Source organism: Sorex araneus, chromosome 4 (assembly GCF_027595985.1).
Source record: "Sorex araneus isolate mSorAra2 chromosome 4, mSorAra2.pri, whole genome shotgun sequence".
Taxonomy (NCBI): Eukaryota; Metazoa; Chordata; class Mammalia; order Eulipotyphla; family Soricidae; genus Sorex; species Sorex araneus.
The window spans coordinates 110,323,766-110,900,481 of NC_073305.1; the positions used below are offsets into that span (position 1 = coordinate 110,323,766).

A 576,716-nucleotide genomic window follows, 5' to 3' on the forward strand; every position below is an offset into this window, starting at 1 on the left:
TTACTGTATTTTAGTATTTTAGTAATTAAGTCCAGGGAGATTTATGTTAGAAATTGCATCGTTTTCCTTCCTTGGGCAGTATGGGGCAATGGCTTAGTTCACAGTCTAGAGACATGGCTGCAAGCAGTTTCTGGGACAAAGTAGTCTAGCTAGCCTCTGGATCATGGTCAATCAGCAGCAAAGCAGCCGCACCAAAGTGTGGCCGCCCGGGTCGAGTCTCAGAGGAACGTGCGCTGGTATAGGCCCTGGCTCGAGACTGCCCAAGCGTCCTGCTGTTCCAAGTACAAAACTCTCTTTTTTTTTTCTCGTTCTCGTACCACCAAGTTCGTACCTGCTTATAGTCCTCATAATATGGTGGACGCCACGCCGCTTCTCTCTGACAAAAGAAAAAAACTGAGAGAGAAGGGTATTTCCCCTCCTTGGCTGGCGTGGGGCAATGGCTTAGCTCACAGTCTAGAGACGCGGCTGCAAGCAGTTTCTGGGACCAAAAGTAGTCTAGCTGGCCTCCGGATTGTGGTCAATCAGCAGCAAAGCAGCCACACCAAAGTGTGGCCGCCCAGGTCGAGTCTCAGCGGAACACGCGCTGGTATCGGCCCTGGCCTGAGACTGCCCAAGCGTCCTGCTTTTCCAAGTACATAGCTCTCTTTTTATTTTCTCCTTCCCGCACCACCAAGTTCGTACCTGCTTATAGTCCTCATAATATGGAGGATGCTCAATAATACCACTTTTATACATGAGTCTCAGTTCCATTTCTTGAGTCTTACAGGTCCTCTGCCTTGCTATCTGTCCGTCTGTAGTGTTATAATCTAAATGCCTGTTATTATGATTACTGAGTATTGTTTCCAGAGAGAGATAGACATATATATATGTAGAGAGAAAGACACACACAGAGACAGACAGACAGACAGAGACAGAGAGACAGAGACAAAGAAGGAGCTGCTTATATCAGGTACAGTTTTTTTGTTTCCTCCTTAGAAAATTATGTTTCATGTACTCACCTATGTATTTGAAATGGAAGTTTTTAAAAATTGTTCACTCACAAAGTCTAGTTGTTTTGTCATGAAAGAATTTAAAGATTTTTTTTTAATTTTTTAAAATTTTATTGAATCACCATGAGATAGTTACAAGCTTTCATGTTTGGGTTACAATCTCACAATGATCAAACACCCATCCCTCCACCAGTGCACATTCCCCAACACCAATATCCCGGGTATACCCCCACTTTCCCACCCTCCCTCTGCCTCCATGGCAGACAATATTCCCCATACTCTCTCTCTCCTTTGGGGCATTATAGCTTGCAACATAGACACTTAGAGGTCATCATGTTTGGTCCATTATCTACTTTCGGCATACATCTCCCATCCCAACTGGTTCCTCCAGCCATCACTTTCTTAGTGATCCCTTCTCTATTCCATCTACCTTCTCCCCTCTGCTCATGAAGCAGTCTTCCAGCTATGGGTCAATCCCCCTGGCCCTTGTATCTACCTTGAATGTCAGCCTCATGTGATGCTACCCTACACTCCACAAATGAGTGCAGTGCCTCTATGTCTGTCCCTCTCTTTCTGACTCATTACACTTAGCATGATACTCTCCATGTTTATACATTTATAAGCAAATTTCATGACTTCATCTCTCCTAAGAGCTGCATAGTATTCCATTGTGTACATGTACCAAAGTTTCTTTAACCAGTCATCTGTTTTAGGGCACTCGGGTTGTTTCCATATTTTGGCTATTGTTAACAGTGCTGCAATGAATATATAGGTACAGAGGTCATTTCTACTGTGCTCTTTTGCATCCTCGGGATATATTCCCAGAAGTGGTATTGCGGGGTCATATGGAAGCTCAATTTCTAGTTTTTGAAGGACTGTCCATATTGTTTTCCAGAAATGCTGAACCAGTTGGCATTCCCACCAACAGTGAAGGAGCATCCCTTTTTCCCCACATCCACGCCAGCAATGGTTGCTTTTGTTCTTTTGAATGTGTGCCATCTCTGTGGTGTGAGATGATATCTCATTGTTGTTTTGATTTGCATCTCCCAATCCTTGGAAAAAAGAAGCTGGTTGGCGTCACCTTAACCAACTACAAACTCTACTACAAAGCAGTAGTAATTAAAACAGCATCGTATTGGGATAAAAACAGACCTGCAGACCAATGGAACAGAGTTGAATATCCTGTCATAGACCCCCAAATGTATAGCCACTTAATCTTTGACAAAGGAGCAAGAAATGCAAAGTGGAACAAGGAAAGCCTCTTCAATAAATGGTGCTGGGAAAACTGGATAGCTGCCTGCAAATAAATGAACTCTGACCTCTGTCTAATGCCAGGCACAAAAGTCAGATCAAAGTGGATTAAAGACCTCAATATCAGACATGAATCCATAAGGTTCATAGAAGAAAGTGTAGGCAGAATTCTCCATGACATTGAAGCTAAAAGCATCTTTAAGGACGAAACAGCACTGACCGTGCAAGTGGAAACAAACATAAACAAATAGGACTACATCAAACTAAGAAGCTTCTGCACTTCAAAAGAAACAGTGACCAAAATACAGAAAGAGCCCACAGAATGGGAAAGAATATTTACCTAATACCCATCTGATAAGGGATTAATATCCAGGATATACAAGATACTTGTAGAATTGTATAAGAAAAAAACCTCCAATCCCATCAAAAAATGGGGAGAAGAAATAAACAGAAGTTTCCTCAAAAAAGAAATACAAATGGCCAAAAGGCACATGAAAAAATGCTCCACATCATTGGTCATCAGGGAGATGCAAATCAAAACAATGAGATATCATCTCACACCATAAAGATTGTTTTATATAAAATTCCTTCTTGCTATCTGAGAAATGTGTCTCAGTAAGAAATAGGTAATATCTGTGAAATAATAAATTTTCAAGAGGGAATTTACTTACTGAAAAAAATTTGCATGAAAGAAATGTAGAAAACTAGACTTAGCAGGAGAGTGACACCAGTTTAAAAAAAAACAACAATAAAGGTAACTCATTTGACACAGGGTGGGTGGTTCTGGGTGGGTTGGGTGGAGTTCAGTGGGGTAGGGTATTTACTAGGCTGTTTTCTGGGAAACAATTACAATTTTGTATGAAAGATCTACCAGATCACTGTTAAAAAACACAAACAATACCTATGGCTTTAAGAATCAACCCATATTCCCAGTTCCATGGGGAAAAATACAAGGAAAAAAAAACACTAATCATTTTAAAACTGAAAGTTCATTTAAAGAGATTTAAAATAGAGTTTGGAAGCAACTATTGAAGTTTTAAAGGAAATCTAACCCTTTAATACAATTTGACACTGACACTGAACATGGGTTGAGGTTAGTATCCACAAGCATTTCTGATAAGAGTTTCTTCAGCCTGTAGACAAACCTGGAAGTGGGCCACTCACAAGTGGAAACACACACACACACACACACACACACACACACACACATACTTCATACCAGCTTGTGTGCATTTTACAATTATGAATCATTATTCTTTGACAAGTTCCATTTTTCACTACAGAATCCCTGTCTCAGAGCTGTTTCAGCCATAACTTCATCAGAGCACTTGAGTGTACCATTTAAAAAATTGTTTTGTTGTTGCTGAAAGTGAAAGTACAATGCAGAGAGTATTGTGCAAAACAGAAAAGATTAGAAGTACTACTTGGAGACTCTAATACAAACAGCCTTCATTTTTTCTAGCTAAACAGTCTGCGGAAGTATTTAGTCAATAAATATCTTCATGTTATATAACTTTAAATTAGTAGTTGATAATACATTTCTTCTCCTCCGTCCCTCTCAGAGAGCCCGGCAAGCTACTGAGAGTATCCTGCTCACACGGCAGAGCCTGGCATGCTACCAGTGGTGTATTTAGTATGCCCAAAACAGTAACAACAAGTTTCACAATGGAGACATTACTGGTGCCCACTCAAGCAAATCGATGAACAATGGGATGACAGTGCTACAGTGCTAATACATTTCTTCATAGATGAACTAGAAAAAAAAAATTAAAAGTTTTTCATGGGTTCATACATGGGTTGGAAAAGTTTGAGTAAGCAGATCCTCCACATACAAGCTTCTCAAGTACTTTATGTTATAATAGTCAGTTATTCCTGTTACAAATGAAAAATCAGGTCTCTATATAAGCAGCTCTATTTTTTGCCATGTGTATCTGTGTTCAGTCTTCGCTACTATATTTCAAAGCCTGAGTAAAGGACTGGCAAATACTCAGATTTATAGAATGAAACTGCACTGTCAGCTCAGTTCAGCATCTTCTTCTGCTAACAAAATTTGTTTTTGTTTATTTTATCAACTATGTATTCATATCATGTTAATCAGTGTAGCCAGATCAGCTATCATTGCTGCATTTACAGTTGTGATCTTTGAATAATCAATAAGACATTAGTAAATAACCTGGTAAATTTAATTTTTGAAAGTAATATTATATTCTTAAAGTAACAAAATTTTCTGCACATCAATTATGGTACACAGGATTTTGCATTACCAAAGTAGTTTCTGTTATGTATCAGAAGCCAGTTCCCTGGAACCAATTAGTTCTTCTATATTCTAATCCTAATCCTGTGTCACTAAACCACTATACCAAGCAGGTTATTTCCCATCTTTCTACCTTAATCTTTAAAATCAAGCTGCTAGTGGAAACCAAGTGATCTGCAATCAAGTCAAAAGAGTTCAGTAAATGTCATATTGACCTCATAACTAAATTTTCATGAAACATATGCTCAAAATTACCAGGTACTAACTGGGAATTATTTTAAATTGTATGTTTGGTTTAGCAGTTGAATGCAGTCCAATTTTACTCCAAGTCCACTTGGAGTGGACTTGGAAAGAAAATTTATACTAATAACAAAATTAATACCTGTTACACTTGTGGATCCACCAAATCCCGTACCTCCCTATAAACATGTTATATAATTTATTTAGCAAACAAAAGGAGGAAGAGATAGAGGAAATGGAATGGAGGGAAGAGAGAGAAAGAAAAAAAGTAAAGCAAAAGTAAAAGAGATTAAAGAAAAGAAAAGAGAAACAAAAAAGAAAATAAAAAAAGAAAAAATGGAAAAGAAAAGAGAAAAGAAAAGCAAAAGAAAGCAAAAGAAAATAAAAGAAAAAGCAAGAAAAGAAAATGAAAGGAAAGAAAAGAAAAAGAAAGGAAAAGAAAGAAAAGAAAAAAAGGAAAGAAGAAAAAAAGAAGAGAGGGTGGTGGCACAGTGGGAGGAAATGAAGCCCTGGAACTATAGCACAGGGTCTTCCAAATGTCTAACACTGATTTGGTCTCCAGCAGCCACCTGGGCACAGAATATGGACTAGTCCCCAAATCTTGTCGATGTAGCCCAAGCACCAACACCACCATTCCAAAAAAAGAGAAATATTTCAGCTTTTCTCATGGAAAACTACTGTTCCAGTGAACATTAACTTTCCAAAAGCTAATTGGAAGATTTGATCCTTAGATTAGTTATTCCTTTCCTGAATCTGTTTTGTATCCATTCCAATGAACAGAAAGTGGGTAGTTGTTACTGAATGCTGAGAGCGGCCAACAGGAGGGTTCCATCTCTGCCTAGGGATGGGGAGTGGGTGGAGGTGGCCAAGTGATTCATCAGTGTAGCTCCTATTTTTTTCCTACTTTTTCCCTCAAAGTTCTAGCAGATGGATCAATGAAAGGCACAAGACCCTGTCATACTCAATGTATGAATTAATGTCTTCTTCACAGATGTTCATTTTTTCAGCAGCAAATAAAACTGTTGAGAGGGATGATTAGTAAATTAGTTAATCTCTAATGTTTACCATAGAAGGTATCAGAAAAGCTATCACCACTTATTTTATCTTCAAATGTATTTCCCTGCTTTCTTTCTATCTTGCCTCTTTCAGATTCAATGTTAACATTTTCACAGGGAAGTCCAGAAAGTGGAGTGCAAGAGAGGGGTTGATGACTGATGATGGCCGCATGCCTGCATGCAGAGGTGACCTGGCATATAGTATCCTTGTCTAGTTCTAAGAAGAAATTTAGAGCAGCCCTGTGCTTGACACTTATTATTCTCCATGACATTTCTTAATCTGCATGTTATAGATAGAATATCTTTCTTCATGTTGTACCATATGTTTCCTATGTGTTAATTCCTTTAATTCCTTTCTCCATGACTTCATGAATTGGATTCCACACATCGTTGCATGTATATTTTTATTTTTATCTTTATTTTTTTTGCTTGTTGCATCACACCTGGCGATGCACAGGGGTTACTCCTGGCTCTTCACACAGGAATTATTCCTGGCAGTGCTCGGGGAACCATATGGGATACTGGGAATCGAACCCGGGTCGGCCGCGTGCAAGGCAAATGCCCTGCCCACTGTGCTATTGCTCCAGCCCCTGCATATATATTTTTAGATATTTATCTTTAAAGCAAAATTTCTGAAAAATATATGTCGGTTTTAGCAAATCTAGTAGACTTCAATTCAAATATTATCTTATCCTAAAATGAATATCACTGCAATAAATTTTGTTGTACTTTTTAAATGGTTCTTTCTTTCTCTGTACTTTTTTTTATAGTTCCTTCTCTTTGTACTTTTTTATAGTTCTTTCTTTTTTTTTTGGTTTGTTGTCCTTGCACTTTGTTTAACATTGCATCAAAGATTAGATGATCATATATTTGAGGGTGTGTGTAAGGATATTCCACACTGTTCCATTGGTCTGCGGCTCTGCCTTTGTTCCAGTACCATGCTCTTTTAATTATAACTGCTTTATAGTAGACCTTGAGGTTGGAAAAGGTGATGCCTCCCATCTTTTTCCCAAGAATTGCTTTAACTATTCATGGGGGATTGTTGTTCCATATGAATTTCAGAAGTGTTTGATCCATTTCTTTGAAGAATTTCATGGGTATCCTTATAGGGATTGTATTGAATCTGTACAATGCTTTGGGGAGTATTGCCATTTTGACAATGAGTTTTAACAACCTTTTTGGCCATAAAAAATTATAGCTCCTTATAGGGCACCCATGAAATTCTTCAAAGAAATGGATCAAACACTCCTGAAATTCATATGGAACAACAACCCCCCACGAATAGCTGGAGCGATAGTACAGCAGTAGGGTGTTTACCTTGCATGTGTCTGACCCAGGTTCAATTCCTCCGCCCCTCTCAGAGAACCCAACAAGCTACTGAGAGTATCTCACCCACATGGCAGAACCTGGCAAGCTCCCAGTGGCATACTCAACATGCCAAAAACAGTAACAAACAAGTCTCATAATTGAGATGTCACTGGTACCCACTAGAGCAAATCGATGAGCAATGGAATGACAGTGACAGTGACTGTTAAAAAAAAAATGCTTGGGAGCATTGCCATTTTGACAATGTTAATTCTCCCAATCCATGAGCAGAGGATATTTCTATTTTCTTGTGTCCTCTTTTATTTTGTGAAGTAGCATTTTGTAGTTTTCTTTGTACAGGTCCTTTACCTCCTTAGTTAAGCTGATTCCCAGGTACTTGATTTTCTGAGGCATGATTGTGAATGGGATTGATTTTTTTCATGTCGCTTTCCTCTCTCTCATCATTTGTGTATAGGAATGCCATGGACTTTTGGGTATTGATTTTATAGCCTGCAATTTTACTATACAAGTCTATAGTTTCTAGGAGTTCCTTGGTAGAGACTTTAGGGTTCTCTAAATATAGTATCATATCAATTGTGACTAGTGAGAACTTGATTTCTTCCTTTCCTATCTGGATGTCCTTAATATCTTTTTTCTTGCCTAACAGCTATTACAAGCACTTCCAGTACTATATTGAACGGAAGTAGTGAGAGCGGGCATCCTTGTCTTATCCCTGATCTTAGAGGGAAGGCTCTTAGTTTTTCCCCATTGAGGATAATGCTTGCCATAGGCTTGTGGTAGATGTCTTTGACTATATTGAGGAAAGTTCCTTCAAAACCCATTTTGGTGAGAGTTTTCATCATAAACAGGTGCTGGATCTTGTCAAATGCTTTCTCTGCATCTATTGATGTGATCATATGGTTTTTAATCTTTTCTTTTGTTGATATGATGGATTATGTTGATTGATTTCCAAATGTTAAACCATCCTTGCGTCCCTGGGATGAATCCCACTTGGTCACAGTGTATGATCTTTTTGATGAGTTTTTGGATTCTATTTGCTGAAATTTTGTTGAAGATCTTTGCATCTGTGTTCATTAGGGATATTAACCTGTAGTTTTCTTTTATAGTGGTGTCTTTGTTTGCTTTTGTTATTAAGGAGATATATACCTCATAGAAACTGGGAGAGTGTCTGTTTCTCCAATTTCCTGGAAAAGCTTGAGAAGAACTGGCAGTTGGTCCTCTTTAAATGTTTGGTAGAATTCACTAGTGAATCCATCTAGATATGGAATTTTTCTTTTGGGAAGACTTTTGATTACAGTTTCAATTTCCTTGATAGTGATAGGTCTATTCAGGTATTCCAAATCTTCTTGGTTCAGTCTTGGAAGATTATAGGAATCCAGGATTTATCCTTTCTTCTAGGTTCTCTTGTTTTGTGGCATACAGACTTTCAAAGTAGTCTTTGATGATGTTTTGTATTTCTTTGGTTTCTGTTGAGATGTCCCCCTTTTCATTTCTGATTTGATTTATTAGAATTGGACTGGAGAGATAGCACAGACGGTAGGGCGTTTGCCTTTCACATGGCCGACCTGGGTTCCATTCCTCTGTCCCTCTCAGAGAGCCCGGCAAGATACTGAGAGTATCCCGCCCACATGGCAGAGCCTGACAAGCTCCCCATGACATATTCAATATGCCAAAAACAGTAACAACAAGTCTCACAATGGAGACATCACTGGTGCCCGCTTAAGCAAATCGATGAACAATGGGACAACAGGGCTACAGTGCTCTCTCTCTTTCTTTGTGAGTCCTGCGACTAGTTTGTCAATCTTGTTTATTTTCTCAAAGAACCAGATGTTGGTTTCATTGATCTTTCAGATTGGTTTTTTTGGTTTTCATATCATTAATTTCTGCTCTAAGTTTTGTTATTTATTTCCTTCTGCCTGGTTTGGGGTCCTTTTGTTGGTCCTTTTCTAAGATCTTGAGTTTTGAAGTAAAGATATTTATGTAGGCCCGTTCTTCCTTCCTGAGAAGTGCTTGCCTCGCTATAAGTTTTCCCCTTTATACGACTTTAGCTGTGTCCCATAGTTTCTGGTACCTCATGTCTTCATTCTCATTTGTTTCCAGGTATCTTTTGATTTCTTCCTTGATTTCCTTCCTGACTCACTCGTTGTTCAACGTTAAGTTGTTTAATTTTCAAGCGTTTGATTTGATTCTCGATGTCTGTGTGTGATTAACTTCTATCTTCAGTGCATCATGGTCTGAAAAGATAGTTGATACAATTTCTATCTTCTTGATTCTATTGAGGTTCGTGAGGTTTGTGACCCAGCACATGGTCTATTTTGGAAAATGTTCCCTGTGCACTGGGAAAAAATGTGTATTCTTTCTTTTGGAAATGTAAAGCCCTGTATAGATCTATTAGCCCTCTCTCTTCTATTTCTTCCTTCAAAGCTAGTGTTTTCTTGTTGAGTTTTACTCTTGTTGATCTATCTAGAGGCGATAAAGCGGTGTTAAATTCTCCAACTACTATTGTGTTGCTAGCAATTTCCTCCTTAAAAACTGTTAGCAGTTGTTTTAAGTATTTCGTTGGTCCGTCACTAGGTGCATATATGTTTAGAACTATGATTTATTCCTGCTGTACATATCCCTTGATTATTAAAAAATGGCCTTTGCTGTCCCTCTTAATCTTTTTCAACCTAAAATCTATGTTGTTGGATACTAGTATGGCTACCCCAGCTTTTTGGAGGGAATTGCTTGCTTGGAGGATTGTTTTCCATCCTTTGACTTTGAGTCTGTGTTTACTCTGATTGTTCAGATGTGTCTCTAACCTCACCTCAAACCTGGTTCTATCCCAGCACTCACCACAGGTGGGCCACCAAGTACCACCAGGGATCCTGAACATAGAGTCAAAGTCAGCCCTGAGCACTACTGACTGTAAGCCCAAAACTCAATAAAATAAAACAAAACAAATATGCCAATATTTCAACCAACATTTTGTTAGCGAGAGCAGAAAAAACAACCCTCTGTTACTGAATTATATATTTTTTTCTTAATTTGAGGAACCAGCATAAACCACATTGGTTTCATGAATACAAAATTCCAGCATCACAGCCACCACCAGAATATCTGCTTTACTCTACAAATGTCACAAGGCCCCCTCTCATGTATCCCCTGCCTCCGTTCTTGGTAAGCTCAATTCTGTGGGTCAGTTCTCCGGGTCTGTTTTCTTCTAGATGATTTCATTTAGCATGATGCCCTCCAGTTCCACTGATCTAGCAGCAAATTCCATGATTTCATCTTTTCTTACAGTGGAGTACTGTTCAATTGTGTATATATATCACAGTCTCTTTATCCAGTCATCTGTTCTTTAATACATGGGCTGTTTTCAAATCTTGGTTATTGTAAATAGTACTGCATTGAACATAGAAGCTCAAATGTCTTTTCAAAATAGCTTTTGCTCTGTGGGGTAGATACAAAAAAGTGGAATTGTTGGGTCACATGGAAGCTCGATTATTAGTTTTTTGAGGTTTTCATATTGTTTTCCAAAGAGGTTAAAGCAATCAACTCAGAATTATATCTTATAGTGTTTTAATTTGTTATGCAATCAATAACCTCTTTACTTTATATTACATAACACCATATAAATTATCTTGAAACAATAAAAAAGACCCTCATCATGAATCAATTTAAATTATATGCTAACATTTTATTTTATTTAAGTAAGATTTGTCTTATTAATGTGTGTATATACTTATTCTTTGTATTGTATTCTGGTACTTGGAAATTATTTTAGTTATCAACATAAGCATGCTCAGAAAGAGTAATAATCCAATAACCTTAGATTTTTCGTTCATAATTCTATTATTCTCTTGATCAGTTTCCTTACCTTTTATATATATCAGAGTATTAGCATACATATTTAAATAGTATCTTTCAATATTTTCTTCTTGAATTCTTATTAGAAAATGTGATAACAACCTCACAGTAAACCCCTTGTGTTCACACAGCTCATTTATGATGGCTTGCAGTGTACTTCTGGGTGCTATAACAAATGTACTCAGAAAATAACTTTTTATGAAATTTTGGCTACCTCCAGACTTAATAATACCAATAGTAATAATAGATAACATTTTCTGAGGAAAGATAATTTATGTTAGGCATTGTTGAAGACTTTCATCAACTTATCTCTTAATAATACATTATTTTTATTTTAAAAATGAGATATTAATATTTGGAAAATTTGTATGTTCTTTCCAAGATCAGACATCAATAGATAACAAGCCAAATTCTATCTCATGAGTATCTGATTCCAAAGCACACCACTCAAATATCCTTTGTCTGTATTAAAAAAGACTCCTATTTATAAAATTTAGTAGGCTATTTTGGGATGTAGAAATGCTCATGTTTCCCATAAAAATTAAGGGCAATGGCATTTCCAGACTCAAAAATCAACTTACAAAATTAAACTAAAAAGGAACATTCTATTTTCTTGATAAAATCTGCTCTAAATAACCTTTGAAAAAAAATATCACCATACTCTCACATTTTCTAGGAAGAAAGGTATTTAGTAATTTAATTTCCGAAGTTCCCTCTAATTTATATCTATGCTCCGGCAAGGTAATGGCAGATCTTACATCTACACTCATTATTTTTGTTTGCTGTAAACTTTTAAGAACCCACTCTGGGATGGGTTTGCAAGACAGGCCTTGATCATAACATTTGTCTGATTTCCCTAAACTCTGCTGCCAATGGATTATTACAAATTAGTAAACAGATGCTGAATTACCCTTCTCACTGTCACTGTCATCCCATTGCTCATCGATTTGTTCGAGCGGGCACCAGTAACGTCTCTCATTGAGAGACTTATTGTTACTGTTTTTGGCATATCCAATACGCACGGGTAGCTTGCCAGGCTCTGCTGCAAGGGCTCAATACTCTCAGTAGCTTACCGGACTCTCCGAGAGGGGCTGAGTAATTGAACTCGGGTCAGCCACGTGAAAGGCAAACGCCCAACCGCTGTGCTATTGCTCCAGCCCTTCTCAAAAGAAAATTTTAAAGAATACAGTTACATGTGAATTTGACTCAAAACTTATGTATTTCCAGGGTTCACCTGAAGGAAATCAGTGTGATCCATGCCACTCTCACTGTTTAAGGGTCTTTCTTTTGTTTGTTTTGGCTTTAGGGCCGCACCAGGTAATGCCCAGGTATTACTCCCAGCAGTATTCAGGAGACTATGCTGTGCCAGAATTGAACCTGTGCCTCCCACATGCAAAGCAAGCAAATTGGTTTTCTGAAACATCTGCTGTCCTGGTCTGGGTTGGAGATGGGGGTGAAGTAGGGAGGAGGGGGTCATCTCGCTTTTAAGAGCAACAGGTAGTATGGTACCTCTTCCCATAAGCTTGTCATTCAAGTAGAGTTGAGCCCCTGTACACACACACTCCCCATGCATAGCCTATGTGGAATCATGTCCTGACATGGGTCAAATGTTTTATAGCATATTAAATCCCTACCCTTGGGTGTGACTTTAATATTAAAATGACAGAAAAGACCACTAGAAGGTTAGATTTACGGACTTTTTTTGGACAGTCTGGTTTGCTCTGGTTTCTCAGTCAAATTCCCCTTCTCTAAGGATGAAAGAGATAGTACAGAGAGTAGGGTGCTTGCCTTCTGCACAGCCAACTGGGGTTCAATCCTTGACATATCATATGGTTCCTGAGCACCACCACAAGTGATCCCTGAGTGTAGAGCCAGATATAAACACTGAGTATCACCTGTTGTGGCCAAAAAACAAAACAAAACAAAACAAAAATCCTCCTTCTTTCTGCTTCTACATAAATCTTTTATGGTGGATGAGCCACACTGAATAAAGATTAAGAGGACAGGAATGGAATCTGCTTTGGGTTACTACCTTTGCTTCTGAATTCTCTTTTAAACACAGGTCCTCCAACATGCTCCCCACTTCCTGCAGCTATACAGAAATCATAGGATGATATCACTGAGCTTAGACTTGGAAAGAGATGTTTCTTGCTGGTTTTCTGTTTCTGGGCACTGTCCCCACAGCACTGCACATCAATAAGAATCAAATAGAGAGCTTTACAATGCAGGGAAAAAGGAACTCTCATTCATTGTTGGTGGGAATGCTGACTGGTCCAGCCTTTTGGAAAACAATACTGACATTCTTTAAAAAACTGTAGCACTATAGCACTGTCATTGCGTTGTTCGATTTGCTTGAGCAGGCACCAGTAAAGTCTCCATTGTGAGACTTGTTGTTACTGCTTTTGGCATATTGAATACGCCACAGGTAGCTTGCCAGGCTCTGCCGTGCGGACGAGATACACTTGGTAGCTCGCAGGGTTCTCCAAGTGGGAAGGAGGAATTGAACCCAAGTCGGCCGCATGTGAGGCAAACACCCTACCTGCTGTGCTCTCACTCCAGTCCTAGACATGGAATTTTCACAAGACCCAGCAATACCACTCTTGGGAATATACCCTAGGAGTCCAAAAACACAATGCAGAAAAGTCATCTGCACTTCTATGTTTATTGCAGCACTATTAACAATAGCCATATTCTGGAAACAACCCAAGTACACAAGAACGAATGATTGGATAAAGAAACTATCGTACATTTACACAATGAAATATTACGCAATCACCAGGAAAAATAAAGTCATGAAATTTGCTTATAAGTGGATGGACATGGAGAGTATCTTGCTGAGTGAAATGAGTCAGAGGGAGAGGCACAGACATAGACTGACCGTGCTCATTTGTGGGATATAAAAAAAAAACACACTCATATGAGACTAATACCCAAGGACAGTAGAAATGAGGGCCAGGAGGCCTTTCCCTGGTTGGAAACTTGCCACAGCAGTTAAGACAAAGAGACTCCACTATAACAATGACGGATGGAAATGATCGCTCACTCTGGACAAGAACTGAGTGCTGAAAGAAAATAGAGGGATGTACATGATAACTTTTATTTATCTAGGTCTCAAACCATAAAGCCAAAAGTGAAAGAGAGAGATAAGATATAGTGGAGAAAGAGAGAGAAATAAATGTCTGCATAGAGGTAGATTGGGGGGGGGGGCATGACGGACCTTGGTGGTGGGCAATGTACACTAGTGAAGGGATGTTTGTTGGAACACTGTATGACTGAAACCCAATCATGAAAACTTTGTCACAGTGTATCTCTCTGTCATTCAATTAAATAAATAATAATAAACGGAGTACTTTAAAACAGTCCCCTCCAGATAAACACTAGTGAGCACACATCTATTTTAAATACTCACCTAATGCTTGATGAATTATACTTACTTTTTGCTCTATTTTGTCCCAAGAATGTGGTTCCCACACCAGATCCATCAACATTACATGGGGACTTGTTACAAAAGTTAATTCCCGACACATTCTAGAGGTGCTATGCCAGGTGTTGGGAAGTACTAAGGAAGGGATGGTGGGGAGGTTAACAATTGCTGACTCATGGAATGTCCAGGTGATGGATGAAACTGAATACATGCTAAGATTTGAGCACCAGTATTCTGCATTGTAAGATTTCTCATGCCAGTCCACAGGATTAAGAAGTCAAGGCAGAGAATAGTAGATGAGGAACCCTCAGGTCAATTTTAATAAATTATGAGGACAACTTGAAGTCTGGCAAATGTATAAAGCAGACATCAAAAAATAAAGTTATTTGCTATCCATTTATCAAATTGCCACCACATCAAAATCAGGAGAGGTGAGTGTCTACCTGTCTACAGAAGAAATCTGTAAAACAAACAAATGAAATTTTGACTCTTGGAGACTCTTTCAAGAAGCATTGCCTTAGCAAGTATCAGGAGAAAACAGATCCAACTGGAAAGCCTTACTCTGTAGTGTACAGCAGAGCATGTGTAAAGTTAGAACAAATCTACCTAAGCCTCACATAGACTTACCCTGGATTTACTTGAGTAACTTTTTCTGCTACCACAGTAGGTTACCTACATCATATAATTCTGTAGATTTTGCTGAAACACAGATGGCTGAAATTTTTCTCCCTCACCCCACTTACTTATTCATTCAGTAGGTCTGGGTTAGGCACTTAAATTTGAGTTTATACCAAGTTCCAAGAGTAGTTTTTGGAAACACAGAGAGATATCGGCCTATCTCTGAATTCTCTTCCCTTCTGTATGGTGTTCTTTTAATTAATTAATTAATTAATTTTTTCTTTTTGGGTCACGCCCGGAGATGCACAGGGGTCACTTCTGGGTCTGCACTCAGAAATTATCCCTGGCGGTGCCCAGGGGACCATATGGGATGCTGGGAATCAAACCTGGGTCGGCCGCGTGCAAGGCAAATGCCCTACCCACTGTGCCATCACTCCAGCCCCTGTATGGTATTTTTGGGTTGTCAAAGAGCTGCTAGAGTAAGTCCAGGTAACATTAGTGCATAGATGAATTTATTCCTAAACTTAGGGGTTCTTGAAAACTGTATGGAAGATTTTCATACTAAAACCAAATGCTTAATAAGTTAAAGATCAGGCTTTCATCCACTCTGGAGAAGCCTGTGCTCTCTCAAACACATATTTCTCTCTTTTTCTCTCCGCACATCTATCTCCAAATTACTTTCAATAAAAACTATTTTGCTTCACACACACAAACACAAACACACATGTGATTTTTTTTGTACATTTAAGCAGCCTCCCTGGCTCTCTCTCCAATGTCCAGGTCTCTCCTTTTAATTTTTGTACATCACTAGTCTTGTTCTTCCAAACCTGTCCAGAAGTGGGAAGTTCTGTCTTTCATTGTCAGTTTGCCTTTAGTGTACAGTGACTAGTCTTGCCCATATGACATTTTCTACCCAGTGTATACTTTCCTGATCTGCAGCTGAAACTCTGTCACCCATGTCCCCATGCTAAGGCTTACTTGTCTGTAAAATGTCTCTAAACTTCCTGTTTCCTCGGTTTCCTTAGTTTCTGGTCATGGTCATGTACCTGCAGGTGAGATTCTGGTATCACGCTGTCTTCCTGGACATCAATGCAGGGACAAAGAGAGCACTGCCTGGATGGAGGTTTCCTTTTAGCTCCTGCTACCTCCTATCCCCAGTTAGCCCCTTACCTATTTCAACTGGATACCTTTTCTGTGGGTGAGATTTGAAATGATCAGTTAAGTTAACTAGTTCACCTGGTGCTCTATCCTGCCTCTCCAGTGTATGAGGTGTGATGTGTAGAGAGGAATTGAGAACTGCAAGCTTTCATCAGCAGAGCCATCACTTCAAAATAGAAGCACAGTTCTATTAGAGCCAAAGCTGGCACATTGCATAAGGATTTTCATTTACACTGCTGCATCTCATTTTATTCCGAGGAGACATCACTGCAGATAATTTTGAAGAAAAATAATTTCTAATTAGAGAATACTTTATAAGTGTAATCAATTTTGGCTTATGGGTATGTTTTAGTAGAAATCAAAATGCACACTGGCATCAACATACAAATATTCCAGAAACAAACATTATGCAATTTATAAGGTACTCATTAATATTCTAATATACTATTTTCAGCATCTCATTCAGGAGTGAGATGATACTTTCTCTGTAAAGACTCAATGTTCCTATTACTGAAATTACCAAAAGGCAGTAGTATAGTGAGTACAACCTGTTTTCTTCACTTTGCTCCTAACCATATAAATAACCAAATAGCATTCATTAAGTTTGTATTGCTAGGAGAGAAAATTACCCCAGAGAAGAGAAAGAAAGTTAAAATGCATCATGACCTTGATAATATAGTGCAGAGGAAAATATAACAATATATGGCATTTAAAGATTAAACAAAATTGACAAATAAAAGGAAGATCAATATACAAACTTGTGATTTATTGATAGATTTGTTCAATGATTATTAAGAACCTATTATGTGCTGGGCCATGAGACAGAGTGCTGAGTATAGGGCTGGAAAGGAGATTTTGCCCTATCTTCTGCATTCTTCTTGAGTTGGTTGAACAATCAAACTAACATGAAAAATAAGTTGGAGAAAATGTGCCTTCTTGAACAGAGTAGATAGAAAGTACCCTCTCCCTCCAGGTGACCCAAGGGTGTTCCTACCTGACCCCCACAGCATTCCAGCAACCTGGGGATGCAGGGAGGGGCGGTATCTGCTTTAGGAAACACCGATACAAACCATAATACTTTTTGATCATTTAAAATTTGTCAAAGAGTCTGAAGGGATAAAAAAATGTAAGGAGATTAAAAGATTAATGTTGAGAAACTACTTTCCAAAAATCAAGACTACTTTGGGACCAGAGTATGCAGAGGTGCTTACTGACCCTCTTCAATACTCAGCACCTCCCACTCCCCGAGACCCTCGCCAGGAGCGATCCCCAAGTCCAGAGCCAGGAGTAAGCCCTGAGCACCTCTGATGTAGCCCAAAACCCAAGAGAAAAAAAGTGAAGACCATCTTAAAGGTTTTCTGAAAGCGCACTGCATGCTCAGTCCAGGGCTATCCTCAAAGCACTCCTGTTTCACTAGCCAAAAAGAATCTCTCCTTCCTTTCGGTGTCCGATTTTTACATTTTGTCTTTGTTTAATATACTATCTTTACACCTGTATATGTTTACTATTTGTTGGTGTCGTATCTTCTCTAAACATCTCAGGCCAGGGTCTCTGAGGAACTTGTCTTTATGTCTACAGCATCTAAGACAGTTCCTTGCACACTTGCTGAAAAGAAAAAGAGAACTAGCTAGGCAGAGTAGATCTACTCTGAAATTACAGACCAAGACCAAAAATGAGCGGGGAGGAACAAGAGAACTAGCTAGGCAGAGTAGATCTACTCTGAAATTAGAGACCAAGACCAAAAATGAGTGGGGAGGAACAGGTTCCTTCTGAATCCTGCCCAAGAGAAGTGGGAAGGAAAGGGATGCATATCTGAGGCTAGCAAGAAGAAACAATGACTGTGAATGTATTTTAGCCATTTCCCTTTATTAAATAAACCGCTAAACTGATTCTTAGTTCCTGGTATAGATTTCATATTTGTTTAGAATTAAAATTAGGGTCTGTATTTTAATTTTTTGAAATTCTGTTGTTTTGCTCTAGTTTCTTAATAAAAAGTTAAAATATAAAAAATAATTTGAAAAAAATAATTTGAAGAAAATAATACATTTTATTACATTTTCAAGAAGAATCTGCATGGATGTAGGTTCTAAAAAATTGGAGCAAAATGAGAGTATGTATCCTAAGCTTAGAAATAAGAGATGGAGGCTTCAAGGAGAGAGAAGGCAGGACTCTCATGAGGAGACAGTAACTCATATAAAAACATTCTGTAATTCCATGTTTGCCCTGCCACATAGTGTTCTCCCTACTTCCTTCTCTCTGTCTGTCTTTCTCTCTCCCTCTCTCTCCCTCTCCCTCTCTCTCCCTCTCTCCCTCTCTTTCTTTCTCTTTCTCCCCCTCCCCCTCTCTCTTTGGTTTTGAGCCACATCTGGTGGTGTTCAGGGTTTATTCCTGATTCTATGCTCAGGGATCACTCCTCATGGTGCTCAGGGGACCATATGTGGTGCTAGGGATTTCACCTGGGTTGGCCCTGTGTAAGGCAAAAGTTCTACCCATTATACATCTCTCTGATCCCTAGTTTTCTCTTAGAGAAAGATTACTTTTGAGGAATTCCTAATTCCTGGCAATAGCCCCATTCCCATGCTCTTTTTCATTATTATAGGTTGTTAAGGGAGTGGCAAAACACTCTCCTAGGCCAGTACTGCCTAAATGTCCTAAAATAGCCCACTTGCTAAAATGACATGTCTTAGAAAGACCTATTCTAAACATCTTGGAAATGTCTGTCCTTTGTAAGCAAAATAAACACTGGATTTCCCTCACACAGCTCACAGACAAGAGGGGAAAGAGAAAGACCTTTAACAAATAATAATAATAAAAAAAAATCCCCCACAAACCTTAGATTCTAGTTGTCAAAAGAACGTTAAAGGGAAAAAAAAAGAATAATGAAAAGAAAAGAAAAAGTGGTGTGCAAGGAATAAAGCAAGAACGAAGGTAACAGGAACTAGAACAGAAATGATGGAGTGGAGAAGCAATAGGCTTTGCCAAGGACACTCACTGTTCCAGAAAGACTTCTTCAAAAACATGATGTAATTTACAGGGACATTCTTGGTGTGTTCTAGGACCTAAAAGACCAGGCTGGTTTGAGTCCAGTGACAAAAGAAATGAGGAGGTAGAGAGATGAGGTGAGAGAAATGGCTTCCAGGTATTAACTATCCAGGTAGTCAACAACATTTCAAGCAGGGATTCAGCAAATGTTTTCTGTAAAAGGCCCACTAGGAGAGCTGGGCAAAGCATTCCACTTCCCTCTGGTTCTTTTAGGCTCACAAATAATCAAACAAGCATGTCACTGTCACTGTCATCCCATTGCTCATCGATCTGTTCGAGCAGGCACCAGTAAGGTCTCTCATTGAGAGACTTATTGTTACTGTTTTTGGCATATCCAATACACATGGGTAGCTTGCCAGGCTCTGCCGCACGGGCTCAATACTCTTGGTAGCTTGCCGGGCTCTCCAAGAGGGGCGGAGGAATCGAACTCGGGTAGGCCGCGTGAAAGGTGAATGCCCAACCGCTGTGCTATTGCTCCAGCCCCAATCAAACAAGCATAAGACAAATTAATAGGTGAAAAGGAGAGTTTAAATAACAACCTGTATAACTCCTGGATACATGTAAAAGCCCCAGAATCACTCATTTACATGGCAATGACTCATTTACAGGGCTTCCATAACCATCCTAACATTGATGTTAACAGTGCAATTTGTGTTTCCCACCACCTGTTGGCTTCATTAATAGTGCTCTGCTTTGTCGGAAGACACCAAACTAAAACTAAAAGTAATATTGTTTCATATTGCTTTTACTTATCCTCAGGATAATCCTATTAAGACAAAATTATTCTCATCCTCATTTTACTAAAAACTGAGTTATTGCTGCTATTATCCTCATTTCACAGCAAATTTAAACTTAAAGATGATAATCTTTCCAAGGCCAAAAGGCTAATACATGGTAGACCTAATTTATTATTTTCTAAAAAATGATACATTAAGTAAAAAATAACAGGATTTACATTTTTTTAAAAATGGCAGCGAGAATTATTCATAGAATATCCACCTTTTGTATAAAAAGTTCAAAGTTAAGGAGAACAGGGCCAGAGATGTAGCTTAACAGACTGGAGCTCCTGCTTTGCATGGAGAAGGTTCAGATTTCATCCTGGTCACCTGAACACTGTCAGGAATGATCCCCGAGCAATGAGCCAGGAGTTGTTCCTGGGTCCCTAGGTACCACAAGTATGACTACTGCTCTCACAAAAATAAATTAAGAAGAATAGATTTTTTAAGTGTATTTTTGTTACTACCGTAAAGTTATCAAGATTACTACCTAGAGAGAGAGAGAGAGAGAGAGAGCGAGCATTCTTTCTTATTAAGCAAGTTGAGCATATAGTTCTTTGACTTACAATTGGAAGAATCTCTCCTTTGGGTAGACTATGGACTGTGAATATGTAAATTCAGGTATATCTTATTTGTAATTGCTATACTTTCCATTATTTCACCTTACTCATTAAAAAAGACAAAGGAACAATACTGCGACATATAATAACAGTGAGCCATTTACTTAGAAAATTCAATCAAAACAGATTTCCTATGAATTCCTATGAAATTTTCCTAGAAATGCCAAAAGCATTTCTAAATTTTCCTACAAGAAAAGCATTTTCTCTCCTGGAATTGCTTTTATGGGAAGAAATTTGGTTTTCTACTTCTGATGAAACATTGTGAAAAAATATATATCTGTGACCTGTGAAGGTTAAAAGAGGGGGCTTGAATTGAATAAAGGGAAGGAAGAAAATATGTATGAAATTTTTTCTTTCCATAGCGAGTAGGGCATTTGCATTGGACGCAGTCAACCCAGGTTCAATTCCTCCATCCCTCTCGGAGAGCCTGGCAAGCTACTGAGAGGATCCCGCCCACACGGCAGAGCCTGGCAAGCTACCCGTGATGTACTCAATATGCCAAGAACAGTAACAGTGAGTCTCACAATGGAGATGTTACTGGTGCCTGTGCAAGCAAATCAATGAGCAAAAATTGATGAGTGTGTTTATAAAAAAACGATTATAGTTTAGGTAACATTGGTTATAATAGTATTAGTATTTGTTTAATTACTGCACCTCCCCATTACCGAAGGGCTAAGACTCTCCACCACTGTCCTCATGTTATTTCTACTGCCTCTCCTCCTACCCCTCCCACCCCACTGCTTTGTAATCTCAGATTTTTGTTTTGTTTTGGGGGGTTCGCGGTCACACTCAGCTGGCTCAAGGCTTATTTCTGATTCTGTGTTCAGGGATTATGCCTGGTGGTCTTCGAGGACAATATGTGATACCAGGTATTAAACCCGGGCCATCCATGTACAAAGCAAGCATGCTAACCTCTGTACTATATCTCTGGCTCCAATAATCTCAGTTTTGTAATATAAGGTCAATAGTTTGTCTTTGTTGAATACTTATTCCTTTGTTTTATTGCTCTATATACCACAGGTAAGATCAAACTGTATTTGTTCTTCTCTCACTTGACATTACACATTCAAGTTCCATCCAATTGCAGAAAAAAAAGTTTAAGGTTTTGTTTTAATTCTATTATAATATATAAAATATAATGTCATAAATTCACGTCATCATGGGACAGTTGGTTTATTCTCAGACATTGGATATTATACTAAATGCTGCAGTGAACATAGGTGTATTAATCTTTTTTGAATTAATGTGTTTGTTTTGGGCATAGATAACAAAAAGTGGAATTGTTGGGTCATATGGAAGCTATATATCGATATTTTCTATTTATTTTCCATGCATGCATGAGCTTATGCATAAAGTCCAAATTTCAAAATATTCTAAGATTCGTTTTCTAAACTGTGGTAACATCTTTTGTAGTAGCTAGAGTTTTATTGATTCACTGATACTTTCAGTACCTAAAGTATTTGCGGGTCTTTTTCCATTTTCTCTTATTTAGTTGGTTCTTAGTCTTGTGCCTTATTTCCTTATGTACTTGACTATATTTTCACCATAAAATGTTTACTTATTTCAGAAAATTATTTGTGAAAAACTGAGATCTAGACTAAAATGATTTCCTTCAAAGAGAGTTGTAATTTACTTCTGCCAGGTACTTGAAGGCACTACCATTTAATAGACACTTTGAATAATGTTCACAACCTATATTTTATTGGACAACAAATCTGGAATTCTGGGCCGTAACTATGCTAGGACTAATGCCTTATATCTCAGAGATATTTTCCCCCTTTCTACCACTTCTTTGGGTCAAAGAAAATATCTTTGCATTCTCTTGGAGGTGAGTGAATATCGCTGGCTGTCCTATCAGCTTTGGGATCTTTGCTTTGGGGTCTCAGCAATATAACCAGAAGAATCTAATATTAGATTTTTCGACTAAGAATTGTCTTGAAGAAGTTAAACAAGTTAACCAGAACTTACAAATGCCCTCAGAGCATGAGAGATTGAAGAGATTTGTTTACTGCTGATTCCCACCTCAATTTTAAACCTAATAACTCTGTTATTTTTGTCTGCTGTTCAATATCCATTGGAAAAAAGGGGAAGGAACTTGAAACAAGGTGTTGCATTTTAGGTTGCTGTATTATAGCAGATATTCCCAAACTTATTTGACCTATAGTTCCCTTTTTGGAAAAGAAAAAGAAAACCTCACTAACTTATTTAACTTATTTGGCCTCAACAAATATATCTTCTTTAAGTGAACTAGCAGAAAGTACTTGCCCCCTGAAACTGAATTTGAAACTATTATTCTCCTACATAACTCTGTGCCCCTTAGAGGACCATTATTATCCACTTTGGAAACACTGTTGTAGTAAAGGGTTAACTTCAGAGAGAGGGTTTGGTCTTTATTCTGGGACCTGGGGAGGTGATCTCTAAGCCCTTGGGGCATACTTCCTGGTAAGAGTATTCAGGTCTACTTACAGACCATCAGAGCTGTGAATCATTCCATATCTCTCTGGAGGAATGAGCTCTGCAGGCAGTCAGCCAGCTCCTGACTAAGAATCAAGAAAAGCCTGAATACCAAGAGTAGGATGAAACTCCCTCCTTGAGAGGATGGAAATGTCACATTAAAAATAATATGATCAGAAATTCCACAAACTTTTATTTTCTTACTTCCCATTAATTAGCCTGGGCTCTGTACAGAGAAAATACTTTGGTATGTTTGTGAGGCCACTCTGCTTATGTGGCTTCATAAGCTCAGCTCTCACAAGGTGTGATCTACTATCCAGGATAATCAATCCTTTGGTTCAGAGGAGAAGGAAACATTAATTCCATTATCAAAGGAGCTGATGCTAAGGATTAGTTCTTTTCCCTTCTTTTAAGCAAAATATACTTCAAAGTGGAGAGTCTCCTGCCCTCTCACCTAACTGTCTTCACTGGGGCCCCTCGGAGGGGGTGGGTTGAGTTTTCCTCCCTGCCTGGAGCAGAGCCTTTGGCAGCCAAAGACCTCAAGAACCCAGCCACAGCCATGCTCAAGCCAGTCTCCACACGCTCAGATAAGCCTCAGGCATGAAGGAACCGGCAGAGGAACCCAAGTTTGTGGGACCCAGGGCTGAGATCTCCAAGCCTGCTCAGATCGGGACTGGGCCTTCTCCGCGCAGATCCCCAGCTTTCCAGTAGCTTGGCAGTCACACCCACAAACTGCTGCTGGGCCATGTAATCCCATCAGCTGCCAAGATCCAAAGACAATAAAACAAAGCTCCCAGAAGGGCGGCGGCGTGACCTCTTACTGTCTAGTTCTCCTTCTCGGAAAACCTGGCAAGCTACCAAGAGTATCCTGCCCACATGGCAGAGCCTGGCAAGCTCACTGTGGCATATTTGTTATGCCAAAAACAGTAACAATGATGGGTCTCATTCCCCTGACCCTGAATGAGTCTCCCAATGAGGCACCATTGGGAAGGACAAGTAAAGAGAAGCTGCTAAAATCTCAGGGCTAGGAAGAGTGGAGATGTTACTGGCGCCCGCTCGTGCAAATCAATGAATAATGGGATGACAGTGATACAGTGTTACTTCAAAGTGAATTAAACTCATAGTAAAATTACACAGAAGAATAATTTAACAGTGACCTTCATCACAGAGGGCTTGTCATGTAACTAGAGAGAGTTTCAGAATAAGAAATTAGTACATGATGCAGGAAATAGGAGACTAATGAGGGTTGGTTAGAAGTGGAGCAGAAGAAACTGGACTAGAACAAGATAACAGAGAGAGAAAATTCTTGAGGAGAAGACTGTGGGTGATGAGGGAAAACTGGACTCCCGGGGCTCCAGCCTAGGTGTCTGAGTGCAGGTGACGATGCTGTAACTTGAATACACACTGCCGCAACAATATTGCCTAGGAAGATGGAGGTGATAATGACTGTGGATTTTAGTTCATTTGGATTTGAGGGGCAGATAATTATATCCAGTTAGATGTCTAGCAAGCTGTTAGAAAATAAGATTGAGGGATGATCTGGCACTTCTCTACAACTCTCTCCTCCTGAAAGGCATGCTTCTTTGTCACACTCAAAGGTTACAGATGGCACCGTGTTTAAGAGCTTACGCTTTGGATCCAACTGGCTTAGATTCAAATACTAGCTCTGCCACTCTCTTTAACTCTGTAACCTTGGCTTTCTCTAAGCCTTGGTTTCCTCACAATAATATGGTATAATATTCTATAGTATCTTATGTATTATGGATGAAATTTTAATTATCTTTTGTATATGTCAAGTGCCTAAAAATGTTACCTTTAAATAAAATAAAATCTAGAGGATTTTCCACGTCACAAACATCACTCGAACTTGCCTACCACAAATAATTTGTGCCTGCTGTTCCCCACCAATGAAATTCATTCTTATTTTTCACTTTATATTCCATTAAAGATCTTGAAATTCTATTTTTGACTCCAGGAGCCGGGCATAAAATTTGGAATTATCTTTGAGATTGGAAGAGTTTAAAGTTTAAATATTTACTGAAATGATCACACGCGCTTTAGCTGGCTCAGAAGAAGAAATTCAGACTTTATTATTGAAAGTGTTCTGATTCCGGTTTTCCTAATGTGTTTAATGTGTTTCAATGAGGGAATATGTAACAAAGCACCTTGCCAAAATATAAGCCTCAGTTAGTGTAAACAGAAGAAAAACTAAAGCTTGGGAAGTCCAGACAAATTTGGTGCCATCTAATATTTGCTATATTTTTTGGTGGACAGTTGAATACTTTTTTTTCTTGGCTCTTCTGTTTTAGATTTTTTGACAATATTTTCATAGGTGAAAAAGTGCTATCAGCCAGTTCTTTCCTGCTACTCTACCCATGCTTGGTGTTGGAAAATGAAACTTGCCTAAGAGCTGCAGAAATGCTACTCTGAACAGCCCTGATGCCAAAGTAGAGACACTGTCTCCATAAAATTAAGGTAAAAGAGTGCAGAAGGTCAATATACACTAAAATATAATTTTAACGCTTAAAAAAAAGTTAATTGAAGCAGTAGCATAATGCTGATCTTTTTATTTGTTACAGTATTTTGTTTTAGGAAAGATCTCTGGCAATATAATGAAAATAAGCTTTATTTTTAGTGTAGAGAGCCATACATTATTTCTTACCATAGTTTCTTTTTTTTTTTTCTTTTTGGATCACAGGGGTTACTCCTGGCTCTGCACTCAGGAATTACCCCGGTGGTGCTCATTACCATAGTTTCTTAACAGCATTATAAAATCTAGAGCTTGCTCTTCTCTAATAAATCAGAGTTTCAAAAAGGGCAAGGCTTCAAAAAGAGCAATCAGTGAACACAGCTTCCACTAACTCGACAATGAAATCCTGTGTCTGTCATACTTGCAATTAATGAGCGATAAAGTGCTATTTTATCCAAGGCTCCCAAATCAGTTCGGCAAAGAGTCAGTCAGGACAGAGAATGGATCTGTAAACCTAGCCATTATATTCAACTGAGAAAGTATAACCCAATAAAACTGAATTTCCATCTTCATTTTACAGCTCTGAATAAATACTTCCAATGTAATTCTAATAGGGAAACATAACCATAGTCATCCTACCTCAAAGGATTTTAAATTTTTTTCAGAAAAATATTTTTGAACTGCAATTAGCTGTAATGTAACTAATGAATAAAATCTTTTTGTAATGTAACTAAAGAATAAAATACTTCTGAGAGGAAGTAATATTGGAATGAACTTTAAAGGATAAGAACTTTCAGCTGCTAGGGAGATACATTTTAAGAGAATGTATTGACACATCAATTATGCTCTACTGATCCTCCTTTTCTAGTTTCTGAATATTAAAGCCACTGAAAGAGTAATTAATGAAGCTAACATTTACGGAATGCATTCTCTGTATCAGACATAGACCTTCCCTTAACAGGCTCTCATCTCGGTTAATTTTATTATGCAAAATAAAATAAGAATTATTATACGCTGATTCTGAAATTCAGTTGGAAGCTCTACATAAGAGTTTTGCTTCAGAGTTGTGGACATGGAGATCACCAGCTCCAAAGGATGCTAGATTAAAAACTGTAAGAAAATGTCAAGTGATACACAAAAGCAGCCCCTAGAACCAAGCTTCTTAAAAAGTGGGCAAGACCCCACATGGTCGCATAACTGAATGTAAGGTGTGCATAAAATAAATTTCTTTATGATTTATTATCAGTAAGTATTTGATTTGTATACATATTTATATACCTATACCTATAAACTCAGGATCATGTAAAAATTTCTGGGACAAAAGTTGTCATAAGTGGAAGAGTACGAAGCTCTACACTAGGATGTTCAATATAGAATATTTTGCCAGAAGTTATAGGACCCTCTCTTCCCTTTCCCTTCCCCACCCAGGCTGGATAATAGTAGTATTCAGAAGGTCTCCAGAGGTTCCTCCCTGAGATTCTTGATTAACTGGGTGAGGGGCTCAATGCAAGGGTCCGAGGATGTGATGCGCTCAGCCCTCAGGTGTTGGGGTTTGCCTGGGTCACTCTGGAGGTACTCAGGAACCTTCAAATCTACATCCTGTGATGCTCAGGGATCACATAGTGCTGGATGGTGAACTCTGCTCCCTCTAGCACTATACTAATTCTCTGATCCCTACAAGAATCTGGAGAGGGGATTTTGTGGGGCCAGTCTAACCATGCTCAGGGCTGGATCCTGGCTCTGAGCTCAGGGATTACTCCTGGAGGTTCTCAGGGGAACATATATGGTACCAGGGATCGAATCCAGGCTGGCCACATGCAAAGTCAACACCCTAATCTTTGTATACTTTCTGCCCCCATCCCCTTACAGGACTTTCAATGGTAGGTGGGATTAAGAACCAGAATTTGGGGGCTGGAGTGATAGTACAGCAGGTAGGGTGTTTGCCTTGTAAGTGGCCAACCTGGGTTTGCTCCCCAGCATCCCACATAGTCCCCCAAGCACCACCAGGAGTAATTCCTAAGTACAAAGCCAGGAGTAACCCCTGTACATCACCTGGTGTTACCAAAAAAGAAAAAAAAAAGCACCAGAATTTGGTTCAGTTCAAAGGGTTGGTACATGATTCTTAGCATTCTGGAAATCCCTGGCACTATATGGTTCCCTAATCATTGAATGACTCACACTATCCACCTCCCCCCAAAAATATCAGAATGAGATTATTTATTTCTAGTCATTTTACTTACTTGATGACTCCACTTTGCTGGAGTGGACTACATAGACTATATAAGATTAGGACACGTCATATCCTAATTTCAAGAATATTCTTACAGAATAACTCTAAGAATAAAAGTAATCTCATCTTAAATTTAGTAAGGTGCTCAACTTCTTTCAGACCTGTGGTATTTCTGCTCGAGTACTCCTATTTAAAACTTCTGTGATTTTAAAGCATAGGGCTGAACATAAGTGAAGAGGGGAAATACACAAATATGAATATAAGGGAATAAAACTTGAACAGCAGAAAGACTCTCCTGAGAACCAGAGGTACTGAATAATGTAAACAGATTCCTGGTATGTTTGGAAATGATATAAAGGGTAAGCTGAACTTGAGTTCAGTGGCTATCACTCTAGGAAGCTTGGTTAAAAACTTCTAGATGGACTTCCATTGATCATTTAAAGATTTTTATAAAAGCTTTCTGCTTGCAAAAGAATAGTGAAAAAAGCATTAATTTTATAGGGTCTGTGAAAACCTTAGAGTGGCTTATCCTGTACTATGTGAGATAAAGCTGATAAAATGCAAGAACTTGCATCCTTTTAACTGCCCTCCTTCAAAAATATTTAAAAACAGAATAGGAAAAAGAACAACGAACTTATTTGGTTAAGACATTGTGACAGGTTTTTTTTTTTTTTTGAGATTGCAAGGCCATCTCTTATTTTGAAACAAAGTATTTTTTTTCAGTTCACCTTGTGCTCTACTACCAGAGAAGTTACCTAATGCATCTAGCTTCATCATATTACTCTGCCTCTTAGAACCAAAGAAAATTAATTCTGTAGGTAATGGGAAGCAGGAGTGAAAAAGAACAGCAGATTTGTAGACTAGCCATGATAAATAAATAATTGTAGATAAAATATATTACACACCATGTTCCAGGTATCTTTTATTCTAAAAATACTATGCATGCAATAACAGCCAAAAATATCCAAAAAATATACGGTGATGCATTTTTCTAATCTATTAAAAAGATGAGGTAAAGGAACTACACAGGTGATAAAAGTTGGCTCTAGAGTCCTCTCAATGTAAGGATGGTTAAGAGTCCACTACATTTAAATCTTTCAGATCAGGGTCAGGGACTCTGAAACAGGTGATTGCTGTCATGATGTGTTCCATCCTAAAGAGTCAGAAAAAGGTCTCTGATTAATTAATAATCATTTAGTGCTTCCACAGCCCCAAAAGAACTATGCTGTCTAACTCACTGTCCTGTCTCAATACTGCTAATACAGTGTGACCTTCTTAATGTTTCAAAGTTCTTATCTCCCCACGTGTCTCTTTCTGTCATCAACATCACTTAACATCCGCAATGAATCCCAAAGCATCTGAACAAGGGTATCCCCAACCACACTCACTGGAAGGGATCATGCTAGACTCCGATGACCACTGCAGCCCATACCGGTGGTTGGGCATCACCACTCACACCACATGTCCTCACCCCAGCACTGATACCTTTTGCCCTGGCGGTGTGTAGCTCTGCTGGTCAGAGAACCAAACCATCAAGCCCAGGCTTGACCCAGCATCACCGAGAGCGGCCCCCCAATCACCTGGGTGCCTCTTATATTCACACACACAAAAAATTTCTACCAAAGATTCTCATCAAAAATGAATTTATTGGTGCAAATAACAGTGTACTAAGGCTAGTCTACATGCCAGAAAACGGTTCCAGTTTTATAATTACAGTAAAACACCAGATCTCATTTCTCAGACTACATCTTCTTTATCAGATTCCCAAATGGGTTCATTTCAGCCACCAGGGAAATGTCTGGAGACAGTTATAGTTTTCTCCACTGCCATGGTGCCTCTGCCCATCGGGGGGCAGAGGGTTGAAATGCTACTCAATAGCCTGTAAGTGTGTTGAACAGCATAGAATGTATCACCTCAAACACGCTAGCTGACATAAGTATTATGAGCTAAAGATAACTGAGAACCAGCAGAAGCAGGAAAGATTCTTTATCTCCCCTCAAGTGCCTAGGGATAAAGCAGTTTTCCTGTAGGTAAAGCACACTAATTTTTAAGGGACATCTACGAAAGAAGGTTCTCCAGGACATGAGAGTTGCTTACATAGAGACAAGCCTTTCTCACCAAACACCCCCCACCCCTTCCTAATCAGTTTCTTTCCCCACCCAGAGGCCCCAAGCTCCCCTTTCTTTGTTTAGCCTAAGATGATGTGTAAACCACAATCATCTGCTCCTAATCTAGACTCATTTTTTGATAAAATTTGTGTCTATGTATGCAACTAGACATCGTTTTTCACCCCAATTGATAATGTCTTTATTCGTTTATTTTGAAAACCCCAAGCATTGAAGAACTGGAGAAATAGTACAGCATGTAAGGCACTTGCCTTGCATGTGGCCAACTAGGGTTTGATCCCCAGCACCCTGTAGGATCCCCCAAGCCCTGCTAGAAGTGGTCCCTGAGTAAAGAGCCAAAAGTAAGCTCTGAGCGCTGCCAGGCAAACAAAAATAGAAAATTTCCGGTACTGAACCTGTAGCACTGCAGCACTATCGTTCCGTCGTTCATCAATTTGCTCGAGCAGGCACCAGTAACATCTCCATTGTGAGACTTGTTGTAACTGTTTTTGGCATATCAAATATGCCACAGGTAGCTTGCCAGGCTCTGCCGTGCAGGTGGGATACTCCCAGTAGCTTGTCGGGCTCTCTGAGAGGGAGGGAGGAATTGAACCTGGGTCCGCTGTGTACAAGGCAAACGCCCTACCTGCTGTGCTATCACTCGAGCCCTGAACCTAGGAGAGTATAAAAAGAAAGACTCCACGATCTCTGGGCCCTAGATTGATTACCAGCCTGGACAGAGGCCCAGTACTCCACCCACCCACATTCAGCTTCTACAAATGCCATAGAAAAGGCCCAGTTTCTGGACTGATTTTGGAGATGCTGCCAGCTGAATTATCCCAGGAAGGCCCAGCCTCCACCGCGCCAACATCTCTGAATCCTAGCAGGATTATGGCAGGCCAAGTCCCCACCCTGCCAAAGTCCCAGTGCTCCACCCACATCCAGCTCCTGCCAATGCCAGAGAAACATTCCAGATTCGTAACTTGTCTCAGAGAGGCCAGAGAGGCACCTGCAGCTGAGAGTCCTACCTTCAAAGGCCCTGAAGTGAACAGCTGCAGGTGAGGTTGCACAACACCTTCAAACCAGAGCTGACAGCTCAGGAGACAACAAGAAAATTAGATGGGAAAGTTGAGTAGAAGCCCACTAAGCTCAATGAGTGGAAGCAATAATATAGAAAGCCAAATTCATACCTAACAGCTCAGGAATCCTCAGGCCATGACTTTACCAATGCCAGTATGAGATATAAGTTGTAATAAGTAACAGAAAGCAAATGACTTAGTGGTGATAAGGTCACATTGCTGGTGGGACAGGTGTTGGAAGCCCAACAGCTGAAACAACTGTATTGTGAACAGCTTTGTAAATCACAGTGTTTAAATAAAGTACAAAAAAAAAAAATTAAGGCTGTTCTTTCCACAAGCACAGGATAGTTCCAGGTAAATGTATTTCCTTATCCAGGTAAGTATAAAAGAAGATAGTGCCACGTTGAATCCCTGTCAGTCCACTATTTACAGAGTTATGAGTGCTACACTGGTGCTCTGTTATGAGATATCTATTTTGGTTAAACGCCAAGGAAGAACAAATCATGAAAGCTCCCCGGATCACAATGCTAAGTAACAAGGGTGGTAAGAGAATTAGGAAATTAGGAAACAGAAAACTCAGGGTGTTTGGGAAGTGGGAGTGGTGGTGGTGGGGTGAAGGTATTAGATGATATGGAGGTGAGGATTAAAGTTTATCATCTTATGGGGCTGGAGCAACTGTCAGTGTTTGTTTTGCGTGTCAGTATTTGTTTTGCGTGTGACTAACCTGGGTTCACTCCCCGGCATCCAGTCCCCAAGCTCACAAGGAGTGATCCCTGAGTGAAGAGTAAGGAATAAGCCCTGACAGCTTGGTGTGGGTGTGGACGAAAATTTAAAAAAAAAAACAAAAAAGTTCATTATCTTGATGTGCAGCAGGTCTAGTGTAAATACAGAGCTGTCTGTCCTGATTGTGGGGTGGGGACGGAAAGAAGGATCTGCCTGGCTCCTGTCCCAGCTTTGACCCTACTGTGTGATCCAAGCACGGCTCATTCTCTGGACCATGGAAAATTACCCTGGCTCATTACCTAAGGGAACTGCCCTTAGCTCCATCATTCTCATTCAAGACTTTCTTCTCCACTCTCTCTGTCACACAGGGATGAAAGCAACTTTGGAACAGAATGTCAGGGACATATAATTTTTGGTTTGCAATAACAGTATTCAGCAGGGGGATTAGAATAGCATTCAAACAAAAGGAACACAGGCAGGTTTGTATAAATGGGAGAACCTTTATTTACTGACGCTCTTGGTATACGTACATCAACTCCTCTATTTTTTGTCTTTTTTAAAATGCATTTTAAACGAACCTAAGAAGTTCTTAACTTCCAGTTCCCCCACGAACATTCAGCTCCACCAACAAAATCCCTCGCTGTGATCCACGCAGGACAGATGGGTCTCCACTGCCCTACCAGGTGGTGCTGACACAGCACAGATTGGAATAATCCTCTCTGTGGGAAAGAGACTTAACTTCTATACTTATCCCAACAGTCGACAACCTGCTATTATAGCTCTCTTCATGGCCTTGGTTCTCCAACGATTCAAAGTTTAACTTTCTTTCTTTCTTTCTTTTTTTTTTTTAGAGACTCTACAAAAACAAGCACACACAAAGCTTCAAGTTGATGCTCTCATTCCATGGCTCGGTTTCCTGTCTTCATAATCGCTGCCAGTGTGCCGACTGTGTGCTGCCTGATCTCCGGTGCACTCGGTGGTATGAAGAGTGGTCTGCCAAGGAGAGCAGTGCCGGCTCCACATTACATTTTCAAAAAGGCCACCTGGAAGCAGAAGAGAAGCCAAGGGTGCTTTAGACAGCAGGACAAAAACCAAAGCAGACTCAGTCTAGTAAATAAAGACACATACAAAAATATTAATTGAAACTTCATTAATGTTATGTAAAAAAAACACTGAATTATGAAAATACTTCAAAATCTTCCCATGCCTGCTTGATGCTCTGAGTTCACTTTAGGCAGTTCTTGGGGGACCTTATATCGTGTTGAGGACTGAATCTGGGTTGGCAGCATGAAAGGCACCTGGCTTCTCTAGTAAAAATCTTAATTCATACTATCCAATGATAACATCCTCTTAATTGTGGATTATGAAATTGGGAATACCAAGGAAGAGGGGGGATGGACAGGGAGGTGGAGTGAGTGTGACAAAGGGACACTGGTGGAGGTCTTGGGCGGCAGTGAGGTGTGGTAACTGGGGACAACAAAACCATAAATATTAAAACCATTATAGACATGTAACTAAATTGTAATAATTGTATTCAAAATATCTTTTAAAATATTAATTCTGATAATATTACCACTTTTCATTCCTGTTGGTAGTTAAGAGAGTGGTAAAACTTACTCCTGGCCTGCAAAGCCTAGAGAGACCTTCAGATAATCCACAACATCAAAGTGGCCTGTTTGGCAAAGGCCTGTTCAGACCTCATGGACAGGCTTACCCTTTAGACTGTTAGCAGAGACAGAGGACCTGCTAGGGAAGGATCTTAGAATCAGAGTGGTGGGATGGCTTAGCCTAGAGAAGGCTTTCAGCCTTTCACACATGACAGCTGGTAATGCCTAAGCATTAGTCCAGACTGGACGTTAATATGCACTGCAGTAAAGTAGTGTGTTTCCATCTGTTTATGTTTGCACAGAGAGCAGCATTAGTCCAGGAAATGGTGGTTGAAAACCACGGCTGAGTTTCACTTGGTAGTGTCTCCACTGTGTGACTTCTGCCTCTCCAACAGCAGTTATAGGGATCTTTCAGAGAGATCAATGCCCTGCTCATCTTCAGAAATAAGATGACAGATGAAAACCAGCTCTCTTTTTCAAGATCTGCAAAATGCGATGTTGCGGAGAATTCCAACCAGACACTATTCAGAATAATGCTAACACTAATAAATATTCTCATAAAAGTTTAGCTCTGGAATTACACATACCAGTAGCTCTCAGCTTAGGACAAGTCTGCCTGCCAAAGGACATTTGGCAGTATCTGGAGATAATTTTGCTGCAACAATTTGGGAGATGCTAGTGGTATCTAGGGAGCTGGAGGCCAGGGATGCGGTTAAATATCCTGTGGCTCCCCAATGGGAAGTCACAAACATCAGCCTGACAATGTCAAGAGCGCAGTGGTGAAAAGCAATATAATTAGAGACCGGGATTTGAGAGTCACAGCTCTCATCTTTTAGCTGTGTTCCTGGAATAAGCTTGTCAGCCTCTGGTAGCCTTTTTCATCTGCAAAATGGGAATTCGAAGAGGATCTACCTAAAATTCAGAAAACATTTTATGGTACATTTGGCCTATAGGAATTCTTCATACCCCCTGTACCAACCTGGGATTTAGATAAGGCAACCATTTGAAACTCTTACTTACAAAGAAATAGAAGCTAAAAAAAAAAATGAGTGAGCTACTCAAACACTGAGTGAGTTGTAGAGTCCAATACCGATTTTTCTCACAATAACTTCACAGATGAATGAGAAAAACACTGTAGAAATTTATTTCTTCTTGCATAACTAAAAAACTGAATTCAAGAAGGAGAGCAACTACATAAAACCCTGAGTTGGCAAAGTTAATACGACATGGAACTCACCTCCTTTCCAACAAAAAAAGAAAAATTTCAAAATTGAAACTTAAGTTCTTTTTCCCCATCTCAACTTTTTATAATTTGACTGTCAGTACATTCTGCATTTTGAGGGACTTAACAAGAAAATGCAATAATCCTTGGGAAAGGTACTCTACATGCATTTTTGCTTCTTTCTATTTAAAACACTGTGAGTTAACAATTTTCAAATGCTGATTTTGTATTCCCTAGCTTTTATCCATGACAGGAAAAATTGCTTTCCTACTGCCACTTATTTTAAGAGAGGATAATTTTATTTTGTTCCACTATACTGAAACAAAAAAAATCTATGTATTTTTTTTAGTGTTATTCCCCAAAGTTAAAGTTTTTTTTCCCCTGAGTATATAAGTGTGGTTAGAACTTTAGGCTCCATCATGACACTTTTGGAATATATAGGCACAAAAGTAGGAAAAAATATTAAAAACAAGAAGAATGGAACTCGTATAAGTTTGCCTCTTCATGTTCTATACATCTGAATTTGGACACTCAGAAACAGAAAGGGGATGGGGGAGTTAACATGTAAAATGATAATACAAATAATAATGGCTTTGCTTTGAGTCATCATCTAGTAAAAATACTTCTAAAACCAAAATAAACAGGACAGGCTGATGCAATAATTGCGCAAATGTTAAGTTTATAATGTCCTGATATACTTGCATAGTATATTAGACACTTTAAACGTTCTTTCTTCTTTACCAACAAATTATATTATTAAATTCTATTCCTTGGGGGTGGAGTGTGGGCTTGATCCTCGTCACCCACAGTCCTCGGAAAAGACCTGTGAGTACCCCCCAACTACCACTTGGGTCTTGTGGCTCCCTCTTTCTCCAAATTCTATTCCTTAACATAGATTAAAGTTTTAATCAATGAAAAGATATGCTGCCAAGGCAGGTTGTCACTGTCACTGTCATCCCGTTGTTCATGGATTTGCTTGAGCGGACACTGGTAATGTCTCCATTGTGAGACTTGTTAGTGTTTTTGGCGTATCGAATATGCCCCGGGTAGCTTGCCAGGCTCTCTGAGAGGGACGGAGGAATCGAACCCCGGTTGGCTGCGTGCACGGCAAACACCCTACCTCTGTGCTATAGCTCCAGCCCAAGGCAGGTTGTATAAGACAAAATTTTCTTGGAAGGAAGTCACTTCCAAGCTCAGTTCAGGAGAACTAGGAGTCCCAGAAGGGACTCTCATCCAACCTGGTCAATGGTTCAAATCAGGGACTCGAGAGGTGGTGATGCTCATGCCCGGCCATCCAGGGGATTTACGACACCAGTGGTGCCGGGGCCCTCCCTGTGGTGCTTGGGGTCTCCAAGCTGTACTTCATCTAGGACCCCAAATCTACCTCTTTTAATTTTTTCAAGTACTGTGGTGTATGCTAAACAAGACATTTGAAACTACAAAATACTATAAAATGTGAGTTTCAAAATTGTCAGCTTTAGGAAAGAATTTAGAATAATTAGTTTAGCCACATACAGATGCTCTTTTTGGAAGGTACTATTGATTTTATAAAAACTGTGCCTTAAATATGCATTTATCTCTAGGTATGGCTCGCTTTAGAATTATATTATGAAACAGGATGCTTTCATGTTATAAAAGACAGTATATAATAAAATCCAGTTTCTAGGATCAAACATCATGTAAAAAATAAAATGTAAATATAAAATTTTTTAAAAAACATTTTTTTCAAGCATTTATCAAGTGTATGACAAAGAATAGTCATGCATTTGGACTACTGGGCATGAAGGTCAAAAGCCAGCAGTATGTGCAATAGTAGAAAGAAGACATAGATGTACGGGGAGAGAGGACAGTAATGCCTCAATTTCTAGTGGGCCTGAAATATGAGAAAATGCAACAGTTACTTGGCTGTTCACTGATTCTCAGAATAACCAATTTTGGAAAATGATATTGGCACTGGACAGTACCTCTACACTGCCATGAACAAGCAGTTCTGGTCAAGTCATAAAGCACATGAGGGAATGTTGCTGATGATAGCAAATCCAGGGGAGGGAAAAACTTACATGATAATACATTGGTTTTAATGTTATCCTATGGTTTTTAAAATGTCACCATTAAAAATAAATGTCAACACATTATTGAGATCCTGTTATCCTCCCTGGAGTGAGCAAAATAAGGCAGTAAATTAAGTGTAATAGCTGGAATGATATAGTACAGCAGGTGAGGCACTTGCATTGCATGTGGCTAACCCAGGTTGATCCCTGGCACCCCATTTGGCTCCTTGAGCACTGTCAAGAATCATACCTTAGTGTAAAGTCAGGAGTAAGCTCTGAGCACCATCGAATGTGGCCCCCAAACAAAATAAAACAAATCAATTTCAAAATGCATCCTGAAGCAGATGACTCTAGTGAGGCAGGAAACCCTTAATGGTATATATTAAATCTGGATTGGGCTAATAGTCCAGCTATATACAACAGCTATATTATCTGGCAAATAATAACATCTTAAAGTTTTATATAAAATACTCTAACTCATTCACTAAACATACCTTTGCCCTTTCCTATTGTCTTGGAGTAAATTACAAGGAAAACTAGGGCTTATTTTAAAACTCAAAATACCGTAGCAAAATTTCCAGACTCATAATAGATACATTTGACTAAAATTCAAATTTTAATCTTAGAAGGATTATTAATTTATAAAATATTTGGTAAAACAAGCAAAAGTCATATGCTGTAATATCCTAACATAGTTATCATTATCATTATCATCTTGGTCTGTTAATAGTTTTATACGACACACTTTTCCACATTATTATTTTTTATATCAAGCACTTTTATGTGCCACTATGTAGGTCTTTATATTCTGATAGTTACAGTTCTGTTATTATATTTTGTGTCCTCCTCGTGTTCACCTCACTATTCCATTTCAGAATATTTCCTTAAGATGAAATTCCAGAAAAGGGATAATAGATTGAAAAGTTTTTATATTATTATAATTTGATACAAATTTTTGTTCCCAATGAGTTGTTCCAACTGCAATGTCAACTAGCATTAGATTTTTTAATTAGTGCTAATGACATACAAGAAAGTGATATCTCAATGCCTTTTGAACTTAATTGCTATGAGCTTAAATATTCTCCCAAATGACTGCCTAATAATTGTTGTTCTTGTGAATTGGTGAATTGTGAATTCATGTCCTTTTTATTTATCTGCCAATAGGAAGGTTATTTTAAAAAAAAATGCCTCATATAAGCCACTTAGAAAATGTATACATATATATTTATATATATAGAAAGAAATTAAGTTCCAGGCATGATCTTACAAATAACACTAGAACTAAATATCTAATTTAGATGTCTCCAAAATCTAGATCAAGAAACATGGTTCAGAGAAGTTAACTTTTGCTTACTGCTACAAGCTATTAAATAGAAAGGCTAAAGTTGCAATCAGGTCTTTGCTTCTAGTATTCAATCCATCATAAAAGCTCTTGTCCACCTAATTTTGATAGGAGATAATTGATACTGTAACTTCAGCTCAAACAATCCATGGTATACCAATTTTAAGCCAGCTCTTAGTGGTAGTACAACGGATGCAGGCATTTTACTTTTCAGGAAGAATTTTACTTTTTTTAGATTAGATATTACAAGGAGGAGAAAAAAGTGGAAAAAAGACAGTGACAAAGTAACGTCCTTGTTGGAAAACAGAAAAATAATTCTCTTTTTAGAAAAGAAAGCTCCTGGCAAATGAGGACAGCCAATAAAAAAGATGAGAAATTGATCTGAAATCTCAGAGAGAAACTTTTGCATTTAAGTTTAGAAAGGAGGGTAAGATATACTTGCATAGTTTAATAAAACAAAAGAGAATAAAACATGAAAAAATTAAATAACAGTTAAAAACAGGTGAAAAAGGCTCAGATTATAATCAGCTGCTTTTTTTCTTAGCTATTTACCACTTAGATATAACTTTTAAAAAATAAAAGACAATACAGGTTCTTAAAATATATGGTATTATATTTTCAAAGAGCTACACCTGGAGGTGGTCAAGGGACCAAATATTGTGCTGTGGATGGAACTTGATCAGGGAAAGCACAATTATATACATGCTGATGCATGCATGTGGATAAAAGAAATGAATGATAACACTAATAGAAGGGACAGGAGGGAAGAGTTAGGGTTATTTTATATACACATTTAATTACAGTTTAACAATAAGTTTTTAATACTACCTGTAAAATAATATTGTGAGGAACTGGCCCAGAACAGACCACAGGAATCAATTTAGCTTTCTCAAGACTCTTTTTAAAGGAGTCCGCATGGCAGAGTAACTTGATTTTCTGCCCCTGAGCAAGGAATTCGGATACAAGGTACCCCGGGTCACAAGAAACGTGGTGGTCAGACCAGATAACCAGACCCATATCACAAGACCCATATCACAAGACCCAGGACTGCCCGCAGAACTGGGACATTCCTGAATATTGGCTCGAATACTGATCTCTAAAACCATAGGCTAAGGAGTGATGTCCTTTTAAATGGATTGGTTAAGAAAGTTTGTAATATTACGAATCTATTTGCTATGAAATGAGCAGGCTCTTCTGTAATGGCCGGGGAAGGCCTATATAAGATCTCCTTTGGAGAAGCTTGGGGTCTTTTGCCCAACCTGCTGGACCTGCGTGTCCTCGTAGGCGGCTGGACCCTGGCTAGCCAGTCTTACAATAAAACCTGCTTGCTGTTTGCAGTCTCTGGAGTCTCTTTGTCGTTATAGGGAGATCTTGATCCGCGCCCTAACAATATAGTACCACTTGAGAGTAGATATGCTAGTTGTAAATTTAATGCAAAACTAAGGAGTAATCCCTTAAAAAGGTTAAAGAAATATAACTGACATGCTTAGAAAAGGAGAGAAAAGCAGAATCATAAAAATACTCAGTTAAACAGAAGATCAAGAGTAAAGACAAAAATAGCAATAAAAATGAGGGCACAACATAACTAGATAGGATTCACTAGTGACTACTACCATACTTCTAAAGAGGATCAACTGCCAATCCTTTTCAAGTTTTCTAGGAAATTGAAGAAACACTCACAAACAGTGTTTATGAGGCAAATACTCTGATACCAAAAGCAGACAGAGACATCACTCACAAAAATGAATTTACAGGTCGATATCCCTGATGAATACAGATGCAAAGATCCTGAACAAAATACGAGCAAGTAGAATCCAATAACTCAAAACCATCATATACCAAGGACCAGGTAAGAGTTATCCAGGGGATGCAAGAACGGTTTGCCATTTGCAAGTCAATCAACATAATGCACTGTATCAGTAAGAATTTTTTTAAATGATCATATCAATAGATGCAGAGAAAGCATTTGACAAGATCCAGCACCCAATCATGATAAAAACTCTCAACAAAATAGGAGTTGAAGGAACTTCCTAGTCAAAGCCATCTAGCACAAGCCCACAACAAGCATTGTTCTCAATGGGGAAAAACTAAAAGCCTTCCCTGTAAGATCAGGCAAAGACAAGGCTGTCCACTCTCGCCACTCCATTCAATACAGTACTGGAAGTACTGGTTATAGCAGTTAGGCAAAAAAATAAAAAAGATATAAAGGGCAATGAGAAAGGAAAGAAAGAAGTCAAGCTTGGACTATTGGCAAATGACATGATAATATACTTAGAAATAATATACTTAGATTCTACAAAATAATATACTTAGACTCTACAAAAAGCTCCTAGAAATAATATATTTGTATAACAAGTGGCTGATTTCAAAATCAATACCCCTGGGGGTATTGAATCCATGGCATTCCTATATACAAATAAGGAAAGAGAAGAAAGATATATTAATAAACAATCCTGTTCACAATTGTGCGTCAGAAAATCAAGGACCTCGGAATCATTTTTTTTTTTTTTTGGTTTTTGGGTCACACCCGGCGATGCATAGGGGTTACTCCTGGCTCTTCACTCAGGAATCACCCCTGGCGGTGCTCAGGGGACCATATGGGATGCTGGGATTAGAACCGGGGTCGGCCGCGTGCAAGGCAAACGCCCTACCCGCTGTGCTATCGCTCCAGCCCCAACCTCGGAATCATTTTAACTAAAGAGATGAAGGACCTCTACAAAAAAAACTATAAAACACTACTTCAAGAAATAAAAGAGGACACTAGGAAATGAGACACATCTGCTGCTCATAGATAGGGAGAATTAATATTGTCAAAATGGCAATACTCCACAAAGCATCACAGAGATTCAATGCAGTCCTTATAAGGATACCCATGACATTTCTCAAAGAAATATATCAAACACTCCTGAAATTCATGTGGAACATTAACCCCCCCGAGAATATCTAAAGTAATCCTTGGGAAAAAGAAGATGGGAGGCATTACCTTCCCTAACTTCAAAAAGTACTACAAAGCGGTAGTAATTAAAACAGCATGGTATTGGAATAAAGACAGACCTACAAATCTGTGGAATAGAGTTGAATACCCTGTCACAAACCCTCAGATATATGACCATTTAATCTTTGATAAGGGAGTAAGAAATATGAAGTGGAGCAAGGAAGCCTTTTCAACAAGTGGTGCTGGGAAAACTGGGAAGCTACAAGCAAACTTCTCTTAAAGTCCTCACTATCAGAGGACTTTGATCCATAAGGTACACGGAGGAAAATGTAGGCAGAACCGTTCATAAAACTGAAGTTAAAGGCATCTTCAGAGATGTAACACTGATGACCAAGCAAGCGGAAGCAAAAATAAACAAATGGGACTACATTGAAAATGAACAAAGATAAACAAATGGAACTAAATTAAACTAAAAAGCTTCTGCACCTCAAAAGAAATGGTGACCAAGATACAGTCCATAGAATGAGAAAAATTATTTATCCAATATCTATCAGATAAGGGGTTAATATCCAAGATATAGAAGACACTGGTAGAACTTTACAAGAAAAAAAAAATCAATGCAATCAAAAACCGGGGAGAAGAAATGAATAGAAACTTCCTCAAAAAACAAATACAAATGTTCAAAAAACATATAAAAAATGCTCTATATCACTAGTCATCAGGGAGATGCAAATCAAAACAATGATCTCACACCACAGAGACTGGCATACATCCAAGGGAACAAGAACAACTAGTGCTGGTGTGGGTGGGTAAAGAAAAGGACTCTCCATTGTTGGAATGCCGACTTGTCCAGCCTTTTTGAAAAACAATATGGAGATTCCTCAAAAAACCAGAAATGGTATTTCCATATAACCCAGCAATATCACTTCTGAGAATATACCCTGGCAACCAAAAATCACACAGCAGAAATGCCATTTGTACTTCTAAATTCACTGTCACACTATTCACAATAGCCAGAATCTGGAAACAGCCCGAGTGCCCAAGAACAGATGACTAGATAAAAAACTATGGTACATGTACACAGTGGAATGTTATGGAGTCACCAGAAATCCGAAGCCATGAAATTTGCTTATAAATCGATGTGATGTCGGTGGGTCCCACGGGTGACTCATGTGAAGCAGGGAGGAGACAGTTCGGTCACTTTCTCCCCAACCACCTCTACCACTTGGGACCAGGGTTACTGGGTTCTTGTCTTACTTGTGGAAAAGAATTTCAGGAGTAGACAAGCAGTGAAGTAAACAGATTTTATTTAGAGGTTTTTTGAGGGAAGGAGAAAGGCATAAGAGGCAAAGAGAAGAATAAGAGTAGCACGCTCAAGAGAGAACGTGGGCTTTTCCATGGGTGGAGAGAGTCCCTGCACATATCTGAGCTTTAGACACAAAAGTATGAAAGTACACATCTCAAGAGGGGAGATGATGCAGGTGACACATGTGCTCGGGCACCACATGTGCTCGGCCATGTGGACATAAGCAGCACATGGGCTCAGGCAGCATATTCATGGGCTCCCTTTGTTCAAGGTGTCTTTTATAGGGTATTTTCAACCTGCCCCCACGTGAGGGAGGCTTCTTTCCAGGTAAAAGTTTGTTGCTAAGGAGGTTACCAGGGAGGTTGGGAGTGGTGATGGCCTTCTTTAGGCTGAATTATGGCAGAGTTTGAGGAACTTCCTGGGGGAGGGGTCCATTATCCTCAGAGTCTGACAATGGTCTTATCCAGTCGGGTCTTTTGTTTTCTGAATCCACAAGGTAGATCAGTCTTCAGATTCTCCTTCCTGGAGACTTTGATAATCTAAATTTCATTGCCCAGGGCCTTTCCCTACCTACCTGCCTACATCTGATGGACATGGAGAGTATCATGCTGAGTGAAGTGAGACAGAAGGAGAGGAAGAGATATAGAATGATTTCACTCATTTGTGAAATATAAAATGCATAGTATGAGACTAACATCCAAGGACAGTAGAAATGAACGAGGGAAAGGAGAACTAGTCCACAGCTGGAACTTTGCCACAATTGGGTGGAGAGAGGGCAGTTAGGATAGAGAAGGGACCACTGTGACAATGATACAATGATAGTTGGAAACCAGACCATAATATCCGAAAGGAGGGAGGAAAAGTGCTTGCCATAAAGGTAGACTAGGGGGGAGAGGGAAACTGGGGAGACTGGTGGTGGGAAATGTACACAGGTGAAGGGACTGGTGTTGGAACATCATAGGACAGAAATTCAACCATGAACAACTTCGTAACTATGTATCTTACAGTGGTTTAATAAAAAAAAAAAAGGAGGACACAGGGTAACAAATATCAGAGATAATCCAACTATTGTTGAGAAGTCACTTTGAGTATCAATGGTTTAAGAACCTAATGTCCCTTCTCCCACTTTGTGAAAGTCATATCTGGATAATTCCTCTTAAGAGATCCTGATGGAGTTATATTTTGGCCTCAGAAATATTTAAAGGAGCGGTGCAGAGATAGGCTGGGGTGTGAGGACAGTGTGAACTCAACATAGGTTGAAGGTAAGTCCTTCCAGGTTTCCCAGTAAGGACATCCTTGCCCCGGCAACCCCCCCACTCTTCCTGCTTGCATCCAACTCTGAGCCACTGTGGCATCAGGTCTGGTGCTGAGTGGGGACTTACAAAAGGACTTTCCTCTAACCTAGTAACAGATTGCAGTAACAAACTGACAGGTGATTTTTACAGTCCTTTATCAGTTTCCTTGGAAATGTCTGCTATAAAGTAAAAAGCTGTCCTTAGCAGGGGGGAAAAAAGAGATCCGAAAATGTAATGCTGTGAACTCGTACGGATGCTATTAACACCGATGTTTTCAGAAAACAAGTAGCTACTGAATCAGGTTACCAAAGTTGAATTTCATAAACATTTCTACCTTTGGGGAAATCTAAGCTGTATAATATTTGCCTTCCTGTCAGGGATTTTCAGCCCTTCCCTCCCGCTTGCAGAGGTTCCCAGAATACATTCTCGGCTAAGCCTGGAGGCAGCCCTGAGTCAGCTTCTCCCATTAACTGTACACCTAAGCCACTCAGAAGAGAGATTATTCAGAAACACCTCTGGAGGAGAATCTGCAGAACACCGTCAACATTCTGACTGTCTCCCAGACAAGACCTTTCTCTTTCCGTTTAAATCAGCTAATTCACATCTGCTTGTTTTTCCTTTGTGTGGCAGTACCTGCCTTGACTTTTGGCTGGGTAAGGTAAGGCAGAACTCTTCAGTTTGAAAAATTACCTACTAAAACTTCAGCACTCACTAACTTTCAGAAGTCTGAACTTCTGTACTTGAGCCATGTTGATCTGCCCGGATCTGAAGTTTATGAGCAATGACGCCCATTAGGTAAATTCCTTTGGAAACCTGACAGCTTCACACTGTGCAGTGGTTCCCGGGGGCACATCTGCAGCACAGTAGGGGAATGAAATTGGATGCAAGCTTTCCCCGACTTTACTGATTAAATGGCACGGAGTTAGAAGTGGCAGGAGGTGGAAAAGAACAGTGCAGTCATACACGAATCCCTGATTCCAGAGAGGTACTTCTCAGAGTGGGATTCAAGAAAAAGCACCCCAGTGATTTTTTTTTTTTCATTTCCAAACTGTGTTCTGCCCACTCAAGCAAATCGATGGACAACGGAATGACAGTGCTATGGTGCTATAGTTACATAGTCTACTAAAATCTCTCCAAACTGTGTTTATGTCACAGATTCATGGGATGCCCAGAAGCTGGGATCAGGCACACAGACACAGAGAACGGTCCATAACCCTATTCTTGCTGATGCTGCCACCTAGTTTTCAAAATTAAGACCATTCTTACCCACTGCATCTCACAGTCCAGAGATGTCAAATGACTATGTCAGGTCTAGGTCTTTATGTCTCTCCAGGAGGCTCTGGAGTGGCTTTAACATTTCTTTCGCAGAATGACCCAATTAATGAATTGCATAGCTAGTATTGAGGCTTAGTACTTTTCTTAAAGGGGTGTCAAAAAATAACATTTGGTACTAGAGATGGTACAGTTGTTAAAACAATTGCCTTGTACATGTCTGACCCCAGTTCAATCCCTGCATGTGGTCTCCCAAACACCACCCAGGAATGATTGCCGAGCACAGGTCAGGAGAAAGCCCCAAGCTCTGCTGGCTGTGGCACCAAAACCAAACTGCAACAGAAATAAGGTTTAATAAACTGCTGCTAAAAAGAGATTTGGCATCTTGATATTTTCAACACCAGCACTCATACTTTCATGCTACCTGGTGCACCATCTCAAGAGAAAATGACTGACTGTGCTTCAAAAATGTTGCTAAGAGCCTCAGTACTGCTCTGCAGACTTCCAAGTTAAGACCAAAGGGCAGAGAACCCGCACTGCTCCTCTTGAAAAGCTGTCAGGGTATGGTCCTTTAAAATGGGTACTGCTTGTGTTTCTTACAAAGCGACTGTTTGATATAACATGAAGATGCTAAGAATTAGAATCAGGTGATGTCACTTTTCGTATTGAAGACACACACTGAAGCAATGACCTCAGTCACTGAGTGTTTTAAAAGGCAGAAAAGGAGCAGATGGTGACACTGACAATGTGAAGACCCCAGGGTTACTTTGAAGTGGTTCTTAAAATAAATGCAGTTTGCCGTTTTTTCAAATGTTTGTTTCCCATACAACTTTGCATCATCTTAGTCTGTTTAACTCAAAAAGATCAAGTTCCACAAGATCACCTATAATTAGAGACTGATGCTGCATTTTTAGATGACAAATATAGATGACACGGAAGTGATGCACCAGCAGTCTGAAATAATTAATGTCTAGCCTCACAAGGCCACCTACACCAGGACACTTGGGAACCATTCACTATAGCCGTCATGTCAAAGCAGGACAGCAAAGTCATTTTTCTTATCAGTCGAAATAGGTCACAACAAGAACATTTGGCAAACAAACAAACAAAACAACAGCGTGAACATGAATGGGTTTCGTGACACAATCTTTCCATTTTTTTCCCCATCAGTGTAAAACTGATCATTGATTTGTCCTTTATGCTATAGTTATCTTCCAACATGTTAATATGAACAGAATGAGGCTTGAAAACAACACATAGAACACATGAAGATACCATTACCAGAATATCTCTAAATTGTATAGCAAGTGTTCAAACATTTGACGCAGTCATTAGTTTCTTTTTGTTAACTGTTGTAGCTATTCTGTTTCAGTGGCATGAAAATAAAGCATATCACCATACATTATCATGTGTATCAGGAGTCTGAGTGGGGCAATGACAGGCACAGAGTGTGCTAAAGTTCCTATTATTTTTCACAGAGACCGTTTAAAACTGGCGTATAGCCCACATGCTGGACAGCATTTTGTGTGCCTTCTATTTAAACTCGGCAGTCAGCCCCTGCAAAACCCATATGAGAAACGCACCTTTTACTAGCGCCCCTGCTTTCCAATCAAATGAATGCTTTCCCCAGCGAGAATAAAAAGGGTCTAAAAAGACGCTGTACAGAAACAGGAATGATGGCCCTGACATTCACACAGATAATTTTGAAATCTCGGGAAATCTCATCAGAGCAACGAAAAGCCACTTGCTAACAGTTCTGTTCTCTCATCAGTCAGGAAGGTGAACACATTTTCCAACACTAGCACTTTTCTCCAGTTAAGGCTGCATCGCCTTCTCATCAGGTTCTGGAATTCACACTTTCTTCCTGAGGAATAGATAAAACTGGTCCAGGAAACCAGTTTTTTCTCCTAAGTATGAGCAATATCACTGACCTACATTTGAAAAGAAGTTTGCTCTAAAGTTCTGTTAAGGACTAGAATCTGTTCTTCAGTCTCCAGCTCCATTACCTATTCGAGTACAGTCTTCCCCCACCCTCTCCCACAATGTACTATAAAACTTTTCCCCTTACTTTTCTTCTCGCTTAGAGCAATTCTATTTCATTTTTCACAGCATATGAATTTCTGTGTCCACTTTATCTTTTTTCCTCCTCTTAGTGTCATTAATGACCTTCGAGCTTAGCCCGTTGCTTTACCCTTCCACATTCATCGTTATTTTTTTTCTTTTTTCTTTCTCCCATTTTAGCTGTGAAGGACAATTGCACAATGAGTAAATTGTAAAGTTTTGTCACAGTTCCCCTAGGGACAATCTTCTCCCTTCAGCTATTAAATTAGAAAATGGCTTTAAAAAAAAAACAAAACCAAGGCTTTGTCACAGAACAGGTGCAATCATTACAATGTAAAATTAGTCTTTTTCCCAGTGAAAGTGGTGTAATGCTTTACTTGTAACTGCACAAAGGAATTCAGGAAATGGAATTTGAAAATCCTATCAAGGGCTTTTAAGGGTTATGTACAAAGTCTAACATTTTGACAATAAAGCCATAAGGGTGTGGAAAGCTATAGCTTTGCTTTCCAGATCAAAAATTGCACAATCAGTTCATTTACGCACTGGAGAATAACCTGCTTTTCCATTTACGCACTCATCCTTACAGTCATCCATTCTATACACTCATTGACTTCCTTCTATGTGCCAGGCAGAGTGATGAATTGAAAGGAAATTAAAATTAAGGAAAAATTTTATTCTGAGAAACGTCAGTAATTATCTTCTAGGCATGCCAGTTACTTCAAACATGATTTCAAATTTTATTTGCTTACAGAAAGTAAGAAAGAATAGCAATAATAACCTACCTATAGGCATATTCACCAAGACAGACATAATTTACAGCACTCTGTAAAACTTATGACTGCTTCCAGCCCACTGGGCAAGTACCACAAGTGTGAGGGAAAGGCTTTAGAATAAAGGGCTGGAGAGACAGCTCATTGAGCTGAGTGCATTATCTGCATGCAGTGTACTCTGGTTTACCTAACCCAGTGCATGGCACGGGTCCACAAGAACATCTGGGAGCAATTCCCGGTAGAGTTGGTAGTAGTCGCTGCCCATCACTGGGGGTGGCCTAAAATTGAAAGTAGTGACAACAAAGATAACAACAATAATAGCCTGGGCCTGAATTCCTGCTCTGTGATTTTCAGCCTGTGTAGCTTGGATTCATTCTCTGTCTTTGTCTTGATTCTTTCTCTGTCTGGATTCTGTCTTATGATGAACATACAGTTCTAGTTGTACCAGTCCCAAAAGGTAATTATAAAAATTTAAGATGATAAAGCTCACAAAGATACTATTATTAACTCTTATTAAGTTCATAATTAATTATTATTATTTTAGTCACATTACTATCATATATGAAGTATACAGTCTGGCAAAATACACTTGACTATTTCCCCTTAAAAGGGAAAATATAGGGTGAATTTCAAGAATGCTGAGACTTCAGTTCAAATTGGTGTATCCCAAACTCCTTTTCTTTTGAGCTGTGCCCACACATCCTCTTATAGCTACTCCATATACTCATGACTTCCACAAATGTCATCTAGTGAGTACCTTACCATTCAGTTCTATTGTTATCTTGTTATCCTAGTGTTACTACTGTTACTACCTCATCCACTGCCTATTGTTACTATCTTTTCCTCTATCTGGTTTAATTTATTTATAGATGCTGTAACTCAGAAAAGTAACCATTTTCACCAAGTTAAAGGGAAAATGTAGGATTCCCTTTAATACACAATATATAATGTATAATATAATATTAATAAATCAACCATTAAATTCATTAAGTTAGATTAACAAACACCGTGAAGAAAATTAATATGTCAGCTTTATTTCTGGTGGAAATGAGGAAAAGAATTAGAAGGACAAAGGGATCAAGTAATTAAAAAATTAAATATTCAAATTTAATAACAGAAATGGATGCTCAATTAAGACTAGTGGCAACATATGTTCATTTCAGTATGATTTAAGACTTGCAGAACACTTGAAGTGGAACAGATCTCAAAAATAGTTCAGTAAAACCTCCTAATTTTAGAGATAACCTGAGCTAGGACTTACTCCTATGTAAAGCAAAACCCTAACCCCTATACTATGTCTCCAGTAGTTTGATTTTTTCTTTATTGTTATCATTATTTTTTTAGTAAGACACTGTGATTTACAATGCTGCTCAGGAAATAGAATTGTTTCAGGCATAAAATGTTGCAACACCAATCCCACCTCCAGTAGTTTGAATTTCAAAGGGGTTTCAATTTGGGGGGTTTATTTGATATACTTAAGTATTGTAGTGGGACCTGGACAAAACTTTTAAGAGGATGACTCATTTCTACTATTAAGGTCTCAAAGGTGTCAGTGAACAGAACAGAGTACTCTGGACTGGCAGAGAAGGAGGGATGAGAGAAGGAGGCTGTTGCAGATGGGGAGGCTTCCAAGCGTATGTGTGGTGGATGTGGGCTAGAGAGAAGCTGGTCAGCAGAGCCACCTGCTTTCAAAAAATTAAGAGTTCTGCTCAACTTGCTGAAGGAAAGGCTCTGTTGCAGAGGAACTGAAAATCAATGTTAGCTCATATCCTATGACTTCCTGCCTACTGAAGAAAAATAATTTACAGCACTCTGACAAGAGCATCTCCTTCTAAGTTTAGCTGAGGTTCTATTATTTTCCTCTTGACAGTGTTAGATAAGATGTTAACTGTTCCCTTACCAACGTCTTCATGCATGCTTGCTGGTGACAAGATAAGGAATTCAAAGTGGCTAGAAAAGAGAATATTTCTCATTCTGAAAGAATGGATATTGCTCTTTTAGTTTCCCTGGTTTCTCACAGAATGAGCGCTGTCCCTAGGCCTAAGTAGTGCTAGAGTTGTACCAGAAACCCCAAGTGGAATGTTTTGAATTTTTCTTTTTTATCTGAGAAATGCTTTCCCCTTCTTCCTCACCCCGCCCTCCCCCCAGCTCCCAGGCAATAAAGACTTGAGGATGTATATTTAGAAACAAAGAGTTCTGAGTTTTATAGGATGTTCTATAACTTGGTATGGGGAAAAATGAGAACTAGCAAAAAGTAATAAAACTCAGAAAGCAATATACTGGATCATTTTTACCCCAAATTAGAACTTCATGCCCCTAAGACATACACCTAAATAATGTTTGTGTTGCATTAACCTTAAGCTATAATGTTGCAAAAGTAGATTATAGGAGATCACACACACACACACACAAGAGTTATAACATTAGCAGCAGCAAGCAGAAATATTTTGGAAAGCAATCACTCTTGGAAATTCAGTAATAAACATCAGGATCACAGTCTGGGCCTGAGTGAGTCTGTACATAATTCATGTATTTCAAAATAAGTATTTCATGATTTCAAAATAAATATTTGACATGATTTTTTAAATGTACTGATAAATGGGTATGGAGCGATAGCACAGCAGTAGGACGTTTGCCTTGAACGTGGCCGACCCGGGTTCGATTCCTCTGCCCCTCTAGGAGAGCCCAGCAAACTACCGAGAGTATCCTGCCCGCACAGCAGAGCCTGGCAAGCTACCCATAGCATATTCAACATACCAAAAACAGTAACAAACAAGTCTCACAATGGAGACATTACTGGTGCCCGCTAGAGCAAATCTATGAGCAACGGGATGACAGTGACAGTGACAATGACTGATAAATGACTAGACCCATGACATTTATATTTGAGGTTTTGGATATATTTTTTATATGGGGAGATATATATATATATATATGTATATATATACATATATATATGTCTTCAAAACCTCAAATATAACCCTCTCAATGGAGGGTTGAAAGAGTCCTAGGGCTAATGGGATGGCGAGACAGCAGCTGTTTTAACTCTGTCTCTCAATGTCCACAAGTGCAATCATTTCTACTCATCAATATAGTTCTCTAGTGTTAATATTTTTAAAGACAATCTCTCTATACTCATAAGTTGTGTCATGTTATATCAAAGTGATATTGCTGCTTTCAAGGAACTCAGGAGGTACATTAAGCAACTGTCAGTCATACTACACGATGAATTGGCAGATGAACAATGGGGAATGAGAGAGATAATACAGAGACTAAGACACTTGCCTTGCACATGACCTGTTCCAGTTAGATCCCCAGCACCACATAAGGAATCCCAAGTGTATCACACCTCCAGGAGTGATCCCTGAGCACAGTCAGGGATCTGAGTTAAGCCCTAAGCATCACCATGTGCTTCAAAAACCAGAACTTGAGGGATGGAGAGATAATTCAACAGGTAGGGCACTTGACTTGCATGAATAAAGTCAGCTTCTCCCATTCACTTCCAATTGTGGCAACAAATTAGGGGGAACTTACATGCAAAACTTCAGCACATTCATCTGAACACCCCCCATTCCATAGTGACTTTCCTGAGGTTAAGATTATTTGTCATAAAAATAACGCTTTTTTGATTTGCTGCCAGATACTGAAGGCTGGCTTTTTTGTGTGTGTGTGTGAAGCAAGAAAGCTTTTATTAAAGCTTATTTTAAAAGATGGGGGGGGGGGTAGAAAGGGAGAAGTATATGTTTATGAGACAACACAGGGTTCTCCAGAGTAAAAATAAGAAGCAGGGGGCCGGAGTGATAGCACAGCGGGTAGGGCGTTTGCCTTGCACACGGCAGACCCGGGTTCAATCCCCGGCATCCCATATGGTCCCCCAAGCACTGCCAGGAGTAATTCCTGAGTGCAAAGCCAGGAGTAACCCCCTGAGCATCGCTGGGTGTGACCCTAAAAGCAAAAAAAAAAAAAAAAAAGAAAAAAAAGAAATAAGAAGCAGAGAAATAGCTGAGCAAGGGAATTATGTGTTCAAGGGAGAACAGGGGCTTGAAGAGCAAGCAGATGCTGAGAGTATTAAAAGCCAGTTTCAAACTACTGAATTCAAAGAAAAACAGTTCACTTTCGTCAGAGGCAGGAAGCCTAGTAGGCAAGCTGAACGCATTTGTTTGGAAATGACATAATTGTAACTAAAGGATAGGGAAACAGGTAGCACCAAGGACCTGTCCGGAGGAGGGGCCCAGGTTGAAGGATTCATACAGAGGGAATAAGAAAGAGAACTTAAGGTTACCTCACCAAGTAAAAATGGGGAGGATGAGGGGTTATAAAAGAAGGTAAAAGCTCTCTCTATCAGTCTTTCAAAACAAGGTATTCTAGCTACTGGATTCTTGGGTTGTTTATGCATTGGTCCAGTCCAGGGGGCAGATCCAATTTAAATAGGTCAACAAAACGTCTTTTTTCTAGAGTCTTTCTCCAGCCCTATTAATTAACTTAATTAATTATTTATTTCTGGAGGGGGGGTGCGTCTCCCAAGCAGTGCTCAGGGACCCATGGGCCACTTCTCGTGACACTTGGACAAATGGGCCAGTGGTTCAACAGAAGGGCCCGAGGATTCAGGACTGCTTAAGCCTTTCACTGCTGGGAATCGCCAGGGTTACAACCAGCGGCGCTTGAAGACCTCCAGAGCTAAACTGGTGGCTACTGGGGACAGTGTGGTACTGGGGATCAAGCACAGATTGGGTACCGAATGTGCCCTAATCTCTGTACGTATCTCCGCAGTTGTCTGATATTATTTTAGTAAGGCTCTAGTGATCTCAACTTTCCGCAAAATTAACACTTTGATGGGAGGGAAGGAATACAAGGGGCATTTAAGAACAAGAGAATGCTGAGGTTCTGCCTTAAAAATCCTGTTTCATCTCCCTTTTTATAAGGGATATTGGAACAAAGCATCACAAAGTGATAACTTTCTTTCAATTCTTACTCCTACCACTGAAATGAAGTAATACATTTTTAAAAGAAAATGAATTTCCATTTTTTCCTGAGAGATTATAGGAAGGGGAGAGAAGAAAGAAAAAACAAAGGACGGTAAAACAGAATTGTAAGCAAAATGTGAAAGTAACTTAGCTTGGGGAATAATTTTTGTTTTGTTTTGTGGCCACACCGGGAGGTGCTTAGTGTTTATTCCTGGCTCTGGGCCCAGGGATCACTCCTGGCAGGGGACCATATGGCATGGCACGGACCAAACCAGGGTTAGTGCCATACAAGGCAACTGTGTATTATCAGCCTGGCCCCTGGCAATAATTTCAATTTTTATGCAAGTCATCTTTTCAGTTTCAGAGAAACAATGCTCCCTTACTTCTTCCACGGAAGCAAAAGTAAAGAATTAGCAAATCCCTTTTATTTCTTGAGTATATCATACAAACTGTCCATAAATGCAAGAATTTTATGCACCTTGTATGCATGAATTACTTTTAAGATTCAAGTTTTCCAAAACTTTTTTACAAAAGAGAAAATGGTGGCTATGAGGTGGCTGAGAAAAATACCTGAATTTACTTAATGAAAAGTTGAAAAAGGATAAAAAATTCTTCTTCCCCCTGCCTTTCTCCCACCGACCCCACCATTCTACTCCCTCCACCAACACACACACTTCTACCCTCACTCCCAAGGACTCCCTAGACTACCAGTTTAGTTTCCATAATTAAAATAGCAAAGAAAATGGGGTTTGGTGCAACAGGAAAACAGTGAGTTATGCAGTACTGCAATATTTTCTTTCCCATTATAAATTCATTCAAAAAGTAACATAAGACAGTTTCCCCTGACTTATCTAGGATGACTCCCCCTATGCCTAGAAAGACCCTATGCAAGTATAAATCCAGAAATTCTTCTCCTTTCTCCTTCTTGAAAAGTCATAGTTTCCAGAGGCAAAGGAAGTTGCTACTCAAGGAGAAAGTAGGTCTCCTGAGATGCAAGTCAGAGTTGTGTAAGTTAATGAATTCCTGTGTGGTGGCAACTCAGTGCCTGACTTTAGAACTATAGGATTGAAAAGCAATTTTCTCCTACCCTTTGGGTTCTTCTTCTTTTTTTTTTTCTCTAAAGGAATTAATTTTTGGTTTTTTTTTTTTGAGTCATACCCGGTGATGCTCAGGGTTTCTCCTGGCTCTGCACTCAGGAATTACTCCTGGCTGTGCTCTCAGGGGACCATATGGAATGGTGAGAATCAAACCCAGGTTGGCCGCATGCGAGGCAAACGCCCTACCCGCTGTACTATCGCTCCAGCCCCATGAATTAAGTTCTTTTTTAAAACAAAATTTATTTTAATTTTTTTCTCTTTTGAGATTATTTAGGGATCTCTGAAGCAAGGCCAGTAGAAGAGTTTACCCGGTGATAAGTGGGTGAAGAAGTAGCCCACCTCCATCATGAGAAAGCCTCAAGACTCAGTCACAAAGCCCACCTACCCGAATTTTCATTGGCTTATCTCCCGCCAAGCTACCAAGAGTATTGAGCCCTCGCAGCAGAGCCTGGCAAGCTACCCGTGTATATTGGATATGCCCAAAACAGTAACAATAAGTCTCTCAATGAGAGATGTTACTGGTGCCCGCTCGAACAAATCGATGAGCAACGGGATGACAGTGATATCTCCCGGTAGTCTTGGTAAGGTCCATTCAGAGACAGTGGAGTCTGGCCGGGGGCATGCCAGCAATTTTGGATTGTGGAATCAGGCAGCTGCAAGGGCTCTGCTTGAGTGAGCACCAGGCTGACCCCCTCCCTCCAATTCATCCTGGTAAAAGGCTTCCACATAGCTAACTTTTACCTGTTTAGTTTCTCTGGAAACTTGGTCCTGACCTGAGTTGTTAGGGTCTGGCCAGGGGCACAGTGGCAATTTGGGGGGATCAGGAAGCCTGCATCAGGCCGCTGATGCATTCACCCTGCGGGTACAGGCTGACCTGATGGTTGCACCACATCCCTGCCCTCTAGCTTCTCCTTATAGTCCCCATGCAATCAAAAGGAAATCAGACAATTACGGGGGCAAAGAACAAATTGAACTACATATGCATAATCTACAAAAATACATTTTTACAGCCAAAGGGCAAAATTATGTTATATTTTCTGAGCTACCTTGGGAGAGGGCACTAGGGATTCAAAGAGAGGGGCAGGGTCTCATGTGACCAAAGATTATGCTCCACAGTTAACATCTTTGACCCAATGTACAGATTAATAACTCCACGGAAAAGCCAAAACTTCAATCTTCATTCTTCTGGGCAGCTAAAGGGATCATAATCCTCTCAGGAGCTAATAGGGTCTCAACTGACCTTTAAGGTCCAGGAATCCACTGGTTAATGAAGCACAGTTTGGAAAGGCACAATCTGGACATCTTGGAGAGGGACTGCCTTCAAAGTGTCAGCGTGCGTGAGCAGATGATTGTAAGTTTACCTGCAATCAAGACGATGAAGGCCAGCTACTCATCTGGTAGAGAGGAAATCACGACACCAGGGAAACTACCTACTTTGGGCTAATTTCAAGAGAGAAGCCTTTTCCCAATTTTCATAGATGAACAAAGACTGATTACTTTAGCTGAACGGACTGACCATTTACCTGAGACACAAGCATAGTGTTGGAATTTCAGTGTTTAACCAAAATTTGACAACAGAAAATGTCACATTAAAAAGGGAAGGTTTACTACATTTATTCACCATCAAATCAGTACTTCAAACACCACTATGTGAAACTATTGTACCATGAAATTCATGTTCACTGTGTAACATCAAGTTCAACTGGAAAAATATTAATTAAAGAATATTTTTCAGAGCTGGGGCGACTGAACAGTGGGGAGGGCACATGCCTTGCATGTGGCAGACTGGTTCGATCCCTGTCATCCCAAATGGTCCCCCAGCATTACCAGGAGTTATTCCTAAATGCAGAGCCAGGAGTAACTCCTGAGCACTGTCAGGTGTGCCCTCAGCCCCATTACCAAAAAAAAAAAAAAGGCATTTTCATAGGGAAAATATATAATAACATTGTAACCTAATATACAGTTAGCTGAAGTTGTGGTCTGGGGGTAAACTTTGGAACAAAGGAGATCCGTGCCTGGCAACTGATCTTTAAAATCCTTGGCAAAACTTTCCCTTCTTATCTAGGACAACAAATGTGTTTTGGAATTTGATATATGAAAAAATCCTTGGGAAGTATTCTAAGAGAATACTTTTCCTTAGAGGAGGCAAATTAGCGCATAAGACAAGGTAAACTGCCTTGAGTATCCCTTTAATATGCTGAGTATCCCTTTAATAAGATGATCTTTTTATTACAGTAATACCTTTTTGCTTTGGACTATAAAGCTAAATAGAAATTTAAGAGATATTATACATTTTGCTGCCTGTTAAAACAGCAATGCATCAAGCCTAAATAGATTTCATGATGCATGCTTTGACCTTTTCTTGATGACCCAAGGTCAATATTATGTATTACCTATTAGTTTTGTAATGTTCGGCAAGTCATCTGAACCTCTTCAAGCTTTGGTGTCCTCATCTTTACTATGTGATTTATAGCATCTATTTCACAGAGTACCAAGGGCAGATTAAAATGAGACCATTCCCGAAAAACACTTAGCATAGAGCCCTTAACATTACTGAGACCCCAAAACTGTAGCTACTGATACTTTAAAAACATGTTTTACCGAGGCTGATCCACGAAGGAAACGTCTTAAAAATTTAGCGTGATAGTTCAGAGGTTGAAGCACCAGGTACAGACCTGAGCAGCACTCAGGTTCTCTTATTCCCTGCTGGAGGGGCAGGTGGCCCCCCTGAACAATACTTGGGAGTTCCTGCCACATTCTCCAAATGAAAACAAACCAAACAAGAGACTTAGCCCCAAATTAAATTCACATTTTTCTTTTAGGAAGAAAAAACCCAACAAACCCGTAACTAATCTCTATGGAGAAGCCTTCCCACTACAAAAGACTGAGAATCAGCAATGGAAAACAAATTATCTAATGCTTCCTTTTCAGCAGGTCTGACTTTAGGGGAGAGACTCTCCAAACAATAATAGTGAGTTTTGTTGAAATATTGTATGCAGTCAAAGTGAAAGTAAAGTGAAATTTATTAGTTACACAGGCGGGGGGGGGGGCTTAGGGTGGGGGAGCTAGGGGCGTGGGGGGGTTAGGGGTGTGAGGGGGTGGGGTGGAGCTATACTGGGATTCTTGGTGGTGGAATATGAGCACTGGTGAAGGGATGGGTATTCGAGCATTGTATAACTGAGATTTTTTTTTAATTTTATATTTTATTTTATTTTATTAAATCACCGTGTGGAAGATTACAATGCTTTCGGGCTTAGGTCTCAGTTATACAATGCTGAAACAACCATCCCTTCACCAGTGCCCATATACCACCACCAAAAAAAAAAAAAAACCCACTGTATAACTGAGATTTAAACCTGAAAACTTTGTAACTTTCCACATGGTGACTCAATAAAAAATTAAAAAAAAAAGACTGAGAATGCAGAATGTAAAAATAAATAAATAAATAAATAATACAACCTTTAAACACATAACTAAGCTGTCAAGAAAACTGTCAGATGACAGAAGATCATGAATTCTACAGCAATTGGGGAAGGATCTTTTTGGTAAGCAAAAATATGAATCTGGACCCTATTCACACCACACACAAAAGTTGATTCAAAAATGGATTAAAGATATAGCGATTAGACCCAAATCAATAAAATACAGCAAGGAAAATAGGCAGAATTGTCCATGGTATCAACTGTAAAAGCATCTTCAGTGACTCAATGTCACTGGACAAGCAAACAGTAAAAATAAACAAATAGGACTACATCAAATTAAGAAGCAAAAGAAACAATAATTAGTATAAAAAGACATCCCACACAGTCAGTAAATACATGCCACCGCTCATCTGACAAGGAGCTCATATTCAAGATTTATAAAGTGCTCAGAAAACTTAAAAAACAAACTACCCCCACAAAAAGTGAGTAGAGGAGCTAAAAAGTCATTTCTTCAAAAAATGAGCATACTGAAGGGCCAATAGGAATTAGTAAGATATATGAAAAATTACTCTTAGTTACTTATCATCAAGGAAACACAAATCAAAATGACAATTAGATACCGCTTCACACACCAGTGAAACTGGTTCACAGCAAAAAATATAAACAACTAGTGTTGTGGGAAATTGCCATGTAAATGCAAACCCTAAAATATAAGGGGAGAGAGAGAGAGAGAGAGAGAGAGAGAGAGAGAGAGTCTGCCAGAGAGGGGAGGTGGGAGGGAAACTGGGGACACTGGTGGTGAGAAATGTACACTGGTGAAGGGACGGGTGTTGGAAATTATATGACTGAAACCCAATCATGAACAACTTTTTAACTGTGTATCTCTTTGTGATTCAATTAAAAAATTAATAAAAACAATAAAATTTTTATTAATAATAGAAATTTACTTTTTAATTTATAAGATATGGACCATATTGTGGGTTAAGCAAGCTTAAGGGGGCTATACAGGAAACAGTCTGCTGGGGAAAGAACAAGCCTAAGCAGGAAATGTTATGCTCTGGAAAGTGTGGGCGTAACCAGGAAAAACCCTGCTAGGGAGAGTCTAGGCTGGAACAGATTTACAGGATCTGCAATACAGACAACCTGGCAGGGCGTCTCCTGCCAGGAAGAGTAGATAGAGCACCCTAGAGTCTCCAGGCTACAGCTTATCCACCCCACAGCCCCTACGCCCACAGTCCTGCAAAATATTCCTTCGTCCTCGTACTAACTCATTAGATAGCGTGTATGTGATGAGAGGGAGGAGGAAAATGGAAGTTGTACCTAACAGAAAGGCCAAGCAGCCCTTTATATGGGGCAGTTGAGGCTAACTTGTTACTAGACCAAACCACTGAGTCTGTCTAATCCTTTATGACAGATCCTTCAGAGGCTGAAGCAGCCAATAGGTTTACGGTGCACTCTACCATACTCTGAGTAAGGCTTGTCTGCTGTGGAGGAATGTTATCTGGTTCAGCCTCTATGGAAAACGGAACAAAGATTTCTCAGAAAATGAAGACCTGAACTTCCATATGATCCAAAATTTTCACTTCTTGACCTTTACTCTAAGAGCCTAAAAATATTAATTCAGAAAGGTATGTGCGTTCCTATGCTGAGCTATTTGCAATAGCCAACATCTAGAAACAATCCAACAGAATTGGATAAAGCAGCTATGGTGTTATACACAACAGAATACCATTTCCGTTGCAATAAAAGATGAATAAAACCCTGCAGTTCACTGCTACATGGATTGAACTAGAGGGTATCAGGATGAGTTAATTCAGCCTGAGGGAGAGGGAAAAATATAGAATTATCTCTTTCACCTCTGGAGTATAAAGAACTATAACAAGGGGAATAAAAAACAGCTAACGCCTGCCACAGAGGTGGGATGGGGTGGGCAGAGTGAGATGGGGGTGTGAGGGATACTGGGATCATCGGTGGTGAAGAATGGGCACTGGTGGAGGGAAGGGTACTCGAGCATTGTATGACTGAAACACAAGCAGGAAAAGTTGTAAGTCTGTAACCTCACCTCACAGTGATTCACTAATAAAAAATTAAAAAAAAAATGATGGCAGTCTGAAAACTAGCCTACAGAACAGTAGGGCACAGGAGGTAGGGTGTGAAAAGACCTACAGATGGTGATGGAGGGATACTAAGACTCTGGGGTAGGTTAGATGTAGTAGCAACATTGTGTGCCTAAAACACTACTATTAACAGTATTATGAATTATATAATACACCAGACTCCAAGTTCAATCCCTGAACTGTATAGCTTCCAGAACATGGCAAAGAGTGGTATTAGTGGCCCCTAACACCTGAGAGGCCACTAGCACCTCCAGCCATCACAGGTGGGATCAATATTGCCAGGGGTGGTCCCCAGAACTCCTAAAAAATGGGGGACCTCCCCCCACGCAAAATTCTTGCAACTTGGAAAATACCATGCCCAGAGAGCTTTACAAGAGTTTTATAATAAAGGAAATAACTTCATATAGTCATCCAGAAACAGATGTATCCTCTTCAAGTAATTTTACAAAGTTTTAAAAACTTGGACAGTAAAAAACAAGAAGGTAGTGGAAAATTACAAACTTATCTCACCTCTAAACATAAACGCAGGGGCCAAAGTGATAGCACAGAGAGCTTGCATGCACTCAACTTGTGTCTGATCTCTGGGCATCACGTATGGTTGGTTCCCGGAGCCCCACCAGTGCTCACTAAGTGCAGAGCCGGGAGAAAGCACTGTGCACTGATGGGTGACCCCAAAACTTAAAGAAGTAAAATAAACACAAATGCAGATCCTACACAAAAATAGCATGATCAAGTTGAGTTTGAATTTTAACACTTGAAATTTTTTTCAGGTGATTCATCATATTAAAAGATTAAATGAATTAAAAATGGTGTGCTGCAAAATCCTAGAATCAAAGGTAAAATTTGCTTAATTAAGTTTTACTTAATTAATTAAGTTTTACAATATTCTCTGCAGGATAATCATATCCTCATTGCATACCTAGTACTTCAAAATATTCCAAGCAAGGAAAGTATTTTTTTCTCAAGTAAAAAATGCATATGCAAAGTAGCATATAAAGAGCAGAAGCCAGGAAAAAAAAACAACACTTAAATGCTTGCTATTTAAAAATAACTGTCACTTAACACATTTATTTCATTTATTAAAAAAATATTTAGCATCTTAGCATCTATTACACATGGAAGCACTGAAGTTGATACACAGCAGTAGAAACAAAGACTAGATAGAGCCTTTCTCCGGCAGTGTTTATAATTAATAGCAGTACTTATTTATTATTACTATAATTTCATCCTATCTATAGTTACTATATCATACAACACATAATTGATTGCAAATTTATTGGCAAATTACCCGTGGCATATTGGATATGCCAAAAACAGTAACAGTAAGTCTCACAATGAGAGACGTTACTGGTGCCCGCTCAAACAAATCGATGAGCAACGGCTGATAGTGACAGTGACCCTAGTAGTAGAAGTGATATGAATTTTCTAGAGGGAAACTTAGTAATTGGTAAATGTTCTAGAGTAAAATTGATAAAACTGGTAAAATGTGTTCACATTTGCAAGGCAACTTAAGGCAGAAGCATTTCTGATGAATTTCTGATGAATCCTGGATTGAAAATGCACACAAAATAATGTCAGCTAATAGGACCCTTCCCTCAGTACTGATATCATTGATTTGTATGGTCTCCACATTCATGACTCTGATGACATCTCCTGGTTTGTTCACCTTATGTTTATGCTTATTTTCCTAACATTGCCACACCTGTAACATTAAGTTGTTAGCTGAGTTTTGTGGCAATCAGTAATTCCTTATATGTCAGCACTTTCAAGGTCAATATTTGCATAAGACTTGATAAGATAGCCCAGAGCTAAACATATCGCCTCAGGGTCCATAGAAATATTATATTATTAGATTTGTACACTGAATTAATGGCCAGGGAAATTGATCAAAAAAATAAAATGTTAAGGGAACAAAAAAAATCAGTATTATTCATGAGTGATTATCATATATTACAAACCATGATATTTAAAAGTCAACAGTTTAATGGTTAAAAGTCACAGACCATAGTGAGATCATTGTGAATCCCACCTTATTGTTCATTAGTTCTGTGAATTTTAAAAATACTTAGTTTCCCCATAAAGAAAAAAATGACTAACAGTAGTCATTTTAGAGATTCTTGAAGAAATTATATATTTATACAAAGTACTTAAAAGAGTGACTATCACATAATGAACATATAATAAATAATTCCAATTTTTAAATGATAGGGGAAATTTTATGACACAAATAAAGAAAGAGGAATTTAATATTATATATAATGCCAGGGTTTTTTTTTTTTTTAAATAAATAGTCCTCCTTTTTCTCTCAAGATGCTCCAGCACCTGAATCAAGCATGCACACAGAGAAAATACTCCAAAAAGTCATCCGCATTTAGCTATGAAGGTGAAACTTGGCAAAAATGCATTACGTTTGTAAGTTTTAAAATTTTCAACAATCACACATTTTGCTTAAACCTGGAAAGAAATACTTATAATAGTTATATAGAGGCCCTATTTCTTCTGGATGCCAGCTTCATGTTCATTTTCTTCACAGAGATCCAAGTCAGTGACAGGATTTTCAGGTTAGTGGGTATGATAAGAAAATAATGGTTAAAGGAAAACAGATGAGAATGATGTGTAAAGGGGAAAAAAATACCAGGTAAGAGCCTTTCTTATAGAAGTAAGAAAGAATCATTTGCATATATAGAATAAGGACAGCTAGTAATGATACCTATAATAACCAGTATGGGGTTTGAGGTATGAAGAATTAATTTTTATCTCTTTAGGCTTATTCAGCTAATTCTGTATTTATGGTCTACCGAAGTCAATTATTCAATTATGTTTTATATATCGGGACCAAAATTAGAATGATAAAGGCAAGTGACATCAATATGTCTGAAAACAAAGTCTATTTTAAAAATAAAACATATGAAGAAAGAAAAACAAACCAGCACCTTTAAATTTGCCTATAGCTTCGATTTTAGAAATGAGCTCACTGTAACAAAAATTTCTTTTCACTATAATATCTGTGCAACACACTTGAGTTTACCAGAAAAAAATGTTTATTGATTGTATTTTCCTAAGTCAGAAGTCAGAAAGTCAGAAGAATTGTTTCCCTGGCACTGTGATGTCAGGGCAGTTTCATAGGACCCGATTTCACCAACTCAGGACTTATCTCTGTCTGAGCCAGGATACCCTGCTCAGACCGCTGCTTCGGAAGTCTGCTATCTGGGAAGAAACACAAAGCATCCGTGCTGTGGGGGTTGTGGGGGGAAGCAGCATTGTCTCTGAGGACAGGGCTATAGCCACATGTAAAACAGTAACTATATTTTCCCTCAAATCTCCATGGCATACTGGGTTCAGTTTCTAGACTACTCAACATCCTTTAATAAATTATACTTTTGTTTCAAGTAACCAATGTGGGGCTAGAGGGAATGTAGGAATGAAGGCATTTGCCTTGCATATGGTTAACTCTGGTTCAATCCCCAGCACCTCCCCACCCGTCCCCTTCAGAGTCTCTGTGAGCAACTCCCAAGCACAGAACTGGAAGTAGCTCCTGAGCACTGCTGGATGTGGCCCCAAAGCCCCAAAGCCCACTCCAAATAAAGTATCCAGTATAGATTCTACTGTTTTAAAGAATCCTGCCAATGAAGAATGATGATAATTTGAATGATGGCAATATATACAGGGCCTACAATCACTTGTATCACTTGTAGCCCCTTTGATCTTCGATTTGCTCGAGCGGGCGCCAATAACATCTCCATTTGTCCCTGTCTCGAGCTTGTGTAGCCCAAGGATAACTGCTTGCTCCAGGAACAGAAAGAGCCTCAAATCGTTCACTCAGGGATTTGACGAAGAAATCTGACCATCTAGTTGGTGGGCGGCCACGAGGTCTTCTGACGTCCCGTGGAATCCAGTCTGTAACAGCTCTAGTCCAACGGTCGTCTCTGAATCGCATTACATGACCGGCCCATCTGATTTTTGATGACTTAGCATCCCTGATTTTTGACCATGGACGGAGGTCAGAACTCGGATTCCTTCTCTCACTTGAGTGAGACATGATATTCCCAGCATAATTGAAAGAGCTATGCTGGGAATACAGGCCCTACAATATGAGAAATAATGATGAAATGTGCCATAGAATTCTACTCATACTAACTAATATTTCATTGGTTGGTCTTTTACTTTGCTCCTTAATTAAATAGGTATTAAATTCTCATTTATAGGTAGGAAAACTCTTGTAAGATCACACAATTAGTACACAGGAGAACTTCAATTCACGTCCACATATTTCTGAAGACAGAATCTAAACTTTTATCCTTGACATAATCCTTCCCCAGAAACCCCAACAGAGCATATAATGGCATTTCAAAATCAGTTCCTATGAAGGAATTCCTAGCATGCTTTACCCAAGCCATTTTTCAGACCCCTCAGTTCACTTCATGGACTTCTAAACTTGTGGGGAGAAATGGCATGGAATCAATGCCAAATGTGGGTGAGAAAAAAAAATTAGTTAGATACTAAAATGGATCCTGGGGAGTCATACATATGAAATTCAAATTTTTTTTTTTTTTGGCTTTTTGGGTCACACCCGGTGATGCACAGGGGTTACTCCTGGTTCTACACTCAGGAATTACTCCTGGTGGTGCTCAGGGGACCATATGGGATGCTGGGATTTGAACCCGGGTCGGCCGCATGCAAGGCAAATGCCCTACCCGCTGTGCTACCGCTCCAGCCCCCTGAAATTTAAATTTTTAAACTAATTCCTGTCAACTACTAAAAGCAAAACAAGCTTATAAATCACACAGGGACATGAGAACATTAATGATATTACACATATCATAAAAAGCAAAGGAAATAACATGAATTTTTAAAAGCACAGTTCAACTATATTCTGATTTTTGTAATCAGCTCTATATTGCAAATTGCCACTTCATCATGGTAAATTTAACACCTGTTTTAGGGATACCAAGCACCTTATATTATTAGCCCCTCAGCACATTTAGAAAGCAAGATTCATTTACCAAGTCTGGTTCAATTTGAAAACATGAATGCATTCAGTGATAATTTTATTCTGCAGTGTAGAAAGAAGCACAAGGGAGCTTCTAAATGTTGGCTCTCATTATGCTTCCAATTATTTCAATTATTTCAGATTATGCATAAAGCAATTTCCTCTCTGACAAATGCTGGATAAAGATATCCCTGGGACTCCAAATAGCAGCAGTCTTTGTACATAGGGTAAATTATGTTTATGGGGGAACAAAAAGCTGTAAGTTAGATGATGTAATCCAAATCTGCTTTTCTTATGAAAACCCTATTACAACAAAGACTCGCATAAATAACTATATCTCAACTGCATATACTAATGATTAGAAATAACTTAACCAGCTTTTCTGCATTACTTAGAACATAATTGCAATTCAGTGATACCACATCCACATTAATAAGACAAGTGTGACAACTAAGATTCCTGTTTGATTTTATGATAATTTATTAAAGGAAATGTGGTTTTTGCTAAGTTTTCTTAAAATTAAATGCATAAGGGCTTGCTATAATCAGAAGACATGCCATTTTCTTAGGATTCTAGCTTCTCAACTCTACTACTTATGCTTTGAATGTCAATTAAGGCACGGACATCTTCAAGATGATTCTTTACACCAGCACTCTTCAGCCTTCTTACCAGCGCCTGGCCTGTATACTGGTCTAAAGTTTGGTAGTTGTAACCATGGTGGTGGACCAGTGGTTTTTGGCCTCTCTGCTCCTGCACACAGGCACACAAGCCTTTCCACACAGCACACAGTCTGCGGGCTTGTGGTTCAAGAATGTTAATGGACATCAACAGCAAGTTCAACTTTAAAAGTTTTGAATTAGATCTCAATTGGAATGCCCCGCCACAGAGGTGGGGTGGGGCGAGGGGGATGGGATCTGAGGATGGGAGGGTTACTGGGTTCATTGGTGGTGGAGAATGGACACTAGTGGAGGGACGGGCTCTCGAACATTGCATGAGGGAAAAACAAGCACGAAAAGGTGTGAATCTGTAACTGTACCCTCACTGTGACTCACTACAAAAAAATTAAAAAATAAAAAAAAATATACATTAAAAAAAAAGTTTTGAATTAGATCTCTTGATACAGAACACAAATTTGGGCTTTACATTGGAAACCAAATTGTAAATATTTTTCTTTTAATAGGTAAATCGCTCTCATTCACATGTAATGCTGACTGGTATGTGTAGGCACAAATCTCCAATAATAATAACTAATATTATGAATAATATTTTTATGTCTTTCCCCCGTGATTATGCACTGATATTCAGAAGGGTTTCTCATTTTTTTTTGGTCTATAAACTTATACTTTTGAACTTATACTTTCCTCTTCACCCTCTGCCTTATAACTTTTTTTTTTTTTTTTTTTTTTGCTTTTTGGGTCACACCTGTCAATGAACAGGGGTTATTCCTGGCTCTGCACTCAGGAATTACTTGTGGCATTGCTCAGGGGACCATATGGGATGCTGGGAATTGAACCTGGGTTGCCGAGTGCAGGGCAAACGCCCTACCTGCTGTTCTATCGCTCCAGCCTCTACAACTTTTTTTCTTTTGGTAGGTTCTTCCTATTACCACCCAAAAGATAATGAGCTTTCCCCCCCGCCATCTTTGCTCTCAATGACTCCTTCTGTTTTATAAATCTCAAATTCTCTCATTCAACTTTGCGACAGTACCTATATCTATGCATTAGCTTTCTACTGTCATTCATCCATTACTGAATGACCGTGTGAATGTATGTAAAATCTTAGATTCATACTGTCTCTGAGAAATATTGACGTATTTTGTTGTTGCTTTTAATGCTGCCCCATTATTACCTTGATTCATAGGATTGTAAGTCTACGGTTTTATCTGCCTCTTGTAATCTAGTCATTTTAGCCTTGTATACCTCAGAGTTGATAGCTCCTCAGTACCAGGGACTCTTCATAATTCTGAACAGATTCAGAATATTTTTCTACTTTTGGAAAACTTTTACAAGCGTGTGGGGATTCAGCTGTTCTTTTTCCTATTTCAGAAATGCTTCTTTAACAAAACATACACACACACACACACACACACACACACACACACACACCCCTACATATCTATCTACCTACCTATCTTTATATCTGTCTATCTACCTATACAATATTTGTTTTCGAGGCCACACCTGGCAATGCTCAGGTCTTATCCCTGACTCTGCACTCAGGAATTACTCCTGATGGGTTTGAAGGACGATACTGGATGCTGGGGATCAATCCTGGATTGGCTGCATGCAAGGCAAGCACCCTACCCACTGTACTGTTGCTCTGACCTCTTTAATTATATATTTTAAGTGTCAGCCCTATACTATTCATCGGAGACACTGACAACTTTTTAAATGAAACTGTTCTTTCCCACTCATTTTCAATATTATCTCCTGAGCTCAAAGGGTGGCAGTGCAGGCCTCCCCTAAATATGTCATTTTTGGTACAAGTATAAGTGAGAGCAAAAGGCAATTAAAAAGCAGAAAATTATAAGGGAGAAATATACAACCGACCTTACTTCTTTTTCTTAAAAGCAAGAAGTAGAATTCCCACATCAAAGATGTCCTCTCTGAACCAGAAAGAATATAACCTTCTTAGCAAGAATAATAAGCCGATACTGGGAGAATTCTATATAAATGGATCTTGTTAAAACAATCATCTTCCTGAAGTTATGAAATTTGCTTATAAGTGGATGGTCATGGAGAGTTATCATGCTAAGTGAAATGAGTCAGAAGAGAGAGAGAGAGAGAGAGAGAGAGAGAGAGAGAGAGAGAGAGAGAGAGAGAGAGACATAGAAGGACTGGACTCATTTGTGGAATATAAAATAACATGAGACTGACACTCAAAGATAGTAGACACAAGGGCCAGGAATATTGCCCCATAGTTGGAAGCCTGTATCATTAGCTGGGGGAGAAGGCAACTGGAATAGAGAAGGGGTCACTAAGTCAATGATGGTTGGAGGAATTGTTTGGAATGGGAGAAATGTTCTCAAAGTAGATAAAGACCAAATGTGATGGCCTCTCAACATCTATATTGCAAACCATAATGCCCAAAAGTAAAGAGAGAGAGTAATGGAGAAATTGTCTGACATAGAGGCAGAGGGAGGGTTGGAAAGGGGCATAGTATACCGGGGACACTGGTGGTGGAGAATGTGCACTGGTGGAGGGATGGGTGTTCGATCATTGTATGACTGATCAAACACGAAAGCTTTGTAACTGAATCTCATGGTGATTCAATTAAAAAAAAAATCACCTTCCTGAACAAAATAAAGTCAAAAATAAACTTTTAAACTCTAAGACAAATTAGTGGTTATGAGAAAGAAAGGGGGAAAAGAGGGTTGATAAACAGTTGATAAAAATAGTAAACTACACAGGTGAGGAAAATAATTGAATTTTTATTCAAATGTTCAGTGTATACACATGTTGATTTTCATTGATGCACACCAAAACTTGTACAATGCAATATACTTCAATAAAAATTACAATTATCTTCCCTTAGCCATTCCACACAGTACAACATACCTATCACCAGTGCCTGTCCTTGCTGAAATTAATTTAAAAGCATCTAGCTTGCTTGCTTGCTCGCTTGTTCACGCCCTCCCTCCTCTCTGCCACCCACCATCCCTCCCCGTGCTCAGATCTCACTCTAGGCTATGTGCTCAGGGGTCACTCAGGCAGTGCTTGGGGGCCTTTGTTGATACACTGTGCTAGAGATTAAATTGGGGTTTGCCATGTCCTAGGAAGGCACCTCAATCCCTGGACTGTCTCTCCAGCCCCCTTCATTTTTTTTGTCTTTCTCTTTTTTTTTTCCTTTTAAAAAAATTTTTATTAGTAAATCACTGTGGGGTACAGTTACAAACTTATGAACTTTCATGTTTGTATTTGGTTTACATGCCTCCACCAGAGCCCATTCTCCTCCACCAATGTTCCCAGTATCCCTCCCACCACTCCCACCCTGACCCCCACCACCCACCCTGCCTCTGTGGCAGGGCATTCCCTTTTGTTCTCTCTCCTGTTGGATGCTGTAGTTTGCAATAGAGGTATTGAGTGGCCATCATGTTCGGTCTATAGTCCACTTTTGATACTCGGCTTTCAGCCCGAGTGGGCCCTCCCAATATTCTCTACTAGGTGTTCTCTTCTCTGTCTCTGCTGCCTTTTCCCCCAGCATGTGAGGCCAGTTTCCAATCTGTGGGGCAGACCTCCTGGTTGTAATCTCTACTACTCTTGGGTGTTAATGTCTCATTCTGCTACTTTATATTCCACGTGAGTGTGATCTTTCTATGTCTGTCTCTTTCTTTCTGAGTCTTTATTTCTTATAAGAACTCCCGTGTCACACAAAAGTGCATAAATAATAAACTTTTCTCCTACTAATCTCTCTTGCATCAATTTAATCCTAGGATCATGGAGAAAACTCAAGGTGGAGGTAAAACTGCATGTCTGTCTTTATACAATTTTCATTTCATATTCCTATCTCCTTTCAAATCCCTTATTAAATTTTAATTAAAGGCTGTTTTCACTTGGGCACTTTTTATTCTTTATTTTTGAAGATAATTTTGTCTTTTCTACTTCTTTCCTGAGTTCAATCAACTGCTTTTAAAATCTTCCTGGTTTTTGTACATTTGGTATTTCTGATTCAGGGTAGCCTTTTGTAGTCTCAGATGCCTATTTATGTGTCCTTAATTCTATCTGGAGTGGGAACTTACACTTTTATTTTGCTTAATGGTTTGTTTTGTCGGGAAGAATTTTCATTAGTTGATGTTTGTGATACTTTTTGTGTTACAAAAATTTCTCAGTTGGCTTTACTTTCTCTTTGATCATTTTTATGATACTGTAGTGCTTTATATTTAGTACACCCTCAAGTATATGGGCAATTATTCAAGCAGAAAACTGTAATTCAATCAATAATATGTGGGGAAATTCAAACAGCAATAGATTTCCCTGAAAACAAAAGCTGAGGTCCAGATAGGTTCACTAGCTAGTTTTAGCCAATCTTATTAACTCTACTCCTTATGTTCTTCTGGACGATCAGATAGAACTCCTTTCTAAAAGCTTCTATGAAGCAACATTCCTCTAATACTCAAAACAGAAATAAAAAAGAAAATGAAAGGTCACCATCCCTGATGAACATAAAGGTGTTGTTGAACAATAAAACCTGAGCAGACCGAATTCAGCAACAAATTAAAAGGATCAAATGGAATTTGTTCAAGAGACTCTCTACTTTTGGTTCAATATACAGAAATCAAATTATGTAATTCACCATATCAACAAAAGATCAAAATCATATAAACATATATTTAATTGACACAGTAAACTTTTGACAAGACTCAACACCCATTAATGATAAAAAAAAAAAAAGCTTTCAACAAAATAGCAATAGAAGGAATCTACCTCAAGAAAGTAAGCTTCTTTTTGTTTTGATTCTTTTTTTTTTTTTTTTTTAACAAAACACTACCCTTGAAGTACAGGTAAATAGCAAGGATATCTGCTTTCTTCACTGTTGTCCAACATGATATTGTAAGTTCTAGCCACAGCATTAGGAAATAAAAATAAATAAAAAGAATTCAAAATGGAAATAAAGTTAGACTATAATTATTTGCAAATGACATGATAGTGTATATAGAATACCTTAAAGATTTCACTAAAATACATACACAATGAAATATTATGCAGCTGTGTGAAAAGATGAAATAATGCAATTTGTTGCAATTTGGAAGGAACAGCCGGGCATCACGTAATATAAAATAAGTTAGAGTGAGAAGGACAAATACTGGATAATCTTACTTATCTGTGGTATACAGAGAAAGAAAATAAGGAAACAGGCATTAATGAACAATGACAAACTCTTGGCCTTACATTACAAAAATGATTACCAAGTAGTGGGTATGCCTGGGTGACAGGGACAGCTTGTATTGATTTTAAAAAAAAAAAACAAACACTCATGTGATGTATAAATAAGAGAGAATATGATATTTAACAACAACGAACCCTTGGACTTTGAATATAAAACAGGGTGGGGGAGGAAAGCAGGAAGAAATAAACTAGAAGTGGCATTAGTAAGCTGTAGGGGAGAGGTATAAATGCAAACACTATTGCAACAACCTGACCTCAAATATAATTAAAAAAAAAAAGTATGGCAGGGGGGATCAGGGGCATAGGGTGGAGGGTGAGGGTCACATATTTTTTCAAAATCCCTTCCCTTTACTTAGTGCTTTGATCTGATTGGACATGTTTCCAGTATTTTGAAATTTAGGCAGGAAACAATCTTTCTACTTGCTATTCCATATCACCCTTAAGCAACCTTGTTAGTCTTTCTCACCTGCTGTTTCTGCTGTATTCCTGGTCTGCTTTTATACCCAAATCTTGGTGGAAACACGGAAGAAAGCAGAAATAGAGAATTTGGGCTCCAGAGAAATAGTACACTGGGTAAGGCTCTTCCCTTGTTGGTGTCCAACCTGGTATCCTGCTCACAGTCGAGAGTGATCTCTGAGCACAGATCTAGGAGTAAGACCAGAGCACTAATGGTTGTGCCTCCCAACCCTCACCACCAGACATCAAAATAAAATAAAAAGAACTGAGCCAGAATTAGTTGTTGTTCTTGTTTGTTTTCTATTAAGTAACTATTTATAGTTTCAGCACTGCCAAAGGGCAAAGACATGGTTCTGGGAAAATCCTCCATAGCTAAAAAGTTGTTTCACTTTTTTTTTTCACTTTGGGAGACTTTGAGATGGATTATTAAATTGCTGTTACTGTTTTTTGCTCCTTGGAAGTGTATATGGGCCATATTTAGACTCCAGGACACTTACCAGCGGATGGGGAAGACAGGGGTACTAATTGCTCATTTTAAATAGCCAGCTAAAGCTGAAAAAACAGGGCTCCAGATGACTGTGGCCAAGAATGCAGCAATAGGAAAGGAGAAACCATTCATTTTGTACGTCCAGGGTCAAACTCAGGCTGTGCCTTCTTGACACCTGATAATGAGCAGGTTTTGTTTTTTTAAGGGCAGGGAAGAAGAAACAGCATGGTTCACAAAGCTGATCAAAAAACAACAGCAATGTATTATAATCAGACTAGAACTCTCCTTGCCTTCAATATTATGAAATAAAACTAACAATCAATTGTAGGACAAAGTATAATAAACTCTTGAATACCATGGAAAAGTTAACCTTTAATAACAATTTTTAAAATCCCCTTAAACATCAAATAGTAAGTTATAATCTTAATTACCTTTACACGGTTAAAATTAAGAACAGCCGAGTTAAGAAAAAGAAAAATACAGTGAATGGTTGAGCTAGCTTTACTGTCATTAAACATAATTTCCTTTCCATTTCACAAAATTCTAAAAATAAAAACAAAGCCACAGCCCATTTGCTTTTGGAAACCACCATGCAATTTGTGACCTGAACCACTGACAAAATTTAGCAGACAACTAAAAAGTGGGGGACATTTAATTCTATTATGACCTAAGGTATTTCATTCCCTCACCATGCCACCTACCCATTTTAAACAAATTTGACTCTAAGATAAGATAGTAGTAGTAAAATGTGATACAATCACATTAATTTAGTAGAAACACATTAGTAGAAACTTCTACACTGCGTGTTTAGTATTTACAAAGTACTTTTCAATGGCAGGTAGTTGTTATTCTCCTAAGCCATGAAAACAGGTAAGTTTAAAGCAGATAGAGCCATGATACAATGTAAAGTCCTAGCTTTGAAGACTTCAAATATGTGGTAAAGACAGATAAGGAAACATAAAATGGAAAAAGTCCAAATCATCGCTACACTAAAAAATTCAACTAAACAGAAGGACAGGAACTTGCCTTACATGCGGCTGTACTGGCTGTAACCTTGGTTCAAATCCCAGGTACTTCATATGATCCCCCAAGCACCAGCAAGGGTCACTCCTAAGCACAGATCGAAGAATAACTGAGCACAATCAGGTACATTCCTCTACCCTAATAAGCATGTCTTGGACACAATGTCATGAGATCATGTTGGAGGCATAATGAAACTGAAGCAAGAAGAAGAAAGGATAAAAGGGGACAAAAGAACATTGCTGTTGATAATGACTTACCATGGAAGAGCAATGAAAAAGGCAAGCTACTACTGGATCAGCAAATAAACTTTAAGAAGTAACTGAGAGTCACCACTGATGGACTCAGTGCAGAAGAGGTCACTCAAGGAGACCTGCTGAAGTAGCCAAAAAGCAATCAGGGGAGTAGGTGGGGCAAGTGGTACAAAGTATGCCTAAAACTCAATTATGAATAGTTTTGGAAATCATAGCATCATAATAAAAAATAATTCAAAAAATTGAAAATAAAACTGAATGGTGGGGATAAGCACCAGAATGAGTAAACTGGAAAAAATCTACTCCTGGGACTGGAGCAATAGCACAGCAGGTAGGGCGTTTGCCTTGCACATGGCCGACCCAGGTTCAATTCCCAGCATCCCATATGGTCCCCTGAGCAACGCCAGGGGTAGTTCCTGAGTGCAGAGCCAGGAGTAACCCCTGTGCATCGCTGGGTGTGAACCAAAAAGCAAACAAAAGGAAAGAAAGAAAAAGAAAAAAAATCTACTCCTGAGGATTTTAATTAAAAATACACAACACTTGATATATAGACTAGATTAAAAGGTTTAAAACTTCTAATAATAGCTCAAAAGAAGGATATGGGGGAAAGGTAACAGATTTAATCTATAATGGCTAACAATTTTTCAGACCTAAGTAATGCTAAGAATTCTTAGATGGAGTGACTGAATGAATACTAAGTAGAATATATATTTTTAAAACCCGCACCTAAAAGTCACCACAAAACTTAGTACACTAAGCATAAAGATTATAAAAGAGCGGCAAAGACAAAAAGAGGGTAGATTGTCTTCAGATGAAGAGCAAATCATTTTTAAAACAGATGTCTCATAAACAGAAAGAGACAGCAGAAGGCAATGATGAAATGATTTTCAAAGTGAAAAGGATTCTGGAATTAAATTCCTAGTTTAGCCAGGATTTAAGACTGAACAAAAAAGAAATAAAGACATATTAGAACTAGAAAGACCCAAGAAATGTATCATATCATTCATAGACTCTCAGTGAGAGGATTTGAGATGCAAAAGAAATAAATTAAATAAATAAATAAAAGCAATAGAAGTTATACATAGTAATTTATTTATTTATTTATTGCTTTTTGGGTCACACCTGGCGATACACAGGGGTTACTCCTGGCTGTGCGCTCAGAAATTACTCCTGAAGGTGCTCAGGGGACCATATGGAATGCAGGGAACTGAACCCGAGTCGGCCGCATACAAGGCAAACGCCCTACCCTCTGTGCTATCACTCCAGCCCCTATACATAGTAAATTTTAATTAAACCAGTAGCTAATGCATTCATTCTTTTAAATAAAAAATTTAAAAGTAAAACAATTTCATTTGAGAGTTAAAGGAAGAGGAAGAGAGAGTTAGATAAAGATATGTGCTCAAGAGAGAATACAGGCTTCTCCAGAGTGGAAAAAAGTAAAGTATACGTTCCAAGCAGAGACAGGCTGGCTATTTCCCCAGAATAGGGAAAGGCACTATAAAATTAGAAATGTCAGGCAAATGTAAGCTAAATGGTCTAATATATTTGTTCTTAAGTGAGAAAAAAAAAAGAGTATATAATAATCATGGGGAAGATGTAGGGTGAAGGGAAGAATTCTTATTTGCAGGTAGCTAAAATATGGCACAGTTCATATCTGCTTAAAGATAAAGATACATAAAATTTGATTTTATTGGAAAATTTCACATTTTATACTTTAAAAAAAAATTGAGTGGCCACTAAAAGAAACCCTTAACGCTACTGCTTCCAAATCAGTGCAACTTTTTAAAAGGTAAAATTATCAAAAACAGCAGCAGATAAATATGTGTGTGTGTGTGTGTGTGTGTGTGTGTGTGTGTGTGTGTGTGTGTGTGTGTAATGAGACAGGCCCTTATACTCAAAGATGGTAGACTTAGAATCCAAGTCATGATAGTCACAATAATCTAGGTCTATTTAGTGTATATCTTCTGCTTGTAGAGCTCTGATTTCTGCTAAAAATATTAGTATCTTTGAGGGATTTGATGAAGAAGAGCATATGGTGGTTCAAATGGTTAATGTCTCAAATGTTTATTGCTTTTACAAATGATTTTCAAGCTGAAGTTAAATGAGAAGAAAATAATTTATGGTGGGCAGGAAGACAGAAACATTGGGACTATGGACTAATGCGGTTGTTTATAAAGAACTACTTTCAGCTCTACAGAGACAAGAATGGCACCAGTACCTACACATTATTCATCTCATTCTTTACTCCAATTTAGTCTGTGTTCTGTTATTACAGCTTTAAACTATACACCAGACATCCTCTTGTATGCTCCACAGTAATCAAACTGCCTTAAATTATTGAAAGCTAACTGCTGAATCTTAACGACATGGAGTCATGTTGAAGCTATAGAAATACTTTCCCTGCTGTCCTCACATAAACACATCTCTGCAACCATCATTCTCAACTTCCATCCTACAGAGCAGCAACAAGCTGGAGTATTAACATTATATTGGATGCTAGCTTTTGTTCTTTAGGCAATCTTAATCCCTTGGCCTTCAGAAGTTTGAGAATTCCTTAGCTAAACACACTCAATTTTTTTAAGCTGAAGGAATGAAAAAATTGGGGTCTAGGTAGGTAAGTGACAAGAATCACCAGGTATAGGTATTATACAGCCAAGACCAGAACCCTGATGTCTCTCCATCTCTACAATAGGGCGTTCCCCCACTCTGCCACATATCTACAAAATGTCACTGTCACTATCAGAGTCATCCCGTTGTTCATAGATTTGCTCAAGTGGGCACCAGTAACGTCTCCATTGTGAGACTTGTTACTGTTTTTGGCATATCAAATACACCACAGGTAGCTTGCCAGGCTCTGCCTTGCGGGTGAGATATCTATACAAGGGAGGACAAAATGGAAAACAAAAAAAAACTTCATTCTTGTTCCTCGCAGTTTCTTTGACTTGGTCCCCCAGTGCATTCTAAATCTTCTCTGTTGCTGAAGCAAATTAGTAGCTCCAATTAGGGCCCAAGAGTGGCTCACAGTCAAGGCTTGGAATTTTCATCCTCTAATCTCTCATTCCCTTGAAGGCTGGCCTCCTTCCCAGTCTGTTGTCTCTCTCTCTAGCCAATAAAACTCCTGTGAATAACACAGTAGCCATGGCAGAAGTGAGTTCAGTCATTTCAGTTTCCATACCACTTTGTTTCTAAACGCAGAGATAAATTTTTAGCCTCCCTTTCAAAAAGAAGCAAGACCACCATCAGGAAGCCATTTATCTGACTGAACACAGCCATGTTTGGTATGTGCGATGGAACCAAGTTCTTTTGATAATATCTCCAGGTGAGAGAAGAGAAATATTTTCAAGAATCTTTGGGGAGTAACCATAGAAAAAAAATAAATGCAAATGCAAAAACCACTGGAAAATTTCTAAGCCAGAAACATTTCTATGTAATCAAGACCCCAGAGTCAAAAACAAAGGGTGAAATCAGAGTAGAGGGTAAAAGAAGAGCAAGGCAAAGTCTGTCCAGAGAAAATTCCAGATTTCTTCCTCTTCCTCTTCTTGGACACAGGGCTCACCTGATACAGTTTTCCTCTGCCTCATCCCACATGAAGGAATGACTGGGTCTCTCCAGCAGAAAGAGTCAAAGGTGGGACAACACTAACCCTCTCATTCCTGACCCTCCTTTCCTGCAGTTATGAAAAATGTTATGATGAAGACTCTGACCTTTTAGAGAGTAAAATATAATCTACACCCTAACTTCTAAAACTATAGGTTGTGACCCCATTTAAAAAGTCATCTTAAAATAAACTTTGTTATCACTTGTTATCAGTAAATATATGATATGTATACCTATTTTATATTTCTGTATTCCTGGGATCACATAAGATTCTTTGAAAAGGTCACAAATGGAAATAGCTTAAGAAATCCTGACCTATACAAATAGCCTCTGCTGTGAGTGGCACTTGTGGGGCAGCTCATTTGCTCTATGTGTGGAATTGACATCAAGAGATTTGGGGAAGTATAATGTTTTGGCAGTTAGGGAGCTGTGATCATCAGTCCTGGTGCCCCGAAAGGAAAAATAAAAAAAAAAGAAAGAAAGAAAAAGAAACCCTGATCTGCACAATATGCTTTTATCAAAACTTTTTTCCAGTTAAAGATTCAAAATAATGAAAAGAAATAAGGACCCAGGGCTGAGGGAGTCAGCTTATCATGCCTTACAAACATGTGGCCCCAGGTTCAATCCCAGGAATTGCATGATGCCCCCTGAGCAATGTCAAGGTTACCCTGCTGGCCTTGGAGCTGCTAGACCAAGCTCTGCACTGTCAGGCCCACCCAAAGTGCTGGGCCTGGTATCCCCAGGAGTGGCTCTCAGCCCCCAGCAATGCTTGAGAGCCTTCCCCACCAACCCCGAAGAAACAGGTCCTAATGCCTTTAGGACTAATGCTATTCAGCATTATGAATAATAATTATTCAGCATGGATGAAAGCGTTAAGAACATCTGCAAACAGACAAAATGAAATGTGTGCCTTTGCTTTAAAGGGACTTTGCCATTTAACCCCACTCAGCCTCGCTACAGAGAAAGAAGACTGAGACCTATGGAGGTTATCTGGCTATCCCAGAGTTCCGAGTCCATTTGAGCAAAGGTAGAAGACAAGATCTTGGGTGTGCTATGTCAGGGTGAGACACTGTCCTGCTCTCCACGCCAGGCTGCTGAGAGGGGAAGAGAGAAAATTATCAAGGCTGCACAGCCCTGGGGGAAGGGCATTACCCATCACTGAGAGGCTGTGGCATGTTAAACATGACTACTCAATGCAGGAAAGTGAATTATAAACATATACATATAACATACATTATATATAATTTATATATACCTGGATTCCACAAGTCACCAGTGTATAAATGGTAAAGATACCAGTTTAATAAAACACAACAAAACCAGATGCATGGGCCAAGGATATAGCTCAAAGGGCAAGAGTGCCAGACTGGCACGTATTGATGCCCAAGTCTGAGGCCAGGCCCTGCATGCCCCAGCACTCTGGGTGTGGCCCTAGGACCCCTGAGCACTGTGAGTTCCAGGCAGCACATTGGTGAGCTCTAATGCTGAACTGTGAGGGCCAGAGAGCTGAGTATGCCTGGGAGTGACCCTGGGTCCCTGAGCACTATCTGGGAGCAAAGAGTCCCCCACAAAAAAGGTACAAATTCCATGACAATAATTCTGTTTGCTTGAATAGTCAAGGATAGTGTTAAATACAGGTTAATATAAAAACAAAGAGGAAATCAGAAGACAATAATTGAGCCAGAAGACTGGGTGTTTGTTCTAATTTGTTCTAGAAAAGCTTTTTGCTCTTTTTATTTTTTTACTTGAGCAGAAATATATTCACTGTATCACTGTCATCCCATTGCTCATTGATTTGCTTGAGTGGGCACCAGTAATGTCTCCATTGTGAGACTTGTTACTGTTTTTGGCATGCCATGGGGAGCTTGCCAGCTCTGCCATGTGGGTAGGATACTCTTGGTAGCTTGCCGGCCTCTCCGAAAGGGGCGGAGGTGCAACCCAGGTCGACCACGTGCAAAGCAGTACCTGCTGTGCTACTGCTTCAGCCCTTGCAGAAATATACTGTATTGCCATATATCTTACTTTCATTCTTGAAAATATTGAACAGAAATCCTAGTCATGACTGATTCCTGGGCTTGCCTCCGAAGATTCTAAACCAAAATTTCTCAAGGTCTCATTCAGAAGCCTGGATTTCCAACAAACTTCCCCGATATGCTGACATTGAAGAACCAGTATGGTCCTTGGGCTGGAGAGATAGTCCAATGATCCCTGGCAGTCCACAGGATTCCCTGAGCCCTACCAGAAGTGACAGGAGGAAGACCTGTGCACAGTCAGGTGTGGCCCTAAAACAAACTAAGACAAAACAAAACAAGAACCAGTAAGGTCCACAGCTATGGCGCCACAGAATGAGGCCAACCTGTGTGACCCTGAGTGTTAACCCACACACATTCAAAAGTCACGAGGGCGAGTGCTGGGCAAGGCCTCACAGCTCAGGCCCTGATAGCAGGCCTGCTCTTCGACCACTGTCATGGAAGCCAGAGAGAACAAAAAATAAGCAGTTGGACTAATTTTAAAATTCTCGACTTTTTGTCATGGGGATGCATTTCCTTTAGAATCAGGTGGGAAGCTAACTTACTTTTTGAAAAAGAAAGCAAAGACAAGACACAAGTTTTACTTTCTGCATCTGTACCTTGTTCATTCTCGCAGGAAGGCCACACAAGAGCATCCCCGTGGCCCGCAGGCCTCCCTATTAATGGCAGCTCCTCAGCGTTAGGACCAGTGCCAAAGGCCTAGGAGCTGCCCTGCTCTGCCTACACTCCACACTGTTTGCTAGGGACAGGTATTTCGCACGTGCAGGGCAATCAGCAGGAAACTAAGTAAGGTGAGCACCCTCTTGAGAGATGTGACATGGCAGTGTCGTGGCAGCTAAGTGTCGGGTGGCTGGCCTCAGGCTCTCTGAATGTTCTCTGTGGAATGACAACACAGTACAGAGCAATATGAAAGGAGGTAGAGGAAGGGCGAATTCCGAGCAGAAAACTGAATTAAACTGAAGATTATTTTTCCCAAACCACAGAATGGCCTGTGGGGCAAAAAAGAACGAGGAGGGAGACATCCTTTTCACACTTAAATTGGCTGAGGCAATTCTCAGAAATACGTTTGGAGGAGGAGAGAATATCGTCAGAGCAGTAATCACTGCTTTGGAGACTGCATTCTCTCGGTGTAATGAATAGCACTCAACTCCTGATTATCTCTGCCCACAAGGGCAACGGCATTAGCAGGAACGGAGCTGATGATGCCTCAGGAACCCAAGGGGGTCACCACCCCTCCCTTCTCCCTTCTCCTGAATGCACGCCTGGATCAAGCAGGAAGCTGAGTGGAAACCAGGCGAGTACTTGCCCACTTCGATGCAGGCCTACCTGCCCGTGGATGACATCTGCAGCAGCCTGGACAGCTTTACAGAACAGCGCACGGCCCCCTCTCACCTAATAATGAAACACTTAGATAGAAAGATCCCACAGGCCTTTGCCAGTGTCCGGGAAGGCTGTCGCTCTTCATGCCAGGAGATGAAACAGAACAGAATACTGCCAGTAACTGAGCCCCACATCTTCAGTGAGGTCAATTTTATACTAAAATATACTTGTTGTGGATATAAGCACATTAAAAAGGGAAAAAAACCTCAGGAGAATTAACTGAAAATGTTAATGTTGGTGATTCCCATGATTTTAATTTCCTTTATACTTTTTTGGTTTTCTTTTTATCATAAATGTGATTATCGTTTTTATACTCCATAAAATTTTACTTTATTAGATATTAATGGCTATAATTTACCAAGAGATGAACATGGCATATAATATATAATAAGTCTATTATCTAGTGCACGATCTAAAAGTAGGTTAAAAAATAATGATGTGCGGGGCTGGAACAATTAGGATACAACAATAATAGAACATGTAGGATGTATGTCTTACAAATGATCAACCCCTGTTCAATCTCAGGACCACACAGCACATAGCCAGGAGTAAGCCCTGAATATTGCTGGGATGCCTCTTGCTCCCGTTCCCCTCTCCCTCAAACCCCAAAAGACATGGAGACAGAAACTTTACTTTCTCTTCAGCTTCTTAGTTACCATTCACCAATAAAATTTCCAGAGCTCTGTTTCCTGATTCTGGAATAATATAGATCATATATAATTATATTATAATATGCACTGTAGCACTGTCGTCCCATTGTCCCATTGTTTATTGATTTGTTCGAGTGGGTACCAGTAACATCTCCATTGTGAGACTTGTTACTGTTTTTGGCACATCAAATATGCCATGGGTAGCTTGCCAGGCTCTGCCATGCGGACGGGATACTCTCAGTAGGTTGCCGGGCTCTCCTAGAGGGACAGAGGAAACAAACCCAGGTCGACCGCATGCAAGGCAAATGCCCTACCCACTGTGCCCAATATTAATAACATAATTATACATAATATAATTATATATTTTATAGAGTATATTTAAATTTTAAGTTTAAGTCACAATTTAAACTTTTTTTTTTATTTTTTTTTTATTTTTTTTAAATTTATTTATTTTTAATTAGAGAATCACCGTGAGGGTACAGTTACAGATTTATACACTTTTGTGCTTATATTTCCCTCATACAAAGTTCGGGAACCCATCCCTTCACCAGTGCCCATTCTCCACCACCCGTAAACCCAGTGTCCCTCCCACCCTCCCCAATCCCATCTCCCCCCCACCCCACCCTGCCACTGTGGCAAGGCATTCCCTTCTGTTTTCTCTCTCTAATTATCTGTTGTGGTTTGCAATAAAGGTGTTGAGTGGCCGCTGTGCTCAGTCTCTAGCCCTCATTCAGCCCGCAACTCTCTTCCCCCACATGGCCTTCGACTACAATGTAGTTGGTGATCGCTTCTCTGAGTTGACCTTTCCCCGGAACGTGAGGCCAGCTTCGAAGCCATGGAGTCAACCTCCTGGTACTTATTTCTACAGTTCTTGGGTGTTAGTCTCCCACTCTGTTATTCTATATACCATAGATGAGTGCAATCTTTCTATGTCTGTCTCTCTCTTTCTGACTCATTTCACTCAGCATGAAACTTTTCATGCCCATCCACTTAACTACAAAATTCTTGACCTCCTTTTTTCTAACAGCTGCATAGTATTCCATTGTATAGATGTACCAAAGTTTCCTCAACCAGTCATCCATTCTGGGGCATTCGGGTTTTTTCCAGATTCTGGCTATTGTAAACAGTGCTGCGATGAACATACATGTGCAGATGTTGTTTCGATTGTACTTTTTTGCCTCTCTGGGATATATTCCCAGCAGTGGTATTGCTGGGTCAAATGGGAATTCAATATCTAATTTTTTGAGAGTCGTCCAAATTGTTTTCCAGAAGGGCTGAACCAGTCGGCATTCCCACCAGCAGTGAAGAAGGGTCCCTTTCTCCCCACATCCTCTCCAACAGCGGTTGCTTTTGTTCTTTTGGATGTGTGCTAGTCTCTGTGGTGTGAGGTGGTATCTCATGGTTGTTTTGATCTGCATCTCTCTGATGATTAGTGATGCAGAGCACTTTTTCATGTGCCTTTTGGCCATTCGTATTTCTTCCTTGGTAAAGTTTCTGTTCATTTCTTCGCCCCATTTTTTGATGGGGTTGGATGTTTTCTTCTTGTAGAGTTCAACCAGTGCTTTATATACCATTGATATCAACCCCTTATCTGATGGGTATTGTGTAAATATCCTTTCCCATTCTGTGGATAGTCTTTGTATTCTGGTCACTGTATCTCTTGCGGTGCAGAAGCTTTTTAGTTTAATGTAGTCCCATTTGTTGATCTCTGTTTTTACTAGATTGCTTAGTTCCGTGTCACCTTTGAAGATACCTTTATCTTCAATATCGTGGAGGGTTTCGCCGACCTTGTCTTCAATGTACCTTATGGTTTGTGGTCTAATGTTGAGGTCTTTAATCCATTTTGATCTGACTTTTGTGCATGGTGTCAGGTCAAGGTCTAAACCCATTTTTTTGCATGTGGTTGTCCAGTTGTGCCAGCACCATTTGTTAAAGAGGCTTTCCTTGCTCCACTTCACATCTCTTGCTCCCTTATCAAAGATTAGATGGTCATACATTTGGGGTTGTGTGTAGGGATATTCCACCCTGTTCCATTGGTCTACGGCTCTGCCTTTGTTCCAGTACCATGCTGTTTTAATTGTTACTGCTTTGTAGTAAAGTTTGAGGTTGGGGATGGTGATGCCTCCCATCATCTTTTTCCCAAGAATTGTTTTAGCTATCCTTGGACGTTTGTTATTCCATATGAATTTTAGGATTGCTTGATCCATTTCTTTGAAGAATGTCATGGGTATACTTATAGGGATCGCATTGAATCTGTATAATGCTTTAGGGAGTATTGCCATTTTGACAACATTGATTCTCCCTATCCACGAGCAGGGTATATGTTTCCATTTCCTCATGTCCTCTTTGATTTCATGGAGTAGCGTTATGTAGTTTTCTTTGTAAAGGTCTTTTACTTCCTTGGTTAAGCTGATTCCGAGGTACCTGATTTTCTGGGGCACGATTGTGAATGGGATTGCTTTTTTCATGTCCCTTTCCTCTGCCTCATTGTTTGCATATATGAAGGCCATGGATTTTTGGGTATTGATTTTGTAGCCTGCAACTTTACTGTATAAGTCTATTGTTTCTAAGAGTTTCTTAGTAGAGGTTTTAGGCTTCTCTAGATATAGTATCATGTCGTCTGCAAATAGTGAGAGTTTGATTTCTTCCCTTCCTATCTGGATGCCCTTAATCTCTTTTTCTTGTCTAATAGCTATCGCAAGTACTTCCAGTACTATATTGAAGAGGAGTGGTGAGAGTGGGCATCCTTGTCTTGTGCCTGATCTCAGAGGAAAGGCCCTTAGTTTTTCCCCGTTGAGGATAATGCTTGCCGTAGGCTTGTGATAGATGGCTTCGACTATCTTGAGGAAAGTTCCTCCAAACCCCATTTTGGCGAGGGTTTTCATCATGAAAGGATGTTGGATCTTGTCAAATGCTTTCTCTGCATCTATTGATATGATCATATGGTTTTAATCTTTACTTTTGTTGATATGCTGGATTATGTTGATTGATTTCCGAATGTTAAACCATCCTTGCATCCCTGGGATGAATCCCACTTGGTCATGATGTATGATCTTTTTGATGAGTTGTTGGATCCTATTTGCTAGTATTTTGTTGAGGATCTTCGCATCGGTGTTCATCAGGGAAATTGGTCTGTAATTTTCTTTCTTAGTGGTGTCTTTGTTTGCTTTTGGTATTAGGGAGATATGTGCTTCATAGAAACTGTTTGGGAGAGTTCCTGTTTTTTCAATTTCCTGGAAAAGTTTGAGGAAAACAGGCAATAGGTCTTCTTTAAATGTTTGGAAGAATTCGCCAGTGAAACCATCTGGGCCTGGGCTTTTGCTTTTGGGGAGGTTTTTGATTACCGTTTCAATTTCCTTAACATTGATGGGTCTATTCAGGTATTCCAGGTCTTCTTTCTTCAGTCTTGGGAGATTGTAGGAATCAAGGAATCCATCCATTTCTTTTAGGTTCTCCTTTTTTGTGGCGTAAAGACTTTCAAAGTAGTCTCTAATGATCTTTTGAATCTCACTGGTTTCTGTTATGATGTCCCCCTTTTCATTTCTGATTCGATTTATTAGAGTTTTCTCTCTTTCTTTCTTTGTGAGACTTGCTAGCGGTTTATCAATCTTATTTATTTTCTCAAAGAACCAACTCTTTGTTTCATTGATCTTTCGGATTGTTTTTTTGGTTTCGATGTCATTAATTTCTGCTCTAATTTTTATTATTTCTTTCCTTCGGTCTGGTTTGGGGTCCTTTTTCTGGTCCTTTTCTAGGGTCTTGAGTCGTGAAGTCAAGCTATCTATGTGGGTCCTTTCTTCCTTCCTGAGGAATGCTTGGAGAGCTATAAATTTTCCCCTTAACACGGCTTTAGCTGCGTCCCATAGGTTTTGGTAGCTCGTGTCTTCATTCTCATTTGTTTCTAAGTATCTTTTGATTTCTTCCTTGATTTCCTTCTTGACCCACTCATTGTTCAACATGGAATTGTTTAATTTCCAGGTGTTTGATTTGATTTTCCGTATTTGTGGGTGGTTAGCTTCTATCTTCAGCGCATCGTGGTCTGAAAAGATGGTTGATACAATTTCTATTTTTCCGATTCGATTGAGGTATGTTCTGGGGCCCAGTACATGGTCTATTTTTGAAAATGTTCCATGTGCACTGGAAAAGAATGTGTATTCTTTCTTTTTGGGGTGTAAGGCCCTGTATAGGTCTATTAGGCCTCTCTCTTCAATTTCTTCATTCAGGGTCAGTGTTTCCTTGTTGAGTTTTGTTCTTGTGGATCTATCTAGAGGTGATAAGGCCGTATTGAAGTCTCCAACTACAATTGTGCTGTTAGTGATGTCCTCTTTGAAGTCTGTTAGGAGTCGTTTTAAATATTTTTTTTTTTTTTGCTTTTTGGGTCACACCCAGCGATGCACAGGGGTCACTCCTGGCTCTGCACTCAGGAATCACCCCTGGTGGTGCTCAGGGGACCATATGGGATGCTGGGAATCGAACCCGGGTCGGCTGCATGCAAGGCAAACGCCCTACCCGCTGTGCTATCACTCCAGCCCCCGGAGTCGTTTTAAATATTTAGCCGGTCGTTTGTTAGGAGCATATACGTTTAAGAGTGTGATTTCTTCCTGTTGTACATATCCCTTGATAAACAGAAAATGACCTTCGCTGTCCCTTTTGATCTTTTTCATCCTGAAATCTATGTTGTCGGATACCAGGATGGCCACTCCAGCTTTTTTAAGGGGGTTGTTTGCTTGGAGGATTGTTTTCCATCCTTTGACTTTGAGTCTATGTTTACTCTGTTTGTTCAGGTGTGTTTCTTGCAGGCAACAGAATGTTGGGTTTAATTTCCGGATCCATTTAGCCACTCTGTGTCTCTTGATAGGTGCATTTAGGCCATTGACATTGAGAGAGATTATTGTGATGTGGTTTTGTGTCATCTTTCTGTGGGATTTGTTGTTCTTATGGGGCTCCTCCTTGTCTTACAGTAGCCCCTTTAGACCTTCTTTCAAGATTGGTTTTGATCTATGAAGTTCCTGAGCTGTTGTTTATCCGAGAAATAGTGTATGGTTCCTTCGAGTTTGAGTGAGAGTTTAGCTGGATAAAGTATTCTTGGTGAGGCATTCATTTCGTTGAGTTTTTTCACTATGTCCCACCATTGTCTTCGGGCTCGGAGGGTTTCTTCTGACAGATCGGCCGTAAATCTGAGGGGTGCTCCTTTGTATGTGATTTCCCTCTTTGACCTTGCTACTTGTAGAATTGTGTCTCTATCTACAGCATCCGCCATTCTGACTATGATATGCCTTGGAGTCTTTTTATTTGGGTCTCTTTTTGCTGGCACTCTTCGGACTTCTTGTATCTGGACGCCTGCCTTCTCCAGCTCTGGGAATTTCTTAGCGATGATGTCTTTGACTATGTTTTTTTCATTGGGGTTACTTCCCTGTGGTTCTGGTACTCCAATGATTCTTATGTTGTTCCTCTTGAAGTCATCCCCCAGGGCTCTGATTCGCTCTATAGCCATTTTGAGGTCTTTGGCCATTATTTGTTGCTGTCTGTAAGCTTTCTGCAGCTCATCCTCAAGCTCGCTGATTCTGTCTTCGGCTGTAGTCATTCTGCTGTTGAGGGCATCTAGTGATATTTTTATTTCATCTACCGATTGCTTTATTTGTGAGACTTCGGTTCGAAGGTTTGAAATTTCTGCTCTCATTTCTGCTCTCATTTCTTCCTGTATTTTCTTGGTAGACCGTTCCAGCGCTTCATTCATCTCCTTCCTTAATTTATTGGATGTTTGTTCCATAGTTGCTTGGAGTAGGTCGACTCTCCTCCATATTTCCTCTCTGAATTGTTTATCTGAGAGGTCGTAGATGTTGGGAGACTCTTTTGAGGTTTCTAGTATCTTTTCTTCTCCCTCTCTTCGTGGAGGGGATTTTCGCTATTTCTTCATATTGTCACGGAGGTGCAGAGTTGGAACCTTGTAGTTATTTATTCCTCTTCCTTTTTGTGGGAAGAAGGGGCTCCGATTGTGCTAAACTTCCCTTATTCACTGATAGGTTTTATACTGTCAGCCTAAGCTAATGGCTATTTTGCGTAAATGTTTGAGATCGCAAAAGTGAGTTTTCAAAGGAATACACAGTACGGATTGAGCTGAGGTAGCAAAGAATAACTGCGGCCGCGTTAGCGTTGGCCGCTCTGAGAGGAGGCCACGCCCACTTTAGACCACGCCCACTAAGACACAGGCCACGCCCCCAGTGTCTTCCTGTTGATGGGGGGGATGTGTGCAGTTACAAGCCGGTTCGGGAGACGGGGAGCGCCGGGAGAGTAGGGAGTGACTTCAGAAACTCGGGAGACGCAGACGGAAGCGGGAAGTGGGAGAAAGGGAGGGCCTCAGGGAGTTCTTTGAAGGAATGAATTCTATCAATTGTGGCCAAAGGAGAAGGCATGGAATGGTTAAAAAAAAAAAACTAACTGCGGCTGCGTTAGCGGCCGCCGCTCCGGAAAGAAGCCACGCCCACTTTTATGCCACGCCCCCTGAGATGAGGACACGCCCCTAAGCAGCAGAGTGGGGATTGGTCAGGATCTGACGGCGGCGGCGGAAAGGTGCCAGGCAGGAGCTTCAGGAGAAGCCCCGAGCCGCGGCGGGCAGGGGGCGGGGAGGGGGGCTTCTCCGCACTGAGGCAGGCTCTCCAAAGGATTGCCTGTTTACCTGCAGGATGGAGATTGGTCAGGATCCGACGGCGGCGGCGGAAAGGTGCCAGGCAGGGGCTTCAGGAGAAGCCCCGAGCCGCGGCGGGCAGGGGGCGGGGAGGGGGGCTTCTCCGCACTGAGGCAGGCTCTCCAAAGGATTGCCTGTTTACCTGCAGGATGGAGAATGGTCAGGATCCGACGGCGGCGGCGGAAAGGTGCCAGGCAGGAGCTTCAGGAGAAGCCCCGAGCCGCGCCACAATTTAAACTTTTAATCCCATCGAAGCTCTCCACCTGAGATGCCAATAAATGCTAAATGACAAAACCAAAGTTTATGTATTATTTTGTATTTGCCTTCTCTCTAACTGCATATATTAACAGACAATGAATGACAAAGTAGCTATATGGGAGAATTATTTGTAAAATTAGTTTCTGAACAATTGGGAAGTGGAATGTACAGAAAAGACAAAAATAATATCAATAGATTTTCTTTTTCAGGTCCTCCTAAGCAGGAGTAAGTCTCAAAGGGGCACTCACAGGGAGATGCAGCCAACCAGACCCGATGAGTCAATGTCAACGGTGCTCAGAGGCCTCCAGGGCTACGCCCACAGTGCTGGGGGGCCATGTAGTTATACAGATCAAATTCACAGCCTTGCATAGGGAAGGCATACACTTCTTATCACTTTCTCCTCAGCCTGTCCAGTTTTTCAATGGATTTTTCTTTTTAAATGGTGCGACTGTCACTCCTCATGTGATTTTAGTGACATGATGAGGATGTTCAATGAACTCAAAGAAATCATCACACAGATAGCAAAGCACAAGAAAGTATGAATTGAGATGAGAAAATGACTACAATCGGAAATTCAGAAATGGCAAAAGTGAAGAGCATGGTAGATGATATTAAAAAAAAAAATCACTCTGAACAGCAGAATAGCAACAGCAGCTGAGCCAAATATTAAGGGGCACCAAGATGAGGAAAAGAAAACAAGAGGAAGCTGAAAACAGTCTCAAAAGAAATGAACAGCACACCAGAGAATGATGGGATGTAAGAGGCACTTCAGGGTCCCTGAAGAACGAGAAGGCAAATATGAAAAGAAACAACAGTTAAAGAAATCATCAATAACCATTTCCCAGAGTTAAGGAATACAAACACTGAGATGAAAGAGGCCCAAAGAAACCCAACAAAAATAGATTCAACTAGGTAAATGCCAAGATACATTGTACTCAAAATGACAAAAGCCATAGATAGAGACAGAATAATGAAAGTAGCAAGCTCAAAAAAGGAACTTAGATACAAAGGAAAGTCTATACGATTTACTGCAGATCTCTCAAATGAGACACTATGAGCCACAAGAGAATGGAGGGTAACAAATGTAATTTTATATTTGTAGGTTCTGTCTATTTCATGTCACTGTCACTGTCATCCCCGTTGCTCATTGATTTGTTCGAGCGGGCACCAGTAACGTCTCTCATTGAGAGACTTATTGTTACTGTTTTTGGCATATCCAATACGCACGGGTAGCTTGCCAGGCTCTGTCGTGCGGGCTCCATACTCTCAGTAGCTTGCTGGCTCTCCGAGAGGGGCAGAGGAATCGAACACGGGTTGGCCGCGTGAAAGGCGAAAGTCCAACCGCTGTGCTATCACTCCAGCCCTATTTCATAGAAACTTTAAAATACATTAACACAGAATTTTTTTTTTAAAAAAAAGCTTTATAAAGTGTATGAAAAACTCAATAAAATAAACACCACACAAGAATACTCTTTCCTGCTAGTCATTCAGATTTGAGGAAACAATACAAATCTTCATGGACAAGCAACAGCTAAGGGGATTAATAGCTTTGAAACCAGTTTTGCAAGATGCCTTAAAAGAGTTTTTTTAAAGTATGGCACAAACTTTCCAACATACAGCACAAACTTCCCAACATACAGCACTGAGTATGGCACTCAATCATGACATTATGATTGTTATCATGGCTGCCTTCTACTAGATTAGAAAAGGTATGTTTATTTCTACTTTGGAAAAGAATTTGATACATTTTTAACAATAAATTAATGTCTCAATCATATGGATTGGTCTATGATTGCTTTTTTTGATCCAGTATTTTAATTGCAATTTTTTAACTTATTTATGAAAACACTTAAATAGTACCTGAGAAAAAGTCAATTTTTTGAGATAAAGCCAATATTCCCTTTTTCAGAATAAAACACTTAGTAATTTTACAGGACTATTCAGTTTTTCCATTTAAATTTTCTTAATTCTCTTCACCCTTAATTAACTTTACATTTGTAGGTTTTGTCTATTTCATGGGAACTTTAAAATATATTAACATAGAAAATTTTTTAAGAAGCTTTGTGAAGGTATGATAATAAAAATAATATCCAAGTATAATAATATCCATTTTATCACTCTCACTTTATCACTGTCATCCCGTTGCTCATTGATTTGCTCAAGCAGGCACCAGTAATGTCTCCATCGTTAGACTTGTTATTACTGTTTTTTAGCATATCGAATATGCCATGGGGAGTCTTCCAGGCTCTGTCATGTGGGCAAGATACTCACTCCCAGTAGCTTGCTGGGCTCTCCGAGAGGGGCGGTGGAATCGAACCCGGGTCAGCTGCGTGCAAGGCAAGCGCCCTACCCACTATCCAAGTACAAATAAAATTTAATGCAATATATTTTATATGTCAAGAGTTGAAAACTTAGTTATGTAAATGAGAATAGCCAATATACTATACTGTATTACATAATTTGAATTTCTTTATTTACATAGGTTAAAATCATATAGCAATCAATCATCGCAAAGGTTTACTTTTACTAATTTATTTTCTGATAATTCCATTTGACATTCCCATAGATTTTGTTGGAGCAAGTAATATGAAACACATTTCTTATATGTCTGCCCAGGGGGCAGTTTGGATGGTGGGGGAATGAGAGGGAATCTGGGGTTATTAGAGGAGGGATGTGTTGTAACATTGTAAACTGAAAAAACTGTTAAGATAGCTTTGCAAGTCAGTGTCTTAAAAATTAAAACAATGAAAAAAATAAACCTTAAAAAGATTGTGACTCTTTGAACCAATGGGCTCAACATGCCCCAGCATGGCAACAAGATGTGTGAACCTCGGCACATAAGAGTGACCCGCTACAACTTCCAAAACCACCTCATACCATACAGAATTTTTTCTCTATACTTATATGTGTCTCATCTCAATATGCTCCACTGCTTGACCCTTCTGTCTCTAAACAGTGCATTATTTCCATTTAGAATTGAGGAAACATCCCTGGCTAATACCAGGTAGCAATAAATAAGATCTATGAAGGTTTTTCATTTTCTCTTTTTAACATATTTTTATTATATAATAAAATCACAAACATACACATAAAAGGTTTTTTGCCAGGATAAACAATATTTGATGATGTTACATTCCCCATGCTTGAAGGTTGTGGTTCTCTATAGGCTGATATTGATAAAAGAGTTACTGTTGTTGCCAGATTGAAAAGAATATATATAAGACCCAAAACTGTCAAAGAGAACTACTTGTTATTTTCTTTGATGCAACTATCATGAGATGGAATAAATGATGCATCCAGAAACAGAATGACAAAATTTAAAACATAGCCTTCCCTTTGATATTACATGAACTTGCTTATATTATTTATTGCTGCACCTTTAAAATGGGAATGTTGTGAGAATTTTAGAACAGATGTGTGAAAACATTTGAAATGATCGTAGAAAGCAGTGATCTACCTAGGAAAAGAAAAAACAAGCCTCGATTATGGGGCTCTGTGTTCTTAAAAATTCCAGTTACACAGTTCAGGTGGTCTGTAGTCAGAGTTAATGAGGTAGGGTGAGAGAAAACATTAAGGGATTCCTTGGTTCAGGATAAGGCTATGGAACACCCCTGATCTCTCTAGAGAGACACCTCTCTGACATTCTCAGTGGGAGCCAAGTTGTAAGTCGGGCAAGAGACAGAGTTTAGGCAGATGGTACAATCTATAAATGGAAGCCCCTGCCAAGTTACTACCTAGTTCCACTGTAGTTAGAAAATATGAGACTTCATTGAAATTCGAGCTGGAGCAGGGAAAGCATGACATGGACCTTTGGGGCCCCCAGGCTGATTCACTGTGCACCAAGAAATGCCACGGGCAGCTCTCATACTTACTGACCCGAGTCCTGACTGGAAGGATAACTAGTTACTCAAGGAATAAATTAGCAATCTCCAAACAACCAGCCCCAGGTAAACCTGAAGCAGTACTGGTTTTGGAGCTAAGACCTGCCGCTGTCTATGTGCGTGCCCTGCCTTGGCTATTTAAACCTTCTGAGGCAGGACAGTGCAGCGTCTTCTCTTCTATGCACTCACTGAATAAATACTCCTAGACAATGTTTCCTGGGATCAAGTACAGTTGGAAAACCTATTTTATATTCTGCAACTAGGAGGGTTACCTGTCCTTACACATATAGAGGGGTCCGAAAACTCTCTCAGGTAAGAAGGAAGCAAGCAAACAAACAACAACCAAACAACAAAAAACAAATAGAGCCTGAGAGATGACAGCCTTGCACCCGGCCCACCCCGTTTAGATCCCAGACATCCCTGTAGTCCTCTGAACACAGCCAGAAGGAATTCCTGAGTGCAGAGCCAGGAGTAACCCCTGAGCATTGAGGAGTGTGGCCCAAAGGTAAAAACAAACAAAACCCAATACTCAAACAAACAGAAAACCCAATTTTATTTAACCAAACCTATTTTAAGAGGCTTAGTTACCAGACCAAAGAGATAGCTCAAGGGGACACATGCATGTTTTCCATTCAAGAGGCCTAGATTTAATCCCCAGCAGCATAGGGTCCCCTAAGCTGCTCCCAGCACAGCCCTAAAAGTAGCTAATGAGTCAGAGTTAAGAGACGAGTAAAGCTTTGCAGGTCAGGCTCATCCTCATGAAGTGTGAGTATAGGAAAACTAATCTCTTGCTCAGATTGCACATTTACAAAATGGGAAAAAATACACACACACACACACACACACACACACACACGTTTTCATAAAACTGAGATAAACCAGTAAGGTAAACATTTGGAAAAAGACCTGGAATAGAGAAAACACAACAAATATTAGCTATTAAACCTTCATTATTATGATGATTAATGTTTGATTTATTTATAAAGCACACATCTGCATTCTTAGGAACCTGGCCACAGGACTAGAGAGGTGCTAGCATGGAAAAATCTCCTTTCTATCTAAAGAAAAGTCAGCATCCTGTGCAATGCAGAAAACAGGACATAGAGATCAGTTTCAGCTTTCAACATCAATGTTACTTTCCTGGATCTGGTTGCTGATCCATAAAAATAGACTAATGAGTCCTTCTAGCCACACATGCTAGGATTCCAAGAAATAATGCACAGTGCCATGAACACCAGTAGTCCTAGTCCACTGGTGGTTCAAACGTAGTTGCTCTAAAGGTTCCACCTTCTAGACTAATTCAGATTTAAAATTGCTACTGTTGATTCAACTTCTGGTTTATAAAACTGGTAACCCAGCAAGAGGGACATGAAAATGGCTTTATGAAATCTGACTCTAGACCTCTGAAGCATCTCAAGTGCAATCCAACAGGCAGAAGTGATGGCAGCAAGAGGTTGCAACCTACTCACTTCCAGCAGACCAAGAGGCACCGCCTTAGGCATTAGTCCAGTACATGGCGCCACTTTGCTTATCTTGAATCTTACCAGCTGTCTCCAAGGCTAAAGTCTTCTTTGAACATTTTTCATTATTCAAAAATCCCAGGCTATCTTTTGGATGTGTGCTAGTCTCTGTGGTGTGAGGTGGTATCTCAAAGTTGTTTTGATCTGCATCTCTCTGATGATTAGTGATGCAGAGCACTTTTTCGTGTGCCTTTTGGCCATTCGTATTTCTTCCTTGGTAAAGTTTCTGTTCATTTCTTCGCCCCATTTTTTGATGGGGTTGGATGTTTTCTTCTTGTAGAGTTCAACCAGTACTTTATATACCATTGATATCAACCCCTTATCTGATGGGTATTGTGTAAATATCCTTTCCCATTCTGTGGATAGTCTTTGTATTCTGGTCACTGTATCTCTTGCGGTACAGAAGCTTTTTAGTTTAATGTAGTCCCATTTGTTGATCTCTGTTTTTACTAGATTGCTTAGTTCCGTGTCACCTTTGAAGATACCTTTATCTTCAATATCGTGGAGGGTTTCGCCGACCTTGTCTTCAATGTACCTTATGGTTTGTGGTCTAATGTTGAGGTCTTTAATCCATTTTGATCTGACTTTTGTGCATGGTGTCAGGTCAAGGTCTAAACCCATTTTTTTGCATGTGGTTGTCCAGTTGTGCCAGCACCATTTGTTAAAGAGGCTTTCCTTGCTCCACTTCACATCTCTTGCTCCCTTATCAAAGATTAGATGGTCATACATTTGGGGTTGTGTGTAGGGATATTCCACCCTGTTCCATTGGTCTACGGCTCTGCCTTTGTTCCAGTACCATGCTGTTTTAATTGTTACTGCTTTGTAGTAAAGTTTGAGGTTGGGGATGGTGATGCCTCCCATCATCTTTTTCCCAAGAATTGTTTTAGCTATCCTTGGACGTTTGTTATTCCATATGAATTTTAGGATTGCTTGATCCATTTCTTTGAAGAATGTCATGGGTATACTTATAGGGATCGCATTGAATCTGTATAATGCTTTAGGGAGTATTGCCATTTTGACAACATTGATTCTCCCTATCCACGAGCAGGGTGAAAGCTTCTGCACCGCAAGAGATACAGTGACCAGAATCCAAAGACTATCCACAGAATGGGAAAGGATATTTACACAATACCCATCAGATAAGGGGTTGATATCAATGGTATATAAAGCACTGGTTGAACTCTACAAGAAGAAAACATCCAACCCCATCAAAAAATGGGGCGAAGAAATGAACAGAAACTTTACCAAGGAAGAAATACGAATGGCCAAAAGGCACATGAAAAAGTGCTCTGCATCACTAATCATCAGAGAGATGCAGATCAAAACAACTTTGAGATACCACCTCACACCACAGAGACTAGCACACATCCAAAAGAACAAAAGCAACCGCTGTTGGAGAGGATGTGGGGAGAAAGGGACCCTTCTTCACTGCTGGTGGGAATGCCGACTGGTTCAGCCCTTCTGGAAAACAATTTGGATGACTCTCAAAAAATTAGATATTGAATTCCCATTTGACCCAGCAATACCACTGCTGGGAATATATCCCAAAGAGGCAAAAAAGTACAATCAAAACAACATCTGCACATGTATGTTCATCGCAGCACTGTTTACAATAGCCAGAATCTGGAAAAAACCCGAATGCCCCAGAACGGATGACTGGTTGAGGAAACTTTGGTACATCTATACAATGGAATACTATGCAGCTGTTAGAAAAAAGGAGGTCAAGAATTTTGTAGTCAAGTGGATGGGCATGAAAAGTTTCATGCTGAGTGAAATGAGTCAGAAAGAGAGAGACAGACATAGAAAGATTGCACTCATCTATGGTATATAGAATAACAGAGTGGGAGACTAACACCCAAGAACTGTAGAAATAAGTACCAGGAGGTTGACTCCATGGCTTCGAGGCTGGCCTCACGTTCCGGGGAAAGGTCAACTCAGAGAAGCGATCACCAACTACATTGTAGTCGAAGGCCATGTGGGGGAAGGGAGTTGCGGGCTGAATGAGGGCTAGAGACTGAGCACAGCGGCCACTCAACACCTTTATTGCAAACCACAACAGATAATTAGAGAGAGAAAACAGAAGGGAATGCCTTGCCACAGTGGCAGGGTGGGGTGGGGGGGAGATGGGATTGGGGAGGGTGGGAGGGACACTGGGTTTACAGGTGGTGGAGAATGGGCACTGGTGAAGGGATGGGTTCCCAAACTTTGTATGAGGGAAGTATAAGCACAAAAGTGTATAAATCTGTAACTGTACCCTCACGGTGATTCTCTAATTAAAAATAAATAAATTAAAAAAAAAAAAGAATAGAATTTAAAAAAAGTAATGTGGAGTTCAAGCCCAATTTAATCAGCTTAATCAATGGCTGAATAAATGGCAGTACTCCTACATTATATAAAATATAAAAAAATAAAAAAAAATAAAAAAAAATAAAAAATAAAAAAAAAAATCCCAGGCTATCATTTCAATGAAGATACCCACCCTGTGCTCTATTTTGCTGTCACATCTCAAATTTAGACCTTACCTATTATCAGGAAAGAGTTGCTACTTCTACTCCTAAATTTATTACTCATGCCTCTGCTTCCCCTAGCTCAGTCTTTTGTGCTGTGACCACGCCAATGGCAAGTGGTCATGCTAATCAGTATTTTACTTGTACATACAGCCAGCCAGTAAGCCAACTATTGTCATTCAGCCAATATTTATAAAATGCTACCTATTTCCAAATATGTTTGAGGTATGCTAAGGCAATGTTGAATAAAAATAGTCTTTCTGTTTTTAGTCAGCAGTAGAGGGAAAAAAAAAAACATAAAGTGAGCCAGATCACTTCAAATTGTGAAAAGTATTATTTAAAAAAAAGTTAACAAGGTACAGTTATAAAATAATGGTGATGGAAAGAGAGAGAAACCTGTAGAGCGTCAGTTTATTTTCCTGGGTAGTGGACACTTCAGCTGAGACCTGAAGATCAGAAGGATTGACTCCTGTCAAGGTCTGGTCCAGGGTATTCTCCTGATGCCAGCGAGAAGAGCCAGAGCAGAAACTCCAGAAGCAGAGCAGCTTGTGGTAAGAAAAAGGAAGTAAGGCTAGTGGGGCTCAAGCCAAGAACAAATAGAAGAAAGACAGCAGGAGATGAAGCCAGAAAGAACACAGGATTGATGCTACCCAGCTTTATAGGGCTAAAGAAGATCACTGAATATTATTCTACTCGCAGCAGAAGTCATGAAAGGATTTTAAGCAGAGAGTGATAAGTCCACTTTTCTCAGAGCTGCAATAATAGCTATAACAATACATCAATGATTCTCAACCAAACTCTGCGCTGTTTGCTCGTAACCACATGAGGGATATTAAGGCTATATAACAATAACAAGAGAAGTTAAAATCATAACAAAACGACCAGAAGATCTCCCTATTGGTTCTGAGAAAAAAGATACAATGTAATTTAAGAAGGCAGAATTTCACATATGTTAGTGGCTATAATTAATAAAATAAACCCTTTCCGGATTTGGCAGTGACAACAGTTCAAATACGAGTGTCATTTGAATACTCAACAATCTAAAATAACATTTTTACAGAAAAAGATGTGTTGCTCACAGTAACTGTCTCAACCTGGAAAGTAAGAGAATTGGAAATGCAAAGATGGTACCTTAAACCAGTATCATTCTATTTTACAGCTTTGCCAATGGAGCTTTGAATAAAAAAAAGTACATTAAAGTGAGCTTCCAATTAAAAAAAAATCGCAAATATGGGCAAAATTTCAGTCCCATTACTTGCCACTGTAACAAATGATCAAGTAGGTGTTAGAAAATGAAAAAGCAGAGTATCACTTTCTAATCCCCATAGGCATCCACCCTGTTTTCAGTGATTCTTTATCTTACAGTGAAGACTTGCAGAGAAAAGCTTATTTCTGGCATGTTTCTGATAAGGGTGGATGCATCTTTCTAGGGGGAGAACCAGAGACAAAATCTTTCTAAACACACATTGCACTTAAACATGTGCCAAGTTTCGCTGTGCCTTGGAAATTGGGAAAGCACATGTGCTACTGATGATAGTACTCAGCAAATGGACTTAAACTAGATGAAGTACAGTGACCAAGAGGGAGAGACACTCAATAATTTAGATCCTGATGGTTCTCAGAGCTCTGTTTAGGGCTGCTGAGGGACAACAGCAATGCCAGCAAAAGCTGCTGGTATTTCCTGTCTGTGTGTTTATGTGAACTGAGCTAGAATTCTGAAATAAAGGAGGACCTCCTCTGTCTTGTGAAGAAGAAACACAAATCAGCCCTTTCAAATTTCCCACCCTGAATTTAGATTTCCCTTTTCATCTCTTTAAGACTTGAGGCTACTTTGTAATAAAATCCTCAATTTATACCACACATGGATGATTATTCTACTTCCTCCATATGCCATAAAGCCCTACAAGTCAAAGGCATCTCTAATGCTGCCCACTCATCTGCCACATAAAAACTTAAAAGAGAATAGGAGGAAGTATAATTTAAAAAATACCACATCTTCTGGTCTTGCTCCCCACTGATAACTGCTGTTATTTCTTATACTCACCCCCTCTCATATAAACTTACAGGTATTCACAAATTGTTATGCTATTCTATGGTCAGTCTAATAAATAAAATTTAGAAGGAATATAGTTTGTTAAACAGAATTATGAATCATTTCTGATTTAGGATACTGTAGTCCTGTCATCCCATTGTTCATCGATTTGCTCGAGCGGGCACCAGTAACATCTCCATTCTGAGACCTGTTGTTACTGTTTTTGACACATCGAATATGCCACAGGTAGCTTGCCAGGTTCTAAAGTGCAGGTGGGATACTCTCAGTAGCTTGCCAGGCTCTTGGAGAGGGACGCAGGAATCGAACCCGGGCCGGCTGCGTACAAGGCAAACGCCCTACCTGCTGTGCTATTGCTCCAGCCCCTTAGGATACTATATAAATAAAATTACAAATAATTTTAAAAAAGTGTGTGTGTGTGTATATACACTGCAAGGTAGTTCACAGTCAGCATCCACCTACCACTCACATGCCCTCTACTTCATCTGGCGAGTGATGCATGCAGGTAGCCGATGAGAGTTACCTGAGCACCGCTAGTGAGTCCAGGTCTGTTTATAACAAGCTGATGTTTCCTGGCCAACTCACTCTATTTCACTTCCAAAAAAATAAGAAGCTGTACTCAAATTGCCTCTGAGATTGCAGGGTTGATTGACAATAATAAAAAATATGCAATTAGCTACTGTGAAGGCCAATGTCTAAAGAAGACAACCATAAAGACAATCAACATGACAGATGTCCAGGAGACTATGCAGGCAAATTAGAAAGAAATAGTTAATTTTTCACTGATTTTCAGAACTATAATTCATAAGGAAAAAGACACATGCTTTTTTTTTTTTACCAGATTAAACAAGATGTGCACCAAGTAATACACAACCAATCCAAAATTATCTCATTAAGCTATATCGCAAACCTTCAGAAGCAGAAACAAATGTCAGTGAAGCATTTTTTCAGTACCTATGTGGTCTTCACACTCGCTTTAGAAGGCTCAAAAATGCTTTGCCACTGTTAAAGAGTAATAGATATGTTTAACTATATGGCACAGTAGCTATATCGCCACATACAGTGGCAAGTGAATGCCTTAATTTTCATTTGCCACCCTTGGGATAATTGGCTGCTTCCTACCAGTTTTACTGTTCTGTTCTGACTATGTCCTTTCTTAGGAGCATAGGAAGTATGGTTGTAGCAGGATGTGGTAAGAGAAGAACTAAAGAGAAGAGGAAAATGTGCAAGGGGGGGGCAGCTAGGAAATGATCTCTACTAAATATCCATTTGGCAATCTGACTAAAAACTAACAGTGACAAAGACACTAATTACTGAGAACCCATGTCCTAGGGCAAAGCAAGGCAAGGGAGCATGGCATTCACAAGTGTCTTTTCTAGGCATTTTTTGAAAACAACCCTGGAGGTAGTCAAAGATGCTGCCATGACTAGATATCTATCTAATCGATGTGGAACTCTATTTGTCCATTTATTTAAAGAGAGAAAGATGGGGCAATTCACGCACTGTACTTATTACTGTTATGACTGAAACTGGGTTTCCATGGACCATACCTGTGAAAGACAGGATCCTTAGAGGAACAAATGGAACTGAGAAATCAATCTCTGGTAAAGCAGTTGCTCCTTACCTGGAAGGAATTCATAAAACGAAGGGATGAAGGCAGAGCAGAGTTATTTCTTGATAAGATCAACAGTAGTTCTAGGCAGGTGGCAGAGGGCAGGGTTAGAGAGTGAACACTGATGTCATTTTCCCACGAGCTGGCAAGTCTGAAACACATGGGTATATGGGATTTCATAAGTGCTTTGATTAAAATTCTTTTTAAAAATCTGATGAAGAAGAAAACTTGCAGTGTGGGAGGAAGAGCAGTGCACCAGTAATAGAAACGAACAATTATACTAAAAATCCGCTGAGGAAATGTTCAAGACTTCTTTAAATGTTTTTGGTTTAAAACAGATGGATTAGGCAAAATGTTCAGGCCAATATTTCACAGAGTTTAAGATTTCTATGAAAGGCAGAGCAGAGCCTGGCAAGCTACCCGTGGCGTATTCAATATGCCAAAAACAGTAACAATAATGGACCTCATTCCGCTGACCCTGAACATGACAGGGGCAGATGGAGACATTACTGGCACCCACTCATGCAAATTGATTAGCAATGGGATCACAGTAATACAGTGATAAGTGATGAAAGGCAGTGTCACTAATGAGAAATATGTGGAAAGGGGAGATCAACGTTAACATAAGGAATGCTTTGTTTGTTCTATTTACTGTTACACATCCAACATCATGTTCAACAATAGAACTATTGTTATTTCCTTCTTTGTTATTCCCCAAAGGTATAAAAATTGTTTCTGAGCTAAATGTACCCTGTGGAACATCTAGTTCAGTAATATGAAAACTTATAAAGTGATACAATCCTTTGTAATCTTGCAAATTCCAAATATGGAATATATTCATAACAGAATATTTTGTAAATGCCTCCACATTTAATATAAATAAAAGGAAAGCTGGACCGGAGCGATAGCACAGTGGGTAGGGTGTTTGCCTTGCATGCAGCCAACCCAGGTTTGCTATCCGTGGTGTATTTGATATGCCCAAAACAGTAACAACAAGTTTCACAATGGAGACGTTACTGGTGCCCGCTTGAGTAAATTGATGAATAATGGGACAACAGCGCTGCGGTGCTAAAAGGAAAGCTGCTTTGTCTGAAGGGTAAGGACTGGCAGGAGCTCTTTTTCCTCCAAAACCTGATCCAAGAAGCATTTCTACTACAACCTGTAGTATTTATGTTAAAAAAAAAATTAATTCAAGAGATGAGGAAATTGAGGGCTCAGAAGAAAGAGACTTCTTTGAGATGAGGCAGATGTTTAGAAAATGATACAACTGGTTGGAATTCTAGTTTCCCAACTTCCTGTATAATGCTTAAAGAGGAAAATCAGGAACTCATTAAGAGAGAAACATAAGAAAAATCTGGGTCTTATGTTATCAAGTTTTCTATTTAAAGGGCATTTCCTTCCTGTGCCCCGACTAAAGAGCTTCTTATATGTACATAGATGTATATACATATATATATGTGCATGTATGTGTATACATACATATATATATAATACATGTCTCCAGCCCTGTAAATTTTTTTTTATAAATCTGCTCTTTATTGCATTAAAGGCAAATAATGCAAGCTTCGTGAACAATCAGTGGTAGACAGCATAATGAATTTTAACACTTTATATAAGAACTTGTATAATAAGGGATGGGTGGTAGGGTTTTTCACTCTGGAGAAGTCCATGTTCTCTCTTGAACATGTCTCTCTCTCTCTCTCTCTCTCTCTCTCTCTCTCTCTCCTCTCACACTTCTTGAAGTAAATTTCTTCAAATAAAACTATTTTAACACACACACACACACACGCACGCACACACGCTCACGTGGGGCTTGTATATTAGTATATTCTGGTAAATAAAAATGGCTGAATGTTTAGAAAAAAAGATTAGGAGGTAATACAATAAATATAAACTTGTTTCCAATATCAGAAAGTAACAATCTATTTTTTTTACATTTTTGACTTTTTGCTTTCTAATTTTTCAAGTAGTGTTACTTTAAAAATTAGAAACAGATTAATGTTATAATGATGCTGCAATGCAAAGGAGTATTTAAGTGCTGTTCAAAGGAGTCGGCATGTTAAGTTGCTGTGCTGTGATATAGTAAATAGAAACTAAAGTGCAGTAGCACTGCCGTTGGCCTCTCTTTTCCTTTGGGGCGTGGGTGTGAGGGGGAGTGTAGTGGGCACACCTGGAGATGCTCAGGGCATACTCCTGGCTCAGTATTTAGGGATCACTCCTAGTGGGCCCCTAGAATAGCATGGAACATCAGGAACAGAATCTGGTGTAGCCATGTGCAACGCAAGGGCTTCAGCCACTATACCAGCACTCTGGCCCCTAGGTCACTTTGTTTTTTTTTAATTCAATTACTGTGAGATACAGTAACCAAGCTTTCATGTTTGAGTTTCAATAATACAGTGATCAAACACCCACCAGTGCACATTCTCCACCACCAATGTCCCCAGTATCCCCCCCTTTTCAATCCCCCATCTGCCTCCAAGTGAATGCAGTCCCTAGGCCATTCTTATTTTGGAAAGGGGCGGGCACACCCGGCTCTACGTGCTGTACTACAGCTCCAGCTCTGCCTCAGCCACTCTTTAAGTACCCTTGGAGAAGCACTCTCAGGAAAGCGTTATTATCTTATAAGATTTTTAAATTCAAACAAAACAATCCAAGACACCAAAATTTACACAAAAGAACACTTCTCATATTAATGATAACTACCAACAAAGAAAGAATTAGTTACACGCATTATTCATATCTCTGTAATTACAAATATTTGCATGGTATGTGAATTCAACATTAGCATTTTTTTTTTAGTCCTTAAGCTGTAATAGTTTTTATCTCTACTGAGTGAAAATATAATACTGACCATACAGTCAGTAAGTGATGAAAAGAAACTCAAGTATGATCTTTTCCACTCGTGAGTGAGAGAGACAGTATAGGATGATGGATGGGTTTTTTTTTTCTTTTTGAGTCACACCCAGCAATGCACAGGGGTTACTCCTGGCTCATGCACTCAGGAATTACTCCTGGCAGTGCTCAGGGGACCATATGGGATGCTGGGAATCGAACCCGGGTCGGCCTCGTGCAAGGCAAACGCCCTACCCGCTGTGCTATCACTCCAGCCCCAGAGAGAGACAGTATAGGGAGTAAGGTGCTTGAGCCCTGGTTTGTTCCTCAGCACTGCAGAAGTCCTCCAATTACCACCAGGAGTGACCATTAAGTACAGAGTCCAGGTATACTCCCAACCCAAATAAATACATTTCTTTCTTATTTTAATACATGGCAAACCAAGCCAAAGCACATGACTTTCTGAACAAGTTCTAGCTAAAAAAACTGAAAATCTCCAAGGCAAATAATGGCTTAAGTTTTATGTGTCAAGCATCTCATGTTTTAACAATCTGAACCGTAATGTTTGAAATTAGACTAATTGGAAAGACTTAACAAGATTCCAGTAATTATATTCATTCTTTTTTCAACAGTATATATTTTTGATGTTTATATTTTGCATTTCTCTATAATTTTAATCACACACATTGTTTAATTCTCACAGAAATATCTTTGTCTATGTAAAACAAGCAATACATAAAAAATAAAAATAGCTTTGGACACAGAGCATTGAAAGCAGAACTAATGACAAATCATGACCTAAAACTTTTAGATAATGGTTTACAGTTTTATAAAAGATAATTAGAAACAAAGAGTCAAGAGCAATCAAGATAGATGTCCTAGTATACTGAAAATATAATTTATCTGATATCAATGGTCAAACTCATTATAAGGAATTTAGGGTACACAGTGGTTGAATCATAGGTGGTACTTTCAAAGACTATCCACCAATGGCTCATCTATCAATATAAATTTCTGTGATCAATAAAACCATTTTAAGAAATATCACGATCACGAACACGAAATCCCGTTAATCATCGATTTCTCAAGCGGGCTCAGTAACCTCTTCATTCATCCTTTCCCTGAGATCTTAGAAGTCTCTCGGCTCAGCCCTCCCAATGATGTCACACTGGAGGCTCTTTCAGGGTCAGGGGAGTGAGATCCAGCTTGTTACTGGCTTTAGCATATGAATACACCAGGGGAAGCTTGCAAGGCTGTCCCATGTGGGCAGGAAACTCTCAGAAGCTTGCCAGTTTCTCCCAGAGAGAGAAATATAGGAATGCAATAATCTAGACTTTGGATTATTTCTAATATTTCCTATAAAAACAGCTTAGCTAATCTTTCCTCCATCACTAATCTTTCCCAATAAAACCAAGAAATATACTTCAAAAGAAACAACACATTAAACATAAATTGAAATGTATTTCTGTAATTTTTTTAAGGTATAGGAAAAGGAAAAGCTTTCCTAGGAGACCTGAGTTGTCAGCCAGATGACCTTAGTCAAGATACCAAAATGCAAGCAGAGGACGCACCATCTTTATTTCTAAACATATGCCTTGACAAAATTCCCTAGAGAAGAAAGTATGTCCTATTTATTTTTAAAGACACAAGGAAAAGGTGGAAAGGGCGGAGATTTAAACTTATAACAAAAATGGTATAACTGAGAATGAATAAAAGACTATTCAATATATGGTAAAAAAAGATCTAAGAAAAATGGAAAGGTAACACAATCTTCCTGGAAACATAGAATCCATTTAATGCAATTAGAAAGGGAAAAATGATACAGAGTAGAAATAGTTACCCAAATTACAGTATTTCACAGAAGTCCAAAATAGTGTTTACAAAGGCAGAAAGAGGTAGATACTTAACTCTTATGCTTCTCATAGTTTAGTATTTAATGTATATTCTTCAGTCCTAGGAAGACCTGCAAAAGTAGCTAATAATATTTAAATAAAAGATATCTTATATATCTAGATATCTTAAATATAATTTCAAAGCTGCATCAATAATAAGTCCATCAATTTAAGTTCTCAAAACACCAAAATAGGCAAATGACCACAACTCAGTGCTATGATAATGATAAAATATTTTTTATTTAAACAAAGAATCAATGCTTTTAAAATTATGATGAACTACCAAGAATACAAAATTCTGAAACAACTTAGTATACTGGCATACTTATAATAAGTCATATTAACTCCATTATATTTAACATTACATTTTAAACTATAATATATAAAGCTATTTTTTAAAGAACTTGAAAAATGCACGTATCAATTGTGCTTATATATTTTAACATAAGATCCATTAGTAAAATATTTTGAAATTGCAGTATTTTCGTTGAAAATGACAGGAAAAAACTAAGTTTCTTAAATCAAAATGTCAGATACTGCATTTTCTTTTAGCTACTGTGATTTACAGTACTGTCAATGGCAGGGTTTCATGCACACAATAGTCTAACACCATAGCATTCACCAGAATATCAGCTACCCTACTACTGTCTCAAAGCTCTCCTCTCAGCACTGTGCCCCCTGCACTATCTTCCCTCCATAGAATTCCTAGGTTATGTGAAAGCTTCCCCAAAAGGGTAAAGCTGTCTACATTTCCACCAGAGGCAGATGAGGGTTCCTTCCCACCCATCCATGCCAACACTAGTTGTTTTTGTTCTTTTGAAGTGTGCCAATCACACTGGTGTGAGATCATATCTTACTGTTGTTTTGATTTGCAATCCTGATGATAAGTGATGCAGAGCATTTTTCCATAGATCTCAATGTCATTTATATCTTCTTTGAAGACATGCAGATGTTTGTGGAAGTTTCTGTACATCTTCTCTCCTCATTTCTAATGGAAATACTTGGTGTGTGTGTGTGTGTGTGTGTGTGTGTGTGTGTGTGTGTGTGTGTGTTTGCTAAGGTTTAGAAGTGCTTTATATGTTTTGGATAGTAACCTCTTTGTCAGATGAATGGTCGGAAAAAATATTTCCTTCTAGTCTGTGAATGTTTCATTTACTTTGAATTTTTAAGAGAAAAAATTCAGTTCTACAAAACCTGAAAATTACAGCCCTCAAACTTTCTGTCATAAAACCTATAAGTTCATCAAAGTGATCTCTCTCTTCCTCCCACCTGCCCACCATGTATCACTAAGTATCAGTAAAATGATTCTGCTTTAAAAAAGATACCAGAACAAAAATTTCAAAAGTAAGTGAATTAATTCATGTCAAAGACATTAAAAACCTTGGTTTTTACTAAATGCCTGTATTAGTGCATGGCACCAGCTGCTAAGAACAGAGGCAGTTGACTGTCAGCCTTTCATCAAAGAAGAGAACACGCCCCAGGAACAAGTATGCCAGACACTTCATAATTAGAAGTGATAGCATTAGAACTGTAATAACTAGAAGTCTGTCTACAAAGAACAGCTTATCCCCTCCAATTAAAAAATTAACAGTTGCTATAGAAAAACATATGTATATAAACATATGTGGAATAAATGAAAACAATTGTACACCATTTTAAAATAAAGTTTATTACAAAATAATTCAATAAAAATCACAACACATGTTGTTGCAAAGTTTTTTGGGGAGGTTTGTTGTTTCTTTTTTTGTTTGTTTGTTTGTTTTGGTGCCACATCCGACTCAGGGCTTACTTCTGACTCTGTGCTCAGGGATCACTCCTGGTGGCATTTGGGGGGGAGTTTATAGGGTGCCAGGTGCTAGGGATTGTGTTGATCGGCAAACATCCATCCTCCCTGCTGAACTATCGCTCTGGCCCCATGTTGTTGTAAGGTTTCATCATTTCCCCCATTTTTATTTAGGCACCATGATTCTGCTATTCTGTTTGTTTGCTTTTTGGGTCACACCCAGCAATGCTCAGGGATTACACCTGGCTCTGCACTCAGGAATTACTCCCGATGGTGCTCGGGGAACCATATGGGGCGCAGAAGATAAAACCCAGGTTAGCCATGTAGAAGGCAAACGCCCTACCCACTGTACTATAACTCCGCCCCTACAATTACTATCTGTATCATTGTCATCCTGTTGCTCATCGATTTGCTCGAGCGGGCACCAGTAACATCATCATTCTGAGACTTGTTGTTACTGTTTTCGCATATCAAATATGCCACCGGTAGTTTGCCAGGCTCTGCCATGCGGGCGGGGATACTCTTCCTAGCTTGCCAGGCTCTCTGAGAGGGATGGAGGAATCAAACCCGGGTCAGCCGCGTGCAAGCCTTACCCGCTGTACTATCGCTCCATTACCACCCCTACAATACTGTTTTTAATAGTTCTGGGCACATACATAATGCTCCAAAACCACAACCATCACCAGAGTGTCAGTATACCTCCACCAATGTACCAAGGTTCCTTCCTTTTCTCCCACCCCACCTTCATGGAAGACTCAGTTCTATAGGCTCTCTCAGGGTCTGCTGCTATTGAACATTATTTCCTTACTATGTTTCGTTATATTATTTCACATGAGGGAGATTATTCTATCTTTGCTCCTCTTCCTCTGACCAAGTTCACTCAACATAGTCTTAGTTCCATAGAGCAGTGAATTGCCTGATTTCATCTTTTCTTCCAACTGACCAACCCTCACCGCCCCCCCACCACAAATAAAAAGAATTCACTTCTAAGAATTGATTTTTCAAGGTGACAGAGCTCTATGATAATGAAGATTAAAACTATAATTAAAACAATAATAGTTATATTAACAGTGTTCAGAAGAGTGCTCATTTAGATAAAGTTTTGTAGGTCATTTTGAGTGTTTCTCAGTTTCCCCAAATCAAGTCATGCTCCTCTATCATATAAATGAATCATATAAATGAAATCAGACAAATATGAGGGGTCTTTTTGGTCTAGCTTCCTCCACTTACCGTAATTTTTTTTCAAAATTTATGGTCCTCATTCAGAGTAAGAATTAATGCTTTTAGGTTAAAATCTGATTTCTAATTTACCATCTTTGATGAAATATTAAAAACAGTTCCATTTTAAGCTATATATCATAATATTTGTGTTAGCATATTAAAAGAGTAACCATTTAGGACAAGTTTTCAAAGAGTTTTTAAAGAGAAGATCTCCTGGCTCACATTTTTTACCATATTCCATTACCAGAGGAAATCAGCTAATCACTTTCAATCTTCTAATAACTGTAAGTCAACGGATGAGGGTTGTGATGCAATAAATTAGGTACAGCCAAATATTCTCATAAGTCAAACTCTCAATGGGCACCGTGAGGCAGCCTGTCTCATCAGGGGGGGCAACTTAGTAAATTTGTACATTAATCACCATTACCTACACTCATACAATTTCAGTTCTTTGCTCACATGGATTTAAGAGTTTATAATACACAAAGTACAAAGCAGAGGCCAAAGGCTTATTTTTATTTTTTACTTCTCTCATGTGGTATTACAAATAAGTTATCTTCTTTCTCAGTTCAAACTTTGTTAAGATGTCCAGCGAAACCATATTTGGTGTCATGGGGGGTGGGGGAAGATAAGATTTATTGGAGTTCTGTGGACCCATAGCTTCAAAGGGGGATATATCTAGTGTTCTGTACCATATCCAACCCTCACCTCCCCTACCTTTATGGAATACCATGATCTTCTCTATGTTCCTCACTTGTCTTTTTAATCTGTTTCTTAAGTCCAATCTCAGATGGTCTCTTCTTGGAAACCCTAAGGTCCTTCTTTTGCACAAGGGCACCTAACAATGGTGTCAATCAGCTAAGATGAGATCTGACCAGTATTTTGGTCTCTTGGGTATTAGTAACTTAATTATTTACACTTAGTTACAAATGGCTTTGTTTTGCAGATGAAAATATAAATCCACTCACCAAATATTCTGCTCCTCTACGAAAAGAGTTAAGAATTCAAGTGCTAGGGCTATAGAAATAGTACAGTGTATAAGATACTTTGCAGAAAACACATAGGGTTTGATCCCCAGCACCCCAAATGGTCCCTCAAACACCACCAGGAGCAATTCCTGAGTGAAGAGCCAGGAGTAATGCTTGAGCATTGCCTAGTGTGGCCCCCAAACAAACAAACAAAAAACAACCAAAAAAAAATCAAGTGCCAAGATCACTAATATCTTCATGTTCCCATCAAAAGGAGTCTTTCTTTGATTTTAGAAACTATCCTCATGTTTAACTTCAGATTTCTTGTTTTTTGTTTTGGTTTTGGACCATACTTAGCAGGATTTACTCCTGGCTCTCTGTTCAGGAATCATTCCTGGCAGAACTTAAAAGATCATTTATGGTACCAAGGATCAAACTAGGCTGGCCACTTGGAAGGCAAGTGCCTCATTCCTGTACTATCTCTATAGGCCCCCAAACTTGTGACCTCTGTCAAGTCAAATAACTATAAAATTTCACTCTGGTAGAATGAAAGCCTAGCTTATCTGTTCCAGAAAAGATAGAGTCTCAAATTAATCTGAATAGAAAATACTTATTTTCATAACTTAAATTGACTAATCGTTTAATAACTTAATTTGTATATACTGAAATAAGATATAAAGAGCGTGTAGGAGATGGCTAAGTAACTAAAGAGCAGGCCTTGTTGGGATGGAGAAGGAACCACTAAGTAAATGATGATTGGAGGGATAACCCGGGATGGAAGATATGTGCTGAAAGTAAACCAAGGACCAAACATAATGGCCTCTTAGTATCTGTATTGCAAATCATAAAGCCCCAAACTAGAGAAAGAGTAAAAGGGCTTGTACCTGCCATAGAGGCAGGGATTGGGATAGGGTGGGGGTGGTGGGTGGGGCACTGGGAACAATAGTGGTGGAAAATGTGCACTGGTGGAGGGATGGGTGCTCGAGCATTGTATGACTGAAACATAATCATGCAAGTTTGTAATTGTATCTCACGGTGATCCAATAAAAATTACTTAAAAAAATAGAGCATGCCTTATTAGTGTGATTCAATTCTCACTGCCATGAATTCAATTCTCAATGCCACCTACATGCACTAAGCATGGTTTTGGGAGCTCTGTTGAATAGAGTTCCCAAAGCGGCAACAGAGTTTGTGATCTCTCCTGCCCCACAACTCAAGCTGAACTCTTGGAAACATCACAACCAAGTGTGCAACTCCCAGACATCACAACAGCAACAACATAAGATGGCAATCATGCCCCAAAGTTTTAATAAAGCACCCTAAAGATCAAAAAGTATTCCCTGGGAAAGCAAGGCTAGACAGGAAATACTTGGCTAAATCTTTTCATGGTAGAACCAACTACTTTGGGTCTCTTTTTGTCTGTTTTGGAGGTTACACCCAGCAGTACTTAGGGGTTATTTCTAGCTAGCTCTGCGCTCCAAGGTCACTTCTGGTAGTGACTGGTTCTGGGAACAGAACTGGGGTTAGTCAAGAGCAAATACCTTAATCTTGATACTATATTCCAGGCCCCAAATATTACTAAATGGAAACTTCTGGAACCTAAGAATATTTTCATTGAAACTTCCAATGGAACTTGGTTCTATACTAAATTCTTCCCACACAGGAAGTTCCTTTTCTTTTCTTTGTTACTTTTCAATAAACTACTTTCAAAAAACCCCCACAACTCCAATGACCAGGATTTTAAAAATATTAGGTAGACAGCTTCTCTTTCCTTGATACTTAACCACTGACATTAGCTATCAAACACACACACACACACACACACACAACATATTATGCAATATGACACCTGGCTTATGATTAATGACACCTGGCGTGGTGAAAATTGGTGAAAGCCAGTTAAATACCGAATTTACTAGTATGAAGAGAAAAGTAAACTTGTCCTTTTTTTTTTTTAACAGAAATACTTCTTATTCCAGATACAAAAATATTACATACCCTGAAACCATTTACTCTGTACTAAGAATTTATCTGAGTATTTTTTTAACCTAGGAAATAAGTTGAAAAAAAGTTCCTGGTAATCTGGAAAGAACTTATTTTTCATCTTAAAATCACCTTTAATTTATTAATGTTTTAATGTTTTATTTTAATTTTGTTTTATTTTAATAAAACAATGTTTTTGTTTTATTTTAATAAAACAATGTTTTTGTTTTATTTTACAATTGTTTTGTAAAATATTTTTTACAAAATACTTTATTTTATGTCTTATTTTAAAACATGTTTTATTTTAAATGTTTTATTTTAAATTTCTGATACATTCAAAATATAAACTTGCTTTAGAAGTAAAATAAACATATACTTTTAAGTGTAGCAAAAAATTAGGCTTTTAATACCTGAGTCATCTCTGATTAACATTCCAAGTATCATCTTTGATTCTGCTTTCTAATTACTTATAAAACTGAGTTTTAGAAGCTAGCAAGCTCCAAAAATATCAAGATTTAAATGATGATTGAGATCTATATTCACATGAAAAGATAGTCACAATAATTTGACAAGTTAAAATAAGGCAAAATAAAGTATAACATTTAGCTAAAATTGACTAATGCATAATTATATTTTCTAACCATATCTTTCTGTGTATGTATACAAAAGAGATGTATGCAGGGAAAAGGGCCAAAGCTTTAATAGCAGTTTTCTATATAGACTGAGATTTAAGGATCTGCTTTATTTTGTCTTCTTTCAAATACTTACAGTGAATATGACTATGTCACTGATATAAAAGTGAAGCTCTTTTTATTTTGAAAATAAGTGAAACTTATCTCTGAATATTTAAAATATAAATTCACATTATCAGAGCAAAATTAGTTTTTATGCAAGAAATCAACCAAATCATCTTACAAGAACTTCAATATCTTTAATTTACATGAAACTAACCCAATCAGTATTCATTTCCATGAAAAAGAAAAAGGTACTTAAGGTGATAAATTTAGAATTCAAGATTTTATTACTGTCAGCATCACTACAGTTCTAGGTTTTAAAACTGTTCCCTACAGTTTGACGAATTTAGCGGTTACTGTTAAAGGGATTCTTAGACTACAAAGAACAAAACTAGAGAGCTTTTCTTTTTCTAATGAGCTAGGAAAAATAGCTGGAATGGAAGGAAAAATTATTTCGAGCAATTTCTATAATCTTGGAGCAGGTAAAAATCGATGTCATCTGCTTTTAGCACATTGCTGAGATAAACCAGACAGTGTGACATTTTATGAAAACTACTGCTGTTTACCCTAACATTTGATTTACCACCCCCATATTTTTTATGTTCAAAAAGGTCATAATCATAGCCTTTCTGCCTTGTGCTATGATTCCATTGGGCCTTACAACCTAAGAAAATACTGTTTAAGTCTAATCAGATCAAACAGCTGTTTTAACAGTTGGTTTCTCCAAAATTAAGATTCTATTCTTGACAGTGCCTAACAGCTCAACTATTCAAACAGCTGTTCAGATTGAAGAATTAAAACCAAATGTACATAGTTTTCCTCCCATCTGCGAATTCCGTGAGATTCTTTGAGAATGGAAACTTCTTGTTGATATTCTTTGACCTGTTTAGATTTTCATACCTGTACTGCTTCTACTTCTGACCTTCAGCCTATATTTCTGCCACCTTCATGTCTCCTGGTGTTTGCCCTTTGTCTCCTTCATATTCTAAATCATTGTTTCCATTTGCAGTTCTGCATTTCCTTCCTTATATATAGTATCTGTGTTTTACATTCTAATTCTCTCTATTGTCTTGGAAGTATTTCTTTTCCACTGAAATGGAGGTAGTATAATTCATAAGTCCCAAGTCTCCACTGATATATTATTTCCAATGACTTACACTTGTACTATTAAGGTGAACAGCTAAAGTGAGCCTATAAAAATGAACCCAGAAATTCTATCTGGCTAATAATTTTCAGTTTTGTTACACTGTAAATGCTTCAAAATGCTGCCTTGTCACTATGATCTCATTTCAATATGTCTGTTTTTTTTTTTCAGTTCCTAAACTCATTCTGCAGCACAGAAATCTATTCACAAGCAATCATATTATTAATCACAAAAGAGTAGTTGTATTTGTCTATGCATTTTTCTGTCCCCTTTCTACCCATGCACACATCCCTTTACTGACCCATCTTCTCAACTTAAAATTTCTGCCAAGTGTACGCAAGTGCCACTTGGACACAAGTTAAATTGACTCAGGTAAGCTTCTCCAATCTGCAAATGATACTGACTTCCGTTTCGCAACATTGGCTTTCTCCCTTCATCATACCCTCACTCCCTAAAAGTATATGTACTACATTACAAATCTTTAAAACCCTCTCTCCCAGGCTCTAAGAATAGATTTACGGCAGGACCCAAACTCATCAAACCAGAACGAACCTATAAAAAAAGCTGAACACATTTCAAGATGACAGTATTTCCCCTGCAGCAGCTCCAACTCTTTCGGCTGGGTTATGTAGTTGATCCTGGCACATTTATCTCAGAAGCAACCCCTCTCCCAGGCCCTAATTCTCAGTGGAGCTGAACAGATGCCAAGGACAGACTTCAACAGGTGTCAACTAAAAAGGAAAAGACCTTTGCCAACGAACGTGGTTCCAATGAAGATACAATGTAAAATAGGGTTCTGAAGCTTGAAGTCATTTTAGTATGTTACCTGAATCACCAATATGGATTTTTTTTTTTACATTTTAATTAAAAGAGACTTCGAAATATCAATTCTGCTGCCCCTATCCCAGTACTATGATGTCAATGCGGAAGACACTAGCAGTCCTAAATTCTTCTAATTTTATTTCTAAATCAGTCTGTGTAAAACAGTATTCCTTCTTCCAGCTTATGGAATTAATAGGATCAGTTGTGCTTTTGGGCTAAACATAGAAAAGTTTTCATTTTGAATATGAGTTTAGATAAATAATCTTAATTCCCAAAGGACCTTGTTAAAGCAGTCTTATAAAAGTTTAAACTTGCATAAGAGTTTGTATAAAGAAAAAAAAATCTACCCAGAAGTTTGAGCTCCTGCTGACTTCCCTGGCCTTGAGGAAGTTATTGCTGAAATTTATACGTCTTGCTATTTCATATGATTTAAAGCAGTTTATTATGATAAAATCACCATGAAGTACACTAAATAAAACACACTGTTCAAACAAAAATCTCAATTTTAGCTACACAAAATAAACATAATGTACTCATCCATATGTTTAAAGGGCATTAAGGTTCTGATACATTAGTCATCTAACTACTTTTTTTTTTTATCCTCAGAGCCTAGGATGCAAAAAATGTATATTATACTAGGTGATCTATATATTCTCCATTTTTTAGAAGGTCATTTCAACACATTTTGAGTCTGCAGGAAGAATTAAAGTCTATACAGAAGAGTTGCAGCAAAATTGAAAACTATCAATTTAAATAACAAGAATATGAATAGTGGGCAAGGTTAACATTTTATCACCTCCCTTACAAAGCACCTGGGAAGCAGAACTGGCACAGTATATTTAAAAGGTGAGAAAATGATTGTTAACAGAATCAAGTATTATTATGTTCAAATAATGTGATGCTAAAAATGGCTTCTCTCTTTTTTCTTTTATTTTTGTTACCAACTACAGAAATTTATTTCTCATAGTCCTGATAGCTAGGGGTGTGAAATCAGGGAAGACTGACTTTTAATATTCCTCATCATCTAGCACATCATCTTGCAGAATAACAGTCCTTAGTACCTATTTGCTAAATATTTAAAAAATCATTTTATAGAGAGACCATTACTACAATTCCTATCTTGTTACACTGTAGCACTGTAGCACTGTAGTCCCGTTGTTCATCTATTTGCTGGAGCGGGCACCAGTAAAGTCTCCATTGTGAGACTTGTTACTGATTTTGGCATATTGAATACCCCATGGGTAGCTTGCCATGCTCTGCCCTTCGGGCGGAATACTCTCGGTAGCTTGCTGGGGCTCTCGGAGGGGATGGAGGAATGGAACCGGGCTGGCGCATGCAAGGTAAACGCCCTACCACTGTGCTATCGCTCAGTCCTATCTTGTTACAAGACTTAATTATTATTGTTGCATCTCAGGCCAAGAATCTTTACTAACACTGAAAATTTGTTAATTTCAATGGCAAAATCTCAAAGTAGAAACTGAATGGAGAAGAATAAAACCCTCTCTAATGGGAGACTCACTATATGGTCTTTGTTTGAAAAACCCAATAATAAGGATAATCACCACAAAAAAAGTCTTTACAGAGTGGAATCTACACTTCAGAACTGAGCCCTTGAGAAAATATCCTATACCATCTCACACCTTTCCCATTTCCTCCAACAGAAAACTCTTTCCATCTCCTAAACATCCTATTTCCTCTTATCATAGGTTTGGGTTTTTGTATTTCAGTTTTTTTAAAAACTAGGTGACCTTTTACTAAAATAGCTCTACTTGATCTTAGCTACCAGTGTACAGAAAAAATTTCCTTAGCCCCTTACTTGTATGATCAGACTTTTTCACATTATCAGTTCAATTTAATCTTCATAATAACATTGTTTAAAAAAAAGAGCTTTTTAATGCTCATTTTACAGGCAAGCAAACTGAAGCCCAAAAGATTGAATGACACGCATATGGTTTTACAGAACTAGACCTCAAATCCAGTTTCTCTGACTCTCAGATATTTTCCTTACACTTAAGATGCTGATTTTCTCTTTTTTTAAGGAGGTGGGATGGGCAACACTGAGCAAGCTCAAGGAACCATATGTGATGCTGGTGACTGAAATGAGCATTGACCACATGCAAGCCTAGTAAGTACCTTTGTTCCTGGGACTCTCTGGCCCCTTTCTCATTACACTTTTGAAACTCAATCTTTTTACCTGTAAATAGAAGGCAATGAGCATTTGCCCTCTAAGTTTCAAAAGTATCTGGAGTGAATATCAAATGATACAATGTGTGAGGAAAAGCACAGAACAGGTTTTTATTACTAAAAATCACTCATATGCAGATAATCTCTGTTCTTTCAAGTACTTAATTTATGAATGGGTGGAATCCAAATCACAAGTAATATGTTACTGTTCTCTGCTTGCAGAATTCAAAAAGCATATGGCAGCAGTATAATGAGGCTAACTTCTAAAAAGATGTAAGAAAATCACTCATCTTTTAAGAGTTCTGAATTAAATTAAGAAAACTTTTGCTGGAAAGATTATTTTCCCTAAACTAAACCCTCAGTAATCTGTCAGCTTTGTAGATTTTAATGTTTTAGATTAATGTACTTTTGTATATTAAAACTTAATTTTGTGGTCTAGCCTGAAACCCTATCATATTTAGAACAAAACTTCAGTGAAAAACATTCTTTTGGTTCTAAGGAATTGCTTTAGAAAGAAGCTTTTGGAAATCACCCATTGAAAGCTAAGAACTTCTAAATTTTCTTTTGTTATGGCCTATAAATTAAATTCTAAAACATAATAGAAGATTTAAAATTATTCTCTTCTCTCTCATGTTTAAGGGAAACAAATTAGTGATATATGTACTATATCTAGTTGAAAATGCAGAGTTAATTTAATTGTATTTACTTATTGTTTTGAGACCACACCCGGTGATGCTCAGGCCATATTATTGGCTCTGCACTCAGGAATCACTTCTGGCAGTACTTGGGGAACCATATGGAGTGCCTGAGATCAAACCAAGGTCAGCTGCATACAAAGCAAGCACCCTGCCCTGCCAGCTGTGCTATCCCCCCAGCCTGGAGAGTTGATTTTAAATACAAGCACATGTTACTGCTACTGCAAGAATACCACATTAGAACCTTTCTTCATCTGACAATTGTTTTTTTGGAGAATGAATTGATAAGCAATCAGCAATCTATAGCAAAACAACCCATTTTCAACAGAATATCTTATCTAAATTTAAAGTTGAAATATTCAAAACGGCAGAATAGTATAATGAACACCTGTATTCCCATCCCCTAGATTTGACATTATCAATTCATTACTAATAGTTTTCAGCTATATTCCCCATCCAAACATTCTTCATATCTAGGTTTCTAAAAACAAAACCCACATAAAATACAGTCATGTCATATAGAAATACTTCAATATGTATCCTAAAAAATTCTTCTTCATCATCATCATCATCATCATTATCATCATCATCATCATCATCCTGTTGATCGACAAAATTTCTCAAGCGGTCTCAGTAATGTCTCCATTCATCCTAGCCCTAAGATTTTATTTTATTTTATTTTTTTTAAATGTATTTATTTTTAATTAGAGAATCACCGTGAGGGTACAGTTACAGATTTATACACTTTTGTGCTTATATTTCCCTCATACAAAGTTCGGGAACCCATCCCTTCACCAGTGCCCATTCTCCACCACCCGTAAACCCAGTGTCCCTCCCACCCTCCCCAATCCCATCTCCCCCCCACCCCACCCTGCCACTGTGGCAAGGCATTCCCTTCTGTTTTCTCTCTCTAATTAGCTGTTGTGGTTTGCAATAAAGGTGTTGAGTGGCCGCTGTGCTCAGTCTCTAGCCCTCATTCAGCCCGCAACTCCCTTCCCCCACATGGCCTTCGACTACAATGTAGTTGGTGATCGCTTCTCTGAGTTGACCTTTCCCCGGAACGTGAGGCCAGCCTCGAAGCCATGGAGTCAACCTCCTGGTACTTATTTCTACAGTTCTTGGGTGTTAGTCTCCCACTCTGTTACTCTATATACCATAGATGAGTGCAATCTTTCTATGTCTGTCTCTCTCTTTCTGACTCATTTCACTCAGCATGAAACTTTTCATGCCCATCCACTTGACTACAAAATTCTTGACCTCCTTTTTTCTAACAGCTGCATAGTATTCCATTGTATAGATGTACCAAAGTTTCCTCAACCAGTCATCCGTTCTGGGGCATTCGGGTTTTTTCCAGATTCTGGCTATTGTAAACAGTGCTGCGATGAACATACATGTGCAGATGTTGTTTCGATTGTACTTTTTTGCCTCTCTGGGATATATTCCCAGCAGTGGTATTGCTGGGTCAAATGGGAATTCAATATCTAATTTTTTGAGAGTCGTCCAAATTGTTTTCCAGAAGGCTAGCCCTAAGATTTTAGAAGCCTCTCTTTACTCCTACCCAGCAGTGCCGCATTGGAGGCTCTTTCAGGGTCAGGAGAATGAAACCCAGCATTATTATTGGTTTTGGCATATGAATACGCCACGGGGAACTTGCCAGGCTCTCCCATGTGGGCAGGAAACTCTCTTGGTAGCTTGCCAGGTTCTCCCAGAGGGAGAAGTAGGGTATAAGAAGCTGGAGTCCATCCCCTCCAAGGGGCCCCTGGGAAGACAGCCAGGCGCTCAGGCCAGACACTGCTTCTCTGAGAGCTGGCTTTTAAGTCTCTGGATGCAGGCCATTGATGGGATTCCATGGCGCTGGGGGCAGTCCCTGAGTGTGACCGCCTAGCTACTAGGAAATGGGAAATCTGGGTGGAGGAGGCCCAGTCCCCATCTGATAATTTTATAATCCTAAAAAATTATAAATTATAAAACATATACCCATTATACTGTCAAACTAAAAAAATAATAATTCATCAATTTCACTAAATTTATTCACATTTTCTCAACAATTCTAAGATCTTTTTTGGATCTGTTTGAGACACACATAAGATCCATGTATACTGGTTGTTAATCTGAAAATTTCTTATAATTTATAGGTTTCCTTTCAACATTTCTCTTATTTGCTATTTTGTTGAAGAAACCTGGTTATTTATCCCATAGAACTTTTTTTTTAAATTGAATTACCGGGAGATACAGAGTTCCAAAGCTGTTCATGATCGTGTTTCAGTCATAAAATATTCCACCACTCATCCCTCACCAGCTTACATTTCTCACCACCAATGTTCCCAATTTCCCTCCAGCTGCCCCTCTACCTCCAGCCTGTCTCACTTTCCTCTCCTCTCTTCTCTCCTCTCCTCTCCTCTCCACTCCTCTCCTCTCCTCTCCTTTCCCCCTCCCTCCCCCTCCCCTCTTCTCCCCACTGCACCCCCCCCATACAGATACTGAGAGGTTATTATGTTTGTTCCTGTATCTACTTTAAGCACTCAGTTCTTATGCAGAGTGATCATTTCTTTTTCATAGTGGTCCCTTCCCTATCCCAAGTGTCTTCTCCCTAGCACAGGAAGCAGGCTTCCAACTGTGGACCAATCCTCCTGGCCCTTGTCTCTATTGTCCTTGGAAAACAGTCTCATATTATGTATTTTTTTATATCCCATGAATCATTCTATGTCTGTTTCTCTCCATCTCACTCAGCATGATAGTCTCCATGTACATGGATTTTCAAGCGAATTTCATGACTTCAATTTTCCTAACAGATGCATAGTAGTTCATTGTGTAAATGTATTATACATAGTTTCTTTATCTAGTCAACTGTTCTAGGGTTGTTTCCAGATTCTGGCTATTGTGGGTAGCGCTGCAATAAACACAGAAGTGCACATAGCATTTCTTTACCACTTGCAATCTATTGGCATAATTTCAGAAGTTCTTATATTCTGAATTTCCTATAAACTTACAGTTGAATTTAGAGACTTGGGCTTGACACTGTGGAAATTACTTCATTAGTATGGTTACATATATCTGTCAAGAGGCAGAGAGTCAACCTGTCTCCCTCTGTCCCTTATTTTGTGGTATTAGTTTCCATACATGATCATTTCCAAATTCTATTATTTCATATTGGATCAGGAAATGTTGATATCCCAATTTTTATGGATTTTTTTTCATTCATCAGCAGGATTCTTCTAGAAGAAACATCTTCATAGGGTTATTTAAAGGACAGTTTGAGGGGAAAGGCAGGATAAAAGTCTCTGCACTGTCCCCTGCCTTTTAGGTTTCAAAGGTGGCTCACCAACATGAATCATAGCAAAGGAATATCTAATAAAATTTCCTTTTAGAAGTTCTTGGGGGATGTGTGTGTGGGGGGTGGACAAGCAGTGCAATAGTACAGTGGGTAGGCTGACTGTCTTGTATGTTGCAAATCTGGGTTTGATCCTCTGCATCTCATATGGTCCCCAGAGCATCTCCCGGAGTAATCCTGAGTGCAGAGACAGAAGTAACTCCCGAGCATTGCAAGATATGGCCCCCAAACAAAACAAAAAACCAAAGTCCTTGGGGCTGAAAAGTTAATAGAGGTTAAAGCACTTGCCTTGCATGAGACTCATCCTAGTTTGATCAATGCCACTGCATATGGTCCCCTGAGCACCTCTAGGAATAAACCCTAAGCACAGAATCAAGAGTACACCCTGAGCACTGCAGGATGTGGTTCAAACAACCCACCACCACTACCAAGTTCCTTATATCTTCATAAACTAATGGATTTAACATTATTTGTTACTTTATCTTGATTAAGTTATTAACTTTTCGGTACTTATGGGAGATGCATGCCAAAAGTAGATAATAGACCAAACATGATGACCTCTCAGTGTCTGTGTTGCAAGCCATAATGCCCAAAAGTAGAGAGAGAGTATGGGGAATATAGGCAGGGGAGGGTGGGAAAGGGGGGTATATTGGGGATATTGGTGGTGGGGAATGTGCATTGGTGGAGGGATGGGTGTTTGGTCATTGTGTAACTGTAATCCAAACATGAAAGCTTGTAACTATCTCACACTGATTCAATTAAATTAAAAGAAAAAAAATTACCAATCTTTGGCCCAAAAATCTAGTCAAAGTTTCTTGAGTCTCTTGGACATGATCCTATTAATGTTTTATAATTTCTATTGTTACAAATATTGTCCTAAGTGGGAAGTATAGTGCAATTCACTGTTTTAAAGTACCTTGGGGTTTATCTTAACATTGTATAATACATATAATACACTAAACTTCATTTTTGTAAAGAAAAATTTCCTTTGATTTTTTTATTTTTTCTTTTTGGGTCACACCCGGCGATGCACAGGGGTTACTCCTGGCTCTGCACTCAGGAATCACCCCTGGTGGTACTCAGGGGACCATATGGGGTGCTGGGAATTGAACCCGGGTCAGCCGCGTGCAAGGCAAACGCCCTACCCGCTGTACTATCGCTCCAGCCCCTCCTGTGAAATTTTAAGTATGACTTTAAAGTCTGTCTTATCACTATGGAAAAAAAGTACTGGTTCCAAAGATAAGTTTATAAAACTAGGTAAATTTCTAAAATTTTAACTTCTGTTCCTGTCTGTTCATCTTCTTTTCTTCTTCTTTTTATAGACTGTATGGTCAGTAGCACTGTAGCACTGTAGCACTGTCGTCCCATTGTTCACTGATTTGCTCGAGCTGGCACCAGTAACATCTCCATTGTATTGTTACTGTTTTTGGCATATTGAATATACCACAGGTAGCTTTAGCACAAGGGTAACACATTTGCCTTGCATGCAGCCAACCCAGGTTTACAGACTATTATTATTAAAAATTAAATAGCACATCTTTGACTTTATAAATAAAAGCAAATATATTTATACTCCAGACATTCTTCAGTATATAATAACATACTCTATACACTTTCTTCATCTTCATATTATCATCACTTTTTAGTAGTATGGTATTTAATTCTAAGACCATATCATAATTTATTTATCCAGCTGCCTATTGATGACTATTTGGAGTGGGGGGGCATTGGGACGTACTTGTTATGTATAGAGCTTATTACTGGCTCTGTGCTCAGAGATCACACCTAGGGGTTCTCAAGGGACCATATGTAGTACCAGGGATCAAGGCTGGGTTGGCTGCATGCAAGGCAAGTGCTTTAACCCCTGTACTATCTCTCTGGTGCTGACACATTCTTTTTTACAATATAAATATTACTGAAATAAATAGCTTGTGCATGAGTCCTTTCATTTTTGGTCAATGCATCTTTGGAATAAATTCCCAAAAGTATGAAGTTATCAAAACTTATAGCAGCTGAAATGTTGCCCAAATCCCCTCAGTAAGTATGAGAATTCCCCAGTCTAACCAGAAGAATTGGTAGTCAAAATTTTGGATTTCTGCCCATCTAATAAAACTCAAGAATTTTATATTTCGGGAGTGTGGGCAACACCTGGAAGTGCTCAAGAATCACTTCTGTTGGTACTCATGGGGTGTTGGGAATCAAATCCAGGTCAGCCACATACAAGGCAAACACCCTACTCACTGTACTACTGCTCTGATCCCTCAAAAAAGTTTACTGTAAATTTATTAAAAGACTGGACATGTTTTCAATGCTTAAGCATTCTTTAAGTTTCTTTTCTATGACAGTCTGAATAATTCTCCATTGTATAAGATTGCTAGCCTTTTTCTTCTCTACTTGTAGCCTTTCAACCATTAGGATTTTAGCCTTTATGGGTGAATTTACAAAGAATTTTTATTTTTTTAATCTTTTAATTTTGTTTATGATGTATTCTGTTGTATAAACATTTTCTTTCTAATTAAAAATTGTTTTTATAAACAGAAACAGAAAAATTCACTGAAAAGCAGAAGAGTAAGTCTCAATGGGAAGGAACTTAGCATAGAGATGAGTTCTTTTTAATTTTTATGTTATCAGATTCATTACTTGTCCTCTTTTTCACTTTTAGATTGAGTCAGAAAAACTTTCCTCTCACCAAGGTGATAGAAGAATTCACCAACATTAATATTTACTTAAGTGGCTTCCTTCTTTAAAACCTCAGATGCATTTGGAATGTATCTGTGCATATGGTATAAAAATTAACACTTCATCTTTTTCTATTGATCAATCCATCTATCAACACTTCTTATTCTTATTTCCTTTCTGACTTTAAAGGCTACCTTTATTAGATATACTATTTCCATGTGAAATTGAATCGATTTATTGAGTCCCACTGCTACTGTTGGTTCATGTTCAAAAATAAACTCAAAATGAATTCAAGACTTCAGTGTTTTACCCCCAAACAAAATATATATAACAGAACAGGAAAAACACTTCACACTCCATGACTTTGACTTAAGTGCCTCACCATTTGACTCCTTTGGCATGGAAAAGAAAATAAAAAATACGCAAATGAAATTATTGCAAACTAAACAGAAGAAAAAAATTATTAAAACAAAATAACAGGGCTGGGGAGAAAACTCAGAGGGACAGACCTCATGCTTTATATGCTATGGTGCTGGATTTGTGCCTGGCACATTCCATCCAAGCACTGAGATGGGAGAAACTCCTAAGAACTAACAGGCATAGAACTAAAACAAAACAAAAGAGAAAGTCTAATAGACATACTATTGAATGGGAGAAAGTCTTTAGACACTATGTACACTATCTGACAAAAGTCTACTTATCCAAGATTAAATTTAAAAATTTACATAATTTAACACACACACACACACACTCACATTAATAAAAGGGAAGATTAATGTAAGCTCATTAATGGCCATGATCCAGAAACTCACAAATAAATCTCTTGGAAGAGAGCAACATGAGAGCAACACGCCAGAGATGCCTCCAGACCCCTAAGTCACCATCCAGTTAAAAAAAAAATTAAATTAACCTCAGCTGTATCACCTTATTTAAAATTTTAGAATTCCTGCAGCGCATGGTCATGTGACATCTCAAACTCTACACCACTGAAGTACCAAGAGCAGCATATCACATTTGACAGGGGTATAAAGTAGAAGACAACCAATCTCAAATACATATATATATGTGTATAAGTATACATATATATGTACATATATATATATTAGCACACAAGGCTCAACTTTAAACAACATGTTAGTATTCTCATATAAGAGCTTAATGGCTCCAGAGTGAAATACAACAATCTTCACACACTTTCCTCTAAGAAAACTTTTTTTGATCACTTTTAGCGGATTATTCCTAACAAGTAATACAAAATAAATTATTTAGGTCCTGAAAAATAAATAAATAAAAGCGAAGAATAGCTGAACAGACAACTTCCCCAAAGGAGACATACAATGGCCATTGGCACAGGAAAAAACACAGCATCAATGGTTAGCTTGCAAATGCAAAAAGAAATAACAATATTATACTTAAACACTATGCTACAGTCTAATTAATATAATAATAGTACTATGACGCCTGCACGGCAAAGCCTGGCAAGCTACCTGTGGCGTATTCGATATGCCAAAAACAGTAACAATTCTCACAATGGAGACATTACTGGTGCCCGCTCGAGCAAATCTATGAGCACTGGGATGACAGTGACAGTGATACAGTGATGACTAAAAAAATCCCGAAGTACATACCTTAGCTAAAATAAGCTTTATTGCTAAAAAATTCTACCCATCACCTGCCACCTGAATTTCCAGTGCTTTTTGCTGAAAACCCTGGATCAAGTCCATGATTAGTGAAACAAGTCAGAAGAAGAAAGGCAAATAAAGAATGACCCAACACATATGCTGTGTCAGGAAACAAAACAAAGGGACAATGCATAACAAAAACAAATCCTTAGACTCAGCACAGAATTCAGGCTGAAGAACGAATGGGACTTAGAGATTCCAATGATTTTGGTACTTTGTGGCAGGATAACACTGCAACAACCCTAAGATACGTATTATATTATAAACCAATGTTACTATAATACAAAACAAAGCGCTGTCAGTTCAGTGAAGCACAGTGAAGAATGATCTGCCTGTATATGTGTCATGTCAGCTGCGAGGCAGAGCACCCCAGCTGGGGCAGTTAGCAGAAATGTGATGAAAAGATGATACAGAACACTCACATGGCCAACTGCAGGCCATTTCCTTTCCAGAGTGCTTCAAAGAAGATCTTAATAAGATATGAGAAATGACTTTAGATATTAAGGATAAGCATTTGGCGCATCGGAACCAAAAGTACAAAGTAAAACCAGCTGTTGCCTGGCGATAAATCCAAAATAGAATCAGACCTGAAGTCCCAGAATTAAGCCTGATACTAGTGAGAATCACTTTCATCTGCAAGAATCAATCAGTAACTCTTAGTAGCAAAAGGGTTGGTTCACAGCTATATACAAAATGGAATTAGAAAGGAAATAAGGCTAGAATCCAGTCTACAAGCACCTTATTTCAAAGCAATGTATGTGTCATTTTTAGATGAGGTTTACCAAGATTATCCTGATGAAAAAAGGAAAAATGTCAAGTTGATAAGACATAGATAGAGAAAGCTAAGAGCTCCTTTATAGTCTCAAATTATAGCAGTCTCTTCTATTTTGCCCTGAATGGCCAATGAGCCACTGTCAGCAATTTAAGGCCCTTGGGGTGTTCACCTTTGATCCAGCATCATTAACCTCTGCCCTCTACAAATCTCATTTTCTCTAGGAGGCTGTCCAGGTAGCCACTTCTCTCTTAGACCAGAGCAGCAATTATTCCTATGGGATTTGGAGAATAACTGTTAATATACTGGTTAGCTCTAAGAGAGCCTGCTACTTGACATGTTGTAAACTTACCCAAAAGCAATTAAGAATGCCAACTCCAGGACTAGAGAGATAGTAGAGATAGTATGAGAGGGTAACATAAGGCTCCTGCCTTGCATCGGGCCAATCATGGATCAAATTCCCTGCACTGCATATGGTCCCTGGAGCACCATCAGGAGTATTCCCTGAACACTGCCAGGCAAGGCAAGGCAAAAAAAAAAACTCAACTTTGGGGACCAGATACTACAGGACATAAGGCTCCTGCCTTTGGTGGCTCTAATCCCCAGCACTGGCACCACATGTGATCCTCTAAGCATTACCCAGAGTGATTCCCGAGGAGGACCGCACCAGGAATAAACCCTAATCACTGCCAGATATGCCCAACCGCCACTCCCCTCCCCTAACTCCACCTCCTTCAAATAAGAGTCCAGTAAAGGGAAAGAAATAATTTAGCTCCATTTCTTAATATAAGGGAAAGTTGCAAACATATTTTTTAAAATCATCACACATCTCCAAATAATGCAGTGATACTAAGAAAGTGGGGCTATTATTTAATCTGTGTTATACACCTATTTCTGGTACTAGGCTTATTAACTAAGGAGTTGGCACTGATCATTAAGAGACTGAGTTATTCAGGGATCAGGTAGTTTTCCATAAGCCTCGGATTTGGGTAGCAAATGATTTTTTTGAAATGTGTAAACTGAATTGTTCTTTAACTTTTACAAATAAATTAAACTACAGAATAAATAATGGTGATCCTCCCTGAGCTACACTTCCATAGCTTACAAATAAATGCTGATCACCAAAATATTCTGGCTAAGAAAGAAAAAAGTAAGAAAAGAAAAATTTTCATTGATAACAATCGTCCTTTTGAAAATTAAAAAAGAATAAAAGCATAAGAACCTCTAACCAATTAATATTTAACTTTCAAAATTTGGCTTAAATGATAAATAAAACAAAACCAACTATCTTCTTCTGAGCATTACCTGAGGATTTTTCCCTCCGGTATTTTACCAAGGCTCTGATTATCCACAAATCTGACAAGCACATAACCTTGAGAGGCAGAGCTGCCTGGCATGATCAATATAACTGGAAAATGAGAGACACAAGTCATCTGAGAAGTAATTAGTGTCACTTGCAGAAGTCCCACATGCATCAATAAAAAATTAAGACCTGCATGTAAAAAAAGTTGCAAGTAAAAAATGTTTTATTGAACTTTCTTGTTTCAATAAATTTCTATGCAAACAAACAGAGTTTATATAAATATTCTGATGTCAAATAAGCCCTCTAACATTTATAGGTCATGTCTCTAAGGTGAAGAGATGGGATTTGTAATCTATCTCTATAAAAACACCCACATTCTTTAGGGAAGGGAAAACACAGGAGAAACTAAAATTTCCAATAAAAGGGTGAGTAAGAGACTTGGAATAGTTAAGGACCTTTCCACTTCCTATACGAAACATGGACACTGTGGTAACATTTGCCTTGTATGTTCTTTGCACAGAGATCCAGTATTTGTAATTCCCCACAGGCTATCATTTACTTCCTAGTTACAATTCTGGGAATGAACACACTGGACAGAGTCTGACATGACAGGCTCGTGTATACTGCAATACTATGGGACATATTTTGGTTTCAAACTGTCCCGAAGATTACTTGAATTTGATTCCTTTATTAAGAACTACCTTTGTCTTTGAAATGTTTTTTATGCAATCACCAGATGAATGTGATGCTCTTCAACAAAATATATACCATGAGCTAGAGAGATAGTATAGTCGATAGGGTTTTTGTCCAGCACACAGTGAATCTAGGTTCTATCCCTGGTACCACATACGATCTCCTGAGCATCATCAATATTCATCCCTGACCACTGAGCCAGGAGTAATCCCTGAGCACTGCCAGTATGGTCTCCAAACAACTTCATCAACAACAACAACAACAACAAACCCGAAACTTCATGCTAAACTAAGATTACTTCCATCCCTATATCCCTTCCCTGCATGTTCTACAAGAGCAAGAGTTTTATAGTTTTTATTCACTTAATGCACATCCTATTAACTATCTATTAGCATCTATTAATTGAATGTATATTAAAAAAATAAATAGACTAACTTCCTACCTTGTCTGTATATGCACTATGGAAACATTCTTAGGAGTATGTGTGAGTAAAATACAGTTGATCGGTTAAGGGGTTTAAAATACAGTAAATTTTGGCTGGGGGTGTGGTTTAGTGGCAGAGTTCTTGCCTTGCATGCCCAAAGCCACAGGTTCAATTCCTAGTACACTGCTAAGTGTGATACCCAGTACTACTGTTGTGATCCCAGGTTTAACAGTGTTTGACCCTGCAGATCAGTCAGGTGTATCAAAGTGCTACAACCAAATGTACAAGCATTGAACATAGAAACAGAAAGGAATGGAAGAATAAAAAGAAGAAAATAAGCTCAAAATCACAAATATTTGTGAATAGTTGTCTTACAAACTCCTTTCCTGTGGTGTACGATAACTTACAAATTATCAATATTTGATGGTCCTTTAGCAATCCAATTCCCTTGCTGATTTTAATCAAGCTTAGCAGAAATGACAGCTGCTGGTAGATAACAAAAATGGAATAAGTATATAGGTAGACATTCTGTAATATTCTTCTTTCCTTTAAAATCTTATATATTCCAATATTGGCTCAGTTACTATTAGGATATTGCTTTCTCAATATGCACCCTGCTCCAGTGACTTTAGGCCCCTCTCATGCAATGTCTTAAAAATACGTTCTGTGGATGTAGTATTCCATGTAAAAGGATTTCAGGGTCATGAAAGATTCACAAATACAAGCACTTTATATTTGTTTTAGCAATTCACAGTGAAGTTTAGAATATTAACGTGCCAAGAAATAAAAATACCTACATACAATTTCACTGCACCCATTAATTCATTAACTTGTTCGATCACATACGTGATAAAAAAGGGGAAATGCTTATTGCACAGCAACAATTCCATGTACTATTACTTGACTGGGATCTTCTCCCATAAAAAAAATTAATAATATTAAGAAAATACATTGTCCAAAATGCATCATGCAATTTTCTGTCTTTGCATCTTTGTTAGGTTGTTTCCCTTCCTGTCATCATATCTTCTGCCCCGTAAGTCTCAGATCAAAAAGTTTCCTTAATTAGAATTAATTAACCCCCTGTTTATATCTATCATAGGGTTTAGCATATACACTTTCTAGAGTATTTCTTTCCCCATTCAACTTTTTTGTTTAGTTTTGGCTTTTGGCCGCACCTAGAGGTGCCCAGGGCTTACTCCTGGCAGTACTTAGGGGACCGAGCATGTGTGGTGCCGTGTGCAAAGAGGTGACATACCCACTGCACTATCTCACTACTCCCCCCGCACCCTACACTTTTTACTGCAGTGCTATGATTTACAATACTGTTAATGAGAGTTGCATGCATTCATCTTTTCAAGGATTAAACTTTCAGACACTAAAAATAACAATACATATTTATATTTTAATCTTCTAAAGTTCTAGTCACATAAGTTTATACACAGGAAGTCCAATGAATGTCTACTGCACTAAATCTGAATTGAAGCATTGCATTCATTAAATACCAACAGAAAGAGAAAACTAAACCCTCAGTTTAGGTTTAGTTTTACATAATAAAAAAAATTTGAGGTTACACCCTAAAATCCTTAAGAGCAAATTGTAAATTTTCAGTATACCCTTTCTAAAACTTGAGAAAATTAAGGCCTGAAAGAAGACATATGGGCCAGAGAGATAATGTGTGGTCAGCAGCTTTGATCCTGAGCATCCCATATGGTCTCCAGAGAACCACCAGGAACCATCCCTGAGCACAGAGCCAGGAGTAAACCCTGAACATGACAGGTGAGTGCCCCCAAACCCCAACCAAATACAAGAGGCTTGGTCTGGGAATAGACCAATCCAATGGAAAATATGGGACTAATTTTACATCTAGTCCTACACTCTTCACATTATAAAACATCTAATGTCTTTTAAGAACTTGTAAGTTCTCCAAATATTTTATCTCAGTATCGAAATCCCTTTCACCCCCAACTCCAAATGAGGTCATCTATCCTGTCACTCCCTTATTTTAGAACTCTATGTTAATGACAGATAAGCTTCAATTTAAGAAATACACTTGCTCTAGATTTCATCTTCTATAATACAATTGATATGCAATACGATGTAATCATCTGAATTCTCTATAGGCATACTTAAAACTTTATGCCAATTTTACTAAGATAAAGACTTTTTTGTGGGGGTGGGTTGGGGAGGGGGGAGGTCACACTTGGTGTTGCTCAGGGGTTACTCCTGGCTCTGCACTCAGGAATTACTCCTGATGGTGCTCAGGGGACCATATGGGATGTCCTACCCACTGTACTATCATTCCAGCCCTAAAATCAAGAAATTTCTAAGCAATCTTCTATCCCAACTTTTTGTGGTAGTTATTTTTATTTTTCTTAATACATTTTGGTTGAGGGCTGGAGCAATAGCACAGCGGGTAGGGCATTTGCCTTGCACGTGGCTGACCTGGGTTCGATTCCCAGCATCCTATATGGTCCCCCGAGCACTGCCAGGAGTAATTCCTGAGTGCAGAGCCAGGAGTAAGCCCTGTGCATCACATATATATATGTATATGTGTATATATATATATTTGTTTTTATATACATATACATGTATATGTATATATATATATATATATTTGTTTTTTTGTTTGGGGGAGGTTACACCTGCATGTGCTCAGGGTTTACTCCTGGTTTAGTGTTCATGGGACCATTCTTGGCAGTATTCAGGGGACCATATGGGTATTGAACCCGCGTTAGCCACATGCAAGGCAAGTGTTGATAGAGTGATTTTTGGAGTAACTAGTCAGGTAACTCACTAAAGGCAGTTAGGTTAGTTGAGTAATTATTACAATTAACAACTATTGCAATTCTTTTCCAAAGAAGTCTAGGAAAAGCAAATAAAATCGGAGATGTTAATATGAGCATTATGTTCTTATTAAATGGAAAAGAGAAAAATGAACAGCGTGAAAAGAAACATTTGCTAAGGTGCCCAGTGTGTGAGACAAATATAGAGAGAAGTGGGAAGAGACTCAGCCCCGAGAAGGCCAGGATGGTTGAAGCCAGTTGTGGGTACGCATGGAATATGAAAATAAACTAAGATGGGTGGGGGGCAGCCAATTCAGTCTAGTGTTTGCAACCAACAGGGGAAGAGGGCAAATATACTGAAACTAGGCTTGGAAGGAGTAGTCAGGTTTATGCTTTATTAGATGGGTAAATGGAGTAGTTCAGACTTTCACACAACTTTTACTTGAAGTTTTATATAAAGTTTAATGTTAGGAACCTGCAGAGTCCAATAGTAGCTCTTAATAAATCCATCACATTACTGTTTTGGCTTCATGTGATATTTTCAGATGCCCATTAACATAGAACACAAGAAGCCATGTGGCAGCCCTAACACGGTTTTTTAGAACAATTATTTTGTACCTTAACTCTACTACATTTTAAATTTACCTCACCAGACAAGTAACCTTATTTTTTTATAAATGACGGTCCCAAAGCACTTTCCCACAGAGATTTTATAAGGATTCAATGATAAAGTGCATGAAAAAGTTTAGTAGAAGTATGGTGCGAATAAAAGTATGATAAATGGGCTCTTCCAGCCCGTGCTCTCCCTTGAACCGTATCTTGCTTGCTTATCTCAATGTTTCTTTGCTTGCCTACTTCCACTCTGAAGAAGCCTGTGTTTTCTCTCAAAAACAACACTTCTCACTTTCTCTTCCATATCATCTTAAAATTTTTCTTTTGTAAATGATAGTAATTATTATTCAATGATAAAACCCCGCAAATTTATTCTTAAAGTCTTTACAGAGAATGGGGGATATGTGAAATATACAAAAATATATATACAAATATATTATATGTAATATATATATGATGCACACAGTGCAAATGCACTGAAATTGCAAAAATATTACCTACAGGAAAGTCGACAGCATTTGTATAAATTTATTTAAACCCAGAAACAATTCTATTCAGAAAACTTAACCAAGCCTGAATAACTTTCAAAGTTATTTGAAGAATCTAAGCATATAAAATGTCAGTTTTGCATCCTAATATCCCCATTTGGACCTTATTCGTTTGGAAAGAAACTATGATAAAAAGCAAGTTTAAGTCACTTCACCTAGTGAAAGTACTATTGCCTTATGTTGTTAAGAGGAGAACAATGATGGAAGTAACATGTAGAAAGGAAATAATACTTACTGAATAATCAAAATGTCCATAGACTTAGAATAGGTTTCTCTGCATGAGTGCATTTATTTTTATAGGCACCTCTCCAATGGTGCCTGGGTGCCAAGTAGTTACTCCTGACAGTATCGTCCTAAATGTCAGGGCCAAGACCTGGTACAGCAGTGCCTGTGTGCTAGCACGGTGAATCCAGCGTCACTCAGGGTCACAGGCTTGTAGACTGGGGTCATGCAGTATGAGGATCACATTCAGAGCCCACAGACCCTTTGAGCTACTTATCATCCCTGTCTATTGTTTTTCATACAACTATCGAAGATATGAGACATAATTTATTAGCCATGAACAGAACATTTTAAAAATAAGGTTTAATGGACCTTATCCATGTAAGAATATGTACAAAGACATCAATTTCTGTGCCAATCCCTCTCTTTCGGAAATATTGCTGAAACAGAGATACTGGTTGAAAAAGAAAGCAGAGTTAGTACAATGAATCATGTATGGAACAAATGAATATTTGAGAAGCTGCAGAATTAAATTCTGACTGAACATGACAGAGCGGGATGACAGGTAGAGAAGGAAATATGAGGCAGACAAGTAGGAGCCCGGCTGTATAAGACTTCATGTACAGACCCAAGAGATGAATAAGCCAGACAGGCAAAAGGAAACAGAGACTCCCTTTGCTTAGGATAAACAGGTTGGCTGAAGAATACAATCTGATTAGAGGGCCTATAAAGATTCCAAAACATAACATGTGGCAAGTAACAAGAGACAGAAACTGAGAGAACTCTGTGCACAGGGTAAAACTGAATCTCAGAAATCAGAGACCAACAAAAGATTGTACCAAAGAGGGGATTATGGAGATGTACATTTCATTGAAGAGAAGGTAGGTGGAGGAAAAATTAAGGCTATAAGCCTTGGCGGAAGGAGATAGTATACAACTATGTAGGTATACATAGCTATGTAGGTATACATAGCTATGTGACATATCTATGCCACAAATAAGTGGCAAAGATGGTATGAAAGTACAAATTCTTGGCCTAGATGACACCCATTAAGATGAATGAAAGTACTCCATAGGCCAGAGAACCCAGACAATGGGGACAGCAGAAAAACACCATGGGATATACTTCCTCTTTCACTCCTCTGAGGAATTTTTCTTAGAAGGTGGTTGTTAGTGACAGAAGACAGACTATCAAGTCTCGGATCTGGATCAGGGAGAGGACATACCAAAGATGCCATGAATAAGTTTGCTCTCTCAGGCCAATGTTCTCTTTGAACATGTACCTTGGCTTGCTTGTTCTTTTAAGCCTATGTTCGCTGCTAACACATAGCACTCTTTGCTTTTTCCACTCAGGAGAAGTCCAATTTCTCTTCTAAACACAATCTTCTCTTTCCATCAGGTAAATTTCTAGGTAAATTTCCTTCAATAAAAACTATCTTGTTAAACACACCACACACACACACACACACACACACACACACACACACACACACACACCCATGAACATAAATCAGGCCCAACTGATTTATGGGAAGGAGAGGGGAAGGGAGGGGAAGGGAGGGGAGGGAATGGGGAGGGGAGGGAATGGGGAGGGGAGGGGAGGGGAGGGGAGGGGAGGGGAGGGGAGGGGAGGGGAGGGGAGGGGAGGGGAGGGAAGGGAAGGGGAGGGGAGGGAAGGGAAGGGGAGGGAAGGGAAGGGAAGGGAAGGGAAGGGGAGGGGAGGGAAGGGAAGGGAAGGGAAGGGAAGGGAAGGGAAGGGAAGGGAAGGGAAGGGAAGGGAAGGGAAGGGAAGGGAAGGGAAGGGAAGGGAAGGGAAGGGAAGGGAAGGGAAGGGAAGGGAAGGGAAGGGAAGGGAAGAAGGGAAGAAATCCCACTAAGTTTTTTCCTAGCTGAATCTGGTATCCAAGGTCTTTCTTGTCTACAGTAAAAGTGGAAACTACTAGGACCATTTTAGTTGCTTCACCTGACTTTAGTTGAGCTAAAATTATCATAGACAAAATTATCATAGACAAAACATCTTATGCTCCTTTTCCTTCTTATTCATTATTATCCAATATCAGACTATTAATTTCCCTGCAAAATGAGAGCACAAAGATCACATGGAAAATCTTGAAGAAAATTAACTCAGTGCACACACAATAAATGCTTAAAAAATACAATATCTTAAAAAATGAAAAATGTGCACTGGTGAAGGGACGGGTGTTGGAACATTGTATAACTGAAACTCAATCATTAAAACTTTGTAACGGTGCATCCCATGGTGATTCAATAAAAACTTTTTAATGTGTTTTAAGGAAACATTTTTCCATCAATAACCTTGGCTTTTTAATATAACATTTTGAGAAGCTTAGTATATATAATTGAAAGTAAATTTCTCCTGAGGGGAAGAAATTCAATAAATGGACTCCTAGGGCAAAGGGAAATATCTCAAATGGTTAGAGCACTAGACCTCCAGAGACTGACCTCCAGAATGGCATGGTACCACCGCCCAGCAATACCTGATGCTGCCCTGATGACCACTGACCACCAGGCCTGAGCAGCACCCAAACACTGAGTGGTCAGGCCTGTATTGCGTATTTCTAGCTCAAGTATAGACAGGAGTGCCTGAGCACTGCATGGGAGTCATCTCACCATTCTAATACCCCAGTATATTTATCCTTTTTCACAGCTAAATTTTAGTAAATGACTGGCAGTTAATCCCCTTTCCAATTCTCAGTTAATGAAAGTAGGCCACACAGGTTTGGTAGCCCATGACTGCAGCAACACAAAAAATAACAAGAAACGCTGTTCTTTGAGACAAGAAAATTTGAACGTAGATGAGAACCTGATACACACTCAAGTAGATAATAAGCTGAAAATTCTTACTATGACAAAAGATTAGCAGTAAATTAGTCATCACAGCCCTCGAATGGGCAATGAGCAATGCTTCCAATCCCACACATCTCTAATCATCTCATTTACTTGTCCAAATTATCATTTTACATTGTCTCAATTTTTCTCAAACCTCCATTTGTCCACTACACCCACTTCTTTCCCTCTTATGCTTCTTTTCCTAATCACTCCTATTTTACAGACAAAATAAAAGTCATCAGAGTTCCTCATTTTATCAAATCCTAATATATAACCCTGTATCAGTCACCATTTTTTTTTTTTAATCAGTCACTCAATTCTCTTCTCCTTCCTCCCTCTCAGTATAGAAAGGGAGTTATCCCAGCTCTTAAGGCTAGTGAATTCATTTGGGTTTCAGCCCATTCAATCTGTCAAGTATTATCAATAAGTCTCAACAAAATCTTCCCTGTTAGCTTTTAAGTTCATGAGGGGAAGAAATTCAATAAATGGACTGAGGGGAAGAAATTCAATAAATGGACTCCTAGGGCGAAGGGAAATATCTCAAATGGTTAGAGCACTAGATCTCCAGAGACTGACCTCCAGAATGGCATGGTACCACCGCCCAGCAATACCTGATGCTTTATAAACCATTATAGGCCTAATTAATGCCATATTTTTCCAATCTCTCCCTTCATTGTCAAACTCTGATTGCCTTGGTCTTGGGGGATCACACCTGCTAGTGCTTAGGGACTACTCCTGACTTGGTGCTCAGAGGTCCCCCCTGGTGGTGCTCGGGCATCATGAGGTGCCTGGGTTTAAATCCAGGCATACAGTAAGCGAAGTCGGCTGACCTAATGCCAACTTTCTTGAAACAGCTGTCCATATTTATTTGTTCCATGGCCTCTCATTCATTGCTTATTCATTCCAATCTTGTTCGCAGCCCAGTTATTCAACATAAATAACTACTGCTGAAGTCATTAATGGCCAATGTAATCTAAATCTAAAGCATGATGTACGTCCAAAATCTTATCCGACCCCTCATGAGTATCAGGGTTTTCCCTCCTTCTGAAATTACTTGCACCCATCAGCTACTATAAAACAATACTCAGTGGCTTTCCCCCCAGGCCTCTAACCTCTTCTTTATCTCCGTGTCAGACCCATCCTCCTTTATGTGGTCCATAAATATGGTAGTACGTCACTGCCTAGTCTTTGCATCCTCTCTTCTCAAGCAATGTTTTTCCATGCCCTTGGTGTCAAGCACGATCAATATAATATCGTCATATCTTTTATTTCAACCCCAAATCTCTACTAGAATATAATATCACACAAATCTTTGAACCCCCAAATACATTAACTCTTCTGAAATGACTCACTATAATTCAAAGTCAACATATATATATATAACTGAATATCATGATATTCTCTTCTAACCTGATATTTGTCTATTATAATTCAATCTTGAAAAAGTGGTTTACTCTCAAAATTCAATCACCAAACACTGCAATATTACTTCGTATCAAAACTATCTCAGCTATCATCAAGCACTATAATCATTTATCTTGTGCTTTTGCAATAGCTCCCTATCTGATCTACTACAGTCAATTGTTCCCAAATTTTTACAAGGATATTAGAATAATCTTTTTAAAAATGTGTATTTTAATTTATTAAACCACCACATTTTTCTCTCTGCATAAAATATTCAGCCAATTGTTGTTCTTATTGTTCTTGGGCAAAACACAAAGACAAAACTCTTTAAAATGGCTTCTGGCTCCTGAGATAGTCTGGTTTTACCTTACCTCTGTCCATGTTCCTCAGTCTCTCCAGTACTGTCACATTGGTCCTTTCGTTTTCTCTCTCTCTCTCTCTCTCTCTCTCTCTCTCTCTCTCTCTCTCTCTCTCTCTCTCTCTCTCTCTCTCTCTCCCCTCCTCACACCCCACGCCCCATCCTCCTTGCTGCTTTATCCCTGCCCAGAAATGTCACACAGTTAACTTGTTCTCATTATTCAGTCAGCTTCAACCTCCAATTTCTGATGGAATTCTAGCCTGACCTGGCTGGCTGTCCTGTGATTTGCAGGATAAATCTCATCTGACACTTCATCATCATAGCTCTGATCTTTACATTTATCTGTCTTACCCACTGCCTTTAGTAAAGTCTATGATGTAAGGCATCAGATCTATTTAGACTCAAGGTTGTATTCTGAGTAACTTGCAAGATAGTATTTGTTGGATGAATGACCACCTTTAGAACTTGAGGCTGAAAACTCCTGTTTAATGTCCAATTCAAGAGAATTTTAAAGTGTATTTCCTCTTGCCTAGCTTCACCGAAAATACCTTCTTTTATTTACATCTAAATTACTTAACCACTCTTGGAGGACGGTTGCTTTAAGTAATCTCTATCTCCTCTCCAATTCAACCTATCTAAAGCTGAAATGTAGGAGCAGTAGCTTTTGATGGTCCAATCTTAAAACAAGAAGGCATAAGGAAAGAGGAAACTCAGTCATTTTCACTTAAGGATGTACAGTTTGAAGAAAAGAAAATGAACAAACGAATGCCAAACAACCTAAACGTTTCAAGAGTCATGTTGTTCAATAATCAGAAGATTAATTTTTGGTGGCTCTGTGTGAGAACTTTTGGGAAGGAGATTTCAGCTCAATAAAAAGACCACTTTGACAAACAGAACGATCTAACGTGGTCAATTTTATAAGCATTAACTTTACCATATCCCACTGGAGCGATAGCACAGCGGGTAGGGCGTTTGCCTTGCATGTGGCCGACCCGGGTTTGATTCCTCCATTCCTCTTGGAGAGCCCTGCAAGCTACTGAGAGTATCCTGCCCCCATGGCAGAGCCTGGCAAGCTACTCGTGGTGTTATTCGGTATGCCAAAAACAGTAACAACAAGTTTCACCATGGAGACATTACCGGTGCCTGCTCGAGCAAATAGATGAACAACAGGATGACAGTGCTACAGTGCTATTCTGGAAAAATGCATGACACAAAAATCAGAGGTCCTCAAATGTTTTTGTGTCAAGTATGGATACCTTTCTTTGAACAAAAGTTTTGGAACAAGCTTGATAACTGTGGCAATCTCTTCCAGTTGGTGACTGTCACCTTTCTCACCCTTTAGTAGTATTCACCATATGAAAACAAGCACATTTTTCTTCCTAGCCTTTTTTTTTTTCCTGGGGTGAGGGCACAGTGGAAGAAGACACTGCCTACACTTTTCTATGTTCTCCAATTCTGCTTAAAAATACTGTTTTCCATGAAAAGTTATTTTTTCATAATTCTGAATTTAAAAAAACTATGGTGTATTATATACACAATGGAATATTACTTGTCAATAAGAAAAGATGAAATCATAGAATTTGCTGCTATGTGGATGGAACCTGAATATATCATGTTGAGTGAAGTCAGCCAGGAGAGGACAGAGAAGAATGATCTCTCTTATGTAGAAGAAAACATAGTGGTACAACAAAAACCCAAAAGCAACAGAATATAAGAACTAGTCACAGAATGATGCTTATCGTGACAGTGAGATGGAGGGAGGGTCCAGGGGTTTGGGGATGGGTTGGGGGAGTGAGACCCTGAGACAACAGTGGCGGGAAATGGACACTCTGGTGGAGGTGAGGTGTTGGTGTTGGGATGTTGTATTCATGAAACCCTATCATTAACAGTATTGGGAAACTGCAAATCACAATGACCAAGGTTTCTTTTCTCTTTTTTTTTAAATTAAAATTTTAAAAAGAAAGAAAATATGTCCCTCCTCATGTAAGCAGGTCTTCATCTTAAATTTTTTTTTGTCTTTTTTTCTTTTATCTTAAATTTTTTTTTAGAGGAGTACATTTACCATTGTCGATTTAACACCAAGTTCCTTTATAGCAGAAATGTTTGCTTTCTTGCTTTAAAATTACATACAATGGGACTTGAGAGATAGTAAAGGGATAAAGCACTTGCCAGTGGCAACCTGGATTCAATCCCTTGCACCATATTTGGTTGTCCAAACAGTCCAAGTGATGCTTGAGTCAAGAAGAATCCCAGAACATAGCCAGGTGTGGTTCAAAAGCAAACTAAAACATACCACTTACATTACCAAATACAGTAGTAGATGATTAAAAAATAGAAAGAAAGAAAGAAAGAAAGAAAGAAAGAAAGAAAGAAAGAAAGAAAGAAAGAAAGAAAGAAAGAAAGAAAGAAAAAGAAAGAGAGAGAGAGAGAGAAAGAAAGAAAGAAAGAAAGAAAGAAAGAAAGAAAGAAAGAAAGAAAGAAAGAAAGAAAGGAAGGAAGGAAGGAAGGAAGGAAGGAAGGAAAGAAAGAAAGAAAGAAAGAAAGAAAGAAAGAAAGAAAGAAAGAAAGAAAGAAAGAAAGAAAGAAAGAAAGAAAGAAAGAAAGAAAGAAAGAAAGAAAGAAAAGAAAAGAAAAGAAAAACCTGGGGCCAGAGTGATAGTAAAGTGAGTTTAGTGTTTGCCTTGCATGCAGCCAACCCAGGTTGGATCCCCTGTACACCATAAGGAATTAGAAATGCTTCTGGCATAGGAAATTGGTTTTGACTGAATTCTCTAAATAAATGGCTCACTTTTATTATATGTCACAGTATTGTTCCTTTATCTTTTTAAATGAGTAAGATGAAATAATGGAAAGTATGGCAATTACAAATAAGATATACCTGAATTTACATATTCACAGTCCATAGTCTACCCAAAGGAGAGATTCTTCCAATCATAAATCAAAGGACTATATGCTCAACTTGCTTCATAAGGAAGAATGCTCTCTAGATGGTAATCTTGATTACTCTACGGTAGTAACAGATAAATAAGAAAAATGTGCTTTCCAAAGAAGCATTTGGTATTTTTCCAGAAGCATCTGGTTACTTTCCTGCATTTTTACATTAATTTCCTTGGAATGGATAATTATACTAAGAATCTAAGGCAATAGACTTCTTGGGGAAAGATTCATATTTATAGCCTTAAATTCTGATTTTTAAGATAAGACGGAAAAATACTTTAGATCATAAGTTTATGCTATTGTATTACACATTAGGACATCTAAGTATTTACTGAGTATCGTAAGTAATATATTTTGAGAATAAAAATACTTGACACATTCTAAACAACTATGGGAACTGATCCCAAAGATAAAATAGACTTACAGTGAAAATTACAGGTTGAAAATTTTATGGTGAGAGATTATATGCCAAAAAAAGATTATGTGAAAAACACTGAATTGGGAATCCCAATAATGTGGCTTTAATTCAGACTTGTCACCAACTAACAAACTCACTACTATATTTACTTTTCCTTAGCTTGCACATAAGACTTTGATGTTCATATCTGAGATTTGCTTATTGTACTTGAAAAATCAATGTTCCTAATTAGTATGCATAAACCATGCTATTCTGTGACTTGTGAGGGAAACAGACTTAAAATAATTTAATAAAACACTTTATGGGGTTGGTAACACAAATTCATTCATTATAGCAACAGATTCACACACATTCAATAAGTTAACATGAAGAGATTTTAATAGACTGTATTAACTATAGTACTGTAGCACTATCATCCTGCCTTTCATCGATTTGCTTGAGCGGGCACTAGTAATGTCTCCATTGTGAGACTTGTTGTTACTGTTTTTGGCAACTGAATACGCATGGGTAGTTTGCCAGGCTCTGCCTTGGGGGTGGGATACTCTCAGTAGCTTGCTGGGCTCTCCAAGGAAGACAGAGGAATTAAACCTGGGTCGGCTACATGTAAGGCAATGCCCTACCCACTGTGCTCCAGGTGTAACTATATATTCCTCTAAATCATCTCAAGACCATTACTTTTATTCTTTAAAAAAACCCTTAAGGAATGATAGTTTCTGCAACATCAGATGTAGTGCAAAAAAAAAAAATTAACCATAGTTTTATAATAATTTCTGAAATACAACACTAAAAAGGTAAAATCAGATAACATGTAAATATACTTTCTGGCCATACCTCAGCAAAACTTCAATGAAACATAAGGATAAGGCAATAGTACCTGTTTCATTTAGACTGGTATCATATGGGCAAAAATTTGAATGACAGTTTGGGTGAGGGTATAGGAAAACAAGCATTTAAGGAAACCAGATGGGAATACAAATATAAAGTTTATGTAGAAAACAATTTTATGTTGTCTATCAAAATTTTAAATATCATACTCTTTGACTCAATAATTCTAACTTTAAAAATCCCTCATTTAAAAAGTAAGATATAATCACAAAACAAATAATATGCAATGCAATACTATTTACAAAAACAAAAATAATCTATGTATCAATACAAATGATTAAATTATTTATAATAAATAAATTCCTTTCATAAAATGTTAAGCATGGCCTTGGAAAATACTCTCTCTCTCTCTCTCTCTCTCTCTCTCTCTCTCTCTCTCTCTCTCTCTTCCCTCAAGTAAGCCTTGATGTTTTCATTTCCTTTACTTTTCCACAGAAATATCATCTTAGATATCTGAGGACTAAGTTTTCAATACAAAAGCACAGCATGAAACACATATCCTGGCACATTTTAATTACCTAGCTTTATATTTTACCGGGGAGTAATTTAACAAGTGTATCTTAGGGTCCTTATCTTTAAAATGCAGGTCATTGTTGCCAGAAGTCACGCCCTCAACCCGCCCTCGGTGCCATTTTGCCACAACAGTCAGCAGCAAGAACCCGGGCCGGCGGTACCAGACAATGCTCCAGACCTCACACTGGGCCAACCAACACCAGGGCATCAGACGGAGAAGATGCAGAGTCCTCGCCTTCTCCAGATGGCGACACTGAGCTTCTACTAACACGGCTCTGGTTTGTGGGACTAGGATATCTCTCCAAACCTTTCCTGATATCCAAAGAAAACACTCAGGAACGGCTCCGCCACCCCTGAGCGGCCATTATACAGAGACACAGAAATCCAGAGGTTGCTGGCAGCTCCACTCGTGGACTTTGAACTAAACTACGGTCCTGTGCAGCCCCAGGAGTAAAAGGGTTTTTGTCCTCATCCTTTTCCCTTCTCGGCAACATGGTGACCACCACCGTTTAGTGCCAAGTAGACAGAGAGGTAGGAGCTTGCAATGATGGGACGCATGGGAAATCTTGATGAGATCCCAGCGGCCTCCCACAAACAGCTCCCCAGCTCCTGTGTAGCCATGATCCCAGAGGCACACAAACCAATCTTGAAATGCAGCGGCTGCTGGCAGAAATACCTCTGGACTTAATACCAGAATCCCTAAACTGGGCGTCCAGTTTCATGACCATGCAACATCATATGCTCATTGTTATCAACAATAGAAAACATACGATCTAATGATGCCATTCCGACACATGTTGGGGGGAAAACTCCAAATAATGATAGTGAGTTTTCAGTCAAAAACTGAATGTTATCATAGCAATGAGAGAGTTAATTGAAAATCATCTGCCACACAGGCAGAGGGGAAAGGGGAGGGGGTTCTCTGGGGTTCTTGGTGGTGGATCATGTGCACTGGTGAAGGGATGGGTGTCTGATCATTGTATGACTAAGACGTGATCCTGAAAAGCCCTGTAACTGTTCTCAAGGTGTCTCAATTAAAAAGCATAAAATTAAAAAATTAAAAAAAAATAAATAAAATAACATGCAGGTCATAATAGTACCTATCCCACGAGGTTGTTGGTAGACTTAAATAGAGTTAAATTAGAAAGTGAAAGAGTCACAGTAAGAACCATATCCATCTTTGATTTCTTTGTATTTCAGGGATTATGTATTTTGTTTGGTATTGTATCCCAAATGATTAGAAAGTGCTTATCAGTAAATATTCATAGTTGCTGAAGCCTGATTTAACTCTCCAACCATATGTACAGACAGCTGAGATTACAACAAAAGGACAATTACTTTCCATAAAAGCAAGCTTTCCGCACATTAGCATGAGTCATCTATAATAATTCAATCTACTTTGAAAACATATTTAGCAGTACAAGTTCTAGAAATTTCAAGTAAGTAAGTTGCGTAATACTTGCCCCCAGAGTCTCTTGCCCCTGCGCCTGGTTGTCTTCACCAGGGCCCCTCAGAGGAGGTAGGTTGAGTCTCTCCCCCCCCCCCCCCGCCCTGAGCAGAGCCCCGACAGCCGAAGACCTCCAGAGCCTGGCCACAGACATGCTCAAGGCCACTCTCCACATGCTTGGACAAGCCTCATGCATGAAAGAAATGGCAGAGAAACCCAGGTGTGCAGGACCCAGGGCTGAGGTCTCCAAGCCTGCTCAGTTCGGGACTGGGCCCCTTCTGCCCAGATGTCCCATTTTCCAGTAGCTAGGTGGTCACACCCACAAACTGCCTCTGGTGACATGTAATCCCATCAATGGCCAACATCCAGAGACTATAAGACCGAACTCCCAGAATCATCTTATAGCCTAGTTCTCCCTCTCAAAGAACCTGGCAAGTTAACAGCTTGCCAGGTTACCGTGGCGTATTCATATGCCAAATATAGTACAATGATGGGTCTTATTCTCCCGATCCTGAAAGAGCCTCTAATGCGGCACTGTTGGGAAGGACGAGTAAAGAGAGGCTGGTAAAATCTCAGGGCTAGGGCAAATGTAGATGTTACTGGGCCTGATCGAGCAAACTGACAACGGGATAATAGTGATAGTGATAAGCTGCATAATACCATTTAATTCACCTCTCTCTGTGTGTCTTTATCTCTCACTCTGTCTCTGTCTCTCTGTATTTTTTGGTCACACCCAAGTGTGCTCAGGACTTACTACAACTAATGCTTAAGGAATCATATATTGTACCATGGAAGAAACCCAAGGTAAGCCATGTGCAAGGTGTGCTAAACTTACCTGCTATACTATCTGTCTAGCCTCAATTCTAAACTATAACATGGAACAGGAAAACAAAATCATGACTCACCTCAACCCCTTTTTAACACCAATGGGGCAACAGAAATTAAATCATAACATGGAATGAAAAAACAAAATCATAATTTACTAACTTACTTTTCATTCTTGCTTTTGATACATGGAACATACAGGACCTTGACAGCATTCCAAGGGGAACTGGGATCAGCTTTCAATGAGTCTTCCAACAGGGAAAATTTTTTGATGCTTCTTTGTATTCTTCTGGAACTTTTCAAAGAGTCAATCACCAAGCTGTCTGAGTTTAAGAGCCACAGCTGAAGAAAGGGACAGAAAAGCTCAAGTTTGAGGAGGCCACAAACTATCAATATCTCATACCATACTCAAAAACTCAATATAAAACTATCAAAATACGAAAGAAGCAGGAAAATTATACATCTAATTTTTCCCCACCAGAACATCACTGTGTTATCAACAATGTAAATTAATAGTGCTCTATGCTGGATGTTCAGAATATCCAATATTATGCTGGATTAGCCTACTTTCAAAGAAATCACTGCAATTACAAAAGAAGGTAAATTCAAATGACCTCCAGAGAACACAAACTATCAACAAAGAGAGTGTCCAATAAAACAAATGTTTATTAGATTCATTACTTTTGAATGCAGAGACAATTCAAGAAACTTCAGAAATCAAAGAAATGGGGCCCGAGCGATAGCACAGCGGGTAGGGCATTTGCCTTGCACGCAGCCGACCCGGGTTCAATCCCCGGCATCCCATATGGTCCTCCAACCACCGCCAGGAGTAATTCCTGATGCAAAGCCAGGAGTAACCCCTGAGCATCGCTGGGTGTGACCCAAAAAGCAAAAAAAAAAAAAAAAAAAAAAAACCAGAAATCAAAGAAATGACTTAAATAAGAAGAACTGTATTTTGTATGTGACCTTCAGACCTTTAAACAATCCTTAGTGCATGTAATTTTTATAGGTAGGGTAAGCCTTCCAAAATATAATCACTGGTAGAATAACCAACATCACAGAAGTAAAAAAGATAACCACTTAGGAAAATTACTTAGTATAAATATTAAAAAAGCTATTACCTATAATAGAGCTCCTAGAAATCAACAGTGTGGGAGCGGGGGACCTACCCCAATAGAGACATAAACAAAGAATAGGAATGGAATTAACAGAAGACATAGTAACAAACTTCAAAATATTTAAATTTTAATTATCCTCAATAACAAGAAAATACAAGATTTGTGTTCTATCCCTTCCCCCTTTTATCAGATTGACAGGTACGAAAAGATGGGTAACATGCAGTTCAGAGAAATGTTTTGGAGGGTGTTTCTGTACACCACTGTTGGTGGAAGAGTGGCGTGGTGTTAGGAGACACGTGTTTCTTTAAGGAGATGGTCTCGGGAGAAAGACTGAGGGAACAGGATAAAGCAAGGAAAGGAGATGAGCAAGGATGTGGATGGACGTAGCTGGAGTCTGGGTTTAGAGAATCTACGGAGCCCTGGAGCATGCAGTGCCTACAGATTGGGCTCTCCCATCTTTAGAGGGTGCCCCATCAGTTTTGTGATTAGAGTCAAATTATTGGCAATAGTCTGACTATGGCAACAAGGAGAGGGGAGCAGGGGATAGCGGCAAACAGGCGTCTTCCTTGGCAATGCACATCTGCCGGTGTAGGACAAGTCTCTGGAGGAAAAAGCCAACATACACTGCAGTTTTCTAGGGCAAAGAGTATCCCACCATAATGGATACATTAGCACAATTATTTTTTGGTGCAAAACAAAAAGTCTGATCTATTTTCCACAGATTCCCAAACTTATTTCCCTACTTTTTCCTATTGAGAAAAAAATTTAATTACAGTGATCCCTGTAAATGTACCTTTTTTGAAGTGAATAAACTGAAAAAAGCCCCCAGTTATTCCCTAGGTTATTACCATACGTCACAGACAGGTCCAATGCCCTCCAAGGGGTGGAGAGAAAACTTTACATTAATAAGTCCTGGTGGTATATTGTTAGGTGAAATATACTAAAGAAAAATTCAAACCACATGATTTTGTTTTGTTTCGAACAAATATCTACGGTCTTTATGTACATATTAAACTGCACATGCTAATTACCATTAGATAATAGTGTTTACCGAGGCAGAGAAAAATAAAATTACTTCTTTTTTTGTACCTGTTATTATCTGAATGTGTGGTGCAAAAATGTATTAGTTTTATAAAAAAAAGAAAAAAATGCACATAAGTGTTCCTTTAAAAAAATTATATTCCTGATAATTAACTTGAAAAACTTAAGAAGAGAACTAATTTAAAAAGAAAATTCAATTCAGATGACTATGATGTGTATTTTGCATCAACTTCCATCAAAATTTATTTCAGCAGGGCTGGAGCAATAATACAATGGGTAGGGTGCTTGCCTTGCACGTGGCCTACCAGGATGTCATCCTCAGTCATCCCATATGGTGCCCCAAGTCTGCAATGAGTAATCCCTGAGCACAGAGCCAAGACTAAGTCCTGAGTAATGCTGGGTATCACCCCAAACCAAAATTATTTCAGCTTTTGATAGGAGTACCTGGGATTAGAGAAGTACAAGCTTCCCTATAACGAAAGGCTAGCTACAAACCCACAAATAACGATATTCTCAATGCCCTTCCCTCCTTTTAGCTACTATGTTTTCCTCTAGCTTGTGAGTTCCCTAAAGACGTTTTTGTTCTACCCTGAGCACCTAAATCATGTCTTTCAATTAAGCAGCACTTAGTATATGTTTTTTTGGGGGGGTTGTCATAGTCAGAGGTGCTCTGGGCTTATTCCTGGCTCTGAGCTCAGTGATCACTTCTGGCAGAGCTCAGAGGTCCTTCTGGGATGCTGGAAATCAACCCGGTTGGCCACATGCAAGGAAAGCACCCTGACCACTATATTATCTCTCCAGCCCAGCATCAGAGTGTATTTTATATTATAGGTTAAATAGGACAGCTTATGGGAAAAGTCATATTTGGTCTCTTATTTGTGGGTTTCCAGTCACAAATCTGAAATATTTTTTCTGCAGGATTTACAGTGTACCTGGCAATCAATGTTCAAGAGCTATTCTTGGTTCTGTGCTGGATGTTGCTCCCAGAGGTGCTCGGGAGACTATATACTAGCTAGGGATATATACTAAGTGGGACTGGCCACACGCAAGGCAAGCTTTTAAAACTGTACATTCTCTCTGTCTCCAACATAACTATTTTACAGGAGCCACTACCAGCAATGCTCTCTGTGTGGTCTGAGTCTAATGGTTCAGTGCTTGAAGGCCCCCAGGCTACACCAGGCAGTGTTGAGGGGCTATCAGGAGCTTATGATAAAACTCAGAACCTCACACATGGAGTTATCTTACTGGCCCCCAGTTATTCTTGATAAAGGTAGTATAAAATTAGATATACATAGTATATGTAGGGGATGATCCTACTAATTGTAATTTGTTCTTCAAAACCTATCACGACTTCTTGACTATGTCTTGATATTAGGATCTTAGTCTAATACTGGGCTGGAGCGATAGCACAGCGGGTAGGGCATTTGCCTTGCATGCACCGACCAGGGTTCGATTCCTCCGCCCCTCTCCGAGAGCCTGGCAAGCTACCAAGAGTATCTCACCCACACAGCAGAGCCTGGCAAGCTATCCGTGGTGTATTCGATATGCCAAAAACAGTAACAACAAGTCTCATGATGGAGACGTTACTGGTGCCTGCTCGAGCAAATCGATGAGCAACGCAATGACAGTGACAGTCTAATATTCACTATATCCCTGTTTACAATAGCAAACATGTCGAAGGAATATCCATATCCAAGAATGATGAAGAAATGATAAATGGATGAAGAAAGTACAATATACATATACTCATGAATGAATGAATGAATGAATGAATGAATGAATAGATAAATATTGTGTACAACTTGATGTGGATAAACTTCATCACCACGCTCAGTGAGACAGGCCAGGACAAAAGTGTTTATGTTCCACTTACATGAGGCATTGGAAACAGTCTAATTTACAGAGAAACAGAAGTGTAGGAAAGTGGCTGTCAGGAGCAGAGGGAGGAAGAAACAAGTAGTTACTAATCAAAGGCTATAAAGTTTGTTAGGCAAAATACATAAATTCTAAACACTACTGTGTAATACAGTGTATGAATGGTTTGAATACTGACAAGTGCTTGACCCTGGATTACAAACTGCAAAGGCTAAGTGGATGGTAAGAGATGATGAAGTTGTCTTGATGTAATATATGGTCACACTGGTCCCAGGCAATTGCTGGGGGTGAAATGCGGCCACTTTGTACATGTCAATCACAAGCATTAACACTGTTGTAAACATGTGACCCAAATTACAATAATTCTTTTTAAAGTTTATGAAGAAGGGGTATGATGTAAGCGGGGAGTCTTGGTGACATTGGCGGTGGATGTGTGGAAATTGAACATTGCTCACCTGTAACTATTATTAATAGTTTTGTAAATCTCTGTGCTGAAAAAAGAATACATGTAAAAATATTGCTTTGTGCACCTTAAAATCTATGTAGAGGGTAAATTTCATTTGTTTTCTTGAGAGATACATGCACATGCACAACACACACAAAACAGGAATAGCACTGCACTGTAGCACTGTCGTCCTATTGTCCATCGATTTGCTCAAGTGGGCACCAGTAATGTCTCCATTGTGAGACTTGTTACTGTTTCTGGCATATCGAATACGCCACAGGTAGCTTGCCAGGCTCTGCCATGCGGGAAAACAGGAGTAAAAGAACTTATTTAAACAAGAATTTATCAAATGTGAAAAATAACAGTGAATATGACAACTGTGTAATACTAGTGAACAAGAAAGTTTTAATGAGCTCATTAAAAAGGGTAAAAGACCTCATTTTGTGGTGTAAGAACTGGGTTTCCATTTCTCTCGATAGTCCCTGCACCTTGAACAAAGAGGCACTTGACAATTTATTGTTAAATTAATAGATTTGATTTATGAATTAAGTTGCTATTAAAATACAATTTTTGATCTTTTGTTTCCTAGACCTGGGAACGAAGGAAAAAAAGATGACAACAATTAAAAATATTTCTGTGATTCTGAATTACTGAACTATAAACATTTTGATTAAGTCATTTCTCACCAAGATGTAGACTTTGTCATCAGGACCTTGAATAGTGAATCTGAAAGTGCTTCTTGCAGAAGAGAGTTCCATCAGACACCGGGTAATCACGCTCTGTACAAACTGAGACCTGTGTCAACAGAAAGCAGTTCTCACCGTGTGCCTTTCATCAACTCTAACTGGCTATAAATACCCAGGGTATCTAAAAGACAGAGGTATGCGCATGCCAGACTTTTCTATATGCTGACCATTCATTTCCTCCCAACCTGAGTCATGTGAATATTAATATATTTTCATGGATCTGTATGTTCCACTCTTCTTTTACTCTATTCTACAATCCTTAAAGATTTTCCAAGCCAGAATCCAGAGAGTAGTGGGTAGGGTGCTTGACTTCCCTGCAGTCACCCCGGGTTCGATTATATTTAAATATAATACCCAGAGCCCCACCAGAAATAATGCCTGAGCACAGAGCCAGGAGTAAGTTCTGAGCATCACCAGGAGTGGCCCTAAAACCAATAAACAAGTAAATAAAACCTAAACTTTAAATTTTTTTCTAATCCAAATCTAATTACTCCCCATACAGAATTTAAAAAATTATGCTAGATATTATTCCATTTGTGCTCTTATACATTTAAATAAAATTACATTTAAAAAGTGGGGTGGTGATGGAGAGGTGAAAAGATAGTACAGCAGGTATGCTGGCTTTCCCACAGCTGGTCACCTAGCATCACATATGGTCCTTTAAGTCTGCCAGGAGTGATTTCTGAGAGCAGAGCCAGGAGGAAGCCCTGAGTACCACCAGGTTGCCAAGTGTGGCCCAATTATTGTCCCTCCCCACTCCAAAAAAGGAAAAAAATAGATTAGTGAAAAAATTCCCTCCCAAATATTAAATAAATATTATTGCCTACAATGGCTTAATTGTATTTACTACTATACTCCAACTTTGAGGGGTTAAAAAAAAAAAAGCAGAGTATTGCAGAGTATTCACAAACTCTTGAGAGCTAATACAGCCACACAGGGTTTCCCAAGCTCCCAAGCCCCACCAGGAGAGAGCACTGAGCCAGGAGCAAGTCCTGAGCACTCCTGGGTGAGGCCCCAAACCAAACCAAAATAAACAAACAAAAAGCAGAATTTAACAGTTACATTTAGATTGCCATGATTATTAGATGTGAAAAAACTAAAACAATGACATAGAGTTCTTGTTTACAAAAAGATACAAAGAAAAGAAACACTAATTGATTTGATGATTAAGTAACTTTACAATCAAAAACAGGAGTCATCTGAAAACTGATCCATATTTTAAAATTTAAGTAAGTCAAATTATCATGAGAAACTGTGATTAAAAAACATCTATTAAGTTATAAGTCTTTGGCTTTCTAAGACAGAAAGAGGAGACAAAAGCCTTTCAGAATTAAAAGATTTAGAAGAACACTTCTAATTGTAATATCATGTAAGGAAACTATGATTAAGTCTGCAAGTCTTTATATGTGTGGTTTAAGTCAATGAACTTTCCTAGAGGTCTTTTCCCTTTTCAAATAGAGGTATAAATACAAATGTCACTGTCACTGTCATCCCGTTGCTCATTGATTTGTTCGAGTGGGCACCAGTAACGTCTCTCATTGAGAGACTTATTGTTACTGTTTTTGGCATATCCAATACACAGGGGTAGCTTGCCAGGCTCTGCCGCGCAGGCTCGATACTCTGGGTAGCTTGCTGGGCTCTCCGAGAGGAGCGGAGGAATCGAACTCAGGTCAGCCTCATGAAAGGCGAACGCCCAATCGCTGTGCTATTGCTCCAGCCCCCCCAAATAAAAATGAATTCCTAAATAATGAATTTTACAGTTCTTTAAATAAGAAGTTGCAAAGCAGACTTATTTGCTATTTGTACCTTGGTATGATGGAAAAAATTCTCTCTGATGGCTGAATAATGATCTCTGTCATATAAAACTTCGTGGTTTCTAGAAATAAAAATGAGAAAATTAAGTATCTCTCCAATACACTGATATGCTCATTGTGTAATGCTGGTCTCAAATTATAGTATTTCAAACTAAATGTTCACTATCATGGTAAAATTAACATTTAGTAAAAATTCTGTGAAAGTGACACTTTAAGACAACAAACATTAATGCCGTTAAGGAGACAGTTCTAAAGTTTCAGCTAGCACAGCTATTTCAGAAGAAGACTAAAGCAAATATTGAGCGGCCCAACTCTGGGGATATGTAAGAAAGAATATTTAAAATGAAAAACGAACAAAATATACCTCAATCATAGAAGGGCCAGAAAGAGAGCTCAATGGGTTGAGCACATAGTTGGAATGCAGGAGGCACACATTTGATGCCCTGCACCAGATGGTCGTCTGAGCGAGTATTCTTACAAGTAAACCCCAAAGCAGAACTGGGAGTAAGCACCTCCGCTGTACCCCTGTCTCGCCCAAAGTAGGCACATCACAACCACAGCTCACTTACCTAGAAATCAGTAATTTGGCTTTCTCTTTTCTACAGAGTAGCTACAAAACTAGGGGTCACCAAAAAAAAAAAAAAAAAAAAAACCATCCATAAAGTTGCTCTTAATAACAATAATGGAAAAGCTAAAAAAAAATGTCCGAAAGTTGAGGACAGTTTGAGTTCCATTGATAATTATATATTTAGGTAACAATTCTATGCAGTCATTACAAACGATGTGTTACTCAGCTTATTATTGTTCTGATGAGATGGAAAGCTGTTTCTGACAGAATTCTGAAAAAGTAATTACTCAATACAGAAATAAAGAATGAAATCAATACTTCTATCTAGAGCCATTATAAAACTTAATTTTTTTTGAAGTTCAGTTTTTCACTAGACTATTTTCAAGCACTGTTATTATCAATTATTTGGCTGGAGGCTCTGGGAAATGAACCAAGGGTTTAACACATCAAGGTAAGGGCTTTACTGAACAAACATATCCTAGGCCACCTTAAATCATGTTATTAGATGCAGAATTCAACCTTTAAACATTATGAAATGATTCCTTTCATACCTGCTGTTAAGTAGTTATATAGTAAATTAACTACAATTTTAATATAATAAACTTGTTTTATAGTCAATAGTTATAATTATCTACATACTTATTTCTTTATCAAACCTATTTAAACCTATTTGAGATCATTTTCTCTACCTCACCTACAGATCAAGTTTTTTTTAAATAGAAACCAAACTACTTGAGTTGAATTATTTCAGCTTTTGTCAGAAAACATACTTAATTTCCTCTTGATTTTTTTGTATCAGATCATTTTACTTTTTTTTGGGGGGGGGTCACACCCAGCATTGCTCAAGGGTTACTCCTGGCTCTGCACTCAGGAATTACTCCTGGCAGTGCTTGGGGGACCATATGGGATGCTGGGAATCGAACCCGGGTCGGCCGCGTGCAAGGCAAATGCCTTACCCGCTGTGCTATTGCTCTAGCCCCTGTATCAGATCATTTTAGCATGCTACAAAATTCTAGTTTAACAGTTATTTCCTTCTGTATACTGGACTATTATGACTGCAAATCTTTTTAAGGTTATCTATTTTTTGCTGGTTGAAGATTTTGTTTTTTATTTTTCTGAAGTATCATTTTGATGTGTACTATTAAGGATCTATTTTTAATTATCTCACTTGGACCTTAATTAGAATTTAAAGTCTCTCTTAAATCTGTAAACTTAAGCAATCATCATTTCAAATATTGCCTATGATTTATTCCACTTTCCTTTTTCCCCAAGATATCTGATTAAACATGTATCGTATCTCATCACTATTCTCTTCTAATTTTTTTGCCTTCTTTAAAAACTATGAAGAACTGCACGATTTTAGTCTTAAAATATTTCTTATTTCTATTATAATAAAAATAGCTTAATTTCTATTATAATTTTTAAAAATTCCTATCATAGATTTTTTTTTTTTTTTTTGCTTTTTGGGTCACACCCGGCGATGCACAGGGGTTATTCTTGGCTCTGCATTCAGGAATTACTCCTGGAGGTGCTCAGGGGACCATATGGGATGCCGGGAATCAAACCTGGGTTGGCCGCGTGCAAGGCAAATGCCCTACCCGCTGTGCTATCGCTCCAGCCCCAATGTATATTTTATAAATATGCTTAACTTTGGTTTCCCATTTATTTCAGCTCTTCAAGCCTGTCTTTTATACTGTTGTATTTATAAGCATATTTGCTTTATAATTTACACCAATAATTCCAATAAAAGAAGTCCATTATTAGTTGTCTTTGTTAGTTCTTGTTAATAGAAGTCAAATTTACTTGTGTGGTCATTTATTTTGAATAAATGCTAAATACTATATTTGGAAAAACTGTGAGAATAAGGTAAACAATACAATTTTCATTATAAATGAAGCTTAATTTCCTTCACTTGTAATTTGCACTTATTTTGTCAGGTATTTGATATTCTATATAATCCAGGTTGACTGGGTTCAAGATTTGAAATTTTCTGAAGTCCAAAAGGAATGGTTCCTGATTACAATTCCATAGGGCTGTTTTATGTTGGATTCACCTTCTCTGGAAGGGTCTGATTGTTCAGGTTTTGTTAAGTCACACATTAACTTTCTATTCTGCATAATCTTTGGCTTCTGTCTTTCTCAAAGCAATCATAACAAAAGTTCTACTTTTAGAGAACTGGAAAATTGTAAGAAATGGGTGGTTTCAAATTTGTGCTAACCTCTTCTGCGTTTGTTTCTATGCCAATTTATCACATAATTTCCATTTACTATGCTTTTCTTTCCTTCAGTTACCATTTGGTACTTTGCACTTCAGTCTAAAAAAGTTTCTTTAGGGAGCTGGAGAGATAGTAGAGTGGGAAGGGTACTTGCCCTACATGCAGCTGACCAGGATTTAATCCCCAGCATCCCATATGGTTCCCAAACACTGCTAGGAGTAAATCAAGTGCGGAGCCAAGAGTGACCCTTGAACATTGCAGGGTATGGCTCATAAACGAATGGAAGGAAGGAAGGAAGGAAGGAAGGAAGGAAGGAAGGAAGGAAGGAAGGAAGGAAGGAAGGAAGGAAGGAAGGAAGGAGGGAGGGAGGGAGGGAGGGAGGGAGGGAGGAAGGAAGGAAGGAAGGAAGGAAGGAAGGAAGGAAGGAAGGAAGGAAGGAAGGAAGGAAGGAAGGAAGGAAGGAAGGAAGGAAGGAAGGAAGGAAGGAAAAAAAATTTTGTAAATAAGATCACCACTGCATTATCTTCACCTTCACATTTACATAAAAATGTCCTATTTACCTTTATTTTTGAAGGACAGCTTTGCTGTTGAAAGGGGCTAGGGGTCACCTGTTGAGCAGTTGAGTGCCTTATTTTTGTGTCAACATCTATAATTATAAATCTGCCTCAGCTATACCATGAAAATGCTTCTATGTGATGTTTTGTTTTACTCTTGCGACTTTCAAGATTTTCAGCCTCTGACTTTCATCAACTGAATAGAACGTGCTAGTTGAAGAAGTCTTTTGTCTTTTCCTACTTGACGTTCACTGAAGTTTGTCAACAGTAATATTTTTCACCAATTTTGCCAAGATTCCGCATCATGTATTTCCTACAATTCTTCTGGGGGGAGAAATATCTGGCATTTGATATGGAGCCCTATTGTGCTGGGGTGTCATGAATTAAACTGGGGTTGACTCCATGCAAAGCAAGTACCTTAACCTGTGTATTCTCTTGCCCTCATTTTTTAAAAATCTTTTCTTTACCTCCTCATCTCCTGAAATTCCACGCATATATTTTACTGAAACACTATGTCATTCCAATCTGAGATCTGTTCCTGCAGCTTCAGACTTTTTCCTCAGTTATTTGAATCAGCTAATTTCTATTGTTCTGTTTTTAAGTTAAATTGTATTTTTCCCCTTGTCATTTCAAATATGTAGTTTAACTTTTCTGATAACTTTTTCGTCTCAGTCTATAACTGCCAAAATGAGCCTTTTCTTGGAGGGTACTAATCAGTTGAGATTTACTCTTAGTTTACTCAAGATGTTTTCAATTCTTTGACATAATTACAATGTTTCTTCAACACCTTTGTCTGTTAAATCTAATATTTTTGCTTACCCAGCACTGCTTATTGAGCACCGCCTTTTCTTTCCTAAGTAGGAATAAATCTATTCTGTGTTCTATCTTTTTTGAAGTAATTTCTGGACAGAAAGACTTGGACTGTAATATATCCATACTGATTTTCACTCTGTTCTTTAAAGAATTGTTATTATCTCAGTCCTTTCCAAGGCCTTCTCGATTCCAAAATCTCTCAGATTTTCATTTTCTCCATTATCAACCCTGAACCAATACAGCACCCACAGACAATAAAACTGTGGGTTTTCCTGCACAAGTGGATGAAGAAAGTGGGGTGAGGGGGAAAGAAAGGCTCTGCCATATATAAAATAGTCACAAAATTTCAATTCTAACCCAACGTAGCAGTTCTTTATCATTAACACTTGGAAAATCATTGTTTTATTTGATCACTTTCCAATGGCTGCTTTTTCTAATTTAACTTATATGCTTTTTACCAAATGGAACTGTTTGTTCTCTTTATGCCATAAATTCTGCATGGAACTCAACAGTTTTACATTTTAGAGTAGATAACTCATCTCCTATCTTCTTCCCTGTAGGATAACATAGCCTCAGGTAGTTTAGTTCTTCCTTCGCCTGTCCTTGACCACGGGCCCTCCCGATCCAGTCCACACGCTGCGGTTCCAGAGTACCGAACGCGGGTGGTGAGACAGAGCCGCCCGGAGAGCCGAGAGTGCACTCGCCCCTCGACGTGCCTTAGTTTTTTACAGCTGGCGTCCCTAGAGCGGGCACGAACTACCAACTAAAGGTAAGAATAGCGTTCGGTGCACCCTCACTCTAGAAACTGAGTGGGAGGACAGGATTTTTTTAGTGTGCTGCGGATTAGAATCCTAACAGCAATCACCCACTAAGATGGGGCAGATTCTGGGCCTTCCCAAGATCTTTCATATTTTCTCAAGCCAGACTGAACAGGGCAAGCCATTTATGGATTTGATTCAGTGTCTCTCCCGCAGAACAGGAGACCCGGAACTCTGCACTTCCAGAGACCAACTCTGGTCCTGCTTTAAGGTAGTTTATGCAATTAACCCATGGTTCCGGGATGAAGGAACTCTAGAAATTAAGATTTGGAAACAAGTTAGGAAAAATGTCTATAAGACATCTAAGAAAGGGACTAAGATCCCCGTGGAATTCTGGATTACATGGGAGATTGTTAATTCTATTCTTCTGTTTTTGAAAAGTGCAATTGATGCGGAGGAGAATATTAGGAATAATACGGCCTCAGCTCCTCCTGCACCTAAGTCTCGAAAGGGTTTTCATAGTAAAAATATTTCTGAGGCTGGTGAATATAGCTCTACTTCCAGTGCATTAGATGGAAGTGATGCGGGTTATGAGTCTGCTGCCACTTACTCAGATTCTGAGTCCGAGAGTGACTCAGCCAAGCGGCCTCCAGACCGCTCGGGACATGCTCCCAATCACCCAGTCCAGGCAGAGAAGAAGCAGCCTCCATCTTATCGCAGGTTAAGGATGGATTCTCTCAGTCGTTTCAAACAGGCCTGTGTCTCGTATGGGCCTACATCTCCGTACTGTAGGGAGTATCTTACAGACTGGAGTAAAAAGGCCTACTGGGCACCTCAAGATTTTCACAGGGTTGCTAAGACATGCTTAAGCCGTTCTCAGTACTTGCAGTGGAGAATGTGGCTCAGCAAGGAAGCCAAGGCAAAGCTTCAAGGCCTACACCATGCTGGACAAAACTTTTCAGGGATTGAGTTGACTTGTGAGATGTTAATTGGTGAAGGAAAATGGCGTGACCCAGAAAGGCAAGTCACCTTGCCTCGTGATGTTCTTGCTTATGTCCGTGACGGAGCCCTGCATGCATGGGAGAAGGTTGATGCAGAAGCAGAATTTAAGGGAAGCTTTACAAAGATTGTCCAGAGAGCCTCAGAACCTTATGCAGACTTCCTAGGAAGATTGATGGAAGCCATAGAAATCCAGGTTGAGGGTAAGGAGACTCATGAGCTGTTGACTAAACAATTGGCCTTTGAAAATGCTAATGAGGATTGCCAGGCCATTCTGCGCCCTATTAAGGAGAAGGAAGACATATTTGGGTACTTGGAAGCATGATGGAATGTTGGCTCTGTTAAACATAAGGTGCAGGTCTATGCTTTAAAGAGACAAGCTCAGAAAAGATGTTTTAATTGTGGAAAACCAGGCCACTTTCATAGAGATTGCAATGCGCCCCCAAGCCGTGCTACAAGAGCACGTCCTGGGCCCTGTCCCAGGTGTAAGAAGGGAAACCACTGGGCCAGAGACTGCAGAGCCAAACATGCACCTCCCGGGCCCTGTCCCCGGTATAAGAGGGGAAATCATTGGGCCAGAGATTGTCGCTTTAATTTTGATGTAGTGGGTGACCCCAACTCGGGACACCTGCAAGGGGGCCAGCCCCAGGCCCCGAAAAATCAGCAGATGTTCTCAGTTGCAGCCCCTTTCCCCAGTGTGGAGTTTCAGAGCTCCTATCAGTATAATCGCTGCAGCCGGGGATGGCAGGAAGCGCAGCCTATTTCCTGCCCCGATACAGTTACTACAACCCCTTTTCAGTATAGAACACTGCGGCCTTAAGCCCACCACCTCTGTCTGCATTTTCAGTGGACATAAGGAATATTAAATCAAATACAAAAAGGAGGTGTTTTCTCAATTGAATGTAGCAGGAAAACTCCTCATTCGAGGAAAAGGCTATGCTTTTGTTTCAACAGATGATAACCCCACTAAGAAACTTTGGATCCTGTTACGTCTTATCAGGAGCAGAATTCAACCACCTGATTAGGATCTCAGACCTCCAGAGATTCACAACCCTTCAAATTCCAGCTCAGATTCATCACCAAACTGATTTCAGCTCGGAGTCACAAGAAAAGAAGAGGAGCCAGCGTTAGAGGACCTGCAGCAAAGGCCTCTAGCCCATTTTGCATATCATGGGATCACATTAAGACCTTTCCTTATACCCCTCTTTTACAGGTTGTGATTGGACAATGCCAGGCCTACATATTTTTAATTAACAATACTTTATTTTTACCCTTTCCTTGGAATTCACAGGTTCCTGAAGGAGAAAAAAAAATGGCTTTTAACAGGAACACCTTTTCATTTCTCTCTAGGATATCCATTTGTATTGGAGCTTTCCTCTGTCCACAGGCATGGAGACCAAACCCCAACTGTGAAAGCCTCTAATAACTTTAAAGTGTTTTTTCTCAAACATAAGCTAGGTTGCACATCTATGACTGCCGAGGAACCAGACCAGAGAAGGGCTGCATTCCTCTGCTGAAGTTCTCCTGCCAGAAGTTGTGATGCTCCTGTTCCAGTGCTCCCTGACTGATCCAGTGCTTCCTGAAATTTATCGGACTTCTAATTGCTGCTCCCCTGAGACTCATTGCTGCTACCACTACTGATGCTGTTACAGAACAACTCTTCAGTTTTGATCCAGACACTTCATTTCTTCAAACTGTGACTAAATGACTCTTATCACCCCTGGACAGTGCAGGACAATTGGACTCTCTACTACAAGCACTGCTCTGGACCCAGGGTCGGACTGAAATCTTAGCACAACTAATAAGACTGTATTGTTATTTGAAACTGTGTTGTAATTTGGAATTGTTCCTCATTTTCAAATTTTGTGTTTTTGTAAAAAGAAAAAGGGGGATATGTAGGATAACATAGCCTCAGGTAGTTTAGGTTTATTGGAATACTCCCGTTACAGTGCTCCTATTCCTCTTTGTTTATTTGTAGCTTCTTTCTTCGTGTTCTGTTGACTTGTAAATAATGTTTTTCTCTTCTCCTTGAGTCCTTTGCATAGTTTATTCAGAGCAAGTCCTTTTTGTATGGACACAGAAGACTTAACAAATGTTATGCTTTTGTAACCTGGGAGTCATTTGACTCTACATGATATTTTCCTCCAGGGCATCTATTCTCTTGACCTAAGCCACAGCTGCCCTTACTTCCTAGCATCCCCAAAGCAGGGTCCCCGACGTGGGACAAGAAGGACCCAGGGCAAGTGGTGAGTTGTGTGCTACCCTGGCATCGAGATGGGCCTGGCCAAAGTGCCTAATGCTTAACTATAAGTTAAGAGCTTGATCATGGACAAGTGCTGTCATGATCCAAACAGTGATAACTAGATTCGGACCCTGCTAGGGTGAGGAATGATTAGTCTGGCCTGAGTGCTGTGGTCTGAGTCTGTGGCAAGATGTTGCCAGGAGAGCTGCCTTGCAAGCCTCAATGTATCCCTTGCTATGTCCATACAAAAATAACTAGTATTAAGATGTTAATAAGTTCCTGGACTAAGGAAAAGAAAAAAAACCTTAAGAGTGAGGAAGGGCTTTGGAATGCCCTGACCTCAGGAAGGGCTTTCTTATGTTGATTTTCCTACCTGGCTGGGGGTAGCCTAGAAGGCAAGGTGGGAGAGAGAAGTAGGAGTAGAGAGAGAAGCCAGAAAGAAGCGGCAGTTGATGCAGAGAGAGGCCGGAGCTGGGTGGGAGTGCGGGAGATGAGAAAGATGGAAGATTGAATAAACGGTAACTAATCAGCAACCAGCTTGGTCCTCGTTCTTCCTTCGCCTGTCCTTGAACACCGGCCGTCCCGATCCAGTCCACATGCTGCGGTTCCAGAGTACCGAATGTGGGTGGTGAGAGAGAGCCGCCCGGAGAGCCCGCGAGTGCACTCGCCCCTTGGCGAGCTTTAGTTTTTTACACTTCCCTAAACTCAAACACACATATTGATCTCCTAACATAGCTAATTAGCACACCATAATTTTTGGTTAGCTCAACAGTCAGTATTCACATTATTTTGATCATAATAACATGATGAAAATTTTTCTTTCTTGTTCAACCGTTTGCTGTCCTATAGTGAATAACTGCTTACTTTTTTGCTTTTTTATTGGTGGGGGGGAAGCTTGAGGGGGGCTAGGACACACTTGGCTGGTGCTCAGGCTTTTTCTCAGCCTCTGTACTCTCTCTGCAGCCCAATAATTCCTTTCTTTATTGTCTTTTCATTTGTTAAAGCCTTCAGATTCATGAGCACAGCTTACTGACTCCCCCAGGTCAACCTCTAGTCCTACAAGCTCTAATCATAGTATCTGTTCTATACAGGTAAACCATACTTATCTCGGTACATTATTACTTTTACTGTCCACTTTTTATGTCTTCATGTTTAGATACACAAATAGAATTATGTCACAATTCCTGTAGTATTCGGAACAGTAACAAGCTATACTGGCTTACAACCAAAGGGCAACAGGATATACCATATAGCCTTGATGAGATAGCCTTAGTCACAGTGTCTAGGTTAAGATAATAGGTTTGTAAAAAAAAAAAAGAGAGAGATAATAGGTTTGTGTAGTATACTCTATGGCACTCACATAACCAATGCATCTCAAGAATGTATGTCTCGGGTCTGAAGTGATAGAACAGCGGGTAGGGCATTTGCCTTGCAAGTGGCTGACCTGGGTTCGATTCCCAGCACCCCATATAGTCCCCCAAGCACCGCCAGGAGTAATTCCTGAGTGCATGAGCCAGGAGAGACCTCCGTACATTGCCGAGTATGACCCAAAAAGCAAAGAAAAAAAAAAAGAATGTATGTCTCATCATTAAATGATATATCAGTTAGTGACATTTCATCATTAAAACTCACCATTAAATTTCCCTAAAGGAAAATAGCCCTTTAAAGTTTATGTTTGAAGATGATGGATTTTAAAAATATATATTTATTATCTTTCTGCTTGGTTTATGGATGATAAGACTATTTACCATTTGACTTGAAAATCTTTTCTTCCCAAATTCTGAAGACACCCTTTCCCTACCTTCTAGGTTTCAACACTAGTGGTAAACTGCTCTAGACCAGGGGGACCTGAGGAGAGCTCTGTGGCAAAATGAACTGTTCTGAAAGTGGAAAGAGGCGTGTTTGATCCCAGGGCCATCCATATATGCAGACTGGGGCTGTTTAGGACCCCTAGTGTGCAAACCCTAGTGTACCACAGTCAGCTCTGTGCAAGCACAACTAGAGAAGTGCTAAAGTAATCCCCAGCATGTCTGATCACTAAAACTATGCAAACATTAGTGCCAGGCCTGTGACTGCTGCCTAGCACAGAACTAAGGAATGCAACCCCTAGTGGGTGCATTTGCAAGCAGAACTAAAGGTGTAAAAGCACCTACCCCAGCCCCAGCCCCAACCCCCAACCCCACACAGTGATAATCACAACGGGTGTGTGTGTGTGTGTGTGTGTGTGTGTGTGTGTGTAATCACAACGGGTGTGTGTGTGTGTGTGTGTGTGTGTGTGTGTGTGTGTGTGTGTGTGTGTGTGTGTGTGAAAGAAGTTCAGTACCTTTCTAATTCCCAATATGTTACACTATCTGGAAATGTCATCCTTGGCTTTCAGAAATTCCTTTTCATGGGGGGATCATTCTCTGACTTGACCACTGGTAGGTTAGAACCATCATGGGCCCTTTTAGAAAATGGTCTTGTATTATGCTTTTGTTAATTTTTCTTCAATCTCCTATATCCTGTTGTCTTGATTCTCTTTGTAGAATTTCTAGTTGCAAGATGTTGTACGTCCTGTAGGACTCAATTCATCCATTCAACTCATAGTCACTGGGCACCCACTGCAGACCAGGTATTATTCCAATGCCAAGATTAGTCACTGTCACTGTGATCCTGCTGCTCATCGATTTGTTCGAGCGGGCACCAGTAACGTCTCTCATTGAGAGACTTATTGTTACTGTTTTCGGCATATCCAATAAGCACGGGTAGCTTGCCAGGCTCTGCCGTGCTTGCCGGGCTCTCCGAGAGGGGCGGAGGAATCGAACACGGGTAGGCCGAGCGAAAGGCGAAAGCCCAACCGCTGTGCTATCGCTCCAGCCCAATGCCAAGATTACAGTGATAAATGTGATCAACACTAGCCCTATTCTTCAGGGAATTTACATGATGATTCTTTTAAAAGTACATTGCCTTACCAATTTTCAGACGGATTTTCTGAGATAGTTCATTATTTTTATGGCCGAGGCCTTTGATTAGTTTTTTTCAATTGTTACATTTTTAATTCTACATTCTCTGAATTATAGAGGTAATATAGAGGCAAAATGTCTCTAAGGACATTTTAAAAAAGATTTTCCTCCATTCTATACAAAAGAACAGTTTCTTCTCTGTGCCTTGACTGAGCATTGGGTTGGTTGTTTGCTTTGATTTCTCTTCTACTGGAGACTGTTTCAGATATTTGGCGGTGCTCTGTAACCCAATCAAACGTAATGAAAGTAGTAAAGTGCTGAGAGGAAGCTTGCTGACTGTAACACGGCTGCACATAAGCTCAGTTACCACTCAGTGATCCCCAAGAATCAGTTTGCAAGTCTTTCTCTAGTATACCTCCTACTCTTGCACTATTCTAAGTGTGAAGAGGCGACATGGGAGACTCATAGGTCCATACTTAAACACTGAATGAACCAGCCCATCTCCAGCCCCTTGTCTCACAGTCTTCCCTGTTACCTGCTGCCTCCAAAATCAGACCAGCCCTGGAGTTTGAGAGTGAGCGCTGCTCCCTGCTAAGCCTAGCATCATCTGCAGACATGAGGCTGCAGCTTCCTCCAGGCTGCCAAGTGCATCCTTCAGCCTTCTCAGCTTCACAGCTGCAAACTAGCTCTGTTGATTATCTCTTGTTTATATCACCACCCCCTCTGGACCTGGCTCAGGAACTATGTATCTTTTTTATCCCTTAACTTTGAAAAGCAACTTTTCAAAACTTCATATAACTTTTAAATAAAAAGAGTATCTTTAATTTTAACTGAGCTTCAGGGAGGAAAGAAAAATTTTTTTAAATCATTTTCCTTTATTTAACCAATGTTTCATGTTTTCTGTGTTGTGTTTGAAAAGGTTTTGCTTTTACTCAGAGCCTCCTTCATTTTTATCCCCCTTATCTCTGAATAACCAACAATTTATAAGATTCTGATGATTTAAAACAAAAAAAAAATAGCACCCTCTGCCTACCCTCATATATAACAGCTTCAATTAAGACATAGCTTCTAATTATACTAAAAGCAATTATTCATGACCCACAAAACTAACACACCACCTGTACTCTTTTTCGACACAAAGCTCAAAATACCTACAAATAATGAGGCATCAGGATTTTCATTAGTATAGAGTAATATAACATATTCTCTACATAAAAGAAAAACCACAGAACTAATGGCAAAAGACCAAGGATGGAGTACAAAATTCTGAATGTCTTTTTTAATAATTCAACAGATTCTCTTCGACCCCAGTCTCAAAATATAGCCCTGAGGCAGATAACAGCCAAGAAAATCAAATTTATTCGTCACCTCTGGCAAACAATTCTTCTAACGTGTTGCATTAAGAAAAAGGCCTCAATGACAATGAATCGATACCATCTCACACCAATGAGTGTGGCACGTATCAAAAATAATAGAAACAGTCTGTATTTGTGAGGGTTTGGTAAAAAAGGAACTCTCTTCACTGCTGGTGGGGATGTTGTCTGGTTCAACCCCTTTGACAAAACGTATGGAGAGTTCTCTTAAAATGGGGCTACCCTAAGACCCAGAAATTCTACTCTGGGTATCTACCCCCAGGACAGAAAAGTATTCATTCCAAGGGACATACGCTCATCACTATTCACTGCAGCACTCACTACGATAGCCAAGATTTGAAATCAACCTAGATGACCAACAGATCAGTGGATCATAAAGATATATATGTGTATATATGTGATAAATATATTTCCATTGTATATATACAATGGAATGTATATATATACATAGATATATACACAATGGAATATTACACAGCTGTAAGGAATGATGAAATCATGCAATCTGGAATTGGAAGATATTATGTTAAATGAAGCCAGAAGAAGGAGAAACACAGGATGATATCCCTTATATGTGGTATTTTGAGTAACTGGATAAGAAAACATAATGATTTATGGTGGGATGCAAAGATCAACCTTAGCCCCAGAGTGGAGGGAGGAGAAGGAAAGGGAGTGACAGAAAAGGGGAGAAGAGATAGATGAGAAGCAATGGGGGCAGGGATCGGGAGATTCAGGTACACTGGTGGCATTAAGGAGTGACAGCGGTAAATGTCCAAACCACAGAATCAACAAACACTGAAACTGTGAGACCCAAACTTTAATAACCAAATTTCAAAGATATGTCAAGAAAAAAAAAAGAAAGAAAGCCTCAATTCTTTTTAAAGACAGACCCAAGTACAAATGTTTTACTATAGCCACAAAGAAGAAATAAAATATTTAAAATGACACAACCATCTAATGCTTAAAACTTAATACTATAAAGGCCAAAATATACAAACTTCTTAACTAATTAAATGCCATGTTATTTGGTTTCTATTTTTAAAGTTACCAATCTTGGTTTCTATTTTAAAAGGTATTAATCTTACAACATATTTCAATCATCTATCCTTTATACATATTTCCTACAAAACTTCCTGCTATTGGTTTTTAACAAGAATCTAGTTGACTTTTCTATTGTGAAATTCTTACCTGATGACACCATCTCTCCCAGCATTACCTTGCAACGCTTACAAATTACTTTGGTATTTGCCTTTGGTTTCTGTAGAACAGAAAAATGTCATTTAAATGTCATCCAGCTTTCCTTAAAAGGAATATATAATTTTAACATAGTCTCTAGAGTATACATTGAACTTTACATTTTATTTTGCCCTCTACTAAATACTGGGAATACACTTAGCACATACACAAAGTTTTTAAAGAACTTTTTCAAAAAGCTGAAGACAGAATAAACAGGGGCTCAATCTTTTCCCAAACCTATTCCGTTTTTGATAATCAAAATGTGGCCAAACAATTTCTAGGAACTATTTCAAGATGTCCTTATCATTTAGAATTGGCAGGTGCTGGGCACAAAAAGCAGAGAGAGAGTACGTGACTTGTCCCAATAAAGGTTTCTGATAAAAGGAATCGGAATTTGAACTCATGTTAGTTTGATTTCTAATCCAGTATAATTTAAGTAAAAGTAACCCGTGATATATAATCACACATCAGAACCAAAAATGATCTAACTCATTCATAAGTCTATTTTTCCATTTAAAATATGCACTGTAATTGGAAAGATAGCTACTCTTCTGGGAAAAGATCTGAAAATGTTATTAAACTTCAAAAATCCAAATTTATCACTAGGGAAAGAAACTGAAATAGCTAGCATTCTTCTAAGTATTAAGCAAATAAAATAATATTCTTCACAGCCAAAGAAATGACTTTGCTAAAGCTTTATATTACTTGCACCCAAGTAAGTGTCCTATCACAAGGCAGAAACCACTTAACAAGGGGCAGGGAGAAGGAAATTCTTCAATTGAAAGTCACTCCTTCTGAGAAGTCATAAAATAGAGTGCAGGTCTAAGTGAGAAAAGAACAGTCACTTTCTGATGTGGGATAGTATATGTGTTAATCAAAGAATGCATCTTATCTGATTAGTACGAACCACATGTTCTCTTTCGCAGAAATATTTTCTGAAAGAATGCATTAAAATCATTCTCAAATGCAAATAGATATTGAATGAATTTAATGCCTTCTCAAATTTAAACTGAGTTCCATGGGTATGCTGCTAATAAGTGATAAGAGTTTATTGCTGAATCCAGGTTCTTTCTAAATTACAGCTTGTACTTCTAAGCAGTAGGCCACGTATTTTCCAAAGCAGTTCATGGAATTAATCAAATGGGTTATAGGGCCCACATTTAAAATATATACATATACAAGAAAGTACTTCTTTAAGAAACTTATTTGAAATTGCTGTGTCTGCACTTAGATTTTAACTGTAGCACTGTAGCACTGTCCTCCCATTCATCGATTTGCTTGAGCAGGCACCAGTAAAGTCTCCATTGTGAGACTTGTTGCTACTGTTTTTGGCATATCGAATACGCCACAGGTAACTTGCCAGGCTCTGCTGTGCGGGCAATATATTCTTGTTAGCTTGCCGGGCTCTCTGAGAGGGACAGAAGAATCGAACCCGGGTCGACCTCGTGCAATGCAAATGCCCTACCCACTGTGCTATCACTCCAGCTTACTTTAGAGATCAAGAAAAGTCAAAAGTCACAGATGCAGACAGCAAGACAAGTGCCAGTTTGTTCAGGTCCAGGCAGGGTTACAGGAAAATGGAGTTCCATAGTTAGGTATGCTCAATTATAGTCTTATATTTTGGCAGTACTTTCCTATAGAAAAATTTACCCACTGGCTTCCAAATTAGGTATTACAGATAACATTTTAAAGGATTCTATTTTGAAGAAATTAAATTAAATATTCTCATTAACTCTTAACAAAAAACTAAATACTTAATTAAAAAATGAATATAGGAGGGCTGGAGAGTCCTTACGACAGATAGGGGCTTGCCTTGCGTGCATCTGACAAAGGGGCTTTGTCAGGAATGATCTCTGAGCACAGAGCCAGGAGTCAGCTGTGAGAACTGCTGAGTGTGGCCTAGTTAAAAATTACATATATATCTATATATAAATATATATGGTGTTGATATAGCAATGCTGAGAAGAAAGGACTTTCCCATTCAAAAACAGAGGACTTTCATCAGGTGCTCTATTATGGAATCATTTAGAATTGTTCTTATATCACATTTGGTTTTGGCTTTGATTTAAAGCAGGAAAAATGGGGTTTTACTGGCTAATTTTTAAAGATTTTATGTTTTCAAGACATTTATTTACAACCAAATATGTAAAAGATACATTTAAAACAACTAGTAAAAATTCTGTGGCCTGATGTATCAAATAACAGTTGTCAAATTTTCAGTTGTGAAGGTAACACTGATTATGTACAAAAACAAAACAAAAAAACTATTTTTGGATCTACATGTTGTAATGTATAAGGATAACGTGACATAATCCGTAGGATGTGCTTTAAAATACTTGAGCAAAATATTAAAATAGCGACAAAGTTTATTTCATTAATTAGATGATTGGTATACTCATGATCACACTTTTTATATTTGTGCAAATTTACAAACTTCAACATTTTTCTGAGAAAATTTTTTAAAACCCTTATGGATTTGGCAGAAAAAATAAATATTTGTTACCAAATCAATAAATACTGCCAAATACCCAAGGGAAAAAAATGTGATAAAGCTTTTAGTCATATGTTGTAATCACTACAATTTATTGATTATAGAGCTACAATATAATCAAAATTCAATTTCATTTGCTTTTTCAAAAATAGGATAGTATATAAACTTATACTCTTAAATCTAGATTATAAATCTTATAAAAGATCAAGATGCCACATATATCATTCCATTATTATAAGGTATGGATTTTTCATTATGCAGGCACACAAAAAACTCACAAGATAAATCAGTGCAATAATGGGAAATTTTCAGTAGATATCTTTAGAATTAAAAGGTATATATGGTGCCTTATTAACAGAGGCACACATACTATACACTCAGAGTAGGTATTAAAAGAAGGAAAAAGTGTTGGGCAACATGCTATTTTAAAAATCTGATCTTTTACTGGTGCTGGAGTAATAGTACAGCAAGTACACGCTGATTCCTGAGTGCAGAGCCAGGAGTCAGCCCTGAGCATCTCCGGGTGTAGTCCCTCCAAACAAATAAAAACCCTGATCTTTCATATCAAAATATTAAAAGTTTTCATCATGTTTAAAGAGAAACACACTTTTCTTGATGTAAAAAATAAAGTTGTGCAGTGAAGTTAAGCCTAATAGTGCGAGAACTCTACAGAAAAATCATCAAAGAAACACTGTTGTATACTGATTAAATCAATATTCTGAGAGATGGCATTGCTGCTGAGAAAAGTTAGCCTTCTGTCCTTAGTTTTTTGTGTGCTGCTCAGTTTCTAAGGACACCTGATAAAATCCTACCCCCCCAAATGTTTTTTTTTAAGTGTCCCAAGAGATACTATTAGGATACTGTGTCACCATGTGACATTTCAAAACCGTGCTATGTGGCTAGCTTGGTGATATGAGAAATAGGTTTTCAATAGCATAGCAGACTTGTTCCCACAGGAACCTTGAGAGCACTGTTTAAGCAGTCTCTCCAAATTTAGGTTACTATTTTGGTCATAGGCAAACTCTTTGAACAGCTGGAAAATGCAATTAAATCGAAACTTCCATCCAGGCTAACTTGGAAACAATCTTATAAACAACAGCTTATCAGGATAATAATTTTCCATAGTCTCCTTGATACCAAAAACTAAAATATCTAAATAGAAAGTCTAAATATGAAGGTTTCTCTTTTAATTCATAAGATGGTTGCTTACAATTAAGAGAAATTCTGGAAAATGGCATCATAGAGGCATAGTTTTCAGACAATTAAGAGGGAAAATCATGATTTCTCTCATGTAATTTCTCAAATCATCTCCCACTCACACTTTCCAAACATTGAAAAAATGAATGGCATAATTATACAAAAAGTGCAAGTTAAAACACATATAAGATGGTAAAGAGCTGGTATATACATTTAGGTTACAGTAATTTAAATTTGACCACTTTAAATACAATTATAACAGATTCTTTTATATTAACTACTTAGCATTGTCTCTTAAAAAGCAAAGCAGAAAACTGGGTGCCAGAGCAATAGTACAGTGGGGAGTTTGCCTTGTATACGGTCAACATGGGTTAATACCATATGGTCCCCTGAGTACCACCAGGGGTGATTTCTGAGAGCAGATCCAAAGTAATCCCTGAGCATTGCTAGATGTGGCCACCCCAAACTAAAAAACAAAACAAACAAATAAGAACTGACAGAAAGAAAGTGCTATAATTTAAAATGAACTATACTTAGGAAGAGATTTGCATTTATGGTCAAAGATAAGACTTCAATAATTTAAATTATAAGTGATATTGGAAAAACTTTAATCTTATTTAAGACAGAAAATTGTTCTATGAATACCTTACAACCTAAGGAGCTGCCCAACTGCTGTGAATTTCCAGAAGTGGTTCAGTTCTCATTACAAAAATTAAATGAATTCGAAGTGTAATTTAACATGCAACGCTTTTGTTCTTACCAATAATCAGATGTTAATATGATTCTCTGGTAATGATTTACTTTACTTTTAAATCACATCTGTATTGAGTTGCCATCAGGGTAATGATTTCTCACAAGAACCAAGTCAATGTCATCGATTTTCTTTTTTTTAAAAAAAAGGTAAAGCACTTGTTCTCTGTGGAGAGAGGAAATTGGCTTCTCCCTAGAGCAATTTTTATAGCAGGAGGCGCCTGACCTCACATTGTCAAAGCATCAACGTAAAGCCTACAGCACAAGCTTTATTTCTATGCTTGGACTCCTCCATTTCCTCTTTTTCCTTGATGGCGTCTGCTTTTATAACATCAGCACAAGTCTAGTCCATGGGCAGACACAGTAAAATACCTAGGTCTAATGTCTAGTAGATTACCCTGGAGCAAAAGAACAGTGTGAATTTAAATCAGATTTGAAGAATAAATGTACATGGATTATAGGATACTGTCCGAAAACCAAGAAAACGGGACATTCTGGTTTGTAAAATAATGACACCCAACTCTATGCATGAAGTCCTTTTGTCTTTCTTCCTCCAGCCCTTGGAGCTGTTTGGTTTGACCCTATGTTATTCCAGTATCAACAGAGCTGAACGAGAGAATAGGAGCAGTTAAAATTAATGGATTTGGGCCTTTAGAACACACTGCATACTTAGCATTGAAAAAAAAAAAGATTATTAGAGAAACCAATTCCTCCAACCTCTAAATCAGATTTTATCTTGGAAAAATAAATTTTTTTACCAACTTAAAACGATCCTCAGCAGCAAGAGAGTGTGTCTCCACTGTGGCTAATTCAGGCCTTGGCTGCCACAAATCACTTCTCAAATTCACCAAGAAGAAGGAGTCCCCAATGAAACAGTCGTTAGCTTGTGGCTGAAGTGGCTTATTAGCAAAGGGGTCAGGATGACAACACCATTCTCCAACCAGAGCTCCCCAGTTCTCACTAGGAAGTGGGAGCACCCTGAGGAGCTTCCTAGGAGAAAGAAAAAAAAGTGATTTCTGACAGAACAAAATGGAACGGTAACATCTTTTTAATTAAGTAAGAGTATAACATAGAGGAAATTCATAAATGACCTAACTTGCAGTGTTAATTTTCTTTCCATTACGAAAGTAATACATACTCACTGCAGTTCTGAAAGTGCATCGAGGTATAAAGAAAACAAAAGTTACCCATTTTCCATTAGCCAAGGACAGTAATGGACTATAAATACTCTTCACATGGTTTATTCCTTGCCATCTTTTCAAGAGACACAGCTGTACACATACACAAATCAAGTATGGGAAGAGAAAATATGCACTCACAACTATACCCAACTATTTTATTTAGTTGCATCCTGATTTTTGCTTGTTTGTTTTGGAGGCACACCCAACAGTGCTCAGGGTTTACTCCTGATTTTGCATTTAGGGATCACTCCTGGCTGGGCTCCAGGGACCAGCTGTAGTACTGGAGACCAAACCAAGGTCAGCTACATGCAAAGCAAAGACTATACTATCGCTCCAGCCTAGGCAATGCTCTTATTGAAAAGGCGTCATTCATATCGCTTGACCTTTCAGAACCCAGTCCCGATTCTTAATGATTCCATTCAATGCCGCATTATGCAAAACTTTTTAGATTATTCTTCCACGTGACTGATATTAATGTTTTAAGCATTTCGTTTTCAATAACCTTGTGAAAAACATCCCTATTAGAAACTTTGGACACACAAATGATTCCTTGGAGGAAAATGTATAAACATATACATATTAGCACAAATGGCATATGCATTTAAAGAGATCTGAAAGTACTCAATGGTGCTCTCTGTCCCACAGGCTGTGGGGAATGTTATCCATGGCTCCTACAAGCAAATCGTGAGCTCCAGTCCCGTGAGTCATCTTCTGGAACACAGGCACACGTCAAAGATCAACAACTGCTTTCTGGAAAAACTGCTTTCCATAAAGACTGTACCCATCCATCATCTTTTAACTTACCTTCTGCAAAGATGAACACGTTTTCCATGTAATGGCTGAAAAATGTTTGCAATACTGCTTTGCTCTGAAATTCTTTAGTTACTAGTGAGATTGAACTTACCTCCCTATTTGTTGCTATTTGGGCTTCCCCTGTGATTATGAATAATTACTATTTTCCAGCTGTGACAGTACGTTTGTGAAAGTACACTTCTAAATTTAAAATCTTAGCCCTGTCTATTATTCATGATCAGTGGGTTTTTTTTTCAGCCATTGACTTTTAATTTGGTTGCTGTAACTTCAATTTTCTAACCAACTAACCGTTTCTTCTATACTTTCTTCCATTACTTTAAAATAGACAATTCTAAATAAATATAGATTCACAGAAGTTAGACAAATAGTACTTGTTTAGTTCATTGTATTTTCAAGTGTGTGTATGAACTTGCTAGGACAGTACAATAGGGTAAGGTGGTTGACTTGTCCACGGTTAACCCAAGTTCAATACCCACAACCTCATATGGCCCCCTGAGCCCTGTCAGGAGTGATCCCTGAGCTCAGCATCTAAAGTAGCCCAGAGCACCACCGGGTACAGCCCCCAAACTAAGAACAAACAGACAAGCAAACAATTACATGTATTGCCTATGTAAACCAACGCAATATAAGCTGCCATTCGTCTAAAGATGAAGAATTTTAAATCTGGTAAAAGCTAGTAGTTTGAGAAAAAAACCACAATTCTAGCAATTTTAGTGTGGTATACATAATTAACTGTACCCTACTAGGAAGGAGAAAAAAAAAATCTAGAAGAACTTTTGATCCTATTTCTTCAGAAGTGTCTAACTTCTCACTACATTTCCGAGAAACTGAAACTACAGAAACTGTAGCAGATGGATTTAAAATGGTTTAAATGAGGGGCCGGAGCAATAGCACAGCGGCTAGGGCGTTTGCCTTGCACGTGGGCGACCTGGGTTCGATCCCCGGCATCCCATATGGTCCCTCAAGCACCGCCAGGAGTAACTCCTGAGTGCAAAGCCAGGAGTAATCCCTGAGCATCGCTGGGTGTGACCCAAAAAGCAAAATAAATAAATAAATAAATAAGACAGCATCCCTGATTTTTAAAAAATAAATAAATAAATAAATAAAATGGTTTAAATGAAAAAAACTACACAGCCGTGGTCTGTCCCATAATAAAACACTAGTAATTTTATTTATATGTTTTAAATTAAAATATTTCAAATGTGAATGCATCGTTTTTGTTTTTTAGGTCACACCCGACTGGGCTCCTGGGTGAGTCCAGGCTCAGTGCTCGGGAGCCATTTCTGTATGCTCCATCTAGAGTTCACTGACAGAATCCATGAATTGTACATTTTGAACTATGTGAGGTCCCTAAGTGGGCCTGTCGCATACTAGAATGAAAGAGTTAACAAACATTTTTCCATATTGCTTTGATAATCTGACCTTTGCTTTAACCACCTTGCTCTGTTGCCCTGGAAACTAGGTAGATAGTAGCATTAATTATATTGCTAGGCAACACTGCTCCTGGTAAAGATGATCCTGATTGGTAAATTGTCTCTAGACAAGAAAGTATAAATGAACTGTAAATATCTGATGAGGATGCTATGCTAAGGACTTTCTGAAACAGCCCCTTGTGAGACATTCTTGCAAAACACTGAAAAATTGTTTTAAAACTACTGAACACAGAGGATGTCCAGCTTCTCAGGGTCATATTCTCAGAGTCTGCACGTTCAGTTAAACTTAGGAAGTACTTTAGAGGGCACGACATGGATCTTATCGATTTTATGTTCCTTGAAATAATATTTACTGTTCCCCTATTAGAGTCAAGAAAAGGAAGCTTAGAGAAGCCAGGGTGTAGCTCATTTATAAGGCACGTCTTTTACAAACATGAGGCCTTGGGTTCCAGCCCTGGCACCAAAGAAACAAAAATAAACCAAAATTCGGGGCTGAGGAGATGGCACAAAGGAAAGCAGTTCATGTCTACTCTGCATGCAGAAGGCCCACGGAACAACCTCCAGCAGCACTGGAGAGAGCCCATCCCCTCCCTCTGCAAAACAACAACAAAAAATCTGAAATTACCTGACTTCACTAGCTGCTGGCTGTCTTCTCCAGAATCTCTTTTCTGAGAAAAAGAGGAAACGTGAAAAAAGAAAAGAAAAGAAAAAGAAAAAGAAAACAGGAGGCTCCAAAATGTTCATTTGTATAAGTTCACCAAGCCAGAGTTGACAGATGGAGCCAGAATCTTCTTGACCTCAGAACAACACTTTCCCTAGGCCTAACACAAGAAAAAGAAGACTGAGAAAGTGAGACAGTGGGACACTATGGGGCACCTATCAACCAAAAGGACTAGGATGTGAGGAAACCATTCTAGAATATTTAAGCAGAGAAATGATGGGTCAGATTTAATACTTTACTAAGAAGGGGAAGAAGGCAAATAAGAAAACTGAGTATTTGGAGTGCAAGTCAGACAGTCACAGGTTCCTAGATTTACATTTGGAGTGGGGGGATGTGGGGGTGGTAAGGCCACATTTGGCAGTGCTTGGGAGACAATGCAGTGTCCGGAATCAAACCTGGGTCTCCTACATGTGAAGCATACTCCTTGAGCTCTCTCCAGTCCCTATTATATTTTTGCATATGTTATTAATTATTTTTTCAGGGCTGGAGCAATAGCACAGCCGGTAGGGCGTTTGCCTTGCACATGGCGGACCCAGGTTCGATTCCTCTGTCCCTCTCGGAGAGCCCGGCAAGCTACTGAGAGTATCTCACCTGCATGGCAGAGCCTGGGAAGCTACCCGTGGTGTATTGGATATTCCAAAAACAGTAACAATAAGTCTCACAATGGAGACGGTACTGGTGCCCGCTCCAGCAAATCGATAAACAGGATAACAGGACAACAGTGCTACAGTGCAATTAATTTTTTATACCTAAGATATGGTTTGGCTGGAGTGATAGCACAGCAGTAGGGCTGTGTATGCCAATATCCAGTATTGGATATGCCAAAAACAGTAACAATAAGTCTCACAATGAGAGACGTTACTGGTGCCCGCTCAAACAAACTGATGAGCAACAGGATGACAGTGACAATGAAGATATGGTTACAAAATGTTCATGATTGAGTTTTAGTCCTATGATGTCCAACACCCATCCATTCACCAGTGCATATTTCCTGCCACCAACAACCCCAGTTTCCATCCCCACCCATGCCCTGCCCCCACAGCCTGCCTCTATGGCAGGTACTTTTCTTCTCTCTCACTCTCCCTCCCTCCATCCCTCCTTCCTTCCGCCCCTCCCTTTCCCTCCCCCTCCCCTCTCATTTTCCTTTCAGGCACAGTGGTTTGCAATACTGAAAGTGTATCATGTGTATCCCTTTATCTCCTTTTAGCACCAGTTTGTCTCCAGAGTGATTGTTTCCAACTATCATTGTCATAGTGGTCCCTTTTCTGTCCTAACTGCACTCTCTCCCTCCTTGGTGGCAAGCTTCTTACCATAGACCAAGTCTCATGGCCTTTATTTCTATTGTCCTTGGGTATTATTCACATACTCTATATATGTGTAGGATGTGAATAATACTATATATATAAATATATATATAAATATATATGTATATCCCGCAAATGGATGCAATCATTCTATGCTTGTCCCTCTCCTTCTGATTACTGCACTCAGCACGATACTCTCACGTCCATCTGTGTATAAGCAATGCACTCCCATCTTCACTGCATTATTCACAACAGCCAGAATCTGGAGATAACCCAAGTGGTCAAGAACAAATGAGTGGCTGAAGAAACTAAGGTATATATACACAGGGAACACTACAAAGCTGTTAGGAAAAATGAAGTCAGCCCAGCATTTCTGTTTTGGGGACACACCAGGTAGTGCTCAGAAGGCCATGCTATGCTGGGGATACTACGGCTCTCTCGTGAACAACCCTCATCTTTAATGTCCTCTGTCTCCTGACATTTCACAGATAGTGCCAAGAGGGAAGGGGTCTTCAACATACTGCAAAAGACAGCAATGCCAAACGTTCACATATGGGTACAGAAATGAAACTGTGTAAAGATTTATAAAGATATGGAAGATTTGGCCCACAAGAGCTCAATATATATTTCAAACTAAATTTCTTTACATGAGGTGCCAGAAGAAAGCAAGCAAGCATCTAATCCACAAGTCACTCAAAGATGGAAGTGTTTTTACAAGAAAAATTATTCCTTTAAATATGAAACTTGTAAGAACAAAAGATGTATTTTAATCATAGCTTCACTGAAGGTCTATCTATAGGAAACTCTGAAACTTGGATACGATCTACTTCGCCAGAGAGCATTCAAAATAAATTAGATACCATTTTTTCTTCCCCTACCCCCAAGGTAGTCTTAGCTAAAAAACAGTTGAAGCTCAGAATAAAAAACATTTTGAATTCTTTCTGTAGAAAGTTCTATGATAAGCAATATTTATTTATAATAAATTAAAATTTTATGTCCACTTTAAAATAAGCTTTTGAAGAAAATATAAAATTTTCTTTTTTTAAAATTTTTTTATTAGAGAATCGCTGTGATACACAGTTACAAATAAATGAACTTTTGTGTTTGCATTTCACTCATACAGTGATCGTTTACCCATCCCTCCACCAGTGCCCATTCACCTCCACTAATGATCCCAGTATCCCTCTTGCCACCCCCACCCCACCCCCCACCACCCCACCCTGCCTCTGTGGCAGGGTATTTCCTTTTGTTCTCTCTCCTTTTGGGTGTTGTAGTTTGCAATAGAGGTATTGAGTGGCCTTCATATTCGGTCTATAGTCTACTTTCAGCTCGCATCTTCCAACCCGAATGGGTCCTCCCAACATCCTCTACTTGGTGTTCCCTTCTCTATCTGAGCTGCCTTTTCTCCCAGCATGTGAGGCCTGTTTCCAAGCTGTGGGGCAGACCTCCTGGTCCTTATCTCAATTACTCTTGGGTGTTAGTCTCCCACTCTGTTAGAAAATATAAAATTTTAATAATTGCTACTAATTCTTATTTAAAATGTAAACATAAAATAAAATAAAATGCCTCTATCTTTAAAAATCAACCAGTAGAGAGACTGAGATAGAACAGTGGGTTAGGCACTTGCTCTGCATGTGGCCGACCTGGCTTTGATTCCCAGCACCCCATGTGGTCCCTGGGCCCCATCAGAAAGAATATTTGTGTATATAGCTAAGAGTAAGTCCTGAGCATGGCCCTGTGTGGCCCATACCCCCTCCCCAATATAAAAATAAACCAATACTTAACGGCAGTAATAACTTTTTTCTACATTTGGATTATAAATACATGAGCATTAAGAATGTTAAGATATGAGGGGCTGGAGTGATAGTAAAACAGTACTAACCCATTAACCTATATTCACAATCACAGCGTAAGTATTGTTGTTTGAAACCAGGGCCTGTTAGCAAATGTTCAGATAATTAAAGAATTCTGCTGAACTGATAAAAATGTAAATTGGAGAGTTTTACTGTAAATAAACAAACATTAATTTTTTAAAAAAAGTAAATGGCTAAGAAGATAAGATTCTAAATTAAGGAAAAAAAGACTGCTCTAATTGTAGATTTTGTGCTTTCTGGCACTAGTAGGTATTAAAAATCACTAATGAGTTTTAATAGGTTAAATAGCCCTTGTACCTTATTTTTATAATTTACTTGACAAGAGGGGCTGGAGCGATAGCACAGCGGGTAGGACATTTGCCTTGCACGTGGCCGACCCGGGATAGATTTCTCCGTCCCTCTCGGAGAACCTGGCAAGCTACCGAGAGTATCCCGCCTGCACAGCAGAGCCTGGCAAGCTACCTGTAGTGTATTCGATATGCCAAAAATAGTAACAACAAGTCTCACAATGGAGACGTTACTGGTGCCCACTGGAGCAAATCGATGAGCAATGGGATAACAGTGATAGTGACAGTGACTTGACAAGAGGAGCTGGAGCGATAGCACAGCAAGTAGGCAATTTGCCTTCCACATGGCCAACCCAGGTTTGATTCCTCCGTCCCTCTCAGAGAGCCCGGCAAGCTACTGAGAGTATCCTGCCTGCATGGCAGAGCCTGGCAAGCTACTTTTGGCATATTCAATAAGCCAAAAACAGTAACAACAAGTCTCACAATGGAGGTGTTACTGGTGCCTGCTCGAGCAAATCAATGAACAATGGGGCAACAGTGGTACAAAAACCCTATTCATTATGAAAAAAAGAGATAGGAACAAGCACAAAGGGAGCACTACTGGGAGTAACTACCAAGCTGGGAGGACCTTGAAGCACCACCTGGTGTGAGCTCAATAACAAATCAAAAGGGATAAGCAAACAAGCAGTACTTCTCTATCTGTCAAATATTCATGAATCACAGAGTCAAAGGTTACAACTTGCTGAGATGATGAGTCACAGATTTTTCGTGCTGGTAGGTTTCTTACAGGTTTACCTAATCCAACTCTCAATTCACAATGAAGAAACCGAGAACCACAGCATTACAGTGATTTATCCCCAATACTCCGACTACCTGATAAAGCCGACTTTAGCTCAGTCCCACTGCTCCCGCTTCTATAAAAGAAATGTAACAAAGAAAAATCAATATACATACTCCAAGGTATCTTCCAAACAAAAAAAGTTTTCCATTAATTAATTTTTATTGTAGCATACATTAACCTTTTGGGGTTGGGAGGTGGGGGGAGGAGTTTGGGTTTTGTGCCACACCCAGTGGTGCTCAGGGATCACTCCTGATGGTTTTCATGGAACACATGTTTTGTCAGGGAGAAATCTTGAGTGGGCCATGTGCAGAGCAAGTGCCTTACCCACTGCACCAACATGCAGGCCAACACAGACCTCTTTTTAGATATTTGCTTTATTTCCTAAAACAAGCACACACACACACACACACACACACACACACACACACACACACACACACAAAATGCCTTCTAGGGGCTGGAAAGATAGTATAGGTTGCAGATGCCTGCCTTACACACAGCAACCTGAGTTCAATCTTCAGCATCCCAGATGGTTCTCTGTGCTTACTAAGAGTGACTCCTGATTACCACTGGGTGTGGCCCCGGAACCAAATATGTACATATACAAAATTAAAAATGCCCTCCAATTCACAGAAAACAGACAACTGGGGAAAAAAATAATCAGACAGCTGAGAGAGAAATGAGCAGACCACTGGGCTTAATATGAATACTCAGCGTGCAATCCATATGCAGATATCCGAAGCAGCAAGTTTTTCTTTAATAAAGCAGTCCCAGGAATGCCGCCTGGAGAGTGAAAAGCAAGCATAGCCCTGAAATGTCTGCAAAGGATGATTCTTTGTTGCTCAAGAGGCAAGAACCGGCCCGATATCATGGAATGAAGCAAAAGGTTTTCAGGAAGCCTTCCTTATTCACGTGGAAAGAAAGCACTGTAGCATTGTCATCCCATTGCTCATCGATTTGCTCGAGCGGGCACCAATAACGTCTCCATTGTGAGACTTGTTGTTACTGTTTTTGGCATATCGAACGTGCCACATGGTAGCTTGCCAGGCTCTGCTGTGCGGGTGGGATACTCTCGGAAGCTTGAAGAGATCTCCAAGAGGGACAGAGGAATCGAACTTGTGTCGGCCTCGTGCTAGGCAAACACCCTACCCACTGTGCTATCTATCGATCCAGTTCGTGAAAAGAAAAACAGCCTAAAAAAAAAAGAGTCCTGAATCAAAAGGTAAACTAGATCATCTACTGTTTTGCTAATAAAACCTGCCTGAAAAAGAGGCGTCAGGTATCTATAAAACCATTAGAGTTTGCTGTTTCCTTTTAAGTATATTATATCTTCCAACTTTCTTGATGGGTTTGGAAAAAAAAAAGTCTTATCTAGTCGACTTCAAAAGTTGACATCCTACTGATGAGGCTCCCTCGGCTAGGAAATGGTGAAGAAAATTCGGTCCCATCTGTCCGCTCTTGCCTCTATACCACCAGCCAATCTCCTACTGGCTGGAAAGTCAAAATGCTCATCATCGTAAGCCGCTAAGACCTTCTCACTGTTGACCCCAATCAGAAAAGACAGACACCAACTTTACACAGCCATCACTTTTTCTAGCGAAACGAACACCTGCCTGCTATTGTACGAAGCACCAGGCAACATTGAGCCACACAAAAAAACACACTCCCAGCCGTGTGTGGATCTCAGGCCACCTCGCTGCTGTAGAGAAACTTCCTGGGAGAAGTAGCCAAACTAAACCGGTCCAGAGAGGGAAATCTATCTAGCTCACACTACAGTGCAAACTGGGATTCTCAGGACCTTTGGGGCTAAAACTGGTCCCCTGAGGTAACCAAGAAAGGACGCTGTCCTCTGTCAGGTCAGTGCTACCTCCTTCCTGGAGTCAGAGAGCCAGTAAAGTAAGGAAGGTGCTTGCCTTCGTGCGGTCAAGCAGGGTTCGATTCCCAGCACCGCACATGGCATATGGTGTCCTGAGCACCTCCAGGAGTGATCCCTGAGCAGAGTTTGGTGTGAACCCAAAACCAAAAAGTTTTAAAAAGGAAGAAATAAAGAGAGTTTTCCGTTCTTACCCAAGACAACCACTGGGAAAATAGTCCATTTAAAATTCCATCTGCCCTTCCTCAACAGCCTATGATCTTTAATTGTGGTTCAGGACCCCAAATGGGGGTTACATAACTTTTTAAAAACCGGTTTCAAAATAAGTTTCGTTGTGACTTATTATTAGTAGTAAATTTTTGTTGTACATACTTCTATAAAGTATGCATTCCAGGACTGACAGAAAAAAATTTCCTGGGTAAAAACAGGTCATGACTGAAACCCAATTATAAATACTTTATAACGTATATCTCACAGTGATTCAATTTACAAAGGGGGGGAGGGGGCCATGAGTGGTAATGTTAAAAGCCTTGCTCTTGGCGACTTGCCACAATCTCATCTACCGGGGACACTGTCAGGATCAGAGAGCATGGAAGAAAGGCTCACGGGGGGTCAAAGTAAGTAGTCTGACATTTAGTCAACTCAGCTCCAGGAATTTACATGGAAGGCACTAATCCTCAGGCACTGGGACTGCTGCTGTGACAATGATGACATTGTGACGATCATTGCCAGTAATAATGACACCTGTAGCTACCACATCCCGAATGCTTATCGAGTGAGGCTCTGCTGTACAACTGAAACTCCTGGGATCTTCCCAGCAACCCTTTGAGATAGCTCCTGCGATTCTCCACATTTTTCATAAGGAAACGAAGGCGGGGGAGTCGAGTCCCCTGCTCGGGGTGAGAGCTTACCAATGGAGAGGACGAGTTCAGTCAGCTAGAGTCTGGACTGTGGTGGTGACTCTTGAAAGCTAAGGATAAGGAATACGGTGCCAAGGACACTGTCTACTGTGCAGCGAGGAAGACACACAAACAAGCCTCCAAGGAGCATGTGAACCACTCAGGCTTCAGACAAGGCTGCCAGCAAGAGCTGCCCTGTCAACTGTCATTTAGGTGGGAACTAACTAAAGCAAGATAGGTTGTGAGGCGCATCCCAGGGGAGAAAAAGAGCTTTCAGTAGGCCGCAGGGAGAAGTCTGAAGAGACTGGGGGACTGAGTTTGACTGTTGGAGCTATGGACAGAATGTGGATAAACAACAGAGGGATGTCTGGTCGGGGAGGCAGAAGTCTAGAGAGAAGAGGTAAAACCTGAGGTGAAACTTGGCAATGGGAGTTGGAAGTGATCACCCTGGATGAGAAGTGCTGAAAGGTGGTTAAGGGATACAAGGATACACTTTCAGTACCTGTGTGGCAAACCACAATGCCCCAAAGGAGGGAGGGAAGGGGGGGGGGGGAGAGAGAGAGAGAGAGAGAGAGAGAGAGAGAGAGAGAGAGAGAGCACGAGAGAGAGCGCAAGTGCATGGTTGGGGATGGTGGGAGGGAAACTGGGATATTGGTGGTTGGAAATGTATACTGGTTAAGGGATGAGTGTTGGAACACTGTATGACTGAAACCCAATCATGAACTTTATAACTATGTATCACTGTGATCCAATAATTTTCTTTTTTTAAGCAACAACGACCACCTTAGGGGAGAAAGGTAGAGAGGTAGGCTTGGTATCGACCTACTGTAAAGTACTAAAAGTGCGTGAAGGGCATCCCCAGAGACATAGGGGTTTGAAGAGCGGCCCGAGCTGCACTTGAGAACCATACTCAGTAGGACAGGTGGATCTGATCGGGGGAGCCCGGAAGAAGGCAGAGAGGATGAAATGCTGGCAGCAGGCAACAGTAGATGAGAAGACAGTGGCCTTGACTGTGATAGTGACACTAGGAATGGAGGAAAGTGAACGCAGGTGAAAAATGCTGAAAATGAAATATCTAAAATTATCTAGTGAGTGACCATGAGGAGGGAACCAGAAGGAGCCCAAAGTGACAAGTGCAGCTTCCTACCTTGAGGATGCAGATGGCAATCACAAAAAGGAGCAAGGACAGCTGAAGGAGGAGCAGGTGTCAGACACGAGATTCAATCACAGACAAGTCTCCCGCGCTTGTCCCATATCTGATACAGAAACTCACAATTCTTTCCCTATTCTCTTTAACAAAAATAAGTTTTGCTCTTTGATTCCAGCCTCTGAGTGATGAGAAGTTGAAAATTCAAAGTGGGTGTGGGGGGGAAAGGAGGGTTTGTGCCCAGAAAGTAAGGATGCTCTGAGGGGGAAGAAATACGAGACAGAGCCAGAGGAATAGTACATCGGAGAGGGTGCCTGCCTTTTGGCTGACCTGGGTTGATCCCTGATACCCCATATGGTCTCCCGAGCCCACCAGAAGTGATCCCTAAGCTTAGAGCCAAGAGTAAGCCCTTAGCACCACCGAAACAAACAAAAAAAAGAAAAATGTGAGTTGAACTGCAAAGAAGACAGCAAGGCAAAATTCTCAACTCAACAGCCTATCACAAGAACTGGTTACAAGGTTGGCCTAATCAACAGAGGTGAATTTGTGATATGCCCTGCTTTAATAGGCAGGATCGGAAGAAACAGACTTTAGGAAGACATTCATAGAAATACGCTCTTAAGTGGCTCCTGTTTAGCAAAGTCACTTACTGATGGCTGAAAGGTGCCTCGGCTGCCTGCCTCACTTCAGAAGAGTATCAGTGCTCAGCATAAGCGCATCTCAGAGATAACCCTTCCTCCCTCAAAGTCAGCACCTGACAGCACCCCACCCCCCCTTTTCACCTTGAGAAGACCGAACTACTCTGTGATTGCCGGGGGTTTTATTGTAGATTTAGTGCAAAGTGACAGTAAGACAGCTCTCAATTTTATGGACAATATACTGCTTCCTTAGCAATTATTTCCAAAAATTCTGATAGGAAAAGAAAAAAAGCATTGTTAGGCATCGAATGAATCAGTATTAAATAGGCTCCTTACCTGTCCCTTATTATGACTTCACCACAGGATTGGCAATAAAATGTGCAACATTCTTGGGCTTGTACGTTTTGATTAAACACTGAAATCGGTTCTAAAAGAAACCAATGAACAGTCAATCTTAGATATTTGGAAAAAAATATAGAAGTCTGCTTAAAGAGCTTATTAACTATAACATATTACCAATAATAAATATTGTTTATGCTCTAGTTAGAAGTACACACTTAATTAGCTTCATCTGATGACTCACCGAAAGCAAATGCTGTGAAATATGTTTAAATAACAGATTTCGCCAAGGTCTCGGAGACAGTAATCACTCTGGATTATCCATGCACTGCAATGCTATTTCTTTCCCTTTATAAACACCAACATTAAGAATGAAGGGAAAAGAGCTATTTCCTATCAAGCTAACTACACAGCACTTTGTTATATTACATTCACCAGGAACTATGACAAATAGAGCTTTTTTAATTTAATGTGTATGCATGTGTGGTACTGGGGATTGAACTCCAGGCCCCACACATGCCAGACAAGTTGCCATAACTGAGATAGATCTGGCCCTAGACAGCATTCTTCAAAGTTGGTTAATATGATTTTAACATGGGTTATATCCACTCTGCCATATTATCCATGTATACAAATAAGAATGAATCACAATGGTTTTTACTGGGCAAGTCCTCAAAAAGACACAGTTTTTAAGACTTAATCTTCCAGAAACAAAACTCAGGTTTTTTTTTGTTTGTTTTTTAATTAAAGCTGTGGGAACATGTTTATTTCCTACATTAAGAAATGGGAAATGAAGCACACGGCCAAATGATCCCTTAGATTCCGTTAGTTAATTAATGAAGAAAAGAAACTCTCAAGAAAAAAAGAATATGTGCCTATGAAATATAAAGTAATGAGGTCACAGTAAAAAAAAAAGCAATTAGAATTTATAGAGTTTAGGTTAAGCTAACTTATGTGCATTTTTAAGGATAAAAAGACTGAAACTGAAGCTAGAAAGTTTAAGCTTTGACAATTAAAAATTCTTCCATTAAATTTATAGGGATGCCTGCCAATCATAAAGCACTAAGATGAAATTAGTAGTGTACTTTAATTTTGAAAAGACTGGGTAAGACATTCAAATACCCCTTTCGGAGCCAACAAGCCAATTTTCAGTAAAACACTGCCCTCTTCTGGCCAATCAGTAACTGGTTCAAATCGCATCTGGGAGAGAGCACTGCCAGAGGAAGAAATCTAATTCTTGTGCCCCATGAGATTTTACTGTAGCTAGTGCCATGTCCAGAGTGATGATATGATTCATGTCACATTCAGATCAGAAAAACGATGCCTACAACAGACCTTAAAAAAACCTTTCTTAATAAATAAAAAGTCAACTTTTAAAAAGCCGGAAATGCAAATAGGTACTAAAAATTCATTTCATCTCCTATAGTACATTTTGATTCAAGTTTATATTCTTATGCATCTGACAATTCTTCTTCAGCACATATCTATTCACCACCTTTAACATGGGGATGCTCTAAAGCAATTAAGTAGCAAATCTATTTTGCATACTCTTTCATGCACTACCAAACATGCCTTTTAAGGTATTTTCCTATCTGGAAAATTTACTTATATGAATAAAACATTTTAAAAATGTAAAGAAACAGAAAATCTACACAGATGAAACATAAAACAGCACCCACAATTCTGTCCTACAGCTAAAAATAGTTTTTTAAAAAAAAAAATAAATAAATCCAGCTTGCTGATTTAAACGATTCAAGTAATTTGTTTTCCTATTTGTATTCATATGAAATACAGAACTGCAGCAAACACATTCTATTCCTAGAGGGTCTTCATACTTGCTCACTGTGAAAAGTCACCATGGCAGAAAGTGAGCAGCAACCCTGAGGACCCTAGGGTAGTGTAGCTTTCCTGCCCGCCTTTCTCCAGTTTCCAGAGAAGACACAAAATCCCTGCAGTGGTCACTGTTCTTCATGACTGCTAAAAAGACACCGATGCCTTTACAAGACTCAGATTTCTCGGGACTTCTTCCCTGGAACTCTCTGCCTATGACCAGGCATACATGGGCCTCTGCTAGTCTTAGCCCCCATGCCACATCGTCAGAGTGGCTTTCTCTGACCATCCTTCAGGGGCCCTAGTGAGGGCCCCTGCCCTATGCCCTGATTCCACTGCTTTTCTTTGCCCGTGGCACCGTTCTCTGCACAAAGTAATGAGTGTGTGTGTGTGTGTGTGTGTGTGTGTGTGTGTGTGTGTGTCTCACTCCCACCTCTTCGACTCAAGCTTCCTGGTTCACCTCTGCACCTCACTTCGTGCATGGTCCACAGAGTATAGCTAATATTTGTGGATCGAATGGATTTCTGTGAAATGCTTTAAAAGGAGCCAGCTCATACATAACTGTCAACTGAGTTAACCCCCACTGCAACTCTATGAGCCAACACACTGGATAATTACATTTTTCTTTTTAAAAAGGCTGGGGCTACAAGGCAAATTGCAACTACTTTGCTCACTTTTGTTACACACTTAAAATCAAGTCTATTAAGGAAAGGGGGGGGGGGAGAAGGGGCTTTGTTTTTTTTAAAGAGCAATAGGAAAGAAACCAAGCCTCAAAATAAATGGTTTGCCGCACCCTGTTAACAATTGGCAGAGCTGGTGAAGAACCTCGATCGTCTGACCCTCCAGTCTTTTTCTGGGCTGCTGACGTCCAGTTACTTTCACCTGGGAAAAGTCCCTCTCTGATTTGTCAGGGAAAGTAAGTGCAGAGACAACGCTAAGGCCACTCACTTGCGCTGATCTCAGCCTGAGCCTGCAGCCTCAGGTGCAATCCCTCTCCGGGCACAAACTGCAGCCCTCGGCAGGATGACGGGCCAAGCCTGACCTCTGCTGGCAGCCGGAGCTCTGTGCAGCCGTCAGGCGTTTTCACCTGGACTGAAGACGGGGTGACAGAGATGTCCATGCATGTGCCCCCTGTTTCTGGCTCTCTGGCAATGAAAAGTAGAACATGAAAGCAATTATTTCTCACTCACGAAAACGCTACGATGAAAGAAAGAAGATTAACCCGGCATTTCTCTTTTCTTCCTCCGGAGGGGTGCCCTACGGCCCCTGCAGGAAAGAGTGGTGAATCATAAAGTCACACTTCTTTTTCCTTATGGTAAATTTTTGTTTGTTTTGGGGGCCAAACCTGGTGATGTTCAGGACTTATTCCTGGCTCTACACTCAGGAATTACTCCTGGCAGTGCCGCGCAACCATATGGGATGCCGGATCAAACCTGGGTTGGCCACATGCAAGGCAAACATCCTACCCATTGTACTAATGCCCCAGCACCAATTATACTTTTTTTTTTTTTTTAAATAAAACAGATTTTATTTGGAAGTTTTTGAAGGTGAGAAGGGAGAGAGAGAGAGAGAGAGAGAGAGAGAGAGAGAGAGAGAGAGAGAGAGAGAAAGGTGCACAAGAGAGAACATGGGCTTCTCGGAGGGCGGAAAGAGCCCCTACACACATCCCAGCATTAGATAGGAAAGAACACACCTCAAGAGGGGAGATGCAGGTGACATATGTACTCGGGCACAAGTGCTCGGCCATGTGGGCACAAGCAGCACATGGGCTCCAGCAGCATATGGCCCAATGATGCATTTTTAAATGTGCGTTTTCTCCCATTGCTTATAGTCCTGAGGGCCAGGAATGTAGGGCAGCAGCAGAGAACTTGCATGTCTGGGTCTCTGAGCATGATCCCCAACACTGAAGGAAAAAAAAAGTGTCCAGCCCCAAATCTCATGTCTGCCAACACAGGCCCCTGAACACCGACCCAGGAGTAACCCCATCAAGTCCTGCTGGATGCCCTCAAACAGAAACAAAACATTGCTTAAGAAATAACATTTCTAGGGGCTGGAGCGATAGCACAGCGGGTAGGGCGTTTGCCTTGCACGTGGCCGACCCAGGTTCGATTCCCAGCATCCCATGTGGTCCCCCAGCACTGCCAGGAGTAATTTCTGAGTGCAGAGCCAGGAGTAACCCCTGTGCACTGCTGGGTGTGACCCAAAAAGAAAAAAAATAAAAGAAATAACATTTCTAGGCTGGAGAGATAGTCCAGTCGGTAGGGTGCTTGCACAGCTGACCTGCATTCAATCCCCAGCTGCCCATATGGGCTTTTGAATTCCACCAGGAGTTCTCCCTAAACCCAAAGCCAGGAGTAAGCCCTAAGCACCACTGCCTGTGACAAGAAAAAAAAAATGTTTAAAGGTTCACTGTCAGAGACAGTACTAAATTAAGGTACTTGCCTTGCTTGTGGCCAAGGCTGATTTGATTCCAGATACTAGGTATGGTCCCCTGAGAACTGTCAGGAGTAGTCCCTGAACACTTGGTGTGACCCAAAAAAGTGAAAGAAAGAAAGAAAGAAAGAAAGAAAGAAAGAAAGAAAGAAAGAAAGAAAGAAAGAAAGAAAGAAAGAAAGAAAGAAAGAAAGAGAGAAAGAAAGAGAGAGAGAAAGAAAGAGAGAGAAAGAAAGAAAGAAAGAAAGAAAGAAAGAAAGAAAGAAAGAAAGAAAGAAAGAAAGAAAGAAAGAAAGAAAGAAAGAAAGAAAGAAAGAAAGAAAGAAAGAAAGAAGAAAAGAAAGGAAGGGAGGAAGGGAGGGAAGGGAGGAAGGGAGGGAAGAGAGGAAAGAAAGGAAGAGAGGAAGAGAGGAAAGGAAGAGAGGAAAGAAAGAAAAGAAAGAAAGAAAGAAAGAAAGAAAGAAAGAAAGAAAGAAAGAAAGAAAGAAAGAAAGAAAGAAAGAAAGAAAGAAAGAAAGAGAAAGGAAGGAAGGAAGGAAGGAAGGAAGGAAGGAAGGAAGGAAGGAAGGAAGGAAGGAAGGAAGGAAGGAAGGAAGGAAGGAAGGAAGGTTGGTTTTTTAAAGCAGGTGTCAGAAAACGTCTATAAAATTAATCCATTGTTCTCAGGTGGTACCAAAAGAAGCCTCAAGTTCAATCTGACCCTGTGAGCCAGAGTGTGTTGACCCCTACTCTAAGGACACACCCCGTGTGGCCACAGGAATGGCACAAAGCACTGCAGCTCAGCCTAGCAGGAGTAAGGTCCTGAGTTCGGTTCCCAGCATCACACATGGCACCCTACATGGTCTCCAAGGCACCACATGTCTAGCCCGTTGGTCCCTGAGCACCAGTAGGTAAAGCCACAGTGGTCCCTGAGCTGGGAGTGGGTTTCTGAAGCACCATGAGGGGAGGACCCTGGAAAAGAAGGAGCTGGAAAGATAGTAGAGCAGGTAGGATGTTTGTCTTGCACACAGCCAACCTGAGCTTGATCCCTGACATTCCATATGGTCCCACGAGTACCTCCAGCAGTAATTCCTGAGTGCAGGGCCAGGAGTAACCCCAGAGCACCTCCAGGTGTGGTCCAAAAAGAAAAAAAGCAGTCAGTGGAACATCATGCTGCCGGGAAAATCAGGAAGAAATTCCAGGATGACAGGTCACTGTCCAAGACACAGAAAACATCTCAAAGGGACTCCTCCCGCTGGCCACTTTGATACCATATATGGGGGGGCAAGTGCTGAGAAAGAGGGCCAGACTCATGTCAATAAATGCGCACCCCAGGGCCGAGCAGATGCCTCTCTGACGGAGACCCCCTGCCCTGTGAGTGTCAAGCCCTTGGGTTCCAGCCCTAGGCCCACTGCACACTGGCTCGGAGCACGGACCCTCGCAGCAGCTCTGTTGCCAGAGACCCAAGACGCTGCACGTGTGTTCTGGCTGGCTGATCTATGCCCAGGAATGTAGGCGTTCCACAGCCAAAAGCGCAACCCCTGGGGAGCTTTGCGCAAGCACTGTGGCCACCCTTACCAGAATGAGCAAAATGAACAACCCCCAGCAAGTACAACTAGATACATGAGCACTGCAGGCAAGTATGTAATTCAGAACCTGGTCGATGCAATGACAAAATGTAATGCAATGACAGCAGCAGCAGTAGCAGCAGCAATGAGAAGCAAAGAGCAAGGGAGGCATAAATTCCTAAAAGTCCTAAGAGGTGGGGCTGGATACATAGTACAGGGCCTAGGACAGTTGCCTTTCATGCAGCTGATCCCAGGTCTGATCCCCTTGAGCCTTGAGAATAGAGCCTAGAGTAAGCCCTGAGCACCATGTCCCCCACTCCAAAAGTATTTAAAGTTGGATAAGGAACTGGATATTTGCATAGCTAAAAAGAACTCTGCAATTAATATTCACTCATTACAAGGAAAAAGTAAGTAGTGTAGAAGCCTGGAAAACACAGTATCTGAGATATTACGGCCGCATGCTCTCTTATTGTCTAGTTCTCCCTCTAGGAGAACTCGGCAAGGTACTGAGAGTATCCTGCCCGCATGGCAGAGCCTGGCAAGCTCCCTGTGGGATGACATTGCTTTGTTCTTTCCCCCCTTGCCACAAAGAGCTTAGGTTCATCCCGGTCACACCCATCAAGGTGCTCCCGAGTCATTCCCATTTCTTTGTTTATCTGTAACTACTTCTCTATGCTGTCTTCCCCAAACAGTTAATCAGCTTTTTCCCCTAATCTGACTCTGTTAACTTGTAAGGTCAGACCTTTCTAGGACACTGAACTTATAATATTGCCTTTCTCCTCTCCTTATGTCTTTTGCATAATTTACTTTAAAGCAATGTCCTTTTTTTGTATAGACATAAGAAGATAATATTATGCTTTTGTAACTTGGGATTTAATTGGCTTTGAATATTATTCATTCCCGGGCATCTGCTTTCTCCACTTAAGCCTCAGTTGCCCTCAGTTCCTAGCACCCCCAAAGCAGGGTCTCGACGAGGGATGGGACGGACCCAGGGCAAGCGGTGAGTTATGTACTACCCTGGCATAGAGACGGGCCTGGCCAAAGTGCCTAATGCTTAACTATAAATTAAGAGCTTGATCATGGCCAAATGCTGTCATGATCCAAAAGTAACAACGAGAGTAGGACCCAGCTAGGGATAGGAAAGACTAATCTGGCCTGAGCACTGTAGTCTGAGATCAAGATGGCCCCAGGAGAGCAATTCTATAAGCTTAATGCATTTCTTATTGTGTCCATACAAAATGATTAATATTATGAATGCTTATATGTTTGCTAGACGAGGAGAGGAGAAACACACTCATGGGACTCCGCCCTTGGGTGGAGGGTCCTGCTGAAGGAGAATCTGTCCTAAAAGCAGCATCCCCTGAAGGCAAAGAACTTTACCCTTATTGATTGTGACCACACCTATGTGTACTACCCAACCCCCTCATGCTGCGGGGATTTAACTAGGCTGTAAGAGTGGGGGGGGGGGGGGGTGAGATCCAGAGAGAGATCCAGAGCCGGGAGAGAAGCAGAGAGAGAGAATGAAATATACTGATTGAGCAACCAGTTTGGCCTTCTTACTTCCATCGCCTGCCCTTGACTAACAGCCACACACAACGGTTCCAGAGCACCGAGCATGGGCGGTGGGTGAGACAGAGCCGCCTGGAGAGCCTGCGAGTGCACATGCCCGTTGGCGTGCTTTAGTTTTTTTACAGCTCCCCATGGCATATCTGATATGCCAAAATCATGGGTCTCATTCCCCTGACACTGAAAGAGCCTCCAATGCGGCACCTTTGGGAAGGACGAGTAAAGAGAGGCTGCTAAAATCTCAGGGCTAGGACGAATGGAGATGTTACCTGGCGCCTGCTCAAGCAAATCGCTGAACAATAGGATGAGAGTGATACAGTGATACGGCCCAAGATGCGCAACCTGAATCTAATCTTCATTCACAGGACAATCCCAAAGATGGGGCTACCTATGAAACAATCCGGCCATTGTTTTTAAAAGTATTAGGGACATCAGAGTTAAGGTAGCAAAGGAACTCTTTCGAAATGAAAGATGCAATGAAAATAAGGCAACAAAATATAATACATGGTTATAAACAGTATTCTTTCACTATTCTAGATATTATATGAAAAACTGGCTAAGCTTGAATGAGGTCAAAGATAGCAGCAGTGTGCTTTTAATTTTTGTTGTTGTGTTTTGGTTGGGGGGGGTAGGCTCAGGGGGGGACATACATGACTAGCAGTGCTCAGGTTACCCCGGCTCTGTACTCAGGGGCTTGAGAACCATATGCAGTGGGAGGGATGGAACTGGGCAGGGTGGGCTGCACACAAGGCAAGCACCTTAACCCCTTACTCTCTCCAGCTCAACAAAATGTTTTCTAATCTGATTAAGAGAATATATCATCCTCTCAACACATGTAAGAAAGTACCGAAAAGAGTTTAAGAGTTTTAAAAAATTTTTTAAACCATCTTAAGTAGGTTTTTGGTGGGGTTAGTGGTGAGGGGGACCCCTTCTAGCTATGCTCTGCCTGGCAGTGCATGCCTGGTGGGCAAGACGCCACACTCAACAGGCTTGGGGCACACCAGTGAAATGGGCATGCCATCCCAGAGACTCAACTCAGAGCCCTGTACATGCCAGCATATGTCCTACCACTTAAGCCATACATAACCCATGGAAAATACAAACTCTACTGGTGACTAACATCTTTAATAAACTGGGAGTGGGCTGAAGCGATAGCACAGCGTGTAGGGCATTTGCCTTGCAGGTGGCCAACCCGGGTTCGATTCCTCCGTCCCTCTCGGAGAGCCTGGCAAGCTACCGAGAGTATCTCGCCCTCAAGGCAGAGCCTGGCAAGCTACCCATGGCATACTTGGTATGCCAAAAACAGTAGCAAATAGTCCCACAGTGGAGACGTTACTGGTGCCCGCTCGAGCAAATAAATGAGCAACTGGATGACAGTGATACAGCGAATAACCTGGGAACAGGAAAGAACAGGAAAGAACTACGCATTCTACTAGATGAAAAGTCCAAATGAGAACTGTACCAGATTACCAGACCAAATGAGGAAACGCTAGGAACACTTAAGATTAGAAATAAGAATAAAACTCAGCCCTATCAACATTTACATTTAATTTAAATTGACAAAAACTCAAATTGAAAGATCAGAGAAATGGTACCAGGGTTAAGGTGCTTGTCTTACACACAATTGACCCTGGTTCAATCCCCAGCACCACATCTGGGCCCTCTAGCTCCACCAGGAATGATCCCTGAGTTAGGGGTAAGTCCTGAGCACTGCTAAGATTGGCCTCCAAACTGGAAAGTCCAGAGGGAAAAAAAATTAATAAATAATAAAAAATTTCAGCATTAGAACAACTTGCATTTTTTTATGAGAGAAAAAAACACTTTACAGGGGCTGGAGAGATAGCACAGCGGGTAGGGCGTTTGCCTTGCACGCGGCCGACCCAGGTTCAAATCCCAGCATCCCATATGGTCCCCTGAGCACGGCCAGGGGTAATTCCTGAGTGCAGAGCCAGGAGTAACCCCTGTGCATCGCCAGGTGTGACTCAAAAAGCAAAAAAAAAAAAAAAAAAAAAAAACACTTTACAAAAAGCATATATAAATAACAAAATAAAACAAGTTTTTAACAATTTTTTATCTCCCAAGAAATGCAAATTAAAGCAATGATACTACTTTTCACCGTGGAAATAAAAACGACTTGTACCACTACATGCTCATGAGTAGGTAAAGCACTTAGAACTTTCATTAACTTTCATTTTTGAAGGAAGAAAATGTAAACTGTACAATCACTTTGTAGAAACTTATGGCAGTTTCTTAAAAACTAGAGATCCCAGCTCCCTATGACCCAACAGCTGCACTCTTAAGGAATCACTCAAGATAAATTACGCAAGATAAAAGCCCCCCAGAAAACCTTGAAGAATGTTAGGTCAACTTTTTCATATTAAACCAGCTCTAGAAGCAAAGAAAACATTCAGTGTTACAAGAATAGATAAATGTTTCTTATGGTTATACATAAAGAACATCAAGTTCCTCCGAGAGCTGTATTTCGGATTCACCACCAGGATCTCACCATCCTACAAGGAAGTGATCATTGACGTAAAGAGAGGGGTTCGGCAGGATACCATTTCACCGAAACTCTTCAGTGCCGCTCTTGAGAACATCATTCGACGACTGGAATGGGAAGGAATGGGAGTGAAGATAGACAGTCGGCAATTACACCACCTCCGCTTCGCTGATGATATCTCATAACGCCAAACATTACCCAAGCGGCACAAATGCTGGCCGACTTCAACTGCGAGTGTGGAAAGGTTGGACTGCAGCTGAACCTCAACGAGACGGTGCTCATGAAAAAGGAACTAGTCCCTGACACTCCATTTGTTCTCAATGGAACAAACATCTCCGAATGCAGCAGCTATGTGTGCCTGGGTCGAGAACTCAACATGACTACCTGGTACCTGAACTGCACAGGAGGAAGAGAGCAGCATGGAATGCCTTCAAGAGTGTTGAAGAAGTGGTTAAGAGGAAAAAGGACCTCCGGCTCCGGGCACATCTTTTCGATTCCACCGTTCTTCCTGCATTAACGAATGCCTCAGAGACCTGGGCCCTACGCAAACAGGATGAGAATGCTATTCGGGTATCCCAAAGAGGAATCAAAAGAGCTATGCTTGGAGTATCACGCCTCGCTCAAGTGAGAGAAGGAATCCGGAGTTCCAACCTCCATCGACGTTGGAATCAGGGACACTGTGTTGTTTGCCAAGACATCAAAAATCAGATGGGCCAGACATATAATGCGATTCAGAGATGACAGCCTGACTAGAGCTGTTACTGACTGGATTCCACGTCAATAGACGGCATGGCCGCCCACCAACGAGATGATCAGACTTCTTCGTCAAAACCCTGAATGAAAAGTTTGAGGCTCATCTTGTTCCTGGAGCGAGCAAATATCACTGGACTACACTAGCACGCAGCAGGGACGAATGGAGACGTTAATGGCACCCGCTCGAGCAAATCGAATATCAACCGGAAGACAAGTGATACAAGTGATATGGTTATACAGTGGAAAGCTACTTTGCAAGAAAAAAAGAAAAAACAGGGCCAGAGTACAGTGGGTTAGGCATTTCCCTGGCTCAGGGCTGGCCCAGGTCCAGCACCCTGCTAGGAGTGATCCAGGAGTGCAAAGCCAGGAGTAAGCCCTGAGCACTGCAGGGTGTGACTCAAAAGCAAACACAAAAACTAACAGAAAAATACTAGTGATGTATGCAATGCTACAGATTAAATATGAATCCCATAAATACTGCTGGAGAAAAAGACAAGAAACTACAAAGTACATGGTGTATGAATCCATGTGGAATGAAATCAGAATATTGGTTTCTTTCAAAACTGGAGAAAATGGTGCTAAGGCTCAAAAGACAAAGAGACCCCCCCCCAGAGACAAATCAATAAATTGTCTTGCATTAAAAAGGGGAGAGAATATTCCTATGGGGTAGCTCCTTTGTAAGGTTGGCGTTCCAAATAAACCCACAAACTGAAATGTAATCTGAGACACCTGAATTTTAGGCTTGAGAGAAAAGGGAGGGGAGGGAGTAGGAGGGGGATAGGAGGAGCACAAAGATAATTTCTCTTTTACAATGATAAAAATCGGATTAAATGATTATTGTGAAGAAGAGGGGATTTAAATTCCATTCTCCTGCAAAATTCAAAACCTCGACACTAAACAGCGAGAAAGTTACCGTCAATCTACTTCAGAAAGGAAATCTGCAATAAGACTTCCAGGATTTAGTGTCTAACTCTATTTCAAACAGCGGTCACAAGGGAACAGACGCAGAGTTCTAGACCAAAGCCAAACAAACAAAATACAGAGAACACTTTGTCAAGTAGTTTCTAGCCGGCGTAGCAGTAAGAGCTAAACGATTGCAGAATTCTCTGTGGAACTTCAGCCATGCATAACAGACACCGCCCCCTCTCCAACCCTACAGCCTTTCTTAATGCCCCGCACATGCGTATTACCACTGTGTCCACTTTCTGTGCATCAGTTTCTTGTTGTTGTTGTTGTTTTTAAGCTACTGATCAAACAGGTCGCTTTAGGAAATGTTGCTTAGGACGCGGCTGGCAAGGTTGTTTTCGGTTTTGCTGGAATCGCTCAGCTGGGCCGGCATTTACCTGCAGCCCAGCCACTCAAACCTGCACTCGCAGCCTAGGGAGCGTGTTCAAAGGTTTAGTTTGGCTTCTACGGGTCAGACGTGGGGGTCGGGCTGCGCTTTCCAACAAGGCTCCCAAGTGACGCCGCGGTGGCCAGGGCAGGAGGGGCCTAGGGACTCTGGAGGACTTCGTAGGGGGGAATCGGTGTTAGAGCTCTAAGAACAGGAGAACGGGAGACTCCGATCGTCCCAGCAAGGAAGGCGGGGACCCGGGGCAGCCCCAATCCAGCTCCGCGCAGATGCCCCAACTGTAGCCCCGCCTTTGCCCTTACCCGACGATCAGCAGAGCGCTCTGCAGGCTTCCCCGCACTTCTAGGAGCAGGCGCGCCTTGGTGCCAGCAGCTGCCATGGCTAGCGATGGGTCCGGGGCTGCGACCACCACGCGAGGCCAGCCGGGCTCGGAGCGCTGCACGCACGTGGGGCTGGACGCCCGGGATGCCCGGAACTACGGCGCCACGGACACCATCGCCAGCCCACAGCGCCACCTGGCGGCCGGAGAGTGCGCCGCCGCCCGATCCTTCACGCGTCGCCTCGAGCTTTTTTTTTTTATTTATTTTTTAATAATTAAAACATTTTATTTTCAAAAAGTCAACGAACGGTGATTAATTAAAATAATAATAAAAAATCAAATGAAGGGCATGTATTTAACTGTTTTATTTTATGTATATATTTTTACTGTTGGACTGGAGCGATAGCACAGTGGGTAGGGTGTTTGCCTTGCACAGGGCCGACCTAGGTTCGATTCCTCCATTCCTCTTGGAGAGCCTGGCAAGCTACCGAGAGTATACCAGCCCACACCACAGAGCCTGGCAAGCTACCCATGGCATATTTGATAAACCAAAAACAGTAATAACAAGTCTCACACTGGAGATGCTACTGGTGCCCACTCGAGCAAATCGATGAGCAATGGGATTACAGTGCTTTTTATTGAATTGCCATGAGATAAAGCATCACAAAATGGTTCATAATTGTGTTTCAGTCATACAGTGACTGAAATACCCATTCCTCCACCAGTATAATTTCCCAGCACCATTATCCCCTGTTTTCCTCTCCCACCTTCAAGCCACACCCCCCCAGCCTGACTAGGCAGGCACTTCTCTTCTCTCTCTTTCTCTTTCTTTCTTTCATTTTAGACATTATGGTTTGCCATACAGATGCTGAAAGGTTATCATGTGTATCTTTTTATCTCCTTCCAAGACTTAGTTCTCGTTCAGAGTTTTTTTCCAGCACCAGCTCTGCACTTGAGAACAGTCTTCACCTCCCTTCCTGGGGGCAGAACTTGGCAAGTGACCTTAAAAACAAAATCCGGGAGGTGGACTGATCCAGGCACAGTGCGCAGAGCCCTTGCTTTGCATACCTCTCACCTGAGTATGGTCTCCGACATCCCCAATGCTCCCACAAACCCAGTCAGGAGTGATCCCTGAGAACTCTCAGGAGTAAGCCATGAGCACCACTTGGTGTGACCAAAAGCAACAAAACAATCAATAAATAGAGATAACTCTGGTGCTGGAGGAATAGTACAGACATAAGACCTTTTCCTTGCACACAGCCAACAGCAGTTCCATTCCTGAGCCCCTTCAGGAATGATCCCTGAACACAGAATCTGGTGTAAGCCCTAAGCACCACTGGGTGTGTCCCATCGCTGGTCCTGTGTATACTTCTTTGGCTAGTACAGGAGGACCAGGCTGAGAGGGACATGAAGAGGGGCTGCACTGTCCAGTGTCCTACCCCAAACCCACTTTTCTTTTCTTTTCTTTTCTTTTCTTTTCTTTTCTTTTCTTTTCTTTTCTTTTCTTTTCTTTTCTTTTCTTTTCCTTTTTTATTAGTAACCTGGGAGCGGGGCTGCTGATAGAACAAAGGTACTCACAGGCAGGGGCTCGCCCATGCTGCTATGTATGACAGCAAAAAAAGTGCCCTGGATGGGGCAGCCACCTGTAGTCCCCCATACCTGATTACTGCAACTGCTGGTCCAAACTCAAGATCTGTAGAGTTGGTTTTTCCTAGAGTATGAGGCAGCACATTATTCTTTTTTTTTCTTTAATAATGTAGGAGTACTGCTATTTATTCAGTCATTGATTAAGCTGATTTAATTGGGCATAAACTTTTTTTTATTCTATTATTTTTTTTTATTCTATTCTGAATGTTAACTTTATTTTATTATTTTATTATTATTTTCCCCTTTTTTTTGATTCACCATGAAATATAGCTACACAGCTTTCCTGTTTGACCTTTGGTCATATAATCATCAAACACTCATCCCTTCACCAGTGCACATGTTCCACCACCAAAATCCCCAGTATTTCCCCCACCCCCATTCCAACCCTTCCCCTGCCTGTGTGGCAGACAATTTCCTCCATACTCTCTCTCTACTTTGGTTACATTGAATATTTCGACACCCGTCTCACCACCACTCAGACCTGCTGAAAACGCAATGCTAAACGATTTGTTTTGTATTGCTTGTTATGGGTAGAATATAATGTCCAGGAAATTCCATGTCATTATCTTCCGGGAGCTTTAGTTCATAGTCTCTAGGTCTTGGCCATTGATGAGATTACATGGGGTGTGTGGGGGGGAGGGGATTTGTGGGTGTGACTGCCAAGCTACTGGAAAACTGGGGACCTGGGAGGAGGCCCAGTCCTGATCCAAGTGGGCTTGGAGATCTCAGTCACAGGTTCCCACATATCTGATTTTCCAAGGCAGCACATTCTTGAATGGCAAGAAACCAAAAGGCCTTGACTTGTCTACAACATGCTCCAGGTGGCTGGTGACAGCTTGAGGAATATTCTCGACTCATCTCTGGGTTCACACAGTAACTCTGGTATTCCCCACCCTGCCCCGCCAGGGTCTTCTCCCGAGGAACTAGGGCAGAAAGGAGGCTGCTGGAGAGCTTGAGAGGCCAACTTTCATTCCCTCTCTGATGCTTTCCCGTCTTCAGAAGGAAGGAGACTTTTCCCATAGAGCAAAAGGTGTCAGAGACCCTGGAACTCATAGATATGCCTTGAAATACAAGGTGTTTGCTTTCCTAGGGAACAGAGAGGCTCATGTTGATGTCAGATGAAGAGGTACCGTGGGGTGAGTAGACCTCAGCCTGATGGTGGCTACTCTGGACATATCCCCAGAAGGCCTGGGCACAAGAACATCTTGATCTGATGTACAAGCAAAGGGACAGGTTATTCTTGCTTTTCTTTATGATTCAGGTTTGTCTTGGGTCAGGTCACCTCCCAGGTAGCAAATACCTGGGACTGACTTGGCATTATTTTTCAATTTAGTCTTATGACTCCAAGATAGAAATGATTGCAAAAAGGTAGTAAGTTTTTTAATTAGGGAAGTAGAAAATTTGGTTAAGTTTGGTATTATGAATCACGGGACTAGTCAATTTCATAATCTTCGAGAAATTTCATGCATATATTTCCCACTATTTCTTTTGCAGAGGGCTGGACCAATAGCACAGTGGATAGGACATTTGCCTTGCATACAGCCAACCCAGGTTCTATTCCTCAATCCCTCTTGGAGAGCCTGGCAAGCTACCAAGAGTATCCCACTCACACGGCAGAGCCTGCCAATCTACCTGTGGTGTATTCAATATGCCAACAACAGTAACAACAAGTCTCACAATGGAGACGTTACTGGTGCCGCTCAAGCAAATCAATGACAACAGTGCTACTTTTGCACACACAAAAAAAACTGACACAAGTGTCTGAATTTATCACCACCAGTATAACATAGCCACTTTATAATAGAACTATAACAGAAAAACGATAACTATTAAACCTTGGTTGAATTGTAATAAAATTATTTTTAAAAACAGGAACTTGATAGTTTTATTTTTTTAAAAAAACAAGAGAAACGATGCCTTTTATACAGAACATCATTTATTTATTGCCATTCATTGTTGCATAATAAATATGCAATTGCCATACACCAATGACAGCATTTTCCAAAACAAGTAAAATATTAAAATCAGTAGAATTTTTAAGCCTTTTGTTGCTTTTTGTTTTGTTGGGGTGGGATCACACCTTGTTGGGCTTACGGGGTGCTTCCAGATGCATTGGGGGAACCAGGTGTTATTGGGTCTCTGACAAAGGCCTCCTGCCTCCAAGCCTGCGCTCAGCCCTAGGAGCAGCCGCTAGTCCCAAAAGGGATTTCTAAATTCATGGTTTGCTTCAAATCCAAAACCATGATAGAGGTAAGAACTTGGTTTAAAGCATTACGCTTACTGTGATTTCAACTCAAATGATTTACTTAGAATGATGAGTTCAACTGCTTTTAACTTCCCAAAGTCATCAAGTTCTTCAGTGGTGACATATTATATTTTGAGACGTATATTAATACAGTATGCTTGTCACAATTATTTGAATTTTTATTTGAATTTAATTTTTATTTCAGTTTTAATTTTGTTTTGTCTTGGGCTACACCTGGTTGTGGTCAGGACTTACTTCTAGCTCAGAGGTCACCCCTGGTGGTTCTGGGGACTGAAACATGATCAGTCTAGTGCAAGACTAGTAGTGCCTTACCTGTTGTACTATCTCTCTGACTCAATTATTTGAATTGTCAACAGTTCTTTTATTTCATTTATATAGTGGCATGCTTGTCAAATTTTTGGAATCATTCCTTTTGACCCCAAGATCCAGTCAAAGTGGTCCAATTCTACAATGCACAATTCAGACTCCGAAATTCAAAATAGTCCTAAATCTGATACCCACTCTTTTTTTCCTTACTTTGTGTTCCCTAATGTTACAGAATCGCAAGTTTCTCCTATGAAATAGTGAGGGATAATACAGACATAAAGGCTGGAGAGATAGAAAGGGGTTAAGGTGCTTGCTTTGCATCCAACAGACTCCTGTTTTATCCACATATGATTCCTCAGCACAGAGACAGGAATAAGATCCGAGTACCGCTGGGTGTGGCCCCCAGACCTAGAAAGAAAAACAACAGGCCGAAATGATGCATCTTTACGCATCTTTAAAAGCTGTTCACGGGGCTGGAGCAATAGCACAGCAAGTAGGACGTTTGCCTTGGACTCGGACAACCTCGGTTCGATTCCCAGCATCCCACATGGTCCCCCGAGCACCGCCGGGGGTAATTCCTGAGTGCAGAGCCAGGAGTAACCCCTGTGCATCGCCGGTGTGATCCAAAAAACAAACAAAAAGCCGTTCCCAATTTTTAGCATCCTTTAGAAGCCTCTTTCAAGAAGGAAGAGGCTGCTGCTGCGTTAGAAACACTAGCGATGAGGGATATGGATCAGCTGGACCACACACACACACACACACACACACACACACACACACACACACACACACACACGCTTCCTCTGCCCGAGACCCCGCGTTCACCTGCTGCACCAAAGCCAACCACAACATCACTCTTTGTAGCGTCCGCCTTTGCGGGCCCTGGGTCAGTTCCCCGTGCGTCCGCTCGGGGGCGCTGTGGCGACACCAGCCCGGCGGGCCGGGGCCGGGGCCGGGGCCGGGGGCGGGGCCCGGGGCGCGGACGTCGACGCCGGCGTGGGCGCGGCGCGGTGCACGCTGGGAGCTGTCACTAGGCCCCTCCGGCTCGGGAGCTCCGTGTCGCTGCCGCGGTTGCCAGGAGAAGCGACGGCGGCGGCGGGGAGCGGCCAGGCCCACCGCAGGTAACCGCGTCTCCAGCCCCGTTCGCCGCCCGCGCGGTCGCGAGGCTCCCGCCGGCCTGCAGCGCCCGGGAACGCCCCTGCGTGCGGGTCGGGCTGCGCCGGCTTCGCGGGGGGTAGCCGCCCGGGCCCCGGGGGCGGGGGCGCGGGCTGGGCCGGGACCGGGGTGCGGGTCGCGCCCCTGTGCTCTCCGGCGGCGGCCCCCGGGAGTGGAGGGGGTGCGGGGGGTGGGGGGTGGGCGGGAGGTCTGCTTTGTTGGCGGCGTCCAGCCCCGTGGCTGAGTCTCGGTTCCCGAGCTGGCCACCTCGGGGAGGGAGGGTGGAGACTGCGAGGCCAGGGGTGGCAGGAGGAAGAAGTTGCTTAGAGGAAGCCCGATCCCCAGTCGGAAGTTGTTAACAGATCCCCTTTGATTCCCGAGGCTTTGAAGTTGCAACCGAGCCAGGGGCTCGTCGCTGGACGGGTCTCCTGCTGACCGCCTCCGCTGGGCGCAGGGAACGACACCCCCTATCCCCCCCCCCCCCACACACACACACCTCCACTCTCGGCGCTTTCCGTCCAGCCTGGCAAAAACTGTGTTTTTATGGTTCTTAGGAACCTCTCTGAGGACCGCCCCCTCCCCCCAGGTCCCCTCTCTTGGAGTCAGGGAAATGGCAAAGAGAGCAGAGATCAGGTTTGGAGTACCTTGCAGAAAGCAATGCGGGCTATTGATAATAAGAGAAAGGAGAGGCGTGCACCTGGCCCAGCAGCCCAGAAATAGCAGCCGAGACGTCTCTTGGCCCTGCTGTTGCTGCTCTATGCAGACAGAAAGTCTTCCATTCGGCTCTGGGGAACTTAGGCCAGCATTTGTGCTCAGCACCCAGGAGGCCACTGGGTAAGCGGCACAGTGATTCGGTGGCGCTGACAAGTTATCACAGGCGGAAATTAAGACCAGCTGTACAGGTGCTTTCATTTCGTGATTACCTTTCTACTCAGATCATTCTCTACTTTGCCAAGGAACAGCGAGTCAATCTGCAGTTCCGATTAGGAGGAGCTCGGGAATATTTAAAACACCGAAGTTCACACACAGGCCGGAACATATGACATCATAGACCAAAAAAAAAAAAATCAAATGTCAATGAACTATTAGTAGATGTTTGAGAACCAGATGAGTTGTCTTTTGTAGATGAAGGAGTGCAAAGGACCCTGGCCTGGATTGAGGCAATCTCTTTGTGCTTCTGTTAAGCAGGTGTTTTTCTCTCTGGTCTCTGTTCTGTGCTGTGTTTCTGGGACTTTCCAAAGACCTGAATTCAAAATCATGTTTCCTTTGAACTGAGAAATAGGATTACTTACTACTCCAAGTTATGTCCCATGGAGTTGGGAGGTTGGAGTAAGTCAGGTTTTTATCTGCCTTTTGCTGCTGGACTAAATAAAATCTTTACTGCTGTGCTTAAAAATGTATGTATCTATAGCTGTATTTCTGAACTTACCTCACCTGGTTAGCTTACTAGTATTTCCCACGATATTTACATAAGGAGAATTTGGAAATTACACCTTTTTGAAAAAGATGAAATACTTTATTTAAATACCATGGTTGACAAAGTTGTTCCTAATACAGTTGTTACAGACTTCTCAGTGTTCCACCACCAATCCTGCCACTAAGGTGACCTTCCCTCCACCACTGTTTACCATTTTCCAAACCCGTTCCCAAGCCTGCCCCCTTAGCAAGCACATGATCATTTATTTCATATTGCTTATTACAACTCAATGCTCGGAGTGATTATCAAAAGTGCTTCAGTAAAAAAGTGTATGTAAAAAATATACTATCTCACCACCGGATTTTTTTTTTTTTTTTGGTCTTTGGGTCACACCTGGCGATGCACAGGGGTTACTCCTGGCTCTTCACTCAGGAATCACTCCTGGCGGTGCTCAGGGGACCATATGGGATGCTGGGATTAGAACCCGGGTCGGCCGCGTGCAAGGCAAACGCCCTCCCCGCTGTGCTATCGCTCCAGCCCCTCACCACCGGATTTTTAAGACCTTGCCTACAGATGAGCTAAGCTGTTTGTTGCTAGTTGAGCCTTCTTGGGTTATTTCGGTTTGTTGAGTTTAGCTGGCTTCTCTGTTACTTTTCCATCTAATTTGGTGTGCTCCTACTGAAATTTCAATAATGAAGAATTTGCAGGTTCATTGACTTCAGGATCCAAGTTTTAGGCCAGTGAGTTGCAAGCAGTTGTGGGCTGTGGGCTTGGCTATTGGGGCTTTCCGCCTGAGGCTACCCGCCTCCACTCCTAGAAGACCTCAGAGTTCTCAGCTTGGACACCAGAGTACTTGAAAATTTTCAGGTACCTGGTATCTGCTTGGTATCTTTGCAGCGAGTATGAGTGAAACGGTGGGGTCGAAGTTGGCGTGGCAGCCACTGTGAGGTGTGGGTGCAGCTGCCGGGGATTTGGCAGGATGGGAACTCAGCCTGCCCCTCTCCCGAGGGCACCCTCGAATTGTTAGCCCGCGGGTACCAGTGTGTCCATGATTTGTAGCTGCTTGGTGTGCATCTCCTTGGTCCTTGGAGATTCAGTCGTGAACCTGTGGATCAGGGCCAGTGGGTGAGTTGACATGGTGGTGAATTTGGGAGATGAGCCTGGAAATTGTACTTTTTAGGGCTGAGTCCTCTTTCATCTCTGAAATTGTTTACTTTCCGCCCGAGTGAGAGCACAGGGACAAGGGTGCTTGCCTTGCACAAGGCCGGCCCGGCTTCAAGCCCGGGCATCCCATATAGCTCCTCAGGCACCTCTAGGAGTGGTTCACAGAGCCAGGAGTAAACCCCTGAGTGTTGCTGGGTTTTGCCCCAAGCCCCCCAAAATAATAAAGTAACAAAATAACAAGTGTTACTTTCACAAGTAAGTGAAAGTGAAATTGTCTACATTCAGCTTTTTCAGTTTTAAGCCTGAAAATCTAATGGTAACTCACTGGCATAACAAAAGGGTGACCTTCATTCTTAGTGAAATATTAACATTAATGAAACACATATTTTTGTGAGCCTTAGTGCCTTAGTTTATTACAGGAGAGGGCCTTTTGTTGTTGTTCTCTTAATTCTTTAACAGTGATTAACTCATGTTTTGAATTTGCTTTTATGGTGAAATTACTGATTTTATTCAGAATGGCATGGCAAAGTTCTAACAAGACATGTTGATACTCATGTCACTGTGATTTCCCTCTCTTAATTCTTGAAGCTTGAGATGTGTTAAGGAACCACGTGAAAGGGCTCGAGCAATAGCACAGTGGGTAGGGCATTTGCCTTACACACGGCTGACCCGGGTTCGATTCCTTCGATTCCCAGCATCCCATACGGTCCCGCAAGCACCACCAGGAGTAATTCCTGAGTGCAGAGCCAGGAGTAACCCCTGTGCATTGCCGAGTGTGACCCAAAAAGCAAAACCAAAATAAAAAGAATCACTTGAGATGTACTTAATAATCAGTACCTAAGTTTAAAAGCTTAGATTTTTGGAGAGAACTTTTGGAAAGATTTTTGGAGATAAATTCTACACTCTTCCTACATTGCTTATGTACAGGAGCTAGGTGTTAAATACAGTAATAATATTATACTGAATTTTGTCATTTGTCACTACCGCAGAACAGTGTGGGTGTTTCTGTCTGTGGCACTTTGTTAGGGGTGAGTGCTGTTAATGCATCCTTTTACTGGGGGGATGGGGGGAGGACGGATGTGGGGGTGGAGGTACTGGAACAGTCCATTTAATTTTAATGGGTAAGCTTTAAGTCAAGTATGGTCTCTCTGAAATGAAATTCAGTAGAGAGACTGCTGTGTTGTAGAATAAATTATGGTTTTATTAAAAATTTATTATATTAAAGTAGGAGTTGGAGAGATAGTAGAGCGGTTGAGATGCTTACCTTGCCTCACCCCCATCCATGATACGGTGGTGAATGTCCACGGAGCATTGCCAGGAAGAGGCCTGAGGGGGCCCCCACAAAACCAAAACAAAAGGGAAATTTATATGAAAATACCTTTGACCACTTCTCTTTAAATTCTGATTTCCCTTTTCTCTTCCTTGTATTCCCTTCCCCTACCCCATGCCCCCTGGGCCTGAAACCTCAATGACTTTGGTTGCATAGATCAGTGATAAGAGTTTTATTGGGGGTGGGTTTACCTATAGAATGTCCACTCCTTTTATCATCACTGCCATCAGTGTCATCCCTTTGCTCTTGGATTTGCTGGTGTAGGCACCAGTAACGTCTCCATTGTGAGACTTGTTACTGCTTTTGGCATATCGAATATGCCACAGTAGCTTGCCAGGCTCTGCCGTGCAGGTGGGATACTGTCGGTAGCCTGCTGGGCTTTCCTAGAGGGGTGGAGGAACCGAAGCCAGGTTGGCTGCGTGCAAGGCAAACGCCCTACCCGCTGTGCTATTGCTCCAGCCCTTTATGCATATAGTACACACATATCTACTGTAACCAGCATCACAGATTTGAAACATGTCCCCTCTCAGGTGTGGTTTGCTGCTCTGGGCCCTCTGGCCTCTCAGCTTTGTTGTCAAGCTTCTGTTTTTGAAAATGCTCCCTGACTCTTCAAGTTGAAATCCTCCCCATCTAGGCCTTGCTCAGATGCCTCCTTGTTCTCGAATTCTTTTATGACCATTTCATTTTGAGGCCATTTCCTTCTGACTTTCATAGTTACATTTCTTCAAGCTTTGTTTTCTGTTTTTCTCGGTGGCTAAGCCAGTGGCTTGTTCATAGTATGCACGGGTTTGTTTATCAGGTAGATACGTTTTTTTAGCTTTGGTCATTCTTATATCATCTTCAAATATTGGCTATATACAATGTGAGGTTCGCATTCCACCAAGGCTAACTTCCTTATGTGCAAGGCTTTAAGGTTCAAGTCAATTCCATGATGATTATAGATGACTGTATGAGTGGTGAACATAGCAAAGCAAGCACGAGTCCAATCGTGGTACGGGTGAAGGGAGAAGTATGGAGTGCTTGAGATGGAAACTTAGATTGCTTCCTCTGGAAAGAACAGGCTAATTGATGGAGTTTCTTTACAGTCGTCATTTCCCAGGGAGGGCGGGATCTCCCTGAGTGTAGCTTCACAGATGCCCACCCTGGAGCCAGCCAGGACCATAGGTGTGGAGTTCAAAAAGCATCTTAAATCTGGGCTAGTTTATAGCCAAATTCATACTGTATTTCAGACATGTTTTGTCACGTCCACCTTTTAGTTTCAATTCAGGCAAGACATCTCAGTTTTCTTGTAGGCAAGCTTTTCTTTTTTGTTCTGTTTTTTTTTTTTTTTTGAGGGGGGTGAAGGGGTGTATACTTAGCGGGGGGAGTGCTGTGAATTCACTCCAGCAGGCTAGGCCATGGTGCTCCATCTCTCTCGAGCACCGCTTGTGTTTGGTAGCCTCACGCCTTCTCCCACCCCGTGGAGACTGATGGTGAAGGGCGGACGAAGGAAGGAATGAGGACCAAGCTGGTTGCTGATTAATGGCTGTTTATCCACTCTCTCCTCTCTCCTATCTTACACACTCTTCATTCCTAGATCCTAGATCCCCTGACTCTGATCCCCTCTGCTCTTACAGTCTCAGTTTATATAGCGATCACATAGGGTGGTGATACAAAGGTGGGGTTGAACATTAATAAATCAACAAAGAGATGTAAGGCCACTCCTCCAGGAAATTAACTCAAGGACAAAATCTCATCTAAGGAGATTACTCCAGATTACTAGGAAATCTGCTCAAGGGTGGGATCCCATCCAGGATGTGTTGTTTTCTCCTTTCCTCAGCTAGTAATCCACTTAAATAGTTGCAGTAAATCTATTTCTAATATTTCTAGCGATGTCATTCTGTATGAGCACAGTAAGAGATATAGCACTGTAGCACTATCATCCCATTGTTCATCGATTTGCTTGAGTGGGCACCAGTAACGTCTCCATTGTGAGACTTGTTACTGTTTTTGGCATATCGAATACGCCATGGGGAGCTTGCCAGGCTCTGCCATTCGGGCAGGATACTCTCAGTAGCTTGCTGGGCTCTCTAGGGGGGACAGAAGAATTGAACCCGGGTCGGCCACGTGCAAGGCAAATGCCCTACCTGCTGTGCTATTGCTCCAGTTCAGTAAGAGATATATCAAACTTAAGGTTTGGTTCTTCCTGAGGACATCTCACTATATATTCCAGGCCACAGTCCTCAGGCCAGGTTAGTCTTCCTAACCCCAGCAGGGTCCTTATCCAGTTATCTCTTTTGGGTTATGACAGAGTTTGTCCATGACCATGCTCTTGGTCATGGACTTATATTTAAGTATTATGGTGCTTGGACTGGCCCATTTCAATGCCAGGGTAGCTCACAGCTTGCCCTGTGTCCATTCAGTCCCTCATCGGGACCCTGCTTTTGAGGTGTTAGGAACTAAGGGCTACTGAGTTGAGAAAGCAGATGCCCAGGAGTAAATATTATTCGGAGTCAATTAGATCCCAAGTTACAAAAGCACATTATTAGCTATCTTCCTATGTCCATACAGAAAAGACATTGTTTTAAGGTATCACTATATCACTATCATCCCGTTGTTCATCAATTTGCTCGGATGGGCACCAGTGATGTCTCCATTCGTCCCAGCCCTGAGAGTTTAGCAGCCTCTCCTTACTCATCCTTCCAAACGGTACTGTATTGGAGGCTCTTTCAGGGTCAAGGGAATGAGACCCGTTATTGTTACTGTATTTGGCATATCAAATGCGATGCGGGGAGCTTGTCAGGCTCTGCCGTGTGGGCGGGATACTCGGTAACTTGCCGGTTCTCCGAGAGGGATAGAGAACGTATATAAGAGAATACAAGCAAGTATGTTAAAACCAAATATATGTGTGCTGTTTTAGGTATATCAGTGATATGCCTAATACCTAAAGCTTTAAGGTAAAAGACATAATACAAGTTCAGTGTCCTTAGAAGGATCTGATTTTACAATCTAACAGAATCTGATTAGGGAATAGGGGATTAACTGTTTGGGGAGGAGGGCACAGATAAGAGTTTACAGATAAACAAAGGAATGAGAGTGACTTGGGAAGCACTGTGATGGGTGTGACCAGATAAACCTAAAGTTTCCTGTGGCAAGGTTGAAAGAATAAACCCAATGTTATCTTACAGAGAGGTTCCTATCCCACAGTGCTCAGGGCCTACTCCTGACTCAGTGCTCAGGGATCACTCCTGGTGTTTTGGTATTTATATCAGAGAAAAACCCAGGGTTCCTGCATGCAGAATATGTGCTCCAGCCTACTGAACTATCTCCCAGACCCCTCGGGTAGCCATATTTTTGATGTATTCTAGCTTTTACTTGTGTATTTATATTGATAATGTGAGTCAGTCTCTCTGTTGCTCACACATTAGCTTTGTACCAGTAAGGCTCTGCTCCAGTTAAATACACTTTCCCCTTTTCATTAGCTGGCATCATTACAATCTGCAAAACATTTCAGTCTTGCAAGAATCATTTTTTTCCTTAAGTAATGTTCTTTTCATATTTTTCTGCGTATTTATATTGAGAGCCCGGCAAGCTATCGAGAGTATCTCACCCGCACGGCAGAGCCTGGCAAGCTACCAGTGGCATATTCTATATGCCAAAAACAGTAACAATAACAACAAGTCTCGCAATGGAGACATTACTGGTGCCCACTCAAGCAAATCGATGAGCAATGGGATGACAGTGACTGATTTATATTGATATGACTGATATAGTTTTTTTTAACAGGAACCTGAAATATTGCCATCAATAAAAAAGAATCATCACTTGCCATAAACAGAAGCAACACATAATGCTAAAAGTGACAAAATATAAAAGAATTGTTTAGTCACCTCATCTACTCTCAGAGGAACCTTACCAGATGAACATATTAACATTATATCAATATTTTATCACTCCTAAATCAAGTCAGCACTTCAATTCCAGCTTGCTGAAATCTCTCCTCCCAAGGTCTGTTTTGTTGGAAGGGAGAGGAGATTAGCAAGAGTTACAGAGATGCTACTGCATCCTGGCACCAGCCTTAGACTGCTGGTGTAATCAGAAGAACTGAAAGGATAGAACAGGAGTAACTTCTTCACAAGGCTTATTGTCACTTAGCCCTGCTCCTGAAGAGTTTTGTAAGGATCTGAAAACATAGGATTTTACGAGGTGTTTTATTTACATCTTAGAATGTAATAAATGTATTACATCTTATAATGTAATAAAAGGGACCAGTGATATGGTCCCTTAATCATAGTCTTTTATGTATGAGACACTGGATTTGATCCTGGCATTCCCCCCCAATAATATTATTATATACCATATATAATATGATAATATATAATATATAGAACATAATATTATATATAATATAATTATGTTGTTTTAATAATTATATACATACGTGTTATTACCATATATTACATATTAATATTTATATATTAGTTATATATAATAGAGATCATAGATTTGTGGGAGACCATAGGCTGGGTCCCTGGCATCACATGGCCCCCAGAGCCCTGTCAACAGTAACCTCAGACTCCTAGACGCTATCCTACACCATGCACGATAGCAACAACTACCAAAAAATAAATAAATAGTAAATGCAATAGGAAGAACAGATACTAACCATTGACTCAGCAGAAAGTGTTTTCAGTAATTTTTTTAATATTACTGTTACATTTACAAGTAAAATTATCAGATAAAACACCTTCATCTCTTTGCTGTTAGTATCCATTAGCTTTTAAGATAAATCTTTTTTTCACGGGGTCCTCCCCATTGGCGCTGTGTGGCCAGGAACAGGAACTCCGGGCAATACTGACTCTTCCTGCTTGGACTCTGCCAAAAGGCAGTAGGAGTGGGGGTGCAGGTGGGGTCTGCCTGGGCCACCCAACAGTTTCTTGGGGCTTTTGATGCAGGGGAGCCAGCTCAGGTCCTCTTGAAGGTACTCAAAGGGTTATCTCTCCAATATCTAAGATAGATCTTTGAATCTAAAGAGATAAATGTAGTATGAATCTTTTATATGACAAAGTGATGACTTGATTTAGGAGTGATTAAATATTAATATCATGTTAATATGTTTATCTGGTAAAGTTCCTCTGAAAGTAGATGAGGTTTTACACTTAAAGAATCTAATATCTTGCTCTCTTCATTTCTTAGGTTTGAAATATTTCATTATTGCCATCATGCAGAGGGAATTTCCAGGCTTTTTTTCATTCAAGGTGGTGAAAAATTCTCTTTAGCAGAATTTTATATGAGTACATACTAAAAATTAATTCTCTTTCTATGTAAAATATAGCATGTATGCAACTTGGTATGGTTATTTATAGGTATATATCTGTTATTAGGAACTTATTTTGTGTTCATGAATAAATAATTCAGGTAACTAGACCATTTAATTTGATAGTGTCTGAAAATTGTTTTCCTTATTAGTAATTTTAGGTTTTATCAGTGTACACAATATTTTACTACTAAGCCAGAGGTTAGATTGCTTCTGAATATTTGAAGCACCTTAAGGTGTGGTTCGGGGGCCACACCTCGAGGTGCTTAGGTGAACATACATGGAGTCAAGGGTCAAACCCAGGCCTTCTGCATACAAAATATGTGTTCCAACTGGTTGAACTCTCTAAGACCCTGAGATTGTTTTTGTTTGGGGGCCACACCCAGTGGTGCTCAGGGCTTACTCCTGACTCTGCACTCAGGGATCACTCGTGGTGGGCTCAGGGAAAGATAAATTGGGTGCTGGGCATCAAATCTGGGTAGACTGTATGCAAGGCAAGTGCCCTACCCTCTGCACTAGCTTTGGCCCCCTTCACCCCCTGCCTCATCCACCCCCAGGCCAATTGCTTAAAATGTAAACTTCTAATGTGCTCACTAGGTCTGGAAGAGAATATTTCTTTGTTTCAGTTGTCTATTTCATAAAACTACCTTCACCCAAACAATTTTTTACTTTGTCTCTAGTATAAAATCAAGCAGCAGTGTAGAAGTAGTATGGATAGGGCAGGAGAGAGAGTACACTGGGCTAAGGCACTTGTCTTACACATGAATGACCCAGGTTTGATCCCTGGACCCACACAAGCTCCTTGGAGTCTTGCCATCAGAGTTCCCTGAGCCCCAAACAAAAAGAAGCTCAGATAAACTGATATCAGTGAAAAGTGATAATTCACTGTAATCAGATAAAATTATAAAAACGTCACAATCTTAATCATTGATTTCAAGGAATTCTTAGTCTTTGAAAATGGCCCTGTTTCTAGTTGCTTTTGATTGTCTTATGCCATGAAAATTTTCTTAAAATGTCAGTTACCGAAATCCTTAGGCTATATAAATGATTGATCAAATTTTCCAGCCCCTTGGAACTTTGATATACCACAGATGCCAACCCAGCTTACTGATTGCACTTGGTACAGTAGCTTTTCCATCTACAGTTACTCATGTGTTGCCATGTGTCTCAGTTTTAGAAGCTTCTGGACAGTAGTTTTATTTGTAAGGAAAATTGTAGAACACAGTTTCTTTAAAGTTAGCGTTTCTCATGGTGGAAGATTTTTAAATGACTTATATATGCTCCAGTTTCATATATAGTTTATTCATATTCAGTTTAGTTGTGCACTTGTAAGCCAAAGTGAAGGGCTCTAAGAAACAGTTTTCTCTCTCTCTCTTTTTTTTATGGCATCTGACATTTATTGGAGGGCTATTCTCAAAGCACTGTGCCTCAGATGTATCTGGTTCTGTAATTATGGGTTTTGTTATGATAAGTGCTATTTTTATTATGTATTTTAAGGATAGAGGTTGTGGCTTTTTTATTATCTAATACTGCATAACAAATGATCTCAAAATGTGGCTTAGAATAGCAATGATTCTCTGTCACAGTTTCTGTCAGAAGGCATTGGGCAGTGGTTTGGCAGTGAAGTTCTGAGGAGGATTTTGTGAAGTTGTTGGGCTGTAAAGGTTTGGTTTAGATTGGAGACCCCATATCAGGGCCCCCTGCCCCGTGACTGGCAGGTTATTTCTGGCTCCTGGGTGTAGTCTGGAGCCCTCTCCAGATGGGACTTCCCTTAGAGCTGCTGTGTGTCTTTATGACATGCCAGTCAGCTTGCTTCAGAGTGAGACCTGAGATGGAGATTGCGGTGTCTTCTATGACCCAGCTTCCATTTCTGTTAACACTTTGTTCATTGCTTGCACACGTCAGTAGTAATTTTGTGTGAGAGGAGACTAGCTGTGTGGAACTTCAGTATCAGGAGTTGGCGCTTTGGAAGCCGTCTCTTGGAAAACTAGCTTCTGTATCTTGCACAGCAAAGACAGGAGCATGGCTCTGAATAGAAGTATGCATTCTATGTGTAGTGCATACTCAACTGATAATTTTTGAAATTTTGAATCTGCAAAGATTAATTTAAAGTATCACTGAATCTTACTAGACTAAATAAAGCATGTACTTTATCAACAAAAATAGCTATTTTTTGAGGATAGTAGTACGATTTAAGTGTAACACTTAAGGAACAAATTTTATTTATTTAGATTTTCTTTTCCTTAACCAGATGATGAGGGAAGAAATGCCACATATTACACAGCTGTTACACATATAACACATATTTAATGTCCTTTTAGGAACATTAATTATATATTCTTTCTCCTCCCCCTCCTCCTCCTCCTCCTCCTCCTCCTCCTCCTCTTCCTCCTCCTCCTTTTTCTCCTCCTTCCCCTCCTTCCAATCCTACCCCTCTTTCCCACTTTCCCCTCCTTCCTTCCTTTCTTCTTTTCTCTTTTTTTTGGCTTTTTTGTGTCACACCCAGTGGTGCACAGGGGTTACTCCTGGCTCTGCACTCAGGAATTACTCCTGGCAGTGCTTGGGGGACCATATGGGATGCTGGGAATCAAACCACACGGGTTGGCCGTGTGCAAGGCAAATGCTCTACCCGCTGTGCTGTCGCTCCAGCCCCCTTTTCTTCTTTTTCCTTCTTCTTCACCAGATCTAGAGGTCCTCAGGGCTTACTCCTGGTTCTGTGCTAAGGGATCACTTCTCTGAGATCTGGACTATTAGGGGATGTTGGGGATAGAATCTGGATTGGCTGCTTGGAGGGAAAGCACCCTACATGCTGTACTATCTCTTCCACCCCTCATTTATTTTAAAGTTAAATATTTTAATTTTATACCATGAATAGGGAATAATTTGTAGGATTCAAAGTGTTAAAAAAAAAAAGGTATACAGTGAAAAGGCTTTTCTCCCAGGCATCTAGCTACCTGATTCCCACCTGGTCCTTAGAAAGTAAATTAGCTTTCATGTATATTCTTTCAGAGACATACATATGCAAATAATGTGCATATATGGTTTATGCCTTTTTATATAAAAGGTAGCATACTGCCAATACTGTTCAATTCCTTGATTTTCCTTGTTTGGTTTTTCTCTTTAGTGTTCTGCTATTGCTATGACTCCACACCTGACTTTGCTTGGGGAGAGGTATAACCTGAAATTCTCACATGCAAGGCAATATTCTCCACCACTCGAATCATATCTCCAGCCCCTTGATTTTTAAAATTTTTTAATTCACATTTCTTGGAATGTTTTTTTAAATCAGTAATTTATTCATTGTTTTTTACCAGCTAAGTATGTTCTGTTATTAATTTTTTTTAAATGTTTATTGGTCCTTCGCTGTGGCTGGGCACTTTGCTTGTAGCTGGGTATGTAAGAACTCAAGTGATAGATGAGGGCTCTTAACACGTGGATTATCACCCTGGGAGTCACAGTTCAATTACAATAAAGCAAAGTAAGTTCTATGATAGAGCAATGTATTATGAGAGTTCACAGAAAGGAATATGAGTTTAAGTGTTGAGGAAGCAACTCCCAAAGGGGGTAAAATCCGAGGCTTGAAGGATGAGTAGGTACTAACCAGATTAAGCTGAGATTCCGTGTTTCAGGCAGAACATTTTGTTACAATGCTGCAGTAATCAAAATGGTGTGGTCCTGTCTTCAGACTAATAGAATAGAAATCTCTGAAATAAAAGTCTGCTGTGCATAGAGTCAACATCAGGTGTCGTGACTTGGAAAAGTTAGCTTATTCAATAAATTATATTAGGAAAACTGGATATTCACTTATTAAAGAAATGAAATTGGACCTTTTTTGTACCCCACATAAAAACTAACTCAAAGTGAATTCAAGTCCTGAAAGTAGTACCTAAAAGCATAACCTCCTAGAAGAAAATATGGGGGAAAACTTACTGGCATTGCATTTAGCAGCGATTACTTAAATATGAGAGAAAACTCAAAAGTGATAAAGGCATAAATAGATAAATATGACTACATCAAACTTTGAAACTTTGTGCATCAAAACACTGAAAAATAAAAAGGAAACCTATAGAATGGGACATATATTTGCAAATCACATATGTGATAAAGGAATAATATCCTGTATATATATACATATATATACAGGATATTATTATATACATATAATATATATTATATACATATACATATATACATATATATGTGTGTGTATATATGTGTATAATGCAGAAAAGAAACAACAGCTCAATTAAAAATTGGGCAAAGGAGTGAACATTTTATAAATATACAAACAGTTAACAAACACATAAAAATAGGTTCAGCATCATTTATCGTTAGAGAAATGAAAATCCAGACTAGGAGATGTCACTTTACATTTACTTAGATGATTACTTTTTTTTTTTAAGTGTTGCTGAGAATGTAAAGAATGTCTGTGCTGCCAAGAGAATGTCACAGCTACTATGGAAAACAGTACTATAGTTTCTAAAAAATTTTTTAATTAAAAATATAACTACCATATGGGGGCTGGAATGATAGTATAGCAGGTAGAGCATTTGCCTTGCACGTGGCTGGCCCGGGTTCGATTCCCAGCATCCCATATGGTCCTCGAGCACCACCAGGAGTGCAGAGCCAGGAGTAACCCCTGAGCATTGCTGGGTGTGACCCAAATAAAAAAGCAAATATATATATATATGTGTGTGTGTGTGTATATATATATATATATATTAAAAACTACCGTATGAGCCAGTAATCCCAGTGCTGGCTCCATATTGGAACAAAATTGAAACTGGATATCTAAAACATATTTACATACCCAGATGCATGGTAGTAGTGTTCACAATAGCCAGAGCAGAAACAGTCTACAATTTAAGTACCTATAAACAGATAAGCAGATAAGAAAATACAGTATTCACATGAGAGAGGAGGAGGAGAGGGAGAGAGAGGGGGGGGGGGAGAGAGAGAGAGAGAGAGAGAGAGAGAGAGAGAGAGAGAGAGAGAGAGAGAGAGAGAATAAAACCCTATCTTCCATCCCCACTGTCCCATTGTCTAGTTTGACCTTTCCTATGGGAGAGATTTAAATTGGCAATTAAACTAAGTAGTTCACCTGGAGCTCCGCCCTACCACTCTCACTTTATCAGCTCAACTTCTTGGAAAGTGGAAACAATTAAGAATGACATCTGCACTTATGTATTCATTGCAGCACAGTTTACCATAGCCAGAATCTGGAAAAAAACGGAGTTCCGGAAAACAAATGACTAGCTAAAGAAACTTTGGTACATTTACACAATAAAATACTATGCAGCTGTTAGAAAAAAAAAAGTCATGAAATTTTTTATATGGGTGGATCAACATGTAAAGTATCATGTTAAGTGAAATGAGTCAGGAAGAGAGGGACAGACATAGAAAGATTGCACTCATTTGTGGAATGAGTAACACAATGGGAGACTAACACCCAAGAATAGTAGAGATAAGTACCAAGAGGATTACTCCTCACTCCAAAGCTTAGAAGCCAGCCTTGCATGCTTGGGGAAAAGGCAGCTCAGATAGAGAAGGGACCACCAAGTAAACGGTTCTAGGAGGCCCTGCTCAGGATGGGAGATGCAGGCTGAATGTAGACCATAGACCGAACATGATGACCACTCAGTACCTCTGTTGCAAATCACAACACTTAAAAGGAGAGAGAGAGAGAGAGCAAAAGGGAATGCCTTGCTTGCCACAGAGGCGGGTGGTGTGGAGGGGACACGGTGGGGTTGGTGGGAGGATGCTGGGACCATTGGTGGTGGAGGATGGGCACTAGTGGAGGGATGGGTACTCAACCATTGTATGACTGAAATGCAAGCACGAAAGTTTGTAAGTCTGTAATTGTACCTCATGGTGATTCACTAATAAAAAATTAAAAAAAAAAAAGAGCTTCCCCCTCTTCCACCCACCCCAGCAGCCGAAAACCTTCAGAATCCAATCACCACCATGCTCACAGTAGACTCCACAGACTCAGATGAGTCTCATCCATGAATGAATCTGCTGAAACACTCAGGTATACAGGTTTTGTGACCAAAATCTCCAGGCTCTCATGGCGTCAGGATTGGGTGGCCTCCCTGCATCCCCCTGTTCTTCAGGAAGCCTGGCAGTCATGCCCAGGAACTGCCTCTGGCTCCATGTAAGCTCATTGACCATCCAGGATCCAGAGACTCAGAAATAAATCTTGGGAGAGATCAACAGGCAGCAGAGATGCCTCCAGACCCCAAAGTGACCATCCAGTTAAAAATTCAGCTGTATCACCTAATATTTAAATTCTAATATTTAAGATATTAGAATTCTTGGAGTATGTGGCCACGACTCTATACCACTGATGTCCCAGGAGTAATAGCATACCACATTGAATGGGATGTAGAGGGCAACCAATCTCGATTAAAAAATTAGCACACAAGGCTTAACTTGTACCAACGGGTTAGTAATCTCCTATATAAGGGCTTAATGACTTCAGGGTGAGTACAATAATCTTCACACTTTCTTTTAAAGAAATCGTTTTTGATCCTTTTTAGCAAATTATACATAACAAGCAATACAAAATAAATTATTTAGGATCTGCTATTGGGGCAGGCTTGGGTGGTGGTTGGGAAAATTCAAAATAATGGTGGTGGGAAGGAGGTAATGGTGGTGGATCTGGTGTTTATTACATCACTGTCACTATCACTGTCATCCCGTTACTCATCGATTTGTTCGAGCGGGCACCAGTAATGTCTCTCATTGTGAGACTTATTGTTACTGTTTTTGGCATATCCAATATGCCACGGGGAGCTTGCCAGGTTCTGCCGTGTGGACTTGATACTCTCGGTAGCTTGTCAGGCTCTCCGAGAGGGGTGTAGGAATTGAACATGGGTTGGCCTCATGAAAGGTGAACGCCCTAGCGCTGTGCTATCACTCTAGCCCATTTATTACATATTGAATGTAAGTATTGAATGTAATTAATGAATTATTGTGAACATTATTTTTTAAAAAATAATAGAGCTTCCTCTTAACCCTGCAATTCCACTACTTTGCATCTATTCCAAGAACATGAAAATATTTATCCAAAAGGATATATGTACAACTATGTTAATCGCAGCATTATTTATAGTAGCCAAGATCTTGAAAACAAACCAAAAACCCCAAAACAGATGAACAGATAAAGAAATTGTATGATATTTATACCATACTACAAGGTGATGAAAGAAAAGATGAAATCTTTCAGTTTGTTTCAAATTGGATAGAGTGGGTAGTAACATGCGAAGTGAAGTGCATCAGAAGGAAAAGAACAAATGTAGATGATTTCATTTGCAGGATAGAAAGAAATAAAGCAAGATTTTAGACAGTTCCCAGTGGAAACAACCCTTAGATATGGTTTATAGAACTGTGAGCTACGTGTGCTGGCACAGAGGGAGGGCACCTTGGGATAACAGTGGAGGAGTCTGTCTTCCGTGGGCACAATGTAGCAGTACTTGCTAGTATAAGACAGTAATATAGGTACTGTTGTCAAAACCAGAGTTCAACATAAAAGGAAACTTGGAAAAATTTATAAAAAGTTTACATAAGGTAACATGTCTAATGCTCCAGTGCAGAATGTAAAGCATCTTATTATGTTTATTTAACCTGTGATCATCTTTGTGGTTTAATAATTCTATATCCGTATTTCCCATTACCAAATTCTGAAACACAGCTTTATTTTTTTTAATGTGGTCATTTTTTGGTGTGGGGGGGTGCAGGGGGGCGAGGAGCACAACTTGCAATGCTCAGGGTTGAACCTACATCAGTTGCATGCAAGGCAAGCACCCTACCCGCTCTGCTGTCTTTCCTGCCCTGAAGCAGAGTTCTTAGATCAAAGTCAAGAACAAGGAATGCAGACAACAAAACAGTTGATGTCGTTTGGTAAGCAGTGAAGACATAATAAGTAGTGGCTTACTACTATATATGCTTGTTATTTTAAATTTTTTTTTCACTTTTTTTTGAGTCACACCCAGCGATGCACAGGGGTCACTCCTGGCTCTGCACTCAGGAATCACCTCTGGCGGTGCTCAGGGGACCAGATGGGATGCTGGGAATCAAACCGGGTTGGCCGCGTGCAAGGCAAATGCCCTAGGCAAATGCCCTATCCATTGTGCTATTGCTCCAGCCCCAATGTTATTTAAAATATTTTTTTAAAAAGCAAAAAGCATTGAGTTTAGTAGCATAATGTAATTATAACCTAATATTTTGAGAGGAATTAGCCAGTGAATTTTGCCTCATCATCAACATGTTGATTGCTTCACTCAGTTTAGTGGGAACTTCTTTATTTTGGCAGTAATTTCTTGATGTTGTTTTGAAAAATGAATGATAATCAGTTTTGTAATTTTATTTAAGTGACAGAACTCCAATCAATTGTCAGACTATTTACAGTGGAAATAGGTTTGTTTTTTAATCTAATGCTTATTTTTCTATCATTTTTAGACAACGTGTGTTTGAGTATCAAAACTTCGAATGTTTCTAATTATCTTTTATGAGTGGGGAGTTGGATTCACTGCTGAATTCACTGGGAAAAAATGGTAGTTATGTATAATGTTAAATTTGTTTGCTTGAGACTAATTATATTACATAAGCTTCTAAAAGCAACAAAATAACTGCACATCTTTTTATGTACCATAAGAACACAGGAAATGATTGCAGAACTTCTCACATGGCACAGAATAAAAGAACATTATTAAAAAAGGTGGGGGAGAGGAGGTGAACAGACACTTTCTCAAAGAAGACACTATGTCTTGGCCAGTTGGTATATTGAAAAATTGTTCTTTGTCACTTATCAGGAGAAATGCAAATAAACAATGAGATATCACCTCACTCCAAAGAGTTTAGCACACATTAAAAAGAAAATCAACCAGTTAGTCGGGATGCCATCTAGTATAGACTCTATGGAAAACAGTATGAAGGCTTCTTAAACAATTATGAATTGAGCTTCCATTTGGCACAGTGATTCCACTTCTCAGCATTCATGAACCCCAACATTTAATTTGAAAAGATGTTTGCATATGTATGTTTATTGCAGCACTATTCACAATAATTAAGATCTGGAAACAACTCAAGTGAGCAGTAACAGATTAATTGATAAACTGGAATATATATATATATACACACACCCATATGTATTCATTCTAGTTTATTAAATATATATAGCACACACATTATATTACAATTACGTACATTACACATTACATACTTATGTAATATAACAGAATACTGCTCTCCTGTAAGAAAAGATGAAATTTTACTGTTTGCTGCTCTGTGGATGGAACTAGAGTGAGCAAAATAAGTCACAGAGAGAGGGACGGATGCATGATGATTTCTCGTAGGTGTAATATAAAGAAATATAGTAAGGTAATAAAAGATGGCCAAGGAGAACAACGGTTATATGGCAGGGGGGGTGGGAAGCAGTGCCAACGGGATGCTGACAGTCCGGTGGTGATTGTGGTTTTGAGATCTCATATTCGAGAAACAGTACCATTAACAGTGTTCTAAGTCATGGAGCCTAAATAAAAATTGAATCAGGGTGTTTGTTTTTTTTCAAAAAGATGTGGATTGAGAAATATTTTTAAGGCTTACTCAAGTTTAATGAAGTGGATTTTGCTTCATGAGAATATACATAAATGTGGCTTCCAAGGTAATCGGTCCAGTTTATGAAGAAATTTTAATTACTTGATTCAGAGTTCGCCTTTCATTTACAAGTAATGGACTATCACTTGCATGCTAATATAAATTTTAGGTGAAAATATTTTTCATGAATTACAAATTTTTCTCAGCTTCTATCAGGGAGTAATAAGTATGCTCAAAACTATTTTTGGTGTGTGAAATGGATTCTTCAAGAAGCTGAAGGTAGTGAAAATAAGCTGTTTAATAGTCCAGGTGGAAGCAATTCAGGAGGTATGGTTAATATACCATATGGTTAAATACCTTTCTAAAAGAATTGTCTGCCACAGTCAACTTCAGCTGGAAAAAAAAATCTATAAAATGGGGAGCTAAAATGTCAAGAAAACCTGAATAGGTTTTTGAAAAATGAGTAAGAAAGCTAGGTGGGATCATCCACACAAAGGAATTAGGAACTATGGTAAAAAGCTGTTTAGCAGGCCTGGTGGTCAGTTTCTCATAGTTCTTCTTGCCTCTCTCTCCAGCTCTCAAACATTCATATGCACATTGCTTCATGAACGTGCCTGCCTTTTAAAATGTGGTTATTTAACTCTTGTTTAAAGGCTGGCTCGGGATAGTGCTTGCTACAGGGAAATTACTACCTCAATGTCCCTGCCATTATTAATCATTGCTTTGAACAAGCTGTGGGTAGTTTGCGTTGGCTAGTGTGCTGTGGGTCAGGATGATGGTTGTTTAATTCAAGAGCAAATGTATAGTGCTCATTATAGCTAATGATGTGTACAGTTCAGTCCCACCTACCCATTAAAGTATCATATAGGTGGCAATATTGTTTTATTTTCTAGATTGCATTGTTCATGTAGCTTATGTACCAAAACAATAGAATTCAAAGCTAGGAGGAGTTTTGTTAGCATTTTTTAAGAATTCACAGATTGTTTCCCCCCACCCCCCACATGAGGTGGTGTGTGTGTGTGTGTGTGTGTGTGTGTGTGTGTGTGTGTGTGTGTGTGTGTGTATTTGGGGGCTATAACCCTGGTGCTCAGGGTTTACTCTGTTCTCAGGAATCGTACTAAGTGATGTTGTGGGACCATTCATGGTGCCTGGAATCAGACTGGATCAGCCATGTGCAAGGTGACCCTGATAGCCCCTATGCTCTCTCTTCTGTCTCCCCCCATTTTTATTATTGATGTTTCATTGTTTGAGGATCTCATACTTGGAAGTCAAACTTGTGCCAGGGATCCCAGTCATAGTGCTAGGGATTGATGGAGTGATGTGGGGTGGTGCAGGGAATGAATTTGAGACCTCACTCATGCAGGAAGGTGTTCTATCACTGAGTCACATTCCTGGGCCACAGAAATTATTTCTAACAGGTATAATATTTATATGTTGCATTAAGGTTTTGGGGGTCCTGGGGGGGAACCGGCTTTGGCCACACCTGTCAGTTATAAGGGCTTATTCCTCACTCTGCACATAGGGATCACTCCTGATGGACTTGGGAGACCATATGTGGTGTCAGGGACCAAACCCGGGTCAGCCAGCTACAAGGAAAGCACCCTACCTGCTGTACTATCTCTCCAGCCTCATAGGGTTTAGTCTTATTGTATATTTCTTGGTGCCCCATTACATATTTCTTGTTGTGATAGTTTAGGTAACAGTCATGCAATAGTGTTAAAATTTTATAGTGTTGACGTACATCACCAAAGTGCCCACGGCCCTCCACCATTGACACTATGTCACCTCTAATCTGATCTTCATTCTTGGCCCTCACACCCCCTCCTTCATGTGTTAATCAGTTTCATAATCATTATTCGATACCATTTCCTTTTGTCTCTCTAGATTCCTTAGATGAGGAGGATCAGCTGGTACTTGTCCTTCTCTCTCACTTGCTTTAATTAACATGACATCCTCCAGTTCCATTCATGTTGCAGCAAACTGCATTATTTTGTCTTTTCTTGAACTACATAGTATTCCATTTTATATTTGAAGGTAACTTTTTTAATCCATTCATCTGTTGTTGTTCATATGGTTTTCCATATCCTGGCCATGTGCTGCAGTGAACACAGATGCATATATAAGATGTATATATGTAATATTAAATAATATTCAATACATTATATTATATTACTATATTCATTATACATTATACATTAATGTATATTGTATACATTATATTTTATTATTGCGTGTATATTATATTCAATACATTACATTATATTCAATACAATAATATTAAATTACATTCAATATTTTATTTCAACACCATGGTTTATAAAGTTGTTCACAAAACAGTTGTTATCAGGCTTTTGATGCTCCAGTACCAAGTCCATCATCAGAGTGACCTTCCCTCCACCATTGTCCCAATTTCCCTACCACCCCCGAGCCTGCTGCCTTAGCAGGCATGCAATAATTTGTTTTCTGTTGCTTGTTTCAACTAAATGGCTTATGGAATTATAAAAAATAATTCAGTAGAAGAAAATTTGTGAAAATTGTTATATCTCAAAATAATAAGTACTTGTCCAAGGATTTACTAAGCTGTTTGTTGCTAGCTGAGCCTTCTGTGTTATCTTTTTGTTTACTGAATTTAGTTGGCTTCTACGTTACTTTCCCTTCTAATTTTCTGTGCTCTTAGTGGAATTTCAGTATTGTAGAATTTGGAGGTGCTGCATGGCTGCATGTTGAGCTGCATGGCCTAGAAACTTTAGAATTTGTAGAGCTGGGCAATGAGTTGATACGGTAGTGGCAATGGGAGGTGGGAATGACTGTCAGGGTTTTTGAAAGTATGGGAAGCCTCCCCCAATTATGAGAAGACTCCAGGATTATCAGCCAAATGTATAAATTTGTGTGGATATACTTACTGAAAAATAGGCATCATTAAATCAAGATCAAGTTTACCTTTTGTAATATGACAGACCTTGGACTTTTTTTTATTTCTCCTGTTTTAAATTTTTCTTTTTCTTTTACTAAATATAAAAGTGAAAATGTAAAAATAAATAAAGCACAATAAACTCTTGTCACAATTTTCTCCAATTTAGGGTTGCATCTAATTTTGTTCACTTCTGGAGGTTGCATATTTATTAAATTTTCTTCACAAGGATTAGTATGACATTCTACCCATTTAAGTATATTTGACAAGGATGCTTAATCTGAGCCGATCTTTTAAAAAAAGTATAGATAGAACACAATTTATAGCTGTTCTTAAGAAAATCTTTGATTTTTTTTAAACATTCACCATATGAATGTAGTATATGAAAGGAGTAGGATCAGTTTTACCTATGCTGGTTAATTAGCAAGCAGAACAGTTCTCCTTTCTACAAAGATTTTCTCAGGGAAAGCAAATCAAAATGGTTTTGAACCTTATTCATATTGCCTGACCTCTTAGCATTTGCTTTCTAATGAGGGAAAATGGAGAGGAAACATACGACATTTCAGTCTGTACTAAGTGCAAGGAAGGACATAATTTGATGATCTAGAGTAGACGTTAAGATTGTGGGTCTGGCTCATGGCATTTGATATAGTTTAATCAGAAAAAGCTTGTCTGAAAGTTTTATATTGATTTAGAGGAATGGTAAGGAATTTGCTCCACAGAACTGACCTGAGAGCATTTGTAGGAGGGAAGAACAAATACCAAGTGCCCTGAAGGGTCTGGAGACACTTGGTCCCTTAACCCGTCAGGAGTAATCCCTGAGCACAGAGCAAGCCCTGAACACTGGTGTGTGTGTAGCCCGAACCCCCTCTCTTCCCTCCCCCCCAAAAAAAACCCTTAATGCAGAATATAAATTTTATATATTAGAAATAACTTCTGGGGCCCAGGCCAGAAATGTGACTGGGTGGTAGGATACCTGCCCTGCCGACGTGAGTACAGTGGGCAGTCCACTAGCCTTGAAGCTCATCTGGGCTCAACTAAAGTTGATTTCTGAGCAAGAGTAAGCCCTGAGAACCACTGGCTATGGCCTGAAAAACAAAAATAATTAAAAAAAAATTAAAATAAAAGCGTTCTCTAGTTTCTCTGGAGCATGGATTTGGGGGCTCAAATTTGGGAGATTGAAACAGGATTCAAAAATGTGTTGCAAGCAACTCTACCCCAGCAGTTTAGAATAATAGAAGAAAAAGAAGAGAATAATAGAAGAAGAAAATTTCCAAGGAACTAATTTCTGCGGGAGAAAAGAGGCTTCTGTCCTAATTGAGCATTTTAATACTCAGCATACATGAAATAACAATAGTAATAATAATAAGTTACATTGAGAAGAGATGCCAACATAGGCTGAAAAAAAATTGCAGAGAGTAGAGTAGAACAAGAATATATTGTCCCAGTAGCCATATACAGAATATTGAATACTGCTGAAAAGTTAAGAGGAAGATGAGGGTCTAGCTGAATGACCATTGATTTGGCTAATTCAATTTACTGGTGGCCTTTATATGGATGATTTATTTGAAGGGGTAGTGTCATAAGGCATTTTTGAGTGGGCTGAAGTGTGAAGGCTGAATTTCCGTAATGTAAATGACATGGAAAAGAGAAAGCTTTCCAGAATATTATAGTGAGTAAAAGAAGAAAGATGTTGGTAGACTTACAGTTTTAGATGTTCAAGTGCCATCCTTTGCCATTCCTAAATATTTGATGTTTTGCGATGTTATTTTAAATGAGGTTGGCTTTTTAATTTCTTTCTTCTAGTTCATTAATTGCATGTAGAATTGTAACTGATTTTTGTGAATTTATTTTATAGCCTGCTGCCTTGCTGTATTGATTCATTGTTGCTGAGTTTTTAAATGATGTCTTCTATGTATCATACAGTCTGAAGACTGTGAAAGTCTAACTTGTTCTTTTTATTTTGATCCCTTTGATTTCTGTTTTTCTTAACTTCATTGCTGTGACAGGAATTTCCAAAACTATTGAATAGTAGTGGAGGAAGTGATCATTCTTGTTTTGTGCTTAATCTCAGAGGGAAGGCTTTCAGTTTTTCACCATTGAGTATGATGTTGGCTGTGGATTTGTTTTAATGGTTGTGACTAGCTGAGCTTCATGCCTTCTTTCCCTATTGTGTTGAAAACTCAATTCTATTTTTTTTTATCATGTTTGGATGTTGAAATTTGTTAGTTTTCTCTACATAGGTTGATATCATATGATGATTATCTTTCCTTAATTTGGATATATTGACTCACTCATGCATCCCTGGAATGAATCGTATAGTTTATGATCCTTTCGATATATTGTTGTATTCTATTCAGTAAGATTTTGTTGAGGATCTTTGTGTCAACGTTCATCAGGGGTATCCATCTTCAGTTTTATTTTTTATTAATATATCTTTTAGTATTGGGGTTAATGTTGGCTTCAACAATGTTATTGGGGTAGAATTCTGTTTCCTTTATATTTGAGAAAAATGGAGGGATAGATATAATAAGCCATCTTTGAAAGTTTGGTAGAACTCATTAGTGAACCTATTTTGAAATGGGCTTTTGATCTTGGGGATGTTTTAAATTACAATGCTAATTTCTGTATTCATCATTGTTCTATTCAGTTTTTCTTTTTTCTTTTTTGCTGGGGGCGGGGGTGGGGGTGTGGGAGGAGGTGTGGAAAGGTTGTCTCCCAAGCAGTGCTTAGAGGAGCTTCCTGGGGCTCTTTCCAAGACTTCTCAGCCAACTGTGCTGGCAGTTAAATAAGAGGATGTAGCTGTTTTGCCGATACCCTGTGGTGGCTGGGGATTACCTGGGGCGTTGGCATTGCTCACTTCACTGGCCTCCAAGTCTACACTTGATAATGCTCAGGTGACAGTGTGATACCAGGAATCATACTGGGATCAGCTGCATGCCAGGCAAGTCATTAATTCTTATACAGTATCCTGATTTAGTCTTGGTTGTTTGGTTCTAAGAATCCTTCTAGGCACTCTAGCTTAGCAGAGTAGAATTGCTCGAATACACTCATATTTTTTATTCTTAAAGTGTCTATTATAATTTCTCCCCTTTGATATCTGATCCAGGATGTTTGAGCTTTTGCTCTAATTTTCTTTACTCATGAGAGTCCAGAGTTGCTGTTGTCTGATAGTTGGCACATCATGGTCCCCCTGATTTGGGCAGTAACTGGAGTTTGTGGCAGTGTGTACTTGATAACAGCTGTTGAGCAAGGCAATTTGTAGCTACAGGGGGATTTTTACATTTGATAGCCCCGTTTGGAGGTAGCTGCTCCATACCTTGGCCCTATGGTTAGGGCTCGCCTCTGGGGTGTATGCTACCTGCTGCCACTTCTGATAGTGTCCAGGTTGTTTTCTCAGGAATAGATGCTCCCATCTGTAGCCTGGGGAAGACTGTGCTCTGTGTGTTCTGGATACTTACCATTAGGTTCTTAGTCTCTTTTGGGCATGGTAGGTCCAGGCACAAATGGAACCTTTTGGAGTCCTTTGCAGGGTGTCTTCTGACTTCATCTGGGGAGTGAGTCCAGTGTGCCTGCTTTCGGGTAGCTTCTGAGCTATGGCCACAAACCTGTCAGTTTCCCTGAAGGCCGGAGCCCAAACTGTGATCCTGTCTGGACAGGGCCAGTGGCCGAGAACTGTGTTGGTGGACTTGAGACTATAACCCTGAGGTGAATCTCGAATTCTGTTCAGTCAGGGCTAAGGTGCAGCCTCACTATTAACAAATGCAGATGCTGAGATTTCTGAATTTCTGTGCAAAATTGACTTGGGTGGTCAGCCAGAGTGTCCAGCCAGAACCTGCTGTGTGGGCAGGGCTGGGTCTACTCAGCTGAGAGGGTGGGAGCCCAGACAAGCCTCCCCTTGGCAGGGGCTGCTCCCTGCCCGTCCTGGGAGCTACAGCCCACTGAGTTGGCTTCTTCAAAGCCTGAATCTGTTTCCGTCCTAGAAGTGGCGGTCTGGAACTGATGTTCTGTGAGTCCTGTTGCAAGCCTAGCCTTTTCTTTTGGGCACCAGCTTGAGGGATTTGCCATTCCCTTTTCTCTTTCAGTGACTGCTCCTTACCTTCCTGCCACCCTGGAAGTGCTCCTTCACCCTGGGCTTGCCCTGCCTCTTGCCTTCACACATTTGAGTCTTTGTGGGCTGGTGGATGTTTCTTCCAGTGCATGTCCTTTTGCAGATGCTGTGCTCCCCTGGGTCTTATGCATTCTTTATGTGTGCCACAGACACATTTGTAGAGCATCTTGAATGCTCTCTAGATCATTCTTAACCTTTCTAAGGTCTATGAAGAAATATTTTTGAGAATAGCATGAAAGTAGTAAACTGTTTCCCCCATAAAAATGTAAGATGTCTGGAGCTGGAGTGATAGTACAGTGGGTAGGGTGTTTACCTTGTACGAGGCTGACCCGGGTCCGATTCCAGCATCCCATATGGTCCCCTGAGCACTGCCAGGAGTAATTCCTGAGTGCAAAGCCAGGAGTAACTCCTGTGCTTCACCAGGTGTGACCCAAAAAGCAAAAAAAAAAAAAAAAATGTAAGATGTAAGTTGTGGAGATGATAGTGTGTGTGCGCCTGTGTATCGTCAATCTATAGCTATATTTATATTTTTGTGTATATATTTCTATACTGAGATCAAAATGATATTCATATACTGTATAATACACCTATTTTAAGTGAATAATTCAGAGGTTTGCATTGCCTTCACAGAGTTAGATAAACATCCATACAATGAATTTTTAAAAAATGTTTGTCATGTCATCCTTAAAGGAAACTGAATAATCTGCCACTCTTTGTCCTTGCCTTCTCCACTTTATCCTTCCATCTAACTAAGAATTCATTTCTATCACCATAAGTATGTCTTTTGGGGGCATTTTATAGAAATAAAATAATAATGAATTTGTGAATGAATTATTTCATTAGTATAAGGTTTTAAAGGTTTATTCATGCTGTAGCAGGATATCAGTACTGCTATAGTACTGATATCAGGTCCTTGAATAGAAGTGGTGATTCCTTTCCATTTATTTCAATATATTGTGGATTTAAAGAAAAATAAAAGAAACAAAAAGAACCAATCTTGCCTGACAAGGAATAGAATTCTGAGAATGCTGCATCTGTATTGCAAACCATAGTGCCCCAAAGTTGAGAGAGAGTGACAAGGAATGTGCCTGCTATAAAGGCAGTGGGGGTGGGAGGGATGGTAGGAGGGATACTGGGGATATTGGTGGTGGAAAATGTACACTGGTGGAGGGCTGGGTGTTCGATCATTGTATGACTGAAACTCAATCATGAAAGCTCTGTAACAGTATCTCAATAAAACTATTTAATTAAGAGAGAGAAAAAGAATTCTGAGAACATGCTTTTCTTATATATCCCTCTGATTAAAGTTCCTAAGAACCTATTTATGAGTTTAAATTACGACTTACTATACTTCATTAATTTATACAGGTGAATAATATGTCATGGTATTTCATTTATCCTCATATCAGTTGATGGACATTGGTTTGTTTTCCCCTTATGGATGGTATGAGTAACTTTCTTGGAATGTTCATGTAAAAGTTTTTATGTAAATATGTTTTGTTTCCTCCTGGGTGATATACTTAGTGATAGATTAATGAGTCATATGGTAATTCTATCTTTAACCTCCTTAGGACTACTAGACTGCTAAGATAGGAACACCAGTTTTCATTTCCCGAAGCGTTGTGTAAAGGCTTTCCCATCATTCTGCTAATACTCTGTTACTAACTACCTTTTGTCTTTTTAAATTACAGCAGTCTTAGCAGGTTTTACATTATGGTTTTGAGTCTTCCCTGATGACATTGAGTGTCACGTTATGTACTTTGTCTATTTTAAAATTATTTGTAATTTTCTTATGGACTCAGAAGAATTCTGCTGTTGTTCTTGTTGTTATTTAAAATTATAGCTTAGAAGGGATGGGTTAAAAAATTATAGTCTAGGTGACACAGTATTAAGGTTAATTGTATTGATGTACAATATTACGGCACCCCACCACCATCAAAGTGCCATGACATCCTACCACTGACCCTATGTCACCTCTCAGTCACCTCTTCAGTTCCCTAAGAACATTTTATGTAGCTATTTCAAGTTCTTTATGAGAAAGAAACTTGGAAGATATATTTTCTTCTATTCTGTCTTTTTTTTCTCACTTTTTTTTTGGTGTTATCTTGTTGAAGCACAAAATTGTTTAATTTTAATGAAATCTAATTAAGCTTTTTCTTTTATTTCTTATGGTACTCTTAGTCTATTTCTAAGAAGATGATATAGCCAAAGAGCAGAATGATTATCTCCAGTATTTCCTTCTGAGAATTTCATAGTGTCAGCTGTTATATTTTGATCTGTAAGTCCAGATTGATTTCATTTTCTGTTTAGATGTGTGGAAAAAGTCAATTTCATGTTGGTATGTGCCCTTCCCTATATCCCAAACCATTTGTTGGAAATATTTATTACACTTGCCCTACCCCATAAGATTGTATTAACGTCTCATAAGGTTTAGGCTTAGACCCTCCTTAGTTTTCTCCAGGCCCTCATGTAGTTCTAGAGGAAGGCATGTGGAAGGTTATTAGAGAATGGGCAGAGTGCCTCAGAAGGGAAACAAGGCCTCTTTGATTTTTATGTTGAACTTTAATGAAATCTTTTGTCAATATTTTGTATCAGTTATTCATTGCTATGTAACAAATTACTCAAATTTTTGTCACTCAAAGTGACAAAAGGCAGCTAACTCTCTGTGGACGATGAGTTCAAGGGACTTAAAGTTTTTGCTTAGGATCTGATGAAATTACAGACAAAATGTTGGTTGGTGCTGCAGTCAAAGCTTGGCTGAAAATGAAGGCTCTGTTTATTAACATGACTCACATAACTTTTGGCAGAAAGCCTCAGTTCTTTACCACTGGGTTCTCTCTATAGAACTCCTTAAAAATGTTTTTAATGAGAAAGTCATTGGCATTCCTCAGGAGAGAAAGCAGGACACTTGGAACACTGAGTGCTTTTATGACAGTCTTGGCCATTGCATGCTGTCACCTCTGCCTTATTATTCTCCTTTTAATTGTGTCACAAGGTCCACCTTAGAGGACTGCATGATTAGGTATTATTCTTTGAAATTAATGTCAAATAATTTGTGAATATATTATAAGTAGTCACATATATTGCCAATTTTATTAAAAGTAATATCTAATTCCAAGCAGTTGCCATTCTGTTATACTTTGTGCCCATTTATTGCTTAATACATTAGGATGATTTATAAGTCCCTTGCTTCCTTATTTATTCTTAATATACCCTTGATGTTTCCAATCTAAACAGTCTTAGTGTGTTTTCAGGTCCGAACACAGTGGAGGGGTATATATTGTCAGAAATGTTGTATGAGGATACATGACAGAAATACCAAGGTTTCTAACCCATGTTTAGAAAATGATTTTAATACGTACATACTTATTTCCTAAGTATTACCTAATCTTACATCCCTGAATTTTTCAGACATTTTTTCATTGTCTATGAAAGTACACAAAAATAGTTCTCTTTGAATATATCAATTCCACCTTTCTGGATTCTTCTTGGGCTGAAAAAATAGTCAAAACTATCAGATTGATCAGCAAAGGAAAAGTTAATTTAATAAGGCTCATGGGACAGCCACATAGTTATGTAGATCCTAGTTCTGCAAAGTAGGGATTCATTATAATTCCTAGTTGTAAAGCCTAAGACAATGAAAAAGAAGAGGCAGCTTTCTTTCTTTCTTTCTTTTTTAAAATTTTATTAAATCACTGTGAGGTAGTTACAAGCTTTCATGTTTGGGTTACAGTCACACAATTATCAGACACCCATCTCTCCACCATGCACATTCCCCAACACCAATATCCCGGGTATACCCCCCCCCTTTTTCACCCTCCCCCTGCCTCTATGGCAGACAATATTCCCCATACTCTCTCTCCTTTTGGGCATTATGGCTTGCAACACAGATACTGAGAGGTCATCATGTTTGGTCCATTATCTACTTCCAGTACATATCTCCCATCCTGACTGATTCCTCCAGCCATCATTTTCTTAGTGATCCCTTCTCTATTCCATCTGCCTTCTACCCTCTGCTCATGAAGCAGGCTTCCAACTATGGGGCAATCCCCCTGGCCCTTGTATCTACTGTCCTTGGGTGTCAGTCTCATGTGATGTTATTCTATACTCCACAGATGAGTTCTATGTCTGTCCCTGTCTTTCGGACTCATTTCAATTAGCATGATACTCTCCATGTCTTTTCATTTATAAGCAAATTTCATGACTTCATCTCTCCTAATAGCTGCATAGTATTCCATTGTGTAGATGTACCAAAGTTTCTTTAACTAGTCGTCTGTTATAGGGCACTTGGGTTGTTTCCAGATTTGGGCTATTGTGAACAGTGCTACAAGGAATATATAGGCACAGATGTCATTTTTACTGTGCTTTTTTGCTTCCGTGGGATATATTCCCAGAAGTGGTATTGCGGGGTCATATGGAAGCTCAATTTCTAGTTTTTAAAGGACTGTCCTTATTGTTTTCCAGAAAGGCTGGACCAGTTGGCATTCCCACCAACAGTGAAAGAGCGTCCCTTTTTCCCCACATCCATGCAAGCACTGGTTGCTTTTGTTCTTTTGAATGTGTGCCAGTCTTCTGTGGTGTGAGATGATATCTCATGTTGTTTTGATTTGCATCTCCCTGATGACTAGCAATGTCGAGAATTTTTTCATGAGGGGCAGCTTTCTATGACAAAAGGGGTGACCTCTATTCTGAGAATAAAGATGACATTCTCAGAGAGGTCATGTTCACAGATAAAATCAAACTTGGACGGTGTCTACTTAAACTACATTCTTGTAGGTCATAGAAGCCTTTTTTACTTAGGAAACGGCTTGGGGAATGGCCATATCTTCTTGACTAGAGGAAACACCAGGATAGGAACTTTTCATACTTTTTGGAGTTTATTGCTTTTAGCTCAAAATCTACATGTCAGCAGGATTTTCCAGGTCACCAGTTCTAATCATCTTGAGGTGGTCTGCTTCAGACATCTACAGTTATTTCTGTGACCCTGCTGACCAGTAGGTGACTGGCCACTTGTAACTCAAAAATAAGATTTTAATGTTAGTCATATTTTCTTTAGTAATAGAAAATGTCTTAATGCTTGTCTTAATGCTTCACTTTGTAACTCTGGTTCCTTTTGCAAACTCTTTCGTTAGGTAATGATTTTTCATGACTTTGGAACTGGTCTCTAGTGGGACGCTGTGGGAGGATGAACACAGAAGAGCTGGAGTTACTGAGTGACTCCAAATACAGAAATTATGTAGCTGCAGTTGACAAGGCACTGAAGAATTTTGAATACTCGAGTGAATGGGCCGATTTGATATCAGCACTTGGAAAACTTAATAAGGTATGTCTATCTTTATCCATTTATGTATATAAAAAAAGGGTGAAAAATCAGAAATCTGTCTGTGTGCATACTGATTTCTCATGAATCTTGGCGTTAGTAACTTAAATTCTAAATAACTAATTCTCAGAACTTTTGGTACTGCTATTTACTTTAGTAAATATATTTGTCTGTATTTCTAAGGCAAACAACCATGGTGTTAGAAAAATAATTATCAATATCTGGAAGAAAATTAAGTAAATGTGGTAAGGACTTATTCATGTCTGTAATTGAGCTTTTAATACGACTTTGGGTGGCTAGAGAGATAGTGCAGGAGTTAAGGTATTTTTCCTGGATTTACCAACTTAGAATCAGTCCCCAGTACCACATATGGCCCACTGAACCCTGCCATGAGTGATCCCTGAGCACAAGAGCCAGGAGTAAGCCTTGAGCACCTTCAAGTATGGCCCAGAAACAAACAAACAAAAAATAGGTATGACTTCAGAATTCCTAGCAGCAAAATGAAAATTTTCATATTTTGAAAATATGAAATAGTAATCTTTGTATACTTTCCAGTGTTATGTAGCAGTATGGAATCACTGCATTCTAAACAAACCTTTAGTATATATTTAATGCTTTTTTAGAAGTGTTGAGCAGTTGTTTAGGTCTTGGAGTTTGGTCTTTTTTTTTTTTTTTTTTTAATTTTTTATTGAGTCACCATGTGGAAAGTTACAAAGTTTTCAGGTTTAAATCTCAGTTATACAATGCTCGAATACCCATCCCTTCACCAGTGCTCATATTCCACCACCAAGAATCCCAGTATAGCTCCACCCCGCCCGCTCACACCCCAAACCCCCCCACGCCCCTAGCCCCCCCACACTAAGCCCCCCCCCCGCCTGTGTAACTAATAAATTTCACTTTACTTTCATTTTGATTGCATACAATATTTCAACAAAACTCACTATTATTGGAGTTTGGTCTTAAACCCTTAAGTTGACTGATTTTGAACCTATGGTGACATCAACTCAAGCTTTAGTTTTAATTTTTTTTTTTTTTTGCTTTTGGGGTCACACCTGGCGATGCACAGGGATTACTCCTGGCTCTGCACTCAGGAATCACCCCTGGCGGTGCTCAGGGGACCCTATGGGATGCTGGGAATCGAACCCGGATCGCCCGTGTGCAAGGCAAATGCTCTATCCCCTGTGCTATTGCTCCAGCCCTCAAGCTTTGGTTTTGACCTTGTTTTTAAAATTCTTACCCGAAGTTTAGGATTTAATTTATGTGTTTTTTTTTATTTTTAATAGATTGGAACAATAGCACAGTGGGTAGGGTGTTTGCCTTGCATGCGGCAGACCCGGGTTTGATTCCTCCATTTCTCTAGGAGAGCCTGCCAATCTACCGAGAGTATCCTGCCTGCATGGCAGAGCCTGGCAAGCTACCTGTGGCATATTCGATATGCCAAAAAGCAGTAACAGTAAGTCTCACAATGGAGACGTTACTAGTGACCACTCAAGCAAATAGATGAACAACGGGACGACAGTGCTACAGTGCTATTTTTAATAGTTATTAAATAAAAGTGCTTCTAAATACTACCTGTGTGGCATAATAGATAAGAAATGAAGAGCATTTTCTGATAATTAGTATCCTATTAGACAGCTTAACATAGAATTATTAGGAAAAGGTTTGTCCTAAAATAACCTTCTAAGAACAATAGTTTTCAACCTGACACTGGATAAGTACCTTAGTATATTAAAAAGCAAAGCTTTCCTTTTCAGAATGCCAAGGAAGTATCTTAAACTGTATGCGCAGACTTCTATTTTCAGTGTTAAGTTCTAACATTAATCATGTTTGAAGTTTGATAAATTTTCACTATTTTCTAACATTCCCAAGAAATTACATGTCAAAGTATGACCTTAAAGATTGTTAGGTTATTTTTCTGAAGTCTTACTAGAAACCATGTTTAAAAGCAAGTCATCAATTTGTGAAAACTATTTTGTCTAGTAAAGTAAGTAATTAATTTTTGTTTATTTGATATTTGGGCCACATCTGACAGTTCTCAGTGCTGACTCCTGACTCTGTGCTCAGGGATCACTTCTGTAATACTGGGGATTGAAACTGTGTCAGCTGCATGCAGGTAGACACCCTACTCACTGTACTATCACTCTGGCCCCTTAATTAATGTTCATAGTTAGTCAGTCGGTAGCCATGAAAACATTTTATTGTATCCAGACAACACAAAGTTAAGATACGTAGGTCATTAACAAAGTTTACCTAAAACAAGGAAAGTATCTTTGAAGATAGTTTAAAATGTTTTAGCATAATATTTTTTCCTTTGCTAGAGTCTAAAATTTTAATTTATTTGCAAATTTACTTTTGGGTGTTGGGTTCCAGACACCTGACGATACTCAGGTGTCTACTCCTGGAGGCATTCCGGACCTGGAGGCATTCGGGACCATGCAGTGTTGGGGATCAAACCTGGGCTTCTGTCAGGGAGAGCATGCATTCTGGTCCTGTGCAGATCTTCCTGGTCCTAATAATACAGAATTTGTAACTAACTTATATTTTTCAACTTAGAAATGTTTTTAGAAAATGGTGTTGTGTTTTACCCTTTTTTGATTTTGGGGTCACATCAGCAATGCTCAAGGGCTACTCCAGGCTTTGCACTCAGGAATCACACCTGTTGGTCTCGAGAGGACCATATGGGTTGGCGAGGGCTGAATGGGTCAGCTGCAGCACCCACCCACTGTATTAGTTTGCCTGCCCGTTGGGCTTTTTAATTTCAGTTGATTTGGTATTAATAGAATTTTCTACTGAAGTTTTTGTGTGATTTGTCTTTAAATTTTTTCCAGTGGTATTTCTGGTAATATTAACATTTTTTAATAGTAATTTAAATTATGTAATATTAATTTAATAAATTTTAACAATTTAAAATAAAATTTAAAATTAATTTACATAAAAGTCTATTAATTTTAATTAAAATTAATTGATTTTTGAAATCTTAAATGTTAAAGTTTAATATTCATTGCATTTTAATATTCTTTAGGGTATGAATTATTATTATATATCAATATATGGATCAATTTTTGTTCCTCTGACCTAAAATTTAAATGAAGTCTATAAATGAGAGACCACTATTTTAACTTTTTTTCAAAGCCGTATTCTTTATATTCTGTGTATTCATAGCTATATATTCATTTCTTTAGTTTTACTGGTGTTTGACCTTTAATTTTTAATATCAATTTCATTGTCAATTCAAACTATTTAAAACTGAACTAAAGAGTCAAAATAGGAAGAATATTAAAAGTGTTATATTGAAGTCAACACCAGAGACTGTTATACTGAGTTTTGAATGTACTGAGAGATACTGTGTTGACTTTTGTATATTGTTGACTTTTATATCATGCTTTTGATACAGCATTTTATATATTTTAAGCTCAACTTTTTTATTTGGCAATATAAAGAATTCTTATATATTCCATTTAAATTCTAGTTCTAGTTAATTATTTCGAGTGTTCATTGTATAACATTCTGTCAGCACTTCACTATAATACTCTGAAGAACTATATTGCTATTTTTGTTACATAATTAGCTAATATCCTTGGATACTTTGTAAAATTGTACCTGATCATAACTCTAATGAATATTATTGAAGGAATAAAGCAAACGTGTTTGTTTCTGTTGGGAAATAATATTGTAATATGTAGATTTTATAAGCATTAGAATTACTTAGGATAATGACATACTAACCAGTGATTATTCCTCTTCCAACTATATGTCTCTGAAGTCTGAATTTCTTCATATATTTCAGTTTATTATCTGATAAACATTAAACATTTGCAAAACTCTAAAACAGTACGTTTATTTTTAGTCAAATTTTTTTTGGAGAATAATTTTAAAAATATTATTTCTGATTATATACAGTGAATTTTCTTTCAAAAATCTTGTTCTAGTTTTAAATATATAAACTGATGTTTGTAACTGACAAAAACAGCAGTCTTTGGCATCCTCCCATTTTTTAAACGCAAAGGAAAACAGATAAGGACTTTTGTGCCAGAAAATGGAAATAAAACATAATGTTTTGTTTTTCTCAATTGAATTAAAATATTTCCTTCAAGGTATTACAAAATAATGCAAAGTACCAGGTAGTACCCAAAAAGCTGACCATAGGCAAACGCCTCGCTCAATGTCTACATCCAGCATTGCCAGGTGGAGTTCATCGGAAAGCACTTGAAACATATGAAATTATCTTCAAAATCATTGGACCTAAGCGACTTGCCAAAGACCTTTTTTTATATAGGTAAGAATAATGGTATACGTACTTATTTATTAATGAGATTATAAATACAGTTTATACATCTAGAAGTGAAACAAAAGTTTGAAAACTACTTATTGTAAGAAAATCTTGTTATACGATTTTCAATAGTTTGTCAGTTAACTTTAGAATATACCTTAATTTAATATTTTTTTAGCTGTCATTCCTTTCAAAATTTGTATTTAAGATTATTGAGACTGAAGTATAGTCTATTCTTTTAGCTTGAGAATTACTGTGAGAAAAAACTGGAAAGAAAAAAAAAGCACAATGAGTTACCACGGTTTTACTTTATTAAATATGGTTGGATTTTTTTTTTTCGGTGGGGACAATGTTCCACAGCCTACAGTGTTCCTTATCCCCTATCTTTCTGGCCCTGATATTTCTTCATTACATCCTCTAAAAATTTGCCATTTTATCTAAATGTTAAGTTAAATGAGACTAAAGTTGGTCGTAATATACTCTTCTTGGGGTCAGAGTGATAGTACAGTAGGTCGGGTGTTTGCCTTACATGCAGGCTGCCCAGGTTCTATCCCCAGCATCCCACATGGTACCCCCAGGAGTAATTCCTGAGTACAGAACCAGAAGTAACCCCTGAGCCTCACTGGGTGTGACCCAACAGCAACGATAATGATTATAATATGCTCTTCTTATATTTAAAATATTTTGGGTCAATTAGTGATGTTCTTTCATTTTTGAGTTTTTTTTTGTCTTTATATTTTCTCTTTTTAAAATTTCTACTCAGGGTAGTCTGGAGAAATAATATAGTGGGTAGGACGTTTACCTTGCAAACATCCTACTGGTTTGGTCCCCAGCATTCCATGTGGTCCCTTGAGCCCACCAGGAGTGATTCCTGAGTGCAGAGCCAAGATTAACCCATGAGCACTGTCAGGGGTGGGCCCTCCCAACCTTCCCACACATAAATATAATTTCTATTTAGGTAGGCCTTCTTTTAATACTATATTTGAAATTGCAGCACTATGCCTCTTCTAATCTATTTTATTATTTGATTATTTATGTCTTCTACTTTACATCCTGAAAACAAATTTTATAAGGCTATAGGGATGGGTGATCTTCATATGATTTATTAATGAATCTGTTCTCAGCACCTTGAAGACTACCTGACACACAATAGCCATGTAAATATTTCTTGAATGAATAATCTAAAGAAATGGCATTTATTTCAGTATTTGACATTGAAAAATTATATAAGAGAAACGAGAATGAATATCTTTATAATTTCTCTCTAAAGCAATTTATATATGTGGTAATAAAAAATACCATGTCCAAATAAAATGTTAAAAAGCTGAGATTTTATTGATCAATGTTTTACACATGTAATTGTCTAATAATGATAATATATTTCTCTCTTAGAGATTTTTATATAACTCATCCCTGCTACTTTTTGAAAAAAATATTTATTGCCTCTTCAAGCTTATTTTAACAATGCAACATACAACAATCTCATATTACTAAGAAGGTTAAACATGCAGTTTGACTTTCTTAAAATGTTTCAACAGTTATGAAAATAAATTTTGGTAATACCAATTTGTGTCTCAGACTTTAGATTTTAGAATACTTGGCACTTGGATGGCAGTTAAGGCAAGAGAATAATTTATACCTTTCAAGGACATTGTGAATAGCAAGTCAGCAAAATGAATGAGATCATTTTGAGAACATAGAAGTCTCATAATTTAAAGGTCATGTGGGGGAGCTTAACCTTTGAAAAGAAATAAGAAGAGTTATACATAGAAACTATACAAGGAGACTGTTCTAACCTGGAAGCCACAAATTTTAAAAGAAGTAGTTAGTAGTATCATGTATTATAGACAAGTTGAAATATGGGCTGAAAATAGGCAAGTAAAATAGACTAAGAACTAAAAGTAGACCACTGGCCCTGGCACTTTGCTAACTATAATGACAACAGTTTCAGCAGAGGATGAAGAAATATCACTATAGAAGGTAAGTAATTGGAGGAAATGCAGGTTCCCCCTCAAAAAAAAAAATTGAAATTAGTTTGCAGTTTGGAGTCAAGAGGGTATTAAGATAAAAGTCTGAGTAATTGTTTTGTTGTTCTCATTTGTTCTTTTCATAGAATTGCAGGGAAAGATTTAAGCACATTTGTGTTAAAAGTATAAATGTAAGAAAAACAAATTTACAGGAAAGAAAAATAGAATGGTTGTTGCAGATTCCTGGGAGAGGGAAACATTGGGTTCAGGGAGGAAGAGAGCTGTGAAGAGACCGTCTCTGTGCCTTCAGGTCAAGAGTAAACCAGAGGCTAAAGTGTAGATTCTTGAAGGAGTTCTTATTTGATAACCTCTCTCTTCTATTAAACTAGGAGTTATCTGCTAAGCATTTCCTAAAATACAGAACTTGGTGACAGAAACATAGGATACAGAAATAATATCATTAGTATCCCTTGCTTTCTGATATTTACAGACTTTTGTATTACTCATTAGATTTATTATTAAGGAGTACAGAATTACTTTTTAAGAGTAAGTATTGGGAGCTATGGTGATTTCAAATAGAAGTCAGACCTTAGTATAATTAGGAGAAAGGCTTCTTACTGATACAGTTTGAACTGTTTCTGACAATTGAGGAGTTACAGCTCAAAGAGAAGACTGTTGTTGCAGATTAGTAGGAGAGCAAGAATCATTTGCCAGAACATTATATGCAAGTAGTATGACTCAAGAGAGCCTGAATGGCTCCATTAGAAACCTGAAAGGGATACTTTGGTGTAGCTGGAGCACAGGGTCTGGTGCCGGGATCAGATTGGTAACCCATTATCAGCTATGTAGAAGTATGTAGTAGTAGTGGAATATTCAAGATCACATCAAGCACTTAAACTTTTTAATTAATTAATTAACTAACTTATTTTTGCCTTCTGGGTCACACCCAGCGATGCACCCAGTTACTCCTGGCTCATGCACTCAGGAATAACTCCTGCCGGTGTTCCGAAGACCATTTGGGATGCTGGGAATCGAACCTGGGTCAGCCATGTGCAAGGCAAACACCCTGCCTGCTGTGCTATTGTTCCAGTCCCCAGAGCACTTAAGCTTTCTTAAAGGGAAATCAGTGACAGTTTAAACTGAGGACAGTTACTTCAAGACAATCCTACTAAGACATGATGATCAAGATATGATGGCTTTTTTCCTTCAACCATCTGGTGGAGGTGAAAAGATTTTATTAATTAGTAAGATATCTAGAAGAGTGTTTTGGAGAGAAAATTTGGTTACCAAATGCCAATTAGACTAAGTTGTTTTTTATGTTTTGAGACCACACCTGGCAGTGCTCAAGGTTACTCCTGGCTCTGTACTCAGGGATCACTCATGACAAGGTCCAGGGAACCTGTAAGGTGACAGGGATCAAACTAGGGTAGGCTGGGTGCAAGACAAATGCATTATCCATTGCACTGTTGCTCCTGCCCCAAGGCTAGAATGTTTTTAAATATTAAGGATTTTCCCAATATTTATAGCTTTCATTCAGTAAGATTAATGATGATAACATATTTGGGGGGGGGCGGTTTGGGAGATTCTTAGGGTTATATCTTATTTGAAGTGGAAATTTGGGGTAAGGGACTGGGAAGAAAGAAGTGGATTCAAAGTCTATTTAAGAATTAAGAAATATGAAAATGTATAAACAGTGCTATATAGTTAATGAGTTTATAAACTCAGGTGAAAGATGTGCATTGCTTTATTGTGATATACAGAATTTGTCTATGTCCATGATACAATTTTAATCCAATCAGTATAACATTAAAAATACATATTTAGGTAAACATATATGCAAACAAGTACATATCATTATACATATGACCAAATCCTTACGAGCTATTTTAGCAGAAATAATTTTGTTCTCAAAGCTTCTCATTTGCTTTATTTTTTTTCTCATTTGCTTTCATTAACTGTTTCTACTTAAAATTGTAAAAGCACAATATAAGATTATTTAATTTACTTTCTAAGTCTGTTTTGTTTTAAATTCTTAAAATAGTTTTAAGGGAAGCTTAGAATGAGTACCACTTTATAACTTCATTGATTATAACATTTTATTATTATTTCCCCCCACCCCTACCCTTCAACTGATTTTTAACAGTTCTGGATTATTTCCTCTTCTTGCAAATGCTGCCATGTCTGTGAAACCAACATTGCTGAGTTTGTATGAGATATATTATCTGCCTTTGGGTAAAACACTAAAGCCTGGTTTACAAGGATTGCTGACTGGTATTCTTCCTGGCTTAGAAGAAGGGTCAGAATACTATGAGAGGTAAGAGAGTACTATTTATTTCTGCAGCTACGTAATCGAAGTTGTGAGTTTTTCAGGAAGCATCCTTAAGTCAAAATGTTTTAACATACTAGATGCTTCAGTATAGAACCTGAAGATTTCTTTGGAGGAAGGCTGGGGCAACATTTCCAATATGGACAATTCCTGGCCCAGTGTTCAGGAGTGCTCAGGGGACCATATGTGGTGCCAGGAATTCGAACCTGGGTTGGTGGGATACCAGGCAAGTGTGTTAACTTCTGTAATTTCTCCAGCCCCAACCTGAAGACTTACATAGGGAAAAAAGTGCTAGCATCTATCTAGTTTAGGTTTCCAACCGAAATCATGGATAGTAAAGTTACAGATTTGGAAGTGGGTTGGGCTTAACAACCTGGCTTGGCAGATAACGGGTACTTAGGAGGCATTATTTTCACTATTTCTGAACTTTGTTCAGTTTCCTCACCTATAAAATAGCTGTAATGCTCAAGAAAATAGCTCATATAGAAGAGCACGTGCTTATCATGGTTGAGTGCCCCTTACCTCATGGTTCCCTAAGAAGGGCTGGGTTGGGTTCGGCCTCTACTGTAATGAACAGACAAATAAGACTTTGTGGCCAGTTAAGAATATAATAAGGACAGGGACATTACTCAAAGGGTAGAGCCCTCCTTCTACCCCTGGAACCGTGGAGCCTCTCAGGCTCTGCTGGAAGAAGCCCTGCACTGCACTGCTGGGGAGACCCATATTAGAAAGCAAAACAAAACCAAAAAAATGCCCCCCAAATAAAGCAAATAAAACATGCCATTATTGTCATAATGAAATCACTGAGTCCAGGACCTAGCATATATGTAAGTCACCCAGATTTAAAATAATAATGCAATATGTTCACGAATCATGAATCACGAAATCCCGTTAATCATCGATTTCTCGAGCGGGCTCAGTGACATCTCCATTCGTCCTTTTCCTGAGATCTCAGCATATGTTATTTCAGTAAAACCACTGCTGTCAACTCTGTGCTTCTTCAGTCTCTCCCTGGAATTGCATCTGGAGTAGAACGTATACTCATAGCTTGGATGCTTTCATATGTCCTTGAGAAGAATAATTTGTTTTGAGCACTGTGAAACTCAGTTTTTCCCTTCCTAAACCACTCTATTTTGTGCCTCAGAACGAACACGCTGTTGGAGAAGGTGGCTGCTGCCGTGGACCAGTCAGCGTTCTACAGTGCCCTCTGGGGCAGTCTCCTCACCAGCCCTGCCGTGCGTTTACCTGGAATCACATACGTTCTTGCCCATTTGAACAGAAAGCTCTCCATGGAAGACCAGCTTTATATCATAGGCAGTGATATTGAATTAATGGTAGGTCTGTGTGGCTTATTACTTAACAAGTCCTTTTATAGGGCCAGGCACACTTTTCTTTTCAAGATTAAAACTGAGAATTGTGCCATTACCAAAATGCTTACTCTCATGGAGCATGAATTTTCTTCAAGGAAACTTAAAGGCCCAAATAATCTGCAATGATCTCTAAAACCTTCAGAAGTTTTTCAGGATTAAAAATAATAAGAAATGTTCTGCTGTATTCTTAAATGACTAGGGAGTCAAAATTGAGAAACCTTCAGGGGTCATTTTGAAGTTTTAAAAAATTGTTTGATTAATCATCCTTTAGTTTTTGCACCATTTGATTGTAAAACAATTGTCATATTGTAATATAATTAACATACACTGGAGTACTTACACAGTTGTATATAAATTTTGAGAGATACTTGCAGTCATCAGATCAAAACTGGACACCACATAGAACATTGACATCAACATTTACACTCTTCAGAGATTTTCTGTACCTCTTTGTAGTCTCTTGTTTCCCCTGCACTTCTTGATCTTTGAAAACACAGGTCTCTTCTGGTCATAGACTTCTGCTTTTTCTCTGGGCAGTTTTACAGAGTCATGAAGTATTAAACATTATGTCTGACTTCTCTCATTTTATATAACACATTTGAGAGTCATTCCAAAAACAAGCCTCACAATGGAGACATTACTCGTGCCCACTTGAGCAAATTCATGAGCAGTGGTATGACAGGGACAGTGACAATGATATGTTTTAGTATATATCACTAATTTATATCGTTATGGGTCATACGAAAACATGTTTTATTTTCTGGTTGAAAGAAAGATATTTCAGTGATTTGGGGGGGAGCAATAAATGCTGTACATTTTTGGCAAGTATTTATTCTGTATATCTACTTTCATATTATGGGAGAATATGTTAGAATGGAATACCTGGTTTATATGGTAAATGCACTTTAAGCTATTTTGTTGGGACAGGGAGGGGAGCCTACCTCAAAGGATACTCCTTGCTCTGTGCCTGGGGGTCACTCCTGATATACTTAGGGGACCTTGTGATTTGGTCAAATCTGGGCCTCCCACATGTGAAGTATACACTCAGCATATATCTCTCTGGCCCAAAACTTTTCCTTATTTGGAGGTGCAGGGTTTGGGCCATACACCAGGGTCACTTCCTGTGATCCTCAGGATTTACTCCTGGCTCTGGGCTCAGAGATCACTCCTGGGGCTGCTTGAAGATCTTATGAAGTGCTGGGTATTAAACCTGGTTCAGCCATATACCAGGCATGTGTCTTAACCACTATAATAGCCCTCTGTCCCCCTCTGAAAGAAATCAAGTTTTTCTGTTTATTTTCTTATGTTGGGGTAGGTGTGGTTTGAGCTGCATGTGCCAGTGCTTGGGGCTGCTGAAGGTTTTATGCATAGGATTACTTACAGTAGGGGGACCATGCAGTGCCCGAGATCAGGACTAGGTCTCCTGTGTGCCAATCAGGCACTCAGCCCTTGAGTGATTTCTCTGGTTACTTTCCCTTTTTCATTTTACATTTTTTTTTTTAGGTGCTGGGATTTTACTTTATTTTATTTTACTTTTTGAGCTTTTTTGGGTCATACCTGGATATGCAAAGGGGTTACTCCTGGCTTTGCACACAGGAATTTCTCCTGGAGGTGCTCAGGGGACCATGTGAGATGCTGGGAATCGAACCTAGGTCGGCTGCGTGCAAAGCAAACACCCTACCCACTTGCTATTGCTCCAGCCCCAGGTACTAGGATTTTAAATACAGCTAGTTACACTTTTTTTTACTTTCCTTTTTTTAAATGACAGTCTTATTAAGATAGAATATACATGCCATATATTTCCCCTTTTAAAATTCTATTTTATTTTTAAATTTGGGAGATTTGAGTGCTACACCCGGCAGTGCTCAGGGCCTACTCTCAGCTCTGTCCTCAAAGGTTACTTCTAGTGGTGCTGGAGACCAGGCGGTTCCAGAGATCAAACACGGGCAAGCCACATACAAGACAAGCACCTTATAAACCCTTTTAACTATTCTCTTGCCCCTTCTATAGTTATCTTTTAACACATACACTTTAATGGTTTTTAGTATATACAAAGTTCCACTATGACCACTAATTTCAGAACATTTTAATTACCCCAAAGAGAAAGAAACCCTATACCCATTAATTATACAAGGTTTCTGGCAAGACCACTAATATACTTCTGTTTGTATAGGGTTGCTTATTCTGAAAAAATTGTAGAAATAGAATTATGTGGCATGTATTCGTTTTCAAATGGCTTCTTTCATTTTCAATCCTATTTTCAAAATTCATCTGTACTAAAGCACTTATCAATATTTCACTCATTTTAATTAGTGATTAGTCCATTGCATGAAGATGCCATATTTTATCTATCACCAGTTGATGAGTGTTTGAGTTATTTATTAGTTTGTGGCAGCTATGACTAATGCACTATGGTGCTCAGAGGGACTTTGACAGGCTGGAGATTGAAATCATGTCCCTCCGCCTGCTAGGCATGTGCCCCTGACCGCTGAGGGATCTTTCCAGCCCCTTACACTTCTTTAAAAAATCAAATTTCATGAAAGACTAATTTCTATTATTCTGTTACCTTAAATAAAAATTTACAGCCAACTAGAAAAATGGATTTACACAGTAATTAACATCAAAGAAATAAAGACAATTGAAACAGGAAAGATGCTCAATATTATAAGTGAAATGAAAATTTAATTTCTAGTACTGGGCAAGAGTACAGCAGGTAGGGCACTTGCCTTGTACCTAGTCTACCTGGATTCAATCCTAGCCATATCACTCACTTATGATACTCTGTAAAAAATACAAACGCACATGAGGAAGGGTGATGTGTGTCCATGGAATCTTGAGGCAGCGCTCTCTCTCTCTCTCTCTCTCTCTCTCTCTCTCTCTCTCTCTTTCTCTTTCTCTTCCTCTCTCTCTTTCTCTTTTCTCTTTCTCTCTCTCGCCACTCTCATTTGGTGCTCTCGAGCTGCTGTATATGGACCAGATTGGGATGGCTCCTCCTTTGTGCTCTGCTTCTGTGTGTGCTGCTGTGCTCTCTTCTGTTTGTCTCTATCTCTGATTCTGTCTCTGTCATCTCTCCTCTGGTCTCTTCTGACCTCTCTCTGTCTCTGTCATCTCTCCTCTGGTCTCTTCCGATCTCTCTTCTGATCTCTCTTTCTCTGAAGCCCTTCTGCTTCAGTCTCTGAGCCCCACTCGCTTTTACTTCTTACTCTGACTCTGATTTCTCCCTCCTTTGCTTTTACAGTCTTAGTTTATATAGCAATCACATAGGGTGATTAACTCAAGGACCAAATCTCATCTAAGGAGATTACTCCAGAATACTAGGAGATTCGTTTAAGGGCAGGAGCCCATTCAGGGTGTTTAGCTTTCTTCTTTCCTCAGCTAGTAATCCACTTAAATAGTTATAGTAAATTTACTTCTAATATTTCTAGCAATGTCATTCTGTTTGGGCACAGTAGGAAATATATCAAACTTAAAGTTTGGTTCTTTCTGAGGACATCTCACTATATTTTCCAGACCACAGTCCTCGGGCCAGGTTAGTTTTCCTAACCCCAGCAGGGTCCTAGTCTCGTTGTTACTTATGGATCATGACAGCATTTGTCTATCACCATGTTCTCAACTTATAGTTGAGTATTGTGGTGCTTTGGCCTGACCCACTTTGATGCCAGGCTAGCTCACATCTTGCCCTGGGTCCATTCCATCCCTCGTCAGGACCCTGCTTTTGGGGTGCTAGGAAATAAGGGCACTCAGTTAAGACAGCAGATGCCAAGTTCCCTGCGGCAAGGCTAAAAGGACAAACCCAATGTTATTCTACAATACTACAAGCTTCATTAGGAGTGATCCCTGAGCACAGAGCCCTGATTAAGTCCTGAGCACCATCGCACCATCGGGCATGTCCCAAAAAACAGAAATAAAAAAGAAAATTTGAACTATTAATATAGCAGCTATATATTGGATTGGCAAAAATTAAAGGTACACGAATAACTATAGGTGAAACAAATTGTCATATATTGTTTGGAATATATAATATCTATAGAATGCTTTACATTATTTAAATTGCCACTGCATATTTACTAAGACTTGGACATCTTGCTTTGAGGGATGATTTATCCAGAGGTGTACTTCAACGTTACAGAAGTACATTTCAGCATTACTTAAAACCAAAAATGTTCATAAGTACAATATGTACTTATCATCAGGAACCTAATTGAATAAGTTTATGATTGCAAATATTTACAAGTACAGTCAGTATCCATCATAAGGAGGCTAGGTATGGAAATGTATAACAGCAAATATTTACAAGTACAAAGAAGCATCCATCATTAGGAACCCAATTAAAATAGAATTTATAAAAGGTTATACTTTTTTTGGCCCAAAATTTTTGAAGGTCTTAATGTAGTGAACAGAAAAAAATTCAAAATATTGTTAAATAAAAATGTCAGTATATCGAGTGCAGAGCCAGGAGTAACCTCTGTGCATTGCCAGGGTGACCCAAGAAGCAAAAATAAATAAATAAAATAAAATAAAGAATTAAAAAAAAAATGTCAGTATATCAGTGATATATGCATGTGGTTGTGTTTTTGTTGTTTACATTGCAGAAAATAATGGTAATATTTGTTGCTTTGCAAAAAGGAAATTGGATGGCCACAAAATAGATGGGGGGAGTGTGCTTTTTTGTAGAATATACTTTAATGCACCTGATTTTCTTTGTACGATCCTCCACCAATGTTTGAGCAGGGGTACCCAAGGACCATTCCCAGGATGCAGGAAGAGACAGTGTAGGCCTGATTGTTTGGTTGTTAGGCTCAACAGTGCTCAGGGCCCCCAAGGTCACATCTAGTATTGCTTTGGGGGATCATTTGGTACCAGTGATAAAACTTAGCCCCTCATGCCAGGCCACTCAGGTTATCCTTTCACTTTATGTTTCTTAAATCTTAAGTTAATGTACTTGATGTACCTATTCAAAGTAATGTAACTAGTTATTGGTAATGTACTCAGAAGCATTCTTTTAGTTATTAGATTAAATGAAAAATTGCTTCGTTTTCATGGTAAGTGTTTCTTCCTATAAAAAACAATAGGCATTAAAAGTTTTTTTTTTATTCTAGGTAGAAGCTGTAAGTACTTCGGTGCAGGACTCAAGTGTACTTGTACAGAGAAGCACACTGGACCTCATACTCTTCTGTTTTCCATTCCATATGAGTCAGGTAAAACATTAATGCCAATAGAAGGCTATTCTTTGATATCATAGATTTATAATTTGTCTTTTTTAAAGTTAAATTATTTTGCTTTATAATCCAGTAAGTTTGTAGAAAACACTTTCCATTTTATGAGATAGAATTGTAAAAATTTTGAAGGTACATCATGTAGTACTCATCTCTAACTCTGAGTAGTCCAAGACTTGAAAGCCAGACAGACTTTCTACCTGACTATTAATTCTATTCACTTACTGTTTTCTAGTTTGGTAAATTGAGGATGCCTGTCCTATCCTTAGTAGTTAACCCTAATTTGAAGGAAAAGTACTTAGTTACTGTGACATTTCATACTTCTTGATTTATTACAAATGAGAGCAACTAACAAAAATTACAAGTGCTTTATTCTGGTACTTAATCATGGTCTTCAATTATTTTTTTCAAGCACCGTGATTTACAAAATTATTTATATTTGGGTTTTAGACACACAGTGTTACAGCACTAATCCCACCACCAGTATCAACTTCTCTCCACCTGTGTTCCCAAGGTCCCTCCTATACCCCACCAATTCTCCCCACTCTGCCTTCTTGATAGGCACCTTTTTAAGTTCTGTTGTTCAAGTGTAGGTCTCATGATTTCATTGATGTTTGGATAGTTAGGTCGATCATTCTTTAATACCACTGAATCTCCTTGACCCCCAACCCTTTCATTACTTCTCCCTGTACCTCCACTCTATTTCTTTTCTTCTTCTTTCACCCTGAGGCTAAGGGTGATATAGGTACCTCCCTCCTTTAGCAATTGCATTCGCTCATCTAATTATTCTGACTACCACATACAGTATACCATATTTCTCCTGTTTCTTCTGACTTACTTCATGTAACATATGTGATAGCTTTCAGGTCTATCCATGTTGCTGCAAATTGCATGATTCTGTTATTCTTTATAGCTGTGCAGTATTTTGTTATGTACATATACCGTGGGCTGGAGCGATAGCACAGCGGTAGGGCATTCGCCTTTCACGTGGCCGACCCATGTTCGATTCCTCCACCCCCCTCGGAGAGCCTAGCAAGCTACTGAGAGTATCGCGCCTGCATGGCAGAGCCTGGCAAACTACCCGTGGCGTATTGGATGTGCCAAAAACAGTAACAAAAAGTCTCACAATGAGAGACGTTACTGGTGCCCTCTCGAACAAATCGATGAGCAATGGGATGACAGTGACAGTGACATATACCGTATCTTTATAATCCTGTTATCTGTTATCTGTTGTTGGGCATTTAGGTTGATTCTAAGTCTTAGCTATTATACTGAGTGCTGAAATGAATTGTGGTGTGCATACATTTTGAATGAACTTTTTTTTTTTTTTGGAGGGTCCTGGGGATAGATACCCCAAAGTGGAGTTGCTGGATCAATTCTGAGTTTACTGAGATCTCTCCATACTGTTTTCCATAGGGATTGGACCAGACAACATTCCTACCAGGAGTGGATGAGAGTTGTTTTTTTTTCATCACAACTCTGCCAACAGATTGTTCCCAGTATTTTTTATATGTGCCATTCTCACTGATATAAGATGATATCTCATTGTCATCTTGATTTGAATTTTCCTAATAATAAGTGATGATGAGCATTTTTGGCCATCTGTTGGCCTGTCAGAGAATTGTCTGTTCATTTCCTCCACCCATTTTTTGATGGGGTTTTTAGACTTATTTTTTGGGGGGGTTCATCTTTGTGAATTCTTTACATATCGTGGATATCAACCCTTTTTTGTGATATGCTGACTGCAAATATGTTTTCTCACTCAGCTATCTTTCAGTTTTAGCCCATGTTCCTTTGTTACACAGAACCTTTTTAGTTTGGTATCTCATTTGTTTGGTTTTAGTTGTGTCATTTTTGCCAATGGCCTCATAATGTTGAAGACTTTTTTGAACTCTAGATCTTGGAGCATTCTGCCTATATGTTCTTCAATGTACCATATAGATTCAGGTATGATCTGAAGGTTTTTAATCTACTTTGGGTTGACTTTTGTGTAAGATATGAGGTTATGGATCCAGCTTTAATTTCTTACATATGGTTATCCAATTCTCCCAACATTTGTTGGAAAACTGTCTTTATTCCATTTCATGCTCTCAGTTCCTTTGTCAAATCTTAACTGATTTGACATATAGATGGGGTTTATCCTTGGATATTCTAATCTGACTACTTGGTCAGAGAGTCTTTTGTTGTTCAGTATCATGCTGTTTTGATCACTATAGCTTTATAGAATAGTTTCAAATTAGGTAATGAGATGCCTCCCAGTTTCTTATTTTTCAGTATGGTTTTGGCTATCTGGGGCATTCATTTTTAAACAGAAGTTACTTCAATTCCATTGGAGTTCTAAACTTGAATGAGAAGAACTGTATAGCACCAGTATATAAGCATTCAGAATGGCAGAACTATATACCTGGTAAAATTGATAAAGTATGATTCAATTTTTCTATGTTGGAAAAGTAGGTTTGATTCTAAAAATCACTAGAAAAAATATCTGGGGGGTTTGTCAGAAATATGTTTAATTAAATAGCTAGTTAATTTACTATTATTATCCATATTCACATTTTATATTAACTTATTCAGTTTGAAATTAGGCTATTAGTGATTGAATTTGTAGTTCATTGTCTGTGTTGTCCCTAGTTTGGACATAAACCATCCAGAGTTTCTATTTTGAAACTTCTATCCTTAAAACCGGGGTCTTTTACTTTTCTTTGGGTTTTCACAGAAATATCCACTATCGTATCCTGATATAAGCACAATGTACTCGTCAAGGGATGGACAAAATAGTTTACTTTTTAAAAGATTATAAATGATAACAAAGAGCATGCCAAAGGAGTATTTTGTAGGTTAAAGGCCTAAAATATTTGTTTGCTAGCTCTTCTATTAAAAATTATTGATTTTTCTCAAGCTTTCTTCCTTGCCAAATATTAAACATTGCTAGTGTTTCAGTATAATGTGTAACTCCACAAGGTTTAAAGAATTACGTCATGATGGACTTAAGTTGAGAAGAACTTCACTGTAACATCAGCAGGCCAGGGATTTTGAATTGGTTTTCAGCCTAATCTTCGTTCAGTACTTTCTTATCCAACTACCTCTCTATACTTTTACCAGACAAGATTTTTCCAAACTTTGCCTTCTACAGTTTGTTTTTATTTTAAGATAGTATCTATGTAAAATACAAGCTTTAATACTATCTAAACCATAATAAAAAGAATTTTAATATATATGTATATGTGTGTATGTGTTTGTGCTTGTGTGTAAAAATGAAAACTGTATCCTTAAAATATCTAGATTAAAGTGAAAAATATTAAGATTTATTAAAGCTGAGCCATAAAGACAATACAGGGGTTAAAGTGCTTGCTTTGCACACATCCAAACCACATTTGAACACCACATATGGTCTTCTGGCCACTGCCAAGGAGTAACTCCTGAGCACATAGCCAGAGATAAGCCCTGTGTATAGCCAGAATTTTTTTTTCCCCATCCTCACCAAAAGAATTTTATTAAAGTTGATTGTGAATACAATAGGGTTGGTTATATAGTTTTCTGTATTTTTATGAATGCTTCAGTTACTGTAAAATCATTACTTCTTCGTGTGTGTGTGTGTGTGTGTGTGTGTGTGTGTGTGTTTGGTGTTGGGGATTGAATCTAGGGCCTCCCACATGCAAGTCATGTGCTAAAGAACAAAAAATGAAATATATGGGAATTTATGAAGATACTAGACATCTGAAGAATTTGTAGTCTGTTCATAAGACTAAAATTATGAAGGACTAAATACACATGATGATTTTCTTATGACTTTCCTATCTTTCTGTTTTGTTTTGTATCAGCTCTGCTATTAGATAAAGGACTTTAACTGGAGACAAGATCGTCCATTTATAGTTTCTTTTATACAACGAAATAGTTCTGGTACCTACATTTTCTTGTGTGTAGGTACCTATATTTTCTAACATGTAAATAATCCCCTATGTTTGAAAGATTATTTTTTTATATATCTTGTAGCACTGTTATCCCATTGGTATATCTTGTTTTATATATCTTGTATATACTTTATATACCTTGAAGTTAGGTAGTTTTTTGCGGCCCAAACATGCTTGCTGCATAATTCTTTTTGTCCAGAGTGTTGGGTGGCCTGAGAGGATGTCTGCATTTCAGGTGCCACCTGAACTTTGGCATTCAGAGAGGCAGCATGGGCTTCCCTGAAGCCTGTGGACCTTACCTCAGTGGACTGGCCAAAAGGAGCAGGTGCTTTGTTTTTTTCCACTGCTGTCTCTGAACACCTCCATCAGTCCCTGGCCAACTGTGGGACCTTACTAAATATCTTTTGCATCAATAAATAAAGGACAGTAAATAAACAATTTAATTCACATGGCAGAGCCTGGCAAGCTCCCCGTGGTGTAGTTGATCTGCCAAAAACAGTAACAATGATAGGTCTCATTTCCCTAATCCTGAAAGATCCTCCAGTGTGGTACTGTTGGGAATAACAAGTAAAGAGAGGCTGCTAAAATCTCAGGGATAGGACGAATGGAGATGTTATTGGTGCCCGCTCGAGCAAATCAGTGAACAACAGGATGACAGTGATACAGTGACAGTGATAATCTAAAAGAAAAAAATAGCTAATTTGTTTTCCTGTGTTAACATGACCATATTTCCAACTTTCTTAGGCAACTCGACCAGACATGATCAGGATCTTGTCTGCAGCTCTCCATGTAGTTCTCAGGAGAGATATGTCCCTGAACCGAAGGCTTTATGCATGGCTTCTTGGTAGGTGTCTGATGTGTGTGGGCTTAGGTGGGAAAAGATGAAGGGAAATTTGCCTACAAAGTATTATCTAATTGTATGTATACCCTACCAGCAGATTCTGAAAGTTTTAACTGTGCAATAAGAATATGAAGTCAAAACCATGTAGTGTATGAAGAAATTTCAAAAGCATCTTAGTTGAAGACAACACTATTTTAATCCATAGGACATGCTCCTTCTTACAAAACATTTTCCCCTTATAAATTAAGATGGTTATAGTATTTTAAAAAAGGAATAAATTAATTAATAAGCAAAATATTGACAATTTTCAGCTTTGAAGTAAATACTAATAATCTAAGTATTTGGGCCAATACTGCTATTCCTCACATGGTACCAGTCTCCCACTGTGCCAATTTCAGGGTTGTGTACACTTCTTACTGCCACTCTTTTTGTGGGAGATTAGACTGTCTTCACAACTCCTTACCACCCAGAATGAGAGGATACCATAACAATTTAGCCAAGGTTTTCTGAATAGTTATTTCCCTATTCATGAGATTTTTTTAAAAGGATATTTCTGGAAGAATACTATGATACTTACATATTGAATTGGTTTCCCTTATTAAACTATCTAAAATGATCTCTCTTGCTGACATTGATTGGGCTACTAATTGGTAAGTGTTTAGTGCTGTTTTTGAGATATTTGCTGTTTTAGTGTTTAGTGAAAAAATAGTTATAGGAATTCCATTTTAATGTAATTTGCTATTTATTTCCATGGAGGTTTTGATAACAATGGTGCCATCATAGGACCCAGAAGCACAAGACACAGTAATCCTGAAGAACATGCCACTTACTATTTCACAACCTTTTCAAAAGAATTGTTGGTTCAGGTAAAAGTGCTTTCATTTCCATTTTGATCATTTCTTGACAACTAGATTTATGTAGAATTTAAGCCAAGGTTTTGCCTTAATTGAATTAATTCATAATTTAAAGAATGGATGTAAGGCTCATAAACTTCCTAAGAATGACTATACCATAACTACAATCATTTAGTATTCATGCACCTGACTGACTTGACTACTAGCGTGGATTTAGTAAATTCATAGTTCTTAATACTTTGCTTTTGTAACTTTTTAAAATATGGTTCAGGTTGTCTCATGCATTGATGCTACAGAGTTAAACATTTTGGGAGCTGGAGCTATTGTACAGGGGGTAGGATGCTTGTCTTTCGTGTGGCTGTGTGGGCTTCGATCCCTGATACTCCATAAGGGTCCTCCTCATCCCTCCAGAAGTGATCCCTGAGAGCAAGGAGTAAGCCCTGAAAAATGCTGGTTGTGGCTGAATACAATAAAAAGTTAAACATTTCTAAAAATGGATCTAAAATCTCAGTTATTTTAGTACCTGTGTTACCCCAGGAAATGTGGTACAGAGGATTCAAAAAGTGAGCAAGTGTTATAACTGTAAATACTAAACTGATCCAGAGGTTTGCTTTTTTTACACTTCTGTTTTATATCTTTAAGATACCTCAGAATAAATCCAGCCTCCAAACTTGTGACATTGGAAGCATTTTCAATAGAGAGGTCATGAAAATATAGTTGGTTATGGCTCAGAAATGGGCAAATTATGTAATGGCATGTTGATGCTTGGGGCATAATGTTTTGATCTTAGATTAAAAATTTTATAATTTTATTTTGGTTTTGAGATTATACCAAGCAGTGCTCCTGGCTTACTCCTGGCTCTGGGCCTCAAAGTATAACTCTTGGTAGTGTTCAGGGGATGTGTTCCCAGAAATCAAACTCATCTACGTGTAAGGCAAGTACCTTACCTGCTATACTTTTTTTCTGATCCTTTATGTGGTGCTGAGGATCAGATACAGTTTGGCCACATAGAAAGCAAGAGCTTTACTCACTATAGTATCTCTTTAATCCTTTAACACATTTTTTATATATGAGATACTCCAATCAAATAATTCATGAGTTTTTCTTTATTTTTTGTGACTTTTTTTTTAGAGAGAAAATGTAAACGCTGTCTTCATCTCTCAAATAAAATATAACCTATATTTTTCCCCTGCTGAAGGAAAAAAACAGTTAATTGAAAGAATTTCAGAAAAGCAATACAGGATATAAATGCTCCATCAAATATGTTATAGTTAGCAAATACTTTAGAGAAAAGTATCTGATTGTGTTTTCTTTTTTAAAGGCAATGGTGGGGATCTTACAAATGAATGGATTTGGAGAAGAAAGCACTTTAATGCAGGATCTAAAACCTTTTCGTATTTTAATCAGCTTACTAGACAAACCTGAGCTAGGTAATATATATTAATATGTGTGTAATCTGTTTTAAAATATAACTGTGTTTATTATATATTATTTTATAGTACAAATATAAAAAAATACTTCAGTTTCTGTATTTGAGGTGACTTTTAAATTGATGTTCTCAACAATTTATTTAAAATTCACTAGAAGCTATTAAGAAAATTATTTTCAATTGGTATGTCAGTTTCCTATTACCTTGAACTATAACAGGAGACATTTTAAGAATACTGTTTGAATGATCTTTTTTTGCTATTTTTTTTTAATTGAATCACTGTGATATACAGTTGCAAAGCTTTCATGTTTGAGTTTCAGTCATACAATGATCGAACACCCATACCTCCACCAGTGCACATTTTCCACCACCAATGTCTCCAATATCCCCCCACCCCTTCCCTTCCTAACCCTCCCCCTGCCTATTTGGCAGACAATTGCCCCCATATTCTCTCTCTCTCTCTCTCTCATTTGGGCATTATGGCTTGCAATATAGAAACTGAGCGGCTATCACATTTGGTCCTTTGTCTACTTGTTTGAATGAATCTTAATCTGAATTTAGTTACTGAAATTCAAATGCTCATGATCTGTCATAACTATCCTATAGTTTATAGAATTCATGGACTTGAACAGAAATATTTGGTTTTTATCTCTCAACTTTCTATCCCAGTTTTGTGTTTTCCTTTCTTTGTCATATGTTTCTTAACTTTTAGATCTGTTGGAAAGTTTGTCAAGACACCTGGAGCAGAAATTAAGAAAGTCCATAAATATTTATAACAATGGAATGAAATAATAAATTATGTAATTGTATTATATTATTATGCATATTTTAGCAAATATTCTTAAGTCATCCCACCAGCCCCTAATATAGCTGTTATTTTGTTAATCTTTCTTTTTAGCTATTTTGTTACAAAAGAAGCTCAAGAATTTTTTAAAGGAGATTGATATCCATATCTGTTATACACTTAAGTTTAGTCTTATTCATTTTTGTATGATTCAAGTTAACAATAGCTACAAGTATAATTTAGTGAATGCTCATTATCTGAGACCTGTGCTACCTGCCTTACAAATACTTTTGCTAGTTCTCCTTATTCACCTGTATATTTGAGCATATTCTCATTCTAGATGAGATCACTGCAGCTCAAAAAAGCAAAATAACCTGTCCAAAGAAATAGAACTAATAACTGGCAATAATAACTCTGATTGTATAATTTTATGACAAATTATATTTAAATAAACATTCATTTATTCAGTTATTTACTCATTTGCTAGCTGTGGGGGGAACTATATGGTTTTTTATTAAATGATGCTCCATGAAATTATAGTGCAATAAAAACTACTTAAATACAGAAGTTTGTATTAACTATGATAATCAAAAAGCTTTAAGTAAATTGAAAATGCTTTTGTTACACAAGATATATAAGGAGATAAAGAAGGTGCTTCACAGAAATATAGATTTACCACTTATGAATTGTGCTCAGTACCATAGAAATCTGAGAGGTTTACATTTCTCTCTTTAAAAATAATTCTGGGGTTGGCTAGGCAGTTTCACATCCTTTAGACACCAAGTATCTTTCTAATTTTTTTTATTATTATTTTTTTTATTTGGGGCACCATGGTTTAGTAATTATTTGTTTTAAGTCATCCTTTAATCAGACCATTTTTACATAATCATACCAATGTTAATTATTGGCTTCAATGTGTCTATTAATTTTAGGACCTGTAATTCTAGAAGATGTTCTAATTGAAGTGTTTAGAACATTATATTCTCAGTGCAAAGCAGAATTGGATATTCAGATGGAACCTCCCTTCAGCAAGGACCATGCTCAGTTAAGCAGGTATCTATCAAAGAAATAGTCATTATATAAATATGTACCTATTTATTGAGAATAAAATAGAAAATACTCTTATAAATTTTGTGTTCTGAATTGTAAAATTGATTTAAAGTATCATTTAATTTCAGTATGAACTCTCCTAGTTAATGACACTACTTTTTCTAACATTCACTCATATAACTGCTGTATAAACAAACTCCTACATGCTAGGGTTGATTTTTAATCCTGTCAGTTTAGAAAATCAAACTTTAGCAGGTATTGTGAAGGTATAGATACTGGAGACTTTGTTCACACTTAAACTCACAAGAGATTCACTGGCACTTGTCAGTTAGTAAGGATTATTTGCACAATTTGACATGCTCAAGACCAAATCATAGAAAGGCATTAACACAGAGTAAGTGAACTTAAGTATACCATATGTTCTTTAAACGATTTTTCATTTAAGTTATGGACATTCATAGATATGTATGTGTGTGTGTGTGTGTGTGTGTGTGTGTGTATTTTTTGATGCCTGGGAAAGGTCGTATAATAGCATGTTCCTCAAGTCAGTGATAAATATTGATAGTCTTATATTTTATTCTGTACACAACTTTTTTTTTTTTTTGGTTTTTGGGTCACACCCGACGATGCACAGGGGTTACTCCTGGCTCTGCACTCAGGAATTATTCCTGGTGGTGCTTGGGGGACCATATGGGATGCTAGGATTTAAACCCGGGTCAGCTGCGTGCAAGACAAACGCCCTACCCGCTATGCTATCACTTCAGCCCCCACAACTTATTTTTTGTTTGCATTTTTATTTGGGACCATACCTGGCAATGCTCAGGGGTTACTCCTGGTTCTGTGCTCAGAAATTACTCCTGATCGTGCTCAGGGTACCATATGGGATAACGGAGATCAGACCTATGGCCTTGTGCAAGACCAGTGCCCTACTCACTATACTATCTCTCTGGCGTCTATAGAGTTTATCTTTTATCCAGTCTCATCTATTGTAATATTACAAAGATTCTGAGAGTGTGTATGTAAATCTTATTTACATAATTTTAATTAGTATCTTGTTAGGCTTTATAAATGCTCTTTCCTTTTAATATAGGACATACTTCATATGTTATATGAAGTATAATAGCAACATCTAGTAGGCTAGTTCTCTCTCTTGGAGAACCTGACGAGCTATCCTGAGTCTATTGCCCACTTGGGAGAGCCTGGCAAGCTCGCCGTGGCATATTCATATCCAAAATACAGTAACAGATATACACAAACCTCTCGGAGAGCCCGGCAAGTGACCTAGAGTATCCCGCCTGCACAGCAGAGCCTGTCAAGTTACCCATGGCGTATTTGATATGCCAAAAACAGTAACAATAGGTCTCATTCCCCTGAGCCTGAAAGAGCCTCCAATCATTGGGAAAGACGAGTAAGGAGAAGCTACTAAAATCTCAGGGCTGAGTGTAATAGAGACGTTACTGGTGCCTGCTCAGGTAAATCAACGAACAATGGGATGACAGTGATACTTCATATATTACAACATTTTAAGACAGTTTTTTTTCTAAGCATAATACCCTGTAATTTTAGTAGTAACATTAATATTGACTAACCTGTCAATTGTTTAGGACTAGAATAGTAGGATATGTGGGTAGAAAAGAAATTAATAGGATAAATGGTGTCCACCTGAGTTAGCAAAGTTATTGACTGGAATACCAATAATATGACTTATAGTTCTTATTTTTGTTTTTCAAACCAAGAATAATATTTGATATAAGCTTTCTTAAGCAAATCCTTAATAGCACAGGAAGTCAGAGAATCCTTCATAATCAAGCTATGAAGATCAAATCACTGTTCATATGTTTATATGATACTAAAGGAAGCAAAAAAATTAATACCAAGTTAACATACACTAAAAATAGTTTTAAAATAACTTCCTGTCGGGGCTGGAGTGATAGCACAGCAGGTAGGGCATTTGCCTTGCACGCGGCCGACCCAGGTTCGATTCCCAGCATCCCATATGGTCCCCTGAGCACCACCAGGAGTAATTCCTGAGTGCAAAGCCAGGAGTAATCCCTGTGCATCACCAGGTGTGACCCAAAAAAAAAAAAAGTAAAATAACTTCCTGTTGTTTTCTTCAAAGTATGGCTATTTTTTTTTCTAATGTATGTCTGATTTGTGATTACATGTTTAAACTCTGAAAACTCAAATTTGCAAAATGAGTTACAAATAAAATAATTGAAAGGTAATAGATAAAATATTTTATAGCAATTTTCTCACTATCAAATTTTTAGCAACTTCCTAAGAAAATACTGCTGTAACAACATATTATTAAATTTAAATTTGAAAATTTTTTTAAAGTTCTGAAATTAGAAATGTTAATGTTTACAAGTTTTTTGGTCTTTTTTTTAGTAAATTAAGAGAAAATAAGAAAACAGCAGAGCTGATTAAAACTGCCAACCTTCTCTTTAATTCTTTTGAGCCTTATTATATGTGGGATTACGTTGCACGTTGGTTTGAAGAATGTTGCAGGTTTGTAAACCATTCATTTTAATCAGATACAAAGTCAATTTTTAAAAATTATTGTATGTTGATGTAGAGAAATCAGCAAATTTGTGCTTCTTACCTTAGCACATTTCCACAGAATTATCACCATTTTGAAATTCCTTCATTATTCACGTTTTTAAAATATTGGATCCAAGTCATACTTCGATGACAAAAGTCCTCCATCCCTCAGAAAATGAAACTTTTAAAGTGTTCTGAAATTCCAAGAATAGTCTACCTGAGTAGAGTATCTATCTTGACTCCAGACCATTTGCTGTCAGAAATAAATTAACCTCTCAATTCTGGGGAGCATAGTAAAAAGCAAGCATGTACAATCTCAAGATTAGAAATTAAAAATAAAAATGTTGACTCTGTGTTAAAGATGACTCAGTCTTCTTTGATGATTTAAGAAGTTGTTTGCTTAATCATTCAGCAGATAGCTGAATAGAAACACTCCTTCGAAAAGCACTATGCGAGGCATGTTCCTTGTCTTCAAAGATCTTATAGTAAGACATTCACATACATTGTATATTACATGAAGCATTACAAATGCTTCAGTAGAGATTAATTGTGGTAGAAATTTTCACTATCTTTTCAGCATCTGAACCAAGCCTGGAGTTTTACAACTTCATTTTCACACTCACAAATATATCTGTGTATCCTTCTTTAGCAGGGACTTTTACTTTTACTTTTACTTCCATGCTTTAGAGCCTTTACTTGTGATGTTTCTTTTAAACTAGCAATTCCCCTTGCCTATCTGGCAAGATTTTTCACAGTGATCCTCATTTTTCAGTAAACTTCCACTACTCCTTTGACTCTCCCAGCATCTTTTTCTACACTGCCATATTATGAAATTTACTTACCTCTATGTTTATATTTCTTACTATTAGGGACTTAGCATATTCTTCCCTAGCTCTGTCTTCAGAGTGCAGTACAATGTATGATCATATAGAATTAATAAGTTTAATGTGAATGTTTGTTGGAGCAGTGGTCTCAACACTTGGAGTGGAAAAGCCTTCTGGAAAGAGGTAATATTTGAGTTCAGCCCTTGAAAGTCAGATGCATTCTGAATGTGAGAGATGAGGTTGTAAGAGGATGGCAATCCAGGAGGTCAGGTTTGGTAGAAACAAATAGAAATCTAGCAATACATAAAACTTTTTTTTAAGTAGGAAGTGATATGTGTACTAAGACAGATGGGAAATAAATCTTCCTCCAAAGAAAGACCCTTCCAGAACATTTGAATTTGCAGGACAGGAGTTAGGTGAGTCTAAACCTATCAGTCTTAGGGGCTGTCCTTTGAGAATTTTATGTCTGGAGAATGGGGATGTTCTTCATCACAAATACACAGTCATGCTCCATTGGTGACTTGACCCTCCTTAAAAGACAATGTTGTTGTCTCATTTATTCATATGACTTGATAGTGTACTTGATGAGGTGAATTTTGTCCTTTTAGGAGGACACTGCACGCCAGACTTCAGATTGGGCCTGGAGATAGTAGTGAGTCATCTGAGTTACAGCTGACCAATTTCTGCTTACTAGTGGATTTTTTATTGGATATAGTTTCTTTGGTAAGACCACCTTGGTTGAAAAAAAGATACTGAGTAATTTTAATTACAAGTCTATGTTGTCGCAAATAAGCCTCACCTACAAATTACTTTAAAATTCAATTGATTTTCCCCTTTTTTTGCATAGTCTTATTTTGAGCAAAATATTACAAATTTTTTATATATATGACACATGTTCAAGTATTACATTATATGGAATATACTTCAAAGCTGCATGTTATTGAAATTTTAAGTGTTTGGTGTGTAGTTGTCTAATGATGCATGTATTTATTGATGATTATTTTAATGAAGACTATTGGCTATATTTTCCCCTTTCTCAACTCTTTGCTTTTTCATTTTGAAGCCTACTAGAAGTATGAGGGTGCTATGTCAGGTATGACATCCAGCCTGTTTTATTTTTAATTGATTCATTACTTTGTTATAATTTTAATAATGTAACGTGAAACTGGGATTATTTTACAATGTATCTTCTATAGTATTTAAATAGAAAATTTGGGGACTTTTAAAAATTATTAATGATAAAATGACTGTACAAATTAAGAACATGATAAAAATGAAATATTACGGATAAATAAAGTTAATTCCCTTTATAGATTAAAGTGAATGAAATAATGCAGACAGGGGGGGCTCCACACTGTTTAAAGTTTTGTCATTCCACCTTTCTTTTCAGGAGACCTATATTGAAATTCAGACAGAACACTTGCCCCAGTTGCTGCTAAGGATGGTTTCTGCCCTGACAAGCCATCTTCACACGTTGCACTTGTCCGAACTCACAGATTCACTCAGGCTTTGCTCCAAGATCCTTAGCAAGGTGCAGCCTCCACTGTTATCTGCCAGCACTGGTGGTGTCCTCCAGTTTCCAGGCGGGCAGAACAGCTCAGTCAAAGAATGGGAAGACAAAAAGGTAGTGTTAGTTACTGTTTTGCTGTTAAATAAGTTTAATAGGAATTTATTTATTTATTTTTTGCTTTTTGGGTCACACCCAGATTTGCACTCAGGAATCACTCCTGGCGGTGCTCAGGGGACCATAGGGATGCTGGGAATCGAACCCAGGTCCACCACATGCAAGGTGAACACCCTACCTGCTGTGCTATCACTCCAACCCCTAATAGGAATTTTTAAGAGAAATTTTCTGAATTTTAGAAAGAATATCCCAAGAAGCTGGTGCTTCATCATCCTGTAGACTCTTGAGTCTAGTGCAATTTCATTGTTTTCTGTCAGCACTTTCCAATAAATATAAAATTCAAACAACATGTAATTTTTAATTTTCTGGTAGCCAACCACAATAAAAAAGTTCTTTAAAGATAATAATTTAAGCAAAAATAATTAAACGTTAGCTGTAAGTTTAAATGTAGTCATTCTGACATTTAATTATATAAAAATGGTATCTGGGTGTGGAGACATAGTACAGCCTTTAGGGTGCCTGCCTTGCACATGGCTGACCCAGGTTCAATTCCCGGCACCACTTATGGCACTCAGAGTTCCACCATGAGTAGTAAGCTGTGACCCCTGCCATGTATAACCCCAAAACCAAAAGAAAAAAAGATACCGTATTTAAAAAATTACTCGACTGAGTTATCTTTTTTTTTTCTTATCTGTCACTGTCACTGAGATCCCATTGCTCTTCAATTTGCTCGAGTGGGCACCAGTAATGTCTCCGTTGTGAGACTCATTGTTACTGGTTTTGGCATATTGAATATGCCACGGGTAGCTTGCCAGGCTCTGCCATACGGGCTAGATACTCTCGGTAGCTTGCCGGGCTCTCAAATTTTTTAAATTTCAGTTAATTTTTCTGTCAGAAATTAACTACATTTGAAATGCTTTACAGCTGCATCTTGCCTGGTAACCACTGTACATAAGTTTATAACCTAAATTTCACAAGTCGTTTTTATGTACTGAACTTTTGATATGCTATAAATCCAGAATTGTATAATCCCAGGATTGGGTTAGGAAGATGATTCATAGGACTGAAAGACATGCTTTGCATTTGGAAGTTTTGGGTATAGCCTCAAAACATACAAAAAGCCAGAATTATTTTTTTGAAGTTGTACTAATTATTTTTATATATGTTAGTAGTGCAGGGGGTCAAATAGTGACCTCACTTATAAAAGATAAGATAGGGATTATACAATGGATCCACGTCCCTAACCTCCAGATTCTTTTAGAAGTTGTTTTATTTTGAAGTAACAGGATAATAGAAGACTATGCATGTTTTAGAGATACTATTTCAAACCTCTTGAAAATGTGTCTTGCCACCCCAAACCCACCAACTACGTTCAGTATACCTCCACAATTTTCTATTTGATCCCCTCCACCTTTTCAATCCTCTTCTTTGTTCAGTCTGGTTTTTCAGTCCGTCCAAGGGTTTGTTTACATTTGGCTTTATTTGTTCGTTTATCTCATAAATGAATGAGATTGATTGTTGTTTGTTTCTCTCCTAATTTATAACACTCCTATTCCTTCCTTCCTTCCTTCCTTCCTTCCTTCCTTCCTTCCTTCCTTCCTTCCTTCCTTCCTTCCTTCCTTCCTTCCTTCCTTCCTTCCTCCCTCCCTCCCTCCCTCCCTTTCTTCCTTCCTTCCTTGCTTGCTTGCTTTCTTATTCTTTCTTTCTCTTTCTCTCTTTCTTTTTCTTTTCTTTTTCTTCCTCTTTCTTTCTTACAGATGGCTCTATGTTTTCTTACAGATGAGTAGTATTCCATTATGTATTTTCATCACATCTTCTTTATCCATTCATCTCTTACCAGACAGTTCAGTTGTTTCTTTATCTTGGCTCTTATAAAGAGCACTGCAGTAAATATAGGTGTGCATATATTCTTTTGAATTAGTTTTATGTTCTTCAGCCAGATACCTTGGATATGTCTATATATTGTAGGTAATTTTCAATATTTTGACAAATCTCCACATGTTTTCCATAGAGGCTATACCAATTTCCATTGCCACCAAAAGTTTATGAGGGTATGCTTTTCTCCATTCCTCTGCCAGCACGTGTTGTTTCTGGACTTTGTGATATAGGACATTCTCATAGATACAAGAAATACTCCATTGTAGGTTTGATTTGTATTTCCTTTATACTATTGACTATTTTTTAATGTCAGCCATTTATATATTTTCCTTGGTCAAGTATCTGTTCAGCCCTTTTCTTCATGGTTTTTTGTTTGTTTTGGGGTCATACCCCAAACCCATGCAGTGCTATATTAGGTATATTAGCTTTTAGTTTTTGCTGTTTCTCTCACTACTTTTGGTATCAAAGTAATCTTGACTTCATAAAAAGTATTTGATAGAATTTTTTTTCTTTCTCTTTTCCTTTGGTTGTTTTGGGTCATACCTGATGGTGCTCAGGGCCTCCAACCGCCTTGATGCTCAGAGATCTTTTGTGGTGATGCTTGAGGGATCATGTGGTGTTTGGGATTGAACCTGAGCTTCCTGTATGCAAAGCATGAACTAAGCTGGAGAACCTAGAAGAAATTCTTAGAATCTTGCAACTCTCAATACTAAATCAGATGGAAACAAAAAACCTGAACAGATGAATTACAAGCAAGAAAACTGAAATAATACTAAAACATAAGCCCAGGTCCAACTGGTTCCAATAGTGAGTGCTATTAAACCTTCAAACCTGATCTATTATCTACTCTTCTGAAGTTTGGCTCAAAATGGAAGAAACAGAGTTGGTCAGATAGTTTAAAGATGATAGTACAGCAGGCAGTGTTCTAGCCTTGCATGCGGCCAACCCAGGTTTGATCCCCTGCTCACCATATAGTGCTCTGAGCTCACCAACAGTGACCTCTGAGCACAGACCCCAAAACACAAAAAAAAATTTGTTTTCTTCTAATGACATTTCACTTACATTTTTCTAGTTTGTTTGGATATGAGATTAAATTGTTCACTTAAGATTTTTTGTTTTCTGATATAAGTCTATTTTGAAACTTTCACCTTTAGTTCTGTTTTTGCTTTACCCCATATGTGTGGTAATATATGTCTTATTTTCATTTTTATTCCACAAGATTTTTAATTTCCTTTGGATTTTCCTGCTGAGCCATAGTTAATAGCTTTTTGTTTACTCTTCATATTTTTGAGAGATTTTTGCAGTTTCTATGTAATTCCTAATTATATAGCTTTGTAGTCTGAAAGAATGCTTTATTTATTTGCTTGGGGGTTTTTTGTTTGTTTTTGATCCACAAAAATACTCAGGGCTTACTCCTGGTTCTGCACTCAGAGGTCACTCCTGGTGGGGCTCATGGGATCATATGGTGTACCAGGGATAGAACCTAGGTTGGCTGCATGCAAAGCAAGCTACCCTACTTACTCTCTTATTGCCCCAGCCCTATAGATTGATTCTTTAAAAAATCGTTAATATAAATTTTGCCTCTGTGTACTTAGTACATTTTTGTAGTCGCTGCGTTAATTCTTTATGTGCAAATTTCCACATATAATACCTTTCTAACTTTAGAGAGACACCTTATTATACAAAAGCCTGAAACATAGTTAAAGACCTATATATCAAAATTGTATGCAAGTTTAATTGAATTTATTTGTTTTGTTTTGGGGGCCACACTCAGTGGTGCTCAGGACGTACTACTGTCTCTGTACTCAGGAGTACGCCTGGCAATGCTCAGGAAAACATATGCAATGCCAGAGATTAAAGGTGAATGCAAGGCAAGCACCTTAACCCCTGTACTGTCTTTCTGGCTCCAAATTTAATTTAATTTATAGCTTAAATTCTATTCCTATAATAGCCATTGTGACTCTTATGCTAAAAAATGTTTTTTAAATATTATAATAATACACTCTTGGCTATGTCTCAATTTAAATAAGAACATAAGTTGTGGTTAGCCTTTCAACAGAAAAAATAAATGAGATTGTGAAGTTCAGTTTTAGCCACCTGTAAACTTTTGCCATCATAATACAAAGAGCTCTATACTGTTATAAACATAGTGATGTGCTGTGATAAAAAGGGCATGAAGTTTGGAATCCCTGATCTGAGCTCTTCTAAGTTTATTTGCTATACCCATGGGCTATGTTATTTAACTTCTCTGCGCCTCAGTTTGCTTACCTTGGAAGTCAGGTAACAGCCTCTCCATTCACCGCCTCTTCTGTGTGTGTAGGGCGCTGGGTATCCAGTGGGCCGCTCAGTGCAGTCGCTGCCCTTCTGTCTCTCTGTCTCTTTTGGAAGACACACACTAAATAACTATCCTCTTAGCTAGAGTTGTGAAATGCATTATGGAAAATATAAAGTGGTAGTATGGAAGATGAGGTGAGTGATGGAAGACCTCCTGTGGAAGAACTGAGGGGGAGGCCCTGAGGCAGATGGGGTTGAAAGCTAGGTAGAAAGAAGAGAGCACTTGAGAGGAAGGAACTTCTGCAAAGGCTCTGGCAGGAAGGAGGCTGTGCACGTGGGGGGAGATGCAGCCATTGAGGTAGGCCGGAGCGAGGTGGTACAGAACTTTTCACTGTGCTAAGGCTTTTATTCTTTATCTTAGGAGCAATGGGAAGCCACTGAAGGGAAAAAGGCAAGTGAAGTAATCAGATTTGTTTACATTAGAAAAATTACTCTGGCTGCAGTGTGGAGTATGGATCTGAGAGACAAAAAATGGCTGTGGGGAGACCAGTAGTAGTGCAGGTGAGAGGTGGTGAAACTTATGCGAATAGAATTGGAGAGCAGAGTGAAATAATTGGATGGGTTAGACATATAATTAGGAGGAAACATTAATCCATTGATAATCAGTGATCATTAATACTCGTTTAGTATTTATTGAGTATGGGTAATATGTCAAATAAGTTACATATACCTTGTTAGTCACTGTAGCAGTTGGAAAATGTGGTAATTATTGTCATCTCAGTTGCACAAATTAGGAAACTGAGGTTGAGAGATGTTAAATAACTGGCCAGTCTAATAAGTGGCAGAGCCTTTGTTGACTCATGGATATCATCCTTTATCCACTATACAGAAGTGTAGAAATGTGGGAGAGTGGTGGAGAAGGTACCAAGAATTACCCCTAGGTTTCTGTCTTCCTGGTCTGTGAATAGTGGTGTCAGTCAGTGATGGGACTTTGGATATGGCGTCAGAACACGGTGTATATTCCATGATCGTCAGCAAGATCATACTTTAGTGACTCTCTTCAATTGAAAATTATATCCTGGAACAGTCTTATCCAAGGAATTAATGCTATTTCTATTTTTAATTACATTTTTTAAAAATTAGAACATGAAATATACATACTAACTGTGCTCATCATAAGGAGAGAACAGTTAATCCATTCCAGCTGTATTGTAGTTACTAGCTGGTTTATACTATAAATCATTGTCTCATATCTTCTCTAGAATACAAACTGCTGTTTCATTCCCTACACCTATACTCGTTGTGCACATAACGTGGATTGAATACCTCTTCACTGAAAGAATATAAGACTTACAGCAAGCATTTGAATAATCCTTTATATATTTAGGCAGAATTTTACATCATGTGATTCTAAACAGATCACCAACTAGAATTTATTTGTAGTTTTTAAAATGTAATATTACCATCTCAGTCTTTGCATTATTTAGACCTGTGGTTAAAATAGTGGAAAAGTGGTCACCTTCTCTACATTTGCTGACCAGTAGTTGAAAACCACTTAGACATCAAGAAAATATTTCCATGATATGGATTGAAAAATTCAGTCATTTGAAAACAAGACTCTAAATCTTAAAGATTTGTACATTTGTCTCTTTTACCCCCAAGAAGGAAGCCTTATGCAGAGAATGTGGTGAATATAACCTAGTAAATAACTTTATCTGGATAAATGGAATTATTATAATGAATGTAATGGAATTCTTACATTCATTAGAAACATATCAGTATTTCCTATTACAGGACCATCTTAAGGTTCAATTAAATATATAGAATAAGTTGTTAGTGGTTTAATATAAAGCTGACATCTTTTAAAATGTTGGCCATTTCTAATTTTTCATTACTAATAGGTACATTGAGCCACTCAACCTTTTGATCTTTTTAATGAATCAGGTATCTTCAGTCTCCCTTGAACATCCAACTGAAGTTTTTGAAGATGGAGAAAATCCACCAAGTAGCCGGTCATCAGAGAGTGGATTCACTGAGTTCATACAGTATCAGGCAGACCGAGCTGATGAAATGGACAGAGAACTGAGCGGGGGGCAGAGGGCAGCTGCCATCCCCATAGGGAGCACATCCTCTGAGACAGAGACCGCCTCAACTGTCGGATCTGAAGAAACTGTCATCCAGCCCCCTTCCTCGGCCACTCAGGGACCAGCATCCCGAAGTGGGAAGACGGTACAAAAGACGGCAATGCAGTGTTGCTTGGAGTATGTCCAACAGTTTCTTACCAGACTTATCAACCTCTACGTCATTGAGAGTAAATCTTTTTCCCACAGTTTGGCTGCAGAGCAACCAGGGGATCTCAGTCAAGGAGAAACTTCAAAATGGGACAGGGATTCACATGGAGATGTAAAGGAGAGAAACCTAAGTAAACAAAAGGCTTCAAAAGAATACCTCTCCTCCTTCCTTGCAGCCTGCCAGCTCCTCCTGGAATGCTCAAGTTTCCCAGTGTACATTGCTGAGGGGAGCCATACCTCAGAGCTACATTCTGAAAAATCAGAGCCTGGTAAGAACGGCTCAGCTTTATTTATGTCTAAATATTTTTGGCATTCTTTTTTAAAGAGCAATCAGATATTAAAAGCAGGTTTGGTTTGGTTTAGTTTTGTTTTTTAAAGTCAGTTAAAAATGTTCATTTTAATTTCTTGTAGATGTCTTTTAATGAAAAAAATAAACTGCTTCCTCTGGGGGGAAAATAACATAAGAAAATCGCTCTACTTTTAGTATAACTAGTACAGTTTCTTTATTTAAAATTTTATAGATATGCACAATAGTGCATGTGCAGTGAGTACTGCATAATGGTGAATTGGTTCATATACCATCAAAACAGGAAATTTTATAATGTGTATGGAAAGCACATATTTAAACCATTTAAGAAATGTCTGTTGCTCCTGTATTTTCTTAAAACTATGATCCAGGTAAGAAACCGAGCCCTTGTTAACAGGTGAAGCCTGAAGATATTAAGCAGAAGTGCTTTGTTTTTCAAGACTGACTTGGAAGAGTGCTTGGGAATATCCTAATGTGAACTCTTGCCTTCCATCTTTCCCCCTGCTAGACTGGGAGCATGTGCAACCTCCACTGTGGCTCCAAACTCTGATGAATGCTTGCAGCCAGGCCAGTGATTTCACTGTGCAGAGTGTTGCTATTTCACTAGTCATGGATCTAGTGGGTTTGACTCAGTCTGTGGCCGTGGTCACTGGGGAAAACGTCAACAGTGTGGAGTCTGCGCAACCCTTAAGTCCAAACCAGGGAAGAGTAGCCGTGGTTATTAGACCTCCCCTCACTCCGGGTAACCTGCGCTACATTGCTGAGAAGACTGACTTTTTCAAGGTAAATTCTAAGTACATATGTGTCAAAGATGATACTTCGTTAAGCCTCTCTCTTAACAGATTTCATAGATAACAACTAAGTATGAGTGACTCTCTCTTAATTTCATACACTATAGATAAAGAGTTGATTTGCACTGCTCTGTCCGTCTTTTCTCCAGTTTTGTTAGGAGGTAACATGATCAAGAGGAGTATTTGGATAGGGACAGGCAAGTAGGAATGCACGTGGATATGGAGAACATAATTTCAGCTCAAGAGGGCTAGAGAGTGAGTGAGAAAGGTACTTCATTCTTATAGTCAAATGTATTTCCAGGTGAAGTTGAAGCTGTTATGACACTTTTGCTTTCATAGCCTCGAGTCTACAGATATCCCAGGAAAAACTTTTCTGACTCTATATTATCTGTGGTCTGTCATGTAATTCAGGGAGGAAAAGCCCACAGTATTTGATTTCTAACCAACAGTACAGATATCCTCTACGTAGAAAGAACAGCAAGTATATTTGAATTGTATCATAAGCAAGTAAATTTTTTTTATTTTTGGTGAGGGGGTGCATACAAGGAGGAGCTCAGGGATCACTCCTGATGGGCCTTGGGGGATAATTTGAAATACTTGAGATCAAACCTATGTTGGTGACATGCAAGGCATTTACCATTACCCACTGTACTCTGATTCTGGCCCCGAATGCAAGTAGATCCTTTAAACACACAATTTTTTGAAATGTGACCTTCCAGGTAGTTTCAGAGTTGATTTCTGAAATGCTGTAGTAGTACAAACATTGGTCTCCAATACTATATTAAATGTGTAGCCCTGACATGCAGAGAGCCTGTTTTGCATACTGAGTAGTTTTGAGCATTTAGATGGTTGTATTCCAGTTTCCAACATATAAATACTAAATTCCATCACTTTACTAAATTTCAATCAAATGGAAAGACGAGGTCTTACCTAGGCCCTTCAGAAAGTGCTTACAAGTCAGTTGTTTAGAATAAATGTCCCCGGGCTGGAGAGCTCGGCAGGTTGGAGCTTCCACTTTGTGTGCTGAAGGTATGTGATCAATATCTGATGCTGCTTGGTCCCACAGATACTGCCAGGGGTGGCCAAACCTCACTCCTCCTGACTAAAAATATATTTTTAAATAAGTGTTATTAGAAGAATATGATATCATAAAGCTCTAAGGTCCTGAATAACCAGAAAATATAGACAGAAGGCTACTCTTTTAAATATCATGCCAGTAAATAATGGAAAGTCTTCCACATCTGACAGAGACTTATTTGCACCTAATCAGTTATGTTTGCTTAAAAATGATTTTGTCTTGAGATTAGAATGGTAGTACAGTGGGTAGGGCATCTACCTTGCATAAGGCCAACCCAGCATCTCATATTACCCATCAGTGTCCAGCACTGCCAGGAGTAATCCCTGAGCACAGAGCCAAGAGAATAACTCCTGAGCACCACCAGGTGTGGCTCCCCAAACAAACAAAACACCCCCAAAATGTCTTTTCACTCCTGGTTTTCTAATGCTGCCACTTTTCCATCTTTTCCCTTAGCATGTAGCTTTGACATTGTGGGATCAGCTAGGAGATGGGACACCTCAGCACCACCAGAAGAGCGTTGAACTGTTTTATCAATTACATAACTTGGTTCCTTCCTCTAGCACTTGTGAGGATGTTATAAGTCAGCAGTTAACCCATAAAGATAAGGTAAGTTCTTTTCTTATCCCCTTTCCCACTCCCATTTATTACAGAGTAAATTCAGAAAAGTCTTAGACAATTACTGCAGCTACTGTCTGAATGGGCTGGAGTGATAGCACAGCGGTAGGGCGTTTGCCTTTCATGCAGCCGGCCCGTGCTCAATTCCTCCACCCCTCTCGGAGAGCCCGGCAAGCTACCAAGAGTATCGAGCCCGTGTGGCAGAGCCTGGCAAGCTACCCGTGGTGTATTTGATATGCCAAAAACAGTAACAATAAGTCTCACAATGAGAGACGTTACTGGTGCCCGCTCGAACAAATCGATGAGCAACGGGATGACAGTGACAGTGACTGTCTGAATAAGAGTTACCTTGTTACTTTACTCAGAGTGATCATATTTTTAAATGTATTCTCTTTAAAATGCATAGAGGAAAATTCTCTATGAAAGCATTAGTATATAAACAATCAGGAAACTTTAATCATATGGTGGGTTTATCTCTTCAGTAAGGACACCAGTGAAGCGATGATTAGAGTTCTTGCTGGTCCATATTTTTTTTTTAAATTTTTTATTGAGTCACCATGTGGAAAGTTACAAAGTTTTCAGGTTTAAATCTCAGTTATACAATGCTCGAATACCCATCCCTTTACCAGTGCTCATATTCCACCACCAAGAATCCCAGTATAGTTCCACCCTGCCCCCTCACACCCCTAACCCCCCCCACGCCCCTAGCCCCCCCACCCTAAGCCCCCCGCCCCCCGCCTGTGTAACTAATAAATTTCACTTTATTTTCACTTTGATTGCATACAATATTTCAACAAAACTCACTATTATTGTTTGGAGAGTCTCTCCCCTAAAGTCAGACCTGCTGAAAAGGAAGCATTAGATAATTTGTTTTCCATTGCTGAGGATGAAGAGGTATGAGGTCGAGTGACCACACTTAGCGGCCTCTCAGTTTTGGGTTTCTGTAATTTAGTATTTTAGTAACTAAGTCCAGAGAGATATCTGCCAGAAGTTGCATTGTTGCCAAATTGTACTTCTCAGTTACATTATATTCCACATATGAGTGCAATCTTTCTATGTCTGTCTCTTTCTTTCTGACTCATTTCACTCAACATGATACTTTCCATGTTGATCCATTTATATGCTAATTTCATGACTTCATGTTTTCTGACAGCTACATAGTATTCCATTGTGTAGATGTACCAGAGTTTCTTTAACCAGTCATCTGTTTTGGGGCACTCTGTTTTTTTTTCAGATTCTGGCTATTGTAAACAGTGCTGCAATGAAAATAGAAATACATATGCCATCTCTACTATACCGTTTTGCCTCTCCGGGATATATTCCCAGGAGTGGTATTGCTGGGTCAAATGGAAGCTCAATTTCTAATTTTTTTTTTTTTTTTGCTTTTTGGGTCACACCTGGCTCTGCACAGGGGTTACTCCTGGCTCTGCACTCAGGAATTACCCCTGGCCGTGCTCAGGGATGCTGGGATTTGAACCCGGGTCGGCCGCGTGCAAGGCAAACGCCCTACCCGCTGTGCTATCTCTCCAGCCCCCTCAATTTCTAATTTTTTGAGAATCGTCCATATTGTTTTCCAAAAGGGCTGAATCAGTCGGCATTTATTCTTAGGTCTTCTCTACAGCTGAATCAGTGGCCTTAATTATGGAAATTTTTTATGCAATTGTTTATTGGAAATGAAATAATTTGTTAGGTTTACAAGCTAAAGAATACAGATGTGTGAGACTTTATTGTGTTATATTAAATATCTTAGGATTTGGTATTCTAGTGTATATGAGCTAATACATAAATTAGATAGAGTAAAAAATGACTGAGTAAATGGGCCTGAGAAGAAACTGAATCATTCTGATTAGTCCCTGCAGTGTAACTTATGGGGTATATTGTCTTTCTGTGCCTGCTCGATAATATACATTGACTGTTTTATTGATGAGTATTTAGAAATTGCTCTGATTTTATTTGGGGTAAGGAGTGATAGTACTAGTGACCAAACCCAGGACCTCACATGCAGATCATGTGTTCTTCATGGAATTACACCACCAACCCCCAGATTGTCCTAAATTAAAAGTACTAAATCCTGGTGAGTTTGAGTTTGTCTTATTTCAGAAGATATTTAAAGTATATATATATATTGAATTACTGTGAGATACAGTCACAAAGCTTTCATGTTTGAGTTTCAGTCATACAGTGATCGAACACACATCCCTCTACCAATACACATTTTTCACTACCAATATCCCCAGTATCTTCCCTCGCCTTCCCTTCCTAACTTTCCCCTTGCCTCTGTGGCAGATAATTTCCCTCATACTTTCTCTTCTACTTTGGGGAATTATGGTTTGCAATATAGATACCGAGAAGCTATCACAATTGATCCTTTATCTACTTTCAGCACATATCTCCTATCCCGAATGATTCCTCCAACCATCATTGACTTAGTGATGCATTCTCTATTCTAGCTGCCTTCTTCCCCAGTTTATAGGGGAGGCTTCCAACTATGGAGCAATATTCCTGGCCCATGTGTCTGCTAAAAAGACATTTTATTAACATAATGAAGCATTTGACAGTAGGGAGAGGGTGTGAAGTGAAGGAATAAATGAGAGGAATAGAAAGTTGTTCCAACAAGTCTCACAATGGAGACGTTGCTGGTACCCACTCAAGCAAATCAATGAGCAGTGGGATGGCAGTGACAGTAATTTTATTTCTAAAGGTTTGATTTGGTTGGGGTACAAATATAGGTTTCATAGACAAAGTTTTTATTAAGCTCATAGAAAAAGCAAACTTTCTTTGCTCTGATCTATCACAAGTAATTAATTTGGTTACTGTCAGTGGTATGGAGCGACTTTCAATGAAGGATATCTAGACTGCTAGAGAAAGGTTCTAAATATTTTGAGACTACCACAATTTCTACTTGATAAAGTAGAAATTTCCAGTAATACCTGTTTATTAACTAATACTAAGTGTTGGTCTTCCTAGATAATTTATTTTCACACTACTTTGTCCATTGCTAACCATCTTTTTCAGATAACTCCCAAATTGGTATTTTTCATCTAGAAATGATGTTGTACTTAAGTTTTTCATTAAATCAGATTTAAATGATGATGAATTTGTTTGGGATTAATGCATAATTTATTGAAGCAAAAGTGAATTATAAGTAGAATGAAAAATTAATTTTTACTACTAAGAATTTGCATTTAAATGAAGGCAAGGCAGGTCAGGAAAGAGAGTACAGCAGACAGAGTGCTTGCCTTGCATGAAACTGATGTGGGTGTAATCCCTGGGGCCCTATATGGTTCCTTAAGTTTACCAGGAGTGATCCCTGAGCACAGAGTCAGGAATAAGTCAAGAGCATCTCTAGGTATAACCCTGAAACCAAAATAGTTTAAATAAAGGTAAAACTTCTTAGTACACTCAAGATTTCATATGCACATTATTAGCTCTTTCCATTCCAATATATGATAGAACCAGTAAATTGATTATCTAGTCTAAACTTGGAAATGACTACGAACGCTGAAGGAAGGGTATGTGTTTGAGGGCTCTCCGGGCAGCTCTGTCTCACCACCTATGTTCAGTGCTCTAGAGCCACAGTGTGGGAACTGGATCGGGATGGCTGTTGGCCAAGGGCAGGCGAAGGAAGAAATGAAGACCAAACTGGTTGCTTGATCAGTTGCCGTTAATTTCATTCACTCCTGTCTCTCTCTCTCTGCTTCTCTCCCGGCTCTGGATCTCCCCCCAGCCCACTCTTTCAGCCTAGTTAAATCCCCCAGCATGAGGGGGTTGGGTAGTACACATAGGTGTGGTCACAATCAATAGGGGTAAAGTTCTTTCCCTCAGGGGATGCTGCTTCTAGGACAGATTCTCTTTCAGCAGGACGACCCACCCAAGGGCAGAGTCCCATGAGTGTGTTTCTCCTCTCCTCGTCCAGCAAACATATAAGCATTCATAATATTAATCATTTTGTATGGACACAGTAAGAGATGCATTAAGGTGATAGAATTGCTCTCCTGGGGCCATCTCTATCTCAGACTACAGTGCTCAGGCCAGATTAGTCTTTCTTATCCCTAGCAGGGTCCCAGTCTCGTCGTTTCTTTTGGATCATGACAGCATTTGTCCACGATCAAGCTCTTAAAGTTAAGAATTAGGCACTTTGGCCAGGCCCATCTCGATGCCAGGGTAGCACATAACTCACTGCTTGCCCTGGGTCTATTCTATCCCTCGTCAGGACCCTGCTTTTGGGGTGCTAGGAACTGAGGGCAACTGAGGCTTAAGTTGAAAAAGCAGATGCCCGGGAGTGAATAATATTCAAAGCCAATTAAATCCCAAGTTACAAAAACATAATATTGTCTTCTTGTGTCTATACAAAAGGGACATTGCTTTAAAGTAAACTATTCAAAAGACACAAGGAGAGGACTAAGGCAATATTAACTTAAAATATAAGTTCAGTGTCCTAGGAATATCTGACCTTACAAATTAACAGAGTCTGATTAGGGGGAAAAGCTGATTAACTGTTTGGGGAAAAGAACATAGAGAAGTGGTTACAGATAGACAAAGGAATGGGAGTGACTTGGGAGCACCTTGATGGGTGTGACTGGGATAAACCTAAGCTCTTTGTCGCAAGGGAAAAGGACAAAACAATGTCATCCTACAAAACTAAGTAATTACTTATGAGACAGCATGAGATATTCCTTTGGGTTTCTTTCATATGTATCTATTTTTTACTTTTCTGTCTGTAGCACTGTCCTCCCATTGTTCATCGATTTGCTCAAGCAGGCACCAGTAACATCTCCATTGTGAGACTTGTTGTTACTGTTTTTGGCATATTGAATACGGCACAGGGAGCTTGCCAGGCTCTGCCATCTTACTTTCCTACTACATGAAAATAGTATGCTTATTGCACTGTATATTGTTGTACTATGAATACTAAGCATAATGCTCTCTTAATTGTAATTTTACTAAAAACAATTCACTGAAGAATATAATAATATAATGTCCCATATTTTTCCTCAGAAAATAAGGATGGAAGCACATGCAAAGTTTGCCGTTCTTTGGCATCTAACACGGGATCTCCATATAAACAAATCATCATCTTTTGCACGCTCTTTTGACAGGTTGGTTTTGTCTTATATTCATACTTTGCAGGCTCATGTCTCTTATTGAATCCTCTGGCTAACGTGGCCAGGAGAGAAGATAGCATTGCAGAGATTTAAGAAGAAAATGCATCAATTACCTTCAGAATTTTAAGCTATGTTGACATACATGGTATTTTTGCTTTCCAGCTCGGCAGCATCCAGAACCTCATTTTATGTCTATTCAGCAAGTCTGTGCTGTGTGCTTTTCTAGGTTTTAAAGAAAACGGCCTTTTTGAATATCTATCTATGCACTGGAAATGGATATAAATTATAGGTTGTAAAAGTATTTCTGCAGTAATCATCCTCAGCATTTTGCCTGAACTGAACTTAGTAATTCTACAGCTAAAATACTAACAAATCCTACCTGTAGACTTACTGAGCCTATAGCCGTCTGAAAGTGGTATTTGCCTTTCTCTTGACTACTTTGATGATTCATATTCCAAATATAAGATTTGCATCAGCTTTCAAGGAGCTCCCTTTTAGAGGAAAATTTGTATTTTGGCTTAAAATATGGTCTCGCCAGGTCTCAGCACCACAGATCTAACTGATCTTAAAGCCCAGCTCAGGGTTGGATGCTTGCTCTAGTAGGTATTATTTCAATTAGTGATTTTTAAGTGGCAACATCATTTTTAAGTTATCTGATGTTAAATCCCTACAATAAATTAAACCTTAGACATGGGCACTTTACAAATTCCAACTCTAATTTGACAACCACCTCTTCCAATTAGATAAGTAAGAGATTGAAGACCCAGAGAAGTTATTTCACCAGGCCATACTTAAGATGTGCCCAATTTTGAATTTTTGATTTCCTGGTTTCAAATCATACCTCCATACCTTTCACATAAAGTCTTGAAGACAGAGCTGTGACTCAAAGAAAATACAAGTTGGGGAGGGGGTCGTGTTGACTTGGAGGGAGTTGGTAACTTTTTTTATGTGTAAAGGGATAAATTATTTTTTTATTATTTTATTTTATTTATTTTATTTTTTAATAAGAATTTTATTTTATTGAATCACCATGTGAAAAATTACAATGCTTTCAGGCTTAAGTCTTAGTCATACAATGCTGAAACAACCATCCCTTCACCAGTGCCCATATCCCACCACCAAAAAAATAACAAAAAACACAGTACACCTCCCATCCCGCCCACCCCCGCACCCCTACCACCGCCTTGTAACTGATAAATTTCACTTTACTTTCTATTTGCTTTGGTTACATTCAATATTTCAACACAAACCTCACCATTATTGTTAGGAGTACCCCACTAGAGTCAGACCTGTTTTGAAGAGAAATGAGGTCGCGCGGCCGTGGTGGCGGCCGTGCGGTTTTGGATTTCTGTACTTTAACAACTAAGTCCAGGGAGATTTATTCCAGATATTGGATCATTGCAAGCTTGTAAACCCCATCTGTGGACGTCTTAATATGGCGTGCCCCACGCCCTTCATCCCCGGGACGAGAGAGGCAAGAGAGAGAAATACCTTTTCCTTCCTGGGCGGGCACGGGGTCTCGGCTTAGTTCTCAGGCTGGAGACATTCTGCAAGGAGCTTCCCATGTCGAAAGTGGTTCAGTTGGGTCTGGATTCACGCTCATGCAACTGTGGAAGGGGCCCCACGAGTGTGTGGCCCCCGGGGTCACATTTTGGCGGCGGCAGGAGGGGCCGGTGCTTCCCACCTTTAAAGGGATAAAATATTAAAGCAAGACCAAATTATTTTCCTATTCTTTAGAGTTTATCTTAAAACAAAAGCAATGTATGGTTGTGAATTCAAAACTACAAGTATCTGAGAAAATGGAAATAATTTTTCCTTTTTTCTGTATTTACTGAGACAAGATTAAGAGTATTAAAATGCTCTTTTTTTTTCTTTAAGTAATTTTTTAAATTAATTTATTCTTTTATTGAATCACCATGTGGAAAGTTACAAAGCTTTCAGGTTTAAGTCTCAGTCATACAATGCTCGAACACCCATCCCTTCACCAGTGCACATATTCTACCACCAAGAATCACAGTATACCTTCCCCCTTCCACCACTCTCCCCAGCCCCCCACCCCACCTGTGTAACTGATAAATTTCACTTTACTTTCACTTTACTTTGATTACATTCAATATTTCAACAAAAAACTCACTATTATTGTTTGGAGTTTCTCTCCCCTAAAGTTGGACCTGCTGAAAAGAAAGCATTTGATAATTTGTTTTCCATTGCTGAGAATGAAGAGATACGAGGTCGAGTGGCCGTACTAGCGGCTGCACGGTTTTGGATTTCTGTATTTTAGTAAAGAGTATTAAAATACTCTAACCTGGTGTGATCAAAAGTTATTCCGAAGTGTGATTGGTGTAAAGTCTTCCAAAATAACAAGCATAACTTACTACAGTGTTTATTTTAGAAATGTAGTGAAATAAGTGGTTTGTTATTTGTTTTAATTTTTGGTGTTTTTGTAGGTCACTTTTCATCATGTTAGATAGCCTTAATAGTCTTGATGGTTCTACCAGTTCTGTGGGACAAGCCTGGCTCAACCAGGTCCTTCAAAGACACGACATCGCAAGAGTTTTGGAACCCTTGTTGTTGCTTCTGCTTCATCCCAAAACTCAGAGGGTTTCAGTGCAGCGTGTTCAAGCAGAACGTTACTGGAATAAAGGTCCCTGTTACCCTGGAGATGAGAGTGATAAGCATTTCATGCAAAATTTTGCCTGCAGCAATGGTGAGTATTATGTGAGAGTAGAGAACTTTTTTATAGAATCAAATAATTAAAATAGAGAGGTGAACACAGTAGTGATTGGCAAGGGAAATAAGTGTAAGATCTTCATGAATTTCTTCCCCTCCCTATTGCATACACTAGCAGTGCTCATGCATGTCATATCTGAATACACGTTATCATTGACCTTAGAGGACATGGGGACAGTTTCCCTTGAAATCCAGTCAGGATGAGTCAACAAAGCTCACTGATCAGAGACATTTAAAAAAATTTTATGGGAATTTCTCTAGAGTTTGTTTAGCAATATTGATCCTCTAAAACTCTGTAATTACTTCCCTGAGAATTTATAGTAGGCATGTGATATATATTTCAATTTTATACCCCTTTTCTTCACCTGTAAAAGAATTCCTGCTTCCTAAGGCTTGCTTGTAAATATTGGACTTAGTCATGTTTGTGACATGTTTAGTGCAATGACTAGGATGTCCTAAATGTTTTTTAAATATTAACTACTATTGTTATGATACACCCACTATGTAAACTGCCAAGTGATACCTTTTATAATGAAGGGATAATTGATTTATAGATAAACTTGTTATGTTTTAGGGGGCAAAATACTCTCACATTTCTTTTGTATTTTTTAAAAAACACCTGTGACTCACTAGTTAAAGTAGTGACTCACTACTTTAGTAGTAGTATTTTTACTACATAGAAATTGGATACTTAGAAGGCTGTGATTTTTCTCAAAGTTCTACCACTGCCAAAGGATAAAGAACTAAACCATCATGTTCCTACTTCATCTTCAGTGTGCTTTCACAGAGTCTAACTGCCTTTCCCCTGCTTACTCTAATCACCTAAAAATATGCTCCACCCTGCTCATTGCCAGTGCTACGTTATGTCAGTGCTCGATGAGTCCTCAGTCTTGCCTGTCTGCTGAACCTCTCCTCTGAGAGCCATTCCATACGTCACTGTGGAACCATACTTTTCTGAATTTAGTAGAATTTGGCTCATGCTTCTCACATAAAACTCACTGAATTTTCCTCTTTCTTAAAGAATAACACAAGCAGCATAGTATGTTCACCAAAAAGGACAGAAATATACTTTGTGATTACCTACTAATGTTAAGCGTTAGAGAGAACAATGATGGCTTTACCTTCTCTCATCTTTATTTTCTCCTGGTTTAGAGCCTCGTGCTAGTTCATAAATGTTTGTTGAATTTTGTTAAAATCAAGGTGTTTATATGTTATATAGACTATATTATATAATACATATTATATTTTATGTATAATAGACAGTGTTGTAAATTATATCATATATTATATTAATATAACATTAATATATAATCTATTGTATGTAGTATATTATATAATGTACTCAGCTGCTTTAATTCTTGAAAACAGCATATCTAAAATAAAATATCACATAGGGAGGGAGAGCACTAAAAATTTTATTTTATTTATTTTTTTATTGAATCACATTGAGATATACAGTTACAAAGCTGTTCATGATTATGTTTCAGTCATATAATGTTCCAGCACCTATCCCTTAATCAATGTACATTTCCCATCACAAATGTCCCCAATTTCCCTACTGGCCCCCCAATGCCTGCCTCAATAGCAGTCTCTCTCTCTCTCTGTTTCTCTCTCTGTCTCTCTCTCTCTCTATCTCTCTCTCTCTCTTTCTTCCCCCCTCCCTATCTCCCCCTTCTCCAGCCTCTCTTTCTCTCTCTGATTTTGGGCATTATGGTTTGAAATATAGATCCTGAAAGGTTATCTCTTTACCTACTTTAAACACTCAGTTCTTGTCCAGAGTGATCATTTCTAACTATTATTTTCATACTGGTTCCTTCTCTATCCTAACTGCTCTTTGAAAAAAATTTAACTGTAATGAAATGAATGTCTTATTTGGGGATAAGGATATATGTTTGTATTTTATCCGTGTTAAATATTTTTCTGTTTAATTAACTTAAACAGCAGACCTTTGTTAAAATGTCTTATAGGTCTATAATAGTTACATAATTTTCTCATTTAAAAGCTCTGAAATAGTATTATTTTTTAAGTTAATAGGAAATATGAGTATATATATGGTGAATCTAATTATTAAAATTTTTAAGTTCATTCTACATTTCAATTATTTTAATGTTCTTTTTGTATTTTTCTTTTCTGTTTTTTCTCATATGCCAGTAAACCAAGTACAACTCATTGCATCTAAAGAAAATGGTGAAAAACCACTTACCATGGATGAAATAGAGAATTTTAGTCTCACCGTTAATCCATTAAGTGACAGACTTTCGCTCTTAAGTACTAGCAGTGAGACAATTCCAATGGTTGTGTCTGATTTTGATCTTCCAGACCCACAGATAGAAATTCTTCAGAGCTCTGACTCTGGCTGCTCGCAGTCCTCTGGCGGGGACAACTTGAGTTACGAAGTTGATCCTGACAGTGTGAATGTCCAGGAGGATTCCCAGATGCCACCCTCAAGCTTCCCCGATGATGATGTTCAGCAGGTCGTGTTTGACCTGATCTGTAAGGTTGTAAGTGGCCTCGAAGCAGAATCTGCATCCCTTGCCTCTCAGTTAGACGTTGAAGCTCTGCCCCCAAAACCCAGTGACATTGATCCAGACGAGGAAACAATTAAAAGTGAAGATCGGTCTACTCAGAGTCAGAGTGCTTTGCTGAGTCACAAGAGTTCTCCGTTCCTGTCGGTGACTGCAGAGGAAAACCATGAGTGCATTGCAAATGGCATCTCCAGGAACAGTTCTTCACCTTGTATTTCAGCAGCCACACAGACTTTCCGGGACTCTTCTGTGGCTTCCACAGAGACCAAGTCCAGACAGAGGAGCCACAGTAGCATCCAGTTCAGCTTCAAAGAAAAATCAGAAAAAGTCTCCGAGAAAGAAACAATTGTTAAGGAGTCTGGTAAACAGCCTGGGGCAAAACCCAAAGTGAAACTTGCCAGAAAAAAGGATGATGACAAGAAGAAAACTTCAAATGAAAAACTCAAACAAACCAGTGTCTTCTTTAGTGATGGTCTGGATTTAGAGAACTGGTACAGCTGTGGAGAAGGAGAAATTTCTGAAATCGAAAGTGACATGGGTTCTCCCGGGTCACGGAAATCTCCCAGTTTCAACATCCACCCCCTCTATCAACATGTGCTTCTGTATCTTCAGTTGTATGATTCATCGAGGACTCTCTATGCCTTTTCTGCCATCAAAGCCATTTTGAAAACAAATCCGATTGCTTTTGTAAATGCCATTTCAACCACGAGTGTAAATAATGCATACACCCCTCAGTTGTCTCTGCTTCAGAACCTATTGGCCAGACATCGGATTTCTGTCATGGGCAAAGACTTCTACAGTCACATTCCAGTAGACTCAAACCATAACTTTCGGAGTTCTATGTACATAGAAATTCTTATTTCCCTCTGTTTATATTACATGCGCAGTCATTATCCAACTCATGTCAAGGTCACTGCACAGGATTTAATAGGCAATCGAAACATGCAGATGATGAGCATAGAAATTTTAACACTCCTCTTTACTGAACTGGCTAAAGTAATAGAAAGCTCAGCAAAGGGGTTCCCCAGTTTTATCTCTGATATGCTGTCTAAGTGCAAAGTTCAGAAAGTGATTCTTCACTGTTTGCTGTCATCTATCTTTAGTGCACAGAAGTGGCATAGTGAGAAAATAGCGGGGAAGAACATAGTTGCTGTGGAAGAAGGTTTCTCAGAGGACAGCCTTATCAACTTTTCAGAGGATGAATTTGACAACGGCAGCACGCTTCAGTCACAGCTCCTTAAAGTGCTTCAAAGACTCATTGTTCTAGAACACCGGGTAATGACGATCCCCGAAGAGAACGAAGCCGGTTTTGATTTTGTCGTCTCCGATCTAGAGCACATCAGTCCCCATCAGCCCATGACTTCTCTTCAGTATTTGCATGCTCAGCCAATCACATGTCAAGGCATGTTCCTCTGTGCAGTGATACGAGCTCTGCATCAACACTGTGCCTGTAAGATGCACCCACAATGGATTGGCTTGATCACATCTGCCCTGCCCTACATGGGGAAAGTGCTACAGAGAGTGGTTGTTTCTGTCACACTGCAGCTTTGCAGGAATTTAGATAATCTAATCCAGCAGTACAAATATGAAACAGGATTATCTGATAGTAGGTAAGGCTTTTGTCTTTAGCCTTTCTGCCTTTGAAGCGAGATCCATATTTACTTTCACAAGGATGAAAATCCAGCTTGAGAATTGTATCAGGAAAGGAATTAGAATGGAAAAGAGAATGAATAAGTATGATTTTTTTCTTCAAAGCGCTGAATTTTATTTTGATGATGGCCTTTAATTGAGCTGGCAAAAGAAAAGATTGCCCCTAGTTTTTGAATTATGAATATTATTGTTAAGTGTTATTGAGTATTAATTTTCAGCTAAAAAGTGGTTTAGTATTACACAAAATTCTTTTTCTGGTTAGTCTTATTTCTTGCTTTGGATTTTCATGGTTTGGTAGATACCATTTCTGTCTTCTGGCCGTGCTCAAAATTATATTTTGTAGTATATTTTTTAGAATATTTTCTGTTTTCTCTCCTGTGTAACCTGTTACTCCATGTAAAATTAAGACAACTGCTTATATCATTTAATATTGGTATGTCTACCAGTATGCAGTTGCTGGAGATTTGAGCTTTTTATTTTAGCCAAAAATAAACGAAACATACTTTAAAATTCATTTAGTTCAATTTTTGTACAAGTTAGAATATAAAATCTATTTTTTTTAATTTTTCATCTAATGCTTTTGTACTTAGCTCGGACTGGACATTACTATTTTGATAAAGCATCAGCTTTTCTTTCATAGAAATTGTGCTCAAATAAATTTAAACTTTATTTTTCAGGCCACTGTGGATGGCATCAATTATTCCACCAGATATGATTCTGACTCTTTTGGAAGGTATCACAGCCATTATTCATTACTGTTTGTTGGATCCTGCTACACAATATCACCAAGTAAGACTCCATAAATACTTAACTCTTTTTTTAAGACTGTGAGGTCTAATAAATCCCCATTGTGTACCACAGTCAGTAATACTTTCTCTCTTTCGACTTTTAATAGCTCTTGGTCAATGTAGATCAAAAACACTTGGTCGAAGCGCGCAGTGGAATTCTCTCCATCCTCCATATGATCATGTCCTCAGTGACATTGCTTTGGAGCATACTTCACCAAGCTGATTCCTCAGAAAAGATGGCTGTTGCTGCTTCTGCGTCTGTCACCACTATTAATCTTGGAGCCACAAAGGTTAGACCATTTGTACTTCATCTGTGGAGCTTAAGAGTTACATCAGGCCTCTTCCCAAAAGTCCAGAGTCTGCTGCAGCATTCCAGGTGCAGGACACCTGGGAAGCACTATCTCGTTCCTCTAAGCAGAGCTCGGGGCCTCTGCCTTGCCTCCGAGTGTGAATAACCTTCCTCTCTGGAACAGGTGTCTGGGGCAAAGGTGACACACGTGCTTTGTGTAGCTTCTTGTGTGCAAAGTGGCCACAGCTTCCCCAGCTTGTCCACCCAGGAGAGGGTCCAGCTCCTCGATCTCCATTTGCAGCTGGGGGTGTCTCTGGATTGGTCTGTGCCCCTGTAGCAGGGATGTAGAGGCATCTATGGGGTGTTCACTCTTCCTGCACGGATCCTTGGCTCTGAGAATTCTGTCCATGTTCTCAGCAGACTGCTTGACTGGAATTCTGAGAGCTACCCCCAGTTTTTGACACTCACCCTTGATCACAGAGGTACCTACTGCTGGCCACTGCCCCCCTGCCCACCCCCTCAACCCTAAGAGCAGCGTAGTTGTTTTCCTTGTGGTGGCACAGCTATCCTGGGCTGCAGGCTTTGCTGAAGAGCTCTGCCTGGTGCTCAGAGGGAAGACTTGCTCTCCTTCCTCAAGCATTCCCATCTCCGCCAATATCTGATCCGTGTTGAGTTAATCCTGTGTCTCTAGATTCCTAGCTGGCCCGGAGACCTGTGAGCACATAGGCTGTGTTCCAGATAGGGACTGTCAGTGGGTTTGTGGCCCCCAGGCCCTTCTGTACTCATAAATCACTCCTGCCAGGCTCAGGGGACAATATGGAGCAGTGGGGTCGAAACCAGGTCAGCCACATGCGATGCAAATGCCATACCTGCAATACTTTCGTTCCGGTCCCCATACCCTCCTAGATAGGTCAGACATTTGGCTTGGACACCATCTCTGAGTATCCTTGCTTGAAAACTCCAGTTTCTTCTCTAGCTTCTGACACTGTCCACATGAGTATCCCAGAAGAGTCCTGATCAGCCCCATCCCCAGCATCTGATGGTGGGAGGGACAGGGAAGCCATCCTCAGGGGCAGGGAGACCCACTGTGGGACTGACCACTGTGGAGCATGTGGTTCACGTCACCAACCCCTTGTGGTCCCCGTGAGACTCTCAGGGGAAGTCACAGCAAGAGAAGGGGTCAAGTCAGTGGCAGGATTTCGCAGGCCCATCCAAGATAAGGAGAGGCTGGGACAAATCTGTCTGATGGCCTAGGAGCCCAGGGAGGCCTGAGGTCCTGTGGCAGGCTCACAGCCCCTGGCAGGGCTCCCACACTTTACCCCTGCAGTTGGGGGCACGAGCGAACACTTTGAGCTAATATCCTCACTCTTACTGGGAATAAGGACTCCTGTCTTGGCTGGTTAACCATGAGGATGGAAAGAAAGAAGGTGCGAAACCACACTGAGTGTTCAACATGGAGCAGCCCCCAGTGCCAGTGGCAGAGACAGTGAAGTTGTCTTCACGGAGAGTGAGCCCTCTCCTGGCACTTTCCCACACTCTCACTGCGTGCATTCGACCAAGAGAAGGAAATGAAAGCAACCAAAATTTATGCTCAGTTTTCAGCAAGCAATGTTCAAATGAGGGGGATGTGTGGGCAGCGGGGAACAGTTGGCTGCAGAAGCCGCTCCCCAGCTAGGGCATCCCCAGTGCCAGCAGGTGGTCCTTGACTGCAGTCTGGGAGAGCTTGCAGCTGCCCTCTCTCCTCCTCAGAACCCCATCCTAGTGGTTGTGCAGTAAGAACCACCTTGACCCACAGTGAGCAATGCACAAGGGGGTCCCCAGACCATGTCCTCATCAGATAAAAAGGTCCAGCATGCCTGGAGCACTGCTCAAAACACTGGTGGAGGAGCTGGCAGCACCGTTCTGCAGAAGGGGCCCCGACCTCAGGGAGCATGCTGCTTGGCTGTGCAAGGCCATGTGCAGATGCACTTCCGTGCCCGCCCCACCCAGTGTCCCTTCTACATCTCAGAAAAATGTTCCTTCCCACCACAGTTGCCTCAGCTGACAACCCGCATTTGTGGGGTTGGTGGTTAATTAAAAGAGGCTATCTTTATTCTGTGGGGTATTTCCAATTTTCTGCTTTTTAATGAAGAGAAAAGTTGTGAATTTTTAAAAGCATATTATGCTGCGTCAGTTATCAAAATTGACACTGTGCACTTTACCTTAGTTTAATCCTTGGCTTACTTCCAGACTGTGGGAGTGATGGGAACATACGTGACGAGGGGGAAGGGAAAGGTGGAAGCTGTAAAAAAAGCCTTGTGTGAATACTGATGTTTAGGTGAAGCTGTGATTTTGTACACTTCATTTCACTGTTCACTGTCATCCCGTTGCTCATCTATTTGTTCGAGTGGGCACCAGTAACCTCTCTCATTGAGAGACTTATTGTTACTGTTTACACTTCATTTACTTATGCTATATACTCTCTCACTGCCTCTTTTTTTTTTAAAGAGATTCTACATCTAGAAAACTGAATTTCAGATATTGAAATTCAAGTCTGTTACCTCATCACAAAGAATATACTCTTGTGGTAGCTGATTGGTAACTGTCATTTCATAGATTCTTTTTTTTTCCTTTTAGAATTAAAATGACCATGAGGGGCTGGAGCAATAGCCTAGCGGGTAGGGCGTTTGCCTTGCATGCGGCAGACCCGGGTTCGAATCCCAGCATCCCATATGTTCCCCCGAGCACTGCCCGCAGTAATTCCTGAGTGCATGAGCCAGGAATAACCCCTGTGCATCACCGGGTGTGACCCAAAAACCAAAAAATAAAAAAAAATTTTTTTTTAAAAAAGGAAAATGACCATGAAAAATTTATGCAGTAAAAATATTTTCAGAAAAACTAAAAGGGACAGTATAATTATTAATTTTTTCATAATTCTTAATTCTGTCATTTGCTCAAATTATTTTAGAATTTGAGACAGCAGATCCTGGAATTATTGGGACCCATTTCAATGAATCATGGTGTACACTTTATGGCTGCCATTGCATTTGTTTGGAATGAAAGAAGACAAAGCAAAACCAGCCCCAGGACCAAGGTATGTATATGACCTTGTTGTAGTTGCCCCACACTGCTTGAACTCCGGAACATGAGGACTGTCTGTTGAGGCAGGGGCTGTAGATGCTCAAGACTCGCACTTACAGCATTGCTGAGGCAAAGCCACCCACACGGGCCATAGCCTCATAGTCCTGTGACAAAGTGTACTAGGAGAGGCACTGGTTAAGTAGAGGATGGAGCCAACATGCACTAAGGAACCAGTAGCGGAGGGAGGCGGCGGGGGTCAGGGATTGTTATGAGTAGGAAGAAGCTGCTCAAAGTCCTAGAGCAGAGGCAAGGTTGAAGTATTGCTAACACCCAAAGATGACTGGCTGCTTCCCACATCTCAAGCCATCGACTACTGGCAGTAACAAGGCCAATTAATCTGTGTTATTCTCTGGAAATGTCAGGTACCCCCACCAACAGCCCAGTACCAACAGCCCAATTCCCAGAGAAGGCTGGACCTGTGGCTTTCTGTGGTGCCTACCGACCTCTAGTGGTCAAGGGGCTGTGTGAGGGAGAACATCGTAACACCAAGACTTTTCATCTTAGCATTTTGTGAGTAGATGCTATCCATGATTTGCAGTGGGTTTGAATGGAGTAGGCAGTAGAAAACAAGTTTCACCACAAATTTTGATGATACTAATTTGTCACCTACATTTTTAAAGTAGGTACAAAAGTTTTTTCATGTGAAAAATTATGCAATATGAAAACAAAACTATTTCAAACAGAAGGGAAGTAGTTTTTTAAAGTATAGTTTTAAAAGTATATTGGGGCCAGAGTGATAATACAGTGGTAGGGTGTTTGCCTTACACGAGGCTGACCTGTTTTTGATCTGAGCACTGCCAGGAGTAGTTCCTGTGTGTAGAGCCAGGAGTAACCCAAGAACATCACAGGTGTGACCCAAAAAAGAAAAAAAATAGTCATTCAAAGTTCATTGCAAAAATATGGAGAGAAGTTTTCAGTTTGATAAATGATAGTTTCCTTTCCAAATGTAATTTTATTCTGAATATCATTTTAGCTGGATTATATGTACATAATTTTTTTGGCATTGTAGGAAAGTAAAATATGTTCAGTATTGAAAATGATGACTAATTAAAATATTAAGACTTAAATTTGTATTCACATAAGTTATGATTTGTCTAGCAAAGTTTCTGAACTTTTTTTTGCATTGACTTCATATATAAATATACTGACATTTCTAAATTAATAAAACCAAAATTATGAAATCACTGTGTATGTGAGAATTTAGTGGTTGATAGTCTATTGAACAGAATTAAAATCTTGGACTACTTTAGAGGGATCAAGGATATATAATTTAATATGGTATATTGAACACATACTTTTTCTCTACTCTTTCCCCAAAAATTGTATTACAAGAATGTTAAAAGATGTAAAACCACAATGACAAGGAAATCAGTGGTAACCACAGAAAAATTAAATATGAACATACTTTTATCTAGATGAAAAATACATACTGATTTATTACTGGTTATTAGAGTAGAGAAATCTGATAACCACATACTCACTAAAGAAGAACCAGTCACTCACATGTGGAGTTTTCACCGTAAAGCTAGAGATAATCTCTGGAAGTAGATGACAAACAATTCTAAATGCAAAGCATCAGGGTAGGACTGAAATATGGGGACTCATGAACGTTTACATAAGGAACTCTTGGAACTCTTTATTAGATCCTTTATTTTTTCTCTTCTTACTATAAGCAACCATTTAATTTTTCTGTCCTGCCCTAGCCGTCAGGTTTATTCTGAAAAGCTTTTATTTATTTATTTTAAATTACTGAATTGAAAAATAAATAAATAAATAAATAAATAGATTACTGAATCGCAGTGGATTACCAAATTATAAAGTTATTCATGATTGAGTTTCAGGTGTACTGTGACCAATTCCTTAATCAGTGCCCCCTTTCCTCTACCAATGTCCCTAGTTTCCCTTCCTGAAAAGGTTTCTGGACCAACCCGAGGGTACAAGGTTAGACATCTAGAAGTTAGACATTTTGCTAAAAATAAAAGCATTCAGGAAATGTCTGAAAATGGGTTATTAAGGGAATCAATCATGCCTCAGTGAGAAGGCAGGAAGCTTTATTTCTCTCAAGTATCAGTTCTGAAGAATATGACATGACCAAGCAAAAAGATTTAAGAGCTACTGAAGTTTTTTAGTTCCTTAACAAAAAACCAAACTGCTGTTATCACGTCAAGAACAGCCACCATGGGGCCAGATAGATAAAGCTGCAGGCAAGGCACTTGCCTTCCACAAGGCTGACCCAGGTCTGATCTCCGGCACCACAGAGTCTCCTGAATCCTGCTAAGAGTAATGAGTGAAAGCGAGGAAGAGGAAGAATCCCTGAGTACCACTCATAAGTTCTGAGGATTTGAATATACACACATATATACGTACATTTGAATATACGCACACACACATTTATTCTTATATATATGGCTCTTGCATACACATGCACACATATATAGCCAAACAAATCTAGGAATTTGAGGGGACAGTGGATAAATACCAGAAATAGAGTATGTTTTTAGAAGTAAGGAAGGTGGAGAAAAGGAGAAAAGAATATTAGGGTTGTGGTAGTATAGGAAACTATATTTTTGCAGATAAAGATAATGAGGGAAGAAAATACCTAAGAAATTATATGAGAGAGTTTCCCAGAAATGAGGTTTTCACAGGCACCGTGAAAAGGACTCAACACAAAAAAGCAGCATGTGATTTTAGCACCCTGGTGATAACATGGAGATCTGAAAATCAAAACTGGCCTTACTGTGTATAATAATGTTACAGATTGTCAGTAGCAATTGTGACAAAAGCTCTGATGGGAAAATTAGTTTCAGCATAAATTCTATACTAGTCAGACAGTCACTTGAGGTATTTTAAACCTTGAAATAATCTTTTACAAATTACCATCAATTCACCCTTTTTTACCAGCTATTACAAGATGCATGTCCAGCAAAAATAACCAAGAAGATAAAAGACATGCAATCTAAGAAATAAGTGTTCCAACATAAAAGAGGAAGAAGAATCTGTATTCTAATAGTCATGGGAGAGAGAAAAATCGTTTTCTAGGAGACCAAGAAAATTTCAACCCAAGATTGAATAGAAAGACATGTAACAGTTGTCTTAAGGAAATAAACAAAGAACAGAAAGGGGAAAATAGTAGATTACTTACTTGACTTATTTGAACACATAATTAGAGATTTATATTTATTGGAACATTTGAGATGACTTTGGACAGATAGAAAACCAACCTAATAGCAGTTTATTAACTACAGAATATTTTTAAAATTGCATAAGGATACAATGATAGTATAATCATAGCAATACCAGAAGTAGTCTTGTGAATATTGATGTTGATTAATAATAATTAATAATAAAGGATGTTGATTTAAGTAAATATATGCTGTGTTGTAATAATTAGGAGGAAAATGAGAGAAATAAATTTTCTGTCATCTGAAGTAGGAAATGGTAGATAATCCCTAAAATTTTAGATTTTTTAAAAAATGTTGTATATATAATACATTCTTTTAAAAATTAATTTTACTGGGGCTGGAGTGATAGCACAGCGGGTAGGGCGTTTGCCTTGCACTCGGCCGATCTGGGTTCAAATCCCAGCATCCCATATGGTCCCCTGAGCACGGCCAGGGGTAATTCCTGAGTGCATGAGCCAGGAATAACCCCTGTGCATTGCCGGGTGTGACCCAAAAAGAAAAAAAAATTAATTTTACTTTAAATTAATCAAGGTTAACTTTAAAAGTCCATTATATTTAAAAGAGGACATAAAATATTTTTTATCTCTATGATTTTTTTAAAGAGATTTATGAACATATAGACTTACATAAATAAAATGATGATTACCAGGTTATTCCTGCAGCCAGTGATGAGCAGCTTTTACTGGTTGAACTTGTTCGCTCAATCAGTGTCATGAGAGCAGAAACTGTTATACAGACTGTGAAAGAAGTTTTAAAGCAGCCCCCAGCCATAGCCAAGGACAAGGTGAGAACTTTATTTTTTTTTAAGTTTTTTTTTATTCTGTTTACAATTCTATTTTATTAAATCTGGTGGGTAAGTTGGTATGTCTTTTTAATTGTTACAAGTTGCAGAGATGAGCTTCTGTAGCTATCATGTTGCCTTAAAAAAACTTTCAAGGTAAAGAGCATTGTACAGTGGATCAGGTGCTTGCCTTACACCCCATTTTGATCCATATGCTCCCCGAACACAGCTGAGAGTGATTACTAATTGCAGAGATCAGGAAGAAGCCCTGAGCACTATTGGGTGTGGACTCAAACCAAAATAATAACAAAAACTGAAATAACTTACAGCTGTAATTATTCCTGTAACCAAAGAGTGGTGAACTTTTCTTTCTCTTTCTGTGTGTATAAGGCAGTTATAAGCTGTGCCATTGGGCTGGAGAGATAATATAGATGGTTCAATCCCCATCGCTGTATATGGTCCCCTGAGCACCGTGAGGTGTGAGTTCGAAGCACAGAGCCAGGAGTAAGTCTTGAGCACTGTCAAACATGGTTTGAGCCTCATCCTTTCACCCTCAAAGAAGATCTGTGTGATCACATTCTTGGAAAATTTTCTCTTTAGTGGTTCTTTTGAATGGATGTCTCAATTCAGTAAACTCCCACTGTTTGCCTTTATCTTAATTCTAGTCTAATTTCTTGACCATGTCCAGGACAGCGCTATGGAAAATATATAATTTAGTCTCTGCCCTCCTAGTGCCTTGTCTTGATTAGGCAGACATAAATATTGACAAATCAGTAAAATTATGATGCTTTTCTCTGTGGTATTTCAGCAATACTAAGAAATAATATCTTCCATATTTACTACTTACAAAAGCTAAACTTAAAGTCAAGACAAAACAGAATTAATCACACCTTTTTTTTTTTTTACCTTTTTGGGTCACAGCCAGCAATGCACAGGTGTTAACCTCCTGGCTTTGCACTCAGAAATTACTCCTGGCGGTGCTCAGGGGACCATATTGGATTCTGGGAATAAAACCTGGGTTGGCCGCGTGAAAGGCAAATGCCCTACCCTCTGTACTATCACTCCAGCCCCAATCACACCCTTTAAAGATTTATTGTACATATTAAAAACAAAAGACAATTAATTTTATTCTTTTTTCTTTTTCTTGCATTGCCAGTGGAGTGTGTGTGTGTGAGTGAATGAATAGCCAGTATCTTTATTAATCTTTAGAAAAATTGCTAACTAGACTGAAATCGCCTCTGTGACGTATGTTTTTAACTTTGCATATGAAAGCTCAATTAGCCTACTATTTTGAGCATCTCCTTGAGCAAGACATTGGATTAAGCATGAAGGATAAGGGAAAAGAACCAATTACACCACTGTTCCACTTCCCAAGTTCACCTATCCTTATTTCAGCCTACTAAGTTCAGAATTTATTATTTTATTTTTTTCTTATGTGGTAAAGAGGGAAACTTAAAGAAATGTTACTATTAAAAAGGAATAAATATGTAGATGTCAAAAGGCATCTCTGTCATTTCCATGACTGTTAGTAATGAGTAATGTCTAATGACAAGTTTTATTATTACAAGTACTATAGCTAAAGGTTTTGTTTTAGGTTATTTGAGTTAGTCCCAGATTTGAAATAGCTATATACTTTTCAAGAAACATGGTTAAATGGGGTTTCCAATCTAATTCTAATAGCACCAACCAGTCATAAGCTGCTTGAAATGATCACTTTGATGCTTAGAGAATAAATAAACCATTAACAGGTGGAGTACCAACTTCTGAATTTTGGAGCTGAAAATTTTTAAGAGTAAGAGACTTTGAGTTCCTTCCATCCACCTTCAGTTCTTTTTAAATAGCTCTTAATTCTTTCTATTTTGTTTTGTTTTGATTTGTGATGGTAAAATAGAGTAGTTGCAACAATAAATGAACAAAAGTAGTATTCTTTACTATAAAATTGATTTCTTTTATTTATAGAAACATCTTTCTTTGGAAGTCTGCATGCTTCAGTTTTTCTATGCTTTTATTCAAAGGTAAGATAACATGTGGATCTCTCCTTACTATATTATTAATGTATAAAAGTTAGGGGACATAGGAGAAAGCACATTAATTCTTTCAACAAACAAACAAAAAACCTACTAGGAACAAAAGCATTGTTTAAAGATATATATCAACAAGTCCTAGAGTATCTTAATCACCCAGTCATGCAAATCCTACAAGACCTTCGGGTAAAATTGTAACCTAAAGATCTAAGTGTATAGCAAATAGACTGGATGTTAAAACATTAAATAATAAGGCTGGAGCGATAGCACATCAGGTAGGGCATTTGCCTTGCATGTGGTCAACCTGCCTTCAATTCTCAGCATTCCATATAGTACCCCGAGCACCGCCAGGAGTGATTTCTGGGTGCATGAGTCAGGAGTAACCCTGTGCTTCGTCAGGTGTGACCCAAAAAAGAAAAAAAATATATAGGAAAATAGTTTTAATGCAAAAAGTTGAATCTCACCCTTAAAACTATACCTTTTTTCACTTAATCCATTTTAGTTTTGATAAAGTAATCTGATTTTTTTTAAATATTAGGAATGATGATCTTAAAGCATTTTTTTGTATTTTTGTATTATGTTGAATTGACTTGATAGAAGTTAGTCGATTTGAATTTTGATAAATGTCTTAAGAAATTGAATTTTAATTCTCCCATAGAGGGTAATTAAATGTTAATAATCAGATTAGTGATTAAATTGGCATCAATTTGTGTTTTATGATTGATAAAAATAAAACTGGCTTAAATAGTATTTAAATTGGTTATGATTAGAGCAGAGACTACCTAAAATATGAATTTAGATACATCGAAATATTAAGGTCAGGATTATACTGACAAAGATAATCTTACTTTCTTTAGACATGAGGATTTATGTTTAGGATAACTGATGACTGTCTTAACTGAGTAAAGACTCAGAGGAGAAGGGTAAAAAGACTAATGAAGAAGTGGAAAGAGTAGAATATAGGAGTAGAATATAGGACTGTAATGTTAGTTATTAGATTGAGATGTATTGCAGTTGTATTTTATTTTTAAGAGTTCATGTGATGAAAAGCTGAGATTTCTCTAGCAGCTTCTCCATTAATAAGCTTCACTGGATATTCTAAATTGTTTAGTTTTCTTATAATAAATGATTCATAAAGTTTTATTATACTTTATAAGAACTTAAGGAATGTTTTCCTATGGCTTCATATGTATGTGTATATATATGTTTCTTATCTTGTTTATGTTGTTTATGAGATATATGTATATACATATGTGTATATATGTATATCTATAATAATTATCTTATCTTGCAGGATTCCAGTGCCCAATTTAGTAGATAGCTGGGCATCACTGTTGATACTTCTCAAAGAGTCAATACAACTAAGTCTTCCAGCCCCAGGGCAATTTCTAATACTTGGGTGAGCAAATGCTTTCAGAATTTTATTTGGAATAAGATAATATGTTCATAATAATTTCTGAATAACATATTTTGAATAATTACATCATCTCTCTCAAAGCTCACAGAATTAGACATGAGACCTATTGGAAAAGGTGAAAGGGCTGTCTAGGAAAGAGTATTTTCTACGTCTATAAAATGTGAATGCACTTAACAAAATAGTGACAACAGAAATTAGTGGACAGATTGGGCATCAAAAAGGGGAGGAATGGAGGCTGCATGTTTTCAGAGACAGAGGGTCATTTACTTTAGAGTTCTAGACATAAACTTGGAAAAGTTGGTATTTTCTCCATCACTCAAAGTCTCCTTATCTGTGTTAACAATTTGTATCACCATTTGTTAAATTCAGTCACCGACTTCCTTATTGCAAGCACTAAGTTTTCCAAGTATCTGTTTTTGTTCACCATTATTTTTTGTTGTGCTGTCTAAGGATCCCACATATTTGTCTTGCTTTTGGGATGCTTGCACACTTGTAACGACAGGACTCACCAGAGGCATACTCTTTAGTTGTGGTGTTTATACGCACTTGGCCAGGATGCACTGGCGATTGTGCCGTGTTACAGTGGGAGGATTCCTGTAGGAATATGCCACTGGGATGACGCACATCAGAAATCTTAACACGAGTTCTCATTTTTGCAAGACAGGGACATTGCCACTGAGCTATCCTTGGCTTCCTCACTGTTATTCTTGGTTCATAATATGTCCCCATTAAATATTTGCTAAGAGAATGATGGTAGTAAGTAGCAGCAGAAAGCTTTTTGAGGCAACGGTAAGATGAAGGCATAGGCAGAGAAATAGCAAGTGATTGGAAAGGGAAATGGGAGTTTGATGGGGATCAAAATGGGGAAGGCTTTGCATTTTAGTTTTAGAAATTTCATCTTGGGCAGGAATGATGTTGGAATAATTACATGTTTTGAGAAGGGATGCAACTGATAAGTTGTAAGATGGATTTCAGGGTGAAAAGGATAGTCTAGAGTATCCATTTCAAGTGGCTGGTAGGAAGTATGTGGATTATAGTATAATGAAATTGAAAGACTATGACACGAAGAAAGGGGTCACCAATGAAGGCAGAAAAAGAAGTACCAAAAGGGGGAAAACAGTATACTCAGTGTTCTAGAAGCAAAGGGAAGTTAAGAGTGCATATGCACACCTTCAAAGAGATTAAAGAACACGAGGAATAATAAGAAACTGTATTTATTGATGATTTGGAGAGGTTTGTGATTTAAGTAAGTATTTTAATGGAGTAAGGATAGGGTTATAATGAGAAAGTAAATGTGCTTTATTCCTGGAATATAGTTGTTTCATAAAAATGTAAAGAATAAGGTAGCAGGAGAAAACTTAATTTAAAAGTGATCATTTAATACTTACCAATACTTCTGCCCTTTGATATGGAATACTTAAGATTCTGAAGTAGTGCTTGTGTGGGTTCAAATCTCAGCTCTGTAGTGGTGTGTCATTGGACATGCTATTTAACGTCTATGTTTGTAAAAAGGGACCACAGTAGTGCCTCATACATAAAGTTGTAAGGATTAGGGGCCAGAGCGATAACACAGTGGGTAGAGCATTTGCCTTTCAAATGGCAGATCTGGGTTCAATCTCCACACCCCCAAAACACAAAATTAAAACCAGAAGTTACGAGGATTGAATGAATGAGTATGTGAACAAGTTTTACAATTGTGCTTGATTAATGAGTGCTTCTGTAAGTGAAGTGTAATAGAAGATTCTTGAGATATGGTGGTCTTTTGATAGCATCAGGTTTCAAAAATAGCCCAACAACTGAGAGTCCAGCCTAAGTGAGCCTAGTATTCCTGTTTGACACATCCAGGTATTCTTGGGCCCTATTTTGAAAATTATTCAGATCAAAAACCTGAAGGAACTTTAGTCATTGAAGATGTCAAGAAATGAATAGTGACCACAGTGTCTGAAATTTCTGAATCGTATATTAAGATAAGTAATGTGGGACCTGGGAGATAGTTCAGTGGACTAGAGCACATGCCTTATATTCACAAGGTCCCAGGTTAGATCCCCAGTACAACCACATGCCCCACTGTGCACCGTCAAGTATAACCCTGGTGACTCCTAGGACCAGCGGGCCAGAGCAGCTCCAAAGTACTGGCTCTGACCTCTAGATCATACGGCACCACTTCTCTAAGCCATGTATCTTGGGAGTATCCCAGATCCTTAGCACTAATAGGGAGACACATCACCACTGCACCAAGCCCCCCCAAAAACTGTGAAAGAGTGAGGAAAGGAGAGTATCTGTGACTTTTACTGATAAGAGATCAATGTAGATGCTGGAAATCACAGAACAGTCTCACTGTTGTTTTCAGTTCTTCTATTCTCTCATCCCAACCCTCATCTCTGTGATCCTGGGTATCCTCAGTAAACCTCTTCAATCAAAAATAATGGTACCTGCCCTACTTACCTCTGAGGTGTTTTAAGGCTCAAAAAGAGGGTGTGTGTGTGTGTGTGTGTGTGTGTGTGTGTGTATGTGTATGTGTATGTATATTATGTATATATTGTATGTATACATATATACATATATGTATATATAGACATATATAAATATATATACCTCCTCTGAGCTCTGTTATCAAGTTACCCTGCTGACTAATTTTATGAAAGAATTTGACTATCTTGTGTTTATGGTTTCTCCTGTACAAGATTTTTTTTCTGTTTCCACACTGCCTTTTTCTCTTTTTGTTTTTCAAATAATGAAGAATCCTCCTTTCATTTCACTGTGCATGTACTTTAGTGTTTAAACAAAATGTTAGACATTTTAAGTTATACTACAGACTCAATTTTCTTTTTTAAATTTCTGGAGTTTTGTTTTGCCCAACCATCCTCTAAAAATGTCCAAAACATAATAGCAGTTATTCTTCAATATTACTTTACATATTAGTTTGGAAGCAGTTATGCAAATAATTTATCTTCATAAGATCAAATCAAAATAAATTTTGGTGAAAATTTAACAATGAAATTATTTTTCATTCATTAAATATATTTTATATTCACACACAGGCTAAGAAACTATTTGTGTTCCAGTTTAAAATTTGTGCTTATTTTTAAATTCTTTGTTATTATCTAAAAAATAGAAAAGCATACAAATACAGAAAAATAAACAGATAATATATACACATCTTTGTACTGGTACAAAGCGAACATACAATATAATCACAAAATTGAATTGAGAAAAATATTCCTATATCCACCAACACAGATAAACTTTGCCTTGTTTCTGAACTACTTTATATATATATATATATATGTGTATATATATATATATATATATGCTTTTACTTTGTGCTTGCTTCTTTCACATGACAGATTCTAAACTCACATAATTTCATATGTTTAATTTATTTTTACTATTTATTGCTTACTTGTATGAGTATGACACAATTTATTCTGTTGTTGAATATTTATTTTTTATACTTTTAGACTTTTATAAGTAATGCTTCTATGGACATCCTTGTATATGTAGTAATGCTTATTTTTAAGAATATGATATCATTTATATATTTTTAACATCCAAAAATTGAGTCTACAAAACTGACTTATCACTAGGAAAAGTTAGATTATATCTATTTTTTTTTAAGAGTAATATTTTCTTTTTGACCATGTTTAGGGTTCTGAATGAGTTTATTATGAAAAATCCTAGTTTGGAAAATAAAAAAGACCAACGAGATCTTCAGGTAAGGCATTCCAAATTGAAATCTGTTTCCCAAATTGTTTCTCAGTATCATCAACTCTAAAATACAAAGGTCAGATAAGATCATATGTGAAGTTTATGTATGTGCACATATCTGTATAGTCTTTTTAACTTTCTGTAGGATGTGACTCATAAAATAGTAGATGCTATTGGTGCAATTGCTGGTTCTTCTCTGGAACAAACAACCTGGTTGCGAAGAAATCTTGAAGTTAAGCCTTCTCCCAAAATAGTGGTGGATGGAACCAATTTGGAATCTGATGTTGAAGGTATTGATCTCAAACATTTAGGAATATTTGTAGGCAAATATTCACTATGAAATCTGTCACTATAAGTACGAAATCATTCCTTTTATTTAGCAGGTGAAGTTTTCTCAGTCTAAACTTCACCTGTTTTTTATCTTATTTAGATATGTTATCACCAGCCATGGAAACCTCAAACATAACTCCTTCGATATATAGTGTCCATGCACTGACATTACTGTCTGAGGTAAATACTGCTTTTTAACAGGAACTTCCAAGTAAATGGTTTTATAACTGAATGTTAGTAAGTAATTCTTATAGAGGATATTAAAATTTTAAGAATCATTTTGAAATCACTGTAACATTAACAAATGTTTGACTTATCTATATTCAGATTAATTGGTTAAATATTAGTGATAATAACTATAAATATCACACCTTCTTCATCCCTAGTTGGTGGTGGAACACTTCCACCATTACGCTGGTATTATTCCTGATTCTGCTCAGAGATCACTCCTGGAGGAGCTCAGGAGATCATATGTGGTGCCAGGGATCAAACTGGGGTCAGTGGCCTGCAAGGAAAGCATTTTTATCCCTGTACTATCTCTCCAGCTCTCTGTAACCAGTTTTATAAGAATAACTTCTGCCACTGTATGTCTTATCTTTTAAAACTCAGACTGGGGAGATATTACCAAGGTTAAGGCACTTGCCTCACACAAGGCCAACCTAAGTTCAATTCCCAGCACCACATAAAGTTCCCTGAACACTGCCAGGGGTGATCCCTGAGCAGTCAGGAGTAAGAACTGAGCACTGCTAGGTGTGCCCCCAAAACAATAACAAAAAGCTAGAGGACATGGGCAGATGTTACTATTTACAACTAATAGGAGTGTATAAAAAAAGAGAAAAGAAGTCATATTAACCTTCTAATATGACCAGAAATGTAACCCTCCAATGTAAACAGAAAATTTAGGAGTAGAAACTGAGTACTTTTTCTGACATAAGGCAACTTGGGACAAAACCTGTCAAATGAATCGAGCTGTTCAAGTTCCAAGATTGTCAGTGAACAATTATTTTGCCTTAGTCATATTGATTTATGTTTATGAATATCCACATTTGTAAAGAGGAAATAAAATAGACCTGTAAGACTGAATTATAGAGTGTAAAGAAGAATCAGTCAAGTGTGACCTCCCCCACTCCCCAAATACATGATCCAAACAAAAATAGCTTTGGGGACCTGGCTTTAGATTTTTTTGTCTTTAACTATTTCTAATTAGAAGTATTCTGAATTTTCTGGGAGACTGAAAACTATCCCTAAATGCTATCAATTTAGCTCTTATTTTACTATATATTACTCCATTTATATTTTAGGTTTTGGCTCATCTTTTGGATATGGTTTTCTATAGTGATGAAAAGGAACGAGTTATTCCTTTACTTGTTAATATTATGCATTATGTTGTACCCTACCTCCGAAATCACAGGTACTATGATCATTTAAGTAACTTTATTAATTCATAGCCTAGTAGAAACAAATTGTGTTATTTTATTATTTTAGTAATGACATTATTTTTACTTTGAATTATAATTGACATCTCTTATAATGCTGTGTGTTTTTTTTAATCATTGTTTTAGGTAAAATGTGAATGCTTGTGACTAAGTTAATATGACTAAAAGTTATTATAGGTTAAGGTAGCTTTTTTTTTTCTAGCGCACATAATGCCCCAAGTTATCGTGCCTGTGTCCAGCTGCTGAGTAGTCTTAGTGGATATCAGTATACACGGAGAGCTTGGAAAAAAGAAGCCTTTGACCTCTTTATGGATCCTAGTTTCTTTCAGATGGATGCCTCTTGTGTTAATCAGTAAGTCTTTGTCTTGCTTTCATTCATCATGATACTGCATCACAAAGAATCTGTTGAGATCAACTCTTCCATTGCAAATGAGAACGCTATTTTTCACAATAACCAAATCTCATTACATAGAATTCTTATCTCTTTCAGTTGGAGAGCAATTATGGACAATCTGATGACACATGACAAAACAACATTTAGAGATTTAATGAGTGAGTATTGTATAATTAAAATTAGTCTCTATGTGATCCATTTTTATTATTTAACTCTTTAGGAACTATAAGAGGACACAGAGTCATACATTTGAAGTGAACTTATTTGTTCTTTTGAAGCATCTAGTGTAAGGATAGGGTCATATCTCACTTATCTCTGACCTGTTTCCCTAGTGCTGGCATATAGCCAGTATTCTATAAGTTGTTCAGTAAATGAAAGACTGATCCATGGAAAAGACAGGCAGTTAAATTCAGCCTCTAGGACAAGTCACTCTGAATCCTGGGATTCTATTATTTCTTACGAAAGAAGAAAGAGAAGGGGTATAAGAGTCATAATTATTCTCTATCCCCCTTTTACTCAGTCTTGATTTCTCATAGTATTTCATCTAAAAACATATATATATATATATATATATTTTTTTTTTTTTTAATGGGTTGAAAGTTAACTAGCAGTGAAGTCAGTTAAGTCTGTAGATGAGATGAGCTTCATATAATTTCTTTTTAACTCAAGCTGCAGTTTCCCCATATGGAAAAAGAACAGTGTATTCACTTTTCTTTCTCATCTTCAGGTCCATGGATGTAGAATGCTTACCTTGTATATCCCTGGAACCACCACTAATTAATTAATAAAAATGTGATTTTCTTATCTTCATGGGGACGTTTTAAAGGTTCAGATCCATCAATTCAGCAAATATTTATGAAAGATTAATATGGACCAGGAATTATGGTACTCTTCATAAAATAAGATTATTATTTGGGGGGTATGAAGTTGTGAAGAATACAATGATAGATTTAAATAACAGCAAAAAGAGCTTATATTTGAGGTGAAACTGAAGAGGCTAACCATGAGCAGGCTTAAGGACAGAGTATTTCAGGCACAGAGAATAGGGATTACAATAATTTGGGGGTAACTTGCTTGTCAACCACATACGTAGATGTGACTGCAAGAGAATGAGCCAGAGGTGAGTGGGAAAACATCAGGAAGGCTCAGTGAGATCTGGACAGAAATTATTTTTAAATTTAGGTAGATATCATAAAATAATTAAGTGTTTTGTTAAATAACACTGTTGGTGACTTTGTTATTGTCTGAAACTTTCTCTGTTTTGAATTTTCCCTCTCCACATCTTGACCCTTGCCCCAGTTGGTCTGGTGTGGATATGCTGGATCTGTCTGCAATTTCTTCTACCCCCCCCCAAGAGAAACCCAGAATCTTCTTCTTCCTGAGGCTCCCCTCACTCTTGGGTATTAGAAGGCAGTTAGCCATGTTTCATATCAGAAACCAAATAAACTTTTTTTCAAATGACTTATTTTTTCAGCTCGTGTAGCTGTGGCTCAAAGCAGTTCTCTTAATCTCTTTGCAAACCGGGATGTGGAGCTAGAGCAGAGAGCCATGCTTCTCAAAAGATTAGCATTTGCTATTTTTAGCAGTGAAGTTGACCAGTACCAGAAATATCTTCCAGATATACAAGGTAAATAGTGAAAAAAAATATTTTCTCTATCTCTGAAACAGTATTTTCTCTATCTTTGAAAGAGTATTTTTTTCCTTCCTTAGAAATGCCATTCTCTAAGTTGTAAGTTGGAATGAATTATACCAAGCAGAAGAATATACATGGTGTAGATTTTTTTTTTGAAAGAGCGAAGTTATCACCATATTTAAACTTAATTTCTAGGTCTTGCCTAAGTGTTGTATCTTGGTTTGGTTCAGATATCCTAATAAATCATGATTTGCTGTAGCGAAACATATTACCTTTATTTTATTTTGTAGTGATTGGTAAATGCCTTCAAGGGCAGAGCCAAAGTATACAAAGAGCCAAAAGCAGCATTTGAAGGTCTAAAGTTTGGGCTGGACGCAGGACTGTAGAGTACACTCCAGTCCTTATCTAACTGATATCAAAAGGTCCTTGGGAATTTTGAGTAATGTAGTGTATTTTTGAAACCAGGTCCTATATAGTTTCTTCCTTCAAACTTAGCCAACATTGTATTTTTCCTCATTTAGTGATATGATATTATTTGAGGACCTGCTTTATAAGGTTCTCGGTAACCTTTATCAAGTGGGTTTGGTGACACTCTCTGGCCTGAAGTGTTGTATCTCATCCTCACCCTGGGCCACCAGTTACCTCCACAGCGGGCATGAGCTTGCCTCACGAGCTTGTGGCGGCATCAGCTGCTCTCTGTGCCCGAACACAGCCAGCTTTAGCATCCGATGGGAATGATGGCTCATCCCTCTAGTGCAGTGCACTCTCTCTCTGAAGTGACTCCTTTCTGGACCCTTTATGCCTGCTGTCACATATATAACACACACACTCTGTCCTGTGATTTTTAACTAGATCACTGCTACTCAAAATGTGGCCTGTGGGTCAGCCGCAGCCTCTTACCACATCCATGATAAGCACAGAGATTTAAAGTAGGTATTTCCAACTTTTACAGCGGTTGAACAGACTCTCGCATAAAAATAAGAAAATGGCATTTGTATTTTATGTATCTTTGATTTTTTGTAGTCTTTGGCTTTTATTATTTTTCAAAATCATTGATCCACGAGTTGATATTTTTTTTCAAAGTTGGTCCTTCAGCACAGGTCGTTTGGGAAGGATTAGACTGCATGGATAACTGCATTGTTTAGATACTGAAAACGCACTGCATTTCTTTCAGAGAGATTGGTTGAGAGTCTCCGTTTGCCCCAGGTGCCAACTCTTCATTCTCAAGTGTTCCTGTTTTTCAGAGTATTACTTTTAAGAATGTCTCCACAACATCTTACCTCACTCTGGCCTACCATGATTACAGAACTTGTGAGTTAATTTTTTTTTTTTTTGGTCTTTTTGGAGAGGGTTGGCAGGGAGGATCATCCATATGTGGCAGTGTGCAGGGCTTACTCCTGGCTCTGTGCTCAGGGTCACTCGTGGTGGTGCTTGGCGGGCCTTCTGCAGTGCTGGAATTCTAAGCAGGTTTGCTTTGTGCAAATCAAGTGCCTTAACTCCTGTTTTATCTCTGGCTCCAAAATTAAATCAGTCTAAATTACAACGTTGAAAACTTAAAAGTAAGCTTATTCCCATCATTTTTTGCAAATAACAAAAAATAAATAAGTTTTTTATTTATTTGATCTCATCTTCAAATAGCCTAAACTTTAAAATATAAAACATTTTTCATATTTTATGAAAATATTAACTTCTTGTGAGTCACTGATCTGGGAGTATAAATCAGACTCTTTCACACTTAATTTTTTTTTGGTTGAGAGGCCTTCCCGGGGGTCCTGGGAGAATCCCGAGGGACTATAGGGGCAATTCCTCGCTATCCTCAGCTACAACCCCTGGCTAAGAGGTGCTGCTCTGGCCTGGCTGTGCTGGGCAATACTGGGCAGTGCGGACGAAGAGGGTCAGTGGAGACCAGCGATCACATTAATGCCTTGAGCAGACAGGGCATGCACTGCATTTATTACATGCACTACCTCCTGGACCCTTGTAAGTGTTTAAATTTTGTACTGCTAGCAGACCTAATTCCCAGAAACTCCAGAATGATTTGAGCTGGTTTAGCTAGCTAGATTTAAATGAACAAACATAAGGTATATATTCACACATAAAATGAAGCTCTTAATGCCAATTAAAATGGTTTGAAAAACCTTCCCCAGTCCCACTAAGTGAATCCATTCTAAACCTCAAACCATACCTATAGCCCTCATCTGAGCTATGTGGGCAAGTAGGGAAATTATAGGCAGTGAAAAGAGATACATAACTCTGAAAATCCAGTATTTATAATTTCCCTACAGGAAATTGACTTAATTTTATTTCCTTTTTTTAATAAATGTGACTTTTCATAAATTCCAAGAATAAAAGCTTGCCTTCATCTCAGTTTTGCCAAATGATTAGTATTGCTGCATGCTGTTTTTTTAATTTAACTTTCAGAAACTAAGCAAGACTTAACAATTCTGAATTTGCTGCCTAAAATTTGTTTTTACATTAATGAAAATAAAGCCAGGAAGAACTTGAAAGGAGGATTGAATATATAATTTAAATAAATATTTAACACTTATTTCGTGGTTTCAGGTACAGGTGTTTTTACTGATGGAACAGGAACTCACTGCTGATGAAGATATTTCAAGGTAATATAAAATTCATTTTTAGGGGTATTTGGAGTGGGTCCTCCTAAGTGGTGTTCAGGAGACACAGGGCCCCTCCAATGAGTCTCAGGCAACCAACTGGCATTTCAGTAAAAGGTTTCAAGGATGAGGTGCCAGGAATTACCAGGCCTCAGGACCTCCAGGGCCGTACCCGGTAATGCTCAGGGGATCATGTGATACTGGGAGTTGAACTGGGGTCAGCTGCATGCAAGACAAATGCCTTAACACCTGTACCATCTCTCTAACCTTATAGAATTCATTTTAATTTGTTCTTCTGTCATTTGCCTGATACCCTAATGTCATCTATATCTATCTATCTATCTATCTATCTATCTATCTATATAATGTATATACCATAAACACTATATAATGTCCATTATAATGTGTAATGTGCCTTTATAAAAGCAGGAAAGCTTGGATCCTATTTTATCTAAAAACTTTCTAATTTTAGTCTGCTATTATCTACTTGATTATATTTGGATATATTTTCATTTATTCACTAAGTATTTCAGTCTTCATTAAATTGTCAGTATTAATGGTTTTTGCTTTAAACTTTGACATGACTTTAGTTTAAAGCAATATATCTTAATTTCATCTATGTTGGGTTTTAATTAAGGAGGGACCCCCTGTAATGTTGGGGGCCACTAGAGCTATTCCCGCTGACCGCTGACCGTGGGGCGGGGTGGCATGATCCCTGTGCTGTGGTGGGGATCAAACTTTAGTCCCCGAAAGGTAGGAAAAATCCAACTGTTTAAGTTGGATAACCTATAAATTTTAATAGGCCCAGATTTTCTGGAATGATCTGTTTAAGGCATCTTAATTTTATTCTTTTTAGTACGGACAGTTAGTATATGAATAAACAGAATTTATTTTTTGCAGGCATTTTTTTGTTTATTTGTTTTGGGGTCACAACTGGCGATGCATAGGGTTAATCCTGGCTCATGCCCTCAGGAATTACTCCTGGTGGTGTTTGGGGGACTATATGGGATGCTGGGAATCGAACCTGGGTCGGCTGCATGCAAGGCAAACGCCCTACCTGCTGTGCTGTCACTCCAGCCCTGTGCAGGCATTTTTATACAAATTTATAAATTGAAAAGTTTCTTTAAGGCTAAATGTCTTGAATATATTTTATGCTTCAGTGCTGTGTTTATTTTTTAAAAACCCCATGTACATACAAATAAAAGTACTGTTATCCATGGAAAGTTTCATTACAGAAAGACACTATAGTGTGGTACTATGGGGGTTCTTGGTTTTACAGCTTGTATTTTTATATCTATTGATTATAGCATAAGTTACCCATGCTGTTTTTATGTGCTAAGATTTAAGGAACACGTTCATTTAGTCATAACTTGCATGAGTAATAAGCACACACCCGGTGAGTATGAAGAATAGTAGCTGTGGAGATTTTCTGGGGATTACCTTTGGGTACCCAATTTAGCTGCTGATAGCACTTGTCTCCTGCCTTCAGGACTTCAGGCCCCTCTGTGGCTGGTCTAGAGACAACCTACACAGGAGGTAATGGTTTTTCTACTTCATATAACAGCCAGCGGTGGTTAAACCTCTATCTCTCTGCTTGCAAATTTCTGGATTTGGCTCTGGCATTGCCCTCTGAAAATCTTCCTCAGTTTCAAATGTAAGTAAAAGCAAAGATATTAAATGAATATTTTAGAAATAGTTTTAATATTTTTAAAATGCATTTGCTTTGTCACTGAATTCTAAAAATTAATGTTCAAGTGTTTTTGTATACATGGAAGTAGTCCTGATTTTATTTAAAATGTAATTTTCCTACATTGGTCACCACAGCTATTGAAAGAAAATGGTGCGATGGCTGTATCTGAATTAACTGATTATTCAGTCAACAAATTGTCTACCAGCTTTGAGGAAATAGAGTACACAACTCACAATTTCAAGTCCGGTTTGGTAGGCAAACAGTTAAACACTGGATGGGTATCACAGTAACCAGTGTGCAAGTCACGTGAGGTCACACTGCAGAGACTGCCCTCCTAATTTTGAGGATCACAGCTTTCCTAGAGGGTAGACTGGAGGGTAGAGGTGAAGACTGGGGAGAAGTGCATGGGGTGAAGACTGGGAGATTGGCATAGAACTACTGTGTCTAAGGTGTTGAAGGATAAATACTGCTGGAACAGAAGAGGCTGTAAAGCAACCGAATTATGTTTTGCCCTGAAAGCTGCTTTAGCATCCTCGGGCTTTAACCCAGGGATGGGGGATGCCATGGAAGCATTTTAAGGAATGTAATGATAAGTTATCAGACTTGTAGAAATCATACTTTGCATAGGATGAGGAAAATAGACTGGAAGTGACAAAGGCTGGAACCAAGAATGCTGATAGTGCATTCAGATGATAAGCAGTGGGAAACGAGGCAGTGGGAAATAGAGACTAAATGAATGTAAGTTAATTTTCTCGAGTCCTCAAAATTATTTGTCTTTTTTTACAATTAATTTTTTATTTGTGGGGGAAGCCTCCCAGGTAGTGCACAGGTGGCCCAGGGTCCACTCCTGATGATACTAAGCCAGACACTTTTGTTTTTGCTTTTTGGGTCACACTGGTGATGCTCAGGGGTTACTCCTGACTCTGCACTCAAGAATTACCCCTGGCCATGCTCAGGAGACCATATGGGATGCTGGGAATCGAACCCGAGTCGGCTGTGTGCAAGGCAAACTACCTACCCACTGTGCTATTGCTCCAGCCCCCACTAAGCCAGACTTTGCAGGTGGATTTAGTATTTAGTGCTCACACCCATGCTGAGGGCCCTCTCGTGGTCAGCGACCATGCAGCTCTGGCTATTGAACCTGGGGCCTCTTGCATGCCACCCATTAAATTATTTTAACCCTTTAAACTATTTTCCTATGCCTGTATTTAACTTTAGATAGGAAAACTATATGATTGTTTTGTCAAAATGAAGCTAAAATCATTTGATAATTTATTCACATTTTAAAAGAAATTTTAATTACCATGATTATAATATTGATAAGGGCAGACTGGTAGTCTTCCTGTTAAAGACCAGTTCTCAGTTTCTGTTGCTTTTGAGTATTTGTTGTTTCTTTACTATAGTTATTTATATATTTATTCACATTTTAAAATATTTTATTCTAAAATGTAGGTTGAAGAGTTATCTCTCTTCTATATTGGACTTTCTTCTCAAAAACCTGATTTTTCATAAGCATTTTATTAAACCTAATAATAAAAACTAGATGTTAATTTTAATTCCATTCTCTTTTATTTCCACTTAAATAACACATAAACAACTTGATTGGTGTCAGCAGTGGAGTATCTATTAAATTGATTTTTCTTGTGATTAAGAAAGTGTCCAAAATGAACTAGGCTGACTATTTTCACAGTCATCGAAATCGTTCTACATAGTGCTCTAAGTAAAAACCATTGAGTACTATACCACTGGTGCTGATTTTTAAGCTGCAATGCTAAGGACTAAAATGAGTTTATCCTCTTTATTGAGATGTATTTACTAGCAAAGGGATAAAACCTTCCATAATATTAGAATACATTTTTAATAATATCTTTTTAAAAGACTAATAGAAGCAGAACATGGAGCATTAATAATCTTGAAATAGTAATATTTAAGCATCTTACATATTCCAAAACTGTGAAATATCTGGTAGTTTAAAAACAAATTAAAACTCTGTATAACTTAAATAATATCATAGTTTGAAAGGCAACAATGGGCTAGTGAAAGATAGCTGCAATAAATATGACAAAAATCTGACTGAACATGAAAAGGAAAAGAACCCAGTAGAAAAATTGTGCTAATATGGACAGTAAATAGTTCCTAGAAAAGGAATGAATTTCAGCAGAGGAAAAGGTAATTTTTTTTACCATATTCATATGGTAAACACCATCTGAAATCAGGAGCAATATCATAATAGTAGAAACTTAAAAATGGGTTTCCTTTTAGCTATGATAACAGAAGAATTCTTGCTGGAAATAGAGTGATTTTCCAAGCAATCTTATTTATGAAAATTGAGTGTGCCCATTTTATTTAAGCCAAAAATTCTACTACATTCAAGAATGTGTAATACCACTATAGTTTCATATGTGCATAAAATCAACATTACATAGGTTATTTATTTTTATTACTTATAATAGCAAGAAATTGGGCAACCCAAGAAACTGGTTAAATTTGTACATTCCCATGCTGAAATAAAAGTAGTCCTAAAAAAATGATAGTACCTATGTAATATCTAAGAGATATTAAATCAAGGCAACGAGTTTTTAAGAGATTTGTTGTGCAAATATGTGCTCATCTGTGTGTGTGTGTGTGTGTGCACTTACTGGATGGATATTCGAGATGCTAGCAATTTATGGATTCTATAGAGGAAGATTACCTTTCTTTGGTGTTCCATTTTATACTGCTTGAATATTATCCATATCAAATTAGTTTTAAATTAAAACCAAAGTTAGAAATAAAAACAAAAACAGAAAGGTTGGTAAGAAAAAAGTCTTCCTTAATTTTTTAAGTTCCTTGCTCCTTAGTTTAGTTCAAGTTTGTGTTGAGATTTTGTCCACTAATGAGGATGAAAACAATTTGTTAAGCTCATGAAAAAAAAAAAAACGAGCACTGTATAAATTTACACATGCATTTAGTCTTTACAACTCTGCGGTACTTAATATTATTTTTCATTATTAATGAAGTAAAGGTTTAGGTTGAGAAATAATCCCTAGGTGACAATGTTAGAAGCATACCACATATTTGAATCTGTGTAGTGCTTGGGTAATTTGTTTATTTACATGATCTTAGATGGCAAAGGGTTTATCTTCCTGATGTTAACATTCTGTGCATAGGTACCGATGGGCCTTTATTCCAGAAGTCTCGGATGATTCAGGGTTGGAAGTCAGAAGGCAGGGCATACATCAACGAGAATTCAAACCTTATGTAGTACGACTCGCAAAGCTTCTTCGGAAAAGGGCAAAGGTATTGCTTTTGTTTTTATCTTAAGTATGTTTCTGATAAATATAAAGATAAAATTTGTAAAATATAATTTTACCATTTTAGACATTTTATATACTATATAAAATGTATATACTATATAGTATATATCCATATATACCTATTTTTCAGTATGTATCAAGTTAACTCTAAATATTTTGCTGAGGAAGATAATAATGAATTTGCTATGCTAAGTGGGTCATTGTTACATAAATTTCAAAAACTATTAGGTTGTTTTGAGAGTCTAAGTTTGCAGTATGTGCTTTGATCACTCAAAATTTCCAGTGTTCTAGGTTCTCATTGAGGCAGCAACTCCTAAATTATATCCCCCCCAAACTATAGAAACAAAAGAAAATTAAAATTTCACTTGACTTTTAAGAGCTTGATATAAAATGATATACTTTAGATTCACTAAAGAGCACTTAAACTTGGTCCAGAGGTAATCACAGGCAGGTAAGGGTAGGACTTGAACTTTGATATCAGAGCATTTGAAGAAAATAATCATAAATTCAGAAGCAATATTCTGGATCACACGTGTACTTTGTCAGTCCTGTGTCAGATTAGTGATGAGAGTTTTTATAAGATACCTTTCCCCTACCAAAGGGAAAAACGTGATAAACTTTTGTTCAAAACTTGTATGCAGAATTGAAAAAGAGTTGACTTGGAAGTATTTTCCTGTCCAGAACATTTCAATCAAGGTCTTCATGACCAAGCATACATTTCACTGGCACAAAGGCTCTGAGTTCTCCTCTTTCCTTCCACAGGACAAGGAGGAGGACTTTAAGACAGTGATTTTGGAGGGATTGGAGATGGCCAAGCATCAGGTATGGGAGGTTTTTGATGCTTGTGATATGGCAGCAAAAAATGCCACATCTGGACCAAATATGGAGACATACAAGGAGCTTGGAATTTCAACAAGTACAAGAGAAGTAAAGAGGGAGGAAGTCTTCCTGCAAGCATAGATTAGTGAAGTGAAAGGAGAAATTTTATGGAAATGTTTTAATTCTTTATTACTGAGGATGTGTAATTATGATTAAGAACAGAAGTATAAAACAATTGTACTGTTCTTGGTCAAGAACTAAAAATCCTCTCAAGTACTTCTTGACAGGAATGTAAACAAGAGGTTTTATCTTATTTTCTTGCATTTGGAAACTAGCTATGTAGGCTCAAGCATATTATTTGTTCTTCTTCAAGACAAACTTAGCTATGTATATACTTTCAAGTTTAGCCTAGGAAAATGAAGGTGGCTGGAGAGCCAGGGAATGGTAGCAATAGCAGTTAATGGCATAGAAAAAAAAATGGGACTCAGCACTAACATTAAAACCACTTTTAGTTATGAGAAAGGAAGATGGTTTTGTCTATCCAGTAATTTGGGCTGGAGGTTAAATGATTACTAAGAAGTCAACTAAGTGGTATTGGCTATTGTTTTCCTTTCCTCCTTTCTTTTGTCATAAAGATCTAGATCTTTCTATTTTAAGTTAAATCTATTTTCCTTTCCCTGGATTTTATTTTAAAATAAGCCCAACTCATGAGCACACATAAGAAAAATGAGCTAAATTTTTGCAGCTGCTTTCTCCATTAAAAAATTAATATTAAAATACTAAATAATGGAAGTTTCCTGGCACTCCTTGATCTTAGAGGGCAGACTCATTTATGATTGTGATAGATTCTATTTTTGCTTCCTTGACTCCCCCTTAAGTATTTTTATCTCCAGCTCATTGTTTTCATTATCCTATTTGTATCTATCCAGGGTCAAACACCATTAGTTCCATTATAACCTTCACTAATTAATGTCTGTTACTCTAAAACTAGCCTCTTTTAACACATACACTTTTACTTGAGTTTGTATTTCGTTAGCAGTTTTCACCTCTCACTTTTTTATTGCAAGGTATAGTATTTTATTTGTCTTACCCCAGGATGTTGCAGTTCATTGTCAGAACCAAGATACACTTTTGACTCCAGGTCCAGGTCCACCTTTCCTCCCTATGTCGATTAGCACAGAAGCTTAGCAGTGTTGCTCTCCCAAGGATTCCCTTACTTTCTCCTTGCTTTGCATGAGAGTACCTATTTACTTTCAACCCTGATTATGGGGAGGACTTTGGGGCCACACCCAACGGCTACTCCTGGCTCTACATGCAGGAATATACTCCTGGTGGTGCTCATCGACCGGGTGGAATACTGGGGATGCATGTAAGGCAAACACCCTATCCACTGTACTGTCATTCCAGTCCAACTACTACCATCTTGTGACTCTGAAGTGTGATCTACTAATGGTACAGTGAACAAGACCTGTCCCTTCCTTAGCCTCATCCTAGTTAATCTGTCTCCTGGTCCTTGATAACATTAGCGGGAGTCTGGAAATCTGGGAGCTTTTTGAGTATATGGACTGGAGCGATAGCACAGCAGGTAGGGTGTTTGCCTTGCACGTGGCTGACCCGGGTTCAATTCCTTTGCCCCTCTCGGAAAGCCTGGCAAGCTTCCGAGAGTGTCCCGCCCACACGGCAGAGCATGGCAAGTTACCCGTGGCATATTCGATATGCCAAAAACAGTAACAACAAGTCTCACAATGGAGATGTTACTGGTGCCTGCTCGAGCAAATCAATGAACAACAGGACGACAGTGCTACAGTGAGTATATGCAAAGCACAACAAATTTTCGTATTATTTGACTCTCCCTATTTAAAACCAATCCTGGTCTGTTTGCTTGATTCTAGTTGGGAAAATACTGCTCCTGTGTTAGACCTGTCTGCGTACAATAATGGGCACTCAAGTGCCTCCTGAATTGGAGTTTTCATCCTGTCTAGGGTGAAAATGGGAAGATCATCATGTGAATTCATTTCTTAGCTCTGCTGATCTTTTACATTTTCTCCCATCCCACTCTGAACACAACTACTCCCTTTCTTGTCTTCCGCAGAAAAACCCGGAGGAAGACAACTCAGGGAGAACGCTGGGGTGGGAGCCGGGGCACCTGCTGCTCACCCTGGGCACCGTGCGCAGTCTCGAGCAGCTGCTGCCCTTCTTCAGCGTGCTCAGCCAGGTCTTCAACAGCAAGGTCACCAGCCGCTGCGCAGGACACTCAGGGAGCCCCATCCTCCACTCAAACACCTTCCCCAGTAAGGACATGACACTGGAAAACCACAAGCCATTTTCCAGCAAAGCCCGGCAAAAAATAGAAGAGATGGTTGAGAAAGATTTTCTGGAAGGGGTGATGAAAACTTGAGCCAGCACGGGAGCGCCACTGAGCGCAAACGTCAATGTAATTATTTAAAACCAACAATGCTCCAAGTTGTACAGTTTCTTCTGTTTTTGTATGTAACGAAAACACATTTCAGGTTGTATTTAATTTAAATATTTGTAAATAAGAGCAAATGTCTGAATGTGGCCTGAATCAAGTTAAATATTGTCGGCTCGTATTGACTATGGTGCCTAAGAAAGACCTATATATACTTATAAAGTTCACTGTCTTATTGTCCTTACTTGTCCTAAACCTGCAAAATACACAATGCACACTTTTTTTTTTCTGTTGGTTTCGGGCTTTGTTTGAATTAGATTGGTTGGGGGTTACTCTTTCCATTTCACTACATTTTACTATTAGAATGGTGCCACAAGTCCTTTTCTTCCACATACCTTCACTAAGAGTAACTGAAGCCTGGCACATGCATCCTTGTAAGTAGAGCAAGACCATCCTGACCTCAGTACAGAGCCGACGTAGCACTTCCGTCCACCCCCTCTCAATTCCTAGTGATGTTCCCAGAAGAGGTGAGTTACCTAAGGATTGTTCTGGGCAGGTGGGGAGGGGCTGGGAAGCAGCAGGTGAGTATGTGTGTCTGGCAGGAGACGGTGAGATGTAGGGGCCGCTATGCCTACTGCTGAGCTCTGTGGCCAGCAGGGCCCATTTTGACTAAAACTCAAACACAAATGGGATAAAGCGCAGTCATGTGTGTGCTTACTGTGGACTGGGCTCAACCCAGAGACAGGTGAATGGGTAGCTTTACTGATCAGAGTGAGTACCTCTTACAAGCCCTGAGTCAAGACAATATGTATACCTTTCTAGGTTCAGAAATGAGTCTGTACAACCAGAAGCAAGCAAGAAAAAGTGTGAAACACTTGATGGGGAAAAAAAATGCAGAAATAAAATATTTGATATCTCTCCATCCCTCATATTGAGGAGTATGCTTTGTGAAGCTTCCAGAGCTGAGAGCTGCACTCATTTATACCTTGAACTGTACGATAGCATTGAGTGAATTTTGTGTTTTAACTGCAGAGCACCAGCAGATTAGTTCACCTAAGTCAACAACTTGAACACTGTACTCATAAGCAGGTGACCTGTGAAACAGTTTCCCCCATTTAGGACCAAGTGCAATCCATTGACACTCCGGGGGCGGCGCCTACCAGTCTACAGATGCAGTTCATGGCTAGGAAAACAAGATAGCTGTTCTTTTTGTTTTTTTGTCTCCTGGTCTTTTCAGCTACCAGAAAAAAAAAACCTTGATGGTGTCTTGACTAACCTGTTTTGATCACTCTCACTGCAGTTCTGCTCTAAGAAGCTACTGTCTAGGAATTCTGCACTTCCTTAAGTTGGCATACATACCTTTGAAGACATGGATAGAGGTGTTTAGATTGCGGCTTCACTTTTAGTAACTTATCTCTGAACTTGGCACAATGGATTTTGTAAGAACTTGTACCTTGTATTTTTTTCCCTTCCATTTTAAGCATTTCTTTTTCCACCCCTAGGTTCTGCCTTATGGTTTTATTGGTAAGGAAGGAACTGATATTATTAGTTAAGATTTATGTATTTCTTGGAATATATGAAATCCACAAGCCCAGTCATCTTTTTCTTTAATTTGAAATTCCAAAAGAGTAGTTATCTGCATGCTTTATGAAGCTGTGTCATATGCGAGCCAGTGGGATTCAGAGAAAGAATTTATCTTTGTTGGCAAAGGTTGTTATTAGAATTTCATAAGGCACTCAAAAAAAAATTTGTTCTGAAGGCTAAGTCTTCACCACCATCCCCATATGTAGTGATAATGGCAAGGGAGTAGTTCTGCAAAATAACATAATAGGTAATAGTGATGGAAAATACCTCAAAACGAGTTGGTAATAAATAAGATTTAATTTCCCAGAAACCCCAGGATTTTTCCCTAAATACATTAGAAGGTTAATGGCTGAATCATATGCCTGCATCATATGCTTAAGTCCCAATATCTTATATTAGTGAAATCAGGATTAGCGGTAAGTTTCCTCTTTTTAAAAATCTTAATTTAACCAGTATAAGATGTACCTACTTGTAGAGAATGACTCTGGTAGTGTTTAAGAAAAACAACCAGAACAACCCAGTTAGGTGCTCTGACTGTAAACAACATGTCTGAGTGTCCCAATAATGACAGTATTATGATTTTACAAAAACTAAAAATCCAGTTTCTTGAGAATATAAAAATTGTCTTCAGAAACTTTGTTGAGGTATTTCTCCAATTCCTCCAGCCAGCTGGAAGACTGCCAAGCTCACCTCATGTGCAAGGCTGTCCACACTTTCCTGCAAAAATCACATTAAAGGAGAATAGATGAGAAAGACAATGTGAGAGGGAGCCAGTTTTGTCACACTAACAATGCAATTAAAACTTTTCTTTCCATAACATATTCCAAGACCTTGAAATGGAAGATGTTCAATTCTTCTAAGAGGTAAGTTCTTATCACCCCAAAACTCTGAATACCTTTCATAAAACCGAATCCATTTTAAAGGCAAAAGGCTGCTGGGCCTCTACAACAGAGTAAGGATCTTTAGTCACGATTTTGGGGCATGGCCTAGGCCAGTGATCATCCATTTTTCACACCTGCAGGCTCGCAGTGGTCCAAAAGCACCAGAGTTGAAAATCACTGGCTTAAGCTATTGTGTAAGTTTGATTGGAAATATTTTAGAGTACAAATTCAAGTCAACTCACTCTGATAAATATTCTGCAAAGCAGAGGTGACAAAGAGTTTGTAAGGTACAAATTATAGAAGGTCAGAATACAAAGTTTGGACCCTTACAGAAAAACACGAGGCACAGATCAAGGTTGTTTTCTCAAGAAGAATTTGAAAGGGGTGAAGAGGGCTGGGCCCTACCCAGTGGTGTTTAGGGGTTTAGGGGACCTTCTCAAGTGCCAGGGGTAAAACTAGAGTTAGCCATATTCGAGGCAAGCACTCGTACTGTCTCTCTAGACCACTCAAGGAGTTTTTGGTAGGTTTATTTTTTAAATATAGAGACAGCTAAATTTTAAGAATTTTTGATTCTTAAAGATAACTGACACAGGAATAGGATGCCTTCAGGAAGTCTGGATTAAAAAAATACTGAGGGAAATAATGTGAATCTCATTTTGTTTGGTTATACTAACAAATCTCAGACAATTCATAAAAAGTTTTTTTTTTCCCCTTCTACTACCCTCTACTATTTGCACATGTTTTCAACAGATCTATCCCAGCTTACCTGTGAGTCTGCCTCTGCATATATTCGAACAACATCTTCTGTGCCAGAGGGCCGGACAAAAGCTCGAGAGAACTTATACTTCTTCACCAGCTCATCAATTGCCTCCTGTAGTCCTGGGGGAGTTACGGCTTGTCTCTCAGCATTGGTAGTGCTGATAACCTGCCTGTCTGCGACCTATGTAAAAGCAGTTTGTTACTGAATTACCTTCCCTCTAAGAAGTTTACCTGTTCAACATAATTCCTAAAGAACTGCCTATACAAAGAGAGAACATTGTCTATTCTGCTTCACAGTTACCATTAAAATAATGGCCAGTAAACATTATTTTATGATGAAATAACCTTAGGTATCCTCCATGCATTTAAACAAAGAGGAAAATAGCAAACCTAGTAGAGAGGGTTACAATTAGGATCTCCTAAGTATTTCAAAAACTGAGCTGAGCAATCAAAAGCATCTTTGTGAACTCTGGTTTTAATATCCCTGAATTGTCTCTCATAAATTCTGTTGATGAATTTATAAACTGAAATAAACACATACAGAACTCAGTAATGTATCTGCAAAGACTTATGTTTTGGATTGGTTTGTGGGTTGGGCCACAGCCAGCTGTTCTCAAGCTGGTGGTGCCAGGAACCTAACCAGGTCAGATGCCAGCAAGGCAAGTGTCCCACCTGCTGCACCCTCTCTCTGATTCCCCATAAAGCCTTTTAAAAGTTCTACCTTTCAGCCCACAGATTCTGCTTCTCATTGTCTAGCCACAGGGCAAACTGCAAACCAAGAATAATGCAGAAGAAATAGTTCCATTTGAAGCTATATGGGGGAGATACAAATAATGTATAGGGCAGCAGCTGAAATCTGCTAAAGCCATAGATTCATTATTTTGTTCTCGTCATTTATGCTTTAAATTGTAAAATCACACCGTTTCTCAAACAGATAATAGTTAATATAAAGGCAAAACAGCTTATTTGGGAAATATAGTGAGATCTGAGATTAAATAGGTTTTAAATGAGTGAATTTTGCTCACACCTTCACTTTGACCTGTCTGTTTGGAAGGTCTGTATAGAGAGCATCCCACTGCTGCACAGTCAAGCCTTTCAGAGCCAGGATTGCCTCGATCACCAGCATGTCAGAAATAGCATCACCAGCTGCCTGTAAGAGGAAATACATGGGCACCAGCATACTAACATAAGCGAAGTTTGGATAGGAAAGCTGTATTAGAGAAGCAATCACATTCCACTTTGTCCTTTAGAGTGTTCAAAGGATCTCTCCCTAATTATTGTTCATAATTCGATCATAACTACTTGATAGACCTACCTTTAATATTCCTCCCTACGTATAAAAATGAGATTAAAGGAGTTAACACTATTGGCTCACAGATGAACGTAATTTAACTTAGTTTTCAGCATGAGCATAGCACTACAGTTTCCTTAACATAAAATAATAACTAACTAAGCTTTCCAAGGATAAGTCAGTGGCAATGTCCCTGTCTTGCAAAAATGAGAGCTTGTGTAAGGCTTCCGATGTGCGTCATCCCAGTAGCATATTCCTGTAGGAATACGGCACAATCTCCAGTGCATTCTGGCCATGATGGTGGAAGGTACTGTGTATGACAAAGCAGCTCTAAGCCTTTTGTCTTAAACAGGATAATAGCTTGTACCCCTGTGTCACTGAAAGAGCAGCACAATGAAATACTTTTCAGGTGCAGTAAGTGTCTAAGAGGCCCATAGGTTTATTGCTTTTCCTGCTCTTCTGCTATGGTCTACACTCCAGTATCAACAATTCTGCCCATACATACGTCTTTGTCAGACAACTTTTCTAAATATTTGCCTTGCACGTGGCCGACCCGGGTTTGATTTCTCCGTCCCTCTTGGAGAGCCCAGCAAGCTACCGAGAGTATCCCGCCCGCACAGCAGAGCCTGGCAAGCTACCCATGGCGTATATGATATGCCCAAAACAGTAACAAGTCTCACAATGGAGACGTTATGTCTGTACCACTACTGCAAGACAGTCACTCGGCCTTCTCCAGCACACTCTTCTGTCCACCTTCTGAGCCACTCTCAAGTAGCCAAGAGCCTGCCACTCTGTCAGGTCTCACCTGATTGACCAAGTCAATGATGTTCTCCAGGATCTTAGCAGTGTTCCTTTTCTTTTCTCCGAGTTCTTTTGCAAGTTGTCTTATCTTCGTTTCCGCAGCTTTACTAAACAGTACCTACGAGGAAAGTATAGTCACAACTTTCCTAGAAGGCCAGGTTTCCCATCCTGCCTGAAGCCACTTTTGAAACTAAATGAACCTGGGGAAAAGGAGAAGAAAAGCAACCACCACCGTAGAATGTATGATGTGAGTATAAAAAGCAAATCAGAATCCAGAAGACATTGCTAGGGAAAATAAGTTCCTGGTGAATTTATAAAACTGGCTTTCAAAATTTTAAAAGCCGATTACAGAGAAAACAGTACCTTGGCACAAGGTCATAATCAATTTATTCTTTTAGCCACTCGGCCATTTTGTACAAACAAGTTCCTTATGCCTATCTTTTCTAACATTTTACTTTAAATAATATGTATAATAAAAAATCATTGCACTTAGTAGTTTTCTTGACAGCCCCACACACACTTCCAGGAGTGATCCCTGAGGATCACCAAGTACATACCTGTTTACTGGCAAGGGAAGATGCAGAAACTATCTTACTACAACATAGCCACCTCCCCCTTTTTTTTTTTCTTTTTGGGTCAAGCCTGGTGATGCACAGGGAATTACCCTTGGCAGTGCTCAGGGGATTATATGGGATGCTGGGATTTGAACCCGGGTTGGCCGCGTGCAAGGCAAATGTCCTACCCGCTGTGCTGTCACTCCAGCCCCCAACTCCCTTACTTTTATCTGCACTGCAAATTTAAAGGAATAACAGAAACCTAAATAGCTACTACCCTTAAAAAATAAAAACCATTATATCACTGATATTGTAACTTAATTGTATTTTCTACGGACTTATTTATGAGATCTATATGCCAATCCTGAGGGAATAAATATTATTTGATCTAGATAACATTTTCTATTGACCAATTCCAATCCACATCTGGAATGAGGTATGAGAAATAAAGACAAAACTTATGAACTTTGTCAATATAAAGTGCATTTGTGCACTTTAAAATGGTAAAGTACGGGGGCAGGAGTGATAGCAGAGTGGGTAGGGCTTGCCTTGCACACGGCCAACCCGGGTTCCATTCCCAGCATCTCATTTGGTCCCCTGAGCACCGTCAGTAGTAGTTCCTGAGCGCAGAGCCAGGAGTAGCCCCTGTGCATCAATGGGTGTGACCCAAAAAGGAAAAAAAAAAAGGTAAAGTATGCTATGTGAATCATATCTTTTGAAAAAGCCTTTAAAGGGCCAGTGAGAGGTTACAGAAAGTGAGACAGCCGCCTTGCACATGGCCGACCCCTGCCCAGTTTGGATCTCCAGTACTGCGTAAGGTCCCCCAAGCATCTTCAGGAGTCACTTCTAAACACAAAGCTAAGAACAGCCCCTTAGTACCGCCAGGTGTCTAATATATTTCTTAAAACATTCTTAGCTATGAATATGACTCAGTTCATTTGGGGCAACATGGAGGGGGGTGGGTGAGGCCCCTCCCCACTCCAACAGAGCCAACCCCGACAGCCCAAAACCTTCAAAACTCAACCGCTGCCATGCTCACGGCCATGCTCTCCACACGCGCAGATGAGCCTCACCAGGACATCACATTTTACACCACTGATATACCAAGAGTAGCACACCACATTTGATGCGGTTTAAAGTAGAAGGCAATCAATCTTAGGGGGAAATATATAGTCAGATAGATAGATAGATAGGCAGGCAGGCAGACAAGGGTCAACCTTTAATAACATATTATTCGTCTCTTATAGAAGGGCTTAATGGCTCCTGGGTAAAATACAACAATCTTCACACATTTCCCTCTAAGAAACTTTTTTGGATCATTTTCAGCAGATTATTCATAACAAGCAATATAAAATAAATTATTTCAGTTCTGCTTTAGGGGCAGGGTTTGGATGCCAGGATGGAAACATCGGAAATGTGGTGGGAAGTGGTGGTGGGTGGGACTGGTGTTTGAATATTAAATGTAATCAAATATTGTGAACTACTTTATAAAATATTAAAAAATAAAAATTATGGAAAAAAAAGAATATGGGTAGAATATGGATCAAGTGGTAGAATAGAATGGTAGAATGGTAGAATGGTAGCCATGGATTCCATCTCCTGTAGCCCGCTGCTAGCGCTGTAGGGTGTGAGTCAAAACAAAAACTTTGAAAGAGCTTGTACATTTATTGCCAATTGCCTGAAACTCATACTTAATTCTCAAAATTTTCAGTATCATTCAGTTTAGCACGGCCAATGACCTCTCTTTATACCACTTATTGCCAACTGTAGGAAATATTGACACTCTACTTGTAAGAAAATCGAGAACTATATTTCCTTAAGAAATTCTAAGAAGAACTAAAGATCACAATCCAAAATAAGGCCAGTTTTAACCAAATAATCTTACTATCCCAGTCATTTCTGTTAAGTGGAATGTTTACCTATTAGTACTCAGATACAGACGTGTCACCATAACAGTGCTAGATAATGTCAGTTGCAATCAATCACTTCAGAGAACTTACTGTGCCATGACCGTTTGCTTCAAAATAAACTCCGATGTCAAACTCTTGAGCCTTGTGGTGCAAATGTTTTACACCGGTTTTAGTACAATAGACAGGTACCTATGGCACACATATTTTAAAAAATGTAATGCAGTTATTCAATTAACAAACACTGTTTATCTACTATCTCAAGGATATAACAGAGCCAAACCACACAAACTTAGTGATGTGGACAAGCAATTAAATCCACTGTGGTAAATGCTGATCTGGGGAAGAAAAGGTTTTACAGAAGCACAATGGTAAAGGAAAACAAAGATGAGGGTGCCCGGGACTGGAGCAGTATTACAGCAGGTAGGGCACTATCCTTGCAATGCGGCTGCCCTGGTTTCAATCTCTGGTACCACATGTGGTCCCCAAGCACTCCAGGAGTGATCCCTGAGCACAGAGCCAGAACCCTGACTGGGTAGGCCCCCCAAAACATAAAAAAGATAATGTCCCCTTATAAAAACATGGAGGAATGACAACTAACTTTTTTAGCAACCCAGTTTATGATATGGAGAATAAGCTTTTAACGATAGGAAGGCAGATAAATATTTCCATTTCTGCAGGATCACAGTCTGTACCGTGGCTCAACTGTCCACCGTCATGTGAAAAGTCAATACAGTGTGTATGTAAATAGGGATGTAGTCCACGAAGACCAAACAGTGGTACGTCCAATTTGGCTTCAAGGATACTGTCTGCCAGATCTAGGCTCGTAAGTTTCAAAAACAGATGGAATAGTTCATACAAAAAACCAAAACGGAATCCCTATATTACTCATAAAAATGGACTCAAAGCAGATTAAATTTTACTGTAAAACCTGAAACCACAAGACTCCTAGGAAAAAAGCCCAGGCAGTCAGCAGATAAGACATGGTCCTGCCCAAAAGTAGAGAGAGAGTATGGGGAATATTGTCTGCCATGGAGGCAGGGGGAGGGTGGGAAAGGGGGGGTATACTGGGGATATTGGTGGTGGGGAATGTGCACTGGTGGAGGGATGGGTGTTTGATCATTGTGTGATTCTAACCCAAACATGAAAGCTTGTAACTATCTCACAGTGATTCAATAAAAATAAAAAATTTTAAAAAAAGATACGGTTCTGGCTGTTATTTTCATCAAAAGCCCCCATAAAACAAAAGCAGCAATAAAGAAGTAGCGGCCCTAGAGATAGTGCAGGGATTGAGGCATATATCTTGAATGCAGCCAACCCTAGTTTGTTCCCAGGTATCACGTGGTCTTCCCTAGGCATCACCCTGTACAGTCAAGAGGCCCCGGAGCACTGCCAGGATGGCCTGGATAATGCCCACAGCACAGGGTCAGAGCAGCACCATACCCTGCAGCCCTAGGCCTCCTGAGCACCACACAAGGCTTAAAAAAAACAAAGTAGGATAGCTTAATACTAAAGCCCATCTGCGCAGAAAAGGGAATTGTCAACAAAATGAAATCTTTCCCTTTTTTGCATCGGAGACAATTTAGTTTCTATCTTATTTTAAAATTTCCCATTATCCCTCAGATGGACACGTGTTAAGCATAATCTACTACAACCTACTTACTATTATGAAGGCATTTAATTCTACATAGAATTATCTCAGAAGATAGTTAAGAAAGTATCATAAGATAAAATGGTTCAATACCTTCACAACTTCCTCAAGATACCTTGTTGAGCTTCCATTTGCATATGCAGTTTGCACAACACCAATATTTAAACTTTCTCCAATCTAGGGAAAAACCCAAAAGTGTTAGTAATTACCTCACCATCTAAAGCAGACATAAGAACAGCAAACAGAGTTCTGAAGAACACAAAATTATCAGTCCATTCATCTGTGTTTTGATGCAGTGACACACTAAAAATTTATGGGCCAGTACAGTGGGATTTGCCTTGCATATGGCCAACCTGAATTTGATCCCTGGCATCACATATGGTCCCTCTGAGCCTGCCACCATGAGTGATCCTTGAGTGCAGATCCAGGAGTAATTCCTGAGCACTCTTGGATGTGACCAAAAAAAAAAAAAGCAAAACAAATTTACATATACTCTAGGGGATTACAAAAGTAAAACACTTTTGACTTACTTAAATAATATCTACTGAAGGTTCCTTGATCTTTATTTTCTGTAGGTTTTTTAGTAGGCCAGTGCTCTACTGCTAAGCTGTATCCGTAGCCCCCAACACTTTAGTTTTATTAAAAAGTACTGAATGGCTTTTTACTGTGCACTTTTTCCAGATCACAGTTAAAGCTAGCCTAAGGGCCACAGAGAGTTCAGGAGGTGATGCACACTGTGTTGCCAAGTATGGCCCCAGACCAAGCGTTAGCCTGAAATTTCCAAAAGAATGAGATAGTTGTAGTCTTGTGTTACTGTCAAAATCATAAAAAACAAGTCTCTCAGATGAAATTTTTTTCTTTATTTTTCCTTTTTCTCTTTTGGGCTATATCTGGAGGTACTCAGGGCTTACTCCTGACTCTATGCTGAGATCACTCCTGGTGGTCTCAGGGGGACCATATGGGATGCTGGGGAATGAACCTGGGTCAAGTGCATGCAAGGCAAATGCCCTACTCTCTGTACTATCACTCTGGCCCCTTTCAGATAAAAATTTCCATTTAAACTTGAGGCTTTGGGGGAGTGAAAGTGGAAGGTTCTTTCTATTATCACTGTGAAGAAAGCACAATTTCAGAAAATTGCAAATCAAAGTTATGGCAGTATAAAGCAGAAAAGAGTGCTTAAAATTCTGAAACCAGTGCCCTAAATGCTAAAATGACTGGAATCACCAATTTTTCTAACCACAAACATAAGGAATGTCCCATAACTTGTGTGTCACTGACATATTCAAATACTGTCTCAGAAAGAATCATGTGACTACGTGTCATTTTATCTGTCATCAGTCACCCACGTACCTCCAGCAGAAGTTCTTTTAGGAAACTGCTGATGAGTGTTGCCATCTTGTCTCCATCTATGAGATGAAAGTGGCCATTTGTGTCATGGTAGTAATAGAGAATTCTGTCGGCATCTCCATCAAAGGAACAGCATCTCTCGTTGGATTTTATTTCCATTCCTAGAACAGAGAATAATTTCTTAGACAAATCAGTCTTAGTCTAAGAAATGGAAGTAAAACTCAATTATTTAAAACCTCAAGTTTATGGGGTCAGAAAGTACATCAGGTAGGAGCACTTGCCTTGCGTGTGGCGAACCCAGGTTCTACCCCCATCATTCCATCCCCAGAGCCCACCAGGACTGATCCCTGAGTACAGGGCCAGGAGTAAACCCTGAGCACCATCAGGTGTGACTGCCAAGAAAGTTTTAGGTTTTTCTTATATTTCAATGACAAGTGAAAATATTTTTTACAAAAGAATAATCCTAACTAGCTTTATGTTTTACAAATAAATATGTCCATTTTAATTTTTTGAGGTACTTAAAAATTCTCCTACCAAACCAACCAAAATTATTTATTAGTAATTCTTACAGGTCAAAATGAGCAATCTCAGCAAAGGAGCTAAACTGGCTAATTAGACTGAAATTTTTCATTCTTTCTTCAGTAAGATGGTAAAATAACTGAGAGAAGCAACTGAAAATTAGTCTGGCATTTTGCAGAATGAAATCCTGTCTGAAGGTGAGAGAAACTACCATTGCAGCCAAGTAATGTCATATGAAAATGGACACTTTCTGGTCTTGCAAAGGAGAAATCCAGAGATTCCTATGTGTAACTAAAATCGTCAGTTTTAAGTGGTGGTAATTAATCAATTAGATAGTCACAAATATATACAGAAGACCAAATCTGCAAGCTCTTTTGACTCATAAGTTAACCATTTAGGGTCTATAATATAGACCCTAGATCTATAATGTAGAACTAACTACACCTAGAATCTAAAGGCCAGACTTTCTCCTACTATGCCTTTCTAGGCCCACTATGGAAAGCAATAATGTTGCAAATATTATGCAAGGTTAAATTCCTTCTCCGGAGTGTGCTGTAGTCAGATAAGGGGATAATAGTCTGTGCCATTGTTCTTCAGAACAGTGATTCCCAAAGTGCCAGACCAGCACCTTCAACACCACTTGGGCATTTGATAGTAATTTAAATGAGTCACTGTCACTGTAATCCCATTGCTCATTGATTTGCTCGAGCAGGCACCAGTAACGTCTCCATTGTGAGACTTGTTGTTACTGTTTTTGGCATATCGAATACGCCATGGGTAGCTTGCCAGGCTCCGCCATGCGGGCAAGATACTCACAGTAGCTTGCCAGGCTCTCCGAAAGGGGTGGAGAAATCAAACTCAGGTCGATCACGTGCAAGGTGAACGCCCTACCGACTGCGCTATCACCCCAGCCCATCTAAATGAGTATCTTACACAAATCCTACTTCACAGAACAGAAACTCTAATAAGCTCCTTACACACATGCTCCCACCTGATTCTGATACAGGCTGAAGTCTGAGATGTACCAATCCAGAAGACCTTTTTTTTTTTTTTTTCAGATTTCACTTCCCACACCAGGATTTCTACACTGTGAAATTCAAGAATTACAAGCAAGCGGTGTAGGGAAAGGAGTGTTTGGAATGACGTTAACAATGAGAAGATGCCCACGTACCTGGAAATGGAAGAGTGTGGCAGATTCTTCCCTCATCCAGCTGCCTGTTTGCAAAGGAAGCCAATCGTCAAGAATCTCTACAATCTACTTACCCTGTGGAGGTTTCTGATGACTTTTCACGAAGTCAGCACCACAGAGATGATTGAGTTTCCCTTTGGTCCCATCATTAAACAGCTGAACTGACAGCTGCTGTGAGAAGTAGTGTTCCATTTCTTTTAACTTTAGGGCCCCTATGCCATTTGCACAGTCTACCTTAAGTGATCTACACTCATCTCCATTATCAAAAACCTGAAAACAGAAAAAAGGAAGACAAATTTCAAGTTACAAAAGTGAAACATAAAATACATATATATGTATTTTCCCCTATTTCAGTTAACTTATCTAAACCAAAAAAAGCATAAAGATACATATACTCAAAATTTGTGAAACACCAAAATAGAACTTTAAAGAATTAATTTAAAAAAAAATAGAGGGGCTGGAGAGATAGCACAGCGGGTAGAGCGTTTGCCTTGCACTAGGCCAACCCGGATTCGGATCCCAGCATCCCATATGGTCCCCTGAGCATGGCCAGGGGTAATTCCTGAGTGCAGAGCCAGGAGTAACCCCTGTGCATCGCCAGGTGTGACCCAAAAAGCAAAAAAATAAAAAATAAAAAATAAAAAAAAATAGAAGAATCTGTTTCCAATTGAGCATGATCACTTAAGCGAAAATCTATTTTAAATGTGATATAAACATAGATGTGAATATGTAAATGAATGAATAGTAATATTACCTGCCCATAATCTTCATAGCATTTACCACCACACTGTATATATGGTTATTAGTGTTTGAGGGATTCTGTTTCTTGTTTTGTTTTTTTTTTTGGTTTGGGCCATACCCAATGGTGCTGAGACCTTACTCCAGGCTCTGAACTCAGGATTTTTGTGATTACATTGAAACATAATCACAAAAGCTTGTAAGTCTGTAACTATATCATGGTGATTCATTAAAATTTAAAAAAAATATAAATGATCTGATCGCTAGTAACATAAGCCTCCAAAAGATACCAATAGCACCTAGAGTAACTCTGGGAATAGGTTCATCTGAATGAGTACTTATCAGAGTCATCAATAAAAACACCGTGTTTTGAGACTTTCTGCCCCAATGATCTCGGAAGGTACTATGTGCCTTGCCAACTAAATGCTAACAGCATATAACAAAGGCCAGAACTTGTGGAGCCTCTCAAGGAAAAGGAGATATGCTATCATCTTGGAAAAAGAAAAGGAGAGACTTATTAAAATAAAATTTAATGCATCTTGCAGTTGGATCAACTGCTTTAACTTTTGTAACCAGGGAATTTTCAGAGAGGTGCCACAGCCAGCTAGGTCGTGATCTCTAGAGCCTTCTGGGAAGGGGACAGGTCAAAGTCCCTGCCCTGCAGATGGGTCCAGTGTCCCACCCTCCCACCCAAACTCAACTTCCACCAGTCTATACCGGGCCCAGCTGAGACAACACGCTGCTGAACCATCCCGGTCCCACAGCTCCTGGAGAGCACAGCCACATACACAGCTGAAACATCTCTGAATGTCACCGTACTGACGTACTGACAGTCCAGTATGGGGGCTGGAGCAATAGCACAGCGGGTAGGGCATTTGCCTTGCACACGGCAGGCCCAGGTTCGATTTACAGCATCACATATGGTCCCCCAAGCACCGCCAAGAGTAATTCCTGAGTGCAGAACCAGGAGTAAGCCCTGAGCATTGCCGAGTGTGACTCGAACCAAAACCAAAATAAATAAATGACAGCCCAGTATGAGCACAGAAAATTAGATGGGAAAGTTGCTCAAAAACCCGCTAAGCTCAATGAGTGAAAACAGCAACACAGAAGACTCAACTAGCACCTAACAAATCAATAAATCCTCGGGCAATGACTTTAAAAACATCATTATGAGAAATATGTTGCAATAAGAAATATCAGGTAAATTATTTTGTGCCTGCTAAGGGGGCAGGCTTGGAAGGTGAGTGGGTAATTGGGGACAGTGGTGGAGGGACGGTCACACTGGTGGAGATTAGGATGGTGCTGGAATACTGAATAGCTGAAACAACTGTATTCTGAAAACAACTTTGTAAATCACAGTGTTCAGAGTTTCAATCTTTTTTTATTTAAGAAAAAAAAAAAAAGAAAGGAAAGAAATTTTCACCTGTTTGGTCAGTTCCAAAAAGGCCTTAGAGAGCTTCTCGTAATAACCTTCCAAGGTTGCCTTTCCATACTGGCCATTAGTATTTCGACAGCATACCATGTAGTGCAGCTGGGGTGTTGTCAACAATCCATAATCTGTTACAGAAATCCAAAAAGCAGTTTATCATATTGCCTAATTTTAAAATGACTCATACTATATGAATTTTTTCCTCAGTCAGGATAGTAAATCCTCAGGCACACTGAACCACTGGGCTGACTGCCGGAGAAGTCTGAATTTTGAATGGGCCAAAGTGGTTCAGGAGGGGTCCCCTGCCTCCTAATTACTGCTTGGAAGACCCTCCAGTCACCCCCTCCTGTCACCCTCACAGCCAAAGAAAAAGGAATGCAAAAAAAAATGAATCGTTAATTGTCTAAATGTAATAATAAACCTACTATAATCCAAATGCTAAACATGGTGTGATGTTGTAATTTTTTCTCTTATTTGAGCCATACCTGGCAACACTCAGGCGCTGTGCTCAGGAATCACTCCTGGCAGGGCTCAGGGGACCATACGGGGTCCTGGGGATCAAACCTGGGTTTGCTGCATGCAAGGCAAGCACCCCACATACTGTACTATATCTTTGGTCCCTGTAATGCTGTGATTTATAAAATTTGCTAAAAAAAATAAAAAGTTATTTGGTGTTTACCCAAAACCTGGCAGTTTCTTAAAGTCTTAGAATTACCTAATGATGAGAGTAACAAAGGTATCTTTTATTGAGATATTAAGAGAAGTCTGGGGAGATACCTCAGCAACCAAAGAACAGATAGCATAAGTGGAGAACTTCAGGAGAACAGTGGAAGCATACCAGGACTGGGACTTTCAGGACTCCCCAACCCACCCCCATTCTACCACACCCCCCCCCCACTACCACCAGCTAGTCCCAAGGTGGGGTTAGAAACCTAATCCAATTACCACTGGTGATCAAACATGATTACGACAGGCGGCTTCATAAAAAACAACAAAAATCTGCGTTCTAGGTCAGTGATCATCTGGCAACAGAGGCTGTCCAGAGAGCATGGACGCTTGCAGCCCTTCTCACTTATCCAGCTTGATTGAGAGCTCCTCTCCCTTACTGATATTCCAGAGTCACGTTCTTTATAATGAACCCATCATCCAGTAGTAAAATGTTTCTCTGAATTCTGCAAACCATGCTAGTACATTGCCTGAACCCAAGACGGAGCACTGGTAGTCTCTACACTGGTGAGCAGCCCAGAGGACTGTGAGCTGAAGTGGGTGTAGGGAGGGCTGTCTGTGGGACTGTGCCCTTCACTTGTAAGAGTCAATTACCTCCACAGAAACAGGTCAGGGCTTCATTCAGGGGTATTGGGAAAAACAGATATTGAACAGGTGCTCAATTCTAAAAAAACATGAACTAAATGGGGAACCAAAACAGGAAGTAGAGGAAAAGCAACTTTATAATCCAGCAATACAGAGAAAAACAGAGTTCTATTTCCAGTAACATTACAAAGGGTCAAGTTCAATGAATCCTCCTTCTAAAAACATTACAAAAAGAGAACTGCCAAGATCTAAGCTAAGAAAAACCAATTTTGCTCTGAGGATTTGCTCTGAACTAGAAAACAGAACTGCAGTTCTCAATACAAAAAAGTCATCTGGCCTTAAGATGAAAAAAACTCAGTGAAGATCAAACTTGAATGAAGCTGAGGCTGCAAAGGACAAAAGGGAGCCATAAGCAAAATCAGTCGCAAATCCCCACTCCCAGGAGAGTTGCTTTAACACCAAACAGACTGGGCCAAGGTCCACATTAATGAGTTGTCAGAATTTCTAGCCCAAATTCACAAAACCACAGGGTCTGAAAAAGCCTTCAAATCAAAGGCTCTCATCAAACAGTCAACAGTGGTAGCAGAAACAAGTACTAAACTCTGCCAAAGAAATACACCTTCATGACATAACCCTTCAAACAAAGGTTAGAGAGATAGCACAGAATAGTATTAGTCCTGCCAACCTACATTAGATCCCAGCACTAAGCACGGTCTCCTAGTAATGCCAGGAGTGATCCCTAAGCACAGAGCCAGGAGTAAGCCCCGAGTACAGCTGGGTGTGACCCAACAGAAACAAAAAAGAAAAAAAAAAAGGAAAAGAAAAGAGGAAAAATCTTAAAGTTTTCTAAACACTAGAAAAGTGATGGCTCTAGAGACAGAATAAGAGCTGGAAATCAAGTATCTGGGTGTTCAAGAGAATAGTTTTTTAGAGAGGGAGGGGGAATGGGTCAGGCCAACTAAATGGAGTGTGTACCTTGTAAACACTCAGTGCTTTACAAATTGCAAACCCAAGCTTGCCAGTGGATCCTATTTAGTGGCAATCAGCATTTTTTCATTTCTTTAATGAAGCAGGCACATGCCATGTATCTTGTGTATTCTTGTGAAACTTTTCAGTTATATACATAAGCAGGCATATACACAGTATGACATAAATGCACTTTGTACTAGGAATTGTGATCTGGAGTAGAACAGTATCAGAGAGTTGTACATATAGGTAGTAAAAAACATTTGATGGACAAATGAGTGAATGAAAGATCACACGTAGTTGGAACTATGCTAGTGAAGGGCAATCGCTCAGAAATCATGCAGAACGGAAAAGGTGAGAGAGGCCATATTAAGAGACAGCAAAGAAGCCTCAGAGAAGACCAATAAGGATGCAGAAGCTTAAAAGAAAGGGAAAGATCACAGTGTAGAAAGCTATGATGACATCAACTAAAATGGTAAGTTTAAAATAAGAATGCTGAAAGTTTTCTATTAGATTATTTCTATTAGATTTTTTCTATTAGTTTTCTATAAGATTCCTTTGACTAAGTTTTGTCCTTAAAAATGCATGTATGCAGGGGGCCAGAATGATCATCTAGTGGGTAGGGCACTTGCCTTGTATGTGATTAACAACCCAGATTCGATCCCCCAGCACTCCATATGGTACATGGAGCTCGAAAGGAGTGATCCCTGAGAATAGTAGGGTGTGGTTAAAAAAAAAATCAAATAAAAGAAATGCATGTATGCAGAACACTGTAGTGTCTCATGAGGCCCAAAGTGAAACAAGGGGCTTCTGAAGTAAGGTTAAGAATCTGCACTGTAATTTATAACAGCCACCAAGTTTGGCTGTAAGAGCCAGATGAGGGAGATATGTCACTGGAGGAACAAGGAAGCGGAGGTCCCATGGGAGGCTAAGAAGTTAGCAGGAGGGTACAGAGAAGCCAGCTGAGCAAATTCTCGGAAGAAACAGATTAACTGTAAAGGAAGGGAAAGTACAGAAGCTGGAATGAAGGATAAGACTGTCAAGAGATATATATATATATATTTTTTGCTTTTTGGGTCACACCTGGTGATGCACAGGGGTTACTCCTGGTTACTCCTGGCTTTGCACTCAGGAATTACTCCTGGCGGTGCTCAGGGACCATATGGGATGCTGAGAATTGAACCCGGGTCAGCCGTGTGCAAGGCAAACACCCTACCCGCTGTGTTATCACTCCAGCCCCCAAGAGATAAATTTTTTATGAGAAAAATCTGATACTAGAAAAATATTGACCTCCCAAGCATACAGCTTTCACAACAGGATCCTCAATTATAAGAGGACTATAGCCTTCCTCCATTTTGTTGCATTAACTCTCATTTGGTAAAACACGAAAAATCACTTGAGAAGACAGGAAAAAACTAAAGTCATGATTACATGTAGGCTCAAAGATACTTTCCGTCATGATTAGAGAAGTAAATATTGATAGATGTTTGTGATCAACATTTCCCATATATACCTAACTACAGAGCGATAGTTCAGTGGGTAGGGCATTTGCCTTGCATGTGGCCGACCCACGTTCTATTCCTCCGTCCCTCTCGGAGAGCCCAGCAAGCTACCAAGAGTATCCCGCCTGCACAGCAGAGCCTGGAAAGCTCCCTATGGCGTATTCAATATGCCGAAAACAGTAACAAGTCTCACAATGGAGACGTTACTGGTGCCTGCTCGAGAAAATCGATGAACAATGGGACGACAGTGCTACAGGTAAAAGCAAATATGCACGTGTAGAAAATAATTTTAATTTTTTTATTCCAAATTAAATATTTTTAAATGTCTTATCTATACTTTCAAGCGTTGCTAAAATAAATATGTACAACTTCTATAACTTTTATCTTTTTTTAAAATAATTTAATTTACAACTCAGGATAATTACATACCATAGAATTGACCTCCTAAAACAGTAACACCATCTATAACAGCCTGTGAAAGTTTCTTACTGCTGGGCCTAGATAAAAAAAAGGAAAAATATAAAACATCTCATCTTGAAACTGATAGTTGTCATTTCGAAAAACAAGTACATGAATTCTATTTAATAAAATTCAAAGTTCATCTTCACTAAAATAGAAACTGTCAACTCTGAAAACGCTAAAAAGAGAATATAGACAAATTACTAGCATTTTCCAGTAGCCTTTCATAATATAATTCTTGGAATTATTCTGGCTTCTGAGTAGATGCAAAGGATCTACTTTATCTATACCACACCAACAAAGACACGGCCTAAAAAAAATCGGTAACAGTGAATACTAAATGCACATACTGTACACAAAAAGCAAATTCTATGTACAGTAATTAAACTGTACACAATTAAACCACCAACAATAGACAAACTTTAATTTTCATAAAGTAAAAAAAATTATCTAAGTGAAAATAAAGCAGATCATGGCACAGCTATCTTGGAGACAGATGTTCTATGTCAGCTTTCAAACTTTTTTCAGTGTAACCAGTCAGATCTTGTTACCTATGTCCTAATGCAAATAAATATTTGAATATTAGGAAAAAATATTTCAGATTGTTAAAACAGAAAAACTCTTATTTACAGTACTGTTTTTGCACAGCAGTTTTAAAATCTAATATTATACAATTAAATTTTATCCAGATGTACAATTTGATGGACGGGAGCGACAGCACAGCGGGTAGGGCGTCTGCCTTGCACGTGGCCAATCCGGGTTCAATTCATCTGACCCTCTCGGAGAGCCCGGCAAGCTACTGAGAGTATCCCGCTCGCATGGCAGAGCCTGACAAGCTACCCATGGCATATTCATATGCCAAAAACAGTAACAACAAGTCTCACAATGGAGACATTACTGGTGCCCACTCAAGCAAATCGGTGTACAATGGGACGACAGTGCTACAGTGCTACTGTGTGATAAGTAGCAATAACTATTTTGAGAAGCAGCAGGGAAATCTTAAAGAGGGACACAGGTCTGAGGACAAAGGTTGAAAATCCTTGTTCTGTATCATAGAGATTACTTAATAGGTAGGAAACCAAAAAGAGGTGGGGTGGTTTCATTGTCGGACAATGATTTACTTCCGAGTAGAGGTCAACTTGGCTATCTCCGTTACCTAGACAGACCAAACAGCAGCAGTAGTATCCCAGCGTCCCTCTGCTAATACGTTAGGTTAAATACCGGCCAAGAAACAGGGAAAAGGTCTCTGGCCAAAACCAGACTTACCCAGGACAGAATACTTCTTTTTCTTAGAAGACTTTTAATCTAAAATTTTTCTAAAAGTAGAAATGCATAATTTCTGAAATAGATATGATCATTATTGTGCTCTGTGAGCTCCAGTAGGAGAAAATGATGAGCTATTATGATATGAACATATGAACCAATACTAACCCATAAATTCCTAGAGTAAAATCAAGTATCCTGACTCAATGGGGGGGTGGGGGTGGGGGAAATCAACCCATAGAAGAAATAAAGGGGCGGGAGACATTTAAGTGCATCTCTCAGGCCAGGAACTATTTCATAGTCAAGTAACCCTCAAAAAAAAAAAAAAAAAACCCAGCTAAGCCACATCACTCCATAGGTGAAGACATGGCAACCCTAAAAGATTAAGAGATTAAATAGCCTGTTCGAATCATAGAGGGTCAGAGTTGCAGTTTGGACTCCAAAGGGCCTGAGTGACTGGCCTCCTAAACCCAACAGAAAGGGCCAGGAGGTGAAAAAGCCTTTGGGACAGTTCCACTCAATTCTGTTCACTGATTATGAGCACAGAAAGTGACGAGACCAGTGAGATCTTGTCCCCCAAGCTGCTGTCCCTGACTTCTCTGACAGTTACCTGGTATCTCTACCAATCACGATGAAGGCATCTTGTTGCAGATTTATAGCCGCTTTCTCACTGATATCCAGCAACACTCTCTGCACATCTTGTTCTTCAGCGTTTGCCAAACGGGTAGCGTATTCCTCCCAGGACAGGGCCAGCATCTCCCCCAAAGGATCCACCAGTTTCACACCATTGTCCTCCTTCAAAGAGAAACAGTCAGTCATCGGTGCAGATTCCTGAGGCTGAGTTGACAGTTTTCTCAAACTGTTTCTCCCTCAACTGAAGCGAGCAGTGGGTAGGCTAGCGAAAACCCCGTCCTGAATTAGGAGGTTTATATAAATTAAATAATCCTGACTCTTCTATCAATTTAAATAATAATCCTAGGGGCCAGAGAGATAGTAGAGCAGGTAAAGGCATTTTACCTGGCATGCAGCCAATCTAGGTTCAATCCATGGCAGCCGATATGGTGCCCCAAGCACTGCCAGGAGTGATTCCTAAGTGCAGAGCCAGGAGTAACCCCCGAGCATTGCCAGATGTGGCCCCCCAAAATAAAACAAATAATAATCCTATGATTATTCCAATCTTCCTTTTGAGAAAACTGAGATTCAAAGTAATTCACTCACATAACTAGTGTCAGTGATGATATCAAATGAGCAGGTCTCACTCTCAAACCTGAAGGTCACTATACTACACTACTTTTTGTTATAGGCACAAATGAAAATAATCTACATAAAAAAGACATTTAGAATCAGCTAGTGCTGGCAGGGATATGGAGAAAAAGGAAACCTCATTCGTTGGTGAGAGTTGGTGGGAATGTTGTCTGGTGCAATCTTTATGAAAAGTGGTAGGAAAAAGTCTCAGAAATTAAAAATAGATGGGCTGGAGCAATAGAACAACTAGTAGGGCATTTTTCTTGCACGAAGTCAGCCCAGGTTCAATCCCTGATATCCCATTTGGTCCCTTGAGCACCACCAGGAATGATCCCTAAGCACAGAGTCAGGGGTAAGCCCTGAGCACCACCAGATGAGGCGACACACAAACAAAAACTAAAAATTGAATTCCCATATAACTGCTCCTTGATATCTACCTCACAAACAGAAAACCACTTATTGAAAAAAATATATACACACACACACCTATTTTTATTGCAGCATCATTTACACCAGTGAGTCAAGATACAAAACCAAACCCTTTAAAAACAGATGAGCAGATAAAGCAGCTGTGGTAAGGGCTGGAGTGACAGCACAGAGGGCAAGGCATTTGCCTTGCACGTGGCCAATCTAGGTCTGATCCCTGCCATCCCACTTGGTCCCCTGGGCACCTCCAGGAGTAATTCCTGAGTGCAGAGCTGGGAGTAATCTCTGAGCGACTATAAACACAATGGAATTAGACTGGGCCATAAGAAAAGACGAAGTCGGGCTGGAGCACAGCGGGTAGGGCGTTTGCCTTGCACGCGGCCAACTCGAGTTCTAATCCCAGCATCCCATATGGTCCCCTGAGCACGCCAGGAGTAATTCCTGAGTGAAGAGCCAGGAGTAACCCCTGTACATCACCGGGTGTGACCCCCCCCCCAAAAAAAAAGAAGAAAAGATGAAGTCATGCCTTTTGCTACAATTTGAATGAGCTAAAACACACATTAAACAAAATCAGTCAAGGAAGAAGGAGAAACACCAGATGATCTCATATGTGATGCACAAGAAAAAGGAAAGGAAAGAACAGAATGTTGACAACCACGTGAACTTTGAATACAGGACGGAGGTCGCCACTCTGGGGAGGAAGAGGTGAACTCTAGGTGACACCCAAGTGGTGGGAGAGCCTCGGGACTCCGGGCAGTAGCGGAGGGGCATTAATTCTGTGCACAAGCATGATCGCAAGCACTATTGTAGCCCTATTCCCTCAAGCACAATATTTTTAAAGGTGGGAGGAAAAAAGGCCCAAGAGAGGATTCACGGATGTGGCTTGGAGGCTGAGCACCTGCCTCACATCAAGAAGGGGGAGTTCGATTCCTGACACCCCCCCCACACACTGCTGAGCTCCATTCTCCACCACTGCTGCTGGGGTCCTGAGGCTCCGAGTCCAAGCACTGAGACCAAGTGTGTGGGCCTGGGGTCCCCACATCAAATGCTCCCCTAATACCACAAAAACAACACACAGGGGAGAAGCAGGAAAAAAATTAAGTGCTAAATAATAATAATAATAATAACAATAATAATAAAAGATTTTTTTCAAGGCACAAATGGAGAAGAGTGAGGACACCCAGCAATCCTCAGCTATGACTCTTCTAAGAATATTCTAGTCTAACACTAGGTGGTCTACTGACAACTGCTGATTCCATCCTGCTCAGGTCCCTCAAAACAAACACAGTGTAGTTCAGCCTGAATGTCAGCAGAAGGAAAAATTTAATGTTCTAACTTTAAATTTGGATGTAAAGCTCACATCCAAAATAAAATAGATGCTAAGGGCATGGAGGAAAAGGATGCCTCAGACACTGCTGGTAGCAATGTAAACTGGTACAACTGCTATGGAAAAGAGTATGGACCTTCATCAAAAAATACAGAATATTTGGCTAGAGAGGTAGTACAGTGGGTAAGGTGTTCTGACCTACGTAATTTTATCCTGGGGCTGCAGAGGCAAAAAATCAAAGACCCAAGCAACAGGAACACATTTAAACCATTACCTTAATGGTTTAAATGAATAACTTAAACAATCACTATCCATAGTTTAGTGAGCTATTGGTAGTATAGAGTAAAAGAGTTAAGTTGTGTTAAAAGAAATACGCTGGGGTCAGAGAGACAGTAGAGTAGGTAAGATGCTTCCCATGCGTGCTGTTGAACCTGGTTCCATCCACGCATGGCCCCCCAAGTACCACTAGGAGTGATCCCTGAGTACAGAGCCAGGCATGGCCCTGAGCACCGCTGGGTGTGGCCCCCAAACAAAAAGAAACAAAATAAATACTTTGATAACAACAACAATATCATGAACACTGAAACCATCTGGATTCATCAGTATTTTGTCTGAAGCTCATGTTCAGATTCCCAGATTGCCTGTGTGTATATTCACATCGTAAAATTGTTCCGTATCTGAAAACCATCTGAAAATGGTAAATGCTAAGTCTTTTCAAACGTTCACCCTTCCCCCACCTTACTTCTAGTCTCAGACTAACTTAAGAGGCCCCGGTTAATCACCAATATTGTCTCAATACAATTAACTTGGAAGGACACTCTGTTCTTTCGCTAAAATGATGGACTCTCTCCAAAACATGAGTCTCCCTTCATTCGCTCCACACCCAGAGAAGAGTCATGGGCTAAATGACCACTGGTGGAAAAAACTGTTTCAAACCCAAAGGCACATGCAAACAAAAGGCACATTCCTAAAATTAGAAGGTCACACTGCTAGGGGACCGAAGCAAAGGTCTTGAAGCAAAGGTTTGCTTTATCAAAGCTCTAAAGGTATTCATTACCTCCGGGTTATGAGATGCTGTTACCATGACTCCTATTGTAGATTTTGTTTGCTTGGATCTCAGGACAGCTAGTAATCCCATGCGAAACATGACGTGATCAAGATGTTCTGCTTTTGCTCGAAACCCAGCAGTCCCATATTGAAGAATGAGTCCATTGGGCTTGGCATGCAACACTGAGTATTTTGTAATAGCATCTAAATCCATGTCTACAAAATGAAGGAACAGTTTTCCAGCATAAGAAATCTTCCAAGGGCCAGTTGCTTCAAACACTGATATTTCAAATTAATAAATCTTCATTCTGAACTCCCCCCAAAGAAACAGACACTTGATCGGGAAAAGAATGGCAGAATAAATCCTGGGGATTAGCCTTCCCAGTACTGTCAACCGGAGGCAGAAATCAGACACCCACCAATTCCCACTTCAGTGCCGGACGATTCCACACCTCAGCTCCACCTCCTACAAGTTCCCGGTGAGATCAAAGATTCTTCACTGCACAAATGGGAAAACTTAAGCCAGGACCTCATTTAAATAACCTAAATTAGCGGGTCCCTTATTTGAGGTCAACTATGAACTAGAACCTTAAAACCAAAATAGGGACTAGGGGCCACAGATACAGCACAGCAGGTATGACACTTGCCTTCCATGAGGCATCCCCCAGGGGTGCCACACCCAACACCTCATTTGGTCTCCTGAGTCCACCAGGTGGGATCCCTGAGGACAGAAACCTGTGATTCTGCTGCTACTCACACCCTTGGTACAGACAAGGAAAAAGCAAAGGAAATGCCATCTTTCTCCAAAACTGCCCAGACCTCCTAACGCACAATGCAGGGACTTCCTCATTTTCCTAAGGAAGAAGTGGAACACTTTTCCAAAGTTATCTCTTACACTCTTCCTTTGACCACTCATTTTAAATACCAAACATTGGCTCTCCGTCTGTTTTTTACTTCCTTCTTTGGCCTACTCCAATTCTATGCATAATTCGGGGTTTCCAAACTCAGTCCCTGGTGCTCAGCGCCATGGCCAATTAACCATGCCATGAGCAGCCACTGTAGCAACCCACCAACCTGTATGTACGCAAGGGTCTCCATTGTCCTTCAGTGCTTCAGTGCACACAAGTTAAAGGCAATTCTCCAGGCCAAAAAACCTGAAATTCTGCAGGTTCATCTCAGGAGCATGAGGACAGTTTTCTAATAATTAACCAGTGGACAATGTAACATGATTACTCCGAAGAGCATGTGCCCCTGTCCTTTTAAATCTGGATAGCACTAAAAAGGAAATAAGATCAAATGCTCTCAACTCTTCCATGCTGCGGGGATCCTAAACCTCAGCAGTCTAATGTTCTTTAATTCAAAGTACATTTCCCCCACCCAAGTTCAGGATTTAGCTCTCTTAAAGCGTGTCCCCTCCCCCTCCTTTCCATTCAATCTTCAAAACCTCGTCCATCCCGCTCTCCTCCCAGTACCCCGGAATCCTGGCACACTTACGAGCATGGCCACCCCCTCCCCCATCCCTGGCAGTGGACGCGCGCCCCATCATACAGGACCCTCGGGCCGGCCCAACAGCCAGTTCCCGCCCAGTCGAGGCGGGTGGGTGTGTCCGGCGCGTGGCCTGGGGGTCAGCCGGGGCCAGCGCACTAGCCCGGGGGTCGGGTGAATCCCTGTGGACCAGGCCCCTCCACTGGCCGCAAACCAGTCGCAGAGCCCCGCTCACCTCCTCCTCGCCCTCGCCCCGGAGACTCCGCGCAGGGACCAAGAGACTCAACCCGCAGACGTGGCCTTGCGTGACTTCCGGATTGTCGCCACGCCCCTCGGCCAATCACGGCGGGGGAGGATCCTCTGGTCCCGCCCCGCCCCGCCACCTGGCCCCGCCCCGCCGCCGGCCGGGGACGCGCCGCTCGTGCCCGCGGAACTGCGGATCTGGGTTCGGAGCGGGCTCGGGGCTGTTTCCTTTCAGAGAGCTGGAAGGGTGAGGCTTCCGCGGGGGCCGGGTGTCGGGGCCGAGGGGAGCTGTCCCACCGAGCGCGGCGATCGCTGACACGCCGCCTTCGTGTCCATGGTCGGTGTGCAGGGACGGTTTCCTTGTCTCCGAAAGGGGGCTCCCAGCCCCGACCTGGGGGCGTGGAGGGTGGCGGGGAGAGGGTCTTGTGCTCGGAGGCGGCCTGGACCACCGCGAGAGCCACTCAGCTCCCCGCTTCCCCTTCCCGGTGCTCGAGATCCCTCTCCCAAACCTTTCATCCCGGGAAACCGTTTTCCGCCCGCCGCCCCCACCCCCCAGCTCGCGGGAAACGTCTTTTTTTTTTTTTAACCGTACCTGAAAATCACTCCCCTCCCCCAAGCCAGGGTCCCTGGATTCGAACCATCCGAACCCACCGACGCCTCCCGGGAACCTCTGGGGCTGAGGGGTGCGTGGGGCGGGGGGTGTCCCTGCAGAGGAGGAAAGGCCCAGGGGCAGTGGTCTTTGCCGACTGCACCAGGGAGGCTGGCTGCAAGAGGCATTGCGGGCGGGTCTTCCAGGCCCCGAGCCGTCCGGAGCTCCCCGCCCTCCCCCCACCCCCTCACCCCGCACCGCTCTCTGCAGGCAGCTGGCCTGGGCGCCGCAACCTGGTCCGTAGGGGAACTGTGGGTGGGATGCCTCCCTGGGACCCCCCCCCTCCTCCATATGCTGTTCCCAGAATTCAGGCCGGCAGGTGTGTCTGCCCACCACCTGCTCACACTTGTTGATTGTTGGCTTATGCAGATTCTTGATCTAAATGGAAAGCGGTGGTTTGGAGGGAAAGGGACAGGGAATCTGAATTTTAATTCAGTACCTGGGTGGGAAATGTTACTTGTATTGGGGAGATAACGAGCGTTCAGTGTCCCGCTTTGCCCCTCTAGCTCTCGGTGCCTAGCGTTCCTGCAAAAATTACCTCCACGGAAAGGAACATTTTGGAGATTTCCTTGGACACCTGTGACACTGACAGAGCCAGCGTCCTGGACCTTTTCAGGTTTGCTGGCAAGTTGATTTCGAGGCGTCATGTCCGCGTCAATGAAAGAATGCCTTCAGCTTCAGCTGCTGGAAATGGAAATGCTGTTTTCTATGTTTCCTAATCACGGGGAAGTGAAACTTGAAGATGTAAATGCCCTGACGATCATAAAGCGATATTTGGAAGGCACAAGGGAGGCACTACCACCAAAAATCGAATTTGTGATAACACTGCAGATTGAGGAGCCCAAGGTGAGTGCCCTGAGTTTTTTTCATTGTTGCTAGGCACCAGGTTTTTATTGGAAACATTAGAACATGAGCTCATATTTCCAAGAAACTGAATATTCCAAATGCACGTTTACTTGTTTGGAACGCAAAAATGTAAAATGCAGCATGTGCTATCAATTCTTTAATAAGTATCTTGATTTTTTTGTAAATTTTCCATCTTTTAACAAATAAACCATGTTTTTATTTAAATGTTATATGTTATAATGTTGCCCTATTTTCTTCATCTAATTTTTTACCAATTGAACCATATCTTACATGTGCATTATCGTTTTTAGAAACCTAAATAGTGCCTTTAGCAGAACAGACCTTTAGGGAATAAACTTTTTCTTGGTGGTGCCATATTATAGGGAAAAAAATCACTGTCACTATCACTCATCCCATTGCTCATCGATTTGCTCGAGCGGGCACCAGTAATGTCTCCATTGTGAGACTTGTTGTTACTGTTTTTGGCATATCCAATATACCACGGGTAGCTTGTATATATACATAAAAGAATAAAAATGCATAAAGGAATCGTGTAAGTAAAATATTTAGAATGCTCTGTGCCTGGCACATACCTGACTTCATAGCAGTGACTATTACATTTATCAAAGCCATGTAGTTACCATTGATAAGCTAGCCTCTGTATGATTTTATGGTACTTCTGTTTTTCATTTTAAGGTGAAAATTGATTTGCAAGTGACCATGCCTCACAGCTACCCCTATGTAGCACTGCAGCTGTTTGGACGATCACCCGAGCTTGACAGACAACAGCAGCTACTTCTCAACAAAAGTCTCACATCTTACATAGGAACTTTTGATCCAGGTGAGCTGTGTGTGTGTGCAGCAATCCAGTGGTTGCAAGATAATAGCGCCTCCTATTTCCTGAACAAAAAGCTAGTTTATGAACCATCCACACAAGCGAAACCAGTCAAGAATACGTTTCTCCGAATGTGGATCTACAGTCACCATATATATCAGCAGGACTTAAGGAAAAAGATCTTGGATATTGGGAAAAGGTTAGATGTGACTGGATTTTGCATGACAGGAAAGCCTGGTATAATCTGTGTGGAGGGCTTCAAAGATCACTGTGAGGAATTCTGGCATGCAATTAGATATCCCAATTGGAAACACATATCTTGTAAACATGCTGAAAGTATAGAAACGGAAGGAAATGGGGAAGATCTGCGCCTGTTCCATTCTTTTGAAGAATTACTCCTTGAAGCCCATGGGGACTATGGATTGAGAAATGACTATCACATGAATCTGGGCCAGTTCTTGGAATTTCTGAGAAAACACAAAAGTGAGCATGTTTTCCAGATATTATTTGGTATTGAAAGCAAAAGCTCAGATTCTTAGGAAGCTATGAAGATCCCTATGTTTGTAACATCATTAAACTAGTATTTCTGTTAATAAGAGAAAATTTAATGGGCCAGTGTCTATTTGATGTACTGTAACATAGGTCCAGAATTTTTAACCTGGTAATAAAATACACAGGTCTTTTAACTTTGTTAACAGTGAAATCGTGATGTTATCTCTATGTTCTTATGTTAATTGGAAATAATTTTATTCCATTAAACCAGCAAAACTGATTTGATTAAAGGGGAGTACAAAGCCCACAGTTGCTGTCAATAGCTGTGAACTCAAATGCAAACAGCATTTCTCCCATTTTGTGAGCCTACAGAGAATACTGTGTTTTCTTTGTTTCATTATTGGAGCTGTTCTAAGTCAAGTTTAAAATGAGAACAAAGAGAACACATGTTTGTTACACTTCTTATTATAAACCCCCTAATTTTTTTTTTCTTTTACTAGAACCAAATGCTGTCTGGTAGAGAACTCCAAATAATGAAGTGTAATGATAGAGATGTATACTGTTATGTGTTCCTTGCTATTTCCATTAGATGAGTCATGATACTGAGGCTGATGTTACCTAAATTCTTAGTACAATTATTATCCACACACACACAAAAGGATTCTTGCTCCAGGTAATGCCCCTGGCAGCCTCTGCCTCTGTGCTATACGCATTCCTGTGTTGGACAGAAGTGTTGACAAAGGACTAATGTGGCTAGCTCCTGACCATCAGCTTACTTGGGAGAAAAATATCAAGCTGTACATTTCATCTCCTGTGAAAATTCCAAGTTCCACAGGTTTCACCAGCCATTTTCAAGATGACACTTTATTTTAATGGTTATAAGTCCTGGTAGGGGAGCTCTACGAAAGTGTTCAGGACAATGTATCCTCTCCCTAAGGATTTCTGAGGTCCCCCGTGTGTTATGAGGGCTGCCACTGCCTAGGACTCCTTGATTTTCTCTCCTCTCTCTTACTGCCCTTTCATTTCTCCGCTGGTACCCAGGCACCCTACTGACACTATGGTCCCCCAAGGATGCCAAAGGTGGATCTGAGATTTAGAAACGGGAATGTCTCACTCCCTACTTTGTGGATCTGCTAAGTGCCAAATACTGCTGCATGTGCCAGGTGATCTACAGAATCTTTAATGTAATAGTCCATTCTGGTCTTACTCTCTTTTCCGGTCTTACTTTCTAGAACACAGCCATGTATATGTCTGGGTGAGGGGAAGCCCTAGACCCCTAAGGAGACACTCCTGATCGTGAGGACTTGCAGCTGTATCCACTCAGTGACACCTGTGCCTTGAGCTCAAAAGGCAGCTCCTTTTAGCACACAATTCAGACCGTCACTGTGGCTGCCATTTCTGAGTTAGTCCTGTCCCTCAGAATAGCTTGGACTCAAGCTGGGGCCTCACACTCTACGTGTACACAAGTGGAGGAGTTAGTATTTGCATTACCAGAGACTCATATCCCAGTCTATAAGAGGATCAAAACATAACATAGGATTCAGTTTCCCATATAACCTCCTCAGTAAGTATCAGTAAGTAAAATTAGCATTTATTGGTTTTTAGGTCCCAAACAGATGACACTCCATGAGCTTTTTCTCTTTGAACTAAGACAACATATGCCATCTACCTAATAAGTACAAAAGCCATTGAGATCTTGCTGTGATTAAATCGACAAATATATCTTCAGAAAGTCACTTAAGAGAACTAAAATATAGACTTAAAATAAATGTTTTTCATAAATCAATAGCTGAAATCATTTATTTTGAACTCTTTACTGTAATGGAGTTCGGTAAAAACTAGTTTTACACATTCTATAGGCGCATGAAAGAATACATTTCTTCCTCTCAGGAGCAGTAATAGTATTCATTAGTTAGGGCAGAACTATAGGTTTCAGAAGAAAAACTTAGGAACTCTGGCCAGGGATATAACTGTATGTGGTAGAGTAAATGCCTTGCATATATGAAGCCCTTGCAATTCTTCACACCACCACTATATGTAAAGTATAGCACTGTAGCACTGTTCTCCCATCGTTGATGGATTTGCCTGAGCGGACACCAGTAACGTCTCCATTGTGAGACTTGTTACTGTTTTTTGGCATATCGAATATGCCACGGGTAGCTTGCCAGGCTCTGCCGTGTGGCTGGGATAGTCTAGGTAGCTTGCTGGGCTCTCCGAGAGGGACAGAGGAATTGAACCTGGGTCAGCCGCGTGCAAGGCAAACACCCTACCCACTGTGCTATCACATATATTTATGTATATATATTTATGTATATATACTTATGTGATCATTCAAAACTCAGTCTTTTTTGTATCATAGACTGCTGGCCTTGTTTGCCCAGCCTGATGGGAGTGCATACTACCCTTCTATCTACTTTCTCCCACTTACCTCTCCCTATCATAATGCCCTTCAATTCTGAGTGAGTTTCTTTGTGAGTTTGGGATTTCGGAGTAAAAGTGATTGGGATCAAATCATCCTCTAGCATCCTTCTGGAAAAGTGGTTTTTGACCTCTTTCTGCTTAAATCCATAGTGCCCCCTTCGTTTTTGGCACACTGAATGCTCAATTGCTTGATACCTCCTTTGAATTATCCAAAAGCTGACCTTTTTCTTGAATTGTTTATTGCTTGTAACTTGAGAACAATGACACTGTACATACCATATATTTTTAATAGTCATTTGGAAAATAACTGTTTCTGTGGACAAAACTATTCTAATTGATCTTGCTTCTTATTATCATAACCATTTTCATCTTTTCTGCAATTAATTGCTGCAAAGTGCTGTTACTATTCAGCTTTCATGAAGCCAAGAATTCTGATGACTCTTGAAATGAGAACACCATTTTAGCCAAAGCATCTCCCACAGATCTTCCCAGCTTACAGTGAAGAGTCCTGAAAACACTTTCGGGAATGCTACTGCATTGGCCTCACCAATATATTTCTCAAAGCTTTAGTGAAAGGAATGTCACAGTTAGGTCCTCTTGAGAAGTTTGAGGGATTGTAAGGATTTGGAGGGTCTGTCAGATCAGACTGTTATAACAATGCCACTCTGATACTCTTATTTCTGTAAATTTTTTATTCCTTTATATTATTTCAAGGGATGTTCACCTTTTCAATTTCATGTAATGTGGGCCCATAAGTCTTCATTTCAGTCAAATAACTGAACCAACAAGAGAACCAGCCACTTTCAGTTGCTCAAGACGCATACTGAATCCAAAAACCTCTGCCTGGTGTACCCCTATCAAGTCAGTTCTGCCCAAACCTCAATATTTCTCCTACCTCAGTTTATTTAGAGAATTGCATAGGTTTTCCCACACATTTTCCAATAAAAACAACCTGGAATTCTTTTGTTGGGAATCTTCTGGGACTGACTTTTTAAATGTGTTCACTAGCATTCTCTCACCATGCTAAAATCTGCTCTATGTGTACTGATAATAAGTTATGTGGATGAAAAAGGAGATAAAGTGAGGTTTTTACAGGATCTTTAAGCAAGGCATTAGTAACCCTCTTTAAATGGGAAATGTTCCTGCTTGATTAGGAAAGCAGAATGTGTACAGTATAACCATTTAGCTAGGGTTGAGGGATTTCCTGGGGTATGATTCCTTATGTACTCAAAACTATGCTAGAGTTAGGGTTGCTTAAGTCATACAAATCTGCACACCAACATCTCATCCCAAATCAAGATCCCATAACTGTCTCCTAGTTGATACTTTCTCTTAGCCTTTACATAAAGGCCTTACTTATGAGGATTTTGATGCAACTCCTTAATATAATTCGACAACCAGCAAATTTAGTATGACCTTAGTTTTTAACTATTTCAAACTTTTAGCGTGCAAGAAAAAAATTTTAAGCAAAAACATAAGCATTTCCCAGTTTTAAAACCATACTTTGTGCTGAAAATTCAAGCATTTAACCTAAATTCTCTATTAGTATAGCAAGTGACAACCCTATCAAGCAGTCCTGAAATCCTTTACCTATCATAGTTTTATAGCAGCAGACTTAAATTTTTTCTTAAGGCTTTATAAGCTAAAAGGTTACCATCAGTAGGTAATGCATTCCATCTGTTTTCTTATTTTGTAATCATGTTTCAGAGGTCCCAAAGATATTTTGCTACATTAATTTTTATGAACTTTATATTTTTACTATTCAAATCTGGTTCACCTTTTTACATAGTGGAAGGTAAATTTATTACATTTTTCTCTATGTGGTAATTAATCCAGTTTTCCCAATACTTTTACTAAACACTATTCTTTATCTAGTGATTTTTGAAACCCATGTATTTGGATGGCTGAGGATCTGTGAATTTCTATGTTATTGCATTGTTCAATGTTATGAGAATATGTGGATTTGGGAAAGCTATATATAAAGTAACAGGCAGTACCTTGTTAATAATTTCATATGGGTTACATGTTGAGATTAACATTTCAGGTATTGTTTTAAATAAAATATACTATTAACATGACTTCCTCTTATTCTTTTTATGAGACTATTAGAAGTTACATATGAGGCTCAGATCTTTTGTTACTGGACACTGGCGTTCTAGACCAGCAGGGGGATTTATGAATATTCCCTCAAGATTTTCCAAGGGGCCACAGGCATATCACATAAATGCAGGGGGAGTGGGCAGGGGGGACACACAGAATGAGACTAGGGGACCAAACAGTAGACAGGGGGCCATAGGAAGGAAACAAGTCAGAAGGAAGTCACAGCCGGAAAAGGGTTATGAAACATTTTTCTGGGGGCTGGCATAATAGTACAGAGAATAGAGCACTTGTCTTGCATGTGGCTAACTCAAGCTCAATACCTAGCATCCCATATGGTCCTCTGAGTCTGCCAGGAGTTATTCCTGAGCACAGAGCCAGGAGTAAGCCCTGAAGACACTGGTGAACTGTAATCCATGAAAGATTATGAACAAATACAAACAGTCCATTTCCTTCGCTTATTAACTCTTATATAACACTTGTTCAAATTTGACAAATTATTTGTAATATCTGCTTCTTAGGGGATTGGGAGATTAAATATAATAATTTATGTAGGCTACATGATGCTAGTAATCATCTGATGCCTGTTTCACTACTTTCCTCTGAAGACAAGAAAGTAGTTCACTCAGTGGAGATGAAACATGAAATAGAGAAATGAAATTCACACTGAAATGAGCAATTATGAGAATATTTTAACAAGCCATTATACCATTCTATATAACAAGATCCAGCATTATTATCTTAAAAATGAAAAAAAAACAGTATTTTTAAAGGAAAAAATATTTTGTAAGCTTACTTGTTTTTATTTCTGTGCTTTAATAAATCTTTTGCATAGGTAAATACAATTAAGTAAAAGGCTTGAAACAACACAAAAACAGACAAATGTAGGCATTCTGGATCTTTTCAAAATAGCTGTCACTGTCACTGTCACTGTCACTGTTATCCCATTGTTCATAGATTTGTTCAAGCAGGCACCAGTAACGTTTCTCATAGACTTATTGTTACTGTTTTTGGCATATCAAATACGCCACGGGTAGCTTGCCAGGCTCTGCCGTGCGGGTGTGATACTCTCGGTAGCTTGCTGGGCTCTCCGAGAGGGGTGAAGGAATCGAACATATTGAGAAAATTATTTTACTCCATGTTCCCTTCAGAAATACTTACCATTGTTATTCCCACTTAAAACAATTTAAATGATCTTCAACTTTCTTATAAAACCACTTTGTACTGGTGCTGGAGAGATTATACAGGAATCGTGGTGCTTGGCTCACATGCGGTCAACCTCAGTTCAATCCCTACTACCATCCCTAGTATCACATTTTGTCTACAAGTGCCAGGAATAGTGTGGTCCAAACCCCCCACCTCTCAAAGAGATCATTTAATCATATATTTTATCTCGAACATCTTATACTCTAAAAGCATAACTTCAAAAGCAAAAGACTTTTCCACATAATTCTCCAAAGAGCAAGTGTTATTGAACCTGAGCTGAAAAACTTAAGATTGCCTCTACTGACTAGTACATTATTAATATCTTAACTTGAAACTCACATTAGTTTTGGGGCTATAACCACTGTTGGTGACTAGAATTTCTTATTTCCAATATCAAGAAGATTTCTGATAAAAAAAACAGAAGTAGCTCTAAAACTTTCTCTAAACTCAATTTATTATAAAATATTTTGCTCTAAATTACCTGAGCTAATCAAGCAAACACTCTGGTAGGTTACTTTAGAGCTATGCTGGGAATCAGGTTCCTATTCCTGACTCCTGCTATTTTTAGAGGTCGGCACCATAAGATCATTTTCCCAGGAGATTGTCTATTGTCCTCAGAGCTCTTCCCTCTGCCCAGGTGCTCTGAACTGGGGTACAACTTCAGGGACAGAGACTCAGTGTACAAAGGCCCAGTAGCAATCGCGTAGTGATAAAGGAAAGGGCACTTCGTCAGGAAGATAGGCTGGTGCTGTGAGGAAGATAGATCTCTGACAGGGGGCCAAGGTGACAGGATGAAAGAGTGGTGAAAAAAGTGTTAATCTCTAGGCCTGCACAAAGCACTGCAGATGAAAAATGATCTCTCTTAGAAAATGTTATAATTCAGTTGCACAAAAGAACAAATATAATCGAGGACTGGAATGAAAATACCCAAAATTATTTTCCCTATGCAAAAATAAGTTGCTATTTAACAATCGCTCATCTATGCCTAAATTCATTTCATCTCATTTTTTTAAAGTAGTTTAAAAAATTGTCAACAAAAGAGTTATGGGCTTTAATGTTGATCATATCAATTTATTAAAATTTTAGTCTTCCCATTAGTTCCCTACATAAAAACAATGAGTTTTTTCAGTTTTAAGTACAATAGCATTTATAGACCACTAAGGCAAAATAATTAAGATAGAAACCATAAATAACTAGAAAGTAAATAAAGCAAAATTGTTTAGTGTAATGTTCACCTGAAAGTATATTAGTATCTTTTCATAAATAGAATGTTAAAGTAAAATCTTCTTAACATATTATGAATCATTATAAAAGATTTCAATTTTTTTAAATTATCAAAGACTTCAGGAACTAATTAATGAAGTGAGAACTTTAGCTATTACACTACTGGTGAAGTTTGGTCTGTATTTTCTGAGATGCAGCAGGCCAAGAATAGCAGTCAGGTAGAATCTGGTCATAATCAGTGTTATACATCTGAGAGCGGACATACTCCTCTTTGTTTTGTGGCTCAGGATAGACCGTGGCTGTCCTTTCTTTGTATGCATCCTGCACAATCTAGAAATAAAAGAATTTCAGTTATTTTAATGAGTAAATGAACTGGTGAGCATTTTTAATCAGCTTCAAAATTTTAATATATAAACTCTGATACTTTGCAATTTTGACAGTTTCTATTATAACAGCAGTATCCTACAAATGCCTAATATCTCCCTGAGTTTCCTGCTAAGCTGGATTCCAATTTAAGTGCTCCTTGCTAGAGACCAACACACTCTTGTCTCTAAGTCTTTGTGTCAAAATCATCATTCTAGTCCTCAGACAGGGGAATGCCAGTCAATTTGTCTTTTTACAATTGATTGCCATGATATTCCCACACTTCTCTAACCTTACCTGTCCCTATATAATTGGATTTATGCCTTAATTATTTTTTTAAGAAAACATGTTCTCACAGTTTTTTTAGAAGAGTAGGTTATTATAATCTAGTAAGGCTGAGTGCTATATTATCATTGTTTTCTCCTCTCTGCATCAATATTTTAATATTTTAATGACTATTACAAATGTGATATAGAAAACAACCAAAAATAAGGCAAAATTGGAAGATATGGATGATAGAAAACCCTAATAATTTAAATTATGTAACAAAAGTTATAGCAAATTAGATTCTTCTTAATTTTTTCATTATTCTATAAGAATTAAAAGTATTCATTAGGACCAGAGAGAAAGGATAGTGCACTTGTCTTGCACATAGCCAAATCCAGTTCAATCACTGACACCATATATGATCTTCTGAGCACTGGGCCAGGAATAAACTGAGCAATGCTGAGTATGCCACCCAAACTAAATTAAACTAAAATAAAATGACACTCCTAAATTCTGCTGAGGTACTGTGGTTAATTCTTTAGCATATTCTTTTTTTTTTTTTTTGGCTCTTTGGATCACACCCGGCGATGCTCAGGGGTTACTCCTGGCTCTGCACTCAGGAATTACTCCTGGTGGTGCTGGGGGACCATATGGGATGCCAGGGATCAAACCCAGGTTGGCTGTGTTCAAGGCAAAAGCCCTACCCACTGTACTATAGCTCTGGCCCCTAGCTTCTTCTTAATACAGATACACATTTCAAGAAAGTGGAGCTGTAGTACCTGAAAAGACATACATACAGCAATAGAAGCAAAGAAAAATAATGAGGTTTGAACAAAAGTGGTTTTACCTTTAATGCGATTTTCAGAGAAACATCTCGAATGGTGTTCAAAGGAGGATAAAGCCGGCCCTCTTGCAAATGTTTATCTGATACTTGTTGAGCTATGACCTTAAAAATAAAAGATGCAAATGTTTATACTCACCATCATACAATGTGGTAATTATAAAGATAATCAGGTGAGTGGTCACATAAGACATCCTAAACAGAAGCAAACCAGTGATCATTTAATTTCATTCCCAACTTTATCAAAGGAAAAACTGAGCCCAGAGAAGTTTGGTAATTAGTTGGGATCACATAATGAGTGAAAAAGATAAGAAACGAATCTGGGTTTCCTTTTAGAGCAGTTGCTTTTCAATCTGTATCATGAAAGTGCACAGCTTTCCTATCTGACACACTAGAGGAACACGAAGAAGAGAAAGTGGGCAAAGGAGGATGACAGAAATGATGTAAAAGTACCACTGAGAGAAGAGAAAAGTTATCCAAGATTGGCTATGGCATTACTCCAAGCTCTCATAACCTTGAACTAAAGGTTTAAGAGGATGAGAAACCTATTTTATTGCAAATAGCATTTGAATTTGACAGAAAATCCAGATTATGTGAATCATATAACTAGCTTCAGAGTCTGCTATTCCCAAACCAGTCCCTATTTCTAAATCAAACAGTATAAATTTCAATAAATTTCCAAGTGTGCTAAGAGGCTTCCCTCTTATGTATGGTAGATCTTATGTCCCACTGTTTCTATCACACACACATACAGTAATATAGAGGGTAGGGACAAATGTTTTAAAATTTTAGCAAATTAAAAAGGACAAACTATTAAATGATTATGACATAGGTGATGGCTACTCAGACAAACAGTAGTCTCCAAAGTCATCAAATTGTATAATTACATATTTTTATGTGTCAATCATACCTGGAATTTTTTTAAATGAGACAATCTGCGTTCATCAAAGAGATGTTTTCCCTTTTCTCTACCCTTCCTTCCAGTTTCCAACACCTCCAAAAAAGAATGCCTTCCTTGAAAGAAGCAAGGAAGGGTTCTCGGAGCCTACCTACACTCATTCTCCTCAGAGAGATACCGGTGTGAGAAAATATGCCTATTCCTATCTGTTAGTGAAGGCCTTTATGCTGCACAGAAAGAAGAAATACATTTTCTCTGGAGTTGGTTAGAAATTCTACCTCCTGTAACAAATACTGTACAAAGCCAGGTGGGCTCAACAAGGGCAGATTTAGATGTGCTATCAAAGCCCAACAGACAGAACAGAGTTAAAGGCAGGATGAAATTTTCCTTGTAATGCAAAAATATTAAGAAATAGTCTTTGTAATTGCTGCTAACCTGTGAAGTTTTTAGTTCCAAAAGACACTGCTTAATGAAAGTTTCTGCTCTATGCTCTAGCATTGTCTGGGCGTTACTATGACTTTACAACAGATAATGATAAGGCAACACAATTATTTAACACATATAACTCAAGAGAACAATACAACCAGAAATAAGATAAAATGCTGAAATGTAGCCACATCTAAAGAGAAAGATCAAGCTGAGCAATATGACTAATAAAAGGATCCAAAGATGAGGTGTGACTTTGGCATAAACATGTAGAATGACTCACAAACCTTTGCAAGCAGGACAATCAGAAATTACACATGTGTATGGTGTGTTTGAAAATTCTGGGATAAGGAAACATGAAATGAATGTGAAGAGTCTAAGTTTCAGTGCCTACTTAGAAAGCGGGTATTACTTGTTGAAGTGTAAGTATTTCTCATAGGGAGAAGGAAGCTGAGAGAGATGATTTTTCAATCTTGATTAAGGGAAAATTATTTCTGATGCTATAGCACAGCGGTAGGGCGTTCGCCTTTCATGAGGCCGACCTGTGTTGGATTCCTCCGCCCCTCTCAGAGAGCCCGGCAAGCTACCGAGAGTATCGCGCCCGCCACAGCAGAGCCTGGCAAGCTACCCATGGCATATTGGATATGCCAAAAACAGTAATAATAAGTCTCACAATGAGAGACGTTACTGGTGCCTGCTCGAACAAATCTATGAGCAACGGGATGACAGTGACAGTGACAGTGAAGCATCTATTAGGTAACTGAAGGTAAGAGAAAAGATAAGAACAGAGACCCAGAGTTGATCACTACTAGTATGAAAATAATGAAAGCATCTTCGAAGTGATAAAAATGAAGAAATACAAGGTAAGAGCCTGGGGATGTAGCATATGCCTCAAACGTATATGGGATCTTGGATTGAATCCTGACACTTAAAAAAACAGGGCCCGTAAGAGGGGTTAGATAAAGGTTCTTAGTTAAAAGGGATATGAAACTGAGACAAAGAAAACCAACAGACATTCCACCACCGCTGCCATTTAAGTTAATCTGTCGGCCTGCCTCAGAGACTCATGATTAACTCTCAAATGAGATCAACTAGCCACATAAAATTATTGTAATTTCTCAGCAGTACCAGCTAAGACCTCCAGGGGGGGTCTCGGGGTCGGGACGGGGGTCAGGGGATAAGGGACATGGCTGTACCTTTCCAATAGCTGCTACCATACCTACAGCCAGATTCCACCGCCTCAAGACTGAGCTTCACAGAGATGCCAAACTGATACAGTGGGGTTTTTTGGCTGAAAACTCCAGATTGTCTCAGACTAGTGGTGGGCAACTTCCCCTCATCCCCACATCCAGAAGCCCTGGCAACCACATCCACATGCACCACTGCTCAGGTAAATATTCTAGATTTTCTGGAGCTCACAGCCATGAATGGCAAACCCCACAATACTAACTTTTCCCTAGGCGCACACCAAATTGCATGATAATGTAACATAGAACCCAAACTAAGCTCAATTAACAAAAAACATCAACATAGAAGGTCAACTAGCAACAATAGCTTAGCAAACCCTCAAACAAGGACTTAATGTCCCTATGGTGACATATAACAATTTTCACAAATTTGCTTTTACTGAAATATTTTTTGATAATTCCACTGGCCATCTAGTGGCGACAAGTATTACAAAATAAATTATTTTGCAACTGCTATGGGGGCAGACTGGAACAATGTCTAGGAAAATGGGACAATGGTGGAAGGATGGTCACAGAGGTGGGATTAAGGTTGGAATATCAAATGACTGTAACAAATGCATCATAAACAACTTTGTAAACCATGGTGTTTAAGTCAAGTGGGGGCAAGAGGAGAAAGATCATTTAGTATCAAAAGCAGGAATGGATAGAAACCTAAGAAAAATCCATTAGAAGAGCCAAAGCAGTTAAAGAGATCACCAGCTATATAAGTAACACTAGTGATAGCACCATATTATTTTCTTCAAGGTTTCTTTGTAGTGGATTTCACTTTTTCTGTATAGAAAGGTTTTTGATTTTTAGAAAGGTTTTTGGGTTTTTTTCCCCCATGAATTTGTCACTAGAGGGTGCTGGAGCACAATCCTATTTCTTCTGATATGTCTACTATAAAATACAATCACATTTTTCTTGATGCACAAACAACTTTAAACATAATTAGACATTTTACTTATTGTGTGCAATATGACTTTTTGAGTTAAGGAAACACAGAAATATCAGTTACATATTTTTTTGCCTCCTTCACCCCCCCCCCTCTTTTATTTCCAATCTTCCCTCCACCCCTCTCCACATGAAGTCAGTCATCAGGCTTTTAAAACAGTGACTAAAAGGAAATAACAGAACTTCAAACAACTATTCTCACAGAATGATGTTAGGCACTGAAGGGATGGGATTATATTCCTTCAGATAACATCAGAGATCGGAATCTAGTCAAACATGAATCAAGCAGATTCTGATTGTCCAAAGTTCATGATTTTATGACTATCTACCAATTACGGCATCATCCCCCACCCCCTCCACTCCCCAGGCTCAGGAACGCAGGCTTCAGGTGCCTCAGGTACTAGGAGTAACAAAGTCCTTGGTCTCTGACCTAAGAACTGCGAGTCTTCTACCAGCTGTGAAATTCCGACACCTGTTAACTTGATAAGGTGAAATTCCTGATCCCCCACAGTTCTAACAGCAGCTTAACAGCACTTCCCTTCTAGGTCTGCCATGAGTTGTTGTGAGAATCCTCCCGAGGGTCCAACCTAGAGTACACTACTGACTTCTTTTAACTGATTTACTTTGACAATAGTACTATTACTTTGTACCTTCTACACTACGCTCACCAGCTACTTGATCATCTCAACGTCTATACTTACCTTTTTAATGACTTTGTTAACACCCAGTTCCTTATTTTAAAATCCTTCCTGCTTAAAGTACTAGAGTGGTTTCTGTTTGCTGCACTAAGACCTGGCATGACAAATCAGACTTTCATTTCAAGTCTTTAAAACACTGGTATTAGGAAGGTTCTCAGTGGAGAAATGCCTGCCACTTCAGCATAATTAGGGAACAGTATTTTTAATTAAAGATTTTTTAAAAGGTCTTTTTAAATGAAGAAATCAATTTTTTTCTATTGACAACTGAAAAACCCTTTATTAGTGATTCAGTTTGAACTTCTTTATAATGATTTACTTATTCTTCACTAAGAAAGAATTTTTCTCCTTCTGACTTGACACCAATACAAAGAGCTGACATGCTAGATAAACGAAACAACAAACAACCAATTCTGAGCCCATTTAGCATTTCATGGCTTTCAAGGATTTTACAATACCTCTGCAGTAGTGAGAAAAATCTTGTCAGGGATATGTCTTAATCCACATGCCACAACACCAAGAGCAACTCCAGGAAACACATAGGAATTGTTGCCTTGGCCAGGATACAGGGTCTGTCCATTCGGAAGAGTGACTGGATCAAAAGGACTGCCGCTGGCAAAAATTGCACGCCCCTACAGTAACACAGACACAGAAATAATGTCAGAAAAGGATATTTAAAAACAAAATTAACAGAACAACACCATAAAGGACTAGGTATTTAGAAAGAAGTCTAGGGGGCTGGAGTGATAGCACAGCGGGTAGGGTGTTTGCCTTGCTCGTGACCAACCCGGGTTCAATTCCCAGTATCTCATATGGTCCCCTGAGCACCGCCAGGAGTAACTCCTGAGTGCTTGAGCCAGGAGTAACCCCTGTGCATCACCGGGTGTGACGCCAATAAAGCAAAAAAAAAAAAAAAAAAGCCTAATTTTTTCATTAAGTCCTTTCCAAGTCTGGACAAGCTTTCAAGATGTTGACAAGTTCTGGAGGGAGGGATTATTATTGTGCTTTTATTCTTCTACTCCAAGGAGAAGTGTGTTCGGCACAAGAAAGACCCCAAATCACCTATCTTATCTCTGCAATGACTCACCACATTGTCCTATCAACACTTCTATATCGGTTTCAAATGACAAATTTCTAGACATGGGATAATTAAAATATCTGAAAAAATGACAGGTTGTTACAATTTAAGAGGCCAATAAACTTCAACATAATCACTGAGACAAATTTTACATATTTCCATGTTATAAATAACTATATGAGAAAACAATATATAGAAAACAAAATTAATAAATGTAATTTGATATTACATGATATTAGCAAATGAAAGATTCTTGTTAATAACTACCAAAAACTGTATCCAGCTGGGAATACAGCTAAGCGATAGGGCACATGAGGCCCTGTGCTGAATCCCTGGCCCGAAACAAAACCCAAACCAAACACAACAAACATGCACTATATCACTGTCTTCCTGTTGCTCATCTATTTGCTCGAGCGGGCCTCAGTAACGTCTCCATTGTGAGACTTGTTGTTACTGTTTTTGGCATATCAACTACGCCATGGATAGCTTGCCAGGCTCTACCGTGCAGGCGAGATACTCTCGGTAGCTTGCCGGGCTCTCCGAGAGGGGTTGAGGAATCAAACCCAGGTTGGCCGAATGCAAGACAAATGCACTACTGGCTGCACTATGGCTCCAGCCCAACAAACACGCAATAGTCAATATTTTTTCTGGAGGGGTTCACACCTGGTGATGCACAGGGGTTATTCCTGGCTCTGCATTCAGGAATTACTCCTGGCGGTGCTCAGGGGACCATATGGGAATCGAACCTGGGTTGGCCGCGTGCAAGGCAAATGCCCTCCCCGCTGCACTATTGCTCCAGCCCCCAGTCTTAATATCTTTATATTTTTTTTATGAGAACATGCATGCTTTATAAAGCTTCTTAGCTGTAGCAGTTTATACTGTTAATCAAAAGGGAAGCATTTATCTTCTCTGAGAGTGAGGGTAGAAAGTAGTTGAGAGCATTCAGCATCTTAAAACAGGAATAGTAAACTTCAACCTCAAAAGCATATGTAACCTAGGAAATATATTTAAAAAGTCTAAAGCAGCTTTTCGCAATAGGAGGCCATTTGGCTCCACTGCCCATCTCCGGGATAGTCTAAGGGGGTCTCGGCCTGAGATTAGGAAACCATCCTGTAAGACAGGGAGACCACAGGAAGAAAACAAGATAGGGAGGGGAGCCGTGGCTGGGAAAATACTGAGCAAACTGGTTTAAAGCACCAAGTCACAGTTTATGATGAGAGAACGGGTTAAAATTCTCATCCCTTTTATAGCTGAAGGTTAAATTCTTTGTGATGTTAATAATATTAACTTAACATCATTTTTTTACTGATTTATTATTTGGGCAGTTTACACCAGCAGAGTTCAGGGGCTACTTCCAGCTTAGTTCAGGGGGTTTGCTCCTAGGGGTTGCTCGGCAGATCATGTGGTGCTGGGATAAACCTGGATCTCTAGAATACTTGGGGTTCAGTCCTGGCAATCTGGGCAGGTGGGGGATTGCGGATGGGATGGGGGCGTCCTATATGCTCTCCCAGAGGATCAAATCAGGGGTGTTACACGCAAGGCAAGTTCCTTAGCTGTTACTCTATTGCTCCAGCCTCTTAATGTTCTTTTTAAACTAATGCCATAATAAACCTCTTATATAAACATTTTTATAATATGATGCAATCATCTTCGGTATATAAAATTAGATGGAAAGAAAACAGAAATTTTTATCAATGTGTATAAGAACCTGAAATATAATTCTGTACAAATATAAGTTCTGTACAAAATTGTATTTTTTAGGTAAGTCTGATGCCTTACCTCTGTTTAATATATATGTATTTTTCAACAAGCAACTTTTTAATGTAAACTATTTGATATACATGTTAGTTGTTATATATGCATAATATTTAAAAATTATATTTGAGAAGAGATGTACAGCATTATACAAGTTCATTTTTATCTCCCTCTATTCCCTAATGTCCAAACTTTCTCCCTCTTCTACAATCATATTTTAAGTAGAAATGGCATTAAATAGATGGGTTGGTGAAATAATCTTATATATGTAGATGTGAATATAAGAAGAAAATGAACAAATTTTTTGCATAATTATAATTTCATACAGTTCAATGAGCCTTTGTTGTTTTAGGGCTCAGGGTTATTTTTTATTGGGAGATGCACTTCCAAGCAGGGCAATGAGCACTGGGCCACAGAGCCTTTCCCATCCAACTATATCTGGTAGCTCAATGCAAGGGTGAAGGAATGCAATGGGTCATCCTGTGGTACTCAGGAGGCTTACAGGACACTCCTGCTGTATTTGGGAGGCCACACATTGCAGAGGATCAAGCAGGGGTCCAACTCTTGCAACGAACAAACTTTAAACCCCTCTCCTGTCCTAAAAGCAGTGGGGACTCCAAACCACTGACAGAATACTTCTTCTACAGTTCTTTGATTGGCTGATTATTTGGGGGTGGAGGGGCCTGGAGGCAAAGGCCCCCAAGCAGTGCTCAGGGAAGTCAAGGGTCACTCTGAGTGATGCTCAACCAACTACGCTGGCAGTTCAGTGCTAGGGATTGAGGATGCTGGGTCGCTCAGGTCCTCTAATGCCAAGGTCCAACAAGACAGGCCCACCGGCAATGCTCAGGAGAACGTGTGGTGGCAGGAATTCAGCCCGGGTCAGGTACTAAGTCTTTGAGCCCTTATCCTAGAATTCTTTGCCTGGATGAGTGTTTAAATTCTCATCCTTAAATGTCTTTTAACACAGAAATGACACAAGGGCTTAGGCCATACGTGTCAAATTTGTACAAACTTAAAAACACAGCAATATGAATTTGTCTACTTTTGTTACCAGATAGTATATGTTATATATAATTATATGCAAAATATGTAATGTATGTTATATATTACATATATAATTAAATATGTAATTTCAGGTGAGACTGTAAGCTCTTGGGGTTACTGAAATTTGCCAAAAAAAAGTAAACACTTCATTGTGCCTATTACATACAGTGAGTGTACAGGACTAAAATTGTGTTCTTATTTAAAGGATTTAAATTATTTTTCTTTAAGAATTTAAAGCCAGGCAGAGAGAAAGAATGCAGGACTCAAGGTGCATGCCTTGTATGCTGCATTTTGAGTTCCAGCACCACCTGGTCTACACACCGCTGTAGAGCCCTCAGACTTCAACAGCTGAGAAACACTGGGAGGGGTCTCCAGGCCTCCTGAGCCCTTGGGAACACCCGGTACACCCTAACACCCAATAAATAAAGGAATCTAGGGGCTGGAGCAATAGCACAGCGGGTAGGGCGTTTGCCTTACATGCAGCCCACCGGGGTTCAATTCCCAGCATCCCATATGGTCCCCTGAGCACCGCCAGGGGTGATTCCTGTGTGCAGAGCCAGGATTAATCCCTGTGCATCGCCAGGTGTGACCCAAAAAGCGATAAATAAATAAATGAATAAATAAAATTAAAAAAATAAAAAAAGGAATCTAAAGTCTATGAAGAACGTGAGGCAAATTTAACACTTGAGAGGATAAAAGTTAATATTACTGAAGGTATTGACGCTATATCAAGACAGATTTAAAAAATGGAGGGGCTCCTTACCAAAACTTTACTGATTTTAGTAATAAACACTCAATGGTATAATTTTTAAGTAGAGTCATCAAGTTCTGATTTGTATAGTGACATCTTTGTGTCATGTTTATATTTTCTGGTTCATTTTGATTTTTAAGATAAATGTGTTCAATATATATGATTCAACCTCTATTTTGTTGTATTGACATTTTCAAGTGAAGTTGCTGTTATTGTTATTATTTGATATTTGCACATTCAGTGTTTACTCCTGCCTCTGCTTAAGGATCACTACTAGAAATGATCAGGAGACCATATATGGTACCGGGAATGGAAACCAGGTTGGTAAATGTAAGGCAAATGCCTACCCACTGTACTATCTCTCCAGCCCCTATTTTGAAGTTATTACAAGGGAGGAAAGTGTCTCATCAATATGTCACTGAATATATATATTACTTATATATAGTATAAATACATAATAAATCACTTTTTAAAAAGAGCAGTCAGGTACTGACATTTTAGGATGGCTATTCTACTGGAGTGTGGACATTGAAAGAACTGTCCAATGGTCCATCATGGCATGAAAATCCAAACCCAGGATTTAGTGAAGTAAAAATAATATGGTTGGGGCTGGAGCAATAGCACAGCAGGTAGGGCGCTTGCCTTGCACACAGCCGACCCGGGTTCAATTCCCAGTATCCCATATGGTCCCCTGAGCAGCTCCAGGAGTAATTCCTAAGTGCAAAGGCAAGAGTAACCCCTGTGTATTGCTGGGTGTGACCCAAAAAGCAATAAATAAATAAACAAACAAACAAATAAAAGTATGGTTTACATCCTGCATGCTTCAAAGTTGCTGAATATCTAAGTTAAGGCTATTTAATAATATTTAGAATCGAGCCTTTATCTTGTGGGGGTGTGTCATACCTTCTGGGGTCAGGAGTCACTCCTGCTGGTGCTTAGGGGATGCATTTGGTACCAGAGAGTAAACTGGGGTCAGCTGCATGCAAAGCAAATGCCTTAACCACAAAACTATCTCACTGGCTTCTTTATTTTAATGTTTAAATTTTAGAAATTTCAGAATCACTTGATGGTAATTATCAATAAAATATGACATCATTCTACAAAAGGAATAGGTCTTATTCTGACCCATTCACATCCTTTCAACCTTACACATAAAATTTTTAAAGATTAAGAGGTTAGATATTCTGAGTTCCTATAATGAATCAAAATCTGATTATTAAAACATCAGTCACAATTTTGCTTTACCTTGGTTAGTGTATAGCACTGCTCTGCAGTACATTCTGCTTTGCTAGTTGGATTACTCAAAGCAAAAATAATAGGCCGTTCATTGAAGGCAGCCATATCTTTGAGAATTTGTTCTGAAAATGCACCACCAATTGCAGCAACTCCTAATGCAGAAATGAGAAACCAGTGAATAGGGCTACAATTGATTAATTCAAGAAGCTCATGCCCAAACAACAATGACGTATCAGATTATTTTCTAACAGACAGCAAACAAAATATAGAGTTATTGTATTAAAATGACAGAAAAAACAAGTTTGTTAAGGTTAAGAATCTTTAAGACAAATAATCTACAGGTAGCTATAAAAATATAACATATAACATCTAGCTCGTAATAAATTGAGTTGAGCATATTAGGAATTTTGATTATAGATATTTAAGGTATTGAATTACAGGTATTAAAAATTAAAATAATCCTATACATTATCTTTAAAAACAATTCTACAAACATTTTAATTTCTCGGACTATAAAGTGATTATATTTTATGAACCACTAAACAATCATTCAAATTAACTATTGAATTGTAATATCACTTGCTGAAGGAATTTTAATAGAAGAATACATCAATTATCATATTTGAATGAAAAAAAGCTCCCAGCAGAACACATATACCAAAACAATAAAGGCTTAATACAGTCTCTTATCAAAAAAGTATTTATGTTGGTATTGGCTATCATGATTATTTTCAATATTGTCAGCCCTTTCACAACAGGGTCTAGAAATGGAGACTACACAGGGCTGATGTTATATACACACAAATTTATAGATAAAGTTTCAGAACTTCTCTTGAGATAATTTGAGATCCAAATTAAGTCTGATCATATTAGACATCTTATTGCATCCTGCAGCATGCAAAGTGAAGCTGCAGTGCCAAGGGCTCAGAGGAATGTAAGGAAATAAAAAATATGGTCGCTGTCTCCCAGGCCTGTCTAGTCCTATATTATTCAGCCTCAGCTCTACTTACATATCGAGCTGGACAATTCCAAGTTGTGCAGATGTCTCCGTGTGCCAAAGGATCAAGGGAGGCATCCATACACTCCGCTCACTGAGTGTCAGTGTGTCCAATGCCTCCCCTGTCCCTACTACCCACCATTAGCATCACAACCCAAAACATCCTCAGATATTGTCACGTGTTTCTTTGGCATTAAAATCACTGCTTGAGAAATCTCCTAGAGCAGTCAAGTCTGGGAAGGTGCTGAATATGCCAGGTTAAGAGGAGCCACATAGTTCAGCACAATTAAGAAAAAAATATAAATCTAGGGGTCTACAAGGTACTGTTGTTTCAGTGACTATGTAATTGTATTAGTGAATTCCAATGGTTAGTATTCCAAAAGTCAAAATTACACTGAAAAAGTCAGTAGCAGGCACAATAACCGGGCCAAAATAAATTGAGGTAACAGTTATGGGAGGCTGGAAGAAAAAGTTTACCTATAAGGGCAGTTGGTTTTAATTCTTTAACAACGTCTTCTAGGTTCTTCATTTCCTTGTGTTCGTGGGCAAATTCCTCTTTCTCATGTGTTAAGGAAGCCCGTCCCTAAGTAAAGCGAAAAATGAAGAAATCATAAGTATGCCAAACATTTTAGCAAAAAAAAAATACTCAGAATATTATATATGATCTGCGTTTAGATTTTTTGCATATTACATGTTAGAGTTATTCTTGAAGTTTCTTCCCCAGTTGTCAGATCATTCATTCTTTTTTGCAATTATGTCCCAGATAATATTCTAGATCAACGGTTTTCAACATTTTACATACCTGCAGGCTGTCACTCACTAGTCTGATGATTAGTGGTTGAAAAAGATTGTTTTAGGCAATGAAAATTTAACAATGAACAAAACTGATTATAGGGGCCAAAACGATAGTACAATAGGTAGGATGCTTGCCTGGCATGTGATCAACCCAGGTTCGACCCTGGGTACCCTCTAAATGGCCCTCCAAGTACTGCCAGGAGCGATGCCTGAGTGCAGAGTCAGGAATAAACTGATTACTTTTGGATGTGCACCTCACCACCCAAATTAAACTGACTTTAATTTAGATGAAGTGATAAATTCAACTGGTGCCAATTCATCACTCTATTACTGTGTCAATGATCTCTGCAATGTAATTTTACAGTTTCTTTCACCAAAAATAGAGTATACTTTCTAACCCTTGTCTTTGGATATGGCCATGTGACTTTCTTTGGTCAATAAAACGTAGACTGAAATTGGAGCATGTTCATTCCAAGATTAGGCCACCGGAGGAAATGAATTTTCACTTGGTCCCTTGTGCCTTTGCCATTGACTCAGAAGACATAACCTAGCTGGCTACTGACCCACAGATGATGAAAACCTTGTGAAGCTGACCTTGACCCAACCTGATGCTTAGAGTCATCCAGCCAATCACTCACCCAGTTACCTAGTGAGCTTTCTCACTGACGAAGATACATGAGAAAAAATTCTGTTGTATGTATGCCACTGACATTGTATTGCCTTTGATAACAGTAACAACTGACTACTGCTGTCAACATAGCAGTTGATTTTAAGTTGAAAAATATAGAAGTTAATTTTAATTTTTATTATTCATCTTTCTACTCGTTTATTTCTATTCATTGTTGTTCTGGCAATAAGAGGTTCTTTTTTCCTGTAATGATTTAATGAAAGGCATACTTTTGAATCCATTTGCTCATATCCACATTACTGTTCAGTAATTTAGCAAAAGAAAATAATTATACATTATTAAAAAGAAGAGTGAAATTCTAACTATGAACACAAATAAGAATTTGGAATCATTTGACATTTATAGTGTAGCACTGTTGTCCCATTATCCATTGATTTGCTCGAGCGGGCACCAGTAACATCTCCATTGTGAGACGTTGTTACTGTTTTCGGCATATCGAATACACCATGGGTACTTTGCCAGACTCTGCCATGATATTTACACTAAATATCTAAATTACTTGTTTATAGAACCACTATAAGTTAAATTTCATAATTATTTTAATGTTCATCATTATTCATTTTCATTCTCACAGCACTGCAATATTTATTTAGGACATTTACTAAATAAAGCTGATGGTTTGAAAAAGCACTTTTTCTAGCAATCATAATTTCAGCTCTCAGCGTTCTGAATACAACATAGTTTTGGCCTGTTACTCTACCCCAGATATGTATATAACCAACTGCAGATATAAAGACAAAAAAAGTAGATTAATGTCTGTATGAGTCCCTATGTGGCAAATATTTCAGAACCCCAAAATGCTTTTAGAATAATTTCTTTTAATCTTGAGGCTACAGGTCCCAACTATGTTTCCTCGGCTCTCTTATAGCTAGGGTTTTGTTTTATTATATCTTTTAATTAAGATGGAATTTCTGGGGGCTGGAGTGAAAGTACAGTGGGTAGGGCATTTGTCTTGCACAGGGCTGACCTGGAGGTTCGATTCCCAGCATCCCATATGGTACCCCGAGAACCACCAGGAGTAATTCCTGAGTGCAAAGCCAGGTATGACCTGTGCATTGCCGGGTATGACCCAAAAAGCAAAAAACAAAAATAGGAATTTCTGTACAATCCAGCAATCCAACATATTTTGCATCTATCACAAGGCCCCTAAAACATTATTTCAAAAAGATATCTGTGCTCCTATATTTACTGCAGTACTAATCACAATGACCAAGCTCTGTGGTGAGAGGGGACAGCCAAACAGATGTCCAGGAGTAGAGGACTAGATAAAGCACTTGAATATAGGGCTAGAGGGAGTATACAGAGGTAAAGCATTTGCCTTGCATGGGAAAAATCCTGGTTAAATCCCCAGCACCACATATGATCACCCAAGAACCATCAGGAATGATCCTTAGAACAGAGCCAGGAGTAAGCAAGTAAGCCCTGAACACAACTGAATGTGAAAGAAAGAGAGAAAATACAGAAAAAGGAAAGGGAAGTGAAAAGAAAAGGGAAAGGGAAAGGGAGAAGGGGGATAGAAAGAGGAGGGAATTGAAGGGGAGGGGACAGAAGGGAAGGGAAAAGAAAAAAGAGGGCATATATGCAAATAGAATACTACTCAGTTTTAAGAAAAGATGAAATCATGCAATTTGTCACTATGTGGATGGAATTAGAGAATATATGTTGTGTGAAATCAGTCAGAAGATAAGAGATAGATACCAATAATCTTATACTGAAGCATAATAAGGGAATAAGAAATGGCCAAAGGTAACTGTCTACATAATAGAATTGATCAAAGAGGAGGGCAGGAAAAGGCAGATGGAAGGGGAACACTGGTGAAGAGAAGTGGACACTCTGGTGGTGGTTATAGGGTTAGAACATTGTACACATGATACTAACATGAACATAACAGTCATGTAAATCATGATGTCTCAATTAAAAAAAAAACCAACTAACTTCCACATACCACCATATAATTTTGACCCACTTCACCCACTTGACCCATCCACCATCCCCTTCTCCTCTTTGAGTTCTCCACGGTCTGGGATTGTTTGGGATTTTTGTTTCTTTCCTTTGTTTAAATTTCATATGTCAATAAACCATATTACTCATGTTCATATGATAGATTTGTTTAGCACAATCACCTCAAGTTTTTCCATGTAGTTGTAAATGGTTAAATTTTGTCTTTTAAAAAAATGTATATATGTGGGGCGGGGCAAAACCAAATAAAAAAATTTAAAAAATGAGTATATGTACATATATTACATATTTATGTGTATACATATGTACACATATATAATTGAATAGTATCATGTAGTATAGACCATATCACATCTTCTTTTCCATTCATCTGTTCCTAGGCAATTAGGTTATATCCGTAACTTGGCCATAGTAAATAATGCTGCAATTGTAACAGAAGGCACAGATTTTTTTCTAATCACTTGTATCACTTGTCATCCTGTTGATCTTTGATTTGCTTGAGTGGGAACCAGTAACATCTCCATTCATCCCTGTCTCGTGCTAGTGTAGTCCAGTCGTATCTGCTCTATCTAGGAACATGAAGAGCCTCAAACCGTTCGTTCAGGGTTTATGTAGTTGATAAATTTCACTTTACTTTATCTTTACTTTGATTACATTCAATATTTCAACAAAAAACTCACTATTATTGTTTGGAGTTTCCCGCCCCAAAGTTGGACCTGCTGGAAAAGAAGCATTCGATAATCTGTTTTCCATTGCTGAGAATGAAGAGATATGAGGTCATGTGGCCACAATAGCGTCCACAACCCTGATTCTTGATCGTCGACGGAGATCGGAACTCCGGATTCCTTCTCTCACTTGAGTGAAATGTGAAATTCCAAGCATAGCTCTTTCGATTCCTCTTTGGGATACCTGAATAGTGTACTCATCCTGTTTTTGTAGGACCCAGGTCTTTGAGGCGTATGTTAGTGCAGGAAGAGGTGGAGTCGAGGGGCTGGAGTGATAGCACAGCGGGTGGGGCGTTTGCCTTACATGCGGCCAACCCGGGTTCGATTCCCAGCATCCCATATGGTCCTCTGAGCACCGCCAGGGGTGATTCCTGAGTGCAGAGCCAGGAGTAACCCCTGTGCATTGCCAGGTGTGACCCAAAAAGAAAAAAAAAAGAGGTGGAGTCGAAAAGATGTGCCTGGGCTGGAAGTTCTTCGTCATCTTCTTAACCACGTCTTCAACGCTCTTGAAGGCGTTCCACGCTGCTCTCTTCCTCCTGCGCAGTTCTGACGCCAAGTCATTCCTCATGTTGAGTTCTTGACCCAGGTACACATAGCTGCTGCATTCAGAGATGTTTGTTCCATTGAGAGCAAATGGAGCATCAGGGACTAGTTTGTTTTTCATGAGCATCATTTTGTTGAGACTCAGCTGCAGTCTGACCTTTCCACACTCATGGTCGAAGTCGGCCAGCATTTGTGCCGCTTGGCTAATGTTTGACGTTATGAGAACGATGTCATCAGCAAAGCAAGGTGGTGTAGTTGTCGACCATCTATCTTCACTCCCATTCCTTCCCATTCCAGTCATTGCATGATGTTCTCGAGGGTGGCACTGAAGAGTTTTGGTGAAATGGTATCACCCTGCCGAACCCCTCTCTTTACGTCAATGATCGCTTCCTTGTAGAATGGTGAGATCCTGGTGGTCTTGCAAAACTTCAATGAGTTTGGTCACAGTGTGGATATGGTAAATAGTGCTGAATCCTTTTTGGAACCCGGCTGGCTCACATGGTTGTCCTTCATCTAGTGTTCTGCCTATTCTATTCAGAATGACTCGAGTGAGCAACTTGCAGATGATGGACAATAGGAAAATTGGGTGATAGTTGCCGTTATCGTGGATGTCTCCCTTCTTGTACAACAGAAAGGTCCTGCTGGTTTTCCATTGGGACAGAACCTTGCATACGGACAGGTAGCAAGTGAAGAGCCGAGCCAGTGTATTGATGAGTACTGGCAACAGATTCTTCAGGTGTTCGGGTCTGACCTTGTCTAGACCAGGTGCTGTACGCACAAAATGGCATGTTGGATTTCAGATTTCTAATAAGGATGCTTATATTTTTCAGAGAAATACACAAAAGGAATAACTAAATCATAGGAGATTTATGTACTCAATATTTTGAAGAATCCCATTTTATACTAGACTTAGCTGATCTTACTTTATTATATTATACTTTCTAACATGTTTTTTCTTTTAATAATATGAAAATATTATAATTAATTTTTGCCTGGGGTTTATTTTGACAGAGAAAGCAGAAACCCAAATGGGACATATGGGATTACTGAAAATACTGTAAGATAAAACCTTTTTAGTAAATTTATTAAAGTTGAGGCAGTTATAAAGCTTATGGCATCAACATACAAAATTATTCCATCCACCACCACCAAAGTGACAAACACCCTCGACCATTGTCCCTATATCTCCTCTGTGATCCTCTTGGCTTCCCGCCTCTCACCCACTACTGGAAACTGAATTTATATTCTAACGCCACGTGTTTGTCCTTTTCTGGTACTGTTAATGAGAGAAAACATATTGAAGATTTTTAAAATCATTAACAGACTAACAATAAAAAGTAAAATGTGCCATTGCTTTTATTTATTTTTAATTGCTTGGCCTCACCAAACAATAAGTAAGATTCCACACATTTTATGGCAAAAGAGCATGGCCCAGAGCATGAAATACAATTAGTAACTCACTGTGAAGGCTTATTGAAAGCATGTGAGTCTGAGAAAAATTCCAGTTCTTGACACCATTATACAACTGACCAACAACATGTCAATAAAAATATATTCAAATATTTTCCTTGTATATTGTTTAAATAAATTTGCATGTGATTTCTATAAAATACCAATTATTCATTTTCATTAAGTTACCAAGCCTCCCACATGAAACAAGAAATTTACAGAATAGAACAAAAGTTTTAGAAATGATTTTACTTGCAACTAAAATAACCATATTTAACCTAGTACAACATGAATGGTACTTCTACTAAAAAAAGCATGCAAATAGGGACTGAAGCAATAGTACAACGGAAAGGGCATTTGCCTTGCATGCGGCCGACTCAGGTTCAATTCCCCAGCATCCCATATGGTTCCCCAAGCACCACCAGGAGTAATTCCTGAGTGCAGAGCCAGGAGTAACTCCTGAGCATCGCTGGGTCTGACCCGAAAAGAAAAAAAAAGCATGCAAATAAGAGGATCTATTTATGCTAAATGCAAAAAAATACAAAATTTTTAAAGGTTGAATAATCTCAAAGCAAGGGAGATGTAATCTCCATTGTGTTAATGCAATGATTCAAAATATTTTCCAGATTGCAGTGTCCCAGGTTCTCCAAAACAGCAAATTTCTTTTAGTGTAATGTATTTTTAATTTTTAATTTGTTTTGTTTTGTTTGGGTGCAGGGGAGGTGATGAGTCACACCAGGTTGTGCTGCCAGGGTTGGCAAGTGCCCTGTCTCCTCCATGGAGGGGCACTGGGGTTTGAACTCAAGGGCCAGAGTCTCCTGGACAAGCACTTTAAGCCACTGAGCCCTGTTCCAGAATTCCTTGAGAAGTAGTCCTTTGTTTTATCATTTGGGGTAACCCAGTAGTACTTGGGTGTTACTCTTGCCTTGGTACTTGGAGGTTACTTCCAGTGGTGCTCTGGGGGCCATGCAGCGCAGGAATTGAACCTTAGGCTCTCACCTGTAAAGCACGATCAGTCCTCTGAACTATCTCCACAGCCTGACAGTTTTTAAGGGTGCAATAGCTAGTGTTTTATCTTTAACAGTATAAGGCTGCAACACTTGAAAACTAAAATAATTCAAGTGGTAAACACATATATTTTGGAAGCTGCCTGCTCATATTTCAGATGAACTCTGTAACAAAACCATGTAACTTTCTTCTTTAAAGTATGGATGTTATTAGATGGTGCAATCATCCATTTTTAACGGCTACCTTTGTATATCTTGGTAAATATACCAATAGTTTCCTGCCCGCATGGAAGAACCTGGCAAACTCCCCATGGTGTATTCATATGCCAAAACCAGTAACAATGCTGGGTCTCACTCCCCTGACCCTGAAAGACCCTTAATGCGACATCCTTGGGAAGGATGAGTAAAGAGAGGCTGCTAAAATCTCAGGCCTAGGACAAATGGAGACATTACTGAGACCATTCAGGAAATTCGACAATCAACAGGATAATGATGATGATGATGATGACCTTTGTGGATATATCTATATCTATATCTATATATATTTTTTGCAAGGTAGGGGTAATTCCAGGCACTGCACAGAAGGTCTAGGGGCTTCATCAGATCTTGAGCCAACCAGGCTGGAGGATCAGTGCCGGGGCCAAGGATGCTGTGCTTCTCGGGATCCCTGCCAGGAATCCCTGAGCCACCCCTAGAGGCAGAACTAGGGGCCTCTAGGGCCATACATGGTGGTGCTTGGTGGGCCTCCCGGGCTGCATCCAATGGTCCTTGAGGACTGAGAGTGTGTTGAGGAGAGCAATCTTTGACAACAGCATTCAGAATGGCATACTAATTTTTATACTGGTTAAAAAGGACAGATTCTTACCTTAACAATTAATCCTTTTGAGTCAACCAACCAAATCTTTTTCAAGGCTTTCTCCTTTGATAACCCTTCCTTTTCCATGGCCATAACAAGTAGGTGCGCAATCCCGAGGGCAGCCTGAGGAAGGCAAAATAAGAACAAAATTAAAAAAAAAAATTATCCCACAAGATAGCTTTTTAAAGAGTTACATCTCACCCTAGTTTTGTCTTTTTTAAAATTTAACTAAGGAAAAACAAAATAGGCTTATTAATCTGAAGTTGTATTCATGAACTATACTGGGAACAAAATATTTTTGTCACATTTTGGTTAAGCTGACAATTATTTCCTCTTCTATACCAAAGCCTCCTGTGAAAAATGAGTCACTGTCACTGTCACTGTCATCCCGTTGCTTATCGATTTGTTCAAGTGGGCACCAGTAACCTCTCTCATTGAGAGACTTATTGTTACTGTTTTTGGCAATATTCAATTTGTCACTATTTAAATAATTTCCATTTTGCAAACAGAACCTCAACTCTCAAATTTGTAAATAAAGTGAGTGCCGTTTTCACGAGTCTAGTAGAACATTAGTATCGTATGAAAGAGATACCTCTCCAGCTCCTTGGAACAGAATAGTTTGATCAGACAGTTTGTTCTTGGTTATCCGGAGAGCTGCAAGGATGCCTGCGACTGCCACAGACGCTGTTCCTGAAAAAGTAATAAATAACCTTGAGTAACCCTCCAAGTCTGGCAAATTCTAATGCTCAAATACTTATTCACATTTTGCAATCATCATACAGCACTGTAACTGGTACAGAAAATAGAGCCTGCAGTTCCCATGACCCCAATTGTGCCTGTGAGATGAGCTCTTGGAGCCATTATTAACAGTATTTTAACACAGCCACGGAACATTATCATTAAAGTCTTTCCCCCAAAGTATTCTATGGCTTAACATGGTGACACAGAGAGCCAAAAGAGGACGGAGTCTGGAATCTCACTGGTTTGTGGGAATGGGTGCTGGGGTCCCACTAGTGGCTCTCCGGCAGTTCAGGGTCCATGAGTGACAATACCTCGCCAATCGAGCTTGCGGTCCAGTGAGAGGCCAGAGGATGCACTGCTGCTAGAGCCATGTAGGTGCTGGGGTGGGTCGGGGGGGAGGAAATGTAGGGAAGGGGCAGGAAGAGCCTCCAGAGGCACCCTGGAAGTGCTGAGGGTTGGGGGGAAGAAAGGGCCTCCCCAACAGATGGGGGCTGCTATCCCCAGTTATTGTGGTGCCCCAGATCAATGCAGGGTCATGCGCTCTGACCCCTGATCTATCTCCCAGATCCCAGGTTTAGAATTCTATCTCTATTATTCAAACTACATGAGCTACAACTTAATATGTATACAAATCCATTCATTTATTTGTACTATGAGTTTAAGGAATACTAAGCACCATTTAATTCTTCTGCTGCAATCAATGACTCATGTCAAATCCATTACAGAGAAATAAAAAAATAAGCCTGTCATAGCAATGCTTTGATATATTTAGGTTTTGTTTGTGTTTTTGGGGGTTTGTTTAAGGTTTTTGGGATTGTTTTTTTTTTCTTTGATGCGGGGAGGGGTGGCCAACACCCGATAGTGTCTGAGGCTTACTCCTGGTTCTATGCTCAAGAGTCAACTCTTGAGCCTGGCAGGCAGGCTAGGGGGACCATCGGTGCTGTTAGGGATTGAACCTGGGTTGTACGCAAACAAGGCAAATGTACTACCCACTGTACTGTCATTATGGCTCTGCTGTGATATATTTGGAGGTTAACATCATGACTTTCCCTTTGATAAATGAATAGTCAGTAATTAAAATCTGATCCTATTGCATTTTTTTGTTTGGATTCCTATCTGTGATGATCACCACTTGATTACAAACATGCTGGAATGAAATTACCGTGAAACTTATTTAGAATAAAAACTGTTGTTTCCCCATTAAACTACCAGTTCTAATTGTATTACTTCAACATATAAACTTATACAGATTACAGAGCAGTTCTTTCTCTTTGAACTTAATTACATAGCTCAACTCTCCATAGCTCAAGACTGAAATAAAACTTTGCAATTTCTTCCAGTACTTTCCATCTATATCTATATTTTACTACTCTAATATACTTAAAATGATTTCTAGATCACTCATATGAGTAGTAAACCCTAACTAATCTATAAACACAAACCTCTATATCTGGTTAAAAACAAGAGAGATTAGAAAAGGACTGATGAGCTACACAATAATGAAGTGTTATATGCTAAGAACCAAAGATGATTTAAGCATTTTTTTCCTTTTCAATGTTTTGGTAGTTGTTTCTATCTTGCAGAATTTGGTAGTCATAAGCAATAACACAACAAATATTATTTGTTAAAGGTCTGTTACATTTTTATTTAGGAACACGATGTGGATTACAAAAACCCAGGGCTGAAGAGAGAGTCAAAAAGAAATGGAGATAAGGACAGAAGCAAAACTTTAGAAGCTGGAAGGCAAACAAGAAAATGACAATTAACTTAGTCAACTCAAGAAAGCTGATAATGGGGCCAGAGCGATAGCACAGTAGAGAGGGTATTTGCTTTCACGCAGCCAACCTGGGTTCAATCCCTGGCATCCATAGGGTCCCCTGAGCACAGCCAGGAGTCATCCTAAGTGCAGACCCAGAAGTAACCCCTGAGTATCGCCAGGTGTGACCCAAAAAGCCAAAAAAACAAAAAGAAAGCTGATAATAACAATATTAAGTAACTATTGCATAGAATATTGTAACTAGGACAAACTTCTACAATATAGCTCACTGTAAATAAAAGAGCTCAGAAATGGTAATGACTGAGCGAAGATTAAAGAGAAAGGACATAAATCTGCAGATTTAAACTATGAATAACATTTTCTCACAGTTCATTTGTTCTCTGGTCATAATCACTGGGGATTTACAGATTTTGGAGTGCTAACTTCAAACTCATGAAGTATATTCAGGAATCATGGGGTGCCTGTCAAAAATTTATGAAATTAAATATTGAGTCATAATGTGTGAAATCAAGTATAATTGATGACCTTGTATATGTTTATTGATTTAAAACATTACAAATTAATATAATTATGAATATAATGCCAGATTATTTTTATCTAATTGCATTTTATTACCTTGAATATCATCATTGAATGTGCAATACTGGTTTTGATACTTGTTCAGCAGACGAAATGCATTTCTATTGGCAAAATCTTCAAACTGAATTAGGCAGTTCATGCCATACCTATGGAATAAAAATAAATTCACATTTCATTAGGATTGATAAAATAAGATTTTAAAAAATTTAATTTGTCTACAGAAAAGACAAAATATTTTATTTTAAAGCTACACTTAAATATGTAATTCAGGAAATACTTATTGCAGTTTACTACAGAAAAAAGCACTCTGAAATAATGAAAAGATGACAAAAATATGGCCCCTACTTTCAAGTAATTTTAAATTTAGTATAAGTTAAAATATTTTTAAGTGGATGAAAAGTGCGTAAGAATTAATTACACAGTGGTACAAAGAGGGCATATAAGTGTTACAATAACAGAATGACACTTCTAGCAAGAGATACAGATTAAGGGGAAAACCGATTGAGTTTTAGTAAACAATTACTATTTAAAATTAGAGATATATTACAGAAGAAACAGCAGTAGCAAAATTATGGTGAAAATCGGGAAATCAAAATATTCAACAAATTAATGAAGTTCTATTTGACTATAAGTGGTACTTGTTAATGCATAGCAAATGTAAATCAAAATTTTATGTTGGAAACACTAAAATCCTAGTCTAAGACTCCAATAATGATCAAGTATAAAAAGCCTTTTGAGTTTTGAAATACACAGGGTATTTATATTTTAATGTTAGCTTACTGGTCTGTTTACTCTGATTGTGATCCTTCATCCACCTACTCATCCACAGCAACACATGCCACAGCTGCCGTCATATAAATTCCATCCACCCAGCTTTACAGATTCACCACTAAATCTCTGAGGAAATGCAAGCCAAGCCACTAAAATTCGAGGGTACACTGGTTCTCCCAACTAAAAACTCTGGGGTACCCTCAGGAAGGGGGACCCTACCCTACCAAAGCCACATCCATACCCCGTAGCTGTTGCTATGTCAATGGCCCAACTCCACTACTTCAAAACTAATCTCTGCAGAGACATCAAACGGACAAAAATTCCAGGCACACTGGTTTTCAGACTGAGAACTCTGGGGTCTTCTTGGAGCGAGGGCGAGCAGCCTACTTCTACCCCGCTGTACTTCCTGAAGCCTCAGAAGCCATGACCACACCCCACAGCCACTGTAAACTCTTTGGCCAAGTTCTATAGATCTTAGAGTCCTGGAGCAGGACACATCCAAATTCCACAGTATAACATCCCAGTAGGAGCACACCAAATTCCATGGGAAAGAAATAAAGAAGCCAACTGAGCTCAAGTAAAACTTAAAAAAAAAATAAAAAGAATAACACAGAAGACTCAACTAGCAAAAAACAGCTTAGTAAACCCTCAGACAAGTACTTAGTAACCCTATGGTAATATGTAATAATTTTCACAAATTTTCTTTCACTGAAGTATTTCTGATAATTTCATTAGCCATTTAGTTGAAACAAGCAATATAAAATTACTTCTTTTGTGCCTGCTAAGGGGGCAGTTCGGGGAGTGGTTGGGAAAACGGGGACAAAGATGGAGGGAGGTCAGTCTGGTGGTAGAATTGGTGTTAAAACACAAAATGCATATAATGCATTATGAACAACTTTGTAAACTACAATGTTTACTTTTTTTCATTTTTAAACTAGAATGTTAAAATTTAAAGTCTCAAAAGCAAATTTTGTGGGAACAACTGATTATCCGGACACAATTACCAGCTGAGAATTATCTAAAAGGTGCAATGGCACCTTTTAATTAGTAATCACAGACCACTTCTCTGGTTTCCAAGAAGGCCTTTAGAAAGACTGCATGAATTTTAGACAGTGCTCTCAAAAAGATTCTTCCCCATGTCTCATGTGTTGGTGGATCTAGCTGATGTGTCATTCATCACATTCAGAAGCAACAGAACCTTGTGGTTTTGGTATGTGAGGAGGAATCAAAGCCTTCTCAGTTCTATTCCCGGATCTACTACTTTCTTGGTCCTGTGGTTTTGGACTTGAAACCATTTCTCTGTGGTTAAAGTGAAATCCCCACAATATGGTTTGCCTTCAGTATTTAAGGACATACTGTGGTCAGGATATAAATTTATAATGTTTTCTAAGTGAAATCTGAGAATAGGCATAGGTAGGCAAGTGATGCACAAGATACCGCATCATTTACAGAAGTTTACTTTAGAATTATCCCTTGGAGAATACTGCATATCAGTTCTATTTTCATGACTTTTCTCTACCTGGTCATTAACTCTGATTTGACTTCTAAATATTTAGAGAGAATCATTCTGAATTCACTTCTTGGCATAATTGCATCATATAATAAAGAAAGCCATGTAAGCGATATTTTGCTCCAGATAGAACTAGCCTTGTTACTATGAAATTATAAGAAGTAAAACACAATGAAGTAAGCCAGTTCAATTCTACAAAACTATGAAAAGAACCTACTATTTTATGATCAAAATATCACATAAAATAGTGGGTATGAGTGGTTTTAAAAGTTATCCCAAATTCCACCATAAAATTAACATGTAAAATTGTACAGTTTTCTCTTGTGCCATGATTAAATCAGACCAAAAAATCCTTATTATAGAGACTAATCTTTATATCTTAGCACTAAGATATAAAACCTCTGTGCTTATATACTTTACAAAGATCATTTCATTTTATTCAGTTAGGAGATCCTGATTTTATCCATTTTACAGATGAAGATATTTGATCTTAGAGAAACTAAGGACCAGAGCTGAGTTCATATAAGTAATAAATAGTCAGGTCCCAACCAAAGAACCCATCCCAAGGACCCTTGGTTCTAACTAATATATAGACTGGCTCCAAAGCAGTTTCAATATTGTGATCAAATCCATGAACTGAACTAAAACATTAACAAATGAAAGAATTTCACTGATAAAATTAAGAAGCTAAAGATAAAAGATACAAAAGCTAATGGTAAAATATTTATGATTTTATTATAAACCTAGCAAGACAAAACTTGCATAAACTCAACACACTATATACTTTTATTATAGAGAATATAAGGAAAGATAGTGATACACCATTAAGGGCACTTTAGTTTTGACAGAAATAATTTATCTTGAATTATTTATTTTTAATAATGTAAATGTTTTATCCTGAGTGTGATCAAAGAATTTAACAGGAAATAGGAAAACAACACAGACCAACCCTTGAAATACTCTCAGTCTCTTGAAAGACAAATTGACACAGGAAAAATAAAAATTACAAGACTGCTTCGGAGACAGCTCAAAGGACTGGAGCATATGCCTTGAATGAGCAATGCCCCAAGTTCAATCCCCTGCATCACATAGAGGTTCGAATTAAAAAAACAAAATGAGGCCAGAGTGGGTAAGGCATTTACCTTGCACTCGACCAACATGGGTTCGATCCCCAGCATCCCATATGGTCCTCCAAGCATCGCCTGGAGTAATTCCTGAGTGCAGAGCCAGGAGTAACCCCTGAGTATCGCTGGGTGTGACCCAAAAAGCAAAAACAACAACAATAACAAAAATCAATGGTACCTATAGAGATTACTATTCGATTTAGTAATCTCTTTCATTTTATTCAGTTAGGAGATCTCCTGATTTTATCCATTTTACAGATGAAGATATTTGATCTTAGAGAAACTAAGGACCTAGGAAAACTAAGAAACTAATTATCTAGGTGAGGCTTAAACTCATCCCTTGGGTAGCTATCAAATAATTAGAAGAGTGGAGCAGAAAATAAAAACCCATAGAAGTCTCAAAGTTTGTACTGGAGGACACTGGGATCAGAAATTCAATACTGAGTTTCAGATTGGCAATAGTTTTAAATGCTAGGATAAATAATTTTAAGTTATTTGAAGATGTCTTTGGTAAGGAGATATTCAAATATAATTTTCCTTATAGGTAATCATTAATTTAAAAGATGTATTTCTTTGTTAATTCATTGCAATATGACTTTAGATTCTACTAACTTACTACTGTATTATTTTGTGTTACTGAGATATTCTTTTCAATTTGTCGCACCATTCACACTACTACATTTTGCTGAAAGTTCTTATTTTATGAAACAAAACAATGTATATTATAAAAATTACTAGTAATACTCTATTATATCACCCCTCCCCATAATACTTCCCTTACCAAGTTCAACTAATTTATTTTATTCTGCAGTCAGCTTAGGTAAGTTCCGAGTCTTTATCAGTGCTGTTGACCTTTCAAAGAGACTTCATTTCCAAAATGATAATTTTAAAAAGTCTCGGAAATGTTACATAACTCATAGCATGTTTTTAAGTAAGAAATAAAAGGGTTTTTGTTTTAGGTTTTAGTTTTGTTCGGGTTTAGTTTTGGTTTGGGGGCCACGCCCAGCAGTGTGCCAGGCTTACTTCAGGCTCTGTGCTCAGGGATCACTCCTGGAGTTTTTAGGTATCAAACATATACAAGCACCTTAACTTCAGTAATATACTCCAGCCCCAAGAATAAATGTTTTTGACATAATGTCTTTATATATTGTCATCAATCTCAATTGTGGATTCCTACAAGAGCATATAACTAAAAATCATAAATCTCCCACATGAAGTTAAGCAATGAATCAAAAGCGATATTGAATCATTTTGAGAATTGTCTCAAAAGAAGGGAGTTTATAAGATTATTAGTTTATGAAAACTCAACTATTTATGAAGCTGCATTTACAACTAAAGTAGCTAGTAAACATATTTAATTAAAAGTAAATTTTAAGGGGGCTGGAGCGATAGCACAGTGGGTAGGGTTGTGCACAGTTGACTCGGGTTCGATTCCCAGCACCCTATATGGTCCCCCAAGCACTGCCAGGAGTAATACCTGAATGCAAAGCCAGGAGTAACCCCTGTACATTGCCGAGTGTGACCCAAAAAACAAAAGTAAGTGGGATAGAGAAGGGATCACTAACTCAAGGATGGTTGGAGGGATCGCTCAGGATAGGATGTGTGTGCTGAAAGTAGATAAAGAACCAAACATGATGGCCTATCAGTATATGTATTGCAAATCATAATGCCCCAAAGTCGAGAGAGAATAAGAAGGGGAAATTGTCTGCCATATATGCAAGGGGTGGTGTAGGGTGGGGGTGGCAGGAGAGACACTGGGGACATTGGTGCTAGAAAATGTACACTGGTAGAGGAATGGGTGTTCGATCACTGTATGACTAAAACTCAATCGTGAAAGCTTTGTAACTGTATCTCACAGTGGTTTAAAAAAATGTGCCTCTTAAAGGCACTAAATTTCAGAATCTTAAAGTACATAATTACTACTGTGGTTCAATTTTCTGATTAGTATCCATGGTTTTTTTATATTTGTCACTAAAACAATTTATGCATTAAAACATTTATGTCATGATATTATGAAGTAAAATCACATGAAATTTTATTATCTGCTATCTTGAGAAAGGAAACTCTTCTTCCTTTCACTTATAAATTTGCATAATGAGCATCTAGCAGGAGTCAAGAATTATTCAAAGGCTGGAGAGGTAGTATTGTAGCCTTGCAAGCTCCTGACCCATGTTCAATCTCTGGCACCACATATGGTCCCCAAAGCTCTGCCAGGTGTGATCCCTGACTTCAGAGCCAGGAATAAATCCCAAACTCAGTTAGGTATGGCCCCCAAATAAAACAAAATAAAAAAGAATTATTCTAGGTACTATTGGCACATTATTACCCTAACAGAGATTAAAAATATTTTGGAAGACACAATAAATTAGGAACTATACTGCCATATAAATAACATAATAGAGGGAATTCTAAGGGGATTTAAAACCTGGAAGATGATTAGGAGCTTGCTAAATTGAGAAGAATCTGAGATGTAGGCTGAGAATTCTCCAGAGCCTAGTGTTAAATAAACCAATGCCATAATCAAGAAACTGAAATAAGACTAATGGGACTGAATCTCAGGGACTGAAGAGAATAAGGCAAGAATTTAAACTTAAAGAGGAAAGCAGAAGCAGAATAGGTCGTCTCTAATCTATATACAGTGTGGGGTTATACTTGATCCTAAGTGCCATATCTTTAGACTAGAGGGTCTCGTGATCAAGTTGCACTTTAGACTAACCATGGTCAGGGTAATGGATGGATTAAAGAACAGGACTAGCTGTAGGACTAGCTGAAACACTACTATAAAAAAAAACCCTTATCTGCATCTGAAAATGAGAGAGATTAGGGAAAAGTATATGTTTCCCAGTCCCGTTGCTCATCGATTTGTTCGATCGGGCACCAGTAACGTCTCTCATTGAGAGACTTATTGTTACTGTTTTTGGCATATCCAATATGCATGGGTAGCTTGCCAGGCTCTGCCGTGCGGGCTCCATATTTTCGGTAGCTTGCTGGGCTCTCTGAGAGGGGCGGAGGAATCGAACAAGTGTTGGCCGAATGAAAGGCGAAAGCACAACCACTGTGCTATCGCTCCAGCCCATAGGGAAAAGTATACAGATTTAATAAATATGTAAGAGAGGCCAAAGAGATAGCTCAGGATTTAAGGTATAAGTCTTACATATGCCAACTCTGGTTCATTCCCTGGCACTATATGGCTACCCAAGCAACACTGGGTACAGCCCTCAATGACCTCAAGTACCATCAGGGCCATCCGGTGATCCCTAGCACCAAACAGCCAGAATAGCACCACATCCTCAAGCCCTCACATTGAACTACAGACTCTGTTGGTTGAGAACCACCAGAAGGGTCTCCCAAGTGCCCTGAGCACTGCTTCAGACCCTCCCCACAAAGAAAAATTTTTATGAGACAATAATATTAGAAGAGAAGTAGATAATGACAAGAGGAAAGATAAACTCTCAGCGTCTATTTTGGGCAACCTGTTCAAAGATAGAACATACGGGAAGTAGGAAACCTCAGAAGAAGCAAGCTTGTCTGGTTCAACATCTTTGGAAAATAATATGGAGATTTCACTAAAACTTAAGACTACAGCTCCCATGTGACCTAGAAATTCCACTTCTTAGCATCTACTACCAAAACACAATAAGTTGAAATAATTTGAAAAGATATATGTACACCTACGTAGCGCTGGGTAAAATAGACAGAATATGGATAAAACAAAAAAATGCCTAACAACAAATAATTGGATAAATAGTAACAAAACATCTGTGGTACATATTTACAGTGGTATTCTATGTAATCATAAAAAGATTAAATCAAGCAGTTCACTGCACCCAGAGTGAAAGGGAGGGTATCATATTAAGTGAATTAAGCAGGAGGAGAATACAAATAGGACAAATACTAAATTTTCTCACTTATCTGTGGTATACAGAATGACAATATGAGAGATAAAACATAAAGTATGATGAAAATAAAGATGTGGAAAAGTATGTGAATACAGACAAGTGACATGTTATTTTTACATGTTAACAGAAGGCCAGATAAGACAATGTGAAGCAATATCTTCTAAAAATAAAATCTAGAAGCAAAGCTATGAGTTCCAAGAGTGAAATGCCGAGGGAAGAACATATGGAAGATGGATGGTCGCATCCTGGCTTCTCTATGTTGAGAGCAGCATGATTAAGGCTAAACCCCTCAGTGTAGCTCTGGCATTAAAGGATGGCTCTGTGGTCCAGCATGCCATTGCATTTTGATCTTCCATTCCCTGTTCACACCACCTCATGCCTAGAATGCCTGCACTTAAAGGATGCCGAAATTTATGAAACGCTCTAATAAACTCCATCTGCAGACTTACCACAGAGAATTTAAAGCCTTCTCAGATGTATGCTCCCATAAATACCTTACTTCCCATCCTCAATCATGTTATTTACTTCTGGAGTTTTAATTATTCAATCTGCCTGTTTTTTGTTCTCAATTCAGCCTACATCAAATCTTTATTCCTAAAAAGCCAATAACTTCCTCAAAACTTTGCAGCTCAAAGTTAAGAAACAGAGAATATTATGCTATTTTGCTGCAGAATATCAGTCACAAAACTTTCAAGCTAGAAAGGTCCTTTCTCTAGAGCTAAGAAAGGCCCATGATGGTTAAATAGCAAGTGAATACAAACAACAACAACAACAACAACAAATAGTAATAACAGAGGGGCTGGAGCAATAGCACAGCGGGTAGGGCGTTTGCCTTGCACGCGGCCGACCCGGGTTTGATTCCCAGCATCCCATATGGTCCCCTGAGCACCACCAGGGATTCCTGAGTGCATGAGCCAGAAGTAATCCCTGTGCATTGCCGGGTGACCCAAAAAGCAAAAAAAAAAAAAGTAATAACAGAAAGGACAAGTATAATGACCACTTGCAGTGCTGGAAGACTAGTATGTATAAATAAGGACCTTATATCTTATTGCAGATTATAATAATATGTAACTTTTTCAGAGAGATTTGTTGGATTTTAAGATCAACATGGAAATAATGCTAAATGCCTATTTTTAAACTCTCATGTTGCAACTGTTCAACTTCTTTCAAAATAGATTCAAAATCAGATTCTTTGCTTCGCAGTATTTCTAAAGACTACAATATACATTATAACTATTTTTTCCTCTCTTTAACTAGCTATAGTGGCTTTAACAGATATTCAGTGAATAAGAACTAAATAAATCCAAATACTGAGTTTGTCAATATTATTTTTCTATCAACTATCAGTCACAAAGGATGTGGGAGGATGGGAGATAGCTTAAGTGGTAGAGCACATAACTAACATTTACAGGATTGCTCAATAAGGAATTTATCCACAGCTGGGAAGAGCTTCTGAGCATGGCAGGTGTGTTACTAAGAACACAATCCTTTTAAAAAGAGCCTGAGTAGGTGTGCAGTTAGTATCCACCTCCAGCCATAATGCCTCAATACCCACTGTGTATTCCATCTCAGACAAGCTCTACCCAGTCAATCACTGAGTATAGCTGTGGTCCTAGAACCCAGTCATTGCTATTCAACATGGAACTCATCTATTAAGCAATCTGTGCTCTGGAGCTTCCCATGGCTGAAACTATATTAACTACATACTGTAGTCGGAGTGTCTCTCCTGTCTGTCTCCCCGAGGAACACCATAATCTGAAGGCTTTATCTGTGTAAGCTCCTATTTATGGTTCACAACAATTACTCCAATACACTTCTGAATTGTCAACTCGATTCATGGAACTACATCATGAGAAATTCTAACTATTTTTATGACGAGGCAGATTAGATTTCAAACTTCCACCACTTAGTTTTATATGCTAGAACCATTTACTGTTATCTCCAGACAGGGGGCATGTTATTTATTGTACTTATAGGTCAGTTTCCTCATCTCTAAAATGGAAGTGATTATAGCACCTACCTCACAATTTTGAGAAACTACATTCTAGAATGACCTCTGGTCCAAAGAAGAACTTAATAAACATTACTTGTTTTTACCCAGTGTTATTTTTTCTTTATTACATAAACCGTGATTAGGAAATGTATAAAACAATAACAACAATTAACTGGGAATATTTGTTGGGCTTTTACTTAGTTATGGGTGGCTATTTAGATATGTAGTGTTTGGATAAACAGTGAAATCTCAAAGAAAATAAAAGATAATGAATAATTCAGTCCAATTATCTTTGTCGGTGACTGATTAATCTATGTTCTAAAATTTTTTCTATAATTTTTGTTTTTATTTTTTGTTACCTACATATGCAGGTAACTTTTAAGAATACTTAAACACTTTGAGACATCTTGATATAACTTTGATCAAATACCTTTTCTATCACAAGTGTGGCATGCTTTTGGGATTTGATAATCTACAATTTTTGAATTTTTTTATTACTTTAGAAGAGGTAATATGTACAATACATGAAATATCTCCAAGACAATAAAAAAAGTCAAACCACAGTTCATATTTTTAATGGACTTCTTCCCACTGAAATTATTTTCATAGAAATAGCTATAGTATCTCCTTATCCATAAATAATTTCCTAAGTTTGAGTAATTACAGCCTAAAATAAAATCTATGACAAGAAGATCAGAAAAAAATTTTAATAAAAGTGTTCTTCTTGCACTCTTGCCCTGGAAAACAAACAATAATTTAAAAGAGCATTAAGTCTTTAAGAATGACCCAGTTAAACATTTATTTTGATGGTATTCTTTATCTTCAGTTTTTAAAACTAGAAATTTGGCCAAATGTAGAAAATTAAGTATCCATTTACTTCTTTATTAATTACCTGCCCCATCTAAAATTCTATACATCTCCAAAGCAAGAAAATTAACTAAATCACCATCAAAAACATCATATTAAATATATATCCAAATTTATATACTTAAAGACCTCTTTAATGCACTGCCCAAATAGATTATATATTAATCTTTAATCTACCAATCCAAAGAAAATACAAGAATTGGTGTTGGAACAAATGGTAGGAAGAGGAAAAAATATGCTCTGTCTTGTCAGCAAAATGAATAGTAATATTATACTTCATAGATTTGCATCAATAATTCCTATCTGGTTTTCTAAGATATAAAAGCTAAGAAAATATATTTCTTGTTAGGAAATATCTGCTTTTACAAGCTATAATAAAATTCATCTTCTAAATTACTATTCTGTCAGGACTGGTCAGTGGTTGGGAACTTTCCTTAAGTGGTGTTGGGGGTGGCAGGGAGGCAGTTAGGACAGAGAAGGGTGTCACTATGACAATGACAGCTGGAAATGACCACTCTGGACAAGAACTGAGTATGAAAGGACGTCAACTGATATACATCACAATTTTTCAGTACCTGTACTGCAAACCATAATGCCCAAAAGGAAAGACAGCAAGAAAGAGAGACAGAAATATTAGAAATGTGTCTGCTGTGGAGGCAGACTGGGGGGGTGGTGGGAGGGAAACTGGGCACATTGGTGGTGGGAAATGTACATTTGTGTTGGAACACTGTATGACTGAAATCCAGTCATTAACAACTTTGTAATTGTGTATCTCATGGTGATTCAATTAAAAATCTTTAATAATTTTTTTTTAATCGCTACTCTGAGGCTGGAGCAATAGCACAGCGGGTAAGGAGTTTGCCTTGCACACGGCCAGCCTGGGTTCAATTCCCAGCATCCCATATGGTTCCCTGAGCACCACCAGGGGTGATTCCTAAGTGTAGAACCAGGAGTAAGCCTTGTGCATTGACAGGTGTGACCCAAAAAGAAAAAAAAAATCACTACTCCTTGTTTTCTATAGTTGTTAGCTAAATTCCAATTAGATTCCAGATTTCTGAGTAAATCCCTTTTCTTAAAACACTCAAAATGAAATTTGAAAAAGCTAAATGTGTATTAGGACAAATCCTATTAAACCACTATACTCTATATGACCTATGGAATCACTTTAATAGCTTAAAAACACTTCAAAAATGGATTTTTCAGAAGCATGCATTACAGTACATTAACAGGGATTTATTTGCAAAAACTAGCACTGCTTCTCCAAATGCTTTTGAAGAACACTAGAATACAAAAAGTAGTTTCCTTCACCCAAAACATTTCTCATAATTCAAACACACTAATTAAACTGAAAATCTCTGAGAAGAGAATGTATGCTATTTGAAATTTTTAATTCTCATTTAATAAGAAATCCTTATTCATAACTCAGGAATAGTTCAAAAGAACAATGGAACATATTACATACCTTAAAATAGGGGTAGAAAGGTGCTAAATTGTTCAAAATTTTATAATAAAGATTAAAAACCTATAAGAATTTATTACTGTTCCAGGCTAGAATACAATATTGTGAAGGAAAAATAAAGTCAAAACAAAATATATTCATCATTAAAAAAAAATAAGTTCATTTCAAACAAAAAGACGCTTGTAGTAAAAAACAAACAAACAAATAACAAAAAAAACTAACGAAATGAATCTTAAACTTTAAAACTTTCTGGCAATACATAAAAAAGGTCTCAAGAAAGAATATGTTCATACTTTTGGGATATTCCACTCTCATGATTACTTATTGATATTTCACTAACTTCTTCAAAGGTGGACTTACAATAATACTGAATAACAAAAGACTTCACAAAGTTATCAGAATTCAAAAGTGATAAAATTTGGGGGGTATGGTGCTGCCAGCAGGTCAACCTGTACCTGTGAGGCGAGTGCATCAGCAGCCTGATGGTGCCCTCAGACTTCCAGATACCTCAAAATTGCTGTTGTGCCTTTGGCCAGACCCCAACAACTTGGGGCCTAGTTTACCAAGAAATTAAATGGTCAAAAGTTTGGTATGTGGGAGACACACCCACAAACAACCTCCAGTTTAGCTATATAAGCTCATTTATTGGCCTTTATTCAGAGACCCATAAATCTCGAAAGAGATCATGAGCACAGTTAGGGCCTGTAGTGCAGAGACAGGTGGGGACCCATGACTAAGAGCTCCAGGCCTGCTTGGATCAGGACTGGGCCTCCTCCTCCAAGTCCCCAGTTTTCCAGTGGCTTGGCAGCCACACCCACAAACTGCCCTGGGCGCTTATGTAATCTCATTACCGGCCAAGACCCAGGGACTATAAACTAAAACTCCCGAAAAAGAGCACCACAGAATGTCCTGACCCGAGCCAGGCTGTCTTCACAGAGGCACCCCAGGTGAGAGCCCTTCCTGCCCCAAGGGACCCACCTCCGACAGCCAGAAACCTCCACCACCCAACCACCACCATGCTCAAGGCTGCTCCCCACACATTCGGGCCAAGCTTCACATATTCCTGGACACATCATAAAACACTCCCTAGCCATTCTCCATAATTACCACATCACATTTGATGGGGTTCAGATAGTAGGCAACAAATCATATAGGGAAATATATATATGCATATATACATATTTTCACATATATATACCAAGCTCACATCACCCAAACTTTAACAACATGTAAGTGATATCCTATAGAATGTCTTAATGGCTCCTGCCAAAATAGAACAATCTTCACACTGTTTCCTATATGAACACTTTTTGTAAGCATGTTCAGCAGTTCTTCATAACAGACAATACATAATATATTATTTCGGCTGTGTTTTGGGACAGGGGTTGGGGTTTGGGATGGAAACATTCAGAATTTGGTGGTGGAAAGGTGCAATGGTGGTGGGATTGGTGTTTGACTATTTTTTTTTTTTTTGCTTTTTGGGTCACACCCAGCGATGCTCAGGGGTTACTCCTGGCTCTGCACTCAGGAATTACTCCTGGCGGTGCTTGGGGGACCATATGGGATGCCGGGGATCGAACCCAGGTCGGCCGCAGGCAAGGCAAATGCCCTACCCGATGTGCTATCGCTCCGGCCCCGGTGTTTGACTATTGAATGTAATCAAACATTGTGAACTAAGTTATAAAATTTAAAAATTAAATAAATAAAACGTAATGTGGAGTTCATGCCCAATTCAATCAGCTTAATCAATGGCTGAATAAATAACAGTGTTCCTACATTATAAAAAAAATAGTGATAAAATGTTTGAAGTAAGTTAAATTTATAGACAATTTCATGAATGCATCATTTTCCCCCTAACAGTGCCTCTATTAGATAAATGGAAGGTTAGTGAGGGGAAAAAAAAAAAAGAATGTGCTACAACAGAGCCACATGGGGTTGCAATTTGTTTTCTCAAAGTACAATGCTTAAATCAAAGGTATATGTAAATGTAAAAACGTACCCTCCTCTTCCCCACCCCCCTATATGAACAGTATAACACTTTGTTTTCCCACAAATTGATAACAATAACATTTTGGAAATCTGAGGTACCCTCCCCAAATAAAAAAGATGAGGCTTATATTTTCAAAGTACCAATTAGGAAGAAGAATTTTAATAACAGACTAAAAATTTATAGTAATTATGGTAGCAAGTAAGATATCAACTCTGAAATGTTCCAAATTACCCACATACTGAGCAATGTAAAAATTATACACAGGAAGTTAAAACTTCAAAGAAAACATTTCAATTTCATCATCAACATATAAACAGATATAAACAGTAAAGACAGCATTTTTCTGCTTGTGCCTTTGGTAGGGATGGGAGGGGGGTGCATACCAGTGGTGCTCAGAGATCACTCCTGATTCTGCTCAAAACTCACTTCTAGCAGTGCTCAGGGGACCATATGTGGTGTCAAGAACTGGTCAGCCTCAGGCAAGACTAGTGCCTTAACCCCTGAACTCTACTCTCTCTCTCTCTCTCTCTCTCTCTCACACACACACACACACACAGACACGCACACACACACAGTGACAGTTTTTTCAAATGTGAATATCATTAAATCAACTCATCAGCTAGAGTTGATAACCCAAGAGCTATGAATAAGAAGTATCCTTGACAGAAGACCAAAAAAGTAATTTAAAAAAAACTACAGAATTTTCTTTAAAACACTGGCATAGGAAAGTCTTTATAATGTTATAAAATACTAACAAAAGCATTTCCTGAAAAGAACTGACTTCAATGATATAAGACTACTTGGAGCACACTTTAATTGTATCACTGTATCACTGTCATCCCGTTGCTCATCAATTTGCTCGAGCAGGCACCAGTAACGTCTCCATTGTGAGACTTGTTACTGTTTTTGGCATATTGAATACACCACGGGGAGCTTGCCAGGCTCTGCTGTGTGGGTGGGATACTCTCAGTAGCTTGCTGGGCTCTCCGAGAGGGGCAGAGGAATCAAACCCACGTCAACTGTGTGCAAGGCAAACGCCCTACCCGCTGTGCCATCGCTCCAATCTGACTTTAATTGTATTCAAGCAAATTATAAAAGATGCTAGTATTAAAATTGGGGAAACATATATAACTTTTTCAAATAATATCCTGGCTAAATAACATAAAAGTTGTGCTTTGCTCCTTTTAGCATAATTGTAAAGTTAATACAGTCCCTAACCAACTCCTATAAAATTTTACTATTTGGGAAGGGAGAAGCAGGGAGGGTAAGTTGGGTGAAAGGGGCTAACTGATGAAGGATAAAAATCAGCATTCAGGATGAACATGATCTATACAGCTATTGACTTACCATCTGTGATGTTAAATGCAAAGTTATTTCAATAAAAATAAAATGAGACGCTGGAGCGATAGCACAGTGGGTAGAGCATTTGCCTTGCACGCGGCCAACCCGGGTTCAATTCCCAGCATCCCATATGGTCCCCTGAGCACCGCCAGGGGTAATTCCTGAGTGCAGAGCCAGGAGTAAGCCCTGTGCATCCCCAGGTGTGACCCAAAAAGAAAAAAAAATTTTTTTTAAATAAAGTACCTGACATGAAGGGGTTAACAGGTACTTAAACAAGTTCACTAGGGCACACATTTGAGCATTGGCAGAAGACTTAACTGGAGAAGCAGAGATGGTATTATATAACATGAAGCAGATTCTTGTCAGCAGACCAAAAACCTTCTTGCAAGAATTGCAGTAGTAATTTTAGCTGATTTGGTACTGTAAATTCAATCATCTGAATCTATCAGTAAAATTACATATTAAAGAGTTTAACCAAAAATCAACTTCTATATTTTTTAAAGTAAAAATGTTTCATTTCAGAAGAAAAATTACAACCATGAAACGACATTTTGAACATATAAGACTTGGCTTTTACGAATTTCCTCGAAATATGGTGTTTATTTGAGACAGATGACTGTTTTATAACTTTTAAATATTTTGTTAAAATTTTGTAAGAATGGAAAACTTGGAGAACAATTTTTAAAGTAAGTTTCCTCTGAATCCAAGTTAGAAAAAAACCAGCATTTTTACATAATATATTTGTATATTATTTATATTTAACAGTGACTTACAAAATATTCTCAGGAATATTTTTAAACTTTTTACATTTTCTTAAAAGAGATCATTTGAAGTTAAGTTTAGAAAATATTTGAAAATTTAAATCTTTTGCCTCTAAAGAGGCATTTGATTGCTTTTAAAGGATTAGACTGTTGAATGTGAGAGAAAATGAATTTAGCGCCAGTATTCATTTTTTTGTTGTTGTTTTGTTTTGCTTTTTTGGGTCACATCCTGGCTCATGCACTCAGGAATTACTCCTGGCGGTGCTCGGGGGGATCATATGGGATGCTGGGCATTGAGCCTGGATCGGCCGCGTGCATGGCAAACACCCTACCCGCTGTGCTATCGCTCCAGTCCTTCATTTTATTTTTATTGAAATAACTTTGCCCAGTATTCATTTCTTATACCAACTGATTTCCTTGGTTGTATCTTTGCAGTGTCTTTACACATGTCTTTGCAGTTTTATGTATTTCAAGTTTGGACACCTGTTGTTCTATCATTTTGTCATGCATGTTTTGGAAATATGATAAACAAAAAACAAAAGCTGCAAACACTAATGGAAGAATTTATCCAGCAACCTCCTTTATAACACTTTGCTTACTATGAATGTACAATTTGGTATTAGTTAAGTATAGTGTTAATATGGGAAGATAATAAGAAAATTCTGAAAATGACATTAATAAAAATTTTCTCTATCGGGGCCAGAGCGATAGCACAGCGGGTAGGGCGATTGCCTTGCACGAGGCCGACCCGGGTTCAATCCCCGGCATCCCATATGGTCCCCCAAGCACCGCCAGGAGTGATTCCTGAGTGCAAAGCCAGGAGTAACCCCTGAGCATCGCTGGGTGTGACCCAAAAAGCAAAAAAAGAAAAAAAATGATCTCTATCTCCATATAGGGGAAGGAGGAAGAACCAAATTAGAAGTAACAAAAAGACAGTAGTAGAGGGTCTCTAACACTTGGTGATGGTGAAGGTGCAGTAATTTTGGGTCATCAAAGCAACTGACAGTCACACTGTTATAACTATGTTACTCAAATTACACTAAAAATAAATATTTAAAATAATAACAAATTAAAATGTACCTCCATCTCCAGTGCCTAGAAAATCAAATGGCTTATAGCAAATACTTTGCTGAACTGAAAAATAAAATCAATGCAGAAAATGAAAAATATTGATACTTGCTGATAAGTGTCAAAATTGTTTCATTATTATACATTATCACTGTCACTGTATCACTGTCATCCCATTGCTCATTGATTTGTTTGAGCGGGCACCAGTAAGTCTCCGTTGTGAGAGTGTTGTTATTGTTTTGGCATATGGAATATGTCACGGATAGCTTGCCAGGCTCTGCCGTGCGGGCGGGATACTCTCATTAGCTTGCCAGGCTCTCCGAGAGGGGCAGAGGAATAGAACTCAGGTCAGCTGCGTGTAAGGCAAACACCCTACCCGCCGTGCTATCACTCCAGCCCATGCCATGATTTAAGTAAAACAACAACAACAACAACAACAACAACAAAACCCTGTTATTTAAATAAAGCACTAAAATTCCTGGGCCAGAGAGATAGTATGGTGGTAAGTGCTTGCTTTGCATGAGGTTGATCTCTAGAATTGCCTATGGTCCTCCAAGCACCACCAGCAGTGATCTCCAAGCTCAGTTCAGTGTGGTCCAAAAAACCAAAAATATTTTAAGGTCCTTCATTGTTTCTATCATTTTATGTTCATATGCCACTGTAACTCTGGATCAGGTCGTCATGTGCTCCGCTCTGACACAGACCTGCCCATACCTCTGATAGAAGAGAGGCATCAGATTCTCAATGAAACTGGGAAAATTCTGCTTGAGAAGTTTGAAGGCTCCTTTCTTAATTGTGTCCGAAAAAGTAGAAAAAGTGCACAGAAATGTAGAAAACTTTCCTTCTTATAGTGATGTGACTGAGTTTGAGGGGGAAAGAATTTCTTTTTACAAATGGGCCCAGATCCTTGTAGCAGATACGTGGAGTGTGTTCAAGGGAAAAGGAGATGGAAGCTTTGAGGATATCTCTACTATCACCATGTTCCCAGACTATAGGTTGCCTCAGGTTCTTGCTCACCTGGGCGCCCTGAAATACTTTGATGAACTGCCGGAGAAGCCGGAGAGGGGAAGAGCTCTCCAATAGAAGCGGGCAAGAGGTGGAAATCAGAGGGTGCTCAGTTTGGTGTGTTGAGCTGACCCGTGATCATCTTCTGGAACTTACTGACAGAACAGGTGAAAAAGCTAGCAGAGATATCAGTTCCATTCTCTTGGATTATTACTTATGGGACTATGCTTGTGATCATAGGGAAGACATGAAGGCAATTCCATTTCATCACACATGTTGCATCTATTATTGACCCAGAATGTAAACCAATCCAGCAAAGACTGTCTGCATCTTATATCTCATACTCATTTGTGCAGTTTTGCTTTGCTATTCAGAGGAGGTAGTAGAGATAAGAAGAACAAGCTTTTTTTCCTGATGTCATGTATAGGGTTCAAATGGTAGAGCCTAGTACTTGCAAGGCCAAGTTTGATTCTCCAGCACTACATAACTCCCTAGCAAGTACCAGCCCATTACATCTGTTCTGCTGGGCCAAGTATAGCCAGGAGTAGCCCCTATTTAAACCTTTTTTTCTGACATATCACTCTGTATTGCCTCCCAATTTTATACTTTAGTTGTAACTATAATTTTCCATTCTGTGGACATAAAGTTGATATAAACAATAAAGAACCTTAAACATTATACATTAATTCACATTAATTTCTATCTCACAAATAAATGAGGTCTACTATATTGTTTTAAGTTATTAAATCCTTACTTTAGAGAAAAATGCCTAGGGTAGATTTTACGTCCGACGTATTCAAAGTTACTGAGACTACATGTCTGTTAAGTTTTTAACCGCAAAACACTGAGATAGACCCTGAAATATAATATCCTGAGGTTTTTAGATGTATATATATTTAGATATTTAGATACATGTATATTTTTATATGTCAGATTTAGGTTGCTTTTACCTCATGATAAAGAACAATTTAATGCGAATTTAACTGTTCAAAATATCAGAGAATGACAGTGAATCAAAATGAAATAAGCAATATATGACCTTCAAATTTCAGTGTAACATCTTTTGATACATTAAGAAAGTAAAATGAATGCTAAACTACATAATATATATTCAAATAATATAAGTCACCCAGAAGTTTAACAACAATAAAAATTACCAGTCTGACCACGAACTTCCATGAAATTAAACATCACATTGGCTCCTAGTTTTCTATGGCATGCTCATTTTCTACATACAGAATTACATCATTCAAATCAACAAAAGAACCAAGTTGATTCAGATAGCTTTCCGTTCAAAAAGCTATCTTGGAGTATTTTTAACTTCTTCAGGATGGCATTTTCACATCTGAAATGCTGAACAATTAATTTCTTCCTTACTAAATAATAATGCATAGTTGTAAATCAGCACCACGGGTAGCTTGCCAGCCTATGCCATTTGCGCAGGATACTCTCGGTAGCTTGCCAGGTTCTCCAAGAGGGACAGAGGAATCGAACCCAAGTCAGCCATGTGCAAGGCAAACACCCTACCCACTGTGCTATCGCTCCAGCCCGACGTAAGTAAGAAAAGCAAAATTTAGTGCCTATGATGGGAAAAATACTGGACTCACATTCATTTCCTATCTGTAACTCAGACACCATATCATCGTACTGTTCTGTTTAGGGAAGTTAAAATTTTTAGGGAAAGAAAGGAAAAGGAGTGTTTTCAATCAAATCACCCCCTCTTCCATAACTGATTTTCACGGTTGTTAGGGCACTACCTATCTTCCTTCACATTTAAAATTCAGGCCAAAGCTTGAATTATTGTGATTTCTATTTCACCATTATTCTCCAGAGTATAAGATACCTGAACTCAGAATGAACTACGGAGACCAGATGATCTGCACTTGATGTATTTAGACAGCATCCCTTATAAATCAGAGAAGAAGGTAGTCCAGTGACTAAGGGTACAGGCTCTGGAGCCAGATGATCTAAATTTCAATGACAACTTCTATCATTTTCTAGTTATGGGACCATAGAAATTTACTTAATCTCTGTTCTCTTACCTGAAAAATGGGGCTAAATAGTTACAGCTCCCACCGAGTCATTTAAATTATTTCAAAAATGGACCAGAATTGGGTACATACTTCCAGAGTGAACTAGCTCTTTTATGGGTGGTGTTATGTTACTATTGGGACACATCAGATAATTTTGCTTATTATGTTCCATAACCAAAGTACAATAAAATTGTTTTTCCTTGATGGCTATGTAAAAATCCCTTCTTTCAAAATAAGGTCTGAACACTTATCAGGCATTTATTTTATAGTTAAAAAGGCATTTTTCCCCTTTTATTTTTGGTTTTGAGGCCACACCTGGTGTCCTGAGGGGCTATTCCCAGTTTGGTGTTTAAGCATCTCTCAAGAACACAGGGTGCCAGAGTTGAACATGGGCCTCCCACATACAAAATATGCTCCAGTCTTTGAGCTACCTTCCAAACGCCAGAGAAATATTTTTAAATGTTGAGAAAACAATGCATTCAAGTCAAATGACTTTGCTATATATTTGAAATTAGAAGAAAATATCCTTTTAATTGCTAGCATTTATGAATTTATAAGGTGTACTTAAAAGCAAACTCTTTTCTACATCCATAATTTGGGGTCACTGTCACTGTCATCACGTTGCTCATCGATTTGTTCAAGTGGGCACCAGTAACATCTTCTCTTTGAGAGACTTATTGTTACTGTTTTTGGCATATCCAATATACACGGGTAGCTTGCCAGGCTCTGCCGCGCGGGCTCGATACTCTCAGTAGCTTGCCGGGCTCTCCGAGAGGGGCGGAGAAATCGAACTTGGGTCGGCTGCATGAAAGGCGAACGCCCTACTGCTGTGCTATCGCTCCAGCCCACATCGATAATATTTCAAAAAATATAAAAATAATTGATAAACAGAAGAATGTAGGCAGCTATTCCAAGAAAATTCAGTTCTTACAAAGATAAAATATTTGGGGGAAAATATGTAACATATATAGTAAGTAAAAGACTTAAGATGTTCTCTGTCCATAATAGTACCGCAATACAAATCATTTTGAGTTACACTTTCAAATAACCTGCCCAAGAAAGATTTAAAATGAATAAACATCAAATTACATCAGTTTTGCACTGAAATTTACCATATCAATTATGTAGTTTTCAGAGATTACTATTTCAAGTGTTTTCACAGATTATATATTTCATTGAATCATAAAATTGCTAACATTTTAGTCTAATATTTTAAAGATTTTTAAAATCTATTAATGTTTTAGCTATAAAATTTTTACTTACAGGACTTTTATTTTGAAAAAAAAGTTAGTTTACTTTTGGTTTTGGACCACACCTAGCTGAGCTTAGGGATTACTCTTGACTCTGCACTTAAGAATCACTCCTGACAGGGTATATGGATCTATCTGTAGTGTCAGGGACAGAAGTCAGGCCAGCCGTACGCAAGGCAAGCACACTACCCCTTGTACTACTGCTCTGACCCCAAATAATTGTTATTTTTATATTGTAAATACATGGGGGAACTAAAGCACCACATTTTATGGAATTCAGAATTCATTTCAATAAATCATCCAATACATATTCCTTTCATTCTATACACATACAACAACTTTAAAATGCAGTATAATACACCAGCTTGTTTCAGCAATCACTTGGTGAGTATGTGTTATGCATTACTATAGGTATAATAAAAAAAAGGAAAAAATTCTAGTCCTTAGTATCCCTAAGACTTAGTGACTAACTCAGAAGAATAAATGTAACTATAATTCAATGTAATATGCTATTAGGGTAGAACCACATTAAGAAATCAAACATTGGGCCAGAGCAATAGTACAGCAGGTAGGATGACTTACATGTGCCAACATAGGTTAAATCTCCAATACTACATATGGTCCTGAGAGCCCCTTTAGCAGTGATCCCTAAGCTCAGAGCCAGCAGTAAGTTCTGATCACCACCAGGTATGATCCAAACTCCTCCCCTCAAATTAGAAAAATGATTGAGCTGCTTTGACTGGCATAAATAGCTTATGTAAATCCACTGGCTATTTTTAATCATTGCAAAGTTAACTGAATATACAGCCTTTTAATATCTTTGTGAAAGATACATTTCTTATGGTGGAAGTGAATTTAATAAATTTTCACCAAAGCTGACTATAAAATTAATATGTCAGGGAATATAATGCAGGTAAATGCAAACCATTTCATGAATTTTTTTTCTTGAATTATTCACCTTGTTAGCTCTCCCTTGAGCACCTGATGAAATTTAAACATTGGCAAAGATTTAAGCAAAACAAAATAATTTAATATGATGAATGAGGCATATTCCTTAGGGGTAAGCGTAATTATATGATGTGATAATCAAATGCTTTCAATTGACTCATAATGACCACACATTGAATCACTAAATTTTATGATACAAATCACCTCTTAATGCTGAAAACAAATGTAGTCTCTTTAGTACTTTCACAGAATCCTAAGGTTGAAATGTGATAGATAATGTTTAATGCTAATTGATCAACCCACGTAAGCAGAAATCTTTATATACTTTGCACATCTGCCTATGTACTTAAAAGTGAAAGAGGTCACAAATAATGTTAATAACAAAGCTAAGAAAAACGAGTAACAAATATGTCTTTATGTATAAGCATTATGATATTTTTACATATACTGTTACATTTTGGACAAACCCAACTATTAAATAATCCAATTAATATTAAATCAAACCTGCCATCCTGTGACTACTAAATTATCCTAATTATCATTCTTGAGAAATAAAATAGTTTAGTTATAATTCATAAGTTATAAAATAATTTATAGTGCTTGATGAAAGTACTATATTTTCTTTCTCGAAACTTTATCTCAATCATCACCACAGGCTATAAAGAAGGTACTATTATTATATTTCACTTTTTCAAAGGAGGGAAGCAGATGACTTTCCCAAGTTTGCAAGCATAGTGCTTGATGAAGCCTTTGGTTGATTTAAAATTCCACATTTCACTTTTCAAATGTAATTTAGATGTGAGCTATATAACCTGGCCAAAACCTTCTGAGCTAAAAATCAGATTCCAAACAATGATGAATTTAGTGAAGTAAGAAATAGTCTATGAAACCTCTAGAGAAATGAAAAGGGACTTTGAGCCTAGTACAAACAACACTTCAAACATGTATGCACTCAGTATAATTGAGAATTTTTCTTTGAATTTAGTTTTAAATTTCATTCATTTCCCTATAATAGGCAATGGCTATTTAAAGAGAAGGGCCACCTAAGCGGTGGAGAGATTATGTGGTGCCATGAGTTGAAATCAGGCCTCCATCTGCCAGGCAGGCACTCCAACTTTTGAGCTATGAGCTACCTCAGTACATCTGCAGCTTTTTGCCCATTAAAATATCCACAGATTCTAATCTAACCATATTAAGTCAATAATAAAATTAACAGTTATTGATTTTGCTTCTTTTCATAAATGTGGCAGTCTTTATAACATATAACATAGAATGTGATATCATTTTAACTAGTAATGTGAAAATAAATGGGTCACCATCTGTAGATACCACAAAAAAAAGTCTAAGACATAATCACTACATCATGGTTAAGTCAAAATCATGGCAATGTGTGTTAATTCTGGCTTCCTTTAAAGTCTTGAAGTAAATTACAGTCAAATGATGGAAAATTAAGTCAGCCAAAATGTGATCATCTTGGCAAATGATTATTTTGTTCTTGTGTTTTTATCACGGCAATTTTACACAAACTTTGCCGCAGCTTTAAATACATGAACTTTTAAATCTATCACTTCAAAAAACTATTTGCAACTCTCTTACGTTAACTGTAACTAGGTTATGTACCAATTTTAATACTTATCACTAAGCCCTCAGGGGATAAATTGCTCTTAAGACCAAAAAAAAATGGTATTCAACACTCAGTATATATTCATGGTTATTCTTTCCACATGAAAATCATGCCAGTAACATCAAAAATAAGGAATATTTAAGATTTAATTTGCTAGCAATGGTGATACTTGTGCCAGCCCACTTTCATTCTCCCTATGGCCTACCGTTGAGTTGTTCAATTCAATATACTGTATGTCTATTCTGTGCTAGGCAAGGATAAAGAAATTTAAATTCGATTCCTGTCATCAGAAACATACAGGATACGGGGCTGGAGCTCTAGCACAGTGGGTAGGGTGTCTGCCTTGCACATAGCCAACCTGGGTTTGATTCCCATCATCCCACATGATTCCCTGAGCACCGCCAGGAGTGATTCCTGAGTGTAGAGCCAGGAGTAACCCTTGAGCATCACTGGGTGTGACCCAAAAAGCAGAAAAAAACAGAACATGCAGGATATTCTAGTGTGTGACACACACAGTGAGAAATAAATAAAATATATTAATAAAATGCATAACAATTTTAAATTAGAAATAGAACAAAGTAAGAGTACCATGAGAGATCCAGGTATATCAGGAGGTTTAGTAATGCAAGAGTACCAGGAGAAAGTTGAACAGATTTCAATTTTATTTGGGTCATTAGAATAAACCTCTGAAGAAGATACTATTTCAATGAATACTGCAAAAGAGATAACCATGAATTTCTGGAGGAAGAGTACTTCATAAAGGAAGAAAAGAAAGACAAGTGTTTTGCATTGGGAATATGTCTCTACAGTTTAATGGCAGCAAAAGCTTCAAAGAAAGACAGTTGCATGGTGCATCAGGAAGGTCAAGAGGAAGCTGTCAGAAACACCAGCACTTCCTAACTGAAAGGTGCTGGCTATTGGCAAGGTTAGGTCAAGCCATGATACTAACTGAAAAACTCTATTTTGCATTTCCTAAAGAACAAAAAGTCCCACTAATTTCCTAACTCCCTATTAACTTCCCGGATTACATAATTATCTCCTTTCCGTTTAGCATATTTAATTTTCAATGATGAAAATATATAACTTAATCAAGTACTGTCAAAAAATTCCTCCATCAAGCCAACCATACTTTAAAAGTAAAAACCAAACTATGACTTTCCTTGTTTCTAAATACAGCTACATAAAGTAAAACAGGAAAAATGGATTATAATATATTATTTGTTTTAACCCATGATGAATTGACACTAATAGGTGTTTCTGTTTTGTTTTTAAATAATTCTAGGAGTACAACTGAGGAAATAAATTAAGTCTCATTTTTATAATAAACAATGAGTAGATGAATACATTTATTTTATAATTTATTATATATAGTAATATAAATGAAAAACAAGAAACACAAGCTTTTAAAATACTGGATTTCACTTTGCTAAGAAAAAATCAAGAGAAAAGACAGAAAAGAAAAACGGAGAAGCGTCTTATACAGGTATTATCAAGCCACAACAATCAATAATAAATATTATCACTTGGCCTTGATAAACTCATAAAAATAAAGAGATTTCTCTATAAAGCTAAAATGTTTGTTGGTTTAAAGATAAAAAGATAATCATGAAAACATTAGCTTATACCCACATCCTACAACCTGTGCCAAATACGCTCATCAATCAGCCAAGATTTTCAGACTCATGATTAAAACTTGGAAGAGATAAACTATCTGCAAAAATTCACACATACACCAGTCTCCTGGCTAAAAGCTCTGGGGTGCTCTCGGGAGGGGGGCGGGGCAAGTCATCGCCCTGCCGGAGTCTAGGCATCCAGGCAGCCGCACTCACACCCCAACTGAGCTACCACCATGCCAACGGCCAGACTTCACTGCCTCATGACTGATTTCAGCAGAGACACTCAACTGCAGAAAACTTCAGGTACACCTTTTTTTTTTTGACTGAGAACTCTGGGGTCTTCTTGGAGTGCAGGTGGTCTCCCTCCAACCCACTGCATATCTGGCAGCCCCAGCAGTCACAGCCACATACCATAACCAGCGCCATGCAAGCACACTGCTCAGTTCCATATTTTGCAGTTTCTGGAGCTCAGGGCCACGTGGCATCTCCAAACTCTGCAATAGTGACATCCCAGCAGGAGCACACCAAATTAGATGGGAAAGTAACATAGAAGCTAACTAATACAGTAAAGAAAAACATTAACACAGAAGACTCAACTAGCAACAACAGCATAGTAAACCCTCAGACAAGGACTTCATGTCTCCATAGTGAAATATAACAACTTTCATGAATTTTATCTTACCGAAGTATTTTTTTGATAATTCCACTAACCATTTAGTTGTATCAGACAACATAAAATAATTTGGGCTTATTAAGGAGGACGGTTTGGGGAGTAGCTGGGAAAACGGGGACCATGGTGGAAGGAAAGTCACAATGGAGATATCGGTGTTGGAATACTGAATGCCTGTAACAAATGCATCAGGAATACTTTGTTAAACCATGATGCTTAAGTGAAAAAAAAATATTTTTAAAACCATTAGTTTATCAAAATACTTTTCTCCTTTAGCAGCGTTTAAAAATTTTAAATGTAAATGCATCTGTGAAATTAAAACACAAATCTTTAGTTTACTACAACTAGAACCACTTTGTTGGAGACACTGTATGTTTCTCTACTTTGCATGAAAGAACTGACTTTTCTTCAGACACTTGCCACTGTAATTTCACCAGGATTAAATTGAGTACCTAAGTAATGTTTTCAATGGTATACTTTTAAACTATAGGCATAGTGTGTATGTCTGTGTGTATGTGTATATATATATATGCATACATATTTTTATTTTATTTTATTTATGTATGCAGATATATACATACATATGCAGATATATGTATATATATTTGAACCACAAAACAAAAATGAAAGCATGAAATCCAAACTACAACAATCAAACTTAAAATGTACCTGACATGGGGCTGGAGAGATAGCACAGCGGGTAGGGCGTTTGCCTTGCACGCGGCCGACCCGGGTTCAAATCCCAGCATCCCATATGGTCCCCTGAGCACGGCCAGGGGTGGTTCCTGAGTGCAGAGCCAGGAGTAACCCCTGTGCATCGCCAGGTGTGACCCAAAAAGCAAAAAAAAAAAAAATGTACCTGACATGTGTGTCTCTCTTTGTCTCTGTCTCTGTGTCTCAGCCTCTCATTCTCTCTCCCCCACCCCCCAACTCTATTTCTAACCCCCCCCCCTTGACAGATATCTTTTCTTTGAATAAGAACTATTTCGCTTTTTTTTTTTAAATGTGCCTGTCAAGGAGGGGTGCGGGGTAGAAAACTAGGGACACTAGTGGAGAAAAGCTAACATTGGTGATAGGACTGGTGCTAGAATATTACATTTCTGAAACTCAACTATGAGTAATTCACAAAAAGTGAGAGGAATATATAAATAAAAATAGCTGACATTTTAAGAAAAATTTGGCTATAGTTAAGCTTGTAAATATGCTATTTTTTGGATGAAAAAATGGAAAGAAATTCTGAGTCATAAATCATATTTGAGTCATGCTCCTTGGTTGCTGATTTTTCTCATATTGACAGACATTCTTTCCATTTGATTATTTTTCAAATGGTTTACCTCACATTGGACCACAGGGAAGAATAGCAGGTGACATTCCATAATGTTTTCATTTAATTTCTTATGAAAACCAAAATAAATTAGTCTGATCAAAGTGACAGGTAAAATGCAAAGAACCACACAGATCCAAAGGAAACATCATCTAATTTATAAATATATTTGCTCACCTAAAGAAAGAACAGAGGCATAAAAGCAATGATTGGAACAGGTGGAAGAAAATAGTACATAAATCCAGACATAAAATTAATTATAGCAGAAATGACAGAAAGAAAAATAATCAGGTAGTAGAAAAAAGTCCCTTCCCTATGGGGAAGCCAGTGGTTGGCAGAGACACTATGGACCTGCACCCCTGCATCCCTGTACCCCTGTATCCCTGCATCCCTGTATCCCTGCATCCCTGCATCCCTGCATCCCTGCACAAGGGTGAAGCACACATAAGCTTTCATACATGATTACTTCTTAAGGAGAGAATATTTTAGTAACAATAAAGTAATAAAACCAACCATAATAATCAGAAGTTAAATATATTATTCTTTTTTTCTTGATCTGATACAGAACTTTTAAGAACTTTATCCAAGTTACTAACTATACCCTCTGTATAGCTGGTCTGTTTCAGGAACACTTTCAAAACTTCAGTTTAATATTGGATCAATGAAAAAAAAAGGATCATTTTATAAAAATACCATCATCATCACACCCTGTAGCATATGACAGATGGTATGACATCAGACTAAGATTATTTTTCTTAAGTGTTATATGACAGACCATACTGAAATGTGTCATGGCAGCCAAAGTTGAAGGAGGTTGTCTAAATATTATGATAATTATTTTTTGTAGTCATTTTTGCTGTTTCCAAATGACTTTATTAAGTCATTTAATCATTAAATCATTTAAATCACAAAAATTGCTTTGGTCACTCTAGTAATTTAAATTAAAAAAAGAGAAAATAGTTAAATACTACCCTGGCCAATTAGTTCTTATTTCTTTCATGAAAATTTGTAATACTAGTTGCTTAAAATTCACTTGATATCAAAGTTTTTGTTCCTTACTTAAGTTACAAATTGAAAAAAATCTAATTTAGAAAATTTTAGGCATTAATTATAAAGTTGTCACTACATTTTATATCAACTTTTATAGGGCAAATATTCTGGAAATAGGTTACTCTAAGAAGTACAGCCTCAAAACAAACACAGCTATTTAAGGACCATATATATACATACATATATGTACATATATGTATATATATATTTATATGCTGATTTAAATATATGTACCTGGATGAATATAATATGCGTTAATATTTTCTGAAATTAAATCACTTGGCAAGAAATACAATTTAAAAATAGGGTTATTTCATTTATATCTTGCATTTGAAATTATATAAATAAAATTAATCAAATACAACTGTGCATCTAAAAACTACTGATTGAATACTTATCATATGCTAGCTAGAATAGGGGCTTGGCTAAGGGTAGAGTGCAGGAGGAAAAGAGGAGGAGGAGAGGAAGGAAGGAAGGAAGGAAGGAAGGAAGGAAGGTAGGAAGGAAGGAAGGAAGGAAGGAAGGAAGGCTGGCTGGCTTAATATAATTAAAAAGTATACATAACAGGATAAATAATTAGATATCTGGATACATTTTAAATTAAAACATACTTTCTATTTTTTTTTTTGCTTTTTTTGGGTCACACTCAGCAATGCTCAGGGGTTACTCCTGGCTTTGCACTCAGGAATTACTCCTGGCATGCTTGGGGGACCATATGGGATGCCGGGGATCGAACCCAGGTCGGCCACGTGCAAGGCAAACGCCCTACCCGCTGTGCTATCGCTCCGGCCCCCTAAAACATACTTTCTAGGCTTCATGTTTTCAGTCTCAGGAACAGGAAAAATGGGGTTGCTATTTATTGAGATGGTAAATACCAAAGCAGAAGATCAGGGTTGGAGGTAGAAATGACATCGAGAGTTCAATTTTTGACATGTTTCACATTTTATGGCAACTACAGATTTAACAAATTTTAAAGAAGACTATGAATCTATGAGTTCAGAGAAGCACAATCTAGCACTACAAATTTGCAAGTCAGAAATACAAAAACGGATAACCAAAGTATAAAGATACCCAACAGACTGGGAAAATTTATTTGCCCATCACTCTTTTTATAAAGGTTAATATCTCAAAAAAATAAAGCACAGATAGAACTATACAAAAGAAAAAATTCAACTCAATCGGGAGAAGTGATAAGCAGAAACTTCCCCAAGGAACACATATAAGTGACTAAAGACATGAAAAATGCTCTACACCATGAATCCTCAGGGAAACGCAAATCAAAACAATGAGATATAACCTCATACCACTGTCACACATCAACAAAAACAACCACAGTTGGTGTGGATGCGGGGTGAAAGGGGACCCTCATTTACTGCTTATGGGAATGTCTACTAGTCCAGACTTTATGGAAAAACATTGATATTCCTAAAAAAAAAAAACAAAACAGAAATTGAGCTCCCATTTGACCGAGCAATTCCACATCTTGGAATCTACCCCAAGGATTCAAAAACACTATAGACAAAAGACAGTTTCATCCCTATGTGCCTTGCAGCACAATCTACAATAGCCAAAATATATAAACAGTCCATGTGCCCAAAAATAAATGGCTGAATAAACAAATTATGGAATATTACATAATAGAATATTACTCAGCCATGAGAAAAGATGAAGTCATGCAATTTGCTACTCTGTAAATGGATCTGGAGAGTAGCGTGCTGAGTTAAGTGCCTCTCACAGAAGCAGGCAGGTGGGTGGGAGGGAAATGGAGAGGGGCCTCGGTGGCGGAGGGAAGTGGACACTGGTGATGGGGTGGGTGTTAAAATACTGTATTCCTGAAAACCAATCATGAATAACTAGGTAATTCATAGTGAAATAAAAAAAAATTTTAAGCAGAAAAAGCAACAAAAAACCCTAGGTTAGAAGTAAACCAAGTTGAGAGTATGATTTCTCCCTTTTTGATTTGGGGCCATGTCCAGTGGAATTCCAAGTTTATTCCTGGCTCTTCTTGGGGATTACTTCTGGCAGTGCTCAGCGAATTATATGCATGTCAGGGATCAAAACTGGGTAAACTGCATGCAAGCTCTACAGACTGTCCACTTTTGGGCTAAAGAGAACTATTCTTGAAGCAAAGAGAAAGAAGTCTTACAGTAAAAATGCTCAGTGAACATATTTCTGTGTAAATTTATTTAGGATTATCTTCTTAACCAGTATTTCCAGATGCAAAAGTTTTAGAAATTTATAAAATTATTAAATACACATGTTAATAGGAAAACATTTGAAACTTGAAGTCAATATCCAGAAAAATCAATAAGTATTTACTAATTCAATTCTTGCATTGCTACTAATCCACCTAACTATAATCAGGGAAATCACATTAACTCTCAATAAGCATCATGACTTGGCTTTACAAGTCTTGGCTTTACAACGGACTTTGTAACAGCTATAATAAATCTGATTTATATAAATCAAGTCACTTCCTTATTCTAGTCATCAATTTTTTCTTCCCTTCATTGCATTTAGATATTTTATTTGCTTTTTAATTTATTCAATATCTCTGTCCTCAAGTAGAAACAAGTTATATGAAAGACAGAAACTATTGGGGGCTGGAGCGATAGCACAGCAGGTAGGGCGTTTGCCTTGCACGCGTCCGACCTGGGTTCGATTCCCAGCATCCCATATGGTCCCCTGAGCACTGCCAGGGGTAATTCCTGAGTGCAGAGCCAGGGGTAATTCCTGAATGCAGAGCCAGGAGTGCATTGCCAGGTGTGACCAAAAAAGCAAAAAAAAAAAGAAATTATTTTGCTCTTATTCCTTCTAAAATATATCACCAATACCAGAGTAACTGGCATTCAACAAATAAATGAATGCATTAAAACAATGAGAAACATGAAATATCCTAACATGAAATTTTGTTTGTTTGTTTTGGTGATCACACCTGGAGACACTTAAGCTGAGTCTTAGCTCTGTGCTAAGGGATCACTCCTGAAGGGGTCAGGGGACCCTATGGGGTGCCTGAGATAGAACCTGGGTTAGCCATGTACAAAGCAAGCACCCTAACCACTGTACTATATTGCTCAGAACCCTGCCATAATATTTTTGTTGGAAAAATCTAGTTTCTGTTGGAGCAGAGTTAGCTTAGGGTAACTAAACGATTTGCTTCAATGGTTGATTTTTTTTTAAAACTACAAATATTCAGAGTTAACATTTGTCTGTTATGTATGACTTGAAAACAGAATATCAGAATGAACCCAAACTACAGATTCCAGTACCTGATTTAATGATATATCTTAAAGCTTTTTTTTTTTTCTGCTGAGCCTTCATCTTTATCTCAATGTCATTATGCTGAATATTTAGCATAGCACACTGATTCCCCACTGTTATTCCAGGGATTGACTCAATCAGAAAGAACTCTGTCTCATATTTTTTCCTCAGGTAGAGCCACGTCTAAAAATAAATACATCTAATGATACATCTAATCTACTTAGAAATATAAAAGTTTAGGTGGCTCAGCCAAACTAGTGAAAACTGAAAAGCCATTCCAACTCCAGATTTCTCCTGAGGTCAGTAGGGGGCATCATTGGGCCTCTCTTACAGCTCCAATTCTTTATGCTTTCTTGCTTCCTTGGTTTACCTTCCACAAAGGCACTTCTTATAAACACATTACTTCATTTCAGAATCTGCTTCCTATATAACCTGTAGCACTGTAGCACTGTCCTCCTGTTGTTCATCGATTTGCTCAAGTGGGCACCAGTAACGTCTCCATTGTGAGACTTGTTAATGTTTTTGGCATATCGAATATGCCACGGGTAGCTTGCCCAGGCTTTGCCGTGCAGGCAGGATACTCTCTGTAGCTTGCAGAGCTCACCGAGAAAGGCAGAGGAATCGAACGCGGGTCGGCCGCATGCAAGGTAAACACCCTACCTGCTATGTTATCGATTTAGTAATAACATAAAAAGGTTCGATGCGCAAAACCCAAAGGTGGCATCATCACAAGTCATAGCTTTGGCTACCAGAGGTGCAATTCTGAGAAGTTTCTTTATATCTCCTGATAGTCTCAGAAGAAAAGCCCCTTGTCCAACAGGCTGGCCTAGTGTGACCAGAATTATTATTATTGGGGTCTTTCCTTCCTTCCTTCACTCTTTGGGCCACACAAAAAGTGCATCAAATCATGATCCAGGCTACAAACCCGAGATGCAAACCAAGGCATCATCATTAAATACGCCTCCCGATGTAGCCCCCAAGCATGCCCGAAGGGAGAGACTGAGGAAGCAGCAGTCAAAACTGGTTCCCCATTTCATGGGATGTGGTTTTTATTAGGTTCCCAGAATCTTTCTCAGGAAAACGCATGCAAAGGCTTAGCAGTTAGGTCTCCAGCTGCTAATGACCGTGAGCTTGGTGCTCAAGCTCTCAGCGGAACTGCGGGAAGTGGTCTCACTCGGTTGATCCACAGGCAACCACATGCTTGACAAGTAGGCCAAGTGGATGAGGTTTAACCACTGGGGTGCAAACTGCCAACGGTGACAAACTTAGTCTCTTTCTATTGCTAACAGGACAAGAAGTCAGGAGATAGTCACCTCGGCCAAGGAACCTGACTCTAATCTCTGGGCCAGGCTAACCAGGGAGACCACGCAAAATCTCAGAGATGGATTCCATCAAGTTTTTATAATAGACCAAGCCAAAAAATAAACAAACCCATGATTTTTGGATAACATATTGAGAAGTTTTCTTCTTATATTTATAAACTCTTCGAAAGTGCTCAGAAGAGACAAACCCTGACCCTTCTGGATAACTCATCTTTGACCTGAAGGGAGGAATCCTCCTCCTGACCCCAAGGGTGCCATTTGTTTTGGCTTTGCCCTATATAACCTAATCATTGATAATATCTGGAATCCTAAAAGAAAATTTAGGATTTTCTTCCTTCCTTCCTTCCCCCCTTCCTTCCCTCCTTCCTTCCCTCCTTCCTTTCTTTCTTTCTTTCTTTCTTTCTTTCTTTCTTTCTTTCTTTCTTTCTTTCTTTCTTTCTTTCTTTCTTTCTTTCTTTCTTTCTTTCCTTCCTTCCTTCCTTCCTTCCTTCCTTCCTTCCTTCACTCTTTGGGCCACACAAAAAGTGCTAAGGGTTTATTCCTGGTTCTGCACTCAGGGATCACTCCTGTTGGTGCTTAGGGGACCCTATGGGATGCAAGAAAAGTACCCAACCCACTGTCCTATCCACTCTGCCCCCCACCCTCACCTCTTGGGAAGTTTTCTAAAATTGCTGGTGGGTCATATACAATATTTTCCGTTCCTATTTCTGCACCTTTCACTCAAAATTTGTTGACTGCATCACCTCTTCAAACTCTATCCAGATCCTAGGGTAATTCAGTTTGCAACTGCTTTTCTCCAACCTGAATTTAAGTTACACTTCCCTTTTAAAGAATCTTGCTTACTTAGGAATACTCTACCATTTAATTGGAACTGCCAGGTACCACTTTTATGAAACTTTTCCTAAGCCAGTATAATACTTGCAAGTATTTCTGAAGTCTTAGGTTTTTAAGTGGGAAGAGTCTAAAAATACAACCCCTTGATAGATAGCCATTCTCTTTATTTAAAAGTATTACTTAGAGAGTATCATGATGAGTGAAATCAGTCAGAAGGAGAGGGACAGACACTGAAAAATCACACTCATTTGCAGGATATAAAAAAATAGTGTGATAACAAATAATATTCAAAAACAATCAAAACAAGGGCCAAGAGGATTGGTCCATGATGGGAAGCTTGCCAGAAGGTGTGTGTGTGTGAGTGTGTGTATGTGTGTGAGTGGCAGGGGCAGGGGGAGGAAGGAAGGGGTGAGAGGTGGAACCACTGTGACAATGATAGTTGGAAACGATCACTGTGGAGAAGTGCTGATTGCTGAAAGAAGATAAAGTAATATTCATGACAACCTTTCAGTAACAGTATTGCAAACACTTGCCTAAGAGGGAAAAGGGGGTGGGGGGGTGGAGAACATGAAGAGTATCTGCCACAGGCGCAGGCTGGGGGTATGAGGGGAGGGAACCTAGGGACACCGGTGATGGGAAATGGACATTTGGTGGAAGGATGAGTTGTTAGAAAACTATGTGACTGAAACTCAGTCAGAAACAACTCTGTAACTCATGGTGAGTCAATTCTATTTAGAAGTACCAATGACTTATCAACCTTGTCAAAGATATACAGTAATATCTCAATTATGTATTTAAAAGCCTATTTTTCTGAATCTAGGTTCACACAAAACATTAAAAGAGCTCATGTTTTATTTTTTTATTAGAAAGCTTTGCATTGATGCCAAAATGAGTTATTTTTAAAAACAGAATGCAAATATGTAAACCCTACGTTCTACTTTCATAATGTGCTTAGCAGTTTCTTTTTAGGTTTAATGCAAAAGTGTATAAAGATACTCTATTTATCCAAACAACAAAAATAATTTGAGAATACACATTCCTTTTCTTTCATACAGTTTCACTCTAGTCTTTACATAATCTCTTCACTAATGTTGCTTTCTACATTCCAGAAATTATTTCAAAACATCAAATAAGTTTTAGAGTAGGAATTTTTTTTTTTTCTTTTTGGGTCACACCCGGAGATGCACAGGGGTTTCTCCTGGTTCTACACTCAGGAATTACTCCTGGCAGTGCTCAGGGGACCATATGGGATGCTGGGATTCGAACCCGGGTCGGCCGTGTGCAAGGCAAACGCCCTACCCGCTGTGCTATCGCTCCAGCCCCTAGAGTAGGAATTTTAAATATGAAAAAACTATTACAGGGGCTGGAGCAATAGCTCAGCGGGTAGGGCGTTTGCCTTGCATGCGGCCGGCCCGGGTTCGATTCCCAGCATCCCATATGGTCCCCTGAGCGCCGCAAGGGGTAATTCCTGCTTGCAGAGCCAGGAGTAACCCCTGTGCACCGCCAGGTGTGACCCAAAAAGCGAAAAAAAAAACTATTATAAATTGTTCCATGTAATCTTAAACTGCAACTTTTAAGCTCTTCCTATGACTAAGTACAGCCTAAGCAAACTTGTTAATAAAAACAATTAAGCATTAGAATTTCTAGTATAGTCTCTATTTGGCAAATACAAGCTGCACTAAAACAGTTAAAAATTCAATATATTCTAAATACTGTACAAACTGATAAAAAGTACTTTCAACTACTGGGTATAACTTCTCAAAATTAAACCTTATGATAAAAATGAAAGCAGACAGACATCTCTATCTACAGATCTAGTTGTAACTATTTCTAGTGAGGAGTTTATTTCTATGAAAAACCATGGCAACATATGTATTTATAAATAGTTCATGGTTTCTGGGGCTATACAATAACAAATGTGATGACTGTTTTTTCTTTTTTTTTTTTGCTTTGCTTTTTGGGTCACACCCAGCAATGCACAGGGGTTACTCCTGGCTCGTGCACTCAGGAATTACTTCTGGCAGGGCTTGGGGGACCATATGGGATGCTGGAAATTGAACCCGGTCAGCTGCATGCAAGGCAAATGCCCTGCCTGCTATGCTATCGATCGAGCTCCTCATCCTGGACACTTTTGAATTGGACTCTCTTAATGTGACAGAATTCTCTCAGAATGATTAATGTGACATACTTCTCTAAATTATGGTGCAAGTTTCTTCTTTTTAAAAAAATGGAAAATTTTACAGTAGCACTTGGCTACAATTAAATGCTGCCTAAACAGTGAACAAATATCACAGATTTTATCATAGGCTCATAGTTATTTATGTCCTGATTTGTGCTCATTCTGGACACTTTATTTTTTCCTTTTTGAGTCAAACCAGGCGATGCACAGGGGTTATTCTGGCTCATGCACTCAGGAATGACTCCTGGTGGTGCTCAGGGGACCATATGGGATGCTGGGAATCGAACCCAGGTCGGCCTCGTGCAAGGCAAACGCCCTACTCGCTGTGCTATCGCTCCAGCCCCTCATTCTGAACACTTTTGAATTGGACTCATACTTAGTCTCTGCTTCTTGTACCTCAAAGAGTCAAATATATCAATGAAGTTAATTAAAGATCAGATTCTACAGAACTAGAAATAGAGTACAGACAAGCAGCAATTGTAAGAAGGCTTGCTAAGGAAGTTTAGTTCCTGGTCACAGGGTCATTCACAACAAACATGCATTTCATTAACTACAGAATACAAAGATTCCTCAAAACAAAGCATATTTTGGAGTAGCAATATAGACAACCATTAGGGAAACATTTATAGGATAGTAACATTTGGTCCCTAAGTTATGATGGTAATGTGAAGATATTTCATTCAAATCACTCTATTATTAAACTTTGTAACCAAATGGATTTTAATGGTTCATTTTTTATGTTATTTCATCTTTAGATTCTTGAAATTCAAGTCAAATATGAATAAAATAAAGATAATACATACTTGGAAGAAACTGCCTCCATGAATTCATCCAAAAATTTATCATATTCAGGACCTCTCACTCTTCTCTGTCGGAGTCCAATGTACAATGGATCCTTAAGTAACTCCTATTGAGAGAAAAGTAAACAAAGATTGAGAAATAACTAATGGAAATCTTCTCTTTCTGAGCTTTGGCTTCCTCATATATAAAAATAAAAAGTAAAGTAACCTATAGCTATTTAGTCTATAATAGAGAGCATTTACAGTATTAAGGTGCCAAGTTAAAAAATAAAAAAGAAAATTATTAAAAACTCAAAATATATTCTGGGGACAAAAAAGGCACCAAACCTGAATTGGGACTGCTAATTAGAAAAGTGAAATTTGCAGTAGGCCTTCCTCTACATTTGAAACCTTCAGCTTGCTGCTCCTCCGACTTTCCAGGTGAGGTGAACTACCCAGCTGACATCCCAAGGTCTTTTTGTTTTTTTAAAGTATTTTTATTGAGGTACTGTAATTTATACAGTTATTCACAGCATCCAATTTTTAGAATCATTCAGGATCAAATTCCATGAGCACAATTTTCCAACATCAATCCCATCCCCTGAGGACCACTCCTGGCTGAGTTCCAGGACTATATGGGCTGCCAGGGACCCAACCAGGTCCAACGCATGCAAGGCAAGTGTCCTAGCTGCTGTACTGTACTATCACTCTGGCTCCCCCAAGATGAGACACAGAAATTTTCTACAAAACAGCAAAAGATGGGGATTGGAGTGGGAGGTGGGGGAGTCTGAAAAGAAAGAAATAACACTTAAGAACTTGGGATGAATTTAAGAGAAACAATATAAGAATCCTTGAAATCCCTGAAGCTCAGGTCACACGTTTGATGAAGAACCACTCATTAAAGAAATCAGATAAGAATTTCCCAGAGTTGAGGTGTGTAGTCACTGAGATCCAAGAACCCTGAGGGGTCTTAGTGATAACAGACCGGACTAGAAAAACTCCAAAACACATTATAATCAGAATAATAAAAGCCAAAGATACCAACGTAATATGAAAAAAGCAAAAAGCAAATGAGAAATTTGCAAAGAAAAGCCCAGAAGATTCACAGCATATCTATCAAATAAGACTCTGAGCCAGAGAGATCGGTGTAAAACAGAAACAAGAAAATTAATAAAATGAACACCTTAGTAAGAATACTCTATCCAGCTACATTATCACTGAGATTTGAAGAAACAATATAAAGCTTCATGGACAATCGACAATTGAGGTAATTATAGCACTGAAATCAGTTTTGCAAGTGTTAAGGGATTTTCTTAAAAAGAAAAGACAAACTTCTCAACATTGTGCCACTTAGTATAACACTCACTCATAGTGCTTTTATGGTTGCTCTCTGCAGATTAAGAAGGATTTTTTAATCCCTAGATTGGTAAGTAATTTTATACTTTTTTAATAATAAATTAATGTTTCGTTATATTGAATGTTAAATGTCCATTCAGGTGAACATTTTTATATGTATAGAAAATTTTATTATAATAATTTACTTATTAATGAAAACACTAAAGTATTATTGATAATATCTTCTAACATAAAGCCAATATTCCCTTTTGAGGATAAAACACTTTTTTATAGTTTTATAAGATCTGATTAAATTTTTCCTTAAAGTTTTCTTAATTTGTCTTCTTTTAGTAAACTATATATTTGTAGGATTTACCTATTTCATGTAAATTTTAAAATGTATCATCATATAATTTTCCCTATTAATTTTTAAATAATATACATGTTTAAAAAAAAGATAGTCTTTAATTTTTTTTTTCTTTTTGGCAATGCACAGGGATTACTCCTGGCTCTGCACTCAGGAATTACTCCTGGAGGAGCTCAGGGGACCACATGGGATGCTGGAAATCGAACCTGGGTCGGCCGCGTGCAAGGCAAACACCCTACCCACTGTGCTATTCCAGCCCCAGTCTTTAAAATTTTTTATCAACTCATCATGGTTTACAATTTTATAGAATTTCAGGAGTTTAGATTTAATCATCTATAAGTGTAAGTATATCTCCACAATAACTTTTTAAAAACATTTCTCTCATATAGCAGATACAAAGAAATGACGTTAAGAAACAACAAATGGCCCAAGTCATCAGCACTGGAGCTTACAAGGGAGGTGGGGAGAGGCTCTTGGGACACTGATGTAGGGAAGTAGCTCTCTGGTGGGGACTCGTGTTGGAATGGTGCATGCCTGAAAAGTATAATTGATAATATTGCAAATCCCAGTGAAAAATTATTTTAAAAAATAAAAAGTTAAATTTGTATCTTACAGGCATGTCACAGAGAAACAGATTTAGTTTCAAATATTATATTAGCTTAGAAAATGAAAAAGTAGTAAGCCTCTTTTTATGCTCATTTCTATTTCTAAAAGCATAAGTAGTTTTTTTAATGCATTATATCTTTATGCAAACATCTTTTTTAAGGCAGCATTTGGATTTTTTTTTCCATTGCATTTATTTATTTAGTTTTGGTTCTGAGGCTGATCTGTGAATATCAGAGGCCACCTCTGGTTACTGTGGTGGGAGACCAGGCAGTGTCTTTCTTTCTTTTTCTTTCTTTCTTTCTTTCTTTCTTTCTTTCTTTCTTTCTTTCTTTCTTTCTTTCTTTCTTTCTTTCTTTCTTTCTTTCTTTCTTTCTCTTTCTCTCTCTTTCTTTCTTTCTTTCTTTCTTTCTTCCTTCCTTCTTTCTTTTCTTTCTCCTTTCTTTCCCTTCTTTCCTTTCTTTTTCTTTCTTTCTTTCTTTCTTTCTTTCTTTCTTTCTTTCTTTCTTTCTTTCTTTCTTTCTTTCTTTCTTTCTTTCTTTCTTTCTTTCTTTTATTAGAGAATCACTGTGATGTACAGTTACAAACTTATGAACTTTTGTGTTTGCATTTCACTCATACAGTGATCATTTACCCATCCCTCCACTAGTGCCCATTCACCTCCACCAATGATCCCAGTATCCCTCTTGCCACCCCCACCCCACCCCCCACCACCCCACCCTGCCTCTGTAGCAGGGTATTCCCTTTTGTTCTCTCTCCTTTTGGGCGTTGTAGTTTGCAATAGAGGTATTGAGTGGACTAGGCAGTGTCTTGCAATTGAACCCCAGCTTCCTGTAAGCAAAGCATGTGCTTCAGCTCACTGAGTCATCTCTGTCCTTTATATTCTATTTTGAATTACTCAGTTTTTTTCATTGAGATAACAATATTTTAGGAGAGTTTATAATTTGCTGGTACATTCTAACTACATCATACCCACCACCAAACTAACACTGTTCCTCCATCACAATCTATAGGGTCTTTCATGTCTACCCTTAACCAGTCTGATAACCTTAAATCCATCATAAGCTTAAGGATTTGTTTTCATTGGACAGTCAAATCCCTTGCTTTGTTTCTTTTTCATTTTATTTCTTTATATTATACACAAGTGAGAGCATCCACTTTCTCCTTGTAATTAATTTCATTTAAGATGATATCCCTTTTTATCCATCAGTGTTGTAGAAAAATTTCATCTGACAGCTAAGTAGCACTCTGTTGTGTCTATACACCACAATATCTTTATCCACTCATCATTTTGTAGGGCATTTAAGTTATTTCCAGATCTTGGATAATGTACCTACTACTTCGATGAATAATGGCATTGGCGATATCTTTCCAAATTAGGCTTTGTGCATTCTTAGTGTCTATAATTTTACACTGATTAAGAGCAAAATTAAAGCCTTAATAAAACTAAAGCTAAAAAATGAAATACTGCTTTGTTCAAATTTTAGTCTGTATAAAATTACTAAAGTTTTGAAATTAGCTTTCAACTGAGACATAATTTAGATATGACAAAATGTATACATTTATAACAAAGCTCCCAGAAAAGATTTTTTCACTTAAAGAAGGGCATCTATGAGAAACTTACGGCTAACAACATATTTAACAGTGAAAGATGGAATGCTAGTCCCTAACACTCAAAACTAGACAAGGATATCTACTCTCACCACTCCTACTCAACAATGTACTGGAAACCCTAGAAATTATAATAAGCCAAGAAAAAGAAAAACAGAAATACTGGCATAAAAGAACCTATTTTTACTTGTACACACATAATTATGCAGATAAGAAATAATAAGAACCCTACCAAGAATTCATTAAAAAAATGTAACTTTAATACAATTGTAAGATATAAAGTTAATTTACACAAATTGTTTTTCAACATATTAGCAAAAGACAGTTGAAAAATGAAATAAAATGCACAACTTCATTTAAAATACCATACCAAACATGGAATTCATAAGGACGTATTTAACAAACTATGTGTGAGCTCTGGTACTGGAAACTACAAAATCTTGCCAAAAGAAAGTTTAAAGGATGAACTGTGTTTGCAGCATGGGAAAAAAAATAGCAATTTATGTCATGTACAGTGAAATAATGGACAAAACCTCCACCTTCAACAATCTGATATAGATAAAATGTACCTAGTGAACTTGCAAATCTACTTAAGATTTTTAGGCAGAATGTCAAATATACAGATTAGTACGCCTTATGCACTGGAGCTTGAGAGACATTACAAAGAGATATGGTGCTTGCTTTCCTTGTATATGGCTCACCTGGTCCCCCAGGTACCATGGGGAGTGGCTTGCCCCCTCCAGCACTGCCTAGTGTGATCCAAGTCCTCCTCCCTCCAAAAAATACATAGTATAGTAAACAAGGAAATAGCTTGTGAGAAAAAATGGAAACACATAGATGATATTAGATTTGGTTATGAGATTTCCAAGTAAACTAAGGCATTAAGGCTTGCAATCAAAGATCAAATTAAGTTTATAGTTAAACACCTTTTAAAAAAATTTTAATGACTTCAAGTGGAATTTTATTGATCATCTTGGTGAGACAAAGGAACCAGTCCCACAGCACTCTTCTCCCATCAACCAGTGTATAGAGAAGATCTGTTTTGAAAACTATGCTTAGTGGGAACTTTTAGGTCTAATGGAACAGACCATAGCCTGAGACAAAGAAAGTCAAAAAAAAAATTAGAATGTTGTATTACTAACCAGATTGAGACAAACACACCTGAAATAAAACTACTCTGAGGGTCGGAGTGAGAGTTCAGTGGGTAGGGAGCTTGCCTTGCACACAACCAAACAATGTTGGATCCCCAGCATGCCCTGAGGTCCCCTGAGTGCTGCAAGGAGTGATTCCTGAGTGCAGAGTTAGGAATAAGTCCTGAGTATTGCCAACTGTGTCCCCAAGCCAAAAACCAAACTAAAACGCTATTTCTCTGAGTATCCAAATTATCACAGGAAGGAAGCAGGCTGAGAAAGTAATTCAGTTACAAACACAGCCAATTCTTTCTCTTTCTCCCTTTCTTTTTCTCTTTCTCTCCTTCTCTCTCTCTCTCTTTTTCTTTCTTCCTCCCTTCCTTTGTGGCATAGGAAAAAAAACATAGGTGCTCACACATGAACAAGCAGACACTTGACGGAAGATGTGGTGTAGAGAGAGCTATAACCATGATCTCACACATAGTCACTTCTTTTCTTCTTTCTTCCTATCTTCCTTTCTTCCTTCCTTCCTTCCTTCCTTCCTTCCTTCCTTCCTTCCTTCCTTCCTTTTTCTTTCTTTCTCTCTCTTTATTCCTTTCTTTCTTTTTCTTTCTTTTTTGTTTCAAAGCACTGTGATTTACAATCCCGTTATAGTTTCAAGCACACAATATTCCAACACCACATCTTCCACCAACTGTATGCTTCCCTTCACTGTTGTCTCAGAGTCATCACCAAAAATCTCTGTCATACAGCTGTTTCTTAATGGAAAAGAATACTATATCAAAGGAAAGAACCAAGAGTCCAAATGACAGAATTTACAAAACCCTGAGCTAACAACTCCAGAATACTCTGAAGAAGCAGAACTGTATGCTCTTTGCAAAACACAACACTCTCCTCAAACAACAATTTTTGGCCCCCAAGTAGGTGGTCTCTAACACATATCCATGGGGAATTCCAAACTGCTGTGAACCATTTACAGTCCTATAATTTCTTTTTTTCCCATTTGGAATGTGTGTTCTTTATGATTTATTCTCTTCCTATCTCATCATATTATGCATGGCAAATTGCCATAACCCATATTCATCCCACTCTATCTTATGAAATAAAATAACATTGTAGATAAAAAATATGTTGGAAAATCAATATCTTTACATACGACACAACACTGAGTTCATAGCTGAAAGTACAACTCGAATATGTGTGTTCCCTTTATTCCAATTTGCCCACCTTTCTACCCACTTCCCTTCTATTAACAACTAATTGACCTTGTAGTTAAAAATGTGTTTATTTTGCTCATCTATTTTCTCTACATACAACATTTTGACCAATATTTTACAGGGTATACTTTCTCTCTGTAGCTTATGTCACCAAGTGTAATACCTCTTAATATATACTAAGATGTTGCAGATGCTAGAATTTCATCTCTCTTAGCTGTCTTAGGGATTTTATTTCTAGGGTCTTAGTCCTGTTCCATTAATCTGTGTATCTTTTCATTCCAAAACCATGCGATTTTCATTACCACTGCTCTGTTGTATAATTTGAAGTTGGGAAGCATGAAGCTTCCATTTTTCATCCTTTTTACTCCAGTTAATAGTATCCAAATAGACACTACTTAGTGTCTATTTGGTCTTTCAATAGTTATAAATAAATTTTATAAATTTTTGTTATATTTCTGTGATAATGATAATAACTTTTTCTACACCTTAATATACTTGACTATAATAGCACTTTAGCAAACTCTCCGGAATTTTATATGTATATTATCTAATTAGCAAAAGAGTGATTGTTTTACTTTTTCTTCTCAATTTGGGTTCTTTTCATAACCTTTTCTTGTCTAGCTGCTTTTACTAGTATATTCAAAATAATGTAGCACTGTAGCACTGTCTTCTCGTTTTTCATCAATTTGCTAGAGTAGGCACCAGTAACGTCTCCATTTTGAGACTTGTTGTTACTGCTTTTGGCATATTGAATACACCATGGGTAGCTTGCCAAGCTCTGCCGTGTGGGCAGGATGTTCTAGATAGCTTGCCGGGCTCTCTGAGAGGGACGGAGGAATCGAACCTGGGTCGGTTGCATGCAAAGCAAATGCTCTACCCACTGTGCTACCACTCCAGTCCTATTCAAAATAATATTTAACAATACTAGTGAAAGTGGACACCTTTGTTCCTGAGATTAGAGAACAGTTTTCAGAGTTTTGTCTTTATGATATTAGCAAGACTGGGATTGTTAGAAATTCCCTTTATTAGGTTACAGTAGATTCCTTCTATACTCATTTTGTTAAGGTTGTTTTTTGTTGTTGTTTTTTTTTTCAGTCATTAACGTTTACTGAATCTTGTCAACTGCTTTTTCGGCACTTGTTGAGATGATCATCTGATTTTTGTCCTTCCTTTTGTTATGTTACATATGTTTATTATTGTATTTGTTGAAACATCATTGTAGCATGAAGTAAAACCTACTTGACCCGGTATATAATTCCTTTAATGAATTTGCATGGTAGAACTTCATCAAGTGATTGCATTTTATTTTCGTATGTGATATCTTTGGCTTCAAGATTATTGATGACTTCACAGAATTTGCTTGAAAGCTTTACCTTCTTTTATTTTTATGGAAGAATTTGAAAAAGACAGCTATTATTTTTTCTTTGAATATTTGGTAACACTAGAGATACTATTTAGCTGTAAGCTTTTGGGGGAGGTAGGTATTCATCACACTTTGAATTCATTCAGGAAGAAACAATTTGTTTTTTCTATTCCTGATTTAGTCTTAGAATGCTATATATGTCTAAGAATCTATCCATTTCTCTAAGTTATTCAATTTTGTCATATAATTGCTCATAATATAATTTACATACATAATATTCTCTTTCTCCTTTTGATTTATTTCTACTCCTCCAATTTTTGAATGGAGTACTGATTATGGTTATTCTGTCCCTAACTGGCCATCAAATGTTTGGTATATGGGAATATATAAAAAGAACTACAATGAGGAACAAAACATAAGAAAATTTATTTGGACCTAGATACAATTTAGATGACAGTGTTCTAAACTTTGGATCTATAAGAGCGAAACTTTTGGTAACCAAAGATGGAGGTTAACAATATAGCACATGTAGAAGGTGAACAACTTGTGAAGAATAAGAATCTATATAGAGAAAGACCCAACTGTTCAAAACACTCCAGTCTTCTTTACTATCTACTGAATCAAACACATTAACAAAATAATGTTATAAGAGAGTTTGGAGGTAGTTAATTAAGCTTTTGAAGATGTGACAATGTTGTTCAGCTTAGATCATTTAGATGATTTAACAGCCAACAGAAATTATATTCCAGGTCATATCTGGTGTCCTAGTCTATTAGTAATAGGATCCACTTTTATTCTGAAAGTGTATTTTTCCCCCAGTACACTTTATATTTATATATAAATATATATGCATATATATCCTCCTTATAATTCACTATACAATGAATTAATGCATTCTAGCTGGTTAGAGGTTAATATAATAATGATATCAGTATATTTCAGTTGAAATATAAATCTAAAACTAAGTATAGTTGTATACTCCTCTGGGCCTAAAAGTTTTAAACAATCTCCTAGCGGACTTCCAAATTGCTGAAGCTGATGTGCTAAGGAGCTACTAATGTGAGAATAAAAATACTTTTCTCTATGTCTGGAATATATTTTGACTTTTAAGATATGAATCAGAAAAAAACACAATAGGAAAAAGATGTTAGATGTTTCCACTTTTCTTTCATTCTTTCCATGCTAATAAGTAAAGTACATATCACAGAAACATCTGACTACAGTAACTATTACAATTCATGAATAAGATTACTGTATCACTGTCATTCATTGCTTATCGATTGCTGGAGTGCACATCAGTTATGTCTCTATTGTGAGACTTATTGTTACTGTTTTTGGCATATAGAATGCACTACAGGTAGCTTGCCAGACTCTGCCATGCAGGCGAGATACTCTCGGTAGCTTGCCGAACTCTCCAAGAGGAGTGGAGGAATCGAACCTGGGTTGGCCATGTGCAAGGCAAACGCCCTACCCGCTGTGCTATTGCTCCAGCCCATGAATAAGATAGTGCTTATGAATTAAATCATGAAGTTATAAAATTCTTTTACTATGTCTCTGTCAAAAATTATTTTTTTAAATTGTCATAATAATTAAAACTTGAATAATTACTGGAGCATTGGAGATTCAGCTGATAAAAAATTTTCTAGAAATAGTTTAGCCCAATATGCATAATTGCTCTACAGACTAGTACCGAAAGTAAACTTAACTGATCAATCATAAGCTTAACTAAAAACTCCACATGATGAAGAGTAAAGACCAAATCTTTGCTGAATAAAAAAAGTTCAAAACTTAGTGCTAAGCCAGCACTTAAAAAAACAGGTTAGGGGGGCTGGAGCGATAGCACAGCGGGTAGGGCGTTTGCCTTGCACGCGGCCAACCCGGGTTCTAATCCCAGCATCCCATATGGTCCCCTGAGCACCGCCAGGGGTAATTCCTGAGTGAAGAGCCAGGAGTAACCCCCTGTGCATCGCCGGGTGTGACCCAAAAAAAAAAAAAAAGGTTAGTTTTCTTAGCCATAGGTATCACGTGTAATGCAAAGATTTGAGAGGAGGAAAAAGATTAAGAAGGAAAAGAAAGGATAAAGCATAAAAATAAAAGACAAAGCATGATAAAATATAAGCGAGTTCTCAAAATTACAGACAAAGCTTAAGAAAATATAATAGAGTTCTCAAAAAGGAGATAAGGAGAGTACATACAGATAAGGTTACTTGTGGCACCATCTTAATTCCAGACAGAAATTTTTGAGTACTGATTTGTTTTTTTTTAAAGCAGCAACTAGCGATAGCACAGCGGTAGGGCATTCGCCTTTCACGCAGCCAACCCGTGTTTGATTCCTCCGCCCCTCTCAGAGAGCCTGGCAAGCTACCGAGAGTATTGCGCCCGCACAACAGAGCCTGGCAAGCTACCCGTGCGTATTGGATATGCCAAAAACAGTAACAATAAGTCTCACAATGAGAGACGTTACTGGTGCCCGCTCGAACAAATCGATGAACAACTGGATGACAGTGACAGCAGCAACTATCACCAGGATCTGCATCTAAGTAGGGTCCCCAATGCCTACCGTGCTCCCAGCAGCCCCCATGGGCATGCTCTGTGACTGAGTCCCTAGTCCCCCACAAAGGTTCTCCGAGCCTGCCCAGACCAATGTGACACAGCAGGTCAACCTGGGAAATCCTCTCAGGGCAAGCTTGATTGCCTGGTTATGAGTCAGGCCCTCTTGATCTTGGTGAGAGGGACCTCGGGGCAACTGCAATTTTAAGTCCCAGATTAATGATCCTGTACCCACAGGCCAGGTTGCAATGGAAACCTCTGTCACTGAGCATTTGTGACTGTAAACTCTGAACTGACATACAGGTTTGCTCAAACCTGGTACAAAGGGGCAGCCTGGCACTGATAATCTTAAATCTCTGGGTATTGTTCAAGTTTCACACACTCCTTGTATTTCTGAGTTGAAACTCCCGGTGGCTTCTGAGATCTATCCAAATTTGGTCTCTAGCTGCTCCCAAGCAGTCATGATCTTGAAAATATGATTGCAGTCCAGGCTTGCTCCGACTTAGGGACTTGGGTCTTGCAAAAACGCTCACACATTTCCAATACAGAACACTGTGCAGGCCTATGTGATCTTGGCACTACCGCTGCTCCAAGCGCTCACAGAGGCAAAGCCCCTAGCTGTCACTTGGATCTACTCTGTGCCACAGCTGCTCCTGGGCACTTGACACAGCAAATCCCCGGCTGCTGCTCAGGCCCACTTGACTTGGACACCACAGCTGTTGCCCGGCAATAGCAACTGGGAATCTTGAATTGCTGTCCAAGTCCACTCAGCCAGCACAGAGGCTGCTGCAGGACTCCCATGAGTACCAGTTTCTGGCAGTAGGCAAGACCCACACAGACTGAGCACCACACACTCTGCCTGGGACTCGGGTCATAAAGTTGAAGTCACTGTTCAGGTCTGCTCGAACCTTTGCCTCTTGGCATGGCATAGCATCACACAGATGAAGAAATAAAGAAATTCACCTGCACTGATGGATCAAGACAGAAGCCAGGGAAGAGCCCCCAGAACATCAGGGCTTTCTTAATTCCCTAATTAGGATCACCAACCATCCCAAAAAAAAAGAAAAGAAAAAGAATCTCCAACCATCAAAAGGATGTTCATTAAAATAAGGAAAACAGCGTAAGAGACTTAGACATAAGCATGAAACATGGGCAGAGAAATCATGAGAAAATTCCAAGGACTGATCCAACGAGCAAAAGGAGTAGAGAAATGCTTTAATGCTTTTTAAAAAGAACAGAAAAATAATTTTTAAAATGGAGTTAGCATAAGAGATTTATCAGAGAGCATCGGGAGGAACAACACTTTCATCAAGGGGCTCCAGAGGATGCAGAAAGAAAGAAGATACATACTTTGCATTAGAAATAATAATTTAGAACTTTGCCAAATGAAGAAAGAAGGCAAAGACACAAATTCAGGAATTTCAAAGGATTCTGAACAAAAATAAAACTAAACAGACACATACTAAGATGTTCTTATTAAAATGGCAAAAATCAAAGACAGATAAAAATTTAAAATGCATCGAACAAAGGCAAAGCCATGTATAAAGGAACTCTAATAATATAGCCAACTTATCAGCCAGTTTTGGGCCACAATTACTGATGCCCAGGGGTGACTCCCAGAGTAGCTCAGGAATTGTTCCCAGTGATTCCCAGGAGACATGCGGTGTCAGTGATGCAGTGATGCACAGTATTCCTTTGAGCTATCTCCCCAGACCAAATTTATCCATTATAAATCTCCAGGCCAGAAGGAAATTACTAGATGTATCCAAAATGCTGACTGGAAAAGACTTCCAATGAAAGATATTCTATCTAGCTAGGTTATCACTCAAATTGATGGAATGATAATAAGCATTCAGACAGAGCTGGAGTGATAGTACAATAAGGGAAACTGCCTGGCATGTGGCTGACCCAGGTTCAATCTCTGGCACCCCACATGGTCCCCCAAACCCTGCCAAGTGTGATCACTGAATGCAGAGCCAGGAGTAAGCACTGCACTGCTAGGTGTGGCCCAAATATCAAAAAGAAAAGAAAGGTTTCATAGAGCAACTAATGAAATTCAAGGCCATTAAACTTATTCTTCAATAAAGATTAAAAGGACTTCTAAAAGAGAAACCCAATCCAGAAAGAGTAAGATACTTAGCAGACAGTATTTTTTAAGTAGATTGATCATAAAAAGCATAAAATGTGAGAAGGGAGCATAATAATGTGGCATCTTAGAATGAACTTTAGATTTTCAAAATAAAATATTTTACTAAAGTGGAAGGTAAGGTTAGCACACTAGATGTAAAATTCATAGCAACTTCAAAGCAATATTTTTTAGAAGAAAAATCATTATACAAAAGGTAAGTATAAAGACATAGGGGGAGAGAATAGGAGGAGAAAGAAATAAAATCAATCTGTAAAAAGACCCAGAATCAATGTCAATAAGTTATTTTATCTCACTGATTTCTCTAAGTGTCAATGGTCTGAAGTTCCCAATGAAAAGGCATAGAGTAACTAGATAAACTAGGAAATTGAATCTTCTACCATCTATAGAACCACTTAAACTTCAAAGATAAATGGGATCAAGTAAAAGGAGATACATCCTACTTATACCAAACTATATTTCAAACTAAACAGATAGTAAGAGACAATAATGGGTAGTATATGATTACGAGAAAGATACACCAAGAGGAGCTAACACTTACTAGCATGTGTGCACCAAATAAAGGGACATTTCCAACCAGAAGACACAGTGGGTAGATGGATCAAAAGCACAAGCCATCTTCATTATTCTTACAAGAGTTTGACATCCAAGATAGAGATAAACAAAGAATCAGGAAAAGACTAGAGCAAGGTGTTCCAAGCCAAGGATGCAGAAGAAAGAACAGGAATATTCTCATAGAGAGCCCCTGCCGCAAAAGATATTATATATTACTTAAAGAATTAAGCGAACAAGAAGATATAACACTCACCAAATTTTATACACTCAATTCTGGGGGCAACAAAATACAGAAAAAAAAATACTAACATACTTCAAAGGAAAAACTGAGAATAACCCAATAATTAATTGTAGAGGATCTCAACATACCACTTAAAACAAGGAAAGATCACTAGAAATAAAATAACAAGGAAATAACTGCAATATATAAAGAAACTGAAGAGCTGCACTTAATAGCTATTTACATAAACTTCCACTCCATGAATACACATTCTTCTCAAGTGCACATGCAATAGTTTCAAGGGTAAACAGCAAGTTGAGTCACAAAAAGAGGCCTAAGAAGTATGTGAAGATTAAAGATAGATATCAGACCAAAACCCTTTATAAAAAACATAAAAGAAAATATTCAGTTGTACACTGCACCACAATATCAGCAATGTATTTGGAGGCTAGTCTCAAAGGAAACAAAAGAAGTAACAAATGATATCACATCAACTTGGAAGATTTACAAAATGAAAAAAAACTAGCATAAAATCAAAAATGGATTAAGATCCAAAATATATAAGAACGTCAGATACAATTCAACATCAGTAAAACAAACAACTCAATTTTAAAATTGGTAAAGACATGGATACTTCCCCAGAGAAGTAATACAGATGACTCACAGACATGTGGTAAAATGCTCAGCATCACTCATAAAAATGCAAATCAAAACCACAATTGAAGAATCACTTCATAGTAGTGAGAGTGTTCATTATCAAAATGATTGGAAACAACAAACATTGGTGAAGATGTTGAGAAAAATCAGTTACTGAGAACGTAAATTGGTATAGTGTCTATGGAAAACAGTATGAAGGGTCTTTAAAATAAAAAATATGAAAAGAAAATTTCATGTAATCCACTGCTACCATACTAAGGTATCTAAAAAATATCTGAAAGATATAAAATCATATATGAAGGATATAAAAACACTTATTTCAAAGTATACATGCACACCAATATTCATAGCATTATTATTCCCATTAACTAAAACATGAATCAACTTAGATGCCTATATATACAAGCTGTGATATATGCGTGTATATGTGTGGTATATGGATGTCTAACTGCATGTATATATATACATATATATATATGCATAAATACTCTTAACGGAGGGCTGAAGCGATAGCACAGCGGTTGGGCGTGCGCCTTTCACGCGGCCGACCTGAGTTCGATTCCTCCGCCCCTCTCGGAGAGCCCAGCAAGCTACCGAGAGTATCGAGCCAGCGCGGCAGAGCCTGGCAAGCTACCCGGGGTGTATTGGATATGCCAAAAAGAGTAACAAAAAGTCTCTCAATGAGAGAAGTTACTGGTGCCCACTCGAACAAATCGATAAGCAACGGGATGACTCTTAATGGAATACTATACTTCCATTGAAAAGGTAAAACCAATTTTTGCAAACAAAATAGATTTTGATTATATTAAACAAAATAAATATGGAAATTAAAGACAGATAACTGATAATTCATTCATTGAAATATAAATAATTAATTCAAATGAACTGTAAAACAATCAAAACTATCTCATAGGTATCCTGGAAATCTACAGTGGTCACTACAGAGGAAAAGGGAAGGGGGGTGGAAAGGTGAATAAACAGGTCACTTTGATGGTAGGAGGATGAGATACAAAGGTGACTCGTGAAATTCCAAAATATTGAAAATTAAGGACAAGTTACTTTATATTTTTTCAAATTTATAAAAGCATCACAAACAAAAAGAAACCGAAGATATCTTAAAACATACACTGTATTAAGATGGTATAATTATTATCAAGGGATAATCAAATACTAGAGAAGCTGGAAAAATACTAATTACATTATATAATGGGCTGGAGTGATAGCACAGCGGTAGGGCATTCGCCTTTCACGCAGCCGACCCGTGTTCGATTCCTCCGCCCCTCTCAGAGAGCTCGACAAGCTACTGGGAGTATCGCGCCCGCACGGCACAGCCTGACAAGCTACCCGTGTGTATTGGATATGCCAAACACAGTAACAATAAGTCTCTCAATGAGAGACGTTACTGGTGCCCGCTCGAACAAATCGATGAACAACTGGATGACAGTGACAGTGACAGTGACATTATATAAGAGGGAAAAAAGATAAAATAGAAAATCATTTTCTTTTAAGAATTGGGAGAGAAGTCCCAGAGGAACAGCTTGGGAGCTTTAGAATATATGGCTTGCAAGCATATGGCCCAATCCCCAGTACCACTGCACACACCAAGCATAATCCTGAAAACTCTGCTGTTTGAGCCTGCAGCTCTGTTCTCTGTAAGCCCAGGCACTGAAAGCAATTTCTGACCAAACCACAGCCCACTGTGCATAAATACCTCAACTAAAGCGTGCAATCCTCAGTGAGCAAAGCAATGAAAAAATGCAAACAACACAGCCAGGAAGCACAGCCTAGCTGCACTGCACATCTAGAGTATGACCCTGCAAGTGTACAGCTAAATGGGCAAGAACCACAGCCAGACATGTGTATGTGATTCACACCCCCCACTATCCAGCCCTACTGCCCACTGGCCCCTTCATCGCATCAATAACAACAAGGGAAGAAGGAAGGGGTGGGAGATTATAAGAAATGGAGATGGGTTTGAGAGCAGAAGAACCAGACAGGAAAAGAAGGAAGTTCTTGGAAACAGCTCAAAAGACCAGAATCAGTCTTGTTGTTTACCTCATTTTCTGTTCCCACATCTAGAGTAATAGGCAGACATTCTTGTGGGTTCATCCCTCCACAGGCCGTGTAGAGAGCCAGCTTTCCCACAGGGATGCCCATTCCATTGCAGCCAAGGTCTCCCAAGCCAAGAATACGCTCCCCATCAGTCACCACAATGGCCTAGAAAAAATATATATATTAATACATATTCACAACTCCTAGGGCATAAATCCTGATCACTTGTGTTAGTATTTACATAATGAAATAGTAAACTGACAAAGAAACATTAATTGGATATACATGGAAAACATTTCCTTTACTTGTGTTGGAAGAGAAAGAATAAATTTGATATATATTTTTAATATCTTGCTAAAATTACATTCATAAGAAACAGGAAATATTACAATGGGTAATGTCCTTACACATAATCATTTGGGTTCAATATCCCACAACTTATATGGTCCCCCCAAGCCCACAAGCCAGATCTCTGAGCACAGGACCAGGAGTTAGCCCTAGGACCAGCAGTGTTTGGCCCAAAAAACAAAAGACAAAAACAAATATATTTATGAGATTGATTTTGTTTTCAATAACAGAAAAGAAGTATGCCAAAAGGTCCCCACAATTAAAATCATTCTATTTTAAATTAAAAGGGGCTTGTGGTAAGGGAACAAACTGGGAGCTAGAGTAGTAAACAGAACAATTTTGAAATATACTCATATCCACTCCTGTGGACAATTACCAAAGTACCCATAACTAATCAATGTATAAATGTTGAATAGTTCTTTAATATTAATACTACTACCAAGATCTTCCAATTTTCAAAACATTATTTATTCACTCTAACTACTATAACCATTTGATATTGCTTACAATATCTGTAGATATATGCCCAATATAGACTACTACTATAATCTTCCACTAGATTTAATGAAATTTGTTTGCTTACTTATTTTATCTAACATTTTACTTGTTAGAATCATTCTAAGATCATGGAAAGTTGAAAAGATAGTTAGCCTGCTTAACATCTCTCCCCAAAATGGTACAATTCATTATATTGTTTGCACACTTTTAATCACCCTAAATATAAACCAAGTGTACATTTCATCTATGTCTATATTTTAATTATAGGCAAGTTGCTGTGGTTATTGAAATAAGACATGCAATATCTTTATTCTGTAATTTGTGGCTATTTAGTGAATTTAAGCAAAAGCAATCTTGTCAAGCATATTTTATTAATTTTCTACAAACTACTACCTTGGTCATATCCATATATTGTTGGGAAACTGTCAGTTACTTGACCTTGAATAAATTGATGAATTAAAGTTTTCTGTTTTTTTAGTTATAAGGTGGTAATGACAACCACCATACACCAATACCTATCACAGAATTTGGCAAAAAGTAAACCATCAATAACAAATGTTAATGAAGGCATTGATGATTCAATAAAATGAGATCATGATATACAAAGTGTCAAGTACTTACCATAGTATTTGGCACATAATAAATTCTCAAACAACTGCAGCTATCATGAGGACTAATGTACAGACATAGAATGTTAGAATTCCAGGGGAATTCAGAGTAATTTCAGTCCATTCTTCTGATTTTCTTTCTTCAGTTTGGGAAGAGTACTCACCAATAGTGCTTGGGAGTCTGGGGAAGGTCACTCATTCCCTGTGACAGGCCTGATAGGTGCCAACGTCTGGCAATGCAGTGCTGCTCGTGCCCAACTATGCTGGTCATGCCAGTGGTGCTCAGGGCCCACCAGGGATATACATAGAAGTGCTAGGGAAGCAGGCACAAAGTGCCAAGGATCAGCCTCGGGACGTCATGCATGCTAGACATTGGCTCCAGCCCTTTGATCTATCTCTCTGATCCTATCTCTCTTGTGCTATAGAGTAAGACAAAGAAAATCCAAGAACTAAAATATCTTCCTAGGCAATTTACTTGACAATAATAGCTGAGAATGATCACACTGAACAAGATCTGAGGGTTAAAAGGAAGGAAGGTATATTCTTGATAAACTTTCAGTACCAATATTGCAAACCACAATGCCCAGAGAGAGAGAGAGAGAGAGAGAGAGAGAGAGAGAGAGAGAGAGAGAAGAAAAGCACCTGTCATAGTGGCAAGCAGGGGGTGAGAGATGGGGATAGATGAAAGGGAACCTGGGGATTGATTGGTGCTGGTAAATGTACACTGGTGGAGGATGGGTGTTGGAATACTGTTTGGCTGAAACCAAATTATGAACAGCTTTGTAATGGTCTATCTCACAGTGATTCAACAAAAAAGTTAAAATAAAACCAAAAGTTTAAAACTCTTTAAAAAAAAACAAGAGCTCAAGCATGTCAACAGTTTTAAACAACAGTTTTTGAACAACAATTTCAAAAAACAGAATGAAGTTTTTGCCCTACAAAATATTACACAATATACGTGAACACAAATTATTGAGATAGTTTTATTATTTTTTGTTCACTTACATTTATTATGCTTTAAAAAGTTTCTTAAAAGTAAAAGTAGGTGGTAATTGCCTCAAAATATGTTCTGAGGCATTAGACATTTCATTTCACATTATATCTCATAATAAAAACACATTTATATCACTAAGTCACAAAAGTTTTAATACCGAGATTTTAATAGTGATAAAACCACTATTCGTCATATATCTATCATTTATCACTATATCAACATCTCCTTACATTTCTTTTTACTTTTATCTTTTGCTTACAGAAAATAAAGAAGTTGGATATGCTCTGTGTAATAACTAAGTCACATCAACAGATTAGGTTAGCAATTCTATTCTGAATTCCAGAAATGAAACCTTCATTCTATATTGTCAATTATAGTCAGGGCATTACCTGAATTAAAAAAAAAAACACCTGTGTGAAATGCGCAGGGTTTGCCACACACAGACACTCTCACAAAGTCCTGTCCTGTTCCTCCTTCCCTTCCCTCGGGACCTGTGCTTCTGCTGATGCCTTCTTTAAGCAGGTTCTTGCCTCTTTTCCTGCTCTCCGATGAGCTTTCCTCAAATATTACTTTTATAAAACCATTTCCTTGTTCAAATCTGATATTCCACCTTTTTAAAAACTCTAGATTCCTCTTTCTAAATTTCAAAATATTTCATAATAATTTGATTACCTGCTACTTAAGCAATCTTAAGTCCAGTGCATTTCAATATTAACACGGTTTTGGTGAGGTCAGCCAATTTCCTTGTTGCCCAAGAACACTCTCTTCCTGAACAAATCAACATTTGGTTCACTTGTTAAAACAGTATCTTCGACTGTTTTTCAAATGATTGAAGACTAGATTTAATTATTGGTTTTGCAAGGAATTTTTTCTGTGTTTTTTGGGGGCTGGGGGTGGGGGGAAGCCAGGGTTTGAACCCAGGATTTTTCACATGTAAGACAAGTGCTCCCTGGAAGAGTTTCATCCCTATTCCAAGAAAAAATTGTTTACTATTCTGGTTTTCTCTGAATGAACATAGCAGTTATCATTTACAATGAATAGTTTATATTATTGTCTAACACAATTACCTATGCTTTGTATGTATTATTTTTAAGTATTTATTACAGCTATTTTTTAAGTGCCTGTTATGTCTCAGCCTCAAGTTAAATAACAGTAGTAATGGTTAAGACCAGGAATTTTAATGAGAACCCAAAATTAAGCTTCAAAGGAAAACTCTATACTATTAATAAAGTTAAAAGTATGGGAAGCAGAGTGATAGTTCACTGCCTGGGTGTTAGGATTATAGGGATATTAACTCAACCTCTATGCTCTAGAACTATTTCCTATACTGATTCTGTGGGCCTCCAAAGGGTCAGCTTGACTTTTTTTCATGCTGTTTATGAAAAAAAATTTTTTCTTCTACCTATCATATCTTGGTGTGGGAAACTAAATAGAACTAATTAATATCCTATGACCACTGGGAAAATGTTACCATTGCTCAAAGAATGCAGATGACCTACATTTAGGATACTTCCAGAAATAACCACTGAATTAGAGAAATCTATCTTAAGGCAGGCATATACCCAGAGGCAGTTTTTGTCATACATTATGTGACATTTTATCCTCCTCTTTCCTTGCCACCCCAGGTCCCTGATTTATAGCTCTCTTTCCATGGCCAAAATTGGGTCCTGATAATTAGTGCAGTTCCTCATGTACTTGTTATTAAAGTTTTCTTTGCTAACCTGACTGTTACTAATTTGATCCCACAGGGAAATAAAATAGAATGTTGATGAAATTATCCCCTGTGTCCTAAAAACTTATTCTGAGAACTCTCTGTACATTCTTGCTTAAATGTAAATATCCTTCTCAATGGGCAAAACTTGTACTTCATAGGATTAATACACTTCTGAGAAGTTCTTAAGAACAGGATCTTAAGGTCAGGCAGTACAGTCTACTCAGTGGAGGGAAAAGTTGAGGGAGAAACTGAGGTGGGGAAAGGAAAGAAACTGGGAAGAACTGAAATAGGCACAAGGCTTGACTTTACAATTTTGCTTAGCATTGAGTTTAAAAGCACAGTGAATTAACTTTAACCAAAATTACTACAGTAACAAGTCTCACGACGGAGACGTTACTGGTGCCTGCTCGAGCAAATCAATGAGCAATGGGATGACAGTGACAGTGACTACAACAGTAAAGATCGTTAAGGGAGCTCCACCTCAAAAGTTACAACTAAAGTGAGTCTGTACTAAGAGGCATTAACTTATTCAATGTTGGAGCTAAAAGACTGCAAAAAATGTTCTGAGTAACCTTGACAGAAAGAAAGGCTAAAAAGGAAGTCAAGGATAGACATCTTACTTTCCTCAGACAAGGAGAGTGAAATACAGTGCAGTAGCAGGTTCCAGAACGAGGACTCTGAGGCAGTCTGTGGAGACCACCACTGGGCACTGCTGCTCAGCTACCCGCACCTGTCTTTCGGCACAGGTGCTCCTGCTCATTCAGGTCGAGCTTTCTCACACAGAAAGCTGCCAAACGCCAGACACCATGTGCTAGTTTATTTTCACTAGCTCACTCACTTGAGGAAGTGAGATGTTACGTAAGATTCGATTGATAAAGGAAATGAATTAACATTCTTGCTTAACTTAGGAGATGATTAAATACAGAGAAGTAAGGACCTTGTTTAATGAGATGTACAAAATAGGATCTTATTCAACATTTATCACCCCCTCGATCAGGGTTTCTCAATGTGGATCATGACACGCACAATGGAACGGGGGAGACACAATGGGATGCATTGTGCAATGGGATGAGGGAGACACCCGTAGTGGCTTTGGGTGCAAGTGCAGGAAAGGAGAGGCTTTCTGTTCGCTTAAAGAACAGGGATGCCCAGTGATTTTATTTTTTAAAAAAAGGCAGGGCTAGACCAAATAAATTTTCAAATATCTGATTTAGAATGAATAAAAAAAATAGAGCGCTGGGGAGGTAGCTTAAAGGGCTGGAACAAATGCAATGCATGTGAGAACCCTATGTGTGCTCCTGGGCACTGACTGGTGCCTCAAGAACCACTGGGAACAATATCCCCTCCCACCATTATGCAAGGAGTAACTTGCCCACACACAGCACCATTGGTGTAGGCAATTTTTTTAAATATACTAAGAAATTATAAATCATAGGGAAACAGTATCTAAATGATATTAGACTAAAATAAACAATAATACAATTCCATCACTACCCAAGAAAATCAAAGGGCCAGACATGAGATAATATCCACTAGAAAAGCTAGTGAATGCTACCTAATAACATGAAAACTGTCAACAGGAAAACATGGTGGAAGAATCTGTTAACTTACCTTGATATTATCTTCTGGCCATGCATTAAGAATTGATGCAATATGTCCCTGATCATGGATACTGATGAAGAGGCCTCTGACAAAATAAAAAAAAAAAATAGAGGATATTTTAAACTTACTTAAAACTATCAAGAGCAACTAAAGATTTTTATTAGGTATGTTTATCTCCATTTTTACATCATCATGATCATCATCATCCCATTGATCACTGATTTTCTCAAGCATCTCAGTAATGTCTTCATTTGTCCTAGCCCTGAGATTTTAGCAACCTCTCTTTACTCTCCTTCCCAACAGTGCTAAATTAAAGGCTCTTTCAGGGTCAGGGGAATGAGACCCATCATTGTTACTGGTTTTGGCATATGAATATGCCACAAAGAGCTTGTCAGACTCTCCCATGTGGGCAGGAAACTCTCAGTAGCTTGCCAGGTTCTCTGAGAGGGAGAACTAGGCTATAAGATATTGCTTCCGGGAGCTTGGTTTTATAGTCTCTGGATGTTGGCCATTGATTACATGGTGGGGGGCGGGGGCGAGGGGCAGTTCCTGGGTGTGACCTCCTAGCTTTGAAATTTTTTTCTACTACTATAAACAGTATTATCAGTATGGCCGCAGATGCCCACTCTTGAGCCCCGTGAATAACCAAAACTTTAAATACTGTCTCAGTCAACACCACACAGCCCCAAATGTGTGCCACACTATGATGTATGTGTTCAAACAGCCCATCATTAGCTTGTGATTTGCTGGTGCCATTTTTACAAAATAGTAAAAAAATGTTCCTTAAATGATAGGAAAGAATGCTATAAGGGAGAAATTCCTTTAAACAACATATTAACATCCACAATAAAGGTAGGTTCATTCTTATGTTCTTAAATATTATTTTTATCAAATTCTCAAATACTTTTTAAACTAAAGAAACATTCACTATGCGGGGGGGGGGGAGTAAAATGGTTTTATTTAAAGAAATGTGAGGAAAGAGTAAGAGAGAGATGTGCTGAAGAGAGAACGCAGGCATCTCAAGAGACAAAAGGTGAGAATAATCATCTCAGGTAGAAATGCTGACCAATCTCCAGGGCGGAGAATGCCAATGTTCACTATTTATACATACAGAAATTTTAAAAGCATTATCAATTCCATTCAGATTCATGTATTGCACTTTACTAAATAATATTTTGAAAAAACGACTCAGCCTGTAAAAGTATGCATTTTCTATGTATTTCATTTAATACATATTTATAATGTGAAGATAATACACATTTATAATGTGGAGATAACTGAAGTGACTGATTAATGCAGGCAAATTCTTTCACGTGAAATTTCTTAATGCTATTTGTAACTTTAGCTGAAGTTTGTATGCTGTTAGATTTCCCACCAATCTCTGTACACCATGTTCCCCATCCCAACTCCAGATTTTATTTCCCACTAATTTCCCCCCATTTCCCATGAAATTCGAATGAGTAACTTTAAAACTTTCAATAAATTTAATTACTTATAATTTATTTGTTACAATTTTGTTTCAACATAATAAATGCAAATTCTAAGTGCCACATAGAGTAAATATACAGACTATTGACTTATTGTAGGGCAACAACCCTTTTACGTAACTTATAAGCATTTAAATAGTGAGATTCTAGTCAGCTACCCAGAAGCCAGCTATTATGTTTGTTTTCCTCCCAATCAAACCCCTCTCTCCTAAGAGTAACCACTACCATGACTTTTCTGGTACATTTCCTTAATTTACAACATTTTTTATCCAAGTGATGAACTATCCCTTGTCTGCTAAATGACTCACAATCTGGATTTTGCTGATCGTATTCCTACAATACATACACATATTAATATGTTAATCTTTCTTCTATATTTTTTTGGAAATCAGTAATTGAACTAAAGACTTAATTCATTTCTAATTTTTTTAAAACAATCTTCGTGATTTAGTATTCTCAGACGATGCATAATATCTTGTAATTCTTTTTTGATTTTGTCAGCTCTGGACTAAATATCTAGACCTCATCTTTCTTTTTCTTTTCTTTTCTTTTTTTTTTTTTTGAGGGGCTATGCCTAGGGGTTCAGGGCCTACTCCTGGCTCTATGCTTAGGGGTTGCTCTCAGCATTGCTTGGGAAACCATGTGGTACAGGGTTCGAATTAGGTGGGCCTCCTGCATACAAAGTCTGTTGAACTATCTCACTGTCCCTAAACGCATGCATTTAATGGGGGTTAAAAAATGGTAGGATTCCAATTCTATAAATTATTCTTTATTGGTTTGTTTTTTGTTTTTTTGCTTTTTTGGTCACACCTGGCGATGCTCAGGGGTTACTCCTGGCTTTTGCACTCAGGAATTACTCCTGGCGGTGCTCAGGGGACCGTATGGGAAGCTGGGAATCGAACCTGGGTTGGCTGCGTGTAAGGCAAACGCCCTACCCACTCTGCTATATTTAACAGGTATGTTTTAATTAATCAGTTTTCTATACTGATACTCAAATTGCCCTATATTTAACAAGTGAAAGACTCCTTATGTTGGCTAATGCCTACAGTAGTTACTGAGAATTTCCATGTTCTCTGTTCTGAAAAGATACTCCATTTTGTCTTGAAAATGTTGGCCCCAGCTTTAAAAGAACCATTTCTCAAACCCTGATTTCTTTTTGTAAAAAGTGACATCCCAGGACCACAATCTAGGTAATAGGAGCTCCTATGCGCCTACTTAGTTAAAATATTATTACCAACAAAATTTTTAAAATCTTGTTAAGATTCACTTCCTGTTTATGGCCACAAATCTCCAATTAGCACACTTTTCTAGTAAAGTTTGCTACTCCGATTTCCTAGCAAGTTCAGCCTATAATTCTCTTACAGGATCCCTTCACATCTCTTTTTCTCTTGCTTCATCTCTTTTATACTCACCTCCCTATCATTCTCAGTTAACAGATAAATCTCAAGTTTGAAGTTAAAGTAAATGTTTCATCTAGGGAGATAAAGGAAGAAAACTGCTTTATTTTTCTAAATTACACTAATCAAATCCATAATTTAGAATAGTTTTAGGTTCACAGCAGAATTGAGAAGACATAGACATTTCCCATCTACACTTGTACCCAAAAATCTCTCCTACTGTTAACTTCCCACCTCAAAGACTACACTTCTGCAATTATTTCCTCTCTAAGTTATGCCACTCCATTCTCTACTGGATCATTCTCATTAGCATTACAATCTACTCTGTTACCATCCATCTTTTGAAAAAATAGTATTTTTTTCCTAATATCCACCTCCCCAGCTATCCCTTCAAAGATATACAAATTATTTTTTCCCCAGCATTGTTAGCACCCAGAAGTGCTCAGGGATCACTCCTGGCAAGGCTCCAGGCAACATATGGAATATGAGGAACTGGCCATCCTGCAAGGAAAGTGCCCTACCCACTCTACTATGGTTCTGGCCCCAGCGATATGCAAATTTCTATTGGCTCTGTTTCCTTATCTCCCATCCTTTCTACAGTCTATTAACAAGACCCTCACTTCTCAGCTACACCATCTACCAACCAAAGACATTGTCAAGTCATATATAAGGTCAAAATCAACTTTCATTTAACTTAACTTCTCAACTGTGCTTGATCTGGCTACTTGGAGGGAAAGGGGTGGGAACGGTGGAAAAATTGGGGGTTGAGTCTTTTTGTGGCAGACAGTGCTGGAACTTTTGTGGCTGGTGCCATGAATCCTATCCAGATATAAGGGTATGAAGCAAAACCCCTAAAATTCTAAATTAGTATAAAGCCAATGATAAATTTAAAAAAAAGAGAAATTAAATTATATTCACCAAGTATAAAATAAAAATATTCATAGTGATGACTCTCAAACATCTGTCTTTAAGCTAGACTGCCTTTTCCCTTCCAAGTTGAACATCTGACTACCTACTCAATTTCTCTCCTTAATCAGGCCTCAAATTAAATTCTGGTTCCTCAGATAGGCCTCTATAAACCAGTCTACAGAAAAGAAAACATTTTCTACATCTTCATAATTCTTTTAAGAATCTAAAACCATCTTATTTATAGTTCACACATTTATTGTCTGGCAGGAAGAAGACACAGGAGACAGCACAGAGGTATTTAAGGTAAACTCCTTAAATACAGATATTCTTGGTTTTTATAGTCTCTGGATGTTGGCCGTTGATGGGATTACATGGCACCAGGGGCAGTTTCTGGGTGTGACCACCTAGCTACTGGAAAATGGGGGATCTGGGCAGAAGAGGTCCAGTCCCGATCTGAGCAGGCTTGGAGATCTCAGCCCTAGGTCCCGCACACCTGGGTTCCTCTGTCGGTTTCTTCATGCGTGAGGCTCATCCGAATGTGTGGAGAGGGGCCTTGAGTATGGCTGGGGCTGGGTTCCAGAGGTCTATTGGTTGCCGGGGCTCTGCTCGGGGCAGGGAGAGAAACTCAACCCACCCTCTCTGAGGGGCCCTGGTGAAGACAGCCAGGCGTGGGGGCAAAAGACTCTGCAAACCATAATGCCCGAAAGTAGAGACAGAGTATGAGGAATACTGTCTGGCCTGGAGGCAGTAGGACAGTGGGAAAGTGGGGGTATACTGGGGATTTTGGTGGTGGGGAATGTGCACTGGTGGAGGGATGAGTGTTTGATCATTGTATGATTGTAAATCAAACATGAAAGCTTGTAACTATCTCATGGTGATTCAGTAAAATTTTTTTTAATTTTAAATTAAATTACTTATATTGACTTATGAAAGTAACAAAAATTAATTATGAGCGGTTGCAAAGAGATAGTACAGGATTTAAGATACATCCATTGCATGCGGTCAACTCTGCTTTGATCCCTGGCACCAAATGAATCCTTAAGCATTGATGGTCTCTGGACATCACCATGTCTAGCTCTAGAGGCCTCCAAGCACTGTCTTGGTGGCCAAGGTAATCCCCACGCTGGGCAGATTCTAAGCAGCACCACATTCTCAGGTTCTCACATTGAACTGCTGGTCCAATTGGCTGTGCTCTCAGGGAGTTGCCCCAGGAACCACTTGGGAGGCCTCACCCCAAAATCATATTATGATAGTGTTTCAGGCAGATTAGTAGTAACTGCTTGGCTTAAGAAAATTACCAATTTATTAATTTGGCACTAAATTATATGCTTTCTTAATTTTTTTTTGCTGTTTCATATCAATTTAATTTGTTTCTCAGAAATGGCTATAAACTCCTACTAAGTTAAATATTTCTTTTGGATATATATCATGTTCAACTAGGCAATAAGCAGGATTGCAATAGATAATAAAAATTGAATGAAATAAATTTGGACTTGATAAAGAAGACAATTTTGATGAATAATCTAAGATGTTCTTGGAAATATGCCATTAAATAATATTTCTTGGGAACTTGTTAGCTAGCCAAGGTTTTCCAAGTAACACTGTCTCAGGAAATTGTGTCCTTTTGTTTTTATAAGACGTACAATGCATGAAATTTATATCAATTAAATGTCAAATATTAACAACTAAATGTCAAGTTTTATTATCCACAGATATGAGTACAACTTCAGTGAAAGAGGTTTTTAACTACCTGTAAGCTTTTGCATAGAGCAAAAGTAAATTTGTGGCAAAAGTGCTACCTCTTGAAGAGAACTCAATTAACAAAATATCTATAATGTCCCACTAACAACAAGCTTCTTAAGAGAATAACTTGTGAAACCACCCAAAGTGTCTCCAAGATCAAAAATCTGAGAAATACAAAAGTATTAGCATAGAAATGACTCACATTAACATAAGAGCATGAAACACTGACTCTCCACCTACAGAACTATAAATATTAAAAATTTACACAAGAAAATGCATCATTCACACAGATATGAAAATAAAATATACAAACATTTCCCAGCCACATCCAGTGGGGCTTAGCGAGATTCCCAGTTCTGTGCATGCTGGTCATACTCAGGAAGCATGGAATAATGGGGATTAAACCCAGATGTCCTAAATATAAAGCATGGGCTCAGTCCAGTGAGCCATCTCTGCAGCCTCCAATCATATTTAAAATGATTGATACAGTAATAAGCTATTTTTCTTCATGATTAAATTGAAACGTTTCTTTTATTCAAAGTATACTAAATAGGACAATTAAAATTATCATGCATTTGTGTTTGTTGCATGTTAAAACAGGCAATTTTAAAAAGTGGATCATTTTCTCATATACAGAGTTCAAACTTTTCTCATAACCTCTAACACTGTATATGTTTCCTTCTCAAAACAGATTTTTAAAGTGAGATAATACTCCTACTTCTTCATGTTGTCTCAGATAACACCCCGAATGTTTATTTCATTTGACATTTTCTATGCAAGTTTCTATTGTAACTGGACTTGTATTTCATCAGTTCTCTTGTGTGAAATCAATCTTGTGCCCTCCCTGCACAGATACCCAATTCACTAACCCACCAATATCCCAATCTCTGAAGTAGAAAACTCACCAAAAGAATGTCTCTTGGAAGGGATCACCAAGCAAAGGGTGCTAGGCGGGCCCACTAGGGATGTGAGATACGGGCTGAAAATAGACCATAGACTGAACATGGTGCCTGCTTAATACCTCTGTAGCAAACCACAACACCCAAAAAGGGAGAGCGAGCAAATGGGAATGCCCTGCAACAGAGGCAGGGTGGGGTGAAGGGGACAGGGTGGGGTGGGGTGGTGGGAGGGATGCTGGGACCATTGGTAGTGGAAATGGGCACTGGTGGAGGGATGGTCACTCGATCATTGTATGACTGAAACGTAAGCATGAAAACCTGTAAGTCTGTAACTTTGTCTCACGGTGATTCACTAATAGAAAAAAAAAGTAGGAAATAGTTTTAATGTCCCACTGTACTTTATGTTTCCCTTCACAAAGCCTTAAGATATGATAGTATATTTGGGATATATTGTAACTAAGTATGATGAAATAAATGTTACTCAAGTCTGAACAAAAAATGTCTCTTGACTCCACAGGGTTACCAACATTTATACTAGCCACCCTCCTATGCAGCCTCCCTCTCCCCGGCTGGTATCACACATTGTTAAGCCTTACTCTTAACATTTGATCAACTAATTCATCCTAAGAACCAGCTCATTTCCAATTCTGAATGATCTTCTAAAACTTCATCAAGGCACCACCCCACACCTCTAGCTTCTCTTAACTGCTAGGCTAGTTCTTAGTTGCTGATCAGAGGCAGTGCAAGTGATGCCTTCAAGCTCTTGGAAATATTTTCTGACCCACATTCCAGCTGTGTTTGGAATCTCTGTAATCCCACAAAACCTTGTTGTTTTCCTCAATCTTATTATGTTGCCATAGCACTTAAAATGTCACATACTAAATCTTTGTAAATCTTATTAGCCTAAGAGGACTGGAGCGATAGCACAGCGGGTAGGGTGTTTGCCTTGCACACGGATGACCCAGGTTCAATTCCTCCATCCCTCTCAAAGAGCCCGGCAAGCTGCCGAGAGTATCCCACCCGCACGGCAGAGTCTGGAAAGCTACCCATGTTGTACTTGGTATGCCAAAAACAGTGACAACTAGTCTCACAATGGAGACGTTATGGTGTCCGCTCAAGCGAATCAGTGAACAATGGGATGACAGTGCTTTTAGACTAAGAAGTCCTAAAGTTGAGATATCTGCATTGTAATAGAAAACAGTAAGGAAAGAAAAATAGGTTCTGTTTGTTTGTTTGTTTTGTTTTGTTTTTTACTTTTTGGGACACACCCGGCGATGCACAGGGTTTACTCCTGGCTCATGCACTCAGGAATTACTCCTGGTGGTGCTCAGGGGACCATATGGGATGCTGGGAATTGAACCCGGGTCGGTTGCATGCAAGGCAAACGCCCTACCCGCTGTGCTATTGCTCCAGCCTCCCCAAAAAATAGTTTTGATGTGATAGTAGCACTAGCTATCTAAAGATGGCCAAAGCACTATAGCAAAAAAAAAAAAAAGAAGAAGAAGAAGAAGAAGAAAGAAAAGAAAATTCTAAGGTGCAGAATATTCGGGACTTATATGGTCAATAGATATAATTCTGTGGCTATCTGAGAGTGACATGATAAAGAACAGATAGAAAAAAGAAAATTTAGGGATATTATACCCAGGTCTTGGCATATGAAAGGTATGTGCTGCTCTACCACTTAAGCCACAAACCTGTCCCCTAATGGTTCACTTTTAAGTACCCTGAGAAGGAACGTTTTCACTCATTTCAAAAGGTATTATTAGGAAAGAGAAAAAATACCCACCACTAGAAATGCAAATTGGAGAAAACAATGTTTTTTTACAATTTGGAGGAAGGAATATATTCCTTCTTAAGCCAAAACCTGGTACTTAGCCCAAGAACAGATGACTGGTTATAGAAACTTTAGTGTATCTACACAATGGAATACTATGCAGCTGTTAGAAAAGATGAAATCATGAAATTTGCATATAAGTTGATGGACATGGAGAGTATCATGTTAAGTGAAATGAGTCAGAAAGAGAGGGACATGCACTCATTTGTGGAATATAAAATAACATAATATGAAACTAACACTTAAGGACAGTAGAGAAAAGGGCCAGGAGGATCACTCCACGGCTTGGAAGCTGGCCTTACTTGCTGGGGGGAAAGGCAGTTGGGATGGAGAAGGGACCACTTAGTAAATGATGGCTGGAGAGATCTCTCAGGATGGGAGATGCATGCTGAAAGTAGACTAAGGACCAAACATGATGGCCTCTTAGTATCTGAATTGCACACCATAATGCCCAAAAGTAGAGAGAGTAAGAAGGTATGTACCTGCCATTGAGGCAGGGGGTGGGGTGGGATGGGGATGAAGAAAGGATACCAGGAACATTGGTGGTAGAAAATGTGCACTGGTGGAGGGATAGATGCTGGATCATTGTATGACTGAAACATAATCAGAAAATCTGGTATTCATTTTTTCAAAGTCCTATAATATTTTCAATCAAATTAAGTTTAGTATAATAAAATTTTAAAGAATATTTTAAGGGTAGTCAAAATGATAAGTAATTTAAATGACTTAAATGAAAAAGGAAAAAGAGACGAGAGATTTTTTTTGTATTTCTAGGAATATTCAAAGAGTGAGAAAGTCATTATTTTTGAATGCTCAATCAAAAATAAAAATAAATAAAATACAAGTGATTCAGCCTTTAAGTATTAAAATTGAAATGCTTAGGAAGATTGAAGGAGATGTATTCAATGTTTTTTTGTAATATTGGAAATTCTGAGTCAATATTAATACTAGTCTAAGATAATATATGATGAGATAAAAGAGCACAGAAAATCTTACCGTTTTAAAGGAAGTAAACCAGTGAACCTCACCTAGCTTGTGTCCATTCTCTACCTACAGCAGTATTTTGTATTTGTTTCTTTAAAACATTCTTTCAGTAAAAAAAAATGTAACATAAATATATGATAAGGAAAATTAAATATTTTAAATATGATATTATATTGAAGTAAAAATATTCTATGAAATATAAGCTAAAATGAGTATAGACAATTTTTTAAAGGTCACAGCATGATACCAAAATCAATCCATCTTATCCTGTTCGATTTATTAAATTCTGTCCGAATTAAGCAGTTACTTAGTCTCACGTTTAAGAGAGACTCTCAGCTTCTTGCAAAGTTATGAAGTGAAAAAAGGTGAAAGCACTTTTCTTTTCACTTTTAAGGGAAAATGCATGCATCCCATCAAACATCTATTGGCAATGCAAAGGGAAAATCCCCCAGTTACTTGATGCCTATGGAATGAGAGTCATCTCTAGGGCCAATATAAACTGACTGTGCAATGGGATCCAACAGCGGATATAACAGAGACACTGAAGATGAAAGTAAGCTAGAAGGCTACTACTTTTCAAGCAAGAAGAAAACTAAGGACAAGAAACAACAATAAAAAGGAGACAAAGAAGAATTTGATTACTTCTATACATAAAATGTTTTACTCAGATCATTAATATTTGCCCCAAATATTTGCATGTAATTTACCCACTGGGTATTCATGATCTCATGTCCAAAATCTTTAGTGAATCTCTCCATTCACATGTAATATAACAATGTTCATAAATTATCCTGCTGTTACTATAAACTGACTAGACTTTGTACAATTCTTCTATTCTCATATCACATTAAACAGCATTTGGGGGTAGAAGAGCTTCTTAGCTAAAGGTTTGTTCTCAGTTTCCTTTAAAATAACTAAAAAGTAAATCACATAGCCTTAACCTTGGGCCTTCTTTCCAGAAGTTTCTCCTTTTGTTGCTCTTTTCTTTAGAAGTCTATATTTTTTCAGGCTAGTTTATCTAAAAATTTCAAACTAGTATTCAAACCATTCCAACAACCAATCTCATTTTCTTAATTGAAGAAAACTGACAGATTTTCCTTCTACATATGTTAAGAATGACAAAAACATTCTTAAAATCTTATCTAAAAGAAGGGAACATGGTGGTAGGCATTGTCCTTAGGCAGTCCTTCTCCTCCAAGATCTTAGAAAGAAAACTCACCAATAGAAAAATACAAGCCACATGGGCAGATTTGACATACTGCCAAATACAGTTGAAGCAAATTCCTTTGATGTGAGGCCACTTTTCAAAAAATTTTCCAGGGAAGGCTGTCACTGCTGTGTCTTAAAAAATGAATTCCACAACCAGTCCCACTCCATAAGTCAAAAAATGCATATTTTTCTCTCAGATTTTGACCAACTCTGGCACAAATTCAAAATTATGCTATCTCTGGACATCTTTCACTATTTTCCTTAAAACTTTCCTGTATATATAAAAAATATGCTTTCAAAAAGCATAAGCTTTGTCATCATCATATCAATAAAACTATGGGAAAATTAAGTGGGAAAGTTAAACATTACCTTCATTCCTAAAACAGTTCTCAAATGGCTTCCCTTGTGAACTGCATCTAACTTTCATTCCTTTGGTTTGCAACCTTCAAGATTCTATAGCACCCTGTACTCACCCATTGTGGTGTTTGTCATAAACATTTAACAGTTTATCTTTTCCACTGAATCATGTGCTTCATGAAACAAAATTATTATATGCATTTTGATCATTGGGCTGGAGCGATAGCACGGCAGGTAGGGCATTTGCCTTGCACGCGGCCAACCTGGGTTCGATACCTCCATCCCTCTCAGAGAGCCCAGCAAGCTACCAAGAGTATCCCGCCCGCACAGCAGAAGCCTGGCAAGATACCGTGGTGTATTTGATATGTCAAAAACAGTGACAACTAGTCTCACAATGGAGACGTTACTTGGTGCCCACTCGAGCAAATCGATGAACTGGGAGGACAGTGCATTTTGTTCATTATTTTAAGAATGTTTGGTACTCGGTAGATGAGGAAGATGAAAAATGAGCATATTCTTTGCTATTTCTTTCTAGAAGAGTGGGCTTCATGCCCCTTCCCTGATTCTGATTAGTATTTGTAACATTTTTTTCCTTTTGGGGTCACACCCAGTGATGCACAGGGGTCACTCCCAGATCCACACTCAGGAAATACTCCTGGCAGTGCTCGGGGGACCATATGGGATGCTGGGAATCAAACCCGGGTTGGCTGCGTGCAAGGCAAATGCCCTACCTGCTGTGCTATCACTCCAGCCCCAGTATTTGTAACATTTTGATTAACAGAATATTCCAGAAGCACCACTGGATGAGTTACCAACCATTTTTGTACCACAACCAATTGTTAAACAGAGCTCTACTTCTTCTCTTGCTTTCAGAGCTCTATGATTGACAGGTATGGTTAAAATGACTTTGCCGGGGATAAAAAATGCATGAATAATTTTAAGAAAATTAATTTCTACATTTATTTTTTATAGCTGTCTCCATCATATTGATCATCTATCACCAGGTTGTTTCTCAAAAACAAATCCGCCCATGCAGATTCTCCATTACCTATGTCTTTTCATACTATATCTTCTATTTTTATAAAAGGAAAACATCAAATTGCCTATCCTGAATTTTACTATAATACACTGTCCAATGGGACAAAAATCTTTGGGACTGGGTTTGATTGAGATTCACTTGGCCACAATGTTCATACATTTTGCTTCTAAGGAAACTGTGGCACTTGGATGAGGATTCTGAAGTAAGATACAGTAAGGAGCATGGATTAGTGAGAGGTAGTTCTAGTCTTAAGGGATACACTTACAAAAGCAAAACAGAAGAAGAGACACATTGAAAATGATTTTATATTTAATGAAAACATAGGTTTTCCACTATTCTCAATGGCTAGGGAAAAAAAAATCTAGCCAGAAAAATGTCCCCAAACAGTGGGAAGAGAAAAATGGTTAGTGATGATGTTTTAAAAATAACTGAATATTTCCTAGAACTACTAAATATTTTTAGAAACAATAAGTAAACCTCGCAGGTAAAAACTAAGTATGACTTCAAAATGCCTCATTTCATCAAGTGTTTGGAGCCCAGAGTGATAGTATACAGAGGGTAGGTGCGACTAACCTGGGTTCAAGCCCCGGCATCCCATAAGGTCCCCTGAGCACTGTCAGGAATAAATCCAGAGTGCAGAGCCAGGAGTAACCCCTGAGCATTGCTGAATATGACCCAAAACACAAATAAATAAATAAATGAATAAATAAGTAAAGGAAGAAAGGAGGAAAGAAAATGTTAGTTTTATCAAATCTAAGAAATATTCTATTAGTTAAACTTATTAGTCTGTCTTATGCAATGTTTTATCTTTTCTAAATTCTGTCTAAAAAGTAAATTATTCACCAATTAGTATTTAACAACTGTAATTTTATTTTGTTTGTTTGTTTGTTTTTGCTTTTTAGGTCACACACAGCAATTCTCAGGGGTTACTCCTGGCTCTGCACTCAGGAATTACTCCTGGCGGTGCTGGAGGACCAGGGGATCGAACCCGGGTTGGCCTCCTGCAAGGCAAATGCCCTACCCGCTGTGCTATCGCTCCGGCCCCAACAACTGTAATTTTATATTGGCCTAAACATGTAGAAAGTTTAATTATTATGTCTAAGAAATGTGTAGGTTCATTTTTTGTTGCATAATTTTCTTATTTATTTCTAAAAACTCATCAGTAGAGGGGCTAAAGATAGTACAGTGAATAAGGTTTTAGTTTCCCATGCAGCCTTCCCAGGTTTAAATTTGGGAAATGGTTCCTCCAAGCACCACCAGGAATGATATCTGAACACAGAGCCAGGAGTAATCCCTGAGCACAGTCAGGTGGGGTCCTAAAACCAATTAAGTAAATATTAAAATAAGAAATAAAAACTCAGCAGCAAAATTTAATATGTGAATACAGACATCCTCACCAAAGTAATCATCATGCCTTGTTTCATACTCTCGACTTCACAGTAAGTTGTCATGTCAGTTATATTATCTAATGTTTATAATAAACTAATGAGCTACAATTATATTACTTCATGACTTACTTATGATGAATACGTCAATTTAATTACTTCCCAGATAGTCTCAGAATTGAAAAGTTATGGCTGTGATGACAGGATACCAAACTCTTTTGCTAATTTGAAATTAGCAAAATTTTTTCTAATTTGAAATCAGGATCATTTCAAATTCTCTGCTTTTAATATTATTAAATAAGAGTGTAATTGAGCTGTCAGCTAAAATAATGTTTTTATGCGAATATAAGTGTGATTATTAGCATATAATTTAGAAAGTTAAAAGAATTAAGTAGTATTGCTTAAAATTTCTCATTCCAGTCCAATCTATTTATTTAGGTTTTATATCATATAGCATAGAAAAGAGGAACAAAACTGATGCTAAGCACTGTCTTATATCTCTAAACAATTTATGTCTGAATATACATGAATTGAGGAGGATGTATCTTACCATATCTTACTTCCAATAAGATTGTTTTTTTGTTAAAATTTAACACACACATCTATTTCTAGATCAACTGTTATCAGTTGATCAAATATTATCAACTAATAATATTCTTGATAGAAATTTTGAACAATGGGAGACAGCTACAAAGAATAGAATCTTTAATGTTACTTTATATGTGGTTTTATTTCATGCAAATATGGTAACAAAAATAAAGCATTAAAATATGTAACATGATAAAATCATGAATAGGGAGTTAAAATATAAGTTTTAGGAAATAAATGAACATTATAATACTTTGTTAGAGAATTGTTTTATATATTTTAAATGAATAATAGAATTTAAATGATTGCATTCTTTTTTATACATTTAAATAAAAGGTATGTTCATGTTTGACATATCAACCTTTTAAACTGGTTAGAAATGACATTCCTTGCAAATTTATGACAAAAGTCTGTAGATGAGATCAAGAAAGTCTGTAGATAAGATCAATCAAGAAAACGGTACAAGTAATGAGATGGATAGTAAAGGTGATACATTTGCCCTACAAGCGGTCAACCCCAGTTTGCTCTTCAGCACAGCCTATGGTTGGTCCTCTGAGTCCCACTGGGAGCGATTCCTGAATACAAAGCCAGTAACAAGCCTTGAGCACAACTAGGTATAGCACAATCTCTCACCCTCCATTAAAAAAAAAATGTTAACATAATTTTCCAAATTCTCTTACAGAAGCAAATATGATGATAATTGTGATCTACAGTAATAAATATGTATTTGAGCTTCCACTGATGCTAATAGATGAAACATCTTAGTGTATTACATGGGACAAAGTTTGATATTAATGAAAATTTATTACTGAATATAGAATTACTGGCTATAGAATTATGAAAAATTATTAACAGTAGGTATCAAGCATACCAAGAATGGGACAATCCTTCCACCCATGTTCTCCCCCAGGGAGAGATGTGGTTAAGGAACTGGTTTATGCATAGAACACTATCACTAAGGGTACTGTAAACTATAATGCTTAAAATATTTTTTTATAAAGCTCTCTTCAGAAAAGGGAAAAAATAACTTTTGGCATTGATAAAATTACCAACAGCTGTTCTCAACCACGCAAATGAAGATTTGAGAATATAGCTATTGGAATTATTTAAATTTAGACTGACACATGGCACCAAATTGGTAATCAAAAGAATTTAATCTTTTAATGATAATAACCCAAATATATAACTAAAAATTAGTTTAAGAGCATGTGCATTAGAGTGGTTAAGAATTATTTAAGAGAAAATGTGTAGGGACCAGGAGATAGTACAATCGTTAGGGCATATGCTGGCAAGTTCAATTTCCGGCACCACATGGTCCCTTAAGTACCATGCAATGCACTCCTGAAGGTCCCCTGAGCACCACCAGATAAGTCCTGGAAGCGCCCAGGAAGTGCCCGGCACTGCAGGAGATGCCCAGGTAATCCCCAGCCCCAAAGGGTATAAGTGGCACAGCATTCTCAGGGCCTTCCATGAACCACCCGTCAAACTGGCTGAAAGCCGTCCCCCAAAAAGTATGTCATCTTTGGAATCTCAAACAGTAAGGTCCTTAAAGATGTATCATATCACATGTTTATAATTTTGGGGGAAAGGCATTGGTGCTTAACAAGCATTAAAATGAATAAATGTATAGTATTACTTTGTTATTTTCTTTTAAAGTAAAAATCAATAAATCGGTAAATGTAAACTATTAAAGGCATGAGGCATTAACCATTGTAAGTTCCAGGAGAATCATAAAAATGTTTTATGTCATAGAAAAAAATGTCAGGAAGTATAGAGATCCAGACATATCAAGCTCTATTCGGTTTTATCTTAGCTAAAGAAAGGTACACACTCAGGAGGGAAAGATGTGAAATCCTATTAATGCTCATTGTTTTGTTAAATACATTATCTTTCCACTTAATCTGGAAGGCACTCAAGAACTAAAGAGTGTCTAACATGCTCTAATTCTCCTCAAATAGAATTCATACAAATGGTGGAAAGGAGTCGGGGAGAACATTGGGATGGTTTTAGGGGGAGAGGGAAGGTGCTGGGTTACACCCAATGGTACCCAGGCTATTCCTTGTTCTATGTTCAAATGTCCCCTGGCAGTACTGGGGAATTTGAGTCAAATGTCCCCAGTACTCAAACTGAGGAATTTGAGTTCTATGCGGTCATATTTGTCTATTGATGAAGGGCTTATGAATGTAGGGGAGGTTCTAAACAAATTCATAGTGATAGCATATACTTGTACAACTGAAAAATTCATATATTAGATTTCTTAAATTAACTCAACTAGAGTCATAATTAATGGAAGAACAGCAATTTACTCAACTATTTTCTAATAAAAGGATTCTTCCCAACATAGTCACAGATGATTTTTTTCTGGGCAGACACTGAAGAATATCATCCCCTGGGATGATTTTGTATTTCTTTTTTTCTGAGCCTGTATCTCATTCCAAATTAAAGTAAGACGATGAATAGGTATATTTAAAGAGTAATACACTCTTAGGTATTACTCATGTTAGAAAGATACATACTTTAATATACATAATGATTCCAAAAACATTAATTTAAAAGGACAGATGCACACCATTGTTCATCGCCACACTTGGTACAATAGTCAAGATAGGGAAACAGACCAAATGCCCAGGAATAGATGAATGGATCAAGAAGTTGTAGTATCAGCTTAGAAGCCAGTCTCACGTGCTGGGGGAAAAGGAAACTCAGATAGAGAAGGGACTACCAAGTACAGGGAGCTAGGAGTGCCAGCTCGGGATGGGAGATGCGGGCTGAAAGTAAACTACAGACCGAACATGATGGCCACTTACTTTATACCTCTTTTGCAAACCACAATACCCAAAAGGAGAGAGAGAGCACAAGGGAATGCCCTGCCACAGAGGCAGGGTGGGGTAGAGGGGACAGGGTGGGAGTGCTGGGAGGGATGTTGTGACCACTAGTGGTGAAAATGGGCACTGATAGAAGGATGGGTACTCGATCATTTTATGACTGAAACGCAAGCATGAAAATTTGTAAGTCTGTAACTGTACCTCATGGTGATTCACTAATAAAAAAAATTTTTTTAAGTAGTTGTGGTATATATACACAATGGAATACTATTCAAAATCATGCATTGAGGAAAGCCATACTATTTGCAGCAACATAGATGAAACTAGAGGATATTGCAGTAACTATAGTCAGTGAGTAGGAAAGTGATAGATGCAGAATGATCTCCTTCATATGTGGAACTTAAAGATACATAGCAAGGAAGCAACAAAGTTTCAAAGACAATGTACTGGGAGAATTTATCCACACAATTGAATTAGGGGACAGGACATTGAGAAGGGTATTGTGGTCATTGGGAGAGGGCAGTGGGTATATATACACAATGGAATGCATGAGACGTATTGTGAATGAGAAACAATTATTAACATTATTGCAAATTATAGTCTCAATAAATAATATACTACGTTCAACTTATTTCCTTATTTGTGTTAATATTAAAATGCATTTAATTACTATAAACTTGTCACCTTGTTTAGTGATCTTTGTACTCCAATTTGGATTATATAAGAAAAATAACGAGCAATAAAAGACAAAGAACATTGTCATGTCTGAGACTTTTAAAATTACATATTAGAAATGTCTTATAAAGACTAAATTTTAAAAATTAGAAACTAGATTAGGTATAGAAACAATCTTTGCAAAGAAAAGAAGAATGGACTATCAGTATCTCATTTATCTAACTAGAAAAATTTGTGTTCTCATCCTCTTACCCCCAATATCAAATATATTTTCTGTTTGAGGACCTGTGGAATATTATAGTCTAAAATATTGCTTATACTTAACACTTTCCATCTGTTGTCAGAAATATTTTAATGTCTCTGAAGTACCAAATATATGGATTATGAGACACAAAACCTAAAAAAGTCTTTTGTATTCTATAAATGTTTACAAACACGAGTCTTGATTTGGAAGTGTCTTAGAAATATCTCCATTTCTTTGTATAGTTTTTCAAATCTTCTAATTCTAAAAAATATGATTTAAGTTCCGGACTTAAGATCTCCAAGCCTGCTCGGATCAGGACTGGGCCTCTTCCACTCAGATTTCCCATTTTCCAGTAGCTAGGCAGTCACACACAGGGACTGCCCCCGGCGCCGTGTAATCCCACCAACGGCCCACATCCAGAGACTTAAAACCAAGCTCCTGGAAGCGTGTGGCCGCTTTGCGGCCGAGCAATATCTAATAACCTACATCTCCCTCTGGGAGAACCTGGCAAGCTACTGGGAATTTCCTGCCCACATTGAAAAGCCTTGCAAACTCCCCATGGTGTATTCACATGCCAAAAACAGTAACAATGCTGGGTCTCATTCCCCTGACCCTGAAAGAGCCTCCAATGTGGGATCGTTGGGAAGGACAAGTAAAGAGAGGCTTCTAAAATCTCAGGGCTAGGACGAGTGGAGACGTTGCTGAGACCGCTCGAGAAATTCGATGATCAACGGGACGATGATGATGATGATGATGATGATGATGATGAAATATTTATGTTGATGGTTCATATAGTACTCTCTTTTCTATTATATTTTACTAGGTAGAGTTAAACATCATAACTACATTTCAATTTTAACTACTGTACTCTAAATTTTCAACACCTAAAAGAAATCTCTGCTTCATAATAAACTTCAGAATTTAATATTTTAGGTACTTCTTAACTTCATAAATATCAGCTATTAATGTCTCCTGTATATATCTATATAAAGTATGTTTTAGAAAGGTCATCTCATTTAATAGGTAAGGAAATTAATGTTCGGAAAATTTGTTAAAGATAACAGTAAATATGAAGCTCAGAGAGACTTATTAAATCAAGTCTCTCTGGCCCAAAATACAAACTAAACTGGCAATATGCATTCATATTGTACCACCCATTTGTCCACTGTACAGACTTTCCTTGTTCTAAATTCTGGCATGAAAAAGAGGAGTTGTTATGCTAGAGAAAAAAAGTGAGGTTGCCAGACAGAAAGAAAAGAAAGTCAGAGATTTTGCCAGTGTGACAAAGATTGTACAAAGTCCTGGAAGTTGGGGCATACTCAACTGGAATTAGGGAGCGAGGGAGCCAGATGTGAGGAGGAGGAAAGGGTTAACAATGAAAACAATGAGGTAGGCAATGGGGCTAGATCATTGAAAAGATAATAATAAGTTCACACTTTAAAATGGGGGAAATGGGACACTCATTATTTTAGTCAAGAGAATGAAATAAGTTGGCATCTCTACTTTAGAACTCTTTTGAAACAAAAAGTTAATATTAAAAAGTGGAAATGGATCCAACCCCATCAGAAAATAGGGAGAAGAAATGAACAGAAACTTTCCCAAGGAAGAGATACGAATTGCCAAAAGGCACATGAAAAAGTGCTCTACATCACTAATCATCAGGGAGATGCCGATCAAAACAACCATGAGATACCACCTCACGCCACAAAGACTGGCACACATCCAAAAGAACAAAAGCAACCACTGTTGGAGAGGATGTGGGGAGAAAGGGACCCTTCTACACTGCTGGTGGGAATGCCGACTGATTCAGCCCTTTTGGAAAACAATATGGACCATTCTCAAAAAATTAGAAATTGAGCTCCCATTTGACCCAGCAATACCACTGCTGGGAACATATCCCAGAGAAGCAAAAAAGTATAGTCTAAATAACATCTACACTTATATGTTTATCGCAGCACTATTTACAATAGCCAGAATCTGGAAAAAACCCGAGTGCCTTAGAACAGACGACTGGCTGAAGAAACTTTGGTACATCTATACAATGGAATACTATGCAGCTGTTAGAAAAAATGAGGTCATGAACTTTGCATGATCAGCATGGAAAGTATGGATCAGCATGGAAAGTATCATGCTAAGTGAAATGAGTCAGAAAGAGAGAGACAGACATAGAAAGATTGCACTCATCTGTGGAATATAGAATAACAGAGTAGGAGACTAACACCCAAGAATAGTAGAAATAAAGTACCAGGAGGTTGACTCCATGGCTTGGAAGTTGGCCTCACATTCTGGGGAGAGGGCAGCTCAGACAGAGAACGGAACACCAAGTAAAATGTGGTTGGAGGCCACGCGGGGGAAGGGTGATGCGTGCTGAATGTAGACTTAGAGACTGAACACAATGGCCACTCAACACCTTTACTGCAAACCACAACACCTAATTAGAGAAAGAGAACAAAAGGGAATACCCTGCCACAGTGGCAGGGTGGGGTGGGGGGAGATGGACTAGGGGGGTGGGAGGGATGCTGGGTTTATTTGTGGTGGAGAATGGGCACTGGTGAAGGGATGGGTTCTCGAACTTTGTATGAGGGAAACATGAACACGAAAATGTATAAGTCTGTAACTGTACCCTCACAGTGACTCACTAATAAAAAAATAAATTAATTAAAAAATAATAATAATAATAAACTGGAAATGGATGGAACAAATGAGAGTAATTCACAAATCATTCAGTAGTTAAGAAGCAAAACTGACAAGGTTAAAAAACTAAAGAGCGGAAATACCCTAAATATCTAAATAGCTTAGGTAACTAAGAGGATAATGTTCATTTAATCTTAAGAAATCCAAGGGACTAAGATTCTAGTCCCTTGACAGTGGAATAACTGTCACCGTCACTGTCACTGTCGTCCCATTGTTCATTGATCAATCTGCTCGAGTGGGCACCAGTAACATCTCCATTGTGAGATGTTGTTACTGTTTTTGGCATATCAAATACATCACGGGCATCACAGGTAGCTTGCCAGGTTCTGCTGTGTGGGCGGGATACTCTCGGTAGCTTTCCAGGCTCTCCGAGAGGGATGGAGAAATTGAACCGTGGTCAGCCACGTGCAAGGCAAAAGCCCTACCTGCTGTGCTATCATATTAGTGGAGTAACAGAAAGAAAAAAAAAAAGACAGAAAGAAAATAGCACCAGTAGAAAACCTTAGACAATACTAATTGGAGGGAGTGAAATGAATTACCACACTTGACTGTACAGATTGAAAAGGAAATATCTTAAAGAGGAGGGAAAAAATTAAGTTTAGATCATGGAAATAAAATGTTAAACAAATGAATTCATTGGGTACATAGACAGGAATATATGAGATAAGAGGAAGTTTACAGGGTGTTTATATTCTTGCAACCACCAGAGTGAGATGAGCCAAGAACACAGCTGGAATTAAATCTGATGGAGTAGAGGTTCATCTGAGTGTGAACTGTACGGACAGCATTAGAAATTCAACCCTCAGAAATACTAACTTTAAAACTTATGTGCCATGGGACTGGAATATACAGCATCATAGCTAGGGAACTTGGCCCAGCCTAACAACTGCATTCATTCCACTGCATAGCCTGGAAGTCCCACAGCAATGCCAGGATGGCTTTGGACTAGCTGACACTCAAGGCCTAAGCAGCACAATATCCTCAGGCCCAAACCAGTGTCTGTCAGGCCCCTAGGCCTCTAGGCATCACTAGGGACACCTTCCCCCCAAAATGAATACCTAGAAATGAAAACAAATAGCATTTAGCGGGATCACGAAACAAGGCCTAGTAGGCTTTTCCTTGAAGGCGAAGAAAGGGTCGGTTCAGGATTGATTTGTACAGCGGCCAAAGGACATGAACAGTATTTTCATAGATTATAATTAACCTGCAAGCCTGTAAGCTCAGAAAGCTCTTATATACAGCCAATCTCCTAATATACTGATCATAAACGCTAGTGTTATGTAGTCATGCCACCTCATCTACACAGAGTTATAGCTGTAGAACTAAGACACTGAAATTTTTCTCAAGTGAATGGGTTATTGCTGTTGGAAACTGAGTTAATTTACAACTGAGCTCATATACTCGCTCCATATCCTAGGAGATGAAGCTACTTGAAAGAGACTAAGGGGTTACAGAACTTTGGCTAATATCACCAGTCTTCTTACTGGTCTCATGTCTACTATAGCCCTTGTTTCAATCCCTGCATACCAGCTGTGAATCTGGTCTTCATAGTCCCCAAGCACTGATGGGGTGGCCATCGTGGCTACTAGCACCCCCAGCCCCAAGCAGTACTTGAGAGCCAGGCCCTAGCACAGAATCATTGGTCCCATAATCACAAATCACGAATCACGAAATCCCCGTTAATCGTCGATTTCTCGAGTGGGCTCAGTAACTTCTCTATTCATCCTTTCCCTGAGATCTTAGAAGTCTCTCTCAGCTCGGCCCTTTCAACGATGTCGCACTGGAGGCTCTTTCAGGGTCAGGGGAATGCTTGTTACTGGATTTAGCATATGAATACACACGGGAAGCTTGCAAGGCTGTCCCATGTGGGCAGGAAACTCTCAGAAGCTTGCCAGTTTCTCCCAGAGAGAGAAGTAGGCTACAAGATACCACTTTTAAGCTTGCTTTTAAGTCTCTGGATGTTGGCTGTTGATGGGATTACACACACCTGGGTTCCTCTGCCAGTACCTTCATGCATGAGGCCTGTACGAACGTGTGGAGAGGGGCCTCGAGCATGGCTGTAACTAGGTTCCAGTGGTCTTCGGCCGCCAGGAGCTCTGCTCAGGATGAGGAGGGAAGCTGGAGCCCATCCCTTCCGAGGGGCGCCAGGGAAGACAGCAGGCGTGCAGGCAAGAGACTCTCTGATCCCATAATACCAGGCTGAGAGTGGCTAACAGGTCCCATGGAACCCCGAACACCAAAATATATTACTTTAAGATACAGCCTTCATCAATTCACTTAAAACTAGCATAAGCATAGCAATTAATTATGTGCAAATTAATAAATGCTTTTCTGATAGCTAAAATTCAAAGTACTTTCCATGGAAAAGTCCTATAGTAACTGGAACGAGTCCTATAAACACAGAATCCAATAGACACAAGGCATTTGTTTGGCACATTGTCAAGAAAAATTATTTCACTAAGGAAAAATATACATATATAGCTTTTAAAATAAATGACCTCATTTCAGAGTCAAAAAATTATATTTCACAAGGTAATACTGCTTTTTAAAAATACACAAATTATTATAAAATAGTATAAATGTTCTTCAGACAGTCAGATTAGTAGTATTAATATTGCTAATGGCAAGGTTTCACTTCTTAGATATTAAACTTAGATAAGAACTGAATGTGTAACTCTACTGAATATTTTTAATTTTTACTTTAGCACTGCCGTAGCACTGTCGTCCATTGTTCATTGATTTGCTCGAATGGGCATCAGTAACATCTCCATTGTGAGACTTGTTGTTACTGTTTTTGGCATAACAAATATGCCACTGGTAGCTTGCCAGGCTCTGCCATAATTTCACTTTAGTTAATATAAAACATTGTTACAAAACACAGAGTATTGAATTAAAATCAAGTTCAATTATATTCTACTTTAGTCAAATTCATAATTTTTTAACTTTGACTATTAAATACGTATGTCTAAAATATCCCAAGATTTTAAAAGATAATTAAAATATTCTTAGGCAATATTAAATGCACACCATTTAGTCAGAAACACTGATTAAAAATAATCTTCAAATTTTCAGAAGCATGGAAATTTCTCCTTAATAATAGTGGAGGGCGGAAGCACCACCTCAGAGTAAATTCTTCCATATAGCCTGGAAATTTCTCCTTAATAGTGGGGCATGGAAGTACCACTTCAGAGCAAATTCTTTCATGTAATTTATAGCTAAACTATAAATTATAGTTTATAATTTAAAAACTAAGGAAACCACAATAAAATAATCAAGCATTTAAAAGCACAGAAAAACACGGGGCGGGGGGGAACATTTTGAAAAATCAGTTTGGGCTGGAGCAATAGCATAGCGGGTAGGGTGTTTTTGCCTTGCACACGACAAACCCGGGTTTGATTCCCAGCATCCTATATGGTCCCTTGAGCACCTCCAGGAGTAATTTCTGAGTGCAGAGCCAGGAAAAACTACTGTGCCTCACCAGGTGTAACCCAAAAAGCCAAAAAAAAAATCAGTTAATATTTCATTCTTCTAAGTAAGAAATTGTCCAGTTACTAAATGTTTTATTCATTCAGATAGTACATACTGAATCCAAACATTACTGTCAGAGTACAGCTGTACAAACTTAGAAGTGTTTGTTTCTTTGGAATAGGACTTTTAACAGACTGCGTCACCATACAACAATCAGATTGTTTTACATCCTTATTTTAAATTATCTTAAAATATTTTAAAAATTGTAATAAAAAGTTGTTGTTAAAGTTGTTCTGAGGGGCTGGAGTGATAGCACAGTGGGTAGGGCATTTGCCTTGCACACAGCCAACCCGGGTTCGATTCCCAACATCCCATATGGTCCTCTACCACTGCCAGGAGAAATTCCTGAGTGAAGAGCCAGGAGGAACCCCTGTGCATCGCTGGGTGTGACCCCCCCAAAAAAAAGCAAAAAAAAAAGTTGTTCTGAATTAGGAAGCAGAGTGTTCTAAAATGATGTTTTAATCAGTTGTACTTAAGGAGCTATCCCAAATATGGGGAGTAGTCATCCACAGATGCATTTTTAAAATTACGCAGAATTTTTTTTTTGCTTTTTGGGTCACACCTGGAGACGCACAGGGATTACTCCTGGCTTTGCACTCAGGAATTACCCCTGGCCGTGCTCAGGGGACCATATGGGATGATGGGATTTGAACCCGGGTTGGCTGTGTGCAAGGCAAACGCCCTATCCGCTGTGCTATCTCTCCAGCCCACAGAATTATTTTTTTACAACCACACCAAGTGCAACAATCATTTATAATATACATGATCAATAACTATCCAAATCACATGCATATTTATAATGAGGAAGAATAACCAAGTTTATTCCAATATCAGAGTTAAATTAGCAGAAAAACTCCCCTAATATTAAAGTTAAATCAATATCCCATTAACAAATTCCATCCACTATTATTCCAAATAATTAAATATTTTACTATATAACTTTTAAGCACTACCATTGTTTTTGTTATTTTAGGCTAATTACTTTTTCTCCAAATTCTTTCTCACAAAAAATACTTTTAGTACTAATAAATGTTTTTTTTAATGGTGCAAGAAAAAAAAATACTTTTAGTAAGTGTCATTGCTTTGGCCACTCTTTTCTGGATTTATATCATGTGCCATTTATCTCACTTGATACTCAAAAATATGGCATTCAAAACTAACACAATATTACAACATGACCTAGGTATATGGTGCAAAGAGCACTGTCTTCCTTACTGGAAGCCCTGCTGATGTAGCCCTCACTACTGAAAAAAAAATCTTTTTTAGTAATGAAAACAGATTATAGTATATTTCTTTAAAATAAGCACATGTACACAAATTGATGCATTTTTTACAAATACCACCTGACATAAAGCTTGGAAATTTTTCTTAATCATCCATATGCCATGTATGAGCTTAAGTCAAAACACCTGAGTATACCACAAGGTTATTCTTGGATTCCAAACTTAAGTTTCCATTCAAGTTTTCCACACTTAAAGTTTCTAGATGAATAGAGAGATTCAATGAACTGTTACTTTACACTTTTAAGAGCTTTTTTACAGTAATGTGTATATATATATATATATGTATATATATATGTGTGTGTGTGTGTGTGTGTCCATGTGTGTGTGTGTGTGTGTGTGTGTGTGTGTGTGTAGTTACTGCCTTGGTAAAAAGATTTATATACTATGCATACATAATCATTAGATGTTGATGTAAAGAATGTCTGAATCCTGCCTGCATTTTTTCCATTCTCCAAATTTTTCCTAATTAAGACAATACTTAGGAAAGAAGTTAATTGAAAATTTTAAACTACTTCTGGGCACACACTGAATTCTCAGTATTTAAGATATAGGATATTGTGCCACCAATTTAGCAGATGTCACAAAAACATTTTCAGTGGCCTGAGCAATAGCAGAGTAACAATACAAGTAAGGTGCTTCCATGGATGGAACCAACCCCGGTTTTCTACTCCTGGTACCCCATATGGTCCCACTGCTCACTCAATCCCACCCCCCAGCACTGCCAGGAAAAATTTCTGAGTGTAGAGTCAGAAGGAATCCCTGAGCACTGCAGGGCGTGGCCCATAATACAAAAATAAATAATTAAGCATGTATCTCATTGGGGAAGAAAAAAAAAGAGAAACTAAGGGGATGGGGGATGAGAATTCACTTATGTACATTTATGGACATCTATCAATGACAAATAAGCCGACTCCATACTGTGAAGAAAGCCTCTTCAACAAAAACACTGGGAAACAGATGATATACTCCAGTCATGTATGTGTTTCTCCCCTCCATAGCAAGAAAAAGCAAATGAGACTACATCAAAGAAAAACATCTACCTAAGGAAATAAACTAGCACACACACAAAATGACATCCTAGCTATTGGGAAAAGATATTTAGATATACGACTGACTAGGGACTGACATAAAAAATATAAGAATTCACAGAAATTCACAACAACAACAAAAGGATCAGGGAGATTGCTCAAAAGGGCATAGTGCATGCTTTGCATAGACAAGGACCAGGTTTCATCCCCATACCCTACTGCCCACGGCAATGCTGGGTGTAGTCCTGGTGGCCACACACACCAGGACACCACCAGGCAGGGCAGCACCACAACAGTGCATCAAATCAACACGGTGACAAGAACTGGAGGGCCAACTATCTACTTTCTCCTCTGCTCTTAAAAATATCTTCTTTTTTTCAATAATGAATGTAAATTTTTTCAATAATGAATGTAAATATGTCACTGTTACTGTCATTCCGTTGTTCATCAATTTGTTTGAGCGGGCACCAGTACCGTGTCTCATTGTGAGACTTATTGTTACTGTGTTTGGCATATTCAATACACCACAGGTAGCTTGCCAGGCTCTGCCATGCGGGCTAGATACTCTCGGTAGCTTGCTGGGCTCTCCGAGAGAGGCGGAGAAATCGAAAACGGGTCAGCCCCGTGAAAGGCGAACGCCCTACAGCTGTGCTATCGCTCCAGCCCAAATTTTATGTGATGAAAAATAATATTTATATATCTCCACAGAATTGTTCTCAACAATTAACAACTAAATTCTAAATCTTATTTTTCTTTGAGAAAATACTGAGTATTCATAGTCATTATATAAAACATAAATGTGCTATTAGTATTATTTAATAAGCTATTTACAGATATTTACCTAATTCTTATCTTTAAGCAAGAGATAATGTAGCTGATTCTTTATAGCAAGAATAATGTGGTGCAAATGTAGTAATTATAACTACTACATTAATACATCTACATGAAATTCATACCCTAATTTCTAGATGTTAAATTCTCCTTTCAGAAATAGTATTTTCAATAGAATATTACAAATATGGTATAAAGTTATAATTCAAGCATTTATTTATTTTTAGGGGCTGGACAAATAGTACTGCTGGTAAAATGTTTGCCTCACACACAGTAAAGTTCAGTCCTGGGTTCAATCCCTCACAATGCATATCCCCCTAAGCCCTACCAGCAGTGAGCCCTGAACAAAGAGCCAGGAGTAGGCTCAAAGCACAGCCAGTTGTGGCCCAAAAAACAAAAACAAAATAAAAATAAAACATTTATTTATTTTTAAATCCGGAAGTTTAATTAGCACTAATATATTCAACTTGAGGTTTTGTTGTTGTTGTTGCTAAAAACATTATTATTTATTTCAACTGAAAGTATATAATAAGTAAAACTATATATGTAGAAAAATGTATTCTACATTCTATGCATATGGTATATACATTACACTTTATATATTAATATATATTACATGTGCTATTTTAACTGAGAAAAATCAACAAGTTACTCAAATACTAACTCTCGATTTAGAAAATGACAAATTCAATTTTAGAAAAACTGACAATATGAATTTTAAGTTGTAAAATGTATACATAATTATGGTGAATAATATCTCAAGACAAATTTAATTATGATTAATTACTTTCTTCCCAAAGAAAAATTAAGTTTATTTTATATTAAAAAGCCAAAATGATTCATAAATACTTTCCCATGGCTTAAATTTGTAAACAAAAGTCTAAGTTTTTAATGTTTAATTTTCTTTCAAATGAGGCATGACTTAGATTTTCCCAAACTTGAACGCCCTTCAATATATTTTTTATTGAAAACATTTCACAAAAAATTAAAAACACAACAATTTGTGTATTAAAATAAAAGTCTACATACCTTGGCTTTCGAAATGCTAAACTATATTGTTGGCAAGCCAGCCCCACAGTGGGAGTATAAACAATGGGCATGAATTTCTCGACATCAGACATTAGCACTCTGTAAAAGAGCTTTTCATTTCTATCTTGAAGATCCATTAAGAGAAGATACCTGTAAAATTGGTCACAATTATCTTCATATTAAAACAAAGTCCCCAAATTGCTACTTAACAATCTAAACTTTTTTAAGGGAATTCCCAGGGCTTCATCAATGAACTACATTTATGGCTTAAACACTGACAAAGTATAACATTTTTAAATGCTACATATAAGACACTTCATCAAAAAAGACCTCAAAGAATGAAAAGACACATATTCAAGTTTTATTTCAAACACAAAATGTTAAAAAATTAAATATTGAAACACTAAAATAAATCATTACTAAAACAAAAGTTTTAATTTTAGAAGTCTTATTACTTTAAATGAAAGATAACGTATCATTAGATGCAACTATTAACTTAATAGATAATATAATAAATAGCATTAAACTTTTCTTTATTATGCAGGATTAATACTCAGGGAATATTACAAGCGAAAATTAGTAGGACATATACAGCATCTACCCTAAAAAAATTACTAAGGTAGGCAAGTTCAAATGACTTTTTTTTTGTTTTTATATCAAATGGCCTTTTTGTCTAAAGTATTTTTGACTCAGAATTATCTTTTTAAAACTAATAATCATAATTATTATATTATAATCATAAAAACTAATTATCATATAATCTGTAACCTCCAATGACTTATTAGAATAAAACTCAAATTTCTTGGTCCACCTTTACAAAATCTTACAAAACTTAGCAATAGCATCCACTTTTGTGGATTGATTTTTGTTCTCTGGAACAGCTGAAAATGCACAAAATTTGGAATCAGAGATATAAGGATTCTAATGAGTGGAATTACAAGGGCTAAACCAATCTCAAAAACAACATTTAGGAAGAAACTGATGATTTTTTTCAGAACTCATTTAACAATAGGTTACAGTTCCTAAATAATTTATTATTTTCCATCATATTTCATTTTGAGCAGGTAAAATTCCTTAGAGCTCCACTCACTCACTTTAGAAGAAGGTCTTCAAACAATCTCTTGGTTTCCTGTATCACTGGTCATTCCTTTTCTATTTAGTGTTTTCTTTTTCTTCAATAGCTCTCTAACCTCTAGTGCATAAGAAAATTATGCTGGCTTTTCCTTTAACATACATCCAAAAAACAAAACATCTTCATTTTTCCTTTTGTGAAATTAAAGCACCTTCATCTGTTAAATGTTCTTCTGGCTTTCATTCTATTCTTATCACTGCAACCAGTCCTGAAATGAAGCTCAGCTCATGTTGATCAGCTCAGATCACTGAGCTTGATTCTAGCACTAAAAAGACTCTGTGAGGGGCTGGAGTGATAGCACAGCGGGTAGGGCGTTTGCCTTGCACACAGCCAACGTGGGTTCAAATCCCAGCATCCCATATGGTCCCCTGAGCACCGCCAGGGGTGATTTCTGAGTGCATGAGCCAGGAGTGACCCCTGTGCATTGCTAGTTGTGACGCAAAAAAAATAAAATAAAATAAAATAAAATAAAAAGAGTCTCTGAGCTTTCAGGTGTGACTCTGGTGGCCTCCAGCACCATAGGCCCAAGCAAGTACTGAATCACCGGCTGGGCACCAAAACACTGCCAGATTAAGCATCACGAAGAGTGGTGCCTGAATGCCTGAGCTCTTCTAAGGGTGACTCCTATTAAAATTTTTTTTCTTTATTGAAGAAAAAAGAAGCATGAACTTGGATTCCCCTATTCACACAGAGTAATGGCAAAAGTCCTTTAGCCATATATAAAGACATACATAATCTATTCCCCATCCCCTCACTTTCTATCTAAGTCTTCCCATCTTCCATTCATTATGTTCCATACAGGTGTCTCTGCTAAACTTTGAACGTATCTCCTACAGAACATACCTGTCTGTTTCACTACCTCAATGGTTTGCTCTTAACTCACCTTTTCAGGGAAGATGGTCCTGATCAACCAATATGACAATACAAACCGATCATACCTCCCTCCCTCACCCCCACACTCTCAGTCCCTCTTTTAATAGCACCTGTAACTTGTCAGCATGTTATATATTTATTAATTTTCTATTTACTATTTTTCAATATTAAAAAAACAATGCAGAGGGGCCAGGGAGTTGGAGTACCTGCTTTACATACGGGATCCCTTAGTCTAATCTTCAGCACTACAGGGCCCCTAAGCACCTCATGGAGAATAGACCCTGAGAATCACTGTTTGGGCCAAAAACAATCAAAATACAAAGGCAAAAATTAATTTGTCTCTAAGTTCAATATATATCATATATAGAATAAAAAGGAAATATAGTAAGGGGATTGATAGTCAAAGTCATTTTAATTGGAGATTTTGTATATAGAAATGAGCTTATTTTGGAGGTGAGCTGGGAGAGGTGTTTGTAACACTTATGAAGGGAAGAGGGCTCTCTAGTGGTCGTTGTGGTGCTGGAATTATGTGTGCATGAAAGTATAATTAACACTACTGTAAATCTCAGCTTTTCAATAAAAATGGTTAAAAATAACAAGTAAGTATCATTGTTCCCATAGGTAAATATTCCTCAAAGCTGACAACTCTTTCAAAATTTCTTAACGTTTTCAATTTCTCATCTAATAAAAATAAATGTAAAAATCCCCTTAAGGAATATGTTACCTGTCAAAATCAGTGGTCAGACGCTCAAAATTTTTCATTATTCTAAGGACTTGTATATCCTGACCAATGAAGCTAGGCGGCAACAATCCATGAATGTTCAACTGCTGCCTTTCTTCCAGGGTAAAAGCTAAGTCCTGTGGAGAAAATAAAAACAATGATTCGAAAGGGAGAAGACAAAAGACAACAAATATATACACACAAGTAAAATAAAGTAAGTAAATTTAAAAACCAAAAGATCTAGGGCAGAAGAGATGCCTTGCAATGTGGTTAATTCCAGTTGGATCCCCTATACCACATGGTCTCCCGAGAATAGAATAAGCAGTAACCTTCTGTTACCACAAAGTGTGACCCAAACCAGCCACTCCAAATCAGATGACCTTATAATTCTTACAAATATAGCCATATTGACGTATGAGTAAATTGTGTATTCTTCACATTTCAGTTTCTTCATATTCAATCTCTTCATATTTAAATGCTAAAATGCTATTTCATATCTATGTTGCTCATATATTGTTAGGATGAAATTAGCAGATAATGAACTGATGTGATTCTTTGAATATATGTAAATAAGAGATATAATTATCTTGACAAATATCACTAAATATAAAAAATATATAGAGCAGCAGACATCGACCTAACACCATGCACAAAAGTCAGATCAAAATGGATTAAAGACCTCAACATCAGACCACAATCCATAAGGTACATCGAAGACAAGGTCGGCAAAACCCTTCACCATACTGAAGCTAAAGGTATCTTCAAAGATGACATGGAACCTAGTAAGCAAGTAGAAACAGAGATAAACAAATGGGACTATATTAAACTAAAAAGCTTCTGCACCGCAAAAGACACAGTGACCAGAATTCAAAGGGAATCTACAGAATGGGAAAGGATATTCACCCAGTACCCATCCGATAAAGGATTAATAACAAGGGTATATAAAGTACTGGTTGACCTCTACAAAAAGAAAACACCCAACCCCATCAAAAAATGGGGCGAAGAAATGAACAGAAACTTTCTCAAGGAAGAAATACGAATGGCTAAAAGGCACATGAAAAAATGCTCTTCATCACTAATCATCAGGGAGATGCAGATCAAAACAACTATGAGATACCATCTCACACCACAGAGACTGGCTCACATCACAAAGAACAAAAACAACCGATGTTGGCGTGGATGCGAGGAGAAAGGAACCCTCCTACACTGCTGGTGGGAATGTCGACTGGTTCAGCCCTTCTGGAAAACAATATGGTTGATTCTCAAAAAATTAGAAATTGTTTGCCCCACGCCGGCTAACGGAGGAAATATGTAATTTCTGGCAGAATTTTCCCAGGACTTTATACAGAAATCCAAAACCACGCGGTCCGCGCGACTTAACATTTATAATTGTCATCAATGTGAAAGGGTTCCATTTGAACAGGTCAGACTTGGGGGGGAAACTCCAAATAATAACAGTAAGTTTTTGTTGAAATATTGAAGGTTCTTAATGTAACAGCCACCTCTGGACTATGAGCTAAGCAAAAGCCCCACGCTGGCCAACGTGGCGTGGAGTACACCATACTATGAGGCGCAGGAAGGGGGATGAGGGGGAAAAATTAAAAAAAAAAAAATGGAAAAGGAAAAATAGAAAAAAAAGAGAGAGAGAGAGTTATGTCAACTATAGTGAGTTTTGTGTTGAATTATGGAATGTAATCAAGGTAAAGAAAAAATGAAGTGAAATTCATTAGTTATACAGTAGGGGGTAGGGGGTGGGGGCGGGGGGTAAACTGGGGTTTCTGGTGGTGGAATTTGGGCACTGGTGAAGGGATGGGTGTTTGAATATTGTATAACTGACATATAAACCTGAGAACTTTGTAACTTTCCACATGGTGATTTAATAAAAATTTAAAAAAAAAAAATTAGAAATTGAGCTTCCATTTGACCCAGCAATACCACTCCTGGGAATATACCCTGGAGAAGCAAAAAAATATAGTCAAAATGAGATCTGCACCTGTATGTTTATCGCAGCACAGTTTACAGTAGCCAGAATCTGGAAAAAAACCGAATGCCCGAGAACAGATGACTGGCTAAAAAAACTTTGGTACATCTACACAATGGAATACTATGCAGCGGTTAGAAAGCATTAAGTCATGAAATTTGCATATAAGTGGATCAACATGGAAAGTATCATGTTGAGTGAAATGAGTCAGAAAGAAAGAGACAGATACAGAAAGACTGCACTCATATGTGGAATATAAAGTAGCAGAGAGGTATGATCTAGCAAAGATGCAACCTCTGGCAGAAAGCCGTCTGGACTTAGTCACTAAAATACTAAAATACAGAAATCTAGAACCTCACAGCCGCTACTGTGGCCACATGACCTCATATCTCCTCAATTGCAGCAGTGGAAAACAAATTATCAAATGCTTCCTTTCCAGCAGGTCCGACTCTGGGGGGGAAACTCCAAACAATAATAGTGAGGTATTTTTTTGTTATTGTTGTATGTAATCAAGGTAAAGAGAAAGTAAAGTGTAACTTACCAACTACACAGATGGGGTGGGGGACCCGGAGGCAGGGCGGGGTGGGGTGGGAGGTTTACTGTGGTTCTTGGTGGTGGAATACAAGCACTGGTGGAGGGATGGGTGTTCGAGCATTATGTAACTGAGACTTACGCCTTAAAGCTTCGTAACTTTCAACATGGTGATTCAATAAAAAAATAAATTAAAAAAATATATAGAGCAGCAGTACAGGGATTGGCCATGTACAAGGCCAACACTGGTTTGATTCCCAGCATCCCTTATCATCCCGAGCCCAACCAAGAATGATCCCTGAGTGCAGCCAGGAGTAATTCCTGAGCACTGCTAGCTGTGGCAAAAAAAAAAAAAAAAGTTATCATGAGATTTTTTTTTAAATTTTGAGATATTAGTACGAGTAAGGGCTGGAGTTATAGCACAGCGATTGGGTGTTCGCCTTTCACGAGGCCGACCAGAGTTCGATTCCTCCGCCCCTCTTGGAGAGTCCGGCAAGCTACCGAGAGTATCAAGCCCTCGCGGCAGAGCCTGGCAAGCTACCCGTGCGTATTGGACATACCAAAAACAGTAACAATAAGTCTTTCAATGAGAGACGGTACTGGTGCCCGCTCGAACAAATTGATGAGCAATGGGATGACAGCGACAGTGACAGTGACAGAACGAGTAAAGAGAGGCTTCTAAAATCTCAGGGTTTGGACGAATGGAGACGTACTGAGACTGCTCGAGAAATTTGATAATCAATGGGATGATGATGATGATGATGATGATGATGATGATGATGATGATGATGATAAGATGTTAGTGGACAAGACTGAGAAACTTTAAAATCATGAATATAAGAATCTTGTCTATTACCCACCATGTTTCTACCTAAGAAACAGGTCAAGAAATCAAGAAATATCTTGTATATGATTTAACATACTGATTTCAGTACACCTCTCCCAAGTTAAATTCTATTATTCTTATATGATCCTATAAGATCATGAGAATTTTTCACCATTTGGCACATCCATTTATTTTTCCAGGATTATTTTCCTTTCTACCTCAAATGTTCCCTCTACTCTAAAGCCTTTCTAGAGGGAGAACAAGGCTATTAGATATCTTTCAGCCGCAAAGTGAGCTTCTGGGAGCTCGATCTTATAGTCTCTGGATGTTGGCCATTGGTGGGATTACACAGCACCGGGGGCAGTTTGTGGGTGTGGCTGCCAAGCTACTGGAAAATGGGGAGTCTGGGCGGAGAAGTCAGAGTCCCAATCCAAGCAGGCTTGGAGATCTTAATCCTGGGTCCCACACTCTTGGGTTCCTCTGCTGGTCCCTTCATGCATGAGGCTTGTCCAAACGTGTGGAGAGTGGCCTTGAGCATGGCTGTGGCTGGGTTCCGGAGGTCTTCAACTGTCAAGGCTCTGCTTGGGGCGGGGAGGGAAAGGCAACCCGTCCTCTCCAAGGGGCCACGGTAAATAATTTTTTCAAATTAATAAATTTTCAATTTTAATTTTTATTTATTTATTTATTTTTGCGGTGGGCATACTCAGCAGTGCTCAGAGCTTACTTACTCCTATCTCTTACACAGGAATCACTCCTGGCAGGGGGACTGTATGCAGTGCCAAAGATTTAGGTCAGCTGTCTGCAAAATAAATGCTCTACCTGCTGTACCATCTCTTTGGCTCATCATTTTCTTTTTCTTATTTGTACTTTTTGACCTAACTCCAGAACACAAATTCCATGAGGTCAGGAGATGTGTTTCATTGCTTTCCCTGGCAAACTATTAGAATATTAGCTGACATAATTAAAACTGTAGTATTTTTGTTGCAAAAACAATATGAAATTTGGAGATAAAAATGTTTAATTATTAAAATTGATGATCAGAAATCAAATTAACATTAATTTTGATAAAATAAATTTGTGAGAAACAGGTAAAGGTAACTCGTTAAATGAGAAGTAGGGAAAATGAGCAATTTTTGTAATGATACAAAAAATCATGAAAGATCCAGGGAGATGGTACAGTGGGTAAGGCACTCACTGAGCATGTAAGCAACCCAGGTTCAAACCCCCACACCAAATATGGCTAAAAACCCCAATAAAAAAATAAGCATTAAAGACTTGAAGAAAGTCATGAAAAAAACTCTTTCAAATGAAAGACTGTGTACAGGCACTTATTTAAAAAAAAAAAGAAAGAAAGAAGTCAGTGATATTATACTTGGAAAAGTGCTTGCTTTGCATGTGGTCAACCCATTTCAATCCTCGGCAGCCCATATGGCCCCCTGAACCTGCCAGGAGTGATTCCTGAGCAATCACAGAGTCAGAAGTTAGCCCTGAGTAGAGTCAGGCATGCCCCCTGCCCCCAAACCAACAAACAAGCACACCTCAATTGACTTTTCTCTATCTAGAAATTTAAAACTTTGACAGGGGCCAGGCAATAGTAGAGCAGCTCAGGTGCTTACTTAGCATTTTCCCAACCCAGCACCACATGGTCCCCTGAGCATCACGGGGAATAGCACTGGAGGCCCCCGCTGCTAGAGTGGCCACAGTAATCCCTGGCACTGCAGGGCCCAAGGAGGACCACACCCTCTGACTCCTGCACTAAACTGTCAGCAAGGTGGGCTGAGGCTTTCTGATGGGGCTCCTGGGCCTCTTGGCAAGAAGACCTGGGAGGATACCCAAAAATTCAAGAATAAAAAATAAATTGATATTAATATGGAGAGAAATGGTCAGGGTCTATTTATAAATATATGAAACATGTTAAGAAGCTCAAAGTTTCTGAATGCTATGTCTAAAAAATTCTCCTTGCAAAAAATAATAAAAATAAAATATTAATATTCTACTAATAAGTCCTATTATCAGAAGTACTAAAATATGCTCCTGCATTCACTTAGTAACAACACTTAACAAGAGAGTTTGAAACACTGTATGCTTGAAATCCAATTGTGAATGACTTTGTAATGTAATTTCAAGTGATTAATAAAACTTAAATTTTTTAAATTAAAAAAATATAAATCAAACTTCATAGCTGAGAGAAGGGAAAATTATCTAAATGTACAAAAATCTTCAAGCTGTACATGAACAAGTCATTATAATAATAAAATGTATTAATTTAAATGCTTGAGGCCTAATTTGTATCAGGATAGAAAGATTTGTATATTTTTTCCAGTTGGTGAATCTCTAATATCTAATCAATATACTCTATTTTGTAATCAATTAATAAAACAGTATTGTGCTAATTGATATCCTATAATTTTACATTTTATTGTATATTTTAAAAACAATGTATAAAGCTTAGTAAGGCGCTATTTTTAAAGTAGAGAAAGACAAAACACTAAGCTACATCCACAACTTTTTTTTTTTCAAAATTTGTACTTAAGCAACAATCCAGGATGCTGAAGAACAACAAAAGTGCAAGTGGGGACTCAAGCGCCAGCACCAAGCACACAGCATCCAGCCGTCTGAGAAGGGAACTACCCCTCCCCCAGGTCTGCAGAGACCGCCCCTAGGTGTGGGGGGCCCTGACTTACACCCCCACTTGGGATCGATCAGTTTGACGTCCACAACATTTAAATGTTACTCAGTAGTAAAAAAAGAACAAACTATTGATTCATGAGATAGAGTTTAGCATAGAACTATGCTGAACTATGGAAGAAGTCAGACTCAAAAGGCTACACTCTACAATTTCATTTATTGGACACTCTGGAAAAAGCAAAGCTGAAAGACAGAAAATGATTAGAAGCTTCTAAGAGGTCTAGGAGTAGAGAGAAGAGTTGAGTACAAAGGGCCAACACAAGAAAAAATGCTGAGGTGAGAGAAATGTTCTGAATTATGATGTCAGTTAAACAACAATATAAGTAGCTTTTTCAAAAGTAATGGAATTGGGGGCCTTGTCTGCCCCGACCTGAGTTTAATGCTGCACCTCCCTTCCCACACACATGGTCCCCTGAGCTTGGCCAGGAGTGTTCCGAAAGGTCCCCAAACACCACCTAAGTGACTCTGTTAGTCTTGGCACTGCAAGGCCTGAGTTCTATATTCTAAGACCTTAGCACTCAACTGACACTGGTTAGTGGGGTATCCCTGGGAGTGGGTCCAGGGTGCCCTGAACACTCCTCAAGAGCAACCCCTCCTCCCCCATTCAAAAATAAAGGTATTGTAAGGACTGAGGAGGACTGTGCAGAAGGGAGGGCGCTTGTCTAGCACATGGCCAACCTGGGCTCGATCCCCATCATCCCATATGGTCCCCTGACTTCACCAGGAGTGATCCCTGAGTGCAGAGCCAGGAGTAAGCCCTGAGCATGGCCAGGTGGGGCCCTAAATCAAATATATATAATTATTTGGTAGGTTTTTTTGTCAGAAACTATGCGGTTTTTTTAATAAGTGACAAATTTGCTTAGCTAAATAACATGACTCCCTTCCAGAAGAAATGCAGCTTTTCAATATCCATGAGAAGTAAAAGCAACTTGCTCTCAAAATTCAGACTACTGATTTTTTATAGATTCCTTCTAAGGTTGACAAATTGTTACTATCAACATCAAACTACATTTTCCAAACAGAATTCTTCCAATTGTGACTGAGCTCAAGTTCGGGTGCTCACAGTGGGAAGGGCAAACAAACTCAAGAGATAAGAGCAAGCACAAGCAAAACAGGTTTCTGCCAGTGCTAGCAACCTGAGATGACAGACTTGTCCCAAATAACCATCTTGTTCTCAGGCTGGTTGGGAAAGTGAGTTAAAAGAAAACTGTGAAAAGTGGGTCAGTGGGAGGAAGGTGTCTGAGATAAGCTTCAGGAATCCCTTCACAGGGCCTGTTGTTTGCTCTTCTTCTTCAAGAGAAAGAGTCCTTAGGCATCATAAGCTTCAGAAGTCTTCAGGGAACCTGCTGTGCCTTGCTTCCATCCGTAACTGAACCTGAGGCAACATCAACCACACAACGTACAAGAAAATCTTCAAGATTGGGAGGCAGAGAAAAAGCAAAGAGGAGGGGAAAAGCAAAGAGGAGTGAGAGCTGATAGCTTATCAGGAATACATTAGTGGCTTTCTTCAGATCCAAAAAGATTTTAAGAATGTTGCATCTTCTTTCATGTACACTGATCAGGGTTTGCCAGAGAAACAGAACCGATAAGACATATGTAAATACATAACATATATGAAGAAACTCATTTTAAGGAACTGGCTCATGTGATTATAGAGGGCAAGGGGTACTAGGGAGCACAATGGTATCATTCAATCCAAGTCCAAGTTCAAAGTCCTGAGAAATTGGGAGAGCTGATAGTATAGTTTCAGTCTGAAGGCCAACGAACTCGAGATCCAGGAAGAAATGTTCCAGGCCAAGTTCAAAGGCAGAAAAAAAAAAAGAAACAATGAACCCAGTTTTAAGGCAACCAGTGAAGAGTAAGGGGAGCTGGATCTTAGGGTAAGCTTTTAAAAAAAAAAATTCAATGTTTAAATGACTGGAAGAAAGCCAACCCCATTAGGGAGGAAAGTCAGCTTTATAAAATCACTAACTAAATTGTTAATCTCATCCAGAAATACCCTCCCAACACACCCAGAATAATATTTGACCAACTTGTCTGGCCACTCATTGGCCCAGTCAACTAGACACAAAATAAATCAATGTATTTACCAAAATTTTCAACCAATATTGTTGAGTAAATATCTGCACTTATAGGTACTAAATTAATGCCACAATGACAAGTCAAATATGGTCTACCTTCCCGTGAAACTTTGAACAAAGAGAACTTAAGAGGATTATTGTATGCCTAGCTACACACAGAAGTAAAATAACAATGTGTACATACAGGACAGTGAAGGGGAAAGAATACTGAAATTAACTTAGAGAGAACTTAACATTGAAATTAACTTAGGAGGAACTTAACATTTAAATTTAACAAAAGCAGAAAGTTCCCTGAGCATCCCTGTTAGAATGGTATCTGATGGACAAACAGAAGAATAGGAGTAGGCCAGCTACAAGGCTGGTAGCAACATGAGGGCCAGAACAACAAACAATACAGCAGGTAAAGCGCTTGCCTTGCATGTGCAAGATCCAGATCAGATCCCCCAGATCCCATATGCTCACCAGAGCCATCAGAAGGAATTCTTGAGTGCAGAGTCAGGAGTAACCCAGTAACCCTGAGCATCACCAGGTGTGAGCCATCCCTCCTCACCCCCCCTCAAAAAAAATGATAGTATCAATGAGGGAAATCGCAGAGGAAACACATGATCCATGGGGCAGAAGAGTCTGGCTTATGTGGGAAAGCAGAGGGAAAGCACCTGCAGTGACCATGGAGAGAATCATGAAACACAGGCAGGAACCAGAAAGGCCAGTTCTGATGGACTAAGTGAAGTCTAAAATATTACCCTATAAGTAATAAGATGGTCAATCCTTTTCCTAATTAGTCGTGCCATTTCATCAAAATGGCTGCAAGTTACCCCAAACTGCTGCTATTCACTACATTGAGAAATCGTATTGCAGTGCTCAATAAAAATAACTCAATAAAGATAAAACAAAATAATGCTTCTAAATCAGCTTCTGTTTTATCAAGCAGATGATTAGAGGGTTCAGCCTGGGACCTTAGTTCTCAGTTTGTTTTCCATGTCTCTAAATGATTCACAGATATAGTATTAGCCACAATAGTTCTCATGATGAATATTTATTTACCACACTCTGGGCATATCTGGCTTATATTCTATATCAATACTTTTAACACTTTAACTGATGAAAACTAACTTTGAAAAAATACATTTTAGGGGACCAAGAATATAGCAGAGCAGCCAGGGTCACACTTAGCATGCACTGGGACATGAGTTTGAACCTGGTACCCAGTGGCCCCGAGCACTGCTCTGGAGCTTCACGTCCTCGGACTGAACAGCCCGGACCAGTTGGCTGGATATCACCAGGACTGGTCCCTGGGTACCCTGAGTACTGATTGGGAGATGCAGCAAAAAGTTAAATTTTTAAAAATACACTTCAGAGATTGGAGAAGTAGCTCAGTGATTGAAAGCAGGTATTGTATGCATAGAATCCAGGGTATGATACCCTACCCTGCCCCACTTTGCCTAGTGCAATTCCCAGCACCATCTCTACGACTACCACAACTACAATAACAATCTAGACTACATATACTATTTCTAGTGTGAAATGGAAACAGTGGTCACTGAAAAGAATTGTTGCCTTGAGGCCAAAGCGATAGAACAGCGGGTAGGGTGCTTGCCTTGCACATGGCTGACTGGGGCTCCATCCCCAATATCCCATGTGGTACCCTAAGCACCGCCAAGAGTAATTCCTGAGTGCAGAAACAGGAGTCACCCCTGAGCATTGCTGAGTGTGGACCAAACACAACAAAATTATTGCCTCTAGGAAAGGGGATACAAAGAAAGGAGGGACACACATGTTTTAGAATTTTTATGTTTACAATGAATCTATGAAGTTATTTTTTAAAAAATATCTCAGTTATCTCATTTATCTCAATCTCAACAGCTGAGACCATGAAGTGCTTTTGCAGATGTTAAAGCAACAAAGTTCCTGAAGACTCTGGGCTGACCATTTAACTCTTGCCAACCCAGAGTTTCCTCCAGTGGGAGAGAAATAATATATCATGTAAGTTTCATTTATTTATTTCATTTATTTATTCAGTTTGGGGGGCACTCCTGGCTTTGCACTCAGGAATTACTGCTAGCAGTGCTCAGGGGACCAATGAGATGATGGGAATCTAACCAGGGTTGGCCTTGTACAAGGCAAAAGTCCTACAGCCATTCTGCTTTTTTTTTTTTTAATATGTAGCATAACTCTCTACACGTTCTAACAGGCCTCATGCATGAAGGTACCGGCAGAGGAACCCAGGTGTGTGTAATCCCATCAACGGCCAACATCCAGAGAGAGACTTAAAAGCAAGCTCTCAGAAGCACGCAGCCACAAAGCAGCCCCGCGATATCTTTAGCCTACTTCTCCCTCTAGGAGAAACTGGCAATCTTCTGAGAGTTTCCTGCCCTTATGGGACAGCCTTGCAAGCTTCCCATGGTGTATCCATATGCAAAATCCAGTAACAAGCTGGATCTCATTCCCCTGACCCTGAAGAGCCCCCAGTGCAACATCGTTAGGAGGGCCAAGTCAAAATAGACTTCTAAGATCTCAGGGAAAGGACGAAATGAGCCCGCCTGAGAAATCAGTGATTAACAGGATATTGTGTGTGTGATTGTGATGTAGCATAACTGAACCCTAAACAATACATGATTATACTGATAGACATTAAGGAATGATATACCTTTCTATACCTAATAGTAAACAAACAAACAAAAAGTACACTGACTATATATTCCACACATGGAATGTGAACTACAGAGAATGTGAACTACTGGAAAATGAGCAGAATAACAGGAGTGTTACTTCAATTTTCCAATTTCTCCTTCATTTACACATTGAACAAAGATTTTACAGAATACCTAACTATACTCCACTGTGACCAGCAATACTGAAAGATAAATCTAATGACACCTTTGGGAGCAGTGGGTAGGGAGTTTGCCTTGGTCAACCCGGGTTCGATTCCTGACATCCCATATGGTCCCCTGAACACTGCCAGAGGTAATTCTTGAGTGCAGAGCCAGGCGTAACCCCTGAGCATCAGCAGGTCGACCAAATAAGAAAAAAAAATCTAATGACACCTCTATCCACTAACACCAAAGAATTCTGAACCTTATATTTCTGTAGTGTTTTCTTCATCATCACTGTCACTGTCACTGTCATCCCATTTTCATTGATTTACTCAAGCGGGCGCCAGTAACGTCTTCATTCGTCCCAGCCCTGAGATTTTAGCAGCCTATCCTTACTCATTTCTTCCAACGATTGAAGGCTCTTTTCAGAGACCTATTATTTATCATAGCCTAGGAGAAATAGATGTAAAACATAAATATCAACAAAGGAAATTCATCTTCATAAATCCTTAGGACACATGTATTATTTATATAGTTCATATATGAACCATTTCAAGAGTAAATCTTATTGTTTATAACTATCATGTGTATAACGTGTAACGTTTGGCCATAGTAAGTACTTTGCCAAGGGAATGTGACAAAGTGTGAATATACTGTTTGAGAGCTAATTCCCTGACCTTCCCCCTAAAACTTTCTTTAAAAATGAATTTTACACATTTGTACCTTAAATGAACAATCTGAAGTTCCTATTTCTGCACAAGATGGTATATGCACTACTATAATTTTCTCTCCTGACACCAACCATAAATTTTGTCTACAATACACTCAGCACGTATCTTTAAAACTAAAGAAAATGATAGTAGAATAACATGGAAAGATAGCCATATTCTAAGGTACCAAAAATTCAGCAGTGCATTCCTGGAGTTTTGCCCACCAGTATGAATTGGCTCTTTTTTCCCCCCACTATAATCAATGGACCTTGACTCAAAAGCAGCATAAAAGCTGGTGGTGCATAAAAAAGAATTCCAAGAGAAGCTTTCTCTTTCTGGTTCAAGAATTAGGAAAGAGGATCTTAAAGGTCACAGAGAAGGAAGGAAAACTTTTATTTTCCAGTTTCTTCAACTCTAACTTCCTAGCAATGCAATAATGATAATAGTTAGGATGAGCATTACAAATACCTATTAATTCTGAGGTGGGGGAGAATCATTCTTTTAATCACAAAGAGAATTGTTCCAAGACTGCTAAAATGCCTGCTGCTTTTTTTCTTTTCCAGTCATTTGGTACAGAAGCAAACACAGCTGTAGAAAGAAGGAGCAAAGTGGGATAAAGGCCCAGTTTATTAACTAGTGGCCTAGACAGGGGATCCTCAGGTAGAGAGAAGGAATCTTAAAGATCTCTCACAGTATACTGGTTCATGGAAGCCTGCCTTAAGGCAGCTGGGATACAGAAGGGAGCACTATCACAAAGATAATTGGAAATGATCACTCCGAATAAGAACGGAGTCCTGAAAATAGCTAGAGGAACAAACAGGATAACCTCTCAATATCTGTATTGCAAACCATAATGCCCAGAGAGAGAGAGAGAGAGAGAGAGAGAGAGAGAGAGAGAGAGAGAGAGAGAGAGAGAGAGAGAGAGAGAGAGAAGTACGTAGAGAGAGACAGGCTGGCACGAGGGGGGCGGGAAAGAAACTGGGCCATTGGTGGTGGGAAATGCACACTGGTGGAGGAGGGATGGATGCTGGTACACTCTATGACTGAAACCTGACCATGAAAAGCTTTGTAACTCTGTATCTCACTGTGATTCAATTAAAAAGGGAAAAAAAATCATGAAGATCACAGAAAGAAATTAAAAAGAACAACCCTCTAAAGTTCTACATGAATTCCTGGGAACACCTTTGAATTACATACATACAGATCTGACAGCAAACAGCATACCAAAAGGCCGTTAAAACTAAATAGGAGTCAGAGAGACAGTGCAAGGGGTTAAGGCACTTGCCTGGCATACAGCTGACTTTGGTTCATTCCCTGGCGTGCCATGGTTCCAAGAACCTTCAGGATTAACTTCTGAGCATAAAAGCAGGGGCAGCCCCTGAACAACACTGAGTATGTCCTAAACTATGAGCCCCCCCCCCACCAAATAAAAATACAAAACAAATTATAGAATGAATGACTATACAGTTAGGATTGAAGAAACTGGGAAATAAAATTTTCCCACTTTTATCTGTAAGCTTTAAGATTCTTGTTCCTAATTCTTGGCTGGAAAAGACTGAAATATTACCACCCAGTAGGCTTTAAAACTGACTTGAGTTTGGAACTCTATGCTACTGGCAGAGGGTCCAACTTGTGAAGTAACCTAACCAGGTTAAAAAACTGCTAAAATTTAAAATGTACAGCATTCCTCTTAGGATTTAACGAAAACCTATCAATATCACACAATACACAAGTACCCACAATGCATGCAAAAATTATTCAGCATAAAAAGAAGTAGGAAAACCTAGGGCTGGAGGATAGCACAGCAGTTGGGCGTTCGCCTTTCACGCGGCCGACCGAAGTTCGATTCCTCCACCCCTCTCAGAGAGCCCAGCAAGCTACCGAGAGTATCGAGCCTGAGAGGCAGAGCCTGGCAAGCTACCCATGCGTATTGGATATGACAAAAACAGTAACAATAAGTCTCTCAATGAGAGACGTTACTGATGCCCGCTCGAACAAATCGATGAGCAACGGGACAGGAAAACCTAATTTACAAAGGAAAAAAAAACCAAACAGATTTCCAAGACAACACATCAATATTTCTAACCATGTCTTAAGTCATAGTGCAAATTTTTTTTAAATAAATGCAAAGTAGAAAGTTTGGGGTGGGGTGGGAAGTCTAAAAAAAAAAAAAAAGAAAACCTTTTTTTTTCTCTTTGCCCAAGATGGTAGACATTTTTATTCTTTTTTAAAAAATTTATTTATTTTTAATTAGTGAATCACCATGAGGGTACAGTTACAGATTTATACATTTTTGTGCTCATGTTTCCCCCATACAAAGTTTGAGAACCCATCCCTTCACCAGTGCCCATTCTCCACCACAGGTACACCCAACATCCCTCCTACCCTCCCCAATCCCATCTCCCCCCATCCCACCCTGCCACTGTGGCAGGGCATTTCATTTTGTTCTCTCTCTCTCTCTCATTAGGTGTTGTGGTTCGCAATAGAGGTGTTGAGTGGCCACTGTGTTCAGTCTCTAGTCCACATTCAGCCCGCATCACCCTTCCCCCGAATGGCCTCCGACCGCATTATACTTGGTGATCCCTTCTCTGAGTTGCCCTCTCCCCAGAATGTGAGGCCAGCTTCCAAGCCCTGGAGTCAACCTCCTGGCATTTATTTCTATTATTCTTCTATTCTTGGGTGTTAGTCTCCTACTCTGTTATTCTATATTCCACAGATGAGTGCAATCTTTCTATGTCTGTCTTTCTCTTTCTGACTCATTTCACTTAGCATGATACTTTCCATGCCGATACACTTATACGCAAAATTCATGACCTCCTTTTTTCTAACAGCTGCACAGTATTCCATTGTATAGATGTACCAAAGTTTCTTCAACCAGTCATCTGTTCTAGGGCACTCGGGTAAAAAACTGAAAAACTTTAGGAGTAAAATATACAATAACTGAATTGAAATAAAATATTTGTTGAATGGGCTCAGAATCAGAAAGGTATTTTTCCCCCTTAAATTCTTTCAAGTTTGTGTGATAGTTAAAAAATCAAAACATACTGGAGGAATCATTCGGGATAGGAGATGTGTGCTGAAAGTAGATAAAGGACCAAACGTCATAGCCTCTCAGTATCTATATTGCAAACCATAATGCCTCCAAATAGAAAGAGAGTAGCACTGTAGCACTGTCATCTCGTTGTTCATTGATTTGCTCGAGCAGGCACCTGTAACGTCTCCACTGTGAGACTTGTTGTTACTGTTTTTGGCATATCAAATATGCCACGGGTAGATTGCCAGGCTCTGTAGTGCAGGCGGGATACTCTTGGTAGCTTGCCGGGCTTTCTGAGAGGGACGAAGGAATCCAACCTAGGTTGGCCACATGAAAGGTAAACGCCCTTCCAGGTGTGCTAAAGAGAGTATGGGGGAAATTATCTGCCACAGAGGCGGGGGAGGGTTGGAAAGGTGGGGAGTAATACTGGGGACATTGGTGGTGGAAAATGTGCACTGGTGGAGTCATTGCATGACTGAAACTCAAACATGAAAGTTTTGTAACTATCTCACGGTGATTCAATATAAAAAATTTTTTTGTTTTTTTTTGGGGGGTCACACCGGCAATGCACAGGGATTACTCCTGGTTTTGCACTAAGGAATTACTCCTGGCAATACTCGGGACCATACGGGATGCTGGGAAATGAACCCAGGTTGGCTGCTGACAAGGCAAATGCCCTACCTGCTGTGCTATCGCTCCAGCACCCCCCAAATGTTTTTAATAAAAAAATAATAAAAATCAAACCTTAGTATACATACACATATTTAAGTGGATTTAAGCAATATGTAGAATGGTTATAATATAAACAAATAGAAATAAGACCTATATGACAGTATACTTCCACATTCCAAATTTAATAGCAAAATGTTACTTTAAAGATATTATGAAATTCTCCATATAACAATCACTCAAACAAATCTGACTACATATTGTTACAAAAGAGATAAGTGAATAAAAATGTTCAAATACAAAATATAGGAAAGTATAAAGGAATAAAAACAAAGGGAACAAGGACATCTAATAATAAAATTATAGCAATTCAAATGTATCTGAACAGAAATTGAAATAAACTTTTGTCATTGTTGGGCAATTGCAACAAGCAAATTGACAGACTGATTCTTACTCTTTCTACCTATATGTCCCTGTCAAGGTCCAAGAAATATTAACCTTAATCTTTGACTCTACATATTACCATTTTTAGTACTTCCTTTTGACTTTAGATCCGTTCAAGTCACTGCATGCAATGTATTAATCTTTAATTCCCAAAGGAGATTATAATTTTATTTTTCCAATTTCTCAACTAAATGTTTTCGTGATTATTAAAAAAAATACAAATTTCCTGAGAAATCTGAGAAAGATTTTACTCTATACATTTTTGTCCTTTTGACGCATTCTGCATTGATAGATGTTAGTTTCCTCTATCATTACCAAGAGTGTGAGCACTGCAATCAACTGTCTACCATCCCAATCATTGCAACAATAACTGAACAAGTCATATAGAGATGTATTAGTAACTAATTATATTAAAAATACCTCTTTAGGGTCAGATAGCTCAATAGCCTTAGTGCAAGCTTTGCATACTCAATCCTGTGTCTGCATAGTTGCCTGAGCACCACCACGAGTGATTCCCTAGCAGCAAGCTGGGTGTAGTTCCAAAATACCACCATATGTGGCCCCAAATCACAAAATATATATATACGTATATACAAATTTTGTCATAAAATTTTGAAAAATTAACATGTACTATTTCAAATAATCTTTTCAATGAGTGAAGAGTCAAGATAGAAATCAAATTTCAGTGTAATAGGGAACAATAATATTCAATTTGTACTTAGAATAGTAACTAGCATAATATTAGGTTCTGAATAAAAATGCGTGAAAGAGATAGGTAAATGAAATACCACTTACAAGAATGGTAATTAGACATAATTTAAAAAATACACTCAGCAAGAAGTTAATATCCAAAATATAAAAATTCATATAACTTTACAAAGAATACAAGATTTAAACATGGGCAGAGAAGCTCTATAAACATTTTAAAGCACATAGATGGCCAATAGGCACAAAATGCGGTGTAAGATCTAAGTTGTCTCTTTTGAAATGCAGAAGCTTCTTAGTTTGATGTAGTTGCATTTGTTCATGTTTGTTTCCACTTGCTTGGGCAGTGGTGTTTCATCCTTAAAGATTCTTTAAGCGTCAATGTCATGGAGGGTTCTGACTACATTTTCCTCTATGTCCCTTATGTATTCATGTCTGATATTGAGTACTTTAATCCACTTTGATCCAACCTTTGTGCCTGGCACTAGACAGAGGTCAGAGTTCATTTTCTTTGCAGGTAGATATCCAGTTTTCCCAGCACCACTTGATGGTTGGAGGAATCGGTTGGGATGGAAGATGTGTGCCGAAAGTAGATAAAGAACCAAACATAATAACCTCTCAGTCTCTGCACTGCAAATCATAATGCCCAAAAGTAGAGAGAGTGTGAGGAATATTGTCTGGCATGGAGGCAGTGGGAGGGTGGGAAAGGGAAAGTATACCAGAGATGTTGGTAGTGGGAAATGTGGACTGGTGGAGGGAATGGTGTCTGATGATTGTGTGATTGTAACTCAGACATGAAAGCTTGTAACTATATCTCACAGTGAATCAATAAAATTAAAAATAAATTAATGAAATAAACAAAAAAAGTCTAAGCTGTTAATAGAAAATGCAAATCAAAACTGTAGTGAGAAATTACCTCACACTTATGAGAAGGGCTAAATATTAAAAGAATACAAGGAGCAACAAATACTGGTGAAGATGGTCCAGAAAAGGAAATCCTCATACACTGGATCAGACTGTAAACTGGTAGTCCCTATGGAAAACAGTATGGACATTCCTCAAAATTTAAGCATAGAAATGCTGTATGACCCAGTAATTTCAGGACTAAGTATGTGAAATGTGAACATAAAAACACTAATTTGAAAAGTTATGTGCGTTCACTACATAATAGTGCATTCCTAATGTTCACCACAGTATTATTTATAATAGCCAAGATATAAAAGCAACCTAGATGTCCATAAGCATATAAAAATGATGTCACTTTAAAACAGAGATAGTGTGACAAATGAGCAGTCAGAAATTTTGTTCTGTAACTATCACAGTGTGACTACATAAACCTATACTATATTGGAAACATTTTATAAATGCCATCCTCAGTTGACTCAAATGTCCTTAAGTAGAGTATAACTGAATAAGTAATATGGAATACTACTCAGCTGTTTTTAAAAAGATGAAATATCCACATTTGTCACAATGGAATGAATTTTGAGATAATTATGCTAAATGAATTTTTTAAAAAGAAAATACCATATGATTTTACTCAGATGCATGAGATAAAGAAAATAAAAATAAAACTTTAGCCTGACAAGAAAATAGCTGTAAGCAAGAGGGGAAGGCAACTGGAGATGGTTAAAACAGACAAAGGAACTTAATTGCCTGGTGGAGGTTTGATTTTATGGTAATATAGTAATATAGTATATACAGATATTGAGGCTGTAAACCAGAAACTTATGCAATATTTTGAGGTTTTTATTGATTGAGAGTCTGTGATTCTTATGCAATATTTTTTTTACTTTTTAATTATTACCTTAAAAACAGGGAGTGGCTCAAGTGATAAAGCTCATACCTGGGCCTTACCCTAGTCTCTGGGCACGGCTGGATACAAGACAGGCCTAAGCATCTAACAGCCAGGCTGACCCCACATGGCTAAACATCACAAAGAAAGGCCCTGAGACCTGGAGCAAAGCGGGGTATTGGTGGCAACTAATAAATGTTCTGTTTTGTTTTTCTTTTTGGGTCACACCAGGAGATGCACAGGGGTCACTCCTAGCTCATGCACTCAGGAATTACTCCTGGTGGTGCTCAGGGGACCATATGGGATGCTAGGAATCGAACCCGGGTCCACAGAGTGCAAGGCAAAAAGGCACACACCCTACCGGCTGTGCTATCGCTCCAGCCCCTAATAAATGTTTTTAACTTTAAAAAAAGAAAAAGAAGCATACTGTTCATGAGGAAGAATGAGGTCTTAGACTCATCTAACCTCACAGTGTGAAAATGTTCATTCAATTATTTTGCATTTCCCACAACTGTCCCAAAGTCTGAGAAACACAAAATGAAAAAATTCAAGTCTAATCCTTCTATATTTCCTACATTTTCTATCACCAGCTTCAAGAGCTCTCGCAAATAAAACTCATCATTCCACTTCTTAGACCAAGACTTTATTTTTCTGCTCTCCTATACTACCACTCTGATTCAGCTGCAGCTAGGTGTTAGACAGACATGGAGGTATATGGCCAAACATTCTCACTGCAATAATTTTCATGCCACTGGAATTTCCTAATAAATAATTCAACACTGTCTCGTATTACTGAAGCAACTCCAGAGAACTAAGATTGGTGGATACTTCCAAATGATTCATTCTGGTGTGGTTTACACCGAAGGAAAAAAAGGTGTAATGCACCTTCCCTTCAAGGTCATGAAATATTTTAACCCGCTAGGATATATCCATTTGAGACTTTACATCAAGGATGCAAATAACCTATAAAAGCACTCAGGCAGAATTCCACTTTTTAGATTTAAAAGTTAATAATAAAAAACTAATAATGATAACTAATAACCCAAATGAGCTTTCATAAAATATGAATGCTAACTTAATCCAATTGTCTAAATACTGAAGAGCAGTGTATTTGGCTATTGACTTGTAGGACAGATCATTATTTAATGTTAAAGGTATTAAAGCAAGTGAATACAAGTTAACTATGGTGGAATTACTACCTGGAGTTTTCTACCACTGCATGGAGAAATAAACCCAATTAAAATCTTGAGAAATAAAAATAAGCTTGAATGAGTTGAGAACATAACTCAAAGCGTTGGCGGGCATATAGACATACAGACAATAGAGCTGAGTTTCATCCCTAGCACCTCATAGACACCTTGAGTTATGCTGGGGGTATCCCTGGTGACCCCTGAGCTCCTCCACAGTAACCCTGTTGTCCTGAGCACAACCAAGTCCAACATCACTAACACAACCAAAAAAAAAAAAAAAAAAACCCAAGACCCAACCACCTAACCATGAAGCCTGACATTACCAGTTGACTATCAATGAGAGCAGCCCCTCAGGCTCCCAACAACACTAGTCAGCTACCCTCCAAAAACTAAGTGTCATTATTTTTGTATGTAGAATTTTAATTTTTGTAGAATTATTTTTAAACATTATTATGTTTAAGGCAATCCCCTGAGCACCAAGAGTGACCCTAAGCACAGAGCCAGAACCGTGAGTACCATAATGTGTGACCCTAAACCCAAACAAAATAATAACAAAATTATTAATTCACATGAGAATTCCTGAGAAAAAAAGGGAAACAGAATTATTTAAATAAGAAAGATATCCTGGAAAATAAATATTAGGCAAACACATTTTATATAATATGGGCACCTCCAAAATAATTTAGGCTATGTACATAAAAATGGACTTGAGCAATATAGCACAGCAGGTAGGGCGTTTGCCTTGCACACAACCAACCTGGGTTCGATTCCTCTGTTCCTCTCAGAGAGTTCAGCAAGCTACCGAGAGTATCTCACCCGCACAGCAGAACCTGGCAAGCTGCCCCTGGCATTTTTGATATGCCAAAAACAGTAATAAGTCTCACAGTGGAGACATTACTCCAATTTGCTCGAGCAAATTGATAAACAACAGGATGACAGTGCTACAGTGCTACATAAAAATAATGAATCTCATAAGTAGAAGTATTTCCCCACACGCTGTGAATGACATATATTTGAGTGTAAGCAACTTTAACACATACAATAATCCTTTGAGGATTATTACCAATAAAGAAAGATCCTGTCTTTTATTATTATTTTTTTTTAATTCAGATCATGTCACTTGTCACTTGTCATCCCGTTGCTCTTCGATATGCTCAAGCGGGCACCAGTAACGTCTCCAATCATCCCTGTCATGTGCTAGTGTAGCCCAGTGGTATCTGTTCGCTCCAGGAACACAAACAGCCTCAAACCGTTCATTCAGGGCTTTGACGAAGTCTGACCATCTCGTTGGTGGGCGGCCATGCGGTCTTTTGACATCCCGTGGAATCCAGTCGGTAGCAGCTTTAGTCCAGAGGTTGTCTCTGAACCACATTACATGTCCAGCCCATCTGATTTTTGATGCCTTGTCAAACGAGACAGCATCCCTGATTCTTGACCATTGACGGAGATGTGCCCGGAGTCGGAGGTTCTTTGTCCTCTTAACCACTTCTTCAACGCTCTTGAAGGCTTTCCACACTGCTCTCTTCCTCCTGTGCAGTTCTGGTGCGAAGTCGTTCCTCATGTTAATTCAGATCATAGCTACTGCTAACCTTGATTTTATCTGTATCACTGTATCACTGTCATCCCGTTGCTCATCGATTTGCTCAAGCGGGCACCAGTACCGTGTCTCATTGTGAGACTTATTGTTACTGTGTTTGGCATATCCAATACACCACAGGTAGCTTGCCAGGCTCTGCCATGCGAGAGACTCTCAGTAGCTTGCTGGACTCTCCGAGAGGAATGGAAGAATCAAACCTGGGTCGACTGCAAATCTTAAATTTATCCAGCAAGTAATTAAAATGTCATAGGATGGTCAGGCTTAAAACAATTTCCAATTTTTCTGATTATATTCTACTATAAAATAATTGGCACTATATTTAGTCCCCCAGAGCACTGCCATGAGTAAGCTCTTAACTCAGAGGCAGGAGTAAGGCCTGAGTATTGCAGTCAGGTGTGACCCAGTCCCTCCACGCCCCCCACTCAACCTCCCCCCCACACACACACACTAAATAAAATAAAAGCTGAATACAGTACAGAAAACAAAAAGCAACAATAGGTTTATTCATTCATTAAACATTTATTTAAATCCACTGGGCACATTTCTAAAATGTCCAATGAGAAATCAATCAGGAAAAAGTTTGCAGAAATATAAAACATAGTACAACATACAATAGTTAAGTAATGACAATAGGACTAAGATGATTAGAAACAGCTTCCCTAGAGAGAACATTATTGAATTAATCTTGTTTGAACTGCAAGAATTAAACACAGATTAAAAAGGCAAGTATTAAGTAACATATTTCCCAAAACAATATATTTTAATTGGAAGGCTAAGATGGGAGGCTAAGGATACACTCAAAGGAAGGTAATTCTGAGAAATTAATTTCACATTCAACATAGGAGGAAATAATAACATACTATAAATACTTGAATGATAGAAGTCTAACATGAAGAAGACGCTACTCAATATTTCTCCCATATCTGTAAGACTATAGTGCTTGGGGTGGGGGTGTTGAGGGGGAACAGAAATGAAACAACAATGTAACTTCTGTGGTTTCCCAAAAAAGTGAGGTGAGGGAGATCTGTTAGTGTGGTGAAGAAAGCTTTGTGTATCCAGATAATGGCCTGACTTTACATTGAAGGACAAAAGTTAATAAGATTTCTTTGGAACCATGTTATCATAAAACTGATGATATATTGCTGAACTATTAGAAATCGTAAAGGCAGAGATCTTCTGAACACAGCAGGTCAAGAAAGTCCCAAAACTATAGTTGATCTCAATAGTACATACATGGGAGGAGATTCTGTCAGTCACCACAACTGTCTTAGAGTTGAATAAAAAATGACCAAAATATTTCATTAACTACCCCCCATGAAGGGAATTAGATTTTTAATTCCATCTGATACTACAGACTATAATAAAGTTCAATTATGAATTTGTTAAATATGTTCTTAATATAGTAATACTGTACCTTTCAACCCTTGGTGGGAAAATATATATGTATATATCTCAAATACTATTATTCTAAGTCTCTCAATGAGAGACGTTACTGGTGCCCGCTCAAACAAATCGATGAGCTTGTTTGGTTCTTGTTTTGAGGCCACGGCCATCAACACTCAAGGGTTACTCCTGGCTCAGTACTCAGTGAACACTCCGAGCAGTGCTCAGGGGACAGTATGGGATATGTTGAGAATCGAACGGTACGCAGCCGCGTGTAAGGCAAATGCCCCACTGCTGTACCTCTAATACTATTAATTCTTCCATTAATTCTTGCTTGTGAACAGGAAATTAAGGATTTAAAAAGCATAAACTCTGGACATAAACAGTAAAGGCAAAATTTACTCTGGCGGAAGGGTTGTCTGCTTTACCTAGCAACCCAAAACAGCCTTCCACTTACTTAGACTTCAAACAGGTTATACTGCTCACGTGACCCTTCCAAAGTAGCAATCTATTACTGAGTCATGAACTGGAGCACAAGAGTACAAAGGAAAGTCACAAACTGTTTTGTCACTGTCAAATTTTACCTATGCTCAACTAAACACGAAGCCCCAGTCTGCAGAATAACACAAAGGAAGAAAAACAACAACAAAAACAAAAACAAAAAAAACTGGCCATTAATTCACTTAGAAGGAAACAAAAGTGGATATTGTTAAAAAGAAAAAAAAAGTTCATAGTGGCCAGTGCCCGCACACACTGAATAGTTATTGACTTAATTTGCCGTGTCACCAGAAGGAAAAAAGAAAACCTCACATTAGGTACAATTTATTAGAGAAAATAACTCGCATGTGTCCAGGCAATTAATAATAATCAACAAAACAGCAGTACCAGGAGCAGGGGCCAAGGCCGAGGCCCTGTCCATGAAAAGGCTGTACAGCCCGGCACCCCGCTTAGGCCTCCAGGCTGGCGGGGAGGACGGGGAAGGTCCTGAATTAAAAGGGAAACCGCAAAGCACACACATCCCAGCCCTGAAATCCAGAGACATACCTAGTTGTAAAAGGAGCAACTGTCTAAACTCCAGGGAAGCAAAACCATGAGCGTCGAGATGGCTTTTATTTGAGACACCTCAAGTATTAACCGGGAATGAGAAAGAGTCTCTGAAAGATGCAGAGAATTACCTCTACCTTTGGGGGTGGGGGGTAGTGGGGGGTGGGCATACCTAGTGGTGCTTAGTTCATAGTCCCGTCTCTGTGCTCTGGGGTCACTTCTAGTGGGGGGGGGACAAAAAAAATCGAACTGTGGTTGGCTGTGTGCAAGGCAAGAGTCTTTCCCCCTGTACTATTCCTCCGGGACGAGATTCCGGTTGCTTTGTATTTATTTGTCTACTTTTGTTTTGTTGTTTTGGGCCGCACCCAGCAGTGTTCAGGGATCAGTCCTGGTGGGGCTCGGGGGTCAGGCCCTATGTGGTGCCCCCGGGAACAGAATGTGGGTCAGCCACTTGCAAGGCAAACACCCTAGTCACTGGACAGTCACTCAGGTCCCAGTATATTACCTTTTCAATAATTTTTGCATTATTATATACATATACATATATAGATTTCTTTTAAAAGAAGCAAAAAAAAAAATTGCCGAAGTTCCTCTGGGGAGAAGGGGCCAAAGTGAGCCGTGTGTGGGCACCGGAGCAGGAGCCCTGCAACGCTGGGACGCTGGGGGTCTGCCCCCGACCTAGCAGGGCCGCACTGGGCAGCCCCCGCAGCAGTACCCGGCGGGGAGCGGCCCGGGGTGCAGGTCCAGAGCCAGGGAGCCTCGGGGAGGCGTCTGCAGCCTCGTTGCCGGGTGCCGGGCTGGGCTTCCCCCAGCAGCCGCCCCCGCGGGTCCCCGCGAGGCTCCCCATCCCAACCGCCACTGCTCGGGGTGCTCGGGGGTCTCGGCGGGTCCCTTCCCCGCGCGTCCCCGCACCGGCTGCCCGCGGCGGCGGGGAGTCCCCCTCCGGGGCTGGGGCGGCGGCGAGCAGGCCGGCGAGGACCGTAAACAAGTGCCATCCCCCTCGGGTCCCCGCGCCGCGGCCCCGCACAGCCCCCCGCGCGCAGCTCTGGGTGGCGGGACCCGGTGGGGGGGCGATCGCACGGCCCCCCGCGGGCGACCCCGCCGGCCCGGCGGCCCGGCAAGCCCCCCCCCGCCCCGGCCCCGCCACCCGGGGCGGGCAGGGGGGCGGCGCGCTGACCTTATTGAGGTGCGGGTTCCTCGTCACGGCGTAGCCGCGCTGGTGGGTGTGGCGGCGGCGGGGTGCGGTGGGCTCCATGGCGGGGGCGCGGGGCGGCTGGGGCCGGAGCGGGCGTCGGATGCTGCGGGAGCGCCGGGGCGGCTGAGGGCGCCCGCCTTGGCCGCGCAGCTAAAGGCCCGGCGGCCGGGGGCGGGCGGGAGTGGCGAGAGGGGGAGGACGCGGCGGGAGGAGCCGCCGAGGAGCCGCTGTCCCCAACCGGGCCGGCTGGGAGAAGCGCTGAGTCATGGCAGATCGGCCCAGCCGGCGACGATGAAGAGGAGGAGGAGGAGGAGGAGGAAGAGCGCGGCCCTGGCAGCGCCGCTGACGCCCGAGGGGGGCGCGGGCGCCGAAGCGTTGGTCGGCGGGCGCGCGGTCCCTGCTCGCCGTCGGGCGCAGGAGCCCCTGCAGCGCGGTGCCGTCCCGGATCCTCGCCGGCCCCCTGCCCATACCCCGGCGCCCCTGCACCGGGCCGACCCCTCTGCGGGGCGGGCGTGGGCGCCCTACTGCGGGGCTCAGGCCGCGGGGGCTGCGGTCAGGGCCACCCCCCGGAAGGATGCGGAGACCCTGCAGAAGCCCCCTAGTCTCGGGCTGCGCGCCAGGTCCCTCGCCCCAGTCCCGAAGTGAGGCGGCGAGGCTGGCCCTGACCCACAAAGGCTGCCTAGGCCAAGGGGGTGGAGGGGGCCTCAGGACGCAGCTTTACGCTTAGGTGAGGGATTTGGGCCTTAGGGCCCACTTCTAGGTTCTCTCTCCCTCAGGCCCCTCTCTCCATCTCTCTACTTGTTTGATCCCCTCTATCCTGGCTCTCTCTTCCTCTTCCTCTTTTGTCCACTCCCTTCTCTAAGCTGCTCCCTGATGCTTTTATTTCTACCCCGAGATTCCAGTAGTAGGTACAGTCAGGGCAGAGTGAGCCACAGAGTTGTATCTGCCAGTCACAGACCCTAGAGACTTCTGCTCCCAGTTTCCTTCCCTGTAGATAGGATCCCTGGTTTCGACCTCTTGGCTCTACCCAGTGATAGGACATGATGGCATCGGGATTATTTGTTGCTTTCATACTTAGATCTGTCTACAAACACGTGTCCTTACAGACAGATCCACCTGTCAACAGGTGTATGTATCCATGAACTCAACACACGTCCCATCGCAGCATTTTCTAGTTTTCAGGATGAGTTGTTTTAATAAAACTTTTACCGGCATCGCGGTGTTCTTCTTCAGGAACACTTTTCACGGCGACTTCTATGATCCATAAATCATTAATGCTGTGACATTTGAGAAGAAGGTGTACTTGAGCGAACTCACTCCCTTGAAGGCACTTGGCAGTGGACATGCTTGCTGCCTCTGAGACACAGCAACTTAACAAAAGACCTGCGAATCACACCAAGACAGTGAAGAAACCAAGCAACAGAGAACTATAGTGTGTAGGGTGCATCTTTCACTACAGATAACTTAGCTCTTACCTGTCTATTCTTGTTTCTGGGACAAAATAGCCACAGATCCCAAACTTGCAGTAGGTATAGGGAGTATCCCCAAAAGAGTGTGACCTCTTCACCTAAGCCATCAACGACTAAGGAGTTACAAAATCCTGCCAGTGCAGGTAAAGTTCAAGGCTCTTCTGTAAGTTTGCCTTTCTTGTGAAACAACTCCTTGAATAACAGTATGATGCCCAGCTGTGGAACCATTTTGTATATGTAGTTCACTGAGTACTAGACAAATCTATTTTTCCCATAAATGTTAGCCAGGATACTATATTTTCACAACCATTTCAATCAGTTGTAAAGTTAGGCTTTACATTTTTAATGTTAAGAAACAAAAGCAGCAGCAGCAAAAAAAAAAAAACCCACCTTGCTTTAATTTCCTTTGTGGAAAACAATTGTGCATTCACTCTGCATATGATTAAGAATGCTAAGAATGAGTGTGACTTACAAACTGATGGACTATACTGTAGATTTCTGTTGCATAAGTGAGAATAAATTTATTTTCGTAAGTTAAAAATCTGAACAAGCTGGTTCTTGATGTGTTTCTTGTGTTTTTTCCTTTGGGGATTCTAGATTCTCAGATCAGAATGTGGAAGTTCAATTCTCAGTAGACAGGAGAAAGTCTACCGGCTTGACCAACACTAGAAGTTCAGAATCAAATGTCGGGTGCTGAACCCTTGGCATAGCCAGCCTCAAGAAAATTAGCAAACAAGAGATCTGCATGCCACAGTGAGGATATGTTCAATGAGCCCTAGTACAGATGAGGCAAAACTTATTGTATACCCACCTTAGGTTTTTCACCTAGACCTCAACAAAAAGAGAGACTTAATGAAAGAAAAGGTTTAACACATGCAGTACCCACCACACTAGAGAAACCTAAAACCAAGAGTGACTCAAAACAGCAGCTGAGAACTGTGGTCTATATATAGCATCTTGAACAAAGAACAATAAATCCGAGGAAAATGACAGGAAAAAATTAAGTTTCATATTTCCAAAGCAGTAAACTGTAAAGGATAAATGTATGGGTGCTGGAGAGTACAATGGATATGGTGTTTACCTTGCACACCCCTGACCCAGGTTCAATTCCCAGCATCCATATGGTCCCCAGAAAATCACCAGGAATCATCCCTGAGCACAGAGCCAGGAGTCATCCCTGAGCACCACTGGGTGTGACCCCTCTCAAGAGCTACACCACTGCCCCCCCCCCACCCACGCACACACAAGAAAAAAAGAAGATAAATTTATGAGAAGACTGACAGATTGCCCCTTACAGATTGCTCTGGTGCTCAGATACATATTTTAGGGTGACATATTCTGGAGACTCTTCATGAGACTATATAATGGCTCTATGAAATCCTTGATGAAGCAAGTTATAAATTATTGCCATTTTAGTGTTATATTAAGAGGAGAAATGGGTACAAGTTATTTTATAACAATGCATAAAGGAGATGTACCATTACTCTATTTAAGCAAGAGTCCCATCAAGGGATTTCACAGATGATAATAAACACATGATTTTACAAAGCATGTGTTTAAGAAAGAGAAAAGTCGGGGCTGGAGTGATAACACAGCAGGTAGGAGGTAGGGCGTTTGCCTCACAAGCAGCTGACCAGGGTTAGATTCCCAGCATCTCATATGGTCCCCCAGCACCGCCAGGAGTAATTCCTGAGTGCAGAGCCAGGAGTGACCCCTGTGCATGGCATCCCCGGGTGTGACCCAAAAAGCAAAAAAAAAAAAATTAAAGAAAGAAAAAAGTCTTACTCTTTACTAACACAAAAAACATTGTTCCTATTATTAGGGAATAATATAACACCACCGCATTCTTATGATGTATTGCAGTTAAAACGGAATACACAGTTAAGAATACAGATACTATACAATGATTAATTTGGGAATGAATCCATAAAGTCAGTTATATTATGCATAAAACTTGCGTCTTATTTATACTTGAGTTTATTTTCACTAAAAATTAATTTGCAAAGTTTATAATAACTATATACATTTTTAATTTAATATTTAAAGAGAAGGGAAGTTCCCAGCAGTGCTTGGAGAACCATGCAATGCTAGGGAGGCCGGAGCAAGGCCTGCACTCTATCCCTTTATTTTATTTTATTTTATTTTTCTTTTTGGGTCACACCTGGCGATGCACAGGGGTCACTCCTGGCTCTGCACTCAGGAATCACCCCTGGCGGTGCTCAAGGGACCATATGGGATGCTGGGAATTGAACCTGGGTCGGCTGCGTGCAAGGTGAACGCCCTACCCACTGTGCTATGGCTCCAGCCCCCACTCTATCCCTTTAAACCATCTCTTTGTCCTTACAGTTTTCCAGCTTCCTGAATGACATTGGGAAACTAGCTGGATCACCTACTTTAATAATAGTGTAGTCTAGATCATATTTTATATAGAAATCAAGATTCCCAACAAGGAAAAAATGTTGGTTAGTCTCCATTACCTGATGTGCATTTGCAAAACATTCAAACTACAGACAAGTTTCATGATGGGGCATCAGAGGTTTGTACTATACTACAATGATCCTGGTACACTCCTAACACAAGGCCTCTCATGGATGTCTAAGGCTGGGCATCACTAATTGAGGATGGAATTAGGAGTTTGTTGATGAATTGCCTGATATACATTTTGTTCTGTTTGTTTTTGTTTGTGACCACACCCGATAGTACTCAGGGCTTCCTCTTAGCTCTGCTTTCAGGGATCAGTTCTGGTGGGACTCGGGGGACCATATGGGTTACTGAGGATCAAACTACCCTCTGAACTATCATTCCAGCTTCTGCTTGATACACATTTTCAAGTGACACAAGCTGCATCACACTATCGTTGCAGGTAACATTCAGTGGCTTTACATATGTTTTTAGGTCTTCAGCAGCAAGAGAACTAATTCTAGGGAGTAATATCTATCACAGTGGAAACTCAAGGGAATGAATGCGTGCTCTGCATGCAGGAAGACTGGGTTCAATCTCCACACCACATGGTCCCCTAGATACCAAGTCAGAAGTAATTACTGGGCACCTCAGATATGATGTGGCAGGAAGGAAGGGAGAGAGAAAGGGAGAAAAGGAGGAAAAGAGTGATCTCTGTCCTTGTGACTGATAGGACTCTGAGGAATCAAAGCCTGCAGAAGAAGAAACAGCAGAGTACAGTGATGTATGCCAGTTTCTATTCATTGTAAGACTGATAAATAAAGATACCTCCCTGAGAAATCCTCCCCAAATATTATTCAAAGAACTGCTATTCTTCTACTCTTCTCTATAAAGGCTCTTAGTTTTCTACCTGTTTTAATTCCAAATTCATTGCCCTATAAATCTGATGAAAGCTCAAAAATGTCAAACCAAGAAGGTACAGATTTTTTCAGAAGACATGCCACATTGTATATACCATTGATGACTATCCACATGGACAGATATTTTTCATATATAAATTTTTGTTATCTGCAGAGGGTTTTACACATCCAAACTCTATATCTCTCCCAATCCATGAAGGAGAAAGTCACCACAGAGATGATTTCCCAGGTGTTCAGCATAGTAGAGGTAGACACAATTGACCTCACAATTTAAGAGCTAAAGACATAGCATGTGACTGACCTGGGTTCTATCCCTGGCATCTCATATGCTCTCCCAAGCACCCAGGCGTAATTACACCCAGGAGTAATTCCAGTGTGGAAAGTCAGAAGCAATCCCTAAGCATCACTGGGTATAATCCCAAAACAAAGAAGCAAAAAATAAAAAGAAAAGGAAAGAAATAAAGGATGGGCGGGAGGAAGGAAGGAAGGAAGGAAGGAAGGAAGGAAGGAAGGAAGGAAGGAAGGAAGGAAGGAAGGAAGGAAGGAAGGAAGGAAGGCCCGCAATTGACATCACAATTTAAAAAGCATGAATCTTGGCCTAGGGATTTGACTCAGTGAGTCGACTGCAGCCTTGAGTTAACTGCCTGGGAGCATGCTGGAACACTGACTAACATTCTTGGTGTCACAGAGCACAAGAGCGTGATCCAGGGCACATTGCACACAACCAAGTGTGTGACTACAAGACATCCAACAAAAGCAAGAGCAGGAGCCAGAGACAGCTCAATGGACTGGAATGCATGCTTTGCATACAAGAGAACCTGCTTCAGTCCTGTCACCACGAGGTCCCCTGAACACAACCCGAATGACCACTAAATACCAAGCCAGGAGTAGCCCTGAGCACCACCAGGTGTGCCTCAGCCAAATATTTATTTAAACAACCAAAAATAGAAAGATAGAAAATGGAAGAGGTGGGGGCAGGAGATATGACCTGGACTAGTGAGTGGTTTACAGTTTTTATACCTACTTAGTAGAATCTCAAGTGGAAAGCCTCAATGCATAATCCCTAAGTGCCAACCAGAACTAAGCCCTGAGCACCAATAGGGGTGCCCCCCGCCCCGTCAACCAAACCAAACCAAACAAATCATTCTTGACTGAGTATCTCTCAGACTTATAATTTAATTAGTTCAGGGCATAGTTCTTTTTTTTTCCTTTTTGGGTCACACCCAGCAATGCACAGGGGTTACTTCTGGCTCTGCCCTCAGGAATTACCCCTGGCGGTGCTCAGGGGACCATATTGGATGCTGGGAATCGAACCAGGTCGGCTGCTGTGCTATCGATCCAGTCCCCGGGACATAGTTTTAACACTGAAATTTCCCCCCAATTTTTTAGCCATTCTAATTTGCACCCTAATTTTGCTTGCATTAGAATTAGGAGAACATTCTAACGCAGGGTTTCTATCCCTAGAGTTTAGGATTTAGTCAGTCTTGTGTGTGCAAAATTTAGTAACTTGTGTTTCTACCAAGCTCCCTTGTGATGCTGATGCTGATGGTCAAGTAACCACGTTGTGAGAAGACCCAAACCAGTAAAAATAAATATAGATGTAAGCCAGACATAGAAAATTTTCTACATCGTCAACAAAAAGTGTTAAAAATTTGGTGGAATTGATAATAATATATTTTTGTTTTACTTAATATATAAAGGACTGAAGCAATAGCACAGTGGGTAGGGTGTTTGCCTTGCACACAGCCGATGCAGGTTCAAATCTTCCATGCCTCTCGGAGAGTCCAGCAAGCTACTGAGAGTATCCCGCCCACACGGCAGAGCCTGACAAGCTACCTGTGGCATATTTGATATACTAAGAACAGTAACAAGTCTCACTTGGAGACGTTACTGGTGCCCACTCGAGCAAATTGATGAACAATGGGACAACAGTGCTATTTATCTGCACTTATAGTACATCTTAATTTGGATACTAAATTTTTATCAAATATTTTTTCTTTACTCATATCAAATTTATAGTTGAACTAATCGTTTCATAAGTTCATGTAGCTTCAAATGTACTTAAACGTTTTTCAACAAGTAAATTGAGTATGAGCTTTATATTGAAATACTCAAGTCAAATAAAAATTGAGTACATGAACTAGGGTCTGTAAAATTAAAAAGCACAGATCTAATTGATTGCATTGCAGTTCTTACATGTCTTAAGTGTTGGAAAAAGTCAACTATACATACATTTCAAAAATAATCATTTTATTATTTCTTTAGTAGTTCTTTATTAATGGTAGCTATCCTGCCTTACTAATCTTTCATTTATATTGCCACTTACAGCTATAAAAGCTATAAAAGATATACAGTATTTATTTCCTTCACAATGAACTGATTCTTTGCCTTTTTCTCGGGCAAACTACTTGTTTCATTGCTTAAATTATCAGCTGATAATATGACATTTGGAATAAAAGTCTAAACTATTAAGACCACAGATGTCCAAGGAAATGTCACACTTAAAATAGTCTACTTGAGAAATTTTACACATCCTCCAAACATTGCTGCCATTATTTGGACTTTTCTCAATTCCTTTTTTTAACTTCCCCCTCCCCCCAGTGTGAAATAAGTCCTGGAGAGCTGTTATTTGACAATTGTATCTATCAGTCTCACATTTACCAGTTTCAGGTACCAGAAATTAAGTCATTTAGTCATTAACATATCTAGTGTGTTTTTTAATTTTTTTTGTTTGTCCTCCTCCTCCTGGCAGCCCCACCGGAGTAATTCCTGAGTATAGAGCCAGGAGTGAGACTTGAGAAACACCACCACGTGTGGCCTCAAAACACAACAAAAAAAATTATTGAAAATTTAGTATAAGCTAAGTTTCAGGTTAGACATTAGCACACAGACATAGGTGAGCAGAAACAGCCAAACACAAAAGAATTGGAAAGCATGAAAGAAATAATTGTGCACTTCCGTAGTCAGTGACATGAGATTTGTTTGAAAATATTTATGTCTTTTTGGGTGGGCACCCAGTGGACCAGGCTCAGGAGTGATCCCTGAACACGAGCCAAGGGAAAACCCTAATGACCCAAAAACAAACCCCCCAAATTCAAGTTTCTAAATTATTTTTTAATCTGATTTTATTTAACAAGACTTACAATATTGTTAACAGTAGGGTTTGGGGCATCCAATGTTTCAAATCCAAACCAATTCCAAGTGGTGTCAGCATCCCTCCCCAAGTTCCCCTCCCACCATTCTACCACCACCCCAACCCCCTTCCCTTTGGCAGACCCTGTAGGAGATTCTTGGAATGATCTCTTTGTGGCATAAATAATTTTCCAGGTGCTAGGAAAGGTAGTTTCAATAAGACTTTACTTACATGTTCACTGCGGATCAACTGCAACAATTTCCATAAATATTCTGTCAACTTTCAAGGGAGAAGCTCTCATTTTTGACAATAGCTAACGTCATTATCAAAGACACAGTAAAAGTGTTATCATACAATAAAATGCCAGGAAGAAATTTTATGTTCCAATACTGCATCCTTCAACTCATATGCACTTGTTAGTTCATTATCTCCCTTTGTCTCCTTAGTTTACTTATCCTCATCACAAGTAATCACCATAGGAGTATTTATTCAATGAAAACAAGGCAAATAAATAAACCAGACCCACAATGCTGCATAATTAGTTTGATCTTTAGAAAAGAAAACACTAACCATCACTAGAAGAAACTAAGAACTTGATTTTCACTTAGAATCTCAGCAATTAATATTTTGGCATTAGAAAGCAGAATGAAGTGACTTGGTAAGTGCTATGTATTATTACCATAGGATTAAGTTGTCTAGTAGATTCATCTGTTTTCATTGTGCTTTTGTTTTCGAGCTACTCCCAGCTCAGTACTGGGGAACCGGACAGAACGCCAGGGCTCTTACACACAGAGCACACACCCAGCGTCCTGAGTCATCTCCAGGGCTCTCTTCTGTTCTAGAGTTCTTAAATTTTCAAACTTAATCTTTGTTTCTTTTCTTTTTTTATATTTTATATCTTTTAATTTTTAAATAACTGTATCACAGTGAGATAGAGCATTAAAAAGCTGTTCATGATTACAATGTTCCAACACCCATACCTCGACCAAAATACACGTCCCTGCACCAATGCCCCAGTTTCCCTGACAACTACCCCCAACTGCATCCCTCTCCATAGAGGCAGGCACCTCTCTCTCTTTCTCTCTCTCTGTCTCTCTCTTTCTCTCTCTTCCCCGCCTTCTTACCCTCCCCCTCTCCGTCTTCCTTCCCTCTCCCTCTCTCCCTCCCTCCTCTCTCCTCTCTCTCTCTCTCTCTCTCTCTCTCTCTCTCTCTCTCTCTCTCTCTCTCTCCCTCTCCCTCTCTCATCCTTTGGGCTTCATTATGGTTTGCAATATAGGTATTGAAAAGTTATCATATATAAAATATAAAAATGTGGTTTTCTTTGGTGTTGCTTATCTCCCTTCCCTTTTGTTTTTGCTATTGTTAGGCCAATCAGCAATATGTACACTTATTTACATCTTTACTATGGCAGGAATAGGGGATGAGGAGTAGGGCAAGGGGTGAGGAGTAGGGGGTGGATTCCAGGAAGCATCAGCCTCAGTCTTGCAAGACAGGTGCTTTTTTACTGAGCTATTACCCACACCCAATTACTCTCTTAACAAAGTCAGTGTTATTTGAAATATTTAGTTTTTGTTTAAATGTCATGTTTTAAACTTTGGCCGTAAGAGCACTTCAACATACAGTTGAATTCATGTGCCTTTTTTTTTTTTGGCTTGGTTTGTTTCTTCCAGATGTCACCACAGCATGACTTCTGTAACACACCATTTATTTATCTAAGTCAACCACAAATTATGTGCTAAAGCTCACCACTATCTTTGTTCATTCTACCTGTTCCATTCCAAATCTCTCCTCTGGATGGAAGAGTGGTACAAGCTATTCTGATTCTACAAGAGACAAGAAAATTACATAACTAGAAATTTAAAAAGCTTGTAGGGTATTTCATCTAACTATTGGTATGTAACATTTTATCCCAGAATTTACAAGCTTAAAAAAATAATAACCATTTTATGATTTCTTATGGTTTCTGTGTTCAGAATTTGGAAGGAATCAGCCATTTCGTGCTGGCTCAGGACCTCCCATGTGGTGTCAGTTAAATAGTACTTGGGACTGGAAAGTGGGTAAATAGAGCATCTGGAGATTGTCCAGGCATCCATCTCACTCCTCCTCCTCCTCCTCCTCCTCCACCTCCTCCTCCTCCTCCTCCTCCTCCTTCTCCCAGCCCTCCCCTTTCTCTCTGTCTGGACTTACTTGAATTTTTCAAGTTTTCCACTACATGACCTCCTCAAACCTATCTAACTGCTTGCAGGTAATCTGAAAACTTCCAGAACAAGTATTCCACAGAACAAAGTACAAAATGCTAACCTTGTTTTGGCAGTTACTGCATTATTGTCACTTCTCTGAAACATTCTTGATCCAAACAGTTACAAAAGTCTGTTTCAGTGGGGGTGGTGCCAAAGTCACATTGTAAGAAGAGGTTATTCACAGAATAGGAGACTAATATCCAAGAATAGTAGAAATAAGTACTAGTAGGTTGGCTCCATGGCTTGGAAGCTGGTCTCACTTGCTGGGGGAAAAGGCAGCTCAGATAGAGAAGAGACACCAAGTAAAATGTGGTTGGAGATCCTGCCCAGGAAGGGAGATGCAAGCTGCAAGTAGACTAGAAACTGAACACAATGGCCACTCAATACCCCTATTGCAAACCACAACACCCAATTGGAGAGAGAGAGATCAAAAGGGAATACCCTGCCACAGAGGCAGGGTGGGGTGGGGGGAGATGAGATGGGGGGGAGGGATACTGGGTTTATTGGTGGTGGAGAATGGGCACTGGTGGAGGGATGTGTTTGTGAACATTATATGAGGAAAAAACAAGTTCTAAAATGTGTGAATTTATATCTGTACCCTCATGGTGATTTACTAATTAAAGAATAAAATAAAAAAATATTTTTGGCTACCAAATGCAATCACATTTATTATATTTTCTACTTGCTATGTAAGTTACTGGTAAATCTTTACTGTTCTATAGACTGGTAAGGTGTGCACTCAAAAATCTATTGCATCTTCTGGCTATCACTTTTTGCAAATATAGAATACTGTCCTCATCTTGTATGCGTGGCACAAGTTATTAATAAACTTATTGTCCTGTTAAAAATAAAAGAAGAGGTTATTCAGTGATCCAGAGTCAGGTTAGAAGAGGGCTTATTCAGTGATGGGAGATGAGTAGAAACCATTTTGGAAAATGCAATTTGCTGTCAGAGATATGTTTAACTGCTCACTCTCTTTCACTCTCTATGTATATGTAATACATATATGTTTGTGTATATATATAGTATATATATATTACCCCTTCTAATATTTTGAAAACTAGAAAATTTAAATATAATATTAAATTAGCTATAACATACCATCTTATAATATCTTACTATTAAATAATTGACACATTACACTATTTTTTTACTATAGAAGGAATAGTTACTACATATTATTAAAATACATAAGTACTTAAATATACAATGCATCCAATATATTATTTGTTATTTTATATATATGGGCCAGTGGGGAGGGTGTTTGCCTTGCGGTTCCATTCCTGACATCCCATATAATTGATTCCTGGAACACCATCAGGAGTAATTCCTGAGTGCAAAGCCAGGAATAACTACTGAGCATCACCATTTGTGGCCTTTAGGCTATATATATATATATACACACATACATATATGATATATAACACTATATATGATATATGATATATCATATGTCTTATATGTATTATATTGGCTGGGGTGGTGGTACCACAGATATGGCATTTGCCTTGCATACTGCTGACCCCAAGGACCCCAAATGGTCCTACTGAATCAACCAGGAGTGATTCTTGAGCACAGAGCCAGGAGTTAGCCTGAGCACCAACAGTACGACCCCAAAACAAAAACATAGTTATAAATTAAGATTAGACCATTTTAGTTTGAAAAAAATATGCTTCACAACTCAATGATTTGTCTCATTTATAGCTCTGTAGTATTTCAGTAGAGTCTGTAGTATTTGAATAGAGTATTTTTTTTAGAAAAACACTAGGAATTCTAGAACATATCAAGAGGGCTATATAACTGAACTACTGTATAGTAAAGTTGTAGGAATCTTAGTTTTTCTCTTCTGTTCCAAAGGTAATTTGAAATGACAATTTGATACATACCTCATTACCTTCCTTCAGTATGGATACCATAAGATTTCTAACGCTTGTCAGGAGGCATGGTGAAGCCAATCATATAATGCAACTCTAGATAAGTGTCATAATACCTTTTCCTGACAGATACCTGTGTGATCCACCCTACTCCTCTCACTTAAAAAAATGTCAGACTGAAAACAAATTAAAACGCAAATCTAAAGATTAAAGAAATCTAACGCTTTTTCATCTCACACACACACTTATATAGCATTTAACCTGACTCATCCAATATGAGGTTATAATACCATTTAATTAATTTTTTTAATATAGCAGGAGGTTACCAGTATTCCCTAGTGGTAATATTATGTGGCTTTTTACTTCTCAGTTTTTTCTGCATATTTTTGAAATATTTAATGTTTTAGTTAGAGAAAATATGCATTAAGAATAATTTTCTTTCAGGCAGGAGACATAGTATAAGGGTTTAGATACCTGCCTTGCATGTAGCCAACCAAAACCCAGGTTCAAACTCTGGCATCACATATGGTCCCCTGAACACTGTCAGGAGTCATCCCTGAGGACAGAGCCAGGAGTAGACTCTAAGTACCACTGGGTGTAGTCCAAACAATGAAAAAAAATCCTTAAAATTCTTGAAATAAGTAGTATTACTTTTAAAAATACCACTAGTTTCTGATGATGCATTAATTTATTTTTATTCATGCCTTAATAAAAAATAAAAATAATTTAAAAAATCATACAGGAGCATAGAGATAGCTTACTAAGCTGAATGCATGCTTTGCATGTGGGAAACTTGGGTTCAGTCCCCAGCACTGCATGTTCTCTTGAGCATCACAGGGAGCAATCCCCCAAAGGGAAACCGGAGTACCCCTTTAGAACCACAGGCTCCAGAATAAAAACAAATTAGAAACACAAAAATGTTACCTTTACAATGTTGTTTTATGTAGGTTCAGAGAGATGTGCATTGGGTACAATTCTTACCTTGCATGTGGCTGATCTGGGTTTGATCCCTGGCATCCCATATGGTCCCCTGAGCCTACCAGAGTGATTCTTAAGTGCAGAGCCAAGAGTAATCTCTGAGCATTACCAGATGTCGCCTCCAAAAAAAGGGGAAAAAGGAACAGAAGAAAAAAAAAAGAAAAAAAGAAAAGGAAAGAGAAGAAAAAAGATTGCTTTACTTTATTTAAATTTTAAACAACCGATATCTTTTTTTTTTCTTGACGCTTTCAAAATACCTGTACCTGTTTGACTTGGAACCTAATGGCTATATATACAATGGTTAGCATTCAGTGTTCTGCTATAATTTAGCTAACATTAGACACCAACTGTTTATCTGTAATGTCACCAATAACTTGGCATTTCAAATCCAGTTTTAGACTGAAGCTTCTAAAGTTGTGGCAGACCGCCAAACCTTCTGATGTATGGGAGAGGGAGAATATGAGTATGAAAGGTTATACTTTGGAGAATTACACAAGAGAATCATTCGTGACAGATGAAGAGACCTGATAGAAAGCATGTAGGCCAAAGTGGAAATCTGGAATTCTAAAATAAAACTTGCCAAAGTGGAAACAGCAAGACCAAAACATTTTTCCTAAAAACATGGGCCAATTTCTGAAGAGAAATTTGGGAACTTTTAGGCGGGAGGGGAAACAATCATATCGATGTAATAAGAAAATTATGAAATCTATTGGATTTATTTGGGGTTTTTCTTTTTAAATTAGAGGGGATGGTCTCCAAAAAGTGCTCAGGAATCCTGAGAAGCTCCCCCAATACAGCTCTGCAATACGAAGCCAGGGATTACAGGAAAATGTTGGGGAGTTGGGGGACTGTGGGGTGATGGGAATAAAACAGGGTAGCACACATGCAAGGCACATGCCTTAATACCTGTACTATCTCTCCGACCCCTCTTGGGAATTTTAAAATTAGACTTTGGAGTACTTGTTTTCTATATAAATCATGTAATCATTGAATATTTTAACAACTGTTATAGTTGAATTTAGAAATAAGAAGGGAAATTATATTAGCATAAGAATTTTATACATAATTGTTTAGGTATGTTACTTGTACATTGTTCAAACTCAGATTTGAAGAAAGTGGTAACCATATACATCACTCTCCCACCCACACCCTTGAAAGAAACGTTGAAGGAAGCAGTTCTTTGCTCCGGACTTTGCCCCACCTCTTGTTCCTTTCCCTGATCTATTTATCTGTGGCAAATGGAACATCTAAGGTGGAGTCCCAGAGGAAGACCCTATCCTTAATCTGTAGAGGCTGCAGTGCCATGTAGTTTAATAGCACTCCAGAGAGAATAACAACCATGTCACTACCATGAACTTGGTGGCAGGTAGAAATTAAGTTTTACCAGGTGAGCCAGAATAGCAGGACAGATTCTGCCCTCTCTTTCCCTTCCCTTCCCTTTCTTCATTGCTAAACCACTCGACACAATAGCAGAGAAGAAGAAAGAAAGAAAGAAAGAAAGAAAGAAAGAAAGAAAGAAAGAAAGAAAGAAAGAAAGAAAGAAAGAAAGAAAGAAAGAAAGAAAGAAAGAAAGAAAGAAAGAAAGAAAGAAAGAAAGAAAGAGAGAGAGAGAGAGAGAGAGAGAGAGAAAGAAAGAAAGAAAGAAAGAAAGAAAGAAAGAAAGAAAGAAAGAAAGAAAGAAAGAAAGAAAAGAAAGAAAGAAAGAAAGAAAGAAAGAAAGAAAGAAAGAAAGAAAGAAAGAGGGAGAGAGAGAGGGAGGGAGGGAAAGGGAAGGAGGGAGAGGGAGGGAGGGAGAAAGAAAGGGAGAGAGAAAGAAAAAGAGAAAGGAAGAAAGGAAGGAAGGAAGGAAGGAAGGAAGGAAGGAAGGAAGGAAGGAAGGAAGGAAGGAAGGAAGGAAGGAAGGAAAGAAGGAAGGAAGGAAGGAAGGAGGGAGGGAAGGAGGGAGGGAAGAGGGAGGGAGGGAGGAAAGGAGGGAGGGAGGGAGGAAGGAAGGAAGGAAGCAAGGAAGGAAGGAAGGAAGGAGGATGAGGAGGGAGGGAGGGAGGGAAGGAGGGAGGGAGGGAGGGAAGGAAGGAAGGAAGGCAGGAAGGAAGTATCTGAGCAAGAAAACCAAGCTGGGTATCAAAAAAGAATGAAACCTCCAGAACACAGGCAAAGTTGAGGCAAAATTTAAAAGTTGCTCTACTAAAAGGAATATATTCATCAAAATGCCCTCCAAAGTAATAAGTTCAGAAACAGCTCTACATTAGAAAATAAGTTTGAACATTTTCAGGCCAAGTCTCAAAATTTGATTCCCACTATGACATGTTTGCCCAATAGATAGGTTGACCAGTAGATAATTTTTGAATATATATTATTTAATAGAACCACTTGAATTTTGCTACATACGGTTTTTCTTGCAATTCTTCTGTTAATATCTATTGGATAGACATTATATCTATCTGATGAAAATGGAATACTTTTATCATTAAAAACTTTCTCCAATCTATATTTTTTCTTCACAGCACAGCTAGATCCATACTACATAGACAAAGGTAAATGAACACAAAAATAAATTCACTTAAATTTGAAACATTAGTTTCTGAAAACTTAAGGAACATCATAAAGAGGCACAATGTTTTAATTCTTTTATATCGAAAGATACCACTTTTTCTTTTTTCTAAATTTTTTAATTTTATTAAATCACCATGACATAGTTACAAGCTTTCATGTTTGGGTTACAATCTCACAATGATCAAACACCCATCCCTTTACCAGTGCACATTCTCCACTACCAATATCCCGGGTATATGACCCCCCCTTTCCCACCCTCCCCCTGCCTCTATGGCAGACAATATTCCCCATACTCTTTCTCTAGTTTTGGGCATTTGGCTTGCAACACAGACATTGAGAGGTCATCATGTTTGGTCCATTATCTACTTTAGGCATGTATCTCCCATCCCAACTGGTTCCTTCAGCCATCATTTTCTTAGTGATCCCTTCTCTATTCCATCTGCCTTCTCCCCTCCATTCATGAAGCAGACTTCCAGCTATGGGGCAATCCCCCTGGCCCTTGTATCTACTGTCCTTGGGTATCAGCCTCATGTTATGTTATTTTATACTCCACAAATGAGTGCAGTCCCCCTATGTCTGTCCCTCTCTTTCCAACTCATTTCACTTAGCATGAAGATACCACTTTTTCAATGTGCTAACTCCTAGTCTACAGATTTCAAGGAAGAAAGTACATTATTGTTTTTTTTTTGATTCATCACTATAAAATCAAATTCAGAGAAGAGTTATTTCTTTCTTAGCAATACAATTTTGTTTAAGTTCCTTTCTTTCATAGTTATACTTAAAAGAATCTTTACCATCTATAACATTCTTATAGGAAGAGTAATACTTAGTAAACCCAGTCTAAAAATTAAAATCTTCTTAGAAAATTTCCTCCGAGAAATGTATAAATATGCTGTGTGAAAATTACTTCAAAACTATCAATATCTGTTGCAGATATAAATTTAACTTATTCTAAAGTCAATATATTTAATTTTGTTTGGGAGTTACATCCCACAGTTCTTGAGCAGTACTCCCAACTCAGTGCTTGGGGATCACTCTTGGCAGTGCTAAAAGATTAAACTGAACCTCTTGCATGTGAAACATGTGCTCCAACCCGTGGGTTTCTCCTAGGCCCTTCACATAGTAGATTTATCTTTGTAGATAGTTCATTACTACAGTCATTTAAACTATCCAATATATTCGTTTTAATAAGGGATCATAGGATAATGACTTAATCATACACAATTTTGTTGAATAATTTAACCATCGTCAAATTGGTGTATAGCCTTAATCATTTAAAATTCAGTCCTTGCAGTTGATAAAGAAAAAGTAGCTATTGTTAACCTATCACTGTGCCTTTTCTTTAATAAAAACTGAATATTTTAGACTTTGTAGATGATGTGGTTCAAGTACTGCCAATTTAAATTTGTCATTTAAGTGTGGAAGCTGCCTACACACTCTATGGACTTTAGAGTCTGTAAACAATATATTCACTTTACTTAAAAATTGCTAACGTTTCTGTTTAACATATTAAAACAAAACAAATAGAATAAAGTGTGTTGAACCATAAACTTGAGAGATAGTAAAACAATGAGTTAATTGAAATCTTAGTTTAGACAGTTTTGCTAAAAAAGTGCTATTCTTCCTAGGAAATACTACTAATTTACTGACAGCTAACCTAAAGCCATTTTAGTAACATTCTAATTCTAACATCTGAACATTCCTGGCAGTAGATAATTTCATCTTAATGTGTTTATTATCTACAAGTGTGTAAGAATGATGATGAAACTTAGTGGACTAACATAACAACACTTTTATCTCAGTATTTGTAGGTCAGGAACAGAGAGGTAGTGTCTTAACTGGGTGCCCTGGCTCAGAGTTTCTCAAAAAATTGCAATCAAGGCTATGTTCAGGGCTTCATTCACTTCAAGGCTTGTCTCAGACAATCCTGTCCCAAGCTCAAGGACATGGTTATTGGCAACATTTGGTTCCTGGTTGGCCTTGCTTGCTATGGCAGGCTCTCATAGGGCAGAGCACCATGGCAACTTGCTGCATCAGAATAAGCAAGCAAGCAAGTGGGGCGTAGGGAAGAGAGAGAGAGAGACAGAGACAGAGATAGAGACAGAGACAGAGAGAGAACCAGGCGGCAGGGATCTTAGGGAGCCATTTTAGAAAATGACCTACCACACCCAACTTGGGAAATTCTTTTATATCTCTGAGCTTTTAATGATCTCAGCACCTCTGGAGAACTATTTTGAAAGGTTAGTGGACTTTATTTTAATATAATGTGGTCCATTTTGTACTTTACATTTTTAATGGAAATAATTTCTTATATGCATTTAGTAACAGTTGTCTGACTTTCATTTATTAGTAATATATTAGAACATCATTTTGATTGAACAAAATTAAGGGCAGTTGTAAGAAAGAAAATTGATGAATTACTAGCATCTATCAAATAGAAAACTGTAAGAACTATACTTAGGGCCTAAGAGATGGCTAGTGTGTTTGCTTTCCATATGACTAATTCAGGTTCAATCCCCAGCACCAGCATGACTGATCCCTGATGCAGAGTCAGGAGTAAGCCTTGAGCACCAATGGGAGTGGCCCACAAAACAGAAAACAAGCAAAATACCATGGTAACTTATCCTAGAAATGTCATTTGACGATGAGTAAGAAAAGTCATGCTACCATGCTTGATTTCCTCTGTGTTTTATAAATGATCCACAAATAAGCACGAAGTATTTTTACAATTAGGAAAAAAGATAAAAACATTTGACCTATTAGTTAGTTTTTTTTTTTTAATCACACCTAGCGATGCTCAGGGGTTACTCCTGGCTCTGCACTCAAGAACTACACCTGGCGGTGCTCAGGGGACCATATGGGATGCTGGGAATCGAACCCGGGTTGGCCGCATGCAGGGCAAAGGCCCTACCTGCTGTGCTATCGCTCCAGCCCCTGTCCTATTAGTTTTTAAGTGTGCCTTTTTATTTTCAACTATGATGTTGATGAGTGTCGATCTTTAACATTTATTAAAACAAAGGTCTAATCCATAATGTGTACCTTCTGAGCTTAGTGGTGCCACTTTCTTCAGGACTCCCTCAGGTTGGGTGGGGATATCCCCTCTGTAATCATATCTAGGAACATCAAGCTCAAATGTGTTTACATATACTTTTTCCTAATTGCTTGTGAGTTGAGAGCAAAATCTCTCCATTCTGTCCATCTCTAAATCCCTAGTGTTTGAGACAGAGAGAGCAGCGATCCAGTAAAGGCTTCTTGACCTGCCCTAAGAGAGCTAGTCTAAAGATGGAGGCACACACATGCCCCAAACTTTCTCTAACCTCTTTTCTTCAGCAGTAAACGGTAGAATGACTGACATGTCGCCTTGCTAGGTTTGAGTCAACATCAACTAAAGGTAAGGATCTGAGATAGGATAAGATGTCTGAAATTCTTTCCGAGGGGAACTGGTTAGTAACACCTTGCTCTGTCTTATCAACCAGTATCAAAATTCTGCTTAGGCCTCTCCCATTTTCCTGACAGGATCCAGTGCAATAGCTCCACCCACCAAGTTCAACATCAGCTCTTGCTTTGAGGTCAGCAAAACAGACCTTATTTTCTCAAAGCTTTCTCAAGAAAGCCATGTTATTAGAGTGGTGACCCAGGCTTTTGCCTGCTTCACTGTCACATTTAGAAAAAGGGCATTAAATTTTAGTCTAAGTGTTACTTAAAAAGAATCAAATTCAAATGTTAGTTCTCCAGGGAAATAAAAGGATAGATAAAAACTGAAACTGGACTGACCTTCTGAAGGTCAGTGTGTCCTCTGTGAACATTATATCAAAACAATCATATCATCTCACCATTTCTCTTCGAATCAGGGACTGATTCACCCACGCCCAGCAGAATGTTTTTTATTCTACATTTTTTTTTCTCAAAGGGAAATGCTTTCCCACACTCAGAAATGCATGTTTTTAGTCCTCTGAGTATTCATTTTATGCCAAGTTTCAAAGTTTAATTCTAAACACTTTTGTTTAATTTAAAGCAAACATTATAGCAGAAAAGAACATTATTATTTTATGCTTGGTTAATTCAAATAGTCAATCATTATTTTTATACTTGGTTGGCTCAAATAGTCAAGCATTTTTTTATGAATACTTGAGAAAATTGCTTTAAAACTGAAAGTTAAAAGAGAAGTTCTTCAATACAGTCTTTTTTTTTTTTTGAGATGACAAATGCAAGGACATGGAATCAAAGCCTTCTAGACCATTATGTTGCTACCATACTGATTAATACTGTTTATATGTTACTGAGAAAGGTGCAGGGCGAGTGGGGCTGAGGAGGGACACCTGTCAATGGCTCTGGCATTATTCCTCGTGGTACTCAGGGAACCCTGTGGGTGGCAGGAGATCAAATCTGGTTTGGCCTCGTGCAAGGCAAGTGCAGCCAGCCCACTGTACCCCAGCGCTGCCTTTCATTTTTCTGTATAATGGTCAAGTGTCAAGTGTCCCTCGTGGGAGGTCGTATAGGGGTAAAGGAGTGTGCATTCCCAAGAAGAATCAGATTTAGGTTAACCATTCTTAATAATAAATGTATAGTGGTGTTATCAGTTAGAAAGCAAATTTCTAATGGAATAGCACATTGTTTTTACTTCTCTCATCTTTCAAAAATGTATTTATTTAAAAATTTTTCCCTTTCTCTTCCCTTTGTTAGGATGCTATCCGGGAGTTGGCCTGACACTTGACTGTAGAGCTTGTGCATTGACTTGTGGTACTTAGGGGGTTATGTGCTTTGGTTGAGGTGCTTATACAGACACTCACTGGAAATCAAGCCCCTCTTTTGAAAATGGGGGCCACCCAAGTGGTGCTGAGGTTGGGCCCCTCCCTGTGATTCTCTGTAAACCAACCAGGCCTGTGGTTCACTGTGAGGGATCAAGAATGCAGTTACCCAGGATTTGCCTGCAGAAAACCTCCCTGTGCTGAGGCCTCAGGCCCACACCTAGAGGTGCTCAGGAGTCTCCAGGGCCGTACCCGTAAATGTGTGGGGGATCTTGTGGGGCTGGAGATCAAGCTGGGGTCAACTGCACACAAGGAACGAGCCTTAAGCCTTGTACCATTTTCCCTGCCCTAATTGTGGTGCTCAAGCACTTCCTAGTTACAGTGCTCACAGAGGTTGTGACAGTGCTCACATACGTGCTCTGCTAGGGGTAAATCTCCTCGCCTTAGTGTGGCATGTCTCTCCGGTTCAGTGCTTGTCAGGGGGGATCACAAAACCTCCTTGCAGGGCCCACACACCCTGCTGTGGGCAGGGGATTGCACATTGTGTGACATCACTGGGGGTCCTAGATAGCAGGACCATATGGTCATGCAGGTGGTACTGGGGATAAAATTCACAGACACCTTTTGGCAGGAAGCCATCACTTTGGCTCCTGTATTTATTCTTTATTCTTTATTCTTTCCTTTTCTTTTTTTACTGCTGGGAACTAAACCCAACGCCTCACATATGTGAAGCAAGTGTCCTATCACGGAGCTATATCCCTAAGCCCTGTGTTTATTCTTTTCTGGCTTTAGGGTTTTTTTTCCTTCCTGTATCTGCAATACTCAGATTATTCCTGATTCTGTGCTCAGAGATCACTCCTGGTGGGGCTGAGGGGACCAAATGTGGTGCCAGGGGTTGAACCAGAACTGGCATGTGCAAGACAAGTGCCTTACCCACTGTACTATCTCTTGACGCTGTATTTATTTATCCTTTCAATAATTACTAACTTCCTTTTAATAAAAAGACTATTTTTATTTTTATAAAAAGATTATCATTATGAATCACACATTTGTTTTATTAAATGTTATGTTAGAAAAAAAATAAATAAATGTTATGTTAGATTATATAATACAGATGAGAAGTACTGACCAACTTTTTAGATGGAAATGTAAAAGAAATAATGTAATCAATATTTTAATATCTAATTTCTTAATTGTAAAAATTCTTAATATAGATAATTTATAAAACAAAGAGAAAGTCATAAATAATAGTGTGACCTTTGTTCTCAAAGCCAAATTATGTTTATAATATAGTTTATCATTTTTAAGAAATAATTTTTATTTGCATATATTATAGGACTGGCAACAAGTTAACTAAATTTGTGAATGCCACAGAAATAGAATTAATATATGGTCCTTGAACGAAGAGAAAAACACTCTTCATAGATATGAATTGGTTGAAACTAACCAGATAAGAGTTATAGAGTTCTTCTGTAGAGCTCTTTTACAGGAACAATTGTGATTGCACAGGAAGGAGTTAATGTGTCCAAAAAAGCTCCTGTTGAAAAGACCAGGTACTTCTCATTGATGACAACTTAGTATTGGGCTACAGTCATTACCAAAAGTGATAGTGCAAGCTTATATATCATTAATGAAGTACAGAACCAATTCGAAGGAGAAAGATTGGATGTTCTGTTTCTTCTCAGTAATATTGTTTTCCCTTCTGCCACATGTATAATTATATACAATATCATGAGCCGTATTTATATAAATATTGGAGTTTTTGTTTGATTTTGGGGGGCCACACTGGTGGCACTCAGGGACTACTCACAGTTCAGTGCTCAGGAAATCACAGATGGTCAGGGGACATGTGTTACCCTAATCAAACCCAGATCTCCAGCAAGCACAAACTGTATTCCAGACTATCAAGCTTTATCTTCTGCCTAGTAGTCCTATAAATATTTATTGAATTAATAGCAAGTTAAAATTGGGTGAACAGGTTTTTTTTCCTTTGCACACACAGAAGAGTAGAAGGGACTATCATTGAACATCTTTCAAATTAACTAGTATTATCATTGTAGTTGGTCACTAGCTACTAGGCAGAAGGTTGGGTTTGGGGACCACTCTTGGTGGTGCACAAAGTCTATTTTTGGCTCTGTATTTAGAGGTGACCTGTAGCAGTGCTCAGGGGACATTATATAGTGTCAGGCATTTGATCAAGATTGCAGCCTCAACAGTCATCTGCAAGTCACCTTCCTTTTGACCTCTTTATCCATTCTCTAGTCAAATAGTTTTTGAGCACTTATATGTGAAAGGTAAAATAAAACCTAAGCTTAGAGAACTTAAGTAACTTTTCCCTCCCTCATGTTGCCAGGGATGTGTTTATAACAGTATGTTTTCAAAACCACTTTTTTTTGTACTATATCATAAATAGTACAACATGTGTGCATATATAAGGTGAATTTCTCGTTGCTGGTGGAGTTTAAGAAAAGGTTAGATGGTCAGACATCATGTGTGCTAAATTATGTTAACAAAGAGATCCCTGAATGAAATGGGATATTGAAGTCGACCCAACTCTAGGATTCCATGATTCCATTAAGGAAACAGCTTGTTCCTGAAAGGAATTTATATTATGACAGGATTTCTTTATTTTGGAAGTAGGGAAAAAAAGAAGAAAAGAAAGAATGGAATTTCCTGAAAGTACTACTTGGAACCAAAGAGTGTGAACTTACACAATTATTGAAATAATATCCTTTAATTGTAACTGGTAGGAAAGTGCATATAAAAATTTATCTGTGCTCAAAAAATGGCCAAAATAAAAACTGAAACCCCAAACTTTGAAACAATAAAGTGGAATTATGAAATAAGCAAACTGTACAGTGATTTCCTTATTATTCTGGGTGAGCATTTGTTCAAAGTGTATAGAATAACTCTGTCAGGAAGTCAAACAATGAAAAAAGAAACATACATTGGCAATGTCCCAGGACTCATTCTTGGAAAAGATTAATCTACTTATTACAGTATTAGTAGGGATAGGATTAGCTGTTAGAGATCTCTCAAAAAGAAAACACAATGGTGCTAAATTACACCTTGAATATATTTAATATCATGCTTTTAAAAAATCATATACTGATTTTCTTTTTTATGAGACAATAGGAAAAAAATAGATTCTAGTTAACAGTACATTACTCAGAAATGTTTACCCCAGATATTTGAAAGGACTGATGGACAACGTATATTTTGCAAAGAGATAACATAGTACAAAGGTAAAATAATAAGCCATGAGTTCTAAAAAGATCATAAAAGACTACTTCGTAAGACTTCCTCCCTTCATCAAATCTCTTTTTTGGGGGGAAAGTCATACCTGACTGTGCTCAGGGCTTATTCCTGGCTCTGTGCTTAGGGACCTTCTGGAGGGACTCAGTGGACCATACATCTGCTGCAGATCAAACTCAGGTGACCACTTGCAAAGCAAGTGACTTAGCAGCTGTACTATCTTTTCATCTCCTTCCACCAAAAATCTTAAGTACTTCTAAACTTCCTGTTTTTTGTGATTTCTTTTCTATTTGGTTTTTAATGCTTACTTATTTACGAGACATTAATATCCTTAAAGTCTATGCTAAATTCAATAGTTATTCATGTAAAATTGATGTACTTAATTGATAATAAAAATTGAATGAGGGGTGAAGGAAGTGGCTCAAAGGACTGGTGCACATGCTTTGTATTCAGGAGGCAAGATTTAGTACCAAGTACTTTTTGGTTCCTTGAGAACTGAGCTGAAAGTTAACTCAACGCACCGTGGGTATGAACCAAAAAACAAGAATAGAATAAAACCAAGTCATAGTGTATTTGTAGATTATAAAATATTTGCATGTCTAGTCAATCATCATGATATAAAGTAACTTTGGCATCCAAAGGATTCATGAAATGGTTGAAAGTACAAAAGTTGGGTAAATTCAGGACAAGGTTCTATTTACAAAACTAGATTAATAGTCTTTTTGTGTTTGTTTCTGGCACATAGAAGTTGCCTGGCTAATGATGATTTCCTTCTTTACTAGTAAGGAAACTTGGTTATAAAGTTGTGTTTTATTTTCACCATGGTATATCTCTGAAAAGTGTAATTTGATACTTCATAGATTAAATGTTATCAATTAGTTAATGGAATTGGACTTACAAATATTTGCTATTGAATCATAACTTTATCATTTCTACATTGTGGAGGCCTGATTTGTTCTAAGTAGATTTGTTTAAACAAAGTTAACCTTTGTAGCTGTTGCATAAACCGGTTGTATCTGCTTGGCACACGATCTTAATAACATAATGGATGCTTAATTGTTGTGTAGGAAAAGAGGACTTAGAAGGACAGAGACATAACTGCTTGTAATTGTGTATGATTGTGTCTTTTAGTCCCTTGTTCCCATTTCCTATTATGCACATGTTAACTTCTAAAAATATGCATTAAAAAAACCCTGAAAATAAAATAAAATTATAAAGGGGCCAGAGAGATAGTACAGCGTGTAGAGAGCTAGCTTCGATTGAGGCATCCCGTCTGTTCCCCTGCCACCACTAGGAGTGTTTCCTGAGCACAAAGCCATGAGTCATCTCTGAGGATCACGGGGTATGGCCCTCAAACAAAGCAAAACAAGAATCATAAAAAGGCGTGTATGCCACCTTCCTATTTAGACTTATAATGAGATAAACATAAAATCCTTTATGGGTGTGTGTGTGTGGGGGGGGTGCATATCTGGCATTGCTCAGGGCTCTCAGTGCACGAGGCTCTAAGCTCAGGGATCACTCCTGGTGGGATTTGGGGGACCCTAGGTGGTGCCAGGGGTCAGACTTGCGTTAAAATTCATTTCTTGAGAATGGAAAATGTACATCTGATAGGGTGCTTGTCCTGCACTGACTGACTCAGGTTTGTCATCCCATATGGTTCCCAGAGCCTACCAGGAGTAGCCCCTGAGCACTGCTGGATGTGGCCTAACAAACAAAATGAAACAAAAGTAATTTTCTTAAGTGTCAATTTAGTGAGTTTTGAGACCAGTCTTCCATTAATTTGCTTTGGGTCCAATACAGCACTCCAAACTCTTGAGTCAGGAGGTGTAGCTCATTCAAATATATACGTTTATATAGAAACTTTAAACTTTTGACATGCTGTTCAGCTTTCAAACATTTTACCACCTGTGGGAGGAAACTTTCACTAATTCACAAGATGAAGTTAAAATGGAATAATTAAAAGCAAATAAAAATATGTGACAGTGGAGAAAAAGACAAGCAGGAATAAAGTATCTGTAAAAAAAAAAGAGCTGTCCATGGCTTAGTAATGTGGAATTCTTCATTACTGGGTATACTAAAGCTTCATGTCAAACTAAGGCCAATTACAATGTGTCAAGATGCTAATGTTTTGTTCAAATATATTTGTTTTTCCCACTAAACACAGTTATTTTCCTCTCTACTTCTGTGTAAGTCACATTATTACATAAACAATTTAAGCAGTCACTGTCAGTAGAAGAGATAAGTTCTTTTAAAACCATGTGAAATATAAAATACAAAAGGCATGCTTTTAAACTAGACTAGTCTTTGGAGAATGGACTCTGTGTTTGTCTTTTCCTAGTTTTACTTGTTTTAACTTTTCTGAGACAAAAAAAAAATACATCAAAAACACTAAACACCAAAGATTACTAGATGTTGCATTTTATTTTGAATCAACATTTAAAAAGGTGATTGCCTTGGAGCTGGAGTGACAGCACAGCGGGTAGGGCATTTACCTTGAACGTGGCCGACCTGGTTTGAGTCCCAGCATCCCACATGGTCTCCTGAGCACTGCCAAGAGTAATTCCTGAGCGCATGAGCCAGGAGTAACCCCTGTGCATCACTGGGTGTGACCCAAAAAGAAAAAAGAAAAAAGAAATAAATAAAATAAAATAAAAAGGTGATTGCCTCTAAAATCAATTAAATTTCCTTTTGACCACAAAACTGCAAAAGGAATCTGTGCCCTTATTCCTGGAACATCCATACAACCATGAATTTACAGCTTGTTATCTTCTAGATTGTGAAGATCCTGCAGTTCATTATGTGCTTCTTGAAGAAGACTAAAAATAGGAAATGATAATGATTTGCTACCCATTCTTTATGAGGCATTTTTTTCGAGGCACTCTCACCACCACCCTATAAAGTGAAAGTAAGTATCTTTAAACTTTATTCACAATTGCTCTCTAAATTATTTTCCTGGTCACAGATTTTTACATTTGGTGGTAGCAATTTTTCTAAGTATAAAGTGACATGGCTTCTAACAGCATACATGATTATATAAACATTAATCAAGTAAAGTGAAAATTCAGTTCCCTATACCACTAGCCATAGTTCAAGTCCCCAGTAGATGTAGGTGGCTCCTGTGGCAAGTGGCTATGCATTGGAAAGTGCAGATAACAGAACATTTCTGTCATTGCAGAAGGCTCCAGCGTGCTCCCTGGCCCCATGTTCTGGAGGCATTGCTTGCAGGGCTGGCCCCAGTGGGGAGACCCCATCTCCCAAACGGACAGGAATGCAAGGGAAGAACTCCAGAAATGCTGTTCTGTGTTTCTCTGAGTCAGTCAGACTGTCCCCGAGCACGGGGGCTGTTCCCAGGAGGCTGAAGGTACACCCCAGGAGGCGACTCCGGGCCTGTGTGGGAACTCGGGGCTGGAGCCGAGCGGAGAGCAGGGCCAGCAGAGCTGGGGGTGTTGTGCTTGCAGGGGCCCCGAGGGGCTGCAGGCCTCAGCTCTGGAAGGTGGTCTTTAATGAACTGGGAAGTCTGTAACCGAGGTCGGGGGCACAGTGACCCCCTGATAGCCGCCCACTGGCATGACCAGCACCTCTGCCCTTCACTGTCAGTGAAATCAGCCCGTGGTCACCCGGTTTACTTTAGAAGAAAAAACCCCTCCACTGTCATTTTTATTGGGGTAAAAGGAAAATCCTTTATTTCACAAGGCACAGTTACAAGTAATTAATAAGGTGTTTGAGGAGGCCAGAGAAGATTTTGGACTCACTTTTCGTTTGTTCATTTGCTTTTCTTGGTTATTTTACACTTTGAGCCCTTTTTTTCCTTTCTTTTTAAAACAATCATAAAATAATTACAATGAAAAATATTCGCTGGTAGCCATTTCTTTTTCCTTTTTTTCCCTTTTTCTTTTTTGGGACTGAAGTGATAGCACAGCAGGTAGGGCATTTGCCTTGCATGCGGCCGACCCCGGTTCGATTCCTCAGTCCCTCTCCAAGAGCCGGGCAAGCTTCTGAGAGTATCTCGCCCACACGGCAGAGCCTGGCAAGCTACCCATGGCGTATTGGATATGCCAAACCAGTAACAAGTCTCACAATGGAGACGTTACTGGTGCCCTCAAGCAAATTGATGAACAACGGGACTGACAGTGCTACAGTGCAAAATGCTCTGTTTCTGCGGGAAGTATTTGTGGGACATTTTCAGCAATTAGCACAAATGACCATTTTTGGGGGGGTCATAGGGGACATAATCAGAAATGCGGTGGTAAGAATTAAATCCAGATGGATCGACATATGTTTAAATGATCTATTCCCAGTACTATCTCTTCAGCCCCAGCATACATAGCATTTTTACTGGAGAAAGCAAATGTAGAGTTCAACACATAACTTAGCAAATTAAATGAGCGAAAATATGGGGCTGGAGTGATGGTACAAAGGGTAGGGCATTTGCCTTCCACACGGCAGATCCGGGTTTGATTCCCAGTATCCCATACGGTCCCTCCAGCACTGCCAGAACTAATTACTGAGTGCAAAGCCAGGAGTAACCCCTGTGTGTTGCCGAGTGTGACCCAAAAAGCCAAAAAAGTTTTTTGATAGTTAATGATAATTCATGTGATTCATGATTCTGCTGACTCTAATATTCCCTTTAGCATGATTAAATTTTATTTAGATCTCTTCCTTACTCTGAGGTTCCTGCTCTTCCTTTAATGGTACAATTTCTTCAGAGAACATAATTGTAATTTTTTTCTTTGCTCCTTGAAGATATGTAAAAGTGCTTATGAATATTCTTGCTATTTTAATAACTCATAAGTATTCTTTCAATATCCTGAGAGCCATCTCTCTGAAATGTAATTAGAGAGACAGTCCAGTGGTAGGGAAAGAGCCCAATTTTAATGAGTACTTTGCTCCAAACTAAAAGTTACCTCCTCTCATAAAGATAAAGAACAAGTATTTTTTCTCTGGATAAAGTCAACTATCAAACACAAATTGCCTATAACTTTTCCAGTGTATTGTTAGGTTTTGGGGACCACACCTACAGTGTTCAGGAGCTACTCACTCTTAAAATTTTTATAAGCAATATAAGCAGAATTTTATACTTTGAAATTTTATACCTTTTACACAATGCAAAGTGAGAAAAATGCACACATGAAGTAACACACAATATATCTACTAAGTATTAAATTATAGAGTGAGTCGAGCCGGAGCCGATACCAGCGCAAGCCCTTCGGTTCCAGAAACTGCTTGCAGAAACTCTACTAGTCTATCAACTAAGCCAGAGCCCCACGCCTGCCGATGACGGGAAATAACCATCCTTTTCGGTTTTTTTTTCCCTTGTCAGGCAGCGTGGCGATTACCAAACAGGCGTGAACTCGGTGGCGCGGGGCAAGGGGGAAAAAGAAAAGTTATGTAACAAACAGCGGGACTTAATATCTCTATATTCTTAGCAGTGGAGAACTATCAAATGCCTCCTTGGCAATAGGACTGCTTTCCTTTTTTGGGGGAAACCCCAACAATGGTAGTGAGTTGTGTGTTGAAACATGGAATGTAATCGAGATAAGGCATAAACGAAGTGGAACTTATCATGTACAAGGGTGGGGACTGGGGAGGAGGGAGGGGGTGGCAGGTATACTGGGGGGGTTGGTGATGGGAGATGGGCACTGGTGAAGGGAAGGGTGTTTGAGAATTGTATAACCGACATAATCCTGAGAACTATGTAACCCTCCACATGGTGATTCAATAAAATTATTAAATAAATAAATAAATAAATAAATTATAGAGTGAGAGTTTCCATTGTTGGCAGAGAGGTGCCAGAGTTTCATTGAGCAGTTAAGACATTTTATAGGAAAAGCTTACTGAATTAGTTCCCAAGAACCCTTGGTGAATGAAGCTTCAAGTTCCAGACCTATGAAAATTTTAATATGTTGACTTTATTGGCAATAATATTATCTTGATACTACCTCTCAAGGGTATTGGTAGATAATGCTATTTATGACTAATAAGTGGAGAGTTATATTTGGAAGAAGCTTGAAACTCTGAGGGTTGCTCTTGATTGTTGTTGGGGCACATGTTGTGCTAAGGATTGAACCAGAGCCTTGGACATGTGAACCATGTATACGAGGACTTTGAATGATCTCCTTTCTCCAAGTACTCAAGTACTTTTTGTTGTTGTTGTTACTTACTCCAGCTCTTTAAAAACCCTTAAACTTTTTCCCCCCTATTTTTGGCCCATGGTTCTCAGGTCATTCTCAGGGGTTACTCCTGGTTCTGCGCTCAGGAATTGCTTCTGGTTGTGCACGAGGAACTATATGGGATGCCAGGATGGGAATTGGATTGATCATGTGCAAGGCAAGCACCCTACTCATTGCACTATTGCTCTGGCCCCAAACCTTTATACCTTTTGTCACAGTGAAACTGAGTGAGGTCAGAGTTAGTTCTAAGATTTCTCCCTTAATGCAACAAATTTTAATAAAGTCTCTATTGCCCATTTAACTTTAGTGCAATTTTAAAATTGACAGTAGTTTTCAAAAAATACAATGTCTTTCAAAATATTGTTTTAGTTTAAACAAACAACTTTCTTAAAATAAATCACTGGGGCTACAGCGATAGCACAGTGGGTAGGGTGTTTGCATTGCACACAGCCAACCTGGGTTCAATTCCCAGCATCCCATATGGTCCCCCGAGCACTGCCGGGAGTAATTCCTGAATGCATGCATCAGTAGTAACCCCTGTGCAATGCCAGGTGTAACCCAAAAAGAAAAGAGGAAGGGCTAGTCCAATTTTAAGATTTAACATAGAGTTGCAATTATGCTCTACTCTACCTGATATGTTTCATTTCAGATACCTGGTACTCAGTGTAGCTGCTCTGCCATAAAAATAAAACAACAACAACAACCTAACAACAACAACAAAAAATACTACCAAGATTTTTTTTTGTCTAATTTTGTCAAGAACATTTCCTTTTGGAATATTCCCCTTTTCTACTTGAGTATCTAACCACATCTATACCAAGAACATTGAGTGGGGCTGTGTTCACTGGGCTTGACTGTACTCCAGAGATGAATTTCAGGTAAGGTTTTCAGTTCCAACCAAGGCCACTCCTAGCCTAAACATACTTTCATAGATCTTCCTGTGATTGTTTTGCCCTGTAACATCATGTCTTTCCATCACTTTTTAATGGTTTTCCAAAAATTGAATCACTATGAATAAAAAATAATTTCTTCTCAGAGATCGAATCTCCACTAGCTTCTAGGGAGATGGGTAGCTTTGGATGGGTTAAGTTTGGGCAGAGGTGCGGTTCTTTTTCTTTGTGCTATCCAAGGCATTTATTTCCATTACTATTGAGCATCAAAGAGAGTTAGGGTAGTTCCATCGGGCTTTTGTTCCTTATTTGTCACTTTTTTAAAAAGCAGTTTTGAAAAGAGATCTCTCTGCTGGAAAAAAAGCATGGTAGGGATCACAGACCTTTATCAGAACTAAAAATACTTGACAAAGGTTATATGTACTTATATATTTCTGGTTCAGTGTTACTTTCAGAAAACTTTCGTGTTAATTCTTTCAGTCCTAATAGTCCTATAGAGTAGTTTTAATAGTTGCTCATTTTTGTAAAACGAACAAACAATAGAAAGCTTAGACATTGGGTGGCAATCAAAGGTTCGAGAAGAGTTGTCTGCCTCTACTTTTACTTGTCACCCCTATTCTTTACAACCCTGGACAGCTTGTGCACACACTCCTACCATTCTGAAAGTATTTGACCAAATTCTCTTCCACAACATCTTTGGGGAAACTTCCCATCCACATCCACCCAACAGATCACAGGATTTGACTTAGTGAACTACTCGCTCCTTGGTTTCTGGGACATCACATTCCTTTTTCTTTTGCTTAGTCAATTGCCATTTTAAGAACTTCCCAGCAAGCAAGAAGCAAAGAAGGCCTGGAAGGAAGAACAGAACTTATTGAAGAGTTTTTACTATTGGTCTCCTGAGCCAAGGCCTTGGGGAAGGAGTACGTCTGAAAGCTGGCCTGCCTCTTTCCCAGGAACAAATGGAACTCACAGCTCTATGGAGAGACTCCCATGGAGCCCAGGCACATATCACTTAAGCAGCCCAGAGAGGGAATGCACAGCTAAGAGCAGTGAGGAAGCCAGGTCAGGTTCCTTCATGTTGGAGGAGCAATCAGAGCACCACATTCTATTTTCAAATATAGACTAGTGATGGTCATGCTTTTGGTAGTCTTCTAAGATGCTGCAGGGTGACTAAGCATCCTTATTCTGTTAAGATTCTTAACACAACATCAAGAAAATTTAATAAGGTTCAAAAGCCATTCTTTTTTGTGTGGGTATTTAATTAATTTATTTATTTATTTTACATTCTATTGTAATTTTTTTTAATTGAGTCACCGTGAGAACAGCTATAGGGATTTTAGGATCAAGTCTCAGTCATACAATGATCAAACACCCATCCCTTCACCAGTGCACATGTTCCACCACCAAGAACCCAAGCATACCCCTCCTCCCACTCCCCCTTTGCCTGTGTGGCAGATAATTTTCACTTTACTCTCTCCTTACTTTGATTACATTCAATTTTCGACAGAAAACTCACTATCATTATTTAGAGTTTTTCTCCCAACAGTCAGACCTGTTGGAATGGCATCATTAGATTGTATGTTTTCTATTGTCGATAACAAAGAGCATATGATGTTGCACGGTCTCGAAAGCAGCCACCCAGTTTTGGGATTCTGATATTAAGTCCAGAGGTATTTCTGCCAGCAGCCACTATATTCCAAGATTGGTTTGTATGCCTCTGGGATCATCATTGTTCAGGAGCGGAGGAGCTGTTCGTAGGCGACAGCTCGGGGTTTCATTTGGGCAGGAGGCAGTGCTGGTTCTCCCCGCCCCCTCCCCCCATTGTGAGATTCCTCATGTGTGTCATCACTGCAAGCTCCTACCTCTCTGTCCAATTGGTTCTAAACTGTGGCAGTTGCCATGCTTCTGCAAAGGGGAAAAGGCCGAGGGACAGAAACCCTTCCCCTCCCGGGCCTGCACGAGGCCATATCTTAATTCACAGTCCAGGAGTATATCTGCCAGCAGCCGCTGCATTCCGAGATTGGTTTCTGTGCCTCTGGGATAATTGATGCTCAGGGGTGGCAGAGCCATTCCTGAGAGGATTTTTTGTATACCGGGAAAGGTTTGGAGAGATACCCCAGTCCCACATACTGGAGCCATGTTAGTAGAAGCTCAGTGTCACCGGGATTCCATCTGGAGAAGGCAGGTTGGCTGCACCTTCTCCGTCTGGCACCCCAGTGTTGTTGGCCCGGTCTGGGGTCTGGAGCATTCTCTGGCTTGTGGAGCCTGTCAGCCCGGATTCTTCACTGTTGGCTGCTGTGGCAAGATGGCGCCAAGGGCCTCAAAAGCCATTCTTGTTTTTGCAAGAAATAGTATTTTTTTTGTGTGAAAAAAGAGGGATATTGAAGGCTAGAGAGAGTCCTCAAAGGGCTGGAGTATATGGCTGGCAGAAAGAGGCTTTGGGTCAATTTCTGGTACTGCATAGTATGGTGCTGAAGTAGTCCTGGTGGCCCCCAGCACTATAGGCCCTAAGTAGCACCAGAAGTGATGCAGGGCATTGAGAATGACTTTGGAGCCTCACTCTCAAAAAAAATTTTTTTTTTAATTTTTAAAAAATGGTTGACAGAGTCTTTAAATGTAATTTTAATCATTATACTTATTTGGTTTTGGGTTGAGTTTACACCGGTAGACTCAAGGTTACTCCTGGCTTTACAGTCAGGAACCATTCCCGGTGGACTTGACGCCCATATGAGATGACGGGAATCTAACCCTGGGTGGCCAAGTGCAAGGCAAGAGCCTCACCCACTGAATCATTTCTCAGCCCCTCATCAGATATTTTTGAGTGACCATAGAAATGTTGCTCTTTTAAAATAAAATATCAGTCTTCCAAACTTGCTCAAGTGTTTGGGGACCACTCACAGTGATCCTCAGCCCAGCAGTGCTAGGCCTAACTGATCAGGCTTTGGGTCAGTGATTTAGTGCTGCTCATGCTCACAGGGCCATATCCAGTGATGCTGAGTGGGGTAGGGGAGGGATGAAATGCCAGGAATTGAAATTAAAGTCTAGCATATGCAAGGCATGCACAAAATCCTCTTGGGGTTAGCTCTCTGGGCTGATAAAAAAATTAACATTTTTATCATTTAAGAAAATATTTCCTCACCAATGGCAATAATCAAGAATTTGAAAACAGAATCCCCCTGTTTAGAGGGGGAAAAGGCATATCTGTTTTAAGACTAAAGGCCATGGATATCCAGAATCCTGGCCCTGCCATGTACAGGCCGACTGTCCCTAAATTCAGCAACACCTGTCTACCTATTTAGCAATTTTAATTCTCAAATCAATGTTTTACCACTCACAGGGCCCAGTGTTCAGCTCAAACAGAATTGTGATGAACCTGAGAACAATGAATTTCATAGTCAATGGGGCCCACATCAATTCTTTTTTTTTTTTTTTTTTTGCTTTTTGGGTCACACCCAGTGATGCTCAGGGGTTACTCCTGGTTCTGAACTCAGGAATTACTCCTGGCAGTGCTCGGGGGACCATATGGGATGCCGGGGATCGAACCCGGGTCGGCCTCGTGCAAGGCAAATGCCCTACCCACTGTGCTATCGCTCCGGCCCCCCACATCAATTCTTGGTGTAAAACAGCATCAGTTCTCGGAGTAAAAACACTTTGAACCAGACCAGAATTCTATTCCAGTTCAGCAATTCCCAGTGATGCCAAATTGGCAGAGAAAGATTTTTGAAATAGATACAGACCTAATCTTCCAGATCTTGCAATAATCAGGCCTTATATCTCCCTCCTGTAAGTAGCCTCTGGGTTTAACCAGCTCCTGATGCTTCTGTTGTGATTTAACTGAGGTCCCCAAGATTTTGAGAACTCCCTTTGTTCTTGTTCCACGTTGCCCCATACTTGTGAGAGTTCCTGATCTTTTTCCTCATTGTATTTCCTTTCTATTTGCAAAAAAGATATATTTTCTCTACCTACCACCTCTGACCCCACTGGCAATGCCACCAACTGAATTCTATCAAATATTCATGACCAAGACATTGCCAAACGCTTTTGACACTCCTATTACTTCATTGCTGCTTGTCTCTACCTGACATTCCTGCAACCTCTCCTGGTTGTGAAAAGACTCTTTTTTTCTTCCTCAGAAAAGATCTCTGTCCCTCTGAATGAATAATGGTCCCCAGAGGATTCTCTTGGGCTCTTCCTCCTGGAAAATGCCATGAAGTACTTATGCATAATTCTCATAAAGAAGTATATATTACACTTTCCTCCCAAACATAGGGGAAATGATCTCACTATCTGGATCCAGTTATGCTGTGTTTCTGAGTTACAGTGTATACTCTGCTGCCCACAGTTTCATTAAATTATTTGGTAAAGCACTTTCACCACTCTTATTTAAGATTGTATTGAAAGTCTTAGCCACAGCAATTAGGCAAGAAAAATAAAGAGACTCAAATTATAAAATAAATTTAATTTAATTTAAAAGAAGTTATTCATAGCTGACATATTATATAGAAAACCCAAAAAAATCACACTAACATTTTTTAGACGCATTAACATTTTAGAAATAAGAAACCAATATAGTAAAGTTTCAGGCTATAAAGTCAGCACACAAAATTAATTCTATTGTATTTCTATGTGTGAAAAAGAAGCCTTCATTTGCTTCTAAGGGACTGTTGTCTGTGGGAAATGTTTAATGGAAAAACTATGACAACATTTTAAAAAATTAAGTTCGAAATATAAAATGGTTCAGAGATTCTACTTCTTGGCATAGATTCCAAGAAAGCAAAAGCATTAATTCAGATAGATATTTGTGACCGATGTTTATTGCCATACTGTTTTCAATAACCAAGACCTAGAAACAGTTCAAATGCTCGATAATAGATGAATGAATAGGTAAAGAAATTGTGGTATCTACTCAAAATGCTCGGCTGTAAGAAAATATAAAATTTTGTCTTTTTCTCTACCACTTACTTGGATGGAACCCAAAGGTGCTAGAGGAAAGATAAATGCCTGATCTAATGTACATGTGATATATAAAGAACCAAAGAAAAGGAATACCCAATGAAAATAAACCCCTGACTTCTAACAGCAGAACGGAGGTTTCCAAGTTGTTGTAGGAATGTAGTAAGATGAGAAGTAACATAAGCACAGTGGGAGATTGTCTCTGCCCTTTAGTGGTGGTAGAAGAGCAGTAACTTTTTACATAATATTATAAACATTAACACTCTTGTAAATCATATTACCTTAGTAATAATAAAATAAACATTATAATTCTAAAAAAAAGGTGATTTGGAACTGAAAATGTGATTCAAACAATAGAACACATGCTTTATATGTTCAAGACCCACATTTCTGTTTCTAGTACCACCTTCCCCTCTTAACCAGAACTGTCATGTGTGGCTCTGGAAGCCCTACAACAATAAAAAAATGAACTGGAAGATAATAAAAGAAATATGAAGAGATTGTATGTAATTTAGAAGTATATGCATTTCAAACCAAAATTATGATATTAAGAAGTCATATAGATATTATAAAAATTTACTATTTAGCCTTTTTACCATTTTTATCTATTATTGAACATAAAGAATAGGGACTGGACTGATAGCACAGCGGGTAGGGCGTTTGCCAGCATCTCATATGGTTCCTTGAGCACCACAAGGGGTAATTCCTGAGTGCAAAGCCAGGAGTGACCCCTGTGCATCGCTGGTTGTGACCCAGAAAGAAAAAAAAAGAATTATTATGGATTTGATTGTATTCTTCCTTTATGACACAAAATTCAGCAAAGTCAATATAAATATCTAATTGAATTAATCAAATAAAACAGAAAGGAGTCATTGGAAAAGAAGAGTTGCTCTGGGCATTCCTCTAAAAAGTACCATTATTTTATTCATATTTCAATCAAAAGTACAGATTATTTCATTAGTGCTGACCAGAAAATTTCAGTTTGCTAGATTAAAGGTAACCTTTCCTAGGAGATAATGAAATTGCATCTAGGTTAAGTATTAAGTTTTCTTCTGCTGGCATGGTGCTTAGCACAGGTGGCTTCATTTTGGGCCCATTGTCCCTTTTTCAAAGAACATCCATTTTTTATTAGACTCTAAGCTTTACTGAGAGATTTGATTCAATTTGGATACTGTAATCTCAACTCATTCTGTCTGTAGTTCCTGCAAATTTAACTAATCCTGTTCACAGATCATGATAGCTTTTATTGAATTTCAAGGTTACACTCAGATCATCCCTTCAAATTCATACTTTGTAAGACCACTACTCTCTTTGTTCTTTTTTTGATATTCTAGTCTTAGGGAAATTATTTACTTGATGGTCAGCAACTATGAACATGCATTTATTTTTTTAATTATTCTTTTATTGAATCACCACGTGGAAAGTTACAAAGCTTTTAGGTTTAACTCTCAGTCATACAATGCTTGAACACTCATCCCTTCACCAGTGCACATATTCCATCACCAAGAATCACAGTATACTTCCCCCCTCTCCCCCATCTCCCCAGCCCCCCCACCCCGCCTGTGAAACTGATAAATTTCACTTTACTTTCACTTTACTTTGATTACATTCAATATTTCAACAAAAAACTCACCATTATTGTTTGGAGTTTCTTCCCCCTAAATTTGGACCTGCTGAAAAGAAAGCATTTGTTAATTTGTTTTCCATTGCTGAGAATAAAGAGATATGAAGTTGAGTGACCGCACTAGCGGCCGCACGGTTTTGTATTTCTGTATTTTAGTATTCAAGTAACTAAGTCCAGAGAAATATCTGCCAGAAATTACATCATTGCAAGCTCGTACCTCTCAGCTACTTTATATTCCACATATGAATGCAATTTTTCTATGTCTGTCTCTTTCTTTCTGACTCATTTCACTCAGCATGATACTTTTCATGTTGATCCACTTCTATGCAAATTTCATGACTTCATGTTTTCTGACAGCTACATAGTATTCCATTGTGTAGATGTACCAGAGTTTCTTTAACCAGTCATCTGTTTTGGGGCACTCTGGTTCTTTCCAGATTGTGACTATTGTAAACAGTGCTTCAATGAACATAAAAATGCAGATGTCACCTATACTATACCTTGGACAATTCTCAAAAAATTAGAAATTGTGCTTCCATTTGACCCAGCAATACCACTCCTGGGAATATATCCCAGTGAACATGCATTTCAAGTTTCTGAAAGAACACCATTCTGTATGACCATTACAAACAAGATAATTCCCAAAGTTTGGAATGTACTTGGGAGCCATGATACCAAAGAACCAAATCAATTAAAATTCAAGTAAAAAAAAAAACTTGTTAAAAGAGATCCTTTTTTCCTCACCCCCTCCTCCCCTCCCTCCCTCCTCCTCTCCCTCCCTTCTTCTCTCCCTCCTTCCTTCCTTCCCTCCCTCCTCCTCCCTCCTCCCTCCCTCCTCCCTCCCTTCCTTCCTCCCTTCCTTCCTCCCTCCCTTCCTTCCTCCCTTCCTTCCTTCCTCCATTCCTTCCTCCCTCCATTCCTTCCTTCCTTCCTTTTTTCCATCCTTCCTTCTTTCCTTCCTTCCTTCCTTCCTTCCTTCCTTCCTTCCTTCCTCCCTCCCTCCCTTCCTTCCTCCCTCCCTCCCTCCCTCCCTTCCTTCCTCCCTCCCTCCCTCTCTTCCTCCCTTCCTTCCTTCCTTCCTTCCTTCCTTCCTTCCTTCCTTCCTTCCTTCCTTCCTTCCTTCCTTCCTTCCTTCCTTCCGCCCTCCCTCTCTTCCTTCCTTCCTTCCCTCCTTCCTTCCTTCCTTCCTTCCTTCCTTCCTTCCTTCCTTCCTTCCTTCCTTCCTTCCTTCCTTCCTCCCTCCCTCTCTTCCTCCCTCCCTCCCTCCCTTCCTTCCTCCCTCCCTTCCTTCCTCCCTCCATTCCTTCCTTCCTTTTTTCCTTCCTTCCTTCCTCCTTCCCTCCCTCCCTTCCTCCCTCCCTTCCTCCCTCCATCCCTCTCTCCCTCCCTCCCTCTCTCCCTTCCTTCCTTCCCTCCCTCCCTCCCTCCTTCCTTCCTTCCTTCCTTCCTTCCTTCCTTCCCTCCCTCCCTCCCTCCCTCCTTCCTTCCTTCCTTCCCTCCCTTCTTCCTTCCTTCCTTCCTTCCTCCCTTCCTTCCTTCCTCCCTCCCTCCCTCCCTCCTTCCTCCCTCCCTTCCTCCCTCCCTCCCTCCCTCCCTTCCTCCCTCCCTCCCTCTCTCCCTTCCTCCCTTTCTCCCTCCCTCCCTCCCTTCCTTCCTTCCTTCCTTCCTTCCTTCCTTCCTTCCTTCCTTCCTTCCTTCCTTCCTTCCTTCCTTCCTTCCTTCCTTCCTTCCTTCCCTTCTTTCTTGGCAGCACTCAGGGTTTCCTCCCGGCTCTGTGTTCTGCATTTACTCCTGGCAGTATTTGGAAAGACCATATGTGGTGCTGGGGTCAGACAGATGCAATGCAAGCGCACCATCTCTCAGGAGTTACTTCCTTAAATCTTTGTCTTCTTGTTATTTGTTTGGTTTTGTTTGTTTGGTTTTGAGGGGCATACCTGGCAATGTTCAGGGGATACACCTGGATCTGCACTCAGGAATTACTCCTGACAGTGATAAGGGGAACATATGGGATACCAGAGGCTGAACCAGGGTCAGCTGTGTGCAAGGTAAATGCCCTCACTCCTGCCCCACTTTCTTAACTATCATGGTAGGCCCACTAATATGAATTTCAGCCTTCCTGGTAGTGTAAATCCAAGTGCAAGTGGCATTGACCAACGCTCAGATTCCTCCTCATTCAGTTAAAAGATAATCAAGATAATAACTCGGGTCAGTATTTCTACTGGGCATTCGTTGTTTTAATAGTAGATTCTGCAATATTTTCAAGAGTTAAAGCGGGGTGACAATCATGGAAGACTGGAAATTTAAGAATGTGTAGCCTAGGTAGTTTCATTTTTGTCTCTTTTGCTTTGTGGTTCTTCATTCCTCCCACACCCACCTCCCACATTTTTTTGGGGGGGGTACAGAGTTTAGGCAGTTTAGGCACTATGAAAAATGGTTCACAGCTTTAGGATTATTAACCAGATTCGGGAAAATGGACCCAAGCATCAGGAAATATGGAAGATAACTCCCCTTAGCAATGTCCTGGGAAATATAGTTGATGTCATTTTTTTCAAGTTAATGCAAAAGTTAAGGGAAGAAAAAGAAAAAGGGAGATAAAGTATGAGGTTCTAATTCAGTATACTGAGTGAACTTGATCTAAATCAATGCCGGCCACTTTTCTTTCTCACTATAAAATGTAAGGTAATTTTGATCTAAATCATTGACTTAAATCAAGGTCAACAACTTTTTTTTCTTATTTGATTTGGGGATTTCCAGTATCTTTACTGGACCAAATGTCAAACAGAAGCCTCTAGATGTGAGATGTGTTTGTACTTAATACTCACTTTCTTCCATTCTGCCATATGAAAAAGAGAGTGATGCCGTCTCTTGCCCGCACACCTGGGTGTCTTCCCCGGGACCCCTTGGAGGGGATGGGCTCCAGCTTCCCTCTCAACCCTGAGCAGAGCTCCCGGCGGCCGAAGACCACCGGAACCTAGCTACAGCCATGCTGGAGGCTCCTCTCTACACGTTCGGACAGGCCTCATGCATGAAGGTACCGGCAGAGGAACCCAGGTGTGTGTAATCCCATCAACGGCCAACATCCAGAGAGAGACTTAAAAGCAAACTCTCAGAAGCGCGCGGCTGCAAAGCCTACTTTAGTAGGCCTATATTTAGCCTACTTCTCCCTCTGGGAGAAACTGGCAATCTTCTGAGAGTTTCCTGCCCACATGGGACAGCCTTGCAAGCTTCCCATGGTGTATTCATATGCAAAATCCTGTAACAAGCTGGATCTCATTACCCTGACCCTGAAGAGCCCCCAGTGCAACATCGTTAGGAGGGCCAAGTTGAGATAGACTTCTAAGATCTCAGGGAAAGGACGAAATGAGATGTTACTGAGCCTGCCCGAGAAATCGGTGATTAACGGAATATTGTGATTGTGATTGTGACTGTGTGCCATATGAGTAGTAGGAAGGACTTGATAAAATCTCTTCCATGGAGGTTCAAAGTCAGTCTTTGTTCTCAGTGATTCCAAATAAGAATGGTAAGAGAGGCCCCCTGCACCAGGCTGTCTTCACCGTGGCCACTTTGGAGGGGGAAAGGTTGAGTTTCCCTTCACGCCCCAAGCAGAGCCCTGGCAGCCAAAAACCCCCAGAACCGAGCCACAGCCATGCTCAAGGCCACTCTCCACACGCTCGGAGGAGCCTCCTGCATGAAGAACCGACAAAAGAGGAATCCAGGTGTGCAGGACCTGTGGCTGAGATCTCCAAGCCTGCTTGATTTGGGACTGGGCCTCCTCCACCCAGATCCCCCATTTTCCAGTAGCTTGGCAGTCACACCCACAAACTGCCACCAGTGCCAAGTAATCTCATCAACGGCCAAGATCCAGACACTATAAAACAAAACTCCCGGAAGAGAGTGAAGGCAGTTTTTCCTGGAGTTGGCTTATACTCTAGCCCACTGATGTACCTAAGGCAGCACACATGTGTTTGGTTTTAACATTCTTGCTTGTATTCTCTTATATACTGGTTTAAAGGGTTCTAGAATGAAATCAACAACCTTTACACACTTCCCTCTTATTGTGGTGGGAAGATGCTTGCTGGTTGGATGAGTGTTTGAATATTATCTGTAATGAACCATTGTGAAGTACTTTATGAAAATGAAATGTATAAAAATCGCAAAAAAATTTTAAAAAATAAAAAAAGAATTGTAATAGAAAATTTGAAATACTAGTCATGGGAAAATATTTGAGGAAACTACAAGAAGTCTGGATTCAGTCCTGTTCACAAGTATAGAGCAAAACCTCAAAGATAATTAGTAAGACAAGATTTGAGTATGGACAAATATACAAATATTTTCTCTCCAATAACACAACCCAAATTTAACAAATCTACAAATCTATATCAAATGGAGAAATATAAATAATACATGCTTTCACCTAGTGTGGAAAATAAAGAAACAAATGAACAAAGAAGCAAAACCGGTTATTTTAGAGAATAAAACAATGGTTACCAGGGGCTGGAGCCATAGTACAGCGAGTAGGGCATTTGCCTTACACGTGGCCGACCCAGATTTGATTATGATCATTAGATGAGATAGATAAAACTTATGATTATTTGTGGAGAGGATGTTTAAGATTTAAGCGCCTTACCTGCTGCACCATCTCTCAGGAGATACTTGTATTTGTCCGGTGCAAATAGCCTTATGACAATCATGAGCTGGGGAGGAGAAAGAATCTTCTATAGCAACTCATATTTTTTAAAGTCCCTTTCCTTTTTGCCCCCCACATGTTAAGAATTAGCTTCTTAATGTTTGCATTTCAAAGGGATGATCTAGATAGGAGTTTCTGGAGAAGAAAGGTAGAACATTTACAGGGAAAGAATGAAGTTTATCTCGAGGACTTTGAAATGTCCCGAAGGTTGGAGTTTTTATAATACCTACAAATATTTTGAGATAAAAAGATGAGGCTCTGAGAATGGTAAAAATTAGTGGACTTTGAATTGCCTTTAGGACTGTATTTTCTGATATTGCAAAGATTTATAAACTTCTAGTTTCTCAGAATTGGGTTGTAGTCTAAGTGATGTCAATGGCTGACACCATCTACCTATGTGGAACACTTTCTACTTTCTGAATATATTTAGTATAGGGAAGAAGGCCGTTTAAAGAAGTTCTGATAAGGCTCTGATTACCAGCTCTCAATCTGGTCAAATTTTGTACCATATTGTTAGTGGTGAAAACAATTTTAAATATCTTTTCAGTTTTCAGTTTAAACTAACAGTTTATTTAGGAAAAATGAAGGCTTGAAACTTGCATTCACACAGAGGGACATGGAGAGTATCGTGCTGAGTGAAATCAGTCAGAGGGAGAGAGACAAACATAGAATGATTGTACTCAGTTGGAGAATATAAAAATAAAGTCCAAAACATAAAATGTGAATAATACCCAAAGATAGTAGAAATAATTACCAGGAGGCCTGCCCCAGGGTAGAAGCTTGCCACCAAGGGGGAGGGAGAGTAGAGTTAGGACAGAGAAGGAACCACTATGACAGTGATAGATGAAAATTATCACTGTAGACAAAAACGAAGTGTTTAAAGAAAGTAAAGTGATACGCATGATACCTGATTCAGTAACAGCATTGCAGACTACAGTGCCTAAATGTGAAATTAGCAAGAGACAGATAGAGGCAGACTGAGGGTGGAGTGAGGGGAGTGGGTGAGAGGAAAACTGGTGACATTTGGTCGTGGAAAATGTGCACCAGTGAAGAAATGGGTGTTGGATATTGTATGACTGAAACTCAATCAGCTACAACTTTGAAACTGTGAGTGAATAAAAAACTTTTTTTAAAAAAACTAGCACTGCATGTTTATGGCAGTATTAAATTACTTTGTAGTCACAAGTGACATACTCAAAGAAGGTGCAAAAATATTTTCCAAGCTCAGTGCCACTCTAGCAAAGACAGCCAGAAGAAAGCAGAATTGGAAGTAGGGTTCAAAGTAGAGCATATTTATATGTGCTTAGAGTAGACTATGGACCATACATGATGGCTGCTTAGTGTCTATGTTGTAAACCATAACATCCAAAAGGAGAGGGAGAGTAAGAGGGAATGTGTCTGTCACAGAGGCAGAAGGAGGGAAGGAATGGGGGTGGCGGGAGAGACACTGGGAATATTGGTGGTGGAGAAAGGGCACTGGTGGAGGGATGGGTACTCGAACGTTGTTTGATTGAAATGTAATCATGAAAAATTGTGAGTCTGGGGCTGGAGTGATAGCACAGCGGGTAGGGCGTTTGCCTTGCACGCGGCCGACCCGAGTTCAAATCCCAGCATCCCATATGGTCCCCTGAGCACCGCCAGGGATAATTCCTGAGTGCATGAGCCAGGAATGACCCCTGTGCATTGCCGGTGTGACCCAAAAAGAAAAAAAAATTGTGAGTCTGTAACTGTACCTCATGGTGATTCACTGTCACTGTCACTGTCATCCTGTTGCTAATCGATTTGTTTGAGCGGGCACCAGTAACATCTCTCACTGACTTATTGCTGGCATATAAATATTTTTTAAAAAAAAGCATCACAAAGTAGAGCATATTTCTTGTATCCAGTATTTGACCATCTTTTGATTAACTTTAATTTTCTATAGCATTTCATTAAAAATGTGCTTATATCCCATAATCATGGCATGGGCACATACAGGAGTCACCTGGGGGTGACTACAAAGTCACTAATAGGGCCAAAAAGGGTTCTGTTACTTAAAGCACAATACAGCTAGTTCAAATCTCATTCTGCCTGCACCTACCACCTAAGTAATCCTTAAAGCTTTGTTTTTCCGGAAAAGAAAGGGCCCAGAAGACAGCTCAGTGACTAACGCAGCATCTACAGCAGGTAGAAGATCTTGAGCTTCCTTAATCCTTAGAGAAGATCCTGACAGTTCTACCTCCCCAAAGGGATGCCCTCTGTGGGGCAAGGGATGGGTGAATGGAGGACAGTGTGTGGTAAAATACGTGTGTATGGCACTAGATTAGCAGAATTGTATTTACAATTATGTAATCTGTTCAGAGTGGAAAGACAATTTCACAGGGTTCTCTGAACCCTGCCAGGAGTGAGAATCCCTGAGCCCAGTCAAGTGTCTCCCCAAAGCAAAAACAAGCAAGTAAAGAATTTAGTCAATTAAATGTAAAGATAAAAAAGTTGGTATTATTATTTTAATATTTATTTATTTATTATTATTTTTGCTTTTTGGGTCACACCTGGCGATGCACAGGGGTTACTCCTGGCTCTGCACTCAGGAATTACCCCTGGCTATGCTCAGGGGACCATATGGGATGCTGGGATTTGAACCCGGGTTGGCCGCGTGCAAGGCAAACGCCCTACCCGCTGTGCTATCTCTCCAGCCCCTATTTTAATATTTATGTTAGTTCAATTAGGAGACATATCTGCCCAGTGATGCTCAAGGTAAATCCTGGACCTGAGCTCAGGCATCACTACTAGTGGTGCTCAGTCTCCTGAGCACCAACATGAGATGCTGGAAATTCAACCAGAGTCAGCTGCTGCATGCAAGTTAAGTGCCTTAACCCCTAAAAATGTTTTAAATTGACTTATCATTGGAGAAGTTGGGCAGCATCCCATTTAGCAAGTAGAAAGGAGATCATAAGGATGAACAAAAATTTAAAGTTTTACGGACAGAAAGGAGGCAGAGGAAAAGGAAGTAAAGATTCTTTTTGGAAAGGTCACCTACCTATGTGAGATAAAAGAGGTCTATCAGTTAGATTACCTAATTAGTGCTGACCAGGAAATTCCAGTCTGCCTGGTTAAAGTTTATGTTTTTGGTTAAAGATGTTGAAACTTCCATTAGATATTAAATTGTGGCCTACTGGCTTGAGGTTTAGCGCATGTGATGTCATTTTGGGTCTGTTGCGTCTTTTTCAGTACTCTTCCCAAAAGATGGCTTGATGTCCAAGCCACCAAACCTTTGGAACATGATCTTACTTGGAAATTGGAGTCACTGTAGATATAATTAGTTCAGAAGAGTTTGTATTGGAAGACGGTGGCTTCCTCATTAATTCAATGTAACAGTATACTTTCAAGGAGATGATCCAATAAAGACAGAGAAAATGTGATGATCCTATTAGGACAGACATCCAGAGAAAATGCCATGTCATGATGAAGGAAACATTGGAGTTAAGCACTTTGAAGCCAATGAAAACCAAAGATTGTTGCAAACCATAGAAACAAAGATGAAGAAAGGAAAGATTTCTCTTTGAGGTTTGAAAAGAAAGATGACTCTGCCAAAACTTGATTTTGCATGCCGTGTCTCCAAAATTTGGAAACAATACATTTCTGTTGTTTTAAGTCATCTGGTTTGTGGTACTTTGCTATGGCAGTCCTAGGAAACTAATATAAAAATAATTTTAAAAAATGTCACCAAGCTTTTATTGATATGCCTAAATTTCTATTTACTCACATGCTATTTATATATGGGCTAGGCTGCGTGAACAATTGGGAATTATAAGTTTCAGTCCTTTCTGAAAAACATCAGTGTTTTCTATTTGGCCTTTCAGTCAACTCATTTTTGTAGGTAATCTCATCTATTCAATTTTCATCTGAATGTTTATTGTTTCAGTACTGTGTCTTAAACCCAGATTCTAACCTGAATCCACAGACCCTATATTCAACTGCCTGCTGGACCTGGAATAGCCATACTCACTCTAGCTAACAGATCCAAATGTAGGGTCTAAAATGATAGTACAGTGGGTAAGGCATTTGCCTTGCATGAAGCCCAACAGGGTACTATCTCTGGCATCTTATATGGTCCCCAAAACTCACCAGGAGTGATCCCTGAACTTAGAGCTAGAAATGAGTTGGATATGGCTCCTCTCCCCTCAAGAAAAAAATAAAGACCCAGCTGTGATAATGGAAGGAATTCAGAGTGACTTGAATTTAAAATAAGATAAAGGACTCAGAGATGTAGAGGTGTCTGAGCATTGCTGACACATTTAGAAATGTGTCACAAAATTTTACCATTTTTCTTCTCTCTTTAGATAGTAATCCTGCTAAATAAAATTAATCATTTTTGTCTCTTAATAAAGAACTAAAAATAATGGAAATTACTGCTTAAAAAAATGTAGCAACGGGGACCAAAGAAGGTCATAGAACTAGTACAGCCAGTAGGATGTTTGCCTTGTATGAGGCTAACCTGGGTTCCAACCCCTGCATCCCATATAGTCTTCTGAGTATAGCCAAGAGTAATTTCTGAGTGCAGAGCCAGGAGTAACCCCTGAGCGTTGCTGAGTATGGCCCCCAAATCAAATTCAATACCAAAACATAACAGCAGCAGCAACAACAAAAAAAACCTAAACCCCAAACAAAATATAGCAACAATCTTGAAATCAAGTGTTAGATTTTTTTTTTTTACTTGTTTTTGGGCCACACCAGGCAGTGCTGATGGGTAACTCCTGGCTTTGTACTCAGCAGTTACTCTTGTTGAGTTTCAGGGACCATATGGGATGCCAGAGTTTCAACCGAGTACAAGGTTTCTGCCGAGTACAAGATAAGTGCCTTACCTGTGTACTATCTCTCCAATCCCTAAATAATTTAAATAAGTATCTTTAACATTTATTCGGAGTGTTATAATCTCTTTAAAAAGATTTTTCACAGATACTACATTTTAAAAGTTTATTATAAAATAACTTTATTATCAGTAAAAAATCATCACCTATTTATAAATTTTAATTAATTAATTTGAAAGTCAATGTATAACTGAAGTAAATTATATGCTGTATTATTTTTGTCTTTATATATGATTATAGAATATACATAAATTGTTGTGATTAATGGCAGATGGCACTAGTATCAGCAAAATCCAAATGGAAACTTAATCTGTGCAGAATGTAAAACAATTTTGTGAAGTTTTTGCTCCGTTTCTATGTTGCCTTACACAAGTAGAGATTTTGGTTTCTGGATGTGGAAGTGAAAGATATTTCTGATAGCAGTCATTGTATTACTCCATAAATTGTGTTTCTCCTTAAACATTTATATGCTGAAATGTCAACTCCTAGTATGTGAGAATAAAACTGTTTTTTAAGATAAAGCCTTTATGGGGGTCATTAAATTAAAATAAACCCATTAAGTAAGTCCTAATCCAATATGTTGGATGCCATTATCATCATCATTCATTGATCTTGATCATCGAAGTTCTTGAGCAGTCTCAGTAATATGTCCATTCATCCAAGCCCTGAGATTTTATTTATTTTTTTTAATTTTTTATTTATTTATTTTTTGGATTTTATGTTATTTTATTTTTTTTACAGTTACAGATTTATATATTTTTGTGATCATGTTTCTCCCTTACAAAGTTTGATAACCCATCCCTTCACCAGTGCCCATTCTCCACCACTAGTAAACCCAACATCCCTCCCACCCTCCCCAGTCCCATCTCCCCCCACCCCACACTGCCACTATGGCAGGGTATTCCCTTTTGTTCTCCCTCTCTGATTAGGTGTTGTGGTTTGCAATAAAGGTGTTGAGTGGCCATTGTGTTCAGTCTCTAGTCTATATTCAGCCCGCATCATCTTTCCCCCACATGACCTCCAACCACATTTTACTTGGTGTTCCCTTCTCTGAGTTGCCCAGAATGAGAGACCAGCCTTCAAGCCATGGAGACAGCCTCCTGGTACTTATTTCTACTATTCTTGGGTGTTAGTCTTATAGTCTATTATTCTATATTCCACAGATGAGTGCAATCTTTCTATGTCTGTCTCTCTTTTTCTGACTCATTTCACTTAGCATAATACTTGCCATGCTGATCCACTTATATGCAAACGTCATGACCTCATTCTTTCTAACAGCTGCATAGTATTCCATTGTATAGATGTACCAGAGTTTCTTCAACCAGTCATCTGTTCTAGGGCACTTGGGTTTTTTCCAGGTTTTGGCTATTGTAAACAGTGCCGCGATGAACATATAAGTGCAGATGTCATTTCGACTATACTTTTTGGCTTTTCTGGGATATATTCCCAGGAGTGGTATTGCTGGGTCAAATGGGAGCTCAACCTCTAGTTTTTTGAGAATCGTCCATATTGTTTTCCAAAAGGGCTGAACTAGCCGGCATTCCCACCAGCAGTGTAGAAGGGTCCCTTTCTCCCCACATCCTCTCCAACAGCAGTTGCTTTTGTTCTTTTGGATGTGTGCTAGCCCCTGTGGTGTGAGGTGGTATCTCATGGTTGTATTGATCTGCATCTCTCTGATGATTAGTGATGTAAAGCACTTTTTCGTGTGCCTTTTGGCCATTCGTATCTCTTCCTTGGTAAAGTTTCTGTTCATTTCTTCGCCCCATTTTTTGATGGGGTTGGATGTTTTCTTCTTGTAGAAGCCCTGAGATTTTAGAAGCCTCTCTCTACTAGTCCTTCCAACGATGCCATACTGGAGGCTCTTTAAGGGTCAGGGGACTGAGACCTAGCTTGTTACTGATTTTGGCATATTAATACACCAATGGGGACCTTTTGAGGCTCTCCCATGTGGGCAGGAAACTCCCAGTAGTTTGCCAGGTTCTCCTAGAGGGAGAAGTAGGCTATAAGATATTGTGTGGCTTTGCCGAAGCGCGTTTCCAGGAGCTTGCTTTTAAGTCTCTGGATGCTGGCCATCGACAGGATCACATGGCGTCGGGTGGTGCAGTCCCTGGGTGTGACCGCCAAGCTACTGGGAAATGGGAAATCTGGGCGGAGGAGGCCCAGTCCCGATCAGAACAGCCTTGGAGGTCTCAACCCTGGGTCCCACACACCTGGGTTCTTCTGCTGGTTCCTTCATGCGTGAGGCTCAAGGCCATGCTCAAGGCCCCTCTCCACATGTTTGGATGAGCCTCATGCATGAAGGAACCTCACCCATGAAGGATGCCTTTATAGGAAGAGAAAATTAGGATTTGTTGGGAGAAACCAAAAATGCACACAGGGAGCAGTGAATCACAGTGAGAAGTGTGATCACAAGATCACAAATCACAAGAGAGGTCCTAAAAGATATAAAATCTGCCAACTCTTTGATCCAACACTTTGAGCCAACACTTAAAGTAAGTGACTGTTTAAACTACTTTCTTAAATTTTTTTCCCCAATGAATTTTAAGTTTTTAGAAAACTGTTTTTTGAGTTGACACACCAAATGCAAAGCCGGATATCAAGATAGAAAAAAGCTAACATGCAAGCAATTTGAAGAGTAATGTGTTACTTAAACACTAACTCGTGACTGACATTCTCAATATATATACCACTGATTTTTTTTAACATGAGATAAATGTAGTTAGAAGATAGAAACAGTCTCACTCAATGCTCAATGTTATGTATAGATAGTCTTTTTAATTAATTAATTTGTAAGATAGTCTTAGGTATAATCAATTTTTCTCTTTTTCTTCCATAAAATAAAATAAAAGAGGTTTGCTTTCTAATTGTTGTAGGCTCCTTTGTAAAGCTTTATTTTTAACAATTTATACCAACAAATACAATCATGTTTTCATCAAGAATTTTTCCCCCTAAGGTTCATTTTAGGTACAATATTTTGTTATAGCAAATTTAGTAAGCAAATACAATAGCCATTGAAATGGTTGTGAGGTAGTTTCTCACTGTGTTTGTCATTTGCATTTCCCAATGATTTGTGAACAGTACCTTTTCATGCAATTGTTGGCTATTTGGACATCTTCAGAGATACATTTACTCAAGTTCTTTATTAACTTTTAAATAAAGTTGTTTTATCCTTGTCAAGTTATATCAAGTTATAGAAATATACATCATCTTAATGAAAATCATTAGAAAAGATATGATTTGCAAATATTTTCTTTCAATTCATGTTGGTTATCTTTTGACACAGATACTTTAAGTTCTGATATAGCTCAGTTTATGTTTTTAATTTTGTTTTCTGTACCTTGTATACCCTGGATACACTGGAGCGATAGCACAGCATGTAGGACATTCACCTTGCATGTGGCCAACCCAGGTTCGATTCCTTTGTCTCTCTAGGAGAGCCCGGCAACCTATCCTGCCCACACAGCAGAGCCTGGCAAGCTACCCGTGGCGTATTCGATATGAGAAAAACAGTAACAACAAGTCTCGCAATGGAGATGTTACTGGTGCCCGCTCAAGCAAATTGATGAACAATGGGACAGCAGTGCTACAGTGCAGTGCTACCTTGGATACCATACCCAAGAAATCATTGTTAAATTCAGTATCATGAAGCTTTCCTTTATGCTTTTTAAAAAGGGTTGTGTAGCTTTAGTTTTTATGTTAAGAACCCCAATACACCCCCCTCCCACCCCACCCCCCATCTAAGTAGCTAATGATATTCCCATTATTCTCTATATACCTTGAGTACATTCCATATTTCCATACAGAACTCACTATTATTGATTGGAAATTTTCCCCAACAATCAGGCCTGCTGAATAGGCATCATCTAATAATTTATCTTCATTGCTGAGAGTGAAGACTTGGAGTCCGATAGCGGCCGCGCGGTTTTGGGTTCTAATATTTTAGCTCAGTTCACAGTCAAAATGGATGGCTGCAAGAATCCGCTCTGGTGCCAAAATGGGTTAGGAGACCTCAGGATCACAGTCTATAGGTACGGAGGGTCTGCTTCTCGTGCCACAGCTCTGGTTCATCTCTGGGCGGAAGGCGCGCCGGGGATGCCCCCCCTCCCAGGACCACCTACAGGCTACGTCACTAAAGAAAGTCCTACCTCCTGGTTGAGGGGTCTTAGAGGGTAGTTCTCACCATGTGGCTGCTGCCGCTGCCGCCATTTTCGCTCAGAAAAATGGGGTGGAGAGGGAAAAAAATCCCTCCCCGGGCTGCATGAGGTTGTAGCTCAGTTCACAGTCAAAATGCATGGCTCAAGCATCCGCTCTGGTGCCAAGATGGGTTAGGAGACCTCAGGATCACAGTCTATAGGCGCGGAGGACCTGCTTCTCGTGCCGCGGCTCCGGTTCATCCATTCCTTCATTTCTAAGGTAAACATTAGAACTACATGGATTCCAATGTTCTTCGTAGCTCTAAGAACCCTTTAGTTTTATCACTGCCTTTACTGTAATTTAGGAAGGTTTTAATAGTACTATGTTCTTCTTTGTTAATTAAGGCTGTTTCAAACCCAAGTCATTTTCATTTAAAAATTCAATAGAATCTGTCACAAGATTAATAAATGCAAATTCATATCACTCCTTGTTCAACAAAGCATGTCCATTTTGGGTTAAACTACAGAGAACCCTTTTAGTAAATTTGGTTCGTTTTTCATGGAACTACTTTTCCTAGTTAACCACCCAAAAACTTTCTTGCCATGTTCGATTTTAGCTGAACTGGCTCTGTCCTGACTTCCACAATCACTGTCCGGTTGAGATTAATTGAAAGTCTTCATAGAAGGGCATGGAGTGAGAACACTGAAAGAGATGCAATGATATAACACTGTTATTGAAGAGAGAGGAACAGGCAGAAAACACGTGCACTGGGCGGTGAACCTGAACGCACCATGAACTTTCTGTGTTGGAAAAGATTAGTTAAGACTACAAGTGGAGAAGTGGAGTAAACAATTGGCTCTGCCTGGGTGTGGTATCCCTATCTGAAAATGAAGCATGAGTTGCTACTTACTCAATTGTACTACTATCAGGTCAAAGAAAACCATGTTTGAAAATATCAACTTTTTATTTTGGGAGCAGAGCAGCTCACCCAGGGGTGCTCAGGGATAGGCTTGCAGAACATGCATGCAAAGAATCAAAGAATTTAACAAAGTATAGAGGTAGTATCTAACACCACTAACGTCCTATTAATATTCATTGTGGTAAAAGGGCCTTCAGCATATAGCTTGCGGTCAAACATTCGCATAAACAGGTTGAGAGAGCCATTTTACAAGAACCGGAGGACTGGGACATTTTTACAAGAGCAGGATGGTTAGCCAACAGGAACAGATAGATCAGCCTTCTGGATATCTATTGTAATCTCCCCTAGCTGCCCCAGGTGCCATTAGTTACTTCTAGTTTTACCTTAAGGCCATGACACAAGTAGATTGGAGCCTAAGCATACATAAGCGCTGTGGAGTTACAATAAAGTAGCTTTTGCTCACCTGTGTGTGTGTGTGTGTGTGTGTGTGTGTGTGTGTGTGTGTTTCCCCCTCCCTGTCACTCTTGCACCCTCTCCTCATGAACCCCATTATCTGGTTCCACGGAAAGGGACAATTCATCATTGGGCTATTGCTATACTTAACACACTATAGGTACAAAGTTGAAGAAAAAAATGTTAAATTGTTTTCAATCACTATAGTCTAAAGAAAAAAATCTAATATCCTAGATGAGATTATTTTTTCTAGGATTAGTTGTCCCAGGATTCAGGGTACCACTGTCTTTCAGTGTATTCATCACCATATCTTCTGGTTTCAAAAATGAATGCTGTGGATGCAAAGCAGAAACTTTTGACAGTGCTCGCACATTTACCTGTCTATTCCTGCTGATGGCTAACTGACCAGCTAAGAAAACAAGAGAAAATATGGAAGACTGAAATCTTGTCTACCATGTTGATCAATCGACTACTTTTTATGGTCCTAACCTAGGCCTGGTCGCAGCAACTTCTCCTCCTCCTAATCTTCATTCTCCTTCTCCTCCCCCTTCTCCTTTTCCCCCACCTCTTCCTCCTTCTCCTCTTCCATCTCTTCCTTCTTCTCCTGATCCTCCCTCTTCAAAGCAGTTTGTTGATAAAAACAGTTAAATCTAATAAAATATGCATTTCATATTAACTTATACTTCTTCTTGTTTGTTTTGGGGCACACCTGTGGGTGGTCTGGGGCTACTCCTGGGCTTGGTACTCAGGAATCACTCCTTGTAATGTTTAAGGGACCTTATGATGACAAGGATTAGACTTGGGTCCTGTAGACAAAGTGTGCTCTCTAGCTCTTTGAGTCGTGTTCCTGGCCCAATTTCATTTGATTTAATTAAATATTTGACTTTATTTAATTTTAATTAAAATGTGTAACTGCATATGATTTACTCACCCTTTGTAAGATCTACTTTTTGAATCTGTTGAGTTGGAGGATTCTATCACCATATCTTCAGAAACAAGTATAATACATTGACTACACTATCAAGATTTGTTTTAAAGTGGAATAAGAAACTGACACATAAGAAGCAATATTGATTATTCCAGTTTTGACTTGACTTATTGTTTAAAATCTTTATAGTTGCCTTGTCACCAGCAAGTTTTATTTGTGAGGATCTCACATATGCCAGGAAAGTATTCGGTCACTGACCTGTAATCTCAGCTTCTTTAAACACAATTTTCAAAACTAGGGAAACTTTTCAATAATTGATAATTCAGTTTTTCTAGAAGCAATAAACTTTTTTCTTTTTATAGTCGTATGTAGTCATTTATATCATATAAAATTACATTAAAATTGAGTTATAGCTACTATAATAAGTCAAACAGATATGAGTAAATTTTGGAGCAACAGAAGTGACCTTCAGTTAGCTTACCACTCAGTATATGGGAAGAGTAGCAGGGGAAGCATATTAATGAGTGATCTACTGTCACTGTCACTGTCATCCTGTTGTTCATCGAGCGAGCACCAGTAACATCTCCATTGTGAGACTTGCTGTGTTACTGTTTTTGGCATATTGGATATACTACGGGAAGCTTGCCAGGCTCTGCTGTGCAGTCAAGATACTCTCGTAGCTTGCCGGGCTCTCCGAGAGGTGCAGAGGAATTGAACCCGGGTCAGATGTGCACAAGGCAAACGCCCTACCACTGTGCTATGGCTCCAGCCCGCGTGATCTACTATGAGCATATATCAGACCTTTTACAAAGGAAATAGAAAGAACCAGTTAAACTAAGTGAAGTTGAGCACTTAAAATAACCGTGTGCCATGGAGTGAATATTTGTGCCCCTCCAATTTATTTTTGAATCTCCAGTCTCCTGTTTGTTGTGAGGAAGCAGTTGGAAGCTAATTGAAGTGATAAGTGTGGTGATGAATCTAATGGGATTAGTGTTCTCCTGAGAAGTGACAACAGAGCTCATTTGCTCTTCGTTACACAAAACAGTTAGAAGGTGGGACAGCCAGCAAGATTATGCTCATCAATAAGTGATCCGTGTGGTTGGAGATCCCGTCTGGGAAGGGAGATTCGTGCTGAAAGTAGACTAGAGACTGAACACAATGGCCACTCAATACCCCTATTGCAAACCACAACACCCAATTGGAGAGAGAGAACAAAAGGGAATGCCCTGCAATAGAGGCAGGGTGGGGGTGTGGGGGAGATGGGATTGGGGGGGTGGGAGGGATACTAGGTTTATTGGTGGTGGAGAATGGGCACTGGTGGAGGGAATGTGTTTGCAAACATTGTATGAGGGAAAAACAAGCTCAAAAATGTGTGAATCTGTATCTGTACCCTCATGGTGATTCACTAATTAAAGAATGAAATAAATTAAAAGAAAAAAGTGATCCAAAACCTTCATCTAGGTCTTCTAAGTTTTCAGAACTGTGAGGAAATAAAAATTTGTTATTTAAGCTATCTGTAAAGGTATTTTGTCATGGATATTGAGCAAACTAATCACTGTTCTTTTAGAGTTAATATTTATTTTATGTTGTCTTTGATCTTGGGGAACACTTGCCAACAATCAAAACATGTTATTTCTGGAGAAGTGAGTTACAATGCAGACTCTGAGCTATGGAATTGTAATGAAGAGAAAAATCTTAAAAGTTTTTTTTAATAACTTTTATTCTAGCAGAATTATTCACTATATCTATGAAAACCACCTCTTGGACTAATCAACAATCAGACACAGTCTTTTGCTGAAACAATTCTAAACTTGGGACCCACAGAATCTTTCAAGAGGGCCAGAGGTAAAAATTCTGTACATGGGTGTTCATGGCATGAGACTGGGGACCAACTGGTAGGACAAGGATCCACAAGAAGGAAACAAGATTGGAAGGAGGCCACAGAAGGGAAAAGGTGAGGCACAGTGAAAAACACTGCTTTACAAGTTAGATTCTAGCATCTTCAACTATAGAGAGTGAAAGCACAATGACAAAATAATAATTTAAAAATTAACCATGTAATGAATACGATGAGTTTTCTAGTAGGAGGTGAAAAGGAAGAGGAAAAATATTTAAGAAGCTCTGACTCAGGCTAGTTTTTTTTTTCTTTTAACAATGAACTCAAGGTATTACAATAGCTATAAATATAAGTATGGTCCGATATATGATTATATGTAAAGCTAATAGAATATTATTGATATAGCCACTATAATATCATCTGAAATGCATTATATCCTGTATAAAAATATTATATGTAAACCAATAGCTATTATAGCTAAGAGAAAGATATAGCTAATTAGAAGAAAGTCACAAAACTGCAATTGTTTTCAATTTATATGTTTTTATTTTTTACAAAAATATCTAAAGGAGCAACATCAACATGTTTGCACAGTCATTAACAAAGAGTTTAAATAGATGATTTAAAGATATAATTTATATTAAAACAATGAATTATTTATAAATAAAACTGACAAGACTTTTATTAAAAATTTTGTTTTGTTTCATTTTGAGTCACATCTGTTGATACTCAGTGGTTTCTCCTGGTTTTGCACTCGGGAATTGCTCCTGGAGATGCTCAAGGGACTATATGGAATGTTGGGGATTGAACCCAAGTTTGTTGCATGCAAAGTAGGTGCCTTACCCACTGCACTATTTCACTGGGCCCTAAAAGAAAACACTTTTAAATTCTGAAAGAAGTTAAAGAAATGAGGATTTGAGAGATTAGGGTAAGGGTCTTGCCTTGCGTGTATATGACCCTGGTTTGATCCCTAGTACCATGTATGGTCTGCTAAGCACTGTAGGGAATGACCCTTGAGCACACATCAGGAACAATCCCCTGAGCTCCACTGGGTGGGGCAAAAAGAAAAAACAAATAAGAAGTAAAGAAGAAATTAAAGAAAAAAATGTTCATGAAAGTCTCAGTAAAATATATTTTTATTCCTCACCCCCCAAAATCCCCAATAGACTTTTTTTTTTCTTGTTTTTTGGGTCACACCCAGCGATGCACAGGGGTCACTCCTGGCTCATGCACTCAGGAATTACTCCTGGTGGTGCTCGGGGGACCATATGGGATGCTGGGAATCGAACCTGGGTCGGCCGCATGCAAGGCAAATGCCCTACCTGCTGTGCTATCGCTCCTGCCCCCCCAAAAGACTTTTTGATTAACATTTTTCAGCAGTCATAATGTTTATATGAATGAACAAGGAATTGTCAAAAGAAGTTTGAAGAGCCAAGAGATTCACTCATTAAATAGCATGTATTTTCAATGGAACTACAACTATAAGAAATAATGAAATCGAGAAATTTTCTGCAGCTTGGCTGGAACTGAAGGTATCAGATTGAGTGAAGGAAGCCAGAAGAAGAAAGATAAACACAGAATATGATCTCACTTTTCTATGGCATATAGAATAACAGGTCACAAAAATGTAATACAGTAAGGGAGGGATGCTCCTGGATCACTCCTGACTCCAAAGCAGAGGGAAGAAAAGGACAGAGAAGGTAAGAAATCAAGGTGGCAAGAAAGATTAGAAAGAGAAATAATGGGGGAACAGGGCTCAGGAGGCTTGGGTATACTGGTGATGCGTGAGATTGGTATAGCTAAATATCCAAAGCATAGACTCAACAACACTGAAAACATGAAATCTAAATGGCACCCACCCAATTTTGAAATATGACTCTGAAGGCGACAAATGGAAGGGGGATACTGGAGTGAGAGGTGGGAGGGAGCAATAGAAACAGTGGTGGAAAGAAGTTGACATTGGTGGTGGGATTGATATTGGAATAATATAGGCCTTAGACTCAATTATCAGTAACTTTCTAAATTATGGTTCTTTAATTTAATTAAAAATTGTTTGAAATAAGTAGCACATTTTTTTTCCTTCTTTGTGGGTCACACCTGGCAATGCTCAGAGGTTACTCCTGGCTCTGCACTCAGGAATTACTCCTAGCAGTGCTCGAGGGACCACATGGGATGCTGGGGATCAAACCCGGGTCGGCTGCGTGCAAGGTAAATGCCCTATCTGCCGTACTATCGCTCCAGCCCCAGTAGCACGGTTTTTATATCTGCAGAATTCCTTCACAGCAACATCTAGATCTGAGTTTGTTTAATAACAGGAAGAAAGTGTGTGCATACTAGGAATTGAGGATTTAGGGAGTGGAATTTCACCTGCCAAACCCCTGAACCAGGGAGTAAATAGAATCAAGGGAATTATGAAATAAGAACTATAACGTGCTACATGTTTACCGTTAAAGATTGGCTAGTATCGCTGACTCATGCAGTTTGTATATTTAAAAATTAAGGGAAGAGAACAAAGTTCATGGAAATCTCTACATAAAACTAAAGCTCAATTATTAATAGCTTAAGTGCTAATAAAGGTACTAATAAACCTTAGTTCTGTCAGTGAAAAATCTGCTTTTGTCTTTTTCATCAGCTTTTCAATTAATACCATTGTAAATGACAGTAAATATAAACATAATCACAGTAAAATATAACATAATTACAATGTTAAATATAAATGAAACAATTTTGGAAAACAAGAATATAAAGTTGAACATGAAGTGGAAAACTGGAGTCATTTTTCATTTACAAATATCTCCTAAATGGGGGCTAATGGGAGAGAAACTTGTGACATTCGTTCTGGGAAATGTACACTAGTGAAGGAATGGGTGTTGGAACACTATATGACTGAAACCTAATCATAAACAGCTTTGTAAGGGTCTATCTTACAGTGATCTAATAAAAAAAATTATATAAAAAACAAATATCACCTAAATTATGATGCACTATAGCACTGTTGTCCTGTTGTTCATCGATTTGCTCGAGCAGGCACCAGTAACATTTCCATTGTGAGACTTGTTACTGTTTTTGGCATATCAAATACACCACGGGTAGCTTGCAGGCTCTGACATGCGGGTGTTGCTATTAAGCCCTTAAAAAATAGATAGTCTGAATTGAGATGTGCCATAAGTCTAAAATATATACAGTGATTTCAGAAAGATTTGGTAAGAAAAAAAGGAGTGTGAAATACTATTATAATATTCTATAGACAAATTATTTTGGATATAACAGATTTAATATATTTTAAGTATACTATTAAAATACTAGAATTTTATCTATTTACTTTTTGGCGGTAGAGAGGTTACTTTTTGGCCACATGTGAGGTATTCAGGGGCTAGTCCCCAAACCTTGCTCAGGGTTTGCTCTAGGCAGTATCAGGGGACCGACCATGAGGTGCTGGGACTTGAGCCTGGGCCTCCCTCATACAAAGATACACACTAGTCCTTTGAGTTCTTGTCTTGCGTGTAGATGACCCTGGTTTGATCCCTAGTACCATGTATGGTCTGCTAAGCACTGTAGGGAATGACCCTCGAGCACACATCAGGAACAATCCCCTGAGCTCCACTGGGTGGGGCAAAAAGGAAAACTAAATAAAAAGCAAAGAAGAAATTAAAGAAACAAATGTTCATGAAAGTCTCAGTAAAATATATTTTTATTTTTCACCCCTCAAGATCCCCAACAAACTTTTGATTAAAGTTTTTCAATATGGCAACTAAAAATTTTTAATAATATATGTAGCTTCATAATATTCTTAGAAGACAGTGATATAGTCATACTCCAAGATATAGTCATACTGTGCTTATTGAATAACAATAAAAAATTTACAAGGCAAAGTGTGTTTATAACAGCTACTTTAGATTTAAGTAATTTCAAAAATGATATTTACTTGGGAAGTATTATAAATCCTAATAATCTTATTATAATCTTAAAATCTTTAGACATTTTTAATTAGTCTTTTACAACTGTACTTGGCTCTCTCACCGCTAGTTTTATTTAAATTGTATATGATAGCACATTGTGGCTACAGGCATTTATAACTATAATATAATTATATTATAATATAATACATATGATATAATATATTCTAATATAATCATATTATATTATATATTTTATTATAATTATAATTTTTAAAAAGAGGCTAGAGCAATAGTAGAGTGTGTATGGCATTTGCCTTGCATGCAGCCAACCTGGGTTCAATCCCCAGCACCTCATATGGTTCCCTGAGCCTTCCAGAAGTGATCACTGGGCACAGAGCCGGGAGTAAGCCCTGAGCACCGTAGGGTGTGGACCCAAACCCAAAGTACATAAATAAATAAAAGAAAAATAAACAGATGTACAATGCTGTGTAAACACAAAAAAGAATGTGTTACGAAGAGGCAAGGATACCTGATTTCAGTGAGAGCTGTTTTCAATCCTCCCTAGCAAAGAACCAAGACCACAGTCTGTTGGTGAAAATGGCCCGTTTGATGCAGAGTTGCTAGCATACTTATAGAAAGAACATCTGAAGGGGGGTTGAGGTAAGGACCGGTATGGTGGTCATTTACATAGATAAACATTTGGCAGAGGAAATTCTTTTGGGGAGATCAACTCAAGGAGACACACTGTCTCCCAGGGACAACTGTATTGCTTTTATGTTTCCCTCTAATTGTATAAGTTATCGATACTTGCAGTTGTTTGGATAAACACAATAAGAGACAAAGATTCCAGCACTTAGTTCTCTGGGCTGAAAGCAAACAAGGCTTTAAACACTTGGTTGTCTGGGCTTTGAGTGCAAGCAAGGCTTTTACCGTAAATCCCAGACTAAGTTCTCAGACCAGTACAGCTAGTCCTTCCCCAGGGGGGGTCCTGTCTCTTAAGTTGTAACAGTTTGCATGAAAACCATGCATTTATGCTTTCTAGAATGTCCCATTTCGCTGCCGGGTAGTTTTCCACTTGCCCCTGGTCCATCCCAGTCCCACGGCGGGACTCCACTTTGGGGTATCAGGAACTACAGAAACTGAAGCCTGAGTCAAATAGTTATGATCAAGTAATTATGCCCAGGGGCAGATATATTTGAGTCAATCTACTCCCAAATATTAGGAGCACAGCATTAATGGTCTTTCTGTGTTTAACCAAAGAACATTGCTCTATGGTAATGTATAAAAAGGCTATAGGGGAAACAGAAAAGCAAGTACAAATATACAGCACTTCAAATACAAAGCAGTATCAATACAAATTCAGAATTACCAGAAAGTTTTGTTTTACAAGCAATCGAGATTAACATGGGGGACTGTGACAATGTGAGGTAAAATACAAGGGAAAGATTACAAATAAACTTTAACTAAGTTAGGGATGCTAGCAAGGGTAATATAAATTCCTCTAGGAGGAGGAAAGGAGACAAAACACTGATAAAGCCTAAAGCTTAGCGTTAATATCCAACACAAAGGGGAGGTTGAAGATAGACTTTGACTAAATTAAGGATGTTAGCAAGGGCATGGTAAGCTTCTCTGGGAGGAGGAAAGGGGCAATACACTGATAAAGACTAAAGCACTTAGGGTTGATATCCAACTCAGTGTATTTTATTCCTTTTCAGATATAAATCATTCTTTATTCTTTCATATGCCTTCACATTTATTAGTCTTATTTTTAACACTTAGCAAGAAGAATAGCACTTAATTGCTTAATTAGTAAAGATGATAGCTTGGCATTTAAACTCTTCTTGATATGGCCCTATGTTTTTTTCCAAGAATTTTATCTGTTAGTTTCTATTTGAACTTTATCTACAAATAAAATAAAATGTTTTCTTAATAATCTCTCCCCACACCTCTGTGTAGAGAGGGATGTTAGCCATGTATCTATTTCTAATAATATCATCCACTTCATTGACAACTTAAATTTCTACTCATCTTTTAGGTCCTAATTTAAATGCTCTTTTCTTCATGAAGCATTTCTCGATCCATCTCAGTCTCTACTGGAAACACTCATTTCCACCCAAACTCCCTTGCCTCTTCTTTCAAACTTAAGGTTCATTTCACCTTTCCTTTTATCTGGTAGCAATTTGTGTTCATATTGTAGCTTCTCTTGTTTGTGTCCTTTGTAGTATTGTAAGACTTTCCATTTCAGATTAACCATGGTGCATAGTAAAATATTCTGTGTTATTAATACTTAATATTGTGAGTCAATAAGTTCAGTTACTATTTCTTTTTTCTCGTTTCACCTTACCACGAACAAGGTATATGAACAAGAACAAGAAATGAATAGAATTATTGCTTAGAATTGAATAGAGAAGGCTGGTGTCATACTGGAGACCTTAGTTACAATTACGTTGCACAGAATTATTTCTCAAAACTCCCCAAAGTTAAGTTTCATAATTTAATCATGCAAACACTTGGTTAGACTTAATCTCTCCACATGTGCAGGCTTGTGGCATACCTGTATGTATATGCTGCAAGGCTTGATCACCTCATTCATTAAAGAAAAATGTTCTAGGCAGCCTGCTCCAAATCTCCCTTAAGTATTCTCTTCCCCTGAAGCTTTACAAAGTTCAACTGAATTTCTATGGAGAGAGGAAAAATTTCAATAAGAAATCAAAAAGGATTGGCATGTAACTGAAATGGTATCTGTTTCTCTGATGATAGAAATAGATGATAACATTTTCCTATGCCTGTCATGTGTTTTTTGTTTTAAGATTTTATGGAAATATATGCTGAATTAAGACACCATTCATAGACTCTTTGAGGGACTTTATGAGTGTGCAACAGTTTTTTTTTTGGTCAAATACTTCAATTATATTCTGACTTATAAGCAAAAACAGTGTGATAGAACTATTTTTCTGATAGATAGCCTAACAAATATTTCACTGTTTTTGAAGCTAGTGAAGCTATATGGTTAAATTATGAAATGTGTTCTAAATTTCAACACATTTACTTAGGAATTTAGGGCAACATTTACATGTTATGCTATAGCTGAAGGCTGACGTGAATGCTTTATCTTTGCGTACACATGCACACACTACATACACCCAGTCTCACACACATGCATCAGATATACACATTGTATACATACCTGTGTTACCCACAGACACTGGTAACAGAAAGACAATGCTTCCCATTTTTGCTTTTGTTTTTTGGCACACACCTGGCTATGTTTAGGGCCCCTCCCACTTTGTGCTTGGTCGGGGGCTGCTCTTGGGAACACTTGGGGAATCATACAGCACGGGGGCTTAAATATGGACCTCCTGCCTGCAAAAAGTAGTGCTCAGTCTATTAATTTTTCCCTTCAGAATTTTCCCTAAGACTCACAAGGGGAAAAAAACATAACTACAATGTGATATATAAAGGTGAAAACCGTGACTGACTTTTAGTTCACAAAACATCTGAAATAGTAGCCTATTGTTGTTATCTCAAGTTGATGTAATAGAGTTAACAACTGGATGGGGAGATTTTTTTTATTTTTTAAATTTTTTTAATTGAGTCACCGTGGGAACAGTTACAGGGCTTTTAGGATCAAGTCTCAGTCATACTATGATCAAACACCCGTCCCTTCACCAGTGCACATGTTCCACCACCAAGAACCCCAACATACCCCCCTCCCACTCCCCCTCTGCCTGTGTGCAGATGATTTTCACTTTACTCTCTCCTTACTTTGATTACACTCAATTTTTGACAGAAAACTCTCTATCATTATTTGGAGTTTTCTGGATGCGAAGATCTTTATAAAAAATATTTTTAAAATTTTTTATTAGTGAATCACCGTGGAGTACAGTTACAGATTTGCATATTTTCGTGCTTGTGTTTCAGTCATACAATGCTCAAGTACCCATCCCTCCACCAGTGCCCATTCTCCACCAGCGATGATCCCAGTATCCCTCCCACCTCTCCACCCTATCCCCTCCACCCTGCTCTGTGGCAGGGCATTCCCTTTTGTTCTCTCTCTCCTTTTAGGTGTTGTGGTTTGCAGTAGAGATATTGGGTGGCCATCATGTTCTATCTATAGCCTACTTTCAGCAGTCCTCTCCCATCCCGAGCAGGTCCTCCAACCACACTTTATTTGGTGTTCCCTTCTCTAATTGAGCTGCCTTTTCTGGATGGGGAGATCTTTATTATTACACAACAGGGCAATAGAGGAGGAGCAGAGCCACAGAGAAAAATGGGACAAAAAAACAAAACAGGAGCCTTAAACGATATCAGCAATTATATCAGATATGAAAAGACTAATTTTTTTCCAACTAAAGGCAGAAATTACTAGACTGAATAAAAGAGATAGGTCCTGGACCATAAATAGCTCAAAGAGATGGAGCTTATTCCATGTTGATGTGCATAATACTGAGTTCAGTCTCCTGTACCACACAGCCTGCTGAGCACAGAGCACAAGCTGGGGTAATTCTGCTTGCCCCCAGCACTGCTAGGTTTAAGTAGCACTACAGGACCAGTCTCAGCATCGAACCATCAGGCCCGTGCTGCTGGACTGAGCATGGTCAGGAGTGGCCCCGCACCCACAACCACCATTGGAAAGGTCCCTTTGTAAAAGCAACAGACCCAACAATGTCTTTATTTTTATTTTAATTTGGGGGCCTCTGAAGCGGTGCTCAGGGGGTCCATGCATACTTGACCCAGTGATACTTGACCTGCATGTGTGGGTTTGATGGTTCAGTGTTTGGGCTGGTTATGTAGGTCTGTCATTCTTTTGGATCAGAGGTGGCCAGGGACTATGCACTGTGGATATCCAGGGGGTTCTCTCTCTTTTCCTTCTTGAGATAGCTAAGGGTTTGCCAATCTTGTTTACTCTTTCAAAGAACTAGCTCTTACCGGTACTGATCTTTTGTATTATCATTGTGACTTCTAGTTTCTTTATTTCAGCCCTAAACTTATTGAAAACTTAAAGAAAATTTCCCTTTACTGAGTTTAGAATGATCTATTTTTTTCTAACTTCTTAAGGTGTGAGGTGACATTATTTGACTCTTCTCTTATTTTCTTACATGTGCCTATATTGCTATGTGCCTCCCTCTTAATACTGCTTTTGCTGTGTCTAATATGACCTGATAGTTCCTGTCTATTTAATCTGATGTGAGTGTTACTTCTTTTTTCTTTTTTTTTTTGAAAAACCAAGATTTAAGTCAGGGTCAAGTATATGCAAGGCAACTGCCCTACTTCTGAGCTACATCCCAGCTCTTGTTCATTTACTTTTTGGTGCTTCTTCTTGTTGTTTGTTTTGTTTGGGGGCCACTCCCCACTGGCTAAGCTTCTGGGCTTACTTCTGGCTCTGTGCTCAGGGATCACTCAGGATGGTGCTTGGGGAACTAACTATATGTGGTGCCGGGGATTAAACTGGAGTTGGCCACAAGCAAGACAAACATATAAACCCCCATTGTATCTCAAGTAAATAAGCATCTCAGCCCGTGTACTTTCTCTCCTGCCCTAGGCTTACTATCATTGATTTTTTAAAGGGTCATTCCCAGCAGAATTTGTTAGGGTCAGGGCAAGTCCAGGGAATGCTTAGCCCAGCAGTACAAGCCTGAAGGTTCAGTACTCAGGTCCAGCAATGTCATGCAGCTTAGGCTAAATGTTCACCAGGGCAAAACCTAGTGGTGCTCCAAGGGCCAAACTCTTTGGAGCCTGGACTCAGGGCCTTGTGCATACAGTCACGTGCTCTTTCACTGGAACTATTTCCCCAAATCCAAGCATGGCTTAAAAAAAGACATTTTTTTTTTTTTTAGCCACTCTTAGTCTGTGTGATCATTTTCTAACATTTTTACTTTGAGTCTATATTTATCACTGAAGTGCAAGTGTGTCTCATAAGGGGAAAAAGCTTGAGTTTTTTACTGATCTATTCAGTCACTCTGTGCCTTTTGATTGTGAGTTTGGGCCTTTGAGATTTACTGAAATTATTGATATAAAAGAATTACTGGGGGGGGCTGGAGCGATAGCACAGCGGGTAGGGCGTTTGCCTTGCACGCGGCCGACCCGGGTTCTAATCCCAGCATCCCATATGGTCCCCTGAGCACCGCCAGGGGTAATTCCTGAGTGAAGAGCCAGGAGTAACTCCTGTGCATCGCTGGGTGTGACCCAAAAAAAAACCAAAAAAAAGAATTACTAGGGGCCGGAGCATTAGCACAGCAGCGGGTAGGGCATTTGCCTTGCACACGGCTTACCAGGGTTCCATTCCTAGCATTCCATATGGTCCCCTGAGCACCGCCAGGAGTAATTCCTGAGTTCATGAGCCAGGAGTAACCCCTGTGTATCACTGGGTGTGACCCAAAAAGAAAAAAAAAAGAATTACTTCCAATTTTTCTTTACATATATGGATTCTGGGTTTTTTTTCTTTTAATTCCTTCTCTATCTTATTTTCTGCCCCAGGTACTTTGATATTTGCAACTTGTTAGGGATCAATTTCCATTAGGCTCTGCTTGGTTGTTTATTCTAAATATTGCTTGCCTTGAGGTACCATCAAAATTACATCTAAAGTTTCCATTTTATACCCTCCTATTAAATTTAAAACAAAAAACTCTGTATTTCAAAGATATCCCATTATTTCTCTCCTTTACCATATTTTTATGTTTTTGTCTCTTACTATTCCCAAAGAGGGTTTCTTTGCACTTAATATTTCTTGTAGAGCCAATCTGGTGACCATGAATGTCTGCCTGCTGCTTTTATCAGTCCTTCAGATCCAAGTGATAATCTAGCTGGATAGAATATTTTTGATTGGAGACCTTTTCATTTAATTTGTTGGTTAAATCACACCATTCTTTGTTGGCCAGGAGTGTTTAACTGGTTAAATATGCTGTGAGTAATATGGGATAGTTTTCTTACACAAGTCTTCGTTTTCCTCATACTGGCTTTAGGAATCTGTCTATGCTTTGCTACCATTTTACTAGAGTGTGTCTTGGTATTAGTCTATTTGAGTTCATTTTGTTTAGATCTCCTGACTTCCTGGATTTGAGTATCTGTGTCCTTCCCATCCCAGGGACTTTGTTCCCTCTTAATCTTCTTCTTTTTAAATTATAATTTAACACGTCACAGGGTCTTTTTTCCCCTCTTCATTTTCTTTTCAAATATAATTTAACATGGTTACAGTAGCTTCAATATTTATGGGTTTTGATGTAGAGTTATAGCATTTCACTACCATCAAAATGCCCAAGACCCTCTATCACTATCATTTTGAGAGACTTCTTTTTTTTTCCTTACTATTATTTGTTCAAATAAGAATTCTTAACATTTTTTCTCTCTTTCTGGGATATCTATAATGTGAATGCTGTTCTTCTTGGTGCTATTTTATAAATATCGTATGTTTTCTTCATTTTGAAAATTTCTTCTTCCTTATTCTGTTATTTGTAAGAGCACCAAGAAAGTGCTCAGGGGGCTCAGAGGACACTTCTGGTAATACTGTCTGGCTGTATTGGAATGGACTATTCAGTGATGTGACGCTGCTCAATCAAGCAGTGCTGGGCCCGCAGTGGCTTCTTCCATCTTTCCTCAGGACCACACAGGACTGGAAAGTGAACTGGAAAATGGTCCAATGAGTATTCCAGCTACTCACCCTGGATCTTTGAGTACTCTGAGTTTTTCTTTTGCTTTTTTTGATAGTTTCTTCTACTGTGTCCTTAAACTAAGTTGTTGAATCTTCAGCTTCTGCCATTCTGCTGTTGAGAAGTATGTTTTTTGGTGTTTTTTTTACTATTGTGTGTGTTTTCTTTCAGTAACTACTCCTTTTTGAATTTCTCTTATACTCTCAGGCTTCCTCTGTCCTTGTTGAAGTTTTCTCCTTACTTCCTCATTCCATGCAACATTCTGAGGACTTTTGCTTCGATGTTGTTAGGTACCTAAAAGACAGACCCAGAGCCAGACTGCAGCCATGACAGGCCATAGCTAACGTTAAGTTTTGACTAGGCCTATGTTTCTGCTTCCCAGAAACTGAACTTACAATTTCGGTTAAGGAACTGCTAGATCATCTGACTGGGCATGAGGAGGTCACTATGTCCTTTATTTGGAACAACCAGAAATTGACTATCATCAAATATTGATTAAGCTCTGACAACTGTTGCTTGGTCACTGTTATTGTAGCGCTTGCTCAACCTTGGAACCTATATAAAATGCTTGCCATTGGAGGTCAGGGTCACTATCAAGAGACCACTTTGTGGATGAGAGGCCACCTGGGGTACAAGACTGGAGTGCCTGGGGGAACCTGTGTGTTAGGTTGCCAGGGCAGGTGTTGGAGAAAAGGAATTAGGACTTGAGCTTCCTAGAGGGTGGCAGTGTACCCAGTTCTACTGCCTTGGGGTGGGGAGAACCAGAATTCCAAACAGAGAGAGGCTTGAAGTCCATGCATATCAGTATTGAGAAGGTGTGAGGGGTTCAGAGGAGCTCATAGTCACCAGAGGCTGGTAGACCCTATGCAATGATCACAAAGAGCTCCTAGCTAGGCCTAGTGGCTTAAGGACAGACGTGGGTCTCAGTTCGAGAGCAGGCCCTCTAGGATGGAATGGGGGTTCAACAACAGTGGGGGACCCCCTGCCACCTGGCTGTGCTTCAGGGGTCTGCTTGTCCAGAACCAGGCAGCAGGTTCCTCCTGGCCAGGCTTAAGCAACACCCCCAGCCCTGTTGCTCAGCCTGGGACCAGTGGGACTCACAGTGGGAATTTTCCCTTGTGATCGCACCTATTGAGAGATCAAAAATGGCATCTCTTGGAGGTGAATGGGCACTGGTGGATGGATGGGTAAACAATCACTGTATGAGTGAAATGTAAAAACAAAAGTTCATAAGTTTGTAACTGTACATCACAGTGATTCTCTAATAATTTTTTTCTTTTTGGGTCACACCTGGCGATGCACAGGGGTTACTCCTGGCTCTGCACTCAGGAATGACTCCTGGCGGTGCTCAGCGGACCATATGGGATGCTGGGAATCGAACCCGGGTTGGCTGGGTGCAAGGCAAATGCCCTACCCACTGTGCTATTGCTCCAGCTCCCCTCTAATAAAAATTTTTTTTAAAAAATGGCATCTCTAGAGAGAGAACAGAAGGGAATGCCCTGCCACAGTGGCAGGGTAGGGTGGGGGGAGATGAGATTGGGGAGGGTGGGAGGGATGCTGGGTTTACTGGTGGTGGAGAATAGGCACTGGTGAAGGGATGGGTTCTCGAACTTTGTATGAGGGAAACATGAGCACAAAAGTGTAAAAATCTGTAACTGTACCCTCACGGTGATTCACTAATTAAAAATAAATAAATTTTTTTAAAAATAAAAGAATAAAAATAATAATAAAATGAAATAATGCATAATTAAAGGTCATTTAAAACACATTTAAAATTTTCCTTTTTTATCAATAGTCAACAAACATTTTTTCTAGTACTCATTATGTTCAAATCATTAATGTGCTATTATTTTGCCCACAGAAAAAATCATATTAATATTGGAAAAGAGATAATATATGATGAACAATAAATAGCTAATGTTATTGTGATCATTAGATACTTGAAATAAATTGGTTTGAATAACAAAATTTTTTAAAATTAAAAAAAAAATGGCATCTCTAAACAAGGTTTCAGGCTACAAGATGATGCTAACTGCGGATTCTGACCCCTACATACCTTTCATTCTCTGGTTTTGGTTTCTGTTGTAATGAGAATAGAATTGTGAAGTTAGGAAATTTGGCTTAAATACCTCCTCACCCACAACCTCTACCCATCTCCCAGGGCAAACTCCCTAGAGATCTCATTCTCACTGTTGGTCCTTGCTCCAACCCACTTCCATTTTCACAAAGGCTTGGGAATGCTAACCTTATCTCCCTCACTGCCTCTGGTTGCTCCAGGGTAAAGTCCTTCTGGTAAGAACACTGACCCTCCCTGCATCCCGTTTAACAGGTTTTCTCAGACAGCATTGTCTTCTGAACCAAGTTTTGGTGTAGATTTTACTGAGATCAAAGAAGAAGGCTGCAGAGATAATTCTTATGAAGTATTGATATGATAGCTATAGAAGTTGATTTTTGAATCCTGAACCCATCTTTCATACCAAGAAATCCCATTTGGTTGTGGTGAAGTACACCAATGTTTGAAATTTACTTTGAAATATATTTTTAAAAAATAAGATAAATAGTGATGTGTTTTATTTGATGGGAAAATACAGGAAAATGTAAATCTAGATAGTGTAGAGAAATACACAACAGAAGACATTTGATTTGTGGTGCTACTTTGCATAATTTGTTGCTAAAATTATTTTCTCAAAAGAGCAGAGCTTATAAAAGTTCCTAAATGTGTTTCTGCTTTGAAACTCATTTCCTTGAGTTTGTTTTATTTATGTATTTATTTATTTATTTATTCATCTAGTTATTTATTTATTTATCTTTTTGGTTTTTGGTACACACCCTGCTGCAGGGCTTGTGGCTTATCTCTGGCTCTGTGCTCAGGAAGTAAGCACTCCTAGTGGTGCTCAGGGAACCAAATACGGTACCGAGGATTGAGCATGCAAGGCAAGCGCCCTACCAACTCAAATATTTCTCTGGCTCGGGGCTGGAGTGATAGCACAGCGGGTAGGGCGTTTGCCTTGCACGCGGCCAACCCGGGTTCGAATCCCAGCATCCCATATGGTCCCCTGAGCACCGCCAGGGGTGATTCCTGAGTGCATGAGCCAGGAGTGACCCCTGTGCATCGCCGGGTGTGACCCAAAAAGCAAAAAAAAAAAAAAAAAAATATTTCTCTGGCTCCTTTTCTTGTCTTTGGTCATCCAATATAACTTCTTTATAAAATATTTCGTCTTTGGTTTACTCCTGGTGATGCTTGAGGGGCTGCTCCCTGCAGTTCTGAAATAGAATCTGGAGATCTTGCCTGCAAATGGCTCTAGTTCTTGGAGCCATTTTTCTTAGGCCCCTGTGTGACTCCTTTTTGGCACATAAACTTTTCTAGAAACTGTTGGTGCTTTTCCCTTGCTGTCTTTAAAAATTCTGATAAAACAAATAATTCAATTTAAAAAATATTCTAGAGGGCTGGAGCAATAGCACATCGGGTAGGGCTTTTGCCTTGTACTTGGCCGACCCAGGTTTGATTCCCAGCATCCCATATGGTCCTCTGAGCACCTCTAGGGGTGATTCCTGAGTGCAGAGCCAGGAATAACCCCTGTGCATTGCCAGGTGTGACCCAAAAAGCAAAAAAAAAAAAAAAAAAAATCTAATTTTATAAAAACATTCCTAGCATTATGGGCAGGAGTGAGGGATTTAAAGTTTTTGTAAAAAGAAAAAAAAACTTATCTATTTCTCATCACTTGGATTTGATGGATTTGATGACTGAATCCTCTCATCTTAACGTTTCATAAACACAATGCCAGATTTTTGCAGTTGAGTTGCATTTATTGCAGTTGTGAAAAACACTTTGAAGAGGAAAGAGAACTAAATTATCCACAAGGGTGTTTTCAATAAAGAGTTTAAATTTGAATATCTAAATTCAGAAAGCTGAAAAGGGAATGTTTATTATTGCATTTTTCAGATGTTTTCAACCTTATTTAGGAAGAGGTTTGATTTTTTTAAAAAGAATAGTCTTAATTATATGTAACATTCAAATTATTGTCCTAGACATATTTTGAAAATGTACCATTGGAACAGATATGGTCCTTGTTTTTCAGTACAGAAATTCCAACATTCCAAACATCATATTCTGAAGACTGTAAGAGTAATGCCACTAGCAGAAGGAGAGAGAATAATAGAACTGACTTTGTGGGGAAGATGGCATTTGAGCTTACCTACAGAACAGCTTCAAGGGAAAGATGATTAGTAAGGTTTTGTATTATGTTTCACCACAGAGACAGAATAGAACTGTATATAAAGAGAAAGATTTATTTTGTTGAAATACTCTTGTGATTGAGGAGGAGGCATGACAAACTCAAAATCTCCAGCCTGTGCTGGCAGACTGGAGATCCAGAAAAGAGTTTCAGTTCTAGTTTTGATGAGATCTGCTGACAGAATTTCTTCTCTATCAAAGAGGTGAGTCTTTTCACTATTTAGGTTTTTGATTGATTAGAGGTGGCCCACCCATACTAAGGCAATAATCAGCCTTACTCAAAGTCTATTGCTTTTAATGTTAATCTCATTTTAAAAAAATCACTTGTATCACTTTGATCAGTTGTCTTCTCGTTGATCTTCAATTTACTCAAGCAGGCGCTAGTAATGTCTCCATTTGTCCCTGTCACGTGCTATTGTAGCCCAATGATATCTGCTTGCTCCAGGGACAGGAAGTGCCTCAAACTGTTCATTCAGGGTTTTGACAAAGAAGTCTGACCATCTCATTGGTGGGTGGCTACACAGTCTTTTGACGTCCCATGGAATCCAGTCGATAACATCTCTAGTCCAGTGGTCATCTTTGAATTGCATTACATATCCGGTCCATCTGATTCTTGATGTCTTGGCAAACGAGACAGCATCTCTGATTCATGACCGTAGACAGAGGTTGGCAGAGGTTGGAGCTCCGGATTCTTTCTCTCACTTGAGTGAGACATGATGCTCCTAGCATAGCTCTTTCAATTCCTCTTTGGGATACACAAATAGCATCTCATCCTGTTTGCATAGGGCCCAGGTCTCTGAGGCATATGTTAGTGCAGGAAGAAAGGTGGAATCAAAAAGATGTGCCTGGAGCTGGAGATCCTTTGTCCTCTTAATCACTTCTTCAATGCTCTTGAAGGCATTCCACACTGCTCACTTCCTCCTGAGCAGTTCTGGCGCCAAGTCATTCCTCATGTTGAGTTCTCGACCTAGGTACACATAGCTGCTGCATTCGAAGATGTTCATTCCATTGAGAGCAAATGGAGCTTCAGGGACTAGTTCGTTTTTCATGAGCATTGTCTTGTTGAGGTTCAGCTGCAGTCCGACCTTTCCACACTCGCGGTCGAAGTCTGCCAGCATTTGTGCCGCTTGGCTAATGTTTGGCATCATGAGAGCAATATCATCAGTGAAGCGGAGGTGGTATAGTTGCCTACCGTCTATCTTCATTCCCGTTCCTTCCCATCCCAGTCGTCACATGACATTCTCGAGGATGGCACCAAAGAGTTTTGGTGAAATGGTATTGCCATGTCAAACCCCTTTTTTTACATCAATGATCACTTCCTTGTAGAATGGTGAGATCTTGGTGGTGAATCCGTAATACAGCTCTTGGAGGATCTTGATGTACTGAGTTTGAACGCCCTGTTTGGCTAGGGCTTAGATGACCGCTTCAGTCTCAACAGAATCAAAGGCCTTCTTTAAATCGATGAATGTTAGACAGAGCGGCATCTTGAATGCTCGTGAAACTTCAATGAGTTTGGTCACTGTGTGGATATGGTCGATCATGCTGAATCCTTTTTAGAACCTGGCTTGCTTGATGGTTGTCCTTTATCTACTGTTCTGCATATTCTATTCAGGATGGCGTGAGTGAACAACTTGTAGACGACAGACAGCAGACAGATTGGGTGATAGTTGCTGATATCGTGGATGTCTCCCTTCTTGTACAACAGAATGGTCCTGCTGGTTTTCCACTGGGATGGAACCTTGCATTCAGACAAGCAGCGTGTGAAGAGCCAAGCCAGTGTATCGATGAGTACTGGCTGCAGATTCTTCAGGTGTTCGGGTCCTACCTTTTCTGGACCGGGTGCTGTACTCGTCTTTACCGATGAAATGGCGTGTCGGATTTCGGAAGGGAGAACATTGGGAATAACATATCCATCCTGTGGAATTTTGTACGTGGGCAGGTGGACATGGCTGTCAAAGAGATCTGAGTAGAAGTTGTGAATAATCCTCTCCATTGCCCTTCTGGAAGATTGATAGATCCATCAGGAAGTCAAAGGGCAGTCATCTTGGAATTGTAGTTGGCGAAGGACAGGCGAGCATTGCGAATACTTTTCCCGGCTACTGCTACTCTTCTCTCATTGAGGTCTTCCTTTGTTGCTTCTATGCACAGCTTTTTGAGCTCAGACATTAGCTTGTAGTTGCCTGAGGCTCACACCAAACCACGTTGATAAATGAGCTTGAGAGTTTCCAAAGACAGGCATCTGTTTGTGGCTTTCTCACTCTTGGCATTCTTCACACAGTCATGGAGGTGCTGAACCAGTCAATCGTATTCCTTGTCGATGTTGTCAAGGACAGCATCTTCCCACGTTGCCTCAATAGTGCCAAAGAGCTCCCAGTTGGTGGTCATTCTGGGAGTTCCTTTCTTAAACTTAAACTTTGCAGACCTTTCTCCCTGCTCCGTGAAGTAGAATTTTGCACGAAGGAGATGGTGGTCCAATCCTGTTTGGAATTTTGGGACAACAGCGACATCGATCAGGCAAAACCTTCCATTGAATATGATGTGGTTAATTTCATTGTGGAACTGTCCACTGGGAGACTCCCATGTCCAGCGTTTAGATTCGGCCTTCTGGAACTGTGAGTTACCATGGATGTCTTGGTAGACATGATGAACTCAGACAGTCTCTCACCCTGATCGTTCCATTCTAGGACATGGGTCCCAATGTGGAGTTCTTCGGGTGACTTTCTCGATCCTATTCTGGCATTAAAATCACCAACAATGATCTTGTAGAAGATGTGGTCTTCTTTATAGAACCTCTCGAGTTCCATGTAGAACTTCTCAATTTCTTCTTTGTCGTAGTTGGATGTTGGTGCGTAGACGAGGAAGATAGAAACTGCCAGCAGTGAACCACATCTATTCAAGTGTAATTGTCTGATTTGGGTTGTTAGGCATTCGAATGAATCAATGTTCAATGCTCATGGCTAAGTTCATGTTGACAAGGACACCAATGCCACAACACCTCTGTTGTGGCATGTCTTCCTCGTTTCAGTCAGACCAATGATGTTGTACTTGATCTTCTGCACTTGCACCATCAGATCCTTGATGGATGCTCCTGATGCCAGCATACGTGGGGTGAAAGTACATTTAGTTTAAAATGACGGTATTTAAAAAATCACATTCATAAATTGATCACTGCATCACTGTATCACTGTAATCCCATTGCTTATGGATTTGCTCGAGCGGGCACCAGTAATATCTCCATTGTGAAACTTGTTGTTACTGTTTTTGGCACATGGAATACACCATGGGTAGCTTGTCAGGCTCTGCCGTGTGGGCGAGATACTCTTGGGAGCTCATCAAGAGGGATGGAGGAATTGAACACGGGTCAGCTGCATGCAAGGCAAATGCCCTACCTGCTGTACTATCACTACATAAAAAGATTCATTAAAATAATTATTTGAAAGGCTAGAGAAATAGGACAGGGTTTAAGACTCATGCTTTGAGGTGGCTGACCCCCTTGGGTCTTGGGCACTGCATGGTCTTCTGAACACTGCCAGGCAGAAGCCCTTGAGCACCCCTGGTTGTGGCTCCTGAGCATCAACAGGGCAGCCCAGCCCTGAGCACCACAGGGCCTGAGCAACACTACAGCCTGGGCCTTTGCACTGAGCTGCCAGCCAGGCTGACTAAGAATCAACCCAGGCCTTCTGAGCACTGCTTGGAGGGGAGAGGGAGGGCTGTTTTCTTTCCCTACTCCCAAATAGTTATTTGACCAAATATCTGAGTAATATGGTCTTCTCGAGTTTACCATCACTGGAAGATAGACATGTTTTCAGGCCTAAGAAAGAAAAATATGGTTTTTTTAAAAAATGCTATTATAGGATCATGGTTTACAGCATTATTCATGTAGCACTGTTAACACTGTCATTCCGTTGTTTGTTCATCAATTTGCTCAAGCAGGCACCAGTAACGTCTCCATTGTGGGACTTGTTGTTTCTGTTTTTGGCATATCAAATACGCCATGGGTAGCTTGCTAGGCTCTGCTGTGCAGGCAGGATACTCTCAGTAGCTTGCTGGGCTCTCTGAGAGGGACAGAGGAATCGAACCCGGGTCGGCCACATGCAAGGCAAATGACCTACTCACTGTGCTATCGCTCCAGGCCAGCATTATTCATATTTGGATTTTATACATACTATGTTCCAGCAATAACCCAAACACTAGCGTCTTCTTCCTTTCACCAGTATTTCCAGGTTCCCACCCTCCTGACCCAATGCCCTCCCTACTACCAAGACAGACACAGTTTTGAGTTTGGTTGTTGAAATTTGGGTCTCTTGTTTTCAATGTTAACATTGTGGTTTGGCTATTTATACCACTCCTCTACACCACCAATGTACTTGAATCCACTTGACCCCTGCTCCTTGTTGCTTCCCATCTATCACTTCTTCGCCCCTCAATTTCTTTTCTCCTCTGCTCTTTTCCTGTCTACACACTGGGGTCATGGGTGATCCAGGCATCCCCACTTTCAAACATTGCATTCACTCATCTGGTTCTATACACCACACATAAGACCCCGTGTTTGTCTTTCTTCTGGCTTACTTCTTTTAACATGTATATTCCAGTTCCATCCTTGATGCAGCAAATTGCATGCTTTCATCTTTCCTTACAGCTGTGCATTATTCCATTATGAATATATATCACATACTCATCATCCACTTGTCTATCATTGGTTCCATATCTTAGCTATTATACTAAGTGCTGCAATGAATAATTGTGTGCATATGTCTTTTTGAATAAATATTTTTGTGTAGTGGAATTTCTGTGTCATATGGCAACTCAATTCTAAGTTTACTAAAATATTTTCATACTATTTTCCATAAAGGTTGAACCACACAATAATCCCACCAGTAGTTGGTGAGAGTTCCTCTTTCACAACATCCCCACCAACAAAGATTGTTCCCAGTATTTTTGATATGTGCCATTCTCACTAGTGTGAGATGGTATCTCATTTTGTCTTGATTTGTAGTTCCCTAATAAGTTATGATGACCATATTTTTATGTGCTTGTTTGCCATTTGGTCTTCCTCAAAGAAGTCCCTATTCAATTCCTTTCCCCATTTTTTGGATGTTTTTTTTTTGTATTTTTTGTTGTTGATATCTGTGAGTACTTTATACATTCTGGATAGCAGAAGACTTAACCAATACCAACGAGTTCAGTAAATCCTCACATAATGACTTGAGTAACACCATTGTGAGATAAAACAATTTTCAAAATTTTTCTTTTGATGAACTTCTTTAAAACTATTTTTTGATAATTCCATTTGCTGATTTGTTGTAACAAGAAATATAAAGTAATTTTTGTGTGTGTGTGCCTGCTAAGAGAGCAGGCTCGGGGGTGTATCTGGGAAACTAGGAACATTGGTAGAGAGAAGGCCATACTGGTGGTGGGGCTGGTGTTGAAACAACTGTATTATGAGCAAATTTGTGAAGCATGGTATTAAATAAAGTTTTTTAAACCTAAAAATGGAATGTTTTATAATATACCTTATAATTTAATGGTTTATGATTTAAGAGCTAGGTCAGAGGGAAAGGATAAGGAAAAATAAAAAACACATGTACAGGATTTGGCCTTAGAAAGAATGGTAACAGATAGGTTAGATGTCAGAAGTATTTTGAAGTAAAGAGGAAAATGTTGGAAGAAACATGTCCATCAACTTTGATTTTTGTGTTTGTTGGAAGAGGGGGTTAGGAGTTGGTAGCAGCTAAAAGTACATTCTGGAGACAAGGTAAGATTTAAAAATACAGAAAGTTTTAGGAGTAACACACAGAATAACATTTATATTAGGAAATGTTGATCCTACCAAAGTAAGTGTTGTGGAATTATGTCAACTGGGATTTGAATCCTAATTGGGAAAAATGTGGACTTTGGGAAAAGGATGAAAACTCTCCTAGATTCTGCTGTAAAAAAAGTAAATATGATATGCATGTACAGTGTCTAAATCAATGAGTCATGCTTAACTGGGATAAGGATATTTGGAAATCTGGAGACAGTTTTGATTGTCATGATTGCTGGAAGTGGAGGGAACACACTTGTGATATTGGCATGTAGTGGGTAGGTACTGCTAGTAAACAGTATTCATGCACAGGGAAGACCCCATAAGAAAGAATTACCCAATTCAAAATTTCAAGAGAGCCAACATTGAGAAACTCTAATGTACAAAAATGATCTGGTAACTGCCCAGAGGCATTATATTCAGTAAACGTTTTTTATCTTTGTATTTTCAGAGCAAACCAAATGGGAGTGAACTTTTACCCATAACTTGCCACATATTAAGGTTTGTTTACTGAAATATTTTAAGCACTCTGTTTGAAGAAGATTAAAGTGCAATGTAAGATTTAAAGAAGGAAATGATGTTATTCAAAAAGAACATTCTTACACAAATAAAATAAGAAGGAAGTTGAGGAATTCAAGAAATGCCCAAAGGCTATCACTTTGTTATAATAGGGACGCATTATAAATTAGTCCCTATTGATCCTTTAAAAAGATCTCTGGATGCTTTCTCAGGGTGGAGAGAGTTGGGGAGTGACCCTGGGACAATGGGGGAGGTTGTGGTGCTAGAATAGCTCATGTTCGAATTCCTACAAGCAACAGTTTGTAGCCACTGTGCCCAAAATAAAACATTAATTTTTCAAATGAGCTCTGGAAAAAAACAGATTATTTCTAGGATTTTGTGTGCTATGAAACATAATTTGAGGCAAACTTCAACCAACTAGAATTTGCATTTTTCACACTTCTTTTTCTTTTCTGTAGTGTGGCATATTTAACAAAATTAGAGATAATTCAGAAAATTGAACAATTGTTTTATTTAGTCTTGCGCAGAATTTCTTTCTTTCTTTTTTTTTTTTTTTGGTTTTTGGGTCACACCTGGCGATGCACAGGGATTACTCCTGGCTCTTCACTCAGGAATTACCCCTGGCGGTGCGCAGGGGACCATATGGGATGCTGGGATTCGAACCTGGGTCAGCTGCGTGCAAGGCAAACACCCTACCCACTGTGCTATCGCTCCAACCCTTGCGCAGAATTTCTTAGCTGAAAACATAACCCAAGAAACTGTAGGTAAATTCAGGGTTAGCATAATATATCTATATCTGAAACATCAGCGTTTCTTTTTCTTAGGAAGGGCAGACACTAAACAAACACATCAATAAAGGGTGAGTTAATTTCTCTAAAGCAATTTAACTATATTTCTGTTGAAAATTTATATAACTTTTATTACATGTTGATGGGGAAGGGAGAAATTTGTGTCTTATAAATGCACTAGCTCTTAGCTTGCACTCAGCAACAATAACATTCCCAAACTCTACATTTGTTTTGCCTTTTTCTATACACTGTGGGAAGAACTTGCAAAAAAAAAAAAGTTGTCAAAAAAAAAAAAACGGAGAGAAAGATTTCAGTTCTTTTTCTTGTCAAATCTAGCTAGATTTTCAAGTATTTTTGCTTTTGTGTGTTTTTGTTTGGGGGCCACACCTGCCTAGTGCTCAGGGCTTATTTCTAGCTCTATGCTGAAAATTAAGAAATTAAGTTTTCAACTAAGAAATCAGATCAACTGAAAGAAAGGAGGAGGAGGAAACTATGTAGGAATGTTTGTTGATGTCTTCTCACTGGACCACAGCCCAGAATTCCTTTTTTGGTCTCAAGTAATTCCTTAAAGCCAAGAGAAAAGTGAAGGACCAGCATCTTTGGAACTGGAAAAGACATCTCAGTGGAGGCTATGGAGGAACTGAAGACCATGACTGGACGCACAGGATGGAAGGTGTTTTCTGAGAACTCTGAAATATAGCAGTTTGTCATCTACGGAGAACACGGAGAATGGGTCACTGTATCACTGTCATCCCGTTGCTCATGGATTTGCTCGAGCAGATATTCTTTATTTAATACTAAAGACAACCTTTTAGGGTTGAGATTAGCAATCTCATTTTGCAAATTAGACAAGTCAGAATGAGAGACAAAGTAAGTGGCCTACCATAGAGGTAGGCTGGGGGAAAAGTGGCAAGAGAGAATCTGGGAACATTAGTGGTGAGAAATGTACACTGGTGAAGCAACAGATCTGGGAACATTTATGACCAAAACCCAATCATGAGCAACTAACTGTTTACCTCACTGTGTTTAAATTAATATATAATTAATAAATATATATATACATATGAATGCCTAAAAAGAAAGAAAAAGTAAATTGCTTAAATTCACCCACCTGATGAGCAGGCAGAATTTTTACTCAACAACTGAAAAACATTTTTTCATCCTTGATTCATATTTGTTTACAATTAGAGTATCACTGTATCACTGTATCACTGTCATCCCATTGATCATTGACTTGCTCGAGAGGGCACCAGTGACGTCTCCATTTGTCCTAGCCCTGAGATTACAGCAGACTCTCTTTACTTGTTCTTCCTAGTGGTGCCACATTGGAGAATCTTTCAGGGTAAGGGGAATGAGACCCATCATTGTTACTGTATTTGGCATATCGAACATGCCACGGAGAGCTTGCCAGGCTCTGCCGTGTGGGCAGGATGTTCTCAGTACCTTGCCAGGTTCTCCAAGAGAGAGAACTAGGCTATAAGAACATTAAAATAAAAAAGCTATAAAAACAAAAAGATATAAAAAGCTATAAAAACAAAGCTTCCAGGAGCTTTGTTTTATAGTCTCTGGATCTTGGCCATTGATGGGATTATATGGCGCCAGGGGCAGTTTGTGGGTGGAGGAGACCCAGTCCCAATCCAAGCAAGTTTGGAGACCTCAGCCCCTGGTCCAGTACACCTGGGTTCCTCTGCCAGTTCCTTCATGTGTGAGGCTTTTCTTAGCGTGTGGAGAAGGACCTTGAGCATGGCTGTGTCTGGGTTCTGGAGGACTTCAGCTGCCGAGGCTCTGCTCAGGGCAGGGGAGGGAAACTCAATTCACCCCCCTCTGAGGGGCCCCGGTGAAGACAGTCAGGCTCAGGGACAAGAGACTCTGATTAGAGTATATGTACCATATTTTTCTAGAAAATTAGTGAAAATTGGCTCACTCCTGGAAGCTCTTAGAAACAACCAAGATTACCACAAGGTGGTGCCTAAGCGGGTCATGAGGTTCTGGGGATTGGATTCAGGGTCTCAGATATGACTGGACATGTGCCCTACCTCCTGAAGCTATCTCTACAGCCTCAGGAAAGCTTTTACAGGAATATTTACAGCAGTTTTAGGTTGACTTGTTGTAGTGTTTTGACTCCAATGCTATAATATTCTATCACAATTTAAGATAATGGATTGAAATTCCTCACTCCATATAATGATTTTATATATTTCCATATAGAGACTTCTTTTCTCTCCATCATATTTTCCCTTTCTCTATTTTTGCTACTTGTTATTATGTTATTTGTTATTTTCATTATATTATCAGTGTGATGTTTTTCATAACTTTCCCTTTGTTCAAACAATCAAACATTAAATTAATAGAAACAAAGGTTAATATGATCTATAATACAGATTACTTGACTATACTCTAGAAAAATTCCTCTAAAGCATCTGGTTTGGATCTGATTTATTCCTGATAACGACAGTATATTTCCTGATAGCAGCATTATAAATCCAGCTAGCCACATCCGTAGAATAGTCAATCATTTTCCTTCCTTAATTCAAGTTGTTTCTATTTACTTGTTACTACAAAAAAAAGTTTGCAAAAATATCCTTCTATGCACTCTGGTTTATTTTGAAATTCTTTATTTTCTCTACTTACTCTCTTTGTTGAAAGTAATTTTATCCCCAACATTTTCTTTGGAGTCTGTCTTCTCCTTATCTCCAGCTCCAGGTCTACTGCACTACAGGAACCTTCATGTTTAATTTGGGCTACTGTGAAAGCTGCTTCTTTTTTGAGGGGTGGGGAAGTGGAGATTGCAAGCTGAACCCAGAAAATGGGGGCCCTAGTAAGAGTCAATAGTTCAATGCGAGGACAAGAGGGTAAGGGGGTGCTAATAGAGTCTAGTTGATCATTTTCATTTAATGGTAAATACTCCTTTTTAATATTCCCTCTCCTAACACCAAATTCAGCTTTCAAGACTTTTTTTTAATATAGAAAATTATTTCACAGCATTATATGTTGATCAATTGATTTTTTTACCTTCTTTTTTGTTCTCCAAAATTTTATTTTATTAAAGCCTCATGACTTACAGTTATTCATAGTTGGGTTTTAACATACAATGTTCATCAACAATCCTGCTACTAGTGTCAATTTTCCTCTATAGTCCCAGATTCCCTCTACCACCTCCTCCCCTCAACCCCAAACCCTGCCTGCCATCTTGACAGGCACCTTCTAAATTTGCTTATTAAAGTTTGGGTTCCGGTTATTTCAGCGTTGTTGACTCTGTGGCTTGAATATTTAGCTCTATCATTCCTTGACACCACCAATGTACCTGAGTTCCCTTTACCCCTGCCCCTGTTGCTCCTCATCTACCTCTTCTTTTCCCATTCACTCTATTTTCCTTTCCTCCCTATACTTTGGGGCCAAGGATGATCTAGGCACCCCACCTTTATTTTTGTTTATTTATTTATTTATTTATTTAAATGAATCACCGTGAGGTACAGTTACAGACTTACAAACTTCCATGCTTATATTTCAGTCATATAATGGTCGAGTATCCATCCCTCCGCCAGTGCCCATTTTCCACCACCAATGGTCCCAGCATCCCTCCCACCATCCCCACCTCGTTCCCCCTCCCCCTCTCCCGCCTCTGTGGCAGGGCATTCCCCTTTGCTCTCTCTCTTCTTTTGGGTGTTGTGATTTACAATAGAGGTATTAAGTGGCCATCATATTCTGTCTATAGTCTGCTTTCAGGGCATCTCACCTTTTTTTTTTTTTTAAAAAATTTATCTATTTTTAATTAGAGAATCACCGTGAGGGTACAGTTACAGATTTATACACTTTTGTGCTTATACTTCCCTCATACAAAGTTTGGGAACCCATCCCTTCACCAGTGCCCATTCTCCACCACCCGTAAACCCAGTGTCCCTCCCACCCTCCCCAATCCCATCTCCCCCCCACCCCACCCTGCCACTGTGGCAAGGCATTCCCTTCTGTTTTCTCTCTCTAATTAGCTGTTGTGGTTTGCAATAAAGGTGTTGAGTGGCCGCTGTGCTCAGTCTCTAGCCCTCATTCAGCCCGCAACTCCCTTCCCCCACATGGCCTTCGACTACAATGTAGTTGGTGATCGCTTCTCTGAGTTGACCTTTCCCCGGAACGTGAGGCCAGCCTCGAAGCCATGGAGTCAACCTCCTGGTACTTATTTCTACAGTTCTTGGGTGTTAGTCTCCCACTCTGTTATTCTATATACCATAGATGCATCTCACCTTTAAACCATTGCATCTCCTCATTCAGTTTACTCTCAATACCTCATATAAGTGATATCATCCTGTTAGTCCTTCTTCTTCTGGCTTACTTTGTTTAAAATGGTATCTTCCAGTTCCATCAATGCTGCATCAAATTGCTTAATTTTATCATTTCCTACAATTGCATAGTATTGTGTATATATACTACACCTTTAAAAAAATTTTTTTTATATACCACATCTTTATGATCCACTGATCTGCTATTGGACATCTATGTTGTTTCAAATTTTAGCTATTGTACTGAGTGCTGCAATAATTAATGGTATGTATGCATACTTTGGCATGAATGTCTTTCTGTCCTGATGGTAGATATCCAAAAGTGCAATTGCTGGGTCATAGGGTAGCTCAATTTTACGTTTACTTGAGAACTCTCCATGCTGTTCTCAATAGGGGTTGAATCAGACTACATTTTCACCAGCAGTGGATGAGAGTTCCTTTTTCACCACATCACCCTTAACACAGGTTGTTTTAATTATTTTTGATATGTGCCATTCTCACTGATGTGAGATAGTATTTCATTGTCTTCTTGATTAGGATTTCACTAATAAAAAGTGACGGTGAGCATTTTCTCATGTGCTTATTGGCCACCTCTTAGTCTTCCTCAGGGAAGTCCCTGTTCATTTTCTCTCCCCATTTTTGCTGGGTGTTTTTGTTTTGTTGTCACTATTATTTTTAACTAATTAATTTAATTTTTAAAAATTTTGTTTTCATAAGATTGTTCACATTAATTGATTACATTCAATATATCAATACAAATCCCACCACTGTTACACCTTCCCACCTCCATTATTTCAAATTTTCCCACCACAGTTCAAACCTGCCTGCCACAGGCAGAATCTAGATAATCTATTTTCTATTGCTTATTATGAATATGGCCACATGCTCCTGGAATTTTAAATTTGTATATAATTGGGGTTCAGAGATATCTCTGTACGGAGCTATTCCATTTTGAGATTCATTTGTGAGTTTCTGGATCAAGGCTTGGCACACTTAAATATGGCTCAGAGGCAGTTCATGGGCGTGAAAACCAGGACCTCTCAGAGGGGCAGGGAGAAGGAAAGGGACAAACTGTCTCCACCGCCATGTGGCCTGGTGGTGGTTCTGTGGACCACTCCCATTCTCCTCTCAACTCCTTCCTATATTTCTTTAAAAAAAAGTAGGCATCATGATTTACAAAGTTATTCTCAGTTGAATTTCTGGTATACAATTTTCCAATACCAATTACATCACCAGTATCAACTTCCCTCCAGCAATGTCATTATTTTCCCTCCCAATTCCCAGCCTGCCTCCTTAACAGGCACATTTAAAAAAAATATTATTATTTATTATTATTATTATTTTGAATAGTGAATCACCATGAGGTACAGTTACATACTTAAAAACTTTGGTGTTTGCATTTCAGTCATACAATGATCGAGTACCCATTCCTCCATCAGTGCCCATTCTCCACCATCAATGATCCCAGTATCTCTCCCACCACCCCCACTCCATCCACTCCCCACCCCACCCCACCTCTGTGTCAGGGCATTTCATTGTCTGAAATGCCTTTTGTTCTCCCTCTCCTTTTGGGTAACAGGCACATTTTAAAGTTGGGTTATTATAGTTTTGATCTCATGCTTTTCCTTAAATGCAAATTGATTCTCTCTTAGCAGATTGCTACCTATCATGTAAATAGTACAGGTGGTTAAGAAAAAAAGTTTGGCATTTGATATGGCAAATGAAAATCAATGTTTGACTTAACAATATAGAATAGGGAACACAGAGCCTTGCAATATGTGCATGTGGACTCAACTTGTTTGGTCTTCACATTTCTTACAAACCTCTGGAAATCAGGATTTTCACAGTAATGTTCTAATTTCTCATTTTAACAGAGTATTTGCAAATAGATCAACTTCCCCTCCACCCCAGGCTATAATTCCCCATTTCCCCTTGCTGCTCATATTGCCTATACTTGAATCTCAGGTTGTTATTTCTTGTTTTTCTTTTCTGGGAGTTGCTATTTAGAAGGCTATTTTATTTAATTTATGGACACTCAAATACATTTTTACTTTTTTATTTTAGTCCTTTAAGGGAGCCATGCCTAGCAGAGCTCAGGTCTGACTCCTGGCTCATTGCCCAGGCTAACTTTTGGTGGTGCTCAGGGAACCATATGCCCTATCAAAGTTCTAACTGGGGTCAGCTGCAAAAAATACAAGTGCTTTAACCCCCATCCACTATCTCTCTGGCCCCCATTTTACTTTCACGCTAACCACTGAAAAGATGGAAAAGTCTAGTGGTTTCATCACCAAATTTTATCACCACAACGTTTCAATTAAGAAACAAAGCTCTGTAGAAACAGTGGCTTATCTTAAATCTCCTAACTAATAAGTGGGAGTGTTCAGCTATAAACTTTAGCCTTCCAACTGCAGATAATATTTTCCAGTGAATGAACTGTTGTTACTCAAGATGGGATTACCCAAGACACCAAATTCATGTGCCATTTGGAAAAATAGGGAGAAATAGCATTTATTTTCCTGATTGGACTCATGATTAAAAATGTCTCTTGGTAAAAATTATTTTGACACTGATAAAAACTATTCTTGAAGACTTGCTCCCGTACTCTAGTTTTTCATCATTATTCCTATAAATGTCTGACTTTAAAGTAGGGATTCCACACAGGATAAATAGTTGCAAATTTGACTGGTGCATTGGAAGCTTCTTTTTCTTTTTTTCTTTCTTTTTTTAAATCAGAAACGGTTTGGGAGAGAAAGTAACCTTTCCAGAGAATTGATTTTTGCATTAACAGTAATTTAATAAAATATTTAATCACATAGCATAGGGGGTGAGGTGCTTGCTTTGCATGTGGTCAAACTACTTGAGTCCCTGGCACATTTGTTCCCTCAAGCATTGCCAGGAGTTTTATCTGAGCACAGGACCAGGAGTAAGTCCTGAGCTCTGCCAGGTGTGGCTTCAAAATCAAAACAACAAACAAGCTTTTAATCATTGAAGCCAAAAATATTTGAAGATCAAGTTTATGAATGTTGGGAGGGGAGTTAAAAAAAAAAACTAGGTCAAAGAGATAACACAGGGTGTAAGTTGTTTGCCTTGCACACAGCTGACCCCATTATAATCCCTAGCACCACATGTGGTGTCCCAAACACAGGAAGGGGTCACACCCAAGAAGAGAGCCAGGAATAGCCCTGAGTACTGCCATGTGACCCCAATCCATACCTCCACTATGCAAAAAAGTTAAGCATGTATTCTTTGTATTAAAAACATGGTAACAGTCCCTTACAATGCATAATATCCCACAAAATTGGTGGGATGTTGTACAGATGTGTTTATTTACAAGTAGGAAACTATTGGAGAAGCACTGGAAAATTGTAGAATCATCACAATAGGAGCGTCTGATGAGAGTCTGATGGGTTGAGGGTACTTGGTGATAAAGCTGGGTGGAGTTGTCTAAGTCGCACACACAAGGCTACTCCACGCATACACTCCTGCTGTTAGAGACTACTAAGGCTTGCCACTGGACTTCTGGGCATTGCAAATAGACCTTGTAGCTTTTGAGGACCCCTTGCTTCCACTCATCAATTGCCAGTTTTATTTCATTTTTGGACATAACATTAGTTTGCACTACTACAAGTTTTTGGAGTACAATTTCATGCCTCATCAAACTATATGCTATCATACTACAACCAGCAAGATACCAACATTTGCCACCACAGCTCATTTGATCTTCTCTATTTTTTTTTTTGCTTTTTGGGTCACACCCAGGGTTACTCCTGGCTCTGTGCTCAGGAATTACTCCTGGCGGTGCTCAGGGGACCATATGGGTTGCTGGGAATCGAACCTGGGTCAGCCGCGTGCAAGGCAAGCGCCCTACCCACTGTGCTATCACTCTAGCCCCTGATCTTCTCTTTCTTTCCATCCTCCCTCCCTTCTACTTTGATATCTGCAGCTCTTCAGTCAAGATTTCATAGACCACACAATGACTGATGTAGCCTGAGTCAATCAACAAATTGCTTCCACACTCCCAGATCTGGTCCTACAACATATTTCTGCACTTGCAGACTTATATACTGGACTCAAGTCACAGTATGCTCCAGTGTGTCCCCACCTGCATGTTTCCCTTATCAAAGTCAGTCTACAAAATCTGGAAGAGGTGACTGTTTTTTCAAATGTGTAACACAAAGTTATAAAGAATCATGAAAAATTATGAAAACATAACAACATGGCTACCGAGGGAATGCAGTAAACTTCTAGGAAATGTCTCCAAAGAAAAGGAGACACAAAAATAGCCCAATAAAGAATTAAAAATAATTGCTCTTAATATGAAAGTTATGTCTCAATAAAACTGGGGTGGGGGCAAAGGACTTAAAATATAAGACTTTGAAAGGACTCCTGCGAATATGGGAGAATTTGATGTTGGATTTGTGTGATATGAGTCATGATATCATGAGTCACGAGTCCCCATTATCCTTTGGGATTTATGTGGGTTAGACTTCCAAATATGCTTGTAAATACAGACTCTAGTATTGCTCCAGCTCAACTTTAATTTCAGATGAAGAAGGCAAGGTTCAGGTTACAGCTATTTCATGTCAGCTAGGACTTTTCCATACTGAGTTTTGGACTTCCTCTATGACTTTCCCACACTTTGTTTTACTAGCATATATGCCATGCCTGTGGTAGAGGGAAGTGATTCAAAGAGCATGCGAAGATAATGAACTACTTGGTGAGACAGTGATTCAAAACTCCCTATGTTAGACCAAGTCAAAAGTGTTAGTAGAGTTAATTATGAAAGTGCGCATATGAAAATGTCAAGTGGAGGGAAAAAGAAGACAAAAATTATACCTATATTATTATTTCATGTAAAAAATACAAATGCACGCATGCAGAAGGGGGTGATGATGTGTGTGGTGTTGTTTGTGGGCTCTCAAGGCGGCTCTCTCTCTCTCTCTCTCTCTCTCTCTCTCTCTCTCTCTCTCTCTCTCTCCACTACTCGAGTTTGGTGCTCTTGAGCCACTGTGTATGGACCGGATCAGGATGGCTCCTCCTTGTGCTCTGCTTCTGTGTGTGCCGCTGTGCTCTCTTCTGTCGGTCTCTCTATCTCTGACTCTGTCTCTGTAGTCTTTCCTCTGGTCTCTTCTGATCTCTCTTCTTCCAATCTCTCTCTGGAGCCCTCTCGCTTCTGTGTCTTCTCCCTTGCTTCTGTGTCTTCTCTCCACTTCTTTGTCTTCTTTCCGCTTCTGTGACTTCTCTCCTGCTTGTGTGTCTTCTTCCTCGCCTCTGTGTCTTCTCCCTTGCTTCTGTGTCTTCTCTCTCTGCTTCTGTGTCTTCTCCCTTCCATGTCTTCTCTCGTGTCTTCTGTCTTGCCTCTGTGTCTTCTCTGTGTCTTCTTCCTGCTTCTCCTACAGTCTTAGTTTATATAGCAATCACATAGGGTGGTGACACAAAGGTGGGTTGAACACTAACAAATCAACAAAGAGGGGTAAGACACTCCTCCAGGATATTAACTAAATCTCATCTAAGGAGTTTACACCAGATTACTAGGAGATCCGCTCAAGGGTGGGATCCAAACAAGGGTGTGTCGCTTTCTTCCTTCCTCAGCTAGTAATTCACTTAAATAGTTGTAGTAAATCTACTTCAAAAATTTCCAGCAATGTCATTCTGTATGAGCACAGTAAGAGATATAAACTTAAATTTTGGTTCTTCCTGAGGACATCTCACTATATTTTCTAGACTACAGTCCTAGGTCAGGTTATTCTTTCTAACCCCAGCAGGATCCTAGTCTTGTTAGTTTTGGATCATGACAGCATTTGTCTATGACCATGCTCTCAACTTATAGTTGAGTATTGTAGTGCTTTCGCCTGGCCAATTTTGATGCCAGGGTAACTCACAGCTTGCCCTGGGTTCATTCTGTCCCTTGTGGGGACCATGATTTTGGGGTACTAGGAACTAAGGGCAACTGAGTTGAGAAAGCAGATGCCCAAGAGTAAATATTTTTGGAGTCAATCAACACCCAAGTTACAAAGCATAATATTAACTGTCTTCCTGTGTCCATACAGAAAGGACATTGCTTTAAGTAAACTAAGTTTCCTGCGGCAAGGCTGAAAGGACAAACCCAATGTTATCCTACAATTTCATTCTGTTCACACAAATTTGAGACATGCAAAAATGTGGTAATGAGCCAAGTGTCACCAGACAAGCTAAGACTTTGTTTTACAAATATTTGCACATTTGGTCCATCTCCCCCTTCTTTATTCCAGGACTGAATGTTTGTACTCATCGCATAGGCCTACTATCCTCCAAACTCAGTCATTGTTGAGTCAATGACGCTTCATTCTACACCAGATCCCAAAGCAGAACCTGTTCCAACGAAGAGAATGAGAGTGAGAAAGGAAACTGGAATCGGGGAAAACTTGCTAAGAATTCTCTCTGCAAGTAGACGCCAAAATCATCCTTCTGAAAGCCTAAAACTAACGCGCGCCCCCTGGAGGAGGCATAGGATGCGCAGGGAGACCCAGAGGATGAGCGGGGCCACCCTGAGGATGTGGGGAGGTAAGCGAAGGGGAAACCCAGAAGATGCGCAGAGGCACCCAGGGGTTGCGCTCGGAGCTATCCTGTCCTGCGAGGCGGGTGGGCATGCAAAGACCCTGAGGTTGGAGGCGTGCAAAGACCCTGAGGCTGGAGGCAGTGGTGTGCATGTGCTTTACGCGGGGTCCCCACCCCAATATCTTCTTGAGTCTTCTGAAGCCCGGAATGTGCTTGGCTGGGACTGAGCAGCTCAACAAAATCCTTCCTAACGCTTCATTCATGCGACTTGGGGCCGGGCTGCTGCGGACGCCCGGGTTCCTCCCCTAGGCCCCTCCACCCGCTTCTCCATCCTGCCCACCTCCTCCTCCCCCCAGCTCCGCCCCGCGTCTTCGCCCCCCGCCTGCTCCCTCTGGCCGCCGGCGCGCCACGCCGCTCTCGCTGCAGCGCTTCAGCCCCAGCGAAGCGCTCGGGGGTCTCCAGCTTCCAGCCCCTCAGCGGCGTCTCCAGGAAGCTCTGATAGTCGAGAGGTAAGGATGGAACTCCCAGGTAGGCAGGTCGAACCCCCTGAAACGGGAGGACCCACCCGGGAAGAGAGTGTTTGCAGCGCTTTAGAGAGAGGGATGGGACTCAGAGCCGAGTCCGCAGGGAAACGCTCCTCCCGCAACACGAGGGTGTGCGCGCGGGCCTCGCCGGGTACAGAGACAGCATCACTGCAAAATGCTTGCACTGGGCTGCCAGTGGAGTTCTCTCCACTCACGGGGTTCCGGGGCGGGGTGGCGGGGGCACTTTAATGAGTATTAGCAGATGCCGTTGAGAAGGTGTAAAGTACATTCCTGAAAAATTAGCGCTCCTTGGAAGCCTTTCTGACAATGCCTCCATGAAAGTTCTGTCTGTCTGTCTCTCTCTCCCTCAAGCCCCTTTTCCCCAACCCTCTCCGTTCTCATCAACTTGGCCCTATAGGTCACCCAAAGGGGTTATGAAGAACATTCTTTTAAATGAAGCAGAGAAGTTTCGGACTTGTTTTACAATAACATAGCAAAGGGTCGGGGAGGGCAAGGTGTTGGCACAAGATTTGCAAATCCTAATCATTGTTGAAGCTGAGTGATGGATTCATGGGGTGGGGCTCTGTGCTCTGCTCTCCCCCTCTTGCTTTTTCAGTTATCTTCTACAGCTATATAGTTTGGATATTTTATATAGTAAAAAGAATGTATAAACATTCTCTTCAGATTTTTGATACCTTTCTACACTTTTTTTTTTAAAGCTGCATCAGATCCAGGTAGGTTTTTCCTTTAATGAATACTTTTGACTTCTGAAATTCTTCTTTTATCCCAAATACAATGTCTCTACAGAGGATAATGAAAGTCATATTTTGCTGCTTGGAGAATTATGCTTAGAATCTGGTTTGTAATTTAGAAGAGAGAATGTTAAAATTCTAGCCAAATAAGACATTTAGGCTATAAAGTAGTGGCCAAGCATCATATGGCATTTTATTTTTATTAGGAAATATTAGAAGAGTTCCCTTAGTGTAAGAAGATGTTGGAGTGGATAGTCTTCTTTTCTTCTAGACTTTTCGGAAACCTGTAGACTTTTAAGAAACTTAAAAAAAAAGTTTTTTAAAAAGTGAGATTGTCCTAGCTTAGCATTTAGCACATAGTATGCGCTTGCTATATGCTAAAATAAATAATCCTAATGTAGGTCAATTTCCCTTATTGAGCAAATTGTCTCTTTTTCTTTGTCCCATGCTCAAATATTCAAGGCAGACAGGAGCAGCCTTAAGCTTACTTAGCCTTAAGCTGATTGTCTTAATCTTGCAGACAAGAATCCCAAGATTGACTTTGCTGCTTCTTAACCTCTCTCGAATGAGTAGTACAGTTGTGATTTTATAACTTGGCTTAACTTAAACACTTTTAAAGTGCCAAGTGTGCTAAATTGATGTCTGAATAGTTACAACCATTTTGATGATCAGATGCTTTAAGGCCTAAAAATGCAAAAGTAGTGAATCTATAGAAATAGTTTGCTTTTAAAGGCCAATGTGCAAGACAGAAATAAAAAGTAAGTTGGGAGTCACTTGCTGTGCATCCCCCATGTCAGAAAGTGTAAGAGAGCAGCTAAGGGTTCCCCTGGAGCCTTCTTTGTGCCAGTCACCCCAAATTAGATTTGTACAGTATATCCATTGCCTACTTGAAATGTACATGTCCTGGAAAAACAGCTGAAAAGCAAAAAGGATTTTTATTTTTTTTATTGTGATGAGAAACAGAAGTAGTAGGTTACTGTAAATTAATCAACTGTGTAACTTTATCATTTTCTTCTCCCTCAGGGACTGCCAAATTTTTAAAGCAGACGCGACTTCGTCTCCATTTCTGAAATTGTACTTAAAAACAGTGCTATGATATTTTGAAGAGAAATTGGCACATTGTCAATGAATGTTCTTGCCATCTATTTTCAGCACAGAATCAGCGGGGAGCTTTAGTCTTTAGGAGTGGGTTCTAAAAAATTTGATAAACATGTGAAGTATTTGGCAGGTTGCAGATTTTCCTTCGCATTGAAATGAATCGCAGCACATTGTGAGGACTATTTAGCTGTGCTGTAGGTCAGAGTGGGAGTGTTCTGGCACTGCCACGCTGTTTGGAAGGAATATCACCTGCCAGGGAATTGTCTGGCTGTGGACAGCATTATCAGCCCTCAGTTCATCAGAATGGGGTCTGCGGCCCGGAGAGGTGGGTTTTCCAAATGTGATGGATTCCATATGTGACAGCCACTTAGTAGAGCATTGGCCAGTTATATTTATCCCCTCTGCTGAATCCCACATGTGGGGAAAAAAGAAAAAGAAAACCCCAGACACTCCAACCCCTTTAAATGCTGGACCCTTTGCCATCTGGGCTGCTTTGCCATCTACTGGTAGCAATAGCAATCGCAGGAAAGGCCCAAAGTGGACCACAAGAAATATGCAAACTGTTGTGTTGATGAGTAAATTGCTATTGTTTTGTGTGTGTGTGTGTGGGGGGGGGCATCATCTAGAACTTTAGTGCTGAAGGAGATTTTATTTTTTTATTTTTTTTTTTTTGCTTTTTGGGTCACACCCGGCGATACACAGGGGTTATTTCTGGCTCATGCACTCAGGAATTACCCCTGGCGGTGCTCAGGGGACCATATGGGATGCTGGGAATCGAACCCGGGTCTGCCGCGTGCAAGGCAAATGCCCTACCCGCTGTGCTATCACTCCAGCTCCTGAAGGAGATTTTAGACATTTTCTAGTCCAATTCAGTAGTTAGGAAGGACTCTCACAGAAACTCACAGATTCTTAAGGCAGGGAAATGGCTTTGAAATGATGCACAACACAGCACTCAGTATGCATCTGTCCCGTTCTTGTTTTCCCTAGTAATATCGAACCACATCACTATAAAGTTTTATCATGATCTTCTGCTTTTAGCTTTTGTATTGTTGTGTCTGTGTAATTTTCCTTAAAGTATGAAGTTTCATTGAAATTTCTAAACCAAACATTTGTTTCTACTTTATACCATTCCTTTCTATGTCTTTCTTTATAAACACTTAGGAAAAGTCAATTTAAAAAATTTAAACTTTCGCCTTTTTAAGTGTATTGCTTTTTATTAATGACTGTAGAAAATGACCCAAAACACAGTGACTTAAAGCTACATTACTAAGTTGGAGAGATAGGACAGTGGATAGGGCCTTGTGGATTTAATCCTTGACACCACATATGGTCCTTTGAGCACTGCCAATAATGATCCCTGAGCACAGAGCCAAGAGTAATCCCTGAGCACTGCCATATATGGCCCAAAATCAAAAGAAACAAACCACCCACACATACTATATCTCTAAAGGTCTTAAATGGGTCAGTGGTTTCATTCCTTCTGGAAGTGTTTTGTTTTTTTTTAATGGGGCAGGTGGTCATACCCAACAATGCCATGGACTATGTTCAACTCTATGCTCAGGGGATCTGAGGTGATTCCCAGTGGTGCTCATTGGCCATGTAGTCCAGAAGTTGGCCACATGCAAGGTAAGCATCTTAAACTCCCCTGCTATCCTCTTTGGTTCCCTTCTTGAAGTTTGCCTTTCTACTTCCTTGCCTTTTTGTTCCTAGAGGCCACTTAATATGTCTTTGTTGTTACTTGCTTTTCTCAGATTTCAACCTTTATCTTCATACCACTCGACCCTGCCTCTTCCTTATAAGGCTTCCTTTGATTACATTGCAGTGACCTGTGTAATTCAAGCTAATCTCATCCTTCAATCTTTTAGCTCAATTGTGATTCACTTTTTTAATGTAAAGAACAGATTCAGAGGTTTGGGGATTAGGATCCATTATTAGGCATATCACAATGAAGTACATGAAAGTTAAAAATGTATATGAAATTTCTCATAAGTTGATACTTAGGGTTTAGACTCCTGTTGTTTGATAATAATGATTAATGAGTGCTGGTTATTGCGTGCTAATTGTGACCTGTGCATTGTGCTTATATATAATACTAGTTTCTCACAAAAGCAATATAAAATATTATCCAAGTATAAAAATGTGCAAAATAATGTTTGAAAAGCTACAATAACCTTCACAAAGTCCCAGAGCCCAAATGTCACAAGTGTAATTAAGTTGATTTGGCTTCAATGCCCTGTGACTCCGTAATCAAGGAAAACACCCTAGTTCTTAACACTTCTTCTTTGTCACATTATTAACTCTGTTATTTTCTGTGTTAAACTTTGTTAAACACTTGTTATTTTCAAAGTTAAAATACCTGTCCTCTGCTGCATATGCTTCCAACTGTTCTCAAAGCACATCACTGTCACTGTCACTGTCATCCCATTGCTCATCGATTTGCTCTAGTGGGCACCAGTAACATCTCCATCGTGAGACATCTTGTTACTGTTTTTGGCATATCGAATATGCCACGGGGAGCTTGCCAGGCTCTGCTGTGCGGGTGAGAGATTCTCGGTAGCTTGCCAGGCTCTCCGAGAGGAATTGACCTCTGGTCAACCGTGTGCAAGGTGAACGCCCTACCTGCTGCTGCTGCGCTATAGCTCCCGTCCTGGTTCTTTAATGCTCATTCTCTACCTCTTTTCTATAAGTATCATACCTGGGCCATGATACCTACCTGTTGTGTGCTAATCTTGATGGAGCAGGTGGAGGATGAAAGTAGGAAAGATGGTGTGCACATGTATCATGTCTGTGAATGTGTGTGTACGTAGACAGTTATTGGAGGGCTAATGGTCATAATTATGGCTATCTAAAGAAAAGGCAAGCTGTAACATTTACAAAAGGGCATGCTGTAAACATTGTTGTCTTTGGAAGCTGGAGAGATAGTGCAGGGGTTTGGTGCTCACCTCGCATATGGCCAACCCCGTATGGATTTCCAGCCCCCTATGGTCCTCTGAACATTGCCAGAGGTAAGCCTGGAGTCCCCTGAGCTCTGTCAGAGTGGCCCAGGTAATCTCTGACACATTCTCAGGCCCTTGTTGGCTAAGGGTCACCGAGAGGGTGGCCTGGGTCTCCTGAATATGCTTCAGGAACCCCCCACCCCACCATACTCCACAAAAAAATTGTGTGTCCTAGGATGAAGGTGCAAGAATGTGTTGACTGTGAGATCATTGATCTGACTGAGAAGTCCCTGAACAACTCCAATACCCCTGAAAATGTTTGAAAGGGTAATGTAAACACGTGTGTAGTAGCACACCAGGTACGTAGATGTGAAAAACTCCTAAAACTCCTTACTGTACACTACATATAGGGATGAATGTTTCACCCTACAAAGGAAAGCAGTTCAAGCACATCTTGGTGGTAGGTCTGCATCCTCATTTTCATATATGAGAAAGAGAATTTATTTATTTATTTTTTAAAAGTTGGGGCCACATCCAGCTGTGCTCAGGGTTTACTCCTTGCTCTGCATCAGGGATCACTCCTGATGGGACGGGGGACCATATGGGCCTCCAGGGATCCAATGGAAGACAAAGGGGGCAATGAAGGAGGATGTGGGACATTTACACTTTCAAAATACTATAGCTGTTCCACCAATAGAACAAGTTACTGCTTTTTTGCTGATGAGCATATGGAGATATATCTACTGATCCATGGACTAATTGGATTATCAAAAGAGTTTTAAATATTACACTGAGATTTTACCATGAATTAAACTTTGAATTCCCCCCTCCCCGCCACAAATGTTGTAAAACTTTTTA

General features: G+C 39.1%; 6 protein-coding genes, 1 non-coding gene and 1 pseudogene across 19 annotated transcripts in view; 5 read left to right on the forward strand and 3 right to left on the reverse strand.

Annotated features, from left to right (window-relative positions):
* Positions 1-32,152: 32,152 nt before the first annotated feature.
* On the reverse strand, positions 32,153-192,312 carry UBE3D (ubiquitin protein ligase E3D). The gene is made up of 10 exons (XM_055136148.1): positions 192,139-192,312; positions 182,635-182,831; positions 179,854-179,944; positions 167,265-167,496; positions 162,021-162,090; positions 148,361-148,430; positions 146,495-146,603; positions 141,496-141,671; positions 98,399-98,537; positions 32,153-32,706 (listed from the first exon to the last, which is right to left on the reverse strand). Exons 1-10 carry the CDS (start codon positions 192,213-192,215, stop codon positions 32,686-32,688), a joined length of 1,182 nt encoding a protein of 393 aa, XP_054992123.1. The 5' UTR covers positions 192,216-192,312; the 3' UTR covers positions 32,153-32,685.
* LOC129404712 (U11 spliceosomal RNA) lies at positions 76,133-76,266 on the forward strand. The gene has a single exon (XR_008630074.1). It is a non-coding gene; the product is annotated as a U11 spliceosomal RNA (small nuclear RNA).
* A 5,051-nt stretch (positions 192,313-197,363) lies between the features above and the next one.
* On the forward strand, positions 197,364-309,085 carry DOP1A (DOP1 leucine zipper like protein A). Of its 10 annotated transcripts, XM_055134472.1 has the most exons (40): positions 197,431-197,495; positions 225,537-225,633; positions 228,488-228,678; positions 232,770-232,951; positions 237,056-237,226; positions 238,383-238,572; positions 243,708-243,806; positions 248,480-248,579; positions 249,333-249,442; positions 250,752-250,860; positions 252,576-252,696; positions 255,082-255,201; positions 256,667-256,781; positions 257,122-257,151; positions 257,449-257,682; positions 263,779-264,394; positions 264,941-265,215; positions 266,755-266,907; positions 271,915-272,015; positions 274,469-274,728; positions 276,903-278,886; positions 279,604-279,715; positions 279,822-280,004; positions 282,951-283,076; positions 286,955-287,089; positions 289,046-289,101; positions 290,405-290,509; positions 294,176-294,242; positions 294,381-294,525; positions 294,666-294,745; positions 295,867-295,976; positions 296,204-296,353; positions 296,492-296,553; positions 297,870-298,022; positions 299,203-299,339; positions 300,591-300,646; positions 302,133-302,297; positions 305,483-305,612; positions 306,392-306,451; positions 308,541-309,085. In XM_055134472.1, exons 3-40 carry the CDS (start codon positions 228,541-228,543, stop codon positions 308,844-308,846), a joined length of 7,446 nt encoding a protein of 2,481 aa, XP_054990447.1. In that variant the 5' UTR covers positions 197,431-197,495; positions 225,537-225,633; positions 228,488-228,540; the 3' UTR covers positions 308,847-309,085. The 10 variants fall into 10 exon arrangements, with proteins under 10 accessions (XP_054990446.1, XP_054990451.1, XP_054990454.1 ...); XM_055134471.1 differs by lacking the exon at positions 225,537-225,633 and having other exon boundaries at positions 197,364-197,495; XM_055134476.1 differs by lacking the exon at positions 225,537-225,633 and having other exon boundaries at positions 197,364-197,495; positions 302,208-302,297.
* A 208-nt stretch (positions 309,086-309,293) lies between these two features.
* On the reverse strand, positions 309,294-334,878 carry PGM3 (phosphoglucomutase 3). The gene is made up of 13 exons (XM_004610126.2): positions 334,775-334,878; positions 333,065-333,270; positions 329,620-329,804; positions 327,717-327,784; positions 323,503-323,636; positions 321,416-321,611; positions 319,637-319,794; positions 318,380-318,463; positions 316,729-316,827; positions 314,179-314,292; positions 313,110-313,232; positions 312,090-312,263; positions 309,294-311,159 (listed from the first exon to the last, which is right to left on the reverse strand). The coding sequence occupies exons 2-13, from the start codon at positions 333,266-333,268 to the stop codon at positions 311,070-311,072; spliced, it is 1,629 nt and encodes a 542-aa protein (XP_004610183.2). The 5' UTR covers positions 333,269-333,270; positions 334,775-334,878; the 3' UTR covers positions 309,294-311,069.
* Positions 334,879-334,940: 62 nt separating this feature from the next.
* On the forward strand, positions 334,941-342,121 carry RWDD2A (RWD domain containing 2A). Of its 2 annotated transcripts, none has more exons than XM_004610127.2 (3): positions 334,941-335,029; positions 335,938-336,277; positions 336,974-342,121. In XM_004610127.2, exons 2-3 carry the CDS (start codon positions 336,077-336,079, stop codon positions 337,649-337,651), a joined length of 879 nt encoding a protein of 292 aa, XP_004610184.1. In that variant the 5' UTR covers positions 334,941-335,029; positions 335,938-336,076; the 3' UTR covers positions 337,652-342,121. The 2 variants fall into 2 exon arrangements, with proteins under 2 accessions (XP_004610184.1, XP_054992959.1); XM_055136984.1 differs by lacking the exon at positions 334,941-335,029 and adding an exon at positions 335,068-335,119.
* A 2,249-nt stretch (positions 342,122-344,370) lies between these two features.
* Positions 344,371-482,069, reverse strand: ME1 (malic enzyme 1). Its single transcript, XM_055136663.1, has 14 exons — positions 481,813-482,069; positions 457,148-457,281; positions 454,419-454,568; positions 426,460-426,535; positions 420,690-420,851; positions 404,905-405,008; positions 368,239-368,348; positions 365,698-365,795; positions 365,115-365,228; positions 357,561-357,666; positions 356,096-356,238; positions 350,681-350,854; positions 346,030-346,128; positions 344,371-344,882 (listed from the first exon to the last, which is right to left on the reverse strand). The coding sequence occupies exons 1-14, from the start codon at positions 481,888-481,890 to the stop codon at positions 344,712-344,714; spliced, it is 1,719 nt and encodes a 572-aa protein (XP_054992638.1). The 5' UTR covers positions 481,891-482,069; the 3' UTR covers positions 344,371-344,711.
* Positions 385,505-386,282, forward strand: LOC105943056 (queuosine salvage protein-like; annotated as a pseudogene).
* Positions 482,070-570,428: 88,359 nt separating the features above from the next.
* Positions 570,429-576,716, forward strand: part of PRSS35 (serine protease 35) — a 13,346-nt gene continuing 7,058 nt past the window's right edge. The window contains exons 1-3 of one of the 3 annotated variants that reach the window (XM_055135955.1): positions 570,429-570,554; positions 570,905-571,057; positions 571,792-571,806. The gene's annotated coding sequence lies outside the window, so the exon portion shown is untranslated. Of the gene's footprint in view, positions 571,058-571,791; positions 571,807-576,716 lie in introns of all 3 variants that reach the window. The other 2 variants (XM_055135953.1, XM_055135954.1) reach the window with 2 other exon arrangements.

Bases quoted from the DNA above. Each gene is read 5' to 3' on its own strand.
- DOP1A (XM_055134471.1), top strand. From the start codon at position 228,541: ATGAACACAGAAGAGCTGGAGTTACTGAGTGACTCCAAATACAGAAAT. The intron at 290,510-294,175 runs GTGAGCAAATGC...GACCATGTTTAG, and splicing joins GGGCAATTTCTAATACTTGG to GGTTCTGAATGAGTTTATTA. The intron at 300,647-302,132 runs GTAATATAAAAT...TCCTGCCTTCAG, and splicing joins GCTGATGAAGATATTTCAAG to GACTTCAGGCCCCTCTGTGG.
- RWDD2A (XM_004610127.2), top strand. From the start codon at position 336,077: ATGTCCGCGTCAATGAAAGAATGCCTTCAGCTTCAGCTGCTGGAAATG. The intron at 336,278-336,973 runs GTGAGTGCCCTG...TTTCATTTTAAG, and splicing joins TGCAGATTGAGGAGCCCAAG to GTGAAAATTGATTTGCAAGT.
- PGM3 (XM_004610126.2), bottom strand. From the start codon at position 333,268: ATGGATTTAGATGCTATTACAAAATACTCAGTGTTGCATGCCAAGCCC. The intron at 329,805-333,064 runs GTAATGAATACC...TTCTCTTTGAAG, and splicing joins CAGCATCTCATAACCCGGAG to GAGGACAATGGTGTGAAACT. The intron at 312,264-313,109 runs GTGTGAGCAAAA...GCTTTTACATAG, and splicing joins ACAGACAGGTCAAAGTGAAG to GTCGCAGACAGGCAGGTTAT.
- ME1 (XM_055136663.1), bottom strand. From the start codon at position 481,890: ATGGAGCCCACCGCACCCCGCCGCCGCCACACCCACCAGCGCGGCTAC. The intron at 454,569-457,147 runs GTAACATATTCC...CCAATTTTACAG, and splicing joins CTGACCACTGATTTTGACAG to GTATCTTCTCTTAATGGATC. The intron at 368,349-404,904 runs GTATGTATTATC...TTTATTCCATAG, and splicing joins ATGGAGGCAGTTTCTTCCAA to GTATGGCATGAACTGCCTAA.
- UBE3D (XM_055136148.1), bottom strand. From the start codon at position 192,215: ATGGCAGCTGCTGGCACCAAGGCGCGCCTGCTCCTAGAAGTGCGGGGA. The intron at 148,431-162,020 runs GTAAGAATTTCA...TTTTATTTCTAG, and splicing joins GGGAGAGATGGTGTCATCAG to AAACCACGAAGTTTTATATG. The intron at 32,707-98,398 runs GTAAGGAGCAAC...TTCTGCTTCCAG, and splicing joins GTTTTATGAATTCCTTCCAG to GTGGCCTTTTTGAAAATGTA.